General features: G+C 38.8%; 5 protein-coding genes across 28 annotated transcripts; 3 read left to right on the plus strand and 2 right to left on the minus strand.

The window, feature by feature from the left end:
- Positions 1–932: 932 nt before the first annotated feature.
- On the minus strand, positions 933–33,915 carry WFS1 (wolframin ER transmembrane glycoprotein). The gene is made up of 8 exons (XM_050338467.1): positions 33,771–33,915; positions 31,642–31,818; positions 14,895–14,977; positions 10,827–10,971; positions 9,807–9,977; positions 9,109–9,189; positions 5,246–5,391; positions 933–3,612 (listed from the first exon to the last, which is right to left on the minus strand). The coding sequence occupies exons 2-8, from the start codon at positions 31,811–31,813 to the stop codon at positions 1,804–1,806; spliced, it is 2,607 nt and encodes an 868-aa protein (XP_050194424.1). The 5' UTR covers positions 31,814–31,818; positions 33,771–33,915; the 3' UTR covers positions 933–1,803.
- Positions 33,916–60,501: 26,586 nt separating this feature from the next.
- Positions 60,502–305,406, plus strand: JAKMIP1 (janus kinase and microtubule interacting protein 1). Of its 18 annotated transcripts, none has more exons than XM_050337666.1 (24): positions 60,502–60,652; positions 116,697–116,885; positions 132,653–132,927; positions 144,697–145,191; positions 157,226–157,435; positions 158,109–158,228; positions 160,470–160,616; positions 161,207–161,347; positions 164,478–164,537; positions 171,959–172,087; positions 173,321–173,449; positions 177,074–177,157; positions 180,887–180,949; positions 182,111–182,209; positions 185,265–185,366; positions 188,295–188,348; positions 189,345–189,410; positions 191,819–191,887; positions 195,222–195,299; positions 196,881–197,084; positions 212,594–212,659; positions 215,146–215,221; positions 216,292–218,405; positions 221,331–221,477. In XM_050337666.1, exons 3-22 carry the CDS (start codon positions 132,799–132,801, stop codon positions 215,194–215,196), a joined length of 2,496 nt encoding a protein of 831 aa, XP_050193623.1. In that variant the 5' UTR covers positions 60,502–60,652; positions 116,697–116,885; positions 132,653–132,798; the 3' UTR covers positions 215,197–215,221; positions 216,292–218,405; positions 221,331–221,477. The 18 variants fall into 18 exon arrangements, with proteins under 18 accessions (XP_050193623.1, XP_050193622.1, XP_050193628.1 ...); XM_050337665.1 differs by having other exon boundaries at positions 215,177–215,221; XM_050337671.1 differs by lacking the exon at positions 196,881–197,084.
- A 3,688-nt stretch (positions 305,407–309,094) lies between these two features.
- Positions 309,095–359,696, plus strand: CRMP1 (collapsin response mediator protein 1). Of its 2 annotated transcripts, none has more exons than XM_050337870.1 (14): positions 309,095–309,864; positions 326,337–326,425; positions 331,762–331,946; positions 333,506–333,670; positions 338,609–338,670; positions 340,318–340,398; positions 343,373–343,441; positions 345,476–345,596; positions 346,667–346,823; positions 351,150–351,291; positions 353,210–353,380; positions 354,595–354,774; positions 356,811–356,976; positions 358,665–359,696. In XM_050337870.1, exons 1-14 carry the CDS (start codon positions 309,493–309,495, stop codon positions 358,754–358,756), a joined length of 2,052 nt encoding a protein of 683 aa, XP_050193827.1. In that variant the 5' UTR covers positions 309,095–309,492; the 3' UTR covers positions 358,757–359,696. The 2 variants fall into 2 exon arrangements, with proteins under 2 accessions (XP_050193827.1, XP_050193828.1); XM_050337871.1 differs by lacking the exon at positions 309,095–309,864 and adding an exon at positions 312,135–312,529.
- Positions 359,697–363,954: 4,258 nt separating this feature from the next.
- Positions 363,955–414,644, minus strand: EVC (EvC ciliary complex subunit 1). Of its 3 annotated transcripts, none has more exons than XM_050338381.1 (21): positions 414,449–414,644; positions 411,394–411,504; positions 408,819–408,902; positions 408,062–408,294; positions 407,019–407,103; positions 404,697–404,795; positions 403,342–403,479; positions 401,300–401,458; positions 400,504–400,720; positions 397,192–397,340; positions 394,320–394,418; positions 384,339–384,551; positions 377,911–378,020; positions 377,096–377,306; positions 374,234–374,440; positions 373,328–373,472; positions 369,898–370,006; positions 367,876–368,002; positions 367,533–367,626; positions 366,221–366,332; positions 363,956–365,193 (listed from the first exon to the last, which is right to left on the minus strand). In XM_050338381.1, exons 1-21 carry the CDS (start codon positions 414,617–414,619, stop codon positions 365,112–365,114), a joined length of 2,955 nt encoding a protein of 984 aa, XP_050194338.1. In that variant the 5' UTR covers positions 414,620–414,644; the 3' UTR covers positions 363,956–365,111. The 3 variants fall into 3 exon arrangements, with proteins under 3 accessions (XP_050194340.1, XP_050194338.1, XP_050194339.1); XM_050338382.1 differs by having other exon boundaries at positions 369,898–370,003; positions 414,449–414,631; XM_050338383.1 differs by lacking the exon at positions 403,342–403,479 and having other exon boundaries at positions 363,955–365,193; positions 414,449–414,631.
- Positions 414,645–414,756: 112 nt separating this feature from the next.
- EVC2 (EvC ciliary complex subunit 2) lies at positions 414,757–485,625 on the plus strand. Of its 4 annotated transcripts, none has more exons than XM_050338590.1 (22): positions 414,757–414,940; positions 418,171–418,225; positions 424,799–424,959; positions 425,505–425,570; positions 428,053–428,239; positions 430,252–430,361; positions 431,054–431,116; positions 434,555–434,689; positions 436,177–436,328; positions 446,853–447,177; positions 449,806–450,045; positions 451,571–451,746; positions 458,052–458,211; positions 459,076–459,540; positions 462,392–462,592; positions 464,074–464,193; positions 472,092–472,319; positions 474,489–474,697; positions 476,125–476,212; positions 482,678–482,871; positions 483,612–483,713; positions 484,193–485,625. In XM_050338590.1, exons 1-22 carry the CDS (start codon positions 414,818–414,820, stop codon positions 484,464–484,466), a joined length of 3,834 nt encoding a protein of 1,277 aa, XP_050194547.1. In that variant the 5' UTR covers positions 414,757–414,817; the 3' UTR covers positions 484,467–485,625. The 4 variants fall into 4 exon arrangements, with proteins under 4 accessions (XP_050194547.1, XP_050194543.1, XP_050194544.1 ...); XM_050338586.1 differs by having other exon boundaries at positions 414,758–414,940; positions 464,071–464,193; XM_050338587.1 differs by having other exon boundaries at positions 414,758–414,940; positions 459,079–459,540; positions 464,071–464,193.
- The last annotated feature ends 26,126 nt before the right edge of the window (positions 485,626–511,751 follow it).

The following is a 511,751-nucleotide window of genomic DNA, read 5'->3' on the forward strand; positions in this document are numbered from 1 at the left end:
GCTAAAAGGAGAAATGTTATCATTAGTTATGAATACCAAGACTGTTGTCTCTTTTTCTCCTGACAAACATATGAAATTTCACCATTGTGTATATGAAAGGGAAAAAAAAAAAGAAAAAATAATCTTTTGCATTTTAATTTCAGAGCCAGTTGGGTATTTAAAAAAGCCCATGCATGTTCTAACAAAAGGAGGTTCAAAAGGGCTAGGTTTGGCTTATTTCCAGCCAAAATGGGACTAGGTAAGTGAAAATATGTCAAAATTTACATTTACTTGCTGCCTTCCTCCTTTTCCTCAGATGGAAACAGAAAAGGTTGACAAGATTTCAAAACTACAATGAAGCACCTCGAGGACATGATTCTCCTTCACAGGTATTTCTGATGGGCTGAAGCATGACTACAGGGCTGTGGATGGTGAAGGCCTCTGCCATGGGAACTGGGCAGCAGGTCTGATGGTGCCTTTGGCCTCTTCCCAACTGCAGCCCTGGGCGATGTTCAACAGAGTGATCCTAGTGGAGTGCTGCCAAATGCCTCCCTGTCCCCAAAAGTTTTCCCTTCTCTATTGGGTTTTCACCGACAACACTTCTCCCTGGTCCCAGGGATGACTGGTATGGAAAGGCAGGATCTAAAGCAGGATCCGTGGAGTAGTCAGGGAAATGGTGTGATGTATCTGTGACCTACAGCTATGCAGGGCTCAGAAAAGGTCACAAGTTACAACGAAAGCAGGGGGAAGCAGCGTTTGTAGACTTCACAGCTACAAAAGCTTCACCTGCCATACCAGATTTTACTGATGGCTTTAAAAATGTCAATTACAACTTCAAGTATCTCACACCAGAACATTTTAAACATTCTAAATTGTGGTTTTCAGTGAAAGCTGCTATCAGCACAACACAACTGCTCACAATGCCAAAGCATAATGAACTAACATTGAACCCATTTAATTCAAGTCTGTATTTTATGTTTATTTGCACAATAAAAATCATTAAACAAACATTCTATTTCAGTTTTCACTGTGGACTTTTAAGTACAATTTCAGTTGCTTTGGCTTGTCCATTACTGGTACCATTCCAAGACCAGCCTTACTCTCTGGTGTTTGCCTTTCACACACCAGCACGGATTGTACCTTAGTGTAACTATCATAACCAATCAGAACAAATAGAAAATTTTGTACACCACATTTAATGCAAAATAGAAGCTTAAGGACTTTTTAAAACCTTACTGGGGTGTGAAATGTTGTGCCCTTTCAGAAAACAATAGTCACTATCTTCTGGACAAATAGTGAAACAGTGATTTCTGTACGCAGATATCACCACCAGGTACTGACTCTAAGATCACTTTTTTTCTAGAAAACACCAAATAAATATAAGCAATAAATGCAACATAAGCTGTTGTCAGCTACCTATTCTAGATCATAACTGTGAAAACACAAATGGGCACATTGTGAATACTTAATGAGTAAAGTGCTTTTAACATGGAGCAAATGAATGCATCTAGTGTTGTACCACAGGCAAATATATATCCATTTTGGACAAAACAGTCTCCATGCAATTAGTCAGCAGCAATCCCCTGCATCCATTTACAGTATTAAACCAGTATATATTACTTCAGTCATACAGGGTTTAAAGTCAGGATACAGTGTGCACACTTACAAAACTCAAGCAATGCTCTGCATTAGCATACATTTTGAGCATTGCTACAGGAAGGTGGATTTTTGTCGGTTTTTTTACCTTTTAAGATGCCAAACCTTTGGTAGTGTAAATGCAATAAATGTATACTGAAGACACCACTGAACTAATATGAGAGCTCATTATGCAGCTGACAGGAATGGGAAAAAGAAAAAATCAAAAGCGAATTTAATGGCTTTATGCACTGTGCTCCTCCAGTCATGCTCTATTTTCACGTGCCTCCCTGCAGGTAAAAGTTTAGACATGCAATTCAAGCAAGTGATTGCTTTCAGTTCAAAGACAGGCCATTTACTGCCAAGACGACCCTCCAGAATTGTGCTGAATTCAATTATACTCCCTTGCCTCAAGTTCAACAACACTTTTTTAAACTCATTGCTTGCCTTCAGCACAATATCTTTGGTTATATCATCCTCCTCTATAGGCTTGCTTCCGTTTTTGCTACTGAAAGGCATGCCCACAGTTATTTCAAATTTGTACCGATCAAACATTTTCATGTGGCAGTTATGCTTTGTCAAATATTTCAGGCGACACAATTCCTCCTCCTCCAGTGTAACATTTTTGGGATCACAGAGAGGGTAAGTTTCACCATACAAGCATCTCATCCAATCACCAATAAAAAACGGAAGCATATTTATTGCGGATTCTGCACTGTTGTCGATCTCTGTCACGCGCACGTATTTGAACCGCCCAGTCCACGTCACTCTGTGTCCTTCCAGGTGACTGCACAAAATCTGGGTGCGTGCCATGTTAGTCTCCTTCCACGCCCGGGGTCCGCAGAGGAAAGCATACTGATTCCACGTCAAGGTGGAGTTGTAAACTTTCATCCCCTCTGATCGATACACATAGAACCAACAGAACAGCACCACAGCCGTGATCCACACCAGAATGAGCTTCACTATCGAGCTTCGAGTGAGCGATTTAACCACTTCCACTACGGAGAAGTTAACCTTTGTCCACCACCGAAACAGCAGAGGGACGGCACACAGAACAAGGGTCACCACAATTTTCATGAGCTCCAGAGACAAAAACCACTTAATGAAGTGGATAAGACACATCAGTGCAATGCCTACGCCCAGCACTGGAAGTGCAAAGAGAAACAGAAAATAACCAATTGATGCACGAACAAGCCCAATGCCAGAGGACTCCCGTAGAATGACCACGGAGAGTTCACACCACATAAAGCAGACCAGATATGGGACCAGGTAGCAGTAGGTGCCTTTAAAATTCCGTAGCTGTGCCATTCTAAAGAAAAGATAGAACAAGTACAAAAACAGAAGGCACGGGATGCTTACATTTATCACAAAGAAATGGCCTACAGGAACAGTAAAGAAGGTTTTACCTAAGAATTTCAAGTAGCCAAAATTCCCAGGTAATACCTGCAATAGGGATAAGCAACCTGCAGCTATCTCAGTCATTAATGCCCTCCGTGTGTAAGGCTCTGCACACGTGCTTAAACTCAGGTAACTTGTCACTGTGAAGAAAACTGAGACAGTAGCTAACTCTGAGCATGGTATACAGTCTTTGCTTGCTATAGGGAAGGAAAAAATGACAAAGAATACTGACAGTAAAAAATAGATGTATGGCTCTAAATGATTCCATCCAAAGTTCACCTCAGCTTGCTCGACATCTAGGTTTGGTTCAAAACGAAGCAGTAAGTCAGTCAAAGCACGGAAGTTTTCCCAAGCCTTACTGTCCTGAAAAACTTTCAGTGTGCAAATTACCATAGAAATGAAGGACAAATAGAATATGACTAATGGAATAATGAAGGCAAAAAAATCAATTGTCAGATTACTGATGATGAAGAAGAAGATGAGAGCATTGATGTGGTGTGTTGGAACAATGGTAGACAGCCAATGCATTCCTGCCTTTGAGGCAATATCTATAAGGTATTCTTTAATTTCCATAATGGCATGAAGTGGATATTTTACAACCTGAAAAGAGAGAAAGAAGCATTTTATTAATGAGCAGTTTTGTATCTTTACATCCCAGATATTCTCAGTTGAAGCAGTAGCAACCAGTTGTTCAACCTCAGCTGACATGAAAAGATTTATATTTCAGACCAATGTTGCCAATAAAATAAGATTACTCTGTCTGAGATTATTATCTCTATTTTGATTAATTCAGTCAGATGAAGCTCAGAGGTGATTTTGATTTCAAGAAAGATGTATTTCATTACCTTTGACACATATAATTAAATAGCTTCCTGGTCAAATATTCTGCTCCACTAGCTTCATATCAAAGATAAACTACATGGCTGCAGTCCTGCACTATCTTAAGTCATTACTTGAGCTGTGAGTGCTGTAGATTTAAAGGATGTAACTGGCACATTCTGCAAGGATTCTGCTATACATTCTATGCATATAGGAAGTAGTGCCTATGATTCATATGCAACTACAACAAGTCTTTACAGCTGTGGTTTGTCTTTAAACAATTCTTCCCAAGCATCTAGGGATGCAGCTGTCAAAATCTCATTTGGAAGCAGCAGCAATATGTTTAACTAATTACTACATATTTAGTGATTCTTTATAACTCCACAACTGTAACTTGTAACTGTAGAGGATCTTATAATTCTACTTATTTTATGTGGCATTTTCCAACACAGCCACCAGACAACAGAGGAACTGCTGGATTGAATCCACTCCCTATGACCAAACATACACTTTATAGAGGATCAATTAAAAGGTACATGATTTTTCAAACACGCATCCAAATACTGCATATTAGATGATGCTATCAATCCTCCTTCCCCCATAAAATGACAGGTTTTGTGTTTTCCCAGATCTTACTAATCAGTTCAAGGGAAAGGGCAAGAATGCCCCAGCAAATACCTGTGCACTGTGATAAACTGGGACAACACACACAATGACTTGGGCAGAAGCTTATTTATTTGTGAAGGTATCCCTGTTCTTCATAAATGCATCTCTTTCAGAACATGAGCTATTCAAAAGCTTGGAAAGATGAACATCCCACTCCCTCTTTTTCCCCTACCATATGATAATGGACAACAAAACTACAACAAACTCCCAGGACATCAGCCAGAAACCCCCTACCTTGCTCAAAACTTAATTTATACCAGTATTGAAGGCATGCACCCTTCTTTCACTACCTAGAGAAGTATCAGTGTAGGAACTAACAGCAAGTTCCACCATTCCTGAATTCCTTCATAATAGAACCTTTTCACACCTCAAGGCTATGGGTAATTTTTCCCACCTGCTTGCTCCTGTTTAAATAAGAAAGATATGAAGCATGTAATAACATCTATAATAAAAATATGGCAGTGATGACAGGTACATGTAAATCCTCACTGAAATGTAATGAAGGTAGATTGCCCTCTTACAGGGAAAACCATTATCTCTTTCCTTTAAATATATGACTCATACATATGAAACTCTACATATATGTGTATGAAGTCAAGTAAAAAAATAAATTACAGCAATAGTTCTTGTCCTGATTGATATAGATCAAACATCAGTATTGAGAGAGAAGTGCAAGTCACATCTGTCTTGTCTGGGATGTGTAAATTAAAAGCTCCCCAACATAATGTGCTCAGTATTGCCTTTTTACCTTCAGTCGCAGGGGTAACTCTTCAGGACTCTTCCCTGCCAATTCATCATCTTCCTCTTCCTGCATAATCAGGTTAGATGGGATGATTCCCTTCGCATACTTCTTGGTAATTTCAACAAAATCATCCAAAGCAATAAATTTTTTAGCTAAAAAGATAAAGTGAAAATAGTATCACCACAACATTGTATTAATTATGAATTGGAATATTAATTTTCTTTCCTGCCAGACTCATCTTCAAAAACTGAGCTACTGATAACACAGGTTTATCTTACAATTTGTTCTGAGGTCTCTGCTGAAAACAACAAGCTGCTTGTGCCAGACATATATGACTACATCTTGTCAGACCAGCAGGTAAGTTTATAATAAAGTTAAGTAAGAGAACAGAGTGAGTGAATGTAGCTTATGAGCAAATATTCCAGAGGAAAAAAGGCTACTGGACTAGGTCATGACAGTTTTAAATCATAAACTATTATATCTGCTTGAGAGAAAACTTTAACAGCCACACTGAAAAGAAAGATTTGTACAGGAACAGTAATGAATTATCTGTACATTATCAACTGAAAAACTGACTTCTAATTTGTCATTTAACAGTCATTTTTCTGATTTCAGAAGTTACAGACATATAATTATGGGAACTACACAACTATTCATATCTACAAGACTAAATGTGGATTACTTACAGAGTATTAATTTAATGTGCTATGTGGCTATACAAAGAGCCTTCCCCAAGCTGCACCAACTGTGATGTGAAACAGAGAGCCAGCAACAAAACAGACTTTGCTCAGCTGACACAGAGACAAAATTTATCACTCTGCCCTGGAAGATCCTTATCCACTCCTGTGAGTAGAAGGGAGGCATGAGGTTACTTCTGAAAACTCCAGAGAAGCTGCAAGACTGAAGATGATTTACACACTGGCTTAGACTATTTGCACAGCCAGTTCCTCACATTAGCATGGATTAGCCAGTTCCTATGGCAGACAAGCTTGATGCAGTTTGTAAAGGAGGATAATTACCAGCGATTTTCCTTCCATACACTAAAGCAAATGACATTGGTGTATATGTGAAAGAATTGAATGACAAAAATCTGTAACATGCCTCCTACACAGTAAATTTAGTTAGTCAGCTGATACTAAATTATGAAAGCTGGCCTGCTCAATACTAGTTTGAGATTTTAAAGAGACAGAAAACTGAACTGCTTCATTAAATTTAAAATCAGAGGATTAGTGGATTTGAGCCTATCAATTTTTTAATTTAAAAAACCACTACATTCATAGAAACTACACAGAAATATCACAGTATTTAATACTGAAAACACTGTAGATGCAGAACAAAATGTTTATCTCAAGATACATATTACAGGAAAAGGAGTGATAAAACAGTTCAACAGAAATCCAGCAGCTTACAAACTCTTTTTTGCTTTAATCTCGTAACATGGATGCTGCCTTTTGCTTGGACTTTTACCTCTCTCTCCTCCTTGTATGAACCCTTATGTCCCACAGAATATCATCTGGCATGCCTTCCAAGAAACCAGAAAGGATTTATTTTCACTAACTATTCTTACCATTCACGGACTGTAAGGCAACATTGCTTGCACCAAGAAGTCTGTGAGACTCTTTAGCTGTCTGTGTGGGGTTTCAAGCCTAATATGAAATTTATCTAAATTTATTGGGACATACTATACATTGCTAAAATAGTCCTATTGGTATAGAATCAGCAAGCAGACATGGTTAGAATCTCACAAAAAGACCTTAGCGGCACTTTTAAAGGACCATGGGACATCCTGAGAAGGAAGGAGTTATTAACTTACTATGTATAGATGGCCTATCAAATGCAATGACATGTACCCTCTCAGGCATGCAACAACTGCCCACTGACAATGTTAGCTCTAATTTTCTGGTTATATCTCCATTAAGGATAACCCAAATCAGATATCTGCAAACACGTATCTGGCTTAAAGACTATCTTCCAAGTATTGTCAATGTCTTAAAACCGAAGGAAGAATCTCCTGCTGGCAAGATAAATGGAGAAACTCAGTGAATTAGAGAAGTAAATGCTGGAGAGTTGCAGCTGTCTTGTTCCTCCATGAAAAGATAAAAGCTCTCTAGAGAAGAGGCAACAGCTCCTACTTTAAGTGTTTGATGAAAAATTTTCATTTTTAAATGTTATTAGTATTTTGTCATCCAAGTGTCTCTTGAATTGATATAAAAAGCACGTGTTGTAGATTCCACTTTATTATTCATAGATTTTTCTTCAATGTGGTTATGACAAATTCCCCTGCCTCCTCCATCCACCACAGGAAAAGAAAAATATTCACATCAATTTCTGCCTACACTTAAATGTAAGTTCATTTACTGTCCTGTTATTTTATCTTCCATTTAAGCCTTAAAAAAATCATATCTGCCAGTTCCTTTTCTAATACTCTCTGAACTACTGAAGAATCCAGAACAAAATGATTTGCACAGTAGCAGCATGGGCGAGTTCAGCTCAGGACTGGAAAGAACAACCAATGCAACATAGCTCTAACGAACCCAAATACATCTGCATTACAACACAACGGCTGGATGATGAAATTCAACTTGAAGGACTATTTCTAGCTTTCCAGAAATAGCAGACAAGTCACAAGAACATCTGACGTACTCTCACAGAAGGTTTGACAGGACCAGAGGTTTGCTCTTCAGATTATTATTTCTTCCATCCTCTTTTACTTCTGCAAAACTTAACATAAGACTGGAATATTCCACTCTTAGGAATGTTATTTTCAGAAATCACCTGTGTAATGAACACAGTCCTTAAAGGTAAAGGCCAAACTGACCTAAGAAATGTAAATCTAATCTTTCAAGGAGTTTAAACCTGCAAACCCCCAGATTTGGTTTACTAATCCATGTAACATTTTAGTTACATGTATTCTCAGCTACAGATGTATTAGTAAATAACATGCTTTGTGACATTTGGAAGTGCCCTTCAAGAACTGATCTAGACTGCACATAACTATTTCATATGACCTACTGCATTTCAAGAAACTGAGGTTTCCCAACAGTGATTAATTGAACCTTGTTAGATATTGTTCTTGAAAAACTACACGTGCTGTATTATTGATAATTCGTTTTCTTAATATAACAATTTAACTTTCCTCCTGAAAGCCCAACAACACATTAGCATTTCTTAGTTATGCAAGGTTAAGGAGAACTTTATTTCAATTCTAATCCCCCACCCCACCATACCTTACAAAACTCACAGATTTGGGTCTACAAATCTGACCCTATCTGTGTTGAGTGGTTTAATTCTTCCCAATACACGAACTGAGCTGCTCCTAAATTATGAGAGAAATCTCTTGGTGCATCTTTCCTATATCACTTATTGAACAAATATGAAAAGACAAATATTAATTATAAGGAAAGGGCAAACAGAAGCAAGACAAATAGAATGAGGGATCTGTCTCCATTAAGTAGTTGCATAATTAATTCCATTACTATAATCATAAAGCTTACTGCAGTTTAGAACTAAAAACAATATTGAAAGTGCAAAATCTTTTTTGCTGAATGGACGGACCTTAAAGTGCTGAAAGGGCAAGAATATAAAAGTAACAAATGACATGCAAACTCCTCTTAGCAGTTGTCTATAATGGTGATGTCTTCTGTGAGTTCACATGCAGATCAGTAATTAAACCTGCACATATAAGAAGAGGACACTACCAGTTTATGGCAATCCAAAAGTTCTATGCATATGTGTGTATATATATATAAAATATATACATATATATGTATAGAATATATACTCTTACTCTGGCAGTACAAAACTGTTTAGCAAAACCAAACAGAAACCAAAACCACTGGCAAAGAGAGAAAGCAGCAGCATGCACTCACATTCACTGTTCACCAACCGCTCCAACATTCTTCTCTGCTTCTGCACAGACTTTGGGACCGGGCCAGGCTGCTTCTCACCATCTGGTTCAGTAACAGAAATTTAGGAAAAGTCAAAGCAGTCAAAGTGATCAAACAGTACCTGCAATATCTGGGGAATGGCATTTCCTCAGGAAAAGACAGACTTGCATATAAACAGGTAAGAAGTAGCTATACAGTTTTCTACATTCCTGTTACTGTATTAGAAAAGGAAACAGGACTGACTTAGCTAACATGGAGTGCTGTGATGGCAGAGTGAGCCAGGTGTCTTGAAGACTGGGTTGGTAAACTGAAACATCTAATAAGGTATCATCCGGATGATGATAGGAAGAAAATCAAATACAGCAAAGCCATAAAATACCTATCTCCCAAGGACAGTGAGTGTTAAAGGAAGATATTTTAAATATTTGGTCACTTGAGTCAGTGTTTAACTGAATAACAACGTACAGCAAGAGTAGGCCCTTATAAACTAACTTCATTGGTCCAGAGAGCACTGTTATTAAAAGAGGTTTATAATCATTAATATGGTTACATTTTCTTAAGTAGATAATATATTTACTATTATCTCATGCCTAATTGTTTATAATGCCCTTTATGCTCTAGCTGTATTCTGCCCATAAGTCTGCATTTTATGAATACCATAAATCAGTTCATAAACAAACCTCCATCATCAACTTGCCCAACATTTTCCAGTAGTTCAGAAACTGCCAACTGCTTCTTCTTTTTTGGGTTTAATTTCCAATACATGACTAAGGCAGCTTTTCGCACAGCTCTCTCCAAGTCAGTCTCAGATGATAACTTTTTCACTTCTTCCTCATTCTCAGAAGTGATGCCTCAAGAAAAGAAAAAAATACATTACTCCCTATTATCCCACACCCATGCAGAAATGACTGATTTGCTCACAATTTATTTTTCTCAGTTGAGTCTGAAACTTCTAAAGTTTCAGTCACATTTTGACCACTTAAGTAAATTAGTCAAATGCCCTTCTGTGCCCACTGCTTATCAAAATCTAAACACACTGCTTAAGTTTAAACTGTACTTCAAAGACTGTGCAAGACATGTATTATAATTATGTCTTGTTTCACTTCTGAAGTACATCAGATCAGGTAAAAGGTAGTGTAGATGTGCATGGGTCACAAGTAAAAGGCAGCAAGAATTCAGTGAAAGTCGGTGGGGTTTTTTTCTTGTTTTTTTTTTTTTTTTACCCCTGTAAATAAGAATTCAAAGAGTTGGCAGACAAGGAGAGACGATTCCAAGCATGGGAAGTAGCATGAAGAGAGACGAGAATCTTAGTGGGAGAAGACACTGAGAAAGATCAATTAGGAGTTGGCTGGAGAGGGGCAAAAGAACGAAACGACAGCAGATATGTAGGTGGTGTGTAGTTATGTATGACCTTCACAGTAAAAGAAAAGAAGCTTCGATGGAAGATGAGGAGGGGAAGAACAAGCATGGATTTCATGAAGGAATTCAAGCAAAAAATTAATAAAAATGCTTTAATAAGCAGTATAGGTAATTAATGCTTTTTAAATTACCAGTTGGAATAGGCTGTTAGAAATTACTCAGATAATTTTGCCGTGATAATTTCCATCACCATTTAACCGCTCTTTTCAGAGTTAAAATGAATGTAGTATGATTTCAGATAAAGTGGGAAGTGCAAGCAGAAAGCCTCAGACAACCCATACCTCTTCTGTCTGCCAGGCACCTACGCAAGAGTTTGACAGCTTCTCTTCGACCTTGCTTAGCAGCAAGGATGAACCAGTCAACCGCACTACAATTGTTAAGTTCTTCATCCTCCTCTTCTGCTAATCTCAAGTAGTGTTTCCCCACCTAGAATAAACAGGAAACAAAAATTCCTTCAATTACTGCAATATACTTCTCTTTCTCTGCCTCTCTCTCTCCCCTCCCAACCCCCCGAACTCAGCTAAAATAAATTCTCTCTGAACAAAAGGTCACATTTGCTCCTAGCACTAAAGAACATAGTTGTAAGTTGATCTTCTGCATGGAAAGATCTGAAAGAACTGGAAGCAAGAAGGAATTGCCACACATTTGGCCAGGTCAATGAATTAGTTGCTGTTGGTCTTCAGGTATCTAGCAGGATCAGGTAAACCTCCTCCTGTTTAAAGTTTTCTTGAATTTTTCCCTCCTATGACAATGACAACACTGCTGACCTCATCTGAGAAACAGAAAAAAGTAAGTGTAATATGGCACATTCCGAAATCCAGAGTAAGTTATTGACAAGGCCTTGACATGAAAGCAGGTTTCAAGCAGTGCTATCCCTGACTTAAAGCAGTTTGGCCACTAAAGGCCAAAGCAAATTCATGATCACTCAGTGAATGGAATAAAACTGATACTGCTTAAGCACCAAACAAATTCAGTGAAATATCATACGAAAATCCTCCTATTCAGGATTACAGAAATTACCAAGCAGCTTCCTATATTGCTGTTTTACAGATAAGACAAAACCACCACCTTTTTTCTTCCTTCCAAAAATTGAAATGATAATTTCATTGAAACGAAAAGATGATAATATACTAGTAAATGTATTTATGCCTATGTATGAAACACTTCTGCCTATCACAACACAAGGCAACAAAACATTAAAAGGCAGAAAATGACCAAAACTTCTGGACATTTTATGGGCATACCTGGAGAATCTGGGAAATGTTTTTGCTTGGCTCACTGCACTCCCTCTCTCCCTAATGTTACTTGAGCTATGGAGCCATTAACGTAATACCTTAAGATGCTAGCTCCCTAAGTCCACAGTATTATCCGCTGAAAAAAACCCCTGTTTGACAGTTTCTCTGAAACTTTGGTACTGCCATTAAAAGTGATTAAAGAAATACTGTTAAAAGATGAATAATTCACATTATTCTTATATAGACTAAATGCACTGATATAATCAAAAAGGTCTTTTTTTTCCAGTAAAGTTTATGTCTCCAGCCTTTTAAATTGTTTCATACATTTAAGTGAGTGCTCCAGTAACTTCTACACAGACAGTTACTGGGTAGACATCAGTGATTAAACTCATAACACATACAATGAAGCTAACCCAAATCATACAGAAATATTAAGAAAAATGGACAAAGTAATACAGAAGTCAGAACTAAACATTGATTGCAAAGTCATGCCAGAGTTCAACTGGAGGTGCACCAATACAGTGGCACAACAAGAAAAGAGTGTGTAAGATTTAAAAATAAATAAATAAATAAATAAAATTCAGCAATTGTCTGGTAATTTCTCACCCAACTGCAGATGTACCTTCAGCTATTTATTTCAGAGAGGAATTGCTTAAACAAGTTACATGGTAAATACCATCCATCTGACAAGAACAGCTGTTTCTTGAGCATGTTTATATTTATAGCCATTAAGATTTTGAGCAAAGCTTCAAGGGTAGCAGCACTTAATAATGCAGCTCTTAAGTTTCTAAGGACCTCTTGGACATAGAAACTTGTATTGCAACACCAGATAGCAGACCCTGAGACTAGTCATACCCCACAAGGCTACTGCCGAGGCAAAATGATAGCATAGCACCTGTTTTATGACAGAAGTGGTTTTTTTGCACTGTCTGTGGTTTTAATAGCAAAGCTCCTACATCAAACCATGTGAAAATAGCTGCAAAGCTCTGGCCTGCAGCAGTCAAAGGAGGAAGAACTGATGGGAAAAGGTGTTAACCTCAGATTTGAAATTTAAGCAATCTGGGATTCTCTCTTTCCCATGAACTAAAACTGTGAAATGAAGTCATAGCTGGTAATTGCTTAACACACATGCTCATAACTGTACTTCTCAAAGGTTGCTCCCATCTCTGGCTTTGCTGAGGTGGTTAACTCAAGCAGTCCCAATGCAGACATCCTCTGATTAAAGACACAGAGCTGCCTTTTCTCCATTACAGAATTCCAGCTGTGGGTGTTTCATTTACATAACTACCATACAGTTACTTCTCAATGAAAAAACCTACATAATGTTACAGTAATACATGTTGACAGCCACTCAGAGTGCATGTATTTCCACAGTCATGGCAGAATTATTTTTGAATAAACGCATAGTAATAACTACAAGTCAGTGAACTGACTGATTTCCCATGTTTGACTTTGTGATTATTAGCAAACAGCACAACAGTGGCCTATCAGCCTCTCATTCGTACTCCTACAATGGTAAGAAACAAAACCAGATTTTTTCTGATTCTAAAGGAACATATTCAGCAATGGATAAGAAATAGATCTCTTTTTTTTGAGTGTTTTAAAAAGCAAAAGTGAATTCCCTCTACAGAAGTCTCATAAAATGTGACTGCATAGAAAAGAAGTGACTGTATTTTGGGTTCCATTTCAGGCAGTCAATTCATCCCGAGTGCATATTGAAGCAAAATTGTATGCTGCATCCCTTTACGATAAGAATCTTATTATTGTGTGAGAATAGAAAATGTACACAGTTATGGAGCTAAAGGAAGAGAGTGAAAGTGGAATGAATTGAGAAGGAGAAAATAATTATTATTTATATACATACATATGCATCATAGGCTTAGAGTACATAAGTATTTCTGAGCGCTCTTACTCAACGGGAAGTTATATCCTGAGAGAATATTTATGGAGTTTGCTTTCTTTTGTGTGGAGAAATAGAGCCAAAACATGGATTTTACAGCAGCGGTTCCCTCAAGGATAATGTTCCCCCCTCCAAAAAGCCACCGGCTGTTTCAAAGTGAGGAATTTGTTACTGTCTCAGGTTACAACTCCAAGGTCAGGCTGCCCCTCAAACAAGTTGAGATGGAATGGGAAGCAAGCCCGGCATTACCATACCTTTTATATGAGGTTTAAAATAACTTTTTCCTCATTTTTTTCCCATCCCTGCCTTTGATCCTCATTTGCAAAAAGAGTTGTGATCCTTGGGGAAAAATCCAAACCACCAATGAGCATTTAGGAGACTGTAACCTTTCAGCATCAAAGCTGAAGCTGGGAAAGAATGCTCAAGTAAAACACTAACCAAGTTAAACACAGATTAAAACCCTTCTAAACAATTTTAATCTATTTATACTAGACCAATACACCAGATGATGGAATGAAGTGGAAAACTGGTACAATTTTTCTAAAACCTAAGGAACACCCGAAGTGCTAACAAACACAGTGACAGAATTGCTACTACTAATTCCATTTTATCTGCCATTAAACAACTAAACACAGCTAATTTCAATAAACAAGGGGCTTCTTCTCTAAAATACCTTAATTCAAGAAAGAAATGGTTTATGAGCAAAACACCAACCAACCTGCTAAAGCAACTCGATGGCAGGTGCTTCCTGCATGTTTCTTCCAAAGAGTTCAGCCCAAGAGCCCTCTTATCTTTGTTACACCGTGCAGTGCTGAATGCTAAACCACCACCATTTAACAGTCCCTATTCCACAAGGAACTGACACATGCTTCTTTCAAAAAAACCCCAAACAATCAAAACAAAAACCAACAATAACAAAAAAACCAAACCGTAGAGCAAAAGCAGTTCTGTACCTTCTCCGTGCTCTCCGCCTGCCCTCCCCATTTTTCATCTGTTCTAAAGGCTTGCTCAGGAGATGGACCTTGAAGCCAATCACACTCCCAAGCAAGCAGCATTTATCAAGGCAGAGAAATCATCTGGCATCACGTTGTTTGAATAGTTTAAGCACAAAACAGACACAGTCCAACTGAAGAAGAGATAATAGTTCTACAGCAGGCAGTGCTATTTTTGGAATTAAGAGCTAACAAGACTGGACAAAGAACATATAAAATTACCTCTGTTTGTGCTTTTGGTTCTCCAGCTTTTGCCCTCTCAAGCAGTTCTTCAAAGAGCACTTCAGGTTCTTCCTTCATGCCCTCTATAAATTAATTTGATAAAGAAAATTGTTTACTACCAATAGCTTAAAGCATTTTAAAAATCATTGCTATGTGTGGTTGAAGAATTAAAGGATCATACCTAAAAAAATCCAACACAAGTGTTTTGCAAGAACAAATTAACTTATGACAGTATTTACACTCTATCTCAGTATTGTACTTCAGCATATTTACCATTACTTGTTATTTGGTACCTGCCACGATGACACATACAGTTTATAGTTTCTCATTTACTTCCACAAAATTCCTTTCTCAATAGAATGTTCATTAAAACAAATGAGTACATGTAGCACATGTAGTACAGATCAGCTTTTGTACTTAACTATTCTTGATAGCACTTCAGTCTTTCACCTGTCAGTCTCTTTATTTAGTATTGGAACCTTTCCTAGAGTTTTGAAAAGTTAATAGGCCTTTAAAACATGTCCAGTATATTTGAAAGCTCAGCTCCTCAGTCTCTGGAGCATACAGAAACCTACAGTGATTACATCCTCTAAACCTCACCATTTTTTTGTCTTGCTCCACACTCCACCTGATTTTTTTTTCCTCCCTTCCCATTTACTGTACCCATATACACTTAAACAATTCTTTTCTTCAAAAGCATCATACTGCTTCACCAGTCTATCACAGAGAAAGTCTTTCTTGCAAAGAACGTCATGCTGCGTGCTACTTGATGAACGAAGAAGAGGTTTAGTGGAAAAGCTGACAAAAGTCACAACTACTACTTTTTTATGAGATGACTTTTTATGAGATGGCCTAATTTGAACAGCAGCAACACCAGAAGCTGGTAAGAAACCCTGCCAGCTGAGGTGCCATTCAGTATCAGCTCTTTTTCAGTGGCTGTGAGGAAGGAAGAAATAAACCCAATTTCAAATAGTCTCCTGAAGAACAGGGCTACTTACAGTCTTTAATGTCCCTGGTACTGGGACTATTTTCAAACAACAACTAGCTACAAGCCAACGCTTTCATTAAAATGGATGTATTTTAACAAGAGCAAGCCATGATGTAAGATTTCTTCACTATGTCACAGTTTTGTCTGCCAAGCTCCACTTGGGAAAGTACTAATGTCAGATTATAACATGTTGTTTGATTAAACAAGGCACATAATGAAAAACAATTTTTATTTAGTACTTGGTCTTTTCAGAAAGCTGAAAAAGTATTATTGTAAAATAGGCAAACAGCATCCCAAAGCAAAATTAACTACTTAATGTCCTTGTCCCGATATATAACCAACAGGACTGAACTCTAAACAAGTCAGAAGCCTGTTTTCCAGATGGCACCGCTCACACCAGCAGACATCATTCGGGGGCTCTCTGCTAACAATAAACAAGAAGTTACAGGAAGGAGCATACTGTTTGAAAGAAGCATAATATTCATCCACCTATCCCACTCAAATGAAACAAGCTGGGCAAAGCTGTTTCTTTCTGTGCTTTCATATTCATTAACCCCTTCAGCACTTCTGTCTTGGGAATGCGTTTTTTTCTGTTCAGGGTTTTCTGCATGTTGAGGATACCACAAATATTTCAGTGATACTATGGATAATACAGGAGGCATCATTCAGAAGTCAGTGTTGTCAGTGTTAGCTAATTAGGTGGAATTTACACACACAAGAAAAACCCCTAACTATAAAAAGCAGTTTGCTAAACTGATAAAAATGCTTAAAAGAAAGGCAGTAGTCTGGTGGCTTATATGGCAAAGTGTCTTCCTTTCTCTCCTGCTCCACTTGCCACACATAAGAGCATAGCACGATTGATCCCTTCCAGCTCTTCTATCTTGCTCAGATAAATGCATTAGATAAGAACACTTTTTACAATACAAAGCTGAAGAAACAAAACAGGAATGTTTCACACCACCAGGATATAGTTACTTTATGGCAATTTTACATTGCAGATTAACATGTAAATAATGGTCTTGGAGAAGACGGAAAAAAAAAAGAAAAATTAAAAACATGCAGCCTTATGAAATATCACCTTCAATGAGGAAAAAAAAAAGTGGTGTTATTGCAGCAAACTCGTTGAAATGTTTGTTTTACCAGAGCTGATTGCCAGGGAAAAGAAACACTTTCTGCTGTTATTTTCAACCTACTGCCCAATCCCTCCCACTCAGTTATCAATTCTATGTACTTTCACACGTGATCTATAAATATAAATAACAGCTAGTTAATTAAAAATATGTCTGGGGGCTGGTTGTGTAGTTGTAGGGCAAGGGTTGTGGAGATCAAATTCAGAATATCTTAGTACCACTTCTAGTAACTGGCAATCTTTTTTCTTTGCTTAAAAGAAAGACAAGTAAACACGTAAAGCATGAATGACTAGTTTCATAGCTGCCATATCAATTTACGTCCTCATATAAGTATATAGGTCAGTCTCTGAAGGTTAAAGGTCCAAAACACAGTCAAAGTGCGTTCTGGAGCACGGATGGACAATACAGACTTTCTTTCAATTCAGTTCAACCCTAGAACAAACACTATACAAGAGCATATGCACCCACCATAAAAATACAATAAAAACTGGTGATCTGTAACTCATCACCTTTGTTCTTAAGCATGTTTTTAGTCAGAAAATGCCTTGATGTGTATTCCTCCCACATAAGAGCACTGTAATGGAAATGCTGTCAGTAGAAGCTTTTATTTTCCAGCTTTGCTAAAAACTCATGTCTTTTTCATGTCAAATTCTACCCTGTCTTGAATATAAAGATTTCCAGAAGACAGGAACATTCATCTTGTAATACTTCATGTATCTTTTATGACAATTAAAATAGACTTCACTAGCTGTTTGGTGTCAGGTGCATTTATATAAGCCAATGAAGTCTATCAGTTATTCAAGGTTTGCAAGCACTGCAGGAATTCAAATGAAAGCACCCAAGTTTTAGGTGGCACATAGCATTCATGTGAGAAACAAATTAAGACAGAATTAAGGGGTGTGGAGGGGTGGTTAGTACTTAATATTGGCTGTAGTTCCTACTCTGCCACCAAGACCTTACATAAACCTTATTTCACCATCAGACTGCTCTATAGTTCAGTTACCAATATACTTAATTCTACCTTCCTAGAGACAGGTCATGCAACACAAATTAGTCAGTGGATATTGGAACAATAGGATCATTAATAATTTTTTTCTTTTTTATTCTGTGTTACGAAGTCTCAAGCTTAAAATATAAAATGACTTGATATACTTTAATTTTCTCACTCCCACTCAAAAAAAAAAAAAACAAAAAGGAAAAAGATTTATTTGTGATCTGCAAAGGATGAAGCAGATGTATTTGAGTTTGCTGCATTTATGTCATCATACTACAGAAAGCCTTTAAACCTCTGAGGGCCTACAGAAATATCCACGCTTTTCATTTAACAGGTGGAAGCTGTCACTTGAAACCCATTTTATTAAAGCATTTATTAAAAAAGACTCAGTACAATGAAACTGATAAAGACCTGTATGCATTTCACAGTCACACACAGCATTCAGAAGAAGAGTAAGCGAAAACCTACTGTTATTAACTAGACTTCAAAGGTACTAGAAACACATTACTAGAATAATTTCTGTTCACTAGTAAAAAGTATGTTTTACAACTCCAGGAAAAATACTCAGAATATGGAAGTCTAAACACAGTTGTTTATGTAAGCAGATTGTAAACAGGCTGATGAAAACTAAAGGCAACTATTTACTTTCTGAAACTTTACACATTACCTGGCACATTGGCTGCATAAAGTAGGATTCCAGCTTTGCTACTATAATCTCAAATGAAAATTTAGCATTCATTTTGGCATAGGCAGCCTTTTTACTGTTAGTTTTTGACCAGCAATAGGAAACGTTGCTGAAGGAAACATTTCAGTTTTTTAAAGAACGCTATGTTAGAATGCAATTATTGTCCCCTACCTCTGAAATTGAGTCATTAAATTGATAAAAAGGCAGTTAATCCAAAGTAGGGAATTATTCCAAGTGACATTACAAGATACCAGTGCTTAGAATTTTTAAGTCACAAAAGAAAGATGCCACCATAGATTAAATAATACATATAGGCTTCATCTTTGGACTGTATCAAGGACTAAAACCCAACAAGCTCTTCAACATACATACAAGGTTTTGACAAATGGACTTAAACAGTCTAGGTAAGAAATCTTTTCAATGCAAAAGATTTTACAGACAAACAAGAATACACTGGGGTTGTAATTGTTTGTGCTAGTATTCCAGCACAAATCAATAACAGATGCAATAGATTCCCAACCTTTCTAATACTCTTAACATATACAAGTGAAACACATCCTGTGCATCATTGTAGTTGGCTGACTTGTTGCAAAGTGTCTGATCATGTTATTTAGTAAAAATGTTTTACACACATTTCAGACTAACACCGCTTCCAAAAATCCAGCATTTTAAGTGGCATTGTGTATGTATGACACTTCCATTCTTTAATTCCAAAATCTTTAAAGGCACATAAATAATACTCCTATCATAGACAAAAAGATTTTAGTTGTGTATATATACATAGAACGGATCATACACACATGTGTATGTATGTTATGTGATGTACCCATCACATGAAACACCTTCAGTTTTCTTCTAACCTCTGTCTTCCTTCAAAAAAAACCCTACTACAGTTATTTCATGTAGAAAGAATCAACAGAGTGTATGTTGAATAATAAAAGTGTTTGTTGATTTACTTTCCTACACAAACACATTAAGGCTCTCAGCAGAGTGGATTTATCCAGCACAAGGGAGTTTTTAGCACCTTGCCGGCTATTATCACCCCCTGGCCAGGTGCACACAGCTTTCTTGTTAGGTCACAGCTACAGCTGATCTGCATTCCAGATTAAACGAGGAGAAAGACCACGAACAAGAAGTAACAAACAGAAAAAATGGTATTTTAGAGGATCACAATTTCTTATGCTTTTTGAGCTTAAAGATTTTATTTGTTTCCACAGTTACTGGAGGACAGCCCCGAGACAGTTATGTTACCATGCACAACACATCATTTTTTTAAACAAACACAAGCTGGGGACTTCTAAGTGCTTTGAACAGTGAAAAGCTAATGAGAACAGAATAAAAGGAAAACGGAGAGTATAGGAAGCAATAATGAAGTATTCACATGAAATATGTAAGTTTAAAAGAAATTACAGGTTTTACAAGTACATATTAAAGCTCATGGAAACTCTACTGAACAAAAGATAAATGCATTAAGCAACACCCACACTAAGAGTATGAAGGAAACCTGTATGGTATACACACTTTATTTGATCATGACTACAAGCATTCGTTTAGGCTCAGAAAAGAAGTGACAGGGGTGTGCAGGAGGAGGAGGCAAAAAACATATGTGTTGGGGAGAATAAAAGATCCAAGATGACAAAATATGAAACAAGCTTTCAGGATTGGCCTTCCCATTTTATTAGTACAGCCAAATGACTGAAAACAGTCAGGAATAATTAAGCATTTGCACAACACAAGTGATACATTCATTCCAACCCATTAGGAATACACCTCCAAGCTCACTGAATACACACCTAGAAAAATACATGAACATTTCCACTATTCCATGAGAAGATCTGATAGTTGCCATAGGTGTAAACTGTTACCTAGGTGGCCCAGCAAAGTGAGCCAAGCAATGGCTAGAAGACTCACAAACGATCTTGCAAATTTTAGTTTTTTTAAGTACAGGGTTTTAAATGCAGTTTCCATGATCTTTTGTTTGAACAAAGATGACTAAGGCACACTGACAAAAATCAGGGCAACAAAAAGGCCAGAAAGCAGCAGAAGTGGCATCAACTTCATCCCAGAAAGTTATACATTTAGGAACGACACATGATTTTAAATACATTTAATAAATAACTTTATGAGTTAAGTAGTCAGAAAAACCAAAATACAGAAAATCCTTTATTTTTTTCCTAATTGAGAAAAAAAAAAGATACTGTGTAAAAAGCCTTTACATAAGACATCCCTGAAGGAGTCAAAAGGTTGGACAGGTGCATCCAGCTCATATTTCTAACTCCTTACTCACTAGTACGGCCTCTCACAGAAGTCCTCTAAACAAATTTGAATGTAGCCTGTTACATAAATAATAAAATACGAAGAATAGAAATACACAGCTTTCATTCTCCCAGGGGAAAGATGATCACTTTAGACACACAGGTATATACAGTAAGGCTTATATCATTCAATGCATTTATATGCGAATAAAAAAAAAGGGGGGCTAACATAGAGGTGCCAAAGTCTGTTTATGATTCTCTGTTATTCAGGGGAAAAAAACCCAACAAAAACCTCCCAAAAACCTGCAAAAGGATTTAATGACTGATTACACGATAAAAGGCCAGGTGAAACGCAGCAAACCAAGAAGTAACATTATCACTGCACACACAGGGATAAGCTCTGAACTATTACCACTCAAAATAACATCCTAGAGTTATTACACAGTGTTTTCTGGAAAACACAGCTCAGTGCTAGTAAGACACTATTATCAGGGCTTTATAACCTGGGGGAAAAACTAAGGGAAGAATTTGCAAAATGGACAAGGTAAACAGAGAGTCTATTCAATGTCTTTCCAAATCCAAAAACTAAAGGGCATAAATGGATAAACACCAAATACTTACATGAGTTTTAAAAGCAACTGGACAAATTAAGGGTAAAAGAAAAAAGACACAGAAAGCACAATACTAAGACCTCACCGTTGAACAAGAAAATTTCTAGGCTAAGGGTGCTAAAGAACATTCTGAGAAGGAAACAGCTAATATTGAACACATTTAACATTTCAGTAAAACATGAATAAAATCAAGTAAGGACTGCATTTAGAAAAAGCTCCCTGGCTCTAACAGGCATGCTGTAACTGATAGTGTAAAGGATTGTCATGAAAAAGATAACAAGAATCTTGAACTTGAAAAAGCCGATCCCATTCTCCAGTATTAACACTGAGCATTGACTGAGCAACTACTGTGAGCCTTCACAAACTGTAACACTCCCGTGTTAGTTCAGGCAGGAGATAAGAAAAAGGTGGACGGCATCCAGAGGAAGAAAAACTGTATTTTGTGGTTTTACTACCTTTATTCCATAACATATGTGGGTTTTCTACTCATAAGAAGTCACAGATGTCAGGCGTCTCTCTGACAAGAATAATTGAGATGTTTGATAGAGCAGTAGGGAACAAGCTTTCATCCACAGATATTTGAACCAGCTAAATTACTGGGGTGGGAGCAGGGAGGGAGGAATGTCTTCTTTGACATTAGATCTTCTCCCACACATGAACAAATTCTCCATATACCTTGAAGAGTACTGATGTCTGAACTGAGCTTTGTCACACTGCACAGCACTGTACTTACTTGAAGCTTCAGGCATAAATCATTTTACTGCCTTAGCATGTAGGCTTTACTGTAATTCAATCTGAAAAGGAGTCCTGTCTGAATTGTAAGGAAAATTACTTGCTTTTACTGTGAGAGGATACTAGTATGAATAACCTATGTTCGCTACTAAGCTCCTTTCCTCCCACCACGCTCCACAAGGTAAGATGAAAAAATCAATGTGTAGGTGGAGACAGACATGACACAGAAAAGACAGATATAGAATTATTTGTATTTTAAAAAGCCTCTTCCATAACTTTCATTATGATTAACTTGAAGCTGGATTTTTATTTCATCTTTTTTTATATCTAGAGATTTCCATAAAAGCATGCCTCTGAAGAGAAACATGCAATGCTTATCTCATTCTTAATATTAATAAAAGCACTGAAGATAGGGTCTAACTGTTCTACAATCATTAAATTTAGAATTATAAATGCACTCTGTGCCACAAGTTTCATCATGGAAAAAATTAAAATGTAGCAGCACTGGATTAGCCTGAAAAGAAAGAAAGAGCCAGTAACAGATCAAAACCATGTTATAAATCCTGTGCCAAAGGAATTTAGGGTGGAGCACAGAAAGGACCTGCATCACCTTAACTATTACCATAAATATCTACAATGAATCAACTTGCTGAAAGCCAGTCATTTTTTAATACTAATGTTTCATCCTCAGCCATCCTCAGTTTGCATTTAAGGGCCCTGAAATGTGTTCCCCAGCTTTCAATGCCTTCAGTAGAAACACCCTAAAATTAACTAAAAGAGGGAAAGCATCATTTGGGTTCCTAAAACCTAAGCATTCAGCTGCTGAAGTGAACCCACCTGCAAGAACTTGTATTTGCAGACTACTTTGAAGCACTGTCATCTTTCAGACTGGGACAAGTGAATGGGATTCTCAAACCACCGCTGTAAGTGAATTCTGGTCTCCTGTACCTCAGCTTTCATCAGGCTTGTTCTCTACTCCTCCATTATTTACCTTTCTCATTACCTCCATTATTGCTAGAGTACAGTCAGAAACTGTTATAGCTCTTACAAAGTCAGCAGGGGCTTTGCTACACTGTCCAAAACTATGATTGGATTTTATCATCACCTGGTCTTTTTGTGCTACTACAAAAAACAAAAAAACAAACCAAAAAGAAACAAAGCATGACGGAAGCATCAGAAATAACAGCCTGTTGCAAATGTGGAGTTAATTTACGTTAGAGGAGTGAATTTCCTTTAAGAATTTCACAAATTAAATATACTAACTATAGAAAATAATTTTATGGTGAATTTTCAGTAGTAGCTCATTTGCCAGTATGAAGAAAATGTCATAATATTAGGTAGGAAGTGGGCAACAAGAATGCATGCACATACAGAGTAAATAATGGAAGCATGCTTTTCAAGCAATAAATAATCAAGAAAAAGTGTAGGAAAATGAAAGCTTACAGGGCTGCCTGCCCATGGATGTAAATCAAAATAGACAGAGCAGAATACATGTTGTGCAAAATCTCCCTATTTCTTTGGGAGTCACAACTTATACAGTACCTCCAGTCCCTTTTGGAAGTGCATGGTCGTAATTCTGATACAGTGCTAAAGAGGATTTTATGCAGGAAAAGTTCTTTCTGCAAGAACAAATCTGCTAAGTTAATAAAAAAATCCAACCATTTCAGAGAACAGCATCAGCTTTTTATTATACATTTTGTTTTCACTATGAAACACGCTTTCTAGATTCTCAAGACACCCTTAGGACTAAGGGTATAAACATGCTAGTGACAAAAATCATTCCTTTTGTTAGGAGATGCTATGTAAGCTTATTTCCAAAGTGAAAGATGTCTGATTTCTTTCATTCAGGAAAAACAGACTCATCCCTGGGTAGAATGTGGTAGTAGTTCATTATCAATGTAATTCTGCAAACAGTTGATCTGTACATTTTGTAGCAATAAATGAAGGTTCTAATAGCTTTTGTGTGTCACTTGACTGTACTGTAGCTTTCAGTGTTCAGCAGAGCCAGTCTGAGGCTCTAGAGAAATCCTCCTACTCCTTTTTCACAAGCTCCAAAAGTTCAGTGGTATTGTGTGCAGTAACCATGTAGGAGTAAAATTTCTGGAAAGACTGACATTCCACTTAAAAGCAGGCATCAAGTGTCACATGTCATAAACATGATTTGTACATATAGGATATAATGACACAGAGGAACTGACTGGAGCAGAAGAAATACTTTGTTCAACAAACATCATTGGTTTGAAAAAAGGTTTTATTAACTTCAGATACTTAGCTGCTCCTCCACAAGTGCTGAATTCTTTCATCCATTCAGAAGCCTCCAGTGTTCTTAACTGCAATGTAAGGGCTTGGCACAATTAAGAGCGTATTGGATGTTTTCCTTGTATGCTCTTTAACCTTCATAGTTAGATCTTAAGATGGTCCTAGTTGTCCCAAGAACAATTAGAAGTATTTATCTAAGCATTCTTTGGCAGGCATTCTACTCTTAAAGGTGATAGCAGGGATGGGAGAGAAGCGAGTAATATTTGTTGACAAAGGTGTTGAAGTCTAGGACTCAACTCTGCTTTCTCTGGGAGGAGCAATGCATTTGTAGAGATGGTAATACTCTCAGTAGTCACACCACAATTGCAAGTCATCAAATAGCATTAAATTGAAATGGGAACAACTTCTGCACCCCCACAAAATGAAGGTAAATTGTCAGGAGAGCAATAAAAAAACCCTGTGTAGGTGGAAGACTAATATTATAGACTACAAATTTTAAAAGTGGAGAAAAAAGTTATTTTTTTCTAGCATAGCTATTACTGTACAATGATTTTTTTAAAGACATTGAAATAATTTTACACACAACTAATGAGACAGTCCTGCTGCCTTTTCTACGCATGCATCTCTGACTAAATCCTTTATGGATGAGCTGGAATAAATCTAACATGTCCCAAAACTGAAGAGTAACAAATAAACTAACTGTTTTGTGATTTCTCAGTTGATAATCATCACTATTAACCCTCTCCAGCCATAAAATAAATAAATAAATAAATAATTCTACCTACAGAAAAGCAACGCACAAAAGAGTTGAGATGATAAACCTTACCAAGCCCACATATTTTTGTGGTGCAGACCTACAGTTATCATAACAACCTGCACAATGCACATGGAATTTCAGCAATTCTGCAGTTTGAGCAGTTCACCACAGAGACACTCCAGCAGTTCATTAGATTACCATCAAAACAGAGTGGTCCTTAAAAAAGGCCCATTGCAACTCTTTAGCAAATCCACAGTGTCTTAAGTAAGCACTGGTAATACTTAACTAACTTTGCAAAGGATTCCTTTTATCTCCCAGTTTCCAGTCTCCTAACTTTTGCAATGAGGTGAGCCTGCTGCTGCTGCAAGGGGCCCTCCAGCAGCACAAGAGACTCCAAGTCTCTCCTTGATTCCTGTCACTACAGGGATTTGTTGCAGTTTTATTTGAAGATGCATGTACAGATATTAGGTATTTCCCAATGTTTTCCTCCAAAGCTGTTGCAAAACATGTCCTGAAGTTAGCGGGGCTGGCTGCTGCTGAGTGCAGATGCATTATATTAGAGAATTGGTACAGATAAGGAATGTCTTTTCAGTTTTTCAACAGTTCCCATTTAACGCATTTTGTTTGCACAGTGGAACACAAACACTGGATTCCTTCTGAAGGAAACTTAATTGGAAGATTGTATTCCAACCACTAGAAACCTCGAATCCTTAGCACCAAACAATTTATAGAGCCACTCCCATTCTTCACATACTTTAAAAATTTGAGCATAGCTCTTCCCCTTCAACTGCTCATTTCTATCCTTCCAACACCCTAGGATTATGCTAGAAAAAAACATTTTGTTATCAAACAGATTAAGAAAACTATGCACCTGAAAAATAATGGGTGATGATTGAGCTAGGGCACTTTTCTTAATCTGGTTCATTGTGTGAATGCGAAAAATTGTTAGCAGTAACAGTATCTCTGTTATCAGCAGAAAAAAACCCATTTCTGTAAATAGTAGAAGAGGCAAAGATGGAGAATCTTTCTTCAAATAAACGTGTGTCCAATCCTACTTCTACATACGCTACAACCACCAGCATGCTATTGGCAACAATAGCAGCAGACTGAAAAAGCCAATTTCCATTGTTCTGCAGCAACTATGATGATGTCTAAAAATTTTATCAAAAAATACAGTCATTAACTTTTGTTTGGATAGAATCCTTTCTCCCCCACAGCAATGCCTGGCAAATGAGCTTTCCAGGAGCCTTACTAATTACAGGTAAAGTTTGAAGGGGCATTAATAAACTGACAGTGAAATTGTTAAGTAATTCATACTTCAAGACATAATATGCCCCTTCAAACAAACAAAGGTTTTTCTGAGATTTCTTCAAGCTTTGCACAAACATTTCATTTTGCCTCAAGAGTTAGTCTATAATAGCAAAGTGCCAGAAAGTGAAGACACAGAAGTGCTACAACAGAGTTCTGAAGCAAATGAAATCTGTAACCTGAAGTAGAAGAGGGTAACACTGAAAATATTTGTAAATTAGAGAGGTTCCCTATTTGTTAGCTATCATTTAGCAATGTGTTGGAGACGCACTGCTGTAAATTGTTATAATGCACCACAAATTGTTTAGAAGACCTTTTTTTTTTACTATTTATAAATCCTAAGTCACTCAAATAATTATTCTCTTCCAAGAGATATTAAAAAAGCCTCATAACCTAAATACATGCAGAACTCTGCATAAGCAAAACAAAACCAAAATTAGTTCCTTAACCAACAAGATGCTTCTTCAAGCACTGCAACTTAGCTTTGTGACTCCTCCTCTCCAACCTTATTGGCTAGCAAATGTGCATGAATGACGTAAAACCCAAATAAAATCTGTTGTATCCACATAGAAAAGTATCACCCTCACAGTGCCCCCAGTTTCTCTATCTCTTTTACCTGCTGACTGGCGGACAGTCAATTTTTAAGAAAGATACTCTACATTCTTGGAAGTCCTTAAGCATTACAAGAAATGGTAGCTCCTCCAGATAACCTGCAGCACAATTAATGTTCCCCTGGGGTGAGAGTCAGTCCAGTTCAAGTTACCATTGTGACTGGCTTGAAGCAGCTACTTGAATCCTGACATCCCAGACAAGTATCCGATCACCATCGTATTGTGAGAAGTTTTTCTCAACTCTGCTTTTATTTCATCTGAATCAAAAGTAAAACATCCACTGGGCCACATAAATCTACTTTCTAGCTCAGCAATATAGACCACTTACCTGGAACGTGGATTCAGGCATGTCTTTCAAAAAACGATTACATTAATAGCAGCAGCACTACAGATACCCACATGCTAAGTCACCATGCTGAAGGTGCTTTTTCCCTCTCTGCTCTGTGCACAAGTGGAGGAAATGGTTCCACTAGCAGACACTGATCTTCCTTGCTATACACGAACTCTACTGTAGTTTGCTTACATGGATACTGATGACTCAGTGGTTTTAAAATTTCAGGAGCTCTAATTAGTAGTGTACGTGCTTTGCTCACTAATAAACTTCCTGTCCATGAATATCCTTGAAAGAGTAACAACTTTTTTTTCTCATTTGTTTGTAAACATGAGAGCTGATGTATTCATATTCATTCCATTCCTAACACATACACAAACCCCAATAACATATGTAGGCAGAATGCAACAGTTTTGGGTAGAAATATGAATACACTCCTTTTCTTTTTTAACTCAGCAAAATCAGCTATCTATAAATTATCCTAACAATGGAATACTTTTTTCATTAAATTCAGATTTGATTAGCTCAATAAATTCTCAAAGCACTGTTATCTTGTTAAAGGAATTCTATGAGGAATAAGATAAACACTATCCAATGATACATTAGCAAAATATGGACTGAAGGGTTGCTAAGAAAAAACCTGTTGTATAGGAGTTTGACCCCAAGAAAGTACCTGAGCAGCTGAGGATATGTGTCTGCTTAAGTGCTTTACTGAATCAGAGCCAGGGCATTCATTAATTTGCTGGATTATGCTGCAAGATATGGACAATGCTACAGGAATAGCTGATGGGTGTTTCTGGGAAACAAATTACTTAACATTCACTTTGATTCTATGGCCTTGAAATGCAGTGGGTATAAATAAAGGCTGGAAGAAAATGCACAGATCAGAAATGCAGATACTTTGGCAAGAATATTAAAATAATCAGTAGAATGGTTGAGGTTGGAAGGGACCTCTGGAAGTCACCCATTCCAACCCCTCTGTTCATGCAGGGCCAACTACAGCTGGTTGCCCAGGACAGTGTCCACGTGGCTTTTCAGTATCTCTAAGGATGGATGCTCTGTGACCTTCCCAGCCAACCTTTTGAGGGTGCCAGTGCTTGGTTACCCTCAAAACCCAAAAAAGTTCCCTCTGATGTTCAGAGGGAACCTCCAGTGTTTCAGTTTGTGCCCAGTGCCTCTGGTCCTGTCCCTGGGCACCACTGGAAAGATTCTGGGTCCATCTTCTTTGCACCCTCCCTTTTATGTACATTATGTACCCCTATTTATGTACATTGATAGAACCCCCGAGCCTTCTCTCCTCCAGGCTCAACAGCCCCAGACCTCTCAGCTTTCTCTCACAGGATCTCTCCTGTGAGATCGTCTTTTTGGCCCTTTGTTGGACTCAATCCCTGTCTCTCTTGTACTGGGAAGCCCAGAACTGGACCCAGCACTCCAGGTGCGGCCTCACGAGTGCTGAGTGGAGGGGAAGGATCTCCCTCCACATGTGGGTTATTTCTTTGACTACTGCAGCCCAGGATACCAGTAACCCTCTTCAGGGGAAGGGCACATGGGTATGTGGTAGATAGGCCCCAGATAAAACTGCCTTTCAAGATAATTGAGATGTACATTGCACATCTGACAATCTCTAACAGAAATCATAGCTGATTTATTAAAAATTAAATTACTGCTATCACAAATTTAAGTTTGGATAATTTTGTGCAAGACATTAAAGTCATCATTAAACCGGAGTGTTCTACATATTTGATAATATTTATTGAGATGGCTTTCTGTACATTGATGTGCTGGTCTTTCCTGTCCTCCTTTACGTCACTCAGAGTTAGTCATGATCATAGTGACTATTCAAAATAACTGACTTAATCTTCCAAGAAAGAAATCAGCAGAGCCCTTTTCAGAACATCTGGTCCAGTGCAGATTTCCTTTCATACAATCAAACCACAACATGCCATTGCTAAGAAACCAAATCCTTTGCTCTCCCTAGACCTATCAGCAACTTGAACGTTATTTATTGGTAAAGGCTCTTGTAAGAACACTTTCTCTGTCAGTCACATTCTGAAAATTGCCGAAGTGCCAATTTTCTGTTTGAGATATCACTTTCTTTCATATTTGTTTTTATATGCACATTCATCTCTGCGAATTTGTATTTCTACTTGCACTTCTTTCTGACATCCTACTAAAATCCCCATTTTTAAGTCCTGATGACCAGTGCTGCTGCAGGTGAAAAAAAATTCTCTAATTTGTTTCTTTTAAAATAGTTTTCTATTCTAGAAACTGCTAGCGTTACGACAAATTGCATAACTCTGAAATAATTACAGAAGAAAATACTGCATTACATGTTGTTGAAGACATGTCCACCTAAATCCACTAAAATCTTGGTTGTTAGAGACTCCAGCATGACACAATGGCAATGGTAGCTCATTCTGCTGCTTTAAGTACTTGCATATGTTAAGACAGGGATGGAAAGGGTAATGACAGTGGCAACAGACACCAATAATATTTTAATGGCAAGAGATTTAAAGCAATCAGGAATGAGTCACAACTGAAATGGAGAAGTGCATCAATACTCAGAGTCCTCTTTTATAGGGGCACAAATAAGAGCATCTCTAATACAAAATTGCATAGGTAGAGATCATTAGTGAACACATAGGCCTGTGAAAAGAACTAGGATAAAAATCAGTATGATGTTAAAAGTCCAGTATTTGTGTAGAATAAGGAAATCTCCAAATTAGCCCAAAAAAAACACCAGACAAAAGCTATGTGCAAAACACCACTAAAATGCTTGCATTAATTTTCAGAATCTTGTATGAATGTGGGCACCAGTAACAGAAACCTATGTACTGCTCTTTCAAATCACATTATAACTAAGTCCAAGACAACATTATACCATATTCATATTATAGTTGCTACTCTTTCCCTGTTGAAGCATATTAAGAAAATGGAGAATGAAGAATGAAAGAAAATATACGTGTTAGCACTGATTCTAAATTAGTAATTATGTAATTAATGTTAGAAGTGTCAAGTCCTCCTAATCTCTCAATTTTTTACAGGTGGGCTAGAAGACAAAATTGTTAATGAACACTGAGGAATCTTAGAAATTCAGGTATCCAGAAAACCCAATTTCCTCCATCTGAAATGTGCCTTTTAGTAGAACCCAGAAGGTTCCAACAGTCAATTTTGAATTAGATGCACACAATAGATGTGCTAACACAGCCACAATATTGGCCTGAACTATGTGCAGAGCTCAGCTGCATCTGATTCGTGCCACATAGACATTCACACATTTAATAATTTTAAACTCTTGGACAGCCTTATTACCTTCAATAGGGTGACTCATATTTGTGAGTCTAAGGACAGGCACAGAAGCAGTTTCACAATCAAAAGTCAAATTTTAAAGAAAGTTAAAGAGCAGTAATTTTTCTAGACCTTGAACACAGAGTGTCTTGCACAAGTGTTAGATTACAAACTGAATTTAAAACTGGAACTCAGCAACTGAATAAAGGACCCAGATATTTTTTGGTTTATATTTCGTACAAGACATTTCTCTCATCCCATCAGTTTCCACAGTCTTTTAAACTTAATGGTTTCACAGTGAGGGGAAAAAAAAAAATCTTCATTCTGCCTTTCACAGTGTATGATGATCGTAAATACAAGTCCTTATCTGACAGCTAATGTTAACTTCAATTCTGGTTTCATATATCAGATTATTCCCTCAGTATACAGTAGGATCTATGCACTCACATTAGAATTCATATTAAAGCTATAGTTACCATGTGATCTAGCCAAAGAAATTAAATTGCAATTATAATAGCATTATGATAAATTTAATTTTTCCTGCTAATTTTTCAAGCAAACTTTTTTCCTTTTGCTCTGTACACATATGCAAAATTCGACAGGAAAATCTGAAAATGCGCACAAAGTAAGCTGCAGAAGAAAAGTCTTTTCCACAACAACAGGTTAAAAGAAATCGGAGAAATTTACATTCCTACTTTACAGTGTCTCTTTAAACAGAGTTTGGAATACATACACACAAAATAATCTCCCAATGCTTAACATAAGCCAGTTTAGCATCAAAATTGCTTTCATACTTACCATTTTTTTCAGTTTTCTCTCTGTTACGGGAATAGCCAGGAACTGAAGTAGTTGCAGAATCTTCCGAAGACGTGTTCTCCCTGTGGTCCACAGGAGCAGCATTTAGCTGGGACCTTCCAAGATGCTGCTGGGGGTGAGAGGGACTTGAAGCAGCACCAGGAGGTGAATTCATTTTAGCTGCCAAAGAAGAGAATAATGATTAATTATCAGATAGTAGGGCCACAAGGTAAAACCAAAGTAAAAACTTAAAATCTGAATGTATTTGTATAATTATTTGAACAAGAAGCCTAAAAAAGGACAAGAAGGCCGATGGCAACTTCAAGATTTATTTATACATTCCTGAGTAATTCCAAACGTGGGCAGCTATTGTTGAATGAGACTGACCATATATACAGCGTTGTGCCAGAATAGGGACTGCCTTTTCTCCTAACTAAGAACTGATTTTCAAATGTAAATAAATGCTAAAATTAATTAATCAATGCTGTAAATGCTGTATATAAAGAACTTCTTTCAATCTAATATTCTACTTACATGTGCAATAAAGACTAGCCCCTAACTTTTTATGGACATATCTATAATAATAGAAAAATTCACTTTAGATGAAAGGTCTGGTTAACTGCCATCACCTCATCAGGTGATAGAGAAAGACAATACAGATTAGAAAGAAACGGAGGAGGAGACGTAGAACTCTGCATGGAAAAAGAGAAGGTGGACACCACCAAGGCTGCTCTTTATAGACATTTCCAATTGAAATACACATGGACCAAAATAAGCTTACTTTATTTGCTACTATATCCGTGTTTTTAAAAAAATTGTATTTACATGCCACACTAATGCAGGGAGGAAAAGGCTTTACGGCTCCTTACAGGAGAAGGCCTTTTAACTATAAGCCCTCTCCTAAAGAATGAGGGGATCTCTGTTCATTACTAAAAAGTTCCTTAAATAAGTAAACTTTAATAAAAGTCCTCACTGAAAGTTTAGCTTTTACAAGACAGAAGTAGCAAGATATGCATATACTACCATAGTGTAACATACAGTAACTCTGCTTAAGAGCAACTTCTCTGAAGTCAAGCAATTTTTAAGGAGCATTATAGAAGGTATGTGTTCACAAACTATAGTTTTTAATTCCGAATAAATACAGAATTAATTCACAGTGCTGACCTGAAGATGTCCCTGTAAAGACCTAAGTAGTATAGCCAAAACCAAAGATACTACATAACTCAGCCAACAACTTTTTCCACTTAAAGAACACTAAAATCACGACGGGATGCTAAAAGTACCAGCAATATTACCACCGCAAAACATATTCTTTGTAATTTGACAACTTGGTTGCCAAAATTAAGCTTCCCTAAATCAGAATATATTTCACTGATACAAGTAAATGCATTTCTGTATTATGTTTCTACATCAAGTTATAAATAAACGAAGACAGTTCAGTTCAACCTTCAAACAGTCCTCGGAAAACACAGAGATTAAAATACCTTCCCAGTAAACGAGCAAGGGTATTTTTAACCATTATACAATGACAAAAGTTACTTTGCCTCCAGTTTTAAACTTGACCTTAGCGCTTTGTCAGAGGGACAGCCAGCGCAGCCAGGCCGCGGCCGCAGCGCGGGGGATGCGCGGCACGGGCGGGTCCGGTTCCGGCTCCAGCCCCTTCCCGAACAGGCACCGGGCGGCTCCGGCAATTCTCCGGCCCTGGGAGGGGAGCAGGAGCTCCCCTCGGCGCCGGCCAGCCCGCAAAAACACTCCCGTCCCAGCAGCCACGCCGCGCTTATCCTACAAAGGGCACCACCAACCTCCCCTCCCGCGCCAGCAGATGCCAGCCCTTAAGATGTGATTTGAGAATTTCCTATAAAAGTCTGGGAATGGGAGGCAGGGCAAGTCTCTGGGGAGCCCGGGTTTGTCCGCAAGCCCGCGGGCGCTGCAGGGGGAGCCGGGGGGGCCGCCCGGGACCTCCCGTGCTGCTGCCGGCGGTGACTCCGCGCCCGCCGGGGACGGCCCGAGTTCGCTCGGCCTAGCTCCCCGCCAGCTCCGGGAGTGCCCGGGCGGCGCTGCCGCCCCGGAAGGCCGGGCAGGGGCTCGGCAGCTCGGGCCGTCCTGCGCGGGGTCCCGCCCCAGACGCTCACCGAACCCGGCAGGGCGAAGTCAGCAGAGCAGACTCCCCCGACGATCCCCTGCGCCTCTGGAGACGGCCGGGCACGGACTAGGGCTCCGCCGGGAGCCCACAGCCCTCGGGGGCGGCCCCGGCCCGCCCCTCGGCCTCGGCCGCGGCCCCCTCCCCTCCCGCCGCGCCGTGCGAGGGGGCGGTGCGGCTGCCACTCAGCGCCCGCCGCGCTCGGGGAGGGCTCCGGGGAGGGCCCGCCGGGGCCGGGCGGGGCTGGTGGGAGGAGGAACAGGCGGAGTCCGCGGCGCAGTGGATGGTAGGGCGGGTGGGGCGACAGGCTATGGTGAGTCTCTATGCGGGCTCTCCCGGGCAGCGGCAACGGCAAAGGGACGGGGACCTACATTCGTCCCCCCTGGGGAACGAGGGGGTGTCCCGAAGGCGGCCGGGGCGGGCTGGGGCAGCTCCAAAATGGCAGCGCTGGGAAGCGGGGCCGGTGCCGAGCGCCTGGTGCGGCGGCGGCAGCTGGAGCGGTCCGGGGTGCGGGTCCAGCCCTGCTCCGGAGGGTCCGTGTGGGCGAGCGGGGAGCGGCGGGGGCTGGTGCCCGGCACCCGCGTGGGGTGAAGCGGAGCTTCCCCCTAAGGCGTTGTTCCTCCATGGAGAGCAGCGGGAGCGAAGGGAAGGAGGGAAAGGACCATAACCGAATAACTAATTCCTCTTAAGTTACTACTACATGCACCAGCACTTCTGCCACATACTCCTTGGGCTGGGAGCAAGCTCTGAGCTTACCTGTAAGTGTTGATGTTGTATTGATAGTAATCGTACTACTTTTTGGAAATAATAAATTGCTTTTTACTTTCGAGCTACTTAAATTAAGTCAGGGTCTCTACATGGTACTTTGAATACCTTCTAATTAAAAAAAAACCACAATCAACCTATAAATTCAAAATAGGAGATTAAACTTCAGTCATTCATGTAAGTTACTCTGTTGATTTTCCTAAGTTCCAAGTTTGCAGCAGATCATGAGGAGCTATGATGTGTTTCAGTTGTTTAAATGTCAGGTGCTACTTCTTGGTGTCACTGCATGTTGGGTTTTTTTTTTTTAATCCTCAAATAAAAATGTGCCCCCCTCCCAGTGTCCTCATTATTTCATTGTCTTGGAAGTCATAAGAAAATTCTCATTTTTACCTAAAATGAGTTTAAACAAACATGATGCGTGAGTTTACTTCAAATTAAACTAAAATTTGGAAAACAACCCCACATTTAGGAAGATCATTTGCAGTCTGAGTGTAATATCGTTTCATTAGGAACATGCCTTGTGTTATCTGTTGGTACTAAAGACTGACAGCATGACTTAACTCTGATATGACAAACTACTGCTGCAATCTGCTTCCCCTTCTATTCATGTTTCCTTCAAGATATTATTTTATACAATTGATTTGATATTTAGTGGGTGTACTTAACGGATGTAACATGCTTTGGGAACAGGTGGAAATGAAGGTGGTAGCTGGAAAAGTAATAAGGAAGTGTAAAATAAAGCCTCCTCTGCTGCTTTTGCCCACAGCTTTCCAACTCAAGGCACAGTCACATATGGCATAAGTCATTCCAGAGGAGCTCAGTTGAAGGGTGAAACTGCCACACTGACTACTAACCTGCTTAATGTAAAGCAAGTTGATGTAAAATACATTCTTATGTAAAATACATTCTATGTGATCCTGCATTGAAAACACACAGTACCACTGCTGAATTTGATCAGGTCCTTACTTAAGGCCAGCTTAAACCTTTGCAGTAAATGAATTGTCACATACACCTTATATACTTATGTACATGTTATATAAATACAGATAATGTTACTGAGAGTAAATAAAACTCAGACATGATGACAGCTTCCATTATCAACTCTGCTGGTTTCACTTTGGCTTTATTTTATCACAAATGATGAGTTTCCATTTGGTATTATCACAGTTGTAAATTGTTGTGACTACTGAGAAGAAACATGGGAGTACTGTAATAACTTGGCACAGCACCTTTTTAATTTTCAGACATGACTCATAGAATCAGTAGAATGGTTGAGGTTGGAAGGTACCTCCTGAGGTCAGCTGCTGTTCCCCCTTGCTCATGCAGGACCAGCTGGTTGCCTGGGACTGTGTCCACATGGCTCTTGGAGTATCTCTAAGGATGGAGACTCCATCACCTCCCTGGACAACCTGTGCCAGTGTTCAGTCACCCTCCCAGAAAAAAAAAAAGCATTTCCTAATGTTTAGAGGGAACCCTCTGTGTTCCACTTTGTGCCTGTTGCCTCTGGTCCTGTCACTGGGCACCACTAGAAAGATCCTGGTTCCATCCCTTTTGCATTCTCCCCTCAGGTGTGTATGTACATTGATAGATAGCCCTGTGCCTTCTCTCCAGGTTGAACAGTCCCAGCTCTTTCACCCTTTCCTCATAGGAGAGATCCTCCAGCTCCTTCATCATTTTAGAGGTCCTCTGTTGGACTGACTCAGTATGTCCATGTCTCACGTACTGGGGAGTCCAGAACTGGCTCCAGCTCCTTCATCATTTTAGAGGTCCTCTGTTGCACTGACTCAGTATGTCCATGTCTCACGTACTGGGGAGTCCAGAACTGGACACTTGCTTAACTGTATGAGGTTCCTTGTCAGACCAGATTAAAAAAAAAAAAAACACCATTGCAACAAGAACAAAATAAAAAAGGTTGCAGTTAGCCAGTTTCTTTTTGTATTACAAAATCAATAAAACTTTCACAAGTATTTTGAAGGTTTACAGAGTGATGTTTGATTATGGCTGATTTCTGTAAACATTGTCTACTCAAGAGATGATGAAATGCAGTAGAAATGACTGTGTGAACATCTGAGATGCAGTACTGAGCTGTAGGCTGAAATTAACTGCTTTTCTGTATAATCATCAATTAGTTCTGGTAATATCCTTGGGATATCTGATGATCTGATCAACTCATATGTTGCCTCCGTTAAACTGCATGTAATATAAACTGACATTTTCACATTCTGCTGTGAAGTTTGTATTTCAGCATCTAGGCACATGTTTAGTATTGAAATATTTAAGGAAAGTGTCTTTTAATTTGTAACAGCAAAGGCTCATGCTAAGCAATATTTATTTAAATAAAACATTTTGTTCTTAAATCAAGCAATTAAAACTGATTTACCTATCATATTACTGAAATTCAATCACACTTATAGCCTTGCTGGCATACAAGTAGTTTCTCATCACTCCAGAGGAAAAACTATTTAATCAAACTGTTCTTAAATGAAGATAGAAAGCAGTGATCGTCCAAGAAAACAGACCTGCGTGAAGTATGATTCATTCCAATAAATAGCCTTCAGCTCCTTATGTTTGTCAGTCACAACACCTCTGAATAAGAGTCCATTTCTTTAGTACACTCAGAAACAGATTTGGTTACTCTGGACATTTATGGAATACGTTAATCCCAGCAGAAATCTTGTCAGTAGTGCTTTTGTAAGAGAAAGAAGACCTGGAAAATTCGTAGAGAAATGCCACGTGCATCCTCGGTAGTTATGAAAGGAAGTACATTATGAAAATGAAAATATCTGAGTGATGCTAAGTAACCTGTACTAAAAGCTGTCTCAAAGATCATGTCTTTTTTTTTTTTTTGCCACACCTTACTAATTAGGACAAAAGCTGTTATTTCAAAATAATAGGTTTTGTTGTTTACTCTGTTACACCCACTTTTAACAGTATAATTTAATTGATGGAAGCATTACATCACCATAATATTAGTGCAATAAAAGCTACAACATCCTTCATGAGCAGCTGGGTACTATTGTTTCATTAGACTAAGGGCCAAGCTGAAAACAGACTTTTTTTATTTTATTTTATATGTTTTAAGGCAATGTGTAATCTAAAGTGAGAGGTATTTTCTGTCAGAAAGAGCACAATACATAAGCATGCTGAAACAAGGGACATAGAATCTGGAGAATCAACAGTGTGATGTGAGCAACTAAGATGTTAGTGTCATTTGGGATGCACAAAAAGCAAGTAAAAATAGGAACTGAGTTTTGTGAAGATGGTGATGAAGACTCTTCTTCCCAGATCTGCGCATTAAATATGCCTCTGTCACCTCAGGGTTGGAGCAGCTTTTGCATAAGTACCTGTTTTCATGTGCTAAGGTGTATAGGGTAATGTGAGCATCATTCCCTGTCCTGCTCTTTTAACTTCTCTTTATTCCACTGTCCCTGTGCCAAATGCTTTTTGTGTGGCAGCACAAAAGTATTGTTCATCATCACTGCTTTATATAAAAAGCATTGTTATCATTCTCCCATTAGCTCCCTCAGCTATGAGAACAGGGTCAACATTTTCCTTTTCATGAACACCTGTGCTATAGGAAGCTATAGGTGACTTACATGACATCAGATCTTCAGTTTTGCACTTATTGCTCAACCATTTTTTCTAATCATGGACATGAACTGTGAAAGGGGAGTTTTTTAAAAACAGGCATAGGTACAGCCGTATTCCCTCAAGTGATAAGTAAGTCTGTGAAGGTCTGACACAGCGTCAGGAGGAAAGCACTGGGCTGAATGTATTGCCTGGAACAAGAAACTCTTCTTCCACTTCCTTTGGAAGAGCATCCTGTGGATGCTCTAGATTTGTTCTATTCACAGCTTCACTCTGAGACAGCTAGTGCTTTTATTGCTAATCTAAATACGATGGGACTTGGCTCTTTCAACTGTGGAAGCAACACCTGAATCAAATTGTACTTGTACCTGTTCTGCTACAGTCAAGAGAAAATGGACAGTTTCTCTAGAGGGAAGGAATAGTATCTTAATGTTTATACACAAAAACCCAGCAACAAGTATCAGCAAATCTGGAACTCTTCTCTAGAATCAGTTTGTTGCCAGAGATCTTGATAGGAATAACTTCTTAATCTAGAGTTTTGTAAAGAGTTTGTCGTAAATGAGGTTGCATTAAGAAGTACCGTGGTCTCCCTCAAGCATCATATTTAACACAGATGGATTTGCATCAACCTTTCAAATTAGAAAGTATGCCACAAATTCCATCTGTAAATTGATCCATCAGTGTTCTTGCCTTTGCAAGTCGAGCTTCATCTTTTGCTCACAGTGACCTCTAGTGTGAATGGATGAGACAATTCAGAGCAATTCAAGGTGGTGCATGAAGAACTTAGTGTGTGTTCATACTGATACCTGGTTAAGGGGACACATATGTGTGCCATCTGTTTGACTGCACGACACAATGCTTAAAGCATGCAAAAAGTGAACCAGGAAACCACGAAGCTAAAAACATTCCCTCACCTATACCAAATAAAGAATTTAAAGATCTTTCATTTCTGTGTACTTTTGGTCGGATTTTTCTTTACCAAAACCTCCATGCATAGCTGAGGTAATTTTCAGGCTCCCAAGTGCAAGAGATTGCTTTTACTTTCTGAAGCCTTCCACTCGACCTTGTATTAGAGATACAAATCAAAAGGCAGTGATGCATGAATTTCTGCAAGAATTGCTGTAAAATGTACATATTCTGCAAACCCTGACCCCAGTATAGTTATGAATTAACCTCATTATATTACATACATTTTCTTCAACCAAGTATATTGGAGTGACCATTTCCCTCTCTTCTTCTGCAGAACAATTTGAATGAATTGAATGAATTGGAGGGGTGGGGGGGGGAGGCTCTAAAGCAAAGATGTTTCTTTTTGGTTTCTCCAAAATTGCAGAAGAAGAAAGTGAAGCAGATAATTATAGAAAGTAAGTTAGCAAGAAATATTCCTGACAGTTGGCAGTGTTAAATTGCGATTTGATAGTTAAAGAGAATTTATCTCTGGAATTAGCTAATTCAATTCCTGACTACTAAAAGTTGAAGCTATAAGCACCTTCTCACATTTCAGCAGGAAGTAATCTCAGGCTCACCTTGGACAAATAGAAATGACCATTCCTTTTTCAGACAAGTTCACATGGCTTGAAATACAAAGTGTCAATAATTTGCAAAAGACACTACAATTTTTTTTCCTATAAACTACATTCTGTCCTTTCCAGGATTCAATCTGCTACACAGCAGCAAACATAGACATGTTGTTCTCCAATCACAAAACATTATGTATAAATTTCTGCCTTGATACATGTCAGTTTCAGGCATGTTTAATGTAAAAGAATTTTGTAATAGAGATTGTGCAGAATTTAATTAAGGTTTTAAAAATCTACAAAACTGTCACATTGAAAATTTAATTTCTGACAAGAAATATATGCTATTAGTCATGTCAGATCAAATTCTGTCATATCGTGGCTTTAGGGAAGTCAGGAAGCAGGACTTGCCATGGTAACTGTTCTGTAGCATTCCATGTCCAGGTAAGGTGAATTCTCTTTGCAAACTGATAGAATCTTAGAATCATAGAATGCCCTGGCTTGGAAGGGACCTTAAAGATCATCTAGTTTCAACGCCCCTGCCATGGGCACAGATGCCACCCACTACATCAGATTGCCCAGAGCCCCATCCAGACTGGCCCTGGAAATCTTCCAGAGATGTGACATCCACAACTTCTCTGGGCAACTCGTTCAGTGCCTCACCAACCTCTGAGTAAAGAACTTCTTCCTAATATCTAACCTAAATCTCCCCTCTTTAGTTTAAAATGTTTCCCCCTTGTCCTATCATTACTGGCCAACATAAAATGTTTCTCTCCATTTTTTTGTTAAGAATTCCTTGAACTGCTGGCTGTGCCTCTTTTGATGCAGTCCAGGATGCAGTTGGCCTTCTGGGATGCAAGTGCATACTGCTGGGGCATGTCCAGGTTTTGGTCCATCAGAATCTCCAAGTCCTTCTCTGAAGGGCTTCCCTCAATGAATTCTTCTCCCAGTCTGGACTCATGTCTGGGATTGCCTTGATGCTTGTGCAGCACCTTGCACTTGGATTGTTGAAATCATGAGATTCCCATGGGCCCACTTTTTGATGTTGTCCAGGTCCCTCTGGATGGCATCCCCTCCTTCCGTTATGTCAACAGCCCTGCTCGGGTTGGCATCATCTGCAAACTTGCTGAGGGTGCATTCGATCCCACTCTCTAGGTCACTGATATTCAAGAGCACTGGTCCCACTCATTTTGAAATATGGCAAAACAGGGTACCTTTTTCTTTCCAGAAAGTAAAACTGCTTCCCAGCATAGCCAGAGCTACGGCAGAGGGAGTAGGGAGGAAGAACAATACAACAGGAAGATGCAGGAAGTCTGCTGTAAGCAAGGACCTGTAGAAAACATATGCACTTAATGAGCTTAATTAACACCAACATAATTCAGAAAACTGCATTTGCTCACAAGGGACCTGTTCAGGTCCACAAGTGAAGAAGGAAGGGAAGGTCCCTGAGTGCAGCCAGAGGAAGGCAGCAAAGTCGGTGAAAGGGCTGGAAGGCACGTGCAGTGAGGAGCAGCTGAGGACACTGGGTCTGTGTCATTTAGAGCAAAGGAGACTGAGGGGTGACCTCATTGCTCTCTCCACAGCTGTTCAGATCCATCCTAAAACACATGTTCTAACATCAATCAAATTGATAAGATTTCAAGTATACCTCTGATGTAATGCATTTACATACGCAAATGATTCTGGTGGACGTGCTGGATAAATTGCTTATAGACAGGTAAATTCCTGAATGACAGGTCTCAGAGTGTTGTGATCAGTGGGACAGTCTGTTGGAGACCTATCAGTAGTGGTGTCCCTCAAGGGTCCATACTGAGTCTAGTATTGTTTAACTTATTCATCAGTGACTTGGATGAAGGGGCAAATAACTCCTCAGCAAGTCTGCTGAGGACACACATCTGGGAGGAGTGGCTGATAACCCAGAATGCTGTGCAGCCCTTTAGAAGGATCTCAACAGGTTGGAGGGATGGCCACACTGCTTCACAACTGAACACATCTGCCCACAACAGCCAGTGGGAGCTCTGTCTACAGCTTAACAGCAGGGAGATGGCCCAACACGCTCCTGTCCTTTCCAGTGCCCCTCTGGCACTGGCTCCTGGGCTCCCCCCACTCATGAGCCCACCTCTGCATCACCCCACTGCTGCAACCCAGAGCAGAACTGCACCCTCTCCTCCCCACATCACTCCCACTCCAGGCAGTGCCTTTCTCCTTTTCCCCATCCAACACACAATGGACACAAGAACTAAAGGCTTGGGCCTTTTTTCCAAAAATTTTTTTTCTCCCCAAATCAATGACTACAGCATGATGAAAAGAACAAGCGCCTCTGATGGATCACACTGTTTTATTCCCACCTGTTAAAAGAAGAGGGCACCAGCAGAGTCCAGCACAGGGGACACAATTAAATACAGAAAAAAATTGAACTATATACAACAAGACACATTTACACACAAAAAAAGTCTTTATATCACCTATCAGTTATTGCCAATGTGAAACATCACTGGAACTCAAATACATTATATTTGATAGGATAAAATGGCAAATTGCCCATTAAATCTTCAGAACACTGAAAACATGACATTTTCCCCCAAAATCCAGCTGAGTCTGTCCTAAGAAAGTACTTATATATAAATGTACTTACACATAAATGGGGTGATAGTGGCTGTGAGTTTCTTCTGACCATTTATGTCAAAGCTTTTCATGCAAACACATTGACAGAAATGTGAAAAGAAAATGAAATATTAAAGTATTATTAAATGGAGAATTTCGGAATTAGTATCTGTAAATTTCACATTATTCATTGTCAATTACATAAAATAATAAAGTGATAAGTCAATTTAAAATGCAAATTTAAACCTGTTCATTAGAGTCCTGTCTTCCAAAGACCTTTTTCATACAATTTTTCTACTATATATTTCATGTATATATATATAGGCGTGTGTGTTTGTTCAGATTTTATGTATGCATGACAGTCCTTCAATCCTGTTGATTAACATCAAAAGCACTGGAACTTACTAACTTCAGCAGTGCCTCTACCTGACATTAAAAGGAGTGCAAGGACAAGTGGCAGCTCTTTAATAATGCTGTTTTGTCTCAGAAAATGCAATCTTATATTTGTTCTCATGATGCCAGATGCAGTTAGACTGTGTTCTCACAGGATGGTGCTAGTCAGCTTGAGCTATTTCAACATCTCCAGTCTGTAATTAGTACACGGTACACACAAGGCTCCCACTAGGTGGCAATAATAGTCTTCATTCTTTAAAGCATTTGCTATTATTTTAGATGGTATAAATGTATGTTATGTACTAATTAGAAGAAAAAAAAATTGGGATTTATAATGCGGTGATAAAAAATTGCTTTCCTGAACTCTCAAGGTACAAACGCTTATCAAAAGTCATTTCTACCTGGGAACAGACAGCAGCGTGCAGGGCAATAGCCACTGTTGGGTTCTTAACAGCTCTTTCAATGTAAATACAGGTAACACATTCCAATTAGTTCCTGAGAAACTGAAATTGTTTATATTTACCTCTTGATTAAATTGCAGAGAGCAGAGAGTGTGAAATGCTAATTTACTAGTGGGAGCTTAAACCTCACAGAAGTCTCATAATTTTAGCTCAAATTTAGACCGATCAATTTCACGCCTTCACACAGCTACAAAATAAATGCTCTTTCTAGATTTCGTTCAAGTCTATTTCTGTGTCATGCAACTGTTATATTCCCATCTTGTATTTCTATCCCTTTCCTGTATTTCTATCTCTATCCTGTATTTCTGAAAGAGAAAAAACCTGCACGTGTGCACTGCGTGACTCCTGTTTGCCAGAAGTGGTGGACTTGCTGTCCCTCATTTTTCAGATGCTCTGTACATGGTCAGCAATCTTTGTACAACACAGTACAGACGTGCCCCACCTGCAGAGCTGTGCATCTGCTTAGGCCAGCAGTGCAAGTTCCACGTACTCAGGATTTCCAGATTTATTGAAGCCAACATAGAATTACTGGCCTGACAGCATCCGTAAAGTCCTTGACCAGTGAGAAAAATCCTCAAATTTCTCCTAGAAAATTTTCCAGGAAGAAAAATAGGGCATGCCTGAAGAAACCAAAAGATGTAGCAATTGTGGGAACTCAAAACTAGTTGCATGGTAATTGACTTTTCAGTGTCTTGTCAGACACAAACAGGCAATGTACTCAGTTGTTTACTTGAGTTCCCTAACTGCGAGAAGTTGTAAGTGCCCAAAATGGTCTTCAAAAGCAAAGAGGACATCATCTAATAAGTCAAGCAGATAGTCCTAAGGAAAGAGGTGGAGACAAACACTACAAACCTTCTCACACAGAGGAAATTGTTTAGGACAAATGCCTGTTTCTGTTCATACAGTTCAACCTACTGTTGTTTTTTAGAACTGAGGTCATCTCGTGCACTTCACAGGCACTCCTTTTGTATGTTTCAGACAGCAGAACTCTATATAGAACTCTATATAGAGCAATATAACCATCATTTAATAATTTCTACAAATCCTATGCAAGTAAAATACTTTTTCCTGCTCCCTCGTGTAGAGGTATGTACATGCATAAAATTTCATAAATATTTCCAAACCATTTCACTGTAAGCTAAGAAACCAGAATCCTTTCGTGTACATTCTCAATTTGCCAACCTATTGCAACTTCTGTGATCACATGGAGTGCACTTTTTGCCCCAAATGCTTACACTTGGCATAAAAATATCATGTAGGAAAAGTTGTTATCAGCATAGGCATTATTTTTGTACTGTAGTTATATAGAATATCAGATAGCATTGATTGAAATAGGGATATTGCATTTGGTTCAGATTAAGGAAAATGCAAGGTAAATGTACAAGGTATTGCCCTGAGGTAACAGCTTATGAAACATGACTGCTGGTTTTATCTTGGTATATTATAAAGCACCCATAAATCTGAAAAATTTCATTTAATATGAAGTTTTAGACCTCTTTGAACATAAATAGGTACAGCTGCAAGAGTTTCTCTTGAAAGATAATCTGAGTTACATTTTCCTTTCTTTCTCAGTTCACTTTAAACAACACAAGTCTAAACCATTATTTGAAGACTGTAGTCAGTTTATCTTACTGTTGTCTCTGCTGCTCCTTCCTCCTCAGGGGTAGGACTCCTCACACTCTTCCCCTGCTCCTGCATGGGTCCTTCCCATGGAGTGCAATTCTTCAGGAACAGGCTGCTCCAGCGTGGGTCACCTGTGGGAGTCACAGGTGCAGTTCTTTTATATAATTGCCACCTTTTAACCAGCTAAAAATGGCTGTTTGTAAAATTACTCTTTTTTTTTTTTTTTCCAGCTCCCAACTGTTAAGCTGTTCTTTGAGCCTGCAGGCTGAAATCTGCCAGACGTTCATTTGTTCACAGTGTTTGTTTACAAGACTCTTTGTCTGAAATTATTGCTGAATTTTTGTTTTCTTTACACAGCCCTTACTTAAGACAGATTAACACATTAATACTGGAAAAACTTCAACATCTTGAGAAGGCCAGGACATGTAGCATTCACGTAGATTCTTAGCCAGTCACATGTCAGACTGACTCCCAGTATGCACAGCAATGAACACAGCAAGGGTGCACTGCCATCCTCAATATGCCACCTCTCAGGTTCCAGAAGGTTTTGTAGATGTATGGCAGTATTTATCTCTTTCCCAAAGTCTTGCAATATTTTCTCTCTTCGAAGAATTTTCTTGTACAGCATTTTGTTGTTCATTTCAAATCAAAATGCATAGAAAACTAACATTTGGGGGGAGGGGAAGAATGCTGAAGTGACAACCATACGAAAGAGTTATGAATATTTTTAAAATTTATTTCTCCAGAAATGGTACTTCTTGATCAAAATAAGTTCAAGCACTATTTGGTGGGCTGAGAAGTCCAGCAAGAGAAGCCCACAGGAAGAATTGGCAGGAAGCTGGGTAGACTTTCCTAAAACAGAAGAAGGAAAGACAATAGGTAAGAAAGGTATCTCTGTTCCATTGTTTCAGAAGACAGTTTCTAGCCATTTTTTAGTTAAAAAAAATCCTTTATGATTAGGACATGATTTATTAACTGCTTGCCAATTTAATTGCCCCAGAAGAAAGCAAGCTGTTGAGTTGGTGAGGTAAATCATAGCTGATTCACTATAGACTGCACCTTGGGTCCAGTTATGAAAGCATGAAAAAGAAGTCACCTTGATGGACATACGCTATCTGAGCTCATAGTTCTGAAGAACTGGGCTTTGAAAAAGCAATCAGCCTGAGAAAAGGTTTCTGATACTTTAAACAGACATGGTAGACATATGAAGTCTTTTAAATGATCCTAAGATTTTTTTCTCCTTGTTCTGAACAGCCCAGCATGAACTCACAGGAAGGCTCTCAGAAGGCTTAAAAGTTATTAAAAGCTTTTGTTAAAATCTTAAACATGATTGTTAATAATAAAAGGGAAGAGTCATCACAGAAAAATTACTTAGCTTCATTCAGTGTTTACAGTTGAAACTGAAAGAGCACAAGAATAATGTCTGAATTTTCAGACTCTCTAAAAGAATTTCTAAGGAACTCAAGAGCCACAACATTTGTTTCCAGTTCAAAATGTTGATTTCTAAAACTGAATAAAAGTGCTTAGCTTGAGGAGCTAGATGATGGTCCAAGAAAATTATTAATATTTGTATTGTTAACTCCTACTTAAAATTCCTTTACAGTATTACAAACTTAAATAGTCCAGTAAATGCAAAAACCACAGTATTAGTTCTTTATTTCTATTAAAATGTTACATCAGTAATCAGGTAACCTCTTCAGAGCATCAGTGAATTCTGGATAACTATAGCAGAATTTTTCATCCATTAATGACTTAAATGTATTAACACAGAATTGTCAAGATCAACATGAAAACAGAAGCTATAAGACTTGCAATAGCAAAAATGTGAGGTTCAGAACAGCAGAAACTGATCTGTGAGTTAAATAAATCATTACAGCCCTACTTTTGCCATTAAATTTAGTTATGCCTGCCTATGCTAAAGCTGAGGTTGACATAAGGGGAGGATGTTCTGCAACATGAAATGAAAACAGCACTGCACACCCATGGTTTGCCAGCTAACCATTGGTAAGACATCCACACAGTCCTGTTTGTGCAGCATTCATCTATGAGGACTGAGGAAGAAACACTCCTTGCATTTTCATGTGAAGCACAGCTTCAGAAGAGTAATGCTGCATCCACAGAGTGTTCTCTATATCTACTGATGTGGGACACAGGAATTATTTTACTGTAATTCCTAGGAAATTAATGTATTTAATTGTTGTCAAAAAATGTCTTCCCCTGAATAACATTCACCAGAGAATGCCCTTTCTAAAATTTCCTCAAATGCTAAACAATTTTTTTTTTTTTTTTGTGATATTAAATTCTCAAGGCCAGGCCAGACATCCACGCATGAATGTTCCTGTTCTGGCACAGGATTTCAGGGTTTCAAATTACCACTGAGGATACAGGAAGAGCTATTGCCTTTTGAATTAGCGTGCTTCACTAGGTCTGTACTACTGATGCTCTTTAATCCACGCCCCTCAACGTTATTATCCATCTTCTAATACCTTCTTTTTTTTTTCCCCTCTCAAAATGAAGTGCTGTGTTCAGTCAACCTATTTCCAGTATACTGAGATAAAGCACCAAATACATCTTCACATTTAGAAATTCCTCTCTATAGTGAAAAAACCTGCATAATTACGCATTCTGTTTTTTAAGTGTTAATTTGCCTTTTACATAGTTAAATGCATGTCCATAGTTAAATGCATGTCCAAAAGCATTCTAATCATACTTTCCAGATAGATTCAGCATTGGAATAGAAAGTTACACAGCAGGTTTGATAGCAACATTCCAAAGCTGTAAAAAACACCTGTAAAAACACTTATCTCCACTTAGGAAGCCTGGAATCTAGAAATGACATGCATTGCCATTTTAATTCTCTTTTTTTTTTTTAAGCATGTCAATTTTTAAAATCCTTCCTTTAATATTTTTTAATTAAATTTCTACTCACACAGTTACAATTTTCTTCTCTCTTTGAAGAGATAAAGACCAACGCCAAAGATGTGATATGTGTCCAGCACTGATGGAGAAGAATTGGTATTGTAATGCCAGGGTTCTTTTAATGCTGAAAAGAAACACATCTGTATGTTTTAAAGGATTCATCTCAGTGTACCTAGACATGTTTATAAAAACACCAGCATTAAAAAAATGTATGGTAACAATAAGCAAAGCTTAAAAACAGAAGTGTTACAAAAGAGTAAAATCTAGCACTTGGGAAGGAATAACCACACTAACCAGTACAGGCTGGGGGTCAACTGGCTGAAAAGCAGCTTTGCAGCATAAGGCCTGGGGAATGTGGTGGGTAACAAGACTGTGAATGGCCACACAGATGGGACCAGAGCATCTCTCAAATGAGGAGAGGCTGAGAGAGCTGGAGCTATTTAGTCTGGAGAAGAGAAGGGGATCTTACCAATGCTTATAAATATCTGATGAAAAGATGCCACGCTTCACAGTGGTGTCCAAGAGGCAATGGGCACAAACCGAAACACTGGAGGCTCCTCCTGGAAGCCTCTCATCTATTTTAAGTTACTGAATTTAGTGAGTGCTAAATTGATTCTGCTGAAAGCAATGGGGTCTAAATGTTAGCAACTTGATGTACATGGGTACATGTGATCTATAGGATAGATATCATGTATATGATTGCATGAAATACACTGCCAAGTTAGGTTTCTGAGCCTACATAAGGTAGAAAAAAATCACTTAAGTGTTACCAGTGAAGTTCTGTAAATTGCTGCTTTCTTACAAGGTGCTCTTTCATTATGAAGAGATCTGAAAAAAAACAAACACAAAATCAAAACCTGCATGTGTCCAACAAATAGGTCATTGTTTCATTCCCCTGCTTAGATGAAGACAATAGAGAGCAGTGAAGCCTGAAAGTATTTAGTAAAGCTGGAAGCTAATATCCAGTAAATGACAAGTAATTCAGACCCATTATTTGCTGAAAGGGGAAAATTGCCACCAAGAGTTACAGAGAGACTACTTTTAAAACTTTGGGCAAATCCTGATTCCACAGATAAGAAGGATTTTTTACGTGGTTGAGTTCTGTAAATGTATTTAATACAGGTGCCTATGCTTGGTAAGTCCATTTCACAGATGTGCATACACAGAACCCCTTTGTCATCTTACTTTCCAGCCTTCAGTACTCTCAGAGGATGAAAGAAGACAAGCTGTGTTTAACTTCAAGCCCACATAGCTCTGTTATAAAGGAACTTTGTTTCTAGAGGTAGACCATTCATCCCTTGTTTTCTCTTTGGAGTTCTGCATGTCAATATTCAAAGGAAGTTACTTGAGAATTTCAGTCTGAGCAGCTTTGTTCTGTAATAATGTCTCTTTCTTCATAATCAGAGGCCCAAGGTTGTCTTCTTATCTACCAAGATTTGCATGTAACACCTCTAAACTGAACACAAACACGTTCTCACTAAGGTTGGAATCAGCGAAGAATAGGAGATGGATCATCCGAAAACAAAGAGATCTCATCTGAAATGCTTCCTCATGGATGCAGGAAACCCTAACAGTTACCTGAATGTGTGGTGCAGGTTTATAGCTGAGACACAGGAACAGAGAACAATGTGAGTGCAAAATGAATTTACCACAATAAAGCAGAGCAGCCAGGAAATCCATATTCCCTTTAGGTGGGACAGAGGACTGAGCTCAGTAAGCCACAAGTGCATCTCATCCATGAAAAGGCTCAGGGTTTCTTGGGAGAGACTGATATCAGAACTGAATTGCTGCCTTGACTCAGGCTTTGTATTTTCCATTTTCTATAAGCTCTGTTTCTCTATATGCAAGAGCTACTTAACTGCCCTTCTGAAGGACCTTAAGAATTGTTGAATAAGGCAAAGATTTAGAGAAAGTTACTATTGCTTATTAGGCAAAGTGATATATTTGGAGTAAAGGCCATCCAAGCTTGTGGACACACAAACACTCCAGGTATTATGAAACATTACAAAATTTGTGAGACATTAAACACTAGCAAAAACCCGTCTAAAAAAATTCACCTAATGTTCTTAGTGAAGCAGTTACTTCTGCTCACATCTGTCCCCATTTAAATTGTTCATACTCAGAATACAGAACTTAACATTAAAGACTACAGTAATGACTTTTTGTATCTTCCCCCCCCAAAAAAAAAAAGCCACCCAAACCCCCAAACCAAACAGCTATATAGAACAGTGGTTCCTTCACAAAAAATTAATAAGACAAAAACTCCAAAGACAAAAGAAACTAGGATGCAAGTAAAAGCAAAACTACAACATGTATAACCTAAAAGGTCAGGAGTAGGTTGAAAAGCATGATTGTGATCTCCCCTAATATCAGCCCTCTTAGCTTTATATTCCTAATATCTTCTGTCTTAGGCCCATGCACATTTAAACAAATGCTCACAAAACCTCATCAAGGTACTATCAGCTATCTGGCTTTTAACGTGGGCCATCCGTTCCTCTCCACTGATAAATGCAGTTATAATGCACTTGCATCAGTCACAGGTACAGCGAGAGATACACTTCTGACACACACTTCCTAGAAATACTTCTCCTGATGAACAAATAAATCGTATAATTCTGGCTTCTATGGGAAGGAACACTCATATATTTTTAACATGTGACAGAATCTGCTGTTCCCTGTTTGCATTTCCCTGATTTCCCCAATATATTAATCAGAAAATAACATTACATTCTGTATTGAATTCAGAATTCAGATGTACTTTTTATTGAAGGAGATTACCTAGTTTTCTGAATGGAAACATTTTATCAACACATCTTAAAGAAAATATAACCTTTCACAGAGCTCACTACTGAGGATTGTCTTCAGTCAGTCTCCTGCTGACTTTGTAAACTGCAAAGGAAACTGTTGAAAAGGATCAGTATATGATTACAAAAACACAGGACTGGAAGAGATTTAAACCCATTTCTCTAATATTTCTCTTCACATACTAATGCAGGATCCATTTGTTTGCTGGAATTGATCCAGAAAAGATTAAATAAAATGATTCCTCACATTCAAAGACAATCTGTTACAGTTCGTCACTTATTTTACCATTACAGTGATTCATTCGACTGGATTGCAAAAAAAAACCCAAACAAACCCAAACAGTAAAACCCCAAACAACCCAAGACAGAATTTAATACAGTATGTTACATTTTATGCACCTAAACTGTGATCTAGGATAGGTGAATAACAGGATGGATCAAGAAGCCAAAGAAGGATGAAGAATAACTGGCCATGTAGCAGTACACTGAGGATTACAGTAGATTAAAAAATGATAATTCAAGAATGTAATTCTATTTCAGATCAAGCCAAGTGTCATCATGGCATGTAAGGCATACAGGGGGTAATCCCTTCACTACTCAGGATTGTAAGGCCACAGCTGCCACAGTTCAAAACCCAGGTCCACACTTTGGAAAGAGGCAAATCACATAGATAAAGTCTAGTGGAGAGCAGTGAGTAGTCAAAAACCTAGCTGCAGTTTAGGAAAAAGGTGATATCTTTAAGGAAAAAGGTGGTATCTTTAGGAAAAAGGACATATCTTTAAAGAAGATACTTCAAAATATGCAAAATCTTGTGCAAAGAGAATACTTTTAGGGCTCAAGGGAGATAGAACAGGTAGTAATAACTTACAGCATGGGAGATTTAAACTGGATATTAAAACTTAACAAAAACACTGCAGCAGGCCATCTGTGCAACCTTCATCAGAGGATTATTTTTAAGAGGAGGCAATACAAACTTCCATAAGAAATATCCAGGTATTAGTAAGAGTGCTCCACAGAACAAAATAGTTCAGAGAATCCATCAACATTTCATACAACTTTGAGATTTTTATCAACATTCCTTTATCCTTCAGATGTAACTATTTTCTCAGCTAACCACACTTTGTGAACCACTCTTCTTTTGAAGAAGGTTTTAGAAACTTCAGAACATTGATATGTGTTCAATTCCATTTGAATGTTGCAATATATCACTTTTTAAATATGCGATTTTTAGAACAGTCCCTTATTACTTCCTACTTCTGTTAATCTCACTAAGTTAACCTAAAAAGGTTTTTCTGCTGGACACAGCTGAACCCACTGATCAGAAAATCTTATTTTAGTAAGAGCCAAATTTAGATATTAGCATAATGCTTTACTTGCTTAAAACATTGCTTAACCAACACAATGGTTGACAATATTCACAGTTAGCAAATTAGAAGCAGTAATACATTTGTCTTTTATTTTTTGTGCTTTTGTTGACAAACATGTGTGAATCATTGCGTTAATTAACCTTCATGCAATAGAGATCTTCTCTTTACACATGATCAAGGTGTCACCTGGTTTTGAGATAAAACTTTCAATAGCAGAGTGGGAAGAAGAAACAAATCTTCAAGGAAACCTTGGGGGCACAGGTTAAAGAAAAAGGACCAATTAAATTCTTAAGTTAGACTCCCTTTAGTTATCTCATCCTGAACTTCTTTAGTGGAGTGGGAGGGGGCAGGGAAGAGTGTAGCCTTTTTTTTTTTTTTTTTTTCATGTTATGTGTGGTGGTTTAAGCTGGCAACCAAGTCCCACTCCTGCTTGCTCACTGCCCCACTAGCAGGATTGGGAAGAGAATGGTAAAAGCTGGAAAACTCGTGGGTTGAGATAAAGATAGCTTAATAGGAAAAGGAAAAGCCACACACACGCGCAAAGCAAAGAAAGGAATTAATTCACTGCTTCCCATGGGCAGACGAGTGTTCAGCCATGTCCAGGAGAGCAGGGCCCCATCACACATAGCAGTAACTTGGGAAGACAAACACTATCACTCCAAACATCCCTCCTTTCCTCCTTCTTCCCCCCAGTTTATATACTGAGCATGATGTCAGATGGTCTGGAATATCCCTTTGGTCAGTTTGGGTCACCTGTCCCAGCTGTGTCTCCTCCCAGCTTCCCATGCACCCCCAACTTCCTTGCCAGCGTGGCATTATGGAAAGCAGTAAAGGCCTTGGTCTCTGTGTGAGCTCTGCTCAGCAATAACAGAAACATCTCTGTATTATCAACACTGTGTTCAGCACAAATCCAAAACACAGCCCCATACCGGCCACTGTGAAGAACATTAACTCTACCCCAGCCAAAACCAGCACATCTGCCAAGACAAAGAAGATAATTTCATTAAAATGCAATTTGAGATTCACAAAATTTTTTAGGCCATAAATTTTTAACTCGCCTAATCTTTCCTTTGGGCCATTCTCGAAGTCTTTAGAATATGATAAGATTTTTTATGGTTAGGGCCCAAGCCACTTGAAATGATTCATAAAGGAACACAGTCTAATAGGGAAAGGTACCTAAATAATTCAATACTGTTATACCCTTTGATAGGTACATGAGGAACAGAAAATTCCTTTGGAGGTTTCGTTTAATTTTCACTTTAGGCAAGAGAACATTTCTTTTCTGAAGCAGAGAAATATTTTGCTTTACACTGCCTCCAGCCTGGCACCACAAAGCATTTTATACACGTTGTACCTGACACCTTCCATTTGAGCAAGGGAGTGTTCTGTAGGAGGTAGGCAGGTTAAATTCCAAATACAGTTGTAGTGATTGTACTGACACCTTAAATAAATAAAAAAATAAGCTAGGAAAATAATGCAGAAATTCTAGCACCTTCAGGGTTCTTTACCAGGTTTACCTGGCTTTACCAGATTAAATGAATTTCATACAATGAGCTCTGGGGTATCAACAAACAGTGTTCTGTTTGCTTCTTTGTTCCCTGCAATGTCCTTAGATGAGCTTTGGGAAGTTGGGAAGAGTAAACAGAGAGAGAATTATTTGCACACAGTATCTGCAGCATAAATTTCAGCAGACCCCTCTTTTTGAAGTAAAGCATGAAACATCACCAAAGAAAGAGCTGCAGAGCCAAAGGTCCATGTTACAAAGTACTGTGGCTAGAGCCAGCCCTCGAGAGCCTGCATGGAGACTGATCCTCCTGAAGCAGCACAGCCATCAGCCCCCTGGGCTGTGAACTAACCAGCTCATACAGTGAGAGTTTAGGAACCTCAGCAGCTTGGTCACCAACATTGCTGACTACTCTTTCCTCCATGTTCTTTGTATTTTCTTATAGCCTAATTTACTGATACCTTCTACTGTCATGTTTCCACTTGATCTGTTTGACCCTACTTCTTCATTACTATGGCTAAACAACAAGAGACTGAGCCTTTTTCAAATTTTTGTATGCATAATAGCATCTTATGAGGGTACTCACAATAAAATTTTCATAGTGTTTCTCTTTACCTGAACCTGCAATTACACACAATTTAATTAAATTTTGTTTGACATGCATCCACGTTTTTTTCTTAGTCTTTATTTGCAATGTATAGTAATGATAGTGGCAACCTCCACCAGCATATATTGCAGTTGGACTAGAGAATTGGTGTAGGTCCCTTCCAACTGAACTGCTCTATTCTATTCTCAAGGATAATTTTCCGAAGTCATCTGAAGAAAAGATGGGGGGGAAATGACTTATAAAGCTCACTGTAACTTGTCTGAGGCCTTAAGAAAATACAAAAGCACTCTATGTTATTTGGACAGAAGTCTGTGTTTACACACCCTTAATTACTCAAGTTGTTACTAAACTCTGAGCAGTGTACTTTAAGACAATAATGGCTTTTATATCTTTCCTAAGGACAAACATTGTAAAGACAGAGCTAATGTCATTAACCCTAACTAAACTTTCTGCTTCTTGTAACCTGTTTTATTGAGTGTAGTTGAAATTGCCTTTAAAGTGGTATAAGGAGACCAAAACTATATGGACAATTAATAAATTTCTTTTGTTCTTACCATTAGATTAACTACACCTGATACAATCGATTTTTAAACTTGAGAAATGTTTTTATTTTCCTATGTTGCACATTTATCTGTCACTTAACAGACATTAAATATACCTTTATTAAGTACAAAAGCATCCAAATTCTGCACCACCAGAAGTCTACAGACAGCTAGAAAAACTTTAGTTATTTTGCTTCTGAGCATTTAAAAGAACATACAGGAACATACAGGAATACAGGAGGAATTTCACTATATTTGCTGACTATGCTAGTGCGTCACAGGGATGAATAATGAAAGGGCCCATTTCATCTTCCACAAGGTATACTCACTGATTCCAATATCTTCTCCTTTGCTTAGCAACTGGTCCTATCCAATTTCTACCTCTCAAGAAAAGACCACATTAAGGATTAAAAGTCCTACACTGTCTTTGAAGAGAGCTACTTCCAAGAGAGAAACAGCAGACCTTACCAATCTCCTATGATCAGTCACACACTAGTTTCCAAAGATAAACAAATACTTGGTTCCTCTTCTCTTTTAATAGGGAAAAAGGGAAGGAATGTATCAGACTATCTCTTCATTCCCTGTCACCCTTTCTTTCTTTACAAAGATGAACTTCACAAAAGCAACCTTTTTTCACTCTACGAGAAAGACACATGCAGGGGAATTCCTCAGTATTCCCCCCAAACAAAGGCCTTGCAGTTATCTGCATAACAGCAGTAAAATGCTTCTTGATTTTGTATACTGGTTGAAGACTTACATCACTGTGCATAACAGAAGCTGTGGTATTTCTTAAAGAGCATTTCCAACTAACTGCTATCCTTTGAAATGATGTATAACCTTGTATTATGTCCCGAAGCTGCAGTTTTGAATACACAGCTACAAGAAAAGTACATCTTCTTTCTAAACACATAAACAAATCAATCTGATCAAATTTTGATATTAATTGGAAGCTCAGTAAAGTATGTTTTTATTTCTTTTTTCCTTTGCACATTAATTTTCTATAACAGGAATGCTAAACTCAGAGTTGACATACTTAGATAATATTATCAATATATACAATATACAATAATATAAGAGGTTATCTTTGGAAAGTTAAGGTGGTAATTAAACAACTCATCCTTAAATAGAAAGAATCATGAAGACAAAAAAAGTCCCACCAAAATTTCATGGTTTTAGCAACCTTGTTTAGCAGTTTTTTAACAACAAAGCTCTGAATAGCTCAGTGCAGCATGTACTAAAGCAAGCATGAGTGAGCCACGGGCACACATCCTCAGAGAATTCCTTCTAAGAAGTATAATGACTGTTATTTTTACCCTTTTAATCCCTAGCCTGTCCTTATTACACCTAATCATCTCAACATATGCATTAAAGAGCGCTGTGCAGGTAGCACAAGAAATCAATTGCCATCCAAAGCCCTAGTGCTTACTTCTATAGCAGCATCTTTGACCAAACATGGGTTAATATATTGTGAGTCTTCAGTTTTTTCTTTCGATTCTGCATGAGTCAAATTGTTTATTCTCATATTCCACAGCATAGTCATTAACTTCATCTATTTATATTGTCATTTTTAATTTGATATGTGACTGCACAACGAGGCAGCTTTTAACCAAGTCAGCTGTACATAATGCCTATAATAAATCCTAATTTCAGGGTGTATATTCCCAGAAGACTCTTCACCCTCTATTAAGGAATAAGTGATTTTTCTTAAACAGGTGCAAGAAAACATGAAAAGTGCCTACATATCTGATCAGACACATGCTCACACACAAAAGAATATTGTACAGTCTACCCAATGCAATATAGAAATGTAACTTAGGATTTTTAAAACTGTGTATTTCAACTATTAATTGCAGTCTGATTCCTTTTCCTGGTATTGATAGCCCTGCATGGTAATTATTCCCTATCAGTAGCATATGTTTGTAACACATGCTATTTCTGGATATTTTACCAACACGCACCTAAGGCAGAACCCATCAATAGGGTGAGAGAGAGGGAGAACATCTCCAAGGACATACACTACAACTTGTCTTATTGTTATTTCTACCTTTTAGATAAGTTTTTATTGTCACAAAATATGTGTTGTAGAAAAAATCTGTAGGATGCACACAGGGCTGTCGGCAGGTGTAGGCAGGTTCTGCCCTTGCTCAAATTGAGCAGTGTTCCCCACCAGTTATGGTCCCACGTTATGAGCTGTGGATACCATCACCAGTTCCCCTTTTGGTTCAGCACATACACATTCTGAGCTTTGAAATCCAGCAGTGTGGTAGGTGATTTTTTTGTGTGTGTTGATGCCACTGTCAATTTTGTACATGGCTGCACAGTAAGACAGATTCTCCTGGGGTATGTAAGAGGCACCTCTGCTCCAGGGCCAAAGTAGCCCTGCCAGAGATTCAGCCATGGCACAGAGAGGGAGCTCAGGCATTCCATACACAGACACCTAGCAGCCAGCTCTGAACAAAACACAGCTACAGAAATCTGGTTCAGCTCTTTCCAGCAATTTTTGAATAAATAGTGTTTCTTTTAAAATTTACATGACTATGAAAACATTACTGTTTTAAATGAAAATCCGCTGCAAGTTTCACAATGCTGCAATAACTTAGAAGAATAAGCCTCATTCCATTTCAATGACTGAGTCTCCCAGACTTTCCGAAAGAGATGTCTAGAATCCAACTTTTCCAGAAAAATCATTCCCATAAAAGATCACACCCAAATAAATCCTTTAAAGTGCGCAATCACAGTCAGCCTACTTAAAGTTCCCCCTAAAAGTAATTTTTCCTTGCCTGTCATGACCAGTATTAACATTAATAATAATCAGTGCTGAGCAGTAAGAAGTTTTAAACATAGTCATATATTGTACATAATTATACTGTTGCTATGCACTATTATATAGTTGCCTGCAGATGGCTGCATTTCAATGGGAAGAAACCATAGTGTGCAAAAGAAAATAAATCTATTCTTCCATGTGTATTTCTGATTTCTAAACAATAATATTAATAATAAAAATAACAAAAATTATAAAAAACAATCAGTACACTGCTTTTACATTTACAGCAGCAGATAGTCTGGTTCCCTGGGTGTAAATCAGTTTCAAAAGTGCTCTAGGATTTTTTTTTTTCATAAAATAATGTAAAAACTTAAAACATCGCACTTATTCAGAGTTGAAGCTTCAAAAACTTCTCACACTTTGAGTTTGAACTGAGCAGGACCACCTCTCTTTAGAAGAGATTTTTATTATGATTAAAAGGCAAATATAGAGCAAGGATTTTGATATTCTTCTGCTATTCTGCAGGTTTCAAGCTCTTTACAATGAGTATATCAATATTAAAAATGAATTACCTTTTCAATTATAGCTTGTCCTTGAAATTTTATTTTGCTTTCTACTTAATATAGTTATTGCAGCATGAGTACGATAAAGTCAAAGTGCCTCTAATTCTAAATTGCATAGTCATAAAGTTACCAAAACATTTTAAATGCATTTTTAAAGTGTTACTTCGAAGACTCTATTTTATTCTCTCTGAAAGAAATGAAGAATTTGTAATAATTTTAGGAAATTCAGAACAGAGTTGAGTATTTTCTTGTTGATATCTCATATAGCATTTTTCAGATTCAGTATTTCAATCTGCTTTGCTGATCACTAAAAGCAGAGTTAGGAAGCTGGTAACACACTAGCCAAACAACCAGTAATAATAAATCAGCCAACAGCTGGGCTAAAGACTTCTCTTTCTTCACAGACATCTTCTGTATTTCACAACTGCACGCTCTATGTGTGTTGTTCAGAAGCTTCCCGCATCAGCAGGGGCACCACAGTTACCAGGATATATCAGGATTAATTTCTGGCTGACCCACAGAATTCCTGTGTGAACTTGGGCAGGACCCAGTAATTTTCTTCCGGTAATGTAAAACACTGCTGGAAATAAACAAAAAACCAAAACCCAGGCTGGATTATAAATCTTTACTTTGACTTAATATTCCAGTCTCTTGGATATTCCATGTCCACTATTAGCATTTAGTTCTGTCCACTATGTCTGTGCAGTGCAGACAGTGCAATGGGTCCCTCAGCTTTTAGACATCAATGGATATCAAACCCCACACTCTCAAAAGGATGCTCTAGGGTTCAGGAAGTGATGTTTGCTCTCCAGCTGAAGGGAACAGTGGCTATGGAGCCATGTCTGACAGGAAGCTAATATTTTTGTCTGCAGACAAGAGGATCACCTAACCTGACTTTTAAATGAAGCCAAATTTATGTTAGTTCAAAAAGAAAAGAAAGAAAAAAAAAAGCTCAAACACTTCTATTAATGAAAAATACTGAGAAACAAAGTGCTAGATAAGTTATGAAATTCACCTTCTTATTTATTTTTCAGTACTTTCAAGCAAAAATTATTTAATAAGAAAACAATTTGCATGGAGCAACCCTATGAACCAGCTCATTATAAGCAAATCCTATACAGAACATCCTACCTTTCTTCAGAACACAACACTGCATCCTTGCACAAGACATAACACTAATACAAATCCATGCATATATTATTTAATAGCTCCAATTTCCTCTCTCCCTGACCAGGCCACAACTTAGACCCCAAATTCCTACTCCCAGTCCTATTAAGAACAGTTAGATAGCATCTAAAGCATAACAAGCTGCTCCTTATGGTTTCATTAATCCAGACTTGGAACACAGCCACCAATAAATGTGTTGGCATTTTTCAAGAGCATAAATTTCAAACATTTATACCTGAAATTGTGTTGGAAAATGGAAAAAAATTAACTATATGAAGTAATTAATACCAAGTGTAACATTCAATTCTTATTGATTTTAAAATCAAAAGCAGCACTTTCTCTACACAGGAGGAAGTTCTACAGCTTTTCTGGTTACAAGAATTCCTTTAGTTTCTGTTTGAAATGCCTCCCTTTGGAAAGAGATTTGTTTAAATGTTGCTCCACACACTCCAGCAATGCGTGTTCCCTTTTAGTCTCAATAGGGGTTTCTGAGTGTTTAATTCCCTTTACTGTTAAAATGTGTGTTCCACTCAAATTTGGATTTGAAGCATTCCGTGTGGCCATCAATAGTAGTTTTATTTGCATGACTCAAGTGTTTCCTTCTCAAATTTCTGTCCCTGTGATGCTGCCCAGAGCTGTCTCCCTGATGAACCCCATAAACCCATTTCTTCAAGCATGTTTTGAAGCTGATGCTTGTTTCTCGTGTTTGTGGTTCCTCTTTCAAATCTATTTTTCCGTAGCAATCTTGTCTGTACTAAACTAAGTACAAACAGCAACAACAACAACAAAATGAAAAACCACATAGAATGGTAAACCTGGTTATTTTCTCCTTAATTCTGGGCCCATTTACACAAATATTGCATAAGCCATCAACATAACACTGAGACAATTATCGGGATGTTCCCACTCCCTGAGGTCTTGGTATTTGGCTAAAAGAAAAACACTTCTGCTGCATTCACTGGGTCAGTCACTGAATCTGGATTGACTGAAATATGGTCATAACAGCGTTTTAGTAAAGGTGCTTTCACAATCGATGTATGTCGGCACAGAGGAGTCAGTCTGGTTTGAAACCCACAGCAAACCTGGGCCCGGGAGCCTCAAGCTGCTATTCTGTTCCATCCTGGCAAAACAACGAGGTTTTAAATGGCATTAGGGTTTACAGGCGTCTGGCACGGATAGTGAGTGCGAACGCGTTAATCTGGCAACTCCGTGTCTAATTCTTCCGTGCGACGCTCGGGCGCATCATAAAAAATTAAACGGGTACATCATCCTCATCGCTCCGTGCGGACGTGCCCCGCACCTGCGGAGGTGGGGAGGCGAGTGAGGGGACACCTGAGGTAACCCCGCGCACACCGCCTGCTGTGCAGGGCAAGGTTCCCGCAGCAGGAGCCCCCGGGGAAGCCTCCGGGGCCGCGCTCCCGAGCATCCCGAGCATCCCGGTCGGCCGGCGCTCCCCGGCGCGGCGGTGGAGGCGGCGGGGCGGGGCTGCGGGAGGGCCCGGCCGCCACCGCCCCCAGGGCGGGCCGCCGGTGACAGCTGGGGAGGGACCCGGCGCCGGCAGCGAGGTGCGGCTGCCGGGCGGTGCTTCTCCGCTGCTCCGTCCGCATCGCCACAGCGGGTCCCTGCCGGGGAAGGAGCGGGCGAGGGCTTGGCCGGGCCCTGCCGCCCTCGTCGGCCGCGGCGTGGGTGAGTGGCGGCGGCGGGAGGCACGAGTGGCGGATGCGAGGGCGGCGCGGAGACGGACTAGGGGGGAGGGAGGACGGACGGACGGAGGGATAGATGGATGGATAGATAGATAGATGGATGGAGGATGCTGTCGCGCTCGGAGACTTTGGTCGTGCGAGGTGCCTGAGGGGGAAAAAAGTGCGTCCCGGGGCGGGGCGAGGCCGTATCCCGCTCCTCTCGCCCGTCCGTGCCGGTGACCCGACGGGCGAGGAAGCCCCGGGAAGGGCGGCCGGTCCTTGGTGGGGCTGGGCGCTGCCTGTGCCCAGGCGGGGCGAGGCGGCTCCTGCCCCGCCGGCCCCCGCCCTCCCGCAGCTCCCCCGCAGCCATCGGCGGGGCAGGGCGCGGCCGCGGAGGGAACAGGAGAGCTCCGAGGGGCCGTGCTCACCCATCCCCGCCCGGCCCCGCGGACGGTCCCGCAGCCGCCGGTACCTGCGGCAGGTCGGGATGGCGGTGCGGAGCATCCCGGCCCCGCCGCGGCTCTGCCCCCGCCCCCGTCCGGGCTGTGCCGGCGGTGCCGGGGGATCCCCCGGCGCAGGCTCCGGGGGGTTACACCTGCTCCTGCAAGCCAGACCCTGCGGGCAGGGGTCTTCTAGGAGCAAACCCGAGGCCTGCCCTTGGAGGACTGGCAGGATGAGGCCTTTATTTTTATTTTTTGCAGGGTGCTGGCTGGCTGATATTTACATAATATCTGCTCAAATGTGACCTCGTCCCTAATTGGAGGCTTCCTTTCCGTTTTCTATGGCAACACTAGGGAACAGATCACTCTGGGGGGCTGGGTGAGAAGAGTATCTACAGACACTGTAATTTTTCTCTCTTGGTTCCCCATCAAGACTGGTTTGTTCTAGTGAATGGGTGAGATTTTGAGAAAAGTTCTTTCCTTCGGCCCTTAAAGCAGTTGCTAGGCCTGCAAGTCACTGCAGATTTGCAGGAGCACTAAATTAGAGAGAGGATGAAGTGCACACAGGTTTAACTATCAGGCAAGAATTATTTTTGTTAGGTATTTATGGATTATCAGTCCGTATTTACTAGTCTGACTTATGACTTCCATGCACCACACTGCCTAATCAAACAATCCCAAGAAATTATGCTAATTTTAACTGATGGTATTTATTTATTTTAAAATGGACACGATTATTAGAAGGAAGTCCTAGAAAATTTTGTAGGGTGAAAGAAAATGAGTCCTGCTTCATTCCAAGATTCCTTTTGCTCCATGAGATCCCTGCCCTGTGCTTAGGACCCATCATGTTTACCAGTAATGTCTCTTCTTACATGGTTGGTCTCACTGACAGTAAGCTCGATGTGCATATGTATTTATGCAGAAATTGGATTCTGTAATGCTTATTAGGGTCTGCTGTGTTTCATCTCTGTGAGATGCCAGCTTCTGTTTCAGGTTTTCTATGGCAAGAGGGGAATATGCTTTTTGTTGGTTTTCCAAAGCCTGATGAAAATAAATGTTTTGTGATTGTAATACACACTAATTTGTGATGCTTTTAGGCAGGAAGATTTTTATAAAGACTTTTAAATTCTGCTTAATTATCTTTTGAGATGGTGCTTTTGTTCTGCATTGAAAATACACATGCCTTACTGTTAATAATGCTAAAATGAGTTATTTTGATGCACTAGCTGTGATACTCTGTTCAGCTTAGGACATTTGTTTTCAATCTCTGCTCTGTTTGTATTTCTTGGTGCGTTGGGATGACTTTTTTTCTTGCTCCTGCGGTAGTGTGGGATCTTTTGAGGTTTGGGGTCTTTGTTTCTGGATGGGTGCAGGTGGTTAGGTTGTTAATAAAAAGTGAATAGATACTTTGAAGGTTTAAACAGAAGGGCCAAGAATCCTGGATCTTCTAGAAGAGGTGATTCTTCTTACAGGTGGAAAGACCACTGTTTGGAGAGGTGCTCTGCAAGTTCAAGGAGGCCACCCCTAGAACTCCTTTGATGAGGCACTGGGGCTTAAGTTTGCTACAGGCTGAGATAAGAGTACTGTAAGAGGCCATTGGTGTAGGGATTTCCCTAACATATTTAAGCTCTCCTGCATGCATATAAAAGCTTTTTATTTCCATTTGCTTTTTGGAAATGCTCTGAGCAATGCTCACTCTCCACTTAAATGGATGCTCCTTCAGTGTCTTAGATTGTTGTTACGGGAATGCAAGAATTGGAAATATCCTCAAAAGAGGCCCTGTGTTGAACCTGAGGTATAAATGAGGCTTGAAATGGGAAGAGATACACTTTGGTAAAATGTTGATCTCAGTACACAGTAATGGAATAGAGGTTCCTCAGGATTTTTCTCTTAGACATCCATCTCATTCAAGCTCACATTTTGTTTTCCATAGTTAGTACATTTGTGTCCTCAGCACCATCTTTGTTACAGTTTATCCCTGTCAATTGCTGCTTTTAAATATTTGTTAGTATGTAAGTATTTATAGTTATCTTCATGTATTTTTTTTTCCCTGTGGAACATTTTGGTTAAATTATAATAGAAAATAGATGTGGGAGTAGCAAGTATATAAAGGAAATAATTGGGCCTTGGCCATATTTCTGGACAGTGTAAGGCCAGATGGCACTGGCATAAATACATGTCAGGGAACAGAAAATATTGAAGGATGTGAGGTTGGATTGCCCCTTTGTATAGAAGCAAAATTTGTTGTATGCTGCCTCCATCTAAGAGGAGGTATGGGCAAGTACCACTGATTACTGTGTCTCTATTTATCTAGTCATTTATTAATTTTGAACCAAAGTTTCTCTGCCATCAAGCAAAGAAAACATCAAACCCTTCCTCATGGGGAGGAGTTCCTCATTAGAATCTGCAATTCTGATTCTTTTTTTCCTCTCAATTTTTATTAACTCTGTTCTACTTCATTTTGAAGGGACAATATTCAGCCTTAATTGCAGTTTTGTGTACTGATATGCACAAACGCATTCCGTCTCTTTTGTTTTTCATTTAAAAAAGTTCCATATTTAGAGCAGTTGCTGATTTATGGTACTTCTTGCAATGGTACTCAGCATTAGTAAGGAAAATTGGTCTCATGGTCACTGTTTCATAGTTTATTCACAGGTCACAATAAAATATCATGACTTCATGAACTGAAAAAGTGGGGGTTTTCCATCTTGGGAAGTCTTCCTCCTGTATACAAATTTTGTAACTTACTTCTGTTTAACTTTTGCTAACATTTTTTAAAATATGAAATGTTATCAGTCCTAACTTCAGTAATAGGGAAAATGTCTATAGTAGTTCAATAAAAACGGTATAGATTTATCATCAGTGGGGCCAAATAAAAACACAGTAGTAGTTTAGAGTAATTTTTTATTCATTCTTTTCCAGTGATAACTTCAATTCTTTGCACACTATTATAAATCATAGAACCTTTATTTTTTAGCACAGGGAATGCTTTTGTAGGCCTTTCTTAGAGATTGCCAAAACTTGGTTGGTTACTTCCTTACTTGCAATATTTCATCTCTTTGTTCATCTAGTAAGAATGAGAGCTGAAGAGAAACTTCTGCTCTGTGCTGGGGTAGGTGATGTCTTCCTCTTTTCCCTTCAACACAACACCAGCCTCATAGATGTGGAGTTTAATTCCACAGCTACCTTTGGATTTGATGCATTCTTTCTTTACCATATAGGCTCTAAAACACATGCATAAATGCAAAGGAAGAGACAAATGTATTTGAGAAGCTTGCACCTGCACCTGTTAAGTTAGACAGGAGTGGATAAGGTACTTAATATGATATAGTGTGAATTTTGTTAGTTTATTTTTGTTGTTTTGTTAGGCACAGAAACTTGTAGTCACTATCTATTGTTCTCACAATGGGAAAGTATATGTCAATGAAGACAAAGATACAGAGTGGTAATTTCTAATTTGTCTCTCTGCATTCTCTTAGTTTTAAGAGAGGAGTGCCTAATACACATTATATACAAACATACTGTCCTATTAACATGGTGAATGCCTTGATAAACTGAAACCAGTTTCTGGAGGTGAAAGTCTGAAAGTGAAGCAAAAATCACTTCAGTGGTGAAATGTTTAGAAATAGTGAATGGACTTTTTTATACTGGTTATATCATCCTCAAAAAGCACAGTCAACATTGTTTTGCTTTGCTTTGGCTTTACTTTGTTTTTAGTGGAAGATGGCTGAAAAGCTCTTTGTTTTGTTCTGATAAGAGAATTTTGATGTAAACATTAGTTAATTTGTTTCCTGCAGATGTTTTTAAAAACCTATATATTTAGTCTGTGAGCTGGCATTCTGTAATCAGTGTAAAATTAAGAGAGGCGCTATTTATATTGTCAGCCCAAAGCGTATTTGTTCACGTGTTGCTTACTTGTTCCCTGCTAAATGCTGAATGTAACCACAACTGTAGAGGATCAAGATGTCTCTCATATCTCTTTGAGGTTTCTGCTCTGTTTTCTTCTCACTTTGAGTACATCTTAACAACATGTTGCCCATTTTTTAGCACCCCACCTTGACAGGAAGGAAAATCAGAAAGTATGTTTTTCATATTTCTTACTGCCATTTTAACTTAACATTTGTCTACTTGGATAGCTGACAGTTGCCCTCCATTTCAGTTGTCCTTGACAAGACGTTAGTACTGAATGCTTTTAGTTGCTCTTACGAGAGCTGGTACCTTTCCATGCAGCACGGAAGTGTCGGTAGAGCCACCCGGCTGTATTTCACAGTTTCACTTTTGATTTGGCACTGATGCTCAGCATGTGCTGCAGATGAAGTGTGTGGCTTCCTGGGTGTAAGCTCAATAAACGGTGTCCCTTTGGCTAAAGTCAGCATAGTTGGCAGCCTTCATTATGAGCACTGGTTGCATATCTGATTGCTTTGGCTTTGCTGTGCAGGTGAGGAGGTGATTTTTTTATTTTTCTCCCTGTGAGTATAATGCTCTCAAGTTTAATCCTAACATTACCCATTTATTTGAAGGTAAAGTGGGCCAAGTGGTCTGTTGGTGTAATTGAAACTGAGGTCCTGTTATTGTGATTATTACTATTTATATGGCGAGAATAAGAGTGAGCCACTGAAGAGCAGTATTCCATGGCTTTGTTCAAAATTACCTTAATTCTCTTCTTCAACAATCAGAACAAGGAGTATCTTATCTATCTAAAATAGACTATTTTAATAAGACTTTCCAAAATGTCAGTGATTATAAGCCTGATATTTTGTCTTCTTTTTCTTTGTCTTCTTTTTCTGTTTTCTATCTACATCAGCATCCAGCATCTGGTAGCTGTTTATTTACTGCACTATAATGCTTCTGTTTATGCAAAAAAGCGTCCAATATTTTGCATTTCTTCTCACTAGCTTGCAGTTGAACAGCCATCCAAAGGTATAAGCCTTATGCTCTTGCGAGCTACTGATTCTCTGAACAAGCTTGTTACCCACGTTTATAAATCCTTGTGGCAGTGGGATGCACGTGTATCCCGAGTCTAATCAGGACACGTTTGTAGGGTGGAGGTTTTACTTTGTGAGACAGTGCTTCTCATTCTGTCTGAGTCCCTAAGCCGCAAATACTTCTATGATTTTGAAGGAACCCCTTCATGTAGTTCTTTCTGCACTATCTGGATGTAATCACTCTGTTCCCACCAGGATGGAGACAGTGTGTTGTGATGTGCTCCTTCTCTAAATTACCTAGAAAGGAAAGACGAAACCCTAAGAACCTTTTTCCCTATCAAGCTGTAAAGCACCACTTTCACAATGTTTTCACAATGTTTTGACCTTACGTATATCTGCTTGAGTCACATCTTGACATTTCCTGTGGAACAGATCATGTCTCAATCATTCATTGCTAAGCTTGTTAGGTATAGACTACTTTAGTGTAGCAGACCTTTATTTCTTAAAAAAGACTTTGGTAATTTTTCCTCTTACGTAATTTTCTGGACTCCCTGTTTTTTAAGCCAAAAAGAAAGATCTGCAAGTACATTGCATGCCACCTTCTTATATTGATGCTCTTTTCACTTATTTTAAGAAAGACCAGAGTGATGCTCTATCTCCACTATGGCAAAAGAAAATAATTCAGCAGACCAGTAAGGATGATGGACTTAATTCTCACAAAGGCAGACTTCAGCTTCTCCGTGCAGCATAATCCTTCTCAAGATAATCATCCTATTAGTTTTTCCATGAGGCTTTGGCCACTGCCACATAGAATAGGGAGGGAGGATGGGATGCTGTGCCCCAACACTTAGTGTCTGTTCTGGTAATTCTAAGTATTTTAGTAAAATGGCAAACTCTTACTAAAAACTTTAATTACATTTGTTGTAGCCTGGCTTCCTACGGAAATGAGGCTTAAATGCTTCTGCTGTCTCTCAGTCCCCTATGACTAATTTTTGCATTTGTTGGCCAATTTCAAACTGCATTTGTAAAAAGGTTGAAGTCTCGAAGATAAATCTGCTGCTCCAGAACTCAAGATGTATATACTTGACTGGGAAGGTTAGATGAGCCTTTTTGTATTTTTAATCAAGTTTCATTGATGATCAAGTTCACAGCATGAATTTGTATTCTTTGCAATGAGTTTCCTTGAAAAATGAGTATTTTTGGACAATTCCTTTTATTCCTGACATCTCATTATGTCCCCTTGTTAATGTTTTCTAGTTTGGTTTGGTGATGGGTTTTTTGTTTGCTTGGTTGGTTTGGCTTTTGGTATGTCTTTGTTTGCTTATTTTTAATGGATTGCCATCTTATCTTAAAATTTCTCAGGACTTTTTAGATTCTACATTCTACCAGCTGGGAGGTCAGTGTTATTACTACCTCTTGCAGTAAAACCCCAAAGCTTTCCTACATTCAGCTGATTGTACCAACCCTGCTTTTATGTTAGCAACACATACTCTGTATACATATTATTTTTTGTAGATTTTTTTTTTTTTTGTCCACTGTGTAAGGAAGCCTGAAATACTTTTGAGTTTTCTTTTTCTACTTTTTTTCTCCATCTTTTCACTGTAGCCTTTCCTAGATGACTTGTAATCTAGAAAATAGATGCCTGTTTCTGCATCTCAGAGGGGAACCATGACCATAGCCATGCTTAGATACATCTGAGCTGGATTTAGTCTATCTATTTAGCAAGCTATTAGGAATCTAGGCACTGAGTAATTAAGCTGTGACTTTTAAGAGTAAAAACAGTAAATGCAGAGAATTTTGTGTCCATTCACAACTGTGCACTCAGAAAATACTCCAAGGACACCACACAGCTAAATGTGTTTGCAGGGTCAGTGTATCTGATGCATGGGTGAAACAGAAGATTCCTGCATACTGGCACTATAACATAATTGCATAATGATGACAGACTATGCTTTGCAAAGGGATGCATTGGAGATGTGTCTGATTTAAACAGCATTTAAGCTCTAATCAGAGTACTTAGTGTACTTAATGTATATATTGTCCAGGAATTGACAGAGGCTAATCCTTGAAACAGCACAAAAGCAACATAGAACTTTAATTATTTGCTATTTTCTCACACAAAGCAGAGGAATATCTAAAACCTTTAGAGGGATGTGTCCCCATATCACTTGAGGTAATAAATACTGTGCATTTCTTGCAGAATTAGATCTGCAAATCTAAAATCCTGTCAGATGTCAGTGAAGCAGAGCCTTAAATATCACGATTGTCAGGAATGATAATTCTCATTTGCAGAAAAAAACCCAAAACATAACACACATTTGCCCTCTCATATCCAGAATTTCTAGTTTTTGTGCATCTGATGCAAAAATGCATTGCTGTTTCAGCTGCCACAATCAGCTGTAACTGGCATGTGGAGTAAGGGAGCTGGAAAAAATCCATGGTCATGCACTGGAATGCAGTAATTGCCAGCTCCTTACTGGGGGTGGGACCAAATGTGTGAATCTGTCACAGCATGAAGATCTGTGGAATAACTCTCCTGTTCTAGTTATTTCAGATACTCTGAAATAATTTTTATTGGTTTACAATATATTGGGAGAGGGAAGAATTAAAATGGATGAGGCAATCCAAACTGTCTGTGAGAGAATAACTCTTTCCATGGTTGCTTTTCACGTGAAAACAAGTCTAAATAAGCTGTATGGAAAGTAGGTAAGTCAAGAATTCTGAGAAAGATGCAGAAGGAGATGAGTGAGTTAAAAGAGTATGCTGCAGAGAAAATAAGAAAGAGTGGGTGTCTATGTAGGCAGCTTTGTTGATGTCAAAATGCTACATGTTCTTATTTTGTTGTGCTTTTTCGTGATGGAGGAGGGGATGTTCTGCACATGTCATTCTGGTTTCTAATTTAACTTTTTTTTTTTTTTTTAATGTGGAAGGAATCATTAAGTATGAGATACATTCTTAGCAATGAAAATGCACAGTGTGAGACCCTAATTTTTGTGGGGTTTGAATTGCACAAACTATTTTTTCTTTTTCCTGTTTTATATTCCTTGAGATACACCCCACCCCACAGGTGAGAAAACTGTTTTCATGGCTTCTCTCTTGCAAAGGCTTTAGCTTTTTTAAGTAGAAAAATAAGAACCCTATTGATAATGACTGGTTTGATTCTAATCTCAGTTACAGTCTGTATAGCGTGGATCCGTTATCCATACATCCATCAACTTTATTGTATGTGTTCTGAATTTACACTGGATGTAAATAACGACTAGTCAAGGCAGAGAGGTTGACAGTGGTAATTGCAGTCACTGTGACCGTGACCTTTGTGCATGGGAAGAGCTGCCACAGTTTTGGTGGTTTGATTACATATATATCATTCTTTAATCTGCAGTAAAGTTTAAACATTGGATTTTTTTCCCCAGCTTTTAGCATGGCCCATGCTGCAGGTGTTTCTGACTGATAAAACCTGCCCTGAAAACTGGGACTGTAAGTTGGTACTTGTATATATTCTAAGGATTTAGTAGATAAATGTGACTTTGGAGCCACAGACCAAAATTTTAGTAATTGATGAAGTGCTCAGACCTTCTTCTATAGTAGTCTATATATATGTTAATATAAAACTAACACAGGGCATTTATGAATTAAAATGTGAATAAATTCAGTGAAGTTGTCATGTAATTCTGAGACTCACTAAACCTACCTGTGAATATCTGTGTCTCAAAGCTTTATATCATCCATGCCTGTGTTGTTAGGGCTTCATTGGTTGTGCTTAGTTTTGTTGTCAGTTCAAGCCTTAGCATTTTTCAGTAAGCTTCAGTATTTCTGGGAAGCATTAGTCATCATTCACTGATGAGTTTGACTTTAACTGCACGTGTTCTCTGAGTCCTTTCTATTTAGTTGCAGATGTCAGGCCTGGATGTAGTTTTCCAGAAGGTGAAATGACCGTGTAGAAGGCACTGGAGATGCACAAGCAATTCTCTGTTTCTGAATCTTGGAGTTGTTGACTGGTGTGACTTTGCCAGTTTTGATAATTGCTGTAGATTCTTGATAGACTGACACTTTGGGTGCAGGGCAGGTGGTATGTACTTACTGCATCACAGTCCCAAGTAGATTTTGGATGACAAGAAATGGTTGTGCCTTTGAAGCAGGGGAATTCTTACAGTGTGTGCATGCAATATTTCCCTCTCAGATGTTGTGCGTTGGGTGCTGAGGTCTTCTTATCTGTTTTTGGCAAATAGGATTTAGCTTTCTCTAAGTAACAGATTGTCTTTCTTAATGCTTTGAGAACTTTCTTGCTAATTTTTGCTGTGGCTTGTGAAACTGTGCTTGGCTTCAAGGTGTTTGGTGGAAACACTGCATGCCACATGCATTTAGTGGGCTGAAGGCAGTGTATACAAACACCACTGGAATGTGATCATGGACATTGCTGTCCTCATTTTAACCTGCTACGTAAATAGCACATACACTGCTGAGGAAAAAAGGACCTCACTTTTTATCTTTGTAGAAGCCACTGTTACTGAGCTGATAAACATTTCATCTTAAGTTTTGAGGAGGTGAGACTCAGCCTGATTGTGTCCTGAATCTGTTGAAGCAAACTGCAGGCCTGTTCTGCATATGAGCTTTAGCAGGATCTCAACTTAGAGATCTGTGATACACTGGAGTTACCTTGTCTTGTGGCTCTTCTGGGGTAACACATAAAATTGATTGACTGCTCAATCAAAAGATCAAGAGCAGAGAGATGGCTTGTAATACATGTTAAAATTCCTGAAAGCTTCTGTGACTAATAATAATTCCACTTCTATGGAAAACTGTCCAGTCATTCCAGATTTTTTCCTCTCTTTTTTCAGGTAAATGTTTTCAGTATGCTCAACTGAGATGTTATGGCTAATTGACAGCAAAACTGGTTCCCTTTGCAATCTGGTTGTGCACACCCACTCACAATCCTCTGACTGCAGATCCCCTGGTTTGTTCCTGCTTTCCTCTTCTTGCCCACTTCTCTCCTTTTGAATTACAGCCAGTATACAAGACCAAATGCTCTCTAGCTTGACATCCCTTCACAGAGACTTCATCCAGTCCATTAAGGACTATTTATTTCTTCAGATATTTTTAAAGCCTATCTCAGCACCATCTTCTCTGCTGTATCAAAGCTTATAGATCACATTGGAGCAGCAGGTTCTGTGATGCACTGGTTAGCCAGTATTCTGCAATGTATTATTTAGGGTTACTTGACTTAGGTGAGGAGGATTTTGGGGAAATGGTGCCAGCTGTGTGACTGAAGATTTAAATGCTGTTTAAATACACATAAACTAATAAATAGCTGAGTCCAAGAGGAGTGTGGGAAATGAGTTGCAGGAAATCCTGGCTTATAGAGCTGTAGAGTGGCACTGAGGACTGTCAGCCCTTGGTTCTGTCATCTGAGCTTCAAACTCAACTGGGTAATACCCTATACAGATGTGACAATGAAGCTTTATCCTATAACCATGGCAAGCAGAGGTTCAAACCCAGCTCTAGATCTGAGGTATCTTTTCTGCATGCTGTTAGTATTAGCTCTGCTAATAAACAGCTTAGAATAAACTTGCAATATTGGTCTCAGTGGGACTGTCAGGTTAAAATAATGTTTTGGTTTTAGCAATTTACAGTTTCAAGCAAATGAATTAAATATCAAAGCTTCATTATGTAAGCAATTTAATTAAATTTTGCATTTCTTTCTCTGGTTTTGTATTGTTGGAGTAGACTGCTGTGGTGTTTGTGTTGAAAATCACGTAAACAAATTTTGTTTTTTAATACAAGCGAAAAAAAAAGACAGCCATGTTTTTAATAAGACTGGGGGGCACAGGGGCCTTAACCTGCAGAATATGGTCAGACTTGTGTGGTATGCCTTGGGTATACCTGTAGTGATGCTGCACAATGCAGTTCAGAATTGATGTCTACATTACTGCAACTAGCAAAGATACAATCTGCCAGCTGGATCAGATTTTGACTCTACTTCCGTTCCTGAGTATATATGTGGGAAATAATGGTCTCTGTGCAGAGATTTATTTCTTTTTTTAATGCCAGGGGAATTTGATTTGCTTCTTCTCTGTTTGGAGTGCTGGCTATGGAAGTATGTCAAGGAGACAAAACTATCATCCTGTTCCTGATAAGGCAGAAAGCAGTGTACTCAAAACTGGTGGTTGTTTAGCTATCCTTCTGCCTATCCACATGGCAGGAAAGGAATAAATTCTTTTGTCGTCCTTCTACATGAGATACTGAGCCAGCAGGAAAATGGCATGTTCATAGTGTTGATCTGTAAGTTGGAGCTCAGCTTTGCATTTTCTAACGTGGCTAAAATTCATTCTATTTTTGATAAGTAGAATTTATGTTCTGATGTTTCATTTCTCTGTACAATAATCTGCATATTATTGTATACTTAGTTGATAAACCTCCTCTTTTTTCTTCATAGCATGATTTCTCACTTACTGAAGTTTTCTTCCTTCTTTATTCATGAAGCATATAAGTCTCCTGTGTAACTTGAATTTCATCTTTTTCTGATGTTTCATTCTACATTTCCTTTTTACATAATTGCTTCTTTCCTTCCATTGAGATTATCTGCCTTTGTAGGAGAGACTATACATTTCAGTCTGCACAGATCATCTGTATGTGAATTTATGTAATGCACTTCTATGAATATTCATAATGTTTTTATATTATGCATTTTAAATAATACATGTTAGTAATTAGATTCAAATTTACCCTTATAATGCCAAAGAAACATATTTTATAATAACTTTACTAGTGCTAAGCATGGAATTTCTGAATTCAACATCAGCTTTTTACTTGAAGATCATGCCATGTTGGATTACTTTAAATTTACAGATAATTTAGAGTGTTTTAGTTTAATGATCTTTTTCCTGAATTGCCCTTACACTAAGAAAAGTGACCTTTTTTCTTTCTTTAAATAGCAAGCTACTTATTTTCTAATTTCTGATTTTTGCTTTTAGTCAGCTTACTACCAGCTTGCTACTTCCTTTTTCTCTTTGAGTGAGTGTAACCACCCTTCTAAATTTTAAATATGTTATAAATTTTTTATTCAGAGTTTGAGGCTCAGTCAACATGCTGAGTCATTGTTTAATGCCAGGTTTTCCACTGATTGCATTGTTTACTTCTTGGTCATATGGATTAGCTTTCTTGAGCTTGAGAAGAATACTAAAAGTCAGTCTTTATCAAAACCACATATATAGAAAATTGTCTTTTAGACTTTTCTTCTCAATCTTTCACCTCACTGTGCAGTGTATGATCTGCACAAAGCCCTAAGTGAAACGTGCTTGTGAGATGGTTCAGTGCCTGGCCCCTTTTGTGCAGTTCATCCGAATGACCAGGTCAGTGGAGGAGGATCCGTGTCTCCCTCTCTCCCAGACTGAGCTGCATTAAAATTAATGTGTTTCATGTGAACAACGAAGGCAATACCAAATTTTCTGATAGAATGGAGTACATTATTGGTTAGTTTTTTTTTCTGTCATCAAAATATTTAGGTAAAATAAATGTAAACTGTTTATCTCCGAGGCACCTCAATGTTTCCTTTGTGAAGAGCCGAATTAGTAAAAGAACTTTCCACTGGACTTTAGCTTTGCAGGGAAATAATTAGCATTTGAAGCCAAGATACTGTGTTTATGGTCTATTGGCCTTGTTTGTTTTTGGGAATGCCATGTCTCCATGCCTGGTATAGTCGCTGTTCTCTGAATCTTGAAATCTGTGGACCAGATACAATAACAGAGAAAGGCATCCTAGTGCCTCAGAGAAAATGTGATGATCAGAAACTACATCTCTTTGAATGGCATTTTGAGTGCTTTCCCTGTATATAGAGTATCAGCAGACACCATGTAGAGAAAGCAACTAATGACACTGAAATGCAAATTGTTTTGATACATATATAATTTTTGCATTACGATCATTTTTTGAGATGAACTTCAAGCTAAGAACCCTCTAAACACAGCGAAACCTAGAAACAACAGGTACTGAAATGTGTGATGCAATGACAAATTGTAATGATTAATTCTTAATTATTTCTTCTGTTTGTAGTTGGGCCTTCTTGTTTCCTACATGGCTGGTTTGCATTCCATACTGTGCTTGATTTCAAACAGTACTATGATTGTATTTGGCAAGGTGCTTACGGTAGATGACTTGGGTCTGAAAGCATGTTCTGAACAGCTTCATCCTTTTCCCTGCTCCTTTTACCATCTAATGTGTTGCCTTTTACACACACCTTTTGTCGTCACAGCTGTCTTTCAGCATGAAGAAGTGAACTAAACTGCTGTTAGCATTTTATTGATGCCCCTTTTGATCAGTGGGCAGATGTTGCCGAGTGACCGGCGCTCGCCCCGGTCCCCGCTGATCCCCACGTTCCATATGTGCCTGCCAGGCAGGTGGCTGGATGCAGGACTCTCAGCTGGGAAAGCCCAGCTCTCAGCGGATGCTCTCTAAAAGATGAAGACATTTCTAAGATGGATGAGCATTCTTGTCGGTAGATTTTCAAGGCAAAAATTGGCCATGGTGGTAATAACTCACTTAACATATGATTGGAGTCCTGAGGCATCTTTCAGTAATTTCTTCATGTGTTCATTGACTTGTAAATGTAGGCATCTGCTCTCTCTGTGAATGCTCTAGCATCAAAGAACTTATCAATTTCTTTACTTATCTAATTCCATTGACTAGTTATTCCCCTGCCTCAGGAACCTCTTCTTAGTAACACTATGACTGTATAGCAAATGCAATGCAAATAAAGATAAACCTTCTGTGTTATAAATATGAGCTAAATTAGGCAGAAGTTTATTTTTAGGTTACTGATTATATTGATGATCACCATGTTTAACAAGAGTGTTCTTTGTGCTGTGCAGTAATTTTTACAATGAAATTGTACTCTCATCATTGAGTTGACATGAAAGAGCAGGGAACTTGCTGGCAGGCATATCTGGGTTAGGCTACAGTAACTCATTAGAAGCTCCTAAAGTAGGATTACATAAATGGGACCCTATCTTCTCAGGTTAAATATAGTTCTGTAGTTTAATCTAATATGTGGCTGCCATAAAGACTAGGTTGACTGGCAGTATTACCCTGATTTGTCCACCTTTTCAGTGCTATGTTTAAAAATAAGACAATGAAAACATAAATAAAGTTCACAGTTAAGTCTTTAATGGAATTCATTGTGAGTTTACCACTGTTATTTAGGTCATCTTGTTTTAAATGGAAATATTAGTTAGCAAGTCAGGTTGGAATAAACTTGAAATACATAAATCACACTTTTCAGTAATCTATTTTTTCTTTAATCAAGTTATAAAAAGAATTTCTTACTTTTGCTAGTTTAGGCTATTATCTTGAAGGGTGCTTCAGCAAAAGTACAGATCGTGTTAGTTATAAAGATCTGCAAAATGAAATGTATAAATGTATAATTTTTTATTATATCACAATCACAAAGAAGGAAATGTATTCAATATGTATTGAAAGGCCCCTTTTTTTTTGAACTGCTAGATCTACATTAACATTATGAACTGAGCCATGAACTCCTAGAAGCAGTGTTCCTTAGTAAGAGGTAGAGTATTATTTTATTTTACATTATTACTCTATACTTGTATCATTATTTATAAGCACCGTTTTCTAGGGACATTATCCATCACTTCCAGTTTCCATTGAAAAGATTGAAAAAAAACCCCAAACAAAACAAAACAAAATCCTCAAATGCCCTTTTCTTAACATGAGAGTTCAGGAAGTTTTAATGATCTTTATTTCTCTGTAAGGTCTTACCTTGACCTGCAGTCAAAAAATGAATTTTTTCATATAGTTGGCAGGATGCATATTTATGAACATGTGGGGGCACACTTATGTTCTGTTCCAAATATGAAGTCACTGCCACATCTGCTAGAGGTGCACATGCACGTCTGGAACTGAGCATGGTCTGGCATGAGCGAAAGCCTTAGCTGAAGACATGAAGAGCATAATTCATATTCATAATGGCTGTTGAATTTTTTTTTTTCTCAGATAAACTTGTACAAGTGTGATAAGGTCATGCCATGTCTGCCAAGTACAGTCCAGTTATAAGTTCAACTTATAGTAGTAAACTTATTTTTTTAAAATCAAATCTGTGAATATCTGAGAATCTCAGTCTTTCTTTTAATTCACTGCTGCAGTAAATTTCCTGGGTTTTATATATTGTTGCATTCTAACTAGAGGCTTTACATTAGCAAGTTAGTGAGAACATAAAACAGTTATTTTCACACTCTTCATTTTAATAATGAAAAAGAAATTATTTATTGGTCTTAAGTTTTAATTTTAAAGACTAGGAGCTGTAGAAGTCATACTTGGTATATTTGGAATAAACCAAACTCTCATAGGAGGATTTCCTTATAGACACACCTCACTGTTTTTATGACAGTTTTCTAAATACAGAAATAAAGTTAGGTTATGCATTATAAATGTTAAAAGCAAGGGCTTTTGTAAGTAATGCAATTAAAAACCAGTGGTAAGACTGCTTCTTGTTAGTGTACATGTTGCTGATAAGTTTGTCAATATTGCAGTTTTTCACTCTTTTTGCCACATCGTATGGGACAAATTTTTTGACTGATAAATGTTTTTGGGGTATCTCTGGGTTTTTCTGGTGAAGAAAGCTGAGATATCTTGGAACAATAGTAAGAAAATATGCCTTTCTGCTAAATAACGATGAGAATTTAGTACTTGAGACTAAGGGCACCTTGATATAAGATATTTTCAGTAGAATTTTCCTAAATACAGTATCCAGTATCATTGCTGGGGTAAATGTGGGCTTTTTTAAAACTTGTCAGGGAAAAATATACTTGGTTATTGCAACAAATTCTGTTTCCACTGACTTTAAACTTCTTTTTTAATCCTCCGCTGTAAGGCAAAAAAACAGCCACAAAAACAACAGCTAAAAAACCCAAACAATTCCCCCCCCCCAACCCCCAAAGAACACAAACAAACAAAAAAAGTCTGAAAAATTGAAAGGTTATATTATAATTTTTTTTTACAAAAGCTTTTTAAATAAAATTGATTTCCGTATTTTTTTTTTTTAATTATTATTTTGCCAGACACAGAGCAGCATTTGGGAAGGATTTCTAGTTAGCCAGTAAATTTTAAACAATCTTGGCTTTTTGTTTGCTTCACAGAAAAAAAAACTTAGATTGCATCTGAAAATGCAGCTAATACTTCCTTAGCTTCTTCTCAAATTTTAGTTCTTTGGAACAAGGACTGCCCTGTACTATTAATTCTATCTTTGTTGTCAAGGCAATAAATGTGATAATGCATCCAGTATGTTCTAGCATGTGTTGAAAGTATTGTAGACAGGCGACATATGCTTTAACAAGATGTGGCTTTGCTGGTTTGAGTCTGTCTCTCCTTGAGCTTTTTATCTGTACCAGCTTAGGTTGTTTTTTTTTCATCTGGACAAGACTCTTACAGTACTTTAACAGCTGTGTTTCTGATCCCTAGATGAAGACAGCACGTTTGTGTGATGAGCAGTACCATTTTCAGCTGGGTTCTCCTTGCATTTCTGGAATTTCAAGTAATAATAATTGTTAATGTTATAAATAATTTACTTTGTCCAGATTAACTCTGAAATTGATTGTTTTTCAACTCGCACAGTAACTGATCTCTCCTAAGAGGGTCTATGTTTAATACTTTGATAGGTGCTCTAGAAATAAGTACTGTAATAACAAAATTATTGTCAGACAAATTTTAATTTCGAAGTATGCAAATGAACACAAATTGCCCTCTACAGTCTGTAAGGAATTTAGTATCTCTCTTACTATCAAGATGTTTTGCAGGTGTTACTATAAAAATCGCTTCTATCAGAAGTCAGCTTACCTAATTTACATTTTAAATTACTTAGAGTACAATATTTGCCTGAAATGCGACCCATGCCTTATAATTAGGGTTGTACACTCACAAGTTTCCTATTTAAGTTAGAAAATGGGGAGAGGAGCTGTAAGAGAGTGGTTTGTAAGGTCAGCAGTGACAGGTCAGCTGAAATTCTGTCTGGAATTTCCCAGGCAGAAGAATGTGCAGATGCACTGCATTGAATTGCCATTGCCTGCCTTAGGTGGTTACTCAATGCATCAGATTTACTGTTTTCATGGGCAGTATCTTCTATTTCTTAGAAGTCTTGGCTTGCTCACTATGCATCACATATGTATAGAGCTTCGGTCCAGATTTTTTTTTATATTACTGGCAAATATGTGAATTCTTTCTAAGCAGGAAAAGTAAAAATGTTCAGGTAAAATCCAGGTCACTGCTGCCTTGCACCACATTTTGTATCTGTAGTTCTGAATGGTCCTTGCTGTGAGACAGACCTTCTCTAATGTTTTGTGCTGACAGTTTCATATCTGTGTTTTGCTCTTGGTGGTGATGCCACAATTGGAATTTCACTGAATTGCAGCACTTATGAACAGCATTTTATTGGTGTGAAACAAATTTTATCTATTTAATTATGAATCCCTCTCTCAAGATCATTAAATAACACCTGTGTACATCTAAGTTTTTTCTAAGAAGGCTGCTCACAGTGTTGCTCTATATTATTTTCTGATGTCAAATTATGTGATAGTTGTAAATATTCTGGGTCAGTGTGCATGCATGGATTGCGGCTTTGTGTGTTTGTTTTCCCCTCACCTGAAACCAAGTAGGATACTCTTTGTTAAAAGTCCTAGATCACAGTGATTTTATTGAGCCAGAGAGAAAGAAAAGAAAAGCAATATTATAGCATGGACATAGACCTCTGATTTATCTAAAAGTATGAGTGACAGAAAGAGCAGCAACCAAAATGTGTAACAGGCTTAGCATTGTATGTGTTAACCTTTGTAGCATGCTGCCATCTCTCTGTAGCTTCCACGATATTTTTGCTGAACTCCCCTATAGGGTTTGCACCAATGCAGTGTGTTTCTCCATTATCATTCTGAATTCCTTCTTCCCTCTGCTTCTGTTCTTTTTTTTTTTTTTTTATGATACTTCGAAAAAACCGCCAACCATCCTTTCTTTTCTGTATTCCTTTTGCATTTTCAATTTCCAGGCTGCTGAGCCAGAAGTCAGGAAACATGCTGTTATTTATGCGTGCTCTGTCCTCAGCTGTCTCTGGGTTGACGCCTGTGCTGCTGTTGGAGGTAGGACACTGTGCTGGATGGGGCTGAACCCATCCAAACCAGCGTGGTGGTTCTCAGCAGCACAAGATCCTTTGGTCTTCGTGTAGTGCTTAGGAGAGGCCATCTACAACTCTTGGGTAGAGTACACACATTGATGCTTGATTTTGGTGGACAGTGGAAAAGCACAAAGAAAAGGCAGTTTTAAAACTCCTCCATAACTCTTCATAACCAAACAATTTCTTCTTCATCTGGAGTAATAAAACTTTGCTCATAACCTCTGCTCAGTGTCTCATAGGCTCAACTGCTTGGCTTTCATTTGCTTCCTGTTCCCAGAGAAGGAAACCATCTCATGGTAATCTCCTGATTAGGATTTTAGTTTATCTTTTCAGAAGGGTGTCAAATAGAACAAGTTTAATTATTTAAAGGTCTCTACTGAGATATAACTTGTCTTTTTCTGGTCTATCTTACTTAACACTAGCATCTACCCATTTCTGTCCTTATTCTATCATATCAAGTTGTATCATTGCTTTTTTAAATATCCCTTCAGTTTTCTTTAATATTTTTCTATAAAGGACTTGCAGGTATTGGAAAATCCAACAGTTATGTGCAGAATATTTTTCAGTGCCCAAATAAATTAGATTGTTCCTCTCTCCTTAATCCCTTCTCTCTTTAGAAATCTCTGTAGTGTTTCTAATAAAGGATTCAAAGTCTGATAACAGTGGAAATTCTTGGAACTGTATGTACCACTTTAGATTTAAAAATCCATTTTCCAAATGCATCCATTTGCTGCAAATATAAAGGAATGAGGATACAGGTGTTAGCAATGTTTTGGAACAGAGAGTAAATTAAATGATCTTAGTTTCTTTCTCCAAACAAAAGTGATGAATAGAAAATGCTGCCTTTTAGGCAGAAACTCCATGTAAAATCAAAATAACATCAGTGTCAGTCCTTGCGTCTGTTTGCAACAAGCTGTAAAGTACAATTCATTGCATTTCTCATAATTTTTTACAGCTATGTATAATTTTATACTTTCAGCTAGATCACTATGAGTATTTACAAATAGCTGGAAAAAATGATCACGTCTATTTGGCCATGTGTTTTTAAATTTAAAAAAAACCCTTGTGGGCTGTAGGATGTTAAAATCTCCTTAGATGTTTAGTAAGCAGAAGCGAATGAAAAAGCTGGAAATGGGCTACTGATGCAGTTTAGGCCTTAATTTTATAAGAGTTTTGGAAGTCAACACTGCAACTGAATGAGGTTTTCCAACTCCTCTGCCATACCCAGCTTCTTTTTTTTCTACCAATCTTTCCTTTGTGCTGGCTCAAGCATTTTTCAGATTATGAGATGAATTGGCTCAGAGAGAGGGATAAATGTTAAAGATATGGAGAATGGAAAATGCCTCACTTTTAGCTTGAGTTGCTTCTCTCTTTTGGCTTACCACAGCTGTGCTGGATCTAGCTAGGGATAGAAATATTTCTCCTTAAGGTTTACATTGGCTTAAAGTGTCCATGAGACTATGGCCTTAATTGGAGCATGTAGCATGAGGAGTGTCACTGTACATCCTTCTAGGGATTGCCTCTGATAGTGCTGATCAGAAATTTCTCCCAAGATGGTATTTTCTTCAGGTGCATGCCTCAGCACTCATCTTTTTGATCCTTTTTTCTGCTGTTCCTACTGACCGCTATCCCCAAGAGCAACAGAGTGACCTAATCACTGACGCTCCACATCAGCCCTTGATAAGTTTAATCATTTTCAGTGTATCTGTGCTGAATTCTGTGACAATATTTGCATCTGCAAAGCCAAGATCAGTGGTAGGGTGTTGAGCCTGACTGTCTGTGTGCAGCAACAGCACCAGGTCATACTTACCTGACCACCAGTAGGTGCTGGTCTAGTGAGGAGGTAGGGAAAGGCTGTATGCACAAAGACATTGAGTTATGCAGATCTAAAGGTGAAGTTCTTGAAGTGTCTGCATAGTAACTTCCACTTTGGAAGAGTCTGAGTTTGTGTGTCTGTAGCTCAGGTGTTAAATTTTTCCAAGTTATAATAGAGACTTTATTGCTAAACCAGTCACTGTTCACCAGCCTTTAAATTAATTTGTTTTCCCAAAAGGCACCGAGTCCATAGGTACTTCTTAGTAACGTATGCCAGCAAATTGGTTGCCTTAAGAAATGCAATTACTGGATTTTTGGTCATAAATGCCATCAGAGGAAGAGGTAGTAAAGTCCTTTTCTGTGTCTGTAGAGGTCTTTTGTTCAAATCAGAACTAACCCTCAGAAAAAATATTACGGGATGCCAGTTTTCTATTGAAACTAGGTCACTTTTTATAAAATAATTAAAGATTTATTGGTCCTTAGGGAAGGACCTAGATCTCTAGACTAATGTTTGGGGCCCTCAGTGGAGAAAAATGTATCAGTGATTTTCTGGGCAAGCATTGCAGTCATTATAATTGTGTGAAGGGCTGTTACAACATGGTCTTTCAATTGTGTATAAAGATAAAAAATTGACACCTGCTTTATTTTTTAAGAAAAGGCCATGGGAAATTGAACTACAAAAGAGGGTTTAGAGATGTATTAAGCAGAGATACCTGCCTTAGGAAATCTTAGTCACAGAACTACTCCCTATTGCCTGTTTTCTGCTGAGGATTGTATAGAGAGGAAAAAGTGAACTTTCCCATTTATTCTGCAGACAGAGAAATGACCAGAGGCTGCATATTCTGGATGTTTTCTGATGCTACAATTACCAAACCCCTCTGCGGATCTACCCTGAAATCATTAATTTCAAATTATGTAAGACAATCATCACTATCACATGTTGCACCTTCCAGCAGTTCAGCGTGCTACCACCTCAAATATTAAATATAACCTTGAAATTAGAAGTCATGTCTATTTTAATTCCTTTTCAGTAGCAGCTCTGGACACTGTTGGAAACCTTTACTATTTATCTCTGAAATCTGCTTAAATGACATATTGAATGCTGGGAGTACTGATGACCTAAGATGTTTCTTCAGTTTTGGCTGATCTGAATTCTCTGGGCAATTGGTGTTGTCCAGAAAAATTGAATTTGTTACCTGGTGTGCAACAAGCCAATAATCTCACACTTGAGAGAGGCATTGATTATTTATTTCATAGTTGCACAAGCCTGGGTGCTCGAAGGTATTCCTCAAATCAAGCACCCCAACTATCAAAACTTTTTACTATTTATACATTTTAGCAAAGGAAAGCATTAATGTCCACTGGCTACAAGATACATAGTTCTGTTCTTAGTTAGTATTCTATCTTCTGTTGGTTAACAATTCTCTTGAATCTCATGCTAATTAGTCCACATGTTCAGTCTTTCTCCTGTTTTGGGTCGGTGGGTTTCTTGAGTCAGTGGTCCGTGAGTTGATGGGCCTCCATCTCCCCCTGCCAGAATTACCTTTTACCCAGTTGGAGCTGATTCAGCACTGTTACTGAGTTGTCTTTATTAGTTTCTTCCTTATCTTGTGACTTCTGCCAAATGTCCTTGTGGGCTGTAAATTCTGCATTCTTTATGTCCACTATCAGTGGTACATCTTTCTTCCCAGGCTTTGTTAACCTCCCCCTAGGTCTGAAAGCATTGAAACATGTCGAGCCCTAAACCTTAACAATGTGATTCTGCAGACAAATGATGTGCCTTTCTAACACCTGGACATCGCTTGCAGCTTGCTGGTTAGCTGCTCTCTGTTCCATGGATTAAATCTCCTTTCTTGTTGTTTAGGCTTGACAGTATACAAAATGTATGAGGTACACAAATATCAAACATCAAAGAACATCCTTTCTTAAGGAAACTTTTACATATTCCACATTTTGCAATGTTGGAATAGCAGAGCCATAATTAAAACAAAACATCAAGAGTCGTATCAAGGAATGGTAAAAAGTTTAATGGCAGCTTCTTTGTCAAGTGCTCCTCATTCATTCATTCATTTATTTGAAGTGTTTCACATTAACCATACTTAAAAAGGCAGGCTGCTAAGTGACAGCAGTTGGTGATGGTTCTCAACTGCAGCAGAATCCCAGCAAGTAAAACAAAGCAGTGTAACACTGTTATAAAGAGAGGGCTTGATGCTACCACAGATCGTAGAGTCGTCTTATTACCCTGACCAGTAAACCAATTAATGGGGTTTTTTGTACCTAATTTTAAATTAGTGCAAATACCTATGTACATCAGTATCAAACATTTTCTCTGGGCACATGAAATGATTTATTTTAGGATTGTTTTGGAGTGCTTTTTGTTTTCCCCTTCTAGTTGGGAACATCTCACTTTTTTACCCACAAAGCTGGTGGCCCCAGCTGAGTAACTAATTTGAATTAGCTTTCTGAAATGCAGGAAAACAGTAAATGTAATTCTTTCCAGCTCTCAAAAAAATGACACTAAAATAGTTTCGCTGAGAATATAAATGCAGTGTTTTCTGATATTCTAACACTCCTCTCCTTTGCAGACCTGTACTCTTTTCAGTTTTATCCTGCTATAATAATTCTCTCATTGCCTTTCTTTTCTGCAAATGTTATAAACTCACTGGAGTGATGGGGAAGGTGGATAAGGTGATTGAATTTTCTGTTTCAATTGCGTGTATGTAATACAGGTCACCTCTTCCAAGAGGGTTTGTGTACTAAAATAACATTCATTTTTTATTTTTAAATTTCTATTATTTAAAGTGAAATTATTTCATTACCACTAGTTAGAAATTCTGATTATACTCTAAACTGTGGTGCAGTTGATCCAATAGAAGGAGGGATGACATCCAGGGGGACCTCATGAGGTTCAACAAGTCCAAGTGCAAGGTGATGCACCTGGGATGGGGCAATCCCACTCAGTCATTAGTACAGACTGTGAGAAGAACTCCTTGAGAGCAACCCTGCAGAGAGAGGACTTGGGGAATCTGGTGTATGAGAAGCTGAACATGAGCCAACAGTGTGAATTTGCAACCCAGAGAGCCAACTGTATCCTGGGCTACATCAAGAGGAGTGTCAAAGGAGAGAATTCTGCCCCTCTAGTCTGTTCTTGTGAGACCCCACCTGGAGTACTGCATCCAGGTCTGGGGTCCTCAGCACAAGAAAGGTGTGGACCTGTTGGAGTGGGTCCAGAGGAGGCCATGAAGATGCTCAAAGGGCTGGAGCACCTTTCCTATGCTGACAAATTTGGGCCTGTTCAGCCTGGAAAGATAAGGCTCCTCAGAAAGCTTATAGCAGCCTTCCAGTACCTTAAAGGGGGCTTATAAAAAAGAGGGAGAGGGACTTTTTACAAGGCCAGATAGTGGTAGGACAAGGGGGAATGGGTTTAAACTAAAAGAAGGGAGATTTAAGTTAGATATTAAGAAGAAATTCTCTACTGAGACAGTGGTGAGACACTGGCACAGGTTGCCCAGAGAAACTGTGGATGGCCCATCCCTGTAAGTGTTCAAAGCCACATTGGATGGGGCCCTGGGCAACCTGATCCCTGTCCATCACAGGGTGGTTGAAACTAGATGAACTAAGTCCCTTCCAAGCCAAGCCATTCTGTGGTTCTATGATTCTATAATTTTAATATTTTTCTAAAGTAGGCAGATTAGGAAGAAATATCAGTTATGTATGGAACTGTAGATGGTAATGGTTTATAGTCACCAGGTATGCTAAAGATGATGCTTACATTAAACTTTGGTTTTTGCCATAAAGAGAAACAGTATAACCAGACTCCTGAATAACTGTTCTTATACGAATTGTTAGTTCTTAAAATTTTTAAAATATTTTTATTTTTACCGGGTCATGACAATGTTGCACCATTACATAGTTTCCCCATCTTACTGTGATGTAATATAAAATTTAATGGTATTATTTAATGACTGTTAGAATAATTTTTCTCCTTTCTCCTCCTTAATATGTCTTCCTGTGGGCAGATAGCAGTGCAGAGCAGTGGTAGGTACAAGCAATGCTATGATGCAGTTCGCTCTTCGTCTGGTGCAGGCAACCAAGTATCTCCAGAGTCCATTGTGTCCTCTCTCCAGAGTCCTTGCAAGGCAGGACTTGCAAGTTAGTGCATGTAGCTGGAAATGCCATACAAAGTCAGGACATCCCTGCTAAACTAGCACATCTATTTATGCAAGGCTCTACTGGTACTTTGTGTTGTCAGGAAGGCAAAAACTGTTCTGTTTGTGTCAATGTGCCAAGCAAAGCAGACTTTCTGCAGAATGATAAATGACAGATTTTTAAGACTTATTGACACAGCTGCATTAATGCTGTTGCTGAAGGAATGAAAATAATTATTCTTAATTTTTTAAAATGGAAATCATGTTATCAAGTAGCAGGACTTCATTTAAACAGGAAAGATTATATCATGTTACTTCTTATACTTCTTATTCATCCATTTGGGACATTGTTATTTTAATTTGAAACATTTGCCAAAGGGTAAGTTCTTGGCTGTTGGTCATCAATATCTATACATCTTTGTCCCACAGTGGTAAATTTTACTCTCCATACACACCTATGCAGGAGAGAGTGTCTTCTGATCTGATGACATTCTAACAGAGTGGTAAGGTCTCAGGCCTTACAAACAGATACATAGATTAGCATTTTTAAAAATTGCTGAAGAGCTCTGTACTCTGGTACATTGATGAATACTATACATTGGTGAACATTGATAAATACTATGATTTACAAGGAAGAAAAAATAAGAATGTTTTTTGTTCTGTAGTTTACTTGAGTTTGAAGGATAGTTTGTGCAAATATACATTTGTGACAATGAAGCATTTTAGCTAAGTAGTGTAGTCCTTCCATTTCATAACACAAAAATTTCATAGTGATTTTAGAAGTTTGTTTTATAAGGCAAATATTTTCTTAATTTTCTTTTCATTATAATAAATAAATATACATTTATTCATGATAAATATACATTTATTTCATGATAATAAATAAATATACATTTGGATTTGCTAAGCCATTTCATATAAGGGATAATGCTTTTAAACTGAAAGAGGTTAGATTCAGACTAGATATAATGAATTAATTTTTTTACAATGAGGGTGGTGAAACACTGGAACTGGGTGCCAGGAAAGGCAGTAGATGCCCCATCCTTGAAAACATTCAAGGCCAAGTGAGATGGGGCTTCCAGCAACTTGTTCTAGCTGAAGATGGCCCTGCTCATTGCAGTAGGGTTGGACTAAATACCTTTAAAGGTCCCTTCCAACCCAAACTGTTTTCTGTGATGCACAGTGTTAGTCCCTCGTGCATACTCCACTCTATACCCAACAGCAGCTAGCAAAAACCAAAATGAAAGAAGAAAACAGTGTTTTGTTCCTCTGACTGCATTATCTCCTCCTAATATTTTAAGTTTCCCAGTTTTCTGCCCAATGTCTTTACATCTATTAGATCTTTTCACACCTCTTCAGTTTGTGAAGAAATAAACTGCCTCCTGAAATAAAACTCGAGTCAGATACTCCATTTAATTCTTAAATGGACTGTGTTGTATATGCCTTTGCATAATGCTCTCAGGTCCAGTAGTAGCTGCTCTGTTTCTCTTGAGTTGTGTAACAGGAAAGTTTGCCCCAGATAGCAAATGATTCCAGGCATATTTACTTCTACCAGGGTTGGACTGGATTTGTGTTCTTCAAAACAGTATTTTTAATAAAATGACTTTGCTATTCTTGAAAAGCACAGTGCAGCTTTACAGCATGGTTCTGGTGTGCCTCAGACTGAGTCAAAAAGTAGTAATCCAAAGTGGTTCAGTGTTCATGTCAGTCCCTGAGTACTTTGAGATGTAGCAGGGTTTCAGTTTCAGTTCATGGTGCTCAACAAGAATGAAACACAGGCTGTTCCATAAATGAATGAAGTGCAATTCGCTCTTCCGCCAGAAAGTGCTCCTTTCCTGTTTTAAAGATAATTCAAAGAAAAGCACCATTTACAAATATTTTGTTCTCCAAATATGTACATATCCTAATAGTTCAGATAACTTCATGGCCTGATCCTCTGACTATAATCACAGTGTTTTGCTGACAGATTTCTAAGCTTGTTAGTCACCTTGCAGATGGGCAGCCACATCTAAAGTTGATATTTTCTAGAAATGCGGAGGGGTTGCTCTCTTTTACATAGTGCTTCAGATGAAATGAAGTTTAACTCTGTTTAAAACCAGCAAAATCCAGCTGCTCTGAATTTTCTCTGCAAATTATTAGAATTCTACAGTTACAGCTATTTTGTTCTTTATAGGGCAACAAACTATCATAGAAGTCAATAGCAAAGTTCCTAATGTTCTTGATGGAGCCAGGAAGTTAATAAAATTATTCAGGTCATGATCTGTATACTGTCCAAAGGCAGCAGCATAGTCAGAATAGAAAATAGTGTCTTCAGTAGTCTCTTCCTCCTATCTGGATTACGTGTATCTGTAAGAAAATTTCAAATTAAAAAGGGGAGCATTGTGAATCAAGTGTTTAGTTTTCATATATTATTTACTGTAGGAATTCGGTTACTTATTGTAATTACCAATACGATTTTATGTGGCAAAGGAATGTTTTTTACTTCCCGATAGCAATTATTTTTCTTTTTAAAAGATACATTTGATAAGGAGAAAATCCCTTTACATAAATGCTGTATTGTAATTGTGCTCTTATAACTATTACCATCTAAGTGTTTCATTTTTTACAGTCAAGGAGTACTTACTTTTTTACTCCTCATGCACTTTTAAAAGCATTAGCATGGATTATGTTCTACTGGAATACTAATGAAGGTTTTTTGGGGAAGAGGGTTGTGGGGTGTGGCAGTAGTCCATTCTGCATCTCAACTGCATACTGCTGTTCAAGAATGAATTGCTATAAAAGTGTGCAGTGTTTTTGTAGTACTAAGGTATGGGCAGGATTTTACACTTGTAATCTCAGTTGATTTTTGAGAGGGTTAAGAAAGGTTGGAGGGACATGATGTTGGTAATGCCAAGGTCGGTCAAGTGCATCTTTTATCCTGACACACTGGCAGTACCAGACTAGAGAACTGCTCATGCCTCACCTTCTCTGAGAGAATTGCTCTTTCCAGCACATGTAATAGTCTTAATTTGTTTGGACAGAGGGTGTCTGATGATAACCCAGGATGCTTTTCAGGATTTATCAGATTAATTCACAGTTACGGGAAGCAAAAAGAGCCTTCCCAGTTGTCCTGTCATACGTGAACTGTTCGACTACAGAGGCAAAATGAAAGAAAACTTGGCAAGAGCAAAGACGGAACAACACTGCTGACAGTAATTAACTCTGCCATAAATAATCATCAATAATGTAAAAGTTCTGACCAATTGTATGATTTACTTGCTGTTGTTAGGAGACGCCACTGATGTACAAATCTTTGGAAACTTTCATTTTTTCTTTAAATGCTCTTGGTTTTTTTTAACCTCCATTAGTTTATAATTTAAGTGTCTAATACCAGGACAGGGTTTTTTTCAGAGAATTCTCTCCAGATCTTCACAGATTTTAAAGGAGATTTAGAAAAGCCTTTGTATTCATTAACATTTAGATATATTTTCTGGGGTTTACCCAGTAAGACCTAATATAATGAGAAATAGCATATTTTTAAGTTTGGAGAACAGATAAGAAGATGCTATACTGAGTCAAGCAGAATAAAGTTGTTAGAAGTAACTAGAAACCCAGTAACTTATTTAGAGATACAGGATTTTCTTATTTATCTATTACCAACATAGGTGATTTACCTGCAGAAAACAATAATAAAATAAATTCTCATTAACAGCAGCCTTAACTCTATGTATAGCCTTAATGCTATGTATAGATGGCTTCAGGAAAATAGGAATAAATCTAATAGGTAATGAAAAGGAGGTTAATTAAATTATAATTAGACAAAGTATTCTAATATATTTAATAGAATCCCCTTTTGCATCTTACATTAAGCAAAAATGGGTAATGTTGCAAATACAAGTGTATTATTTGCCATCAGGATCAGTAATGCAAGAACTTAATTGAAAATTAGCTTTTGGTGCAAAGTGGAGCTTCTGAAGAGTTGCGATACAAATGCACGTCAGACACTACAGGAGATGGTCTGAAAATTGTTGCTTGGTTTTTATGGAGCTACTATAAAATAAAAAGAACCCACCATGTCAGGGGGCAGCCTGCCAGTGGAAAAGCAGTCTGAAAATTATCTCGTTAACCAAATTCATCAGCACCTGTTCTGACACTTTTTGGGCAATTTTGAAAGCAAAGAATTAACCTGATTGGTTGGTTATTGTGGTTTCTTTGCCTTCAGGCTACCCATCTTACCAGTTAGGAAAATCCTTATGTTCACCACAGCTGTCTGTCTTTCCCCTGCAAGCAAATCAACAAAAAATATCCCCCTACACCTCTTTGTTATTTCTGTAGAAGAAGTCCATTCTATATAAGTTTTCAACATCAAGGGAACTTCTTTTTATTTTTATGTGTGCACATAGAAATGCTTGTGTTTTTTTTACAGAGAGAATAGTTGGTGTTTTGGTGAGTTTTTTTGCTTCTGTTCTCTCTTTTCAGGGCTGGCAGCTAGTTAGGAGAGTAGGAGGTAAAAATGTGTGTCATGTATAATGGGATATAGATCAAATAGATTATTTGGGGAAAAAGGTTTCAGGTTTTGGTACTGACCTCTAATGAAAAGAAATGTTATAATGTATTCTTAAATGCTACAACTTTAAAATTCCTATAGGTACCTAATATTTGGGGGCATATGTTTTTCAGTGTAATTCACAGATTTACGGGCTTTTGGTGTGAAAGGCTAGGATTATGATTTATATCTGCATTGTATGAAGGGCAAGTGATCAAAGTATCAGCTGTGTTGTTCTCTAGAGTACTTGTGACCTGATTATCCTTCAGTCATGCAATTCTAGTGCTCTAAATTGAACATCCTACACAAGGAAAACACCTGCACAGGAACTGCAGATAGCAATTTGAACTCTTGAAAATGGAGCAGTGTGTGTATTCCTCTTGTTTAGGGGATGATTTATGTGACTGAGCCTCCTTTGAAGATGGAAGATTTTGATGCCTTGCCTTGCTACTTAGCAACATTATGACTCTTTTATATCCTATCTATAGCCTTGTAGGGAATATTGCAGGCTTCTAACTCTGCAGCCAGCTAATTGTTTGCAACTAAAGCACAGAGAGCAGACATATGTTTAAATTTTGCTGGACATGAGGATGAAAGCTTAATATACTGCTGTGGATCTGTATGAAACCAACAACTTAAATATACTGTGGGGTATGTATACTGGTGCATTAAGTTTTCTGGATACCACCTGTGAGTTTGTTGGCTCTCAGAGGATTACCCAGGAGGACCTTTTTCCTTTTTCTCCTTTCTAAAAGGTAGATACCTTCACTTCCTTGCCTTCTCTCTCTCTTGTGCTTTCCTCCTTGTTTTTAGCTATTTCACAAGCCCTATATTTTCTTCCAAGCACCACTGTACATTCAGGAGTCTTTTACATAGTGAAAGGTACAAGACCTGTAAATCAGTGTATCCAAAACTTAAATGGCAACTTAGTGGAGATGCTGTATTTCTATTGTGCTTTCTGGTCTATTTAATGTTAATGCAAGTTGTGCATGAATTACATCAGATTGGGACTTTTATTAAAAAAAAAAAAGTGCAATACTGCAAGCAAAAGTGTTACCAAGAATGCTATTGAAGATGCAGCTAGACTGTTTTATGAAGGAATAATATCATCTAATGATATGCCAGCAGGTGTGGAGTTGAAAATATAAGTAATTTGTTTTATCATCAGTAGCCTATAATCCTGCTCTGTAAAGAAAATGAAATCTTTATAATTAATTGCTAAAAATTAGAGAGAATGGAATGGATTAAGACTGAGATGTGCTCTGAGTTTAGGATTGTTTTTCTATGAAAATGGTTTGAGAGCTAAAAGTACCCTTGTGTATTTTTGAGAGGGACTTATGTTTTTGTATATCTAACCCCTCAACATGAAATTGTGTGTGTAGATACACTTTAAGACAGGAAGGAATAAACTTCAGCATTTAGGAAGCTTGGCTAAGATTAGTTTACTTTTAATCCTGCAGAAAATTATTTTCATCCCAATGTATGCCTTAGGATTTTCCTTTGGTCCCAAAGATAGAATGTACAGTCGTTGGGTGAGTTTATTCATAGTGTGAAAAAACAGTTAGAAATAAAGTATGTTGATACCTTTAGAGAAAGAAACCTCAACATACCAATGTCTGAGAAAGATTCTAAGTATGTTTCCACTCTTACATAGTGTTCATTGTAAAGTTTAATGGAATATTAAGAGAAGAAAGTTGAGGCAACTAAGAAATTCATGCCTTACCTCAAGGAAAAGTAAGGCTTTCATAACAAGATTAGTAACAGTTGTTGATGATGAGATTTAAGGGGATTGTCCCAGTTTGTTCTTTCACAGACTGCTTGTATAATCTTGGGCAGGTTTTAAATTCTTTTTTTCCTCAGTTCCCAACTCAGAGGATTCCTTGTAGAAAATGTAACAAATTTATTCTTCTTCTTCCTCTTTTGTGTGTTTGTTTGGTTTTTTTGGTTTATTTTGTTTGTTTTTTTGTTCAACCTTTCAGGTTACACACACACACATACATACATAAATATATTTAAAAACCCCAAACACTAAACTTCTTTTCAGAGCTTTTCTTTCTTAATTTCTCTACTAGGGAAGCTTCAAGATTTTAGGGCTCAGGATTTTAATAGAAATGAAGCTTTGAGACAGTAATTTTCTGCAGGATTCCTTTTATTTCAGTTTAAGGGAAAAAATCCAAACCAAATTACTGTTAGCCAAGATTCCTAAATACTTGAGTTTATTCCTTCCTATTGTAAAGTGTATGTACACACACCATTGCATGTTGAGGGGTTAGATATATGAAACCATTTTCAGTACAACGTGCTGCTAGACTTCCTCCTGGCCTTTCTAAGGGCTGAGGTAAAGAGAACTTTTAAACTTCAGCATTGTCAAGAATGAGTTCAGTTTTGTTAGACCTTTTCCCTTTAAAGTCATCTTTATGTGAAAATATAGTGTGGTTGACATGGACTGAGGGAGCTACAGCCTCCTTGGTATGGGCTGATCTGTGCGCTGTTCCGGTACTTTCCTTGTTGGATAAAAGATAGAAGTATTCTTGTGTAGATGATAATAATTACAAGAGCCTGAACTACCCCTCTTAAATCTAGACTTCTGTGTTTCCTTTTTGATAATGCAGAATTGGCTATTATACAAAGTAAATACATATAAAGTAGGACATGTGGACCTATAGAATTATATAATAGAATTGTCAAGGTTGGAAAAGACCTTTAAGATCAAGTGCAACAATTTCTGCTAATACTTATTGCTTTAAAGGAGTTGTATGGTATTATTTTACACTTCGAATTTAGCTATTGAGTAGACAATGGAGGTCTGTAGAACTTTGAATATCTTTCACGGAGCATTAGAATCCTAGAATCATAGAATCATAGAATCAGCTGGGTTGGAAAAGACCTCTGAGATCATCAAGTCCAACCCTTGATCCAACACTACCGTGGTCACTAGACTATGGCACTGAGTGCCACATCCAGTCTCATCTTGAAAACCTCCAGGGACGGAGAATCCACCAGTTCACTGGGTAGCCCATTCCAATGCCTGACTACCCTCTCTGTAAAGAATTTCTTCCCAATATCCAACCTAAACCTCCCCTGGCACAGCTTAAGACCGTGCCCTCTTGTCTTACTGGTATTTGCCTGGGAGAAGAGACCATTGCTGATACACACAGAGCTTTGCTGAAATAATGCAATGTATGTGTCATTCCTATATAATGTCCACATCTTCTAGTTTGTTGTTTCCTCTTTAAAACAAACATTTATAGATTTTTTCAACCTGTGTTACTGTAATATTAGTACCAAGAATATAAATAGGAATATCACATTTAATGTGAATATCAGCTATGTGGTGCTGTTACGGTGTTGTGTGTGCTGTGTCTTGTGACTCCGAATGTGTGTGTGTGGTGTGGGGATATGTGAACATGTGAAAAATCTTCGTTTCAGGTACTTGCTACTGCAACCAAATGAAAGAACAAAAATCTTCACCAATCAGTGGTTCTTCCAAACTGAAGTGTGTTGGTTACCAGTGGAAATGGGGAAGAAAGTGTAAATTTCAGTGATTTGTAAAGCAGAATTGCTAGGGATAGATTAACAGTTATCAGTAAATACATTTTTATCAGTGTCCTTTTGAGGATTGCTGTAAGGTAGCATAAAAATGATCTATTTGGATTTTTGGATGAAAGGTGATGTGATTGATGGTATTTTTACTGGTTATAATTGTTGAGGTGTATGGATTCTTACTCATCCAACTGTTTTCGCTTTTTTCCCCTGTCAGCTCTGAGTTTTAAACCTTTCTGAATTTTTCAGAAAATTGAACAGCCATGATAAATGTTGTTGAGTAAGAAAAATCATGCCATACCTTAGCTAAGAATTTTCTTAAACTTTCACTGAAAAGTAGTTCCAGTGATGTTGAGGAAAAGCCCTCAAGGTATGAGTGAAAAAATCAAAGTGTTTCAAACTGGACTTGTTATTCCTACAGCTTTAAGAAATCTGCTGTATAAATTACTGTCAGATTCCTTTTTCTTTTCTCTTTTGTGTTTTTTTTCTGTACATTTCAACATGACAACTTGACATGATAATATAGAGTAAAGATTGTAACCAGTCTTTAGGTACTTATTACATCCCTCCTCTTCCCAGAGGGTGCTTTCACGTCCATTATTAGTTTTTTTAAGCTAGAGATAGGCTCGTTCTCTATTCTTATCAAATGTAAAAACTGTATAAAGAGTTTGCAAAGAAACAGAAAGAAACTAACAGCATAGCCTTTTTAAGTGGTGCTCACTTTTAAAATCAAAGCATTAAAACTTGGTAAAACTCTTATTTGGAAGAGATGTCCTAAAATAAGACTCATAATATGGTCTTCTGCCAATCTCTCTCATTCAATAACTTGTATCTAATTAATCAGATTTATGGAAAATAGGACAGAAATTAAGGTTATGTTGTTGTTTTTTTGTTTTGTTTTGTTTTTCTTTTAGTAAAACACCGAATGTTTGCAGCTGAACCACTGGATTACTAAAAGCCTGCTCTTATAGGACTGGCTGTAATGCACAGATCCTTAATCTGCTACTTGATCTCAAATAATGACCAGAACCGTAATGTTTCAGAGAAAGAATGAGAAATCTTAAGTACAGTTCTCACTGTAATCTTGAGCTGAGCCATTTTTATATGTTTTTGTAATAGTTAAAGAGAAGTTATACTTCGTTTTATCTAACACAACATCAAGGGTCCTGAGCATGAGTAAGCTGAGTCTGGGGTAAGAGTAAAGGCAGGACAAGAACATGAGACACTTCCCACTTACTCTTCCATCCTCCAGCTGTTGCAGCTTCATGATTTGCTATGCTGCATGGGGTGTCTTTCTATTTAACAAATGACTGGATTGTTTTTCCCCAGAAATTCATCCATTCTCTCTCTCAACCTATATGCATTTCTAGAGCAGCAGGTCCTTCAAATTATTTTAGTTGCTTTGCTGCCTGATCCTTGAAAAGCCACCTTCCTTGGTTTTTTTTTCTCCAATAAGTCTGCCCCCTACTATATTTTTATTTTAGAAGAGAATGGCCCATTGATTCTTAACCATCTTATATGAATATCCTCCTCCAAACTGCTTCTCTTCTAAGCTGAAGAGCTCTACACAACTTTTCCTTCCATGGGAGCTCTTCCATACTTTTTGTCTCATTTTCCCTCATTTGCTTTGTTCTTATGTGTATCCCAAGACATCTGCAGTTGGATTTGTAGCCTGTTAGTGTCAGAAAAAGCGTGCTAAACTACATATCTTGGTCTGAGCCAGTGTAGTTATGCTTAAGTTCTTCATCAGCAAGTGCTGTTGTCTACTTTTGCATATTGCATCAATAATACAGATGATGAATCTGTGAGTAATTTAGAAAAATGCGTGCGGAAGAAAAAGAAGTCTGCTCCTCCCACCTGTGGTAAAATGTACCAAGATTTAAATCTAACAAGAATACTTCACATGTTCACTAAATGCTTGTGTTTGGGCCAGCAGTTTGACCAGACTGGTACTCAGATATTATACAGATTTTGCGTAATTTTAATTTTTTTTTCAGATGTAATATCCTAACTTGAATTCATTAGACTGGAAGATGGAGAAATTTCTCCATTAGAATGGAGAAATTCTTAGGGGGTATCTTACTTGTGTGATGACCCTCTGTGATTTCTTTTTAACCTTTCTGTTTACATGTAAATGAAAGTAATGCAATAAGACTTCTGGCAGGTTATATACAGACAACAGAGATTTATATGCTGGTCATATCTTAAAAAACTATGGAAGACTACCTTTGTATTCTATTTTTAATTTCTGTTACATACCTTTCCAGCTTAAGACTTTTTAGTGAAAATGTAATATTTTGTGTTGCCAGAAGGAAGGGAATCCCTTAGACTCTGTGTACTTTGTGTCCTGACGTACTTCAAAACCTTCTTTTTTTGTTATTTGGTATGTTGTTTTTTTGGGGGGTTTTGTTTTTTGATAGGTGTTGAAGATCTATAATGCTTCTTTTTCATTTATTAATATTACTGTGGCAGTTGTGAGATAATTTGTTTAAGTTCACAGCCTTTAATGAGTGACTTCTGATTTTTAGGATATCTTAATGGACATTTCTCTCTTCCAATAATTTTCACCTTATAGTTTGAAAACTGTAATTTAACTTACAGCTTCAGGTGAGAAAGCTACCTGAAGTGAGATTATAGTTATGAAAAAACAGTGCTGTGCACCATTTGTTAAAATCCATTGCATATTTAAAAAACAATTCTATATAATCTAAATATTTAGTATGAAAATTCAGCTGTGTGATTTGACTGTCATAGTTACTGTTTTGACAGCACTATACTTTATAAGCTTGTGATTTGTTGACAGCTGAATATCAGCACGCATATGATAGATCTTACTTCTTCGAGGCATTTCTAGTCATTCCCTATGTTTCAAATGGTATGACTGGAATTTCATTCAACATTCCAGATTACTTAGGAGTCTGATTTTGGATTTCTTGAGATTAATGGTTTAAAACTCTATTCTTCCTTGTTTTAGAAATGTAATGGCAAGTGAGAGAAAATAAAGGAATTGACAGGTTGTTGGACGCCTTGTGCCACAGTTGCTACCAACGTGTGACTTATCTTGCAGATTGAGGAATATGCTACAGATGCCAATTGTGGGCATTTTATTTTTTATATATATATATATATATATATATATTCTGTTAAGCTTTTCTGTAAGGGCGAAATGGTTTTGATTGCTGCAGTCTTTGTAGGGGTGGTACATGTTTCTACCATTCCCTCCCCATAAGAAAGAAATAGAACTTGATTGCTTATTTATTTTTTTTTGTCTCTGAAGTTTAGAGACTAATGAAGACCAAAATGCTACCAACATAGGATTTGTCCAACTACTTCATATCTAAGGTTTTTTAATATCCAAATGCAGATGCTTTATTGACCAAAATCTTAGCTCTGAGCAGTGAGGAAGGATTAATGTCAGTAGTAAGTAGTCAGATTTCTTTTGCATGTGATAGACTCTTGTTGAACACAAGATCAGGAGCTTAACTTGTATAATGTTTCTTGTAAATGGGGAGATAGCTTTAAAGACTGAATTAATTACCTGGTTCTTTTCAGTTGGGTGTCTGATTCCCAAGCGTGTCTCAAAATCCCCCTCTCTCCCTCATGTATATTAATAGAGAAACATGTTCTTTGATTAACAGCTGTACAATATGGGCTTCCTTAACCAAAATCAATTTATCCATGCAGAAGTGGAGTGTGGTCATAACACTGAGCAGTACAAAATAAAAGATGATAAAGAAATCAATGTGGTGACCTGACTGATATATCATAGTCAAGCTGTGTTATTAAAATGTGCAAAAGTTGTTTGGAGTTCAGATTCGATATTTTCTTCTAGTATCAGTAAATAATACTGATATATAGGAAGTAAAGAAAGCACAAAGCTGATGTTATTCATGAACAAAGTAGGTAAGGTACAAAATCAGATCTTAAAATAACATCTGTATTTAGTTTGCATTTTTTATCGTGATAAAATACATGACCTGTGAAAGTACAAACAATTTTCGAGTCCATAATCCACTTTTCAAATGCATTTTATAAAGGCAAATCTGTCAAGCACATGTGCAGTATCTCAACATGTTATGTCAGTCCTGGGTGCTAAAAGATACAGTTTTGGAAAGTCTTTAGTATTCTCAACTCTTTCGTAGTGAACAGGAGTTTGTATTCTGTGCTTTTCAGTATCAAAGCTGCTGTAATCACACTGTAGAAGTTTGCAGTTAGTTGAACAAACATAACATTTATGTATTCTGTTCAACCAGTAGATGTTTGCCATTTACAGAGCAATGCCAGTTAAAACTCTCAGTGTGTGTGTCTCTTTTTTTTTTTTCTTCTCAGAAGTTATGCTGCTGACAAGCTTGAATAATTATAGAGGAGTCAGTAGAATACTGGTCAATTATTTATTGTATAATGAAGTGATGCTTAAAGAGGAGATTGTCTGTATTGTCCTTGAGCACATAGAGAAAAATCACTGCTGGTGCCTGTGCAAATAGGCCCCCCATCGTTTAAGATTTGAGGTGATAAGGCAGATGCTTTTTGAGTTGAAATGCATATTGAGGTGGAATAAATTTGTAGCAGTTGATTCAGTTGGGTGTTTATCTCATCCTCATTGCACTGTGTTAGTATACTCAAATATTAAATGTTTGTGAGCTGTATTGTATGTGCTAATCTGCAAGGGTTTAGAAGGATGTCAGGTGCTACACTGGAACTGAGAACAGGTTTTTCTTTTTCTTATTCATTTGTATTTGTTTTTTTCCTGTTCAGATGGAGGATGTGGCAACTATTTCTGCCCCATCTGGTAAAAGACCTATGACAAAGTGGTGTTCTTTTCAGCAATAAAACTGTAGAAAATTTATAATGTTTGGTTTAGTTAAAATGTTTATGGTGTGTTTTAGAAGTGTGTGAAAACAGTGATAGTTGTTCACCACCTGTGTGTTTAGCTTTCTCATCTCCCCTATCCTTCTTTGACTAAATTAGTAAATTAAAATGGAAGTATAATGATGAAAAAAAGTCACTGAAATGATTTTTGTTTGGTTTGTGAATGTTACTTTGGGCTAAGTTGTAGTAACTGCAGGCCCAGTGTCTAGCAGTTAATAAGGAGTACAGGTAGGGAAAATATAGTGTGTGTTAATTTTCTTGGAGGATACATTGTAGAAGGTCAGGGATAACGCCTTCTTAAACGAAAGAGTGGGTTCTGCAAGTTTCAAGAAAAATTAATGCTTAGTGGAAGAAACTCTTCTCAGAACAGCCTTAGTTTGTTAGCATGGGTCAATTTTCAGTGCACCATGAGCAACACAGATTATGGTGTGCAGAATGTCCTATACTAGTGAGAAATGAGTTGGATTAGGCTGTCAGGGGAGGAGGGGGCGGTTTCAGGATGCATCCTCGGAGGTTTTCAAGACAGACTGAATAAAGCCCTGAGCAGTCTGGTCAGACCTCAGTGCTGCTCCCCTGAGCAGGAGGTTGAAACAGAGAACTCATGAGGTCCTGACAAGCCATGTTATCATGCTATCCTGTCACCTGGAAAACCTGCACTGCACACTGTTAACCATCATTGCTATTCAAGCATGGGAACACTGGTAACACCAAAATAACAATAATAATAAAAATCTTTTGATTTTTAACCGTTAAGCTGGTTCTGTAATAGCAAACTTGAGACTCTTCCTACCCAGACCCTCACACTGAAATAATCAGTTGACTAAGACCTAGATCTTCAGATGGATACTATAAGGGAATATATGAATCCATCATTTATCCCAGGAGCGTTCTTCTTGATCTACTCACTGCAGCTGTTTTGGCCTGGCAGGACTGGTGGTACCCAAAACAAAATACTAAAATGAGGTTAACAGCTCTGACATAATGTTCCCTGCATTGTTAAATTCAGTGGAAAAACTGTATTTTTTTGTGCACATTTCTGTGAAGAGCAATGGCTTAAAAAGAAAAAATACGTTTGTTACAAAGTCAGTGTTGCTAACATGTTGGTTTCATTTAGTAGCTTCCTGCTACAGATACTCAACACCAACCTGCTTGACATCAGCTATGAGCTCGGAGTTGATTACCTGTCAGACTGGGGAGGCTTGCTCTTGCCAGAGTCTTCCTGGAACACAAAACTGCCTGCCATAGTCCTAGCACCTGTTAGTGTCTTGTATAAGAGCAAGGTGTACTACCAGAAAAACTAGAATAAAAAATTTAAAGGGAAAAAAAAAAAAGGCAAACATCCCCATCTACCCCACTGGTTCCTTAAAAATGTGCCAGAATATGTGAGCACATCTATTTGTGTGTGTTTTGTATGTCATGTACAGCTGTTTTTAGAAGGTATTGAGTTAACAGATCTTTGGCATTCTTAGAATCATAGAATCATAGAATTAGCCAGGTTGGAAAAGACCTCTGAGATCATCAAGTCCAACCCTTGGATCCACTACCACCGTGGTTACTAGACTATGGCACTAAGTGTCACATCCAGTCTCATCTTAAAAACCTCCAGGGACGGTGAATCCACCACTTCACTGGCTAGCCCCTTCCAATGTCTGGTCACTCTCTCTGTAAAAACTTCTTTCCTAATATTCAACCTAAACCTCCCCTGGCACAGCTTGAGCTTGTGCCCTCTTGTCCTGCTGCTGATTGCCTGGGAGAAGAGACCGACCCCCACCCAGCTACAACCTCCTTTCAGGTAGTTGTAGAGAGTGATGAGGTCACGCCTGAGCCTTCTCTTCTCCAGACTAAACAACCCCAGCTCTCTCAGCCTCTCCTCATAGGACTTGTGCTCAAGTCCCTTCACCAGCCTCGTTGCTCTTCTCTTGCATTGCCCCTGCTGTTTGCATCCTGATTGGCAGCTCATCAAAGTACAAATAAGTAGTTCTCAATTGTTCTGGAGTTCTGTCATTTATATGTTAATAAAATTTAAAAAGCATATGCCAGGATAGGAAAATATTGTAGATTTTCTGCCTCATTTGACAATCACTTCAGGGGGTAAATTTAAATTCTGACTTAAAATTTAGTTCTGTAGATCTGAGGTACATAATGACATTTTCTTTGTAGCTCTTGATGAATATAGAGTTTTAATCAGAAACTATTAAAAACAGTTAATGGGAAAATAAGGATTTTTACTTGATTGGGGTGTTTTGTTTTTGAGACATTCTTAACACTTTGAATTCAATGAATACTTTCTAAGTTGCTTGTTTTAGAGGACCAAGATTTTATTTCATGTGTAGCTGTGCAAGCCCAGGTGATTAAAGACATTCAGGTATAAACTAGTATTTCAAAACCCTCGAGGAGACAATGTGTGGTTTAGGTTGAAATTTGGTACCCTGGCTGATTTCTACCCTTAGAAAGAGAGAAGCCCTACTTTGCAGTTTTGTGTTTAAAGCATGCCCAAAGGATACTGCAAGTATGGTAATAAGGCAACATTAGATGATGGTCATTTCAAGATGCCTTGAGAGTCCTCTAAACAATCAAATTATCTTAGCCTGGCATTTAAGTGACCCTTAAATTAGTGGCAAGACATTTGAGAAGTACTCTTACAGAACTGACATGCAATGCAGAGAAAAATTTATATATCCATACTCCTTGCCCAACACCCATCCCCCAAAAAAAAAAAATCTATAAAAGAATTAAAAAAGATTTGGACATTGCTTGGTTCATTGTTCTTAACAATAGGATGGATAGATAAAGCACCACGATATATTTGTTCAACCTGTTCTTAATTGCCTGCCTGTCTGATAGAGATGGCCCCTCAGAAAGATTTGATATGTCTTTCTAGGTTATCTCTCCCTCATTAACCAGTCTTATTGGTTCCCTTCTCTCCCTTGCAGTATCTATTGTAAGTCTTACTCCTTTATCATCTGCTTCCCAAATTCCTTTTTCTGTTGGTAACAACCTTTCACAGATACAAAGACTCTTACCGCTTCTCTGTCTTCTTTTATTCAAGGTTAACAGCTGCAATTATTTTCATCCGTTCCTTTTAGGAGGTTTCTTGTGGCTTCTATCTAAATGTCTTAAATAGCCTATTTCTGCACAAAATTGGATGCAAGACTTTGAACTGAAGGTGGTGATGGAAATTATCTCACATGGGAGGCTTATTCTTGAACATACCAGCTGTGATTTGCCTCTTTGCAGATGTGATATGCTTGAGACACTGGTCTGTCTGCTTTTTGAGACAGATGTATGTTATTAAGTTCCAAAAAGCATTTACAGGTATATGCTTGTATTGGGTTTTTGTGGCCAGGCCTTGGTAGCAGGGGGGATACAAGGGTGGCTTTTGTGAGAAGCTGCCAAAAGCTTCCCCCATGTCTGACAGAGCCAATGCCAACTGACTCCAGGATGGACCCACTGCTGGCCAAGGCTGAGCCAGTCAGAAAGTATAGTAATGCCTCTGTGATAACATACTTAAGAAGGAAAAAAAGTTCTTGCACAGATGTAGTTGCAGCCAGGGAAGAGTGGAGTGGGAACATGTGAGAGGAACAACCCTGCAGACACCAAGGTCAGTGCAGAAGGAGGGGCAGGAGGCACTCCAGGTGCTGGAGCTGAGGTTCTGGGAAAGATGTGGTAACATAAAAGTCCCTTCTTGGATTTCCCGTCCTAAACTTTTCTAGGCATAATTCTAGACTTTGGTTTTTCAAGTCATCCTTTTTAATGTTGAAATTATTTTTCAGATAAAAAGTATTTTATTACCAACGGAACATTATATATAGATATGGTCATAGAATCATTAAGGTTGAAAAAAGACCTTGAAAGTCATTGAGTCCAACAGTTAACCCAGCACTGCTGTTAAACCCTGTCCCTAAGCACTACATGTGCACATCTTTTAGATACCTTCAGGGATAGTGACTCCATCACTTCTTTGGGCAGTGTGTTCCAATGCTTTACAACTCTTTCCATGAAGAAATTTTTCCTGTTGTCTAATATGAACCTCCCCTGGTGAAACCAGGGGCCATTTCCTCTTGCCCTGACACTTGTTACCTGGAAGAAGAGACCAACAACCACTTGGCTACAACCTTCTTGCAGGGAGTTGGAGAGTTATAAGGTCTCCCCTGAGTCTCCTTTTCTCCAGGCTAAACAACTCCAGCTCCCCCAACCACTTCACGTAAGACTTATGCTCCAGACCCTTCTCCAGCTCCATTGTCCTTCTCTGGACATGCTCCACCAGCTCAGTGTTCTTTCTGAATTGAGGGGCCCAGAACTGGCCAGAGTAGTCAAGTTGTGGCCTCAACAGTGCCAAATACAGGAGGACAATCACTGCCCTGGTCCAGCTGGCCACACTATTTCTGATACAAGCCTGGATGCCATTGGCCTTCCTGGCCACCTGGACACATGCTGGCTCACGTTCAGCCACTGTCGACCAGCAAGCACTCCCAGCTCCTTTTTTGCCACTCTTCCCCCAGCCTGTAGTGCTGTGGGCAGGACCCAGCACTTGGTCTTGTTGAACCTCATACAATTGGTCTCAGCCCAGAATCCAGCTTGTCCAGACCCCTGTGTAGAACCCTCCTACCCTCCTGCAGATCAATGCTCCAACCCAACTTGGTGTCATCTGCAAACTGACTGAGGGCACAACTTGTCCAGGTCATCAGTAAAGATATTTAACAGGACTGGCCCCAATACTCAGCCCTGGGGAACACTGCTGGTGACTGGCTGCCAGCTGGATTTAACTCCAACCACTAACACTCTCTGGGCCCAGACATCAATTCCAGTGCACTCATCCAAGCCATGAGCAGCCAGTGTCTCCAGGAGAGTGCTGTGGGAGACAGTGTCAAAGGCTTCACTAAAGTCTAGGTAAACTGATGGATGGTTCTACTTCAACTTTCTTTAAAGGTAATTCCAATCTGGTATCTTAGGCTCTACTGGCTGTTAGCTAAGAAAGGTGAAAGCCAGTGTTACCGACTAATAAAAAGCATGTCTAAGTGCCTTAACTGAATGTGCTTGTTGGTTTACAGCTATCTGAATGCTCTAAGAAGTGCTGCTGTTCTCTGTGGTAATGGTGTGATTCTGAGCTGGGGGAAGGGCACTGAGAGGTGCTCACTTAGCTGGGTGGCTGCCTTGGGCACAGGACTGAGGCTCAGAGGGATGTTTGCCCAGAGAGTGGTGCCCTGCAGTTGACGTTCACCAAGAGGCGCTAATGATCCAACAAAGCCAGCAAGCTGCTGTGCTTAATATAGTTATCATCTGTGCTGTAGATTGGACTTTAATTAAATTTCTTAATTAGGCCCGAATCCAATAAATCTAGAAATAGTAATTAGCAGGAGCCAGCTGTTTTATAACTTGTTATCCTGCTTTTGTGGTTTAGATAAGATCTGACTTGAATAAAAGTTATTTTACCTGCTCATGTTTGTTGTAAAAAAAAAATTACTTGCTCATATTGTTTTAATCCTGGCCTCATTTTGGAGACCATCAATTATTAAAAAAAATTTTAAAAAGGCTATAAATGTAGTATGTTATGTAAATATGTTTTTGTGCTATATTAGAATATTATGTATCAACTTTTAACCTGTATTTCTGTTGATCAGTGCATTCATATTATGGATTCATTAAGTGTAGTTTTCTATCTTAGAAATCTATGGTGCTGCTTGTGAATGATGACCTCAGTTCTAAATGGTCAATCATCAATTTTCTCAATTTTAACAGTTTTTATTTGGATCATGTAAATATTACTTAGAATTTTTTTAAGTAAATCTGTTCCTTAACAAGAATAACTGGAGATATTCTTCAGGTAATAACACATTCCCAAGAAGTGGTTTAAGAGGTTTTCCTTTTATTCCATGCCTCCAGCCCTTTTAATTAGAGCAGACTGCACTAGAATTTCCACAATTACTGAGTTGGAGCTTAGAATGACAAGTAGTGTATGCATAGGAGAATAGTAAACCATTTGCTTCCCTCTGCAAACATGGTGATGACTTGCTTGTATCTGTACTAAGTCATATTTTAAAAACATCAAAACCAAAAGGGAAGGGATAATTTATCCTATTGCAGTACAGCAGCCAGAGGATCTCATGGGATAAAGTGATGATTTCCTTTCTGTAATCCTCTGTGTGAAATAGTACCCAAAAATATCAATTATCTTATAGATAAATTTTATTTTTTCCCCAAATGTTACTGCTTGGCTTGGTATTTAAAAATTGATGACAATTAGATGACTCAGTCACACATATTGTATGCAATAAACCTTATTTAAGTTATTTTTAATTTTTTTTAAAATTTCCTCTTTGTTAAGTATTCGGTGGTCTGAAATTAATTAGCTTTGAACGCATCAAATTTGAAATACAATGACATTTCATACTTAGCAATATTTCAGTATAAAGTTTAATTGAATTTTGTTTGTTTTACAGCAGCTGCTGTGCTTTCAGCAAACAAATTGCCTTTGTTGAGGAGTACTGTGAGGAATCCCACAAGGATTTAAAAGAGCTTCTGGGGTGAATGTTGGCTGTATAACAGAATAAATTTACTGCAGGTTTACTTAAAGTGATACATGTGGAAATGAAGAATTGTAATGTCTGTTAGATCTTAAATTATGATGGAGACATGCAACCTAGTGAACAGCTTTCTTAAAAGCCTTTGTGCTGTACTGAGGAAAAAAGAGAAAACCCAACACCATGATTTTTAGTTGATTGGAGCAGAGAGTGGTCATTAGGACATTGCCACCTAAATAGTAATGTCCAGAGCATTAGTCCTCTATAAGCCTACCTTTTAACAGAGATGCAAGTTCAAAGTGTACATCTATCCATTTTAACCCCTTAAAGGACTTCTAAGTGACATGTTATTAAAATGATATGGTTTCCTGTTTTAGAGAGAAAATGTATAAGAACTACCATGTTGGTAAAACCCTCCATTTTGGATGTGTATATGTATATTTTATATATATATATATAAATATATAAATTATTGCTGTGCAGATAAGGACTAAGTATAAGCCAGCTTTTACATGCCTTCTTCAATCTATTTTATCAGCAACATGTGCACTTCTGCTGATGGTTGCACTTTCCTTGACTTTACTGTTCCATTATGCCTAATAAATATGGATACTTTGATGTAGTAGCATGCATATGTTAGTTCTCTTTTTCTAGCGCATCTTTGCTGACTCAAGCAGCAGTCTATTTCATCTGAAACTTTATTTACTGGGAGGTGTTTATATAAATACACAGTAAAAAAGGGGAGGTATAAAGCCAAGTGATTTATCTAATGTGGGAAAAGCAAAGGGAAAAAAACCCAGCAAACAAATCTGAAACCAGACAAAGAATTTTTCAGAATATTTCTGTTCAGCATTCAAGTTATAGATACTAATGCAGCATAAAGTTTTTTGAGCAGCTTGGTCTGAAGGTCTCTGCCCATGCAGGGGGGGCTAGACCCAGATCATCTTTCAGGTCCCTTCCAACCAAAGTTTTCTATGGTGACTTTATGTTTTTCATTAAAGGTGGTGTAATAAAGAAAGTGAAAAATAAATTAATTCTTTTAACTCTGTCAAGAAAACAGATCCGGTCATAGATAGTATTGCAGATAATTTTATTTGAGATAAACCATCTTAACTGATTTCCAAATAAAAATTATTTGGTTCAATGTTTTTGGTATTGTAAAGAATTTGACTTGATATTTCTGAACATAATGTTAGAATATTAATTTCAAAATTAGCTTGTTGTAGAGCAAACAAGTTTGAAGCAAACTTACACTTCTCTGGGAACTGGGCTTGCTCCTTTTTTTTTTTTTTCAAATTTAGTAGGGGAACAGAACACTTAAAAAATTTTTAAAAAGGTATGCATATAAGAGAATGGACAGCAAAAGAAAGGGGATGATTCACTCTGCACAGGTGTGGAAATGAGAGAATAGCACTGAACTGCAGTTAAGGATACTGAGCTTGAAGTTTATGAGCTGGCAAAGTAAAATAAGATGAGCTATGTTAGTACAGACAGGCCAGCAAGGATTTTAAGCTCAACATATGTCATGATAATGAGAACTGCAAGGAACTCCTTTGTGGAAGTGTTAGAAGCAGGTTTGTGTCTGTATCTGGTCCCGAAAGGTGGATATTTTGCACATTTGTATGAACAGATCCCTGAAATGCTGAAGGTAGAGTGAAACCCTACCAGGGTTTCTGTTGTATGCACAGTGCCCTTCAGGCTGACTCCTCCCCATGTGACTGCTATGGAATGTGGCTGTTTTAGTGGGATATTGCACATTCCAACTCAAGTTCCTCCTGACCTTATACCAATGTAATGATTTGGTGGGGTCACTGCTTCTGAAGCTGAGACCAGAGTATTAGGTCCAAGGAATAACCTTACCCTCCAAAATCTGCAGCCATTTCTGGCTACATCATTTGAGCATTCTGCTTTGGTGTACAGCATATGTGTTACTGTGTGTATGTAAATTTATATGTATATATAGGATAGAAACGTGTTAGGAGAGGAAGGGAAAGAGATTTCAGACTCAGCCTTTGGGAAGTGTGTTTCTACTTTTAATTTACTTAGTGGACTAAGATTAGTGTCTCCAGTGTATCTTGAGAAGGCCATGGCAGCCATATTTTTAGGACACTCAGATTTTCACAGCTGGTATTTTCAGCTCCTGCTAGGGAGGCTAGAAGCAAAACTTCATGATATAATGGCAAAGGCAAAGCTCTGTTAAATATAACTGAGTGAATTCCTACCTTTCTGTTTGTTACTGACTAAAATCAGAGAGTTAGACAGGGTCTTGGGCGTGCAGCTTTTAATTAGGTCTAAAATACAAGAAGCCACCTTCAAAGGCCAGCTTATATTGAGCTAAGAAGACCTATTCTGACTTTATTAGATGTATATCAGCCAGAACATCTGTAGAAGAAAAGATATTTAGTACTCATGGCATATAGAGGATAGTAATGTGATAAGGGTGGCAGAAAGAAGTGATAAGGTGTTTGTCTCCAATGGGAAAAGAGAGAGTTTATTCTCTGTAGAATGTGAAAATGGGAGAGGGGACGGGGCAGAGGGAGAATATAATATCGTATATTAAAAGAAACATATATTGAGTTGGCAGTTTTGGTGAAATAGTTTTAGGCTTTCCTTTATACATGCGAGGTGTGGCTTTGGTGCTGCTATTGAATTGAAGAACTAAATACAATGAAGGACCAAAAATGTCAAAAGCCTTTGCTCTTTCTGCACATAAGAGTAACTGAAAGAGGGCTTGTAGTGTTCAGTCTTAGGGACTGAATAATCTGTGGTAGATAAGTTGCACTTATCAAGATATATTGGTTGCCTGTTTTAAGAAATACCACTGTCTCTGCTTCTCTGGTTACCCAAACACCTTTTGAGTGGTAGATACATTTTCCCTAATAGTTTCAAAATTATATATGTTGTGAAGTGTGGCATTATCAGACTCATGGTAAAGATATCTGAAGAACTGAGTTTGGTAAATAACTGGACTGGAATTAACAGAGAACTAGAATTCAGCAACCGTCATTCTTACATATTACTGCATGTCTACAGCACTCCCTTACAATGCTCCTGGCGAAGTGGCTGGAGAGGGATGTAATTTTATCACTGGGTAATTTTCCATAAAGGCAAGTACCTGAAGAGCATTTGGATTGAATTTTTTTTTTTCTCCCATAACCCATTACTATGATTTTAATTGGAAGCAACTCTTTGTTCATGTAAAACTAGCATGAAGTCTTTACTGAAAGATAGTGGTGTCTTTGTATCAAACAGTGCCTGTTTCAAGCTGTTACGCTTGTCGTTGTTTAATTGAACTTCCTTACATTTCTGGGAGAAGGAAAGTTTTACCATCTCCTCCTGTGAATCACTTTAACATGCTGTCTGTGAACCGAAAAATATCCCTTTTATGAGTAGGTGGAATAATAGGCTAGCTGGATTCTGATACTTATTAAACATTAAGTGTGTGTCAAAATCTGCAAGAGAGCACTGAGAAGCACAGAATTTACAACTGTGCAAGCTTGTGTAATTTTTATTATCATAACGAAGTCTTTACTGTGCACACAGGAATTCTGTGCTTCATAGCTGCTATATATGAGCATTTTCTCCACCTGAGAAAATGTGGATATTTTTAACTTTCCTGTTAGAACTGAAGCATTTACTAATAACAGGCTACAAACCTAACACCAGTGAGGGTGTTCAGTGTGTACCTAACAGAGTTGATTGATGCCTTTGGGTATGGAAGTGCAGTTTTCTGCCGAGGCAGGGTTAACGGCTGAGCTGCAGTTACACCAAGCACATATGATTCGGCTGCCCCGAGTCCTTTTCACAATTTGTTGCTGAGTCACTGGGTGACCTTGTGTAAACCTCTTCCCTTGACATGCTCTGCCTGTAAAAGAGGAGCACTAGCAATGACCTGCGTGGTTATTCTTGGATGAGGAGTTCTGTGAAACTGCAGATTAGAAGTAAATTATTAGTTTTGTATCGTGCTTTATGTGCCTTATGGTTGGCATAGTGTGTCAGTAATAAAAAGGAAGATGGGGTTATATGTAAGGGACAGAGAGGAGAGATCTGTGACAGAGGATTGATAACTGGTCTGTAAACGAGGTATGGAACAACATTATCTTTGGCTTTCTTGACTTCAGGGTATATGCTGGTTAACCCTCCAACACTGATTCAAAATTAAGAGGACTGTATTTTAGAAAGCCAAAAGACTATTAAGAAAAGCCAGTGATGAAATTTAAAAATCAAATAAAATAACTTAATGTTACTTTTAATTTGAGTAGATCTGGCTTTTTGTCTGCATACATGTCTGTGCTTAGGAATGACCATCCTATTCTATATAGAAACAGAGATAGTAGCATTATGGTGGACTGTCTCTGTAATGGGTCTTTGACATCTTCTCTACCCCGTCTTGATGGACCCTGTTCAGACAGAATATATTTTAGCTTCACAGATATTTTAACTATTTCAAATATATACTATTATGTTTTTTTTTGAAACAACATTCCCAAGAATTATTGGCTTACAAGGGTTTATAAAAGGAGCAGCCCCTAAAGCCAGGAATTTGTCTCAAATTAATGGAAAAGTTTAAAGGAAATACTGTGTCATCCTACAAGATCTCTGTAACATTGTAAAGCAAAAGCTTATACTCTTCCAGTTCTTCACGATACCAACTTCCAACTGGCAAAGATCCTTGGCATAGCACTTGACTTTCATTATGGTTGAAATTTTAAATCTACTACTTTCAAATCTTCCCTTATTAAAAAACATATTTTAAGATTTCTGGTAGCTGTAAGGATCTTTCTTACAAAGGGAAGGAGTGCCATAGAGCTTCAGGAAAAGTTTTGTGCCAAGTTTGTCAAAACCTCTGAAAAATAAAGCACATACTAGGAACTATCAGTGTTGGTGATGTAGTGCAAATTTCTTACAAGCACATTAGGGAATTAAAAGTGAAGACTATTACTTGTATTACTTGTAGCAATGGCCACATTTGGCAATTTTCAAACTCAGACCAAATACTGATGTGAAAATTTGTTACCTTTTAATTAATCATTAAAAATTAAATTAAATAAATACATTCTAGCCTTTGTGGAAAGGATTTTCAGAGTTAAGGTATAAGAAACAGACATCAGGTAGTTTAGACTTCGGAATCCAGTTGTTTCTTTAGAGGGCCATTGTATGTATTTGCTTTTACTCATATAAATGTAAAATGAATGTCATATCTATTTATATACTACATGAACTGCTGAGGCAAAATATGTGAGAGAAGCTAAAAGGCCTGAATAGGCCAAAAAATCTTGCACTAGAGTCAAGTTTTATAAATACCTAGGCACTGTGGAGGACCATTGAAAAAGTAGTTCTTTTGGGAAGCTGAAACCTTTGCTTTTCCATTGTGTAAATGACTTCAGGTATACAAATGCCTGTAATTGCCTTATCAGTGACAGATACATGAAGAATTCTTGTTCAGACTTTAAAACTGAAATATCTCTAGTATCTGAAATGGTGAGGAAGAGAGTGAGTCCATGAGTAAGTTCATATTTCTTTTGAGGACCAGTCTAATTGGTGATCTTACATCAGCAATCTCAGTCACTTTGATAAGGCAGCACTGAACACTGTGTGTGGGAGTAGGGAAGAAAAATGGTCTTGTAAATCTTCATTGCTCCAGCCTATATCTTTGACTAAGCTATGTAAGAGAGGGACAAAATAACTTTGATTGCTGGGTAAGTCCAGGGCACAAAAAATAGTACTCAGCAGCTTGAAAATGATGTGGAAGGCAAGCACTGCCAATACAGAGCAGTGGCACAACATCTCCCTTCATTCTTGTCTCATTCAAATGGGGACCCCATACAGTCTGTGTGGGCTGAACTCCCTACTGGTGTAGCACCAGGAAGACAGAACAAGGGGCATCAAACCAAGGAATGAGAGTTGTGTAGAACTGTTTTTGAAGCCTGAGCGTGGCTGGAAATTCTCCTGGGAGGGAGGGTGTTGAAGGGCATTAATTTGTTCTTACAAGTCCTTAAAACTCACTTGTGTTTAAGACTGTATAAAGAGAAGAATATTCTTGCAAGTTTCTTAATGCATTCAACACTGGTCCTACTGAATTACTAGACCCCCCAATTTTATACTTTGCTGAGATGATGTATTATGGATGATTCTAGAAACCTTGATGTTCCCATTTCTTGCATTTATATAAATCCTGGGGTGACATCAACATTACCTTTATACACTTAAAAGGATAGTCTATTTTTGTAAGGTCTGAGCAGCCTAAGATCTCTTACCTTTATGGAACCTATCTAGGAGTTTATTTGATGTGAGAGAAGGGGTCTCAGACAGAAAAGCCTCCAGGAAGTAGGTTGGCTCCTTTGACAGACTTAGGAACAAAAAGAGTCCACAAACTTTGTCACCAGTGGTGTCACTCTCAACCTTCAGCAAGGAAATCTGTGTTGGGGAAAACATATGTTGAGTGATTTTTTTTCTTTTTAAATGTATAAAAAACCTGGTTCTTAGTGTGAGTGAGGCTGTGAAGTCACTGGCCATACTCACTGAAAACTCATTGCATCTGTTTTTTAAAAGCTTCAATGTGCATGATATTTAATGAATACAGAATGTAATTCATAATTTTATTAGTTAATTATAGTAGTCTTAAAGGACATAATTTCACATGGATAGCTCTCCCTCACCCAATTACTACTTCATCCCAGTCATCTTAATTATTGGGAAAGTTTTTGTATAACTTTATTACACATAAGCACTATGTAACACAGAGAATTTAGATTTGCCTAGTTTGCACACAAAAGCAACTATGTCCTCCACTGCACACCACAGTTGTCATGTAAAATCTATTAAATACTGTAATTAACATATTTTCCAATGTGTTTTATGGTGTTAAATCCACTGTACAAGCAAGTCACCTCAAAGTCTTCCGAAGCACACACTCAAGAATTCCTATTGCTTCCTACTTTAGAAAAAAAGAGAAAGAATAGGAAGATTTGTGTTTGCATTGACAATCCAATTAAAACAGCAAGGTGGCAGGAATGATATCAATTCCTATGAAAGCACTGTTTCATCATGCACTGCCTACCAGTCATTTGTAGCCCTCCATCTGGGAATTGTGGCATAATAATCTACAGTAAGGCAAAAAGAACAACTCAGAAACAAATTTGAACTGTTGACCTACTTTTGGTAATCCACCATTGCTGACAGAAGTTGAAATGATCCTAAAGAATGACTTATTATGGGGATTCCAAAACAGAAAGCTGTAATACAGAGGCTGGAAAGTGAATGATTACTTTTATATCTGTCATTGTTTCCAGTATCCAAATAAAAGTTCCGTGTTTTGTCCACCAAAGAGTTATTTTGCAATAAAACTAAGAGAGAAGAAAAGTTTCCATCAGGATTCCTGGTAGTCATCAAAAGAGTATTTGTAGGAACTTCCTGCTCATCCTGTCTTTGATTTCTGCTGTATCAACTTCAAAGTTGATACTGAAAATAAGAAGTAACAAAAAGTTTCTGAAGATCTGCCCTCTCTAAGTTTGTTCACTGTGTAAAGGATGGAGATAGTGGTTATGCATTTTGCAAAGTGTATGTTGCTGAGAATATGTAGAGTGGTCTATAAAGGTCATGCCACAGTATTTGCCTCTTTGACACAAGTCTTGTGTTGAAAGAGGTTGACTCTGTGGCATGATCTGTCCTATTTCTACCTTGGGCCATGACCCATTCGCACTGAAACGTCCATTTAGATTTTCTTTGCTTTCAGGGGATCCCTTTAAATACCTCAGGTTTTTTTTTTTCCCCCCAGTCTGCTTTTGGTTCAGTCACTGCACAAGACAGAACATTTCTGGTTGTAATGCTGTGTATTAGGCAGAGATCGAATGGGCAAAGGAAAGAGCAAGTCATGTATATTGGGCACAAGTGTTTGTTGCTGACATGTTCTGGCTGCTGACATGTTAAGTCACATTCATGAGACTGTGCCACAGCTATTTATGTGTAAATAAATTCTGTGCTCTACTGGGAATCCCAGGGAATCTGGTACCGAAGCAAATACCAAAGACTGGAGGGAACAATGGGAAGATGCAGCCTTCTTGTATGTCATGTGTATGCCTGACAAATAGATATCTTACTGCAAAGTCATAAATCAAATTAATATTATGGACATAAAGCTTTAGAGTGGAAAACAAGACACTGTAGTAAAATTTCATAGTTTTTTTGGAAAGAAATATGCTTTTTTAATCCTTGAACATTTGGTGGTAAGAAGGAACCCCTTCCCTCCCTTCTCTAGCTGTCGATTGGAACAACTTCTGACAAAAAGCCAATGGTAATGCACACAGTCCTGTTACAAAGCATTTGCCAAGTGAAATTCCTAGCAACTACTGCATAGAATTCACAGATGTGTTCAGCACTGTTTTCCCAAAGATTTTGCCACTCTTATCACTGTGTATCTTGTTTTATACTTAGTCATTTTAAAACCAAAAACCTTGTTTCCAAAAGGTCTTCAAAATGTGGATCAGCTGTGCCAGGATATAGGGAGGGCTTCCAAAATATTCAGGGAAACTGCTTTGCTGTTACCACATGGTAAGGATGCACTTGCTGTTTATCTTATTTTTCCTGCTCTGAAGATCATGGTTAAACCCAGCCTCTTCCTATTTGTGGTGTGGAGGACAGAAGGAAGGGTTAGTACCTCTCTTCTGCAGAAAAAAGTATTTTTTGAGATCTCCACCCCTTATAGTCCACAGACCCTGCATATATGGACTGTCTGCAACATTACCCCAATTGTCAGAGAAATTGTCCTCAGCTGTTCTACTTTCCAACAAGAAATCTAAAATATCTGTCCACCTTAGGAGTTATTTTTTAAATCTTCTGCAATAATACACTCAATGTTTAAGAGTTAAAATGGACTAAAATGTCCCATATGAACAGATATGACTAAAATCTCTGAAAATCTGAGTGCTTTGCCTATTCTGGGAATGCCAAGGAAAGGCTGGAGGCTGGCATCAGTGTTCACTATCTTACCTTTAAGCTTATGTTGCTCTCAAGATACGGTGCTACCTGACATGATGGAGTAATGTGTGAGAAACAGAATTTTCACCAAAGATTCTGTGTATTACAGTTTGTGATTAAAGAACCTGAACAAACAATCTTGAATCCTTTCTGGCCTTTCCTAACTATTTGGGGAGTGTTGACAAATCTTGCGAGTCATGGCCACGTAAACAGAAAAAACCCTTTCATTTTATAACACTGAACTTTTGTCTAGAGAGCTATTATATAATAAAGAACATAAGTGGATCAACTTACTTTATTTAGCATGCACTGCCATAACTACAGGATATGAACATGTTGGTGACTTTATTGTGTTGAGTAAAATTAGGAATTTATCAAACATAGCTCATCTCTGAAATTATTTTTATCATAGTATTGGTTCTTTGAGGAGCTTTTCATGTGCACTGTATATTTTGAGTTCTGAATGAATTTCAGCAACTATAGTTTATACTCTGTTTGCAGATTAACAGATCCATGCTCACAGTAATAGCTTCCCTTTATCCTTTTCCTCCACCATTAGAAATGGGTTTATCTTAGCACTTACTAGAAGTGAGAAATTAAGTATCCAATTATTTTAAGGTTTTTTTGTATTAACATATCGTTTAAGAAGCTATAGGAAGATTACTGAAGGATTATTGGGTTTTAAGTTTCCAGTGGTTGCTGGTAATTCATTGTGAATAGCACTCTAACAACTTGTAGTGACTAGCATAATTAAATGTTTCAAATTTGCTGTAGTTTTTGCAAGACTTATTGCCAATTAGTCTTCTTTTTTAATCTCACTGGTATGCTATGCTATTGAAACATCCACTTTCAAAAGTAGGTACTGTCACATCAATATATTTTTTTAATATGTTATTATTACTGTAATTTATGTGGATTCTAGATCTGTGTTTCATCCTTCTCTCAAAACTTTTGTAAACACTGTTCTCTTTATATAGCAAGGCCACCTAGCCAATAACATTATTAAGATATTTTTATTTCCAAATTTACTAAAGAATTTAAATACAACCATTAATCTTAACAATGAGCTTTCTAGAATCTAATAAATTCCCCTTTAGAAGAAACGGTATCGCAGAATGAATATATCTGCTAAAAGATAAGTGCATTTTTCAAGGTAGACATATTATCTGGATAACTTTGGAATCTGTATTTGTGGTTTTCTTTTTTTTTTCTTTTGAGACTTGTGGGTATGGGTCTGTTTTCTTGTCATCTTACTGGCCTGATTGCTGTCTTTTCTTTGACAAGAAAATTCTTGCTTTCTCTTAGGTATTTCTACATTACATGTTAATATGGGAAAACCTTCTCTTTCCCTTTTGTTCAAATGTATTCAGATTGCTAACTGAAAACCAAAAGGAAGCAAAAAAAGTTTTTTTATGTGGAACAGCAATATTGGAATATTTAAGAACAGGGTAACTCAAAAAGGATGATGAAGATAGGATGAAGTGAGACATATCTGACGTAATTAAAAAATAGAGGTTCTTGGCCTCTGTCTCTGCCTGAGGAGGTTTGTTACTACAGAAATAAATCGAATTCCTCTTTCCAATGTTCTGTGCTACTTAAATATGCTGACTAAGCTCTTTCAGCACTTTGATCTTCTGCCATGATCTGGCCCCAGCTGTACTTTCATCCTCTTCAAAAGTATTCTCTCACAGCAGTGAATTTGGCCCTAAGGAAATGAGTATGCAGATTTCCTTTCTTTCTCCATTAAATGCTACCTAGATGACAGTCTTTATTGAACAAAAAAGCTGATAAATTATTCCCCAAGGAATTAGTTTTTAATCCACTAACAACAGAATCTACTTGGTAACCTTAAACAAACCCCTAGAGATAAGTACAATATTTCCCAGCAAAGGAAATTGTTTAGGAGTTATGTTTTTGGGACTGGTATCATTGGATGGAATCCTGAGGTATTTTATGTGAAGTGCAGCTGTTTGTGAAGACTTGAAAAGTGGACATGGTAGTGGACACATCCATCATGTTTCATTGCAGTTCAGATGGGGTATTCTGTCTGGCTTCCAGCTCTCCTGCCTGAAAGGCAAGGAGTTTGACCTGTTCTGTGTCCTATCTGCCAGCCCTCTGCTTTGGAGACCCTGCATGGCTGTGTCTGCTTAAGACATTGCTGAAATCTGTTTGACTTGTTCAATTCACTTGTCCTCAATCTTTAACATAAAGGGCATACCATGAGAAGAGATATTACTGAGGAGACTTTACTTTCTTTTCTGTACTCCACAGCATAAATAAAAATGCTGTTAAAGGTGTTTAGGAAAACTGAGGTAGATGATTCTCATTAAGGAACTTGACTTTCTTCCAGTCGTTAAGCTTTCAGAGTGCTATTTTCCGCAAAGATATCTCCATAATGATAATTTTATCTCTGTAAATAGATTTTTCTGTGCACGGGAAATATTAATCCAAACTAATATGTAGTAAACATCAACAAAAATTTGAATTCTTCTGTTGTTTCCCCTTGTGATCAAAATATGTTGAAATAACATAAAGAAATGTGAAGCCAAACAGTATTAAGGCTTTATACATCTCTTTCAATTGTTTTCAGAGAGGAAATTGTGAACATTGCCTTTGCTATACAAAATAGAATTCAGGTTTTTGGAAATTCAGTCTTTACCTCTTTTCAAAGGACGCATGATAACTTCCTCATATTGGTATATTTTTGGTACTTATAAAGATTTATGTCAATGGCCAGTCTGTACATGACAATTTTTAGGTGGCCTCCATGATAATTTAGGCCTGTAGTCCAAAACCCAGTAGCTTGTGTTGAAATGAAATTCAAACTCAGTGCTAACTCTGCTGAGTTAATAGTCTGGATCGACCTGGTCTAACTACCAAGTAGCTTAGCAGCTTTCATTCTACTTTCATTGAAGACCATCTAGAAAAGGCCACATTTGCTAGATGGCCACATAATTACACATGTATTTTGGAAATAAGATGCCACACTTGTAATTTCTGCAATATCTTATTCTGCTTCATTTTTTTACCCTGTGTAAATATTTTCCCATTGCATTGCTACCATCAGAGCTGTCAATCAAATCTGATTTGTGTTAAAATTTCTTTTTGTTTGGTTTAACAGATGATGTCACCAATATTGCTCAGGAATCCCTCCTTGCTGATGAAGAAGAGAACGTGCCAAGAGGAGTAGGAGTTGCAGTGTGGAAAGAACAAACATATCTAGTGACTCAGCTACTGCTGCTGCTCAGTCTTCACCTCTTTATGTTAAAATTGAACACAACTGCCTCAGGAACCTGTGGAAAAGAGAAAGGTACTGTGCATTGCCAGCGTGTTGGGTGGGTAGGAAGAGAACAAATCTGCAATACAGATATAATGTTATCAGTTTGTTAGAGACAATATAATTTGAAGCTTCAAGTTTGAAGTTCTTGTTTGTACTGGGAAAGACTTTAAACCCAACCAGATTTTGTAGGCAGTGAAATAAAGTGAATCTATGTGAAGCTTTTATCTTTGCTTGTGGTGCTTTTATTCTCTTTACATAGAGGCTTTCTGGATTCACTGAACAGATTTCTTGATATTATGAACATTTTTTACTTGTGATTTTTTAAAAAATAAATTTTGTAAGTCATTTCCTCACCACCACTACCCATGGCATCTAAAGTGTGCAGTACAGAAGGGTGCTTAGTGTCTTATGTTTATCATATGCTTGCTAACTTGGCCACTGTTTTACTTCAGCTATATCTGTCACCATAAGAAAGAGGAAAGACTTTAATTGATTTGGTCTCAGTCAGATGCTAAGATCCTTTGACAGACTTTCCCAACTTTCTGTTGACTTATACGTGCTTATAATATGCATATGTCTGGGTATGCAGCAGGCAACTATATATGCCACGCATAAAACTCACCACAATATTTTGTTTGCTTCAAGGATCATCTACTATAGGGGGAAATTATCCAATTCCTCCTATTAGAGAAGTATGGTAAGGATAACAGTTTAATGTGGTGAGCTAATTTTGGGGTTTTTCATCTTGTGGCAGTCCTGCAGTGGAACTGCAGTGTGACAGAGTTACTAGGATTAGAAATATTAGGAAATAGGCAACCCCCACTCTCTATAACTGTTGTTTCTGCAGCAAAATGCTGCAATGAGTCCCTAGAAATTATATTTATATCAAGAAAGATATCAAGAATATGGTTGAGGTTTGCCAGAAAACTGTAATGCAAAAAGAATGAGAAACTTCAGTCATAACTGTCTGTATCTAAAAAATTATCTCCATATCTAAGTAATAATAACAGAAAGCAGATGATGCTGATTTTGAAAAGAATTAAAATACTGAACTCTAAACCCATCTGATGAATATTATATTAGCTTTCTGTGAAGGTGAATGCATTTTGATTTTTAAATTTCAAAGGAATGCCATTTAAAGGTTATTTTCCTCCTGTTGTCATTTAGACTGTTTATCCTGTATATCCAAACAGTTGAACATAGATTAAAAAATTGATTTAAACATATTTTATTTAGCTGACTCTGCTTAATGAAAATGAAAATTTCCAAACAGAGAGAGTCTTCAACTGCTAATGCATTTTGTAAAATGATTTTATCTTGTGCAAATTACCTATAAGGAAGCTTCCTAGTACTTGGGTTTTCATCCTCTGGATAGCTTATATACATTTGCCCACTGCCACAGAAAAAAACCCCTACATGTCTCGCCCCTATTTGCCTCATTTGATTAGTCATATTTCTTGCATGTCAATGTCTTTTTATTTGGCTAGACTATTTCTGATCTCTCCAACCTGTCTCCTCAGAACGGTGTTCTCCCAGGCATTCGTGCAGGAACAGTGCTGCTACATCATGCAGCTGTGTGCTGGCACTTTTCTTTAGAGAATGACTGGCTGCTTCTGTGGAAATTTAGCATTGCTGTAGCATGCTTGGTCCTAAAATAGGGCCAGGCACATTTTTTAAAATGGCTCTTTCTTTCTTTTGCTGACTGATCATGAAATCTATCAAAAATTGGTATTTTCCCCCTTTCTTCGAATTGATAGAATTGATATACTTTAGTATTATTCTCATGTTTCCATTTTTTTCTTAACATCCTTTGAACAATCCATCTGTACTGACTAATCGTCTGTACAAATGTTACTTATGTTCACTGCCACGTTATAACAGATCCATTATTGTCCAAACACAGAAAACAAGTGCTATAACATGTTTGTGTCTGAATAGTTTTTCTTACTTGCAAATATAAGAAGGTAATACATTTGGGTAGCTGATAGCTGTACAGCTGCTGGCAGAATTCCCACACATGTTTTGCCATTAGATAAGTGGCTGGTAATGGTCGTGTTGAGATAAGATAGGTAACATTTCACTTAGTCATCTAAAACTAATCCTCTATGTGTTGAGTGTTTCCAAGAGTTCTTAAAAAGAAAAGTAAGCAAACTTTTCGGACAACTTGGAAAGGTCTCTCAAATATATAAAACTTGTTGTCCAGTATTAAGCATAACAGATCTTCAGCCTTTTATGAAGCTCCTTGTATATTCATAAATGAGTATAAATGGAAAAAGAAGGTATGAACCATGAGAAAACTATAGCCTCTGTGGTTTGCATTCAGTAAACAGTAGTGAGAGGCCATGAAGTTGACAGTTCTGGCAATTCCTTAGGATATCTGATTTTTGGTATCTTTTTCTTGATAAATAGGCTCTCTCATGGTTATGGTTGTCTGTCTAGCTTTTTTGTTTGTTTTTCTCAGCTCTTCAATTAATTTTTAATATCAATAGTTCTGAATGTGTTATGAATATTAAATAGATTTGATAATGTGATTTGATTATAGCAATATATGTGTGTGTGGGGAGGCCTGTTTTATGCATAGCATTGGCTAAATGTTGATTTCCAGGAGAGTAATTTTGAAGGATACTAAATTAGCTTAACACCTGCAGCTTATCCTTTCTGAAGGAAACCCATCATGTGCATATATGCTCATATTATATTTGTACTAACGTATATTCAGTATGAGGATCTTTGTACTACAAGTAGTCTTATGTGAAACTGTATTTTAAGATGTGCCATTATGTGTTGCCATATCGTAAGGAGCTTGGACAATAACAATCAATTTCATGTTCTTGCTCAGTAACTCAGTGCTGCAGTTCTGCAATCAAGTACTCTAAGGTGGCATAATGTGTTGCTTTGAGGAAACTTCTTTCTATCAGGCTTTTGTTTAATTCGTGGAGACAGACTGTCTTTCTCTACCTTGTGTCATCTTTTTTGCACACCTCATATTTTACTTAAAATTTGGAGTCAGTGTGCCTGAAAAATATTACATGCTGAAAACAGTTCCATTTCTCAACTGAGTTCAGTTTTTATTTAGTGTGGACTGTGATCTGTGTTTGTGTCAGAAAATAAACTTTAACAAAAACCAGAAAGTCCACCTAAAGTTTGTTTGAAAAGCAGTAGAATCACATTTATTAACATTTCCTTTTGAAAAATGTATTAGTAGCTTTCATGTGTGTTGGTTATAGCAGGAAACAGAAATGAGGTCAGCAAAATATGGCGAAAAATGAACATCTCATTGGACCACACATGTGAGTATAGAAACTGAATTGAATAAAAGAGCATCAGCTTAGCAATGCTAGTTAACAAATACAACCCACCACAATGAAGATAAAAAAACTTGTTTCGGTGAATATAGGGTGGAGTAGCATAAATATACTTCATGAGTGCAGAATCAACCAAAAGAGTTCTGATTTGTGCTGAAAAATTGCTTATCAGAGATGATATTAATCTCAAAATACAGTATTAGCACAGGATAATAGATGGTAGCATTTTTCAGGTAGTCTTCTAGGTTCTGTTCTTACTTTCTAGTATTTTGGTCTTGAAGAATAATTTTTTTTCAGCTGCGAAGTCTGCATTTCATCGATTGAATCTCTGTGATCCTCTTTACCTGAATTATTTTAGAGATTGTATCCAAATGAAAGAAAGATACATTAAGCATTTAATGGAAAAACCACCACATTATTAAAACCAGAAGTTTTACCGTGTACTGAAATTTATTACACATTTATCATTAGGACAACCAAGGGACCAAACCCAGCCAGCACGGGTTCCTGCTTGACCAACCTGATCTCCTTCTAAGACAGGGTGACCACTTAGTGGATGAGGGTAAGGCTGTGAATGCCTCTACCTGGACTTCAGTAAAGTATTTGACACTGCTTCCCACAGCATTCTCCTGGAGAAACTGACTGCTCATGGCTTGGACAAGTGCACTGTTTGCAGGGTAAAAACGCTCAGATGTCCAGGCCCAGAGAGTGGTGGTGAATGGAGGCAAATCCAGCCAGTGCTGGTCACCAGTGGTGTCCCCCAGGGCTCAGTACTGGGGGATTAGTATCCTATTTAGTATCTCTATCAATGACCTGGATGTGGAGACCCTCTGTCAGTTGACAGATAACACTAAGCTGTGTGGGAGTGTTGATCTGCTGGAGGGCAGGAAGGCTCTGCACAGGGATCTGGACAGGCTGGATTGATGGACCAAGGCCAATTTTCTGAGTCAACAAGGCGAAGTACTGCGTCCTGCCCTTTGGTCTCAACATCTTTGTGCAGCACTACAAGCTTGGGGGTGAGAGGCTGGAAAGTGACCCAGTGGGAAAGGATCTGGGAGTGCTGTTTGACAGTGGCTGAATGTCAACCAGCAGAGTGCCCAGGTGGTCAAGAAGGCCAGTGGCATCCTGGCTTGTATCAGAAATAGTGTGGCCAGGAGGACCAGGGCAGTGATTGTCCTCCTGTACTGGGCACTGGGGAAGCTGCACCTTGAGTACTGCAGTCAGCTTTGAGCCTCTCACTGCAAGAAAGGCACTGAGATCCTGGAGCAAGTCCAGGAAGGCCAACAAAGCTTCAGAAGGGTCTGGAACACAAGTTTTATGTGGAGGGGCTGAGGGAGCTGGGTGTGTTTAGATTGGAGATCAGGGTGAGGAACTCTCCACAACTACCTGAAAGGAGATTGTAGTGAGGTGGGTGTTTGCCTCTCCTTCCAGATAACAAGTGACAGGACCAGAGAAAATGGCCTCAAGTTGCACTAGGAGAGTTATAAACTGGATATTAGGAAATATTTCTTCACTGAAAGGGTTCAACATAGAAACAGGCTGCTCAGGAAAATGGTGGAATCACTGTCCCTGGGAGTGTTCAAAAAAAATGTGGATGTGGCACTTGGGGACATAGTTTAGTGTTGATCATGGTGATGCTGGGTTGCTGGTTGGACTTTAAAGTCTTCTTTAATCTTAACAATTACATGATTATATGATTACAGTACCCTGTCTTGGGGCCAGTAGTGGTTTATGATCCAGAATGAATTGTGTCTATTTATGTCTTATGAAAGGGGTATAAGAGGAGCTGACAACTAAAGTTTGTTAAAGAGTGTGACAGACTAGTGAGTCTGAGAGGCATTCCTATGTAGACACAGTGATGGGGTTTGGTCCTTCCTCTGAAGTCAGGACCATCAGGGATGCAAATCTGTGTATAGTCCTGAAGATGACCAGGATGGAAAATGTTGAGGAGTGGACGGGATAAGAGATAATTAAATTATTTGAATAGTAAAAAAGTTTGGATTTGATTAGTTGGCAGCCCCTGAACAGAGTGCTGTGCAGGCTTGATAAGCGTCTTTGCCACGACAACCCAGTTAGCCTGTGCACTACTTGCTATGAAAAACCAAAGCAAAAGTTTAGGGGTGGGGTGATAAATTCTGGTTGCCTTATGTGAAACTTAAATAAGAAATGCAAAGGGGAACCAGGTGAGGGAATATACAGTGATGTAAATGACAAGTCTTCGATCTGTGGCAGAAGCATTTCTATTGCTTCATTGAAGAGCTTGCATTTCTGTATTGAGGAAATACGGTATTGAGGAAATACTCTATTGCCTTCTGTTTTTTTCAGACAAGAGGTGGAAAGGGATGCAAGAGGATTAAAGTAAATTCTGAGAGTGAACCTGGTATTGTTTTGCCTTTGGGATCAGTTGCACTTTTTTCCATCTGTTCAACTGTGGTGGTTTAATATTTATGTGCTTTTCAGGAAACTGTGGAAAGCTGACTTCCCATCTTTCTCAAGTAAAACAACTTGTGTTAAACTGCTTGCAAGAGTGCAGTTGTAACAATTTCCTGCACAAGCATAATTTTGTAGTTCCCTTGCCTTACACTTAGTGATGTAAGAAGATTATGAATGTTTGGGGTTTTTTTCACGTTAATAAGTTTCAATGAACCAGGGGGGAGCAGGAAAGAGGCTGGTGGAAAGCATTTTCCAGGTATGCTGGATGTTATTACAACCCAAGGAAAAAAAAAGAGATTTTGTAATAGAAGAAAGAGAGTACTTGGGCATTTCAATTAACTTGCAGCAACCAATGCAAGATTTAAAAGTGCACAGTGAGAGGAAACACATAACCTAGCTATTTACTGTTGAAGACCTGCATATCTCAAAGGAAACATCTAGTAATTTCCTATGCTTAATTCCTTACAAAATTTGGGAAGTGTTAGTGAAGATCTTTGTAACTTGATGTTTCTAGATTTCTACTGCTAAAAAAAAAATAATTAGTATATGTTTTAGAGAATAGCCATTTGAATTGATATTCCTGGGGAGGGGAATGAACACTTAAGAGCTCCCAGTTTTTACATTGTTCCCTGAAACAGGCAGCATTTCAGTATTTCCCCTTTCTGGTACAAAAGCAGTGTATGCAGGTAACAACTAAGTCTTGATTTATATGTAACTTTAAGCTTTCATCTTACTCATACATTTTTCTTCTTCCTTTTCTGATATACACTCCTCTTTCTTTCCTTTCTTCTATATTTGAGAGCTGGTAGTTGTGGGGAAAGAGCAGATAAAAGAGAAGACAGGACTCTCACTTAAGTTAGTGATAACAAGTGGGCTGCATCACTGAGAAAAATTAGTTCTCTTTCTTCCTTTACTAGAGCCTTCCTAAACAGACTCCATTCTGGTAGTCCATTCCCCAGTGTATGCTCCATCCACCACCCACAACACCTCTTTTTTTTTTTTTTTTTCTTCCCTATTTTGGAAACAAATAGTTAACGTTTTGATAGTATAGCTTTGCTATGTAAGAGGTAAAAAACTACAGTGTTAGTGCCATACCTTAAAGCAGAATCTTATTCACAGTTTCATCTAAAGTTTAGGGAGATGGTGTGTGATTTAGAAAGAATAGTTCTTTTGGCAATACCTATTTCCTTATTTTTCCACTGAGTCTTCAGACTAAGTGTGCCTGTAAAGTCACTGCCAGTACCCTAACTTCCCTCTGCCACCTCTTTTAGGGGATGAAGTGGGAAGAAGAACAGAACTAAACACTAAGATCAATTCATAGCAGAAATTACATGAATATGAACATATTTTTACACAATTAGGTGCAAAATTAGGATTGCTTCTGTGTCCAATTTACATGATAATGCAACTTGAATAAAGATTTTTGTCCATGGTCAGAGATGATTTACAGAACCATTTAGACCTTGCAGAAAAAAACCTTCTTTGCAGGCACCATGGGAAGAAGGAGGTTGTGTTCATAAGCAACGAAGCATAAACATCTTTCATTCAAGCACTGGGACTTCTGGAAGCTTTAGGTGACATGTCTTGGCCTCACCTTGTGTAAAACATTGCACCATCTTCATGGTGTGCTCTCTGAAGCAGTATGGTGAAATGAAATCTTGATTTCTTAATGAAGGAAAGATATTATATATGTGAAGAGAGATAAGGATGTTTTCTTAAGAGTGAACAATAAATCACTTTTTTATTACCCTAAATGTCCAAACCAGCCGGACTATGACAGCATTCAACAGTTTAGGATACACTGCTAGCAGTACTGTGCCCCATAATTGCATAATCCCCTGAAGTTACATGTGCAACTTGCATACTAGCGAGCTCCAAGTTGCATGTGCAAGTAATCTCTGTTCTGTCCAACACTCTTTCAAATTTAGGAAACTTTATTTCTGTATATATATATATATATATACACACACGTGTATATATATATATATATTTGTGTGAATTAATTTCATTTCTTTACTTCAAAATACTTTTGGACAGTCTAATCTGGACAGTAGGCAGTCTCACAGTCTATAGTGGTGTGTCACAGAGTAATTCCGGAGGTTTATATTTATATCTAGTTGCCTCTTTCTTTTTAAGCTGAACTGTGACTGAATGTGTCATTGTTTTTTAACATTCTGAGGGATGCAATCCTTAAAATTATGATGTTGATACATGTATCTGGATGAATATATTTTCTACAAGCCTTCATGGCCATCACATTCAACTCTAAGCATCTTCAGAAAGCACATTTCTACTTCTGGTGGCCGATTTACCAACACCATTTCCAACAAGTCTGGAACGGTTTGAATCAAATTTGCTGGCAATTGTCAAAAGGGTATTTTATTGGTAGTCTTCTCACGGTGGTGAAGCATTTTCTGTTTGTGAATATGGGAAGATGGTTACACAAAGGGAGCCTTTAGATCACAAAGTTTATCTTCTGTGCTTTTCTTCTGCTTTGTCATGCTTGTCTCTGTCCTGTTTAACCAGGGAGAGAAACGAAAGTTTGTCTCCAGGCTCTTGCTGTGTTAGTATCTAGCTGTGCTTTTTACTGCCTGTCGTTTTAAGCTGCTGCTCTGCTCCCTTTCAGAATTTAGAAAGTTGAGAGAGCAAAGAGGCTACTGTCTGGCTGAAACACCCGGTTTAAATATTTTATTCCAGGTGATGCAGTTCTATCAGCCAGAGTGAATTAAACTCTTTGCTGCAATGAACATTCACTCAAATAGCAGCCCTTGAAATACCAGTGTTAGCTGGCTGATTGTCGGAGCATTGTTGTGAGAAAGTTGACAGGTCTTCCAAAGGAATTGCAGCTTTGTGGAACACTAAATTTAATGATTCCTGACAAAAGCAGTTGCAAACTCTTTCTACTTCTCATAAGCTTAATTTCTCATAACCAAAAGCTTTAGCCTATGTGTTGCTCATAAACTAGTGATAATTATTGTTATCATCCAGCTACATTTGAAAGTAGATTTGAATGTGGGGTGTCTTACTTTAAGAACATTGAAGTTGAGCAGAAGTCCTTGATACAGTAATCAAACATACGGTTGATGTCCTAAATTCCTGAACACAGGTACGCATTTTGGGGGGGATTCTGTGGCTCTTCAAGATTTAAGCAAAAGCACTACCAATTCAGGAATTAAGGAATTTGGCTGTAAAAGTAGAGCACAATGGGAACTTCGGAAAAAATAAGGCATGTTCTTTTACCAATCTTCCTGTATTACTGGAATAGGCTGATATCTTCATTTTGGCTAAGAGTCCTGATTTTAATGAGATGGGTCAAAGTTGAGCTGCCCCTTGGTAGGTGAAGAAGTTTTCATTAACCTACTCAGCATTATAATTTCCTTTATTGTGCTGACTGATATGTTTATGCTGCTCTGCACACAGCTGTGTGATTCTTCTGTGCTGGAGCAATAAGGTGGGAATGTGAGCTGTCTGGCACACTGTGAAGAAGCTTGCAGCTTTAGTGAAGGTAGAGATATAGCACATAGCAATTATTGAAATCAGAGACAGTGCAATGAAATCATGCCACCTCTGTTTGCCTCACTGTTCAGTTGGTAACTAATATCACATCCAGATACACCTTTTCTCATCCTTTCATCTACCTGACCTCTTAAGTCTATCCTATTGATTTACAAAATAATAAATATTCAAGATGGAATAAAGTGTTAGACAACCCCAGGTTTTCTCTCATTGAATTCCACCTCTCTCTTGAGTCATCAAATTGGGAATCTAAACCTTTCCCCATAAGCCTGTCAGTTGTCTTGTACATTTTCTACATAGCTGTCATCCCCGAATTTTTCATTTTTCTAGTTTCATGTTTCGACTATTCTCGCTCTTTACAATAAAAATAATAATAATGATGGGTTTAAAAAACATCCAAAGGAAGCTTCCTGCAAAAATCAGGTGAATAGCTAAACAAAGGTGGCCCAGTATAATTCAAAATCCTAAATTTGGCATAATGATTAATCTATGGGATGTCAGTGACAGTCAATTAAGATGTTAGAATCTGTCTCTCTAATTGTCATTTATCTAAGTCTAATTAAGAAATGCTAAAACTTGCCCTTTCTTCCTGGTTCTCTTTTTGTTCTTAAGTGTTATGCTTTAAAGGGAATACTGCTCCTCAGTGAAAGCCCAGGGATCTCCCTGCATCACACCCAGGGCACAATCAGAAGGGCTGGAGGCTGGGCATACATTGTGCTGGACAGCAGGCATCTTGTCAGGTGTCCTGTGCTCAAAAGAAAGGCATTGGTACAGAGATCAGAGGAACAGCTCTGCCCAGAGCTGCCTCTCTGGAGTTGCAGTGAACCCAGCACCCTAAAGCTCTCTTGCAGTGTAACAGAGCTGAGTTTTGAAGGTTGTGGAGGGAGGACATTGTTTTATCATTTTTAGCTGCATTTGAACTTTGCCTTTTTGTGCTAGTGTCTTTCTAATTTTATATATGTCACAGGACTGCTGTTTGTAGCATTTTGTCTTTTAATGTGGTTAGTGGAGCGATTTTAATGATTTAATGAATCCTTAAAACAGTTCTGCAAGTGAAATTGGGTAAATATTAATAAAGAATGTATATTCATTGACGACAACAAATATTTTTATTTACTTTAAAGTCAGGGCATCAAGCTCATAAATTTTTGAGAAGTGATCCAGGTTAAGTTTTCAGTAACTACTAGTGTGTTGAAGTGTTGTGTAGTGCAGAATGGAGGTGCAGGATTCCTTCCCTTCCTGCTGCCTTGTCCTATTCAGCTTAGACATTCCCTTTTACTTGTGATAATTCCTTGTAAATGAAGAGCTAGGTATTTTTTAATTATTTTTTTTTTTTTAATGCGATGCTTATGTCTTCCACTAGAATGAAGTCATTAATGTACTGGATGCTATCCAGTGTTACACAGTAGTACCAATCAAAAACAATAATTCAGTGTTATGTGGTTGTTGGTAGTAGGTACAAATATAGTTGAGTGTGTGCATAGGATCTAAATGAGTTTGATATCCGCAGGATTGCATTACTGTGAGCTCTTTTGTGAAAAAAACAATGAAAAAAATGCTTAGAGTTTCTTACTGATTACTTTCCAAGTAGTATGGCCCTATAGGTGTATTGTTATTGACGCAAAAATGACTCAGGACTGGAGGCTGTGAATCTGCAGAAACAAATGGGGAGCTGTCAGTTAACAATAAAGATGTTTTTGGTTTTATCTGCCAAAAAATCACAAGTGACACTTACAGAAGTGTTTCACAGTAAGGAAACTCTGTATTTCCCTAAGTGGGATAGGATTTAAAATAACCTTCAAAGGTTCTACTGTTACAGAAATAGATCTGTCTCTGTAGATAGCTAACAAATGGATATCTAAAATGTTACTAGTCTACAATATACTTGGAAAATTACTCTGATAATTTGTATGCATATTTTTTGGCTGAGAAGAGGATTATTTTACAGTCCTATAGAGGTACTTTTGCTTTTATCCATTCAGTCATGTTTTATTACATAGAACTGAAGCAGTAAATGTAGGTCATCTGAAGCTTGTGAGAAATGTGCCTTGGGCATCAGCAGCTCTGAACATTGTCTTTCCCATACAGTCATTGCTTGATTATCACTATTTTTTCAAACTATGACATTCGATGAACTGGCAGTTACTTCTGAGGTTAACATTGTACCTGTGTCCACTGCATTTACTATTTTCAGGTTCTAGGATGATTAAATCTATTTTAAATTTCTTGAATATTCAGAGTTGTGCTATACTTAGAATGTACTTAAATCTCATGTTCACAGGCAAAGTAAGAGTTATGGGTAGCCTGTAGTAGGCTCTGTAGTACTATAAGGGAAAGGTTGAAGTAAAATGGAAAAACACTATTTATGTGGAAGTGAAGTGTGTAGATGAAGAAGCTTTTTATTTCTCTCCAGTACCTGAGTTATGACTTGGTGTTTCAGCTGAGATGACTCATTCACAACTTCACCTTCCAAAAATTATGTTGCAGCTGAATAATGTTGTTCAGGTCTGAATTAAGACTGGAATGCTGAATTTTGGTTGACATAATTTAGTAAATTTTTCTTGTTATCATGTTATCCATATTTATTACTTGATTTTATAGGTGTACTTTTCCTGTTGATTACTGTTTGTTACTGAAAGACTCACTCTCCAAAGATATAACCCTTCCCTTATTTTTGTGTATTCAGCACAGAATCATGTTTAAAGACTTGCATTTCTTTAAATGGAGTTATGTTTCACTAGAAAATATTAGGTTCCCTTTTTTTCTTCTCTTATTTTTCATGCTACACTTCCATATTTTTTGCAGTAATTGATTTTTTCTTTTTTTTTTTTTTATTTTTACTTTTAGATTTTATTGATATTTAACATCTAGAAGGATCATATAGCACTTCATTACTTAGTTTGAGGTCTTTTTTGATAAAACCAGGGAAGAGACTGAGGTAGTGATAAAAAAAAAATCCTTTAAATCTGTTAAGCAAATAGAAGAGAAATTGGAAGTTAGGAATGGAACATTGTTCAGATGATTGGTTTTCCCCAAACATCTAACAAAACTCAAGTTAAATATTTTGATCTTTTTCACACCAGTCCCTCAAACTGTCGAACAGTTTATTTCAAATCCAATCAAGTTTATTTCTTTTGTTGTCAATGTTTTTCTTGAATTACAAATGCCCCATACCCATTCAGATAAAGTGAGAAACTTGATACGTTCCAGAGACGGATGAAAATGTGACTTGTGATTGAGAATCCATTACTCTTCCTATGCTTTTTTTTTGTGTCAGATATAAAATACATTCAAATGATCCTAAGGTTTGCAAGAAGTGTGTAGAACTCACAGTGCAGGAAGTGGTTATTTATATTCATGAGTGATTGTGGGACTGTATCGTGGTGGCGTCATGAGTTTGCCTCTCAATTGACATATGGTGAGTTAATAAATAGGTTGTTGGTTGCAGCTTCTGCGTCAGTAAAATAAAATTTTGTCAGAGTAGAATATTTTTTTCCTTCTCTTTTTCTCCCTGTGTTTACAAGCTGCTTGGTAGGGTTTTTTTATCCTGACCTTTATCTGAACAGTAAGTGTGGGTAGTCAGCTATCAGGGAATGTATGCACTCACTGGTTCTAACCCTTTCATTTGGGAATTGAGATCCACCCTCTTCTGTTGTAGCCCTTGTGTGTCTGGGGTATTGCCTCTCTGTGTGCATAGAGAGGCTTCGCATTGTCACAGTTCCTGCTTTTGAAATAGGTAGGGCTGGAAAGTGTATCTAGGGAAGATTAAAAATGGAGAAACTTTTCTATGCCCACCAATGCAGCTTGATGTTGATGGCGGTGGACCTTTCTTGTTTGTTTTGGTTTTGTCTTTGTTTTTCTTTCGTTTATTTTGTTGGTGGTGGGGTTTTTTGTGTGTTTTGTTTTTTTCCTTTTTTCTGTTTTGTTTTGTAGTTTTGGGGGCTTGTTATGTTTAGTTTGGTTTTGAGGGGAAGAGTTTGATTCCTTCCCACCCTTTCATGTCCATAAGAGAAGCAAGTTCTGTGTCTAAGTTTTTATTTTACTTGGAAGATACAATTTTCAACTGTTGTGAGTTACAGGAAAAAGATTGAGAACAGTGCTTTGAGAATTTTTTAAATTCTAAAGAGTACTTCAAACACTAATGCTGAATTCTTTATTTTTAAGTCTAATTTAAGTGTTAAATGTAATTTGAACAGCTTTAAATAATTCATATTATATTTAGACCTTCACATTTTCAAAAGCAGACAACAGTATGATTCTGGTACCTGATTGTAAGATCTTATTTATTAAGGTCTCTGAGTGACACTGACTCTGACAGAATATAAACTCTGCAGACATTGAGAGTTAGACCTGACCAGGACTTCAGTGACAGGCCATCTTCTGCTGTACAGAATTATAAGTTTAAATGTTCATGTTGAATTGCTTTGTATCTTCATAATATGCTTGGGAACACGGTATAGTCAAGAGAGATTGTTATTACTGAGCAAAACACATGTGGCAACTTCAAAATGCTCCACACTTCAGATCTCTTTTTCTGTTCTCTGGATGTCATGTATATCCACACAGAGCAGTTACTTCACTTTCCTCATTGTACTGATGGAGAAGCAAACACTTAAATGTTCTTTTTTCCAAACTGTAATTGGAAAGGGGCTTGGGGGATCTAATGAGGTTAAAATTCATGTAGCCAGGCCAGTGAGGTATGGGTTTTGTTTCCTTAACTAAATTAATAATCTACTGAATCAAATAATATATAATCTGACTGCATCAGGAATTTTGTGTAAGGATTTCAGGAATAATTCCTTGATAGAATCTGAATACCCCAGATACCATTTGGGATAAGGAACAGTTCATTTCCCTTTGCACCACTGTAAATACTGTGGAATTATTATAGATTGGATTTGCATGTCTATGTTATTTTAGATTTTCTTTACAAATTGTCCAGGGAAATAACATAAGCAACTGATTTTTAAACCAAATTTTCCATAAAGTTAAGGATTTTGGATGAAATATACTGGCTTAATAGTGCTTAGTTTTAGTCTTTAGCATCATAGAAACTCCATAGATTAGTAGCATGAAATTTCTTTATTAAGAACAATAATTCCTCACATTTCTTCTACTCACTGAAGAGTTCCTTGTTTTAAGTTACTGTAAGAATATTGCTGATTTATTTCTCTTGAATCAACCATTTTGTGTAAAATCACAATAGCACCTGTGTTTATTTGTTTTGTAAGGTAGGTCTGATACATTAATGAAGTTAAAATGCATTTCCATTTCCTATTTTTCATAAATTAAGTATTAAAAATGCTGAATATAAAGAATATAAGGAACAGCTCTGTTCACTTTTCATGAGATTTGACTTGTCATTTTTGGCAAGATATTTAACTCACCACCTGTTTACCAGTCCTTGAAGAGCGGAATAAAACTTAATGTGTTTTGTTTATCTGTACATAACCCTTTAGAAAGCATGTGCTAAGGAATGCATGAGATTTTCATTCTAACACAATTTCTAAAATAACTCTCAGGCAGAAGTAGTTTGGAAAGAGCAACTTATTGTTTGAAGGCAATTTGATAGCAATTTTTTTTGGAAATGTAATACTCCAGGAATGTCGTTCAGTATTAAAGTAGGAAGCTTTCTGCTTTGTCAACAAAATTTAATGATGAAATTATGTGGATATTTAAAATGAGCAGAGGACATAGGTTTGGAAACTAGTTTAGCATCAATAGCATTTGTTCCTCAGTTTGTTCTTGTGGAGCACTGGGTTATTCTTAGATGGGAGCAGAGAGGAAAAAAAGTCACAGATTAAGCTTCTATAACTTCTTATGAAGCAAACTAATCATGGGATTTCATAATTATTGGAATTAGGGTTCTTTGTCTGCTATTGATATTCTCCTTGAATATTACATAAAGTTGATTTAAATAATTGAATACTTTTCAGCTTAGAGCATGTTGGGAAATTAAAATGACATTAAATACTTCTGTGTCTTGATTATAGCTTTTCAAACAGTATCAACCGTGAACATAAGCAGTTTACATATACGATATTTTAAGAAACATTTTAAAAATTATTTTCCAAATTTGTGGTACGTTTTTCATAGATGCTGATGCTGTGAGACTTGCATAATACATGTATGCATTATAATTGATACATAAGGGTGAGAAATACTCTCTTCTTACTACAGGAAACAAACTATTCCCACTGAAACACTAGCCTCAGATAACTTATGGTTTTCTCTGTGTCTCTTGGGAATCCTGAGCATGGTTCTAGTCGGATCTTGAATAAAATATGCTTTATTTTTATATACTGTGTTTATCATAACTATAAAGAATTTTATTTCTGTGGACATCAAAATACAGTGAATTGGGTTTAGTGATGGCGAAATACTGTGCAACTTCTTTTCTTATCTGTTTCTTTGAACCTCTAGTGCACTATGCATATAATACAAGGAAGTTCAGTGTGCTTTAAAACCTGAATGTTAAATCTGATGTTTGATTCTGCTCAGTGCTGTAGCCTAATTCTGTTCTCACGACTTTGTTTCTTCCAGGACATGAGAGACTGCTCCCATGATGGCAGAGATTTGTGGGAAAGATTTTGTTGAACACTGCATGACTCTTACACGCTAAAAGCAGAAGGCACTAGCTGGTAGCTCAGTGTGGAGCAAACATTTTATTTTAAACTTCAAAAATAATTATGTCAAAGAAAAGTCGTGCCAAGGGAGAGAAGTCCGAGATGGAGATTGAAGCCCTGCAAGCTGCTAATGAGGAGCTACGAACTAAACTAACCAACATCCAGATAGAATTTCAACAAGAAAAAAGCAAGGTATTTGTCTATCTATATTTTCTGATCAGTCTTCTTAACAGTAGCACTGTTAGAAACCAGTAGGGTTTGATACTAAAATGCATTAGCCTTAAAAGAAAAACTTGACAAAGAAGTGAAATCAGAAGAACCACTGATAAACTGAAATTGGTGCCAACTCTTCTAAATAGCATGCAAAAGGAAGTAAATATCCCCAAACATCCACCCACTGAAATTTGCAGTCACAACAATATAAATGGCATTAGCTTATTATGACTTAAAGACAAGGGAGTTTTGTTGTTTATCTTAGCACTGAAAACTGTATGTTGTAAAAAAAGAAAATCTTTTGTCTTCAAAATCAAACATCAGCACCTTATTCAAAATGCACCACTGTTATCTGTGTAGGAGTCCTGATTTGCTTTGCTGAGGTTATGATGCATCTGACTGCTCATGAAACAGATCCATCAATATTTGTCTGTCTAGCACATGTTCAACAGGTATTTCGGTAATCAACAGAACATCTAGGAGAAATTATTAATTCATGAAGTATATGTATATTTATAAAGATTAGTATTTACTTTTATATATCTCTGTAGGCAGATTAAAATATGGACAAGGCAGTGAGCTTATTTCTATTCTAGTAGTTTATTAGTCTCAATTAGTGCATTTGACTTCGCACAAGACAGTTCTGGAGATTAATCCGTGTGCAGATGAATTTATCTGTGTTTGTTTGGTGATGCTGTAGTTGCAAGTGTCCAAAGACTTACCAGTGGAATGAGTATGCACTGAAAATGTGTCCACTTTATATAACATAGCTTTGTTCTACCTTTTTTATCAGTGTAAAATATGGAACACTTGAATAGCAATATTTCTGTATGTTCCAGTTTCTTTAATAGCCTTGTGTGTTACTCAACTTTGAATGGTCTTATTTCTCATATTTTAATTTACAAAGCAAACCAAGAAATGCCTGCAAATGCAATCTTCAGAATTCATTTCTTACAGAGGAAAAAGAAACAATAAAACCTTAATTCGTGTTTGACTGATGCAGTAGGTTCAGTATATATCAGCCAACTAAATCTATGTTGCCTTGGAAATTTTTCTTCTCTGCAGACTAAAGTTATATCTCTTATGCATCAGGAGTATTGATGAGTGAATAGCAACGACAGGGGTTTGGCCTGCTATTGGCCTCCTCATCCAGTTTCTCCTGCTCTTTTTTGATATGATGAGAATAAATTTTAAAATAAGTTGCACAAACTACTTGTGCTTCTTAAAATCACACACCATGGAATTTACTAGGGGCTCATACCCTCTATAGTTTACTGGGTGACAAATTGTGTTGTTTCACCATCACTTTTAGCATCTCATTGTTCCTATTTGGAGACTTGTTAGATGATGGTAGATTATATTTACATTAGTATATTCTTCTTTTTAGTTATTTTATCCTATTTCCTATTTTGTTCTGTATGAAATTTTATATACAGATGTGAATTTTATTATAACTTTTTAAATTGCATTAAAAAGAACACATAATTATAAAGTTATCTTATACCTTGGATAGAAGAATGAATTAATTTTGAGTCCTTAAAGTACTTGGAATTCTAAAAATATCCACAAAAACATGACATGAATGCTAGGAAGAGTTTAGCCCTGATACACTTTCAGGTTTGATGCTTTACCTGTAATAGCATCAAGTTTAACTTTGATTCAGTAATTACAAAACCATAACAGCTGCAGGAATGTTTTCTATAACTAGTCTGCTTACTCACCTATATTCAATGCAGTAAAAGTTGCTTCAGCTTGGTTAATTGTTCATCTTTCTGCAGCTTGAGAATGTCCTATTTTCTAGTGCATTGAGGTTGTTATCAGATACACATCTGTGTATTGTGTACATACATCTGCAGAGAAATGAGCGAGCTCATATATGCAATCTGTAGGGGGATATGAAAGAGGAAATTACAACTAGTCCTGCGATATGTTGGAGTGTGTTTCTGGGAGGATGCAAGCAGGGAAGGGGATCTTCAACCTCTTTCTCACATCTTTTCCATGGTGCTTGCTTTAAATCATTTAAGTAGACTTGAACCATGCAGTTTGTTTCCCAGCCTACTCTCAGTCTGTGCAGTAGTTATACAGGATGCCTTGATTGACAAGAGGAGTAAATCAAAGCCATAGGGATTTTTCTGATTTAGGCTGTAGTTTAAAAATGAGGAACAAAACCAACAGAAATTATGTCTGGGTATCAGAAAGATACTGTACTTAGAGAATTCTAAATAAATTAGATAACTTTGCTGGCACAGGAGTAAGAGAGAAGTACTGAAGCTGCTAAACAGACAGCTCTGAGGCCCATGGGACATAAACTGTGCCACGAAAGGTAACAAACTCTTTTGGGGCAAATGAATTTAATTCAATTTTCCTAAACTATTTTTTCCCTCATGTATATGCCTATATTAGTGTTTTATCTGAGAAGGAACATTCTAATTGATGAGAGATGTCACAAATGGAAATCAGTCTTTCCATGCTTCTGCCTGCAAAATACTGCTTTCTCTGACATAAAATTTTACCCTAGAGACATCCAGAGCTTCGTGCATATTTTCAAAGTTCATTTTGTTTCATTGTTTGTTGATCCATTTAAAGAAATTTCTTCTCTAAAGTTGCTTTCTTGCATGCTTATGCAATACCTGATCCAAAACTGGTAAGTTTGCAGGTCTTTGAAAGTGCATCATCGTGGGTCTCGCTTGGGCCATGTTTTGGGCATCAAACGTATGAGTAGCTGGGTTCATTTATGAATGGGTGAAGAAAAAGCTGTGGCCCTGCCTTAGCTCCTGTGTAGTCCCTCTTGTTTTGGGAACACTTGTTTGATAGCGTTGGGCAGCCTGTTGATAGATAGCATGTCTTCCTGGACTGTTGGTTTGCTGCCATCTATGGAGATGCTGGAGAAGAAAAGGCACAAACTGAACAGGGACTCACATACTGCACTTGCTTGGCTAGTGAAAAAACTTGGTTGGAAAACATCCAAAATTTGGGTATTGAGTAGCAAAAGAGTTGACCTAAGCACAAAAATTATACTTATTTTAATACAAGTGGAGGCAGAAATGGCTCTGACTGAACCTAAAAGTCTGGTACTGTGAGCACAAGGAGCTGCAGTGAGTGAGCATGGTCTTGCCACTCAGCTCCGTAGTTTTTAAAATTCTTGTACTGAGATACACGAATATTTAGGAAAAAGTATTACAAAGTACCTATTCCTACTGAGATAGCATAAATTAGAAGGTAGTTTTCTGATACTCCAAGTAATACTGTTCTTGATATCAACGTGTTGTACTGTTTGCTGTCACTATTACTCCATCTTCACCCAGTTTAGTTATTACTTTTAAATATCCATTTTCTGCTTGTGACTGTACATTTACACTTGAGATCACAACATCTAGAAATTAGGATAAATGAGATATTTCAACTCAGTTGCCACTGTATCACCTCAGAATTGCCTAGATTGTTTATATAAGCCTCATGCTTTTCCCAGATTTCTTTGGGGTTTTTGAGCTTTGATGTTGGATGTTGAATCTGTTGTAAGTAGAAAAAATACTTGTTTTAAATATGGGAAATAAATAAAAAAAAAAAAGCTTGTCATACTATCAAGACAGTTTTATTTACTGGGGATTACAAAAGTCATGTGGAAAAGAGTTATGGGCAGTAAGGATGGAAAAAATCTAAGTACAGCTATTGATTTGAGTATCTGGACATTCTGAATACATGTATATATATAAATGGTTATTCCAATATGCCATGCATGGATTAAGAAAGGAACCAGTTTACTTGCTGAACTGTAAGGGCTGTACTGAATAGCAAGGAGACACTAAGGTATTATTTTTGGGAGTGAAATATGGCAACCTGTTGGAGCAGGGAAATGGGTGGTGTTGGTGAATCAAGTCACTACTGAGTGGGATTCAGAGGAGGTGCTGTCAGGTTTTTTTCCTGACAGCAGTTGAAGAACATTGGAATTCAGCCATTCTCTACACTTGATATATAAATGTAAATTCTGAATATTTAAAAAAATCACTAAAACAAGAGAATTTTGGACATCTGAAAAACATAGGACAGTAAGTAACGAAGTTATTAGGAATATATATAGCAGCATTACTTCAACCAGAATTCGAAATAATTAAATGAGTGAATATGCTAGCCATGATAGTGGAATTTCTAACCCAGGCAAACCAGATAGTCAAGGGAAGTGAGACATTAATGAACAGATGTTAAGGAATGATTATAATTAATTTAGCTGGCATTATGTTAGAAGAAGTTGACAGAAAACATAGGGGAAGAGATCCTAAAAAAGTTTGATGGTCCAATTCTACTCACAACTGTAGTAGTAGTTTAACCTTTAAAGTAGTAGAACCTTTAAAATCAGTGTATCTTACCTGATTATGAGAGTTCTGGTTTTGGTTGAGATAGATTTAGTTTTCTTCATGGTTGCTTCTATGGAGCTGTGTTTTGGATTTGTGCTGAACAGTGCTGACAACACAGCGATGTTTTAGTTATTGCTGAGCAGAGCTTACACAGAGTCAAGGGCTTTTCTGCTTCTCACCCCACTCCACCAGTGAGGAATCTGAGGGTGCACAAGAAGTTGAGAGGGGACACAACTGAGACAGCTGACTCCACCCAATTCAAGGGACATTCAATACCATATGGTGCCATGCTCAGCAATAAAACAAAGGGGTGAGGTTGGCAGGGGATGCTGCTGCACGGAGCATTGATCAGTTGGTGCTGAGAATTGTTTTCATTTGCATCGCTTGTCTTTCTTGGGCTTTACTTTCCTCTCTATTTTTTTTTCTCTTACAACATTTTTATTATATTTTTTTATCTAGGATTATTTTTTTTGTCTCTAATTTTTTAACTGTTCTTACCTCAGATCATTTTCATCCTTCCAATTCTCCCTCACCCCACCAGAGTGGGGCAGAGTGAGAGAGCAGCTGTGTGCTGCTCAGTTACTGGTTGGGGTTAAAGCACATAACTGAGCAGTGAGTACAAAGTCTATTAAAACAATGTCTGCTATGGTGGAGTTGTGTCTGACTGGACATTGTCTAGACCAGCTTGCTCTGGTTGACCCTGCTTTGACCAGGGCTGGACTAGATGACCTCTGGAGATTCTCTGCACCCTCAGCTATTCTATGACTCTATATTCCTAAATCGAGGCACAAGCTATCTAAGTACAGTTCAATTAATTTTTGAAAAGCTAGTTTAGCTGCATGAATATTTTTAAATGGAAGACCAGTAAACATGTACCTTTTTTTTCCTTTCCCTTGAAGCTTGCAAGTATTTGAAAGGTAAATTTCTTTTGTATAGTTTAAATAGCAGGGGGTCTTAAGATATTATGGATGATTTTTCTTCCTAGTATGTAATTTTCCTTGTGCTGGATAATCTGTGTATTTCTTCTTGCAATCCATGAGGAACAGATGGGGGGGATTGACGATAGGTAGGTAAATAGAGAACTTTGACAGGAAAGGAAACTTGTTATTGAACACAAACAAACCCAAACTCAGCCAAACAGAAAACATCAAGATTTTGTTCTTGGTTGTTGAAGAAGCTAAGAATTTAGGCTGAACTCTGCAAGTCATGACAAATGTCTTGTATCTTGGGTTGCTATTACAAATATGTTGCTGTTCACCCTCGATACTTGTGTGTTTTATTGATAAAAATGGGAGTGGTGTTAGATGTGCCATTTTTGTAGGGACTTCTTTTGTTGCTCATGTACAGAAATCTTACCTAAGTGACTAATTTTAATTACATGATCCAGTGGATGCTTAAATTGTAATAGAAAGGCTGTTAGCTGAACATTAGATTGCACTAGAAATGTGCTTGAACAGGAGTAGAGTTTACATATGTTTTAGAAAAAGCAGACCACACAGGCTTTTGTTCTTTTTGAAAGAAAGTTGCTTTTGCATATGTTTTTTAAAATAAACAGTAACATCTTTGCCTGTTGGCCTCACCCCTAATAACTTGCCTTTGTTTGCCTACCATAACATGAGTTACACGGAATCACAGAATTGTTAGGGTTGAAACAAACTTCAGGAGATCACCCAGTCCATCTCCCTGCCGAAGCAGGGTAACCTAGAGCAGGTTACACAGGAACATGTCCAGGTGGGTTTTGAATGTCTCCAGAGAAGGAGACTCCACAAACTCCCTTGGGAGCCTGTTCCAGTGCTCTACCACCCTCAATGTAGAGAAGTTCTTCCTCATGTTGAGGCAACACTTCTTGTGTTTTAGTCTCATAAAAGATGCTCCAGTCCTTCAGTGATCTTTGCAGCCCCTTGCTGGGTCCTCTCCAGTAGCTTCTTGTCCTTCTTGAACTGTGGGGGCCAGAACTGAGCAGAAACTCCACATGTGGCCTCATTACAGCCAAGTGGAGGGGGAGGATCACCTCCCTCGACCTGCTGGCCACACTCTTCCTGATGCACTCCGGAATACCATTGGTCCTCCTGACCACTAGGGCACACTGCCAACTCATGGTCAACTTGTCACCCACCAAGACTCCCAAGTCCTTTGCAGAGCTGCTCTCCAGCAGGCCAGTCCCCAGCCTGTACCAGTACTTGGGGTTATTCCTCCCCAGGTGCAGGACCCTGCGCTCGCCCTTGTTGAACTTCATTAGGTTTCTCTCCACCGAACTCTCCAGCCTATCAAGGGCCCACTGAATGGCAGCACAGCCTTCAGGTGTATCAGCCATCCCCACAGTTTTGTATCATCAGCAAACTTGCTGAGGGTACATTCTAGCACTTTGTCCAGACTGTTGACAAGCAAGTTGAATAAGATTGAACCCATCCTCCTTATCCCTGGGGAATGCCACTATCTACAGGCCTCCAACTGGATTCTACTCTGCTGATTATGACCCTCTGAGCTCTGCATTCAGCGAGTTCTTGATCCACCTCACTGTCCATTCATCTAACCCACATTTCCTGAGTTTACCCAGAAGGATGTTATGAAAGACAGTGTCACAAGCCTTGCTGAAGTCAAGGTAGACAACATTCACTACTTTCCCCTGGTTGAACCCCTCTGCCATCATAGAGGCCTATCACATTGGTCAAGCATAATTTTCCTGTGGTGAATACATGCTACTGCTACTCCCAGTGACCTTCTTTTCTTTTACATGCAAGTTTGCAGTTCCTCGCAAAACACAGTATGTAGAGTATTCCTCATGTGATTGAATATTGTGCCACAAATAAAAAAAAAATCTGCATTTAAATCCAAGAGAAAACAAATGAGATAATCTTTAGTAAGTTCTTATCCATTTTTATTGCGGCAATGATTCGGTAGTACTCAGAAACACATATGATTTAATAGGGTATTGCCTTTTAGAAATGCATAATTTTAAAATTATGCCATTGACTCCAGTCTTAGAGCTGAACTATTATTTTTCCATCTCACAAAGCACCTTGTCACAGAAAACAATACCACATGCAAATATCCTATGAAAATATAATCATATTGTTTTAAAGAAAATCTTGCTTTCAGGCACTTTTCAAACATAAGAAGGGGAAGAAGCAATGATGTTTAATATTATTTTTTGAAAAAGCTAGCTTCTGCTATGGCAACAGCATTGTATCAATGTACAACAATATATTAAAAATTTAATTTAGAAAGGTAGAAAATAGCTGGTTTATTGATGCCATGATATCCTGCCTGACTTTCTTCCCTTACTGGCTTAATTTCTTGGATAGAATACTTTTCTTCATTAAAAAAAAAAAAAAAGGTAAAAAAAATTAGAAAGAGTACCAGAAATTTAAAAAAAAGAGAAATTGCTTTTAAGTTCATTTTGAAACTGAAATTTAGGTATATGCAAAAATGCCACACTACTATTTTCATTCAGTCAGCTGCTCTGGAAGCCAGACATGTACAGAACTGCATAGTGTACAGGAGAGAGGGCTGGGGGAAAATGGTAAGGACAGCTTATGGCTTTCAGGGAAGATCTAACAGACAAATGTAACTTTCCATCTTCTCTGATAAGAAGCAGGAACAAGAAAAGACTTTTAGAAGACCTTCAGAATTAAGATGCATCTTTTTTTCTGGGTCATGAGGTGTGATAAACATTTAAGATGCTGTGTAACAGTCTAAGGTTTTTAGAAGGATTCCAATTCTTCATGTTTAAATTGCTCTTGCTAAAGCTTTTAGGTAAAATTAGTAGTGATACATGATAATATTGTCTTACTCTGAGTGGTTTATTATGTGTTCTCACAGACAGCAATAATGCATATCTATATACTGCCTTCCCTTAATTCAGTGAAAGATAAAAAAAATAGAGCAAATATGTCATTCTTTGTAACTCAGTGCTCCTCCAAAATTTCAAAATACGTTTCTCATATATTAAAAATGCTTTTAGGAAGTTACACTCATGAATGTGTTGTATTGAAAACTGCCTTTCAGTTGCATGCTTTATGTACAGTATGACTAATTTAAAATTACTGTGGTTCTGGAGGTATAGTAACGATGTTTATATATGCCATTATACAGTTTGTTTCCCCATGTTGTCATTAGTAGGTTTCATTGCTCGGTTTCATTTCATTTTCTTTGCTCATCAGTAAGGCAATAAGTAAATAATGAGTGTTGTTTCATATGCAAATTTATCTCTAAACTCATCCACTTCTGATAGTAAATAGGTAAGTGACTTAGCTTTGTTATAGCATCATGGAATAGTTTGGCGTAGAAGGGACCTTTAAAGATCATCTATTCTAACCTCCTTGCTAGGTATTCTCCTATGGAACTGGGTACCCTAATGCAAGCACTGAAAATTAGTGCTATCCACTGTAGGCTTGGAACCAGAAGAAATGACACACGGATACATTGCGCAGATAATTTCCAATAGCCAGACACCAGAAATTACCATTTTGGACCCCTCCCCCATCTCTCTTAATAAAAATATGGTATCAGAATCATCTTGGAATAGAGTAACAATATCTGTGCAATAAAATCTACTTCTGACAGTGTCTGATTCAGAGCTGTTACCTTTTCCACAGGCGTAATTATAGTGCTCTCCCAGCTGGCATTTAGTCCACAGTGCATCTAGGTTACTTTCATAAAAATGTAGATACTTTTCCTTCTGCTTCTGCTCCAGTCTATTTCATTTTTTCGGTTTACATATATGTGTGTGTGTGTGTGTAATTTTTTTGTTGTTTTTTAATCAAGGGTAAGTTTGAGTTGGTTAATTCTCAGAGTTACTGTTCGAAATGGCACCTTCTGCACAGGGAAAGTCTGCTGTCTGAAGACTTCAGGTCAAGTTGTGGTGGGTTGATCCTGGCTGGGCACCAGCTGCCTACCAAAGCTGCCCTGTACCTGCCCTCCTCATCTGGGCAGGGGAGAGAAAATAGAATGAAAGGCTCGTGGGTCGAGATAAGGACAGTGAGAGATACAAGGCAAAAGAAACCAGGCAAAAGAAACTTGACTTGGAGAAGATTAATTTAATTTATTTCCAATAAATAACAGAGTAAGGCAGTGAGAGATAAAACTCAATCTAAATCTGAATCACCTTCCCCCACCCCTCCTTTCTGGGCTCAACTTTAATCACAAATTCTTCACCTCCTCCCAGCCAGTGGTGCAGGGGGCAGGGAATGGAGGCTGTGGTCAGTTCATCACACAATGTGTCTGCCACTCCTTCCTCCTCAGGGTGAGGACTGCTCACACTCTTCCCCTACTCCAGCATGGAGTCCCTCCCATGGGAGACAGTCCTCCCTGAACTTCTCCTAGGTGAGTCCTTCCCAGGGGCTGTAGTTCTTCATGAACTGCTCCAGCATGGTCTCTGCCATGGGGAGGTGAGTGACCTCATGGGGACACAAGTCCTGCCAACAAACCTTCTCTAGTGTGGGCTCCTCTCTTCATGGCTCCACAGATCCTGCCAGGAGACTGCTCCAGCATGGGCTTCCCACTGGGTCTCAGCCTCCTTTGGGCACAACCGCCTGCTCCAGTGTGGTATCCTCCAGGGGCTTGCAGGTGGATCTCTGTGGACATCCACAGGCTGCAGGGACACAGCTGACTCACCATGATCTCATCATGGGCTGCAGGGGAATCTTGGCTCTGATGCCTGGAGCATCTCCTCCCCCTCCTTCTGCACTGACCTCAGTGTCTGCAAAGCTGTGCCTCTCACATATTCTCTCTCCTCTCTCCAGCCACAGTTACACATGTTTTTTTCCTCTTAACTATGTTATTCCAGAGGTGGTACCACTCTTGCTGATTGGTTTGGCCTTGGCCAGTGGGTCTGTCTTGGAGCCAGACAGCATTGGCTCTCTCAAAATGGGGGAAAGGTCTGGAGCTCCTCACAGAGGCCACCTCTGTAGCCTTGTACCCTACCAAAACCTTGCCACACAAATCCAATACATTAGTTCAGACTCTGGAAATTTTGTGGTCAGTGTGGTACATTTGAAGAGTAACATGTTGGACTCATTTTGTGGTCACTCTTAAACTAAGTAGTAATCTTGGATTCACTGAATATGTTTTATCTGAGACTTCTGAGTTAAGATGTCCCATTTTTCCTAAAGCAAGCCTGCAAAAGTACCTGTTTAGCTCTCAATAAACAATGCAGGTTTCTAGGCCTTTCCTGTTTAATAAACTCTTGACTTTTGTTTTAACTGTATAATCCAGAACCATGCAAAATATTATTTGTTGTAATTAAACTTCACAGTAAATGATCATCTGAATATTAATAGAAATCTCCCATCCTTTCTGCACTTTTTGAGGCAAGTTGCAATTTTGGCTTAGTTTAGTGTAAATTGAATGCATCACATGACTGCAGACCCTGCCTTTGTGTAGCGTAGGTACCACAGATGTGACATTGACTGACATCCTGCTGCTTGGTAGCCTATTTTTACCATGAATCACTGTTTGGTACCTATGTTTGTATTGCCACTCCAGGTTAAAACACAAGTCTTTGAAACCTCTGCCTCTGATTTTGCTTTAGATGAGAAATACATGTATAGAGCCCATGTTTTGGCAGTGATAGGGATAGTAGAGGGATGTTACTGATGCTGTGCCTGATGAAATACATTATAGCCTTCTGGTATACTGCAACAGACCAGTGAGCTTCTTTTATTTTTTTTTTTCCTTCTAATTTAATATCTAATCCCATCTGGATGGAGCATTGCTTTCCATGCAGCCTTCTGAGCATCATTTTATAATGAGGTTTCGTCACAGTGGGTATTACTATATGAGGCTATAAGATTTTTCTCCTACTCCCTCCCCAGCCCTTAGAGTCACTGGCCTATATTTTTTGAAATGTCTGGGGACATGAGCAGTCTCAGTTTTGAAGTGAGGTCTGAGGTCCGTTGAGTAGTATTGATTTTTCAGAAGGCCAATTCTTTTCACTTATCTGATAATTGACTTTCCCATTCAAAAAGCTAAGAAATTAAAAATCCAAAATAAAAGCATTTCTAACATAAACACAAACTCTTTTCTCTGTGTTTTATTCATTTTTCATCTACTTATAGAGCACAATATAGGGGTTATGGGTGAGAGTAGTCTGGGGTGGTTGGTGCAGGAACTAAGGAGATAACTAGATTGTATGTTGCTCAGTTTTGTTTTGTTCCTAGAACTGTGAGAACTCATTGCCAATTGCACATCCCCCTAGCACATTCCTGAACATGAACATGGCCTTTTCTCAGTCCTGATTCTCTAGCTGTTTGTGGGATAGAAAGGTGTCAGGTGTGCAGTCTTTGATTTTGAATATTCAGGATAGGTTTTTAATAACCTTTTAGAAAAAGTTTCCTTGGTGACTTTTAAAAGAGCGGTAGTACTAGTTAATTGTTATTTTGTTTTGTTGTTCCAGGTGGGAAAACTGAGAGAAAAAATCCAAGAGGTGAAACAAGAAAGGGAACAGGAGCAGCACAAGCACACTGCCTACGTTTCTGAACTGAAAGCCAAGCTCCACGAGGAGAAAATGAAAGAACTTCAGAGTGTCAGAGAGCTACTGATCCGGCAGCACGAGCAGGAGGTGGCAAGAATGGTGAAAATCAAAGATGGTGAAATTCAGCGTTTGCAGTCAACAGTCAATGTCCTGCGGGACGGGGCGGCTGACAAAGTGAAGACGGCGCTGCTGAGCGAAGCAAAGGAGGAGGCTCGCAAGGCGTTCGATGGTGAACGAATGAAGTTGCAACAAGAAATCTTGGAGCTGAAATCTGGCAAAAAGCAGCTTGAAGAAGCTTTGAACAACATTATGCAGGCGGATAAAATGAAGGCTGCGGACCTGCGCACGGCTTATCAGTCCCACCAGGATGAGATCCATAGAATAAAGCGGGAATGCGAGAGAGAGATCCGCAGGCTGGTAAGTTCATTAAGTAATGCTGGTTATTTCAGTTTATAGCAGCTATTAGTATATTGCTGTTTGTGCCCATAAATACCAAAGCAGTCTTTGGCAGTAACATCTTTCATCAGTGCTGATTGCTACTATGGGCCACCATTTCCACGACTTTTTCCTCTTTACAGCTTGGCTCCATGGCTTACCCAATCCACTTCAAAGCTTTATGTCCCACCAAATGCAAATGAGTCAACCAATTCTTTCCAGGATGAATTTTCTCAACAGATTAAAGAAACAGACTTTCCCTTTCCTACTTGCTCAACTGTACTCCCAGTGACCCAGACAAGTCAGGCATTGTCATCTGACAATGCAAGAACACCTCTGTGAGATGGCAAAGCTAACTCCTCATAGAGCATTAGATTTCAATTGGAGGAACTAATTGAGCCGAAACAAGACAGTGTCTTTGCTTCTTCTGCATCTTTATCCGGGTCATTCAATTTTAATCATTGTTACCCTTTTAAAGGTTTCAAAATTTCTGTGTTTTTTCTATAGCAGCGGAAAAGTTAGGGCCTAGGACAGAAGGCTTTTTTTTCATGCTTCATAAACCCTAGGACTTCAGCACAGATGGCAGCCTATGCTGTTTGTATAAAATAGAAAACCAGGCTACATTTCATGACAGTGGGTGCCCCAAATATTTCAAATTATTCAGCTTTGTAAAGTGTAAAGAATCTAAGATATGCTGTACACAGTAGTACATTTAGAGAGGTCCTAATCAAATGATACTTCTATTTGGTACTGTGATATTTTCCATATGTATGTATATATCTAATTGATAATCTGCACAAACTAGTAGTACAATAGCTATGCAAATAAAATCTAAAATTATAATAAGCATAATATTTATGTTATGTAAAGAAATACAAACTTTAAATAGAATGAACATCAGTTTCCTTAAGAAAATATCTTGTCAGTTTGCATTTGCACAGATACGACCTCTTAATTCTTGTATTCCTTAGGAAAAATTATGGTGAGGGCAAGCTACAAACATGTAATATCAGTTTAATGGTGGTGATTTTCTGTCTGAGACAATTAAAGCTTTTAATGCAGTTAATATTTATGCTTTAAATGAATTAGATGTTGATAAAGTCTCTGGGGTATTATTTCCTTCATTAATTAAAGACCACTGCTAAGACTGACAATGTGGAGTTTCTGCAAACATAGTTTCTTTCATATTTTGTTCTGTATTATAATGTAGAATTATAAAATCATGACTATGAAGTACAGGCAATTTTAAAAAGTGTTAATGAGGAGAGAAGGTTGACATATTCTGGTATGTACTTTTCTCAAGGACATTTTCTAAATGAGTTTAACCTTCTCAAAGAGGGTTTTCAGAGTAAGAAATGGTGTGGTAAGGCACACAGCGGTACACCCCAAATTCTATCATGCCAAGTTCCCCAGTAAACTCCTTTGTCATGCCTTTGAGTGGTATTTTAAAGGAAACACTTAATTCTTCTTCTTCAAGAGTAGAAGCTTTCAGACTTCTGCGGTGTAAGAGTGATGAAGAAGTGCACTCTGTTTTCTGTGTGGCACAAAAAAAATCCTGTCAAGTCATTCAGAATTTTAATTGGAACCTTGCTGGGCCTCTGTTTTTCAGTACATCTGAAAAGGTGAATGTGTTGGGGGAGTGTGTAGAATACTGTGGTTTCCTATTCCCAGCACCAGAGGAAGCCTGACACTGGTCCCATGGGCTTTCACGGGAAATGTTCGTATCTTCCTTCAGGAGTCTGGTGCTCCCTTGTAGTGCCTTGACTCCTTTTGTATAATGAATGTCAATTTTTGCATTAAATTGTATGATTTTTTTTTTTTTAAGAGAAGTGTTTCTTCTAGGAATTCACAGTAATTTAGGCAGTTGTTATTGCATAGGGCAGTCTTTAAATCTGGGGCGAGGTAAAAAATAGTGCAGGGTTCCTGAATGCTGCTCTGTTCCTTTGAGAGAGCAAGTGGGATTATAGAATCTGATCATCAGGACATTTCCCTCTCTTCTTTCCCTTCCATTTTAATTAGTTCAAGGGATGCTTGCCTTCAATTTCAATTTAACCCTATCAGGTCTGGATTTGGGGTTCTCAGTTGGTTCCTACCCTAGTGGGATGAAATGGCAAGGATGTGACAGGCAGTGTTATTAATATTAGCACAGTTCTGTAACTGAGCTTCAATTAATGTGCTCTCTTGTATGTGTGTAGTGTTTTATGGCACTATTAAGAAACCAGCATCTTTGGCATTAACAGCCTAAATGGGCTGGTCATACTATAATTCAAATTCAAGTAGAGTAATTCAGGATGCAGTCTGATTGTCTTGTCAGACTTGGCTTCTTCATTTTGCATTTCAGATCACAAGTTACTTTTGCAAATGTATTTATTATAGATACTGCAGCTGGAAAAAAAAATCAGTATTGTAGCCATTAATTGTAGTACCCATTACTAATTTGAATTAAATCTTTCAATTCTTGGCTGTTATCAAAAAATAAGTACTGAGAAAGGAAAATAGCAAAATCCATTGTTTATGTATGGATACAATTGTACTGAGTATATAAACAGGTATGCTTGTATTGTATAAATGTCAGTGTTTTAGAAATATGATTAATCAGTTATGAGATTGTCTTCATAGTTTTTAATGGAGCAATGAAAAATACCCAATAAACCTCAATAGACACAAGATTGAATGGGGAATAATAAGAGAAAGGAAAATAGCTATTTGTCAAAAAATATAAACCAATTTTTCTCTGTACAGTATGAAATTATATTGGAATTTGTCAGTTCCTCCAGCTGTCAATATAGCAGTGATATAAATGTTTTCATTAATTTAAGAAATTCTAATTGATGTGGATTTTATTCCCCCACCCCTCAAGAAAATATATTCTTGTTGTATATATGCATCAACACAATATGTTGTCAGCTAAGAAGCCAGAAATATAAATAGCTAGCAACAAACTGGAGAGACAAATGAAATAGATGTCTTAAAAATAAAGAGAGATCTTGGAAAATCAGATAAGAAAGCAAGAAAAGCTATTACTTTTTTTTTTAGCCCATATTTTGACTCTGAACAGTTGTATTGTTCTATAGAATAAAAACTATGTTGGTGCAGATTCAGATACCTATAAATAGAACCAATATTAAAAAACAGCAAATGAAAGTAAAGGAAAAATATCAGAAATAGCAAATTAAAAATAATCTGCACTATTAGGAAAAATGTTAAAGCCTGTTTTTATGGATTTTTTTTTTTTTAAAAAGGTATACAAAACCATAGTTGAATTTTTTTTCATGGAGTTTCAATATCAACAGTCTCAAAGCACACATCCCGCTGAGGGCTGCATATGCAAACATGTACATACCTAAATAACACTGTGTCAACAGCCTTCTGTTTTAATGACATCCTTGTAAGGGGTATGTCTGCTTTCCTTCTGAGGTAAATTTAATACGGACCTGATTACTGGTGACAAGTAGTTGAGTGTATTAAGTTGTGTTTAAAAAGTATCTTGAAGAGCAGAACTGCACTACAAAGGCATTTAATGTTTTAATTTAAATTTAGAAAAGTACACAAAAAACCAGTTTGTTTCAGCCATCTTTTCTTAGGCCTTGATTAGGTTTACCATTAACTGGACTTACTTGGTTTTGAAGTCAGGTGTAAAGTTAGTTTTCAGGGGTAAGTAAAGTTTCTTTTGCCTGACATTGTTGAAATAGCGTCTTCACCTTGTGGGTGAGTTTTGGAAACAGACCAACCTTATTCTGTTATCAGCACAGCTGGGAAGGAAGGCATGGCTATTAACTATATCATATTGGTTAGAGGTTACATTTATTCTGGGACTACTTGCACACTATTTTTAAGAAGGCCCTTACTTTGCAAGGCATATTTTCCTAGGTACTGTTTTTGCAGAGATAAGAATAATGGACACTTTACAACGCTTGCCTTGGAAAATATATGCAAAAGCCCAGTCGTTAAAAGAGTATTGAATTATGGCATCACTGATTCTACTCATTTACAGTATTTCCTGAATAAGAAAGAAATTGAATGTTTATTTTGTGAACACTGTTAATGTAAACATAGTATTTAAACTTTGGAATAATTAGATGACACTTCCATCCTGCGTTTTGTGGTGTATGGTTTTAGTAAATATTATTTCTTTTATTGGAAAGGTCTTTAACGTCAAGCTGTTCAACAACTAAATACCATTGTGCGCTGTTAAAATCTTTACACATACAGTATTCCTAAATATTCTTAAACTGCTTGTATTGAAATTAATTGAAAGACTTATCTCGCTTCTATCTCACTGTAAAATAGTCCCAGTTTTCTTAACCACAAAATCATTATAAAAGATTCCACTGAACTTACTACATGCACAATAAGGTCCTTGTTTAAGTGAGCACACAGTACACCAGATGAATTAAATTTACATATTTCAGTTGTATTTTCAAATAGCCTCATAAAAATTGTCTGAAGGGTAATGTGACAGTACTGCAGATTCATAGTTGCAAGGAAAAAAAAATTCTTTTGCTGTTAATAGAATCAAAGTAAAAGAAATTGTTTTCACTAGTGATTTTCAGAAGTTCCTGCTCAGCCATGATTTATGGAGACAGATGCACTATCTAAGCATCCTTAGTCTCCTTAGTCCAAATTATCTTGTTACATAAATTAAAAACTCCTTCCAATGTGAAATCCTTCTTGTTTGGTGTTTGCCAAATATGTATATAACGCAGTACATGGAAGAATATAATTCAAACTAATAGATTAAGCAGTTTTTAAAGATGTAAATTAACACAGTTTGACTGAAACTTCAAGGGAAAAGCCCTTTTATGGAATAAGTTTATATATCATTTATATTGATATTTTAAAATATTATAATTTCAGTTTTATGTGTGTGTAACACTTCTTCTCATAATTTGAATGAAGGCTTCTGAAAGACTGAGGGTAACATCTTTTCAGAATTAAGAATTGGACAAAACAAAATTTCAGATCCTGTCCTTCACAAATTCCTATTTTCTAAACTTGCACAACTCTTAATGTGTTTGTCTGTAAGTCCCTAGTGTATTATGTAGCATTGATATTCCATATGTGAACTGTGGTATCATACAATCATGGAAAAATTTAGCTGGTGAGGGTCCTCTCAGGGTCAGCTGGTCCAGTGTTTTGCTCAAAGCAGCACTGCCTTGAAAGTTGGATCAGCTTGATCTGGGCCTGCTCCAGTTCAATTTGAAAATCTCCCAAGCTGGAATTCGACAGTCTGTGTGACAGCCTACCCCGAAGCCCAGTCACTGTGAAATTTCTTTCTTCCTCTTTCTGTAACTTTGATTGCCACTCCAATCCTTTTGCTCTGCATCTTGGAGAACTGTCTGCTTTGTTCATCCCTGTGTCCCCCTTGAGATAGCTGAAAGGGTGTCTGCAATTGTAATGCGTCCTGCTTTCTTCCCTTGGCTGGCTGAGCGAGCCTGGCACCTTCACCCATTCCTTGAATGCTGTGTGCTGCAGCCCCATAATGGTCTTACTGGCCTTCCTCCAGTTATATGGCACTTATGCCAGTTTGTCAATACATTTTTTTGTACTGGCGAGCCCAAAAGTGGTGTGGTTTCACAAGTGCTTAGTAAAAGGCTAAATCACTTCTCTGTCCCTCTGGCTACACTCCTCCTGGTTTGGCACAGTATAAAGTTAACTTCAATCATTGCAAGCTCTCACCACTGACCCATATCCAACCTTCCCTACAGGACACCAAAGGCTCCTTTTTTCTTTCGTCTTCTTTATTCCCATTTCAGAACTGGCAACTTCAACTGGCATCCAACCTTTTCTGTTGCAGGCAATTGAACTCTCCCAGGGGCAGGACACTGTATCCGTCTTAGGTTTTTTTGGCTCATTTCTCCAACATGTCTAAGTCTTTCTGAATGGTGTTGCTGTCCTCTAGTGTAGTAACAGCTCCCCCAAATTTGGTACCATCCACAAATTTGAGGAAGATGCATTCCATTTCTTCATCTGGGTAATTGATGAAGCTGTCGAAATGTGTAATTCCCTTTGGTTTTCAAAGGACAGAATTTAGAAGACAAAAAAAAGAACTTATACATTCTAAGAGACTCAGCAACTCTTTTCCAGTAAAACGTGAAAAATAGTAGCAGGTTAACACTCCTCCAAAAACCAAAATTACATACTTTACAATAGTGGCAACAATTTTCTAATAACATTCATGTTCTCCTGCATTCCCATTACTAGGATTTTGGCATTTTAAGGCAGTGAAATTCATATCTTTATGTTACATACAGCTCTGGGGGCAATGCAGAGACCTTTTATCTCTGAAGATTCTGGAGCACAGGGACACCAGTTGGCTGTTGTCAGGGCACTACCTGACCCTTCCCTGGCCTGAGGAGAAGGGTGGAGCCTGTCTTTGCTCACTTCACTTGTGCAGTGGCATGTACACAGGAGTTCTGATTCCTAATCAAAGTCTCAAATTTGGAAAGCTGAGCTTTGAATCATTCAGTGCAGTTGTTGGTTGGGTAGAGCCTGCTGTAGCCTGCTTCTTCCCAGCCACTTAAACCTGCGTGTATTTCACGCACAGCTGCTGATATCAAATAGTAGCTGCTTCCCTGGATTTTGCCATCTGTTTGAGATGCGTGTTTCAGCTGCATTCCAAGGCTGAGCTAATCTCCTTCAAGGACTCTTCCATCACCTCCAGCAATTTAGGACTGCAAATAATACTTGGCTTTCTGTGCTCTGAAGATTTATGCTTGTCCTCTCAGGAGCTAACAGGGCAGCATTCCAGCCAGACCTTGTTTTAGCCTGAACCAAACAGATATAATGAAACCTTTTTTTGCAGTGCAGGCTCAGCATTTCATGTTTGTTCTTAGTATTTTCTAAAAAGTCTATTATGGTAAGTAGGTCACAAATTTGACTTTTATTTCTCTGTAAAAATTATGGAACAGTATTAAAAATCCACAAAAGTTGCCTATGGTGTTCCTCCCAGAGAAAAATATTCTAAAGTTTGTATTACTTAGTTCTGCTACATTTTTCATGTTTTTGACTACTCATTATAGCTCTGTCAATGAACACTTGAGATAGGTAACAGGATAATTCCAGTTGTAGAGGTTGTAACCGGCTACAATACTGACTTCTGAGAAAGATGTAAGAAACCTGCTATCACTAAGTTCAGGAATTTTCTGCCCATGTGGCATTTCTTGTATAATTTATCAAAACTTTTAATATATGCCTTGCCTGTTAGATTTAAACACTTTAAAAAATATTGTGGAAAAAGCTATGGAAGAAGATATTGACTGTTGGTTTTAGAGAAATTACACATTAAATTAAGAATAAGTCACACCTACATGAGCCTCAATACTCCACTGAATGGCTGTCATGTTTTGTCCCTTTTCCCCCTAAGGTTTCTAAATAAGCAGCAAACATTTATTTAACTAGCTGACCCTGTCTGGTGTAGAGAATGGTATGCACAATGCTGGAATATTTTAATTCTTCCCTCCAGGTGGGCTTTCAGCTTGGGATATTGTTGTTAGGTCTTAGTGTCCCTTTGTAAATGTAAAAGGTGTTAATTCCATTTGGTTCAATCTTTACCTACTTTTTTGAGTAGTATCTCCTTTTTGTTCTTTCTAGTAACCAGCAATTTCTGTAGTAACCAGCAATACCTTTTCTGTCGAGAAAACCCTATTTTCAGTGTCAGGCATTTAGTGTGAAGATTAATTACATTTCTTCTGGAGAAGAGCACTATAGAATTTTGTTCTGCAGTTGGCCAGCAGATAAATTTGACAAGGATGGGTAAAGAGGAAGTGTTACACTTGGCAATGCAGCAGCTGGCTTTTTCCACTTTGGAAACTGAGTATGTGACTGCCTTGATAGATGTGTCTTTTAATTCCCTGGGAATTTCTCTTTCAACTTTGTGAGAGGCTAAAGTTCCCCCAAAGGTCTCTGACTTTCTTTCACTGTAGCTATTGAAGTGTGGAATAATTGGCAAGGGATACTTTTTCCAATGACTGGTTCGATTCTCTTTCATGTTTGATAAATATTATTAAAAGACTGCTCATTTCTCTCAGCTGTTAGGAGGCAGTTAGATACCTATCCTTGGAACCTGGGTAATTTTGACACAGCCTATAAATGCTAGCTCTTCTCGGCATAATGCAGGTAGTGTCTGTGTTCAGCACCTAACATATGACAGCACAAAACCCATTAAGAATTGATACTTTAGAGAGCTCTAATTTTAACCAGGAGCTCCAGAGTTACTTATCCTATTCAAGGTCATTTCTCAGTAATTTCCCTCTGCATGTGCTTGTGAATGATCTTATTTTCTTTAAAATAGTCCTTCAGAGGGTATTTCTGCTACTTTTCTTCTCAAGGCATATAATTGAAAACATATTCTGACCTCATGTTGCTCCACTGCCTTTCTATCACAGATTTTTTGTATTGAATTGTACCATGCTTAATTGCATAAAAAAATTTCACTATTCTAATATGCTTTAATATCTATACAAAACAGAATGTAAGAGAGTTCATGTGACCCTATTTTACTTTGTGGCTGCAGAAAGTGGGCCAATTTGTTTTAAACTGAGAACAAATTTGAAGCCAAAGCAGCCAGTTGGAAGGAGGAGGTTAGTGCAATCAGGTTCCAGTAGCCACATGTTGTTCCTTCAAGTAGGAACAGTGTCATGGAGGAAAACTTGAAAATGCTTCTTAATTTGATCAGCTGAAGTGTTTCTGTGCCTGAAAGCTTTCTTTCCAACTCTATCACTTAGTCTAATAAAAAATATTACTTCTCTTTTAGACAATGTAGATTCTTAGACAATCTTGGCTATGACAGTGTTGCTTCCATAATATGTGCTTGATCAAAATAGCAAGCAATAGGAAAGCTTTACTAATCCATTTGGATTTTCATTTGCCTAATGGAAGATACTCTTCTCCCCACTAAAAGAGAGACATGTAATACATGGTATAATACACATACCTAATGCATACCTAATTATATTAGGCTGTTTTCCTTTATGTGCCAGCTCTTTTTTTCTTTCATGTAACAAAATATGGCTCCAGTGGTTCTCTAGTGGGACAGAACTGACACAGAGATTTTGAGCTTTTACAACTATTAGAGTATATAAGACTAGACTGAAGCCTTTTGTGAGTGGTTGACCTTTCTTCTGTGGCAGCTTGTGTTCACTTTAAACCTAAACCATCTTTTTCCTAGACATGTACCACCTCTTTCACTGCCTCCTAGGCCCTTGACCTACCATCTCTCCCACGTGGAACTGAGGAATGTTACATTGCTGTAAAATATTTCTCTTCCTTTTTTCCCCACTCTGGAGCAATTTGTATTCTCTGTTGAGAAAGCAGGCATGGAGAATGAACAAATTTGCTCTGTACTGTGCAAGTCTGTAAAAGTAGTAAGTTCTTTTGGTCAGCAACTGGGGTAAATTTAAGAAAATTGAGGCATCAGCTAGGTTGATGTTGTTACACTGCATGAATAAAGGGCATACCTGTTCCCTTGAAGACAGGACAATTTTATCAATCCCCAGGCTTCTGAAACAGAACTTAGAGGTGTTCTTGATATAGTTCTATTAGTCTTTATCAGTTCGTGGCAAGTTAGTTGCTTAGAAATTCTTTGTTCTGGTAGTTTGTGCTTATAAAAAAGTGCTGTTGCAATGGTCTGTGTATTTGTGTGTGTGCACACATGAAAATGTTTACAGGAGTAAGAGGTTCTCTAGTGTTTACCTGCAACTTAAAATAAGCTAGATTGGTAGTCATTACAATTATATGGCTATTTTTAATTATTTTCAATGTCTCAAAGATTTTTCTATTTGACTGCAACATGGGGTTTGTTTTTTTTTTTCTGGAAGTTTCACCACATGTAGATTTTATTGTGGGAAAAAGACTAGTAAGAAGAGCAGAGGAGAATTCTGTCTTCCCTAACCTCCACCCAGAGCCATGCTCTTTCATGGCATTTCTCTCTTAATCCTGGTGAGCTTGTGTGATCAATGGAAGTGTGTGAGGAGGGTGACATGGGCATGACTGCACTGGTCACATCTGTTTCAAACGATCATATCAGCAAATAGCAGACACATTGAGATTGTTGCTTTCTGTTTTCTTCCAACTTAAAACATATGCAATTTACCATTTTGCATTTACCATTTAAGTTGCAGAGTTTTATAGAGTATGAAATATGCTACTAATTGGGTAGCTGAAATTACAGCTGCCTATGTGAACTTGGGTCTTCTTATTAAATGTGTGCCTTGCGTGGACAAATTCCTGTGTCAGTTATATGGATGTTCAGTGCAAACACCTGTGTGACTGAAAGTGAAACTGTCCACAGTATTTAATTACATGACATTTTTTCCTCCCAACAGCTCCCTGATAGATCACTCTGCATGACAGATAGCATTCAGTAAATGAAGCAGCTGCTTAATTTTTGTCATTGTTGTTCACTCCACAGTCCCTCTGAAACCCTGCATGTTGCAAATTCTTCCATTAATAAAAACTGCATTCTTTTCCTGCAAGTCCTTTTTGGCATACTTGAAAGCCTCACAAATGTGAATTCACATACTGGGAAGTATTGGGGTTTTTTACTGTGTGAGGAGTTGGGACCCAGCAACTTTTCCACATCAGGAAAGAAATCTCCATCAGAACCAATCTTCATCAGTTCCAGTTAGAACTTAAAAGTAGTCTAGACCAGATTATTCACTTCAAATCTGACCTTTTTATCTTTGACCATGGTTCAGCCAGATCATCTCCTGCCACTCAGATTCTTTACACAAATGCAATTCACGTGCTTTGTAGGCTGTGAAAGGATTAAGGAAAGAATCCTGAAGAAGCAAATTGCATCCAATCATGTAATCTCATTGTGTTAATCCTGTACATCACTTAGATTGAACTATAAATTACTTCTAACACCTCCTTTTTTTATTATTATTTATTTATTTTTTTTTTTTAATCTTTTTTGCTTTTGGTGTAACTTGAAATAAAGAACTACTATGGATGTAGGACTGTAATAAACAAGTGTATGATTTAACAAGTTCATGATTTCATTTTATTTTTCCAAATAAGATTATAATAGCCTTATTTTCAAAATTCCATGATTTTCTGTTGGCCGAGAAAACAGTTTTGTAAAGTGAAGGAGATATAGCACAGTTCCAACAAATATATTGTGAATGGTTAACATTCCTTTTAAGAAATCTGTTTCTATAGTAACTGCTGCAGATTGTCACTTCCTCTAGGATTTGGAATAGTACCAAAGTGAATTTAACACTGATGCTGTGAGGGAGAAATCCTATGAGAGCTGCAGTAGATCACTGCGAGCACTGTGCTTTATTTGGTATGGAGATGTATGAACACACAGTTCAGTAACCATAGAGGGTGTTTAAGAACTATTTCTTCCTACCCTTTATACTAATGCTCTGTGTGCTTTTACTTTTATCCTTCTGCACAAAGACTAGTCCTCATTTGAATTTTATAACAAGGGCACATAAAATACATAGGTATGCTTAAGATTTTCAGTTTTTAGTTTTAATATTGTGTATGCATACACTACTAATTTTTAAATGTCTGTGAAGAGATTCACCACATGTAATTTTCACTAATAAAGAGGGAGTCAATATGGGGCAAATGTTTATGGCTCAGGCTTTGAAACAAAGCCCAGGTAAGTTTTAAAAGGAGTGTTTGTCTTATCTTGTACTAGCCCTCTTCCTTCTGAAAAATAGTGAGGGGAGATTTTTCTTCTTACAAAAGTGTGTCCTCAGATGAAGTGGCTGTTTCCAGTGCTTTTGTATTCTGTTTCACTGTATCTTTGCATCTGATTTCATTTGTTACTTGAGTTGAAACTGTACCAAGCAAACTCACGATCAAGTGAAAGCTGAAACTTGTCTAAGAAGAGAGCAAAAGGCTTTAGAAGAGATATATTTTCTTTTCTTTGCAACTGCAGTTTGGTTGCTGATATAATTCTGACAGAAACGGAACTTTGTTTCTGCAAGTTTGTGGGTATGCAATCAGTGAGCAGTTGGGGATGTTACAGAAACTTCCTTCTTGCATTATTTCTTTCCAGATGGACGAGATAAAAGGCAAGGACAGGGTCATTCTAGCTCTGGAGAAAGACCTTGGTGTCCAGGCAGGCCATACACAGAAACTACTCCTTCAGAAAGAAGCTTTGGATGAACAGCTTGTCCAAGTGAAGGAGGCAGAACGATACCACAGTAGTCCTAAGAGAGAGCTTCCTGCAGGAGTGGGGGATATCACTGAACTCATGGGAAGTCCGGTAAGAAAATTGTTTTTTCTTCAAATGTTCAATACAGGATTATTGCTGCCTGGGTGTTCACATTGAGTTTGTGGTTACTTTTAAAATACTGCAAGGACCAATTAATGGTAAATGGCCCTGCACTGCACTGTGCTCTTTCACTGATATTTTAGAAATTCCTTGGGCTTCTTAAATTGCAAAGAATGCTGAAAAATATGTGGATTTAGAACTCTTAGAATTTACATTGTGATCTTCAACTGTGAAGCCCAGTATTTTCTTACCATCTCATTACTTTAGGAGTATTTTAACCATTGGCAAATAGGTACTGTACTTCTCAAAACTTGACCCATGTGATTTTAATCTGTGTCCTATGCACTAGAATTGTCGTAGCTGAGAATAAGAAATCTGGTGAGAAGTAACCTGTTATATATGAAATGTTATTTATCTACCTGTTTGGTTTTGGTGGCTTTTGTTTGTTTGTTTGTTTTAATTTTTAGACCTTTACATACATATAACATTTTCGCAGGTTGTTATTGTTTAGTGTTTCAGTTAATTAAAACGAGTTTTCCAGAAACTGATGTACGAGTGTATTTTAAATTAACACAATCTACTTGCTAAGCCATGATATTAAATTAAGGATAGTAAAAATTTTTGTCAAGATAATTTTAAATGTCTATATGTTTTTGATGTAAAGGAGCAGCATTTGGATGAACGAGATGTGCGGAGATTTCAGTTAAAAATCGCTGAATTAAATGCTGTAATAAGGAAGCTGGAAGACAGAAATACTCTCCTAGCAGATGAAAGAAATGAACTGGTAAATTAATTAGTAGTAACACAGATGGTGACTGGGAGGGCATCTGTATGGCAAAAGATTTAATGTTGGAAAGTCAGTGTTATAAATAATTTACAAATTAGTCCTGTTGGTTTCAATCAATTATATCTAAATATAATAGATTTCTATAGAAATTCATCTTGTGATCATAGAAGACATGGATGGAATCTTTCTTGTTCCTCAAAAATAAAATTGTACAGATTTGTTTTGGGGTCATTGCAATCAAATTGACTGGTATCTTGCCTGTGGCACTATGTAAGCATGTTGTGTAAAACATGCATAATCTGGGCACTTAAATTACTGTATTAATATTTTTGAAATTTGACATTGTTTTTATGACAAGCTTACATTAGCTAGGAGTTAAAAAGGCTTTCTTGTGTTAGGGATGAAATATCTGCAATTTCTCAAGGGAAATCTCTTAAGTAGGTGAAATTATCCTAGGAGAGGGATAGTAACTTACAAAAGAAAGGATATGACATGAATTTTAAGAATGAATTTTATTAGCTTGCTACTTAATTGCTTGTACTGAGGTTAATGGTAAAACTCCCATTGACTGCAACGGGAGGTGAGTTTCACAACAGGAACTTTTACACATGTCCTATAATGCCCTAATTCTAGTGGTAGTAGAAAAGATTTTTCATTCTAAACAGATGGAACCTACGTATCTCATTGTAAAATAATTCTATTATGTGTGGTGAGGGCTGAAGTGGTGCCATATGTCAGTCCTTTAGATGAGTGAAACATTGACATCCTTGTGAAACATTGACATCTTCCTCCTTGCTTTGTCAGACAGCTCTTCATGTTCAGATAAGAAGGCTTTGCTTTACAATAAAGGGACTTGATTTAGTTATGACATCTCAATGATTATCAGAAGATCTAAATCTTGACATTTTCTTGTCCAACATCTTGCCTGAATCTATATTAATAAATATGAACAATTAAACAATGCCAGACTAAATTTGAATGAATTTAGAAAATAATTGTGTCTTTTTCATCTTCAAATAGTTGTACAGTCTAAACAGCCCATTCACAGGACAAAAATTAATTCCTGGTTAACCATTTAAGTTTCTTGGCATAAGAAGAACATGTGTTTTAGCCTGGGTATACTTTGTCATTTTTCCTACTTAGACTTGCTGTTTGTTGTTTTGGGTTTTTAGCCCCTCTCTTTTCCTAGTTCAGTTGCTTTTCTCTGCTCTATACTCTCAAGAACATCTTGCCTTTTTTTCAAGATAATTCAGCCTCCTGATTCTTTCTGTGGGCATAAGTAATTCAAAACATCCCTGAAGAAATCTGAAGCACTGCAACATGTATCCTTCAGAGTGTCCCTCTAGATGGTGGGCATGTACGACTCAGTCAAGTGCTCTTCTTGATTCTTGATTTAGAGACATAAGAAATGTATTTTGGAAGAGATATGGAGTAGGTTTTAATCACACTGTAGGACAATATTGCATAAAATAGTATCAGTAGTATCAGTAAGGCTGCATGATTAAGCACTCTGAAAAATAATTGTCTTTTGGGAATGAAACAGACAAGCAAATATTTAGTGAAATTATTTTAGGGATAATTTTCTCATTTCCAGTTAAAACGCAGTAAATTTAAAAATCTTTTGATTGGGAAAAAATAGATTTTTTTTCCAAACAAAGCAGCTCATTAAATAAAAAGAGTGAAATATTGAATACACACAAATACAAGAAAGAGCAGCAATTTGCTTTGTGCAATTGTCTAACATTGTAAAACCACAGGAACAAAACTGAGCAGCTTGAAAATGTCAGCAGAATGCTGAGATTGAATCTGTGCCCTCTGGCTGACTTTCTCATTGCTCTAATTACACATTAGGTGAAGGGTTTTTTAAAGTAGAGGAAGGAAGAGTGTCCTCCTACTAAGGGATAATTGGTGAGAACAACTTGCTTAGAGACCTAGTTGGTCACAAGAAGCTTATATACGTTGAGATTGGTTTGTAAAAAAATCACAGTTACGGATCATCATAAGTGCCTGCCAAGAGAAAAATCCAGTGACCAGATCTAGTGTTTTGGTAGACTCTAAAAAAAGGCCATGCCTTATTAGTTTGGACTCCTGTAGTTCTTAGTTCAGCAGTAGTCTGTGTCAGATGCCACTTAGCAAAAGAACTAAACTTTCTGAATGAAGAAAGGCAAGTGAAAACACACCTATTTCTTCTTTCCTATGGTGGTAAACTAAAGCACAGCTAACTTTGTTCCTTTACAGCTGAAACGTTCGCGGGAGACAGAGAGTCAGCTGAAGCCTTTGGTAGAAAAAAATAAGAGGATGAGCAAAAAAAATGATGATATGTTGCAAAGTATCCAGAGAATGGAAGAAAAAATAAAAAATCTATCAAGGGAAAATGTAGAACTGGTAAGTAATGGTCTCTGTCATGTAAGAACACATTGCACACATCTACTTTGAGGTAGAAGTGCCTGTGAGGATTTTATTCCAACTCAAACAGATCAGCCTCCACAGTGGGATGGTGCAACTGTCAAATACAGACAATGCAGGTGAATATTCATATTCTAAATTCAGAGTGGCATGTGCTTTGTGTTGTATCAATTCACAGTGATTAAGGAAAAGGATCAAAGATAGAGAAAATGTTTTTGCAGGCTATAAAAAGGTATGACTAAAAATCAGCTTTAATAAATACTGTTTTAATTATTAGAAGTCAGAACTGAATTTGAATGCATATACTATGCTAGATCCTTGAGTTCACTTGTCTGCTGATTTTTCTGTGTACTTTGATTCTGTTTTAAAATATCTTATGTGAGAGATTAAAGCTGAGGTGTACAGAATGTGTACTTTTTTTGGTTGAAAGGGGCCTTGTGTTGTAGTGGAATATGTGCTGATGAATCCGAAGAATTCTTGATTGCTACATCACACATGAGAATTTTCCTCTAGTTACAGCAAGACACTTTAAGATATTCTTTATGGTTTTTTTTTGTTTGTTTTTGTAGAAAGAGAAGTTATCTGCACAACCAGCGCTGAAGAGGCACACATCTTTGAATGATCTCAGCAGCACACGAGAGGAACAAGAAATTGAATTCCTTAGGCTGCAAGTCAAAGAACAACAGCATGTTATTGATGATCTCACAGTGGTAATGTTTATGACTGGTATACACATGTGCATGCACACACATCTATAGACAAGCTAAAGATTTGAGAGGAATGTTTTAACTCCAGTTGTAGTAGTAATACAGAAATAGTTTTTTGGTGTCAAAGGGTTCTTGTTATTTCTCAGGTAGTGAATGAATTTCTTTGGAATGTGTATGAATCTTTGTATTATAAAATATTTACCTATTATGAGCTGCTCATGAAGAAAGTGCATCATCATTCCATAATTTACTTGCCAAACTGGGTGCCAACAACTGAGGAACTTGAGGAAAGGACACTTTCCAAAACCTAGTGACTAACATGTGTTGAACATAAATCCTGGTGCAAACCCAAGCAACCAGAACTTCTCCTAAAAGAAAGGAGCATGCATGATGGCAATAATTTCCCCTGGCTAAGCATCTCTAGCTGAGCTGGCCACACTAGCTGTCCTTATAACAAATGGGGAGAAATATGCACGGTTCATCAAACCAAAGGTAGCAGCATGATTTAGCGTTAGAGTTGCACAGCTGCTGCCTTCTGACTCTGAAGGTTCCTTAAGGTGATGCATATAGATGTTTGCACTATTTGATCAGGAATGTTTCAAGTTGTTTTAGAGGTGTCTAGTGCTGTTAAGTGCAATTTATGAAACCCCTTTCTGGTGCTGGCAGAAATTCTATATCAAATCTGAGAGACCTTTGTCCTTCTGGAGCAGCATCTGGAACTCAGACAGACTCAGACATCTCAAATGGCACTACTGACTGTTAAAAAATGATAAAGAGAATTTAAGAGCATTCTATCTAAATAGAAAATGAAACAATTGGATGCAGCTTTGAAAATAAAAATAGAGGATCCAAACAGATGTGTTATTGTTGTATCTGGAACACTGTCTCTATTCTTGGCAGTTCCCTGAGATTTTGACCCAGGATTTTTCTCTGAAATCAGTGCCAAAGTTTGATGTCTGAGTGCATTCTCCAGTGGTACAGTGTTCCAAGCAGTAGGATGTTACTCAGAGACTCTGATGTAGGGTCTAGTTCACAAAGCAGTGCTGCTTTACCTTCCAAAAACAACTGTACAGGCAGGGAAGGTGATATGATATGAAATGTGTAGTATATGACAGATATAACCTCTTATATTTCAGTGTAAAGTGGGTGTGAAAGGACTCTCTTTTTACTGTCTCAGATAGTGATGTGAGGAAATATAATGTATCCTGACTTTGGTCAAATAGTATTAACTTGTGTTTAGTGTGAAAGTGAAATAAATAAATATTTTAAAATATGGTTTCATTTTTGCTGTTTTTCCTATTTACATATACTATTCCACTTGCAGAAATATGTAAAATTATTACCTAGGATACTGCTTTGGTTGGCAGTACAAACTAACTGAGGTTTTGCCTTCTATGTGAATGCAGTGGAATTCTGCACTTCATTATGCTTTTGAGCTATCTTTTCTGGCCCAAACCACACCTCTAGAGAATACAAATGTATCATAGTTATCAAGAATGACTCAAATGTCCCATACCTGATTAATATAAAAATCATCAGCTTAAGTCCAGCTGAGACCAATATGATACACAGAAATAAGAACATTAGTCTTAGGCAACAGGGTTGTCTGAACTGATTAACAGTGTCCTCTGTTGGATATCTTTGATGCTGTTGAAACCATGCCAACCTGAATTCTCCCACAACAGTGGTGTTCTGGTTAATTCTTAAAAGGAAAGCTTAGATGATTGCAAAACATGCTAGTGGCTTTTAATTGGCACTATCATTGTTCTGGTAGCTTGATGTATTATTGAGATAGTAAATTAATCAGTCTTCTTACAAACAAGATTAGAAACAGGGAGGACTGGAGTTTTAGAAGTGTTTATTCATTCTGCACTGAAGTGAGATGAGAGGAAAGTCCGTCTGTTTGGACACCTGCTTGGGAGGCAGGAGACCCCAGTTAACATGCCTTAACTATGTACCCGAGAAGACAGGACTTTTGTTTGACAGTATAAAATTTTACTGTCTTATTTCAACTTTAGCTTAAAATGTTATATTATTCTACAGCTTGAAATACCTGCAGCATTCTACCTTGGCAGTTATTACTATTCCTATTTTTCAAACCCTATGTATTCAAGATGCTATATAAATTGTGCTTTTATCAATTATTTTTTATTTTCCAAAACTTCATTCCTGAACAATGTGCTCATAATTAATTGTATTGTATTTTCCACTGGGAGCTTCCTATTTGTCCAGTTTCTGAACTGAATGTAAAGCAAATAACTCTGAATAGAAAAATACCATGCAGTGAGCAATAATTTCTAGAGAAGCACTTGGAACTGCAATCAGTCTTTTAAAAAGAGATACTGCAAACAAAGATGCAGAGCTAAGGAAAGAATCAGGAAAAACCAAGAAGACAGAGCACCTGCCTCCTGTATTGTTGGGGTTTTTTTTGCTTGCTCCTTTGCATTGCTCCTTTGCTTGCTCCTTTACCTTCTCTCCTTCCTCTTCACCTTTGTAATTCAAGTTACCATTCTTGGATTCAGATAAATCTTGCATTTCCAGTCATAACCTCCTCATGTTATGATATAGTTAATTGTGAACTTGTACCGAAGTCTCAGTAGAAAAAAAGACCCTGGCTAAGTTGACATAGACTGAGAATGCCTTTGGATTTGAGACTTTTACCCTACAAGGATAAGTCACATGTAACACTGCACATGTTACATGCTTGTATATCAGAGTATGCCTGATATAATGACTTGTAATTACTAAGACTGGACTAATTTTTGGCTACGGATCTGCTTCTTCAGGATGGTTGAACACGGGAGTGAGACTGTAAATTCTGTTTCCATAGTGAGCTTCTTGGTAAAAGAGTCAAAGGAACTGTCAGAAATCTGTGCCCAGTATTTAACAAAGCCTTTTCTTGCCAACTTGCCAGCAAATGCTTGAAGGATATGGCTGAAGGTTTGTTTGCTAAAGGGATAAAGCTGCAGTACAGGGTGGTGTTCTATCAGCACGGTGTTATTCCAAAGGATAAAGACATTGTGTTAGCTTTACCATAGGCTTTAAGAAAATGTTAATGACATTTCTTTGTGTTAGACATATCTAAGTATAGTTTTAAAACAAACCCATACCAAAATGTTCTCTTTCCTTCTAGGAAAGAGAACGGTTATTGCGGTCTAAAAAACAGAGGAGAAAAAGTCTGAAGCCTCCAAAGGTGAGCAAACCTTCGGTTTTTAGTGCATTTCTGTTGTTATGAACAACACATTTCAAATACCGCCTGAATTTAAAGCTCTACTTATTGGGAAAAAAACATAATTTCTCTGGTGAGTGCTTAATGTTTTTAGGATAAATCAGGAGCTGCAAGTTTTGTACTGCACACAAGTGATGTTGTTTTGGGGTTTGTTTTAAACAAACAATAAAATTACACTTTTAATGTACCTTTAATTTTTATTGTAACGTGTGCTTAAAGTAATTAATTTGCCAAATAATGTTTTTTTTGTGAAGCTGAACATTAGCAACATGGAGCATGTGAGGGGAGGGAAATGGGCTAAGAGGGAAAAAATGGAAGTGAAGAGTGGAGATATCATTATCATTTTTATGGTAGCTTAAGATACATGTCATAAATGGGTGCCTGTTGTCAGTGTGTTCTGCATAGTCTATTCCTGGTGACCTCCAGGTGGTGCTTTTTTATTGCTCTGCATTCTCTTAATGCCTGTATTCTGAAAAATGCATTCTTTGGGATTCTCTGTTTCACTAGTAGTTTCTTCAAATTTTGCTTCTAATAATAGTGTGTCTTTTAGATGGTAAAAAAGAAAAATTCAAAAGTAACAACAATATATTTAGCTGCAAATATATTTGAAGCAACTGTAAACCATTCTCTCTTGATGTAGTATAACTGGAAGTTTGTGTGTTGAGAGCAATTTTTAAAAAGTATGTTAAATCTTATATATCTGTATGTAACTCATATTGTACTTTTTATAGTCCTTTCTAATAAGCAGCTTTTATTTGACTTTAGGTTAAATGTGTAGGGTCTTTTGCTAAATTGTAAAGTTCCTGATGAAACAGAACTAGTTAATTTAATTTTTAGACATTGATAACTGGTGGTGCTAATTTCTATAATCTGAAAACTTCAATAAATATATATTTATATCTTAAAAATCTATGTTAATAGAACTTCAGCTGACGTAGACTCTGTACCCTTTCCTTTTACCTATTTTGTCTTGAGCAACCTGATGCTTTTGTTGTGTCTTCTTTTCCTTACTGAACAAAGCAAGAGTTGAACAACTTGAGGATTGGAGAGAATGAGCGTGATACCATTAAAAAATTTATGGCAGTGCTGTTCTTCATGTCTAACAGTACTATAATTGGGGGAATTCTGCAGAGTTTACTGCAGAATGGGCAGCAGAGTTAGTAGGGGTGTGCTTCTTATTTAGGATATGACAGATACTTCAGAAGAAACAAATTTATCAGTAGCACAGTTTTCCTGTGGTTTTTTTTTAAAAAAAATATCTCTGTAGAATGAGCTCATCTCTTACTCAGATGAGTTGTTGAGATTGTATCATCATCTTCTCCATTGTTATAGCCTCTTTCAAGAATCCAGATGAAAATGGTAGAATTTATTTAACCAAGCATTGCAAATGTTTGTTAGACGTCAACAGACGTGAGATACAGACATCTCACTCTGGGCAAAATGTTAACACTAAATGGTTGGAAATAGATATGCAAACAGGCCATATGAGTTTTGTCCTAAAATTGCCTGTTTCTCTCCATGGATTATAAAAGCAGTCTAAGATGAGTTGCTTTATATACAGACATGCACAGCATAAGTGTATTTCTTTCTATGATTTGTGTAATATCTTTATACCATAAGATGATATAACCTGTATAGAATAGTAGTGAAATGTATCTGTCCCAGCCAAACACTTGGAATAAGAAATTACTGATCTATATCTTTGGCTTTGCTTTGCTAAGGATTGTTAAATGCCAAATTAGCATTAACATAGGGAATTACCAAGTTGGGCTGTGAGTTGTATCTATTTTCAGATGTGTCCCACTTCCCTTGGCAAATTGAAAGATGAAATAACTCATGAGAATAACGTTTCATGAAAGCGGTCAGATAAGCTCAGACTGAAAGGTATAGAAAAGTTCAGTTTTTGTTCTAATAACCATGGACTTGGTGCACAGTACATGATTTGCACTCATCTACTGTTGCAGTTTCTGTTGTATAGTTCAGCTTCTTTCATTTCAGAGGTGCTCTGCCTGCACAGTGCCTGTGGTTCTTTCTGAGTATTTTCCTGACAGTGATTCCTGTTATCTGGAACAGAATCCATGGCATGTCTTTCTCCATCTTTGAGACAGATTGTGTGAATGATCTACCAGGCCGGTCCAGTAGCCTTTACAGCCCTGAATATCAGTTCAGCTGAGAAGCTTTTGAAAATTTTAATTTTATGTTTTTGTTTTGTTTTTTACTCTTGTAATTAGATGTCTGTGTTATTTCTGGAGCTCTGTAGGCGCACTAGGTTACTGTTGCTAATGTAGCTTTGACTGAGCACTCTTTAATTCCCAGTGGAGGATAGGAGTCCATGGAACAATGCTGGCAACTGGCTCTGGTTCCCTGAGGAAAGGAGCAGCCAAGTGGGATGGGCTTTGTAACCTCTGTGGTTGCCAGGTGTTTAATGTAGTGACTCTGTATAGTCAGGTACTGAAGGACAGCTTTTTCCTGAGGTGAAGCAGACTAAACTGGTAGAGGTTGGTTGGTTTTTTATATTAGTGGGCCATTGGACTTGCTAGGAAATAGATTGTGATTCACCAGGTGAATCTTTTGCTGTTTAAAGCAAGATTTTTTTCAAGAAACTTATTTTAAATTTCTTTTTTTCCCCCCATTTTTTTGTGGTGAGATAACTAAGAAACTTCAGAAACAGTATTTTTTAATGTTTTGTTTATTTTTGACACGTAGAATGGAGTTACAGTGATTCCATGACTGATGGAGTCATGCATTTAAAATAAGACATATTTGCCCAGCATGTTTGGAAACTGCAGGACTCTACAGATTTATGCCTTTATTTAATCTTTAATAAATAAACTGTATTGGTGCTAGTGGAAAGCTTGCACACTGGTGTGATGGAGTTTATATTTCTTGTTTTATATTTTTCTTTTTTTCTCTGCCTCTGTGCTTTGGTGTGCCTGTATTTTTCTGGCTGCCAAGAAATGACATATAAGCATGAAGGTAAGAAGTTACTGATTAGCACATCTGATTGCATTACAAGGAAATATATCTCAGATCGTTTTCATCATGTTCAATTAAATACTTGAAAATGAGACATTTAAATGTAAAATGAAACTACTTTAGCAACAGAGAAATCAGACTATATTGAAATTTGCACATAATGTAGTCTATGTGTCACTACTGATTTATAGCATTGTAAACTTTGATGTTTACTGAGCACCATACTTCAGTTGAAGCATTAATACTTGAGTTATAAAAACCTAATGCATAATTTTACTTTAAAATTATGTGAAAACATTGATGTAAATCTACATGAAAAATACTTGCTATTAAATGCATGGCAGTAGTCAGTGGAAATTAGAATTAAAATCAGATTTTTTCAGTAATATACATGACTATTTTCTCAGTTAAGAACTTGTGATTTATAAATAACAAATATATATAACAAGTCAATGTAAAAGAACCTCTAAGTTGTTGGGAATGTTCCCATTTTTAAGAAAAGTTTGAGTGAAACTTGAATTTACATAGTGTAGAGTTACAAAAATCCAACAAGTATAGTATGTTTCTATATACTTTTCAAAGACTGTTGTGATTCAGCTTTTCATCTACGTGTGAAATCTCCCTTGGAGTTGGTGTATTTATTGATGCCTTAGTATTTATTACAGTGTTTATCAACAACTGTATGACTCAAATGTCTTTTTTTCCCCATTTTTTCTCTCTCTGCAGCTGTTACCTTGCCAGTTAATTTGTTCTGGTTTTGCTGCAAATCAGTTCTTGTGACTAGTTACTTCAGATACTTAGATGATCAGCAATAAACACTGCTATTTTATAATTATGTTAAGAAGAAATTCATACATGTGCAAGGAATATGCAATGGCTAAATACCTTATCTCTAATGCCATGGAAAGTCTCTGCTTCACCAAGTGATAAATATATAGGATCTCTAAAAAGGAAGGAGTCATTAGAATAAATAAAGCAGTTCACTCCTAACTCCAGATATTATAGGCAGTCTGTATAGCATTTAACAGGGTTTGACTTTTAACTCTCCTTTGAGTGTTGGGGTTTTTTAGTGTAATGGGAAATACTAATTTTCTTTCATAATTCCCCCATCTAATAATCAAGTGATTTATTTATGTATATATGCAAATTATTTCCCCCTCCTTTTGCTACTAGTGCAGTGTTTAAAGGCAGGTAAGTATCTGTTGTTGCAGTAATGTTATTGCTTTCAACGTCTTCTCAAACCTATATACATTTATGTAAAATTAAACCCAATGTTATTGTGCTATTTTATTTTCACTCCTTGAAACAGCATGTGTAGATGTGTACCTGGAGGATGAAAGGAAGATATATACTTAACCTGAGCTACCTAAGTGATTGATTGTAAGGCAGAGGTATAGCAAAAAAATCCCATGGGCATGGTAGGTCTTATTGTCAATTTTAGTTAAGCTGCTCCTGACCAGGACGGTACTGGGTTCTCTGTGTCATGTATATGACAATAAATTGGAGTTTTGTCATTTTTGTGGCCAAACACCCTTGGAGCAGAAGGCATGAGCAGGATCAGCTGTTCTTCTGTTGTCTGAGCTGCTTCCAAAGCACGTGGTGGTTCTGAGCTCCATCCACAGGCAAGCAGGTGTGGGCGAAAGAGCAGGATACAGAAGAATCAGCATGAGAGTCTGTATGAAGCTTTGTTCTGGGTTTGCTCTCAGCATCTTTGAGTAAAGTGTATCTGCACTACAAAGTGAGGATGTGGTTTTTGTTGAAATCTCTGGGGTTTTGTTTACTTGACATCATCTTCTTTACCTACCAAAAATCTGGCTTCATCTTTAAGAAACTGTATATGTGCACCAGTTCGGAGTCAAAAAAGTGAGTTGAACTTGCAACTTGTGTTGTAAATATGTCTTCCTTACAACTTGAAGATAGCATGACTTCTTTAGCCCTATTTTTGACTTTCAATATTTATTTGAAGTGTTACTGTTAGATAGTTGTAGGCTGCAACCAGTATTCAGTGCAGGAGAAATGCTGGATGGGCCATCTCCCAGGGACTAATTGCACCTCTGTTTTTGTGGTAAACCTTTGTACTTATGAAAGAGGAGTCTGAAATGTTTGTAATTCAAGTGTGAGAGAACACATTAGCTTTCTGGATAAGTCTCTATATTTTTAGAATACAACTTAAACCTATTCCCTGTGTCCTTTGTTTTGTTAAGTAGGACAAAAAGGTAAACTGATGAATGCTGGAGGAAAGGATTGAATTATCCCAGGGAACTCTTTGTCTTAAGCGTCTTAGACATAGGCTGTTGAAAGGATCACAGTGCTTCCTAAACAACTTGAAAAAAGAGTAATGTGTCTTTCCATCACTGTAGCACTATAACTACAATCCTTTTCTTTTCTTCTGCATACACAAAGTAGTGGTCTAGTAGCTCGCAAAAGGAAAATTGTTTCTAAAGGTTGTTCAGAAGCTCTTTGCCTTTTGTGCTGCATCATTTTTATATGCATGCATATGGATAAGCATAGTCTGTTTAGAAAGGATGTGGATTTCTGTGGTTTTGTGGGTTTTTTTGGAGTGCATAGCATCTTTTCAAGAAGAGATTTTATTAGAACTTGTTCATTTCAATATGTGGTCCGAACTAAACTTTTAAAGTACTGATAGAAGGGCTCATCTTAAGTGAAGCAGTTAAGTAATTCAGGACAGGGTCTTGGAGCTGTTTTTGGCAGTTGGAGTGGAATAAGCTGTGCTGTGAAACTATTATGGAGTTGTTCAGCTTAGGAGTAATGAGGCTGTGACCTGGCGGACCGTGGTGACCAGGGCTGCAGACTGTAAATGGAGCACATGGTGTCGTGCATGCAGGCACAAAGTCACACCTATAAGCTTGATTTTATGGGACTGTTTAAATCAAGATAGAGTATTTTGGCTGTTGATGAGATCTGTGACTGAGGTAAAAGATTATAGTAAGCATTACAGGGCTTTGTTAGAAAGTGAAGACGATACTTATGTAGACATACTGGAAAAGTCTCTAAAGTTAGATAAGTCTAGAAGATGGCAGGGAAGGGAAAATATTTGGAATTTATCATGAGATATGGCATTATAGATAAAATAAAAACTTTCAGAACCTTGAATTAAATTGATAGCTGAGAATTCCACTCAGCGAATTTGGCTTTGCTGAAATGTAGGATTCATGATGTTTGAAAAAACAACTGATAACATTTTTCATTCTTTAGGCTTCTTTAATGAACAAGGTATTATCTTCTCACATACAGCCTGTGATTTATATTTAAAAGAAAACCAAATAACACACTGGAACATCAAGATACGTGACTCAGCATCAAGCAGTGGCAAAAAATATAGAGATGGATAGACAAATCTTTCTTCATCTTCTTACAGCACCTCTCTCCACTAGCCTCCTGTCTAGGGTGCTTCATAACCTGACTCCATTTTTCCAGCAACACTCTTAAAAATTTTTCCTAATTTTCTTGCTTCTCTGAAATTGTGTTGGGTCATTAGAATTCTTGTGTGGTGTAAAAAGTCATACTTTCTAATAACATTTAATGTTTTCTATTTTCGAGGAAAAATACTTGAAAAACTGTTTTTTCTAATTAAATATATAAGTAAATTTTTTTTGGAACAGTGGTGTTTCCATGGAACTTTCCTGCTTTCTGAACATATGTTAGGAAATTGATGGAAAGGGAATCTCTTAAAATAGTGAGGGTTTATATAAAATATCACATTTTCACAATTAATATTGTACTATTTGCTACCACTGACTACTCGTTTTCTCTAATTTTCTGTAAGCATGCATTTAATTGATAACATCGTGTAAAATTTTTAAAATCTGCAGTGAAAAGCTCGTTTTCCCCAGGCATGTCTTTTTTATGAGTCTTAATAGTGGAGCAAACTCTTTGAAAAAAATTGAGAGTGATGGTATTGAAAAAACAAAGGGTAAGCAATAGTTTATACTTTTAAGTAGAGGGTTGCAAAATAGATATTATAAGTTAATCTGTCTTCTCTTTTTACAGTTAGTATGAACAATTAAATTTGTTTCACATTGATCCCTAGAATATTTTTTTCTTTTGGTTACATGTTTTATATATTACATCGTACTGGCTTACTTTCTTCTGAATAGGCATTTCATTCCTCTACTGTGAATCTTGTAAGACCTGTGTAGTTTTGATAACCAGCTTTTATGGCTTTGCTAAAGCATTGTCCTATTGGCAGTTACCCAGTACTGTGTGCAGTTCAGTTCTTGGAGATTCTTACAGAAACGATGTTGAAAATTCAGCTCATTCAATCAGAGAACAAGAGTTCACAATGGAGTTTTTTTCCTTCCTAAATACTAAAATGATCAGGGAAGACCTTGGGTCATTGGGATTTTCCAGCTGTTTTGCTAATAACTGACAAAACCCTAATTTTTCAGAGGCATGTTGTGGAGACATTTTTTGGATTTGATGAAGAATCTGTTGATTCAGAAACATCATCTGTAACTTCATACAACACAGATAAAACAGACAGGACACCAGCAACACCAGAAGAAGATTTGGAAGATGTAAGTAACACTGATTTGTTCTTAAGTTCTATAAAAAAATCATCATTTAAGTATAAATGCAAACTTTTTTTCAGTTGTTATTCCACAGGAACTGTGAAAGATTTGGCAGAGAATTCCGTTGTTTTTTTTCAAGTCCAGTAACATATACACTTCACAATAGAATTAATAAGATAATATTCTGCCTGACAGATTTGGCAGATATTGGGCTGAGGAATAAAATTGTTTTTCTCAAACTCTTTGTTATTAGTCTAAAGAAAATGAATAGCCAAACTGCTTTGCCAAAAGCCAATAGTTCTTAGACAATAGTTTGCCTTTCAACCTTAGAATTTCTTTGACTGTTTTGATACAACCAGGATTTTCTTCCTTTGCTCACAATACTCAGATAGGCTTTTGAAGTTCATGAAGTCTTAAATGATCATAGGTAGTAAATACCCACTGACATGTTTTGTCTCAGCTCTGTGATATACAGTGCTGCTGGCCTACTTTAGAAGATTGCAGGCATGAGGACAAAGCATGAATTAGATTCCCTTTTTCATCTTTCTTTCTTGTTCACTAACTTATAAACCTAACTTGTGTACCTAATACTCCTCAGTCAAAAGAAGCTTCCTTTTTTCCTAGTTTTGATATTTAATAATATTGTAATCTCTTTTCCTTGGAACTCAAGTTTCTGGAGTAAAAATTAACTAAAGGGAAGGACATTTCTTGTCCTCAGCATTATAGGAAAGACCTTGTAATGGTTCAAGTCAGTTGCTCAAAATTCAAAGGAGATCAAGATTTTAAAAATACTTCATGTTAAAAAAATTAATTTAAGGAAATATGACTTTTGAAATGTAACTTCTGTGTTAGTGTACTATACCCTGGTGTTGCAGAGAAAAAGTCTAGAGAGGGAGGGAGGGACTGCATGAGCCCCTTCTGAAGCTCCTGTGGCTCTGGAGTTGCTGAAGAGAGTGGTGAATAAAACTGTTTCCTCTCAACTTTCCCCAGACAGTTTTTTCACATTTCTATACATTACTGCCTCATATAGTAACATACAGTGTCCTGAAATTTTGTGGTAAAGACAGATACTCATCATCCTTCCTTCCTTTCTTTTCCACGTTTTTCAGGATTTCAAACCTTTATATAACTGAGACTCAGTATGAGTTGTGTTGCTTGTTGTGTTTGTGAGTCTACCTGTCTGTACAGACAAACCCATACATACATATTTATACAAACTCACTTTTTTCCCCCCTTAAGAGCACACCTAAAGAAGAAGCTGAACTAAGGTTCTGCCAGCTAACAAGAGAGTATCAAGCTTTGCAAAGAGCATATGCATTGCTTCAGGAGCAAGTCGGTGGAACCCTGGATGCAGAGAGAGAAGCAAGGGTAATTTTTTAACTGAATTTCCTTTAACTCTGAAATAATTGAAAAAGCTGAAACGACTTGTAACAACAGGAGGTATCTTTGCAGGTCACTGAAATGCAAAGCATAATGTTTTTGAGGATTAGAGGATATCATCACTGAGGCAACAATTTAGATTAATCTGGTGTGATCAGAATAAAGATGTCATATTTTATTCTAGCATGGATAATATATTGCAGATTTCGGTAGGAAGACAGCGTTATTGAGAGTGATATCCCAGCTGAACCTGCAATTTGGATAGTGGCATGATGGGTTTTAAATTAATTGCAGGATAGGTTGTTATAAGTACTTAGGTATTTTCATTGTATATTAAAAATCTGACCCAAATCTGAATAAGATAGTTTTTATTAAAGTGTTTTGTTGAACATATGAAATCATACTTTGTTTTTTAAAATCTTAGATTGAGAGTATTCTTTCCTTAAAAAGTACCTAGCTAATTATCTCTCCTATTGGGTCAGCATGTGGGAGTGTTTACTCTCTCTGAAATAAATATTTTTACTTTCACAGTAATCTCTGTACTCTAGGTATTATAGGTGTGAGAGAGTATTTGCCCTTCTGCCACCACTGTGTTTTACCATTTAGTGGTGCAGAGATGAGGTCAACAGAAGTCATGCCAGCATTTTCCATTCTCTTTTTTCCAAACTGGAGATGAGCAAAATAATTTCATGAGATGGTGAGCTCTGACTCAGTCTCCAGATTTATTCAGTGAACAGAAGTGGCATCAAAAAAAGAACTGAGTTAACTAGCAGCAAAACTTCTACTTTATTTCAGCTCCTTGCAGATAGCAGCATGTCTAGAATTGTGGCATGTTTACAAGTCACCCTCTGCTTGAATAACTATTGTGATCAACGACTAAAGAACATATAAAATCCAAAAGGGTAATAAATAGCTATAGAGTTGGAAACTTCATCATCTTCACCTGATGTCCATTCTGCATGAAGTACAGCATGAAACTAGATTAGTAACTACTGAGAGAGTTGACTGATGTCATTTCAAGGCCACTCTCACAGAGTTACGCTCAGTTATCTTTGAAGGGTCATGGCAATTGTGTGAGGTTCCTGAGGACTGTAAGAAAGCAAATGTCACTCTTGCCTTCAAGAAAGGTGACAGGAGACAAGTGAAAAAGTGGACTGAATATTGGCTGAAGTAGCTTAGAGGGTTGTGGTCAGTGGCAGAAAGTTCAGCTGGAGGTGTTCCACCTCCAAGTTTGCAGATGATACAAAGTTGAAAGGAGTGGTTGATACCTGAGATGGTTGTGCTGCCATTCAGAGGAACCATTCAACTGCCTGAAGAAATGTGGGAAGAGGAATCTCATTAAATTCAACCAAGGGAAGGAAAACTGTCGGGAAGAATAAATCCATGTACCAGCACAGACTTGGGGCTGGCTTCCTGGAAAACAGTTTTGCACAAAATAAAGTGGGGGCTTCTGGTGGACACCAAGCTGAACATGATCTGGCAGTGTGCCCTTGCAGCAGTGAGGGCCAGCAGCCTCCTGGGTGGCACGAGGAAGAAAGTCCCCAGCAGACCAATGGAGGTGACCCTTCCTCTCTGCTCATGATTGAGTGATGTCTGGAGTGCTGGCTCATGAAGATTATTAAGGTCTTGGACAACCTGATACACTGGGCTGAAAGGGCTGGAACTATTCAGTCTGGGTAAAAGAATGCTCAGGGGTAAATGCCTGAGGGAGGGAATAAAGAAGATGGAACCAGTATCCTCTCTCAGCTTTGAGCACAGAGATTGGGCAGGTGATCTGACCTCAGTGAGAGTGTAATTCTAAAAAATGTTTAAGCATTGAAAACCTTCCCCCTACAACTTCTCCGAACCCTCAAAATGGAGAAATGTATTAAATACTATGAATTATTACATGTTACTGCCTTGCTACATGTGGCCTTCACTGTACTATGCCACTGCAACATGTTGCTAATAATGCAGAAAGACATTTTAATATGGTTTAAAAATTACTGGTGGGAAAGAACTCAGTTTAATGGTAGGAGCTGCCACTAGCTTGTTCTACTACTTAGAACAATTAATAAAATATTCACGAAATTCTATATTAATGGTTATTAGGCATACATGTGCCATCCACATGTATGTATCATCCACATCCTTTTCTCCACTTACTGAGTATTTTATGTGTAGAAACAATATGCTGTGGAAACAGAATTTCTATTTGTTAATAAGCAAAGCTTTCCAGGTAAAATTACAGAAGAATATAGACTACTTGACATTATCTAGAGCTGTTTACAGCTAAAAATGTTAATCTCTTACCCTCAGAGACTGTATTTAGAAGATTCAGGGTTTACTTTAAAATATGTCAACTTTTCTGTGTTTTTTTTTTTCAAGGTTCTTTGTAGTCTAAAGTTCTTTCTTTCTTTCTTTCTTTTTTTCTGTGAAATATAGTTCTTATAATAGTACAATTATTGATTTATGACTTCATTTCTTAAGAGTTCTCAGCATCTTACAAAAGCCTAGTCACTTTTGACACTCTCTTTTTAAGTACGACACTTAGCCAAGGAAAGCAATAAGGACTTTGGAGATCACTTCTCAAGATAGAATTGGGATGGAGGGCATAATTCCATTTACTATTAAAGTACAATTTCGGGGGCAGTCATGTATTTGGCGCTTATGAGAGACCATTATGTATTTCCTTTGCCTTCATAGGCTTTTTTTTAATTTTATTTTGTAGGCATTTGCAAATTGTCTGTTTTGTTACTATTTCTTTTTAGTGGTGTTTTGGTCTTTTTTGTCACATCCCTGCAAGTCCATCTTTTGAGTGAGTCAGAAAGTAGCTTTTTGTGTGATTTATTTTGTAGGGCCCAATATTCTGGTGGGATGAACATTTCCTATTATTTTTAAATGAGGCTTAAGGTAAACAACAAGGACCAAAGATGTAAAAGGAAATCCCTGTGGGAATTTTTTAACTGTTTGGGTGAAAAAGTACCTAAAGTAGGGTGGGAAAAGTACTTGCAGTAGCTCAAAGAGCCTCAGTGACTGAGGGTCTCTGGAAACAGGTTGTTTTATATCTGTTTTGTTTAGTACCTTTTATGATCCAGTTCCTTTTAAGGCATCACTGGACTCAGGGGGTAATACCTACTATAGTGTAATAGTTAATGTAATAATTATGTAGAACAAGGAGAACTGACCAGCAGTATGTTATGTATGGGATATATAAATTATTTGGGGTCAATATATTTTATTTACCTAAAGGCCTTTTTCTGTGCTTAATACAGATCTCTTACACTCTTTCCCTTTTTTTCCCCAATGCCTTGAATTACTAAAGCTTATGAATAGCTTCTTAGAGCTCTTTCAGTTCCTAAGTTATTTTTTTCCCCCTAGGAAGAGCTTTGTCATTGAATGTGTGATGATAACATCTTTCTAAGCTAGGAAGGAAAAATCCTGTTAAACCGACAGCTTTAAATATTTTGTGACGTAACATAAAAGCAGTTATTTTAATGGAAAGCATTAAAAGCTGACTGGACAATCAATAAGCAGTATAAAGTATCTTTACTTTGATTCTGTATGTAATTAAGTCTGTCTACCTGCATGTGCCTGCACATATACGCACTTTTTGATTTTTTTCCCCCCCAGACTCGTGAACAACTGCAAGCTGATCTTCTCAGGTGTCAGGCAAAAATTGAGGACCTGGAGAAAGCTCTAATTGAGAAAGGACAGGTAAAAGGCTCTCTTAATGCCCTCTACCACATCATTTTCTCTGCTGCATGCAGTGGTGCCCTTGCCATCTTCATTGCTTACTGGTGTGTTAGTGCAAATGATGCGGCTTAATTGCGATGGCAGCAATAGATTGCTTAAGTAAAGGGAAGTATTTTACAACCTAAGAAAATGTCATTTCAGATTCATTTTCTAGCACATAATGCACTAAAGCATAGTCTCCAAATAACCATGTCTACATGCATCGTAAATTCTGTTCCCATTGTCGTTTGGTGAAGGCCTTTGTCCTGTTTTCCATTTTATTAGTATTTGTTATAAAATCCAATAAAATAAATGCTCTATATTTGTACTGGAGAATATTTTTGATGAGTAGCATGGAAAAATTAAAAAACCCCAAACTTCTAGACATGCTAGAGAAATTTACTCCTGAGTGTGTCAGGTTACTGGAAGCCACTCATGGTGTTACTCTCCTGGGTTTAAATTATTGGAGAACCCAAATGCTTTTAAATTCCCAAACTATCATACAAATTAAAAGCAGGCCTTATGCTTCAGCATATATAATATATGTAAATACTTGACAAAGATGTGACTACTGATGCATATTTAATAATGTCTAGGGTCTTCAGAAAGTCTGATTAAGGGTTATGAGCATACATTTGCAAATTGTTCAGTTGCGTAACTGCTAGAACGCACTGAAGAAGTTGGGGAGATTTATTTTATGATTTATTGTTTGAAATAAGAATTTAAAAATTGCAGGTTGCTTATGAGAATAAGATATAGCTATCTATAGATATGTTTGTTCAATCCTGTAGCACTGAACAAAAGCAATCTACAAATAATGCCAAGTGAATGATATCACTATTTTTATGGTTTATTCTTTGTAAGAAAAATTTTCTGTAAGATTCCGTATAACTGCAAAGGTTTGGGGACCATACTGAAATTAAGGGTAAAAGTAATTTATGCTAACTTCCACACAAATTGGATTTGCTTAGTATATTCCACGTAGATACAATAGTACTTAAAGGAGGGAATGTGTTGTCAATCTAAAACCAATGGCTCACTGAGCTTCTGGAAGAATGAATGAAACTGAAGACTTCTTGAGGATCTACTGCTGGTATTTTGGTGTGTTGACAAGAAAGGTGTTGAGGGCCAATTGCTGTGCAGTCCAAAGCATTAACAAAGTAGTTGACTATTACAGTGTATAATGTAAGTACTGTGTATGTAAGTAAGATAAATGAACTCGAATACACATGTAAGGAAATTCTTCTGTGATTTTTTTCTTCAAGAGTGTTATGTCAAAAAGGTAGACCTGGAAATTAGAATTTAATTAGTTATCACTTCGAGATTCAGAACCACATTTTCAACCTTGTATCTCTCAGTAATCCTGAGAAGGTGAACAGGGATGTGACAGGGAGCAGCATGGTGGTGTCTCTGGTGGGTTGGTTTGTATGCTGAGCATTAACTTTCCACAGAGGGGTTCACAGTGTCTTCCTGGGAGCTCTAGAACCTGCTTGGTTCTCCTGACCTGTTAGTATTTACATTCAACAAAATAAATGGTTGTGATGATAAACTGAATTCCTTGTGCACTATGTGATTTTTTTTTTAATTTATTTTATTATTACTTTGTCATTTAGGTGGTCATGGTAATGATGATGGTTTAATAATAATTGTGAAGTGTTCATTTGGGAAGCCAGTCCCTGAAGTGCTTTTGTAAAGGAAACAATTAATCATAAGTTCCAAGTGTATTATCCTAGAAAATTTTAGTCTTGCTTTACCCCTTTAGGAAACAGAAGCAGAAAAGAACTTCACAATTTTCCTGAAGTCAAATTCAGAGCAGGAGATTAGAATCTTATTGTTAAAAAATTATATGAGGCTTGGTTTATAAAACAATTTATATGTCATTTCAAAGTAGCTGTCAAGAGCCCTTGTTAATCCTTCTTCTGCTGGGTCTGTCAGTATGCCCTCAGAAGTAAAACAAAACTAATAATCCATTTCTGCAAGGTTGAGCTGCACGCATAAGAAAAATTACATTAAGTGAAGAAGTTCTTATAAAATATTAATAGTGGTAAATAATAAATCTAAAACTATTGGAGTATGTAATGTGCCAGATGGATGAATGCTCAGCTCTCTGTGATCTGGTGTGTAAATACAATTCCTTCGGAGTTCAGGTTTTTTCAGAAAGTCGAGTTGGACTTAATCAAGAAAGAAACAAAAGTTAATTATCAATAGGGCAAATTAATCGGTTTTTTCTACTTGAGTGAACTTGTGTTGAACCTGCAGGTCTGATGCAACTGTTGAAGCGGCCTTTTACCGTATCCATGCATTGAGGTATCCACCCTAAGCGAGTGGGTGCAACTCTTTGTTCAACCCTTGACCTTGGTGAAGTGCTAGTTAAATGTTAAAGTAAACACCAGATTTTATTCTCAACAGTTTTTTCACTGGCTTCAAAAATTCTTGACAAATGTAATGCCTTTTCAGTACCCATTTTTGTAGGTTATTCTTATAGCATCACATCCCTGAAGAGCTTGTTTATCCCATGAAAATTAAAATGCACTTATGCATTCTTGCTTATGAGTGGAAAAAGGAAAAAAAATGGTAGAATATGAAACTGAAACAGACAATATGTAGAAAATCTAACTTTGAACTTTTTTAAAAAAAGCTAATTGGAGTAAATATCATCTCATAAAGTTTCAGATTTTTTAGTTGACATTTCAAGACTACTTCATGGGCTGGGATATCCAGATTTCATTGATTTCTTGTGCAGCATTGATGTGCAAATACCTTGCTGACAAAGAAGGTATCATCCTAATACTTTAGTAAATGCATTTAGATTTTAAATAAATTGTCCCTTGAACCTAGAAGATAATTCAATCTAGAGTTACTATAGCATATTAAGTGTTGGATATCGTTTTATTAAACTTCTTAGAGCAGCATGAGCAAGGTTATGTAAATAGTTTTCTCTACAGGCAAAACAAAGCTAGTTTGGCTCTTATAATCCATTAAATCTGAATGTCCAGCTGTAGCTGGCAGTGAGGTTTTGTAACTTGAGTTTTTAAAGGGTATTTGATGAGGCCTTTTAAAGCCACAGGAAAACCTAAAAGGAAAGATCAGCTTTGGAACAAGTGATCAATTAGAAATACAGTTTCTAAATGGAGCACAGAATATCTCATATCAGTTCCCTTCCTCCACAGCTTTGAATTCCATGTCACAAACACTGTGTATTAGCCAGATTCTCACATTTTTGCCAGAGGGTATTTACCTGTATATTACTGAAGCTTATTTTCAGTCATTTGGGGTAATAAAATGTTTTTCTTCCCTTTCTCCCTTAGTATTTGCATTTCACCACTCAAAATGGGATGATTTTGCAAGAAAGTTCCCAAACCTTTGCAATGGAAAGAAATAGTTTAGAGTTCAGCTGAGTAAATAAATGTTTTTAAAATGACATAAACTATTATATAACTGTGGTCTCCCACAATTGCTACATGTAAAGATTTTAAATTATATGCTTCTTAGGAAAAAAGAGACTCTGCAACAGGAAATAGAAGGAACTTTTATTTTCATTGTAATATAAAATGCTGTATATCCTTGAAATATTTATGATAGCTCTGTTTTTCAATGTGTGACCATTCCATACTTGAATGTACAATGATGTCTGAAATCTTGTAATTATTGTGGTCATTTGTCTTGTTTAACAACATATATATATATATTTAATCCTCTTCTTCCTCATAGGATTCAAAATGGGTGGAAGAAAAGCAGCTGTTAATTAGAACAAATCAGGAGTTGCTAGAGAAGGTATGTGGGAATACTTTCACCATTGCTGCCCTTTATCATAAAAGACATTGAAAGTACTAAGTACTGGAACATCAACATGGAATTACTTTATTTCTCACCAGAAACAGAAATTTAAATGAAAGTCTCTGATTAAAGTACCAACATGCCTTTGTACTCTTCAGGAACTGAAGCTGCTCTTTATTGTGGAGTTACATGTGTAGCCAACAGTCCATCCAAAGCTGGCTGATGTTCTCATGTCCAGCAAAACACACAGTTACACAAAGATTATTATTGTCCTGATCACTAACAAAATTGCCTGCTCCCCTCAACCTTCCACTATTTACAGTTTTTCTACACATTAAGTAATACTGGTTGATTTAAGACATTGTATTTACTATCTGGGGTACTCGGAGCTGAGTATCTGCATCATTCTTCATTGATACTGGTGGAAAAGTTAGCTAGTACTCTCAAAATCAAAGAATTAATTTTATTAATTAGTAGCTTAATATTAATACAAAAATAACTAAAAGAAAAATCATGTCTAAAAGTAGCTAGAGCCAAGTCAGATTTAATTTATTCAGACACTTACATGGGCATTATTAATGTTACAGTGCATTATGCCAGGTGTTACACTTCTATTTAGTTTCATACAAAAAAAGATCACCCAGTTAAACTATCACCCAATTAAACTAGACAGGAGAGCAAAGCTATTAGTCAGCATAATTAATATTCAATTTTGAAGTTCTGTTTTTGTCACTGTTAGTGCCCGAAAGCACAATTCTGGAAAATTAAAAAGTGAGCATTAAAACCTCTTCCTCCATTATTGTCTTTCATATACTGTAAAGAATAGATGTCTACTTAGGCAAATACAATGAGAACAGTCTACCCAAATGTTAATGTAATTCAGATTCACTTGCTTGATTTTAAAAGAAAACTTATATTGCCTAACTTATTCAGATATAGTATTCATATCAATTTTCCTGCTACTTCCATCTTAATATTCTAAGAGAACGTTGACCATTTGCTGCTGGCAGGTCTCAAAAGTGCTTTCTGATGTGCTGTTCCTTCTTTAGCTGCAAGACATGGCCCAATGTGTAATGAAATAGTTAGATTTTGTCTTAACTTGGTGCACTATCTTTTCTAGTGCTTACAGGGTGTTGCTGTGTTGTGTTTGTCTCATAGATTTACAGAATGGAACAAGAAGAGCATCAGCTGAAGAATGAGATGCAAGATGCAAAAGACCAGAATGAGCTGTTAGAATTCAGAGTGCTAGAGCTTGAAGTAAGAGATTCTCTCTGTTGCAAACTCTCAAATGGAGCAGAAATTATGTTTGAACCCAAGCTGAAATTCCTGTAAAGATTACTGGTGTCTGGTGCATGTTTAAGGGAAGTCACTTAGGTATCTATTTTTTAAATGTTGTATCTTGGGATAATGAGATTTGATGCCACTGCCTTAATGTGTTTTGGAGAGAATGCTCACTAATGTTTATAAAGATGTAATATAGCTAATATAAATTGCATATAGTTTGGTTTTCATCTAATAAAATATTTTGTTTTGCAATATTTTGCCTTTTTTATTTGTTTCATTTCCATAACTGCTCCTTTCCTGCATGTAAAATCACTTGGTATGTATACTACAGCCTTGTTTGGCATTGATTAAATTAACACACCTTCTCACATCTTGCATGCAGTGATCTGACTAAAGATCTGACACATTCATCACATCAATGTATAATTGCTTTAAATTACATTGATTTAAGATTGATCACATTCTTATGAAATAAATTTATCTTTAAAAGAATATATTTTGATAGATGCTTTGAAAGAATTCCTCTTACCTGAAATCCATTTTCTGATGGTTTAAACTGCTAATGGACTGGAAATAATTGGCCTCAGTCAACGGAAAATGAAAACAAAAATCCCTCTGACAAAGTCAAAGTGGTGAAGCACAAGTACAACTCCTGTGTATGTCAAACTAATACACTGCCAAAAGCAAACAAATTCTATGCTTTGCATAAATGAAATAAGCAAAATTATTTGTTAATAACAATTTGAACATGTAGGCTACAATGGATTACAATAGAAAACAGTGGTTCTTATCACCTGATAAATTGGGCTCATGTAGAATTTAGTAACACTAAAGTAGTTGTGTATGATGCACAGTTGTCACACGGTTGTACTGCCTGATGACACATTGTTCAAAGATCATCAGCATTCTTAACACTGCTTAGAATAAACTCTCCGAGAAACCTATCATTGTCACTCCTCCATAATTTTTATCACCCAGCACGTTTCACTGAAAATCTTGGCATGTGTAACTTCTCTGATAAAGATGAAAATGTCATGTCTTCCCATTATGTGGACGTTCATTTTGTCTCTGACATTTCTTAATCTTTTTCTCATTCTTTTTCGACCATATGTTTTGATGTCATAGCCCATTATATTCAAAGTTATGAATTTAGGTTATTAGAATTTCAGTAGATGTTCAGAAAAATAAATATGCTTTCTAATACATATCTTTATATTTTATTAAAAGAATTGTGAAGTTAAAAAAATAAAAAAAGTTGAAGAACAATTTAGCATTTGAATTGGCAGTTACACTAGAAACTGCTTCCTAAAGTGTCAGTGCTCTTAGAAGTAAAACAGTTAAAAAAAAAATTTCTTAGGAAAAGAGCAAATGTTTTTCAGTAGATCCTTCATTAGTGTATTTTTCACATGCGAGAACCACATCAAAAAAAGCTCAGTGTGACATGCTGAATTTTGTCATGTGCCAAAGCTTTAAAAACTTGTTTCATAGAATAACAATGGAAGTATTTTTGTGCAATTATGAGAAAAGATTTCTTTTCCCTAGTAGTCAAGCATGTAGACACAAATGTGACTGAAAATGCAATGCTTTAGGAAAACCGTCAATGTTTCTGGGAATCAGGACAATATTTTTTAGAGCAATTAAATTATTTCAGATGGAAATTAGGCTAACGTAGAAAACACAATCATTTGTTTATAATTTAATACAAGCAAGTTTAGGTGAGTTTAATGCAATTGCAACTGATTAATTTTTAACAATATACAAAATTAAAACAATTTGGACAAGAATTAAGCTTCTGGTTTTGGGTTATGACAGCTAAGTTATTTAAGCCCATTTCAGAATTAGGCTGTTAATGTAAATATTATCTAAAATAAAACCTGAGAGGGAGAAAAATGTATAGCCTATGGAGATTTTGCTCTCTACGTTGTAGTTTCAAATTAGGTTTAATCTAGTTCATGAACAAGATTTGCCATGTGTTGTAACTTGCTGAAGTGAACGGATGCAGCCCTCCTGCCATATCAATTAAAGCGCCTCATTTTGTAATTTAGAAAATGGAGCAACACATGGATGGTCATAAAAAGTAAAATATTTGCAGTAGTGTTCTCTCTCAGAAAATGAAGCTGCTGTTGCCAAAGCCTCCTCTTGTAAAATGGAGATGAAATCTGGTGCTCCTTGCTTGTGTTCCCACGGCCAAAGAGAATTCAGATAAGACCTGGTGCCTTGGTTGCCCAGAGCTTTCAATCCAGTCAAATTTTCACAAGCACATTAAAATTTAATTGAAGTAAAATTTCTTGTTTATCGCTTTACTCTATTTCTGCCTTTTAAGAATTAATAGGGTGGTATTTTGAAGAAACACGTAAAACTCAAATAGATGGACTGGATAAGTTTTAGAAATACTAGAGTTTTAGATAAATGGGAATTTATAATTTTTAGTTTGGGCATAGAGAACATCATAACTGTAGAATAGTGCTGCCTTTCAACATCTTCTGACATCCTGGGTTGTACAGTAAATCTGAATTGAGATTTTAAATACTCTAATAGGAAAGCTGACTGTAGAATAAACAGGGAGCTGCTATGCTGATACACAGCTTTAGTTTTAGTGAGAAAATCTTCAGTGATAATGCTATTCCATGATGGAGTTCAAATTTTTTTCCTGAAGTTTCTTTTTTTAAATTGTTTTTTTCACACAAGAAAGCGATAGTTAAGTAAGGTTTTAATCAAGATAAAAACCTGCAGAGTATTTTAGAGCTTCAGTCAATTAGGGCCGCTGTTGCAAGGGTTCCTGCAGCTGAGGAGTGTCGGGTAACTTTGCAGAAACTAAGTGTACATGGAATCAGTTGGCAGCTATCACCATTTTTGTGTTTAGCTAAAGCCAAAATTCTTCAAATACGGTAAAAATATGAGAAAATACTATATATTTGGAATGTGAACAGGAATCTGCGTTTTTAATGTGTAAGCATGTTTTGTAAAGGTGTGGAATAAGTGTTTACATATAATCACACGTGTTGTTTTTAAACAAATCTTTCCTCAGGAGAGAGAGCGAAGGTCGCCAGCATTTAATCTTCATATAACCACATTCCCTGAAAACAATGGAAGTGCACTTCAACTGTTCTGTCATCAGGAAGGAATAAAGGTATATGCAGAGCATTAGAAACAGTTGGATGGCTAGGAACTTTTTTGGAATAACCAATCTAATATCCGAACAGATTGTCTGGCATTTGCCAGGGAAGAAAACGTGAAAAGATTAATTTAGTAAGAAAAGATATTTTTAACCTGGGAAAGGATTTTGTAAGAATGCGTTCTGGTAGTCAGTCAGGAGTTCCTCAATGAAAATGAAGTCTGGTCAATCAAAATAATTTACATTTGGTCTAGAGAAGAAAGTGTGAGTTGATGTGATTCATTGTCAGACTTGCTACAGTACATTGTTCTTGATATTAAATGTTTTCATCTAAGTTCAGAAATATGACATTGAGGTATTATTTTACACCCAGATTAGTGAAGCATTTTGTTTGTTGAATGAATATGCTTGAGTTATTTTCCTAGACCAGGGCCTTGAATCATGAGGTGCCTGATCCAAGCTCAGATAAGTGGAACTCTGTCATTTTAGATCAAGCACAAGACAAGGGATCTCCCTTGGTTAGCTTTTGCTATGAGGAAGCAAGAATTACTCTATTCACTTCGGTTCCCCCATGAACAGGCTAGCTGTGACACTTGATTTGCATGCTGCTTCAGCTAAGATTGAATTCAGACTGGTGCTGTCAGTAATATTGCACAACAGGTCAGGGTGACTTTTCTACAAGTAACTAAGGCATAATCTTAGTGCCACTCACTAGTGATTTACACTAATATTTTTAATTGTGTTTTCAAGTCCTCCTACAGGAGACTTGCTGCTATTGAGTGCCTTAATGAGCACAGTATGATCTCTAGAGTAAATAAACTGAAATTGTTGGCTGCATATTTTTAGAAGCTGAGTAGTCTAAAAGAAAAAAGTTAAAATCTCATTCTTACCTACAGGTTTGGTTAGATACTTATCTCCCAAACCATATCAAGAGTCATCAGTTAGCGTATTAGCTTTCAAATAGAACCTTCATGGGATGCCAGACCTGCTTTTAGCTTATCCATTTTTCTTATTCACGTGTTGGCTGTAAGCAGGTACAGTGTACCAGGATCTAGAATTCCTATTTTTTCCCCATTGTTTACTGTGACACTCCTTAACAGCAGTGTTCTTTTCAGGCTGACCTTCAGTTTACTTACCTGTAAGGAGAGGGAGTCACCTAACATGAGCATGCTGAGACTGCTGACCTTTTATCTGTTTTCAGTGTTTTTCAAAATTGTTAGCCATCAGTAGCACAGTAGATTCCAAAATGATGCAAAATCTAGTTTTTTTTCTAAATCTTCCTTTATGCTTCATACAGAAATAAATGAATTAGAATGATTATTTCTGGCTCAATAGATGCAAGAACTTGCATGTCTTAGTGAATTCAATTCCTCACTAGCATCACTGTTTGGCTAAAGAAGTTTCCATTCAATATTGTCATTGCTGATGATAATCAATATTTTGTTTTTAACCTTGTTCCAAACACAAGTGTATTAAGGTTTGCACCATTCTGGAGTCAGTGATGTGCAGTGTTAAATAGCTAATGTAACATTTGGGAACACTGGTGAGGTGTTGAGGTAAGAGAGGGAGGGGACTTCTCAGGATCGAACAACTTGAACACAACAGTTTACTGGACTAATTTGTAGATTCTCTCCCACATCTGTGCCTGGTCTTCAGGAAATCTTTCGTTTCTTATTCAGCCTTCCTCACTGGAATATAGAATCATGAGCTAATATATTCTGATGTAGCTATGTAATTTGCAAGCCTAGCTGGTTTAGCTTTAAAAAATGTTAAAGATTGATTAGCCTGACTACCGACATAGTGCAGTTGCCCAAAGCATAAATGCAAAGCAGCACATTATGTACTGGAAGCAATGAAACAAATGAGCCAAGAGCCTTGTGAAATATTGTCCTCTTCTAAGCAGTGCTAAATACGAGCAGAAGTGGCAGCGTTTAACAAGGCTGGTTTGCTTTATGTATGTGAATTAAGCATTTTGGGCTCACACGAGCTGATGTTTTCCCATGTGCTCAAGCCTTCCTACCTTTGAACAGCACAGCTGCATACAACCTGTCAATGGGAATGATCCCTGGTCCATGTGAACCTGTGGACTATACTTGGAATAGTTCTGGAGAATGTGATTAGCGCAGGTTAGACAGTTCCATGACCCCTTCCAAGAACTTGTAAAAGCAAAAAACAGAGTTCTGAGGCCTAGGAATGGACCCTGGCACAGTGCAAAATAAAGATATCATCTGAATTTATTTTTTTTTTTTTTTTAAAATCAGAGCAGTGTTTTTCTTTATTTCAGTGGCTGGGCCTTAGTAAAGATGGGTTGTTCAGCTCTTTTTGTGGATCTGAGAGCTGGCTGGAAGAGAAACATAGCTTTCTACTCAAAGGTTATGAGCTGATGGTGTTTGGAGGAGCATGTACAGCCCTCTGTGCACATTCCCTTCTGGCATTGTAAGGCTGTTTTGAAACCCCATACTTTTGTTTACCAAAGAAAATAAAAAGCAAACAGCAAATCACCCAGGGAACCTTCTTAGCAATTATTTTCTTCATGCTCTCCGTCCTTTTAAGTTCTGTAGGTTGATGTGGTTGATGCTCCACTCCAAACAAACAAAAAAATGTTTTTTAAGCCTTTTGTCTTTAAACACACTTTTAAGCCTGTTTATCAGCTTTGATCTTTCCTCTACATACACTAGCAGGATGATGAATGTGAATGATGGAGGAACATTCTGCCCTCATGAAAGACACCCAAGTTGCTTGCTGTAATCAAAAGTGACATTTTGTTTTGCCTTTGAAAGCATCAGTAACACTTTTGTAATTGTGATGCAAAACTGATGTTTCACTTATTTACATTTGTAGTCTCTTTGCAAACAGAAGTGAATAAAGGGTACATAAAATGTAGCATATAAAAACTATTTCTCACCTACTCTAAAGAAAATAAATCTTGAACATCTTTTTCAGGACGTGAATATATCTGAACTTATGAAGAAACTAGATATTCTTGGAGATAATGGGGTAAAAAATTTTAAATATACCTTCAGTTTTATGGTTAATTCAATACATTTTTTTCCCCACAGCAGATAATAACATCCAAGAAAATGCAGAGGGTGATTTTTATATGCCTATATGTATTTGTATGAAGAATATGAATTGTTAGCTACTGCTTTTACAAACTTGAAATCTCTTAGTTAAACTGATACCAGTGAAAAGTGTATTTTTTTAAGCTAGGGTTTGGTCTTGACTGAATGATGTAGAAAAAGGCACTGAAGTAGGCAGAGGGAAAAAATAAAACCCAGACCAAATATAAAAGGAAATGAAAATAGGTTTAAAACAGAAATGAAAACCAGACCAAGTTGTTTGTGAGTTTTATCTTTTGAGGAGTAGTAGTAGTACCTACAACTGTGAAGTCTGTTTTCTGCCAGGAGTGGATTTTCTGGGAGAAAGGCAAGGATAACTGTCTCCCTTTCTTCTATAGTGCCAAATACAGAATAAAATCTTGGTCATGCAGTTGTGGCACAAACATCCAGGGAGCTGGGTCCAGTTTATAGCTAGGTTTAACAGACTGAGATCTTTATAATGCTGGTTTTAAGTTCTAGATTTGCATATTATGTTGAAAGTTCTGTGAGGGTTTCTGTGGTACTTGATCTTTGCATTGTTTTCATTAATGGAAAGTCTACCTCTGAAAGTGCATGAAGGGGAGATTCACTTGTTGTAGGGCCATAGTCCAATTAACAGGCCTAGGGGAAAAAAATTTCAAAATCCCTGACAGAAACCACTTAATCTTCATCAAATAATAAACTGTTGCAAAGGTGTTGGGGAGGTGATGGACTGAAATTGAGTGGAAACTAAGCACTCCTGGTTTAACTTTTAATACTTTCAATCATGGGATACCTTTTGGTCATGTCTATGATTCTAGATGTTGTAAGTTATTTATTTTTTGAAGTACAGTTATTTCTTGTGTTAAAGGATGAATTTTTGACCCACTTTAAAATGCATCTTTTTGTATTTTAGAATTTGAGAAATGAAGAGCAGGTTGCAATAATCCAAGCTGGGACTGTGCTTTCCCTCTGTGAAAAGGTAGAATTCAATAAATGATTTTCTTTGTTGAAAATTGACCATGTCTTCTTATATCATATAACTTTACCAGGGAAGCATGATTTTTCTGTTTGGGTCATCTGGATTTGAGCATGTATTCATCCTTACATGAATGTTGGGATTGTGATGTCTTAAGGTAAAATCAAACTTACAAAATAAGCCTAGTTTAAAAATAAAGACATGTTTTAGAGATATTCCCCTAGCATAAAGTACTAAAAAAGCCACTTAACAATAGAGGTTTCATTCTCAGAAGTGCCGATGTCCTCAGTGCTCCTGGGAACGTGGTGCTGTGACATCCTTGGTAAGGGGCCCATGGTCCGTTTCAGGCTCATTTCTGTGGATGATTTAAAAAACTCAGAGCAGTCAGTGGTCTTTCCCTCTGTAAAACAGTGGACATAGAGAAAAAGTAGTTTGTACAAGGTAGATATTCAGTCAGGTCACTCTTTTCTGCATGACCAATTCTCAGTTACAGAGGAAATATAATCTGTATATGAATAGCAGTGATACTTAGAACTAAGCAAGGCTTGTATATTTTTCTAAAGAAACTTCTGTCCATCCTTTTCATATATTTCTGTTAAATCTTTCCTAGATGCATTCTTGAAATTCAGAATCAGAACTTTGAAATTAAAATTTGAGCACTTTGCAATAATTACTTTATTTGGTATAATTTTGATAATCTACTTATCTAAATATCTTGAAGTAGATAATCCATACTAGGTAATTTTAAAATCATTAATTTGAGTGAGTGATTGCTATAAGCAAACTAAAAATGAGGAAAAGTGCTAAAATCCATATGTTTTAATTGTGTTGTAGCATTAAAAGTGAAGGTGAACCTCAGTATAAAAGGCTAAGATAGAGACTCCTAAACACATGGTTGTCTCTTCTGTCCCTCTTGGTTCCAGAAAGGCTTACAGGCATAGGAAGATCAGGATCAACATTTAGTTTTGCATATCATTCATACCTTCAAAAAAATTAAACCTCTAATTATTGCAAATAGCCCTTCGCTTGATTGAGGGGAGCTGTGAGAGATGTCCATTTCTATCAATTTCAAGGGTTCAGAATGCTCACAGTCTTGTTGAATATCAGCGGTGAGGTTTCTCTTAGGAATATCTTCAGCTTGTCACCTTCAAAATGAAGAAAACAAAGATGATGAAAATAGAATCCCTGGGGAATATAGGGTTCCTGTTCGTTTTTTTTCTGTGTAAAGTTAAGTAGGTAAAACAAATTTCCATTTTTATTCACTGGTCTCTTAAATAGTGGAAGGTCCAAAATTATGAAATAATGAATTTACATTTTGTGTATTTGTAAACTTATGTTTGAAATTTCATATCTAAATATTTGGGGAAAAAATCCTGGTGTGTCATTAGTTCCTTTGAGTCTGAGCCCTCATGAATTCACTAAAACTATAAATTAAAAAAAGCTGATGTGCCATGCTTACCAAAAGAATTAAAGCAAATATGGGTAGTCCAATGTTAGTAAGCAAGGCATTTGAGGACAGTGATAATTATCAGTGGCAAAGTTACAGCTGGTTTTAATGGTAGCTGGTGCTACAAAAAGAAGCATTAGTCTAAACTGTGGTCTCTGTAAGCTAGTAATTGATCCTTATTATAGACCAGTAGAGAAATTAAATAAAACAATTAATTCAGAACTGAGCTTTCTCATCCATTCCAATAAACTTAAATGTGAAATATTAATATAATCCCAATGATGGTTAGTAATGCATTTAGCTATTACAGCAAGTGATTTTTTTCTTTGGAAAGCAAAGTATACCATTCTTCTTTATTCTGATTGGTTTTTTGGTCACCAGAACGGAGAGGGATTCATTGTAGCAAAGACAAGAACTTCCATCTATCTGTCTGTCTCTCTGTTTTGTTTTTCCCTCTATATTACTGATGTTTCAGAAGTGAGCCTCTTCCCACAAAGAGTGTTGCAAACTGTGCAAAATCAAGGATTGGGTTTTCCACCTTGTGTATTGTTTAAATTGCCCTCTGGAAAAATGAAGCAGTGGATGCCTGAAGTTAGGTGATGGTTTTGCAAATCAGGCCAACAAGCACTGTGCTTGTTGGTGTATCACGTAAGAAACAGTCAGGTTGATTTTGCATTCTTGATCCAAGTCTGTTTTGTATCTTGAACTTTACAGGGGGGAAAAAATTTATTTAATGTAGGAAAGCAACCTCCACTTGTTAGTCCTTAGTGTGTCTGCAGTCTTCCATTCTGCCTATGTTCTCACCACCTGTTTATTTATGTAGAACTTCAAAGTGGACAGATAGCATGTGCCTGGAAGTGTTGGCAATAAACTTGCAAAATGTTTGATACTAATTTTTTCAAAAGCTTTATTTTTTTTTTTCATGTACTGTTTTTTTCCCCTTCACACTGCTATGTTCCTGTAGTGGTTGAAACAGATAGAGGGAACAGAAGCTGCACTGACACAGAAGATGTTAGACCTGGAGAATGAAAAGGTAAGGAACAGTAGCTAAAAGTATAATTCATTTAGCTAAAACTCATCTCGAGGGAATGTGTATAAACTTCATCCCAAGTTGATTTGCTGCCTTTCTCTGCTTAACAGAGATTGCTTCATGGTAAATAGGCAAAGGTTTCTAGAACAATCTATTGCTTATATTCTTTGGGGCGAAAGGGTAATGTCAAATCTGTATAGAACAAAAATAGCATATTATATACAAATTAGGGCACAAATGCGTAACTACAGAGCATATTGACCAAACAGTATGAAATTGTCTGTGCTTTCCCTGTGTATTAATTTGTCTGGCAACAGTATTGTCTTTTGAATCTTGAGGGCATGTTACTAGAATTTGTAAGGATATTTCTTTGCTCTCTGATACTCAGCTTCTGGACAAGCTGTCAAGACCTCTTACTCCAGATGACCTTTCTTGTCCCATGGTCTTCATACCTAAAGACAGAATGTTTTCTCAAAAGCAATTCTGTCTTGCAGAACAAACTGACCTTATTTTTCCATATGTTGAACAAAGAATTTTAGAATGTGTTCATTTTTGTTGGTTTACCATGCATGCTGTGCTTCACATCTTCAAATGGTTTTCCAAACACTGATTAATCCTCACCACACCTTTTACAGGTAGATAAATAATTAGCGTTACATTCATCCTAAAGAATGGGACAATGAGACAGGGAGGTTAAGTGATTTGCCCATGGCCACTGAAGAAGTGTGTGTTTGAGCCACAAACAAAAAGAGAAGTGCTCAGATTGTTCTCTGTTGAGTGTAGCCTTTCATACTGATTGTAATGCATCATAGATATGATCCTTCCCACATTTAGTATTTCTTTATTTTTAACTCTTATTATGGAAAAATGCAAAAGTTTTTGGAAGGGACAGTGCCCACAAATACTAAATTCTTTTGTAAGAAGAATTGGAAAAACATTATTTCTTTATAACTTGAATTGTTGTCTTCCCACTTACTATCTGTGATGTTTTCAACTCTTACTTCGAGTAGCCCTTGCATCTATTTGTTTAGCACAGCAGTCTGAGAATCTGCATCACTAATGATTGACTCAATCATGAAATGAGTTAAGAAATAACATTCTAGCATGATGCTTTCAGAAGAACTGAGCACTGGTTTAGTCATCCTTGGAACCCATGTTAAGGATTTGGGGTCCTATTCTTGTTTCCTTCCCTCTTGCTTTTTGTGGGCAGCTTTTACTGTACCTTTTTTGAGAAGTACCATGATCAGGGCAGCTGCGTTGCTTTTCTGGGGTCTGGTGGTGAACTCAGCTGAGCTGGTCTGACCCCCTCTACAGCCTCAGACAACTCAGTCTAGTTCTGTGGTGTCAGACACCTGTAAGCATGTCAGGACCAGACTTGTCCTTTACTGTGCAGTTCATGGTGGTTGCATCTTGTACAACAGCCACCAGTTTTGCTGTAATCCATCCCCATCAGAAAATTATAACACTTGGGTAGTCAAGGTGGGATTGGATTCAGTTGCATAAGCATGGCGTCTGAGGCCATATTACATTCTTGAGAGTTCTGGAGATGTCCACAGGGGGCTGACAAATATGACCTATGGGACTTATTGGAGACCCCTGCCCTTCTGGACCAGTAGCTGAAGTAACATATTCTAAAATGGGTATCATAGCTATAGATGCCTATCTGTGGGTAATCAAGTTCCAGCCCCAAGATCAAGGCCTGACTTAGACTTTGGCTTTACCTTCAGTATTTATTAGTGGGCAATTAAAAGAACAAGTTTACAAAATAAATTAATAATAAACATTATGCTTCTTATACAGAGAACAAATAGCACCTTATTCCTCTGAGTCCTTTAATACTGATCTTATATGTTTCTACTGTCACCAGTTCTGGATTGCTCTTAACATGTGGGAGGTCATCTGTAGTCACTTTGTGCCCTGAGCCCCTCCAAAGCATTGATTTGTTGATTAGAATGAATTTGTTTTAAAGTAGATGTTTGGACTGAGAATTCATAATCATGGTTCATGCTTAGGCAAACTCTGTGTCAGTGCTACACTGGCAGCTGACAGCAAAGTTGTCAGAAGTCCACATGTATGCTTGAAGGCAAAATTTGGCCAAATAAGTGACTTTGGGGCAATCACATATCCAATAAAACTAACTGGACCAGAAATATTTGATTTTTTTGATACTTTTAATGAAGGCTGCAGTAAATCATCTTAAGAACCCTATGTATTTAATTTGGCATTTATGTTGAGAAAATAAGTTGAGAAAATTAAAAAATTTGTTGAATGGAAAAAAGAATGATGGAAAATATTAAATTCAATCAAAGGGCTTCTCTGCTTTCTGGTATACTTATAATTTTTTTGAGCGTGAAATCACATCTTGAATGAAAAGCTAATAAAGTCAGATAACTATTTTATGTTCTACTTATTATCACCCAACCTGGTCTAGGGGAGGGTGTCCTTGCCCATGACACGAGGGTTGGAAAGAGATGGTCTTTGAGGTCCCTTCCAAACCAAACAATCCTATGATTCCATGATCCAAAACATTCTAAAGGTTTGACTATTCAGACATCCATTTGAATGCCCACAACTTGCTTGCAACATCATGCTTTTGGATACCGAGTTCCACTGAAATCCCAGTCTTCAGAATTAATATTTTTATATATATGAAATAACTGTGAGAGTAGCCTTACTTTTAAAAACAAAAGTGAAAAATTCCTGTAAATCCTAGGCATCTTGAAAATTTGTCAGCTCTTCAGCTAGTCACTCAACCTCTCTGGGCATCACGTTACCCATTTCAAATTGACTTGAAGACTGAATTGTTACTTCTGCTTCAGTAGCACGGCACAGAATGGTGCTGCAGAACCCAGCTGCAGACCTGCATGTTCATGTTTCCTCTGTAGAAGAACGGGCTAGACAACAGAAATTAGGTTTTGCCCCATGATTTCATTAAGGATACACATGGGACATTTTTAGAAAAGCCATAAAATGCCCTCACTTGTGTTTCTCTTTTCTCTCCCTTGTCCTGCCCTGTGCAAGTTATGGCTATTGACCACATGCATGCACATCCCCATTCACCTCTTGCTGCTCTGTGCACTTCTGTCAGGTCCAGGCAGGTTTGTACACTGGTGTAGAGGTCAATGCTTTCTAGGTACAACTTGTTAATATAATACACATATTTGAAGTGCTAATATTGTAAATTTCATCTTCCAATTATCCTTAGGATGAATGTGGTCATTTGCTGTAGGTGTTCGTTTGCTTTCAAATGGAAAGCTTGTGTGAAAATGATGGCATTTATGATTCTTCATGAATTAGGATAAAGAACAAACACTCCCTTGTTTTTATTATTGCTCAGGACCTGTTCAGTAAACAGAAGGGTTATTTAGAGGAAGAACTCGACTACAGGAAGCAAGCTCTGGACCAGGCTTACATGGTAGGAAAAGAACAGTCATTAAATTTTTCTATTTGAACAGACTGAATAAAATGCAGGGGTTTTTGGTTTTGTTTCTTTTAATTATAAATAGGGTTATTTTTTACTTTATATCTCTTTTTCTGCCAGACTAGAAATCAACTATTACTTAAATGAAAACTTAGGAAATGGGTTATAGTACTTACAAGTGTAATGTTTTTGCATTGCATTTTTTATTCTATTATATACAAGCATCTTGGTAGTACATCTGGAATGAGAAGAGCTCGTTTATGTATGCAAAAAACTGTAGACTAGTAGAATACCTCAGAAATTTAGAACTTTTCTAATATTTCTTTTCCTGAAGCATTTGTAAGTATTACTGCTGCTAACCTATCCTAAATCAGGAATACCTGTTCTTCCTATGGGATTCCTTTCTGCGTGGTCCTAATCCAACCTTACTCTTCCTAGTTTTCAAAAGGGGAGCTACAACCTTGCCTTTTTCAGGCTGAGTAAAAATTAGGAATTATCTAGGAATTGATAAAACTGCACACTCAACTTTGTTAATAGTGAGACTTCAGAAAATCAACATATAATGTTCTGAACCATTATTTATACATTGTAAATGTTTCTTATGGGGAAAATGTTTTCAGAGAAGAAGCAAGGTCTAGTGCTCAGAGCAGATAACAGAGATAAAAGCAAGCAGGCTCTATTTCTAGCACTGTGACCTTGGGCAAGCCATTTAACCTCTCTGCGCATCTGTTTATGCATCACTAATATGGATGGAATTACCTACCTCACAAAGGTGTTATGAGGGCTAAAGGGATGTGATCAGATGCTCTTGATCCAAATATTGTCAGTCTGGATGCTGGTTTTTAATAGGATCATGCTAACCCCAGTAATCAGGGAAACACTGCCATGATTCCTTTCTTTTCTCTTGGGAGTACAGTTCTCCATGCCAATGTGAAGTTCTCCTGTGTTTTCTGCTTTGCAAAGTACTGCAGTTTTGGTCAGTGCATGAGAATCACGTTAGGAATCTGGCAAACAGCAAGAGATGGATGAGGGATTAATGTATACAAGTATAGGTGTGTTCCTCTCTCCATTGCTTATGGAAACTTAGAACTAAGCCACTGACGTAGACTTGAAGCCATGAATGTCAGGATGGTAGGGTCAGAGAGAGAGAGAAAGATTTCTGTTCACAGTTTTTCATGTGGTCTTTTTATTTTATAGGATGGCTTAACAATTCAGTTGCAGTTGAAGGAAATCTGTTAGTTGGCATTAAATTTGTTATGTTCAGCATCAGGATTTTGAGTTTTATGAGGTGTTGAGTGCAGACCTATCATCTCAATCTTTCTTAAACAGAAGAATCTATCATTTACTAGAATGGGAACCATCGCTTGGGTGTAAATCAGTGCCGGGAGGCTGCGTGCACTCTGTGTGGAATGCTCCTCACTGCTCACGACTGCCGCTTTCCGTCCACCTGTCTGTGTCTGTCCTTCCCTCCTGCCTAAGGCTTTGCTTGCTGGCCTTCTCCTCTAGCTGTTGGTGGGTCGTTTGCTTGCTGGATTCAAATGTCAGCCTGTCTGTGTGTGATTTGGGTTGCATTAGAAAATCCAGGAGCTGGAGGCCACGCTGTATAATGCCCTGCAGCAGGATCCAGGAAGGCGGGCGAGCGAGTCGCTGACGGAAGCGCAGAGGGAGGACTTGCGAGCTGCAGTGGAGAAGGTGCGGCGGCAGATCCTGAGGCAGAGCCGTGAGTTTGACAGCCAGATCTTGCACGAGCGAATGGAGCTGCTGCAGCAGGCACAGCAGGTAATCCCAGTTCTCCTCCTTCCCGTCGTTGGTGTTACCTCTGTGGTTGCTGCCACTGCCCATAAACAGCATCGCTTCACCCTCACCTCGTGGAGTTCTGTTTAGTCTATTCTCTGTACAGCTCCCGTGCCAAGGAGCCATCGTGGTGTTAGGAGCTGGTTGCGCTGGGCATGGTGCACACACAAAACAAGTCACTGTCTCACCACAAGGTCCTGTTGCACAACCTGTTTCATGTGTGTACAACCACACAGTCTTCCACAGGACTCTGAGGGGAGCTTGTTGCAAGTTCAAGGCCCATATTAGAAAAAGGCAGAATGGAGGGTTGCAAGAGTATAAAGCTATGAAAAGAGGAAAGGCAGAAGCAGCAGTTACAGCAATCCAAGTTGGTTTTTTTTTCCCCTTTTCAACTATTTTAGCTATTTATGATTTTTTAAAAAAATAAATAAAAAATGTAAAGTCATAGAAAGTCTTTTAAGAGGCCATTTACAAGCTTTGACACCTTTAAATTAGTTTAGAAAAACCTTGTCTATCCAAACTACTTTGTTAAGGACAAGTATTGACAGTTTGAATTTGGCAAGGTCCTGGCCTATGGAAGTGTGGTAGTCACTTACTGCTGGTAGGATTGCTAGTTTTTCTGTGCAAATATTCAGGGACAGAAGAGAGCTGCATGTCTCAGGGTGTTAATTACTACAGCAGAAATAATTGTTCCCGAGGATTTTTGTTCCTCATTATAGTAACCTCTGGAATTTGCCGGCAGTTGTCTTAGATTTTGAGGACTGCTCTCCAGTTGCTCTGCTACTTTTTGTGCAAATCTGGAATCATATATTGTAAATGCTAAAATGTGCTATGCAGATGTGTCGAGAACATTGTTGCTATTTCAGGTGCTGGGGTAAGACCTGCTTTTAGCTTAGTCCAAGCCTCTCTTTGTTCAGGTTAGCTTTGTAGACGAATATAGATGAAAGTGATGTAATGTGACCCAGCAGTGTTGTGATCATCTCCTGTCATCCTGCAATGATGAGAAGTGCTTATGCTGTCAGTGTTAGATCTGAGCTCTGACTTCCTAGAAGTTTCCTTTCTCTTAGTACTTGTTACACTGAGACCAAGAGATGAACTTATTTAGTGGGTGTCATCTATTTTTAGTCATCGGTGATGGTGTACAGAAAGCTGGAGAAGGTAGGTACCAGGTGGCACTGCAAGTGTCAGAAAGAGAGAGTAAACATGTTAAATTTGCTAAATAAGAATGGAGCCAGAAGTTATTAGCCTAATGTTATTAGTGTAGCTGAAAATTAGTGAGACTAGAGGTTTTTGGCAGTCTCTTAGGCAGTCCAATTTCCTACCCAGACTGCTGGTGTTTTATTCAGAACAGTGATGCAGTGCTTTCTAGTTGGGTAAATATTATTTGCAAATGACATTTAATGGGTATGAATGACATTGTGTCTTGAGTATGCCTCCACACCTAAATAATATACTGTTTCAGATTTTACCATCAGACTAGATATAGTTTAGTCTTTGCTTTCACCAGGCATGTAGTTTGACACTGTTTGAGGACTGTTGTTGGCTAGGGCCTTTTTGTGGCCCATTGTTGGAGTGTATTTTTGGGGAACCTGGGCAGACCTTCCAAGTTAAGCTCATATACTATTGGCAAATAGAAAGGAAAAAGTAGGATTAGATTTGTAGAGTGAAACAGTTGTTCCTGAGAACTCAACATCCATACTATGTGCATATTGAGGTGTAACATGGACTCAGTTCCAATTTGTTCCATGGCCTCCTCACTATCAATCAGAGCACTTTATGTGCACATCTGTTTAAGTCCAGTTCATGTATTCACAGATTGCTTCACAACATAAAGGTTAGTGTGATGCGCATAAAAGAAAACAAAAACGCTACCATAAGCATGGATGTTTATGTACCTGCCTTCAGATCTATTTTATAGTGTGCCATTAGAGTTTCATGTTATGCCCATCTCATTAGACATGCTAATATTACAACCCTGCAGGGCACATTGAACTGAATTCTACTGCTTACTAAGGAGCTAAGTATTTTAGTAATCTATTTTTAACACACACACATACACATGACCACACACACATCCCCTATTAAAAAGGAAAAAGAAAAGCAAAGATGCTAGTTAATTTGCCTGGGTTATGGGAGGGCTATTTCTCCCAGCATTACTTTCATCTGCACTAACAAATGACAGAAGCTGTATGTATTTCACAAATGAAACCATACTTGTGCTGGCAGTGGATGAAGCTAATCAATGGATGAAGCTACATTTAGTACATCCTTGATACTTTGTTAAATGAATCCATTCCTTTCCTCATGTATTTATGGTCAGGAGAAGTTTTGCTGACATTGTGACATCAGCAAACACCCATCACACTTTATACTTGCAAAACTATAGTCTAGACCTGGTCGTATTTTAAGTCTGCAGTGCCTTTACAGTACACACCACACTTCTTGCTCTGCTGAAGATGAGGCTACAGAGAATGATAGGACAGCATGATGGACCTGCAATGCTTAATACAGAATCTTCTTGTTGCAAATACTCTCAAACTTTCCCTGAAACAGAAACCATGTATTAAAGACTCCAAATTCTCTGTAACTTTGGGAGTTTGATAACTTCCAGAAGGTCTTTTTCTTTGTTTCATTTACTTCCTGGTACGTCTGATTGAAGGGCTTCAAAAGAACAAGTCTGTTTATCCTGATAGGCTGGCAAAAACCTTCTCTGAGTTTCTGTGTCAGACATGGAATGGGGGTTCAACAAATTCTGATGATGGAGAAGGAGGAAATCCCACTTTCTGCCTGTAAATGATCCTTGACTGTACTTGCAGGGTGCAGAAATGGTAAGACATGTGATGAATGCTGTAGGTTGGTCTGCAGGGTTTATTAATAATTAATTGCTTCATGCAGGGACTTTGAGGAGTTAGCGTGTGAGATGCTGGTTTTACAGAGCTGGTAAATGTTCTTCCAGGGGACTGTACCATCTGAAAGGGACTGGGATGTGCATAAGAAAATGGGTAAACAGTTGCCCAAGTGTGAGCCTGTGCTGCTTTATGGGAACTTCTTTGTCCACATGGAAAGCCTGAGTTCTCACCCACTGGGTATTGACTTTGTTCCAGTGAAATAAATATATTTTAGGATGTAAAGGCTCTGTACTGCATTGGTAGGTCTGTTCATCTTGGGTGCATGTATGGTCACACATTATTATTGTTCATTTGTATATAAATGGAACCATTTGTGTATACCCATAGTGGATTAAGGAAACCAGGCCTCTGTGGAGCCAAATTAGACAAACTGTGTGATTAGATCTGCATGCTAAGGCACAAAACACTTTTATTAAACCCAGAGTGCAGCATGCAGGTCTGAGGGACAGATCCTCAGCTGAAGCATATTGGCAGAGCTCCCTCTAAGTCAGAGAAGGTGTTTTGATTTACACCATCCTCTCTATTTGGAGGAGGTAATATATGTTAATTAAAAATCTGTCATGAGCAGCTTGTGATATTTGCTTCTAGCAATAGGGTACGTGCAGTTCAACCACCATTCCTGTGTATATTGCCATCTAAAATGTCTCATTGTTCTACACTGTTATTATAAGCTTTTATAAATCAATATCTGATTTATTTTTATCAGGACTTCATTTAAAAGTAAGATTTGTGCTCTATTGAGTGCAGTGGCATGACTTTTGTGCTGTTGGAAAATATGAAGGTCATTATTAGCAGGTTCTGCTAAGAAGGGTAGTTTTTTATGTGTATATATAGGGTGCTAAGTAATTTCTAGAGGGAGTGAGAAAATCCATCTCTGAGAGAAGATATTTGAAATGGAGCAATACAACATGTTTCTGAAGTAGTGATATCAACTTCCTAATGAAGTAAATTCAAATATAAAAACAAACAAATAAACAAACTGCCCAAAAAAACCCAGCGCAAAAAATCCACACAGCATCATGGTTAGTACACCTTAAAATTATATTGCAATTATCTTATCTGCTGAAACTAGTAAATATTTAAAGGTCAAATTATGCTTTACATAAACCAAATAAGGTAAAAACCTAAATATATTCCTGTTAGTTTTACTGTAGCTGCATCTGGAGTATGAAACTGTCAAAATTCATCAGAACCAGGCTTTAAATTAGGATAGATTAATTCAAATTGCACTGTTGGCAGTATTCAAACATGAAGAAAATTTATAAGAGAAATATAATTTATTCTGATTTCATCTGAAGTTATTTTAAATCCAAAGAAAAGCTAGAAAATCCTTGAAGAACAGCAGATTGACACACACTCAGTTCCAAAAATGGTTGCTGCCAGTCAGAAAGGATATGAGAGACAGATTTTATTAACGTAATCCAGTAATTTCCCACAGTGGTCTTATCTTTGTTTAAAATTGTAAGAAAAAAAGGACAGAGAAAAGATATATTAGTTCATTGTGTAATCAGAAAGTGTGAAATTTTTTTTCTCTGATTTGCACCGTAGTACTGTACTAAGCTGAGGGTGTTTTGTTCTAACTGTAGTTAGAATATTTTTGGGTGTAGCTCGCTTTTACAAAGTAAAAGAAACAACTGCTTCAGTTCCAGACCTGAATATAATAAGAATCTGGACGGATGAAGTCTACCAAATTCCAACTTTAAATGGGTGGAATATAGCTGTAAATATTTTAGCTTTAAACTACATCATTTACTCCCATGACCAGATGGGATTATTCGTCAGTAGTAAAAGGAGTAATTACCACTTTGTTTGCATGTTTTACTAGAAGAAGGCATACCTTTAGGAGAGAGCAGGTTTAAATCAGAACTGACCTCTCCGTGTCACTGCCATGGAGAAGGATTCACTGCTGATGTGATGCCTCAGGCACTGCTTTTCATGGACACCAAGGAGAAGTCAGAAGTAGTGATGTCTTTTTTCATCCTGAAATGTCAAAATATAGCTTGAAATTGAGAAACAACAAACTAATTTTCTTCATTAAGTTTCTTAGTTAATTTTTTCCTGACCTGAAGAGTGAAGTTCTGACTGCTTAAAGATCAAAAAAAAGTGTAGCCTATGGCATTCCTCCATGAATTCTTACTGTTGTCTCATAGGTAGGACAACTTTTTCACACTGGGAGAGTAATTTATTTACGTATCCATAGGGTTGGATGTCACCATATCTATAAAATTGTATTGGGTCAGCCATTTAGAATACCTATTTTTGTAATGGTGTTGTTTTGGTTTTTTTTTTAAATCTTTATTTTAAAAAGAATTGTTAATATGGTAATTGCCAGAGTGAAGTAGGAACCTGAGATTCACCACTTGATATACTACAGATATTCAGGTAAAACTTGGATAAATCCAGCAGTTATTCTGTTTCTCCTTGCTGTGTAATTTGGTATGGTTGATAGACCACCTATTTTTCATCCAAGGAGAATTATTAAGGTTTAATGTTTGACTGGGAAGGCTTTTGAGGGAGGGAGAGAGAGAGGGAGGATGCTCTGCTCAGTGTGCCTCATTAATAGGCACACGGAGGTGTTGTCTGAAATTTGTCCTGTTTGGCACAATGCTTTGTGACACAGAGGACAAATTAAAGACAACCACTCCTCTGGTGAGTTGTCTTGATCAAAAACCCACAGCAGTGTCACACAGCTTAAAAAGCAGGTAGAAGTACTACTACTAAGCTTACTTACACATTAATAACTGGGGAGTCTCAGATAATTTTGCCTCCAAATCTACATAGATTCAATGGTTTGATGTTTTTATTTTAAATCTGAAGTGGTACAGTTCTAGGGAAGTTAATTCCTAGCTATTGTATACAACTATATGTGAAGAGGACCACGTAGGGCAACGACTGATTTTTTTTTTTTTTTCTGCTACTAATGCTTGCTTAGCATTAATGTTCTGTGCTTTGCTGTTCAAAATTTAATAGATTACTGTTGATAATGCATTTTTTATATTCATGAATTGCTCGTAAAGGCATCTGATATCACAGCTGTATAACTGTCATCAATATTCATCAAGCACATCATGACTGGGCTAATCATAGTTGACCTGTGGTATTGATTTGTCATGCAGGAGTGAACACTGAGTCTTTCAGGGCATCATTGCTGCTATAATGACAATGTCACAATAAACTGTAATTTCTCACAGATCTGAATGGCAGATGAGAGTTAACTTTAATAATTTCTCTATGTGTATCTTACAGTGTTTCCTTGTACATGTTTTCTGTATATCTTCAACCTTATCTGCTCTGCTAACTACCTTAGTGATGCTACTTGCCTGAGTAAGTGATGATAGCAGGACTGCTGTGATACCTACAAAATATATCTGAAAGGTCTACACCCTTTGTCCTAAACAAAGTGTGATCGAGGTTTTTGGTTTTGTTTTGGTTTTGTTTGTTTTTGTTTTGGTTTTGTTTAGGCTTTTGTTTGTTTGTGGGGTTTTGGGTAGTTTTGTGTTTTGTTTTTGTTTGGGGATTTTGTTTGTTTCTGTTTTGTTTTCTTTTTTCCTGTCTGATAATCTGCCTAGGCTGTGAAGGAGTCAGTTTTAAGATGTTGAATGTGTTTTGTCTTCTGAGTTCAGGTAGACTTAGCACAGCTATTATGTGTAAATATAGGTCTAGTATGGTTTAAATTATTGTTTTTCCCCAATGAAAACAATAGGACTGCTGATATCAATGAATTAACTCTTTTAGATATCAATGTATGTTGTAACATAAATTAAAAGACTCTCAGTGTTGAAAAAAAAATTGGATTTACTAGTAAATGTTACATACATATAGTCATTTGGGTATCAGATTATAACAGATAGTTATTTTGGTCTAAATGTATTTATAAAATTCAGTAATTTAATACCAAGACCAATGTGACTGAATACATATGCTGAGAAATGTAGTGCATGGGTGCAGCTGCTAAAAGGTTCATTCTCCCCAGGAAGGCAAATAAAGAAACTACAAATGCATAATAAAGATTAACAAGAACAATTCTTCTACGTCAGTAACTATTAATTGGATTATCATGGTTGAGACTTCAGAACATAGAAAAGAATAAAATTTTTACCTACTGTGTACAGAAAATCTTGGTGAGGATCAGAGAGGCACAGTATATCCAAAATAATTTCTTATTATCCTATTCAACAGGCTAAAAGTTACATTAGGTTTTCATTCATAAAGTAAAGCAAGATGGCAACAAACGTAACTTAAGATAATTCTGTTGCCGTGGGTTTTTTTGTTTCCCGATGACCACTTTGCAAAATCACATTCTAGGAATATAGAACTAAAGGGAACATTTGGATTCCCGAATTCAAACCCTTTATGGTAGCGGATCCAACAGCTTGAGTAAACTCATGTGACAATCTCCTATGCAAATTGTATTGTTAAAATAGTACAGGTTATTAAACATCTGTTAAAATGCATTAAATTTAAAAAGGCTCAAGAAATATTTTCATTAAGGAATTTTATCCATCACTGTAGTGATTTGAATAATAGCTAAAGGCAAGTCAGTTTATATTAATCTTTGTTTAAATTCATGCATGTAACATAGTTATGCTGTTCACATTATTAAAGATCTTACATACCTGTGTCTTAATAGTGACGAGAATCTGCTTAAAATAATGACATAATGAAATAATGAAATAATATTGATTCTTCCCCTTGTCAAATTAATAAAATATTTCCCATGCTAAATTTTGCTGCAGAATGAGATACATTCTTGATCATAAGATGGCTTCAGAGAGTCAAAACCTGGTTCATGTCAGATACAGTCCATCCATGGTGCCTATGCTGGGAATGTACATTAACCTGAACCTTTGCAACATTTCAGAGCCGAGGCTCTAAGCAGCTTAGCAAATCCTTCTTGGTCTGCTTTGTGCTAAAATTATCAAATTGTTTTCTTGGATTTGCTGGTGAATGTAAATCCAATAAGAGCGTGTCACAGGAACTGTTAAGGTAATTTCTAAACCCCCTGGTTAGTACATTCCTGTGTTTTCACAAGTACAGTAGCATGGCAAAGAGCGTATTTTGCAGGTAGGTAAATTGATCTTAATGTTACTGTCCATAAAACATTTGTTACACAGTTATCTGGAAAGCAAGAACATCAGTTCTGCAGTTTGACACCTACGTGAAGGATCATGTGGTCATCGCAGTCACACAAATTTCTTTCCTGATAGATTTTTACCCATTTGACAAAGATCCTTGAGGATCTGAAGCCATCCAAGATGTTGGTTCAGGACTGTGAATGGCTGGCTAGTGCTGGGGGTGAATTGGAGAGGACAAAAGGCTTGGATGAAGAAGTGCACTTCATCTAGCCTGCATCACTGTCCAATAAACAGAAAACAGAAATTCCTAGAGTCTGTATTTGCTATGAAAAAAAAACAGCTGGAAGATCAGGTCAAAAAAACCCCAAAATGTGCATAAGGCACCATGTAATTATAGAGTGACACAGTCCATTTCTCATCAGAATTTGTGGTAACATGAAAAGATTAAGCTTAACCAAATGAAGAAATGTGCATGTTTTGGTTGCCTGGTGGAGGAAATCTGGACCTAGCATTTAAAAGTAGTGAGGCTTGTACTGAGATGTACTTCAGTACATCTCAGATCAATTTTCTTCCTTTGTAACAATGACAAATCATTGCTGGGTTGATATATTACCTCCAGCACAAAAATGATAGCTCAGAGAATGCAGCCCAGGGCTCACTGAGCTCGGCAAAAGGAATTCCATTTATTCCAGTGCACTGTATTAATGGCAATGGTACTTAATGTAGATAGATTGCTATTATAACAAAAGCTGGGCACACATACTTCATGTGTTCTCAGTGGGAATGCCACTAACCTTTTTATTTTTTTTTAATGGAGCAATATTTTCATTTTGGCTAAACTTCAAGCTGAGTCTTCTAAGCCTGTGTTATTAGAATTTCTCTGTTAGTGAAAGTAGATTAATATTTCCAGGCACACATCCACCATCATGCTGCTTACATTTCATCTAAACTTTGATTCCTCAGGTCTCCCAGACATGTGGCTTGCAATCTTGAGGTTGTGGTATAGCCACAGGAGGCAAACCGTGCAAAAATGATAGAAATTTCCCTTTTGAAATCAGTACATGTCTGGTTCTCCACTGGCAATGTATTCATATGATTTCATTGAACTCTTTGCCTTCAGTTCAGTTTTAAATACCAAATTTGTCCTCTTTATTTGCATTGTACAAGGAAGTCATGAACATAGTGAATCTGCATCTAGAGTTATCTGGCCTTTTACTGAGTTTGGATGCATTTGGAAAATAAAAATCTATAGGGGAATTTTCCAGCTATTGAGAAAATGGAGCTGTAGATGAAGAGACACCTGAATTGGTCCCACCAAGGCCAGTTCAGGTACCATACCTCACACAAACTTAAAGACTCACACTCTTTAGGAAGGTCAGAATAGCTGTGAGTAGGAATTTTTAGTCCCATCTTGTTGTGTCAGCCCTCTGCTACTTGAGAAAAGAAGAGCTGGCTTGTCTTAATTTCCCTGACAGTACTGGAGAGCACTTGCCATCCTAGCTTACCAAAGAGAATTGCTTAAGTGAATAATTGCACTTCAAGAAGTGAATCCTGTTTCCCAGAAAGATGAACTTTCCATCATGAGCTGAAAGGAAATGGAGGGTTGTGAGCATTTAAGAGGAATCTGCTGCACATTAGGAATCTTCTGCTGAGAAAAAAGGCTAATTGCTCACTTTCGGGGCAGTTTGGCTGCCCTTTATATTTGGGATCTCTCCAAGAATTAGAGATTGGAGAGAACATGCAGTCAGAGAATGTATAATTTATAGAACCGTGGCTGACTGATGGTAAAACTCCCCTTTTATGATTCTGTTCAGTAAAGTAATGTCATATGTAGTGCCACGTTAGGGGTAGTTTGTTCCTGCCTTTGCATTGCAGACTTCCAAAAGAAAAGTATGCTTTAGCTGCCTGAATTTTCTGGATGTGCTCTCTCTTACCTAACTGTTACCATTTTTAGGCTGTCCTTCAGGGTTATAGCTTGCCTTTGTATAGTTGCATATGTAACTACTATTGAGAAAAATTTTATAACGAAACTTAAAAGTCTGTTTGAATTGCAATTAAGTAATAAGTAAGGCATCTTTATCATCTTTGTTCTGTGGCTGTCTGGCAATGCAAGTGGATCTCTGAGCTGAGCCCCTCTCCTGGCAGAGCTGGAGCTGCTGTTCAGCATAGCCTGGCCAGCAGAGCCATCTGCTGATAGCTCTGCACAGGGAACAGCCCTCAGCCCCTGCTGTGCTCTGGCTGCTTGTTAGCACTTACTCAGAAGTGGCAGCAAACTTCACTACCAGTAGAAGAATGATTTACTTATCTAGTAGGTGCTTGCCATACTGAAATGGACACTTGTCCAACCCTCTTTTGAAACTCGGGGAAGCTCCATGTGGGTAAGGGCAGTTACAGGGAGTATTTGCAAATGTACCATCCATCATCCAGAAGTTTTGTGATGAGATTTCATTTGCCATTGTAATAAAATCAATGACAAATTAGTATTCATTATTTTGGCAGGTTGGTTCTGAATGTGGGTGAGGTGGACAGTGTTAAGAAACTGTCCCTTATGTTTGCACTTCTGTCTTCCATGGTTGCATTCCAGTTGCCCTGTTTTTGCCTGACTGTGGCTCTTTGTTTGCCTACAGTAATTCCATTGTATGGCCCCATGATTTGACAAGGGTTATTCTCATGAATCCCGAGTCCTGAAAAGGTGCACTTGTGTGACCGAGGGGCAGCTATTAACTGTAGGGACACGGGAATTACTAGAACCCAGCAGAGCACCACTCTACTCATCCCTAATCCTTGCTTTGACTGTGATCACTATCCGTATCTTCTATCCCTCTCTTTTTACAAAAGAAAATAAACAGAAGAACAACCTGTGGCTTTCTTTTCAACCGAGACTTATCAAGGTTTTGAGAGCAAGACAGAGTCAATTTTGTTGCTTCCTAATATTTTTTTTGTGCTGTTGAAAAGGTACTGCATTTACACTGCAAGGTTCCTGCAAGCCTGGAGCTGAATGCATCTTTTATATTCACAATTGTTATAACTCTATGTGAAGTAGAAGGAAAAGCTCAATTTACAGATCATCAGTTTATATCATGAAGCATGAAAGCAGATAGAATTTCTGGATAACAATGAAATACTTCTATGTGATTTGTTGTCACAGTCACGCTTTTGCAAACATAAACAAATCAGAATTCACTGAAAGCATCTAATGAAGTGTTGAAAATCTGAGAGTTCACAGCTACTTGATTTGTAATTCTTGCAAATAAAAGGAACAGTAGATAAAGATGTAAAGACTGTTTATTGGACAGAGTCTCAAGCAGTTCTACCTTTGGTCTTAATTAGGACCTGTAACTCTTGTGTAATTTCCTTCTCAGTAGTTTAATGTAACCTTTGACTAATAAACATCTCATGCTACTTCTAGGAGATACTTCCTTTGTTACAGCTCCGATTGGTACATATATCTTACATGTATTTTTTAAAGTCATGTTTTGGAAATCACTATATGTGTGTTCAAGATAATACTGTAAATGCAGATAGGTACAATAAGGGGAAATAATTATTTTTATGTGTTAAATACTCTATGCAGCCAATATAGTGCATAAACTTGTATATATTTTTAAGGCCATCTCTGCAGTTAAATAGAAATAAATGAGTTAAATCAGATTTTTCAGGATATATAAATAGCTGAACTAGGCTGGTTATCTTCCAGTGCTGTCCCTGAGCAATCAAAGGATATTGATGGGAGTAGCTACGCCCACTTCATCCTCTTGGATAATCCTCCAAGGGAAAGCAAGTAAACAACCTGGAGCAAACAACCCCAAGCTTTGATACCCAATGAAAAATTCTAGGCCAAGGTTGTGTTTTAGAACCTGTCTAGGTTAGAATTTTTAATTTCTGTAGTAAAGAAGTTACAAAATCTTACTCATTTGCAGCATAAGTATTCTGTTGTTCTGATTTCTGTTCATTTAAGAGGAATATACAAGCTATTTAAGCACCAGCCACCAGCCTTCAACATACTATCCTTAGGCAGCAAGTCTGGAACAGTTCTAGAGATACACATGTATAGCTGCAAATGTCTGCCCTACTGACTACAGCCACTGTGTCCAGTCCAGCAGCACAGAAACAGCAGCGATGCCCTGGCCACCTTCCAGGCCAGGCCCATGGCCATGGCTGTTATCAGAACGTTCCCAGGCACAATTCAGTAAGGTGATAAGCAGCACAGCACTGCAGCAAGCAGAGAAAGCAAAAAGCAGCCACTAACGAGAGTAGGCTCTAATATACAGTCAGGGAAGCAAACCTCATAGCAAACACAGGAGCCTGCTGAGTACTAGGTAAACATCACTAACAGCAATGAATTCAATGTAGTGCATCCCAGTTAAACCCATTGATATCTCGAACCCCTCAAGCTCAATGTTGGGCATCAACGAGGACTGTGGTGGTTTAACCCCAGCCGGCAGCCAAGCCCCACTCCCGCTCACTCACTCCCCCACCTGTGGATCGGGGAGAGAACTGGAAGGGTAAAAGCTGAAAAACTCGTGGTTGAGATAAAGACAGTTTAATAGGAAAAGCGAAAGCCACACATACAAGCAAAACAAAACAAGGAATTAATTCACCACTTCCCGTGGGCAGGCGAGTGTTCAGCCATCTCCAGGAGAGCAGGGCCCCGTCACACGTAGCAGTGACTTGGGAAGACAAACGCCATCACTCAAAAAATCCCTCCTTTCCTCCTTCTTCCCCCCAGTTTATATACTGAGCATGATGTCAGATGGTCTGGAATATCCCTTTGGTCAGTTTGGGTCACCTGTCCCAGCTGTGTCTCCTCCCAGCTTCCCATGCACCCCCAACTTCCTTGCCAGCGTGGCAGTACAAGAAGCAGAAAAGGCCTTGGCTCTGTGTAAGCCCTGCCCAGCAATAACAAAAACATCTCTATTAATGTAATCAACACTGTGTTCAGCACAAATGCAAAACATAGGCCCATGCTAGTCACTATGAAGAATATTAACTCTACTGCTGCCAAAACCAGCTCCATCTGCCTTACTGATATCAATCTAGTTGGTTTGAGGCTATCTTGTAGATTTTTCACTGCTAAGAAATTCAACTTCTTGAGTTTTCCCAGTCAATTGGTAGGCTGTTTTTGTTTTTAAACTGATTTTTTAGGAAAGCATATATTTCTTCATCTTAAAACTATTCTCTAGCTTTCATCTCCCAAAATTTAACTATTTTTATGGGTTATGTGTGGAAATTGGAGAATAGAAGCCTCAGACCTTTTTTAGAACCATTCTGAATAGTTGTAGAGAACAGCTGAATAGCTGTAATCTTTTGAAAAGATTAAAAATTCATAAGGGAATAATAACATCTCAATTTTTACTTAATTAACAGAATTCCCAAATCTTAAAAATGTCATCTTATCTTAATTAACTTGTTCTTTTATAAAGGAACCCTTGCTGTAAACCCTGAGGTGAGAAAGCCACTGGATGTTTGGTGGCTTTTTTTTTTTCCCTTATTTTCTGAAGGCAAACTCTCAGCAGTTATTGAAAAAAAAAATCTCACATGATAAATCTTGAAAATTATATTTAAAAACATTTCTTCTTGCCACTTATCTCACTACGGTCAAATTTTATCACAGAGCATAGCACAACCCCTAGAGAATTGAAGTCTGTCACTCAGCTCTGGGATGTGGCTGTAAGAAGGAATCAACATAACTGAAATGATTAGGAGAGAAACAGGAGTCTAACCTGATGAACTAGAGATCTCAGAGGTGATTACATCTGCCTACTTCTCATCCCATGGTTTTTTACAGTCATTGTAACCTTCCTGGTACATACTGTATATGAAAATGATCACCTGAGAGATAGGCTTGCCTTGAGCAGGGAGTAGATGAAGTATAAATCAATTCAAATGTAATAGAGGAAAAGTGAAATTAATACAGCTGTACTTGGGGCATTTGTTACTGTCAGGAAAGCTGCATGCACTTATGTCACACGAGGGTAATCTGGTTTGTGTTGGTTTGTGTATTTACTGAGGAAATCTTTGAGCATTGCAGTATGATATAGTGGAGATTTTGATTCACTTACTCTGTATAATATTCAAATCAGTCATTTAAGCAAAGTCTTTCATTTTGAAATAGCAGCAACAATAACAAAACTTTTTTACTCGTGGCCTTTCTTCAATATTTGTGTGGAGGAGTATACCCTAGGAAAAGTGAACCGCAGGGTTGTGTGAACTACCTCATTTTTGGAGTAGTTCCAGGTTAGATTTGCAATTTTCAAGCCAAGCTCTGAGGTTCTCTAAACCAGTTTGGTCATTGGATCAGCTGCTGCCTTACTGCAGCTATCCTGGGCTACCGTGAGTCTGGGGCATTTACCACTACTTGAGATCTTTGAACTGAATGAAGGTAAGCAGCTACCAACATCAGGTGATATGCACAGGCTTGTAAGTAATGGCTGGATATTGTTTTGAAAGAGATTCTAATTGTTCAAATCAGTCTGGGAGTCATAGAATAACTTGTGAGTAGTGCAGCAGCAGCTATATTAATTTTATTGGCCTGTGCCATTCACATTATAGGAGGTGATAATTTGTCTTCCCAAATTCAAGAACTGTTAACAACCTTAGCTGTTGTAGGCCAGGCTGAGATTGGATAGTTAAACCCGAAAAAAAGGTGCATGTATAAAGTTTCTCCTCATAACCTGTGACTGTTAGTAGGAGATTTCTACTTTAATAAATAATAAATCTACTTTGTCTATAACAAGTAAAATGTACTAAAAGTGTAATAAAGTGCATCTAAATTGTAGAAGCCACCTAAAATTAAAAGAAAAATAAAAAATATGCACAATTTAAATAAAACAAACAAGGGAATATGTGATATAGAAAGAAACTAAGATATGTGGACCCAACAGAAGTCATACTTTAGAAGAATCTTTGTGAAACTGAACAAGAAAAATCCTTAAAAATATGGGGAGCTACACTGAAGGAAACATTCCCTCTGGCTCTTGAGGGAGGTAACTGATAATAGGATGGAGCTGAATCTTTGGATGGTGTCTTTGTGATGAACTGAAAATCTGAGTGTTCTGTTTGTTCTGGTACAGCGTGACTATGCCAGAAGCATGTTAGGTTTTATAGGAAAAGAAAATAGACAGTTAAAAGGAAACATAATAGTGTAATCTGTTCACTGTCTAGGTAAGTAAAAGACTTCTGGCAGTTGCAGAGAAAGTAATGTACTTCTAAGAATTTTGGTGCTAATTGGAGTTGTGTGTATATGTTAAAATGATGATTAATCAGTGGTGATAAGGAGACTTTCTGGTAGTAAACATGATGTTCTGAACGTGCAGCTTGCTTGAAATGCCATGATTTCATGGGAACACGGAGCAATCCTGCCAGAGACGTGCCTAATATAACTGTATAGATAGTGTTAGATTGATAATGGGCATTTGTTCTCTTTATTTTTAACCTATTTCTTATCTTTTTGATGCATATGCTTTTCAAATTAGATATAATAATGTCTATTTTACTTTTTCTGTTCCAGCGAATTCGAGATCTAGAAGATAAAATAGAGCTTCAAAAGAGGCAACTCAAAGAAATTGAGGAAAAGGTAAATAAATGTCTGGGCAGTACCAATGGATTGCTTCTCTACAAATTTACTTTTCTGTGTTGCATTGATGTTAGTACTGTTTAACCTAGTATCATGAAATTTATTTAAAAGCAAGATAAAATTTGAGTCACTGCTGTGTGAAATGATGCTCTTTCTCTAATCTGCTCAAAATTATTTCCTATCCAGATTTTCCACCAATTACAGGAAGGCATTAAGGGGTCTGGAGAGACACTAGACTAGCAGAGGAAGGATTTGCTGATGTTTAGATCAAGAAAGAACATAAAGATTTGTCTCTGACAGATTTGGTTAGCTCAGCCCTATTCTTTGGATAGCATTGCTTTGCCAAATTTTCAAGTACTGAAAATAAAATAAAAAAATAATAAGATACCAATGACATAATCTACTCTCAAGAATATTTCTTACACTAAGATAGAAACAAATTAAACCCTGGGTCCAAATTTTCTTGTCTTTCGAAGAATTTCTGATGAAAGCTTGAGACTGCAAATATATTTGTGTCACTGTGGTTCCCAAGCAAGGGATGGCACAAGCTTTATGGGCTGTGAGCTCAGGAGTTTCCCCAGTCTGTGGAGTTTAGGCTGCTCTTCAGTGCATGGGATGACAATGGGTCTTTCTCTAGGCCTCAGGAAAGTGTTTTAGTTTGTTCTTTTTGCTGAATCAGTGCCTAGGTACCAGCACAAGTTACATCATCTCAAGTTAATTTTCCCCAACATTTATGGAGACCTGATCCTACATAAACCACTGCTAGGCTGAATGGAGAAGTTAGGGAGTTTTCAGCAGTTTTTTTTCTTTTGGGATGAGAAAGGGGTGAAAGATGAAAGAGGTCAATGGGTCTTGCAGAACTGAGAGAGTCGTTGTGGACCAGCTCACTGGATGTTGAAAAGTTTCCTCCTCACCCTTCTCTAGTCCCACTGTCCCATCATTTGTCCTCCCAGTGTCACCCTCTTCCTTGTCCCCTTATGCTTCCACATTAGTTATCTGCCCTCTGCTGTGCCTTGTCCTGCACTTTTCAAACTGTGATATCCAGCTGGGTTTGTGGAAGAGCCAGGAGAAGAGCCATGAGAAACTGTGCTGGGTGCTGCTGTTTCCACTAGCAGAGAAACACAGGAATCATCCACTCCTAAAAGGGCTCTTTTGCCGCCTTTGCCCTTTTCTACCCCAAACCACTTCTATAGCTGAAGCTGTTCCTGCCTAGCAGTCAGTAATGTCTCATATCAAAGCAGAGAAATGCTGAGGGATAGATGATACTTCTACATGTTAATTATTTCAAATATTAGTGTTTATCCACCTACTGTAAAACATCAACATCTCTAGATGTTGCTGTTGTCCAAATATAAGCCTTTAAGGCACTGCCATTACAGTTTACAAATTAGGTATTGGATTAGGGCAGACTGACAATTTTGAAAATGGAAGATAGCATTATCTCTACTGGTTCACCAGCTGGATGGATGGAAAAAAGCATTAGAAAAGAAACAGCTTAATCACAAGCTTAGCAGAAAGCTGGTAATGAGTTAAAATGATTAACGTCCTCTTTGCCTTAATGTTGCATTAGCAAGAGACCTCAAAAAAGCTTCATCTTTTTCGATTAACCTTCAACTTCTGAATGGGTGGAGCACTTCTTTTTATCTGTATTACATTTGAATTATTTTTTTCCCTCAGGATTAAATCCCATTGTGAATTTGATTGACCAAAGGAAGATTGTGTTGCCAGGGAATCAGTGAATTATATACTTTTACTTTATTGTTCTTCTTAAGGTTTAATGTGTCAAAGGGCACAAACTGACACCTACATGCTACTGATACTGAGCACGATAATTTTGTGTGGAGAGAAGTCTTACTCTTTTCAATGAATAGCAGTATTTATAGCTGAGCCTCATCACTGGGGGTAGCTAAGGGCTGTGCACCACTTATGGTGTAATGAGTATGACTTTTTATTTTGCTTTACAATGACTTCAACTTTTATGTCAAATCAGAACACAAGGATGGCAGTATTTCTGCCCTTTAGATTCTTCAGCAAACTGTTGGACATACAGAAGAATAATGTAAAATCTCAATTTTAGTCTATGAGTTGATATATGAGGAACAAGTGCTGTTTAAACACATCATGCTTTTCTCATAAGTGATCCTTTACCATTTCAGCTGCACTTAGTTTGTGTCCTGGGCTTGGTAAGTCTTGGTTTAGGACAGCTTTCATGTGTGTATTTATAGGTACTTCCCTAAGTGGTGCACAAAGCCAAGCCTAGTATTTCTCAAGTTAAATACTCCACAGATGCCTTTATTGTAAAACTGCCTTCAAATACTGAATTTTGTACCCTTTTTAGAGTAAGATTGGTATACTTATCTTTCTTTTGGATCAACTTAATTAATGATATAAGACTAACTGCTGTAATGTCATTGGATTTCATATTACATATCTTACATCTTCTTTCTTTTCTTTTTTCCTCATTTTCTTTTGATCTTATGTTATAGTTTTTGTTCCTTTTTTTGTTTTTTTCACTAGCATTCATTCTGTGGCCTTGATGACACAACTGAGCCAAGATGTGTGGTTGGTATTCTTTATATTTCTTCATAGTCAATTTTTAACTCTTAAATTTGGCCATGTTTTGAGAATTGTTTGTAAGACCCTGAAACCGTGGGGAAGGGCATACTGGTTTTGCTTGCACAGAGGGGAAGAGTCTCCTATAAAATCCAACTTGGATGCTTTCCATCCTAGACTTCTGCAGAAAGTCCCTGGGTTTTCAATGAGAAATGATTTTGCATTCTAAGATGCTGACTGCTGTAACTGCAGTGGGTGCTTTTCATTTCTGCAGCACAGGTACATTTTGTCTCAAAATTCAGGTATTGCTGTAGGATCCTGCCTTCTCTCACTCTGGATGGAGAAGTGGCAAAACATTGGTTTTCAATTTTTTTTCCTAAAAAGTCCTCTGAGTATCACCACCCATGCAAAAAAAAAGGAGTTCCTTTTACTTCCTCAAGATCCTTCAGGCCATGAAATCACTTAGGAAATAATGACCTATTTTCCCTTTTATGAGGCGATGCAAAGGTTGCAATGTGACTGCCCCCCATGTGCCAGTGCAACATGGAAGGGGTGAGGGTAAAAAACCTCTGTGCCTCTCCTTTGTGACACTACCATCATTCTTGCTGTCCTTTCCACAGTGTCCTGATCCTTTCAGCTCAATGCAAAGGACAGAGTGAATTTCTCCAGCTGTAGGAGGAGCCATAGTGGCAGTGCTCACCTTTCACAGAGAACAAGAGGGAAATACAATTTAGAAAATAGGTCCCAGTCCTCTTCCCTGGAGCAATGCAAGTTGCACACTGCCTTTCAGTAAGGATGGTAACTCAACAACCTGTCAGAGGATTAAGATGTGATTTAAAACTACTGAATGTTATGCAGTGTTTGTGTTGTTACTGTTGTTGTGTTTTGTTTTGTTTTGTTTTTAACTCGACAATACACAATGCTTTTACCTTTACAATTTTTCCAAGTTTTTTCTTCTTTGTAAGAATGTTGGATGCCAACACTTATTTTTAAAGTAATGTTATTTATCTAAAGCTCAGCAGACTTTTTCTTTTCTTTGTTGTTTTTGTTTTCTGTTTTGGTTTTTGTTTTATTTACAGGCTATTAAAAGAACGTATGGAGTGAACAGCTGAGTCCACTTGCAAAAATACAGAAAATATTTATTAAGCAGCTTTAAATTGGTGCATTTTTTTCATAAAGCAGTTTGCATAGTACTTGAAGCTGCAAAATATTTGAATTTAAAATTAGAGATTTTTTAAAGGTATAGCTTCAAGCTGGAATGATTTCATAATCAAATAAGGACCAGCACATCATAAACACTGAAAAAAATCTAAACAGAATTTACACTCTCACACCAACCAAACAGCAGAAAATAATACAAGTGCAATTACTGGCTGCTATGGGAACTGTTATCCACCAAATGGTTTTCTTACAGTACTGAGATTTTTGTCTCCATACTGCATGCTTTCAACAAATGTGGTTTGCATTTCACCCAGGAAACACAGGATCTCCTTTTTAATATCTATATAAAAAAACCTAAGCGTTTGACATTAAGTTGTCTATAGTAAATAACTGACAGGAAGCAAACTGTTCAAAGTTGGAAACAAATAAAGATTTACGACCCTGCAGTGGTAAAATTCATATTAAATTCATAAGTTGGAAATCCACAGAGGGAGAAAGGAAGGGTTTTGGCGAAAGGCAAGATGATAGATTGAACTAAGAGAACTTTAAATTGGGCAAGAACTGTGTGGGAAATATGATTTTTTGAATGTTTCTTCTGAAATAAGGCAAACTTGTAAAAACAGCACTGGGGACATGGAAGATTCCAAGGTGGCCTGAGAGGTCAGGAGAAGAGAATGAGTGATGTGCTGTGCTCAGTTATCTCTTCAAGAAACAAGAGGGGCTTGAAGAAATAGGCCTGTTGGTGAATGGGATAAACAGAGACATAGTTGGATATAAATATTTGGAAATCATGGCATCCTCTCAGGTGAAATAAAAAAATGTTGACATTAGCTACCAGGAAGCAAAAATGGCACAACCTCAACTGGCAGAGGTAGATAAACACTCACGGACATTGACCACCTGAACTGCAAGAAAACTTTGGGGTGAAGCACAGAGACTGAAATAATGAAAGCTGAAAAGAGCTTTTTAAGAGAGAGAATGGTTAGAAAATTAATAAAGATTACTCTTTCAAAGAGGGAAAAGCAAATCGAAGTTTCAGAACATGAAAGGCAACATGAAGAAATAGATAAAAAAAATAATGTTGAGGCAAGCTGAAAATATTAAGAGCACAATATTAGAAGATAACTTTCTCCTTCCTCACATTTTTTTGAAAATCATATTTGTGTAGAAAGCCACAGAGAAACAAGTCTACTCCCATGGACATACTGAACTCCAGCATGAACACAGAGTGGAATTAGATGGTTACAATAATACCACACATGAAGTAGAAATTACAATTGACAAAAATAACATAAGGCAATGAACAATTAAGGAAGGACAAAGAAGGCTGAGGGAAAATTTTGTCACAGCAACTGATTTTCTCACTGCTGAAGGTGCAGGCATCAGCCTCAGGAATGTCCAGTTTTCTCAGATAATTATCAGTCTTTGAAGACCAGAGGTGTACCCTCCACAAAGAATCACCAGACAAAAGCGTTTACCTGCAGAAGGTGCTGAGACACTCCTCAAGATTAATTTAGTCAAATGCAGCAAACTGTGGCTGATCTGAGGGTCTGAATAACCCTGTTTCCTGCTGGAAAGCACAATCTACCTTGGAAACAAGGATCATGCAGAAGTCTTGACCTCCAAAAGAATGTGTTGCTTACAATGTGTTTTTCAAAAGGAACAAGCTTTTAGAAACTGTGTTTTCAAATAGAGATTTTTCATGTTTTAGTTAAGGCTTTTAGCAGTGTAATGACAGAATGGAAAAATGAGATCTTCACTGCAAAAGGCAGAATTCTGGCATCACTCAAGAAGAGGACCACAACAGGAGATAACCAGAGCTTGAGATAATCAAACCCAGTGATGACGAAGAAACAGAAATTCGAAAGTGTGGTTCACTTGGCAAAGAAACACTCTTCTCATAGGCACAGTTTTGCTCATCACTACTTTGGATATGAAACTATAAGCACAAACATAGGATTGTCAGAGTATGTGGCTGCCACAGTAAGCACACTGCACAGACAGGAGAGGATCTTCTTACAAAGCAGAAAAGGTATGAGCAATTTCTCTTTCTTATTTTATTATGTGATTGACTACATTTTAATTGACATGTGACAGTTTCATTGACATCAGTTAAAGAATCTAGCTGATTGGGGTGATATTTTCCATTGCATTTTTCTGTGCTGAACTAGCAGGATTCATAGTTTTGGAAAACAGAGTATATCATTACAGTCTTACTATTCACTGTATACTGGTATTTATTATAGAGCTGGGAACAGGTACAGGGTGGACAGGCATTGGAATAGGCTGTCCAGGGAAGTGGTGGCATCACCATCCCTGGAAGTGTGTCAAAGCATGTGAATGTGGCACTTGGGGACATGGTTTAGTACTGGACTTGGCAGTGCTGGGTTAATAGTTGGTCTTGATGCTTTTAGAGGTCTTTTCCAACCTTAATGTTTCTATAATTCTATGATTCAATCCATACAAGATGATGGGCCTGATTTTCACTTTCTGTGACACAGCTTTTAAATCATCAATCCCAGCTGTGTAAATGAAGAAAGAAATTATAAGTTTCTCATTGTTGCTGTCAGTTCTAACAACTTTCCTGGTTGCAGGTTCCTTTTATGCTGCAGAACTCAACAGTTTTCAGGGTGAAGCAGCAGAAGCACGGAACCTGATGGTGTGAGATCAGCTCTAGAAATTGTTGTATTAACTTTCATTATATGAGTGAATAAAAGACCACCTATAAACAAGAACATGTACTAGAAATAGGAGAGCAGAAATCAGTATTGTAATGATTTTGCCAGTTTTTTATTCCTGCCTTCATCCTCACTGCTTTTGTCCACTGGTTACTTTCTGCAAAATATACTGCTAAGAATTTTTCTTTTTACAGCTTATGAGTTGAATGTTAGGCTGGGGCACAGTTGAAAATTACATTAATTTGTCTTCCATCGTAAATTGTTAATGAGAAGACTAACTATGTCCACTATTATTATAAATACCTTTTGCAGTGCTGTTCAGGGATGACCATTGTCAAATAATAAATACAGACAAAATATTAATGTCTCAGGGAACTCTAAATTGAAGATACCATTCTACTTGGGAAATTATACAGGCCAGGGGAAAGCCATGATTATGTTAGCAGGTCTCTGAGAAGGGACTGGGCTTTGTAGGTCTAGAGGTCACAAAGTGGTTTGAACTTTGTTGTCCACATGGATTTCTTCTTTGATGTCTTTCCTCACTTGAAGCCTTTGAGTATCATGATTTCACACAGGACCGAGGAGTAGCTGAATCATTTAAGCTCCAGGTCCTTTTGTGGATAAGGCCAGTGAGTTGATAAAATTGACCAAAATATTAAAACGTAGTGTAACTGGCCCTATATGTGAATAGCACATAAAAAAACGTGGGGTGATAAGAGAAGAACTGTTTGTTCAGTCTTTTGCACTGATTTTGTGCCATTTTTTACTCCTCAATGCCAAAAATGTTACTTGTATCTTCATCTTTGCACTGTATATTCTGCTTTTGTCTACCAAAAAAAAAAATTTTTTTTACTTAAATTTACTTGCATTATTTCCTGGAGAATAAATCCAAACTCCATGGACCAATTACAGGTCCAATTTCAAATCACAATACAAATGTAGCAAAATCAAAGATCAAAGGCAATTCACAGATGCCAGTTGGTTGTGGTTTAACCCAGCTGACAAGTAAGCACCATGCAGCTTCTCACTCACTCCCACTGGTGGGGAGGAGAAACAGAAAGAAAAGGTAAACCTCCTGGGTTGAGATATACAGTTTCATAATTGGAACAAAATATTTCTATGGTAGTATACTAATGTTAATATAAATATGCTAATATAAATATTCTAAAATATTAGTAGCAGTAGTAATAATAAAAATAATAATAGTAATAATAGTAATTGTAAGGAGTTGGAGAGAAAGTAACAGGACCCAAGAGAAACAAGTGTGCTGCACTGTACAGTTTCTAAGGTGTGGAATATCCCTTTGGACGGTTTGGATCAGCTGTCACAGCCATGATCCCTCACAGCTTCTTGTGCAGCTCCTCACTGGCAGAGCATGAGACACTGAAAAGTCCTTGATGTAGAGTAAACACTACTCAGCAACAGCCAAAATATTGCTTTGTTATCAGCATTATTCTCGTACTAAATCCAAAATACAGTACTATACCAGCTACTAAGAAGAAAATTAACTCTGTCCCAGCCGAAACCAGGACACACATAAGACTATACTTACTGAAATGAGTTTCTGTAAATAAAGGTGAACTCAGGCTGAAGAATTTTTAGATCTATGGCTAAAAGAGGCGAAAGAAAAGGACCAAACTTAGCTTGCCTTCTCAGGTCCAAATTTGAACGTTCCTTTTAGGCATGGTTTCATAACCTCTCAGAGGTGAAGTAGATATAAGTAAAATACTGCAGGGAGAACTCCAAATACCAGTTAAATACACTGAATGTTTTCTCTGAAGTAGTCATAGAATGCCTTTTGAATAGGAAATAACCTCTTTTAATCTTCTGTCTTGAAACAATAATAATAATATAAAGCATTTATCCAAAATAAACATACTTGGTTTTATGAACTTCCTATTTAGTAAAAAATTATTCTCTTTTCAAAACTTTGATGCCTAATTCCTTTATTAATTAGTCTAACTGAATCTTTTATGGGGGATCTCATGAACAGCAACTCCTTTCATACATGCTAATGGGGCTAATGAAATGAGACTTTCTCATAAATAATAAATGTGTTCAGAATCAAGAAGGACTGTTCATTTGATCATCAGAGGCTTAGACTGTTACTGCATGCTTAGAGTGCAGTATGTTGTGAACCTGATAACGGGAGTTTTTTCATCATGGATCCTTCATCTGGAAAAGAGCAAGAATTTTGTTACTGTGTTAAAATGCCCAGCAATGAAAGATTTGATATCCTGAATTTCAGTGTTAAAATTGCTACTTCCTGGATTTTCCAGGAGTTACAAGATGCAAGCACACCTGAGGGAAAAGTAAACAGTGCTGGAGAAGAGAACTTAAATCTCAGGATAAAAGAGCTGGAAAAGTCAGAGCAAAGCCTGAAAGGTGTTCTAGAGGACTACGTGGAGTCAGATTCTATCCTAAGACATAGGTAAATAAAAGGGAGTTTTGCATTAACATTTATTGTGATGTAACAAATGTACTCTTCCCTTTGCCCTAAGTACTGGCTATACAAATGATAATGCAAAACCAGCAAAAACATAGACTTCTTGTGTTTTTAGAGTGCCTGAGAAGATGCATGTATAAGCGTTTTGTGTAGCTGTCAGAATAGAAATGCATTATTCTTTTTTTTAAGAATTGTTGTTTAAATAAGGTTTTCGGCATGGTCTAAAATGTTGTTACAAATAACCACACACCTTTCTCAGGATACTGCATTCTTAAATATTCATAAGGTGTAAATTCTGTTTGTGAAGTTTACCCCTTTCCTATTAAAATAGGAGTTAATTTGGAATTTTGTGTTGTAAAAAAAGTTCCTTGCTTCAGAAAGCTTCATTTAGTTTAGTATGTTAATGCTAATCATTAAAGTAGATAAAGGAACCATTACTCATTAATTATACATTTGACTAGGATAATTAGGTTTTGATAGTCAGCAAACACACTGTTCTAAAGAAAGTCAAAGATTTTAAAAGTAAAAAAAAATAGAAATGGCATTAAAATAATTATTTGTATAATTTTTAAATTGCTTTGATTCATCAAGGATTTGTCCAGAAATGTTTTAATAATGGGCTTATTTTTTTTCAAAATAATAATGAATTTTTTTTTTTTTAAATTTCATAGGAATAAATCTATTGTAACAAAGATATCGGGGAGGAGAAGATAGGGACAACTTTATTTCAAACCAGAACAAAGACAGTGTAAAAGGGAACAATTCAAGGAGAGCAAATGAGCAGCTGAAACTTGACTGAAAGCCCATTTTTAGGGACCTTGGGTAGCCAGTAGAAAGAAAAGGAATCCTGTGCCTGGAGTTCCTGTGGCTGAAGCGCAGACAGATGAGATGAGGAATGATGTAGAAGGCAGAAACACTGGAAAGAACAGAAGAGAAGCAGAACTCAGCCAAGGCAGAGTTCTGGGCTGACATGGCCCTGTTTCCTTTGATACCAGTGTTAGATGACACAGTGCCTGCAGAGGGGAGGACCTCACCAGGTTTATTTGATACACAAACGAGCACTTATTTAATTATGTGTTTTCTATCTTGATCCTGTTTCTTCAGAAATACTTTTTTTATGTGAGATTTTTGAGTGAAGGTAATGTGGTGGGGATGTAGGTAGCAGGAAATTTTGGCGGTGTGGGGGAAGTAAGTCAAAGCTATAAGTTAGAAATGAGCAGGGGAGCTCATTGAAGGTTTGTTGAAGGATTCGTTGAAGGATTCATTGAAGGACTGTTGAAGGTTGAATGAAGAAGTTCAAGGAAGAAGTAGCAGGGTCCTGAGAGGCACTGGGGGTAAAATGTGCCTGTCTGAGATGAGAAAAGAGGCAGCTCTAGTACCTGTATCATGAGATGAAAGACTTCTAAACTTTTCCCTTAACAAGTAAGGGTTATTTTGGAATTCACAGATGTTTAAAGCATTGAGAAAATTTTGATATATAGGCTGAAAAGGGAAGGAAAGTCTTAAGGAAAACATGAAGCTTGCTCTCGTAAGATTATTTCAGATTATTCTTCCTGTGTAGAGAGAACCCTATCATATCACACTATGTCATCATACACTACCATTTTAATAGAAACAGGCAAAGCAAAGCCTGTATTTTGTCAAAATCCAGCCTTGTGGACAGTTATAGGTTTCAGTACCCACTGAAGGTATGTTACAAGTAAGATGTTATCATTTCAGTCCCTTAAAACACAGGTACTTCTAGGTTACCTGTAACATTAATTTTGATGGGAATCATTTACTACCATCATATAATTTGAACTTTCTAACTGTGAGCCTAGCAAAATCCTCTGATCAGACCCATGCAGAGACTGAAGTGTTGTGGTTGCCTTTATGCTAAGTTGTTACTTCCTATAGCAGTGTCAAGCTTCATTGAACAAAAATCTTGAATATGTGTTTGCTTGGGGTTTTCATATTAAGTCAGCAGATAGGGACTGAACATAGGTGTTGTCTTTAACAGTTTTGAGACTCTCCAGTGTATTGTCCAGACCTCAGGCTTGTAAATAATGAAACGTAACTAGTGATCCACAATTTGTTACTATCTTATTTTTGGGAAACAAATGGAAAAATAAAGATAAATTTATACATTACTGATGACTGCTTATCTATCTGGAAGTGTACTGTGGAATTTACTTAGCAAAAATCTTCATTCTCATCATCACAGGATGAAAGAGCTGGAGCTGTCACACGAGAAACTTCTTGTGATGATTGATCAGCTCAATGAGAAGTTACAAAAGGTTGAAAATGCCAATGTGCGTGTTAAAGGGAAACTGCAAGACATTCAGGAGGATCTGACCAACTTGGTGAGGAGGATATTGTTTCAAATGATCTAGTTTATTTTCTCTTTGTGGTAGTAATTTGTAAGTCAAATCTCATTTCCAGTGACCTCTCTGTTTTTAAACAATAAATTATCTCAGCCTTTCTCTTTTTCTACAAACATAGGAATCAGAAGAACTTCTGGATTTTTTTTCCTCCCCTTTCTATTTCTCTATTGTTTTTGACAGCACTGCTATTGTTTCTTTCATTCAGGTCCTTGAGCTTTGAAAAATATGCTCACACTTCCTACTTTCTCCCCAGAACCCACTCAGTGTACTCCTTCTCTTTAGGTCAGACTTTTTCTTTTTTGCCCCATACAACAGGTGTGTTTACCCAGTTTACACAGCTCATTGGATGGATCCATGAAAATGGAGAAAGAATGAAAGTTTTTCAGGGACAGTCTTCAGTGAAACAATGTGTTTCGATTCTGTTTATCATAAGATGTGCTTTCATTTTCTCAGCATTTTAGGTGAAAGTTGAATACTGTCATGGGACCATAGTACTACGTGGCATGACTCTCAAGAATTAAGAATAGTCTTTGTTTTTTTAATTAAAAGGAAAATGTATTTTTCAAGACTAAGGAAGCTTAGACATACATAAATTCCCATCAAGAGTTAACCAAAGTATTAGCCCACATCTATCTGACTTTGCATAACATTTCATTTTAGTGTTCCTTCTGACCAGTCCTTGCCAGTGAATGTCTCAGAAAGGAAAATACTGAAGATCACATGACTGGTCTAAAGAAGTCCTGGAAGAAATAAAGTCATGTGTTCATGTGTCTGTGCCTTCAGTCTTGCTTCAAAGTTGCTGCAGTGTCCCTGTGATACTGGTGGCTCTTACTCTACCAAAAGCAAGGGCAGAATGGGACTCATGAAATCCTCCTCTGCCTTTCATCTTTCACCTCTGTACGTCTCTGTGTTCAAACACACTGTGGTGCAAATGAAAATACCAAAGCCTTTCTCAAACTGTTTCAAAAGGCATCTGTTCCTTTCTCCTTTTTCAGCAGGTTCATAAGAGGAGCTGACAGATGACAGGTATAGTGAAGGGCAAAGGACAAAAGCTTAGTCTCTGGAAAGTGTGTGTCCTATTTTCTAAAACAGAGTCACAGTTTCCCTACCTGTAACACCTCAGTGCTAAGGCACTGTCAGCATGAAGGGTCTGTTGTAGATCAGAGCTGAATGTATGAATTCCAGTTATAAGGTTTATTTTGATTTAATATGTACTGTAGAACATACAAACAAACGTGGTTTAAAACTTCCTTTACTTTTTGTAGTAGTAGATGTGGGTGAGCTTGTGGATTTTTTCCTACTGAGGTGTTTCCATGATGGTTGAAATGACAAAACAGGTTAGTTTTGCTCTAAAGACAGGGTTTTACTAGCTTTAGAAAGAATTCTATTTATGTAATTCCTGAGTTTTTAGAAAATAAGGGCAAAATTATTGCTAAATTAGAATAAATAAGGGAAGAAGACATTTATTATTAATATGTTAACCATACAACTTACTGAAATTATAGGTTGAAAACCAAAAAAAGTCAGAGAAGAAGCAAAAGGAAAAATTGTGTTGGCTTCAGGAGCAGCTGAAGACAAAAGAAGAAGAAATCAAAAGCCAGTCAGAATATTTTGAGCACTACAAACAAAGGCAGAGACAACAGACAGCAGTACTGAGAAAGAGGGAATGTTACCTTCAGGGTGAGGTATCTAGGCTGGAAAAGCAAGTCCTAGATCTTAGTGGCCATGTTGCTCTTTTGACATCCAAAATAGAAGAGGGAATGGTGCAGCATCTCCAGCAGGTGCTGGAATCAGCATTCAGTGGGACTCAGGGTTATAAACACCCTGACATGGAAGTAGTGGAATTGAAAACTTGTATTGAAAATGTGGAGCATGATGTGAAAAGCCACGCTGAGGCATTTCAGCAAAATCTGAAGTTCCTAAGGGAAAAAGAAGAGGACCACAGAAGAGAACAGGGACACCTGCTGACTGAACTGCAGTGCTCTCAGGACAATGAAGACTTCCTCAGAACAAAACTGGAAGAATCTTACCATCATGTCTATAGTTTGAAATTATCTGAAATCAAACTACAGGAAAAAATGGAAGAGCTTTTGGATGAAAACAGAGCTTTAAAAGATCAAGGTAGAGTGAAGTTGAAAAAGAAGAAAGAAAAAGATTCACAACTTGCAAGATTGGAGAATAGAGACAACAGTGTTGACCTGCTATGTCAACTGGTAAGTAAAAATAAGATAAAATATAATTGCCTTTTGTCTTTATATCACCCTGAAGTACACTTGTCATTGGATGTGCAATCAAGATGAAAGTGTGAGGCTTTATCCTTCATGAATTTTTTTGTTTATTTCTGTTCATTCATTAGTATTTCACACTGTCTCATTCACACCCACTGGAATCAGTAGTTGGAGCTTCATTGCATCAGTGCATTTATTAGTTGCACATTAAGGGCATTTAACAAACCCTTTTTCTTTAAGTGATGTGCCCCTGGCAAAAGTTGGCAACAGAAGTAGAGCCCAGAAGAACTTCTGAGACCTCTGTCTTGTGGATACCATTCAGTGGAGGAGTACACATATGGTTGGATGAGTTTTTGCATTTTATTCATGCCCAAATGCTGAAGCAAAAAGCACAGCTGACAATAAATCTTGTCTGTGAGATTTTCTGGATAATGGTAAACAAGGGAAGATGGATACAGTGTTCATGACCGGGAGGGAGATGAGATATTCCATGGTTTGCAGCTCTGTAACATTGTGATATGCCCTGAATACACTGAATAGGACTTGTTTGCTTCAAGCACTTCACCCCAGCACTGCATGGGAAAGCTCTGGAAATGCTGTAATATGGCATTGAGCTTCTGCCAATTCATTTTGCTGACAAGAAACAATTCTTTTCACAGAGTGGACTCAAACAAAGTTTTATTCTTTATCCACTGAGGTGGAGGGTATTTTTATTCTGAGAATTTGTTATATTGAATCAGCTAAGCCTCACACTCAGCTTACTTCATTCAGATTGTGACCTGATATCCTAAGAACTCTCCTCATTTTAACTGCAGTTAACCAAGAGGTAATGGCCATGAACAAATCCCTTTAGTATAGGAGGACAACTGAATTGCGAGTACTTCCAGAACTGGGAGAAGCTAGCGAGGATCTTTAGTCTGTAAAACCTAGAGGAAATAAAGACAATTTTTTTACCCTGGTAGTTGAATGCACTTTTGCAGGTATGGTGATTTAATGGTTCTAAAGCCCCAAAGCAGTGAGCTCCGGGACATTCCCTTTGTGTGAGAGGGAAAGGGTGGTAAGATCATCTTGCAGTGACCATCAGCACATGGATGACCTTTGTGGAGAGCTCGGAAGCTGCACCTCACTGCAGCTCTCTCTGTAGCTGCCTCAAGGTGGCAAAAGACCAGTCACTTACCCTGAACCATTGCTGTAGTTACTTTAACTAGTGTATTCAATTTTTCTTGGGAAGGAAGAATACCATTTAAAAATATTTTAAGATACTTCTAGAGGGACTTGCACTGCGTTGTAAAAAGGTACAATAAGCAAATGTGCTGTGAAGGGATTGCACAGCTAAAATCAAGAGGAGTGAGGGCTTTCAGAGCCCGAGGAGTAGTGAAGAATTACTATTGGTTTGATAGAACTGAGAAAAGGAGAAAATAAGTGTGGAGATGTTTGAATGTGGATGTGTGAAAGCAGGATATATCAACTGACTAATTGTCTGAGACTAATCCAAAAAGTCTTCAAGAAAAAGGGTCAAATCTCTTTCTTTCTGTGTTGTACTCCAGTAAAGCATTATTTTTTTCCTCTACACAAAGTTTTCTAACCATTTCTTTTCTAATTATTAATTTATATCTGTGTAGTCTTAGGAAGTTACAATGTCTCAGTTACGCAGTCTTTGATATAAATGAATATGCCATAATTTGTGTTTACTGTGGTCTACTGCAGAGAAGGTAGTGTTCCTTAAATACTGTGTGTATAGCAGCAGCAGATCTTGTGCCTTTTGCATTTGTATTGGTCTTTTCCTCCTCTTTTAGTGCTACTAATATACTTGGATTTTTCTATAGAAATGGCTTGAGATAGCAGGAAAAAAAATTTCAATATCTATGATAAAAGGAGGAGGGAGACATCTGGTGTTTTTCTGTAAAACTGAAGAGGGCTTTTTCCCATTATCTATCATTTTACTAGCACCTAATAAAATAGAATTTCTTAATCTCATCACCTTGATCTTTTAGTATTTAAGTCAAAATAGTTACAAGAAAAATTCTATTGAGCTCATCATACTCCTTCAACAGTTATAAAAACGAGAAATCTTGTGCAATGCAAGAAAGATTTTTGTGGTGTTTCTTTCCTAGAAAACTGCTTGTATGACACTGTTCAGTGAATGAGTAAATGGGATCATTTACCTGTTTCACAGCCAGGAAAAAAGTAGTTTGTGAAGACAGGCTTATCGGACTCCTGTGAAATACACACAGTGTGTGATTTCTCAGTAAATACCATGTCATTCAAATGCTGGTCACATCAGTTATTCTTGTAGACTCGCCTTAGGCATTACTGGGTCTGCATTCAATAACACACCATACAGTTCGACTGAGCACCAAGAGGTGAACTGCATCTCTTGGAAGGGTGTAGTCACATAAATCTTGTCAAAAATTTGAATTTTCAAGCTTAGTATCAGAATCCTGCCTACAGTATTAAAAAAAAAAAACAAAAAACCAAAAACAAACAAACAAACAAAAAACAAAATGAAACAAAACAAAACAAAACAAAACAAACCCAACACACAACAAAAAACCAGTTGGCTCCACCTGGCTGTGTCTTGACTTATCAGACAGTTTTAGATGTGAGCATTAGGGGTCTGTTGAAGTGAAGGATAAGTATGAAACACCAAGAAGTGGATCTTCCTATGGCTTTCACATAATTGCTTAGGTCTTGATTTCACAGTGTGATGTTTTGCCATCCAAGCATTGTATCTTTTACATCATTTTGTGTATTTTTCTTTTGACAGTACCCACATGTTAATAAAGAATTGATATCTGTGAAGAAATAAAGGGAAACTTCCAGGAAAGGAATGAGTGTGTTTCAGTTAATTGGCATTAGTTTCAAATGGGTTTCCTAGAGAAGTCGTGGATGCCCTATTCCTGGGAGTGTTCAAAGCCAGGTTGGATGGGGGCCTAGCAACTTGGTCTAGTTGAATGTGTCCCTACCCATGAAAGAGGAGTTGGAACTAGGTGATCTTTAAGGTACCTTTCAACCTAAACCATTTTATGATACAATATTACTGAGAAAATAAAGGAAGAAATCTTGGAAGTGTTGTGGTTTTCATTTAAGTCGTGCCTCCCAGTCAAGATCTCATAACAGAGCACAACAATGAGGTAGCTGACTTGGGTTGAAGTAAAAATTATTCTCACTGCTGATCCTGTGGAAAATCAGTGTCCTTTTCTGACTCACTGTATAGACTTGGAGGTCATTGCCTTTCCCATCCATATGTAATTTTAAAACTGCAGCTCAGTCAAAAGGGACCAGACTTGTTTTCTGCTGGCATTTGATGCAGAGCAGTGCAGGAAGACAAAGTGCCTGTGTTGGCTCGGTTTCTGTGCTGTTGCTGTTTTGGTTACCATCTTTATTAAGTCTGTTTGTTGAGACAATCAAACCTAAGTCTTCTGTTCACTGAAAATGAACACAGTGCATGTGAAATGGGACTTGTTGTGTATCGAGAAGTAGAAGTATCTGCTTTGCATCAGGAAGTGTCACAATTTCCAAATTCAATCAGGGAGTCAAGATAAATGTCAAGAAGAGAACATGAAATTTACAATTAAATTATCAGTGGGGAAAAAAAAGTCTGTTCAGAATGATTATTCCACTTTGAATTCTTCCAGGGTAGGAACATTTGTCTTGTAGCTGGGCACTGAACTATTAGTCTCATTCCCTACTTGGTTGGACCTTCTTTTCTCTTTGTTTGAGAGAATATAAATTAGTCACAGTGTTCTACCTGTTTTCTGACATTACATGCTTATGACTCAGGTTTTCTTCTTTAACTCTTTGTAAAGTATGAAGGATATACTAGGGAAAAGTTTACAGCCATGACATTAACTAGAAAGTGTTGGAATGAGAAAATTGTCTGAAACAATAGCAATTATAATGAAATAATGGGCCTTTTGAATGTAAAATAGCAAAGGAAGCTTATGTGCCTGCTTTTCATATCCCAAACACCATATGTGTATAATCTTGGTGTTTTTTTTCTTGTCCTCTTCATTTTCCCATTAAGAATGGAGATCTAATTCAGGATGAAGTTCAAAATCTTAAATGGAGACCAGTCTTGGATTCACTCAGAAGCAGAGCTACTCAAACACCAGTTGTGCTGCTACATGCTAAAGAGTCTGGTATGCAAACAAATTGGAGTTTTTGCTTTCATTTATGTGCAATTAAAGTGAAGAGGATTTCATTCATGGGGTGTGCATGACTTAGAAGGTGTAAAACCTTAAAAAAAGCTCCGAATTTGTAACCTGTGTCTTGGAAGCTCTGATCTTGATAAATTGCATCAGGTAAATTCTTCCAACATAAATTAGTGGGAATTTTATAACAAATTTCAGTGTATGCAAATGCAGACTAACACTGAATAATTTCAGCCTCAAGGTTTAACCCATAAGTTTTCACCTACCCACTGTAATGAGATGTCTTTTCCATTTTTAAATACTTTGAGAACTGGAAAGGGCAATCCCCAAATAGACTTTATTTTAGAGCTCAATATTTATGTTTTCTTGTGACGTTTGTTTTTTTATTTAATGTTGTTCTTATGTCTGGATCACTGGTGATGTATGCTGCTGGTAAAGAAGGTAATATTGAGCATGATCTCACTAAAATATTTCTCTGTTCAAAACATCTGCTCAGATGTTTTCATCTTTGTTTTTTATGCAACTATCTGGGAGTGACATTACATTTTTCCAGTGCTTTACAATAACAGAAACACCGGGATGTAGTCATGATGGACTAAAGCAGATGGAGGAGCAACCAGAAGAACCTGTACCAGTCTGGGAAGGCAATTCCAGTGTCTTTGTGAAAGCTGCTGGTCTAGCTGAGGCTGAACAGGTGAGAAAAAGAGACATTTGAGATAGAATGAAGAGCTGGTGCATTTAAAGGTGAAGTAACTTTACCCCATAGCTACTACAGATGTTATACAAGATGAATACAGGTGTGCACTAAGAAAATCACTGACTTACTTATACCTCATTTGTATCACTACTCTCATTGCAAATCTTTAAATAATTTGCAAATTCTTTGTATGGAAAGATTTTTTCTCAACTGTCTGTAATCAAGTATTTTATGGGTGAAGTAAAGAATAAATTATGATTAGCAGCATACCTTAGCCTATATATTTCAGCTTGAAACATTTGTCATTTGCTATCACTAGGTCACCCTTGGAACAGAGAAGGCAGGAACTCTAGAAGATAGTTTCACTTTGTTTGGGTGTACCCAAATTTGTCATGCAGCAGGACTGCTTTCTCCTTACTCTGAGAAGTTATCTGATGGTGAGACAACTAAGAAAACCAAAGGTGAAGAGACCATTTTTCTCTTGAAGGAACAAGCTGTAATTCTACCAGCAAAGACATTCCCTGCTTGTGTGGTTGAAGCCTTGATGAGGAAGAAGCTCCAGCTTACTTTGTTCAAACCTGAAAGCTGCCACACATCAGCTGTCACTGCTGTGAAGAAAGTGATAAGTGTGAGTTTCTGTGAGGCAAACACTCATCTTTGGTCTTCTGGCTTCTGCATTGTTGCAGAAGGGGGATTTTATGACAAAGTTCCTGCCCTTCTTCATGGAATGTTGCCTTCCACTGTGACTGAAATTTTCACATCATGTCTAGAAAAATACAACATGGAAAAACATTGGGAAAACAAGCAAATTCTGCCAAAAAGCCTCAGTGAAAATAGATGTCTGGATAAAGTTGTTGATGATGAAAAGTATCACCAAAAAATCTCTAGAGAGAGAGCTAAAGGAGAAGAAATACAGACTGAGAAAGCCCAGCCACAACTGGTGACCTCTATTCTTGAGGAAAGTTCTAAATTTTTATATAACACTGAGTTCATCAGGCCTGAGAAGCAAGGAATGGAAGCCAAAGAGAGACTAGGTAGCACACAGGATGTCAAAAGTTTTTCTCTTGATTTTAAAGACTTAAAGAAATGTTTTGAAGGGAGTCCTGAACTAATGGAGAAAGAAAATATCTCAGACTGCATCTCTGATATGAATAGGAGATATAATGGAGAAGACACAACTGATATGGAAGAGAAAGGAGAACAGGCTCAGAAACCATCTCACCAAACAAACCCCTCCAGCAATATTGGCATGAAAGAAAAGAAAGACCAGACCTTGGAACTATATGAACCAAATGAAAAGAATTTCTCATGTGAAAAAATAGGTGCTGAAAATGTGCAATATGCATACTCTCAGAATTTTTTTTGGTCAGATGAAGAGAGGTATCCACTAAAATTACTGTTTCCTATGCAGGAGAGGGTTGTGTGCCTAAGCAAACTATTCCTCCCATGGAGCAGTTTTTATGAGTGTTTCTGTCATCTGTCACCACTTGAAGCCTATAATGAATGTAATGTGAAAATATCTGTACTGGAAAAAGCAGTGGCTGTGTGTTCTCAGAGGATATTTCTACTCATGCAAGAGAATGAAAATTACTCCAAAGAAGTCTGTATATTAAAACAGGAGAATGAGAGATATGCTCAGCTGATGTGTGCCCTGGAAGAGGAGATGGATGCGTATTTTCAGTACCTTTTAGCAGTAGATGAAGCTAACGTTGTTTCATTCCAAAACTTACTTAATGAGAAAGAGGTTTCTGGTAGATGTTATAATAACTTATCAGAAGAAAACACCATGACCCCAGGAACACTTTTAGTTGAAACTTTCTCTAAGAACCTCCCATGCATTGAAGAGAAAACTAGGAATTCTGAAAAAGACTGGTCGACAATTGCATCAAATAAACTTTCCAGGAGTGCTCTATCCCTGAAGGGAAGGAAAATGAGGTATTTCCAGCTGCTTTCTGACCTAAAAGAAGAAAGAAGCAGATGCTTCAAAGAAATAGCTAAATTATTACAAGACAAGGAGAACTATGTAGCAAAATATAATGAATTAATACAGGAGAGAGAGGAAACTTTACAAAGAATAACTCTTTCAGAGGGTGAAAAGAAAACTTTGTTGGGACATTTAGCAGAGATAAAGTGTGAGCAAGACAAATATAAGACCTTGGTTTCAGAACTCCAAGATTGCAAAACCAGCTGTTATAAAAAAATTTCTAATTTACAGGAGGAAAAATACGTACTGAAAAGAGAGATAGACAGAATCAAGAAAGAAACTTCAGAGCAGCTCAGTGAGTTTCAGAAAGCAAATGCAAACTTTATTTTAGAAAATAAAAAATTGAAAGAATTAGTGTCTTCTTTGGGTTTTACCTATGAAGAGCTGAGAAAAGAGAAAAGTTTGGGAACAAAGAAAAAGATAGTAAAACTAAAAGAAGAAAGTCAGCAACATGGTCTTAAGCCAAAGAAAGTTGAAACAGTGTGTAGTGCAACGCAAACTGAAGAAGAAGGAGTTCTGGTTATAAGTCCTTCAAGCTATTTCCCTGAGAAAGAGGTAAATAATAACAGTAAGGAGTGTTATCAAGCAGTATCTTCTAAAGAAAGGCAGAGTATAAAAGTCATTTGGAGGACAAAGCTGAATTAATTTTTTAATGCAGAAAATGCCCTAGCCTCCCACATGCTGGAGAGGTGCTAAAGTTAACTCTGAAATAGAAGGCAAAATGCCAGAGAATTTTTTTCTGAATATTGTGTTAGAGAATTTTAAAGTGATACAGCAAACTACAAAGTTAAAAATAATGCTCAGAAGAATGCGTTATTACTATATTTTTTAAATTATTTATCTTATTGTAAGAGTAGAAGCTTTTATGAGAAGCTTTTACTTCTAACCAGAAGTTTTCTTACCAGAAGAAGAAAACTTCTGTTATAACAGTGAAAAAATCATGTCTTAATGAAAAGTGTGCATATGTTCATTTACTAACTTGTATTCTAATAGGGTGTAATTTTTTTTATTGTTTTGATGCTTATGAAACACAGACCTAACGACAGCATTTTTACTCATGGTGGATTTCTCATCCATGTTTTTCGTATGTCATCATGTATCTTACACCACAGTGAATTTCTGTGGGGATTACTATGTTCTTGTAAAGGCAGAGTCATTATTTCAGTTGAGAATAAACAACATGGAAATATCTTAATTTTATGCAGATATTTTTATTAATTTAGGAGGAAACCATCTATGGCTGCACAAACATCTGTGTGCCGTTTTGTACGGGAGAGGGACGTCACATCTTTCTGTTGTCTTTCCAGGGCAGCGCATTTGAAAGCTACAGTACGATGAAAGAGCAAGTTGAAAAGGCAAAAGAAGAATTAAAGACACAGCAAAAGGAATTAGAAAAATCAAAAAAAGAGGTAACATTCTACTCCACTCTACTTCTGAGGAGCAAATTTGTTTTCCCTCATGTTTTCTTTCATGGCTGTTTTTCTTTCTTTTACAAAACAGAAAAGTCTCTGATCTGCAGAACCAAAATGTACTTCTTTGATCTTTAAGAGATGAACTGCTCAGCCACTTTTGGTTGGCCAGAACATTCAAGAGAAGCTGCATTCCTGCAGCACACTTTGACAGAAGCTGAGTGCTTAATAAAGGCACACAGGACAAACTGCCTGCTGTTCTCATGTCTGGGCAGGCTGCTTCCTACCCCATCACTGGGAATGTGGAGGAGCAGAAGCCAGTAGAAGCACTGAGGATTAATGCAAACCTGAATTCAAAGTACTTTTTTTGAATGAGGAGCAAAATCATGTAAAATCTGACACTGTCAAGGGGTTTTGCTACTTCCAGTGGCGTTTCAAAGCATTTACGCTGCTCCTTCTCTCAACAGGTCTGTAGTAAACACTGAGTCTAACACCACCTACATGAAGACTTGTTTGGATGGTTTGAACTTGAAGGAATAATTTTTTTTTAATTTATTTTGTAAAATCTGATTAACTTGGGTCCTTCTAATCCTTTTGTGTATCCCTTATTATAAGGAAATTGTGTGTTACGGTACTTTCCTCAGTTTAGTTAAAATAACGTGACGTCTTTGCTTTCAGAAGGGGGAAGAAATGATCTATCATATGAGGGAAAGAGCTTGCTGTAGGGAATCCAGCTGAGCTACTGAGGTGTTTATTTGTGGTTTTTGGTTTGGGCTGCTTTGGGTTTTTTTCAAAACTTCAGTACTGTGTATAGGTTAAATAAAAGCACCCTAGAGAAAATTAAAAGGTGAAGATATGGAGGGCTTTTTCGTTCCTTCTTTACATTTTTCATTTTTGACATTTTTGTCTTGATTCTCATGCTGAAACAAAATCTCAACACTATGCCATCTCCTAAGGAGAAAACTAAGTCTGTCCCAGCTGAAACCAGGACACGTTTCTCAGGAAGACTTCTTCCCCCTCAGCTGATAAAATCTTATTTTCATTTTTCCCTTTCAAAGAGCTCTCAAAGATTTAATCTCTGAAATCATTTGTGCATACAGCACTTCTTCTTTTACCTTTATTCAGAATACTCAGAAAATTAATCAGAAAATTATTATTTTATGCATAGCTCTAGTGATATGTGATTCCATAGGATTTACTTCTAGAATCATATTAATTTCTTATAAAATTGTAGTGTATTGTATAGTTCCATTTGTTTTAATCAATTTATAATTCAAACACTATGATGGGGAGATCAACCTCAAATCCATGGCTGGTATTGAAAAATGATACTGCTGCTGGTGTAATGATACTCTCTAATTTTTTACTTTTTCCTTCTTCCTCTTAGGCTCAGAAGTGGTACAGAGAACTTGGTTTTGCTGAAACAAGGTACGAAGAAATCAAGGCTCGTTTGACGCAGGTTCTCGCAGAATTAGATCTCCTTAAACAAGAAGCTGGGGACAAAATACTGGGAAAGCAGCACTGCAAATTAAAGGTATGTAGGCAAATGGAATGGAGAAAAGCATATTCCTTGGGAGAAACACCCATTATTGTTATTGGGAGTAGACTGGAAGCAAGTGTAGAGCCCCTGGAGCAATTGGAGCTATAAATTTGAAAGTGAGCAGATATCATACAAGATAGACCGTCTGCCTGCAGGGTAGTCCACAGTCTGGGCTCTGCATGAGCATTATAAGCACCTCACTTTTTTTTAAGGAGCACTCTTGATCTTCTGTCTTTAGCCAAAGTCTTTTTCAGGTGACCTTAGCAAGAGGTGTTGGAGGAGTCTCCAGTGTTTCCAGTATTTGAATTTGGTACCCTGATTTCAGGCCTCTTAGCCCTGATTGTTAAATTTGGACAGGCAAAATGAATCTGTGATGCCAGGCACTTTGTTGAGCAACTTCCACTGCCAGTGAACAGATGGTGTGGATTAATAGGGAGTCAAAGTCTTTAATAGATGCATGTGGCCCAAGTATGTATCCCCAAAATCCGGGAAATCTTTGTCACATGGAGGAAAGCCTCATTGGAATGTGCTTATATCACAGAAATTCTGGTTTTCTGTAGATGAAAGCTTTTTAAAGTTTCAGGTGGTTCTCTGTCTTGATATGGATTTACGTTTTCCACCAGAATAAAGTGTTTTATGGAAAGATTTTTAATTACTGAGTAATCTTCTGGAAGCAGCTTTCATAAAGACTTTTCAGCTAACCCTGAAGTTATTTCTGTCCTCCTTAACTGGAAAGCTGTGAAAAAGAAATACGCAACTTCTACCAGCTGGAAAAGCACATTTCTAACAACCTACAATATTTGCAAATTCTGTTTGAATAGGCTAGATAGAGATGGCTTTGGAAGCAAATAAAAACAAATTCTGGAAAATGTAAGGATTCTGGGATTGGTTCAGTTGCCTAAATGTCACCACTTATCCCAGTTAAAAACCTCAGGTCATCCTGGCTGAGGGTGTAGTTGTCCTCCTGGAAGTCCTATGCAGTTATTTCATGTTAGCTTGCACACCCTACGTGGCACTAGGAACTGATGTTTAAACAGCTGAATTTTGGATATTAATTGAAAAGGAAGCACAGATTTTTCATATCATTGTGATGTATTGTCATGTAGCATCTTAGAACAATAGAATCTATTTCAAGGAAGAAGAAACTCCCAAATTGTTTAAAAATACAATGTATCAAGATGTTTTGTTTAAACTAGCAATTAAGATTTTGAGGGCATTTTTGGCCAATGGAGCTTTAATAATTTTGTTTGGTGAAGTCTGGGGAAACTATCATTTATTCTGTTGGTCAATGAAGTAAGATGTTAGTTATTTCTATGACTCACTTGGGAATAAAATTCATTAACCTTGACAGTATTGCTTTTACACTGGAAAAAGTGCAGGCCAGCCTTGCTCTAAAAAACTGCCACTTTTAAATGCCTCAAATAAAGTTTTCAAGTGTTTATTGATCAGTAGTATTTATTTATGCAATATTTTGATGTTTGATTTGGATTTGGCTTCTTCAAAGGATTAATTTCAAGTTGTTGAATACATGTGTCTCATTCCAGGGTCAAAGATTCAGTACATGTACATCACGGAACTGGGTTTATCCCTCATTGCACTATTTGATGGCAGAACTAATTATCTGCATGACTCAAATCCATTAATTCTTAACCAAAGGATATTGATTTTATTGGCACAATTTAGCAAATAGTATGATTGAAAATAAAGTAGATATATTTTTGACTTTATTTCAATAATTCTCTTTTAAAATAAACTTTTTAATATACACAAAGGTGTTGACTGGGGGTTTGTGAAATTGTTAAAATATGACCTAAGTTTTTTTAGATTAAAATCAAAAAAAACGCCAAGACTTTTTGGCACAAAAAAAAAAGGTCATGATCTACTTTTCTAGCATAATTTTATTTCCTGGGGACAGTTTCATGGACTGGTAATCCTGTTTTTTGTTTTCTATTACTTGCCACCCTTTTTTTTCCATAAATCATTTTCAATTAGGGAATGTTTCTATTTTGTATGTAACATACTTTTGGTGTGGGAAAGAAGACGAGGTAAATACCATGTCACGAACTCATTTTCAGGCTTTTGTCACTGCAGCCTTGCTCTAATCCATCTTGATGTGCCCAGCAGTTCCTATTGTTCTCTTGACACAAGAGGGAGCCAATAAGTTTGGTACAAAGCATGCTCGACCTGCTGGAATGCTGTGCATAGAGGACTTGCTTCATTAGGAAGGACAGTATGAAAATGCCATGTTTCTGTTTCTATCTGTGTTTACAGTGACATGTCGAAGGCAGAGGGATGTGGTCTATCACTTCTGTTCCCTACAAAACTGTGCCTTCAGTGTGTTATAGTCACCTATGGTGTCAAAGCTGGAAAGGCTGTCAGGAAGCCAGGGAAAATTTGAGTGTGGTGCTGTGCATCAGGGCTGAGTATTAGCTCCTCTCTCGGTTGTATCAATGTTTGTAACCATTAAAATCAAACCATCTTCCTGCAGGTTTGGTCAGAAAGTTATATGGTTTTACCACAGTGTATCATGGGCCTGACTGGAATTTTTAGCTTAATCTTTTAGACTTGCTTATAGAATCATAGAATCATAGAATTAACTGGGTTGGAAGAGACCTCCGAGATCATCAAGTCCAACCCTTGATCCATCCCCACTGTGATTACCAGATCATGGCACTCAGTGCCACATCCAGCCTCATCTTAAAAACCTCCAGGGATGGTGAATCCACCACCTCTGTGGGCAGGCCATTCCAATGCCTGATCACTCTCTCTGTAAAGAACTTTATAATATCCAACCTAAACCTCCCCTGACAGAGCTTTAGCCCGTGCCCTCTTGTCCTGCTGCTGATTGCGTGGGAGAAGAGACCGATCCCCACCTGGCTACAACCTCCTTTCAGGGAGTTGTAGAGAGTGATGAGGTCACCCCTGAGCCTCCTCTTCTCCAGGCTAAACAACCCCAGCTCCCTCAGCCTCTCCTCACAGGACTTGTGCTCAAGTCCCTTCACCAGCCTGGTTGCTCTTCTCTGGACCCGCTCCAGCACCTCAATATCCTTCCTGAACTGAGGGGCCCAGAGCTGAACACAATACTCAAGGTGCGGCCTCACCAACGCAGAGTACAGGGGAAGGATCACTTCCCTGCTCCTGCTGGCCACACTGTTCTTGATGCAGGCCAGGATGCCATTGGCCTTCTTGGCCACCTGGGCACACTGCTGGCTCATGTTCAGCCTCCTGTCGATCAGCACCCCCAGGTCCCTTTCCACCTGGCTGCTCTCCAACCACTCTGTCCCCAGCCTGTAGCGCTGCAGGGGGTTGTTGTGGCCAAAGTGCAGGACCCGGCACTTGGCCTTGCTGAACTTCATCCCATTGGAATCATCCCAACTCTCCAATCTGTTCAGGTCCCTCTGCAGAGCCCTCCTGCCTTTCAGCAGGTCGACACTCCCTCCCAACTTGGTGTCATCTGCAAATTTGCTAATGATGGACTCAATCCCCTCATCTAAATCATCAGTAAAGATGTTAAACAGGACTGGGCCCAGCACTGATCCCTGGGGGACACCACTGGTGACCGGCCACCAGCTGGATCAGCCCCGTTCACCAGCACTCCCTGGGCCCGGCCCTCCAGCCAGTTCTTAACCCAGTACAGAGTGCCCCTGTCCAAGCCATGAGCTATCAGCTTTTCCAGGAGTGTATTATGGAAGACAGTGTCAAAGGCTTTGCTGAAGTCCAGACAGACACATCCACAGCCTTCCCCTCGTCCACCAGGTGAGTCACCTGATCATAAAAGGAGATCAGGTTGGTCAAACAGGATCTGCCTCTCCTAAACCCGTGCTGGCTGGGTCTGATCCCTTGTCCATCCTGTAGGTGCTGTGTGATTGCACTAAGGATGATCTGCTCCATAACCTTGCCAGGCACTGAGGTCAGGCTGACAGGCCTGTAGTTTCCCAGGTCCTCCTTGCAACCCTTTTTATATACTGTGTTATCAGAAATCTTGACCACTTATGTGTATTAACTCAGTATTTTTTTTAATATAAAGTCACAGTAGCATAAATGTTTGTCAGGAGACTTTCTTCACCAGCTGATTTTTCTCATTCTAAATCTATATGTTTAATCTGGCAGTGTCACTTCCAGAAGCTGACCTTATGATACTGACCATCAATCCAAAGCTCTCACTAATCCTTTCAATCTAAGTGCATGAAATTGGGCAGAAAAAGAATTGGAGAGTGGGGGAGGAGGAGTTAAATTCAGAAGCTTCTCTTTCCACTGTTATTACATTTTAATGTAACAAATATTTTATCTTAAAGTATTTTGGAAATTTGTTCTTAAAATCTAATTAGTTTTACTAATAATCTTCCAGAACAAAAATATATTTGTAAGAGTGGAATTTGCTGAGATAAATATATGTAAGAAAAACAAGGGTTGTATTATGTAGCTTTTTGTTGGAGCAGGAGACTGGTAACTTCTGAGTTGTCTTCTTACTCATTGTGTGACAATAGATTGGTCACTTGACCTGCCTGTGCCCCAGTTTCCCCATATATTATAATATTATAATAAAACACTTACCTTGAAGGAGTGTTGTGAAATCCCAATCCAACATCTACCCTCACAGGGGCCAAGTACTCATTGCTTATAAAGAGTTTTAAGATTAGTGCAAGATATTAGGGCTCATACATTTGTGAAGGTTTGAAGTCAGACATTTTTTATCAGCTTTCTTTTTTTTGAGTTGCAAGGTAGGTATATATATTAATTGAGAAGTTTTGTACTCTAAAACATGATGGAGAATATTTTCTTTATTTTATACATCTAATTTGAAAATCTGTGTTTTCTCTCTAGCCCGAATATAGTGTGAAAGATGCCCAGGAAAAAGAGGTGAATAAAATAGCCAATATGAGATTACAGCAGCAAGTGCTGACCTTGAAAGCTCAGCTCAGGGACCAGGCTGCATTAGAAAATCAGTTTTACGACCTGCAGAATGAAGTGGAACTCCTTAAGGCTCAGCTGTGTGAAAAGGTATCAGAGAGCTGTTTTCTGTATGCCTAACTGAGTTTTGACTTCAGATTCCACCTCTTTCTTTTCAAAGGCAAGGACCAAAATAGTCTTCTGTTCTGGGAATGAGTCTGACAATAATTAAATGGTTTCCAGGCATATGAAAGAACCCCTGACTTCAGAAAAAAAAGGAAAAGATGTAAATTGCCTGGGTGGTCGATGTTATGGAAAGATGATAGACTATCATAAAAATTCAGTCTCTGCTCTAATCCTTAGAATGTAATGAAAACAGTGATGCTGAAATTATTTACAGAGTCACTTTCTTGGTTTAAATTGTCAGGACTTTTAACATTCCCAAGTTTCTTCTTGCACTATTTCAGATTATGAAACAGTGAGCTAGTAATAGAATTGTGATAGAGTTTTCCCTAACTTTTTTTTGATCCAACTAGGGTTACATATTAAGAGTTTCATTAACATTTTCAATTAGGTGTATGAGTTGGATTTTTGGTAATTGATATAGTTATTCTGATGAGCAACCCTATGTATACACATTTACACTTACCCAAGCAGTTTTTACACTTTTGCATTATATTCACCTGGCAAAACAGAGTAAGTACATTAACATTTGCAAAGCAACTGCCTTACTGTGTGAAACCAAAGCTACTGCTGTAAGTCTGACTACAGCTACTGAACTTCTGGGTGAAAACAAATTCCTGCTAGGACTTTTTGTTCCCTTAGATTTTCTTTCATATTTTCTTGGAAACTATATTTTGAAAAGGGATGATAGTTACTATGTGAGCCAAAGTGGAATTGCCCATCATACTCTGCAACAGCTCATAAATGGCATTTTCTCAATAGTGGTCTTTGTTCTTCCTACCCTGATGCTTCTCCTCCGTCTGTACTCTGAAATACAAGAGATTATTGTCTTCTCCCTACTGGGAACAAGTTTCATCCTACTTTCTCCACAGTAAATCCAACTGTTCTAGAATTTTGTGTTTTGTTCTGTTATTTTTGTTTGTTTGCTGGTGCTTTGTTTGGTTTGGTTGGTTTTGTTTTGTTTTTCCTAGCCTGGTCATGTGCTGTGATTTGCTTTAAACCAGCCCTGTGCAGAGGCTTAGTGGCTTCCCTCAGGCGTTGATTAGGATGCCTCTTAGAAGAAAAGTGGTGGTAAAATGAAATTGGTTTGTTGTGTTTGATGTCTGTAGTGATGGATGGTGTGTGTCAGATGATAGGTGAGTAGAAGGTGAGATGTGCTATCTGTATAAATGGACAAGTCCTAATTGTTCTCTTTCATCAGCAAAAAGTGCTGCTCCCTGCCTCATCAAGAACTGAATGTCTCCAGTGCAGGGACCAATTGCCAGCTCTTTTATTCCCCCAGTGCTAATGCAACGTAGACCTGTCTCTCCTGTTCTGCCTACTCTCATTCTTCCCAATCCACGGTTTATTAGCTGAGAACCATGTGATCTCTGTCAGTATAACTGAGTTCTCATAAAGGAGTTTTTTTATGATGCACATAATATATTTAATGTAGACTTTACAGAAATACAAATTGGCAGGCAAAATGAATGCAAAGGAATCTGTACTTTATTGTCAAATAGTTCTGTATTGATTCATAATGGGAATGGATTTTACTTGGCAAGATATTGTGTTTTAACTGCATAATCAGAAAGCAGGTTTACCATGAATAATAAACATTTTAAGTGTAAGACAAGGTCATCTGGCTCACTCTGGTTCACCTCCTAATAAAAGACATGTATCAGCTGTGTTGGAGTAGAAAGTTGTTGCTGTTCACTTTTTAGAGTGGAATATACATGTGAAAAATCCTTCCTCGTTACTCTAATTATATGTCATAGTATTGATAAGAAAAGCAAAAAATTTCCCCAAAGAGTGTTTTGAAAGATTCACAGAGTAAATAGGAACACAAGTGCATAATGAAGGCTACCAAGTCTTTTATGTGATGCTGCTTTGATGAAATAACCTCACTGATATAAGGCTTCATCTAAGAACACCCAAAAGCCTTTCTTAATTTGTTAATATGAGTAGGTCAGTGTTTGTTTGCCAGGTTCTGTGTAGAACCAACTCTTCATGCTGCTTCATCTTGTTTGTGATACAGGGTCACACAAGTACACAAAGTGTAGACCTCAGAGTCAGGTCTAAAACAAATATCAAAAAGCTGCTTGAGTATCTTAAAATGATTCTTGAATAAATTAATGCAGGATATATTTCAACCTTTCAGGAAAAAGAACTTAAGAAGAGAAAGTCTGAAGTGAAGTTGGCATTAGCTCCTCTGAAGGTACTGTGTTTTCCTGAATGCCAGGGCAGGAGGTTTGCTCACAAGCTTCTGTGCCTGTACCTCCTCCTGCAGTTGCCCCTGATTTAGCTGTGTGCTACTGGGCTTCAGGTTCAGGCAAGGGCTTGCTGACATTGTTGCGATGGGTATTCTCCAGACTGTCGAAAAGGGGACCTTGCACGTGGAAAGGGAACATCTCTTTTCAGTCTCTATGTGCACGTTTTGCTCTGGCAAGGTTCAGAGGCACCTAATGGAGTAGAAACATAGCTTTTGGTCAAAACATGAAATTACAGATCAGACACAAAATATAATCTTGCAGTCTCAACAGGGAGTGAAATCACAGAATCATAGAGTGTGTATGTGTTCATGCCACGCAGGCTAAGCTGGCTTGCCTCACCCGAAAGTGCCAAGAAAGGAACAGCTTCATTATGAGGATGCATGGTGAATTGCACAGGCATGGAATTATTAACTCTGCATTTGATGAAGAGCTGAAAAACTTGGTGAATGATGTGACCCTGGCAGAGTACATGGTCACTTTTACACCAGTGTGTGATCAAGAGGTAAGTGCTTGTGCTTCCTTGTAGGATCCTCATGTTTCCAGTATTAAATTAAGATAGAGATTCTCAAAGTGTTTAGTGAGATTCAGAGTGTAGTTATAAAATATATTTAATCACTTAATGTAAATATTCCCTCAAGCAAATCAGTGGAGTTGGACACTTTATTGTTGTTTTGGTCAGGGTTTAAATTTCAGGAGTTTATAGCAAAATGCATCAGTGCTCCTTGCAAAAAACACTTCCCTGATATTTTGACAAAGTATCTGAGTGGGGTAAAGCAACACATATTATTCAGATTCACTTAAAATATAAATTTTACTTTTTTCCTGCACGATGCATCGTTTCATATTTCTGAAGAAATCAGGAAAAAAAGGTCTACAGTGAATCCGTTTATGGTTTAAGTCAGTGAACATTTATATTAGAAAGGGAGTTAGTCACTTGTGTTGCACTGGCAAGAGAAAAGTGGAATACACCCTGTTTCACACCTGGTTCTGTTCAACATTGTCATTAATAGCTTGGATGCTGGGAATATACTTTCTAATCTTGGAGTAGCACCTACTTATAGACATTCTTAAGGACAGGAATCTGAATCTGGCAACCTGAAGAAACAGGAATTCCCTTGCAATATTTCAGTAACCATCAACAAGTTCTTTCTTTTCCTTATGATTTTCTGTCTCTTATTATTTTAAACAAAGCCTGCGATAGTACCCAAACAGTATTTGGTAATGTTTATGTCAAACATACTTAAGGAGAGTCTTGCTGGTTAAAAGTGGAAGAGAGGGGGAAATACTGTATTGCACATTTGTATAATATTGGGTGCCTACCACAAGAGAACAGAATACAAGTTCATACTATGTTTTGTACTTCATCTAACACAGGACACTGCAAAATAAGCAGATAAAAATAATTTATCTTAATGACACTGACATTTTTCATCAGCAGAAGTAAGGATGCTTAAAATGGGCATATGCTATAGTAAATCCACAGGATTATTTTTCTGATTATTTTACATTTTTACACACTGAGTGGTATTCTGTATCCTGCTGACGATGCTTATTCTTACAGTGTTATTAAATATTGCAAGCTATCACTCAGTCGTATGTGTTTCTGTGTCAAGAAGTAATATAACTGTATGTTAAGGAAAAAGGTAGATTGGTTCCTGCTTGCAGACGGGACAGGACTCTGTCTCTTGGTGTCTCCTTTGAGTACCTCCGGTTTAGGTTCACTACTGTCTCACCTGAGCTCACTCTGCACAGGAGTGTTTTACATGACAGCACTTAGTAACTCATCTGTCAGAAGGGAGTCAGTACTCCACTGCCTTCAAATGTTCTCAGTTTTCTCACTGACACTGCTGTGATAGATGAACATTAGCAAAGCTACCCAATACAGTAAATATCAAAATATTGTGCACACCCATACTATCTCCCTGAATGTCTAATTATCACAAAACTTAGCAGGTCCAACAGGAGAAAATTAGATTGAATCTATATTCTGACAACCAGTGAGCTCATTTGCAACATAGGGCCCCACATTAAATTCACTGCTTCAATAGATATTTAGCTATTCATACTAAATGGAGCACAACCCCCTTCCCATAGTATCCAGCACTGTAGCAGTCAGAGGGATTCAAGCCTGGGTTTTTGATCAGGCAGGGAACAGACTGGCTCTTACTGGACACTGAATTTCAGACCATTCTGGTCTATGATAAGTAATTCCACATGTAACAGGGGAAATCTTTCCTGCCAAGGAAGAGCTGTATGCTCCCATGAAAAATGTATGTTTCTATGGATCAGGTTTCCAATGGAAAATACTTCAATGAGAAAATGTCCAAGTTTCACTACTAATTTAATAATGGTTACAATTAAAAAAAAATAAGAAAGAGAGGCTGTTTCTATTCATGTGATACATTCCTTTGGTTTAAAAAATCCGGTACTGAATTCTGGAGTCATATGTTAAAATGAACTGACTTTTCATCTTTGAGGCTTCATTTCTTGCTTTCAAGTCTTATTCTCACTGGAATTTACATCTAAGATTCCAGAGCTATGCCTAACTTCCACTTACATAAAATTCCTTTGAAAGTTCATTTCCTTCCTTCCCCTCAGTTTTTCACTTCTACATAATTCCTAACATTTGAATACTACTAAAACCTTTTTTTTTTTTTCCTTACATTTAAGATTTGCAATTGGCTTTACTCATTTCTGGACCCACTGACACCACTGGCAAATGGAAGGCTGTCACACATTGGCAGCAGACCTCTGTGCTTTGGTTTACTGAATTTCAACTGAAAATTTGCAGTGATGCATGAAGGGCTGATCCAGAGTCCTTTGAAGGGAAAGGCACTTCAGTGCCTGGCCTGTACTCTAGTTCAGTAAAAAACTTTGAGTCTTGTTCTCAGAAAAAAATATATATTAAAAGTTGTATTAAAAACTTTATTTTTTTTCTTTTTTGTTTGTACATGGTATTACCTGTAGAGTGGATAGATCTTTCCTAGTTGTGTGCTAGGACTCTCCAGCTTCAGTGGAGGACTTATGGGCATCACCAAGCTACTCATACTTAAAGACAAAAGTGAACTTCAGTTCTTTGCTCATTCAGGACACAGTGGATGGTTGATCATTTCCTTCTGTTTACCGGAAGAATTTTCTTCCTAATGTTCCTCCCAATTAAAATACTAAACCATGAAGACATTGTTATGCAAAACAGTTAATTTTTGGAGCTTCTTTTCAGACTTCACTTTGAGTGTTTAAGGCTCTGTCCTCAGAAATGATAAATCCCTGTTGTCCCAATGCCCTTATTTTGCTGACTAAATCAAGACTTCTAATCAGTTCAGTTTAACAGAGCATCATGCATTTTGAGGTTTGTCATTCTTGATTATTTTCACAGCCCAGTGTCACATTCAAATATGACTGAGAAATAAAATTTGCTTGAATTCATGTAGTGTTTCATGATTTTGTTCAAGTGGTGTGCTCTTCACTGTGAAAGACAGTTTTCCTTATCTTAATATTCTTTTCAAGTCCCTGTAAAGAGGACTAGGTTTTGAATTACTTTTCCTAACCATAAAACTGTACACCATGAAGCTCTTTATTTGTAATTTAGTTTAATTGAACAATTTAGTATAATTTAATTTAATTTTACTGTGGTTTTATTGTAATAAAGATGTATGATTGCACAGAAAGGGCTTTATTTAACTTCTTTTTCATTGACAAAGCTATGTCACTGTAGTGAAAGCAAAAATACTGCACATGATGATGAAGAAATGCTGGCTCTCAGTTTTGAAAAAAATAGCCTTTTGAGGGGTCATAAGAATGACAATGTATGTCTAATATGGACTTGAAATTTCTGGAGGGATGAGAAGTTAATTTCTAAGCCTCTGTGATGTGTTTTTCTTTTAAAGATTTAAACTGAGAAACCATTAGAGCTCCTTGGAGTACAGCAGTAACAAATTTGGGCAAAAGAAATACTTTAGAAACTTCTCTTACTTTGTGTTTGGAAAATGGAAAGCATGTGGCTGAAGAGGACACATTCCCGGGACAAGGGCTGCCTCCAGTGGGTGCATGTGGAACTGGGCACTGTGCCATAGCTGGGATTCACACACCCAATGTCAGACACAGAATGTGTCCATTTTTGGCCTTTTGTCATGTCCCATTTCAATCATCTCCTTTTAAATCCTGATTTTTTATTTTTTTTTTTAATTGGAAAGACCTTGACCTCATCTTTCTTTTCTTGCTTTTGTAGAATTAATTCATGGACATGATTAACAGTTATTGTTTTTCTGCCTTTCCCAGTGAAAAGAACACAGGACAGCATTCATTCATCAACTGGTCTTAGACATTGATGTTCACAGAATGTCTAACAAAAAGGACTTGGATTTGGTTTACAACAGCTACTTGGGCTGGTAACAGTAGGAAACAAGAGAAGATGTTCCAGATAACTCATAGGAAGTGTAAAAGAGGAGGCTTTATTTCTTCCTGAGTTTAGGTGTGTCTACCTGCAGTTTAAGAAGCAGACTTTAACCCAGTCTGACTGGCTTGAACATGAGGCAGTGTCCATGCTACATTTGATGTACCAGAGAACTATACAGTGGAGCAAGTGAGCTTGGCTTGCCCTTCACATGGATACAACCCAGCCAGGACTTGGGTACTGTCCAGAGAGCACTGTAGTATTTTGGGGCCTTTTTTCTCTCTTTTGGGGTATGTGTGGAGAAATAGGAGTATTCTTAATTCTTTCCCTCAAATGATCGATCCAACAGCCTCTGTCCAGATGGCTGTAATGGAAAATGCTGCTGTACTCATCCACTTCAATTTCTCTTGTGCTGGAAGGCTTTGACTTGATGATGTATTTTATATATTCTTCCCATAGTGGATCTGAAACCATTGTGGCTCTTTGCCCTCCTTTCTCGGGGCTGAGAGGCAATTTGTGCAAGGAATATAGGGATAAATGGTAGTGCTTTTTAATGCTTTCCATACAGTCATCTTAAACCTTATGGATGGAAAGCTCCAGGCAAAGAATGTGTCCAGTGCAGTGAATTATTTGTTTTATAGAATAGGGAATAAATGTGATGAACGGCATAGCTTAATTCTTCTTTCTGTCAAGGAATTTCTTCTGAGATACATTTTGGTAGCACAACGCTTTTTATTTGTTTATTTGGTTTTATTTCTGCTTATTACATTCCAAGAAATCACTTACTGCTTTCCCGAGAATCGTATTTGAAGGAAACAGGCCAGACATAAAATTCTCTGATGCTCTCCTTCAAATGGTTTGTGTGTGGCTGGTGAGGTCAGAGGCTTTTCCGGTACTAAGGTTGAGATACATTTCATGTTTGATGTCTGTACTTTAGTCAATCACATCCGTGGCAGTTTACCTATTTATTTTCTAGTTAATGCAGAGAAAGAGGTACTGCCAAGGAAGTATCCAGGCCATTTTACCTACCTGCTTACAATAAATGTGAATGACCGTGCACTGGAAGAGGTTGCCCAGAGAGGACACAATCCTGTGCTATGTGTTCTGTGGAGGTTGGACCAGATGACTCACTGAGGTCCATTTCAACCTCACCCATATTGTGATTCTGTAATAAGGTGGGAAGAGTAGTAGATGTTGGACTCCATTGGTTGAGAAGAAAGAGTTATGCTTTGGTCAGGTGAGTCCCACCTTCAAAGGATATAACTTAGGGCTTTCAATCTCTTTGGGACAATGATGATCAAGAATGAGGAATCTTTCAAGAGGCTTTTTTTTTTTTTTCTGACATTGCAGAAAATGTGACTTCAATCATTAGAATTCCAAGTGGGTTAAAGAGCAGGTGTTATTTAGTAATTTTTTTAAAGAAAGGTAAAATCCTCTGCTTAGACAAGTTTTTTGATCTTCGGAAAAATTATTAAAAATACTAAAGGGCATAAAATACAGATTAAAGTCAGTTAATGGCAATCTGGGCTTTCCACTGAAATAACTGATAAAGCTGTTCAATAATCAGGTAAATGCCTGCTTGTACAGAGGGCATCTCAAGAATTTGTGGTGGCTGAGGAGATGGTCCATACTCAAGATTACTGCCATTTTAAAGTAAAATTGGGTTTGGTTGACAAAGATTTAGATCTGTTTCCTGACTGCATACATAATATAGCAGATATTTTTTACTGCAGATATTTTAGCGGTGGTTTTTACATGGTAATTCATGGGCAGCAGCATGCATTTATCTAGAACAGTAAATGCCAGTAATAGTAATAGCCATGATTAAAAAAGAAAAGCTTTAAAAAACTAACCTCCCTTTATTTTTTGATAAATGCTAGAATTTAGATTAAGATAAAATTTAAAATGAAAAATATCCAGATGAATTAAAACATTTTATTTTTATCTCTGACATCACTGTCTTTTTTTTTTTTTTTAATGTTGGGGGAAGGTGATGGTTTTTGATTTTAATGGCAATGCTTTCTGGAATTTGGCATTATGCAAGTTTAAATTCTTTGCAATTTGGTGGAATATCACAATATTTTCATTTTTTTCTGGGTGGGCTAATTTGTGGAAAATTGAAAGGAAATCAAAAAACATCAAAGGAAAACAGAATCAATATTGTAAAAAGAATTAAAAATAACAAAAGAAAGCAAATCTAAAAAAAGCAGAAATTAATGTCTAGGCATTGAGGCAGAATGCAGAATTTTTGCTTAGCTGCATTCATAGTGCTGTAGAAAATATGATCTTTAGTATTTCACGGTCTTATGGAACACCAAAGATGAGCCTTTTTGAGAGAGTCATACCAACTTTCAAATACAGCACAGACGATACTGTGAAAGCTTCATCAGCGTGGTAGCATCTTCACTCACCAGGGCTTGCATTAACCCACCTTTCTGCTGAGTTTCACTACTTTAGCTGCTGAAGAATTTGCTAATTCCAAGAGGCAAAAGAGTTTGTGAGTAAAACAGTTGAAGGAAAGGAATGACCCTGCAAGGAGGTTTTTTTTCTAGAAATGACATGTTCCGGTGTCACAGCTTTGATTTGGTGCTGTGTTTTTTCTGGTAGCTTTACCAGTTCTCCTGTCTATGGGGAGGGCAGTGATTTGCCTTTGCATGGGTCACTGAGCTAGAACTTGTTCTGCTCCTGCTGGCTCTCATCTATCACCATGGATGCCTCTAACTGTGCTTCCTGTAGTGAGGAAATTCTCATCAAATAATTTTAGATCCAATCTCTTCATGCCTCAAAACATTTCAGGGCTGCCCTTTATGACCCCTCCATTGCTTTCAGCCAGCCAGCATTTTTTGTGAGCGCTGGGGAGAGATACTGCACTCGTAACCTTGGTTAGAAACCAAGGACTCCTGGATCTGCCTTGGGCTTCTGTGTTTTTAGGGGAACCTGCAAATGTATAGCTTTCACTTTCCACCTGATCTATGCCTGTGATGCTAGGATATGTTTGGGTATTCATGCGACCTTACCTAAATAAATACAGTATCCGTATAGTGTCACAGACTCCCTCTGTAATCAGCATAGAAAAAGTAAGTCTTTTATGGAAGAGCAGCAATCTAAATTGTGTGCCCAAAGTTGGTCAATATGAGTGATCTTTAAATTCCTGTATGTCCCTGTCTTGTTCCGTGGCCTGTTGTTCAGCTTGAAGTAAATGATCCAGGTGGCAGCCGCTCCTGGGCAGTGTCTCAGCTGGCCAAACATGCTTGTGCTGGGTGCATTAAGGAGACCAATGACTACAATTTACCAGCATTGGTTCCCTCCTCTCATTGTGGGAAGCCAAGAACAGGAGATGAAATGGGATCAAAGGCAGTGTTAGTGTTCATTGCTTCTGTTTACCACTCACCTTTTCCTATGTGGTGTATCCTGGGGAAGCTCCACGGTGATCACTCTGAAAGGCAGTGAGACTTATTCTCTGGGAAATGGTAACAGCTTACACAGTGTGCATTCTTCTTCATGTCATAACACAACTGTATTTAGATGCAGGAGCTTGTCAGTAAATGCTCATCTCTTTGATGGGTCATTTAAGAGCAATCTTACACCTCTGTGGCATTTCAGAGTGATTTATGTTTTTTTTAATGGACACAAGTGATGGAGCTGTAGCTCATTAAAGATGCACAGAGCAAAACTAATATTATTTTAAGTAAAATGTATTTTATATTAAGTAAATCTTCCTGACCTTTGATATTTATAGTATTTTCATTTCTGGAACTTTTTCAAGAGACAACAAGGTGATAATGCATAATCAGGTATATTAATTTTAGAAATAAATAAACAAATAAGTCTTCAAAAACCCAAAGGCTGAACCTGTTGTTAGCAATCTTAAATTTGTTTTTATGTGCAATTGCAAGAAAAAAACAGTAACAGTGATCCTGTAGCTATAATAAATTTGTATTTTGATGATAAAATGTTACTGCCATGTGATAGTCATTTCTATTCAGGGAGATCTATTCCTGCTTGCAACTGTCATGAAAAAGTGCATAATTAAACTGCCATTTCCCTCTGAATTTGGCTTCAACTCAGTGAAGATATTTGAAAAGGATAGTTTGCTATGGTGTTAAAGTTGATTTGGAGGTGAAATAAGATCAAGTGCATTAATACTACATTGATGCAGACTAGGAGGGTCTGCATAAGAGTTCAGGGTCTGCATAAGAGTTCATGCAGTTGAACTAACACACTTTTGAAGTTCATTCAGTTTAACTTTCTTGGGCATTCATAGGTAGACAAACCTGAATTAGTTGTGTAGTGTGGACTGAGAGAATATGTGTGTAAAAGAATCATGTTAGAAATTTTGAGATTCTTCAAGAGGAGACCTAACATGAGACAATTTTTAAAATTAGTAATTTTTGTCTACTTTTTATCTAGGTTTTTTTTAATATCTCAAGACAAATTTTGGGCTACAGTTAAAACTTCAAGTTTTTTTGTTTGTTTCTTTTGAGGATGAGTTGACAAGTACAGGATTCTTTTTTAAACAGGTGCAGAAATGCTTCACATATAAACTAATTGGCATATTATCTTTTTTTTTCTTATTTTGATAAATATAGTTTATTTACAGCTGATTTCTGTGAATATTTCTTTTAATGAATTCATCCAAATGGCTTGCACTAAATCCAAGGTAAACAGCACTGAAAAACTTCACCTAGCTTGAATTTCTTAAAATTGAATTTTCTCTTGCAGATGCTACCTTTTTCCACAGACATTTCACAGGCTAATGGACAGCCACTGAATCACGAAACACCTACCAAAGTGAATGGGATGACTGGGTCAATACCTGCAAACTCTCAGCAAGAGGCAGATAGCACCCACAGTTCTCACATCACTTCAAATGTGTATGCTGGTTCTCCTATCAAATTAACAAGCCCGGAGAGGATCATAGCCCTGCATCGAGAACTTAGACAAAACCACTGCAGAACTTACCAGGTCAGCACAAATGTTCTCTGTAAATGTAAAAATGTTGCTGGTTTCAGTGTAGTGAAATCTATTATTCTTGGCAGAAGATACAGATATATGAATGATTCCTTCCATTCATGCACATTTGATTGTTAGTTTAAACAATCCGACAATAATAAATGTTTGAAGTTTTTCGTTATATATTTTCTTCCCCATTGTTTAGGTGTGGCTTGAGGCTTGTAAAAATAATTAAAAGGTTTTGCTTTTGCCGTGGTATACTTTCTGGTAAAACAATCTTTGTTGGATGTTTAGAAAAAAAAAAAAAAGTTGTTATGTTGATCTTGTCCTACCTTTTTTCCATGCAAAGTTTTTTTGGGTTTTTTTTTTTTTTTTTTTTTTTTTTTTTTAGTGATCCAATTATTCCTGTGCCCTGAAGCTCTTTATAGTAATTTCCATTAACCGCAGGAATCCTGTTAAAAACAGAGCTGATCAATTGCAATTGCATTTGTGACAGTCTGCTGCTAAACTAAATAAGCAAGAGATTTCACCCTCTCTGAGACAACATAACCTCTCCATATTTGTATGGAAAAAAAACCCCAAATATGCAATTACTGGAGCCAGTTAGGTAGAGTAGTTAGAAATATTACTCTACTGAATTTTATTTATAATCTTGGATGAAAATAAATGTAATAAAACAAACTCATTGTTTCTGCTTTTGGGATTAATGAAAAAAACATGCAAGATACTGAAATATCCTTTTAGTTAAGAAATTTATTATACCATGAGATGGTGACTCAGAATTCTGCTAATATGTTACTTAGTCCATGAACAATGCAAATTGAGTTTCCTGCTCCTTTTCTCTCTCATGGTCACACAGCTATTCTGGAGGGCAGAATGCAAGTAGCTGTTTGATTGACCTGACCTTTGTGAGCTCAGAGATTGTTTTCTTATATAAATCACATGAGCTGTAATTAAATCCCAATGAGAGCAGGACATGGGCCTCACAGAGAATTACATGAGAAGCTATGGCTGAAATCAGCCACAGTGCATGGAGTGGCCTGTTTCCCCATAACATACAGAAACGCACTGTGACATCCAAGGTTATGGTTTCTCTCCTTTCCTCCTCAGATACCTTCAGTTGTGTCCTCCAACTCAAATCCACAGGCTGATCGCAACTTGCCCATGATCCATAAGGAAGCCCCTTGGCCTCTGCTGTCAAGGATGAGGGATGCACTGGTGCCTCTGGAGCGTGGTGTCTTCTCGGCCACGAAGGGGAGGGATCGGTTGTCGAAATGTGATGATGTATTTTGGGGTCAAATAGGAAATCAGCATGCAGGTGCTACTCCCCAGGGAACGAAACAGAAAAGTGCCATTATGAATAAGGCATGGCTCTCTGGAGAAAAAACAGATGGCCCAACCTCAGCTACCACAGCAAAAAGCTATTTGTCAGACGTGTTGTCAGCAAGTAATAAAGGTTGAAATCCTGTGGGGAGAAATCAGCTGCATGGGAAAGAATAAAACCTGCAGAAATAAAACAAGGTAAAGCATCTGAGCAATGTGATTTTTCCCATTGCTACAAAAGTACTAATAATTTTTAAAACAAAGATACTACTTAACATGGCCTAACAACTAGTTAGAGATGACTGAAAAATTTACATGGAAAATAACTGCAATACTTTTTATGATCAAGATTTTTTTAGAGCATTTGAGATAATTGAAAACTATGGATTTTTAATTAGCTGGGCAGCCTCCCCATTTTCTTTTGTTTTTCTTTTAACTGAGACTGTGAACCAATCTATTAAATCACTTTTACTTATATGTATGACCCATTTCTTCAGTGTGCAGTGGCAGGTTCTGAAAGAACATCTACCTTGTGTGACTTTCATCTGGAACTTCAGGAAATGTAGCGTCATGGACTTCCTATAAACTAATTTTACAGAAATTGGAGGGTCGTTTTGCTGTGTTTCTTCAGTCTTGGGATACTTTTAAAGATTGTGTCCTCTTTTTTTAGTCGACTGAACTACAGCAGGATACCCAATGTATTACTGCAGGTAATAGATACTGTAGTATCTGTAAAATAGTATTCTTACATTGTTACTTTTAAGTAACAAATTGCAGCTTAACTTGAGTAGTTTTATTGGACAAGTCCACAACCACTTTCTTTAGGGGACTGTGTGGGCATCATGGGTGCAGTAACATCTGAGTTCAAGGGATGGATGATTCAGACTGCACCCTGTGCTGCCAGACCCCTACACCTGCCGCAGGGAGAAGTGGATGGGGTGCCAGGCCACCTGCACTGGCACATCCAGGACAGTGCTTCCTCGAAGCCTGGCTCAGAAACAGCTGTGACATGGGGTGCATGAACCTTTGATGGATCCTGGCTAGGGAAAGGAGGAGGGAATAGTGTGTCTGTGCAGGTACATGTTTGCACTAATGCTGGTTGACTCCAGGAAGTTTAGCACAGCATGGTTGTAAATTCCTCAAAATACTTATTTGTATTGTGATCCCACCAGATTTAATTCCTTTGGAAAACCTCCATTATTCATATCTCCCAGTTTTCTTTATTTTTCATCATTTATATTAGAAAAGGGCATTAACACACAGTAATATATGGCACAGTTCCTGTGCTTTTCCTCTGCATCCATTGATTACCCCAGTTGGTTCACATTATGTTTCTACTTTGTTTGATGCTGCTTTTTGGAAGCCAGAAATAAAATGACTGGTTTTGATGAAATATTAATGTGAATACTCACACTTTATTGTGGAAACCCGCCTTCAATTGCTCAGTTAGGTAGTGGTGCAGTTGCTTACAGCACTAACTGAATTGCTCTTCATCCAACATATCTTTAGGAAACACACACGGCATACCAAGGAAATAGTCTCTGGAAGCGATATTTTTGAGTGCTATCTAAGCAGAGGAGACACCAGTGATATTCAAAAAAATGGGCTTTTTCTTTCATGTATCTTTCTTTTCTTCCTAATGCCAGGCCAGAACTTCTAAAGACAGATATACTTGCTATCAAGCCATCTGCTGCCCTGTCAAATGTAAAGATATTCTGATGTGCAAAACCACCTGTAAATATTGAATGTGGTGACTTTCATGTTGTTAAAACGGTGCTCCAAGAATTAGCTCTTGTGAGAGCTTTTTGGAGCTTTTTCTTGCTGACAGTGAATACTGGGCCTGGTAGTTCAGTCTGAGGTCATAATGCATGAAGTGTGCTAATAATAAGGACATTAATAATAATACCCGATGATAATATGATAATATGATAATAAGCCTTTGTTATCCTGGTGTAGCTATCTACTTTGTGTTTGGGACTATAGTAACTATGCATGAAATTAAGTCTTTGTCAGTCTAGTCCCTTTCTATCAAAGATAAGTGTGATTTATTTTGAATTGTAAGGCTTCATTTTAAGCTAATTAGGCTATTTGGCCCCATCCTTCCTCCTGCTGGAATTAATAATTTCCTGAAGAAGGGCTGCAGGCGCACAGAGGTGTAGATGGAGGAACAGACATTTGCAAGGATATTACCTGCACTGAAGCACTACAATGCAAAATGGACTCAGGCAATTCATCCAGCAAATGGATTCTGTGCTGGCACTTCATAGCTCTGCTGCACAAGTCACAGATTTCCTGTAGCCCCTTGTGGTTTTAATTTTTTAGGACATCCTACTTCATTTCTTCCTACTACAAAGCATTGTTTAAAGATGTGCAGATACCACAGTTATCATTAGGCCAGCTGTTTCAGCTGCTCTTCATTTCTCTTAAGTAAAAATGTGATAGTTTAGACACTAGAGTGGAGGAATGCTAATAAATTAGCAGCAATCAGTTTGAAGTGCTGCGTACAACACCACTGGAAAATTCGGGCCAGCTAAAGGTTTTCTCTTTTGAACCTCTGTCCTACTCCATTTTTCCCACTACTGAATGGGCAAATGGGAAGTGATAGTCAGCTTATGCCAAATAATTATGCACTAATTGATCTACAAGAAGATTAGATGATGCATTGCACCATCAAGCAAGGATCTTCAAATTATTTAAACATGGTCATTTATAGAAACTTGACCCAAAATGTACAGTGGGGGACCAGATGGTTTCTATATCAGTGTCCTGTCAGGCTGAGGTCCTTTGGGAGTCTGAGTTTGCTGAGTGACTCATTAGAAAAATTGATTTTGCCCCTTATTCTATAAATTACTTATTTTGGTTTGTTGTGTTTATTTTAATTGAGGGTTATCAGTAGCAATGTGCTTACCGAGCACATCTGAACAGTTGACTGGTCTTGAATCACCTGTGATCTGCTGTTTGTCATCCATGGACCTGCACGAGTCAAATGGCATTATCTGTACTTGACTGGATGATGAGGATGCTTGGAAGGAAGCTCGGTGACAGCATGCTTCCTACTGACAGATGCTCACTGAGCGTGCTTCTCATTCAGACAGACTCTTCCACTTCCAAAGAAATTGTTTGAAACAGCACAGAAAACTATTTTCTAAGATCAGTAGTTAGCAGCAAATGAGTGTTTATTAACATATTCATAGAATTACATGGAGGCAGTAACCTGAAATGGTGCCTAGTGCACTTTCTTCCAACATTGAATAAGCAGTTTTCTGTAATCAAAGAAAACTAATAGTTGTCCTGCAGTTGTGCCTTATCTGTTTTGCTCTTTATTGGTAGGAGAATGTAATGCAGTTTTTAAGATCATATGCAAAGAAACAGAAGAGCCACAGTGACAGATCATGCATATTTTAGAAGAGTTATCTTTAGTCGATGCAATTCTTGTATTAGACTACTCCTTCTACTCCTCTTATTTTTCAGGAAAATAGCATTCATAATATTTTAAAAGATAGTTAGTTGCCCTGTATTTTGTCTACACTCACCTGTGCATGCAGTCTCACTTAACTAGAAAGAATTCGTTATGCAAGGTCGAAAGGTGAAGTCACTTGCCAGTTAGATTTTAGAAATGTCTAGAACAGACATGCTTTGATCAGAATCAGTGGAAGGAACAAGATCAGCATCCCTCTTTGAGAACTGATCTGCTGGAGAAGGCCTGGAAGGCACTGGAAAGATGTCAAAACTCACTGTCTTTCAAATAAATGATACCAGTGTCAACTCTAGGTTCTGCTGGATATTAAACATTTGCAGAAGGTGAAGAAGGGTTGCTCCTGAAGCTTTCCACTCTCTATCTATTGCTTGTCTTTTGCTATGAAAAGCTTTTATGTACGTAGGAAATTTGGGGGTCAGATCTTATGCTCAGTCTGTGATCACTCAGTTGCATGCTCAGGGCTGGTATTTGTACGAGTCAGAACAAAAACAAGTTGCCCATGATTAAATCTTCTCTAGTCCCTAATAATCCCTGTTTATATTTTTTGAGTAGTAATTCTGATTTGTAAAAGTACTATCTAATACCTTCTTAGCAACAGCCTTTTCATTGAGCCCTTAAGCTGATGGATATTAAAGCCCCTAATTAAAACCTGATAATGTATGAAAGATTTCTATAGTGCAGGCCTTTCTCTTAAGGCCTGATTAAACCAAGAAACTCATACATCTGTTTGCACAACTATATTCTCATCAGGTCAGGCACCTTGCAGCACTGGCTTAGGTTCATCCTTCTCACAGTAGCTTTTTCTTGGAAATGAAGAGAACAAGAAAGGCCAGGACAGAAAATGGAGTATTTCAGAAACTTTGGCCTATTACATTTAGCTAGGAACGTAATCTTTCCCCATTCTGTGGCTCTGATGCTATCAGTCAGAATAATGGTGGACCATAGAATAATATGTTCATTTACATATAAATATGTATAAAATACTTCTGTGCATATGTAATCACTCTATATATATAGTTGCATGCAGTTTGGCATGAATAAATATAGTATAAAAAAATAGGGATAAGTGATTTTCTGCAGATCTTTCTTTTTTTCCTTTATTTTTTCCTTTCTCTCTTGGGCTTTGCAAATAGAAGTAGAAATATGAGAAGAGACTGATTTTTTTAAATTTAAACCTCAAATTAAGAGCAAACTCAGACTATACAGTGAAAATTGTGGTCGTACCTTGACTACGCTGCAGGTTAAAATCCAGGTTTGTATCAATCTGTCTTCCCTTTCCCAAATACCCTAGATTCCACTGGTGTATTTGCATGCCCCACTTGTCAGTCTAAGCGTAGATGGCAGTGAGACCAGGCCACTGGGAGATCCTTGCTCTATAGCAGTGTAAATCCCTGTTGTTTCCTGCTGCTGAAAGAGGAGAAGAAAAAAGATCAGTGGTTGTATAAAATATTGTTAGTACAGCTTGCCTTTATGTGCATAAACCATTGAACCTTTACTGGGTGGGAGTTAGGCACCACTAGAGAAAGTGTCAAGCTCCCACAGTGGAAGCCAGACTGACTTGCACCCTTGTTAAAGATCTCATGAACTGTAGCCACTGTCGTATTTCATGTAATGTAAACTGTCTGCCTTGGAAATCTTAATGTAGTGTGGCAAGTTCTTGAGAGAAAAAGCTATGACTGTGAAGTAAGCAGCTCTTAAAAAGGAGAGAGAAAAAACGAAAAAAAAGCTAAAAAAGAGCTAGAGGATCCTGTTACAGATGGTGGGTTAGGTTCAGCAGGGTGCAACAGCAGCTCAGTTTCAGCCTGGTGATCCAGAGCAGCTGTGAGCCTGGCTTCCCAGGCACTGAGACTGTGTTTATGTTCAAGCCATTAGTGAACCAGCTCAAATATCTAAGCATGGGAGAGAGAGGGGTTTTTTTCTTTGTGTTTATGTTTTGTTTTGTTTCTTTTTGGGTTACTGGGAATATTTAATCAATGATTACTCGGAAATTAGGATGTTACCTGTTCGGCCTAGTGGCTGCATTTTTTATTATGGTGTGAGAACACGGAGAAAAGGAGAATTTCAGTAAAGGATTCCTGGAAGTTCATTGAGGTTGAACTTGTATTATTTGGACAATTTGGAAACTTTGAATTGCCATGGCTTCTCAGCATATGGCTGGCTGGCAAAGCCTCCTTTGAGTGGGAAGCACCTGGAGCACATTGCTGACTTTTGTAACGCAACTCCGAGGCTGAAAATCATGAGCGATTCTTTGTCACCCTTACTAAAAGCTGCAGCTAGAAGGGAGGATGTAGCTGTCCCTTGCCCCCACCATCTGCTGAGTTATGCCTCTCTGCTTTCCCATCTGTGGGCTGGGGACTCTGTCTCTCAGCAGCCACATCTCCATTCCCATCTGGCTGCAGGCAGTCCCTTCTGGTAAATGGGCTTTAAAATCTGGGGGTAAGGCTGCCCAGCTGGAGGGTACTGAGAGTTTGTCACTGTTTGCACAGAGAGCTTTGCTTCCAGACAAAAGGCTGTTCTTGTCACTCAAAGGAGCTGATTTGTAGGAGAAACTGCACTCCAAAATGTAGCTTCTCTGTTGATAGCGAGGGACTGGACTCTGCTCATTCCTGCCACCCTTACAATTTTATGTGCCTGTTCCGTGCTGGATATGATCAGCAGTATGAGGTGGCTTCTGAATTAACAGTTAATTAGAGGCCTTTTGTGGGTAGTGGACTTTTTGCACATGGCTGTTTGTGGATGAGCAGACAGGCTGTCTGAGGCTCATAAGCTTGGCAGAAAGAACTGACAAATGTACTTCATACGTTTCCTATATGATCTGGACACCACATCATTTTGCAAGGCAGAGGTATACTGTCTATATCTTATAGCTTGTGAGTATAAATCTAAAGAAGCTTAGGTCCAACTAAAGAGCTTCCATTAAGAGCACATAGCATTATCAACGCTAAATTAATCCATGGTTTCATGGAGGACAATTCCTAAATCTGAGATGGAAGGTAGAGGTCTTGATCATTTATTTTTTTATGATAGATGCAGAGGCTTTCATCCCCTAATTTACCTCACATGGCTCATATGCCTCCATTGCCTCCCATCCATGAACAGAAATTGCTGTCTCCTCAAACCTGTCAGTGTGGCTGCTCAAGTGGTACACTCCAGAAACCATTTCTGTCAAAATGAACCTACTAAAGAGTAAATGACCACGGAAGGAGCTGTGCACTAATTCTGGGGAATTAGTGGTGGGTGGCAGGTGGCTGGCCCTGAGTGAGTGTTGGAGAGGGTGTGGAGGCAATGACCTCTTCATGCTTTTGAAACCTAAGAAATGAAGCTGCAACTGATATGGGCAATCTTGGTGTGTTACATGGACTGAATTGTGTTCAGAACAGAAAGCACCTTGTGTGATGATGCTCAGGAGAGCCAGAAAAAGATCGCTGCTCATTAACAAATAATGTGGATGTCATCATGGGAGTCTACTATAGACTGCCTAGCCAGGACAATGATGCCATTAAATTATTCTTTGAATAAACTCTGAATGAACTGCCCTTGTCCTTATGGGGAATGTCAACTTGCCAGAAATTAACTGGGAGCATCACACAGCTGGCACTTACAGGTCCTGAAACATCTGGATGACTACTTCATGGTACAGATACTAAGAAAGACAACTAGGAAAGATGCCCTCCTTGATTTCTCTCTTGTTAACAAACAGGGTCTCATGAATGAAGTAGAGGTTGGTGGCTGTCTTGCCCACAGCAACCATGGTTGTTTAAAATAGAGTTTAAAATCTCTGTTGACAGAAGGAAAAGGGCCAGTAAAACTTCAACCCTGGACATGAGGAGACCAGACTCTGGGCTGCTCAGGGCTCTAGTGAGTAAGGTCCCCTGGGAAAATGTTTTTGAAGGTGCTTGGGTCCATCAGTTCTGGTCACCTTTTAAGCACCACCTCCTAAGGGCAGAGGGGCAGGCAATTCCAAAATGTTGGAAGTTAAGCCAATGAGGAAGAAGGCCAGCTTGGCTGAAGAGGGATATGGCAAAAAAGGAAGGTGTATGACCAGTGAAAGCAAGATCAGGTGATATCCTGTGTGCAGTTTTGGGCACAACAGCATAAGATATCAAGCTGTTAGCATTGAAAGGAGGGGTACAAAGATGGTGAAGGGCCTTGAAGGGAAGCCATATGAGGAGTGGTTGAGGTCACTGGGTCTGTTTAGCCGGGAGAAGAGAAGATGGAGGGGACACCTTGTTGCAGTTACAGCTTCCCCATGAGGGGAAGAGGAGGGGCAGGCACTGATCTCTTAAAGATCTCTTGATGATCAATGAAAGGATGCAGGGGAATGGCCTGAAGTTGTGTCAGGGAAGGTTTAGGTTGGATATTAGAAAGAGGTTCTTCACCCAGAGGGTGGTTGGGCACTGGAACAGGATCCCCAGGGAAGTGGTCACAACACCAAGCCTGACAGAGTTCAAGAAGCATTTGGACAATGCTCTAAGGTACATGATATGATTCTTGGAGCTGTCCTGTGCAGGGCCAGGAGTTGGACTTTTATAATGCTAGTGGGTCCTTTCCGACTCAGAATATTCTTTGATTCTGTTATATCTGACATCTGCATCTTTCCCAGAACAGCATATTCCTGTTGTCCCCCTTGTAGATGACTCTGTGAGACTGTGATTTGCACTGACTTTTTCATGTGGACATAAAACTGATTCAACATTTCCTGGTTCTTCTAGGGTGACATGACATGACATGACGTGACAGGATTCACCTCATCATAATGTAGGTCTAAAACAGGCAAAGTGCCTTTTCAACTCACTGACTATAAGGATGAGTGGAGTGAAACTACCTCAGATGTCAAGTCTACACTGCAGGAAACAGGGCAGATGATTCCCACCCAAGGAGCTTTAGTAGTAAAGTGACTAAGGTCGTGTGGGACTTGGTTGTGGTGACCTGGTAGTGCCTAGCAGGAAAAAACTTGAAATCTTCCTCCTGTGTCCTAGGTGACTGCTCTGAACACTAGTCTAGTCTTCCTAAAAGAGAAATTTGACATTAACACTTGGGAACTTCTCTTTTGTGTTGTTCTAACTCTTTTTTGAATCTTCTTCCTGAGGACTTTTCCCTTGTACTTGAAGATTGGATTAACTATATAGTTTTGTCTTAATTTATAGTCACAAACTCTGGATTCCCTGTATGATGTTTAGGTACCAGTTTATAAATATATTAAACAGGAAATTAAATGTGCATGTAGATCTAAAGCCTTACTGACCTGACAGGTTCTCCCAAGGCCCCAGGAGATCAGAGGCACCATTCATCGAGTGAGGCACTGAGCATATGCCAGGTGTAGTGCTAATACTCTTATGCTTTTGCATAAAAATAAGCCAGATTCACTGTTCTTTATTTGTGAACTGTGCATTCCTCTTTACTTGTACATGCTTCCTCTTGAATAATGTAAAAAATAGGACAATGCAGAAGAGAGGAAAACAGCTTAGAATTAGTGTGTTCGAACACATGGATTCAGCCTGAGCTGTGGAGAATTCTCTTCAGTGGGTTGGTAGCTGCAGCACTGCCGTTCTCCTGGGAAATCATCTAAGCACATGTGTTTCCTTTAGAAGGCTTCTGACCTCTTTTGTGTTCTTCTTCTTCATTTCTGTGTCCTAAGTAAGGTGATATTAAAACAATTCCTTGTTGGTATGCTTCCCTGGGAGCTTTACAGAGTGTAAAGGAGGGAAGTGGTTTCTGCCGCTCCTAAATTAAAAGCAATTGCTCAGACACCGAATCTCTAGAAAATGAAATGTCTGCTGAGTGCTGCTCTTTGCACTGGCAAACTGGATGCTGGGGAAAGAATAGTGTGATTGTCGAGACACATCTTTCAGTTTAATAAACTATTTTGAGAAGAAGGCTCTGCCTTGATTTAATAGTAGTCCTTGGGAAAAAAAAATTCTAAACTCTAGCATGAAAACAAACACTTTATTTCTGTTTTGAAATAGACATGCTCTCTTCTGCAGTACAAGGGTACATTGTAAATTCGACTTTTTGTGGATATATAAGATATGAATAAGACAATTGCCTTGGTAGTATTATTAGAAGTAATAACTTCTGTTGTGGATAAATCTGACCCTTTTGGAATGTAAAAACATTAATATTTTATTTTCTAGCCTAGCTTTTCCCTCAGAAGAGCTTGTCTTTTCTGTAAGGCTTATTTGAAATGTCATGATATACAGCCTATTATGAATTTCTACTTTAGAGCTCTCAGCTGAACAGAGGTTGTAGCAATATATTGTTTTGCATGTCTCAACTGCATGCTCTGGAAGCTTAATATCAGGGGCTCCTTCCTGCCCCACAATGACTGTTTTGGGACTAATTACCAAGTCACAGTGTTGTACAAAATGTCTGAATCAGCTTGTCAAAGTCCTCGTTGATTGTCAGTGGAAGGGAATGCATTTCCATCTGTGTGCTTTATATAGGGACCCCTTTGCATGGGGGTTTCCCCTTCCTTCTGTCCCTTGGCAGAGTTTACACTGCTCCCACAGCCAGTGCACCCAGGGTGTTTTCCCTTGGCAGCAAAATCATGAGATCCTCAACCATCACAGGGCTGACACCCATCCACTGACACTCAAGGAAAATAAAATATCAGTCACACAGACTTCAGGCCCTTGGAGCTACACTGCTGCCTTCAGCTCATAGAACCATGGGATCCTTGGTATTTTTGGGTTGCTGCAGCTAAAGCCAGTGTTATCTGTTAGTGGCCACACCATTAGAAAAATCAACTTCTAATTTACTACCTAATTTATAGGCCCACTTGATAGACCTCTGACACAGCTGAACTTGCATTCAATGATTAATGTGAAATAAAAGGTAGTGTTACATGGCCCAGTTAGATTAGATGCTCATGATCTAATCCTGTCAGTCAGCCACAGCTGTTAACCACTTTATGTCCTCATAAAAGACTGTACCTGTGATGCTGTAGGTTTTCAGGCTAAAAGATCATATTATAATAAGATTATTAGTTAGAGCTTATATAAGAGAATAGGATAATTATCCATATACTTAATCAGAAATTTATAGGAGGATATGCTTAAACAAATATAATTTTTACCACATAAAATGTTATGGTGATTTTCCAAAGTCACAAGAAGGTTTTAGGAATCCAGATTTCACTGCCTTTCTTTTAGGTGGTAATTAACTTCTCTTATGTCTTTGAAAATGTCCCCTATAATATTGAATTTGATTATACATACCACATATAATCACTTAGGGCCAAAGATGAAGAATTCTCAGTGATTTTTAAAATTTTGGTTTTATTTGTGCAAATTTTCAATTGAAGTATTTACCCATTGGACAGTATAAATAAAAGGAGCTGAAGAACCTCAGGGTGATTTCCTTGGGACTTGGTAACATTCAACTTTATAAAACCTGGCAAGCAACAGGACTGTTGGAGAAGCATTTCATCTCCCTGGGCATCAGGAAGCGGCTGCAGATCTGACTGCTGCGCTTCAAGGACAGTCACGTGTGGGCTTAATGGGAATTAACAGATTCCAGAGACCTTAAACGAATGTTCCCATTAGGAAGGATGATTTTCTTCTCACCCTTTTTGTGTGTTGAGATCGATATCTCATCAGGGAAGCCTTCAATACAGAATATTTTGAATGAACATACGATAAATAATGTTCTCTTTACTGCATTTGGGCTATAGAAAAAAAAATCCTGGTATAATGAGTAATAAGTAGAACAAAGATCATTTGGGAATAAAATGTATCTGTTTGATCCATTTGATAATTTCCATCTGGATAGCATTTGCTTCCCTCAGTAAAGGGAATGGGAGCTGCCTATTTCTAGGCAATCTGTTGAGTTTCTTTCATAGAAAAGGGCAGTTTAGCTTTTCCTTCCATATGGGCATATTATTACATTTACAAACATGTTGTTCATCTTTTTTTTTTTTTCAGACCCTATAAGATGTGGGTTGGGTATTGTCTTTTCTTATTTTTTCCATAAATCATTAAGAGAGAAGAAAGATCTTCACTTTTCTGTATAGATAGGTACTACTTAATTTTACTAAACCAAAAGAAACATTGCTTTTCAGAGCAGAAAGCAATTTAGTTGTAATAAGACCAAGATAATCACTGTTCCTCTGGGCCTGAGGAACTCCATGCTGGAGGAATACAGGTCTGCAAGCGTGGCTCCCTGCTATTGTGGAATCCAAATCCTGCAATCTCTGTCATAAATTAAGTGAGCTCTACCTCAGAATTCCTCCTCTAGAACAGTGGAGTATTCTAAACATTAAAAAAAATCATTATACCACAGAGGAACTGTTTTCTTAGTACAGTGAGGTGACACTGGTTAATGCTGTGGGTTTGCCCAGGGACTACTGGATCTTGTGCATTTGTAGCATTTTTAATAAGCTTTTGAGAAAACTTGTGTATCAGCAGGAAAACATCAGAGCTGCTTGGCTCTGGCACCCTGGGTGGGCAGGGGGGTCTACACCCTGCTCCCCTCCTGAGCATAGTTGTTCCGGCAGGAATTTCTCTTGCCCAAAATATCAGGAGCTACCCAAGTGCAACAAGCACATGGATTTCAGTGCTTTGTCCTGGCATACTTCTATTTGGAAACTGATTCTGTTCTCTTCATGTTTGGTTTTTTTTTAAGTAGCTTGTGTCTAAAACCTTTGTAAAAGTACAAAAACCTCTTTCTAATACCACTGCACATAAAAGTAGGAAGCAGCAGATATAGTTTAAGAGGACAACCCTATTTTCTTTATGAAAAAGCAAGCTTAGAATTTCTTCTCCTTTGGCAAATCCATGTTCTGTAGTCCTGCACAAGTGGAACATTGTGTGACTGCCAGGAGCCAAGGAAAGGGGCAAAAATTAGGAAATGAGTATGACTCAGTGACTGGAGTTTTAGGGCCATGCCTCCTTCATCTTCTTCCTAATGGGCCCTAGACACTGCTTATTCTCTCTTTCTTGGTTTGCTTTGGTAGGTGTGCCCAGACAGCTCAGCTGGAAATTCATCCACAGAAGAGTTCAAAAAGCCTTTTGTTGCTGCTACTGATAATCATTTGCACTACCAGCAGAAGTTGCCACCCCTAATCAGATCCAGAAGAGCATGGATGGCTTCCAAATGCACTAATTCATCACCAGAGCTGATTTTAAGAGCAATTGCTCCTTAGCATTTTGCACCTGGAATTGCTATTTATTTTCATATTTATCAAACAGCTGTAAATTGAGACCTCTACATTGCAAGTATTTGTAAGCTAAAGAAGTCTGTGAAGGATATTACACTCCAATTTCAACAGAGGCTTACCCCGATTCTGTTAAAGTTCAGTCAGGTTCTGGTCCTCAGAGGTTTTTCAGTGCCTTGGCAATCACATATTTCATCAGTGAGTTATGACTTTTGGATTTCGATGCTTTTTTGTTTTTTCCATTGCCCTGTCTACTATTTGGTAGTGCTCAGACTGCACAAAAGTAATCTAAGAGACAGCAAGCTCTGACTCTGTTACATGGTGGGTTTGAAGTGGGTCCAGGCCATAAATCTCATGTTTGGGATGTGCAATCCAAAAGACAAGCACAGTTCCTAACTTCCAGAAAATAGTGGGTTTTTTTCCTTGTTCTGACCTTTAACAATCTGCACCAGTGAACAGAGCCATGGCACAGACAGCTGGTAGGAAGGCACTTGCCTCTTTTGCAGCCTGCATCTGTTGTTCCTCCTACATGGGAAGAGGGGTCCCACCAGATCTCACATGCCGGTGTCTCAAACACAAGGTTTTCCTGGCATGTTGAAACAGGTCCCTTTTCTGAGAAGCTCTGAGATTTCTTGTCGTTGGAAACAAAAGATTTAGCTGGAAAAAAAGGATTCCACTTTGGCTTGGCTGTCTGTCTTTTTCAGGAGCACTCCCAACTGTCATGGTGACAGGAGGTGATGAAAAAGAGAGTTGATCGAGTTCCTGGTGGCAGGGGATCTCATTATCCACCAAGTCCACAAGCCACAGGGAAATTATGAAGGACTTAAGGCTAGCAGGCTGAGTTGGCTAAAGGTGTTTCTTTCATACTCACTTTAAAGGAGGTGAGAAGGGAAAGGAAAAACATTTAACGAGAAGAAATGATGGAAGCAAGGATCTCTCCAGAAGCAAAAACAGAGGCTGATGGAAAAAGTGATCAGGTTGTGTTGAGACAGAAGAACTAAAAGGAAAACAGGCAAACGTGTGCCAAGGAGGACAATAATTTGAACTTGAATGCTGGTTTCTCAATTCTGATGATTATGTTTTATAGAACATATATATACTAAATTCTTTAGCACATGTTTAATTCTTCAGTCAATCATAGTTAAAGTCAGAAATATTATGATCTGAGGTGAAGATATGACCAGCTTCCTGGTCATGGAAGGCTTTTTATACTGCTAAGTGATCTATGTCAGAAACAAATAATATAACTACTTTACTTGCTTGTTTTTATCTAAATTGGTGTTTGCATGGAGCATTTTCAGCAAGATACCTGAAATAATATTCAGGATGAACTCTAATTCTGGATTGCCTTATGTGTATGTTGCTCATATAGTAATTATAAAGGAGAAAACGCAGTTTTTATTAGATTTCTTATAGATGCATTTTAAGAGACAAATGTCATATGGTGCATTAGGTTATTCTTCAGAATGGGGAAAAAAGGAGGAAGTGTCCTCCTGTTCCCCAGAGTTTCAAGAATTTGTGGCTGAAACAGTTAATGCAAACATTTTTCACATGAAATTCAGTCTCGCTGTGCTGGAGGTCTTTGTCCCTCCACGGCACACTGCCAGAATTGGAAATCTTCTGCTGGGTTGACTCAGATGGGAAAGCTCCTGTGCCCAGCTGCATGGATCCCGGGTGCTGAAGGACTTAACAGGGAAGGGAGAGGGAATGGGTCAAAATGAAGAAACAGATGTTGTCTAGGCAGGAATTCCCCTTCATTTTGTTTAGTCACCTGGCTGTTAAGGAAACCCCACGACACCATGTTTTGAGCTGACAGCCTTTTCCTAAGATCAGCTGTGACAAATACAACACTTTGTTTCCCATGGAGAGAGGTGATGTTTGTTACTGCTGAGTCACTTAAGTTGCAGTAGAGGATTTTCTTGTTTGCTTCTTCTGAAAGTATCTTTAGATGAGACAGAAGTAGTATCTGGTTAGCTAACACAAATTAAACCGGCAGCTGAAGGTTTCTGTCTTTGCCAGAGCTCTTACAGCTCTCTTTGTGCTCTCTAAGATTTTACCCAAACAGATCATGTTTTTTTCGATCCTGATGATGTGTGACAGTTGGATCTGGCTAATATCTGTGCCCTTAATGAGTTATTAAAGTGGGCAGCAGCATTAAGAATTTATTTTATCCCTTTTTCAGACCTTTTAATTATGGAACAGCAGTGGCTACTGCTGCTAAAAAGGGCTTTGCTGCTGCTGAGTCATGGCAGGAGAAGGCTTATGCAAGTTGTGCCTGTGTGGTAGCCCCACACATGCTGACACTGCAGCCTGGACATCCTTTGAGCAATTAAATTACAACCTTCAAATTGCTGAATGTCATGTAAGGCACAATTTCCTAAAAATTGACTTTATTCTTACTTGCAAGGCTACCTCCTCATGTGTTCTGCAAGCATATACTAGAAGACAACTTGTGAAGTCAAATAGCCAAATTGTTGCGTTGTTTCTAATGCTTAGAGAATGGAAACTTGTTTGTGGATAGGATAGAAATATACCTTTTGACAGAAAAGGAAGATCCAAAGAAAATGAGCCAGCAGCTAGAGGCAGGCACTTTGGGGAAGAGAAGAGGGCAAACTGATCCTCTCTGGGGCTTTCATCACTTGCTGCTCAAAGACTTTTCATGTAGCAGAGTTGGTTTCTATTCATTCAGTGAACCTTGATGGACTTTCCTTCTATTTAGTTGTCAAGTCTCTTTCAAACCAACATAAACTTTTTTTTTTTTTTCAGTATATCATGGAAAGGAGTCCCACCACTTTATTACGCATTAAGAACCACTTTTTAATGAACCTGTTACCAATCAATGCACCCTGGTCCTTGTCATTCCTGGTTTCCCTATTAGGTGTACTCTTATCCAAGAATCAGTCTTCACTATAGAAAGTAAAGTTTGCGCTAGCGCCTTCCTGGCAAACAGCATCTTTGTTTACTCTTAGCTTTTGGACTCAAATTTCCAAAGGCATTTCATGTTGTATATAAACATCTCTGAATAGTTCTAAAACCTCTCTCCTCCAAAATTGCAGACTTTGTTGTAAATGGTCATTTACTACTTTTCTCCCTTTTAATTAAGAGAAAGTACTCACACAGCCACTTCCAGAGCACAGACAAGACTTTTGGAGGTATAACTAATATTAACATCTCTGTTCCTTGTGATAGGTAGTGGGATGGTAAACTAAGTTAGGAAATAAATACCTCCCCCTTTTTTTTTTCTTTTTTTTTTTTTTAAACTGTTCTAGATAAGTACTTCCATTTGATATACTTGACATTTCTCATGCTTTGTCTCCTCTGTACAGCACCCTGGAAATCCTCAGTTTCACAAATTATTGTCTCAGGTTACTACAGGCCAGGGCAAAGGAAAAGAGAGTCTCTTCTTGTCAACCCTTTAAAACTGTGTGTGCACAATTAACATCTCCAGGTTTCCTCTTCCCATTTCAGTTGCTCCTTGGTCTGATAAGACTTTTAATGCCAAAATATTTATGTCTTTAAGTCACATTTCTACCCCAAATGCCCACTCATTCCACTGCTGAATATTAAGACAGTCAGCCTTTTCTGGTTGAAGTGTTGTGTTTCTCGAATTCCTACCTTGTGAATTTAGCAGCTATTTATTTCAGCTATTTTCTTTTTCATTCCATCCTATTCTATTACACCTACTTATTTTCATTTACTATTTTGTCTGCTAAATGACAGATTAATTAATTAAAGTAATTTTACTACCACATGTAATGCAATATTTTAATGAAAGTTTTATTAGAGTGCCTAGCTAATGCTGAAGATTACTCATTACATGAGTAATGTTTTGATAATCTCCAAAGTAGAGAATTACTAGGGAAAATCACAGTGTTGATAAGGAAGGGCTGATATTGGAAAGCTGTGTCCCTGCTGAACCAAAGCATTTAAAGCATGTGCTGAAATTGCATTGTAACTTGAATGCTGTATTGGCCAGGGGGGTAACAATTGACTTAATAGCACAGAGTCAGATGAAATGTTGTGCTGAACTGGGGACACTTAAATTGATTTTTTTCACTAAAAAGATGAAGCCTCCAGGGCCTGATTTTATGCTGTGTCAGTGATTAACAAAGCAAATAAAAATAGTATTCTTGTCATATGATTTTTGTTTTCTCTCCAGGGATGGATTTGCCAGTTGGATCAGTCTACATTATTTAACAGTGAGAAGAGGCAGCCTAATGTTTGGTTCAAAGAGATGATGATGAATTAAGATGTTGCAATATGACTTTCAATGCTGAATACAAGGTAAGTTCAATGAAAAGAAACATTTAATGTTTTATCTCAAAAGAAATTAAGTTCTATTTAATTTTTATGCTTTTTTTTTTATAGTTTCATTTAGATAGAGAAAACCACGTATGCTAATTTTTAGGAGTGTTAAATTTCAAATACGACACATTGATCTTGAAACACTCAATAAAATCAATAGAACCATTTCTGGTGACAAACCCACATCTGCCGTTTTTTCCACAATGGTCACTGACATATAATCTATTTTGTTGCCTTACCAAAAAAAAAAAAATTAACCAGCAAGCTAAATAGAAACTTATGTCACCAGAATAGTTTTAAAATCAGCTTTTTCAAATTGGGCTTAATATAATTTTTATATTTTTAGCTGAAATACCATGTTTATTTATATTTCCTGTTCCCCCTAGAAGGCTAGATTTCTTGCTGTCATTGATTTTGATCAATTACTTGGATTTGGCCACGACTCAGGTTGTGCATTGTTGCTGAGTCATCCAATATGTATCAACTATTTACCTGCCTCTATGAGCTGTGTAATGTTTGCTTTGATCATATTTGAGCTCCACACAGTCTTAAGTCTAGTTCCCTTCACCATGCCTTTAAAATACAGCAGCTTTATCTTTTACTGAGGTACAGAGAGATTTAAGTCCAAGGTCATGCATAGTCTGCAGCAAACCAAAGTATCAAAGTCTGGTCTAAATCCAAAGGCAGTGTACTAAGCACCGGATTCTCTTATGTCAAGAAGGAAGAGTTCACAAATTTTTACCCAATACAAATAAATGTATTAAAACCTGACATGTAATTTTAATGAGAGATTGATTTATTTGCATTAACTAGTCTGGAGAAAAGAAGAATCAGGGGAGACTTTATCACTCTCTGCAATGCTCTGAAAGGAGGTTGTAGAGAGGTGGGAGTCGGTCTCTCCTCCAGGTAACAAGTGTCAGGACAAGAAGAAGTGTCCTCAAAGTTGCGCCAGGGGAGGCTTAGATTGGATTTTAGGAAAAATTTCTTCACTGAAGGAGTTGTCAAGTGCTAGGACAGCCTGTCCAGAAAAGTGGTGGAGTATGAAGATATTTAAAAAATGTGTAGATGTGGCAGTCAGAAATATGGTTTACTGGTGGACTTAGCAGTGCTTTATTAATGGTTGAACTTGCTGATCTTAAAGGTCATTTCCAACCTTAACAATTCTATGATTCTAAATAGTTTTAATGCTTGTGAAAGGTGCCAGACTGTTACCTGGGAGATGCAGGGATCCTCTGTTCTTTAACAAACAAAATAATGCACATTGATATAGCTACTGGAAGCTTGTGTAGATTTGAAAGATATACTTCTCTACAAAAATGAGAGTTCATAGCCTGTACTTTGATCCTTTGGTTGCCTGAATGCTTGCATTACTATTAATAGAGGAAACATGCTATTGGATTCTTTATGAGAGTCTAGTCCATCTTCCCCTATCACAAATCAGAGAGTTTCCTCACTTTCACAGTAAGTCCAATGTTTCCTCTGTCTGTGCTATGAGGCCCCTCACCCATTTCACTTGCTCCAAAGACCTGCAGTGCTGTTAAACATTTCTCAAAACTCCTGAAAACTGGCTGGGCAGGAGACAGTTCTTGCTGCAACTCACTTGGTTCTAGGTATGTGCTCATTTTAACCAGCACATATGTGCTGATTCAGGTTCACTTGCCTCTTTTTTTTCTTATGAAAACTGAAATAACTTGCCAATTAACTATTGAAAATGCATTCTATTGTCAATATATAGATTTAGGACACTATATTCTTTATGCTGCTTTGGTATAGATGCAGTATTAAGGATACACAGGGTGCTCTACTACTGTTACCTGTAGTTTGAAATTTACTCTTTGCAATTCTTCAACGTCTTCCCATGCATAATTTATTTTAAATATATGTCTTTGCTGCCCTTTCTAGTTCTCTAAACATAGTCCCCATGAGTATAACATCACTTCTAGTCATCCTGTCATTTAGATTTATGCATGTGTTATCTGAAATTAATTATGAACTTTCAGAGAAACGTTGTTGCCATCTTTTTATCCAGGCCTTGGTCCTACCTTGTTAAAGACAATAGTAGTACCATTTTCTTTGCTAAGAACAATTTCTATAATACAATAACTTCTGTAACTTGTGGTTTAAGATGTCTGTATAGACATGTACATTTAGGAACAGTTCTTTAGGCTGTTTAAATTGTGTTTCATCACACTAAGATAGAAGTCGAAGAATTATTATTGCTTATAATTGCCGTATGTTTGTGTCTGGTTCTTTTGGTCAGTGTTTATACTGTGGTGCTCAGGAGAATTTTTGCAAGCAGGAACTGCAGTTTTGTGGCTGTTGCCCTTGCTCAACATCAACTAAGAACTGATTCTTTGAGCAGTCCCCTTGAAATCCATTGCTTCCTGAGGATTAAGTTACACTTTGCCATTAAAAGCTGAAATTGAGTCCAAATAATCCAAATTAACTGAATGGACTGAAGATGTAGAGACTGACTTAAAAGAGAATTTGGGTATCTGCACAGCCCCAGTCAGAGGGGAGCTGGCATGAATACATGCCACTTCATTTACACAATGAACACTGAGTCAAGTCAGAGGAATTCCTATGGCTTTCTGTAGCACAGGCCCAGGCAGACCAAGCTAGTAGCTTCCAGTGAAAGCCTGGAAATGTATCTTTTGTTTGAAAATAGCCTGAGAGTTGCTGGAATGCTGAAGATGTTTAATTATTTAAAGATGCTTAAGCAAGTCAGTTATCTAAATATGCATGTGGGGAGGAGGGGAAGAAGAGTAATGGCTGCAGGATTTTACCTAATATACTTAGCCTGAGCTTTCAATTTTTACATATATATTGCTGTCTCTTGTTGCCTTTCTGCAGTAATTTGTGATTGTGAACCAGTGGATTACTGCAGAAAGGCAACAAGAGACAGCAATATATATGTAAAAATTGAAACCACATATTGGAAAGCTTTAATAGGACAATTTCTAGTCATCCATTTGAATACCATTAGCATACAGGCTGTGCCTGAGAGACTTTATGTTGGTTGTCTCCAATTCTGACAGAAGATTTACTTGCCCTTGAGTCCATCTAATCAAATCATGATAAAGTAGATGCTATGAAACATTCTTTACTCTTTAATAACCACATTAGACATCATGACCACCAAAGGCAATTACCTATCCTATATTAAATAATATAAACATGTGCTTTTCACATCTATGTATTACCTATTTTAGTTTTCTGCCATGGTTATACCCAGATGAGGAATTGTGTAAGTTTGCCATGAGTTCAGCAAGTGCTAACGTAACCCAAGTCTTTGTTGAAAGACACTATTTATTCTATCAATATTTAATGTGGACCAACCATTGACCTGCATAATTTGATAGAGATGGGTGAGCTGCTCCCTGAACACCTCTAATGCTCTCATGCTTTCTTCACTTTTTACAAGTGATGTAAGCAAATAAACACCAAGCTCTGTGTTCTGGAAAAAAGTGTGCTTGGAAAAAAATGTACTTGGCATTGCACATATATTTCCTGTCCTTTTTCTTGAAATTCTTTTTGGGGCTCATCAGTTCCTCTTAGCTGATTGGATGTCCAGGGGCTCTACTGGCACACCAAGGTTGGTTACCAGAACACAATATGTGATGTGCTTTCTCAGACACACATTAGCTTCCGCTGGGATTTGTGGTTCTTCCCCCAGTGAGCCCCTAGCAGACATCAAGTTATTTGTGATAAGCACTGGGATGAGACTAGGTCAGTTTGATCTTGCTAGCATTACTCCTGCTTAGCCTTCTCCGTGCTTTGTTGGCTCTAAGTGCTGAGGCAGCTTCTGAGTCTGTTAGGGCAGCTCTTTAAGAGCATCATTTGCAGTTATTACTCCAAGTACACTGAGATTAGGTTTATTTCTGTGAACTAGAGTTAACCCTGAATATTATTCAAAACACATTCCATGAAGTCATCATTCATGCTGCTTTGCCTATATGTTCTTTTTCGCAGGTATGTTAATCATCTTACATTATATGATTCAGTCTGATTTGACCCGATTTTTTCTCATGTCAATGCCCTGCATCTGTCCTTGGAAATTCAGTAGCATAATTTCCACTGCGGATACTTGTTCCTTTCTCTGCTGACTGTATGTGTGGGTGATAGGAGTACGAGAAAAAAATATGGAAATGCCATAAACCATATAGCCATGTGACAGATTATTTTATCTTGTCCCTTTGCTGCCCCCTCCATTTGGTCTCTGCTCCAGGGGTCTCTCCACAACACTGAGCTAGGAGCTGCCATTAAAAATTATAACAGGCAAGATCATTTCTTTTCTGTGCCATGTGAAATTCTCATGGATACTAATTGCTGCTTTGCAGGTCCTCTGAAGGGAGTAAGATTCTCTCAAGGGCTGTTAAATACAAGCATTTTTATGTCAAGGATAATTGTTAAAGTCCAGAATATTATAGTATTCTCTCCCACAGGAAATAGAGAACTTTCTTTCAATGTGATTAACACTTTCAGTTCCCTGAAAGATTGAGATCATAGACCTGAAAACTTAATAATTTTTAGCATGGAAGAACTGATTTAATTTATAAACAATGTAATGATTTTTAGTGAGCTCTTTATAGGAGGAGACCAGATGCCAAAACCTAGTGCTGTAAAGCCATGAAGTACTTTGCCAAAAATATGTTTTAGAAATTTCTGAAGGAGATACTAAAGTCTTTAAATGGTAAGGATTTAAGAAGACCTGCTTTACTCTCAAGTGGTCTGACACTCCTGTGTCACCTAAGTGTTATAGATAAAAAGAAAACTCGATGGTATTTCTCCTCTTTATCTCACTTCATATACCCCATATTATAGAATCACAGAATCACATAGAATCACAGAATATGTTGAGTTGGAAGGGACCCACCGAGTCCAGCTCCTGACCCTGCACTGGACCATCCCCAAGAGTCACACCGTGTGCCCAAGAATATCATCCAAATACTTCTTGAACTCTGTCAGGTTTGGTGCTGTGACCACTTCCCTGGGGAGCCTGTTCCAGTGCCTAACATCCCTCTTTCTAATATCCAACCTAAACCTCCCCTGACACAGAGAAGAGATCAGTGTTTGCCCCTCCTCTTCCCCTTACAAGGAAGTTGTCTCTGCAATGAGGTCTCCCCTCAGTCTCCTCTTCTCCAGCTGAACAGACCAAGTGCCCTCAGCTGCTCCTCACACAGCTTCCCCTCAAGGCCCCTCACCATCTCTGTTGCTCTCCTTTGGACACTCTCTCATGGTTTAATATCTTTCTTATATTGTGGTGTTCAAAACTGCCACAATATTAAAGGTGAGGCCGCCCCAGTGCAGAGCAGAGCAGGACAATTCCCTCCCTTGCCTGGCTGGTGATGCTTTGCCTGATGCCTGCAGGGCAGGTTGGGCCTCCTGGCTGACCAGGGCACTGCTGACTCATGTTCAATTTGCCATCAACCAGGACCCTCAGGTTCCTCTCCTGGCACTGCCTTCCAGCATCTCATTCCCAAGTCTGTATGTATATCCAGGGTTGCCCCATCCCAGGGCAGAATCCAACACTTTTCCCTTGTCGAACATCCTATGCTTGGTGATTGCCCAGTCCTCTAATCTGTCAAGGTCTCTCTGCAGGGCCCCACTGCCTTTGAGGGAGTCAACAGCTCCTTCCAGTATTGTCTGTAAACTTGCTTAGTATCCCTTCCAGTCCTGCATCTAAGTCATTTATGAAGATGTTGAAGAACACAGGGCCTTAGATGGAAAGAAATTACATATACATACTACATAGTATACAAAGCATGCAATCTTTGCTGCTGCAATAAAATAGAACTCCTTTCAGGTCAAAGAATCCAGTACTCATTACTAGCTTGGTGTAGTATTGTATCAGAAAATGTAACACAGTGAGTAGTATTGCTAAAAAATGCTGTAGGGAACTCACTTATTTTACCTTTACCATTTCATCTCTTTCCAGACTGTCTTATAAAACTCAATGTCTCTGTGTCAATTTCAAATCAGTGTTCAGACTGCTGGTGTTTCTGGCTTGCTTTCTGAGAATACAAGTGTCCAGTACAGCTTTAGGAGGGAAGCCACATGATTTGAAGCTCAATCTCACTCTAAAAAGCACTGGCCTGTTGCCACCTCTTGGAAGGTAGCAGTTGTGTTCTTCTTGGAAAAGTTAATGCCAATGTTTATCCCCAGAATATCTCTGTCAGAGTCCATGCTATTGTCTTTTTTTGCAAAGGCATGTTTAATTTAAATAGAGATGTATTCTAATAAGAAGACACTTATATGCCAAGGAACCTGTAAAGAGTTAGTAGTATATTAAATTAAGGTTATTCAGCAGAAATGCACAAAGTGCTTTAGTGCTACTTTTTTTTTTTTTTTTTTTTTTTTAACTCAAGCATCTGTTAGTGATTCCTGACCAGATATCATGTGTCTGAGTGAACACAGTTTCAGTGCCTCATTAAAGGCAAGTTCCAATCAACAGCAGATGGACTTGAGTTGGGATTCTTAATGAAAGTGAGAGCCAACGGAGTTTGGTTTCAGTTTTAAGAATCAAACCTCCCGCCCTGGTTAACACTGATATATTTGGATTTCATACAGATTGATAAGGAGATTACCATAATGGGAATATAAAGAGTGACCTCAGATCACCTGATTAGGACCTTATTTTATTCACTGTGACATGAAAAAGTTGTTAGTAAGCGCAAATTGGAAGAGTACTCAGATATGGCAAAGTTTGCTTTGCAGATTCAATGAAACTGATCTGTAAAGACTTATGGGTTAGAAATACATAGAGTTCAAAGTTTGGAGTATCTTTTGAAGCTTGGTTAAGAAAGTTATGATTTCTCTTTCTCAAGAAAGTAAGAGGTGAGAAAAATGCTCGTCTGTGAATGAAAGTCACTGGTAAAGAGATTTTAGTCGGTCTTTCTATGCTGATTCAAATGTCTTTAAAAGCCAGGTTCCTGTACTGAACGAAGGAAAGAGTGAGAAGACCAGATTTTCTTACGAAGAATGCTTGGTCTGCAAGGTGTGACATCTGAGTTTGACTTAGCTTTGTCTGGGAGAGCCATTACAGAGCACTGGCTATGCAGAGATTTCCCCCTAAGCTGGGCAGTTCTGTGTTAGACACATCCTAGAATACAAATGGAAATAATAAATACCTGCTGTTACATGTGCATCCATGCACAGGCTGACATCAGTAAGCCTGTTGTTTAAATGTTTTCACTGGTTCAGTTTTTGAAATGCTTTGTAGTGCTTTTGACAAGCCAACAAGCCAGGCCTTAGCAGGGAGCTGTGGTGGGTCCCTTCATCTTAAAATAATGTATATGATATTGTAACAGAGGTACTTAGGTCTAAAGGTGAATGGGTTACCTAGATTAGAATGGCAGATGTTCAGGCATGAACGTGCTTGGTAATGTTCCCTTTTTGCTGTTGCTCTGTCTCCAGAGAGGAGATCCTCCCATTTATTACTCCAGGACATGCTTCCCACATGAAGTGTCCCTGCCCAGTATGTGTCATGGGAAGGGCACAGGCTGTGCTGTATATTGCCACAAAAATACAATCAGTCAGCTTGCTGGGTTACAAACACAACACAGATTTACTCATTTGAAACAGAATCTTGTTTAATTTTTGATTTCTTGTTTATGCTTTTGAAATCAAAAGGGGAAACCATTGATTTCACGCAATTTCAGGTGGCATTAGTCTTGATGACAGATATGAAAAAATAAAAGGAAATCATCTTGATTTATACTAATAAGAGAGGGATGTCTTCCTTGTTTATGCTGTGTGCTAGTCAAGGCAAAATAGTTTTACTCATCTAAATGACAAAGGAGGGATTCTTGTGTGTTTATTGCCATACAGCACATTCTGCATGTTTGTTTATTTTTAAATAACACTTGTAAAACTTAAGTTGGAAATTTTAACACAAGATCTTTAGTCTCTGATTATATTCAATGATATTCAACAGATGCAGATTTAATATTTTTTAAAAATCTTTAATATAGTTTAAGGCCCTTTTTTAACATAGATATCATTTGAACTACGTCAGATAAAATGGAAAACCGTCTTGGCAAATACCACACAAGACTCTAGTGAAGAGAATAGACAGCTAATGATGAAGGAAACTTATATGAAGTGTTTGACTCACATTGTAACAGGGATAAATTGATCCAATATTAAGAAGGGTTGTGGAGGGATTTTCCAGAGGTGAAGATCTAGGGTTCTGTATGCTGTGTTCCCAGATGGACACTCAAAGTCATGCTTTTGATCCTCTTTTCCCCTTTTGTTTAGAGCTCATCTGGGGGAAGTTGCAGAGTAAGCAATAAGAGAAGAATGCGAGTAATGAAGTAACATTTCTCTTGGGCTGCATGGCATGGTCTGTCAGCTTTCTTGAGCTTTACACTCAGCAAGAGATGGAAAAAAAATTTATCTAAGCTTTAGCTAATACATAGATATTTACATAAACTGTACAGTGTAGGTTTTGCTTTTAACCATAGCAGGTGGGATATTTTTAGATAAAAATGTAACTTTCTGTGATGATTTTTTTTCTGCTTAAATTGTATATTAATTTATGTAGCACCATTTATGCAGGGCACAAGATGCTAGTGACTCCCTTCTTCCCAGATTGGGCCTCACTGATTTCCTGAAGGTGTAACATAACGAGTAATGTCTGCAGTGATAAGTTTACAAATTTACAGAGACAGATGTCTAATTGGTGTAAATCCCTAAATTGCACTCAGATTGAATGTGTTAGCCTGAGTTTTTAGTTTGCACTTTTGAAATTAATCTCCTGTTCATTCTTTTTGCTGCACTATAGATAAAATAGTCCAGTAGGCAAGATGAATTTGTTCCAAGTGAATCTAAACTGAAAAATGCTTTCCAGATGGTGATGGCTTTCAGTCCATCAGATCAGACTTTTACATTTTAACTGTGTTTTAGACGTTTTTGTAAATCACTAAAGATAACTTCAAACACCTCAGGAGGTAAGGCTCTACGACAACAAACATGTATTGAGTGCTCTCTTCCAAAATATTTAAAAATTGTCTAAAATATATACATTTCCTTTCTCCTAAATATGTTTCACAAGAATATTATATGACTTTAAAAGCAAGTATTTGCTAAAAAAACAAAACCAAAAAAATTTTGTAATCAGACACTTTTCAGACAGTTGCAAACATATGGTCTTTGTTCTCATAATCGTACAATCTTGAAAAAGCTGTTGTAACTTGGAACCAAAAAGTTATTTGCCGTTAATGGCATATTAAATACTTTCTTGCCTACTTTTAGCAGCAATAAAATAACTCCTGTTAAAGTCAACAGTAAAATACAATTCAGTAAGGCAGGATCAAAGCTCGAATGAATGCACAATTTCCTTCTTCCTTGCAATGCTCTTCATAAAATATTCAAGTTTTGTCTTTTGTACATAAGTAGTGGCTCCTGAGAGAAAGCTTTGTTTCAGCATCAGGAGCACTCTACGCTGTCTCTGGTAGCAAAACCATTTTAATCTGGAGGTGACAAACAGGAGAGATTAATGGCTTCAATTTGGACACACACAGACAAGTACCAAATGGATTCTTTAACAAAGGCAGAACATGATTGCCTGGGATTTAAGAAAGAAAATACTGACTTCATTCATGATTTTAAAATATGCATTTTTATGTAGCTTCAAATATTTTTAGTATCATCATAGAGATGGGAATACACTACACTGCAATGTCCTATCAGAAAAAATGCTTAAGTGTATGTTTAAATATAAAATGAAATTTCATGAAGTTCAATATCAAAAGACACTTCACTAAAGTTAGAGATAAACTGAAGGGTTAGGCAGGCATTTAAACTTTGGGGTATTTGTTACATCATTATTTTTACAAGGAGACAATCAGGACACAGAGAGGCCAAGTGACTTCCTCAGTGTTTCCCAAGAAGTCTGGGGAGGAGAAAGGAGCTGAACTCAATTTTCTTGTGCTTTAGACCCCAGGTTAGACTCAAGAGTGACCTACAAAGCCACCCTTAAAATGCAGATGGTGTCAGCATTGCTATTTGTTGATGCAAATCCTGGTAGAATAGAAAAAAAGTCCAGTCTTTGCACTATTATGGGCTTTTACTAGACATCTTTTTAGACAGATATTTTAGATAAGATATTTTAGTCTAGGTTTATCAACAAAAGTGAGTGACACTTTCAACACAAAAATAAATTACAGAAGTTTTAGGCATCCCTTTGATACATCTATATTTTTCCTTGTCTTTGCCTTGTTTTCAGAGATTATTTGACCCTTTTCTGAAGGATGGGAGAGAGGGGCTAGGATTTGAAGGAAGGTTGCAGAAATAATGTTGATAGATTTTAATTGCTAGCCAGTGTGCTGTCCTTTTCTAAAGTCAATTAAAATAAAAGGCTTAGAACACAGGAGGGTGCAAAGAGGTGAGAAGAACTGATGTATGATCATATTAGCTGGAGAGGTGTAATGTTCATTTTCAAAGGCACAAGGGAGTGCAATGATGATGGGCCAAAACAACCTCTTCTCATCTTTCTGTTATGCTGGGAGCATAGGAAGATTTTCCCTTGGTGGTTGATATGAGTGTTGCAAGAAATGCAGTCTAAGACTTTCTGAAGATTAACATGTGACATGTGAGACTGCAACCAGGAAACAGTAAGTACCATTCAGGCCTCTGTGACGGTGTGACATACTCAGCACTTTCAAAAAAGCAGGCCATTTAATTACAGCTGCGAGGCTAGGGAAGGCGAGTTTTAAAAATCTTAGCCAAAAGCCTTAAAATATCAAAGGGAAATAAGTCTAAAAGTTAAAAGTGTGAAGTTAGACATATGGTGCAATGATTTTTGGGTTGCTGTCAATTATGGAAGTTGATTGGAATTAAGTAGAACTCTATCAATACTGAGAAAGCAGGTGGATGTACCCAGTTTAATCAGCTTCTTCCCTCCACAGTCTCAACTGGGTATCTTTGACATAAGTGGTTTTTTTAGAAAATGGCTGTGGATTAATATAAATTTTTTCACTGGACTTGTGGGGCCTATCCTTCCTACACTGTCCACAGATTGCAATAGGAACAATGAGAAAGAAAAGGCCAAATGCAGAAGATACAAAAGCTCTTCCTTTTTTAGCTAAATCACCAACACTAAGAAATCAAAGATAAAAAAAACCAGCAGAGCAACAACAACAACAAAAAAGAAACAACTCCAACTGACCATCTGATGACAGTGCTGTTCAGTCCAAGAATCCCTTAAGCTGTCTGCTTTATGAGACTCCAAGGGCAAAACAGCCTCTGCATTTTGTGTCAAGACTGCAGTGATGGAATACTCTTACAGTGGATTTAGTTCATCCCCATCAGTTCTTCCACTGATACTGTTGGGGGTTTTATATAGTGTTTGGCTTTGAGGCACTCTATTTTGAAGCTCAATTCCCTTCCTTCCTGAAAATAGAAAAGTAATCCTGCTGCCTTTGGGAGAAAAAATTGGCTCCAAGAAGAATTATGTTAGCATGACATATATAAAAAGAAAGAAGGAACTTGCCTGGGAGAGAACAATGAACATTTATTTACGATGTCATGGAAGCAATATTTTGTTTCTGTGTGGAAGGTTACCACATGACCTATACGCTACCTAAGTCTCACTTGAAGAACCACTGTTTTGTCTCTTTTGCTTGATTACTTAGGATGAGAATTTCTTCCCTGTCCTGGACCTGAAGCAGTTAAAATCTGGATAGAACTACCCATGCCTTTCTGATATATGATCATGTGTGCACACTCAGGCCCTTTGTGCAGTAGTAATAGAGGAAGCACAGACTAAAACTATGCTTGCTGCCTGAGCCTGTTGCAGTGGATGAGCCTGTATTTCAATAACAATCCAGCAAAAGCAAAAAAAAGGTTACCTCAGTTCTTCAGTACCTCCCTCCACATCCAACTCCTTTGTGACACCATCCTGATTGTTTGAGCAGCTTTCTTCCAGCCTTGGATTCAAGAGCAATGTCTTCTCTTGTCTGCTGAAGACCTGTCAAGGAAACATTTAGATTTATGTTGATCTGTTATGAACTTGCTCTTGGTAAGCAAGTCTCTAGTTGAACGGTAGTTAGTGACTCTTAAAAAGAACCTGTTAAGTTCAGGAAAATAAAAAGCAAATTGAAGAGGTCTCTCTGCTTAATATTACATAAGCTGCCCAACTTGTTCTGAATTTGTTTATTTTAAATACTGTGGAAATCTAAATAATCTGCAAATCTCATTAAGAACTTTAGCTTCTACAGGATGCTAATAAATTGGTCAACCATAGCGTAAAATGTACGTTAGTTTTTGGACTTTATTAAGTAGTTTGATTATGTGCTAAACTGAAAACAGAAAATAAACAGCAAGTTTAAATAGTTTTGTCCTAATATATTGTACCGCATACTCTAGTTTAGCATTTAGAGATAAATGTATTTGAAAAAGGAGAGGAAGTGGGATAAATACAACAACATGAGTAGAGTACATATGAATTTCATAGAGTATTAATCTTTAATCTTTAAAGTTTCCTGTTCAAGGCTCTAAATACATTAATCCAGCCATCAGCTCTTCTCTGCTATCTTGATCATGCAGGTCACAGATGTTGCTATAGTAACCTGGCATTACCAATGCAAAGACAGTGAAGGATCTGGCTATCTAGATAAATAAAATAATTGAGGCGTGCTTGCAACCAGCACCCTGATTAATGTAATGCCTAGATTCACTGAATGAACACTTGGTCCTGTGTGGATTAGGCCCTTGAATTGGGGTACATGAGAAAGGCTGGCACTCAAAGCCGATTTCCTGTGGAACAGGTTAGTAATTACAGACATGTAATTCACTGGGAAAACCCATGCATCGTGGCACATATGATGTTCATTTGTTGCAGTCTTCCATCACACTGTCCAAAGACAGTCTGGTATGGGTCCCATGTGTAAACCTGCTCTCAGGGATGCATACATTATTTGGATATTTTGAAAACGAAGAAAAGGTGGTTTCTGTGAAGCTGGGATAAGTCCATGTTGTTGAAGCACACAGCCCAGTGCTAGTGGGGACTAGGCACTTTGTCTTACGGTAGAAATGATCAGATTACAGAGTGGTAAGAGGCATAATTGAATGCTAATGCTGGCATGTCATGGGGATCTGTCTTGATGATAAAGGAATGATAAGCTTCAAGTGAGAAGAAGCAACAAAGTTCTGAATCAGATTTGCCTTTGAGTTGAATATTTCTGGTAGTTATTCCAGGGGCATGAGGCCCAGATGAAGCTTTGCAGTATTTTGGTCTGTAGAGGACCCACATGAACTCTGCAAGGGGAAAAATCCTAACTTGGGTTAGTTTTTTTATAGTGAGGAAGCTTGCTGCGGGAGTTGTTTCCTTTTATCAGGCCTCTGAGTTTTCAGAAAGCACTTCCTTCTTGTAGAAAATTCTTTTAGGAAGTTTGAGGCTTTTCCTCTAAGTTTTTTTAGTTAAATATGGCCACTGGGTTCAAAAGTAATGAAGGAATGGGGGTAAAAAACAGGCAGTAGTGAGTTTAGGCATCATGGAGTAATGATGAAAACTCCATTTCCATTGGAAGCCAAACTGCAAAATGCTTCTGTAGCCACAGCTCATCTGTGCTACCAATTGAAGTTGCTGGCCAAGTCTGTGAAATACCACTCCAGCCTAAACCAGTGAAATAAAGAAAGAGTTAAAGTTGTAGTCTCCTGTCAGCCTTCATTCAGCCTTCAGTCCTACAAAAGAAACCTGTTATTGCTTTAGAAGGGTCCCGACTCTTTTCCTTTTTGTCTGGCCCTGAAAAGCCAGATCAGTCTTGTGCCTTGCTTTGTTGAGACTGTCAGCCTGCTCCTGCCAAGGGGCTGCTGTCCTGGCAGCTTTCTGCAGGGGGAACAAGGGAAAGAAAGATTCTGCATCAGCAGTTCCACTTGTATTGCTTTCCTTGCCTCCCTAATAGCACAAAGGTGGTTTTGTTTGTGCTCAAGAACCAACTAAAAAGTTTGGCTGTGCAATGAACTCTCCTCTGGAGAAAGGGGAAGGGGGTAGAAAATGTAGTGTACAACTTCAGACACAAACTTGTACCCACTCCCTCCTCCAGGTCACGGACTAGAGATGGCTATTGCTTTATCTGGTTGTTGTGTTGTTTCACACAGCTGCAGGACAGCTCATGAGACAGCAGTTGGTGGTTTGAATCCTTGACAGAAGTAATTTAGTAAATAGGAATATTCTGTTCTAATTTTGTGATGTAATTAGATAGGAGAGAACTTGAAATAAAAGGTGTTCCTTGTTGATGGGACACAGGGAATGGTTGGATATTTGTAATTTACTCACATTATTTTTTTTTTTTTTTCAATTCAGAATCTTCAGTGTTGTCAAAGGTGGGAGAGAGGATGAGCACTGCTCAAGATGGTCATTACTTCAGCAGACTAAATAATATTGGTCTCACTGAAATAAAAATTCTCCCAGTAGTTCCCACTGGTGTACACACTAGTGTACACTCATATAGTGTATAGTGCGTCAACCTCTGCTGATAAAATAGGTTCTGCTCTTGAAAAGCTCTTATCCATGTTGCTTGTTCCTTGTGTAACCAAGGATTTGCAGGATCAGACAAGTATCCTCATTGTTCTTCCTGTCAGAGAAGAGGGAGCTTTTTGTCTTTATTAGTCTTATGAAAATGTAGCCATGGATAAAGCACTGCTGAGCACATTTCAAGGTCTGGGCTTCAGGGATAAGAGGATAGGAATGGCCTGTATTCCCAAGGCAGCTGGGCACCAAAATCAGATGGGTAACTGAATGCCCAACTTTGTGCTTATATCCCTTGGGCAATGATGGAGGAAACTTCCACAGAAGACAGGGGTTTACATTTTTTGAAGTGAAGACAGAATGTGTAATGCCTCCATGAGGAAAGTTAATGAAGTGAGTTGCCTGGTGTCATTCCTTATGGGCTTGGTGCCCTTTCTCAGGCTCAAGCCTGTGGAATTGGCAGGGTAATCAGCCACATAGCCCCAACAGCTTGGTATGTTCAAGCAAAGGTATGGGATACAGAATGTCTGCATAGTGTGCCGTGACAATCTCCTTTTAGCTTTTTGGCTAAAAATGGCTTGGACAACTGACCTTTGAACCTGGTGCCTGATCCTGCAAGTTAAATGCTAACTTGGGGGTTGAGTGGAGAGAAAGTCCAGTCATTCTCTTCCTTTTCACTGCCTGTGCACAGATGTGAGGCATGGAAGAAGCTGTGGTCTGTGGAGCTGCTTTCCATCAGAAGAGCACACCAGTTGGACTGGTTCATCCCAGGGCTGCTGCTGAATCTTCAAAAGGCATCACATAAAACTCTGTTTGTAATGGAGTGGGGAAGGGTGGAAAGAAATAAAAGGTGAACGAACCATTTTATTTAAAAATTTGTTCATGCCATTAGTAAAGGTCTAGTTTGCCCTGTGAGCTTGCCAACATCCCCTAATGCATATCACTTCGAATAAAATGACTTCTGGGTGTAAGGAAGGTTTGAATTGTCTTTTCTGTATTGCTAAATAATGATTACCTGGGGAGATATAAAATGCAAATTGAAAATGAATGGGGTATAGATGGAAATATTATCTCCAACATGAGGCCTTCAGTCAAAAGCAAAGGTCATTTGTAGGGGTTAAAGAGCACTGCTGCAGCTATTTATATTTTAATTTTTCCTCTTTTTTGGGTTGAATTTTCTCCTCATAAGCAGTGCAACACTTTCCTGAGAAAACTTGTCATGACTTCTTCCTAGATGGCCTAAATTATATTGTTTTGTACAGTTTATGAGATAGAGGTTGCAGGGGATATTTTGCTGAATGACTGATCTTCATTAGTTTTCTGGAAATGTGTGATTTTTTCCTTTGCATTCTTTTCTGAAAAATCTCACTTTGTGCAACTGCTGTGTGAACAATTCAGAGCATGAAAATATTAAGCCTCTCTTCGATGTTCTTGAATTGGAATTGATTTTTTTTTCTAGATACATCATTACAACTTACCTTACATTACACTGAGTCAGGCAGCCTACAAGAGGTACTAATTAGTCCCATGAAGTATCCCTTGTGCTTTGCTGAATGGCAGACGGCATGTTTCTTAAACTTAAGCCCTCATTTTTCACATTCAGAAAACAGGGCTGGAATTATTGATGCTAAAAGTGTATAATGTAGTGAATCCTAGTCAGTTGGGGCAAGATTTTACTGGAGAGGAGTATGGCCTGCCTGAAGTCACTCTCCAAATATTTCCAATGAGAACAAGAACCTGAAAGCAGGTGGAGACTTTTCTCTCCTGCTTGCTGCAGTGAAGTGGGAATGGTTGCAGTGGGTCTTCTGCAAACCTCCCAGTTTGTCTCCTTATGCAGCAAGAGGGAATCTTTGAAGCTTTGTGCCTTCTGGGGCTAGAGCAGTTCTGCACTGCTGAAGTTGGTGGCATGAACCATCCACCAATTAAGTGCATAAGCAGCAGTGGAATTGCTACTTAGTTGAACTCTGCTTTTCTAGTAGTTAATTATACTTCTTGTATGTTTTTTCATGTTTAAGCTGTATCATTACACCTAACAGAATGTTTGTTGTTACCTGCTGTGGTTTTGAATACTTCATGATATTAGCATGCAATTTGGGACCATCGTTAAGTTCTCCCTGGAGAAAACCAAAGGTTGCTTCACTGTTTTTGTGTCTTTAAAGGTGAATGGAAGGCAGGTTCTGGCTTCTGTGGTCCTCTAACAGGTAGTCAATTTAGAATCAGCTAATCAAATTAAAGTAGACATAATAAGGGTATAGTATCACAATATATTTGAAATATTTTTATGAAATCACTTGCTAAGATAGAAATAACCAGAGTAAATCAGCCCTGGGCCTCTGTAAACAGCAGTGTCTTGTTCTTTCAGTTAATTGTTTCCACAGATGTAGTCAATGACAACGTTGTGTTTATCCTATGACAGTGTTACTGCAGCTCTCAATTTCATTTGATTTCATTTCCTTTTCTTAATGGATGGATTTACCAAATCTAATTTTTTTTTTTTTTTTTTTTTAAATCATGACAGAGATTTTCTTACATGGGTTTTGTGAGTTGCCCTGGAAACAAGAAAACACTGAAGTTAGGTCAGAAAAATGGTGTCATGCCAACTATTGTTGTTTCTGTTTCTTTGGTTCCAGATTAATACTAGATAAATTGTATGGCTGACAAGTCCAGCTGATAGCTGATGCTGGCAGGTAGTTTCTGAACAAAGATAGGTGTGGCATGTTTGTTGTGATTAGAAGAAAGTCATTGGGAATATTCCACAATGAAAAGTCTCCCTCAGCCTACCATGTGCTCTGGAGTCACTTTTCTCTGCCCCTGTCTGTGCTTCGTTGCACTGACTCCATCTTTATATGGTCTATATCAGCCAAGATCTTTCAGAGTGCAAGGATGTAATCTTCTTTCTGGCAATCTTCACAGGTAGCTATGAGATATTTTCTGATTTTTCCAAATGCCGAAAATGCTGGTACTGTGAACGTGAAGCAGACCTGTTTAATGTTAAAACAAAGGTCGTTCCTAAAGGTTAACTGCCTTATAAATAGCCAGTTGTTCCCTCCACTCACTACAAGTTTGCAATCTGCTTAATATATGCACAGTCAGGGAGAAGCTGTAAATATAATGCTAAAAGCAGACACTTGGAACTATTGCTCTTGCTTCTCTTCATCTTATGCAACTGTTTGCAGTAGCTTGTTGCCAACACAACGGTTCTGTCCTCGTACTTTGGGCTTCATCTTTTAAGTCTCCTGAAAACGCTGTTCCCATTCCAACTCTCTTGAACAGATCTGTGTGAGGAGGTTTTGCAAGACCAAGTCGTTAACTGAAAGCCACAAATATATCACCACCTGCTTAAGTCATTAGTCTAGAACTGAGCTAGCTCATGAAGTTATGCCAGCTGGAGTCCTCTCTAAAAAACCAAAACCCTAGTAACCAAACATTTTGACCATCAGAAGCCTGGACTTCAAATCTTAGCCAGACAGATCATTCCACCTGCTTCTCCCCTTGCAAAAGATTGAAGTTCCTTCTTCCAGAGGTTTTCCGATGAGTCTTACTGATCTTTCAACTGCAGATTTTTGTCACAGAATCACAGAATATGCTGACTCCTTGATACCCACAAGGATCGTTGAGTCCAACTCCTGGCCCTGCACAGGACAATCCCCAAGAGTCACACCATGTGCCCAAGAGTATCATCCAAATGTTTCTTGAACTCTGTCAGGCTTGGTGCTGTGACCACTTCCCTGAGGAGCCTGTTCCCGTACCCAACCACCCTCTGGCTGAAGAACCTCTTTCTAATATCCAACCTAAACCTCCCCTGACACAACTTCAGGCCATTCCCTTGTGTCCTGTCACTGGTCACCTGAAAGAAAAGATCAGTGTCTGCCCCTCTTCTTCCCCTCACAAGGAAGTTGTAACTGCAATGAGGTCTCCCCTCCATCTCCTCTTCTCCAGGCTGAACACACCAAGTGACCTCAGCCGCTCCTCACATGGCTTTCCCTCAAGGCTCCTCACCATCTTCATTGCCTCCTTTGGACACTCTCTAACAGCTTAATATCTTTCTTATATTTTGGTGCCCAAAACTGCACTCAATATGCAATGTGAGGTCACACCAGTGCAGATCATATGCCCATTGATAGCTCTTCTCTTCTTGTCCCCTTGTTCTATCTGTATCCATAGCCGTCTCTCTGCAGACAGACACAGAAGATCTCTGACAGTAAATAACATCCTTGCTCCATATGCATGTAAGTTGATTGAAGGTGATGAGGTGATCCAGGAAATTGCTGCCCTCAGAAATTCCTGGGACTGTGCTGGAGGCATAGGGTAATCTCTGATACCTCTCTATCACTGTTAATCTCCAAGAAATCCTTACAAAATTATTGTCTAATGCTTTAGCAAAGTGTATGAGGGAAGGATGGATTTTATGTAAATTTAGTCAAGAAGTCTTTGAAACTAATTGCTTAAAGTGAGTGGGGAAAGCTGATGGAGTGTGATAGACATACAAAGAGTTTTTTTCCTGCTTTCAGAATAGATAGTGTTGATTAACTGGGCTTAGTATAGCACTGCATATATTAACTGAGCATCAAATTGCTCAGGGGATGAGCCTGCTCTGTGCATGAACTTTACAGGCCATTCTCTGAATGTTATTACAGATGTGAATTTAGGAAGTTTTGGAGTTACCCTTCTGCAGATAAAACTACTGGTTTTTGTGAACTTGGCATTGAATTATTGTCCTGGACTAGTTTCAATATTTTATTTGTCATAAAAATGAAAAAAAAATATATATATATAAAACCGTACCTACAGAATGGACCATTTCCTCTGAAAAGTCTCAGACTTGGGAGTAATGCTAGGGAAATCCTGCTTCACATATGCTACTCAGCATCAGTACCCCTGAGAGGTGTCAAAGGCTTGTCTGCCAATCAGGCTGCTACTTTACCTGCCAAATCCTGTTTGGTCTTTATGGTTTGTGCTTGTTGGACATGCTGACTTGTCTGCTAGAAAAGCCTCTGATTTTTGCTGCTGTTCTAGACTGGTCTACCATTCTGCAGGTGTGGGCTGCACACCTTGTTCCTGGTACATCACCTTGCATTTAACCATATTTGCATAGTTATAGAAAGTCAGTGATTTCATTTCCACACTAACTGGGGGCTGGAGTTACAAGTTAGAGCTACGTGCTTGATCTAGAACTGGGATTTGCATAGATGTCTGCATGTATTTGACACCTCAATAAAACACATCATTGTGCCTGCTGTAGTAGGTCAAATCTGCTGTTCTTAAGTATGTATGAGTGCATGCCATGGACCTAGGCATACTTCAGCGTGAGAGCTGGGCACCTGCTGCTGATTTGTGTTCCATTCCCTTCAAGATACCTTGACCTAGTTTTAAAGGAGAAAAGATTTTTACAACATCCGAGACTGGATAGTCTCTTCCATGCTGTGCCCTGTGGACACATATGATCCCTGCCTATGGCCATGAGCATTTCACTGTGGTGACTGGTGGATGTGTGACAAAATGGACAAGGTCAAAGGAAAAGGCAGAGCAAGAAGCAGCTGCAGGAAAATGTGCTGGAGGGAACTCACAAGTTAACATCTGAGCTTAAAACGTTTTATTAAAATACAACTGACATGAATTAACTCAAAATATTTTCTTTCCAAAAAAAAAGAAAGAAAAAACCTCCTAACTTGAATGAATGGGCACTAGTGAATTAAAAAAAAGCTTAATGAAAATGATCCGTTGTGTCTGACTGTAAGGACCAGGTGGAGAACAGTTACAGGTCTTTGGAAAAGTGAAGATTGAGATTTCAGTGGGTCTCCTTTAATAGGAAAAAAAAGATGGATATGAGCCTCTGACGAGCAGCGCACAAGGTTATGTAGGAGTCACAGCATATTCTGTCTTATTTGGGACAGAAAGCCAGATGCATCCCTGTTACATAAGCCTGCTGACCTGCATATAGAGCTTTGTGGTAACAGCAGTTTCAGAAAAATAAACCCTGTTCAATTTAGCTTACATGAAGATACAAAATCCCACAAAACACATTCTTTCTTAAAGGACTTGGTTTTGAAATTTAAACTGGGAGAGCATGAATACCTGGGAAAAAAGAGGATAGGTAAAAAGGCAATTAATGTGATGCAAGCTCAGTCTGCTGACTAATGGTACAATCTGTATATTTAGGGAATGGGACCACAAGCTGTGTTGTACACCAGCCATAACAGCCCATTATTCAAGTCATGCAACGTGAGAAAAGATCATACCAATTTGCAGAGGATTTTGATAGGTTTGTTTAACTTGATGTTATTCTGATTTGAAAGGACAATGAATAAAATAGAATATTTTCAGTTGGAAGGGGCCTTTTTTAATCTTATCTAATTATTATCTAGTCAGAAGTTAATGACATCTAGAACTAGAGATATCAGAAGCTCTGGGGTTCCCAGCTTGAGGAATCCTGTCAGGATCCTCTGACTGCCTAGTATGCCAAGGAGTTGCACATTTCCAGAGCTTCCAGACTCTTGCTTCTTTTCTTTCTGCCTGGTGGGCTAACAGAGAGTTGGCAGCCTTGGAGTTTATGAGCAGGGATACTCTGCTCCGAGTTTCTTGGCATCCTGCCTAATGAGATCTGTAGAGAAGCCAACAGCTTAGGAGCTCTGCAATCTCTGAGACAATCCTGGAGCAGTAACTTCTTTTTAACTCCCACTCTCTGTCAGCCTGTCAGGAGTACAGTTGACGAACAGGGAAGAGGACCTGGCAGGAAATCAGGCGTGATTCCTGCAGTGTCATCAAAGTCAAATGTGCCAATAAAAATGTTTCTGCCCACTTTCAGTAACCCCACAGAGAAACTGTAACATGTCAGCACCTGATCCTGGAAGTCCTGCATCAATTTGCTTTAGATATCATGGGTGCAAAGCTCAGTGATGCAGAAGAGAGGACACAGAAATATTTACACCATCCCAGTATCTTTGTAGTTGGGATGTGGGTCACCTGCAGCTCTTCACACAGCACTAGTTTGCCTGTAGTCAGATGGCCTACAAACCCCAGTTGTCCTAAAGGTATTGGAGGACATGGTTATTCCAGGACAACTCTTTACTGACATAGTGGCTAATATGATAATACTGGAAAAGTAGATGAAATACATGTGGGTTGCCTGTGCTTTTTCCCATGCTTGCTTTATGATTGACCCTGAGGTCTGCATCTGAGAACAGATATTAGGCCAGATATTAGTGTGGACAGGAGAATTGTCTGGGCACACGTGTCTCAAGCATGTACTTAAATTCAATTGCTAATGTAAGTTATAGCAACTTAAAGGTTGCTGTAATTTGTACTTACCACCTGCAGCTACAGAGTGACGTTTTAGCAGCTGCAGGTCCCTAGAAGGTGAACATCCTCTCTCTTTGCCTATCCATAGAGTTGGAGGATGATAATACAACAGGCCTTGCGGCTCACTGTCATGACTGTGGCCCCTGCAGGGTGAACTGGGACTAATGATGCAATGCAAAACTGCCCAAATGACAGACAGAATCTGGGCCACTGCGTTCATCTTGTCTGATTTCCAAATTTTCAGTGCTCAGGGGGACAGGATTATAACAAAGTTTGACTTCCTGCTATGTAGGTCATATGCTGTATGCTGAATTCTCCAACACAGGGGTAAAGCTGGAGCAGGGAAACTTACTTTGCCTCTGTAAATGTCAGTGGGAATAGCAATTTTTTTCTCTTATTAAATAATTTTCAAGTAGTTTGATTTGTGATGAAACCATTTAGGTTTTGACTGTTGGTGGTTCATTAAAATATGTTGCAGTAACAATGTGTTGCAGTTATAAAACTCTGCAGGTTTTAGATTACTGTGGCTGGGCAAGATTCACTGTTGGTCTGGATGCTTTATAGGTGACAAGCTGACTGCCTGGCTCTGCCATGGGGTGTTCAAAGGTACCATCACCCTGATGCTCCTTTGACCACAGCTGTCCATCCTCTGTCTCTGCAGACAGGGCTGTGCAGGCTGATACACAAATCTGCAGTGGGTTGATCTGGGAACAGAAAGCCCATGATTTGCTTATAGACTTGTAAAGATACCACTTTAATTACTACTTTAAAAAATATAAAACCTGACCTACTCTGGCACTTATTCTGGTATTTAACAGAACTTTGTAAAGGTCAGGCAAGGAAAACAAAGCAAAACAGAAATGCTCAAATATTTGTGTGCTCCTGTCTTCCTAAGCTTTTGCTATGGGGTGCAGAGCATCTAGAAATCCTCTTTGTCAGATGCTGCTGTATCTGCACTGGATGTGCATGCATCATTTTTTACTGCATGGTTGGAGAGGTAGTGGGATAGAAAATGCTTTGCTGAAATGTGAATTCACTTACTCATTTTTCTTAGGCTGACAACAGCAAGGCAAACCTTCTGATCAGTTACTTGTATGACTGTGCATTTTAGGGGAAGATTTTTCTTTGTTAATGACGCAGGTCTGTTGTAGCAATTAAAAAAAAATGTGTCTAAGGAGGAGGCAATAACTCTGGAAGTGTCTTTGATGACTAAACATTAAACTCTAAATATGCAGCGTTGCTGCTGATTTTTCCAGTCTCCTGTGAGTCATAAAATTTTGTCTCATATTGAGTGAGCCATCCTTAAGGACCTTGACTTTAAAAAAAAAAACCTGCCTGTGACTCTCCCTCAGTCAAATAATTTAAATGAATGGTTTTCTGTAGGACATTTGTAATGCTTTTCAGATCATTAAAATCCCTGAAGGACAGTGGGCAGGTCTTCATTTGCAGGCATCACTGCTGTTCACAGGACAAAGCCTGTCTGGCCCCAAGGTTGCTGTGCCTTAGATGAGTACAACCCTCAGTCTTCTGGGCAGCTGTTATCCATGCAAATGTGAATAGGACTGCCTGGGAAGGCCACCTAGTAAGGAGACAGCATGCTCCAGAGACTGAAGGGCTCAAACAGCCTCTACTTCCAAGGGCTTGTTTTGTCCTGCTCACAAGTTGGGCTCTTCAATCCCAGCAGGTCTTTTGGATTTTCATGGTTGTGCTTACCACCTTGACATGAAGCACGTTTTTACAAGATTCGTGGCTGTTACCAATTGCAAATGTATCTGTTCCAGTGGTGTTCTACAACTACTCTGCGAGAATGACATTACACAGTACCAGCAGAATCTAGTCATGAAGATTTCTATGTTAAGGGTGCCTTTCTGAGAAACTACAAGGGAAAGGACTTGGAAATAATCAAGTTGAATGTGCTTCTATTGCTTGGGGTTTTTTTTTTGTGGAGGGAGGGGAGCTGTGGGACTCTTGGGATTCAACCTGTCTGTTGGATATTCAGCACCAGAAGAAACACTGTATATCCCAGTTGTAACTGGATTCACTATGGTGCTAAAGCACTAAGTGAATGACATTAGATGTGAAGTATTTGTTGTGAGTTGTTGTTACCATCTCTTACTGTTGGTAATTTTTGGATAATGCTCATTTCTTTAACTCACGTCAGCAAAACATGCACATGATGAGGATTGTCTCCATTTTTGACTTGACCAGATAATCCTTCTAGAATTTGCTTTTTCGTTGTCCTGCATTGCATTATTGTTTTGAGATGTTTCTCGAAATCAGTGTGCCTGCTATATAGAAGGTATCACTCTACCATCATATTTGGACGTGTCATGCTGTTACTGTCTCTACAGTATGACGTTAACTCATTTGCATTAGCCTTTAAATCCATTATGATTGTCTTAATGGGAAAAATGTAAATAACACTAAGTTCATGTGCATAATTTACTACAAAAAAAGCGCCTGTATTTAATAAGTGCTGTTAGATTTTCAAGGCTAATAAAAGCTCTGGGGTGTATAAAAGAGGCAGCGCCATTACATGAAAATCGAATCGACAAAGTAAATGGAGTCGTGGAATATCCTTTGAATACAAGGGTGTTTTAATTGTTTCTTATTTTAAATTGGACTAGGTCCACTCTTTAATTAGGATTAGCACTGGGTGAACTCCATCGTTAAAAAGAAAAAAAAAAATCCAGCTGGTTTTTCCTTTTTGTGTGTGTGTGTTCCAACAATCTGTGATCAGTCTTCAAGGTTTCATAGTTTTTCATTTTAAATTCTTGAACTGCCTCATATTAGCATCTAAGCCTCTTGGCAAGCTGGCTAGCTTTGGCTGCATGTTCAAGATTTTGGGTTAGCAATTGATCTCCTAAGTGTGTAAGTTACTGCTGCCTGTCTGCAAAGTTGTGGGATATTTGATGAGCAGGAGGTTAGACATCGGGATTCTTCTGCAAGCATTTGCATCTCAGAGCTGCAAAGGATTGCAAGGATATTGTTCTAGAAGACACTTTTGAAAGCAAATATATTATATATACATTGATAGGCCATTAACAGAAGAAATTAACTTCCAGAATGATATTCAGCATGGCAGTGAGTTCAACTGTCCATGCACATTTATAAGATTCACATTTCAACTCCTCTTCGCTGTGGTTACCAACCCTAATTAAGACTCCTAAGCTGTTCTTCTCTAAGCAGTGTGAAAATGAGTGTCTCTGTGTGTGTCTGCCATTTTTCTGAAGAGCTTTGTAACATTAAATAGCAGCACTGCTTGTATGTTGTATATTGACCATATTCTACTGTTACTGAAAATAATTTATTTTGTATAGAGTTTGAGTAAGACAAACCTCATTTATCATTCATTAATTCATTTTTCCAGATTTACACCATTACTTACACCATTAGTTTCATAAGAAAGAAACTGGCATAAAGCCAGAGCAGTGATGTTGAATCAGATCTATAAATGTAACACTGTTTAGTATTCAATACCGTTATGAAGCACAAAAATGCAGAAATACATTATTTCATTTTCTAACATTCTAAGAGAATATAATTTATTTGTGGCTTTCAACGTTCGTGGTTGGTTAGCTGGTTGTTGGTTTTTCTTTCCTTGGATGCAATTCTTTTCCTCTGAGTTATAGGCAAGCTCTGTTGGCCTTTGGTTATAATTGGGATCAATATGTCTTTATTCAGAGTTTAATGAGATTCACAACTCTTGAGTTCTAATGTGAATCCATCAAATAAAAATGAATTTTAGAAGCAGCAATTTGTGAATGAGAAGACTACATTGAATACTATTTGATTTTCTTTTTTTCTCCTAAACACAGAAATCAAATGTTTTTGCAAAGATCGATTATACAGCATTTCTTTACCAAGCAGCAAAGGGATATCATGTGTATTATGGTACAATTCAGGTTTGCAACATTGCCTTACTTGTAATCAGTTGCTTTTTTGCCAGTTTTTCTATTCCCAGGTAATAAAAAGTTTTCTAAATGGAGATGTTTATATTTTAAAATAAGGCACAAAAAACACACATTAAACAATTTATGGTAGATAATTTTCTATTAAAGTATGTGTGTGCCACAGATACATTGATTTTTTTGTAATTAATAGAAATGATAAAAACTCATGTTGCATAGTATCTTCTTCAAATATTTGTTCACAATAGCAAAAATATTAATTCCTTTGCTGAATATAAAGAAATTTTATTCATCCCTGAAATTTTGCAATTTCTTTATTTTAAATACCTCTAGTGATACAAACCAATGGAAATAGTGTTTCTAGCCCTGCACATTAGAGCTGAGGCACTGAGCAGCTGCTGTGTACTGGTGACTTCAGATCTTTGATGCTGTGTTACATACTGAGGCAGTGTTTCCAGTAGGCATCAACTGATATTATTCTCATGTCAGACTGGAGCAGTTGGAAGTGCATGATGGCCCACCACCTAAACTCACCCCAGATATCAGACATTATTTAAATATGGTTTTACAGTGATATCACCATATTTCATGTCTTCTTTCAGATGATCCTCTGCGTGCGTTCATTCCAATTGGACTCAGTGACTTGAAAAGTCTTTTCCAATCTAAATGATTCTAAAAATGAGCACAGGCACTCTCTGAAGATGCCATAGAAATTCTGGGAATGTATGTACTATCCTTTTGAGCTCTAGTGCTGTACAACTATTTAACTCTGCAAAGCCAGCAGAGGGGTGGTAACCAGAAGTCATGAAGATCAGTTTTCAGGGCCACAAATTCATATTTTAGGGCCAAAAAGAGGTACCAAAGAATGCATAAAAATTCTGGGAATGTATGTACCATCCTGCAACTCTTAGTTTTTGTCATTCCAGCCCCAATGTTGTTTGTCTTAGAAGTCTCTATATTGGCTCATTCCTTTCCAACTTTAGTGTGCACTTTGAAAGTTTTTGCAAAGCTTTTACTGCTGTTCTGAAGGGGAGGAAGATGGCTTCCATCTACCCTATGCTTTCCAAGGGATGAAGACCACAGATGCTAGCAGTAGGCACAGACTTCTGCTCTCCAGGGAATTAACTGGAGCTGAGGAGTCAAACAGGACAGTTGTCTTTAGGAGGAGGTGCATGGTCAGCACTAGTTCTGTTCCACCAGGATGAGCTGAGGGGGATGAGCTTATGCAGAGCAGTCAGTAGTATTTTTAACTTTGTATTCTTTGTATCATCTGTCTCTGAACTAGCTGAGCTTCGTTAAAAGTGGTAGTTTAGATACCTGAGGGAGTAGAGCACTTGCCCTGTGAGGAGAGGCCAAGGCACCTATGTGGGTTCAGCCTTCCTGAATCTGTGAGAAAGCAACTGAGAATCACAGAATCATACAGCAGATGGAGCCAGGCTCCTCACAGTGGGGCATGGTGAGAGGTGAGACACAGTGGGCATAAGATAAAAAAGGGAAGTTCAGAGTGGATATAGGAAAAGTATTTACCTCATGAGAACAGTACAGCAGTGGGACAGGCTGACCAGGGAGGCTGTGCATTCTCCCAGAAGGTTTTCAAGATTTGACTAAGTAAATTCTGAGCAAACAGGTCCAACACTGGCACTGACTGTGCTGTGAGTAGGTTGATCTGAGGTTCTTTTCTCTGATCTTACAGTTTCCTGATACTTAGCACAGGGTGAACAAGTACAGAGGTGAAGGACTGGGAACAGCTAGAAAAAAAATGCTGGTGGCTCAGAGGGGTGGTAAAAATTGGAGAACATCAAGTGAGTGCATGAATATGGATCACTGATCTTTGTTATGCTGGAAATGATTCGGTTCTGGCTTAGAGAGCAGTGCATAGTCATCACTTTTATGTTGCAAGGTTTCCTTTAAGGTTCCAATGTCACAGACAAGTCAGTTTTATTTAATGACCTTCTACATTAGCAGTTCTTTGTATTGGTGACTGAAATTAATTTTTCTTGTGATGTAAAGGAGCTCAAGCCCAGCCCCTGCATCATTGCTCAACCATGTGCTTTAGCCCTACCAAAGAATAGGAGGACAACAAATTTCTGAGCATCAGAAATACCCCTGTTGAAACTTTTAGGTCCATTATTGATAAAGACTCAGCTGGTTTTTAATTACTGAGATGCATGGTTGGAAACTGAAGCTTTGTGTTTAAGCTCTGGAAATGCTTGTTCGATATTTTTCTTTTGTAAAGTGACATCATGAAGACCTTTCTTTTTTTTCTCAAGCATGTTACAACACAGTCTTCCTCTCTGACCAGAGTAATTACAAAGCAATTCATTAGTGGTTTATGTTTATGGTACCATACTGCTTAGATAGATATGTGTTATGAAGAAAAAGAGTAAGACAAGGGTGGAGGATAAATATGTCAGGGAAATAAGACTGCAAGGAGCACAAGGTTTCATAAAGGCTTCAGGTGGAGAATAAAAGGAGGGATGAATAATATCATGCAGGAAGGAGCAAGGTCAGACAAAGAGGATGAAAAGAATGTGAAAGTGAAGAGTCTGACAAAACAAGAAAGGAAATAGAATTGGCAGCTAACATTTCAAGAAAAAATAATAATAAAAAGTGAAGGAAATATTATGCAAATATTGACTTTTAAATTTGTAAATGTTTCATAGTCTAGCAGTGCATGTTTGGTAAATATTCTTTATCCTAAATTTTGGAAAATTGGAGAACTTACTTTAAATTCAAATTGGTGGTTAATAAAAGATGTGATCACTAAAGTGCAAAAACCCCATAAGATCATTAAATGAATGCAATTTGAATCAGATTTCCATTATTCTGGCCACACCAGTTTTTGCACCTGATACTTTAGGGACATTCTGGCCTTTGAACAAGTCAGTAAACTGACAACTGGCAACAATGGGTATCTCCTGCGCAAGCAACTGAAGAACTAAAATTGCAGCCTCTATCTTCCAAAATAAGGCTACATTTTAGGAGGACCTAGAGACTCACCCTTCTGATCTTCTCCAGTGCCTAGGTACAGTGATGGGATCACAGACAAGAGACTATGACTAGAAGGAGAGACAGGAATGTATTTCAGACCATCCCAAATACAAAACCAGCTCTTGCTGTTACTAAGTTGTATTTCTCTCTGTAATATTAATTATGCATGGAGAAGTACCTGATGTCCTGAAAAATCCTTGGAAGACGTGAATAGCAAAGGCTGAAAGTGTGTTCTGTTGGATGTTGTTTTGATTGCACTTGGACTACAAAGACATTAATTAAAAAGAAGATGAGGCTCTAGTAGTGTTCCCTTTCTCTGCCTGGAGATAAGAGTGAACTGCCATGGACTTTCTTTCTTTGTTTGCAGTACAGTCTGGAGTTTTATTAGACCCATCTACATTATCCATCTGTTTGGATCCATCTACAGCAGAGGCAGAAAAAATATATAGTGCATTACGAAGGTTGCAGAAAGCTTCTGGTGTTGTTTTGAATCAGAAGCAAGTCTGAACATTACCACCTTCTGATCCAAGACAGAAATTTGAACTAGAAGATCTGTAACGGCTCTAAATGCCTCTCATCAGTAGGACTCCTTGATGTTCTCCTGCCCAGCTGGCATTCTCCTTGCTCAGTGACTGACTTTTGCATATCTCACTGGTTTTGTGTCCTACAATAACCTCTTCTAGCTGCTTCTCCAAAAACAATGACCTCCCATTTATTACTTTGCCCCACTCTGCAGGGCTTTTTTAATTTCTGTTAATTATGCCTGGAAAAACCTTTCCATCCTGAAGTACAAGCCATATAAAAGCTCTCTTCTTTTGCAGTTTTTAATTTTTCTGTTTTGAGGGGCATGGTGAATGGGACATGTTTTAGTAATGACATTTAGTTACTATCACCAGTCAGTTATTATAATAATAATTACAATATATTTTTTTTAATTCTGTATGTTATTATCATTTCTCATATTCCTGATATACTAAGATGTATGTTCCTCCAGTAGATATCAAGTTTCAGCCAGAGTTGCATATGCACACAGTGCATCACTGGTGATATTTAACAGTAATAGTGACAGCCTAATATAATATTTTGCAGGCTTTGAAACCTAATATCTGAGGAAGGATTCAAATTATGTATATTTGTCTGAGAAAACTTATAGAAATAGGACTTGGAAAGTTGGATTTATGATGGCTTTCATTCCTGGATTGATCTTTATCCAAGAGACTACTTCTGTAAATCCCTGCCAAGGGGGTTATGGAATAGTGTTAGGAAAATGGCAGAGAGTGTTTATTTCCATATTGACAAATGGATGTTTGTCTTGTGTACAAGAAGGAGTAGCAAAAGGGAAAAGTAGGGAATGTACTTTACTTTTCATCTTAAATTAGTAAATCATGGGAGAATGTCTCAATATGTTTTGGACAGTTCAGTTTCTACAATGTGATGCCAATATACTGTTTGTGTGGAAGCACCTAGGCACAGTGCTTCCCAAATGCTTCATTTTGACCTTGAATGAATAACGAGCAAATCCTTAAATTGTGAAAATCCAGATACTTATCTTATGCTTTTGTTTTTTTTTTCCTTCCTTTTTTTTTCTTTCCCCTCCTTCCTCTTGTCCAGGAAAGAATGTATCAGTCACACAGAAGAAGCAGTAGAGCTCTGAAGGACTGATGAAATGTGCTTTGCCCTGGTGGTGCCTGCAGATGCTTCGTTATATGAAAAAATGAGAAGTTGCCCTGAATTTACCATCTGCGATGTTTTAGCCAGCTCCTGTAGTGGAAGCTGGCCATGTGGGCCAACCCAATGCATGGTTTGAGACTGAGTGTCATTTTGTTTTCTTGGGATCTCAGCATTTGCATTTTAAAGCAATTACCAAGTTAAGCACAATCTCTGTGCTCATGGGTCTGCCTGCATGGGCATGTAATATCTTCAGCCTGGTATGGCTTTAAGCATTCCTGAAAGAGCCTTTGATCTGAGTTGGGATGTTTAGTATTTCTGAGGACGCAGTACTTGAGGGTACAAACTGTTTAGCAAATGAGACAGAATGGCATTTTTACAAGGGTAAGTAGGAATTGGGAATGTACTTCACATGCACTGAGAAGCACTTGGAACATCAAAGTGCTGTGTTCTAATACTCTGAGTATTTCAACTGCATGAATAGGCCACACTGAATTCAACTTTCAGAAGAGGCATTTGCAGGCATACATGCTTTTCCTGAAATAGGTGGGTTTGGTTTGTGCACACTGGCTGGTAATAGGACACATGGTGCAAACACATTTTGCAATCGAAATGCACACTACAGATTACACACCCATAACCCCTACTGTTCACCTCTGAGTACCATTTGGGATGGCAGGGAGATGTGGATGCAGGCACAAGACTTGTGGATAAGAGGTTGTATGTGTACATCTATTAATTCTGTAACTAAAGGCACACATTTCTAAGTCAGTGGCAATGCTCATGCTGACCTGAGCAGCAGCAGCCATGGATACTGCTCTCAAACTGCCTCTTACGTTGTGATGCACTTTCAACTGTTTTACAACTTGTATTTCCATTTTTATTTTTTTTAATGTTGAGCTAACTGCTAGGATGGGCTGTCTTCACAATGCTTAGTTGCCCATCAATTACAAATATCCTTTGAAAGGAAGCAGAAGAATAATAAACCATGGAATCCCAAATCAGATTAATGTAATGTGCATTTCTAGATTACGATTACTAACAAGATAACAAGTTGTCATGGTAACACTTGAAGCTTAAATACAGGTTCCTAAAATAAAGCAATGACATATGTGTAGGTTTCTATCCATTTGCATACTATCCACCTGAAAATAATTTCTACAATACTCAGGCAATTAAACCCTACTTTTTCCTTCTGAGTTAAGTGTTGAACTTAAATATCATGCCTCTTTCCTAGTATTTATGCATAATCTCCTACCATAAATTATAAATGTTGATAAAGAAGCTGTCCATTTTGTAACATCTTAGGCTTTCTGCCTTTTGGTTTCATTTTAGAAAAATTAGCATAAGTAATGTAGAACACACTTTATTCTTTATGGTTGGTACCACATTGATGTCCTTGAAATTCTACCACCTCCTAATACGAAAAATGTCTCACTGATATTGGAAAAGTCTGTTTATTAATTAAATTGGTAGACCAGTGGTGCATTTCATGTGGCTGAGGGTTGGGAATTAAAATCCCAACTTTACCTCAAATCACTGCAAGAAAGCAGTAAACTTTCAATGTGAGATTGCTGGAGAGCCTAGCTATTATTTTCTAGTTGCCTTACAGTGAAAAGTGTTGTCTATTTGTTATAGAGTCTAACTTTCTTTCACTAAGCAGAAGTTAACTTGTTTAATGTGCTGTCTATGGTAAAGGTGCCAGGATGCATAACATGTATTGTCATTTTGTGTTAAACTTTCACAGAATGCGAAATTGGGCACTTTGCTCTGATTGCTTTATATGCACAGTACTGCTTTGACCAAATTCTTTAGTCAAAATTAAGATGCTGCAAAGTTCTTTCTAAGTAAATACGATCTTCTTCTGTCACCCTAAATAGACAAAATAGGCAGTGTTACATGGAAAATATGATTTCTTTGGCAGTTCACTTATGTATACTGTACTGTAGAGACCGCTGGAGGATATTGAAAATATAGCTTACAGGTTGCTCTTTACGCAACCTTTAAATCCCAAATTCTGTTCTTCACACCTCTGTAGATGGCAAATGCTGAAAGTAAAATGATTGCCTCCAGCATGATAATCATGTTACATTCAGAATAATACAGTTGCTGGGATATATTTCATATACACGGCAGAGTTTCTAGGATAAACCTCCTGCTAAGGCATGGCTGATGTTTGTCCTTGTGGCCTTTTGAATAGTGGAAAGTCTGATTTGTGTTTCATAAATCTGCCTGTATTTCTCACATGCAGATGAAGGGTTTTAGTATTTGAATTTACTGTTGTTGTGGGGTGGAGGGAGGGACATGTGCATGCTGGGTTTTGCCACTAATCCTTTGGAAATCCTTTAGTGCCTTAAGGAGGCAAAGGGGGAACAGACCTTAGGATTACAGAAACTTGTTCAAACCTCTTTCTTGCTTAAGCAGAATTCCTTTAAAATATATTGTGCCTTTGGCTCCAAATATATTTGCATTAGAAATCAGTAGACATGGGATTATGGACAGGACTTCTTGCCCCTGTACAAATGTTAGGAAAGAGAGCATACTGTTTCTTATATAGGATGTGAATTAAAAATACAGCTTACTTAAATTCTACTGTTGAGATCCATGAATACTAGGAAAGTTGCAAGTTGCAGTTAAAGCCAGGAAAAAGAAAAAAAAAAAAAGAAAAGGAGAAAGTTTAAATATACTAGATTAAATACTTGTATTACTAAAGTGACTGGCAAATTTCCACTGGCTTCCCTGGGACCAACCAATATTTCATGCTTGCTTCTACTTGGCTTAAGAAATTCTCACATGTGATAGACACATGGGCATCATGCTCTCTTTAACACAGTTTATGCACATATTGGAGGAAAAGAGAGATTAGTAGTTGTGGAGATCTGCCTTGATTTGGAGTTGTTTGGATCTATGGTATAAATCTCTGTTCACTGTTGTTTCTCTGTGTAACATAGACTCTTGCTATGGGAATATGAATATGCAAATGTAAATTCCAGTGCGAGAGGTTACTGTGCAGTGTGCACTAACCGATGCCAAGCAACTACATTTCTCTACTCTCTGAACTCTGGTCTTTTTGAAAAAGAGGGAAAATGTAGCTAACCGATGAAAACCACTCCTGTGCCAAAAAAGCCTGTATGAGGCAATTCATGTACTCACTGATGGTCCTAAGCAGCTCTTAGGAAAAACTGAATAAGCTTTTAGCTCATGAGTGAATTTTTATCTTCAAGGAATTAAGAGCAATTTGCTAAAAAAAAAAAAAAAAAAAACAACCAAAAAAAAACCAACAAAAAAAACAGAATGAAAAAAAATGAAGGCCTGAAAATCAGACTGGTGGTGGTCTTCTGTTTTGCTCCCTGGGATGACAAACAAGTTTTAAAGAATATGTAAATAGTTTAAAGAAAATCATTACATGGCTCGCAGTATGTAAGACAAGGCCCAGCATGGAACAGATTTTTATAGCTCATTTATAAATTACACTTCTGCCTTTTGTTTGGAACTTGGAAAAGGAAACAGTGTAAATCAAATAAGAAGTGAAGACTTACTGCACACATTTGTTGACTGAAACAAAAATATTTCCCCACCTCGTGAGGTATTAAGGAGTAATCTGGGTTGAATAATGTACGGAGTTCTTGCCTTTCGAGCTCTAGTGCTGTACAACTATTTAACTCTGCAAAGCCAGCAGAGGGGTGGTAACCAGAAGTCATGAAAATCAGTTTTTAGGGCCAAAATTTCATATTTTAGGGCCAAAAAGAGGTACCAAAGAATGCATAAAAAGGTTGAGGTTTATGGTGTGATACTTATTAAGCAGGTATACCAGCTAGACTGGGGCGAGAGGGGTGTTTGTAAATAAATGCAAAAAATTTAAACTCTGACCCATGACGACTCTGTAACTGGGTGTCAAATTATTTCAGCTAAGTGAGAAGCTTCAAGAGTATGAGACAGGCCACTCATAGTTTAACTGTTCCATTAAAACCTTCTGGGTAACTTTTCAGCAAAGTTTTCCACTCTAAGACATTTGTCATTAATATCAACTGTACATATGTATTAATTTTCATTGTAAGTAGGGACAACACAGAATTGTAATGAAGTCACAAAGTCTACTTGATGATTATCACAGATTTGTAACTCTCACTTAAATTATGTAAGATACGTTGACATTTTATCTTGTTAACAAGATGTATTTTTCTATGTTAGTCAAATGTACAATTTGTATAATTTTGTATAATAAATGTATGCATATTTTAAATTAAAAACGTCATAATTTCATTATTTTGTTATTATTTTTAAATAGTGACAAGAGCTTCTGAGATACAGCTGTAAATACAACTGTATCCATGGATAGCAACCCAGGAATTCTCAGTTTTGAGAAAGGGGTCAGCTGGTCTTCTAACAGGGTAAGAAAACTGGAACACCTGGCATCTTGCTCCACTTGGTGGATGAGCTGCCATTCAACTTCAGCTGATTTAATGGAATGAATATGAATTAGCAGAAAAGTATGAACTGGACCAGTGCTCAGAAAGTCAGTAACTGTAGCCTTCTCTGGCTTGTAGTGTTTTGTATCCACAGTTCCTATATGCCAAGAGACAGTCCTAATCACCAATCCATGGGACAGGGTTTTGTGGGGGAGGGCGACACAGCTGGCAGAGATACACGAGTCACACAGAGGAGAGAGGGAGACTGACTCAGTGACTTGGTGGCTCAAGTCACTCTTCTGGCAGAACGAGAACTTTGGTCTCTATCACACTCACTCTCTTTGAACTGTTCACGGCTTTTTGTCTGTTGATTCTGTTGCAAAATGCAGAACAGCAAAAATAGGTGCAAAATGTACATTGCATATTCCCTGAGTCCCTGCATCAGGCAAGTCCTGTTCTAGCTCGTGATATTCACACTGTTGTTACAACTAAAGCCAAGCCAGTATGTGACATTTTTTGTTGTGTGAAGCAAGCATGTCTCTAGTTTTTTTGCTCTCTCTCATCTAGGCTATTTGGAATAAAGGTCCTTTAGGAAGAGGGTGCACTTTCAATCAAGTTCAGTCCTCTTTTCATCAAGCAAGGTCAAGATAGGATGGGATGCACTGTCTGCAAGAGAATATACCAAAGCAATGTATTCCTCCGAAATTGCATACTTTTTTAAGGCAAACTCACAGGGTGTCAGGATGTAACTGAGTCTGCTTCCGTAGTACCTAAAACTGCATTTTACTGAACTTAAGGACAGTATGCATCTGGTGTCTTAGAATACTTAGTTTTTAACCAACTAAGGGCTACAAAAAAAACCCACCAAAACCAACAACCAACAACCACAAACTAAAAAATATCCCAAACCAACCAAATAAGCAACCATTTAAAAGCAAAGAAAGACTCTGGTACAATTTTATGCTTACTTGTAACTAGAAAGTTTAATGCTGTTTTCTTAAGCATTGATTTGACATGCTCTGTGAGTCTTATGGTCTCCTTATGTATCAGCAGTAAGATGAATGTCCTAACTTAATACTGCAAAAATAGCATTATTCTTTTTTATTCAGAAAAACTTGAGCAGTTTTAGAAACCTGAACAATGTTATCTAAATAGATCCCAAGTGTAAACAGAGTCCATCTTTCTTAGCTTCTATGGATGTTAAATATAAGATGCTCTTTATTTAGTAGACACATGTACTATGTGCAACATACAGGACCTACTATGGGACCATGAGAAGTTTTTATTCTGGAAGTTCAAAGGAATCTCTTGATTGCAAAGAAATAACTCATAAAATAAATAATTTTTCCAATATTTGTGAAGACAGGCAGATCACACTCCATGTGCCACCCGCATATTTCACTAACTGTCAGGGTTTGGTGTCCTGTGGAGGAATAAATTGACTTTCTTTTTTTTCCAGAATGATCAATAAATCTCAGCGTTACCATCAGGAACAAAAAAAATCAATATTTGTCCACATACAAGAGAAGATTTTAAGGAAGTAACACTGCAATGTCCTACAAGCTATACTTATTTTCTCACACACCAGTGAAACTTCCATATGATATTAATGTGTTAATGTGGAAGTATGTTTTATTAAGTGAGCTGTGGAATCTTGGGCAATATATGGTCAGAAATGTCAGCCATGATTAAAATCAGTGTGTTAATAACCAATAATAAATAAAATTTTTACTGATTTCCTAACTCCCCTCATGTGAACAACACTCGACAGTGTTGAATGCACGCACAGGGCATTCAAGACAGCATGTACCTTTGCACTATAACAAATGCAGAAAAGAAAGATGTTTTCCTTTGATGCATTTTTTCAGTGCCCAGCTATCTCCCATCACTGCTTTTTCACACGGTCTGGTCCACGGGTACTTGTTAAAGAGAAAGATGGTTATGTGGACTCACTTCTGATGAAATCCCAGGGACCTCTGTCTTTAACCTCCCACTTTTCCTAATTTGTAGCTTTCAATTCTTATCGTGCTAGGACCACCAGGTACACAGACAACAGTGCTGTGTGGCTGGGCTTGTATTCAAACAGCGTAAGCATGTTGTACATGAGCAGTAAATAGGCCTTGTGATTGATCCACTAAGCTTCAAATTTGCTTAGTCACGTAATTAATCTCAGAACAGTTTCTTCCAATATATTATTTCAGAGAAACAGAAAATGTCCCTTATGTAACTACTGGGGTAGTCTAAGGCTGTGGCAATTGCCTGAGATTGGCTGCATGTGCAGGAGAGGAGTGTCCAAGGACTTGTGATTTTGGTTGATGATCTCCTTGGGCACTCTAAGACAGGTAGGGGTGTAAAGATGGACTTTCTGAAGTGGGCTGCGCAGAGAGATGAGGGTTACACGCTCTCCACCCCTCCTGCTTTAAAAAAAACTCTCCTAGTTTTTGGGAACTTGCATCACTCACAACGAAACGAAAGCCCTCCCCTGGGCTGCCTCTCTTAGCCGAGGCCAAAGCCAGGCAGGAGCCGGAGAGGGCGGCCGGCCCGAGGAGCCGCCCGGGGTGCTGAAGGGACAGCTCCGGGGGGCGCGCAGCGCTCCCGCCGCGACGAGGGGGGGTCGCGGAGCCACGGCCGGCTCCCCGCCCTTCGTGGGGCTCGGCGGACACCCCCTGCCCCACAGGGGCTCGGCGGACACCCCGTGCCCCACAGGACACCCGCTGCCCCTCGGGGCTCGGCGGGGCGGCGCTCCGGCCGCTCTGGGTCCGCGGGCCGCACGCTCAGGCCCGCGGAGCCGCCGCCCCAGGGCGGCCCGTGCCCGATGGCGGGGCCGGCAGCTCAGGCAGCGCTCGGCGCGATCACTTCCGTGTCAGAGCCGGCACCCGCCGCCCTGCCCGCTGCCTGCACCCCGCACCCTGCACCCTGCTGCCTGCACCCAGCTGCCTCCGCCCTGCTGCCCGCTGCCCACGCCGCCGCAGCGGGGGAGCGGCAGCCGGGGCGGAGCGGAGCGGAGCCGCCACCACCCCTGCGGGCAGCAGCTGCTGCGGCAGGGACAGCGCGAGCCCTGCTGCCCGGGGCTGCTGGTGCTTCCACCCCCGACCCCGGACACCCCTCTCTCCTCTCCCCGCCGCTCCCTCTTCGTCCGCCGATCAAAGCTGTCCCGCCCCCTGCCCGCACTGGGGGCTGCCGCGGCCGCGCTCCCCCCGCCCCGCCCGGGCAGCGCCGCAGCCTTTCCCGCGGAGGGAGGCGGGGGCAGTGTCAGTGTGCAAAGTGGGAGAAACTCCCTCCGGCTCTCTCGGGGGGCTGGGGAAGATTTGTAGCTTTTGTAGCTTTTCCCTTTTTTTTTTTTTCCTCCTTTTTTTTTTTTTTTCTCTCGCCCGAAGCCACGCCATCAGCAGGTGACGGGCGCCCGCCCGCCCGCAGGACGGGACCCCATTGGCACCGGCTGTGTGTGCATGCAGCGGGCTCCCTCCCTGCCTCCTCCCCCTGCCTCCCGCCCCCCAGATCATTCTATACCGGGGGAGCTGTGCACTGCGGTCCCTGCTCGGGGAATCGCTGCTGCTCTTCCCATTCGTCAGGGGCTTTCCAATCACCTGCCTCTGCCACCCTCTCCGCTCCGCTCTTTGTACTTTATTTTCACGTGCTCTTTACTAACACGGCTATTTTTAAATTCCGCTCGGATTTATTTCTCTCTCTTTCTTTTTCTCTAATTTTTCTTTCTTTTTTCTCCCCCCCTTTTTTTTTTCCCGGGGGGGTGGGAGGGGGGAGGGAGGTTAACGTTTGCATCTCCTTAAGGGAAAGATCCCACCAGCCAACCCAGCTCCGCCACTGCTGCATCCATCCATTCATTTTTATGGTCACTAACAGCCTATCCCGGTAGTGGAAGGTGCAGAGAAGTGGGAGGCAGGGAGAGAGAGAGAGAGAGATCGATTCGGACAGCGAGAATGGCCGAGAGAAAGAGGAACTGGAATAAAGAAGATGACCTGCCCGTGTATCTAGCTAGGCCGGGCACGACAGCCCAGACACCGCGGCAGAAATACGGGGGGATGTTCGCCTCCGTAGAGGGGGCCTACGAGAACAAAACCATCGACTTCGACGCCTATAGCGTGGGGAAGAAGGGGTCCCGGACCCCGCGGAGCGGCAGCCGGCACGACATGCTGGACGGAGGGGACAACTACAGCGAGACCGCCAGCGACATCAGCGAGATCTCCGGCTCCGTCATCAGCTCTCCGGGAGACCGGGACGACAAGACCCCAGGCGTGGAGATTAAATACCCCATGGGGAAGGAGCTGCTGCAGGGGCAGGACAATGGACAGGTGAGCGGGGCCCGGGCAGTGGGGGAGGGAGCCTCCGCCCCCGCTCGCCGGGGGAGCCGAGCTGAACCGAGCTTGCTGTGGTGTACCGAGTCGAGCCGAGCCGAGCTTGCTGTGCTAAGCCGGGACGAGCCGAGCCGAGCCGAGCCGTGCCGCAGAGCCCCGCTCGCCGGCGCAGGGGGACGGGGGCCACCCTCGCGGGGGAGTTCCGGCACGGCAGGTCGGGGAGGCGCGGCCCTCTCCTCCTCGGTACGCCGACGCTCCGGGAAGATCCCCGCTGGCCTCTAAACTACCTCACTTGGCTGAGCTTAGCGGTAGCGGGAGGGAGCCCAGAAATCGTTTTCCTTTGTAAGTGATGGCGATGAGTTTTCTCCGTTTCCCTTCCTGCCCGTGCCGGGGGGCTGAAGGGCAGCTCGGGTCCCTCGGCACCTCCCCTCCGCCCCCCGGAACAAAGCGGAGGTCGCTGCACTCCCAGGCTCGCCAGGGAAACTCCGCGGAGCCCTGTCCCAGGCACAGCCCCAGGATCTGCCCCGGTCCCCCCCCCGCCGACTCTGTCCCCGCTCCCCCCGGCTCCCCGTGCGCCTGCATTGTCTCCCCGGTAGGGAGCGCGGAAGGCCGGAGGATCGGCCGAAACCTCTGCCCTGGCTTCCCCACCTCTGGAGCTGCAACCTGGACTCATATTGTAGACTCAAGGGAAAAGTGAGCCGGTGGGGCTGGCCGGCCCCTGACAGCTGTGCTTCTCCATCTTAGCTCTGTCAGCGGCACGCCGGCTGGAGGCAGACCCTGGGGGCTGGCGCTCCTGGGATCCGGGATTGTCATTGATTTCCCCTTAGAAAGAAATGAGGCCTTGCAGTGATGTCTCTGCATGGATGCACTCTTTCCCTTAGTACCCAGCCTGGAGCCTCTATGGCTTGTCCATGCTATGCTCTTTCTACAGGCTAAACTGAGTTTAGTTTTCCACTCTTTTCTCCCCTTTTCAGTTTGAGCCTGAATGGGGTGCTGGTTTGCTCTGGTCTGGGGCTTGGCTGCAGGTGCTACATGGCCTCCCCTGCAGCCCACTGAGTGCCTGCTGCAGTGGGACACTGGAGTGAACAGGCAGGGCTTGGTGGGTCACTGTGCCTGGCGTGCTGCTGCTTTCTCTGCAGCAACCTCAGGGTTGCCTTCAGAGGCTGCCAGCTGCAGTGCAGTCTTCTCTTTTCCCGCGCACCTGAACTGCGTTTTTTCCATCAGGACCCTGGGGCAGTGCGAGGGCATGGCACACCCCATTTTTTCTAGCACATCCCTGGCGCTGCCTCCCCATCTTCCCTGCTTACTAGTTCACTCAGGGTAGTGAGCACAAATGCATACTACCTCTCTGGATCACACTATACTGGCAAAGTTGACCAAAGTGGTGTGAGGAGGAGGTTAGGAATAAAGCAAGCAAGATTTGGCCACTGGCTTCAGAAGGTGCACTGTAAGCAGCAGACATGTGTGACCCCTGTACCATGGTGTCCAGAGCTTTTTACAAGCTTCAAGTGGTGATACTGGGGAAGATGTGTCAGGGATGTGGCCTGGGTGGTAAATGCCTTGTGTATGTCACAGGAGTGGCTGTGCTAAGAGTCCCAGAGTGCGTCGTTGAGGGATTAACTTGGGTGCAGATTTGCAGTGCCTTTTACCCTTCCTGCAGTAGTTCACAGAGCCTTAATCAAGCACCATGGGTGGAGGGAGGCACTCTGTGAGACAAAAAGACAGAAGAGTTTCAACTAGCCACTTAACCTTTCCTGCAGCTGCTGACATAGCATCCACCTGGCCTGGCCTGGTTGTGCCATCACCCATGGCCTCCCTGGGCACAGAACAGAGCAGGGTGTGTGACACTGGGCCAGTGACAAGGAGGGCAGAGCAGGACAGTGCTATTGGGGTCAGAGCCATTGATGAGGACAGAACAGGCAGTGCCATCAGGGACAGAACAGGCAGGGCTATCAGGGGCAATACCACGGGGACAGAACAAGGCAGTGCCATCAGCGTCAGTGCCATGGGAACAGCGCAGGGCAGCGCCATCAGGCTCAGCGCTCTGGGGACAGCGCGGGCAGTGCCATTGCCATGTGCTGCGCAGCAGGACCCACCGCCGGGGGTTCTCCCCCGCTGTCCCCACCCTGAGGCAGCTCACGCTTGGGACCCGCCGGTGACCTCAGCGTGCGAGCGGGGCGGTGGCGGGGCGGCGTTTCCCAGCGCCGGTGCGGGAGGGAGGGAGGCTGGATTGATGGGCTGTGAAGGGGGGCCAGGCGGAGGGGTGGGGGGACAGGAGGGAAGGAAACGCTTCCTGGGTTGCGCTGAGCGAATCCTGCTCCGACCTGCAGCCGGGAGGGCGCTGCTGCCGCCGGCAGAGGCAGCGCTCGCCGACCCCCCCGGGAGCCTCGTCCCTGTTTGATTGCAGCCGGAAAAAAAAAGGTGCCGGTTTTGCCGGGCTCCCCTTCCTCTGGGCGACGGAACTTCGCCCCCATTCCACCGCTCTGCCGGGTCGCCCCTGCCCCGCCCCATCACCCGACCGGGCTCCGCATTATTATTCCTCTCAGCACCGCCGGTGTTGTTCGGCTGGGCTCGGCTCGCTCCTCGGGTTTGTTGCGTGCGCCCGGCGCTAGCGAGAGCCAACATGTCGTACCAGGGCAAGAAGAGCATCCCGCACATCACGGTAAGCGGCCCCGGCGCTCCTTTGTTAGCGGGGCGGGGAAGGGCGTGCGGCGGGAGCGCCGCGGCCGCGCAGTGCCCGGGGCGGCGGGCAGACCCCGGGCGGCGGGGCCGGGGCTTCCCCGGGCTGGGGATGCGGGCGCCGGCGCCCTTCCTCCTGCTGCTGGAGCTCTGGGCGCGGAGTGATTTGATTTTATTTAAAATTTTTTATTATATTTTTATTTCATTTTTTTAAATTGTATTTTCCTTCCCCTCCCTCGTCCGCCGCCCAGCCGGGGCTCAGCGCTGTGTGCTCTCTGCAGCCCGGGGCGGGGAGGGCAGGGCCGGCGGGGGGCTCGCCCCGGCGCTGCTGGGGCCGGGGGTGCCGCCCTCCCGAGGAGCCGGGCCCGGGGAGGCTCGGCCGCCGGGCGAGGCAGAACAAAAGAGGGAGGGGACCACCGCAGCACAACGTGCCCCTGCCGCCGCCCCCCGCAGCGGGCAGGGGCAGCGCAGCCCCCCGGCGGGGCAGGGGCGGCGGGCCGGGGCGAGGCTGGGGGTGCGCAGAAATGGGAGGTGGGGGAGCGTGAGGGTGGGGGGAAGCGTGGAAAATCAAAGAGCGCCATGATGCCAGCACCGACACCTCTGCGCGCTATTAATACATCAGGCACGGTGGGGATCAGGAGTCAGAGAGTTAATCATAACCATCCTTTTCCTATCGGTGTCTGTCTCCCGCTAGATGCTTTTATAGCCAAGCAACGCTACAATAGAGTGTGCTTTCCATGCCAGAAAGAAAGGACCTGTGTTCTTTGATACAGTATGTGATTTCCCTATATACGCAGGATCTGGGGTTAGACGGACTGGGATAAAGAAGAGGCAGACCTGGCGTGGAGGAGTGTTTTGGGGGAAATCACACCCGTAGCTTGCTAACACGGCAGAGGTTTTGTCCAGCACCGGTGTTGGTCTCTAGGTTGCTGCCTGTTTCCTGTTGGGTGGCTGGATCAGTGGGTGATGGGGTCACGGCTGCTGTGGCACCTGGGGCAGAGATGAGTGAGGAAGGGGGGTGAGCTCAAAGATTGCTTGGTTCGTGGAGCTTTCCCTGGAAAGCTGGCACAGTGCGGCACGGGGCAAGTTTGCATGGATGAAGGGCGGCTGCCTGGTGGGTGTGGCACCTTCCTCAGGAAACCTGGTGGTTAACGGCGTTATTGGAGCCAGTATTACAAGGCTTGTAAACACCTCGAGGTTTTCTCCGTATTCAAAAAACATCCTTCAGCCAAAGTATTTGGTCTGGAGGGGAACACCCCGCTTCTAAAAGCAGAGCTTTATGATACCAAGGTGCTGCATTTATACAGGTCTCCACTATCAACAGGCACCAGTGCCTGGTGGCCAAGGCTGAGCCTGGGTGTTGCAGTGGCTTTTTGGGTGGTGGCTCCTCTTGCCTTGGTGCTCAACGTGTTGTGTGACTTGCGGTTACTCAGGGCATGTCTGGGCTGGGGGAGACCCTGGTTGTCCTCTGGGTGTCAGCTGCTTTGTGCATGACTCTACTGACAGCTGGAGTGTAACAGGTTCCTACCCATAGCTAGTTCTTTGCTTTCTAATTTGGAATAAAATAAGAAACCAGAAGAATTACTTGAAGAATTTGAATCAACAGTTCGTTTTAATTTCAGCACTTCTCACAGATTTCCTTCTCCGTGCTGGGGAGAGGACTGCTGGAAAAAAGAAAACCCAAACCTCAGCCTGTTCTCTTTGAAATGGGATGTGTTGAAGCTTCTACAAATGAATATTCATTAACATTAGTATTGAGTTTTGTGACCAAATGAAAGGCATAAATTAACATTAGTGAAGTTGGCAAACATCAGGGCTGTACTGCCTTTTTTTGTTTTCTTTTTATGTTTTATGCTTTTGGCCCTTCTTCTCCTTCAGCAAAAGCAAATCAGGCTCTCTGTGTTATATCTTGTGCACACTGCTCATCCCACAAGTGCCCACAGGATCTGTCTGTGTGTATCTTCTGGATCCCCATTCCAGTGTCGTAAATTAGATGTTTCATTATGCCACCAAGGAAAAACACTGTAGGTTCAAGTCTTCTGGGCTCTAAGGAAATGCTTTGTAAAAGTATGCAACAGTGATGAAGAAATCATATTAAAATGTCATTTGTTACTATTCTTAACATTTCCTCGACTCACATTCCTGATTTTTGGAGCTACAACAGTGCCTGGGTTCATTGGAGTAGTGAGAAACTAATTTTTGACATTGTCCTGTGTTCTGATACTTTGCTGTGGATCTTCCCATACCAAGCTGTGTTCCTTGCATGGGCCCAGGAGCTGTCCTGAGCACACAAGAACAGCACCTAGCACCCTGCCAAACTGCACTTGGCCAAAACTTCTCTCTGGGATCAGGTCTGCAGTATCAGGAACTTTGTGTAGGAAGAGGCAGAGGCTGGTTTGACCTCTGATCAGCGTGGGAACAGATACCATCTTGGGAAAGCAACTCTGTGGTATCCTTTCTGGGTTACTCCCCTTGGTGCACATGGGCATAACTGACTCCTTGTGCTTTGTCTGACCATGCCTTGCCTCCTGACTCCTTTCAGACAGCAGGGCATGACTGGTACCCCTTTCACCCGTTTTCCCTGACGCAGCTTTATTCCTGCCTTCCCTTCTCTCTCATGGTAGAAACACTGTGTTGCAGATAGCCCCGTTTGGCACTGAGCATCAATCTGCATCTGTTTTTTTTTCATTTTATTTCATTTCATTTAGTTTCATTTCATCTGCCCCATTTTTTCTTTTCCATTTCAGCTTCTGAAAGTTCATGCTTCTTGCAGTTTATCCCATTTGTGACTCTCATGCTGCCCTTTATGCATCCCACACAGCATCCAGGCCTGCTGTTGTTAGTGGAGCACCAGCACTGCTCCAGTGTAAGGTGCAATTCAGATGTGAGTCAGAGTGGAGAAACTGGGTCCCTTTCGCTGTAAATACTGTGGGAGGGGAAGGACCTCTGTTTGAAGCACCAGGCTGGTCTAATGATACATTGAACCAGTAAGTGTAAGCACTTCAGTCATGTCCTCTGCACTCTGTTGAAGTCCTTCAAGGGGGTCTTAAACCATTTGGTTCAGGAGTGTTAGCTGGGGATGGAGTAGGGTGTGCATACTGGAAGGGTGACCAAGAGGGCATCTACAGGAGCACATTTCTCAGCCTGTATAGTATGGACAGCCACCACATCCATTGCTGAGGTGTTTTTCTGCATGAAGTGGCAATCTTTTTGTGCTTCAGTTGTGAAGGATGTTCTCATGCAGACCAGATTTTCCAGGATATACCCCCCTGCTCATTGCTTTTAACATTGCTATTATACTCCTCTTGTTCAGCATATTACAGGGAATCAACAGAGATGATGACACTGAAATATCTGTTACAACTTGTTTTGGCTTCTGTGTTTTGGTAGTGCTTGGCACTTTTCAAGCAAGGCCTGAGACTAGAAGAACTCAAAATTGCAGCATATACAGAGCACAGTTTAAAAAAGGCATGTGGCATGTAAAATGCCTGTTACAGGACATGTTTGTTCCAGCAGCAACTGCACCCATTAAAACATAATCTGTTTGAGCTCAGTGAAGAGGAGGTGTGAATACAATTCTACTGAGCAAAGGCAGAGTAGCTAGTCACCAAAGCAAATGCAAGGAGGCATTTGGGAGAGGAAAATGGTGCCCAAATATCTTAGAAAATGGGAATAATCTTCCTGGGAATAGTCCAAGAATTGGCATATGAATTGGGAAAGGCACTGCTGGTCCTGAGCTGACAGACTGTAAGGCATGGGGAGACAGCTCAAAAATGTGGTGTTACAGTGGAAGTCTCTCACTATTGAATGTAGCAAGAAAGGAGAAGAGCTGGCACAATGGGAGAAAAAGAAGCAGATGTGGAAAAATTGAGAGGCTGAAGAAATTCAGAGAAGTGGGCACAGAGAATAATTTTAGTTGTTACCTTTTGAATTGATGTGACGAGACATGAGAAATAAGTAGACTTCAGTTGAAGATGGCAGAATGCTTTGAGAGAGAAAAATTGCATTCTGGATTTCTGCTGTGTGAGACACTAGTTCAAGACAGAAACTTTCTGTTTGCCCTGAACAAAATGCTGGTGTGATGTGAGGTGTTCTGGTGTGAAACAATAGCTTTGAGAGAGCTGCCGACTAATTCACTTTGGACACCAGGGGAGACATCCTACAAATCCAAGGCATGGTGAGTACCTGGAATGGTGAACCAAAGTCCTCGTGTAGATTTGGGTCTATTCTGTGTCTCCCCTTGCTGTGCTTTTTTACCACCCACCTTTGTTTAACAGTATGAAGCTACACTCAGATTGGTGTGTGACTTGCCAAAAGTGTTTGAAAAGCCTGCTGGGTGCTGGGCATGGGAACACTGTCTCTTGTTATTATTCTGCTATTGACGCAAGAGTTGGGTTGATTTAGGCAGCATGTTCTGTCCTGCTTTAAAACACCAAGGCCTGGGACTTCTGTATCTCTTCTTACTCTTTGTAAGAGTAATTTGTTATTTTGTTATTTTTTGTAATTTTGTTATTTGCTTAATCTTCAAAACTACCTTTTCCCATCTGTATCTGTTTAATAGACTTGTCCTCTTTCAGTTTATTTGTCTGTCAATGAACATTTGTGAATTCATGTTGTGTAGTGGACTGGACTTCAGCCTGGCGGTGCTTGAGATGCTTTAGTTGCTTCACTATAAGTTTTTGGACTTCCAGCCACCATTTCCATGATTCTGTGACGCATCTATTCCTTTCCTTTTTCTACAGGAGAAGGAGTGGCCACAGTGTTCAAGCCAATTCCATACGGTGACTTAAATTATATTCAGAGTAGATCCTTCTGGGGACATATCTGTGGAGATTGAAACCTTTGGCAGCAGGACAGAAAGAAGGGTTTGGGGCAGCGATTCCTTTAAATGCCACTGCAAGTTCATCAGTCAGTGCCCTCAGCAGGGCATCAGTGTTTTCAGCATCGTAGCTGGTGCCACCACAGGGAACTGAGCTGTGCTTTGCTGGAAGCTAGGCAGGATTGGAAGGGGACAGTGGCTGTCAGGGAAGACAACTGGTGCAGTGAGGTGGTCATCTGAATCTTGTTACAAATGCTGAGAGTGATCAGTGCCAATGAACTACCGTCAGAGTCTGTTGTCTGCTTCACTCCCATTTCTTTCATAATCAAGAATTATATAAGCGGTAAAAAGGGGAAACTTCCATTTTCCTTTATGGGAGCCAGGAGAGCCCACTGGCTTATGAAGCACTTGAGCATTGTGAGAGTTATTTGGGATAAACTTGCTTTTCGTATGTATAGGAGAGAGAAATGCTTTTGTATGCATGAGAGAGATGGAATAGAGATGAGTAGCTAAAAATTTGCAGGTTTCTAATCTTGCTACATGTAAAGATGGTGGCCTTGTTCCCTGCAGCAGAGATAACTTTGGGATTATGTTTGCTTGTCATAAGACAAAAGTTTTTTATATCTTGTGCATGTCCTGTTGAGGTTTTAGGCCTTGCTGTTAAACCTGTTGATGTTTAACTCTTGCTCATGTTACTACTGAATAGTAAATGTCCCTGCTGACTTCAGTGAAGTCTACAATCCGAGTATAATCTCCTGTGTGTAATAGTGAGGACCCAGGTAAAGCTGATCACCCTTGCCCACCTTACACGTGACTGGCTGAAGGAGTAGGCAGTGCTCGGAGCGAAGAGGCTGTGGTAGGGTTATTTGTGAACCAGTGCTGATACTATGTGAGGTGAGGCAGCAAGCATCACAACTTGCATCACAACAAGCATCACAGCTTGCTCTCACTGGCAGAAACAGTAGGTGAGGCAATATAGGCAGAAAGTGTCTGAGTGCAAACAATATGCGTGTGCATCCACTGCATTTAGTCAGTCATGAATTATCCTTGCTAACAACATCCTAAAGGCATTTTGTACTATTCTGGTTGCCTTGCATCCACGACCTCTGTCAGAGAAGGGATTCCTTATGGTCTTAGCTGGATTTTGACTGTGATTGGTGCCAAGGCAGATACATCCCAGTAACCTGATGCAGGTTTCTGACTAGAACTTAGATAAAACACATCTTCACTTCAGTGGCAGATAGCAGACAGCCATACTGTAAATGTCTGTTATTTTTTCCCAAGCTTAAGCTTTCCTGTGACTGGCTTCCTGGGATTTTGAGATTGCCTCTAATTGACGTAACCTGTGTGTAACCCAAGGGATGGGTATCGCAACATACAATGCAATGGATTCAGCCCTCCAACCCATACTTAGGTGAAACCCCTGCTGATGCCAATGAATATTGTCATGAATAAGATGTTTGTTGTGCTTCCCTTCTGAAAGCAAAGCAAAGATGACATTTACAGTGAAGAAATCCCTGTGGAGTTGGTAGCTGTAGGAGTAGCCCTTTTAGACTGTGTGATTAAGCAATGAAACTGCCAGCTGAATAGAAAGTCAGGTCTCGAAAGGGGGAACAAAAGAACATCAGATCTTTTAAATGAATAAAGATGAATGAATACATTGACTACAGATCAAAATACAGAATTACTACAGTCAACATAATCCTTCCTAAATTAATTGCCATATACTAGAGTGCTTTTACTAAGAAAAGAACCTTTAAACCAGGATTCTCCATTAGTGGCCTATCGGAAATGATGCCTCAAGGATAGAGTGTTTTACAAGGAGTTCCTGGAGTTGATTCAGGGTTCACTCTAGCTAAAAATTACTTCCTATGGAGAGCAGCCTAGACGTGAAATTCAAAAGGAAGGATAGCACTGATTAAAAGCAGATCTTCTATAAGCAGAAAGTACTTCATGAAATCCCATTTGCAGCTCTTTGATCCTTATGAAAGGATTTTAAGCAAAAATTCCTCTTGGGAAGGTGTCTTTCTTCTTTTGCCATTAAGTTTAAAAATGTTCCTTATTTGTGAGTACTTTGCTAAAAGCAAAATAAAAGGTAACTTGATTGTATTGTATTACAACTGGGTCTGAATCTGACCAGCTCTGGCAAAAGGCAGCCAAATACATTAAAAAAAAAAAAAAAAAAAAAGATATTATATGTGATGGGAAATAAGTCTGCAAGAAGGAATGCATGGAAGCACAGAGGAGTTTTGAATGTCTCCCACCACTGATTGCTAGTGGGACTTTGGCCTTTGAAAAAGGGCTCCCTTGCAAATAATCTTGTGGAGAATTGGGTAATCAAAGACAATAAAAATATCAACCTGTATTTTTTGTACCTTCACTCTAATCTGGGGATGCTGTGTCTTTTGTAACTGTCACTGGCCTTTTTAGAGCCTTAGTAATAAAGAATTCTGCCTCTCAAGTGCTAAAAGACTGAAGATGAGTGTCTTCGCTGCAAGTGTGATAACATAGCTTAATGTCTTTTTATGTCTGTTGCATTTAATCTGATGTCTTTTAAACCCCATGCAGTTACAGACACAGAACTGAAAATACAGGTGGATTTGGAATTTAAACTGTTTTCAAATGGCTATTTAGCATAAAATCCTTAGTCATCTTCAGGGCTCTTGACTAATCTGAGTTGTAGAGAATGCAGCTATTGTTGCTCTGGAGATGTAAGGACAATGTTATATTCTAGTAAGTCCTTAGAATTATGCAGAGGATGAAATCATTTCTGAGTGTTTTCTCCTCCTCTAGGCCTGGAGGATCTGCATTTGAGTGTTGCAGAGGCTTTTTTGGTTGGCAGAAGCTGCAATGCAGCAATTGTAAAGGTCCAAACCAAGAATGAAGCAGCACTTAGACCTATATGCTAAATATGTTATATGAAGTCAATTGTAGGTAAATTGTAAAGCAAACTGTAAATAGTTAATGATTTACTTGATTTAGAGGTGAAGATATAATAGGTAGACATTCCATTTGTGGGAGAAAAGCAAGGATGTAATAGGCAATACAGGAATTGCAGTCTGGACAGATGCTGCTATTTGATGACAAGACCACTCTTGAAATCTCTTGGAATTTTTTCATATAGCTAGAATACATAATGGCAAATGGCAAATTCATTCTTCCTTTTCTTTTTTTTTTCTAAACTCCATCTTGTGTCATAGAGGTGTGGTTTTCTCTGACAGGTGCCTGCAAGTGCAGTACGTGGGTATCGATACTGTAGAGAAGTGCGTGGCTTGCTATAACTCGTGCTGCATTGTATTTTGACATGCTGCACCAATTTGAAATAGTGTTTAGTAAATCTTATGGCAGTTTTATTTCTTCTGTTACTATGTTTTTTAGTAGTCCCAAGAAGCAGATTGAGAACTGCATGTGTAAAAACTATTTGAATTTTTGTCGTGTGTAATATTCTTAGATACCTCTAGCTCTGAGGGGAGTGGGTGAATGAAAAAAGGCTAATTTTAAATTTCTTTGCAACTGCTCCTGGTCTAACATTTGGATCATATTTTAAAATAACCCACAGCAGAGCGATTTGCTGCACAAGGGAATTTGACCTCACTTGGACTTGCCCAGACCCCAGTGCAGGATTGAGGACCATGACAGGCTTGGGGTCTTGCAGGTTGGCCAGATGTTGCTTCTCACTGCTGGCCTTTGCCATCGGGGCCCATGAAAACGTGGACATGCTTCACAAGAGCTGAGCCAAGCTGAGTGAAAAATACCAGCAAAACAGGCCATTTATACAAAATTGTGCCAGTCACCAGCTTACAGATGTTTCGGGTTGCTCTCGCTGTAGTGGAAACAATAGTTGTGAGGGAGCGACAGCCACCGCCTCGAGTCTGAGCAGCCGGCCCCTCCTCCTGCAGCAAGCGAGCCGAGTTTGAGGCATCTCCTTCTGCTGCCATGACAATTGCTGTCATGTCACAGACTAAGCTCTGCAGCTTTGCTGCCAGGTTAAGCAGGAGAAGCTAGACTGTGATTAGGAAAAGATGATCAGGAAAGCAGTGTGCAGGGTTTGAAGGTGAAGGGCTGTGAGTAGTAGGAGTGGCTGTGTCGTACTCAGCAGTGAGGTGAGCTGGGAGGTGCCGGAGCGCTTGTAAAATGGAGCTGCAGGGGAGACAGCAGATAACCATCGTGGCTGTGCTGATGCTGTGTCATACATAGCCAAGCATTGAACTCAGAAGCAACCAGCAATAATGTGGTCACATCACTGCAGTAGTGACAAGTGGAGGAGAAACACCTTGACTCCAACACACCCCAAAGTGTCTGCAGAGCATGGATTTACAGTGGTGCTTTCTGCATCTCCCGTGCCAATGAGAGCAGGTTTTTTTCCCCTTGAATCTTGGCACCTCATGAATTGCTCAGTAAAATACTCCCTCTCTGTTTTGCCGTGTTCCCGCTGTCTGTCCTTGGCAGGCTGGAGGGAGGAGAGGGTCTCGTCAGCTTCCCTTGGCTTGCACTGGAATGAGGTGGGCTGGCAGCTTTCTGTGCCAGGCAATGCACTGAAGGCTTGGTATGGAGCCCTTAGGGCTCAGCAGGCAGGGTACCAGTGCCTGCTACATCTGACATCTGAATAGAAAGGTGGCAGCCACTCTAGAAAGGCAAACACTACTGTTACCTCCTGAGCTGAGTGATGAGCCCATTGCTGTTTGTATTGGGAGAACATCCAAAGGTCAGTGTGTGGCTGAGGGTACCTCTTAGAACTGGGCAAAGACAGCGGTCTTCCTAGAGGGGATTACAGCTGGGAAGGAGAAATATGGACCAATGCTGCCGTGATTAGTTCAGGAACTTCAGCTCACTCCTCCCTCCCTCTGGTGCATTCCCCAGGGGACTGCATATTGTGTCTCTTCTCCAGCCTGAAACAGGGAGAAGAGGAACCCCGTCTCTGGTTTTTCTGGGCATTTGTCACTTGGTAAGAAAACTGCAAGCAGCCTGCCTGACATCTTGCCCCTGGTAAATAATAAATGGCCCCTGACCACGCACAGCCGGCTGCGTGCCTCAGGAGGCTGACCTACTTCACAGAGCCTGTGTGTGCCCAAATTTCTGTCCAGGATTTCACTGCAGCAAGTACCAGGGACCTAAACCAGTGCAGGATCACCCAGGCACCAGTGGCAGGGTGGCAGTGATGCGGGGTGGCAGCATCCCTTTGCCTTCAGGCCAGGGCTGTGGCTGTCCCTGAAGCGTGTGCTTAGGCTGTGGCAGGTAACGAATACTCCACGTGGACCAATGATTTGTATGAAAGTTTATTACATGAAAAATACAGCAAATTCCTTGTCTATGTTGACCCATGCCTCCTTTCTAGTAATTTATTTTTGCATCATTTTTTCCAACCTGTTCGTGAAAATGCATCTTTGTGGTAGGTGCACATAGGCATTGGATGCTGGTGCTCTGGCTAAGGACAAGCCACTCCTGATCCTTAGCAGGGTGTTTGAGGCAGCTTGGGCACAGTGTGCTGCTGAGGTGTCCACAGGGCACCGAAACCTCACCTGTGTTGCTTATGCCCATCAGCATCATCTGTGTCAAGGTACTCTGCTATAACGATCTAATGTGTCCTACAGGCACACTTGGCAGCTCGAGTTGCTTGGGAGAGGTTCCAGCAAAATTATTTTTCTTCTGAATAGACTGATTTACTTTAATGGAAACGGCGTTAGAGCTATTTCCACACCTCTCAGGTCCTGATGAAAGCTGGGCGAGGCTCCACGGCACCGCCCCCAGAGGCTTGGCAGTCTACCTGGGGAGTATCAAGATGTGTGTTTTTTTGGCAGCCTAGTCTCCCAGCTTCCTATACCCAGCTGGGGGAATCTTAGCCACAGGCTAGCTCAGGTGCAGGACCTCCTTCCTTTTGCAACAGTGTTAGTATTTTCTTCTGAGGTGTCAAGAATTAAAATTTTTAAAGTCTTCATAAAGTGCAAGTTTTTTCTTCACCAGAATTTCTTATACCCTCCAAAATTCAGAAGGTGGTGAGACTTTGTAGCTAAGCATTCAGTAATCCTTTAGACTGTAATAAAGCTTAATTTAATAGCTGACTCCATAATTGAGTGCTTTCTTGAAACTGCATTTGTATCCTTTTTAGATTAGATTATTCTAATGTCTAGTTTTGTTACTTGGATATGTATATGTAAAAATGTATAAAATCCTTATATCTACAATTATTTTTTCTGGAGTTGTACTTCAGCTTTGTTTTAGTCTTTCTTATTTTCCTTGCCTGTTACGTTTCTTTCTATTTGTTATGCATCTTCTCCTGGTTTAAAAACAGCAAAATGTAGAACTTCTTGATGAGCTTGCAGATTTTTTGACTCATTAGCAGTGACAGATGCAGTGCAGTGGTAGCATTGCCTGCCCGTATCAGTAAGCTCTTGACTCTTGTAATTGGAGAGTATTAATGTTTAGAAAGGCAATTGAATGAGCTTAAAAAGAGCTCACAAGATGGTGGTCTCCGCAGGTCAGCAGGCAGCGTAGTAAATCATTATGGTGAGGAGATGCAACTGCCAGCACGTGGCAAAATGACTTCCTACCATTCCAGCTGCTGATTCACAAGTCCTGCAATTACAAGTGACAGTAGGGAGGCTGGGGAGAAAACAGGGAGCCTGCTCTGGCAAATTCCAGATGGAGGACTTGCATGCATCTCCATCTTCTAATGAGATGGTGACAACATCTGAAGCAGGTCCTGGGGATATATGTCATCATACTTCTGTGCCTTGGTTCCCCCCCAGGGTTGTCTCGCTGCTGCAGCACTTGAGAAGAGCCTCAGACCTTCTGTGTACATACTCTTTTGTTGTGCACTGGATTTCAAATGTCTTCACCCCCTTCTTTCTCCCCTTAAAAATATGTTTCTCTCCTTTTGCTTTTCTAGAATGATGCAGGCTATAGAAGCTTTGAACCTACAAAATTGTTCAAGTGTAAGCTGAAAAGTCAGTATGCAGCATGTAACTGAGAAGTTACATTGTAACACCCATAGCTCTGCGTTATCACTTTTTAATGAATAAATTTTGAGAAGTTTATTGTTTCTTGTTGTCCTGGTTTTATAGATTAAGAATATATCAATTTATTTGTTTTCTAAACTGGGAACTCAGGACATTTATAGTTTATATGCCTGAGTCATCTTGTAATTAAACAAGGAATTGAATCTGGAGTGAAGAGTATAAAGCATGGACAAAATGGAGATTCTGAGTTATTGTCTGGTGAGCCAAGGAAATAATTTATAATAAATGGCCTTTTCTATGTATGAATGGGAAAAGAAGATTCGGACTGCTTTAGAGTTTTACAGCATTCACAGTCACTTGGCAAAGGCCTTTCCAAAAGCATTATGTACTTGTCATGGTTTAACCCCAGCTGGCAACTCAGCCCCACACAACTACTCCCTCAATTCTCCCCCACCCTACAGCAGGATGGGAGAGAGAATTGGAAGGGTAAAAGTAAAAAAACTCTTGGGTTGAGATGAAAACACTTTCATAATGGAAATATATAATAATAATAATAATGATGATGGGAAGGAAAATAAAGAAGAGAGATATAAAACCCAAGAAGGACAAATGATGCACAACATAATCGCTCACCACCAACCAATCGATTTGCAGTCAGTCCTCAAGCAGTGCTCGTGCCCCTCAACCTTCCTCTGAGTTTTATTGCTGATCATGATGCCATATGGTATGGAATATCCCTCGGGTCAGTTGGGGTCAGCTGTCCAGGATATCCCCCCCTCCCAATTCCATGTGCACCCCTAGTCTCCTCGCTGATGATGAGCAGAAAAAGCATTGACTCTCTGTGAGCACTGCTCAGCAATAACTGAACCATCCCTTTGTTTTCAGCACAAATCCAATACACAGCCCAGTGCTGGTGAGGAAAATTAACTGCCCCAGCCAAAACCAGAATGACACTGAAGTTACAGACTTTCCCTGTGTTTGGGTAGGTAGCAGGGTGCTGGCATTTCCAGTATGACTTCTTCAGTGAGAGAGCTTAAATACTGGTTCTCAGGAATATGCACGGGTAAAAATGGCTTTCTATAAAATGTATTTTTTAAGAACAGCATGTAATCATTTGAACAGTACCCCTGCAGACTTGATATTTTGATCACTTCTTTGTGGGAAAAAATGTTTGCTTTCTGGCACTTCAGAAAATACAAAGAAATGGTAGCTCTCTCAGCTGTTGGTATGATATTTCAGGGGAGCCAAACTTTGAAGGCTGCCTCCTGTCCGCATTCATGGAGTGCGTGAGATATGGAGTGGGGAGTCTCAGCACAGAGTGCCCCCAGTTCATCAACATCCTTTGATCTGCAGGAGCCACAAAGGGACAACAATTCCTTCTTCACGCCCGTGAAAAACTGCACTTTGAGCTGTTGGTCTGTAACTCAGTGTGGGAGGCACAAGCTGTGGGCCACATCCCTTGGCTGCTGCGGTGGGGTGCTGTAGTTGACCCTGCTGAGCTAATGTTGTTAAGGGAGTTTCCTTGGGCAGGAATTTCTACATGGCAGTGCTAAGCAGACTCTCCTGACCTTGTCCCTTTGCATTCCAGACTCTGTTACTCTTCCAGAGGTGCCGACAGTGCCATGTGAGCTCAGCTTGGCCATTGCAGAGTTGGGCTGTTTCTTTTGGGGGCTTCTCTTCCCTTTTTGGCTTTTGTGCAGTAAGGTGGTGGTGAAAGGGGGATGCAGTGACATTTAGTGTTTCCCTGTGCAATGATTTCTGCCTTGACGAAAAAGAACTGTGATGACCATGAGGTCTCATGTTCCAAAAGTCACAAATGAACAGCCAGTGATATTATAGTTTTCCTCTCCACTGTCTATATACCCATATGAATCTGTGGTGTAGGCCTTTATGTAGGTGTTTGATACTAACGGCTTTTGATATAATATGAATATATTTGGTGTCATCAGTATGTTATTATCTTTATTTATTTCAACAAACTCACGTTTGTTCCTTTTTTTTTTTTTCCCCTCCAGAGTGACCGACTACTCATTAAAGGTGGAAGAATTATCAATGATGACCACTCCTTCTATGCAGACATATACCTAGAAGATGGACTTATAAAGTTGGTTTTACAAAATACTGAATTTTTTTGCATGCATGTTAGCATAGACTACTGTCATTTCTTGATGGTGCTCACTGAAAATCTTGTGTACAGAATCTTGATTACCTCTAGATGTGAGGCCATAGTAGAGGAGTGTGAAATTATTAAATTCTGCCATTTTATCTCTGCTAAGATTAGATGAATAGGAAATTTCTTTAGTGTAAATTGAAGGTATTTGCTTTTCAAAGGAAATCCTAGTTTTTCTCATAATGGTCAGGGCAAGTAGGCTCTCTCAACACAGTTTTTCTCCCCACACCTAGTCTGTGCAAATGCAGCCATGCTCTAAAGGATTGTACAGCACAGAAACCTGAAATATGCCCCATATTGCATGGTGTAAATGGGGACTTGCTACTTTTCAGTTGCCCTTTTGGGTAATGCTGAAGCATAGCACGTTCTGTTCCTACAACATTGAGCCTGAGATTAGCTCAGTTGATTATAACATGGTGCTAAGGACACCAAGGTTGTGGATTTGATCCCTGTAAGGGCAATTCACTTTGGACTTGATGATCCTTGTGGGTCCCTTCCAACTCAGTATATTCTGTGATTGTTATGCATTGTTCCTGTGTCCCTTTTCTTGCCTAGAAATGGTTTATGATCTTAAAGCATCACACAGTTAGAAAGAAAATCCTACTGATTTATCAGGCTATAAAATACAGGAACTGGGAAAGTGTTTACTGGGTGAAAAACTTGAAATACCTGTTACTGAGAGCCTGAGAAGCTGTAACAGAGGACTCGACATACTCTGCTGGTCCTACCCTTGGCCTAGTGGAGATGAGGATCTCTGGCTTTGCAAAGTTATGTTGTGTGTATGAGCACTCTGATGGACACAAGGATCAAAGCCTTTTTCTTGATTGCTAAACATTTTCACTAGTGACCTAAGAAGCTTGGTCTCCAGAGGCTAGAACTTAATGCACAGAAACATAATTATGGTTATCTGGTAAATAATTAATTACCTACTTATTTTCAAAGCTCCTTTTCTTAAGAATATATCATCTGATTAAAAGTCCATTTCTTTATGTATCTGTGCCTATTTATATTATTATGATTCAGGTTATTATAACAGAAAAAAATCTGACTACTTTTATCCATGCTTTTCTTTTTAATACTTCACTCTGCCTTTGCAGTTGTAGTGTTACTTGCATTGCAGAAGTGGGAAAAGGAGCATATTGTTTTAACTGGAGAAGACACAAAATTCTGAAGTTTTTTTTTTTTTTTTTAATAGCAAGAATCAACCAAGTTGTACTCTCTTTTTTAGTTTTTCTGTGCTTTTGCTAGTTCAGGTGCAAGTTTCCTAGTAACACTTGCAAGCATCATAACTGTTTTAACAACTAAGAGCATGAGATGCTAGGAGTCTGAAATTGCTGTGAACTTTTTGCTTTTATTCCAGAAATGCAATGGTGCTTGGTAGGCAGTTTAGCAGTGCAGGCTTTGACCTGCCCTTGCTGAGTGCATAGACTCCCTCTAAAATCCATATGTGGATTCCTACCTCCAGAAAGTACCTCAGCTGCCCAAGATAGCTAGGACTAATAATGAATAGACAGGCAAAATCCTAATTTTTAAAAGGCCTTTATCTTTGCCCAAGGAGGCTGTTCAGCACCCTGGGTCATGCTTGGTTTCCTGGATTGAGATGGGCTAAGATTTTTCTTTGTAAACTGTGCATGAAGTCCTGCTCTGAAAAAAACAGCTAATTTGTGAGGGCAGCCTGCTGCAAGATGGGCTTGGGTCCATAGTATGCTCAGATGATAAATTTTGCAGCCTAAAGAAGCACTGGGTTTGGTTTCTTCTCCCGCTGGAACTGCCCATTGTGTCTGAATATTTAACATCATTATTAAATGTGGCTCAGGATTCTTTGTAGCAGGACCTTGAACCTCAGTCATGCACATTTCAGTTGATGCTCTAACTCTCCAGCTGCAGATCCTGCTGATAATACAGAATTCTTGCCACAGAATGGAGCAGACACCAAACCGCTCAGCCCAGAAAAGGCAATAGTGTCCTCATTTTGTTGGGATATAAATGATCTAGACTAATTTTCTTACTCTGCAGTGGAAACTGATTGGAAAATAGAGGATTGGGTTTCTCTTGCAGACTAATGAAATGAATAGGGTCTTTTAACACTTATGTCCCTGCAGATTGTTTTGCAGAGAGGAAAGCAAATGTAACTTTGTGTTTGAAGATTAGCTACAGCTTGGAGAATGGTAGATGCTCTTTCCTACCTCTCAATGCTCAAACTGGCTCCCTAGGTACAAGGGAACAATGGTGGATTTTTCCCACATGAAACCTAAGCCCTTCACACCCAGACAGCAGCTTTGAGAGGCAGTTCTCTGGTATCTGAATAGTAGTTTAAATATTTGGTAATTTAAATTGCCACTGGCATATAAATAATGTATTTTGCGTACATCTGTCCTGCCTCTGCTATCACATGAGGAAATGAGCTCTGGTCTCAGTGCCAAGTGGCAGGTCATGACCTGCCCCAGGTCATGAACCCCCTATCTGGGGCTCGCTGTCCACTGCTCTGTCCCTGCCAAGGGCAGGGTTGGGTACCTCTGCAAGTGTGCAGGGTGGGTGACTGGGAATGTGGTCTCCGGAGCTCCACATGACTGGCCAAGTTAGGGGGAGCCTCAGATGCTTAGAGGAGTCCTGGGCTTCATAACCATAGAAGTAACTTCATGGAGGTTTTCAGCTTTCTTGGGAAGAGCTGAAGCCTACTGTTTCTGTTGTGTTTTAATCAGCTCATGTACAACAGAATTTACCAGCTCGTTCAAGTGAAAATGGTAGACAGCATCAACTTTCTGTGGGTCTGAGTTTTCTAGTAGCTGATTTAGCAGAAAACCAGCTCAATCATTTGTACAGGGTCTAAAATACAGTTATCTGCTCTATTATATTTCTTCCCCTACAAGTAACTGAGCCCCATTCTTATCACATACACTTTGAATTAATGAGTGAGCAATTCAGGAATCCTGAATCCAGTCACGTTATCTCCTACTTTCTGTTCTAGTCAGTCAGAATAAAAATAACCTTGAGTGTCAGGGAAGATCAGCCTTCTCCCAGCCTTAATCTTGATGCCAGGGCAAGAGATGAGACAGAGTTCTGACAGGTAGTAATGCAGCAGCATCCACGAAGACCATTTGGTCCCATGTCACTTGAACATGGATGACTTCAGCTGAATAAGCTGTTACTCAGCCATACACTGAAAATAAGGAGCACTGAGTAAGCAGAAGACTTCAGTACATAGTTAACACCCTTTAACTTTGTTAGAGTATGTGTCTTCTTGAATAGGTAGCTGGTAGATACTGATTGCAGAAGCAAATAAAAATTACTTGCTTTAATATTTTTTGTGTAGTTTTTCTTTAATATTCTCTAAAGGCATGCTTGTTCTTGGAGTGCAGTGAACACCTTGGACATACTCAGAGAAGATTGGTCATAGTGAATTTTTTTTTTTTCCCCGGTTCAATTTTTTAGCCACACAAATGCTGTACAAAAGTGGAGGGTTGTTCTGATTAAAATCTTGGGAGTGAATTCAACTAACAAAAGTTAGTGCAACACAATTATTATATGTGGGACTACCTAACTTTGTGCAAGCATTGAATCTCTTCACGGGTGGAATGCCTTATGGTATGCCTTTGTGAGTGAGATTTTAACAGCAGAGGAGCTTCTTGCAGCTTTTGTTTGCACAATTGGATGTGCTGGGCAGATGCTGCCTTTTGCATACACATCAGTTCCCTGTTTGTCAGGTTGTTGTTAACACCACGCAGCTGTAAACAGGTTATGACAAACTCCCAGTGCTCTTCATGTTGATGACTATTAGATGCCAGACATGGGATTGTATGGCTTCATGCCATGATATTATCAGCTCTCCTGAGAAAGCCCTTTTGGATTTGTTCAATGCTGGGTGGCTGAGACCCCAGCTCGTGATGCTGGCAGAGAGTTTGCTCCAATGGCGGTGCTTCCCTTCAACCAAAGCCCGGAGCACTGGGAGAGCCAAGCTGCTGGAGGTGACATTTTTGCATAGCATATGAAACAAATTCTTGACCTCTTGGGGCTATTTATTAACTTTAGTGGTTTGGCCAAATTCCAATGTGAGTAATTATCCCTGGTTTTTTTTTTTTTTTGACTGCTTTTAATTAACAGTTATATTCACTTTTTGTTCTAGCTTGTCGCAATTGGCTGTTAATCAGTTGCTGTGTTTTGATCTGTTAGTGGGAGTTGCATTTTAATATGGGAGAAACAGATTCAGCAGCTCAGATGCCTGGGGTATTTGTTTAGATGCGGAAAAATGTTATTTGATCTCAGACAAAAGGAAAATAAGGACAGGGACTGTGTATCTGTAATATGAGATAAACTGAGTGAACTTACACTACCTTAGAGTTATCTCTAAGCCCAAATTATTACAGCATAACAGTGCAGAGACATGGCTTCCACATGGACCCATGCCTTTCTGTTTGGCACCCTGGAAAGCAGACAATAAAAATGCAGTGTGGCTTTAAAAGTTAAAGGTTAATTTATTAGTAGTTGTGTCCCTGAATACTAAAAGTATTTTGTGAATATCTGGAGTTTCCTTGATATCAGCACAGAAAGAGATTAATATTTCTAATAGTGAAAAAAAAAAAAAAATCCTGCTTTGAAGACCTGAAGGGAAAAAGATGGCAACAGTTCATTATCATTTTTCCACACAGTTATGTAGATTGTTTCACTAAGTTTTAACTTGAAGAGGAGGATGAAGAATATGATACACGGTAGATTAAAGGTGTTTAGGTCTCTTAAATATGTATTTCTGTATCTTAGGTTATTTAGATTTCTTTTGCATAAATTTGCATTGCTTGATGACAAAGTTATTATAATGCTTTCTAATGTACCTTGTGCCTCTGCCATATCTTTACAATTCCAGCTTGCTGTCATGTTTGTTCTGTGTTTTTTCATTTTCGATTAAGGACTTAATATACAAAACTGGAGCCCCCAAGAGAGCATTAAGCGTACATAATTCTGATTGTTTAAAGATAGGAATCATATTAAAAAAAAAATCAATTTTTAATGCTGGTGCATTACAGCCTCTTTTATTGGCCACTAGAGTAATGCAAAGTGAGCCAAGCACATGGCTCAGCAAGGCAGCTCTCCTGGACGTTTTTCTGCCAGTGCTGAGCAGGATGGATGGAGGGGGTGCTTGAGCTTCACCTTTCCTTTGGGGACCTTTCCTCTTTCTGTATGGCCCTGGGTTCCTCTCCCCTACATGCCTCAGGTAGCTTCTGTCCTTTGTGCTTATTTGTTCAAGTTAAGTAATACTGGCTTTCCTTGTTGTCCAGGCAAATAGGAGAGAATCTGATTGTTCCTGGAGGAGTCAAGACCATAGAGGCTAATGGGCGCATGGTTATTCCTGGGGGAATAGACGTCAACACTTACCTACAAAAGCCCTGCCATGGGATGACTTCAGTTGATGACTTCTATCAAGGCACAAAAGCAGCACTAGCAGGGGGCACCACCATGATCAGTGAGTACTAGCAATGCTCTCTCTTCCCACGACAGGCTGAAGCCTGTGTAGCATGTGTGGGGATAGCTACTGGAGGCTGCATACTGATTTTATGAGGTCTTCTGCAATGAATCTTCAAATTTCTGGGCACTGTGTTCGAGATCCATCCATCATTTTCACTGAGGGTTGGTCTGAAAATGAACGAACCCTCAGAAAGAAATAGCAGCATGGGGAATTGTGTCTTGGATTTTCCTCTGAAGTACAGAACAAGCACTGAGGGGTAAAATAGCTGCTCTTGAGATTTCTTAAAAACAGTGTAGGTAGTGTTGTAAGTATACACCACAGAAAATCTGACCAAGGTCTGCTGTTCCCACCTAAGTGCCATTTCAAGGGCCTTGGAAATAACAAGATGCTTATTTATGAACTTGGAATTGACAGTAAGAATTGAGGAACTCCTTACCAGAGATGTCCTGGAGGAACGTCTTTCTTGGTGAAAGATAAAACTAATTGTTTATAATTGTTAAAGACCCTTCTTCTGTCTACCAGGTGGCAGGACAAGATTTATCTCTGCTAGCAGTGACTTGGCCTTGGTTAGACTTTGTGAGGCAGTTATTCAGGTGACATAAATTGTTATAGCTTCCTTGTGCAGAGAAGCTTCCCAGTGTAGTTTTACTCCCACTGAATTGGGATGTGGCTTTTTTTGCTGAGTGGTGTAACCTGTTACCTATGTTCAGCAGCAGGTATTAACTGAAAGAATCTCTGGCAATAAGCACAAAATGCATTGCTGTTCATTCCTTTTTTAATAGTTTTATCAGTCTGTGTTCTACAGTTGAGGCTTCCTGTGCAGTGTTGGGCTTGCAAATGCCACTGGTAAGCCCATCGTGCTTTGTTTGCCTGCTAACTTTTGACCTAACCCTGCAAATAGAAGTACATATGCATAAGCAGTCGGGTCTTTATGTCAGTAGGTGCTGTGGCATCATTAGATGCAGAAAGTCTTGAGGCAGTGAAGATGCAGGGTTGAGGGCATTCAGTCTCCTGTATGGTGTGACTGAGTGTTTGTGCTCAACGTCATCCCAGTTCAGACCTTTGGCTGTATTCCCAGTTTTGGCTGCTGAGAAAACATTGAACATCTGCACTGATGTATTGGTAGGGCAGAGTGGGCCAATTCAGTGACTACAAGGCACTGGTTAATAATTGTGTGTACTGCGAAAAACATAGAAATGGACACATCAGACAAGAAGTTCAGCAAAGTCCAAAAATTGTGCTCTCTTACTAAACAGTAAAGGAAGAGACAAATGTTTCCTAAACTGTGAGGTGTTTGGCTCTCCCTCTGTGTATCTGTTGATGCTGCACCAAGCAGGTTGCCAGACTTACCTTTAATACAGACTGTTCACAAAGTCTGCTGCACTTGAGACAGCAAGACCTGGCCAACACCCCAAAGGTACAGTCTGCACACAAACTGCGTCTGAGGCTGCTGTTTCCGAGGCTGAGATGCTGGAAGGCTGCTTACTCACAGGCATTGAGGAAATCTGAACAGTCTGCGTGCTGTCCAGCTAACAGACACTCACTCTCTTTTTCAGTTGACCATGTGCTTCCAGAGCCTGGTTCGAGTTTACTGACCTCCTTTGAGAAGTGGCATGAGGCAGCTGATACCAAATCCTGTTGTGATTACTCTCTCCATGTGGACATCACCAGCTGGTATGATGGGATTCGAGAAGAGCTGGAAGTACTTGTGCAAGACAAAGGTTAGTGAGTGAAATGTAGTAATATTTTTTGGTTTTGTTGAAATACCATATGGAGGTGAAGTTCTGAATTATTTTAGTGAATGCACAGGCACTGGTTATGTTGCCTTGCACTACCTTGAACTTGTATTTTCACTTGCTGCTCTGTAAAATGGACCTGAAGTTTTGTGCTTTTATATAACTTTGTCCAGTATAGGCATGGAGTATTAAAACGTGTTGGTTGTCATATACAAATGCACTTGCTTGTACCTGTGGAAATAGGCTCACACATTGCATAGGTACCTTTTATTTGAAGGTAGAACTCAGAGATCAGCATTTAGGATAATCAGCCCAGTCACCTTAGATGCTCTGTTTAAAGAATGGAGAAAATGAAACATTTCAAGGTAGTGGTTCAGATTTTAACTGGACTGGAACCTGTGATTCAGCTGCCTCAAAATAAAGTCCAAATATGAAGAGCACATGTGTCTGTGAAACTGTCACTACAGACTAGATCTCATGTCTTAGCAATGACTTAGGATAATTTACTTTAATGCCTGTATTTTTAAAACAGGTTCAAGTTGCTAGAAAAAAAGGACGCTAAAGTTAGGTACCTAATATTGAAAAAATGCCCTGATTTTCCCAAGTGCTTTATCTCCAGTGGCTTTCCCTGAAGTAACTAGAAGATGCTTTATTTTGACAGTTGTGAAAAAAAGGTCACTTTTTTAGGAATCTTAGACACTTATGGGGTTGACTCAGTTCAGGTTCAGTTCAGAGGTGTGATGAGTGATGCTGTAGGTTACCCTGCCTGGGCTCCAGCTACCACTGCAGAATAGGACAAGTGAAACCTCTCATAAATGCATGCCCATGCATGCCAGCTCAGTGTGGCAGTCTCATATATGGAGGGCATCTTGGTGGCATTGGGTACCCATGTGTGGGCAGTTGGATCTGGCCTTCAGAAAATACCTAACTTAGCTCTTGTTCCTTAAAATTTTGCCTAACAGCATGGATTTTCTTTCCAGAAATATTTTTTGCTGGATACTTTCCTTGAAAATGTATGCATATTAATTAGGAAATATTTTCTGAAGTGGTGTTCACTTTCTGTGGACAAATCAGAATGACCCTTTTATTGGGAAACTTTAAGGGATATATATATTCAGCATCCTTTGTAATGTGTAGTGCCAGTGATGACTTTGATAGTGTATTTCTCCATAAAGAAAATCTCTCGCATCCAAGTAGAAAAACAAAGCAAAATGCTGTTTTTGAGTGAGCAGTTTTTTGCTGAGGTGCCATGGAGGTGCAGTCACCTAGGGGAGTTTATCCCATATCACTGGATGCTGTCAGTTCCTGTGCTGTATAACCACATTTTAGGCACTTCAATCAGCAAGACTGCACATAATTGAGAGCAGCTGGTCCTACATAGGTCTATAACATAGGTGATTTTTACAAGGTGATGACATCTGTCAACACTGTGTGTTGTGCCAAACCTGTGCTGTTTCCCTGCTATCAGCATTAGCACGAATCTGCTGCTGTGCATTAGCTGACTGTACTCCAGACAAGTACACTGTGCCTCATTTCAAAGGTTGGATACTATTTTCCACCTCCTGGATCACAGATGGCTCAGCACTCCCAAATTTGCCTGAGGGCTTACATTAAAAGCCTGATGCAGACAGTTAGTTTAATAGTTTCCTCCAACTATTGAAATGTGAGTTTTCAATATAAATCTGACCTGCCTTTTAGTTGTCAGGAGAAGCAGGAATCTGTTCACTGGTTCTGAACTGGGATGCATAATGGGGCCTTGGTGGCTTCTTTAGTGGCAGGAGCATTAGGAGGTCACCTTTGTTCTCGCTGCTGCAGCAGTATGTCTCAGGCAGTCAGTGTGAATTACTCTCATGTTTTAGGAGACACAAGGTAGGGATGAGTATGAAAGCACAAGCACAATATGAAATATTTCAGTGTGTCAAGGGCTTTCAAATTAACGGGTAATATTTCCTGATAATTGGAAACATTTGAGCCAGCTGGTGCAAATAGACTTGATGTCAGTGGGGTGACCCTGGTTTTCATCAGCTGAAGTCTGGACTGAATTTGTTCTCGGCTGATGGTGGGTGAGGTAGCTGAGTGACAGGGATCAGCTCATTGCGTTTCAGTGCCGCACGTGCCTAATGCAATCAGCATGACTAACAGGGGAGCTCACAGAGTGGCTGTTGAGGTGCCTTGTCATGAGGTATAATTCAACAATTAATCAGTTTTAACTCAATACAAAGATAATTTAAGGAGACACAGGCTTTGGAAGTGCCTGGAGATTTTGTAGCCCCAAATACTGTTTATAAAGGCTCAGGCTTGTAGCATTTCAGCAGCTGTTTTGGGATTGGGCTTCTCCAATATGTGCAAAGGAACAACAGCCTGAAATAGCTGACAATTCAGGGCCTCACTGGTTTCTTTGACTTTGTCACTGTTCAAAAAACCTTGTAGTTCTGCCTAAAATTTGGAGATGATTCTTTTGAGTACTCCTGGTATGAGGGAAGTAGGACATGAATAAGAATTTAGTGTGTAACAGATGTTAAGCATTAAGGTCAGTAGTCCATGGACCAGGGCTTTTGAAAAGCTGCATAATTCCAGTGACTAGGTCAAGACACTGGATCAAGGCAAAGGGTCTTATCTTGGATACCTGTATATGTAACTTTGTGGTATCTATCTTGGTATCTGGTACAGGAACTCTCTTTGCAAGGCAGGATGGTTTGCACCATCTCTCCTGTTAGCTGTAAGGGCAGCCCCTGAGATGTCCTTCCACTGTGTGTGTGTCTGAGGTGGCAGCTGAGGGCCTGGTTCTGTGTTCACATGGGAGAACTCTGCTTCCTCACTGTGGTAAGGAGCAGGCTCAAGATCCTACGGTGGGATCCCAGCTGGAATCCTTTCTACTCTTACTGATTTCAAGGAGAACATTAATCAGAGTGGGAGCAAAACTGTCGTTTTACCAAGGTCAGAAGAGGGCCTAAGAAGATACAAAGGCAATAAAAGACAATGAAAATATGTATTACTTGGATCAGTGTATGTCTTCCAACCACAGTACTGGGAGAAAGCTTCCTTATCTCCTACAGGACTGTGATTGAATGAATTACCTTTGGCTAGATCCTAGTGAATAAGGGAGAGCAATAGATAACCCAGCTCTTTGCTTACAGTGAGATGTGCATGAGGGGATTCAGTCCTGTGCCATCACTGAGATTAGTCAGCATGGCCAGCCCTAACACACCTCTCAATGCTCTGTGTGTGCAAGGTGGCTCTAGGGTGCAGCTGACATCTGAAGTGTGGGGTGGGCTTGGGGAAAGAAAATGGATCTTTCCTCCAAGGCCGGTGGGACTGATGTTCTGGGAGCTGCTGTGGTCAGTCATCAGAGGGAGACAGGACTGAAGGCATGAGGCTGCAAGCATTGGCTCCAGGGAAGGTGTAGTCAAGCTTAGGTTTTAAAATAGGAACATACTGAGTACTTCGAAACTGTAATGAGGAATAGATGGAGGGATTAGAGTTAGTAAAGGCCATGTGTGTTTTCTGAGAACTTGGTAAATAGGAAAACAGGAAGAAAGGATGGGCTTACAGGCTGACAGGGCTCCATGTTTCAGGCTGGATTTGCTCAGTGTGGAAGTCAGGAAGGAGTGGCCAGCTCCTACTTTGTATTTCTCTCTGAGCTACCTGGACTTGGCTGGAAAACAATACCAGGGATCATTTCAACGTTTTGTCTTGCATGTATCCTGAGGTATTTTAGTCCTCTAATTGCAAATAAACAAATTCTCTGTGTGTGTGTGTGTGTGAGCAGCCATACCCTCTGTCTGAGGATGTATTTGCTCATTCTGGACTCATGAAGGAGTTATGTCTTCATCAGAGAGCCTTATTCATTTTGTGTAGATAACATGAACAGATCTCTTTCTTTCTCTTTTTGCCCCAGGAAGCAAAGTTTTCATCACAGCCATTTTGAAATGCAGAATACACAGCTTAGACAGCTTAGAATTTACTTTTCTTTTAAGCTAGAAAACTCGTGAGATTGATCCCTGTACCAAACTGGGGATCTTGTCAGTAGACTAAAGAGGAAGGCAAATTTATAAAGTAATATGAATTCCTGTGTATGGAAATTATGTTTTTGTAGAAGATGTTTGTAATTCTTGTTGCATTAGATTACAAAGCTGTATAAATAACCGAATCTTTGAAATCAATAGCAAAACTTCTAGGGATTTGAATACAGTTGGTTCTTGACAGCTAACACTCAGCACTAGCATTTCTTACGATTTCTAAAATTTGAAGCTGCCATCTTTCGTGGTTTTTTGTGACTTCCAACATAAATCCTTCTGTCTTTGGAAGGTGAAAGGAGAGGTGTGGTGAGCTGCCTGTAAAGCTGGTTTCAGGCTTTGTTTCCACTCCTTCCCAGTGCCTACCATCAGCTAAACTGAGTGGTTTGGGCAGTAAGGTCAAGAAAAAGCAAGTCTAATGCACATTCAGATAGTTCCTACATATTCTCAGCACTTTGGGGGAACTTAACTAGAAGTTTTAACTATCAAAAAGAACAGTTTAGGTCAAGCTGAAATGTTTTCCTGATTAGCTAAGGAAACCTAAAAAGAAAACCAGTGATTTTGTGGTTTTCAGAAGCAGAACTTTACACAAGTTCTTTCAAACTTTACAAACTTTACGTGCTTGTTTTAGTCACCATCTCTTGTCTATGATTTGACTGCAAGCAGTCCCGTTTGCAGTGGTGACTGGGTTGCTCCAGGGCTGAAGACAGGCAATCCACAGCATCCAATGAATTCCCTCAGGTTTCTAGCCCTAGGAGCTGTAATGTCCTTGCTTTGTTTTTGGTAATCAGTGGTGAAAAGCCTAGTCCAGACATACTCTATGACTTATTTTTCCTGAAGTTTTTGTTTGAATACAGTTTAAGAATCCACTTACATGGCAACACCTTTAAATTTTGTCTTGGAACAGGTGTGAACTCTTTTCAAGTCTACATGGCGTACAAAGATCTCTATCAAATGTCCGACAGCCAGGTATTGCTCTGAGTGCTTTTCATTGCTGTGATCTGCCCTCTCTTCTCTCATCTCCCAACACGTGAGGAGTTGCTGAGGTGGAATCCCAGAGAAACATTCCCACTGACCTGAGTGGGACTGGGGAAATGTGCAGTGGGGGACTTCTCTCTGGAGCATCGGTGCTGAGCTGTGGAGAACACCTGCATGTGTTTCTTCAAGTGTATGACACTCACCTTCTCTAGCAATTTTCTGGTGTCTCCCAACATGGCAGCTGTTCAAACCTACTCAGGCTTTCACTCATTGTATTTTGCAGTAATCTTTCAAGAACTCTAGGTCAGAGTGGGAGAAAAAGATGAAGCACTTGAGGCTTTTTGAGGTTTTTGAGGCAGTTTTGAGGTTTCAAGAGTTTCTTGATTGCTGCAAGCAGTTAAATGGAGTTGCTCTTTGGGGGAGGTGGCCTTTTCTCATTAGGGCTGGAGATAACAATGAGCTTGTTTGTCCAGAGCTCATTACAGATTCCAGACTCTTCAGCTTTCCCATTCATACGTATCAGGCCACTATAAATGGACAATGGCATCTGTTAGTAATAATAATGTTTGCTTATTCAGTTGAGAAAATGTTTCTTTCTTACTTATTCCCAGAGCTACAGCTCTCGGTCTCTTAAATAACTGTTGTTATGCCTCCAATAAATGTGGTTTTAATTGGAATTTTAGACATAATAATATATAAATATTTTCTGAGAGGCACTACCTGTTAAATTCAACTCCCTGTTGGAATTACCAAGAGAAATACATCAAAGTGTTTAATGTGTGGCTGGACTAATGGCTGTTACCTTGTTTAAATGCTCATGTTGCAAGCTGTGTATTGTGACCCATTCAATGCTGCCTGAAGTGCCATAGTGCAAAAGTGGACTATGAAAAAGCTGTGTCTTCAGTAATTTGACCTGTGCTTGAAAACTGGGCTCACGTGTTACTGAAGTCTGATTTAAACTGGGAACACGTTAGCTTAGTACCTTTTGGAAAGGAAACTGTATTTCCAGTAGATCTGTGCTCAGAAATTACTAGTGAAACCCAGGATCAACTGTTGCCCTTTGTTATGGATGAGTGTTGACTCTTAGAAAGCAATTTTTAAAAAAGGATGTTCTAGAGAAAATACTGCAACTTTTAATTGCATAATGAAAGATGTTGGTGAAATATCTCAACAATATTTACTCTAAGAAGATGATGCAAAATGCCTGCACTTCAGAAAAGAGGTGTTCTAGATGTACTAAAATTGTCTGCAGTGCATGGGGATATTTCTATTTTACATTTGCTAAAACTACAGAAAATAGACTCACTAAACTTTGGCCTGCATGGGAGGGCACGATGAAGCAGCCCTGCAATGTAAGGGCTGGGGCAGACTCTGTGTCCCAGGGAATCCCAACCCTGCTCAGGGCTGTTGACCCTGTCTTGGTGCAGAAGGGCAGAAGTTTGTCCTTCTTGTGGTGTGTACAGGGGTGAGTAAGTCAACACCAAGCAGTGAAGCTCAGGCTCTGAAAAGAGATAATGTGCTATTCACTGAGGTAATTACCAGCATAGAAGGTACAAAACTAGGTGAACAGAGAGGTCTGAGTGTTAAGTAATGTGTTTTCCTTATTCAGCAGTGTTTCCTTCTTTGTACTACCTGCAGCTTTATGAAGCCTTTACCTTTCTAAAGAGCCTTGGGGCTGTTATCCTGGTCCATGCTGAAAATGGAGACTTGATAGCTCAGGTGAGTGAAATGTTATTTTTACTTCACTTTGTTGAGATGATTTCTTCTGAATCCAGCAGATACAAGTGACGCAGAACAATGTAAAGCCTTTTTCAGAGATTTTGGGGTCAGAAAGTGGAGCTGGAAAGCTTTTTGCTAAAGTGTCTTGCTGCAGCTGTCAGCGTAAGCAGCACAGTGAATTTGCGGTGGGTATTAAAGCTCACAGACCTATTTATTTTTGAGAACATTCTTATAAATCTTTGAAGTTTGCGAATAAGAGGCACTGTGTTCTTCTAAACATTTCCAAAATGTGTGTTTATGTGTAATCCATGCTCTTGGAAGATGCACCTCAGAACCAGGAAACTGGGCTCAAATGTGTGGGCAGTGTGTTCCGTAACACGTCCTGGATCCCCAGTGCAGACTTTGCAGGTCAGGTCCCCCGGGGTAGCTGCTGTCCTCACACTGGAGTGTGCTCTGATCTGTGCCACAGCACATCAGAAGAGGTAACCCAAGGACAACCATCAATAGCAAACCTTCCCCTGGTCTTTCAGAGGCAGCATTGCCCTCTAAAACAGGATGGGTGGGTTTGGGTGGGTGGTGCTGTGACTCTGTACATCTGTGACGGAGGAATCTTTTGAGGCTGCTGCAGAGATGTCTCACTCCTCTGATCCCTCGTACGTGCATCGAGCCCCTCTTAGGACTGTGAGGCTCTGAGTGAGCCATGTGATTTATCTGCTGAACTGCTTATCTGCTGGCTTATCCGCTAAGGATGAGGCTGCAGGGCTGACAAGGAAATTACAATAGCTAAAGCTGTCTTTGAGGTCTGGACAAGGGAACCCACCTTGCCTTGTGGTTAAGGGGGAACCTCAGGGGAGCATTTGAGGGGTTGAGCAGTGTGTAAAGACTCTTTCCTTGGGTGTATTTTGTTTTTCCCTCCATGGGGTTCTGTCCTCTATCTGCCTGGTAAGAATTTACCCCCTTTGAGAGATGCCTTTCACTTTTGAGTGTGGCCAAAATAACCACTGGGATCAAAAGTTATCAGTAAGGAGTCAACAGCCACATATAGTGCAGGCATGGCTTTCCCCCACTGGAACCAGGTAAAAACCCTCATTTGGATTCAAGAGAGAGAAAAAAGCTGATTTCTCATGAAGTTTAAAGTGATTTAAGACTACTAAATACATAATGTATAGTTTTAATACAACATAAAATATTGAGTAAAATGAAAATCAATAATAAGAAACACAATTAAGTCAATATTACTGTAGGAATGGCAAAATAAAACAAATCAAATGGCACCTGTTATGTTTTGATACATTCCCCATTAAAATCAAGAGGCACTCGTGGAACTGCATTTCTGATTGAAATCTATTTCAGTTACATTTTTCTCTGATCAGCCTTAATATACTGCCATGGGATATGAACATGCAGAACAGAAAAATTATTAGGAAAAGAAGAAGTAGTAAATAAATGTAAATTATGTTATATATCAACATATTTCTTCACCATTACCATGTCTCATGCAATCAGTCTTTCTTTATGCTTTTTATTTAGAAGGATTATTTGTATATTAAAAAGAAATCTGCCTGCAGGTATTTTTTTCAGGACTGCCCTGCATGAAAACACAAATTTGATCTTATCAAACAAATATTCTATTTTATTAGCACTATCAAGTCCTCTTACAATGGGTAATTTTATCATATAATCTGATTTTATGACTTTCTTCAAGATGCAGATCTATCCTATTTTGTGTAGTTATTCTGTGCCAACTTGCTGTTTTTTTATATGGCTCTAACTTCATCATTTGCTGTATTTTAATTATCTGAAGTCTTTAACTGGCACTGTTTAGAGCCACTGCATTAGTGATGCAGAACAGCAGTTTTTAAAAATACCTATGGAACCTTATATTTTTCTAACCATAATATTTTTATACGTTCAGATTAATACATTCCTGTTAATGCCTCTTCAGCCTCGATTGATTGCAGTGAAGGCTAAAGTGGATGTAAATGTTAACTTGCTCAGGTTTTACTGGAGTCTATTGGTAATGAGTGAGGTTTTCCCCCTCAGGGACCTGGGATCAAATATTTATTAGATGACACATTCAAGTATGTTTGGTAACTTCATTCTGGTCTCTGGAGGACATTTATCTGTGTCACAGAGGCATTACACTGTTGAACTGGGCTCATTAGAGCCCTGCAGGCAGGGCACGAGGTACATCAGCAGCTCTGGTCCTGCTTCTGCTCTGCTGTCAAGCCTGGACCAACCTTAGATCAGAAGAAGTTGACCACCATTTTCTGCAAAAAGGGAGATTTATTCCAGTACCACTGCTTGGCCTTAAATTAAGTAAAGCTTTTTCTCTATTTTAAAACAAATTATCTCACTGCTGTGAAGCTGGATAGCACAGATTTTCTTTTTTGACAAATCCACATTGGTCCTAAGATGGGCTTTTTGGTGTGGACAGTGCCCTTGCAACTGGAGGGCACTGTTTTCCTTTTGTGAAAGCTTAATTTTAGTGATTCACTGTGTAGGAGAAAAGTGTTATAGAGAGCTGAAAGTGTCAGCAATGCTGAAACTTTAAGAAAGATAACAGTGCTTTGTGGATTGTAGCCAGAGAGGAACTTGTGTGAGTAAAGAAGGAATCACAGGGTGGAAGTGCCTGTAGTTACTATTTAGTGTGTTGGTTGAAGCCTGTTCCCTGCGTTGGTGTCTTGGTGTCAAGCAAGACTTTCTGGAGGGCAGAGGGGATTTATGGTGGTGCAGCCCAATGGCTCGAGGCACAAATACTCTCTATCACACAGCAGAGACCTGTGTTGGCTGTGCTGGGTGGCATGGGACCAGTTTAGAGCCAGTGTTTCCAGTGTTCAGAGGGCTTATGCAGCTGCATTTACACAGACATTAAAAGGGGCAGTCAGCCAACATGGCTGGTAATCTCCCTGAGGATGCCGGGTGCGAGGGCCTCATCCTGGAGCTGTGTCAGCATTTATCTCTTGCATTCCAGGAACAAAAGCGTATTCTGGAGATGGGAATCACTGGACCTGAGGGACATGCCCTGAGTAGGCCCGAAGAGGTAAGAGACTTCATTTATTTTGTCGTTTATGGAAATATTTTGTCGAACTCGTAGTATCAGAGCTTGGCTTCTGTACGTGCAGATGATAGATGAGTGCATTGGGGAAGGCAGCAGTCTGCTTCTCCCACTGCCTCTTCCAGTAGTATTCAAAGCCTGAAAAGTCCAGATCCTTGCAGCTTGTTTGTTTGCATGAAAAACCCTTTGGATACTGCAGCAGGTGCGTTCCCTCAGTCCAGGGATGAGCATGTCCTTGTACACTCAGGAATTGCAGCTCCTGCTGCCCTGGGCGTGGGTGTGCATGTATTTTTTAAGTGTGACCTTTGTGTTTTGATTTGTGATGACTTAAAAAATGGGCTTATCAGGGTAAAAATCAGCAGTGCAGCTTGAGGATTAGGCTTTGGAGTGACTGCATTTATTGAAATGCTTTGGCTGAAAACCTCCTACAGGATGCATGTGTACATATGTACCATGCATATGCAAATACCCACATACAAATCTACTTCCATGCTGGCAGATACATTGGTGGCAGAAATGCAGGTGTAGAAATGCAAATGCGTGAGAACGGAAAGATGCTGTGAGGCAGCTCATTTTATGCAACTCCTTCATAATAAAATCCAGGCTCTGGTTTGGATCATCTCAGGCATCTGGAAAGGGTTTATTTAATGAGAAGGAAAATGTGAAGACATGAGAGTGTCCACTAATGTATATGCAGTTCAGACTGTTAATGGGGTGGTGGAGAGTGGTAGTGGGAAGTGACTGCTTTCCTTGAAGACTAAAGAGATGAGGTCCTGGGGATTTGAGGCTAGACTTGAAGAGATTGTTGTGGTTTGGAGATCTTTATATAACCTCTCCCCAAGGCAAAAGGATTCAGCTTAATTGGTTGCATTCTTCTATTGAACTGTTTATGTACTTTTCCATTTTGCTGTTTAACTTCCACCTAAATTATTTTGAAAGAATTGAGTTGTTTCCTTTTAATGAGAACAGGAGCCTAAGGGAAATCTTAATTTGCAGTTTCCTAGAAAGGAATTTTGCATCTTTCTGAGCATGCATCTTGTCTTACCTCAGCCCTAGTACTGAAGTACAAAGGCTGCACTTCCTTCCCTGCTCTTCTGAAGGTGCATTTGGGGCTGCCAGAGCAAATGTTGTGATAAAAGTCCTCGGACAACCTGAAGCGACAGTCTGATCTAGGGAAAAAAACTGTGAAGGATTAAGCCATGTGGTTTTGGAAGGCCTAAGTCGCTCAACTTTTCTAGCACAACTCTTGGAGAGAAATTTCTGTACCATTGAGTCAGTATTTTCGGTCACAACAGGGTTTTAGGTATTAAAATGCCGGTACTGTGAGTCCATCTGGGAAGGATCTGGTATAAAACTGATGGCTGGGGAAAGGAGTCTCCAGAGCTGCTGGGGAACACTGCTTCTCCATCTGAAGATGCCTGCTTTGTGTGCCTACGTCCCAGATGGCTCCCTGGGAGGAGATTGCCTTTACACTTGCTGACAGAGGGGACTTACTGGGCAATGCTTCAAAGGTTTTTTTGGATTATGGGCTAAATTCAGTCCACAGTGCTGAAGTTGCTGTTTGAGAATATTTTACGTTCCCTGTCATCATTATGTAAAGATTAGGGTAAGCTGCCAGGGAGAACTCAGAGGTTGTCTTTGAGCTGGGGCGAAATTTCTTGCTTCCTTCTCCTTCCAACTGCAGAATAGGAGTCTGAAGCAGGAGGGTGGGAGGGAGGTAAGGAAGAGCTGCATCAGCTGCTTGGGCATAACCTTTCCTGGGGTGCAGGGAGCCAGGGAGCTGTGTTTGTGCTGGGGCAGCTGTAGGCTGCTAGCGAGTACAGCCTGGCTGTGGTTACTGCTAGCACTAAGTGTTTGAGGCTGGGTTAGCTCCATTTCCCAGCACTGTGTCTCTCTCTATGGAAGAAGCAGAACGAACCCCTGAAGAGTTGTTGCTGAACAGAGATATGGCTCAGTCCTCCAGTTCATTTTTTCTTCAGACTACTTTTCAGTTAACATTTTCCTCCTTGTTTTCCTCAGCTTGAAGCAGAGGCAGTTTTCCGTGCCATCACCATTGCCAGTCGAATAAACTGCCCAGTGTACATCACCAAGGTGATGAGCAAGAGTGCAGCTGATATCATTGCACTGGCCAGAAAGAAGGGTAAGTGACTTCCTTTTCTCCCCCAGACTTCTGTTTTTTTGTTCATTAGAAGCTTGGTGAAAAATCATGTACATCTTGACCCAAATGACAGGCAATAGGGAGAGGTTACCAAAGAATGGTAGCACCATCACACTCTGAATATTTATGGCTAGAAAGATGAGGGGAAATCCTACTAGATTTTTCAGTTGAGAAGCAATCACCACAAACTCTTCCCTTGAGGATTGCGTTGTAACTCTTCTGGATCCTCTTTTCGCTTTTACCTGAGACTACTGAATCCCCGTTTGTGGGAGGGAGATACTTTATTCCTAACAGGGTCTAGCACATCCTCCATGCCAGTATTTCAGGTTGGTACCCTCTGAGGCATAGCTTGGGCAATGAACCTGCTCCTGGAGAAGCCTGGAGCTCTCTCCTGGCCTTGCTGCTGGAGGTTGACTCCCCCAGATGCGCACTGTGGGTCAACCCTGCTTGCTGGGCCTGTGGTGGAATCCAGGTTACAAAGCAGCCAAGAAGGACTTGCGAGCCTGGAGGCAGCTGCTTTTGAAGCTGCATTTGCAAGTCAGGACTGTTCTGCTGGTTGGTACTACAGAGCTCGTGAGCAATATGGAGAAGCCAAAGAGCAAATTATCATTTTGATATTTGTATTCTTGGAAACTTTGAGTGTGGTGCTTGGGACCATCTGCTGCTATCTGCTGGTGCTGCGCCCAACCTGGGAGTAGTAAAAAGGCATCTGTCTGCTGAAGGATCCACCACTCAGTGCACTCCAAATTGGAGCAACAGAGAGAACGTGGCTGTGATTAAACCAGTACAAATCAAAACCAGGTCTGAACTGTCTCCTTCAGGATTAGAAAGAGAGATTTGTAAATATGCTGATCAAAAGCATGTGTAGCTCAGAGAGACTCCTTATTAATTTTTTATCACACAGACAAAACCAGAGCTGCCTGATTTTCTGGGAGCTACGCAGGCTGTGTAGCAGTGTGTGAATTATACATGGTGCATGCAGCAAGCAGTGTAATGTGCTGAAGAAGAGAGTGGGTTGTAATTAGTTCCTAAATATCCTTGCTTTCTCCAAGGTCCCCTTGTTTTTGGAGAGCCGATCACTGCCAGCTTGGGCACAGATGGGACACATTACTGGAGCAAAAACTGGGCCAAGGCTGCAGCTTTTGTAACCTCACCACCTCTGAGCCCTGATCCTACCACTCCAGATCACCTAAATTCACTCTTAGCATGGTAAGACTCTCCTTTTTTTTACAGGCTGATGGTGAGTCCAAAAACCATATGGGATGAAGTGTCTAGGGATGAATTTTCTTTAGACCAGTCTTGTACATGAAGCAGCAGAGAAGGGACGTAGAAAACCAGGAATAGTTATATCCTTATGCTTAGGCTGTCAGTCAGGTGAGCAGTCATGGACACTCCATGGTTAGCTTGATAAAGAAGCAACTGCTGGTTATTCGGGAATTAATTCTTTTCTTTCTGCTTTTCAAGTGATTCCTAGCTGTACAGCTAGATAATCAGGACTTTGAACTGGCTTTCTCCCTAGCTCTCTGCTTTATGTAGCTGAATAGTAATCTATGATAAGATGGCATCCTCACTGTCCAGCATAAGCACCTGTCTGGTGGATAGACTCCCATCTGTGAGAAAAAACTCATTTCTCTAAGCCCCAGTCATATATGGCAAACAGAACCCCTGAAATGAGGGTTGTCCATGAATGCAGAGATACCTAGAAATGAGAAAACTTTCCTGGGCCAATTTTTGTCAAAGCTGCTGTGGGGATCTTCTGAAAATTGGCTTGTCCTAAACTAACTTGTATTTGTAGTAGAGTTCTGTGGTTTTTCCTCCTGCATATTGAAAACTTCTGACTCGGTAGTTTGTCTTCACCTGGGATAGACTAAAATCGTAGAAGTTTATTTGTGCTTAGTTCTTGCAACCTTGTTTTTACTTTTAGCTTGCCTTCTGTCTTTTTGGGCTCAGGGGTCCTCAAGCTGGAGGACAGCAGAGATAAGGGGTACATGTAGAGCAGGTTTGTCAGGAGAAAGAGGCCAGAGTGGATTACAAGGAGACTGTCAGGGACTTGGTCAGAGATACACTGGTCACCGAAGGCCATCACTTGACAGGATAGGGATGTGGGCTGACTGCCTTCAGGCTGGCAGGGAAAGTTTAATCACTAGAGAGGTGAAAGGAATGTGGACAGCAGAAGGAGAAGCGTCTTTCTCATATAGAAGACACCACCAGTGCCTTGCCAAAACCCCAGACTGTAAACCCATCTCTGAAAGTATTTTCTGGCTGTAGCCAACTGTGGGTCTCCTTTAGCTTAAGCAAGAGACCATCTGCTCTGAAATGATATAGAAATTCACAGCTGAAGTCCCACCAGGATAGATTGCTAGGACTGGAGTGATGAGCTCAACTTACCGTTCAAAACCTTATTTAACTCCTTACCTCCTGTCTCCCCTTTCTGGGGTTTCCAGTGCTCTAGACAGTGCAGTAGAATTTGAACCTTAAAAGTTACCTGTGGGTCTCCAGAAAACTTTTCCTCCATGTGATTAACAGGCAGGTGGTGTGGCTGGCAGTGCCAGTGTGGCTGGAAATGTGAGGCCCTGGCATGTGTAATTCCGATGCCCTGGAGCTGGATGGGCACATACACGTGACAGAAAGCTGCTGTCCATCAATGCCACTGCTGTGATGTGCCCACATCTCTGCTTGCACTCAGTGGGTCAGGCTGTGCAGTTCTCCAGAGTCCACCCAGGCTTTAACTCAGCTGCTCTGATGATGCTGCATTAACGAATGCATAGTTGAGTTCTGAGTTCCATGTGGCTCTGGGGTGACAGTCAGATGGCAGAAATGGTTTTCCATGATTGAACGTTTTGTTCCCTAAAATATAATTTAAAATTTAAATATTGTAAAAAATCACTTTTCTGGTCTGATCCATCAGTCCCATCACTTGCAAGCAGTGAAGCTCATTTTGTGAGGGTAAGGCTCTAAGCCAGCACATGTGATTGTGTATCAAAATATTTGACTCTACTCTGTCAGGCATGGCTATATGTTTTCTAGAAGAGAGTCCCAAAATAATAGTATGTGGGTCAAAGCAGATTAGCTAAAATAGCAAGAGAATTTTTACAACTGGAATCCAAATAATGACTTTTTTAAATGAACATCAGAAAGACAAACTGAGTAGTTACAAAGTTTTCATTATCCTTCAAGCATGCAAAAATGGCTTTTTTTTTCTAGTGGATTAAAGTCCTAGATCTTAAATGACAGCAGCTTAACCTGCTTTCAGTTTTAATACTTTGAATCTGTACTGTGTAACTAAAAAAAGAACTGTGTATTTTATCAGTCTACCCTGCATTCGTGGGGAATTCTATGCAAGGATGATGGTAAAGGCAGTATTTCACATTTCTGCTGCCCTGTTCATTTGGATACCAGTATTTTACATTCATTAAAAAATCCTTACAACATCCTTCCTCTGCAAGCATGCAGCATACTGTTTGTGCTCTTTTCCACAGAAAGCCCTGATTTTTCACTGAAAAGTTGCATGTCTAAAAAACCCAGCGTGTCTCATGGGGTTTGCAGGTTGGATTTTCCTCATGAGATTTGGTCCTGGTTTCATCTGTGGGCCATGAACCTGAGTTACCTTTCATCTTCCATGGTGGGCTGCTGCATTATTGGAGCTGTGATGTGTCATCTCTTGTGCACCAGAGATGTGAGATTTTGGTGCTTTATGGAAGATGCAACTTGCCATGATAGCCTTGTTTATGGGGAAGAATAAGATGACAAAGTATTGGTCTCTGACATTTGTTTCGTGGTGATCCCTTCTTGTCTCTCAGTTTTTTAGTTGATGTGATGCTTCTGCCCTGTTTGACAGTAGAGTGCATCCGGACAGCAGGAGTGCCTGTGTGGTTAACCAGGAGGTGTTGGGCAGCTCTCAAAGCAATGTGCTTCAGCTTCAGAAAACTTCTGTTGATTTGACTGGGCAGTGCAGCTCATGTCATTAATTGTCATTAAATGTCAGAGGAGAGGGAAAACAGAGTTCAGAGGAAGCAAGTCCTTTTTATCTTTCAGGGGTGGGAATTAGTAGCACAGTGTACGAGTCACAGCACAACCTCAGGGAAATGGGCAGTGATACAGGGCCTGGCTGTGATATTCAGGTTTTGATGGTTGTATCCATCAGAGTGCAGAAAAGAGAGAGGGTAAGCCACAGCAAGCTTCGCTGACAGAGGATCATCAAAAAGGAAGAAATGACATTGCAATCTTATGACTTTATTGTTGTGTTAGAATAAATGAATGTGTAACTGATGGATTTGGTTTAATCCTATGGAGTAACACCAGGCAGTCTTTAATAATCAGGAAAAGTTAAAACATTAATTTCTTGGGTTTGGCTTCTGCTAAAAACTACATGAATGGGTGTGAGCATGGTGAAGAACCAGAAAAGAGGCCAAAGATTCTTCTCTGCCAGCAATCATTAAGGCTGGCAGCCCAGGAAATTGCATTAGAATTACTGATGTGTGACCCTTTTTTTTTCTGCACTTGGCTATTTGTTAGCTTTCTGGACCTGAATTTGTGGACCAGAATCATTCAGATGTTTCTGAGCTGGAACTTACATAATCAGTTAGAGAAAAGGATGACAGGCTCTTGGGGACATCACCCTTGTGGAGTGATGGAAGAGAATTCATAGTGAGTTTTACTGCGCTTGCCTCCTGTAAACTTAATCAAGAGCTAAAAATATCACCTATTTCCTGTGGATATTGGAGAATCATATCTTCATTTTTGTCATTCTATTTTTGCAAGATTCTGCATATTGATTATATTCTTCCTCCTTATTCCCGAGAGCAGCTGTGATCCAGTTCTGCTCTCTGGAAACATAATTTTCTCTAGGCTGAAGAAATATGACTTCTTAAACAAAAACATTATTAGATGGTAGCTCTTTTTGTGCTTTATTCCATGTCTTTTTCTGTGTAAGACCTTTAGATTAGATAAATCCAGAGCATGTGTTTGACTTGCACTATGCCTTTTGTTGTTTAATTAGAAGACTACCTGAAAAAAAATTTCCTTTTTTGTTTTCATGGTTCTGTCTTGGAAGGTCAGATATGAAGTATTCATGTAAGGTTTGCAGGAAAAATATATGTGCAAGAGAGAAATACAGGGAAAGAAGCTTGATGCTCGTGACTTTGCATTGTAAAAATTGCCATCACTTTTTAATGTGGTTGTGAATTAATTTATCTTGAGAGTGGCAGATATTTCATACAAGCTTCTGATCATTTCCTTAATCCTAGATTAATCCTTTGTCCTGGTTAGTGGGGTTTTGCCTGATCTCTGTCGATAAGCAGCCTGAAACCAGAGGGGGCTGTAATCTGGGAGTTCAGGGTGCTCCTGGGGGAAAGAGGAGATGTCCAGTGCCATTGTTACTCCTCAGTGATCTGTAGCCAACATTTAAAGGCTGCTGGCATGATTTACAGCCTGTGCCTCTGGTGTGTAGGCTTGAAAGGTCCGTTCTCAGCCAGTCTGAGACCAAGGTCACCTTGGTGATGCCTGGTCTAACCCTTCTGTGTGTTAACTCCACAGTGGGGACCTGCAGGTGACGGGAAGTGGACATTGCCCATATAGCACTGCCCAGAAAGCCGTTGGAAAGGACAACTTCACTATGATTCCTGAAGGGGTCAATGGAATTGAGGAAAGGATGACTGTTGTCTGGGACAAGGCTGTAGTAAGTAATTACTTACTTTTATGAACTAAAAAAAAAAATGGAGTCGTGGCTGAATAATGAAGGCCAGGAGACTCTTGGCCAGTACTTGAGTGACTTTCTAATATATTCTGAAAATTCCCTGAGAGAATGCTACTGGGAGGTGAATTGCTTCTTTCAAAAACCTCTTCCAGTTGTTTAAACTCAGGGCTGTGTTTCACTTCCGACACTGCAACACTATTGCATTTTATTAGACCTGAGGCTTCCCAGACTCCACCGCTCTATATTCCAGTTGTGTCAGAGCAGATGCTTCTGAGATTTGTAGTATCTGGAGCAATCTAATGGCTCTGAAATGGACCTCATATAAGCATGATGAATGGATTGTTTGAATTTGGGAAGTGTCTCATCGTTTTTGAGAAATTACAAATGGATGGCAGCTGAGCCTGAGGCTGAATGATGAAATGCTTTGAAGGAGAACATTGCACATAATTCATACTGGCATATTTTGCAGTGGACTGCCGGTAAAGTCAGCGATTTTTTGATGATTCCATGGATCCTAACATATAGTGATATCTCCCTCTATTGTCTGTCTCCGGTGGAGCCCCTGGTGGTCTAGTGGTAAAGGCGCCGCGCTATCACCGCGGAGACCCGGGTTCGATTCCCGGTCAGGGCCACTCCCGGGCAGGTGGGGCTCGTTAGCCCTTAAAGGCAACCCACCTACGTCCTAAGGACCTCGCTGCCACCGTCCAAGCTCGCTTGGCCCCGGCAGATGAACCTTAGGATTAAAGGGTGGGCTCAGTTCCGCGCACACTGTGTCTCACCTAAAAAATCCAATGCGCAGGCTGGAAGGTGTAAAGACCTTCCCCGGATCTTCACTCGTGAAGACTGGCCATTATTATCCTTTATTATCCTGTCTGTCTCCACGTACACACCCGTGCACGCTCACACACTCATTACCTTACATTGCAAACTGGGAAGTGGTAGCATTTACAGTGCTCCAGTGAGCACTTCTCCCACGCTGTATTTCATGACCACTTTCTTCAGGGACTGGTATTGAGATTCCAAGCACAGAAGCAGCTTCAGGTACCTGCCATGTAGGAACAAAGCAGGGAAGCAAGCGAAGCGCAACCAGCCAGTGGATACTTCTCTTGTTACTCCCTCAGTGGGAAGGACCTGCAGCAAGGGCTGCAACATAGGATTTATGGGTGGTAACATTGAGTCCTGCACCACTGAGTAGCTTGTATTTTGCAAATCTCATGTTTGACCAGGCAGGAAATAAGTGTTTATTTAATACAAAAAAAGTTTGGCATTGATGTTTTTCCTTAGAACATTGTTCTTGCTCATTGCCAGGGAAGACCCCAAAATACTCTACTGAGAAATCAGAATGCTGCTGTGTTCAGTTTTGATTGCCATCACTGACTGTATGCAAAGTTCTATTGATGGTGACATTTCTCCAGGCAAGGACTTTATAATTGAGGTTGTATTACTTAGATGTATAGGTTTGGTAATACTAATAATAGAATGGAGTTAATTTGCAAGAATTGTTCTCAGAAGTGTTGGACTCCTGATCTTTTGTTTCATTTCCTGACATTCATATACGTTTCTCTGTTTTAAAATTGGATAAACATTTAAATGGTAATTACATAGGATAGCAGCAAAACACACTGAGGCATCAGTGTGTAGAGAAAGGGACTTTGGATGACCTTGGTGGTATCACCTGCATTAAGGTTTCATTGGCTGCTCTTTGCAATGCCTGGAGTAACACATTCATTTATTTGAAACTCCCAAGTAATGTGCTTTATAGAAAGTCTTGTGGGATAAAATCTGTTTCATGTGACATCACTATATCTACAAAGTGCATGCTTTCCAGTACTGTTCAGTACTCTGAATAGTAAATCCCCATTTCATACACATTTTTTTGCTCAAATCACATTGTTTTTAGGCCACGGGCAAGATGGACGAGAGCCAGTTCGTAGCTGTCACCAGCACCAATGCTGCCAAAATCTTTAATCTGTATCCAAGAAAAGGCCGGATTGCTGTTGGATCAGATGCTGATGTTGTTATTTGGGACCCTGATAAGGTGAAGACTATAACAGCCAAAAGCCATAAATCGGTAAGGACAAAAGGAAAACCAGAAAGAAAAAAAGAAAATGTCACTGTTGCTTTTCAGCTCTTGATCCTAAATCATGTGAACACCAAATGCAGTGGATACAGAGGAGTGGGGTAACTGCCTGCTGTTCTGAAATGGGTAAATATTTCAGGACATGAAAGCATTGAAATCCTGCATTGGAAGCATTGGGATCAGAAAGGATTTCTTTTCTCTCTGCATATACCCTTGCACTATGTATTTCTTGCATGCTTTAGGCAGATCTGTCAGCAGCTCTGCAAGCTGAGGTTAATAAGGCTGTGAGGATAAATTTAAAACCAGCTCATTTTTTTTTGTTTACCTGAAAAGTACCTAATAATATAAATTGCATAATTAAATCAGCAGTATTCTAAACTATGAGAGATGATGATGTATTTTGATAATACAACTCTAATCAGCTTCATGAATTGAATTTTCTATTTAATTCCAGAGCTTTGGCACATACCTCTCTGCCCTTAGTGCAGAGTACTAAAGACTGCCATTCTCTTTGATTTTGACTGTGACAGGTTTTACCTTATGTGTTATCTGTCATTAAGTTGTTATTTTATTGCTCAATGCTTTGGTCTTTTGAATTGGGGAATCCTTCCAAAATTTTTACTGGAGATCCAGTAAAGTGTTTTATATTAGAAAGGCAAAACCACTTAGAAACCTTTAAAAAGTAAATTTAGGTGATTCAGTTTCTGTTTCTCTCTTGGGATCTTTCCGTATTTTCAAGAAAATAGTAATCACACATGCCCTGTCATTCCCATTAAGATTCAGGCTTTCCTGGTCCATTCTGACCTTTTTCAGACAAAAATATGTGTGCTGGCCCCTTTGAAATTCACTTACACAGTCACAGGAGATTCATGGTGGGACCAGGTCCTCTGGGTATCCAGCAACTGAGTCACAATTTTCCTTCATATTAAGGCTACCATACTTCTAGAGGTTCTGGAAAAATACAGCAAGTCTTCAAAAACAAGTGAGAGAAAACCTTGATGGAAAATGAGAAATGGAAGGAAAAGTCTGATCCAGGAAAGTCTGATCATAAAAATCCTTTAAAATGATTTCATAATGCATTACTTCGTACAAACCAATTTTACACATTTATTAATGGCAGATATCTAAAACTGTGACTGACAAATACAGATTGTAAGTTACTAATTGAAAGAGATCTGGCAGTGAATATGTTGGTTGATCCTCAGGCCATTGAGTACAACATCTTTGAAGGGATGGAGTGCCATGGTGCCCCACTCGTGGTCATAAGCCAAGGGAAGATTGTGTATGAAGATGGAAACCTGCATGTAAATAAGGGAATGGGCCGTTTCATCCCTCGCAAACCTTTCCCTGAATATCTTTACCAGCGCATCAAAATCAGGAATAAGGTAATGCCAAGTAATATTTAATCTTCTTTGTAGCCAAACCCTCTTGAAACCACAGCAGCGTGAGTTTTTAACGTTACTGTGCTAATATGAGTCCATATCAGATGGATTGTATATGACTTGTTCAAAAAATGACCCCAAAACTGGTTCCTCTGCAATTGTGAACTGATGTAACACTATGAGCCTCAGTGTGTAGAGCACATAATTGTCAGTTGGGCATAATTGCCTTCTGTCCAGCTGTGCAGGCTTTTGAAAGAGAATAGTGATAGAATTTACTTGCAGTTAAAATTCAGGAAAAGATAAAGCTGCTTGTGGAGGAGGGTTAAGCAGAATAAAACCAGAATTTTAAATTGCTTACAGAATTGCCACACTGCAGAGAAGAAAAGCATGTAAGCCAGAGATACTCATTATATTGGGCATCTCTGAACTATTGTTAGTGCATTTGCTGAGCTGGGCATTAGCAGCAGTCATAACTCAGAAAACTTTTTTCTTTTGATAAATGAAAAGCTTGGGAAATGACCAATATTAAGACTGGGTCACTTCTGGTTTTGAATTGTTATATCAGTCCCGCTCTTTTGAAAACCAGTTGGCTGGGCACTAGTTTGGGGTTATTTGAAAATTGCTTCTTGCCACTGAGCAAGAAAGTCACTGTGAGAGCATAGATAATGAAAAAAAATTGACTAAAACTCGTATTTTCTTCAATCAAGCATATATCATAGACTGTGAGACTGACAGCTGAAATTAAGTCTATGAACATGTTGATAGTTTCTGTCTTCCATCATTTATTATACAAATTCTGTCAAGCTGCAGGAAAAAGGTCTGCACTTCTTAGGAGAAAACGCACAGTAAAAAGGAAATGCACCTGCCAAAGTTTTGCAAAACACCAATCAGTGTTGCTTTTTTGTTGCATTATCCATGTAGATGACATGGGACTTCTCTTCACAGTCGCCTCTCAAGAGTTTAGCTCTTGGGAGTGCTGTATAAATTAGTGATGATGTCGTTAGAATACTGAAACCAGCACATTAAAAAACAAGTATCAGTGTCTTGTAGCAGGAGTTTGCATAAAAGTAACTGGGTGAAGTAACCTGTATCTTGCAAGTGGGCCTGGATTTTGGGAGACTCAGCTTTGATACTTGGGCCAGATGTGCAAAGGGACAAAGAAAGGGACTGCTATTTTTGCTCCTGCAGCTCCCTCTGCTGCCTGCTCAGAGGAGGGGCGAGCAGATCCATGACTGCATTGCTTTTCCCACTGTCAGATTTTATCCATTGGAAATACTTAGAAAAACCCAGTCATGGTCATATCAGCTGCCATGTGATGTTCTTATTAAAATATTAATCCCTAGATTACTATGATTTTAAGGCCAGTGAAGTTGTTTTGATTGTCTTTTCTCATGTTCCTCGTAAGAACTGTACAGAGAAAAATTCCTGAGACCCTGAAGTGAAATCAGAGCTCAAGTGACAGATACTTTATTGACAGATATTATGAGATGGATCCTATGCCACAGTGTGGCATTCAGTTGCTTTTCTAATTGATGACAAGAAGCAGAAACTTCTGAAACTTAGAAATTTTGAAATTTCAATTTGAAAATTGCCACTACTTTTCAGCGAAGAGAATTGAGATCTATGAAGGGGAGGAGCCAAGGGAATATAGGTAGGAGAGAAATTGCTGCAGTTGGTATAGTGGGTATCAGTCTTGTTACCACCCAAGTGTAATTTGGCAGCTGAATGGAGAGAGAAAATATGATTATGATTGAACTTACATAAAATAAACATCTTAGGTCAACCTTTGTTCTGTTGAATCTCATTTCACCCCATTGATTGTGAAGAAAGCCTGATAAGGATCTCTCTCATAATTTCTATATATACAAAAATGGAGGGAGGAATTTATAACTTCCCTTATAAATAAAGCAAACTGCAGCTTTGGTTTCTATATAGCAGAGTGCACTGAGCTCAGTGTTCTTTACATACAGGCAGGAGTACCTTTTGGCAGCATTATCAGGGCATTCAGTGTCTGGATTTTTACTCTCCTCTTAATCTAGGTGGGAGGACTGCAAGGAGTCTCCAGAGGAATGTACGATGGGCCTGTGTATGAAATCCCAGCTACGCCAAAATATGCAACTCCTGCACCCTCAACTAAATCCTCCCCTGCCAAAAACCAGCCCCCACCAATCAGAAACCTCCATCAATCCAATTTCAGCTTATCAGGTAAGTCAACCTGACTAATGAGAAATATTTTGAAGCCATGAGTTTGAATTATTGGTGATAAATTTCAACCATAATTACTTCTTTAATAAAATGTCGAAGGATTGTATATACTCATTTACACGCATATACTTACATACACACACACACACACATATATCTATGTATGTATACATGTTTTTATGCATTTTTCCCTAGGAATATTTTACACATTGTCAGATATTCAAGATGCTTGCAATTCAAATTTTTTCTGTGTGTCAGTCTTCCATTATTATTTACCTGACCCACTGCAGTTAACTGAGGTCTCTGGTTGATGTGACTTAGACTGACACCCTGGTGGTGTGTACAGCTGGTGGGATTTGGGTTTGGTGCAGCTCTTCTGTCTCAGATCAGATGCTCCATCACCAGAAACTGCTAGACATGGAAACCTCTGCTGTCCTTGTCCTTGGTTGTAAACCACGTGCAGAAGTCGTATTTGTTACCCTCTTTGCACTTGGTGTCCAAAACATTTTCCATGGTACTTAAGAAGTAGACTGGAAAATCATCCTTTGAGGTTGCTGGAAATAATTTTTGTTGTCTGAAAACAATTACAAAGTGTGTCAAATCCTTGTCCTTCAAAAGTCTACAGCCCCAGTGGTGAATAATGCCTCCATATGATGTTATGAAAGTCATTGGATTTTCTCCCTTGTGGGAGCTAATGGTGGATTTAGAAACTAAATGAAACTTCTGGAAGAAAATCCAAGGAGAGCAAATATATTAAAAACCATTCTAGTGAGTTGAAGTATATTTTTACCCATACACCTGGGACCATGGTGACATATACAGATCTATCTGAAGCTATATAAAGCAAAAAAAGTGCTTAGACATCTGACATCTTAGTAATAACTAGTAAGTGGGATTTTCATAAGCATCTGAAGCTGTGGTTTCACAGTCCATTGCTGGATCTGTGTACTACCAAGGCATCTAGTGGTACAAATTTGATCTGAATGATGCAATCACACACTACTGTGTTCCTTTGAAATTAAGCAGAACCAGAGACTATGATAACATTATAAATTACTCCATGCATTCATGGTAGTCTTGCATTGCCTTTAGGAAACTGAGTGTGATCAGGCAATATTTAGCATGTCAGAAAGCTTGCTGTCCCCTTAAGCTTAACCTTTCAACATTTTGAAATGCAGTTTGAAGTGGGTGTGAGTTTACATCATCTCAGTGCTCCTTTCCTCATGGATTTATGATTGCTAGCATCAGATTTACTGTACTGTTGACCGATGGGGCTCAGCAGGGACAGATACTCTAAATCAGTGATGCAGTTCTGAAAAATCCACTCTGCACATAAATGTTTTGGGCTTTTTCTTCAGTTAGTAATACTTTATGTCAGGGTCTGATCTCGCAAAGGGAGCCCAGTCCATAGGCTGTCACGGGCTCTTCTTCAAGTCAGTGGAATACAATTCCATGTAGGGTGAGCATCAGTCTGATCCTAAACATTTCATCCTATAGTTCTCATTCAAGACAACTGGAGCTGAGGCACAGAAATGTGCCTTGAAGATCAGTTTAGCATTTTAGTCAGGGGTCGGCTCAAGAGAAACCAGCAGACGGTCATGTGAGAGAATCGCACAGCCAGGTAGAATCTCACTGGTGATGGTTAATTCCTTTTCATAGCTTTGTTTCTTCATTCTCTGCTGTTGCAGGAGCTCAGATTGATGACAACAACCCACGTCGTACTGGCCACCGCATCGTGGCACCTCCTGGTGGTCGCTCTAATATTACCAGTCTTGGCTGAAAAATGATGATGGACAGAAACATGAGGATGAAGAATCATGGGAATAATGTCCATTCCCTTCAATATCTGTGTTATTGAGCCCACAGTTTTATTTGGTACTAATGGAAATAAAACCAGAAATGTCTTTCTTTTTTTTTTTTTTTTTTTTTTTGTATAGAAGAGGTGATAATAGTGTGGTGTGTTTGCTTGGAACTACTTGCCTCACAATTGTGCTTTCATGCCATAGTCACCTTAAAGCATGGTGCTTCCATTGCCCCTTTAGTGACTACAGGTTTTAGCTTTGTCTCGTAACTGAATGATGGTTCCTTTGCACCCTTTCGCTGTATTAGAGTAGTTAGTGCATGTTACTGAGTTATTTATGCAAGTTGCATTCTGTGAGTGAGTCCCTTTAGAACACGTTGCCAACAATTGACTAGACACAATGCCAAGATTAATGTCTGTATTTGAGAAACACCACCAAAAACACTTATGAAGGAAGAAAATGGCCATCTTGAAAGTAAGCAGTAGAGTAGTATAGGCAGCTTCTGTTTAATCTTTAATTTATTATAAACCCAAGAAGCACTTCTCTCAGACACAGGAAATCATCGGGACACGTAATGACAAATGGTCTCCGTAGCACCTGTCTGTTCCCACTCGGTACATTCCAAGTCTGTGTCCTTCTTGTTTCCATTTTAGACAGAGCCATAATTTTTACATACCAATGCCATTGCCACCCCTGCAGGGATTTCTCCACCTGGGCAGTAGTGCTCTCCTTCTGCATGAGATTTTTGGTACTTACAGATAATCCAAGTTGCCGTCGGATTTTTAAAGTTTTTTGTACAAATTTTTTCCTTTGTAATCACATGCATTTTTACTTACTCTACCGTATCAAGATCTACTAGTTGTGGTTCAATTTCTGAATTCAAAGCTTGTGAAATAAAAGAAATTAATTGATGGGTAAGCGTCTTCCTCTGCTTTCCAGTGCTGTGACTATGATTGAAAATTTAGAATCGAGAAGCTCAAGAGAAATTGTCTCTTAGGTTGACATCGTGCCATAGAAGGAACCTCCTTAGATCACAAGTGTTTAAAGACATCATTACAGATGTCTGCATACTATATGGCTTAAGTAAACAGAGCTCATAGTAAATGTACATACTAAAAATTGCACTTACTAATGGTTGGTCTTGAATTTAGAGGTCTTTTCCAACCTTAATGATTCTGCAATTCTGTGACATTGCAGCTGCCTCAGTTTTGGCCAAATGAGACCTAAATTAACTTTCTTCCAAGACCTTCAGGTCTACATTTTATTTGCCTGAAGTGGAAATTCATTGCCATTATCCTCATCTGTAGCACAGAACCAGTATGCAGTGCTCCAGTCTGACCTAAACTATATTTGATTTCACACTGGTTTTCTCTGCTGACTGATCCAAGACAGTGTCCAGGCATGGCATGAACAAGACATGCTCCAGGTAAGGTGAGGAAAGTGGACTTCAATTCTGTCTGTGAGAATGAGTGAAGTTTTTTCTCCTTGTCTTTCTGACTCTCTCACAAACTGTGTAAAGAAACTTTATTTCCTGTCACTTTTTACATGTCTAATTGTGCTGCAGATGCTGTGGGAGGTGTGGGCTGCAGTGGAGGTGGGGTGCTGTGAGATTAAGGAACACCTCCCCCTGTGCCTCTTTGCCTGTGTGTACAGTGCAGAGCTGCCCCAGGAAAAGTCGCAGCAGCGTGGTGCCACTGTAGTGGTTTAACGTTATAACAGTGATGCTTGACCACTTCCCACCCGTCCATCCCGTCCACACAGCAGTAACTTGGGCTGGCACAGACAGCTTGGTGCTTGCCAGGTGCATGTGGGACATGTACATGTTGGGAAGTAGCCTACCTGAAGCCTGTCATTCTGAAGCCAGTATGCCATCACCTCTGGCTTCCCTGGGAAAGGAACTGTCACCCTGGAAAACTCCATTTGGGTCAGCTTGGTCTGAAACCTGGCAGCAGAGCTACTCTGAACAACCAGCTTTTCTTTTGCCTTTGGCTCTGAGCTGAACCAGTGAAGAAACACTGCAGTTCAGTCTGCAGTGAACCGAATTGATTGCTCCCAAAAAGAGGAAAATAATGCTTTTCATGAACAATCCCTTCTGCTAAGAATTCAAATTCATGTTTCCTATTGCCTGGAGAGTACTCTCATCCCCAGGTCTGCTTGCTGGTTCAGATATTTTATGACATGAATTAAAATAAATTGCTCACTTGGTGGTTCAGGTTTTTTATAGAGAGTAAAATAACACCAGCAGAGAAGCCTGAGGACAACCTGTCCTGGAATAACCTGCAGCCTAGCAGGTAAGGCAGTCCTGAAATGTCAAGTCTCCATCCGCACTGTCCTGTTCCAACCCATTTGCTGTGAATGTTCACAGCCAGCAACGGTTTTGGTGGTGTAACCCTGACAACAGACATACAGCTGGTTTGTGAAGCAATGCAGCAAATCTGGAAGCGTGAACATTTCAAAACTGCTGGTTACAATTTCCATGGTGCTTTCCTTGCGTGCTTTGGTGCAAGTAACAATGGTTGCTTACCTCCAAATAAAACTCCTACTCCATGTATGAGGCTGGTCATGCTTGAGGTGGTAGAAATGATCATTGTGTAACCAGTGTTGAGATTCCACTTTTCCTAAATGCTTAACAGCATCCTAAACCAAAGAACCCTTTGCCTAGAAGCTACTTGAAGATCCAGTGTTAACATGCATTTATTTTTTCACACTGAAGTGTCTGTGATTAAATACGTGTGTGGGTGTTTGAGAGGCATTTCATGGTTCAGTGCTTCTGGTGTGAACAAGACTGTGCTTGCCAGGTCAATGTGACTATTCAACGATTTCTCCACGGAGAAATACCCCAGCATACCCATGAGGTTCAAAAGGCCCTGCAGCCTGGCCACTGCTGCCGTGGGGCTGCTGAGGGACAGCCTGCAGGAAGCCTGTGGATCCTGTGCTGTGCCAGAATCTCTGCTCTTCACATGCAATGCTGCCTGGACGTGATTCAAGCAGCAATTGCTTGGAGCACAGGCACCCTACTTGGATGTTACTGTGATACCATCAGAGAAATGGAATATGCCATTGCTCATGGAGGGTTAAACAAAGCAAGTGGTGCTTCTCTTACCAGCTGGAGGCCTATTTCATAGCAATGCCCCTGCCCCTACATCACTAACCCGTCCTTAAGAACATAAAATTAAAGAAAATGTGGATTAACTGGTGATCGAAGTGCATCCTGCAGAATAGGAGACTCTGCTTGAGTTTGCTTCCTTGTAGGAACACCAAGCTGGGAGATGTTCAGTTTGTGAACTCGGGGGTGGGGAGCTGCTGTTACCTCACTAAAGTTGGTAGCAGTGCAGAGATTTCATGCTTTCTCAATCGTCAAGCTTCTAAAAATTTGCAGAAGAGGTTATGACCTTTAAATAGTGGATGTAGTCCTGATGGTGCAGAACTGGGTCTTCCCTGTTGCTATTTGCAGACCACTTCAAATAAGCCCCTGTGACCAGCCTGAGGATTATCTGTCAATCAAGTGATGTGGAAGAGAAGGCTGGATCCATAGATCACCAAGGAGGTGGCAAGAAGAATTTGCTGTATTGTTTTCCAGGATTTCATCTTCTTGACATAAACACTTGTCCAAGGAAAACTCTTCAGTGTACAAAATATCTACTCAGGTATCTGTCTATCAGTTCATGTAAATATACCCTGACATTAATAACAGTGTGTTACATTAAAAAAAAAAAAAATGTTGCAAATCTGCATGATAAAGACATAAGTAGAATATCAGTCTGGAATAGCAATGATGTAATTCAAGTTGTATCTTAATCCTGTGTAATTGTCAAGGAGCTCTAGGCATGAAAAAAAGGTATTTTTATTCCAGGTTCAACAGAACATTGGATTTTACTTTTTTTTTTTAATTATTATTTTGCTTCAGGAGATGTCTATGAATTCAGTGCTTGCATCTGAATTTTCACCTCCCTTAAAAATTCAGGCATGTCTTAATGCACCATGCTCTCTTCCTTATTTCCTTCCCCTGCACTTAATATTAATCTATTAGTCATTGTTCATCTACTCTTGGTAAAAAAAAATTAAATCTCAGTCATCTAAACAAACTGATTTTAGGGTAGCTTCTCATCATGGTTGTGATGAACTTTGCACAACCTTTCCAGATAACTTTCAGTGATGGCAGTGAGGGGTATTGGGAGGGGGGTGTATGGGATATGGAATAATGTTATCGTTGATGTTTAAAACCAGGAGAAAAAAGGCATGACATTTCCCCTAAATTTCTGCAGAAAGTGTTTTTGATATGCAACTGTAAAAGTATGATCAAAGCTCCAAGTTACCCTTTCCAGAACAAAATAAAGACAGGGTGCTTTACAGATTTACACTGTAAAGCAAGTGTTTTGAGCTGTGACTGGACTTAATCTTCAGGGTCTTTTCCAGCCTAAAGGATTCTATGATTCTATAACATAACACAGAAGTTCAACAATGCTTACTACAGAGCAACTGTTGTGAACTTTGTTTGGCATTTGCTACACTTGTTTTTTGGTCCAATTAAACTCCATCTTGTTCAGTATCTGCATCACTGACAGGGAGAGATGGCAAGTGCACCGAATCTGCTCATGGCATTGAACTCGGTATATCCATGGAGAAACTGAAGCAGACTGAGAAGTCAGTAACAGGGGCAAAAGAAGCAGGTGTTTGGTCGGAAAATTGCTAATGTGACTGTCGGAGAAGAGAAGAGAAGAAAGGTCTGTAAAAACTCCATCACAGGAAAGCCGGGCAGATGGAAGGCTGGGAGGTGGCCCACAGCCACGCCTGGGGGGACTCGCGGGGTTCCTGCTGAGCACCAGGACCCTCCTTGGCTCCTTCCCGGGACTCCCTGCCCGCCACCTACACCAGAGAGAGGATGGAAACTTCGCGTGCTGCCCAGCAGAGGGCACTGCTGCCCTGCTTTTGGAATAATCCGACCCTCTTCTTCCTAATGGAGAGAAAAAAACATCTCATCCCTGCCCAGCCAAAGGAGAGCAGCCGGGAGACCCCACTCGGGTGATCAGAGACCCCGCTTGGGTAATTAGACCCGCTGGGGTGACTGTGCTGCACCCAAACTGTGACGGGAACCGCTGCTGTGCTGGGTGGTTTAAAGGATCATCAGCTCTAATGAGAAAAGCTTCTTTATTGCCATCTCTACAGAGTGGGGTGGGGGAGAAAAAAGCAGAATGAGCAGCAACTAAAATGTCCAGGTCAGGCAGAGGGATCACAGAGCTCAGATACCAAAATACCAGAATCAAATGCTTGAAGTGGTGCAATTTAGAATTAATTTTTTTTACCATGCTTGAGGTGAAAATTAACTCACTTGGTAAACTTGTTTGTGCGGCAACACTTCTGTCTGAGGCAAACTGCACAACTGATGGAGTATTGTCCATCCTGCACCACAGGACAGCCTTTTCATTAGCAAAATATCATCTTTATTTTTAAAAAGGCAGAAAACTTCCATTTTGTGAAGGCTGTAAGGTTGCCTAAGTGAGGGAATGTATTAGACAATACAGGTGCTCTGCACAGCCAGTAAAAACTCCCTGCTTTGCATAACAAGAACTCCCATAGGAGAAGTAATGAGCATAACAAAGTATATTGGAAACAAAAGGGTGTACTTAAGGAAGAAGACTAGAAACTGAAGTATAAAAAAATGAAAGAACTGGTTTTGTTTCATTTTTCCTAAAAGTAATAATTTGAAATCTGAGACAAAGGAAGAGAAATACATATATAAACATCTTTGTACAAATTTTAAAAAGCATATATAGCCCTGGAAGCACGAGAATGTGACAAAAGTGACAAATGTAAACGTTTGATGTACCAATACCATCTGAAGTCTGTTTAAATATTCTTTATATTTTTATCTGGTTTTGTTAGGCCAAAGCAGAAATTACAAAATACTAAGACTTGATTGAGCACACTGAGGGCTCAAAAGCAAATAGGGTACAACCCTATTGAGGTGAAACCTTACTGAGATACACCAACCTGGGCGATCAGCCTAGTGTAGATCTGTTCTACAAGTGCACTTTCCTCAGGTATATTCCAAATCTAAACCTACCTCCCCTTCACACTCCCAAAGCAATCTCAAAAAGCTTACATTAAAGACTTTCTTGTTCCCCCTTACCAAAACCAAGAGGGAATGCTGCATCAACAGCTCAGGAGGTCAGGATTGATTCTTGGTCTGTAGCTAAAAAAGATTTATCAGTTTTTATTGATTTTCTTCGTTGTTCCTCAGCAAAGCAGCTCAGTAAGTATCTATAGCTGCTGAGATTCCCCAGAAGAATGCTTCTGTACACTGTGTTCAGACAGTTCATATAAAGGCTTTTACTACCCGCTGCTTTTTTCTTTTAAGATATTTGAGTTTTTCCTTGGTTCCATCTCCCCTTCACGTGGGCTCTGCAACATCTCTCTGAAAGACATAAACAAGACAAATAAAACAAAATTGCAGTTTTTAAAATGCTGTAATTCTTTCTTAAACTAAGTTAATTTTGATAAAAGAAAGGCACTTGCCATATATAACTTCTGCACTCACTGGCTTCAGCTGCCTCTGTTGAGGTGCCAAAGCAAAACTGCAAAAAGATAAACGTTCCTTTGTTGGGTCCCTGTTCCCTACACACGTATCCCTTGTTGGCTGTGGGAAAGGAGTGTGTGAAAAGGGTTGATGCCATCAGGGAAAGGAGCCATCTCCTGAAGTCAGTCCCAGGCTGAGGTCACCCAGGGGATAAATACTTTTCCCCAAAGGCCTGTGGCTCCTGAGAACCAACTGTTTGCTTTGCCTGTCAGCAGGATTTTCTCTGCTCAATATATCAAGCCCCAGCGACCAGCTGGCTGGTTTGATCTGCCTGTAGTAATCAGCTGGCATCTTTCAGGTTTGCAGCCATTTCTCCTCCTCTAGTTAGCACCCCAGCATAAGCCAACTGAAACATCTATCAAGAAAATCATTGTTAGAGCTGCTACCCTCATCAGCCAAAGACTGAAGCTTGCCTTTGTTCCTGAAATAAAGGTGGAAGTTGAAAGCCTAAATACCACGGACCATATTTTGGTTGCTACATGTCAGCCCAGTTCCACTGAATTCACTTGTCTCTGCCTAATTTATGCTGTCTGTGACTAAGGTTTAAAAAGAACTAATTCAAGAATGCAGTATTTCTCATTTCTCTACCTATAATCAAAGTTATTTATAAAATACATGGCAGCACATACAAGCAAACACAGATGAATTTCCTAACTTAAAAAAAAAACATGGGGAAAAATAGGTCAAGTACATGTGAGAAGGAACTGTTATGGAAGAAACTTAGCTAATGTAGGCATTATATTTTGGGTTTGACTGACATACCTACTTGTGAAGTAGATTTTAGAGCTTTTTATTTTAAAAAGTAGTTTTTTATAAATTGTTTTTTCATAAATTGTTTTTCACATATTTTTAGCCTCTACTGTACCTGCATGAGCCAGAAGTCAGTCCATGGGGCTCTTGAATATTTTCATGAGAATCATCTTTTTCTGCTGATTCAGGTGAGTGGAAGGTCTGTCTTTTGGACTTTGTTTTTTCCCCTGAATTGCCAAACGCATGTGGATTAAAAAAAAACAATCACATATAGTAGAGCTTGTTTGGTTTTGATTAACCTAAAGCATAAAAATACTCTCTAACACTGCATACATAATCTTAGTATTCCAAGGAAATCACTCACTTTACATCAGACTAGCACACTGCTTTTTTACCATTGGTTAGTTCTCACACAGCAGACTTTGAACTTTCACACTTGCTGAACACTGAAGTAAGTTTGCAGGTGGTGCAATAGTTGAAAGCTCTATCATATATTATCTCAGCAAGTAACTGAAAATGGCTTTTATTATCAGGAACCAGAAGAAAAGCCCGTTCATAATTTTGAGTGATTTGAATCAGAACAATCTGATGTTAAAAATTCACTGCTCTTAGGGCCCTGAACTAAGCTTCCACTTGTGTCCCTGGGGTCATGTGCCTACCATGGTTCTGCACACTTGAGAAACAACCAGCTGGGGGGAGACACTTCCAAAACTGTGCAGGTGAGTGACCTGCTTTTCCCCTTCAGGCACCCATCTCACCTTTCAGCATCTTTCAAATGTAATGCCAAATGCTTGTGATAGTGACAATCTTTCTGATAGTGACAGAAAGATTGCATGGCTCAAAGGATGACACCTTGTATACTCCACCCAAAATATGGATGAGGAAACGCGACTGCTATTCTGACAATTTGTCCCTAAGAATCTCTTGAAGAATGAATTAGTCTAATTTGTTAAAACTACATTAAATCTGTATAAATGTTTCAAGTTTCCTGATGCAGTAAGATTTCACTTTTGAGCACGTGTGTGGGAAGGCAATTCTTCCATTCCACCAGGAGAATGAAAGCTGGGTGACTCAGCTCTGCTGCTCTCCCAGAGACTTAGTAATTGAGGTGAACAGAGCAGTTTATAAAGGACATGATAAAGACATTAAAAATAACTTTAGTTCGAGCAGGGCAAAGCCTCAGCTCAGTGGGCACAATGTGAATTTTTGGCTAAAGGCTGCTCTGCGGTGATGAAAGGTGACGCTTACTCGTGGCTGTGCTGCTGGTGACCTGGGTGACCCTGAAAGACTGCCTTTTCTACATCCCAGTTAGGGAAATGACACTGATGAACAATCTCTCCTGAAACCCTGATGTGTTATACTGCAAGAATCTGCACTGATATGTGGAACTATGTGGGGTTTTTTAAACAATTCAGGATTGTATCAACCTGCTGGCTTGCTCCTTTTGGAAGGCTTCTTCTTCACAGTAATTGGAACTCTGGTCAGCACAGCCAACTCACTCACGAAGTCCTGCTCTGCTTCCTGCACTCAAGGATAAACCAGCAGTCAGTTAACACAACAGAGCTCAGTTCTGGGTTACATTATGCTACATGTGGTATGACAAAACAGGCTTTTGTCACTGCAGAAACACAGGAAACAATATGGCCAGAGTCAGTTCCCACAAGACAGCGGTGAATCTTAGTTCTGATTTTAACTAGGATAGCAAAGTGACCTGTCCCATGTTTTGCCATTGACTGCTTCAGATCCATGAACCAGTTTAGCCTGATTTACCCTTAGCTGATTCTCCAACTCGGTTTCCAGGTGATGCAACGCCAGCAGCTTCTGTTTCAGAGACTCCAGACGAATTTGCTGCTGCAGTTCAAACCGAGACAAAACCTGCTGCTGCTGCAGCACTATCCTGGTCAAGAGAAACGTAAAAGTAAAGATGTTGTTCAGTTCAAGGGAGGAATACAGTCCTGGTGAAGTCTATTTAGAAGATTTTGTAGAGAAAAAGGCTCCTTAACAATACTGGTCCAGCCAGCTTCTGCTGGGACAGAAAATTTTGCAGTAGGTTTTTAGGTAGATTTACTTATTTTAATCACCTGCCTTGGCTGTCCATAGGATAGAAGCTCCTTTTGGAGGCAGGAATTAGAGCAGGAGTTTGGGTTGTCCGTGCCTGAACTTTGGGAGTTGGAGTTCAGCTCTACAGTTGAAGTCTGCTTTCAAAACCACTGTATGTTTCTGAAGTCAGCTTTACTGTCTGCTTGCCAAAGGGACAAGCTGTTAGAATAAGGGATTAAGAATTAGACATTTCATCCAGGGCTCTTCAGTACCAGACTGAGACTCACCCAGAAACATGGTAGTTCAAAACTTGGCAACTGAGAGCATTGACAACTGTGTTCTTCACTTGTTTTACTTGTCTGATTAAGGATTATTATTAATACAGTACAACCTGAATGGCTGAAACTTTCCTGCATCTACTGTATTTCTTCTGTTTTCTTGCCTCATCTACCTTGAAGCAACGGTGTCAATCTGCCATCAGATTTCTTGGGGAAGGAGGTAACAAATTGTTTCTGACATCTACACACAATGAAGCTGCTGTTGTAATGGTCACTGCCTACAGAGCAGTGAAAGCTTTCAAAATTGACTTTTTTTTGATAATGTTGCACCACGGGCAGAAAGAATAAAACAACAAAACAATGTAAGGTTTAAAGGGAGTTAGACAAATTAATGGAAATTTTGTCATTAATTTACAAAGGACTGGGATTTGACCATAAAAGAAATCATAATGAAAATAGGAAAATGGGTTTGATTACTAATGGTTATGAGAACAGCTTAGATGCTGAACATTCTTCAATATCATATTTCTACTTGTATGAAGGTCAATTTCATTGTATTCTCTTTTAAGACACTATAAGAGATTATGGGAGAAAAAATCTGAGACAGCAGCTAGAAGCAAATTTATGTGTCAGAAAAAATGATAAATTTTATAATGAATAACTAACAGATCTTTTATGAAGCCCTTTATATAAATCTATTTCTATACTAATTCAAACAAGGATGAGAAAAGGCAAGCAAAGATTTCTTCCAATTTAAAAGTAACAATGTCTAAAAAAAGAATTAATCCCTTTACAAAATTGCAGATGCTATGTTGTTCTGGATAATACACTGAGAGTAAAGATGTAAAATGATTACAAATACGCATCATGTGCATGCCAAACCATACAGTTTTTTATGACAACTTATTCCTTTGTAATTGAAGTGCTTTTTGTCTGAACTTTAAGTTTTATAAAATCAGTACTTAATTAAATATGATTTTTATTTAATTAACATCGGAAGGATTCTACTCTAAATTTAGTGCAAGTAATCTTGATTGTCCAAGGCTTTCACCGAAATCTTGCCATTTTGACTATTTTTTTTGCTTCAAACATTTTCTCTTCATTATGGTATATGTTTCCTCCACAGCAAACTAACAAACACTTTTGATGTTTCAAAGAAAAGAGGATGGAATGTAATGAATTAGATAGCACTGGTTCCCATCTTACATTTATGTTACATTTCTTTTAAAATTTGGCATATGTTTTGGCATTGTTTTTCATTCTCTCTTTTTAAACTGTCAAATTACAGTTCTTCAATCTGTAACCTAATGACCATCAGAAAGTTTATTTTATAAGAAAGTAAATCAGATATTTCTTTTCCATCAAAGACAAATATAAAATTCAAACTCAAGATTTACTCAGCTAGATGTTTATGTAGATCTGCCATGACTCACAATGTTTAAACAGATTCAGTAGTGCTGCTGCCTGCTCTTACCTTTGATGGACTGCAGATGACACGTTCAGGAAGTCTTTGGTGTGTTTTTCTTTCAATGCCAGTTCATTCTCTTGTTTCTTCTTAAGTCTGATCTTCTCATTTCTTTCTGCTGAAATAATATTTTTGAAAATCTCCTGCTCAAAATTACACACTGAATTGTGGCAACCTTCCTTCAGCACAAATTAATCCTGGTTCTAGGTAGTCTTTCCAAAGTTACTGTTCCTTTGGGGAGATCAAGTACTTCTTACACAATCTTGCTCTGCCACTGTGAGCTGTTGCACGGACAATAGTTTGTGCATCATTTAGCGGAGATGGTGATGTCACTAACCTCCTATTCTACCTGCTCCTTCCACTAGGCTAACAGATTAACATGGAATTCAAAGCAGAAATTTTATAAAACCCCATGATTTCTTAAGCAAGAACTATAATACCTAAACAAAACATGCAATATAAAGCAAACCCCTACTTAAGAGGCCACTGAATCCTGGGAATGCTTTACTTCACAAGGTGTTCCCTCAACTGACATCAAACTATTCTGGGTACTTTTGCATATAATGACACTCTGTGACTAAGTTAGTGCTTATCTGCTGACCAGGCTCCTGACTCTCGCCTCTGAAGCCCTGACTGGCAGCCAGGTTTGGAGCATGTCTGACAGACAGGACCTTGCACCACTGCTTTTAAATAAAACAGAGGGATGGAGAGGGATGGGTACGTAACAGATCAGGGTACATAACCTTCATCTGGGGAGCATCCAACCTCTTCTGAGTGCTCAGAAGAGCTGACAGGCACCTTTCCTACCAATGGCACCATCAGGGAGCAGTTACTTCAGGCTGGGCTGGGCTGGCTGTGCAAGGGGAGGTACTCTCCACCTTTTTTCCTGTGGCTGTGCCAGACGGACAAAATTCAGATTTACTAGGCCAAGGGATGTCAGAAGAAGCAAACTCCTTTAGCCTGACATTAAGCATAGCCACTGGGAGAGAGATGCCTGGCATAATGGTCCTTACTCCCATTTAACTGTCACGGAATGACGTATATAAGAAATTTCCTATGTGGCAATTCTAACCCATCAGATAATACACAGTAGGTGGTTCTACTGCAAATGCTGTTTTTATCATCCTGTGTTTTAGAAAGAGAAGTTATGAGAGGACTGGGTGAGGGGGATCACACTCTTAGTATGGTGATCATGCTTGGAGATCACCTCACAGATCAGCCCTTTCTGCAAAGGATGCAACATGGATGTTCTGACTCCTGGATGAGCTTGGATGGAAGGCAGTTGGCTTGGTGGTAGGGCTTAGAGCGTCCTGGCTGTGCCCCCAAGCAGAGCTCCAGGATATTCAGAATCACAGCGAGAAACTTAAGTGCATATGGGGCCAACACAGCAGCAAAAATGAGAAAGAAGTGGGGCTATGCATTACAAATCTGGACTTTGGTTAAAGAAGGACTTAGGTGTACTAAAGTGTCCAAGTCCCTTAGATACCAAGGGGCAAGCTACAGCACAGATACTTAGGTCTGCAGTATTTTTTCACTGTAGCAGTTCATTTGATTGGTGAATTTCAGCTGGGTTTCTCTCTGGCCACCCAAATCTAGAACATTCCTGCTTTATTACCAGCATAAATACGCTCATCCTCCCTCCTGTTTGAAGGCTTACATTGCAGCAGAACTATTTTCTTTTCCTTCAGTTGAAAACAAAATGTGCTCCGTCATGTGCAATTTTCTTCCTTGTAGTTCATGGCAAACCAACACACTCAAACAATAACATACCCACACAACCTCTAGGAGAAAAAATAACCTAAATGAGCAATCACCAGGAGGTTGACTGTGCTTCTGGTGACTGGTATTCTAGGTCTCACAACCTAACTGGGAGACCAGTTGAGAGCAATATCAAAACACTGATGAAGCAGAACATTCAAGTGTGTAATGACATCCAGATCAGCTCAGCAGAGCATTCTGGAACAGGCTTCAGTTTTAATTTTGGCTTGAAGAAACTCAAATCAAAGGGATTTTGGACACTATAGTTGGTTCAATCAGGGCCAAAGATGTCTTTAGAGGTTTCTGAGAACTTCAGTAAATGACTTCTTTGCTGGCTGCCAGTGTCTGAAATACAGATTGTCCAAAATCCCCGCACAGATTTTGCCTTACTCGTAGCACTTCAGCTTCCAGTATTAGAGTCTTCAAGGTTCACAACAGAACAGTGCAGAAGAGACTGGTTCTCTCCTATTAGCTATGCCTAGCTAATACTGGGCCTCACAAGTTCCCTCCTACCAATTCACCTCTGGATCTCAGCCTTGAGTAGGTACACCTACTCCTCTTTAAAAAATTTCTTCTGTGGTTAAAGAATATTTTGTTTTAAAAGTTGCTAACTCTCCTTTAGAAAAAAAAAATCCATTCTACGTCTCTCAAATACCTCTGATCTTACTCGCACTTTGCTAACTTGTTAACTTCATTTAATGCCTACAGCCTTCATCAGGGGAGGGGAGGGTGTTTACAAAAGAAATCAATAATCACAGTTTGCTTTTGTTCTCTTCTTTTGAAGGAAATAAACAATTAAAAATAATTCCAGGTGAACCTGCCTGTATTTATGCGAGATTCAGCAGTTCATAAACCTCTTCAGCAGTTTCAAGAACTTGTGAGAATCATGCTTGACAGCTTAGGAACAGTGCAGTAGCTCACAGAGTGTTCTAGGGTGGGCATGCTTGGCTTTTTGATGTTTCCTCTAATGAATTTCCTCAATTTCAGAGACAACAACATTTCTCTGAGCCAAAAAAAGGAATTAATTTAAAAGTCTACTTCACAAAACTGAGGTCAGTAACTCAAAGGAAGCAGACTTATCTGCCAGTGATGTTTGATTTCTAATATTGGAGCAGGAATTGCAAACTCAGATCTCCTCCCTTCTAGGGAAAAGATTTAGCTTGAGGGGCCTGCCATATACTCCCTCTCTCTCACTATGAATATTGGATTCATTGATTCACTTTATCTGCATGAATTAATATGCAAAGTTGAACTGTGGTAGATGTTAACTCTACAACCTAATACTTGTACAGCTCCTTACTTTTGAAATTTTTCTTGCCCTGTGTTGAGGTTTAAAGCACTATAAATCAACTGCAAGCAGCTGTGACAATGGTGGCATCTCTGATCCTAGCCTGGTAAAGCAGAGTTTGTGGTTAAACTATAATTTCCATCACTGGATCATCATTCTCTGTGTGTATGTACTAAATGTCAAGTAACAGGGTCCTGCATCTATGACTGTATTTCAAGTAGTTAATAAAAACCATTTCTACCATTTCTCCTTCAAAGATGTAAACAGACCTACTCATTCATTTTGCTTTGATGCTTAAATAACAGATTTCTGTTACCTATAAAAGCAATATTTACAGTGATAAGGTAATTAATTTAGACAGAATTGTCTTATAGTTGTCAATATCATACACACCTTGTAAGGATTTCAACTGTTGAAGCTTTTTCCCTTCATATCCCTCTGTGATTTTTCCTAATTGCTGGTAGTAGTTTTGCACCAGTCTATTGATATTATTGCTGGTCCCATACACACTTTCAACAGCAGCTTCCACCAGTCTTTCCTGTATCAGACAGTACAAGCCACAATTAAAAAACTGATCTGTTTTGATCTGTCTGAACACCCAATCTGATTATGAATGTGCAAAGAAAATTGTGAACTTAAATGTGGCTTTAAAAACATGGCAGACCAAGATGCTGAAAACCAGGTATCTCCATTCATCCATGGAACAGTTCAGCATGGTAAACTATAGTAAAATCTTTCTAATTTGCCTCCCCTTCATCTGTGAAGAAGTCATTCTCCTATCTGTTCAATCTCTGTAGCCCATTTTACCCTTCAACCCAACTGCTAGCAAAGTAAATCAATATATGTGTAGCTCTACTATGACTTTCCATTACACAGAAAATCCAAATATTTACTGTGGAAACATTTTTGGTTTTATTTAATTATTTATCTATGAAGTAATATTAAGCTGTTAATATACAAACACTACTGATTAATCAGAAAACCTTAACCAATACCAAATAACCATCTCCCTTTCTTCCTCCTTTCTGTTATTCTCTTCCATGAAGAACTCTCACAATTTTTTATATTTTTCAGAGTTTAGCTTAAAAAAATCTATTTTGGCTAATATAGCAAATACTCTACTGCTACATAAGTGTTAGTTTGTGAATACTTTACAAGGTATGTTCAGTTTTAACACAGGTTGTAATGATCTCCGGCTAATACTTCTAGGTACAGGGTAAAGCATAAATGAAATTGCCTTCCATTTTAGCAAAGTAGTCCTCAATTTTTTTGGAAAACCACTATCGAACAGTTCCATACCTTGAAGTCCTGCCCATCATCTGAACTCTTTTTTCTGGCTTCCCGCTGGGCATGCTGTAGCAGTGTCTGCCCAATCACCTGCTCCATGTGCTGCTGAAGAAACTGAAGAGCTTCTTGGATTTCTGTGACTAGCTGCTGGTGAAATTCTAAATTGGTTTCCTGTGTTTCTTCCTCGAGTTTCTCCTCCTCTTCCCGAATGTGGGACTCCTGATAAACAGACAAGAAGATAGTACTGCCGTTTAAATATTTAACAAACTTAGTCAGCTTCACTTTGAAAGGAAGTTCCTACACCCATTCAGAATGTTAGCATTTTAACAATGAGAATAATCATCTAATTTCCAGGGGAAACGTGTACAGTCATTTAACACATTTGTCTTTGCACAAAACTACAGCCTCTGTCATAACACATACAGTATGAGCTGCATCCTGTGCCATTAGCCATTTCCAAGTGATGTATTCACATCTATGTCAAATACCCTGAGCCTTGCTCCCGTGCAGGCAAGTATGCAGTATACAGTTACAGGAACACTTGTACAGTTTGTGTGGCCTACCTGAGAAAAACTTGGTATGTTGGTACTAAAGGCCCTTGGGAGAGGTCATGAATGTGTGTAATAGCACCTGAAAACCATTTGCACAGCATCCTGTGGTGAGGAGCCCTAAAGCTTACCAACACATCTCTTAATTTTGAACCTGCCATCTAACGGCTTTGCTCAGTGCTCTCTTCTTTCATTAAAAACACATGAAAATTTGTTCCCTATTCACATATTTTACACCAGTTTTGAAACCTATGATACTCCATATGACACACGACTTTTTAGGCTAAAGAGTTCTTTGAGGTCTTTGGACCATCCTTGCCACCATTCTCCACGCTTCTTTTTAAATCCACTTTCCACCTAAATTCTCTTTAGCACACAATAGCATATGCTCACCAGCATGACCTGTTCTGTCTTCCTTACATGTATTAGTCTTCCACAGATGGCCTTCTATTGTGTTGCTGTGTTCTTCTTATTAATATTCTCATTTAAGGCTAAATAGCATTAAATTATTCTGGGGGACTTGACAGTACCTATTTGATGCCTTCATGGAAATGCAAGTAGAAAAAGAACCTGCTCTGCCCACATTCATCTGTGGAAAGTAATGATGTCCGTATCAATACTGGGTTGTTCTGACATGTCTGTATTTACAGCTCAGACATATGTTTTTGAAAGTTTTTTTAGACAGTTGGAATTGATTAAATTGTTTCTCCTTTTTTTTAGAGACCCAATGCCATGATCATACCCAGGCTAGCATCCCTTAGTGTTGTTTTACATTCTACATGAATTCAACAGATAGATATGACAACATCCACCAGTCTAAAACTGGCCCAAGCAAAAATTAAGTTTAGTTAAAACAACACAGTATGTCTAAAAATCGGGTTGAGTGTCTGTAAATTAACCTTTTCCTTAACTCCTTATAGACTGCTTTAGGGGTTATTTGTAACATAGTTTTTCTCTCTTGACTTTTCACAATTCCATACCTATGTCCTACTTCTTTGGCAGTAAGGATCTTATATGTGTATTTTTAGCCACTTCCTTGTGAGATGAGTTTTAACTGGATTTGGAAAAAGGCTGTAATGGAGAGAAGCCAAAGGAACGCTAACACCTGGGGACATTTCATTTTTGTTAGGGAACACAGTGATTGCATCAATTAACGTCTCTGTGGGAGCTAAGTGAGAGGGAGCAGTGGAAAGCAAGAGGAATGCAGTGATATGCATTTGTTTTTTAGTATTTTATATTTTATTTCTTCTGAATTTTTTTTAAGATTTTCAAACATAGCAGAAAATACTTCAATTGATGTTTCGAACATGAAAATGGCAGCAGACATATTTTCCTTATTCCTCTTCCAAGTGGAGATTGAGGGTTTGCATTATGCAAATCAAAATTAGAAGGATACCAAATATTATCTATCAGCTAATTACACAGTGACAGCATGGAGCACAGAGCTGCAAAGTGTCGGATGGGTTCAACCCAATGTGCTGCAGCAGTGGGTTGGGCAGGGGCTATCACTGACACCTGCTAGGAGGGTTGTATGGTGTTGAAATACAAAATTTGGTGTTGTTCTAGGTAAATTTCCAGTGCAGGTAAGTTATTTACTTAAGGGACAACAACACTTAAGGGATCAACCCTAAAAACCACAGTCACAAACAGATTGGAAAGTGACCTGTAGGAATATCAAGTCTAAAAATCCTTTCAACTTTCCCTTACCTCCCTGACCCAGAGGAAACAGATAATTTGGAAGGATGTCAAGGGAATGGATGCTGAGCTTCTTATGGACAGAAGAGAGAGAAAAAAGAGTGAAAAATTAGGTATAGAAGAACTTGCTAAGTCTAGTAGGAGGAAGAATTTCTTCTAATGCTTCTCAAGTGCATATTATGATCCCTAGCAGAAATAGGAGTTTATCTTACCCTGAAGCAGCAACTTTGCAGAAATCCTTTATACATAGAATCATAGAATCAGCCAGGTTGGAAGGAGCTTTGAGATCATCAAGTCCAACCCTTGATCCACTACCACCATGGTTACATGTTGACATGCCTTCTCTCATTAGTGTTTTAATATAAAATAAATTGCTAAATAGGCTTGCTATGATCACACGTATCACAGATAGCCAGACAGCAGATAAAGCAACAGGGTATTTAAAATGTCTGCCCAAACTTCAACAGGCACACTCAGGGACCTCCTATGCCAGTAATAGGTACACTTTTGACACAGAACATTTTTCTTTCTACCTGGGACTTTGGGGTTTTTTTTGATCTATGGCTACTTCTAATGCCAAATATTATACCATGAGACCTCTGGAGACAATCCACCCAGACACTGTACTTACCACTGCCTTCTGTAACTGCCACTGGTCCTCATCTTGGCACGGGGAGGATCCCTTCTGCAGGGTATGTTGCTCACTCAGTTCCTGAAGCAGGCTCTTCTTTCTGGACAGCCTCATGTGGGCCAGGACTGCCATTCCAGCTCTTCGGAGAGTTAACCTTCTGAGTACTGAACACAGCAGAAGTCGGTGTTTTTGCAATATGTAGTTAACAGACCTGTGAAAAGGACCATTAAAAGTCAATCAGCAAAGCTGCTTGGTCATTTGGCATGGCTGTGTTCCACAAAGTCATTGCTTAAAGGTGACAAGAGTTATTTGTCACTCTGTGTAATGTCCTTTTGTGCAAAGCATGCCTTGGAAAGCTGACCAGGTATAAAGAATGGATATTGCTGTGATAGACTTTTAGTTCTGTCACACTGGAGTTAAATTAAAATAAAAACAGGAATACAATAGTTAAATAACTATTTATATGCTGCTGGACTGAACATTTTATCTTGAAGAATATGCAACTCCAATGTGATATATGGAGTGCAGAGAGGCTGGTTCAAGACTAGGAATCACTCACATAGTCTATAGACAGAAAGCACACCATTGAGAAATCACACAAGAGTTTTTTTCTACCTACCAGGAGTCATGATATGTCTATTTTTTTTTTATTTTGCTTTTGATACTCAGACAAAAAACAGGCAGTTGCCTCTCTCTCTCTGAGGATGCTCATAATCCCTCAGCACTGCTTTCCACAATGTAATGTTCAAAAGTTTTTATCCATGCATGCAACAGTGAAGTTTCACACCACTGCTTACTGATGAAACCATGCTTACTCATCACTGAGGCATCCCAGTCTGCTTACGACACCTTGAATTATCTTCTCTTGTTTCTCAGACAGGTGCTTTTGCATCACAGCAGACAGAGCGTATTCCATTGTCCATAGCTAAAAGCAGCAGGGGGGAAATGACAAATGTAAAATACTTTGATTTCAGTCATTCTAGTCACCACATTAAGAAACAGGGCTTATTTGGTGTCATTTTGCTAAAAGTAATCATCCTTCACTTTCAAGAAACAAGCTCATGATGAATTAAAATTATTCTACTCAGGAATATTTTTTCAGTGATCAAAATCTTAAAGAAAGCTCACTGTAAAAAAAGGAAAGTTTTACACTGGTTTGGATGAGCACTGAGCTCCATCTCCTACAGATTCTTTGGTTTCAGCAACAGAAGAACAAGAGAAAAATAATAATATGGCACAAAATATTGCATTGACTCTTATCAGCAGGTTGCAGTGGGCTTTTTGTTTGGGGTTTTTTTCCACTAGCAGGGAATGTAGCTTTTATTCTCACTGAACAAAATAAAAATATAATCTTCCATCGCACTTTTGTGTATATAGTACATAGTGCTAATAGTTGAAAATGGAGATTGCATGATTAGGTAAGTATATGGACTGCAAGTTTACAGCTCCTTCGGGGTGATATTTAGATCAAAGAATTTAATCTTCAAGAGAGTTTTGATGGATTTGCCATTAGACTGTAAATTTTTGGAGATGTGGACTTAAGATTTCATTTAGTGCACTGCCAGAATTTAAGGAATAATTCATAAGCTGAAATGGTTGTAAGGCCCAAACTCTGTTACTATGAGATGAAGAGTGTATTTCAGGCTATGCTGGCAGCTGAATAAATGCAGGTTACCTGCTGATGTATCCAGAGCCCTAAATTAAATATAATACTCAGGGTCTCTGACAGCTTCACTTTATGTTCCAGCCTCATTCACAACGTGAGGGACTACATTTTCTATTATTGCAGCCAGCAAGGTTTCAATAGATCAATATGTCTAGCAAAGAATTAGATGTGTAATTGCACAATTGTTAGTGTTAGGAGTGGTACTGGGCCCTCCTGCTGGATTTGACAGTCTTTTCCTTGGGAAGCAGTGATCTGTGCAGGAGAGAGGTTATATCTGTGAGCACAGAATGAACTCCCCTGGGAAGTGCAGAGCATCAGAAACCTCATCATCTTTGGCTTCAAAATAAAAATGTATTTTTTTCTTGGCTAGCATCTTGTCTGTAGTATACACAGCGACACATCTAATTGATCTCCCTCCCTGCAGAAAACCTTACCATAACACATATTCCTGAGCAGGATGCCTGAGAGGGATGGACGGGCAGTCAACAACAAGTGACAGATGGGAAGAGTGCAGCTGAGCATGAGAAGCACAGCCCCAAAGTCTGTAAGGCACCAGAGACACACCAGGCTGCTCTTGGCAAGTGCCATGTAGCCAGACCCCAACTGATTTGAGTCTGGCTGAGCCTTAAAATCACAGAGCACGGCCGAGCACAGTGCCTTCTCTGACTGCATGCTGAAAGCGTCAAATTAAGGTCTATCAGGTCTCCAGGTATCATCATGACAGATGGCAAAGACTTGCTGGAAGTAATAACTATCAGTATTTCCCTTTAGCAGCTCTGTGGATATGGCTTCCTGGCGTTTCACACCTCTCTGCATATGCCTTGTAGGTTCATCACATTGTGTATTTTAATGTCTCTTTCAGTAGTTAGAAGAAGGGCTGAAAATGACATTTTACTTTCTAGAAGTACTTTCATTTCCAGTGAGAAACTGGCTGTGGGTCAGATGAGGTTTCCCACCATTTTTGGAGATCACATTATTCACTGAGGAGTTGCTCTTGAAGGGTCTGTCTGCACACTTGCTGGTAAACACCATGAGGGTGTATATCACCAAGGCACAGAAGACAGAAAATGATTTCTGAATTACAACTGGAATGGTAAATGATATAATATTGCAGACAAGAACTCGAAATTTAGCATCTCACCTGCTACCAGTATAGCCTATCCAAAAAGGTACTCTCAGAGTGATAACAAAGATAGGGATATAGTCATTCTTTACTTCTGTCTATGAAGAAACAGCCTAGTTTGTAGTGAAGAAAGTGTTTTTTAAAGGAAAAGAATGAGTCACCTTTTCCATTAAGAGTGCATTTGAAGCAATCTGTATGCAGAACTTATAAAATATCTCTTCACCTCACTCAGACCAACAGAAAGCTGACAATGCAGCAGAAATTCCCCCACTGCAGTTATTAAACTGAACAGTAGAAGTACATTAGTCATGTCAAGTAGTAAGAGAACGAAAGGAAAGGAGCGGGATTATTACACGTTTAAGATGGGCTGATAAATAAGGAAGATTGAGACCAAAGATTGAGACTAAACCAGGGTTTTGTCTCAAAAAGGCCATTAGGAAGATGATCAAGATAGGAAGAATCAGGTGGGAATAAACAGAATATTATATGTTTTATTGGAGGCAACACTTCAGCAGCTCACTGGGATGGGCTGGCAAGGCTGGGTATTTTCTACCTCCAAAATACACAAAGAACTCACACAGACAGGCAGAAATGCAACAGCAAAGATTCTCTGGGAATGTTAATTTGAGGCATATGACTGAAAAACAGCAAACCAGAGGCAACTTCTTCATCAAGCCAGGTGGCAGGGTCAGGCTTTGTGCTTGCATTGATCTTCCAATGCTGGGTTAAGTCACCAAGCACCTCTCCAACCTTTCCTCTTCTTGGGAACAACCTTACTTTGGTCAGAGATGAGTCTTGTATAGAGGGGAGAAACTCAGGTTGCTGTACAGACTTAGTGGCTGGAACAGAGCTCAGGTTCTCCCAATCTATATTTAACAAGTAAAAGCAGTAACAAAAGTATGGTAAACAGGGGAGTAAAGCTCCAAGGAATGTCTGGCTCCTTGAAGTGTTGTTCCAATCACTATGAAAAAATGAGTATAAACCAAAAAGGAAGTGATAAAATGCACACCACGTTAAAACTGGTAAGCAGATGCTGATTTAGTTTTCAGAGCATCAGTGATGTGGGAATGGACAGAAATCCCATCCTGTTCTTCTTCTGTAAGCTTCCAAGCGTTTTGCTTCCTGGTCACAAGTCTATTACAAGAACTTCTGAAGCACTGCTAATGTTAAGTATTACTCTCTGGCAATAAGGGCGAGGAATATGCCTCTCATCTCTGTTTTGACATCTTTAGCATAGATTATTCAGGAAATAGAAGATAAGGGATTTCTCCCTACCAGCCTCTAGGTGGGGTGCAATGCCCACTGACTGCCAAGCCAGTCCGTCAGCCTGGTGCAGCAGCTGCACCCCAAAACCCCTGCCCAGGCAGGAGAGCTCGTCTACAGAAATCATGAGTTAGGGACTATGTGGGAAAATGCTCAAAATTTATTTTCATTAGTCATTTGTTGCCAATAGCCTCGCTCACATCCTCCAGCACATAAGACGAAGTCATATATGAAACTGATTTTTGCTTTTCAATTGTAAAAGAGACTCTGTTCCCTGTAAGGACATCATATGTATAAATGCTAGGAATGCTGATCTAAAAACAAACGAAAAAAAAAAGTGGTTCAGGTAAAAGGGAAAAATCTCTTTCTGAGCCACCCTGAAAAGCACATACAAATACCCTGATGAAAAAGTCTTCTGGTATTGACTTCCCAAGCCTGTAAAGCAGGTGGCTGTGTAACTCTTAGCACAGTACATTTATCACAAGGCAAATGAAAGACATATCTCCAGATAGAAAATGCCTGATAAATTAAATGACTGTTGATTTATGGATCTTCTGTCATGGTGAGCACTGTAGCATCTATGGGATCTCTTAAATGACATGATCACCTGCCATAAGGTCTCTCTTCTCCTTAATGTGGAAACCAGGTGTTCCTTTTTGTAGGACACAAGTGTCAGCTTATTGCTTAAATGCTCATGCTGCTTTGTTTATACTAGGAACGGGCCAAGAAATGCACCTTGCATTTGAACATAACAGAATGGCTTGTGTGATGTTTTTAGCACTCATTTATACAGGAAAAGTTGCCAGCCTAGGTTTGGTGGAATAGCTCTCTCCCTGCATACTCTCTTTGGAGATACAGCAGATTTTTTTCCAGTTTAGTTCAAATCCTTTCCAAAAAGCCACATGCATTAAGTTAAAAAAGCTCCTTAAGCTCAAGCATAGAATATTGTCTTGAGGAATCACACAGTTTCCCACTAGGAGAAACTCTTATCTCTTCTTGGAATTTATCTCACAGGATCGCTTGTCCTTAGGACAGCTCTGTCTGCTGCTCACGAAATTTTTATATTGAATAAAGCCCAACTGCAGTGCTGGTGAGTCAGAGACCAGTATGAAAGCTCTGTCATTGCTAAGTTAATTCCTCCATAGCTCTATAGTAATTACTGTTAATGATGTAAGCAAACCCTTTTTTTTTCTTTTTCAGCTAGGAAGTCATCTGCTTTATATTATGAATGCTATGGTACATTGAAAGTGATGGGATGTCAACTTTCTAATTTAAATAACCTATGCTTGGGCATGACCAGAACATCTGAATTCACATATAATGAATCCATCCTACACTGCTGCCTAAAGAGCAATTATCTAGCAGCTGAGTGCTGGAGATGAACTAATCCTGTTAATCCTTTGAGAGAAATTCCCAGTCTGTGGTTTCTCCACTCAACAATGTGCCCAATGATAGCAACAGAGGAATGTACAAACAGCATTTTTGGCACAAAATGTCAGATTTGAGATCCTCCCCTCAGTGTCCTATTTGTTGAACGCATCCTCTCTGGCCCTGAACAATGGCTGAGGTTCGATGGAAGGACCACAGCAGAGGTGCCCTAACACGTACCCTGACTTATGAAACACCAGAACCTCCTATTCTCTTGTGTTTTTTAATGACAGCAAATACCACAACAGTGCTTTGGGTTCTGTGCATTATGAGATGTGCTTGTAGTTCACCCACTAGTTCAGGTTGTTCAGGTCATGCACATACAGGGACAGGCAATTTGTGAACCCTTGATGAAAATGAACAGCAACCTAGAGGTTTAAACTTGATAAATCAGGTATTCAATCTAATCCTCGATAAAAAGGGGCAAAATTAAAAAAAAAAAAGTTCAAGTCAGACATTGTTCCATTATTCACTGAAGGTACAGGTATGCCAAATTCAAACAATAAATGCCAGCCAGCCGTCCCAGAAAACACAAATTCCCATCCTTAATTAAGCATGTGAGCAGACTCACTGGCATCAGTGGCTGGTCTGAAGCACATTTTAGTTTAGTTTGCTAGATAGCCCTGTGACACTGAAACAAGAAAACAAAATTTTTCAGAAGAGGTGAGTTACAATAGGGTAAATACAAAAAGATCAGGGAGGTGAATCTTGCATAACTCCAGATTAAGGAAAATACAGAAGAAAAAAAGATGATGTCAAAGAATTTCCAATGAATAATTTTACTTTTGTATTTCCAAGGGTGTTCTAAAACCACTGGTCAGCAAACAACTCCACCAGATTTATTAGGAAGCCCACAGTTTCCTGAATCAGTGTTTTATGGCAGAACCCCAAATACAAGTGGGTGAAGAAGTTAAACACCTTACAGCATTCTGTAACAATTAGGGGCTCTCTGAGTACCACATTAGTCATGTACTGGATTGTCCAGGCACTTTGGAGACAGGGTAAGGGAAAGTATGATTTTGCCAGTACTAACGAAATCTGCCAATCTTTTGGTTAAGAAGCTCCAATTACTGTAAACATTGCAGCACACACTTAACATTTAGGAAGAGACACAGCTTTAAATAGAGAAGGTCTTTCTCTGACCAGGCTGTGTTAGAAGGAGTGTTGATGAGACATAACGTTGCATGAATAACCAGAAGGTATAACTGAATTACAGCCTAAAGCTGAAGATACCTCCCTCTGCATTTACTCTTGTTGCTTTTCTCCTCTGGTGTCAATGCCCCCTATGCTGGGCAGAAACAGTGCAGGAAAGCTGGATGTCTGTTTCTCCACCTTCGTAGAATAAAGAGTAAGTTTTATATTGTGTGTATCAGATGTTTCTATTTATCATAGTATTATTCCATAAAAATTAGTAAGAAACTTTTATCATTGCAAGGACTCCTTCCCTGTAAACTATATTCATATGTATCTTCTCCAAACAGACCTGATGAAGGTTGTTTTGAACTGTTTCTGTATATGCTCAAGAGTTGAGTACATCAGACAGAAGCCTTGCCAAAAAATGTTTATGTGCGGACAAAGCTGTCAAACACTGTGGACAGATGTTCAGTAATTACTCTCTGACTCCTCTATGCAAGTCTACATGCACAGCATACATATTCAGTCCATGTTGCAGGTAAAACTGCATTTTGGTAAGCATTTTGATAATTTTTTTCCATATCCCGTTTTTTAGACTCTGAGGTCCCAAAACATAACATGGATCTTACTTCTTTTTCTTGCAACAGCTGTTCCTGGAAAAGCTTCCAGCGTTTCTGGCGGTGGGTTTCCCATTTCTCCATCTGAGGGACCAAATTCTCCTGCCATTCCTCTTTCAGAAGCTCACATTCCCTTACAGAGAGGCCGGTCACCATTGGTAGGGTCTGAAGAAACAGCTCAGTCACCAACTCAGCTAAAGCATGGGAAGCTTTAGAGTACAGCTCCTAACAGAGAGACAAAGATGGACAGAGACACAGGTGACAAAGTGAACTCTCAGACCTTTGGAGCTGTTTCAGCATGTCTCCATGATGCCAGTGAGGGAACCATGTGAATGCACTGAGCCAGTGACTGACCCCCAGAGCTAAAATCCACTAAGGCCACTTGAGTCAAAAGACCAGGCTTTGTACATGAAGCAACTTAAAATGTTGTGGTTCAAGGCACACAAGGCATTTAAAATGCAGCAGTGGAAAGAGCACATGAGACCCTGAATCCTAACTGCGGATCACATGCAACTGCAGTATAAAGAATATCTTGTTTTACTGGCTATGGTGATGTGTTATAAAAATGCTTATTTTGAAAGCTGCTGTGGAAACAGTCCAGTGTAGCACAGAACCTCATAGACACAATTTCACAGTGCTGATAGGAAATGAAGAAAGGAAGAGTAAAAAGGAACAGTATGGCTTTTAGTTAGGCAAAACCAACAATACACCATGTCAACAGTTGGTACTTCAAAATATGACACTATTCAACACCTGAAGAATAGAATTTTTCAAATTCATCCTGATTCAGAACAGTTTCAAGCCTAGGAAAACATTTTCTGGTGGTTTTAATAAACCTAGTCCCATATGAGCAATTTTCAATGGCTGAGGCTGCTTCACTTACAAGAAGTGTTTGGGAGATTTAGTCAGATCCTAGCTAAAAACTCTGTTCTAATTTCACTGTCAAAAACACAGTGGTGATAAGAGCTGTGTTGGCAAACTTGCTAGAATTTAATTCCTGGAGAGAAGGAGTAGGGGCAGCTAGCTTTCTGCAGCTGAAAAGAGAAAACAAAAACATTTTGGAAAGGTCACATGGATACTGCAGTACTTCAGCAGTATGAAGAGCTATTTTTGTGTGAGATCCACATGATCTTACCAGTCCAAAAATCTTTATTGCCTGTCTGGGCTTGTTTTCATTGTAATCAGCATTAACTCTCCTGAAAACACTTAGATTTCTTTCTTTTCTTTAAAACGTAGATAATATTTTTAAAACTCCTTTAGGCATTTCTGTTACAAGTCATCTTCTAGCTGTTGCCTTCCTTTAAATACAGCCTTAATTACAATTAATTAGGTGATCAAAATCTAGAACCTCTCAGTAGAAACACAGATATCAAATATGATTGTCTGCAGCTCATAGACATGAAAACTCCAGTGGACTTGGCTTTTTTGTGGGGGATAAACTGCTGTAATGTACTATTGTGTAAGAGCACATTCCAACTGCTAGATGTTGAGTTATAAATTAGAAAATAATACTAAAAAGAAATACAAAAAAACCCCACCAAAAACCCAAAAGAGGATGTTGAATTGCAGAGTCAAGAATGCAGAAATAAAGAAAGACTAGAACTTGAGTTGCATGTGAAATATAGTTCTGTGCCCCTACGATGATAGATTTGGGGCTCGTGTACTGTTTCTACTGTTCTATTGATTTGATAAAAATATTTTGTATTTCTCATTTATTGTAAAATATACAAGCTGTGCACTGAATACTAAATTATTATTTTCCTCCTATGATCCCTCTAGGATGCTAATCACCATATTAATTAGCTGTTTCACAAACAATAAATAGCTTAACAGCTCCCTGCTGTAACTTCTTCTTATGGATAATATTGTGGCACGATACTATAAAACGTGTTCACTACACCTCTGAGATGAGTTGTCTTGATCCTTTCCACTCTCTCACCTGTTTAAAGCAGGCAGGAATTTCAGAATCCAGCTTCCACTGGCTTTCTTCAACCTTAAATTGTTCTGAATTCTTGCAAAATGGGCTATGGCTTTCTGAAAGTGGCCATTGGGCATAAGTATGAGAATTAGCAGTTGAAGACTCAACAATCAGATACCTGATTTCTGGTAACATCTCTCTCATTTTTAGTGATTGCTCACAATCTGGACATGACAGTATCACTGGCACAGCATTTGCTACACAAGTGTATCCTATGCTGAAGGACTGATCTCCCCTACTCCTTAATTTTTATAGTTACCAGTCCCTGTTACAACTAAAGGCAGAATTTATAGCACCCTAATCATCTGTGTAGTTGTGGGCTTGGCTTAGCTTGGCAAAACTAATGCAAAATGGTTTGCCTGAATTTTCTCTTCCACTGCTATTTATTTTAGAATTCAAGACTCCAAGTTCTCAGATTTAACATTAGCTCAAAGATCCTATGTTTCTAATCTTCGTATCCCGTACAACATGTAAAGAAAAATTGCTCTATCTCAGTAAACCATCTCTTCTCTGAGCTTCCAGCCTTTCAGGACAAGTTAATTCTCCTGCCTTTACTGGGTGTTCAGTGATATAAGGATTTATATTGAGTCTGAAATAGTTCATAAGCAGTCTAGAGGAGTCTGTGGCATTTCTATTGCAATCTCAAAAGATCTCAGGCAGGGTGTTAAGGAATTCTATTCTTAAACAATGACAGCTAAATCCCTTTGGAACACATTTAGCTGTAGAATTGATAGCTTTTCCCTGGCATCCTCACAGCTCTGTATTATTATTTACTAGGAAATATTTTGCACAGAACATAAAGATGGTTTTTTTTTACTTGTTGTTGTGCTATTTTGTTCTAAGATCCAGTGAACAGAGTTCTGTGTGTATTCTCTGCAGCTTCAAATTATACTGTATGCTTGCCTTTGGCACTACCACAGTGGGTACACAGTTACTCAGGAAAAATGTGACTAGGTCCTGTTCCCACAAAATTACTTATCTATATCACCTCATTAACGTGATGGGCCAAATCCTATGGACATCAGACCCCAGGCAGTCCTTGAATGCCAGACCCTAACAGCACAGAATGCTGTACCCACAGGCCATACCACAGGGAGGATACAATGGCCACACTGTTTAATGCAGCACTCGAAAAAACACAGTGGAACTGCCTTTTAAAAATTGGTAGGAAAAACACAAGTCTACATTTAGGAAGGACTGCAGATGTGATTGAATTCTACCCAAGCAACTCAAGCTAACAAAATAGTTCAAAACTATTTGTACTCCAAGGAATGTACTTGATCTCAAACAGCAATAAAGTCTGTCTGTGAGCAGGGATGGCACACTATGTATTATAAAAGTTATTTTCCACAGTAAAAAAAAGAAAACCATTACAAAATCCTATACTGCTTCCAGGATCTTATTTTTGGACTAGAACCCCATAAAAATATTTCTTACAAGCTTCCTGATACGCCATCTCTTGTTCTTAGGGCTTTGACTTAATGAAATTTATTCAAATTGATTTCACTAATAGAATAGCTGATTGCAATGAATGAATGAACCTGTTTGTAGTACCTGGCAGTCAACCTCAAAGCTTTTCAAAAAATCCCCAGAGAAATTCATCAAGCATAAAGAAATACCACAGGGTATGCGCAGAAACAAAATGGGCTCAGATTAAAATGCTGAGTGCATCTGAATTTCAAACAAGGCAATAAATATATGATTTTGTCTAAAACCAGGGGAAATACCCAGCTTAGCAGATTTCACTCAAACACAAGAAACAATATTAATGGTCCCCCTTCAAACCTAAATGATTAAAAAGTTCCTAAATGTAGATGAGAATAAAGTGAATAGTGAAATTTTGAAGCAGGAAAATGCATTTAGAAAGGCTGGTTGTAGTTTATTTTACATGCCAGCCAGTAAGTAGTATGTATTATCTCAAAGAGGCAACTGCACAGCTAATTGCTAACTTGTGGCACAAAATCATTTCATTAAAGGACTTAAAATATCTGATCAAAGCTGTAGAACACTCTTGCATGTGATTCCAGAAGCTCAGTGGATAGGACACTTGTTTAGGAGGTAAGAGACTCATCTGTCAACCCATATTGTATCTTCCTAATGACAGAGATTCAACACTCAGACCATGCATCCCATAAATACACCAAAAATTCTTGGACATTGGACACACATACCATTGGCCACTATAAGATGTATTACATACATTCAGAAGATACACTCACAATAAATGGGAAAAAGCTGATTGTATGTACTCCTTTATTCCACATGAAGACTTCTGGAATGCCAATTGGAGAATGAAAACACTACCCTGCTTTTAAGCATCCTAACATTATTAAAACACAAGGACACTGAAAGTCATCCTTAGCACAAGGTAATAAAAAAGCCCCACTGCTTGATTTCCATGCATTTAAAATGGAGGTTTATTGAAATTTCAGTCATTGAAATTATGCCCCCTTACTGGTCCTTGATTTCTTCAGGAGGCAATTTCAACCTTCTCTTTTTGTTCTCCCTTTTTACAAACGTGCCTTTGTAGATAAGGTTATGCCCTTTACTAGATCTAACTATTAGCAAAATGTGAATCCATACAGAGGTAAAATAAATTTTCTTATATAGTAAGGCAAGAAGAAAACTTTAGAATGAAGGCTACCCCTATCAGACGTCTTATAACAGCTTTGGCTGAAAGACCAGACAAAATTTAATAGTGCCCAAACCCAGAGCTAGAATGAGTTTGCATGGTAAGTGTTCACAAATTTAACCTATCAGATGATGTTGTCTTTCAGCCCTTTTGGGTTAGTCATGGGGCTTAAAAACTTCAAAAGTGAGTTGGAGGTGTCTTGATAGGGACTTCCACCTGTAACAAACTCTAGGTGATTCACCTTGAAAAGGTGCTAGCTCTAGGTACCCAAAAATGCAGTCCACTCCATGAAAAGGATCCCTAACCACATCTCATGTTAATGAAATTAAATACGGAAAGTAATGAAAGGGTCTCTGAGAATCTGTACTTTTTATTTGGTCAAAAATATTTTTCACCCTTTTATTAACAAAGGAAAAAATCAAATATTTTCTTCAACCTCACATTCATGTTTACCCCTTCATAGAATGTTTATTGCCTTGCCCATTGATAACTTAATAGCTTTTAAGCTAAATTCCTGTGCCTTTCATTCCTGTGCCAAGTCAAATGAAACAACATTCTGGTGAACTGCTATCAGCAAAGGGGAGTTACAAATGACAATAAATTGTGGTTTTATGGGTTTGAAGCTAAGACTGAGGAAAAAGAACTATCTTACCATGCACTATGTAATTCCTAGCTGTTAATTGATTTCCTTTGTGCAGTCTGCATGTCTGTTTTCTTAATAATGAGCTGTTCCTTCAAAGTCATTCACCCACATTCCTCAACATGTACTTCAAAAATTAGTTATGGAGCCTGTGCTGAGACACAGACTATTCACCTGCAGTGCACTATTCCAATCCACTAGTGTGGCTGAAAAGTCCTATACTATCCTCCAAATATAACTCATTCATTCACTTCAGGCACCAGCAGACTCCATTGACCTTGTTTAAATCATTTTAATTGATTTATTCATGTGTACACAAAACAAACCTACTCAATTATTCTGTGCAAACACAGTCAGCTTCCAGATCATTGAATTTTTACATATTTATTCACCAATTTGGATAATTCTTTGATGCACTGTAGCAGTAAAGTCTTTCGTAGTGCTAGAGGGTTATATAAATCTATCTTGATGAACTCACAATCTGTTCAAAAGGGGAAAAAATATAAAAATTAAAAAGGCATAGAAATTTGAAAAGGGCTTATAAGAACATCATGAGAACAAGATTAGGATCTTCTTTCACAAAGGAGCGCCGCTTAGAGTTGACATCTTTTCTTCTGTCCTCAGGATATTCACTGGTTCCCTGTTCGGTCACATCGTGACCTTTTCCTTATATTTTAATATCACCTCCTGCATTGAGATCATCTTTCAACTTACTCATGAAACTAAGTCTGTTAGGCTAGCTGCCCTGCTTGCTTATGCCAGGACAAACCAAGGTAGCTGTGGAAATGTCAAGTTGTTCTAGCACACAGCTGACAGAGGAACTCTTCATCACATAAAAGCCTTTATAACATAGAAGATCTTGCCAGGTCCTTTTTCCTTGAAGAAAACCCCAGTACAATGGCCTTCAAATGTAGCAGTCAAGGACCATGAACTCAGGGTGATGACAAGGCACTTGGGCTTCTGTGCTAGGTTAAGTGAGTTTGTAAGGAGTGCAACCCTTGGGAATTTTGTACTGGCCATCTTCCTAGAGGATTTATTCTGCTCTGTCTACAGTGTAAGCTTTGATACCGTACTTAAATGTGGGTGGATGGTCTAGGAAGCTGATATAGAATGTTCCAAGACAATTGCTTTGAAAGCTGCTCTTAGCAGAAGGTATGCCTGAGAATGGGACCTCATTCTGTAAGACCTAACTTTAGCTCACTGGATATTACCCATCTCTCTAACACTGGTGCTGTTACAGTACATGAACTTACTGGATATTACTCAAAATGGTCATCTGTCTGGTTCAACACGACTGTTGTTTACTTGGATATTGGTGTTTATCTTATAAATTGCAATATTGATGGACAAAATTCTTGGCCACAGAAAAAACCCCCACCACACTAATTTCCCCTTTTGGTTTGGGTTCTGCTGCCATTCCTCTGAAAAGTGTGTTGTGATCTACTCCAGTTCTGGAGGTTTCCAACCAGAGTCAAGATGGCAATGGGTAAAGAAGCAAGAACTTATCTGGAACCAAAAATCCTGTGAGTACTGGACAATACTAGATTGTTCAGTCCAGAAGAAATATGTTGTTTCTTTAATCCTTGGCCAATAGAGAGTATGAGCTACTTGGAAGAGGGGGCATATAAGATGCTATTGCTAAATCCTGGTTATGGAGAAATTGGAATTGAGACAACATTTTGCTTCCCCTTCAATTTAGGTAATTAGCTCCTCCTAAGACCTCTCAGCTGTATTTCCCTTAAATGCAAGAGCTATTTGACTTCTGTGTGTAGGAAAGCATAAGTACTTTGTGCAATTTTCCAAGGCTAATTTTCATTTGCAACAAAATAAAAAATGGACTGCACTCTTTAATGTTTAATTACTTCTAGTCCTTTCCACTCTTACTGTGTTTACAAATGTATGAACGCATCTTTTTAAAATTTCTTAAGTCTATCTTTGCATGTCTTATGGACCACAGGCCTAGGAAAATTCATCCAAGTATCTGTGGAGTATGCCAGGGTGATTTCAGAGAGTTTCACTCAGTGTTTTCAGTAATATTGCTAAGCTTCCATTTCTACTGCAATGATAAAAAAGCAATACAACAGAGCATTACTAGTACTGATGAATTAGTCTTCTTGCTTTCTAACTTCAGAGATAAGGTGAACAACAGAATGTTTAACCAAATCTTTAATTTAACCCTTTCCTTGCTTGTGGTAGAACAGAAACGGCAGAGTCCAAGCCTTCCAAATGTGAGCAAGCCAAATGACTATCAGTTAAGATTCAGGGAGTGCAGACCTTCTGGAATGACAACACCGAGCTTTGCAGTGTTTGCAAAAATTGACCCAGGGCAAAACCACAACAGAGCCCAAACCAGCTGGTTCTACAAAGTCCTGGTTCAGACCCAATGGGGACATAGGTCTTGTAGCACAGAGCTGACTTTTGCCATGTAAGGCTTGCTTGTACCTGGATGGTTAGTCTAATGTCTGCTTGTTCAGGTCTTCCTGAGCTGCAGCCACACCACTGGACTGTGGAGTATCTCAAATCCCTGTCGCCTTCCCACAGGTATCTTGCCATCTCCAGTGGTAGCAGTACCTTCTCTTTAGCAGAAACCCAGAGCAAAAAAGTGAAGGGACAAAGTCCTGCTGCCCAGGGAAAGGCATCTGTTTGTCCAAGCTGCACCTCTGCTCTGAAAGTGTGGTGGAGCAGAGAGAAGTAAAGGCATTGTATTTGTGAGATGCACCTCCTTCCCTTAACAGCAAAACTACTTCTGTTTTTTATGCCCCAGGTAACAGAAAACAAGTGTAACTACTGCACTTTCCTCAGCTGTAGAAGTCAGAACAGTCCCATTTACCTAAAGTGGGGATACACTCATCTGTATTTTCTCTTCTTTCTAGCTTCCAAGGTATATTCAAAACCAGACTCCTCTCTTAAAATATTCTGTAGTAGTCTGTATTCAGGGCTAAGGGGAGAAATTGCAGTTGTTCATTAGGTTCAATATCACAGTAAAAATATTTTATTACAGGAAAAAAGGTGGAAATTAAGATTTGTGGACCCTCAGTCAACAGATGCCAGTTGGATCACAATACTTGCAGTTTTTCATGTCTGGCATTATTTGTTTGGGTGGTCTAGGGGGTAAAGGCGCCGCGCTATCACCGCGGAGACCCGGGTTCGATTCCCGGTCAGGGCCACTCCCGGGCTGGTGGGGCTCGTTAGCCCTTAAAGGCAACCCACCTACGTCCTAAGGACCTCGCTGCCACCGTCCAAGCTCGCTTGGCCCCGGCAGATGAACCTTAGGATTAAAGGGTGGGCTCAGTTCCGCGCACACTGTGTCTCACCTAAAAAATCCAATGCGCAGGCTGGAAGGTGGAAAGACCTTCCCCGGATCTTCGCTCGCGAAGACTGGCCATTATTATTATTAGTCAAAAGACAACAGTTTTAATATGAAATATAATGGTTTAGAGCTGGGTGAATTGGCAGAGTTCAAGTTTGTACAGTTCTCCTGGAAACATAGCAATTCTAGAAACACATAATTCACCCAAAGCAATTTAACAGGAAAAGTGGGAAAGAAAACTCAGCTAACATTGTTGAAAGGGATAGGATTTTCAAACTGATCTTACTGCCACTAAAGAGAATATACAATAAAGGAAAGCAACATAATTTCAAAAATGAGGTGGAACTGAGTGAAAAAAAAAAAAAAAGTTTGGTCTCCAGAGACTTCATGTGAATAGAGGAAGTGAAATGAATGGAGAAGTTAGTAACTCCGGACAATGAACTATGTGCAGCAATATCAGCATATGTGCCGACTTTTCTTATAGTAAATAGCTTTGTACAACTAATCTACTCTGATTCACTGGCATAGCCTTCCAAGAAAACTTTTCTTTTCTCTAAAGCATTAGTTTTTCTCAAATATTCTGTTGCTTGTACTATTACATAAAACAGTGGCAAAACTATTTGTTCTAAATACAGTGGCTTTAATTTTTTTATCAACTGAATTTGAAAAAGTGCATGTGGATGACTGCTAATTAAGACTACATGGGTATATTAACATTATGTGATAGGGACCACAAGTTTCCACAACATCCTGCTCTGGTCATAATTAATCATGACAAGGATCTTGTTGAGCTGAAAGTGATTAGTTCCAGCCTAATTAAAGGTCACTACTGACTACAGTTTTGGGCTTTGTCAGAGAGATCATGCTATCTTACTTTTTCATTACAGACAGAAAATAATTAAAGATGACGCAAAAGCATGAAGCGTCTACATATTTTCCAAATCAGTAGCAAAAAGAAGTGTAAGAAAATTAGTTACACCAAAGATCTGAACCTATTTTAGGGAACTATCTGCAGTAAAAAAAATTCTCTTAGAGGAAAAGAGATGAAAAGACTATTTTTGGAGATGTAGTGAAGTTTACTAAGAATAGTATCATCCTACCATGATACAGAAGAGAGAATTAAGCCACACAAATGAAGTCTCCCTCCTGATAGTAACACCAGATGCTGTATGCCCTCAACAATATTGTAGCCTTGTCAGCCACCTAGGCAACACATTTTGGCAGACCATGCAGGCATTTTCTGACTAATATGAGGTTAAGAAATATGCTAATGTGGAAGATTGTCCATCTTCAGATTTGCCAGCCTAGCCTCCTGGAGCTGCCATGATCTTTCCTGCAATTCCCCAATTATCCCCAAGGCTTGATACTGTAGGGGAGGTTAGAGGATCTTCAAAATTAATTTAACAAATGACATTTATCACCAGAAGTTGCACCTTGTAGAGATTGGCAACAGCCTCTGTGCTCTCGCAGTCATCCTCCTCCTCCAGTTCCCACTGTGCTTCCTGATGTTTCTCTATCAGCTCGTGGTAAGCCTAAAAGAAACATAATAGCTATATTTAAATGTCTGAAAAGGTTTGGATAGCTTCTTGTGATCCTCCCCTTTCCTTCCTTGACACCCTTTCCACGTACACTGCAACAGTAACTGGTTATCTGGAACAGAGACTCAGAGGGAAATGAAACTTGCCTTCCCACCTTAATTTGAGCATATCCAGTCTTCAGTATAAAACTCCTCAGCCTCAGCAATTTGGGGTTAAATAATATGGAACTATTACCGCAAAGCACATACAATTATCTGATTGGAAACCTGCTTTCCAGTGTATGAGAATCACATCATAGCCAGTACTATAAGGTGCAGAACAGCCATCAGATTCACCATCAGACACCAGATTTACAGCTGTATCACTGTACAGGACTTTTGCACCAGGGTTGGTCACCATGCCCCATGGTGGTTACTAAAAGGATGATCTATGACTTGGTCCTGACTCGGTCCTTGATCAGTTTTAAGAGGGGTGCAATTTTTTTCTTCAAGTGAGGATTGTGACTGTGGATGTGTTGGCAGGCCCATAGAAGACTGAATTTTACAGACAAAGACTACCTCAATCTATAGACTAACACGTAGTCATGTACATAAATATTTCATATTTTGATTTAAACTGCCAAGTGCTCTCTTACACTCACATGGTAAATATGGCTTTCTTCATTAGCTATATCAATAGAGCTCTTCTAAAAAGCACCAAAGTGCTCACAAAATCTTCGTGCACAGATCATTCTTGCAGAGGTAGACTTAAAAATTCACACTTCTCATGGAATTGCAGTTTACGACAGAATATGACAAGTTAACCGCTATAGCATGTATGTCCACTGTGGGTAGGCTGAGCCAGACTGGGTTACTGTAACTGGTACTTTATGGTTTGTGTGCTTCACTCGATCATTGCTGTATTCTCCCCCAGTAAAAGACAAAATTAAAATGCTTCTTTTACAGTGGAGACATAGATGAAGCAGAGCGGGACTCTAACCTTTACTGTATATCTCATTCTATCTTATAAAAAAATCAGAGCTTCAGTAACTAAATCATTACCACTCAATTTGTGGTAAATTTCAGAAGAAATGGATGTGAAGGAAGTTCATTGCAAAATCCACCTTCGTAATTGCCAACCACTTAAAATTCAGCAGAAAGGTCAGTTCTGCCAAGGCTGCTATCATGGTGGTGTGAGCCACTTGATGAGTTGGGGAGGGCGGAAGGTAGAGTTAAATCTCTGGGTTTATGGTCAGGCTTTGGGATCAACTCCTTCACTGCTGAGCTGGCTCTGAAAACACGAAATATGTTTAAAATAGCTCTTCAATTCTGAGGGGATAGGTCTCACAAAATAATTAATGGACAATTTAAGTCAAACCAATGGGAGCTGCAGGTATGTACAAATTTTTCTTATTCTTCAGAGTCTCTGCACTCAACATCCTGTCTATTCTAGGACAAAAGACTCTCCCACCATGGCAGCAGAAAGGCTTACATTTTTGACTTTTATAATTTGCACACAGGCATTTTATAATACTAAGACTCAACTATGTTCTGTCCTGCAGCATGAAGTGCAAATTGCCCCTTCCTGCTCAGCTTGTCATAAGCAGATTGTTATTCTACAGTTTAACTAAGTGTACTTGTTAGCTTTCTAAGGTTTTCAGAATACAGCATGTCACTGTAGGGAAAAGGTCTTAATACAAAATTTCTAAGCTTTGTTGAATGAACCTGGATGTGTCTGAGAGTTTCAAATGATGTGTACAAGGAAAATACATTCACAAGTGCTCAGTGGCTACAAAAATGTGTGCTAGAATTATTTGTCTCAAGTCATAAAAAGCCAAAGATATAAAAAGTGCTCTACTCTTTTTAAGTGCCTGAAACGTTTTGAAGTGAGGTATTGCCAGGCAGGTGTGCATACAAAAACAGTAACTGCATTATCCAATCCATACAATATAATTAAAGAACTTAGCCCTGCAGTACAAAATTGCAGTGTTAAGGTCAATAATTTTTGAGTTTGTTACAGTTGGAATCTGGGTCTTCTCATACAGTAATTTTATCTAAGTTATTAAATTTCACCAATATTTTAGTGCTTCTGGATGTAAGCACTTTCACCTTAAATTATTTCTTTCCATGAAAATTTAGGATTGATTTTTTTCTTTAATTCTTAATAGCTTGGGTCTGCACTTCTCAGCAGTTACAGGAGTTTTGCATTCTCAGCATTTATAGCTAAGAACTCTGATTTTGTATATTCATTCTGAACAATAACAATAGAACTCTATAGAAAATACAACCAAGAAAACATTACACTGGCCACTGTACACCATATTAAATTATCAATCCTCCAAGGTATCTTGCCAGAGATCATAATGAGTTTTCCTCTACTTCTGTGAAATTTGATAGCCTTTTGAGGCTCGGTAATCTCACTCATAGAAAAGCAATTAGATCAATGCAGACTATTTTCTTCTGTAATGCAGGCCAGATACTTTCCTGCAGAGATTTTCTGTACTGTAGCAAAAATATAGTATCTAAGTAAAAGATGTTTTCTAAAAAACATGCAATCTTGCATTAACCCCCTTGGCATTCTCTTCCAATGCAACAAGACCAACACTGGAGGAAAAGTCTCTAGGCAAGCAAGCCTAGGCAACAGGGGTTCTGACCCTGTCCACCTGGGCTACTGCACACGATTCTCATGAAGACTCAAAATTCCCAATTTTATGGAACTGAGAGAAATTTGCAATATAATTGGCCTTAAAGATTAATGGAACAGTGAAAATAAGCTTTTACTTCCTCACCTTGAGAAAATTATGAACATCTTCATTAAGAAACGTTTTCCTAAGGAGACTCTCTTGTTCAGCTTCCTGTCTGTGTTTAAACTCTTCCTTCTTCTTTGCACGGCACTCCAGCCGTTTCAAGATCAGGTCTTTACTTTGCTGCGTACATTCTGGAACATAAACCGTGAACAATTATATACCACAACTCCACAGGGAGAAAGCAGCATCTGCTACTGTCACACAACATAAGCTCATGGAAATCTGTTAGTGAGTGAAATAGACATGTAATTACCCTGCAGGATTTGAAATTTGCTTCTTACCCTGATGGTCTTTTTAGATGCGAACTTTTAAGTCATTACACGGCACTTAAATCTATCAGGTTTTTGGATTGCTACCATCCTCCCTCTCACTGGTGCTGCTGCCTATGCTAAGGCAGTGTGTTAGTTCAAAGAAACAGATTCCCTCCTGCAGCACCCCAAATCTCCCCCCACTGCTTCAGGAAGGTCCAGAAGTGGCTCATTACTTATTTGCGGATATGCAAATGCTGCTGCAAGGACAGGGGCAGTAACATATGGTGGGGAGAAAAGGTCTAAAGCAGTGCTAGTTAAATTAGCTTGAACTGGCACGCAGCCATACTAGGCTTCCAAAGTGACTTATCCAAGAACCTGCAGCAAAAGTTGTCAAGGTCCCTCTATGAAATACTGAAATATTGAATACTCTGAAATATTTGGGACTAAATTCCTCCACCCTCCAACCCCCTTACAGCTCTAAGTGCTTTACATATTCATGGGTCTATCTGAACCCTGGGCTGCTGAGTGAAATTGGTGCTTTTGATGTTCTACCACTACTTCATGCCTCTTTGCTTGTCTACCTAAGAATAATTTTATTCATTTCCCCCACTTGCCCTGCCCCAGAGCAGTACTTCATTCCTGACACATGCAGCTAAAGGGAAACGCAAAAGAATAGTTACCTGTTCTGCTACCACATGAAGCTACTCTGAGAAATTATTTTGTGAGGAAATAAAGGAGCATAGGACTGCAGCACCAAGCATGTTACTTATTCTCCACGCTAACTTACTGTGCTTATCCACAGACTGTGGATGCACTGACAAAACACTTGAAAGGGCACTGAAAGTACAGGAAAGCCTGTGATAAAAATATCACCTGAAAGAAGGTAGCAATGTTTTATTTTTAAACACTACTTGATTCTTTACTACTTCCTGGTTTGTTTCATAGGAGTACAGTCTTGCAGTCTTTGTGCTCTGCTGAGAATTATAGGTACAGTATTTATGAGTTCATAAGAAAGGTCAACATAAGACTATTGGGAAAAATGCTGCACTTCAGATCATTTTTTTTCAAGCACATATCATTTCTATCTAAAACAAGGAGGCTGACAATGCCCTTCTGCACAGGATGTACTAACTATAATATACAGCTATATGTAACTATAAACATCTACTTTGCATAAAACCAAGGCCTTGACAGAGGTATTTTTTGCTTTGGAACAAGAGAAAATTGACAAAAAGGAGGAAAAACCACCCACAGATGTCTCCTTATGCTTACAGAATGTTAGTGGCTGAACCTATGCAAAGACTATGAAGTAGGCATAGCCAGTTTTAGAAGTAAACATCCATGAAATAAAATATATCACAATATATGTGAATTTGTGATTATCAGCAAACTGTTCTCATGGATAATTTATGTTTTCAAAGTGGAGTAAGTTTGTGGAGTGGAGTGGAGTAAGCATGGGAATTCCAATCACTTTGTATGATGAAATGACTGGCTCAGTAGATGAAGGAGAGCAGTGGATATTGGCCACCTTGACTTCAGTAAGGTTTTTGACGCAGTCTTTCATTAGATCCTCATATAGAAGAGAATGGGCAAGCAGACAGTGACATGGACTGAAAGCTTGGACAAAGTCCACCTGGAAGCCAGTGGTGTACCCCAGGGGTCAATACTGTGTCCAATCCTGCTCAATAGAGCTGACAAAGCTGAGAGAGCTAGGGCTATTCAGCCTGGGTAAGAGAAGGCCCAGGGGGGGAATCTTAGCATGTATATAAATATTTGGAGAGAGGGCGCAAAGAAGACAAAGACAGGCTCTTTTCTGTTATTCTCAAAGAAAGGACCAGGGGCAGTTGCCAGAAACTGAAACACAGAAGGTTCACTTTGAACATCAGGAAACACTTTTTAACAATGAAGGTGACTGAGCTCTGGAAAAGGTTGCCTAGATAGGTGGTAGAGTCTCCATCCTTGGAAATGGAAGCTGTCTAGACGTGGTCCTGGGCAATCAACTGTAGCTCACCCTGCTTGAGAAGATGGGGTGGACCACATGACTTCCAGATGTTCCTTCTAATCTCAACCACTCTGTGATGCTGTGAATTGCTGACTGTTAGATATGGCACAATTTATCGATAATAAGGCCAAAGTGAGCACTGCAGCAAGAACAGACTGCAACAAGACTTGCTCATTCTGACAATTCAGTTCACTGAACTCTAACCCTCATGTCGTTGTGCTACAACAATTTTCTTTAAATATGCCCACAAGTAGAAGAAATGGTTCTGGAAATTGTGTGAGAGTAAATGACTTCTCACTATTTTCCTTTTGTCTGAGCATTTACTATAATTTTCCGTGAGTGCTGATGGGAGGCACTGAGCCCTGATACAGCACCTCTCCAAAAAGCTGGGGATATGTTTCTCAATATGTTGGGCATTAGGTAACATGCAAAATGATACAAGGAAAACCTTGAATCAGTGGATCAGTCAACTTAGACTTTAAAATTATATTTTCAGATAGGCAATGTGAAGGGGTGTAAAAGGAAGAGAAAAAGACTTCATTTTTAAAGTATTTTAATATAATAAAAGAGAGATTCACATGAAGAACATAAGCCTTAAAATTATCTTTTTACAAGAGTGATAGCATATCTGCTTTGTGTATCTTTTGGCTCCACAGGTTAGCAGGAAATCATAGGACAGTGTCTTGTGTTAGCCAGTATCACCACCAATGTCAAGTGCATAAACAGTAAATGGAGAAATATCACAAATACTTGTTACAAGTGTGACTGTTCTTCAATATTCAAATTAATGAAATAAGGTACAGATTATGTGAACTGTAGATAAATTCATACTAGTACCTGGAACAAGACATACAAGGCTTAAAGCCAAAGTTCCCATTCCAAGAATACACCCCTCAGAATAAAAATGTTCTTGGTCAATTCATCAATACCTTTTTAAAACAGGGGTATAGAGATAAAGCCATAATTTTAAAAAATTTTAATACAATAATGAGAACTCGTACCCATATTTATTAAGTCATGAGCTCTGGTCTAAGTACTCACCATTACTGAAATGTGCCAGCTGTTCCCAGAAGGCTTTGTGCAGATCTGTTAGAAGTTCTTCCTTTTGTCGGACTGAAAGATTATTCTTTACAGTTAAATGGTCCAGAATATTTGATACAATAATTAATCTACCCTTGCACTCTTCTGGTATATAGGACTTAAGGGAATCGATCATTTTCACCATAAGCTCCCAGTTGAATAACCTTTCCTGAATGTCCTAAAACAAACATAAAGTCCTGTTTAGAAACCAAGAATGTGTCTTTGGTTGTGCTTTCCTTTCATTGAATTATTCATTCCCAAATCATGCAGCAAACGGCAGAGGCTTATCAAGACCATGTGAATAACAATCTTCAAGTACTTAAATATTTCTGAGTATCTTGATCAGTGAAGGATAGCAGTGGGTTTACTGCATGTTCACTTGCAAGAGCTAACCTAAAACTGTTGGTGTTTTTCATTATTTGTAGCTGTCAAGAAGACATTTAGTCAGTAAAAGACAAGTTTGCACAACAAACTTAAATACTCAAGGAGAAAACAGGGACAGAAGGGCAACATGGAAGTCTTGGACCTCTTTTCAAGGTACTATATGGCACAACAGTACAGGCCTTCATTTTGAAATAAGAGTGAGTCTTCATAAACTGCAACAGAAACTGAGCTTTTTGCCATAAAGCTCACAGAGACAACTGCAGTAAGCAGTCTATATCCTGAGGCAGGAATGACAGGCTCTGTACACTTACATCACTCCTTCTGTTCAGATTGACTAAATCTTTCTCAACTTTCATTTCTTTTTCTACTTTACCATTGTCCACAAATCTTGAGATTCACTTAACAAACTTTCTACTGCAATCATCTTCTCGGTCAGATCCATCATTATCTTTGTTGCTTTGGCACTTGAACATTTTGATTGGTCCAAAAAAGCCTGCTGGGCTTTGTCAGTCTGCTTCCAGAAAGCTTCCATCTGTGGAATATGAATCAAAAAAACCCCATGTTCCCTCATTAATTATCAGGTATTTCATTACAGCAAGGGACATATGAGTCTATGGAGATACAAGTCACTGAGACAACAGACAGCTTTCAGTATTATAGTGAACAATTTGCAAAGCAAAAGGGCTTGTTTACTATATGATAATACTCTTGGCGGTGAAATAAAACCAGTAGGTCAATCCTGACATTTTAAAATAACCTTTAATTTGTTGTTAGTTCTCCACATATTGCATTTATAAAACCCGTTATGTTTTTAGTATTAAAAACATGATTTATAAACTGCAGCTTTTCTTTTTCCTGGGAAGTTTATTTAGCTGTAAGAGCAGGCATTCCAGTCAAACATCATTTTTTACAAAAAAAAGGAAAACTGAAAACTGTTACTGTTTTTCACCATCAAAGCCTTTCATAGCCAGATGCTACATAAGTACTTGACTGACTACACTGGAATTAAGTACTTTTTGCAGTATCAGCAAAGTGTATCTATCAATTTTGATGGAATTGTATGGGTAATCTCTAGTTTTAGGCTCTGATCCCATAAACACTTATGATTCTGCACAACTGTGAATATTCTGTGGCATCCAACACAATTACTAGTACACATAAAGATAAGAAAATGCATCCATAACCAAAATTTTTATTAAATATCCATGAGTTTTGGACAAAAAATTGCCTGTGGCACCTGTGAGTATGGCAAAAAAACCCTTTACATTATCAAGGGAAGGCTGGCTTAGTTCAAGGTCCCAATCTGTACAAATCTGTGCAGAGAGAAATAATTTTCAATATGAATGAAAAGCATCTGCGGGCACAAGAGTGACAGAGCCACTGAAGGATGATTGCTGCTGGTGAATAAATGCCCTGTTGCTCAGCAAGGTTGCCAGTGATTTTTTATGTGATTAACTCTGGAGAACTCTAAACAATCAATTTTTCACAGAGTGAAGTTAAATTGCAAAAGAAACTTGACACAGATGTACCAAAAATACCAAGACATCCACTGTAAAGTGAAAGGCTTAGAGAATCAAAAGAAAGCTGAGAAAATTCACAGTGAAGCACTTCACCACCAGACATTAAAAATGTTAAATCCTGTAGGAAAAAGGCCCAAGGCTGAGATGATGGGCTGTTCAGTCCAGGGCTGAAGTGCTAGAGTCAATCAGAGCAGGCAGCTCACAGAGCCATCAGTCTGACTAGTCAGTCTCTCATTTTCATAAGCAGTCAATTTGCTCAAACCTCAAAACCAGGAAAGAATATCTTACAGATTACTCAGTTTAGCGGAAAATAATACACAAAATATTCTTAACCTCCAGTTTTCTAGGTTGAAACCTATTCCTACACAGTGAGTCTACTTTAGAGAAAAAAAAATCTTTACTTTGAAAATCAAATGCCTGCTATCAAATGGTATTTGTACATAAAACCCATGTAAATGTATTCTAATGTAGAAGGTTGCTAAGAAAAATGTTTTGCTAAAGTAAATGCACAAAATGTACTAAAACGCTGCCCTGTAATTGTTTTCTTAGTACTTCTTTCAACTGAAAAAAAGTTTATAATCTCTTATTACACTCTTCGTTATGGGGATTGATGAAAACAAGGTGCTAGGATAAGATTCTAAAAGTGAGGCTACACATATGCTTGAAACAAATCTTACCATCAGAAAAGCAACAGACATTTCTCAGCTATTAACCCATTGTGATAAAATGGCAGTGTTTTACAAAAAACATGAAAATGTGTTTTTCTGGAGCAATGTAAAAACGTTTTCAGTCCTCATACACTTATAAAATACTGTCAACAAAACCACTGCACTAAAGCAGTCCCCATCAAAAGAATAACATTAAAATAAAATCTTAGAAAAAAAAAAAAAGTTACATTATCTATCACGTGCTCAGAATATTCCCTTTCCTTCCTTTCTAAGTCTTCTAGAGTCTGGTACTCTGAATTATGCGCTCCTGACATCTCAGTGTTCTGGAGTCTCGAGTCAAGTTGTTTCTGTAATTCTTCAAAATCCTGGAGAAAATAAGCAAGTGATTTTTAAACAGAAAAACAGACATAACTTCTAAATTTGGGAGTGAATTTGTATGTCAGTTCTGGCTCATGGCTAAGGAAGCTGAACAAGAACATTCAGGAAGTTCTGTCTTCGCACCTTCTGTAGCGAGCAGGAAAATCTCCAGGTATACGGCAGCTCTGAACCACACTTACTACACATACATGTATTTCCACGAGTATGTAAGTACAATCAAGACTGCTGTCCATTTCCACTGAATCCAAGTTTTTGCACACTAATCTCACTGGATTTAAGGCAGAAGAGTGCTTTAAGGTAAAATGCATTCTGATACAAATTATGAGATACAACTACAGAGATTCCTCATAGTAATTCACAGATTGTGAGACTGTACAAAGTCAGTCAACAACTAGAGCTGATGAGCTGACAGACTAATGCCTAAATGTGAAACTACATCTATAGTAAGAAAAAAAAAATCAATACTGTAATTAGGCTGCTCACATATTCAAGACTTGGATTGACAGAGCACTGGATAACCTTACTTAAGGCCAAGCTTCCTACAGAAGGTTGGACCAGATAATCTGCAGATGTGCTTCTCAGTTCAGATTTTTCTATGACTCTAAACTGGAAAATGGAAAGTGGAAGCAGTAGCTTTCCTATTTTGTTTAGTTTTGTAACACTTTCTTTCCTTCTCATAACCTTAGAAATATTACTGTGACTCTCTGAAATGCAAATTGACTGACAGTGTATGTCTTCAGTTCAGAAGTGGCATATGGACTTTGATACAAGTATATGAAAGAAAAGAGGATATATTTTCCCTTGATGAAAGCCTTGAGATTCATTCTGGTACTTTATTTACTGCTATTTTATTATCAGTAATGATACATGAGACCAAACAAGGTCCTGGTAATTAGAAATTATTAAATCTGAGTGAATAAGGTTCTCAATGTTCTGTTTGCTTAAATGGATTAAACTACAAAATACTTTTATCCTTAACAGATTACACACATCACTGTCCTGAACACTTCATACAACAACAAAGAGGAAATGCATATAAGGTAATGGAGAAAACCAACTAACAAGGGAATTCCTTTGCATTTCTTCAGAAACGGATTACAAATAACACTGCTGTTTAAAAGGAGTGGGCGAGATAGCCTGCTGTGGTAATAAGATTAATTCTTATTTTCTGTGGTCTTAAATATTATCAAACAAACCCACTTACATTCTCCTGAATTAAAAGGATCTTCTTGAACAAATCATCAGTAATCTTCTTCTTACGATAAAAGTCTGTGAGGTATATTTTGAGAACCTGAATAAACATCTATTTAAAAGGAAGTAAACAAAACCCAAGTTAAGTGCCTGTTCAACATTGTAAGGACATCTTTGGGATAAAATTTGTTGATTTAAATCGATCAGGGAGATTATAGTGAATCATAAGTGAAATAACAGATACATCACCAGCAACTCTCCAGTACTTGCACTGTGAAAAATTCTTTGGTTTTGGCTTCAGTAAGATACTGGGAGATGGTGTTACATTCTAACAAAGACAAGGACATAATCTCCTACATCCTTGTAACCAAACTGACACATTTGAAACTGTTCTTGACTGAAGAAAATGCAGATCACTTAAAAGTAAAAACTCCATTTTTCTAAAGTTTAATGAACAACTAAACTGAAAGATAACAACTGTTCTAAAGATAATGAAGATTTGTTACAATGATTTTAATTGTAGTCAGCCACATGAAGCATCCATCATTTTTATATACAAACCAAAAGTAAGCATCTCAAGTTCTAGCTGGCTTCTTTTACAAGAAACATATTTATTTTCCAGATGTGTGCCTTTTTTTAAGATTGTTATACTAGTGTATTCAAAAAGATGGGTTTGAATTTTTTTAACACAATGAACATTTTTGCTTAACCTTTTCCCCTCTTGTCTCAATTAGAGTTTCAGCATAAAGACAACTGACTTCATTACTAACTCCTGCAGCATTTTCCAAAGTGAAAACCAAAATATGTAAAATTTAACAGCCACCTGCCTGCTACTCATATATTTGAAAAGAGATGATGCAGAACTTGCCCATTTTAAACAGATAAAAAACATAAATAAAAATGTATTTACATATAAAAACATGTATTGAAGCCAATGTGTTGGCTGAGCAAAATCTGGAAAATATGTTATCATTAGAGCTCAGCAGAAGAGAAAACTGTAAAGTAGCCATGTTTTGGATCTCACTTGCCAATGTTTTGGATAGGAGTTTGGCAAGTTTTGAATACACCACCAAGATACTACATATTGTAAAAAGAAAAACAAAAAAGAATTCAGGAAAAGACTGAAAGAAAAGGATATGTTCCCTTAGACCTAAGCCTAAGAAAGATTGACTGAAATCAGAGAAAGAAGAGTGGAAAAGGAAAAAAGTATTCTCTAGACTGATTTATTTTTTCCCTTTTTCCCTGCTACCAAAAATATAAAGCTATTTAAATATTTAGCTAAAGGTCAAAGTAATTTGTGGTGGTGATTTCTAATGGGCCACAAAGTGTATTAAATGCTCATTTTCTCAGTGTTTCTGTGATTACATTACTGTGTTGCTACCTTACCTTCATTTACAGATTGATGATTAACTTTGAAATCAAGTTCAACCTTCACTAGTCAAGCTAAACTTCATTCTGGAATCTGATTGTAATCTCATCTACTTCTGGAATCTCATCTACTGAGATGGGAACAATGCATCAGAACAGAAACTGCTTTCCAGGTTTACTTTTATGCTTTCTCCTTTGGATTGTGTAGAAATTTGTTCAGAAAATCTTCTCAGTGCCTTTAGTAAAATATATCAGAAATGACCAATCTATTCAAACAGAAATCAAGAAAAAAAGGGAGGAGAAAGCTACAGACTTTATGTACAGGCTTACATTAACTGAGCTAAAACTCAGTAGCAGTAATGATTCTATAATTGATCACAACTAGTCACCATAAACAATTGTCCTAACTGAGTATTCTATGGCTTCAATTGTATATCTTTCTTTTTTTTTCTTCTTTTTCTTGTCAGCTTTGGATGATGTGACTCGTGTAGGTAGTTATCTATGGTTTAAGTGGTACCTTAATTCCTCAGTCCTACAAAATCACAACTATTGTACTTATCACAATGGCACTGATTCAGCTGAATTGAATTTTAAATTTTATTCAAAAAGCTTGAAGTCTTTGGAGTTGCAACACACAAGAATTGTCCTTAAGATAAATTCATTTTAAAATAATTTATTACCTCTCTTTATGAACCTCAAGTGCTATGCATTATTCTCTGGAGTAAAGTTTAAAACCAATTTTTTATATTTGCTATATTGGTATTTCACAGACCAATATATTTCATTATACTTTACTCTTTTACGAAGCTCATATATATGCAGAACAGGAGAAAAAAATAAAGACAATAATGTAGATACGCAACTCTGCTACACTACATCCCAGCTAGCCAGTTTACATTATTTCCTAAACTGATATTCAACTAAGATATTCCAAACAAAGAGTTATTAATGAGCTGTAAGTACCTACCACATGTTTTTCTTTTCTGAGTTCAGTATCAAGATGCATGAGATCTTTTAAAATTAGACTGCAAAGGCAGAGCTTAACATCAAAACTAAAACAAAGATTAAAAAAGTGTTAATCCAAATGATAGTTACACAAAATGGCAACAGCACATAATAGTTTCATTTAACCACTAAATTCTCCTAAAACCACTGCCCCAAAAAAGCAGTTAAGTCACTTTATTTCTACTTTGTCTTCTCTTTCAGATAAAATTTCTGCATGTAAAAGTAAGCAAAACAAAGCAGTGCTTTTAACAAAGCTGGAATTGCAGTTTCCTTTAGAAAAAGGCAAGGTAAACGTAGGCACGAGTGGCTACAGCCAAGGGAATATGTGGCTTTAAATTAAAACAGCTATTATAAGAGTAAACACTTTGAAAATGTTCTTCATCACCAGTACCTTCCCCAATCCCATGACACAAATATCCCTATCCTTGCTAAAGAGGATACAGACACACATGTGTTCATCCAGGGTGCAGCTGAAAGGAAATCAGAGCTGACAGTCCATTTCAATTCACTCTACCTGCTCACCAGTGGCACGTCTGAGAAAGGAGCTGTTCTCCCACAGTAAGACATGAGTGATTCCCATTGAAAGGGAGAGAACAGACCACTTGGTGTTCTCAAGGCACGTGCTGTGTGACTGGACATTGTACAGTGCAGAGGACTCCATTCCCAGCTGAGCACACCACCACTCATGTGAACCCAGCATGGGAACCGTAACAAAGTATCTCCCTATCCTAACATGGATATACTTTTTACGAGACACCTTTTGACAAAGTTCTGATTCCCAATATTTCATAAAGAACAAGCTGAATTTCAACATACAGCACAATGTATTACTTTAATCTCCTCAACCACTTTTATAGAGTTATAAGCAGATAACCCAGCCTTGATACGGTGACTGTGTGCATTCAAGCCAAGCCTCTGGTTTATACCAAACCTTTAGAGACTGTCCTGAAAACCACTAGGGTATGCTAGGAAATGACCAAACACAAGGGTAAATTTACTGTTTACCTCTCACATGTCAGCACTTCAGGGAAGCTGGTCACCTTAAGGAAGGCTCGAGCCTGAAATCTGTCATCGCTTGTTGAGGAATGTATTGTTGTGGAGGAACTACAGTCCTCTTTGTCTCCCTGGCTCAGGGATCCCAGGCTGCCTGACGTGGATGTCTCCACAACCTGATTAGGTAGAACTGCCTGCTTTGGATTCTCATGCAAAGATGGATTGGATGAGCCATCTGCCAAAGGCTACAAGTCAAAGAAAATTCACAAGGTCAATTAATACAACATAATAAGGAGATAAACATCTCATCAATTTGCAGTGTTTGCTTTCAAGAGAAAAATTAAACAGTATATACAGCAAAAGTGTTTCCACATAAATTAGGATTCATCATACTGACAGGTTTTTGCATTGCTCAGAAAAGCATTCTGTTGTAGTTAGCTGCTTGGTGTATGTTTTCTTCCTTTCAGATCCTTATGGGGTTTTTTAAAGGCTCCTTGGACAGATCCAACTGCCATTAATGTTAATGGGCAGAAAAGCCTCTTAGCTACAGTGAAAATTGACTGGACACCATGTAAAGCATTGCAGGTTTCATGGGGAGCTGAGAGCAGTTGATGCCTTACAGAATAAACCCTGAGTCAATGGACTATAAACGAAGAAAGATCCCTATTAAGCAAATTGGCAATAAATGCTCTTCTTTACTTGACTCTGCAATTTACTGTGACACAGAATGATTGTCATTAATTTTTATTAGTAGAATCTAAAACCTTACCCTAAATTTCTGATTGATGGGATAGATCACTTTTGCCTTTAATGCAAATGCTGTGATGTTACTGTCCAGAGGAGAGTCACTTTCCTGTATGGAAAAGAACAGAAAACAATTTGGGAACAGCAGTAGATCTGGTATCTGTAAGTATTGCATGCCCCTTTTTGTTACAAAACTTAGAAGTTCTTATTGATACCTATTTATTAATTGTTTTTACTTTGGCACAAGAAGTCTTCTCTTAGGACTCATTCAGAGTATGACAACTCGATAAGGGAACTCCTGTCATTACCACTGCTACAAAAATGTTTTTAATCCTGAGAGGAAGAATAGGCAATAGCTGGTATTCACATGATATTTTCATTTTGTGCCATGTCTGCCCCCCCCCAGCAAAAACTACAGATTTTACATGAGATTGAAATTAACTTAATAATAGAAACTACTAAAGGATGAGCTGCACAGATATAATCATGTCTATAAATTCTGCCTTTCAATTTAAATAAAGAAACAATAGATTAAGCAAAACTAGTCACCATCTTTTTCCAAGAACTTTTATAGTACAACTCTTAGCTAAAATCTAGAGAAAATATCAATGTTTTTTCAAAAAAATTTTTGTAGATAATACAGTCTTTTTATACAATCTGCTATACAATGTAATCTGACTTTTTGCTACTCCCTTCTTCTAACCACTGGAACAATGGGATCATCAGCTTTGTTTTTAGAGGTTATGTATGGCTTAATAAAAGTCTGTCTATACGAAACAGATAAGTGAATCCAAGCACTAGGAGATTTCCTATTCTATTTTTTTTTATTTTGCCAAATAAAATGAAAGAATCTGATCTGTCAAAACATCATTTTCTCTATATAGCTTTTTCTAGGAAGTATCAAAACACTAATAGAGTATAAAAATAGAAATGGAAAGAGAGAAGCAAACTATATAATTCATTGTACTTCTATCATTGCACCTTTTCATCTCCATTTCACTTATTTCCAGAAGTCATTTTTGTAAAAGCATGGGGGCAGTATGAAAAACACTCGTTCACACTGAGCAGCCTCAGTGTTGCAGAACATGCTCAGGGACAGGAGCTGGCAGAGCTATTGCTCTGCAATGACTGAAGGCAGAGCAGCCAGACAAAAGCTGGAAAAGTCATCTTGTAGAGTGCTAGAAGTAATACATCCTGCTTCTCAGCAGGCATACGTAACACACAGTTATTATTAATACATTAATTATAGCATCATTGCAATGTGGAAGGTCTTTGAATGAAAATACCTGTTTTCTGAAGTACTCTAACCTAATTAAAAGCATTTTTCATCTATGCTTCTTAATGAAGTGTCAATTCGATGCTAGTAACAGCAAAAGCCTCTGAAAATTGGAACAAATGAATAGACAAAAAAAAAAGTGACTTCAGTAGTTAAGACAAATAGGTGGGAGAAAGTCCCTCAAATAACCAGGTTACTTCTTAATGTGTAATAAATGAGTTAAGATGTTTGGGAAATGGATGTAGTTGTGAATGACCATCTTTAAAAGACTGTGATCCCATTTCAAAAGCACTGGTATTATGCATAAAGATGTATAACTGTGTGAATTCTCCCACAGGATTTACACTCCAAAAGAGAATTTAATCCATGCACTTGTTATGCTGTACTTTAACTCAAGCAAAATGACCACCTACGGTTTGTTACCATTCCTGATCACAAAACTGCAATGAAGATTAATTACCTGCCAGGATTTAAACCAACAGTAAAATGTTAACAATAATATCTATCTCCTCTTTGTTCTGAAATCAGTTTTTGTTACAAGCTAAGCAGCAGACTGGCTGGCTTTAACTGACATTTTCTGCATATATTTAATGTATGTATAATAGACTGAGTTTGCTGAACTGCACATTTTTAAAAATGTGCAGTTTAATCACAACCTTTAACTTTGCCAAGAGCAGTCAAATCACCTCTGGTCAAAGGTAGTGATCTAACATGATAGGACTGGTTCTCCAGTTATTTTGAGATTATTTAAAAAAAAAAAAGTTATTTGATTTTTTCATTGAGGGTAGGTAAAGTTTATACCTTCTACTACTTTCCTTCACAAATTGTTTCTCCAGTTGTCCATGAATCCCAGTTCACCACAGTGGTCTTTCAGTACTTGGATTACTTTGTTGCTGTAAAAGTTTCTCTAATAAAGCTCTTCATCCAGGAAAGAATCCACTATTAACTATTGGCACTGATTCCAGTACTTAAGAACTTTTTCTTGTCAATAGTGGTAATTTATTCCATCAGCTTTTTGAAACTAAGGATGACATACAGACAAAACCAAAGAAGCCTCTGTGCAAAAACAACTCAGGATCTTGATTAAAACATCCAAAGAGTCCCCCAGGTGAAATGGAATTCATACAGGTGAATGAGTTCTTTAAATGGTTGTAATCATAAGCAGGGATCAACTCCCACTCTCCATCTCACACTTTTTTCTGAACACTTTTTAAACTCTCATCTCCAAACCCACTAAAATTGAGAGTGTTTGGAGCAGGCCCTGAATGTGCTCATTGCCACATGCAGCAAAATGGACATTTCACCAACAAGAGCAAAGCTTTACCTCCAGTACCATTTCCTCTTGTGATGTATAGGGTTCTGATTTATTTTTTGTGAATGTGTGTTCTTTTTCATCAGAGTTGAAGCTTTCCAGAAGTCTCTGGGAATCATCTTTCTGAAATTCCAAAAGAAAATACATAAAATGTAACACTGAGAGCATGTAAATCCACTGGAAACATCTTTGACAGTAGCCTGGATACATTAATCTCTCCACTATGAAAATTATTTCAGTATTAGTTGAAAACTTTTGAAAAATACAGTATGAAAATGAATGAAAATTTTATATATTCAGGAAGGAATAATTAAAATTAATTAACTTCATAATTTTTCATTCCAGAAGTAGAATTTTAATATGAAAAGTTTTAAGAGGCTGTAAACATGTCAAATCAATCCATCTGCTCTCAAAACGTCTTACTACGGACTGTGGAGTCAACCTCACGGTCTGAGCTCAAACATCTCAATTAAAGCAAATCAACTAAGATTGTCTATAATTGTTGGCAATGAAGAGAACAACAAGTATTTTTGCTCCCCTGCTAGGAGAAAAACTTCCTACATGAAGTTTTATGTGTGCGAAAGTTCCTGTCAGGAAGAAATAACCATCAGAAGACATTCACCATTTTCCTTTCCCAAAGGCAGCCTGTGTCACTGGCCTCAAACACAGAAAGCCACTGGTAGGGATACAGACTGTCTGGGAATGTAACCTCCTGCTACACATGATCTTCCCTATGCAGTGTATAAATCAAAAAATGCCTCCAAACACAGCACTGGAAGGATTATTTTTAGTGAAGGAAAAGATGGCAGCCAGGCTACCTTCATTACTTTTTAAATTACTTTTCAGGTTTTCAATCCACTGACTGCGTTTTGATGTAGTCAAAATACAGCTGCAGTTACTACGCATGTCACTGTCTTACAGAAAGATTCTCCTTGAATTATTTAGCCACTTGGTATGTAGAGTAGGTCATTTTGTCAGAATACAGAGGACAGCCCAGCCTTTGAATACTTTTAATTCCTTATGACTTGCCTCTATCACCTCTCTGGAACTTAGACTGTGCAATAATTCAGATTATATTCTTGGGTTAGCCTCTAAGATGCGGTGAATTGCAGATACTGGTTCCTAAAAATCTCCATATGACAAAAGAACAGCTATAGCCTCCCTCAGCAATCTTTCAAGTTATGTGTTACCATGGTAAGGGTTTCTTCTTAAAACTATCCCAGTGCATCCTGTGTGCAGATCAACAAACCAATAAGGCACTTAACTGCATGCATCCAAGTCCCACAGATTCAGGCTGAGATCTATAAAACTGTGATTAACTGGGGCTGAGTGACAAATATTGGTGGCTTATTGTGGTGTTTAAAGCTGCTCTGGACTCCAGGTACTTGCCCTGCTCCCACTCTAAGGATAATTCACCTTCTTGGGATGGAACATGGCATACTCAGGCAAACTACCCCTGCTTCTATTTTGAATGCAGAAGGCTGCCATATGTGCAGTTCAGTACCTGCTATACACTGTGGGCTTGCTCCACAGCATCAGTAGGGCAGACAGTGTGAAGAAGGAATGTCCTAAGGTAACCCTGTTCAATTTGGGCAATCACACCCATAGGATGCAACCTGCCCACCCTGAAATGTGCTCTGTATGCACCAGCAGGTAGTTCATTTTTCTTTCAAAATAAATAACACTCTTACAGCAGAAGCATCGATTTGAACGGCATTTAAACATCTAAATGCATCTGAAGATCCAGGCCAGAGAAAACTGACAGTTTCTATTCCCTATTGACATATATGACATCAAGGATAAAATCGTACAGGGCTACATTTGAGTTAGTAGTGGCAGTACAATAAAGATACATCTATTAAGGCAGGGAAAATGAGCAACTGAATCAGAGAGACCTGCACTCACACAGGATGCATTGATCCAGCATTTGAAGTGCCTCCATTAGTAGGCTAAAGTACGGCTTCAAACAGAGTTTCAAACCTCCAACTTAAAAGCAGTTGGGAGCAAGAGAATTTGTCTCGTATGTCGTGTTTAATGATGATCAACACTAGCAAATACACATGCAGCAGAGCTGCTATAGTTCAAAAAAGGTGTGGTGAAAAACCAAGCCAGGTTCTGCCACCCACTCCAGGCTGGCAGAACACTCTGCAGGGCTCAGAATTTCCCAGCTGAGTCAGTGCCAACCATTGCTACATCCAGGCAATCTACCATGACCTGGGACTAAATGTGATGGGAGAAAGAAGTATAAATCAATAACAATTCTCAGAAAATATATCTGCCCGGTAGTGGTTCCGTGGGTGTGGACTGCCTCTGCAATCTTCAAGTCCAAACAACATTTTATGTCATAAAGTGACACGAACCATCCACCACATTACTTAAGACTTTAGAAAAGCAAGTATGTTATTAACAAAATCACACACTTTCGAAAACCCTGTTGATCTGGCATCAAACAAACCATCAGCTACGTTAGGGCTCCCTTATTTCTTAGATACCCATGTGCGTACCCTCAATGCAAAGGTACTGCTGTGGGTTAGTACTTATACGCCGAGCCGTGTGTAAATTGAACCTTGGAAAAGTCAGTAAAACGCTTTTGAAATAAGATTACTGGTTTAGGGTGGAAATCAGTGTTTGTTTTCAATCATCTCACAAAGCTTCTGCAAGCCGGGTACATCTTCCATTACCCCCAAAAGCAGCACAGCCTGGTGCACGAAGCAATGACTGCGAGAGACAACTTGTGGGTCACCTGCGACGGAGATACAGGACAGCGGGGCAACACTCAGAACGCGCCAACACTTACACCGGCCTCCTTTTTGAGTCAGCCCGTTTGTTTTAAAATGAAGTAGTAAAACTCTTTCCGGCGGAGGTGTGTCAGGAATTACGGGGCTCCCCATCTACCAAGGCACTCGCCGGGGCACCGGGAGCAGCCCGGGCAGCCCCGCCCGTCCCGTGCAGCGGGCAGAGCCGGCGGGCGGCACCTCCCGCCCTTCGAACCTTCACAAACCACTCCTGATCCTGCCGAGGTGCTCCCCTGACTCCGGCCCGCACCCCTCCCGCGGGGCCCGCGTACCTGTGCCCGCCGGCGCGGCCCGAGCGCGCAGCGGCAGAGCAGGGCGGCGGTGGCGGCGCCCAGCAGCAGCCCCAGCAGCACGGCGGGGGCCAGCAGGGCGGGCAGCGCCGGCAGCCAGCCCGCCCAGAACTGCAGCCCCACGGCCCGCAGGCAGACCCCGGCCGCCGCCATCGCGCCGCGCCCGGCCCGGCCCGGCCCGGCCCATGGAGGGGCGAGGGGAGGTCCCGCCGCTCGGGCCCCTCCACCGCCCGCCCCCCGCCCTCGCCGCGGTGGGAGGAGACCGATGGCGGGTGGATGCGGCGGCTGAGGCCTGGCCTGGCTCGGGGGCAGCGCCTGGGAACTGTCCGCGGCGAGGGTCCGCCCGCCGGCATGCGGTGGCCGCTGGCCGGGCTGCTGCTGGCGCTGCTCCCCGGCGGCCCCTCCGCGCCCGCCCAGCCCCTGGCGGCGGCCGCCGGGCGGGGCCCGCGCCGGGAGCCCCGCGGCCGGACGGCGGTAAGCGCTGTGCCCGCGCTGTGCCCCTCGGCGGGGAGGGAACGCGGGCCCCGGGAACGGGAGGCCTCTTGTGAGGGCATGCCGAGGGCCTGCTCGGGGAGCGCGTCCCGGCGGAGCAGCGGCCGCTTCCATAACACTAGGGCTGAGGGCAGCGGCCCGAAAAGCTACCGGGAGTCGGCCTGGTGGGGCAGCCGACAGGGTCAGCAGGACTCCTCACTACGAGAAAGACGAGGAACTGCTGCAGAAGGTCCAGCGGAGAGCCACAAACATGAGTAGGGGGCTGGAGCATCTCTTTTACTAGGAGAGACTGCGGGAGCTGGGCCTGTTTGGTGAAGGGAAGAGAAGACTGAAAGGGAGTCTCTTAAATATAAATACCTCAAAGGCCGGTGCCAAGAGGATAGTGACAGACTCTTTTTGGAGGTGCCCAGCGATAGGACGAGGATCAATGGCTTCAAACTAAAATATGAGAAGTTTCACCTCAACATGAGGAAGAACTTCTTTACATTGAGGGTGGCAGAGCAATGCAGCAGGCTGCCCAGGGAGGTCTTGGAGTCTCCCTCGCTGGAAGACATTCCAAACACAGCTGGTGTAACCTGCTCTAGGTAACCCTGGCTTGGCAGGGGTGTTGGACTGGTTGAACTCCAGAGGTCCATTCCAACCCTAACAGTTCTGTCATTCTGTGCCTGTGCTTTGCTGTAATTCTGAGCAGAGGCCCTTGGTGTTTATCTAGTCACAGCACCCTTCCCACTGGTGCTGTCCCTCTCTGAGAAGGGCCACTAGCTTTTAGGATGTGGCTTTTATGTGTCATTCTTTCTCCTTACCTAGTTTGTGTTTGTAAAGCCATCTCAAAACATGTCAACACAGTTTTCTTTTGCCCATATGGAGAATACCTGAGACTGTGCACAGTGGGGGGTAAAGAGAGTCGCAAATGACAGTCTGTGATGGGATTACAGAAAGACTAATCAACAGGAAGTAGTATTGCAGGGAAATGAAAACAAACAATATGCCGACTTATTCTACCAGAAGAATAAATTAATGTAGAACTTGGGAATATGCTCACAGTATTACTGCGTTAAATTAATTACTTTTGAAGCATGATCTGGTCTGTGGAATTGGCACTGCTTGCTGATTCGGAGCCCCTCGTGGTACCCTCTGGTTCTATGGACACACTTTGCAGCAGAGTGGAAGACTTGTGCTGAATACCTAGGCTGTATTTCCAGTGCAGACTGCTGAGAACTGAATGTCAGATATGACAGAAGGGAAAACAAGGAGTGCTCTTATGTGATTTGTAGTTGATGCACATGGAAGTACAAACACCATAGATTTTTGTGCTTCAGCTGTTGTAAAACCACACAGGAATGAATGCCTGGAGCCTGTGGAACTTGGGACACGTTTGTAAACTGATTCTTAGGAAGTAGGAAATAAAGCTTGTCAGCTAGAAACCCATGTTTTCTGCATGTCTTTATGCATGCTTAGACAACTGTCTGCTTTTGTAACAGGCTCATTTACAATGTTGCTGTTGATACTTAACACTCACATTTATATACTGACAATGCATAAGAGTAATATTTGGTATTTATATTTAGAAACAAGATTTCATTTAATGTCAAAGACCATTGGTGTTTTATATTTTCATCAGGGTTTTAAACCGATTACATCACTTCAGGGTACTGGTACACATTTCCTTAATGCAGATAGAGCTCTAGAGTGCTCTAGAAATAGCTGGCAAAGGTTGATTCCCTGTTAATGTGATTTCTGTTCTACATATCTGTATGCATATATGGAAATGCATATGTATAGATATGTGTCTATCCACCACACAATTTTTTGTTTAAGCTTGGCATTGGAGTTTCCTGTTCTTTCTGTATTCTTGAGATGTTTGGCTGCTAAAATTCATGGGCATACAGACTGTTTAACCAATGAAAAGAAATCAATAATGGATCAAGGGTTGGACTTGATGATCTCAGAGGTCCTTTCCAACCCATCTGATTCTATGATTCTATGGCATTAGAGAACTTTACCATAACTCCACTTGTGTACAAGAATTCTGGAGTGCAGGGAGAACAGTATGAGGCATTTGGAAATAGCCTCTAATGAAAAGTGCCTGGAATCTTCCAGAGCTGAGTCTCAGGGCTGCTCAGAGTGTCCTGCACATACCTCCCCATGTTTGTTTCCGCGTCTTCTTTCTCCTCTGCAAGTGATGCTTCTGATCCTGGACACGTTTTCCAGAGCAGTGTCCTAGGGCTCCTGGTACATCCAGATTTGTGAGATATCTTGCATTTTCTGTCATGTTGAGAGCAAGTGCCCTTTGTGAAGTGAGAACTGTTTTTGTACCAGGTAAACTAAAGTCACAGCTCTAGCAATAAGCAAAGTGATGGCTTCCCTGAGCAGGCAAAGAAGACGATTTCCCCTAACTTCCTGTACTGTAACAGTGGTGTTGGCATGAGTCAGTACTTAACATTACTCTCATGCAGTGCTTGGTAGCAAACAGAAACAGCAAGTGTGGGTCACGTCACTCGGCAGAGATAGGTTCTTGCTAATCAGCCGACATTCCAAACTCTGTATTATCTCCTGCAAGGAAGCATTTTTGTTAAATGAAAACTTGCTTGTATGACTGCTACATCTTGATCAAAACACTGGGCAGTAACAATCCTTATAAGCCCCGGTTTCTTTTACTGATGCTTTAGAGCTGTGATTTCTGTGGCCATCTCTGCGGTCCAGGCACAGGCAGGAGGTTGGCACAGATTGCCTCACGAGCTGCGGTTTTTAGCGTGTGGTCCCTTTGAAATTCTCTGTCTAGTGCTCCAGAGAAAAAGTGAGTGTAATGTCAGTAGACTCGATCATCTAATATGGACACATTCCCGCTGACTCCTAGTGATCACATTTCCTCAAATATGCCTTTGAAAACGGCAAAGAAAGATTATTTAATAAGAGCAAACTAGTAGCAAACCCTTGGGCTCCACTGTAGTGCACAGGCCCAGCCTGATAATATGACGTGTTAGTACAATTTGAGCCCCAAGTAGGCATAACCACACTGGGCAGCGGAGCCTCGTACTGCTTTACAAGCTGTGGGAGACCTCTTGAGCTGAGCTGTGTCTCTTTTGGTAGTTAATTTCATGAAACATGAGGCTTTGTGAGATAGGGTGAAACTGTGAAGCATAAATTCGGCATAAAAATTTAATAATCGACATTTATGAAAGGAGTTATTTTTTATAATTGCTCTCTTCTAGGTTGTTAAAGATAATCTGTGGCTTCAGAAAGAAATGGGATGCTTAGGAATGGCAGGTATGTAACTGTTTCCTCTTTCTTTTCAGCATTGTGGGAGTCCCAGGACTCACAGAGCACGGGTGTGAAAGTGAGCAGGGGACTGGAACGGTGCCCTGGTGGCCTGCTATCGTCAGTGGTACTTTTGATCTTGAGCCACAGAGGAGCGTTTGCTCAGAAGTTAGGAACAAAGGTGCTCTAGGTTCCTTTTACAGCTGATCCAGGGTAAAGCCTCTGTGGGAAGCAGTTTGTACCCTGCTCTGAATAATTTTTGGAAGGAGCCATTTTTCCTTTTGGAACATAATGGTGAAAGGGAGCACCCTCTGATGTCCATCTTTCCCTTGGTTGTGAAAAATCCATATTAAAGCTGATCAAGACCTTGTTCCTTTTCAGAAGCAAATTTAATCTTTGTGCATTTACAAACATGTTGCAATACTTACTTTTGAAGGTGTTTTCCAAGGCCTCTGCAATTACAATAACTAATACACTTTGTCTTGGACCAGGTTGTTAAAGTCTTATTGACATAGTGGGGCTAGAAGTATTGCTGGGATGCTAGTACTCTTTACAGCAGACATCAAGTATTTTTGTCAGTGATCTCAGGTACATTGAGCATCTCCAGTGGTGTTTGCCTAATTCGATCAAAATAGGGTACTCTGATACTTAGAGAATTCCCTTACGGCTTGGAGTTGCTGCATCTAAGGGCTGACTGCCCAGGCTATTTGTGTAAATTTGAACAAAGCAGTTAGTTTCTCTGAGTTTCTGGTCTTTCTTTTCTTCATTTGTATATTACAGATAGAATTCTGCCTCACTCAGTTGTGGTAGAGATGAGCACCCTGAAACGTTATGACATCCTCATATAGCACATTAACAGGGCAATGCAACATCTGAAATAAACTTCCTCATCACCACAGTTCCCCAAAAGATGATTTCATTACATATATTTACCAAGAAATTACACAAGAATTTGAAGCAGTCATCTAGTGAGATACCTCTAATTTCTTTGCCCTGTACCATGGCTAATTCACAAATGAGTTTATTAATTTAAATACGAAGGCAGATAATTCAGATTTGCTGAGCTTTCTTGTTTTTTTTCCCTCCAGTATTTATTCAATGTCATCTTTGCTGTGTGCATCTTGCTTTCTGATGGGTTGCAAATCATTCATAGACCATCCATTGAGAGAGGCAATGCATGCAGTTTTAAATGTCAGAAGAACCTTTTGGCACTGAAGAAAAAGTTGAGTATTTTGACATGCAGTACCTTTTTGTTAGTGGTTAAAATAGTGTGGCCAGCAGGACTAGGGAAGTGGTGTCCCTTTGAACTGGACACTGGTGAGGCTACACCTGGAATCCTGTCTTCAGTTTTGGGCCCCTCACAACACTGAGGTGCTGGAGCGTGTCCAGAGAAAGGCAACGAAGCTGGGGAAGGGTCTGGAGAGCAATGACTGAGGGATCTGAGGGTGTTTAGCCTCGAGAAAAGGAGCCTGAGGGGGGACCTCAGGTGAATGTTAGTGAAACTAGCACTTTGTTAGTAGGTAAATATATATTTTAAATGAGGGGTTGCTGTAAACACTGAATTACATGGTTGATTTTATAATGGAGAATTGTCCCATTCATAAACATGAATTTTTAACATATTTAAGGCTAAGTTTGTAGTGATTTACCTAGTCGGAGTTCTAGACTCTTTACTTTTTACTGAAGAAGTTCTCGATGAAAGCAGAGAGATGCGAACTTCTGCATAAAACCTTTGTAGTTGAAACTGGCAGTGTGCTGAAGTGTGAAATGGTTTGTGACAGCACAGTGATCTCAGTGTTACTATTGGAAGCTTTTTTGAGTTGTTTCTGCATAAGATGAGAAAAACAATCCCAGAGTACTCTCATGATTGGGGAATAGAATGAATTTTTGAGAGTTATGTTTGAATCTGCTCTGACTTATTCAAAACAGGCCTGGAAAGTAGATTTGTTTTGTCTTGTCGATGCCCATAGTTCCTTTGACATTGTAACAAGAAAAGCTAATGGCAACATTCAAAACTGAAATCCAGTAAATTGCTACCTTTGCTTGTTCATTGTTGTGTGTAATTGAAAGGACTTCAAATTGGATCTTATATCCTGGATGGTTTTCAAGACAGGGAGTAATTTAGAACAACAAAAATACAGTAAGCAAGTATATTTAACTCCTTTCTTCCCCACTGAAATAAAGCAAGATTGTTCAGAGCTTTGCTGATAAATTTGTGATGTTGGAAAGCAAATGAGACTGTGGAATCTGAACTGAAATATTCAGCCCTTGAGAGCTATGAATTAGAATTAATGTCTTAGTTATATTGGTTTTTTTCCTCTCAGTATCAGGTAATTTTTAATTCTGAACCTGACATTTCACAAACTGTCAAGAGTCTTCACTATTCTGCTGTAACTTGGCAGATCAGGATGGGCTGTAAAGGTACCAGGAGTCTTAAGGACATAGTGGAGTCTTTGCTGCAAACCTATTGTAAGACTTTTAATTTTCCATCATAATGGCCAGTCTTCGCGAGCGAAGATCCAGGGAAGGTCTTTACACCTTCCAGCCTGCGCACTGGATTTTTTTTTTAGGTGAGACACAGTGTGCGCGGAACTGAGCCCACCCTTTAATCCTAAGGTTCATCTGCCGGGGCCAAGCAAGCTTGGACAGTGGCAGTGAGGTAGATGGATTGCCTACAGGGCTAACGAGCTCCATCTGCCCGGGAAGTGTCCCTGACTGGGAATCGAACCCGGTCCTCGGCGGTGACAGCGCCGCACCCTTAACCACTAGACCACCAGGGGCTCCCTTTTCCCATCATATCATCCTATTTAATTGCCATAGCCAAGAATAACCTTCACCTTCTATCATGATGTTATACTTACCCTTTTAATGACAGGCTGGCTGTGCCACAAACATGTTTTGTACTCAGCCTGTTTAGCTGAATGTTAAAAGCCTGTGTTGTGACAGATCTGTGTCCTTACACAGAACTAATTTCTTAGTGAAGGACAGTATGTGACCACAAACAGGACAATTTCTTTTCTTAGATACCCATCCTTCTGCCCTCTGTCTGTGTGAACAGAGACACATTGTTGCCTCACTCTCCATGCAGTAGGTGTGTTCTGGACCAGGTCTGATCCTCAGTATTTGCACTCCCTGAGCACCAAGCGAGTGCAGTGAGAGCTGGCAGCGGGCAGCTCTCCTTCCCAAGCCTCTTGCCTGTGCCTTGAGTGTGGCAGCTGGATGCCCAAAATAGCATGAGGTCACCACCCAAAGCAATAGTACACAAAGCTGGAGTGGCAAATAACTAGTTAGGAAGAACAGCAAAGAAAATTGAACATTAAATAGCAGAGACTGTCATGATCAACTGTGCATTTGTCATTTCATATGGTGGTGGCACTGCACAGATGTGGGACTGAGTGAATGCTACAGTAACATGAGTGGTAAAACGTTACACCAATTTTCCAGCTGTTTCATCATATTAATATTTATTTTCATGTTTTCATTTTGTAATTCAATACAAAGTTGACCCACCAGTACTGGTAATTAGCTAGGAATATGCAGTTTAAGACAGAGTTCTGGCATATCTGTTTATATTGGGTTTATGTAGGATTAAATCATGGGAAAATATTTTACTAATGTGCTAATTAACAGAAAGATAAAATATTTAACAACTTAATAATACATTGTAAAAATGTGGAATTTTTAATTAAGAAAAACAAAACAAAGAAAATTTCTTCTTAAAGGTGGTAATATTGTCTCATATCTCAAAAGAAAGTGAAACTAATGCCTTTCTTTGATGAACTGTTTCACTTGGCATCTTTGGAGATGTTTGCAGGAAAGTCTCAGGTTGAACCTCATGCTCTGCTAGTTTGCTTGCTGGGAAATGTTTTGGCCTGGGGCATTGCAGTCCGGGAATGCCTGGTGGGAGTTTGGCAAGCCCAGCTGAAAGGGGGCTGTTTGGGCTGTGTGTAAAGCTGAAACTGTTCCCCTGCTTTGCAGTTTTTCTTTCTAAAATGAGTAGAAATAGTTTCCATTTAGAAACTAATGAAAGTGAAGACCATGCAGCTCTGGTAATGGCTTTTCTGAAAACAGCTGGGAAAATGGCAAAGATTGAAGCTGTAGGAAGAAAGGAGCGGAAGGAACAAGGAGACACTATCAGAATTGGGATGCACTTCTGAAGGGGCACTGACAATGGCACTATGGAAACTATTTGCACTTCTGAGCAGCGTGGTATCCAAAAACATCTCATTGCTTCCTAGTCAAGTGTTAGTATTTCCCAAGCTCAGATGAATCATTTGTTAAAAAAAAAATAAAAAATTCAGAACAGAAATCCACAGAATGTGTTGTGCCTGTACTGTCCTTTGTCAGATATTCAGCACCAGTTTTTCGAGAGTCATCAGCCATTTACAGTCCATCTGGGAACTTACCTGAAAAGATACAGAAGGTGAATTGATAAAAACAATTATATTTTCTTGATGTTAAGAGTATGCAGAAAGTTATGTGAAAAAGCAGTTATGTGCTTGTAGGTCAGCTGTTCTAGTGATAGCTTAATATGGGGGGATCAGGAAAAAGATATTTTATTTAACTAACAGGGAAACCAGGTTATTGCAGACCATGTTGTTAAAAATTAATAGGAAGGATGAGAAAAATTCTGGAGAATGGCAATGGCACGTGTTGCTGTATGGACACATGTCATACTGGTTAAATCATTTTAAGCAAAACCTTCCACTGAGTGCTGGGAAGATACAAGTGGATTTGCAGAAACATCTTTGTCATCATCAGTGTTGAGGCTGCTTAAGATAAAAAAACCTGCAAAAGCCCCGGTCTCCAATTACTGGTGATGGAGCAGCCAAATAACATGCCTGGAGACTTCTGCTGGGAGTTGGGCACATTGTCTTGGGGTTGTAAATGATGACAAAGCACAACTTGAAAACAAAGTCACCTGTGTAATTAGTAATCCAGAGATTTATTCAGAGTCAAGGAACATGATCAGTTAATTAAATTTGTTACTGTGGACTTGATACCCTCCAGAGGGGGAGTATCAGGATTTGCTGTCACATGAGAAGTGCATTTGGGTGTGCTGATGGAGATGTTATACTACATAGGGCACAAGAACAAAAGATATTTTTATGAAGCAATGTTGGCTGACCGCCCTCATCCAAAATTCAGAAGGAAATGATCTGCTGAACAAGAAGCACTTTAAAGGTAGTAGTTGCTCAACCCAGTTTATACATTTTGCCATTTTGACTTCTGACTCTCGCAAAGCCCTGCAAAGAACCTCTGTGTCATTCATGTTTTCTGTTTGCTGTAAAGGAAAGTGCATTTCCTGTAGTCTGGCAAGAACAAAAAAATGGGTGCTCCACCTTCATAGGAATGGGGTGGCAATTGCATTAGTATATGACACAGCATATTTAAAATTATTCTCTTTCAGTGTTTGGAAATATCTATACAAACCTGCAAAGGGGTTTGATTCAATAGTCAGACAGGTTTAGAGCCATTGGAGGTAGGATATAGTATGGTATCTGGATCTGCTGGAGAGTGCCATGGCCAGGTGGGCTCAGACTGGTATCCAGCAGGTCTGTACTGCACTCATAATTCAGCCTTGGTGTCATGCTGAGTGATTTGGGCTGTAGCTTAGTCTTGAAATAGAAATATGCCATGCATGAGTATCCTAAAAAAATTCCAACTCCAAATATATGGAGGCATTTGGTGTTGTAAATATACATATTCCTATGTATTCCTATACATGTTCTTACCAAGTTTGCCATGTTAATTTTTACAGTCCCTAAATTAGACAAGTCTGTTACATTGTTTAACAGTGGTTTAAGTAAAACTTCCCTGGCCCATATATCCACAATTTTGTCCAATATAAACTACTCCCTTCCAAATAAAAACCAAACTATTCCAGTGTGGGAAGACAGGGAATCTCCCCAAGGTGCACTGTCCACTGGGGCTCTGTGAGCAACAGGATTGCAGTCTCATTCATTATGTTCAGGAGAAATGAACCCAACTCAAAAGAGATTAGAAGTCAGAATTACAATTTAATAAAAATAATACAATAAATGCAATTATACAGACGAATAATTGGTTTTAACCCACGAAACCCCAGATGTGTAAGCCAGCACCCTGGGGCATGAATAGAATGATGTTCATTGGCCCCCATGCTGAGCCCCACATGGTTCCCCTGAGTCCAAAAGTAAAAAGAGAGGAAAAACCTGTTGGTGCGAGTGGTGGTCTCAGTCTAGTCAAGGTTCTGGTCCTCCTCTGGATCCCACAAGTGATCCCAGCAGTCCCCAAGACCCCAAGATTATATACAGTCAGGTTTGGGTGGGGATGCCCAGCACCTCCCCCAGGGCGGGGAGTTCCACAATGGGTGACTGTGAGTCCTGGGTGTGAGGACAGGAACATCGTCCTATCGCCAGGCCTCCTAACACTCAGCTTACAGCCTGAGGGGTCAGGTGTGCTCTGGGGAGCTGCTGCAAATGGTCTATTGTAAACAGTTCCTGGGAAGTGGCATACAGGTTACACCCACACAGTGATGAACTGGTCCCGGCTGCTCTAACTAGGACAAGCTCTAATGCTGAGTGTTGCCTCGGTTTTCAGCAGGGCCCTTCCCTCTGGCCATTTGGGCAAACAAAGCACCTCACCAGCTCTTGACTTCTGCAGCCTCGGACAACCAGTGGAGCCATTCGCTGTTTGCCTTGGTACCCTCATGGACAAAGAAGATTTTGTTCAAACGGGAGTCTGATCTTGAGCACCAGCTGGTCAGTAAAAGATGGTTTGCCGCTTTTAATATTTGTAAAGATTGTAGCAATCCTATAAAAAGTGAGTGTTGTTGCAAATTTACTATCCAATTAGGGTATTTCTAATTCTGCCTCAGGTGATTATATTCATTTGAGATGACTCCAGCAACACCAACTAGTTGTGAGATTTCCAAAGAATTACTGTGACAGACACAGCTATGTGATTGCTGCATAAATTGTGATTGACACTTGGTAAATTAAAAGGGTCTGTATAGTCTGATGAAAACTTTATGCATAGTGTATTTTGTTAGGAATTTTTTGAATTTGATAGCCAAAAGATGAATATATCAATTAAGATTCTAGTAATTACTTGTGGGGATAAGTAGTTGCTAAAATTTTTTACTAGGGAAAAAGATAACTGTTGGGATTAAAAAAACACTTAAAGTTGAAGGTGATTGGTACCTTTAATTTTTTTAAAAATAATTTCATTATTTACATAATTTAACTTGTGCTGCAGAATTATAGTATTTTCATACACTATTTAGACTTTTCCCCTTTCTTCATAGCCTGAAGATGTTTCCAATATGTCAGTGTCTTCGGAATTTGGAATAACCCTTCAGAAATGTGGTATGGTAAGTTTTGTTACATTTGTCTTGTTAATTTGGTAAGAAGTTTGTACCCAAATGTCCTTTAAAAAGTGTAAACTGAATTGTGCCCATGCTGAATATTTGGGACTGTGTACATTTTGATGTTAAGGAGGTCACACCCTCTGTAAATGGCACAGTTTTGCGATGCTGATTCAAAATAGAAGTCAGTGAAATCTCTCAGGCTTTAGGGGATTTCAGATTCTGGTCAAAGTAAAAACCTCACTGTGAATTTATAAAGGTGTAAATGAGCAAATCCCAAGGATCTCTAGAATAAATCAGCCACACGGCTGGGTAGAGATAGAGACCAGTTTTACAGGATGAGATCAACCTTCTGAATACTCTCCTGGCCCAACCCTGGGTGCCCTACCAGCGTCAGGTATGGACTTCTTTCGAAGGATGAGGCACTGAGCCCTGTGATGCCCATTGTGTCTTTCAGCATCCACCACACAGCCATAGGAAACCCATTGTGTCATAGTCTGCATATTCAGTGGGACTCACCTTTAGCACAGTATTTAATGAAAAAAAATTTCATTTGACTCGTGTAAATGCTTATGAAGAGCAAAGACCTCCCTGCTATAAGATACTTTTTAACCTTCAATTTTACTTTAGGTGGCATAAGTTGAAAGATGTACCTAGACTGTTACTTTCTTTTCCTTTCTTTTTTTTTTTTTCCCCTTTTTTTTTTTTTTTTTTTACACTGGATGGGGCAAGTCTGAATTTTTATAATTACAGACAGTTCATCTTACCTATCCCTTGGAGAGTGGCTGTTCCTGATCCAGGCCAGGATGCCATTTGGCCTTCTTGGCCACCTGGGCACACTGCTGGCTCATGTTCAGCTTCCTGTCGATCAGCACCCCCAGGTCCCTTTCCACCTGGCTGCTCTCCAGCCACTCTGTGCCCAGCCTGTAGCGCTGCAGGGGTTGTTGTGGCCAAAGTGCAGGACCCGGCACTTGGCCTTGCTGAACTTCATCCTGTTGGAATCAGCCCAACTCTCCAGTCTGTCCAGGTTCCTCTGCAGAGCCCTCCTGCCTTCCAGCTGATTGATACTCCCTCCCCCACTTGGTGTCATCTGCAAATTTACTAATGGTGGACTCAATCCCCTCATCTAAATCGTTGATAAAGATATTAAACAGAACTGGACCCAACACTGATCCCACCACTGGTGACCGGCCGCCAGCTGGATGCAGCCCCGTTCACCACCACTGACCCTCCAGCCAGTTCCTAACCCAGCACAGAGTGCCCCTGTCCAAGCCATGGGCTGCCAGCTTTTTCAGGAGTATATTATGGGAGACAGTGTCAAAGGCTTTGCTGAAGTCCAGATAGACACATCCACAGCCTTCCCCTCATCTACCAGGCAGGTCACCTGATCATAAAAGGAGATCAGAATGGTCAGACAAGACCTGTCCTTCCTAAACCTGTGCTGGGTGGCTCTGATTCCATATACTGAGCATGATGTCATATGGTCTGGAATATCCCTTTGGACAGTTGGGCTCAGCTGTCCTGGCTGTGTCCCTTCCCAGCTTCCCATGCATCCTCAACTTCCCTGCCAGTATGGCAGTATGGAATGCAGAAAAGGCCTTGGCTCTGTGTAAGCCATTTAATTATTGCTCAGCAATAATAAAAACATCCCTATATTATCAACACTGTGTTCAGCACAAATCCAAAATGTAGCCCCGTACCAGCCACTGTGAAGAAAATTAACTGTACCCCAGCTAAAACCAGCACATAGAAGAAGGCAATTTGGAAGGTGAGAGGTCAGTAAGCAACTCTGTGCTCAAAATAATTTCATTTAGAGGGTATAATTGCTCAGTAAGACTTAAAGGCTTAATGGAATAAATAATTAAAATGACATGACTGCATGTTGCTAGAGATTGGTGATTAGCTTATGACCTTCACCACTGACTGGAAGCAGAGCCATAAACTCCTAAGTCCACTGGTGGCTCCATCTGCCCTCACTTGGGAAGGGCAAGTTGAGACAGACGGCGTCCTTCAGAGAGTGTGGTTGCTGTGAAAAAAAAGGAAAATAGAGACAACACTGCATGGAGAGAATGAATTTGCAGAGAGGGTAGCTTGGAAAAGAAATATCCTCATGGTACAGAAGTTCAAAGTTAAGAATTTTTCAGCCTGTGGTTATAAAGATATGATCCAGTTTTGTTGTATGAGGTATCATGGGGATACTTAGATTCTTGATTACACTTCTGGTTCTGCATGAGCTGGGTTTCCAACTTCTGGCTTTCTGCCACTTCGTCTCCAAGCAACAGCTTGACATACCAAAGATTAAAATCTCTATGGGAGTTTTAGATCAAACTGAGTGTAGTTTCATGTGCAGGTCACTCAGAATGCCTTTAGAAAATAAGTTTCCACATATATAATGAAGTTTTATTTGTAATCAAGACTATGAATTTTGCTGTTAGTATGCACATAACAGCCATTTTGCACCATTAATACTAATATTTCCTGTTTTCAGGTGGATGTTGAGCACGACCCTCAAACTGCATACATTACACTTGTGATTAATAACACCAACACGTTGCTCTCAACAAACATTACAGATCTTATCCTCCTGGACAACATCACTGGTCTACACATTCAAAAAACTAGTGGGAATAAGACCATAGAAGGCATACAGATTTACAGGAAAAGATTCTTGCAAGGTAATGAAATCTGCAGGGAAGTACCCCTGACTAAACATGTGGAAGAACATCTGTTCAAATCATGGTATTTATTTATTTATTTATGGTGGATTAATTTTTTAATTATCAGTTAATAGAGGTAAAAAACTGTGAAAGATTTTGAGCTGCAGTTTCCAATTCTGTTAATTCACATTTTGACTCCCACCTTTGAACTGCTTCCAATTGAACAGGCACAGAACTGAGGCCCTGCACTCTGTAAAAGTTGCTGCCATCAAAATGAAAGAGTTTTTTATGACTGTATTTGTTCATTTTGAATATTTTTAAAAGCTTCTGCACAAGCCATTTTAATCATATTTTGAGCCTTCTTTAGCCAAGTGTGGCAGGCTGGCTTGCTGAGATATTGAGGTGCATTGGAATTGCAAAGGGCCATGCAAGCAGGGAAGATGATTCATCAGAAATAAGGCAGCTCTTCTCAGTATCTGTTCTTTCCAAACTGAGCAAGTAATACAGAGATAAACTTGTTCCAGTCTGATGTCAGTCTGTTCCTTTGGTAGCAGTCGAATCAGTGCACAAATTTTACCTTTCTTGATTTCTTCATCTCCTTAAGCACAAGCACATCAAAAATTAGCAGCTCACTTTTAAGGGTCATGATATTTCTCTCGGAGCTTCAGAAGTGTTCACTTACACCTGTTTATGACTGAAGAATCTATGGTTATGATAGTTTTATGGCAAAAGATTTCCAAATAGATAAGGGAAATGAGAAGACTTGGAGCTGCTGTCTGATTGCAGATGGATAGCCAGGCTCCATTTGTAATAACAACAGTGTGAGTAGAGGTACTGATTACAGGGCTGGTCTTTTTGAAAATGTCAGGGAATTGCTGGCTCTCAGCAGAGATTCCCCAAGAAACAGTGGTCCCTGAGAAAGAATACAAAAATGGCTTGTGGAGCTGATCTATTAAGCTAAGATGGAGCCGTTATTTAATTTATTTATAATTAGTGAATCTGGAACTGAAGCTAGCTTTTCCAGCCCATATACACTGTACAAATCAGCATCAAAAATAGTGAAGTGGAAGAAAATCCAGCAGAACAGATTTGAGGTTTGGTCATTACTATGTTAATTCTGAATCCAGTCCATACCTTGCCACTAGGGCTGGATAAAAGGTCTGTGCCTACATGGTCTATGTATTGTTGTGCTGAATGTTAGCCATAATAATTTTTCAGTATTCCAGTGCACGATGCATCAAAATTCAGCTGAATTCTGTCTGATTTCTCTTTGGTTTCAACAGGAGGAGAGCCAGCCAGTTAGTAGTTATAATGTAGGCTGTATTCTTTATAATAAAATATACATGTAAATATGTCATGTTGAGTTTTAGTATCAAAAAAAGTATACTTTTCAGCACATTGCAGCATCATTTAATGCAGTTTCCACATCCTGGGCCAAATTTGCTTGAGTTCTTCGAGGCAGCAGTTTTGAAGGATGTTGCTGGGTTCAGCTGGCCAGGAACTGTCTACTCTGGGTGTGGGGCATCTGCTGTGTCAGAAGGGAAAAGCTCCAGTGCTGTCCCAAGCCTTCCCCAGGGATCTTTGAGAAATTTTCCTCGGACAGCAAATCTGTTGATATCCCTCCTCTCTGGACTATACTGATGGGCTCTGGCTCGCTCCTCTGATGAATTCCCTTGAAGTCAGTGTTCCAAGTTTATTGCAGCTTGGTTCCTAGAAGAGCACTTTTGCTGGCAAGTAAGCACAGTCTAAAAAGCTCCTCAAATGTTTTATTCATATTGAACTTTTTTTTCAAATTTGGCAAACATTTGTAACTACGGCTGAGCTCAGCTGGGTACTCAGCTCTTCAGAGATGGACCCCATCTTCTTGTGTGAAAGAAGACATGCAACTGTACTGGGTTGTTTTCAAGTCAGTCAGCTCCTGTTCTGTATAAGAAAATGCAGACACAATTAGTTGGAGGCCACTACTGCACTGGTAGATGTAACTCACCTGCTTAATCTATGTGATTGGCTTTTTTTCTCTGGTTTAACAGGTGGAGAACACTTTGCAATCAACTACTCTGCACTTCTTGATGCAAAAGAAATGTGGGATGGCAGGGTCTTGACACTGCCTGCAAAGCTAACTTTCAGGAGTTCATCACAGGTATTCCCTTCACAATTTTACTTTGTTCTTCACAGTTTTTGTGTAGAAAAGGTGGTTCTTGTCTGCCTAAGCAATGAGGCCAGCATATAATTAAATAGAGTTCTTAGAAGAAGTTCTGATTGTTTACTGTGAATTTATAAATATTTTGTGGTATTTATAAATATAAAAGTTTATAAACATGAGTTATTCTTCACAATTTAGGAGGTCATAGACCTCCTTAAGTAAATTAGGTTTGTGTGTGGTCCTGTAGCTTTTTTTCTACTTTTTATGTTTCTTTCTAGTTTATCTAGGTATCCTGGAAATAGGTGTCCTCCACATACTTACATATCTATTCCTGTAGTCTATAAGAGATTGAAAGTTTTGCCAAATTTTTATTTTAAAATAATTTCTTTTAACAAAAAAATGAATTGGAGCAAAGGAAAAACCTCCTTGCTCATATGTAAGACTATGCACGTTGAGATATACCTCTGTGTGATGAGAAGGGGAGTGTATCCCATAGACCAGCTGCTTCCACATCTGTTAATGTTACTCCTAAGTACACTGCATTTTCCTATCAGATTTATCTTGGCTTTATGCTTAATGAGAAGTATAGCTTATCTTCAAAGAAGAAGCTTTTCTAGAAACTCTGGGCTATTTGCCAGTGGATTCTGCTCTTTTTTTTTTAATAGAGGTAATTTTTTTATATCTCTCAGAATAAAACACATCTCGTATCGTTGACAGCATCGTTCACCATAACTGAAGAGGAAAAGACCAAGGTAAATTCTGTGATTTGGTATTATGTTGACTCTTCTGCTTATACTTCTCACAATCTAAACTAAATCCCAGGAGCTAAGGATGTACTGTAGTCATGTCTCATCACTCAGCTGTTGGCTATTTATCACACAGAAATTCGGTCTTCTCAGGTTTTAAGAGGAAGAAAACGGGTCTCAGTATAAGGGGTCTTTTCTTGTCTTAAAACATAAATATTTAATACAGAAAATCTAAAAATACCATTATACTCATTGCCATGTTTCTTCATTTGAAGAATTGTACAGGCACCAAAAACTGTGGTGAGAAATATGCTCACCTGCTCCTCTCCGCCATGAGAAACCCTTTTGTAAAGATAAAAAGCTGAGGTTATCCTCCAGATCTTGAGAAGGAGTTTCTGTGTGATGCTGATACACAAGCCTGAGAAATAAAACTGCAGTAAGAGTGGCAAACTTTATGTTTGCCTTTCATTTTTCAGAATGAGTAGTCTATTTGGAGATTGTACACAGGGGCTTCTTGTTCCAAGATTCTCTTCTGCTGGGGATCTCTGCCTTCTCAGCTTCTATTATTGTAATAAATGTGTTTCCAGACTTGGCTTTCTTATAATTGAAGATCAAGTGCCCATTCTGTTAAAATGAAAGCCATAATTAAACATGACATAAAGTAAAATTACACGTAAGCTAGAGAATTTATTCTTGGATAAAGATCTAGCAATATTTAAAAGGATTGGACATTTGTATAGCTAAGAATTATCCATGGAATTGCCATAAATGTATTTTTTGGAAACTCTTATTTTTAAAGGTGTAAACCATGCAGTAGCTGACTGGCTTATAAAAATAGCTTCATGAATGCTTTTCTGTAAAGTTCAGTGTGAATTGTTCTGCAGCAGTTTGTGATGTCTAAGCTAGGACTGTAAGGTACATTGGTCTTGGCCCACCGTGAAAATTTCTGCAATCTGTTGCTGTACGTAAAACCTTTTCAGTGTGTTTGGTTTTTTTCCCAACTTGAACCTGATAGTTATACCTCCAAAAGTTCTTTGGGACTATTCCATCGGTGGGTAGAATTATCTCAGCTGCATTTGAACTTAGTAAATGAACAGATTTTTTAATTAAAATGTGTGGTAAAGGTGTGTGGAAAATACTGTAAATTAAAAAAAAAAAAAGCTTAGAAGTTATGGAACACACTATGTTTCACATGCGTGGTATTTGGCTTTGGGCTGTGGCCAAGCATAAGGTGTTTCAGAATGAAATTAGTTTGTGCAAGGAAATTATGATTAGCTGAAAAAGGTGTGACATATTGTATTTCATTCATCTCTTCAGCTGTCAAAAATGCTCTCCATCTCAGATTTATTTATTAAAAATCACTGTTTAGACCTGTTCATGGCTATGTTAAAGCCAACACACATATGTGACTAAGTGGATACAAATTGTTGACTTTGGGGATGGAAAATAGATTACGTAGTCAATGGAAGTGCCATATTAGGTTGGTCCCATCAGCTCTCACATGGTTTGCTTGCACACTTGGCTACTCTGTTGTTCTTTAAAGTTTTACAAAGCCTGTGGATTTCTCTTCTGTGCTGCTGAAAGAAAGTAATTGGTTGCCCGTGACAAGGTAATTTTGTGGGTTATGAGAAAAAATATGAGTGTTGCTTGTCTGAGTGTCTGTGCCAGATGTCTTCCTGTAGTGCTTCAGGGGCTGTGAGTACTCTGTGCCTCTGCCCTTGGCTGGGTGTGTTTGATGCTGAATGGGAAGCTGTAGTGAAAAGGACAAAGGGAAGTTTTCTCATCTAAGCATGTTGTGTGGGATAGATGACAATTACTTTGATCTGATTTTTACGAGGCTGGCTTCCCTCAGAATCATGCAAAGCAGTAGGAGCACAGCAGTTTTTGAGAGAAACTTGGGCCTGTAATGTCTCATCCCACTATTGGGATGGCTTTAGAAGTTAGCTTAGGGAATGGCTTATGTGGCTTACTGGTGGGTCAGTGGTCTGAAGGTTGACCTGCAGGGCCAACACTGGTCCTGACTCTGGCACCTGCCCTGTATCTTCCTCTGTGGTGCTTTCAGATGGCATTAAGCACAAGCTGTGTTCTCCTCCTGGGCTTTGCAGCCCCACAGTGACATGGACTGTCCTTCCAGAGCCCATGTTCTTTAAGTATAAAAAACCAAACCATATAAAGAAACTTAAGCATACTTCTGTCAGATAGAGCAATTTTTGATTCTAAATGTATAATACTGTGAAGTAAAATGTGAATCTTCTTGGAACTGTGAAATAGTAGCCTGTATTGATGTCTGATGATCTTAATACTGACATCATTGCCTCATTCAACTGAAAATACGTTGAAATCAATGACTGCTGAGCAGCTCTACCAGCTTTGAGAAGCTGAACCTGTGAAACAAAGTCTGACATGAAGCAATTCCTTTCAATTAGAGATATGACAGATTATCAATGTATAAAAACATCAGAGAAAAAGAAATAAGCAATAAAGGATAAAATTTGCTAATTAATTGCAATAAACCTTTCTCAAATTGTGGACCATACTTGATTATTGCTTCCTATGCAGAATTACTATTTACTCCATGGAATACTGTCAGATTTCTGCTCCAAGAGATGACCCACCCAGCTTGCAAGCAACATGTAAATTATTTACAGTTCCTAGCCCCAGAAGAGTAATTAGGCTTTGGTGAAACATTATACTAATAGCTGTGCTGTTTTTCGTCCAGAGATCTCATAGAACTAAACAAACACTAAATTAACTTTTGCTACATGGAGCATGAAGTAAAAATTAATTTTTAATGCAATTCAATTTAAAGATTAAGTTAAGAGCTAAAGTGGAAGGGCTGCAAAGTTGTTATCTGTCTCACTGTTCCACTGCTCCTGCTATTCTTTTCTGACTCAGGCTAATGCAGAAACTGCAAGGGTGCACGTAGATTGGGTGGGTTTGTGAACTGTCAGTTACATGTTTATCTTGAACTCATATTTGTACTTTTTCCCTGTGCTCATTTTTATTGAATCAAGAAATGGTCATTAATTAAAGGTAACCAACATCTGACTGACTTTCAGAGCCTCTGAGCAACATCAAATGACATTAATTTCAAAAAGACTTAGATGAGTTTGATGACTTCGGAAAACAGGCTATTAAGTATTGGACACCCAAAAGTCACAGCACGTAAAATTCAATCTGTGGGAGTTTTACTGCTTAGAGTTACACAGGAATTTGGAACGTAACAAACTATGTTGACTTTGAAACCTATGGAAAATACACTTTTTTTTGAAAATATTCATTCAAATGTAGGGATTATATAACATAATGCTGAGAAACCATTTAAAAATAATTTACTAAGTTTCTTACAGTTATAATCTTGGAATTACAGTTATTATCTGATCTTTATATGTATTTAAAAGGTACTTTTAATGTAGTTTTAATGATATGATCTTTTAATTTCAGATTATGTACAGCCATGCCATCACTGCTTCAGGGTTCTTCATCTCTTTTTTCATTTCCCTTGTATTGACATGTGCTGTTTTCCTCATAATTTACCGAACCCAAATATTAAAATGGAGTTTCTGTAGTAAAAACCAGGTGAGTCATACTGTCTGTGAGGGTTTATTTAATTTTTTTTCATCAATCATATCTGATGATATAACTTGCTAGATAAGACAGATTGTCTGAAGAGTTTTTGAAGATAAATAAAAAGCCACCATGTGGTGGATTTGATTCACAGGTAATGTAGGCTTTACCTGTATTCTTTAGCACAATCAGATTTAGAGGTGAGTGTAAGAGTGATAACCTGATGAAAACAACTGCTGTCAGTACTTGGATGTTAGTTCTAGATTGGAGGAAGATTACCTTTTGGCTATTAATTTCCTTTCATATTCTTCCTTTCCTCCTCTCCATCCCTCAAAATTAGAGGCACAATGTCTGGGTTATAAACAGTTGCCAAGGGAGTAGACAACTTGCATTGAACATAGCAGAATTGGGTACTAATTTTTTTCTATTTTTATTATCAGGAACAGAGATTTGAATTTTGGTTTCTTAATTCATTGGATGTGCCTTAATCTCTTGAGTGATTAAGCGAAACAGATGTGTTTGGAGAAGGAGCATTTTCCATGTTCGTTATGCAAGCTCTGCCAGTTTGGAAAAAATATTTCAGTACTTACTGGAACGGAGAAGGAAAATACAGAATCTGATAAATATTAATCAAGTTGGCTCAAACCCATCCCTTGCTTCCATTAATTATTTTTGTATTTATGTAAAGTAGAGCAACTTCAATGGGAGGGAGCTAGAGACTTCAGTCAGAATATTACCATGATGGGAGCAGTCCTCTAAGACAGGTGTGCTGAGGGGTTTGAACCCCTCATCTGCCCAAACAGCCGTGGATCTCTCATCCCTCTGGACTGACCAGAGTAGCCCACAAATCACTTGAAGCCTTATTTCCTGTGGTTGAATATTACACCGTTGATGTTTTATTTATGGTATGTCTGAAAAGTTAATCTCTTTAAATGAAAATGATGTGACTTGTTTCCTTTTACAGAAGAAACTGTGATAATGAAGTAGTGAAAAAGGTCTGGCTTAGTCCTAGCATCAGATATTTATAGTGGGTTTTTTATATAGTAATTTTATTAACCCTCAGTCTCAAAGGCATCTCTCTGAACTGAGTCACTTCCACTATGCATAAGATTAGTTTTTTGTGTTGTTCACTCATAACGCTGTAATCTTACCTTATATAATTTGTATATCAACAGCAATTTTAAAAAAAATTAACCTAGAAAGTTCATAGTGGAAGGTAACTTCCTAGATAGAACACTTGTGAAAGTTATGTTCTCCATTAATTTCTTCATTTGTATTCCAGATCAGTTATATACTAAAAAAGATCAGCCTGAAACAGTAGTCATATATTTGATTTCGGATACATATCTGAATTGCACAACCTCTTTATACCCTCTTCAGCTCTACAGTTTGATGATAAGTAGTAACCTTCTCACTCACAGTTAAACTGCAACAAAATCAGATCAATTACTCATTATAATTTTTTCCTACTTTCTCTTTTTTTGATTTTTTTTTTTTAGGAGGTACAGCATGAACTCAGCCAAAATCACAAGCTGGAGCATTCTCAGTTTAATTCAGGTGATCTCTTCAGTGAAGATATAATTATGAATGACCAAATCATCGATATTCTGTTCTTTGAAGAACCTGGCAATATGCTTCAGGCTTTAGAAGAGTAAGAATTCACTCCTATTGCATCATGTTTATTACATTTATCATCAGTCAAATCTTTGATTTGATTATTTGTCCTTTATTGTTTTGTTATAGTGTCTGTTTAGACATATTACTGCACTACCTGAGGCTTTTGAACTGTTTTAAACAACCATCTATGGGAACTGAAAATTATATTCATATTGCTTCACCTGTAGAAGTCACAACTCTGTCTAGGCCTTAGACATGCAAGACTTCCAATCCAAATGAACATCTGGTTTTGTTTCTGTGGTTCAGTAAGTACAGGGAAACCTTTCTGGGTACGAGGAAATGTTGAAAGGTTGTATTCTACTCTTGTTGAACACATTCTGCCTTCAAACGGGTGGCTTTTGTCCTAGAAAGGAGAGCCCCTGCTGGGTGCCAGCATTACTGTTCAGCAGCCTATTTTGGAAGTACCTGGATCAGAGTCTAAGGTGTGACAGTTTGTAGTGCTTCCAGAAAGATACCACGCAACAGTAGAGCAGAGAAACTCTCTTGATATTGTTGAAAGGCCAGTCAGGGCGGTTTGACTTTAACTGCTGTTAAAGATCATCTGTTCTTCAGCTGAATTTGATAAAAAGGTCTGATGTGAGGACAAGCAGATGTTTATTCAGTCTTACCATGAGCTCCTGGTAAGTGTGGTGAAAGGCAGTATTATGCAACTATAAAATCTGTAGAAACTGAAAAGTTATAGAACCATGGATGTAATTTTCTTTCTTAAAGGGTAACCAACTGCATTATTATTTCCTGTCTTTTCTTGATAATTGAGTACTTATCTCTGTAAATTGCACATTGGTCCTTGCTTTTGTAACTGTATAGCAACTCAGGCTTTGAGAAGACTTATCCTGAAAACCAGTATGTGAATATTAATAAGAATAGGATCAAACATTTTTTTAAAATCACTTCAGTATTAATTTATTTCAGGGATAGTTAGGATCTATCTAGGTTGAAAAAAAAAAAGCTGGACTATTTTCAGATACATTATGGATTAGAAAGGTAAATATTCTCACAAACCTTCAGGTAGGTTTATTTTTTTAACAGAATTATTTCTAAAACTATAAAGCAGGATTCATATCTTAGGTATGTCCAGGGGCTAAAGTTTTTTAATATTCTTATGAAGCTTATGCATATGTCTTTTCCTTCCTTTTGTTTCCTCACAGTTTCTGTTTTCTTTAACTCTGAGTATGTAGAGCATTGCAGTGAATTAAGCAGATGCCCATTAGCAAACGCTCACTAACCTTCTTCACATTCTGAGCTATCTTCTCCTACTTCCAGGATGAGGATAGTAGATAGACCACAAAGGTATTCAGAGTTACAATGATTCCTGCTATGAAAGATGATTGAAATGGTGATAGACATTATTGTGAATGGCTCAGATCAGCCCCTACAGGTCAGTGGTGGGTGCTTCCTAATTCTATTTAGATTATCTCATTTCATGTAGTTTTAAACTGGACCTTCTGTTTAATTCACTGTTACACAGATGTACTTACTGCATTTTTTCTATTCTTTCCCCATTTTTATTGGCACTCATTGAGTATGTGTGTTTAGTTACTCCAAACCCGTTCCTCTCCTCTCTTACTGGTGGTGCAGTTTATCTGACTGAGGGTGGTTCTCTGTAATGTGAATGCCTACACCAGGTTGCCCTGAGTTCCCTTTTTTACTCAGGAGTGTAAAAGAGCTCTTGTAGGATGTGATTATTCTCATCCCTAAGGAGACTTCCAGAAAGTAGTTGTATGGCTGTTGCGTCCACTGACCCGAACTCCTGGAGCCTGGGCTGATCAGCTATAGGGGTCTGGGGGTTGGGTGAGGATCCCAGTCCTGCAGGCTGGTTGGCCAAAAAGGCTGGAGCAGTACTTTAGTGCCTGTATTAGAGACATGCAATGTTTTTTTGCTTTCTTCCGTAGCTTATAATGCACTCCTTGTTTTATCTCTCATTGTTAACACTTTGATATTTAGCTTTGGATGCTTCCTCATCTAATAGTGCTGGTTCCTTATTTGTTCTTCAAGTTGGGGCAAAGCAGTCCATTAATTTCTGAACTGTATTACTTAAGAGTGTCCTTTTAGTGTTGTACTTCTAAACTGTCGTACATTATCTAGGTTTTTAGCTCATAACAAAGGTAAAATATTGTACTGTTGTCTTAGGAGCTTCTTATGACAGCAATCTAGGCTAAAACTAGACCGAAGTAATTGTTCTTGTTACTGAATTGCCTGCTTTGAAGGTAGTAATTTTTAAAACATAATGGGAAAAAGAAAAATGGTGCATTTTTAAGTTATTAATGGATAATTGCAGTGAATTTGAATTCTCTGCCTGAGTGAAATGTTGTAATTTTACTAATTGTGGTCACAAGCAGTTTATTAACAATGTTGCATATTGTTTAATTACATTAGTGACATCCAATAAAATATTTGGATTTTCAGTAAGGAGCAAGGAATGAGGTTTGTTTTGTCTCATAGGAATGGCAGTATACTGAGGATAAGAACTGAGTCTGTATTTTGAGCATATTTTTAGTGTCGTATATATACCAATATGAATGTTAGCATCATAATACTTTTTTTTTTATTGTTATTTTGGGAACCAGGAGTATAGGGGCTTTTGTTAGGGAGATTTTGATTAGATATTTTCAGCCAACCAACATCATCTTGCTTGTATGCTAGCTTGATAATTCCTTCTGCATATTTTGGTGCAGGTATGTTTAATTTTTGTCTACATAACACATATATAAGCTTGGCAAAATAATTGATACATTCTTTTCAAATTGCACTGTCATAGTAAACATGGTTGGAATCATTCTGGTACAAATGAGATAAATAGTTAGAAAAGTAAGAGCCACAGGATGTTTTTGTGTTCTTTGCAACATAGAGCTGTGTTGTCTTTTAAGAAGTGACAGACCCAAATCATTTAGCAGATACATCAGGAGCATGTGTTCAATATTTATGGACAGGAACAGCTTTGTGGTGTCAGGAGGATTGGCTAGAGAACAAAACATACTTTTAATGTTTCATAAGGAGGCTTCTTGGTTACTGATTTTGTGAGTTTTGTCTTAATAAGGCATTTTCCTGATGAACATTATGCAGTAAAATAACTTGGCTTTTATTCTCAGTAGGTTCCTTGCTGTGTATATTGCTGAATATCGGCCCATGGGCAATGAATGGTAATGAGGAGAAGCTATATGACTTGAATATTTGACGTGCACACTAGAAGATCATGTTTCAAAACATTGTGGGTCTCTTTTTCTGTATGTCTAGAACAGAATATGAGGAGAGTTGAGCAGTTGGGGTTTGTGTCCAATGTGATGAGGTTTGACCATGTTCATAGTCTTTTACAAGATATAGATACATTAACGGTAACTTAATTTCTTTAAATGGCTTTCCACTGCTGCAACTTTTCTTTTTAATCTTCATTTTGTACAGCTATGCTTCCTTTAGTTTGTCAGAGCTCTAGCTGAACTTGAACTCCTCTTTGCTGATACACAATAAATGGTGATACAAAATGCCAGTTATACTGGGAAATGAGTAAGTAATATGTGTACATTGCAGCTGATTTTTTCCCTGTGGTAGAGGACACTGAGACCAGTGTACTAGAGAACAGGATCATGTTGTCTCCAGAGAGCTTTGACAGAAAAATAAAACCAATTTACTACCATATTAGAAATTCACTTTTACTTTCTAAATGTAAATTTCTTGCTGTACGTGTCAATTTGAGCAAATGTGTTTTTTTTTTTAACCCTGAATTCAAATGGAAAGTCCCAACCACCCCTACCATAGGCAGGAACACCTCCCACTAGACCAGGTTACTCAAGGCCTTATCCAGCCTGAATTTGAACCTTGTCAGGGCTGGGGTATAAATGATCATATTTGCATAGCTGCTAGACTTGAATATTCCTACACAGAAAATAGTGAGAAAGAGTTACACTATTAGTAAAAAAAAATTAAATGCTAAATTTCTGGTTTTTGTAATTTTGAAAAAGTGTAATTAAAATTCTGGAATTTTAGAAGGGAGAGCATATTTAGTAATCTGTTTTTGTGAAATGTGTACAATATGGGAATACACCTGTACATAGTAATCTCATTGATATAACCAGTGAGATGCAGTGAATGCACATGCTATAAACTCCAAATCCTGCATTTGTGCTTCTGTGTTATGAATGCTTTAATAAAGTTGACAGGTATGTAAACTATACTTTTTTTTCCATCAAAGAAGCTCAAATGCTTAATATGTGATAGGAACCTATAGGACAGGGGAACTGAAGAAAGCAAGTAATTTGAAATTAATGAATACATATCTTTTTTCATCCTAAAAATGTCACTTTTCTTTGATGTTGGCTAACTGTGAAGTGTTCAGAATTACATGGGTCATTTCTGCTGTCCACCCGGACCATTTGTCTTATCCAGAAAAGAGTCTCCTTTTGAGAATTATGCTGTGAGTGATACTTTATTCCATATCATTTTGAAAGAATACTCGCCCTGTCTGGGTAGATCAGAAGAATCTGAGTAGATCACAGCAAAATCAGGAAGCTCCTCGGGCATTAATGCGTAATGCATATAGCCATAATATTTATTTATGCTTTTGTTAGTATCCAGGCTGAAGTTGATGCTTTTGACATGAGTGGTAAAATGTGTGATGACTTCACTGGAAGCAGGACTGGAATGTTTCTTACACTCTTTTTGCGTTAGTTGTTTTTCAGTGAAATAACCATTTTCTGAGTTTTGTTGCAACAGCTGTATTGTAGGTAGCTGTATTTTTAAAATGGATTTTCTGAAGATCTCTGATTTATCAGATTTCTAATTTTTTGCAAGCAATGCAAAGGTTTTCAGTCTCTTAAATGCTGTAATGTTTTAAATTTTTTTAAAACAGATTAAGAATTGAAATACCTTTCTTTATATTGCTGTGGAGAATTAAAGGAATTTGATAGTTGAAACTGCTGCCAAATCTAATGCATAGACTTTTAGCAGGTTTTCATAAAGCTTTTTGTTTTCTGAAGAGCTATTGCTCTCTCAGCTCAATTTATCATCTTTTTCAATTTTTTTTTTAATTATTATTTTTTTGCTATATAGCATAGGAATCCTACTTGTGGTTTTGTTAGCATTCTGACTTCTTCTGGCAAGCTAAACTTAACCTCTGACTCATCCATGTGAAAGCATCCTTAGAAAATCATGTACCTTTCTTAGCAATTTCGTTTACTGGTGTGATGTCTTGCATTCTCTGTGGGCTCGTGTGTGAGCTGTGCTGAGTTTACGCTTGGCTGTGTAAGTGTCACAGGACTGACAGATGAAGTGTCCCAGTTCAGAGCTGGCTGCAGGCCAGTACAGCTACTGGTGTAGCACAGACATCTTCAGACCTCTCTGTCACAGCGTGGCAGCAGGCAGAGACCAGGGAAAGGCAACACACTCCACTCTGGCAGAGGAGGGTTGAATAATTTGGGTTTGGGCAGTCTGTAGCTGTTGGTGGCTGTTCAGACCTCGAGCCATTACCACTGCTTCTGCTTGAGCACAGTTTTGGTCTCTTGCAAAGGTTTGTGCCTTGTCGTGCTGCAGCCTGTGTAAATCCCTGCCCTGAAGTGTTTGCAGTCTCTGTTGAGACTGCACCCAGTAGTAGGAGAGCATGGGGAGCAGAGGAGGGAAAAAAAGGAGGGAGAAGCTGAGGGCAGGAAGCTACAGGGGCTGCACAGAGGGTCAGCATTGACATGGTACTTTAAAAAACCAATAACAAAACACAACAACAAACAAACAGACAAAAAAAGCAGGAAAACCCAAAACAGTCTAACATACTGATATAGTATTACTAACCCCTCAATAAATGGATGATTTAGGAAACAAACCACATCAGCAGCTTTCAAAGACCTCTGATGCCCATTATACTTGAATTGACTTTCTTTGCTTACTGTTGCTAAAGCCAGCACTGCAGGGACTGGTTTCTGTGATTCTCCTTGTCTGACCCTTTCTCCATCTTCACTTCTCTGAAGTATGACAAGACAACACAGACAATAACCTGGGCTTTGTCCTCCTTTTTCCTTCTTCACTGCAGCTGTGCCACTGTCACTGTGCCCAGGGGTACAGGACATGTGCTGCTCTGGCTCAGGCTGTAACAGTGGATGCCACTGAGCCGGGGGCACTTGTCTGTCTGTCTGTCCGTCCGTCCTTCCCTGTTTGCTTTCCTCTCTTCATCAGGAGTTGGTGCAGCTGCTGTGCCTTGGGGCTCTGAGTCACTGCTGCAGTGGGAACAGTGGAGACAAACCATCCACAAATGGCCCTAAATTACATGCTTTTCAGGAGCACGTGTGTTACAAAGCAATACTTTTGCAAAAACTGCTACCTTGGAGCTCAGGTCTCCCCTGCATCCTGTTGTAATACATATGCTACTAATTGGCAAATGAGAGGTGAGCCTTCTGAAAATGACAGGTTTTTGTTTTGGTGAGAAAATGTTTCTCTCCCTTTTAGACTTCAGAAAGTTGTGTCATAGTAGTTCCTTATCTTTGTGAAATCAGAATTAGTTTTAAAGATGTGTTTGAAAGCCATTAGTTATTTTTAGGACTGTTAAATTCAGCAGCTATTAATTCTCCTGTTTAAAAATTCCCTCTGTGGGCCTGCAATTTGAATAATAAGACTTAAAGACACAATTACTTGGTCGTTAATGTGAGGTTTCCTTTTTTTGTAGTGTGTTGTGTTTTGGGGTTTTTATAAATTAACTGTGTTTGCTTTCCTGACCCTAGCTGCTTTCCTGTGTTCTTTTATTAGGTCTGTGGAGGACATCTGTTGCACGGGCACTCTCTCTATTTCTCTGTATCTGGTATCTGGGATTCTCCCCTTCCAGGTCTTCTCTGGCAGATCTGTATATCCTCTTCCTCTTCATGTGAGTGAAAAATCTTTACACTTGCTATTTGCAGTTTTCATTTTCTGTGTGTCTGTTCACCTTCCCTTGCCCCACCTTTCCTCCTTTTGTGCCATCTACCTTCTGTACCATCCTCATCCTTTTTCTTCATGCTTTGTCCAACAGGAGCTTTGATCTTTTTCATCAATAGGTTGCCAGCAATTACCAGTGCTTCATTAGCTTTCATGTTTCTATGGTGCTGAATATGCTCAGGAAGTGAGGTGAGACCTTTTAAACATCAGTTGCTTTAACAAGCACAGTGCAGAGCATTTAAAGCAACTTATTAAATGTACCTTGGCTTGAGGAGAAACAGTGTTGGGCTAGAATTTTTTTTTCTACGTATAACGAAACATTGCACTTTTAATCTGTATGATTGTAAATGTTGTTCTTCTGGTAGACTTGAATGAAACCAAATTAAAGCATTTGGTTTATTATATGTACTTGATTCCTGTGTTGTAGTGACTGCTAGTGTTTAAAACACCAAGACTTCCTAATGCAGCATATTAGGCCTGCCCTCAGCCTCTCTATTCTGAGTAAGAGCTTGAGTCAAGGTTTCTGGTGCATGTGATGAGCTTGTCTCACTCCTGCTGGCTGCTGTGCAGAGATCACAGACCAGAGGCAGAGCAAATCACATGGAAGGTAGATTACAAGTGTTTTAAAGAGACACAGCTTTTCTTTAACTGCCACTGAAGAAAGGTAACAGTCTGGCTGCTGTCTTCCAGGATGTGACCTGGGAGAGCTGTGATTTGTAATTACTTTTCTCCATGCCGTTACCCTTGGATTGGTGGAACAGTTCATGTTCTTCTTCTCTTTCACTGCCTTCTTCGCAGATGTGCTGTCAGGAAAATGAAGAGTGAAAGTTACAGGTTATATATACCTGACATGAGCCTCATTGCTCGCTTGCTGACACACCAGCATCAGGTGAACTACCCCACTGCTCCTGCATTTCACATCGTGTGGAGTAACTTGGGTACTGTAGTTTTTGTGGGTGAGAGAGAGCGTGGAAATCTCGCTCAAAATGAAATCAGGTTGAGTCTATAATGACTTGCAGGAAATAGGAAGAAATGCTGTGGGAAGACTGAGGGAAAGACAATAGGAAGTGTGATGATTTGGGCTTTTATTGTTGGGATCACTGCTGAAGAAGACTGGAAAAGTAACAATTAAGGAGGTGGGTGAAGAATGGCTTAATCTTTTTTAAAGCATGCTTTAAAAAAACCCTGTATTTGTGATAAGGAATAAATGATATCAGTGTGGTAGAACTGTGAAGTGTTGCTCTACAGGGAGAGAGAAGGAGAATTCTGTCTTTCACATCTCAATAATAAAGGGTTAGTAGGTACTGGGACCACCATCTATCAGTGCATGCATGAAGAACAGAAAAACAATAACTAAGGAACTTGTTATTCCACCAAACAGAGAGCAGGGGATTGAAACTAATCAAATTCCAACTAAGGATGAGCTTAGAATTTTCAGGTCTTAGAGAAATTATCTAATGGAACAATTAATTAGCGTTGTTTAGTTTTCTGTTAGGGGATGCTTGAAAACCAGGATGAGATATGTCTCACAGAAAACAGATATGCTTTAATTAACTCAGAGCTGCTGAACTTAAAGCAGGAGGTAAAACAGAAAAATAGATCTGGTGGCTTGGATTTTACAGGCTAGTCATGAATTGGTGAATTTGTGAAGGGAAGCCTTCTACCACTTGCCTCACAGTTGTTAGGGAAATGTTACAGCATAAAGCTCCCATTTTCTGCATTCTTGTTTTTATTTAAATGCATTTGCACAACACTGCGATATTTTTTTCAAGTTGTTATAAACAAACAGCTTGGTGGTAGCTGGCTGTGTCAGCAAAAGTACTAGGACTATAAACAAAATTACTTAAGAGAAAATACACATCTGCATTGCCCATTTAAAGTACTTACTGTGGTGCTTCAGCATCCTGTCACCCTGATCGTGCCATCACCTGCCCTCTGTGGCTGCCCTGCTGTCCTGGAGTGCAGATTGTCCCCAAGCAGAGGGAGCAGATCAGCACCCTGGGCCACTTGTCTATGAATGTAGGTGAATGCCACCCAAGAAGGCTGTGTACCTTCAGGTGGTGTCCTGCAGTATTCATCTGTACACAGCACAACGAATCTGGATGGTTGTGTTGTCTTGGGGACGTTAGAGCCAATATTAGCTCTTACAGGATCTTCAGATAACTATGAAGAAAGTTTCAGGTGCATGAAGTTTCAATTGCAGGGATTCCTGTTCCTGTATGGAAGGAAGAGGGGGTAAAATGGAGGAGGTTTTGTAGCTGCAACCAAACAGCCCTGCAGCAGATCACCAAGAGGAGTATGGCTATCACCAATGTGTTTCTGTGCTTTTGAAAGACTGCAGCAGGAAAATCTGTTTGTGATAGATTATCACAACTTAAGCTAATGTCTTCTAAATACTTCAAGTATTTGATTCATTGTAAGAAAACAATTCTATCCCATTGATTTCTAGATAGGGAAAATACATCTCTGATGTTAACAGAGGGGAAATGATAGTAATATTTCACTGATTTGGTTAAACTTTATTTCCTTAGATAAGGAAAGGGAAGTCTGACAAAAAAGTGAAGTCTTTCTAGATGTTCATGCTTTGATATATATCATTCTGAATGTAGTATCATTCTACTCTCTTGCAAGTCTTGCCAAGATATTTAATATGGAGTTGAAATTTATTCTAAGATTTGTCTGTGGAAAAGTTAGACCAAGAATTTAGCCTAGGTGAAAAATGAATGGATTTAAGCTCATAAAAGTGTATTTTTTGGATCATAAACAAATTCATGTGTATGTAATCCACATACAAAAGCATACAGTGCTGTGTGGTCATGTAATTTGACATATAGGGCAAACCCCACCTAATTTTCCAATGTTAAATTGAGTTCAGAATAGGCAAATGTACAGAATTTAGAGTAGTTTCATAGTATATGAAATTAGAATCATTATAGTTTCAATTTAATTCTAAAATAAATGAGAATTAATTCATGTGCAACATGACATTTATTGCATTTTGTAAATGCCCTTGTATTTCCATCTTGCTTTAATCTCTTTTCTAGAACTCTATTAATGTTTAGGAGAGACAGATATCAGCTATTTTAATTTATTTTTATCAGCACATAATCAAAACTGTCCACTCTTCCCTGCAGAGAAGGGATTACACCAGCACAGAACACGAAGCAGTGATGTATCAATGTAGATGGGTCAGTGAGTTTAGAGCTATTTTAGAGTCAATGAAATTTGTAGCCTATTCAGACACCCACTTCTGCTTCCCAACAGAGATGGTGGGGTTTATTTTGGTTTGGTTTTTTTGGAGAGGGGACATTTGTATTGGCTTTTATCTGAGGGAATGTTTTGAGTTCTATTAAAGACAAGCTTTTTCTGTCTGAAATGGAAATGCAAGGATGGACATATTTCATTAAAGTTGCTGTGGTAGAAGTTGACTCACCCTGCTTTTTAATGAATGATTACTATCATGATTAGTAAACTCATATGCTGTGATATTCCTGCACTTTTCTGACTGCCTTTTCATTATCCAGTATCGAATGACTCTAGATACCCTTATTTTCTGATAGAAATTTCCTGTAATCTGTGATTTCTTATGGTCCTGATTACCTTTCTACAGTTTGGATGTTGCCAGCCTGACACGGGCAGATGCTGATCTGGAGGCACAACGAACACAGATATGTAAAGAAGTGATTGGTATGATGTTGAAGAACATGGTCTTAAGTCACAACCTCTTTCCTCACGTGGAGAAGAAGATAAGTTCTGTTTTCAAAAAGCGGTTCCTTGCAATGGAGAAAGAGATTCAAGAGGAGTATGAGAGGAAGATGGTGGCTTTAACAGCTGAATGTAATCTGGAAACAAGGAAGAAAATGGAAGCTCAATGCCAGAAAGCAAGAGCTGCAAATGAAGAGGCTGAGGAACTGATGAAGAAAATTAATGAAAAGGTAAATCTGGTATAAAATCAAAATGTTTTGCATGATATGTAGTTTTCTGTAGATGATTTATCTCTTAGACTAAAAAGGCTCAGTTATTCTCTTAGAAGAGTAAAGACAAAGATCTAAAGATCTAAAATTTAAATATGTTCAAAAATTCAGATATCATAATTAGGGTAGGTGTTATTAAGAAATTGTGTTTTACTTCACCAGAAAATGAATTTGTCTCAAGAGAATCTGTGACACCTGAAAACAAAGGGTTGACATTGGTTTTTCTTATAGTCACTTAAACAGTTGCATAGCGGTGTATTTTTATTTACTGCATTTTACTGCAGCAGCTCCTGAGATCCCCAGTCAGACACTGTGTAAAGTATTTTGCACATTCAGAGCAGAACAAACTCCCTGCATCATAAACCTTACTATCTAGGTAAAAAGGTTCCAATATTTATGTTCTTGTTTGGAAGAAAATGAGAATATAAGGACAACCAAAGGCTGATTTCCCTCCAAACTGAATGAAGGCAAACAGAACGATCTGTGTGTTAGGCAGAGCAGGAGGAAATACTTCACTTGGAAATAGCCTCTGGGTAATAGATAGGTAGTTTAAGACAGAGTATGATTCTTTACAAGTTTAGAGTAAAGGCTTAGTGCTTATGTGGGTCACTTTTATTCGAAGATCTCTGTCCAAATGGAGAAGCATCATTACCCAGGATTTCATAGGTAGTTAGTAGCTGGAAATAGAGCCTGGATCACCAGTCCGACATCCCACATACAAAGTTATACTCCAATTTTCCATGTCTTTTTTCGAGTATATTGAATGTTTACAATAGAACTGATTTCCCCTCACCCTTTCTTTTATTATTATTTTTAACAACTTCATGTGACTGGAGAGGATTCTGATAAGTTTTGAATATTTCATCTCTGTAAGCTTAAAATGCAAAAATGCCCAGGATAACGTTTCATGGTTGTCTATTAAGAGGATGACTTTGTGGGATATCACATACCCATAATTGATAAGAACTTTTATGATAAGTCACGATTGCAGTTTTGACGAAAGAAGTTTTTTTGTTGAGTGTGACTCATTAAAGGTATTCCAGTATGTTGAGGCTCTCAGGAAGAACTGTGTTTTGTCAGGATATTGTGTGGAGAAAATTGATGGCACAAAGCTAGTAAGCCAGTTGAATTTCTTTGACATTTCTAGCTGAATTTTAAATTGTGACTGTAGGAAGCTTTCAGTACCTGTAAGATATGCATAACTTGAACTAGAGCTTCTAGAAACTCAAGAGAAATGGCAAGGAAGAAACACTTGTGGACATAAGGATGAGGTGAATTGTATCATGTAGAAGACTTTTTCCTTCTGTTGGTTATAGAAGGAGTTTAGACTAGATGTCTAATGCTTAGATGGACCTCACTGAGGTAAATCCTCCTTTAGAGAGAGAGGGGCCTGACTGAAAGTCAGGATATGAACTCACGGTAAATATGCTTTCAGCAGAGTGGCTTATCTTTGTGTGAAATGAATTGGTGTTGGGTCATTCTGGTTTGTACTGGAAATCCTGAATGGTAGGAATCAAGCAAACAATTAAGGCCAATCCAGTCCTGGTGCTGATCCATTTACCATATACTAACATCTCGCTATTCACTTTTCTGTCCATGAAAGGACTTGGTTTTGTACTTGCCATGGCACGTAGTCCAACAGGACATTGTGGAACACCAGGATTGTGTTCTTGGGTGGCAGGTGTATCCTGACATCCAAGACATGGCAGTGAAAAACAGCTGGAGCAATATCCTCCTCACCTTCTCAGCTGAAACATGGAATTTATATTCTTTGCCTTTTTGATTAATTATTTGCAGCCTGCAGTGTGTCTCTTGGGAATGAGGAGTGAGGTGCAGCAAAAAGTTCTCCTCAAGATAATTGGTATGAAATTTAGAGCAAGACTAAAGTAGCAAATGTTATGTAGCTTTACTGGCTTTAAGAAGCATACTACGCTCTGGGGTACATGTATGTTTTGATTCTGTAATGACTTTATGCCATCTGAGATTAAAACTATGAAAGTGTAAGTCTTACTGGAGAACTAGGAGAACGTATTTCTGCCAAGGAAGCTTTTAAACTAATTGCCATTCTTGCTCCATTGTTGTATTTCTAAAATGATGCTCTTGGATTAATTTGTAGAAAACTATAGCTAAAGTAGGTCACCAGTAATAAGAACTTTTAGATATTTGTAGTAGAATAGATTTTTCCTAATTTATATTATTTTTAGAATTTTAGAATTACACTTATTGTTATTTCATTGTTGTGCCTTATATTAAATTTGAATAGGATTTCTGAATTGGTGAAACCTAAGAAATTAATTTCATATATATATAGTGTTTGTGCTGAATTTCATGCCATTTTATATAATTTATCTTAAATAAGGCTTCTGAATTCTAAAAAGACTTCATTATGCCTCGGACAGTCTCTGAATTATAGACTGACAGCTGTACAGCCCTGTCATTCCAAACAGGTGAAAACCAATGGCAAGTGTACAACAGCCTTTGTCCAAACCTGAATGCATGAAATATATATAAGATAGTAGCACTGATTCTTTAAAATATGTTGAATTCTGAAAATCACTTCAGATATATTTATTTTTCTCTTCTCTTCAGCCTGCTGTAGAATACAGAAGTCTTCTGGATAGATTTCACAGACTGGAGCAGGACCACCTGAAGAGGTTCCTTCTGGTAAAACAGGAGGAATATTTTGCAAAGGCTTATAGACAGCTGGCTGTTACCCAGAGAAAGGAGCTCCATACTATCTTCTTTACACAGATAACAAGTGCTACTTTAAAGGGAGAACTGAAGTTGGAAGCAGCTAAAACATTAGTGGAAGGTTACTCTAAAATACAGGTAATAGGATGGTAACTCCGTTCCCAACCTAATGACAGAATACAAATGTACAGTAACTTTTGAGAAATTTTTCAGGATAGATGTTGTCACTTGTATAGCCAACTTTCTTAGAAAGTATTTTAAAAATTATAATGCCTTCATCATCACATCTAGACACAACTGTATATTGCGGCATGTGCATATTTTCAAAGCCCCTTAGGCATCAGATGCTGTTATATACTTCAGAAGACGTACTGAGCCCCCACAGTCCAAATACGTAGATATTGAAACTGTGGTGTGTCTGAAGTACTGTACTTTTGTACTTAGAGGGGTTAAGTATCTCTTACACGGTCCAGGGATGCCAATGAAGAGTATGTTCAGGACTTTAAGTTTTGCTTTCAGTTACATTTTAAGCCTCTTGAAACAAAATAGCTGGAATTATTTCCTCAAGGGTTTTGTTTGTTGTGTTTTTTTTACTCCATTTGTGTTTAAAGTTAGCACTGTAGATGATAAAAATTCTGGAAATTGTTCTTCTGGTTCCTTCTCAAGGAAGAGTATGATTGTTGTGGTCCTAGAGGTTGAGGGTGGAGGTTAAAAAGAAGCATTTGAAAAGTAGATGTCAAAATGTGTAAGACGCCCTCCTAAAATCTGATGCACAATATCAGTACACAGAAGCTACATACGGGACAATGTTTCAGGGGTAGTTGCAGGAAGCAAAAGATAGTTGAGCAACCAGCTCAGAGAGGAAGAGCAAGTGAAAAAAGTTTTGACCATGTTTTGGCTGCTCAGATGTGGATCATGTAACTATCAGACTTAAGTCTTGGATGTTTGATACTAGCAGAATGTCTGCTATAGACCACCATGTGCCTACCTCTGATCTCTGCCAGACCCATTTGTAGATGTCTAAGTCTAAACCCCTCTGTTGGAAGGGGGAATTTCTAAACCAACCTGTGTGCAGCAAGCTTGGCTTTCTCTATACTGTACTGAACATGTGTGGAAGACTTGTCATTGGCTTTGAGGTCAATTCAGACATCTTTGTAAATGTTACCCTTTATATAATCATTTGGTACATTGTAAAGAAAAAAGAGTCAAAAAACAAAGGACACATGCCACTTACTGGTGTTACTGAACAATTACTGTGTTCAGGTCCCAGTTCAAGAAGACCTTTCAGCCTGTGATAGCCGTAAGCAGGAACAGTGCTACTAAGAGTGGTTGGGCTGCAGGTGTATTTAATTGTGGATACCTGATCAAATGACCTATTAACAAAGGGCACTCAAGTGGTGCACTAACTATTCAGAAGAGTACACGCAGTATTGAGATAATCAGGCCAAAACTCAGCACATTATTTATTTTGCTTTGTTAAGATAACTGTAATCATTTGACGTGATCGTTAGAGTTAAGTTGATATAAGCTTATTGTTTTTTCACTTGTAAGAATTCTTTAACTTTGCCCTTGTTAATGAACAAATCTGGTCTGATATACACAGGTGTTATCTGAAATTAGCATTACGTCTATTTAAATATATTTTTCACATTTTTTCCTGTAGGGAGACATTGAAGAGCTAATGGATGTTTTGCAAGCTAGCAAGAAATATCATCTGAATAGAAGATTTTCTTACCGAGAGTATCTTATAAGTAAGATACAGTTAAGGGATTCTTATGTCTCTGCTCTTATAAATGCAGCAGCAACCCAGATATCAAGTCTCCTTAATAAGATGGAAAGGTAAATATCTCAATTGTTTTCTTGTCAGCCATCTGACTATGTTATCTTTCAGACAATAAATCTTTTTTCCGTGTTACCTAGCAGGGAAATTACGTAAAAATGTTAACTTTTTGTTAATTGTAAGAAAATACTTTGTAACTGATGACTTTGTTAGTTAATATTCCAGCAGACATTAAGGGGAGATTTTGTTGTTTGTATCCACTTTGAATAGCACCGAGATGAATTGTTGATACATGAGTAGTACTTGTTTTTAATACTGACTTCTGTGGGAACCAGACTCATATAAGATTCTCAGTGTCTTTATACATCCATTATTCATGTAAACAATCAACAATCATGTGAAAAGTCATACCAGAGTCCATTGTAACATGTACCAGTTAAGACCTTTTGTCTGGGTTCTTTATGCACAAATACCTGGATCAATAGAAAAGAACAGTTTTGATTCACTTGTCATTGAATACGTTTGAGGAGCTGGATGTACAGTCTAAAGCTGGAAAGTGTGAATATTTCCTGTAGAAAGTTGACTAAGTTTATAAATAATGTAACTGGGGAGGATTTTGACTGGCAGAGTACACCTGTTGCATGGAATTAAGAAGTAAAGGTCAGGTAAGTAAAAAATAGACCTGGAAATGGATTCAGTTTATTTGAGATATCTTACTAGATCCAGGCTGATTGAGTATTCTGTGAGAGGATACCCATAGTCAAGGTGGAGAGACAGAAATGGTGACTAGCACACAGACACATAGTTTTTTTAAAATTATGTGGGAATGTGGAACACTGAGAGAGACATCATACTGCTACCCAGAGAACTGTGGCATATGTTAGTTTGGCATACAGAGAGATTACTGAGGAGCACGCCAGGGAAGTAAAATATATTAATGTACAGGAAAACAACGTAACACTGCTGCTGTTGATCCTGTGCATGCAGCTTTATTTGTGTGTTTTAGATGTCTCTATTGATGTCAGTCACTGACAATATGTGAAATGTGCAATAAGAGAACAAGGTAAACATCGATCTTTTTACAGTGTGTTTTTTCTTTCATAATGTTAACTAAATTTAAAAGTAATTTAGTATTAGGAGGCAGGAAGTCTCTTAAAAGCTACCAAAGATTACATCTGTTGATGTGACAAAGTAATTATCTGGAGGTTTTTTTATAACTTTTCCTTGCTCTTTTTTTTTGACTGTCCTATGTGCTGCCTCTTTGGAATCATACACTAAGTTTAGCCTGAATCACCCTGACTTTAGCTTCAAGATTCATTGATTGGAAGGAGGTTTTCCAATATGCTTGCACTGCTTTGCCTGTTTTGCCAAGATCTGCAGCTGTGTGGCTCAAAGACAAAATACATGTCTCAGCATAGGATATATAATTCAGATACATCTCTCACAGAGAGTTTCCTTCCATTATTTCATGCCTGTCTTTGGAATTGTATTACGAGAAATGGTCTGAGATGTTGTCACAGATGTTTTGGTTATGGGAGAAGCCTTTGTGAGAAATTCGTCTGTGTGGCCATTGCAATGAACCAGTGGGACTTCTCAAGCTGGAAAAAGAGGTTTCATCCACTGCTAATGCACCTAACAGTCACAGACCAGGTCAGCTATAAAACAGAGAGGAAAAGCATAGTATTAGTAATCCAAGACCTTGTGGATCTCATCCCCAAAAATGTACCAAAACCCCCTCAAACTGCCCAGAGACTTCCAAAAGCAGCAAGAGTCATTACCAAGATGAAAAATTTAATTTTTTTCTAGCACTCCCCTGTTGAACTCTCAAAGTATGCAGTGGTTGTAGTACTCTGTGGACAAAGGAAACATGTCCATAGCTGGAGATAGCATTTGTAGGGAAGCAGTCCCATTTGACTTTCTGAGGCTAGAAATAGTTATTTTCCTGTAACTTCCCACGCCTCCTGCCGCAGTAATTCCTTTCAGACAAACGTTAGCCAAACTCTTATAATTCATTCTTTAGATGTTGAGATTATAAAACTCTGAATTTAGTATTTCAATTTATGTGCTAGTCTTTTATTTTCTACAGGCAAACTGAAATATCCTACTATGAACCTTATTTATAAATATCTTACATAGGCTTGTATTTCAGTTTATAATTATAAAATGATTTGAGGAATGTTTGCAAATTGGAGCATTAAAATTTGAGCAGCAAGAGAAGTCTGAACTGATCGACTGTTACTTTAAATTTGTATCCATAATATCCTTTCATGTTTCAGTTTATCATTGAATCTGCTTGTCTGTAGATACAGGTGGGTCTTAATCTATTTTGTCCAGCTTCAATAGAGTGCCTTAAACTGTACTTTTATAAATGGAATTTTAAAATGCAGAACTTTGTATGGAGAAGAGGAATTAAGAAAATATGTAAATTAGATATACCACAGATAGATCCAGTGATAAACCAGCAGATAAATATTGAGGGGAGAAGTTTTTTTTTCTAAATGGAGCTTAGTAGTATGTTTAAAATTTATCAGATAGCAAGGCAATTTCAAATTAACATGGAAAGGATTCTGTGTGGCCAGAATTGAATGTTATAAAAAGCTAAATAAACCCAAACCAATTCTAGGGAGGGCTGTGAACATTTTAAATGAAATAGAGCAGCCAGAGTTTTCAAGTTGGGCTTTCTAAATACAGTATTTGAATAAAATGTCCCATTTTTCAGGACTAGCTGTTGAGTACTCAGTGTCTTTTGAAAATCAAGTCTGGACTGCAGTGACAAAAGGCAGAAAAGGAGGTTTTAAAATATAATCCTTGATTGTAGATTTGAGGATGTCTAACTAGGCTCTTTATAGTTTTTTCTTAAAGAATAATGGGCAAAAGGGCAATACTTGAGGCAGTGTTTATCCTGGGTTGTTCCTGCTATCAACAGAGATGGAAGATTCTTGATGTTTTTAAACTACAGCCTCTGTAACGTATTGTATCACTCTTTTGCCAGTATCTACTTGTTCATAAGAAAATTTATTTCTTCTTCAGTCTCTTAAAAGTTCAATCCAGTCCTTGTGACTTGCTAGGCACAAACAATTGCAAGCTCCTTTATAAATTTCTCCCAAAAATTAAATTTTTATAAGACCTCAAGTATTTCTTGTATATTGTGTTTCTGAAGTGGTCAGTAGACTCTTAAAAGATTGAAGCAAAGCGTCTTTCACTGACCTTGTTCTTCTGAATAATCTCCATTTATATGGACCTTGTCCACATAAAGTAGTTTTCCAACAGTGTTCTACTGGAGCTTTCTGGAAGTTGGTGTTGGAAAGTGAATACCTCGAGGAGTAATGCATCAATGTGAAATTTTATAATAATCTCTTAAAACCTTTTCTGCTTGTAGCACTTTGTTATGTAGGACATTGATTGTCCTGAATTATTTACAATAAATGCTGATCCAGGCACTGGCAAGATTCCAGTTCAGCAGGTGAAATTCTGAAGTAGCTGTGATAGCATGGGCACAGCCTTGCAAGTTCTCTCTGTGTAGTTTCTGTATAGTGTTGTGATTCAGCAGCCATGTCCATTGAGGCTGGTACAACTTTTCTGCTTCATAACTATCTCCCTTTTGCTTTAGTGATGCTCCTGTGACTTCTCTGGCTTTCATAAAACAGTCTTTCTTTGCTGAGGTCCAGTGTCCCTTAGATAGTTCTCTGTAGCATCAAATATGAAGTCCTACTTTAGTGCCCTCACTCCATATTTTCTCCATAGTTCACTTGTTTTTGTTCAGTTTGGAGAAGTCAAACTGTGCCTCTGATTGACTTGTGATACTGCTGCTGTTGGCTACACACTTCATCTCTGTCCCTTTCTTGGTGCTTACTGCATTTGGGAGGATCTCCCTCTAAACATCCTTGTCATTACAGCAGTATTCTCCTTCATTAAAATTCTCCTTGTTCAAAGACATTAGGCATATGCCTGCACATTTCTTCAGTGATTAAATGTCTGGTATGCTGAGACCAAGCACTTTATCATACAGTCTATACTGTCTCATTATCTTTCTCCTCTCCTTTTGTTTTGCATTTCTCTTTGGAGTCCTTTGAGAACAGGACATCTTTTATACCTAATACTGTAATTGTTTTTATATTGTATTTATATGAAATCAGTAATAAAGGTCTCTTGCCAGGATTGAGCCTTCTAGGAATTATTGTAATACTGATTAATATAAGTTGGCACATAAACTGACATAGATTTTGATGGTGGGATACTGCATCACCTACAGTTTGAGCTGTGGACGTAGTGGATCTCTATGTAAATCAGCAACCTGAAACCAAAGACTGGCTTTTTAACTCATCCTAAAAATAGGTAGCTATATATCATCTTCCTATCATTCTGTGTTGCATGACTTGTCTTAAACTTTCATTTGCTGGGTGGTTCCAGCACATCCATCTTTTTCTATTGCAGACTCTTTTCACTGCTCTGGACAAGGACTTTAATTGGATGCAGCAAGCATGGGTTTATTTCCTCAGTACAAGAAAGGATGAAGGTGTTAAAATAATATCTTGGTTATTATCTTTCCTCACTTCCTCACCATAATTAATCTACTTTTTATTCATGTATCTTTTGCCTTGGGCTTGATAAAAAAGAACAGGCAAGACAGAGTTACCAAACATGCACTAGAAACTTGGTGCAGTTGGCTTGGGGGTTTTTGTTATAATGCTGAATCGGACCTTCGGATTAGCTCAGTTGGGTAGAGCATGGTGCTAAAATGCCAAGGTCATAAGTTTGATCCCTGTACAGGCTGTCCACTTAGGAGCTGGACTCAGTGATCCTTGTTGGTCCCTTCCAACTCACAATATTGTGATTCTGTAATTTTAACATTGATTAGTTTCAAGGCAAAAATTACTTGAGCAAGAATGATGCCTGGTGGATTGCTCTCAAGGTACTGAGAGGTATTTTAATCCTCTTTGCAGAAGATTAAAGAAATACAATAGGTAGACTTTGGAAAAGCTCTGCAAAAGGAGGCTCTCTCTGGTTGACATAACTGATAAAGCTCATCTGAGTTTCTATCCGGTGCATGCATTGTACAGGAGATGATGTTTTCTGGCTTGCTCAGATAGTTGTAGATGCTTGAGCAGTTGACGAAGAGGTGTGAATTGTGGAATCTGGCCACCTGGTTAAAGTGCAGTGGCTGCAAAGAAGCCAATACATTAATCTTCTGCTTTATTTTAGCTTTTATTTTGAGGGTTTTAGTTGGAGTTAAGCTGTCACAGTATTAATAAATCCTAATAAACCAAAATGAGACTGTCCTTTCTGGAGAAGGGCTCGCTTACCACATTTAGATGATACTTTATGATTTGTCCAGATATGACACTGGAATGGAACCCTGAAAGCCCTGAATCCTAGCTCTGTGTGTAATGTCTTTGGAAAAATGGGGGTTGAATAAGTAAACTAGAAGGTATTTGGGTAACATCCAGCTTCAGGTCAGGAATTGGTGCTTTCAACTCAAAGTTCCATGTTGACCTTTTCAATACCACATTTTGGAAGTCCACTATAGAAATTATACAAATGTCCAACAACCTGGTCTGAATTAAGATGTTTATTTTTCCTATTGAAAAAGAAAGATTTGAGGATTCCTAGTGTAAAAATAATAGGAGATAAGTTCTGAAATTCAATTTGAGTTTGTGGAGAGGGAGATTTTTCTAATTGTTGGAGGCACTGTTGGGATCTTGTTTTCTCTTTAAGTACTGTAGGAACTGGAGGTAGACCATAGACTTGAACTTCCATTTGAAAGGATGTGGGGCTAAGATTGACAATTTACTCTTTCAGATGATTGTATTTTGCTCTTATTTTGAAATTTTTATACTTCTTCTGATATAAATATAATAGGAAATCTGAAAATAAATATTTTTGTGGATATGATTGCTTTGTGTTTTAAAAAAATTTTTTTTTACTTGATTACATACTTTAAAGAGTAAATTGTTTTTAATGATCAGAAGGAGTTATAAAAGGCATCTAAAGTTGCATTCCAGGGGAGTTAAATGAAAAATTTTAATATGAATAATATATAAAGTTTAAAATATCTCATTTTAATATCACATTACTAACTAATATGTAATTGATTTTACACTTGCCTTCCTTTCCTTCCTTATTCCCATTCCTTCTTCATACACCTTCATGCTGTCTTCACAAACTGCCTGAGTTCTACACTCAGATATGAGATTGTCCTTCTGTTACCCACTTGATTGTTTGAAACTACCAGGTGTCACTGCTAAAGAAACAAAGATCATTCTGTGTGTTTGTTTTGTTGAGCTTTGTTATGGTACTAATTACCTCAGATATCCTTTTGCTCTTAAGAATTTGGGATAACAGGCTTCAAACACTGTTATTACAGAGCAGGTCACCTACCTGAAAGTCATTTGGGAATGCTGCTGGACCGAGCTGAGACTGAAATTAATTTTGTTAAACAGAAATTTGATCATGATTTAAAACAAGAAAAGCAAAAGCTTCGGCAGAAACTCATTACAAAGCGGAGGCGGGAAATGCTGCAAAAGGTAATTATTTTCAGTGCATTTTTTTTTTCCTAGGGCTTGTAATGAATTAAAAATTGAATTAATTTAAAAATAAAATGTAATTCTTAAAACAGGGGTCAACACTGCCAGGAACACAGTTAAAAATAAGCGTCCATTGGTTGTAGCTGTGTACCACTATGTACTGTATTAATTATGCAGTAACGACTAACTGTTCTTTTAGCAAAACCTGCAAGAAAGTAACTTAACTTCAGCTTAGCTGGAGAAACTTCTGAAGCCCCTCTGCTTAGTCTAACCCGTCTGTAACGTGCAGAGAGCCAAAAGCCAGCTGAGGTTCTGGAGTTTGTTAGGGAGATGACTCACATGACAGTCACCATTTTCTATGTGTTTCCTACCTACGTGTGACTGAATGACTTCTACAGGACAGTTAAAATTCAGCTACAAAACAAAACCATTTAAAAGATGCTCTACCTCTGGTTGCTTGTGGTAGGACTCATGTCACCTCACCTCAGCCATCTAAAGATCTTAATGTAAATTCATAATGTTAGATGACTTGAAGCTGATCAGAAAGGGAGTTGTTGTCCAAAAGTATATTTCAAAGTTATCCAGAGTTATCTTTCTCTGCCTTAAAGATGTAGAAAAAACTATCTTGGATTAAGTAATATTTCTTTTAGATGATCAAAATCAGGTTAGATTGATTTATCACAGGCCTGCTAGATGCACACAAAGGTATCATGTTGAGGGCTAGGTAAGGCTCTGGACACTGAAAAGCAGTTTCAAGAACAAGGAAAAGCAAAAGTATGAAATTTTGTGTTGCTATGAAATTCATATTTAAATTAGACTTTGAGATATTCCTTCTCTTGTTCCCCCATTTGGCAAATCAATCAGCAGAAAGAGCATCAGAAGGAGCAGCTGTCACTTGGAGACCCCTTCAAAACTACTAATGACATCATTCACTATCTGAGACACTGGAAAAATCTTCTGAGTGATCACAACATTGAATTTGAAGAACTTATTGAAAAGCTTGACAATGACGCCAGTGAAGAGCTGAAAGAGCTTCTATTTAGCCTAACAGAAAAAGCCATTGAAGAGTTTAAACATGTTCAGTGTGGAGTGTTTGTGCAAGAATTGGTCAAACTCAACGTGCCAAAGCCTTTCCTGATAGAAGCTGTGGAGGAGCATAAAAAAGAGATGGCTGTTAAGCGTGAACAGCTTGAAAGGGAAGAACATGACAAGAGCACGGCTGCTGAAGAGCTACTTCAGCTCACCAGGCAGAAGCTAAGCCAAGAACTGGAAACAGGCATTTCGGAACAAAAAAAATTAAGGAGCTGGGAACAATCAGTATTCATGCAAGTATCTCTCTGCACTCTTTTTTTAGTTACTATTGCAAAGAGAAGAGAACTGGGAGTTTTCACACCTGTCCAGTTATAATTCCTAATGATCAGTTCTCTGTAGGGCACTTGGGAATTGATTTTTTTTTTTTTCCAGGCACTCAGCCCTTGCAGCCCCAGTGGGTGAACACTGTAGTGGAAATCCCAGGAAACAGCAGTTTTGACACTAAAAATGGGGAGTGAAAGTTTTATGTTTCTATTCATTCCATGTGAGGTTTCAGTTGCACATCTTTCATTATTATTCTCAGCCTGTTCTCAGAGGTCCCATACTTTGGAAATGCCAATTAGTACGTCAGACCTAATTAGCCCCATGTCCAATTTCAATATATTCCTTCTAGCCACATGTCAGGCTTTACTCGTTGGCCTCATTTTAAGCTTTGCCATACTATTTCCACATATTCCCTGAGTACACAGTGCAGCAGCCTACCTCCCCAGCCCATGGGACTCCGTGCATCAGACCTGGCTGCTCTGGCCTGCTGACTGGGTGTCCCTGGCACCAAGCCCTGAGCCAGAGAGGCATCATGGCATGGGCAGTGTTGCAGGGTGGTTTTCTGACCCCAGGAAATGTTACGAGCCATTGCTGCCTGCTCTGATGTGACCCTGGGGAGGTGGGAAGGCCTTGCCACCACTGGAAAAATTTGCACAGGGAGAGACAGTGGCTGTGGCTGACAGGGGTTGTGCCTCTCAGAATGGGCAGTGAGGTCCCTGAGAGACATTTCTTCTTAGCTTTCAACTACATTTATGATTAGTTGTTATATTGCCTGCATATTTACAGTACTACATTTCCTATACAGTGTCTGTTTAATAACAGGCATTGATAGAGGTGCAGGAACATGGAAAAATAAAATTGCAGCTTTAGGGGAAGAAACTGGAACACGAAAACCGATAATAGGCTGTGTGCCCCTTGAAGAAAACATATCAGGCATAAGAGATTGAACAGGGAGGGGGGAGAAAAAAAAAAGGGGAACTAGTAAAGGTTTCTCCTTCATACCTCTTCTTTAAAACAAAAGAGATTTTTGTGGTCAATTTTACCCAGACACCATCTTTATAAGTTTTCATGCCACACAGTTAAAACCATATAACAGGTGCATAAAAACAAACTTTACCAATTACATTTGCTTTGTTAAAGAAAAAAATTCCCTTTTTGTCTTGTTTGGGTTCTAATTTCAAGAGCTTTGTATTTTATTCCACATTTTAAATACCTTCCTATAAGTCATTTATATGTATTTTCTATCTTGTTTTAGTATCTCTTGTCTATATTGCTGAGAGCAGGCCTCAGAAGTCCCAGAAGGACTTTCCTGTTTCTAACTTAAAATTCCATGATAATTGTGTTCCAACCTGCAGTGGACCTGTTAGATTTGTTTGAGGCTATCTATTTGAAGCAACAGCAACAGCTGTTTGGATTTTTTTCAGTTGACTACTAGAAAATGCATCAACAACTGTCCTATCAAAAGCTTCTTAAAATCTGTCACTGTCTTTGTTCAGTCCATTGTCTGTCAATTATAGGTTTTTGATGACAGCACTAATGTTTATGTTCTCATCCATTATCTCATTTTTTTGTTGCTTATGAAAGAGACAATGAGTTAGTCCAAAATATTTATTAAGATCGTTAATGCTTCAAGTCCTTTTTAAATATAGACACGAAAAAATGTGTTTGCTGTATTTTATTTTATATCTCTGTCTATGTATCTGTGTGTATAGATTTATAGCCTAGACTTTTTTCTAAGACAGCATGAGAAATTATTAAGTACTGTAAATGGTTGTTTGGAGTAATCTTGTCTTACAGTAAGTAATTTTTTGAAGGGAAAAGCTTCATGCATTAAGGATTTAACTGTACTCTGCTGAATCAATAGACAGAAATTTCTAAATTTTTTAGAAATCCTTTCTAAAGGATTTCTAAACTCAAATATTTTAGTGAAATGATGAACTAGTACAGGCCTGTGATATATTGAATAAAAGCATCAGTACTAATGAAACATACAGTAAAATATATTTTTCATTGAAAACTACTTTTATTAAAACATACTGTTCATGCTTTAAATACAAATAATTATTTTTTTTGAAATAGAGAAAATCTCCCAACAAAAAAAATGCTGTTTTTTATGAAATATTCTTAAGGAAATATTTTCTCATGAGGTGAGAACATGAATGTAGTCTAAGGTTAGTCACAACTAAGCATGCTTTATTTTTAAGTCTACTTCAGCTTGACCTGATGATGAGTTCCCCAGAGTTCTGTGTTGAGAAACCTTCCTTCTGCAAAATGGAAACTTTGAGTGATTCAAATTACTGCTAAAATATCTTCTGTGTTGTTCAGACTGCAAAGAGCCTTTTTACAAATAACAACTGGAACCCTTGTGACTTGGTGATGGGATGGATGACATATGTGTTTATAATAAGGAAAAACTTTTTTATTTTATTTTTTTTCTCAGGGAGACTTTATGGGGAGCTTCTGTCTTTATTTCAGCCAAAGTTCAGGCATTATATTGTCTGAAGGGGTGGAAGGATTCTATGCATAAGAAATGTGCTAAAAATACTAATTTATTTTTTAAATATTCAAAAACTGTTTTCCCTTGAAAATGAAGTTTTGCAGTCGAGGAGGTTCTGTATGCAGAATTTAAAGTATCCCCAAGGATAGTTTGAACATGCTGAGCAGCTCAGTGCTATGTGTGGAATCACTAACTGCTATGTGAAATGGAAAAAAAAAGGATGATCACTGCCATGTAAAGTATTTGTGTGCGTGTCTCTTGCATTTCATGCAGTATTGCCTATATCACTGAACAGCAGATGGCTCTTGTTTTTTTTTTAACAGGCAGCTTCTAAGTTTACCCCTCTCACTATCGGAGGAGGAATTGCTTAGAATGAGGCAAGAGCTGCACTGTGGCTTCTCTCAGGTGGACAGCAGCTTGGCTTGGCCCAAGATAAGAACAAGAACCTTACTTCAGACTTTTGAGATGGAGCAGAGGGACACAGAAATGCTGAAAGTCGATCAGAATTTAGCAATGACCAATAAACAGGTGGGAATGATGTGGGATCATTGTGGGGATTTGCAAAGCGTTCATGGGTGGACCTGTGAGTTGTTGGCATTGGCTGTAGATAACAGGTCCCTAACTTCGTAGATGTGACAGCAGTGCACAATTTTCCGTGTCTGCATGGATCAGTGGAACTCAAAAAGAGTGGAACTCTTGTTTGGGCAGGAGTTACGTCCTCCAACTTTCTCAAGAAGAAGGCACAGTTATAAAGAGGCAGTTGGGTGGCATAAAAAAGGGACAGTGTCTCTGAGGAGAGTCCACTGAAATGTAAAAGATTTGAGTGGTGCTAAGCCTGACTCTGCATATTAGAGACAAGCTGGGTCCTTGACAGCCCAGACTGATATTTCAGTGGCATCCTCTACGCATTACTTGATTAGGCACTAAATCAAGGAAAGATTTTAGGAGTTTCTGAAAGGCAATGTTCTACATTGTCTTGTCTATTTACAAAGGTAATGTTCCTGAATTAGCTGGTCTTTCTTGGCAAGAATTTAGGTATGTTTTCTGTTTCTTCTTTCCAAAAGAGTTGAGTGTATCCAGGGAGTTTGGTTTTTTCCACATCTAGATGTGTAAAAGATAAGGCATACTCACTCAAAGTTAGAGAAATATTCCCAGCAAGGAGTCTGTCTGCCTATCAAATCTAGCACTTTTTAAAAGAACTCTGTGAGGGATGTTTAGTTCCTTTAGTAAAATGTAAAAGCTGTGGAATCATAAATGATTTTCAGTTCTTTTAAAGTAAGGGGAAAGAAAGTGTTTCCTGTATGAATTGTATCAGATATGATCTTAAAAAGGAGGACTTGCCCTTGCTTGGTTCAGTTATGTTTTCTAAACATGTAAACTACTTTGTGTTAATTATACTAGGAATTAGCCTAGTTCAAAACCTTAATGATTTCTGAAGTGCTAAAGGAGGGAAATGACTTTGCGAAGCCTTATAGTTGAACAGATGTTATCATTTCCCCAAGAGTACATATACTTAGTTGGTATTCTTGTAAAGAAACATAAAGGTCAAGAATAATTTGATTACATGGAACGGTGCCTCTTAATATTATCACGGTTCATTTGTGATTCATAGACTGTGTGTTGAAAACAATGTAGTTCTTAAATTAATATTCTTTGTTCATTTTTAACTGTGCTGGGAAGACAACGTATCAGTCAAAATCTTCTCTTATTATCACTGCTAAAGCTTTTTTAAAATCAAATTTATATGCTACCAGTTTTCATACAAAGGATGAATATATAATTCTACTTGAAAGTAATTTAAAAAAAATTCCCAACGTTGTCTGAATGTCCAAAATGAATGTCTGAATGAATAGGCAGTACCTTCATTTCAGAAATACTTTGAAAGTCATCTTTGTCAAGTGTTTCATTAATTGGTGGATGTGCCAATAATAGCAAGTAATAATCTTAATGTTAGCATCCTCATATATCTCTTACAAATAAAGCATTTTGTGCTTATCTTCTTACAGCAGCATTCTAAAATGGGAAAAACAGGATCCAGGAATAGAAATAAGTTAGATATTCTGAAGAAATCTTTACAGGATAAAATTTTAATTTATGAAGACTTGGTGAAAGATGAAAATTTGAATAAGGTAAGTACAAACCTTTTCTGGACTGAAGTAAAAACCTAGATCTTTAGTAATTAAAGAATGAACGTTTTCTATCACTGTGAATAAGAACCAGATAAAAAAGGCATAAGTTCTAGCGGCATGATGCATCTCCCTGCTTTCGTCTGAGTTTATCAAGATGTTGTATTTCAAGCTTAATAGCTTTTGCTTTGTTTTAATTTTTGCATCTTAGTTACAGAACTGATTTCTCATCTCGCCCTGTTTTCTCACAATGGTTCTGGGGCTTGGTGTATGCAAGATTGCAAGACTCCCCTGGATCCTGTGGTTTTCTTAGTAAGGCTTTCAAAACAGGGGTGGTACTTCACTGCATACTTCAGCTGAGCAACACTGAGTTCTTGGATGTCTGCTAATGCTGCTGAAAACCCAGAACTGGATTTTTAGATCCAAAAACTTTTGGGGTAGGGACTGAATTCATTTGTACAGAGCTAATTGGAAGGAAGTCTTGGTTCTGGTGGGTACCTTTTAAAGACTCACAGCCCCAGTCTGAAATTAATTCTTAAAAAATGAGTGGGCTGATGCTAAAATGGGGTTTTGGGAGGCTTTTTCCTTCTCTAACAGAAGATGTTCCATGAGGTCTTATTTGTGTTATTTAACCTTTCTCCCCTTCTCTTTCCCACATCTAAAATATGGGTAATACTAGTTTTGTATATCAGAGGGACATTGCAATGATAATTATGTTAGACATAGGTGGTGCACAGCTGTAAGGACTGTGCAGAACAAGAGATGTCATTAGTAGTTAAAATTGGAGATAAAAAATAGTTTCACAAGTGATTGCAATATCAATTTGAGTAACAATTTGAACAAAGATCTGTTTTTATACATCTTTCCTATGCTTTTCATAACTATATCCTGAGAAATGCAAAATACTGACTCAACATGTTAATTCAGAAATAATTTCACTTTTATTTGAGAGCAACACATCCTTAGTATTGGTTACAGAAGATAAAAGCAAATGTTTAGCTTGTCCAGCACCCAGTCTTTCAAAGTGAAAGCAGGTGGTTGGGCAAGAATGCAACAAGTGGGCAAGTGTGTTCTAGCACTCTTTGGTAGTTTAATAACTGTGGTTCAAGAACGCCCTAATTCTTTAATGGAGGCATTTAAACTTTTGACTTCAATACCTAATACCCTGATTTCCGAAATTTAGGGGTTTTTAGGTACTGTTACTTGAAAGTACAACAGATAATGGGCTAAGCTCTTGTGTTAAAAAAAAGTGCTGAATACTTCTTTGGCATGAATATTACCTTGCATTTTTATTAGAATCTTGTTTTAAAATTGGAAAGTTAGCTTCTCTAAGCCTTGTTGTTTCAGTTTTATATGCACCATCTGGTACACATGTTATTGTTCTAAATGTGTGGCTGCACATTAGTTATGAAAAGCAAATCCTTTGTGCTTTTACCAATAAGGAAGCTAAACTATCATTAAAGAAAGGCATTAGTTCACCCATTATCATGAGAACACAGAAGTACTGCAGTAAACCTTAGCTTGATCACAGAGGTAGAGTTCCTTTCTTTTGGCTGTTGCAATCTGTTACCTTATTCCTCATTTAGAATCTTCCACTTCTACATTTTGCCCTAATATGAGCACTTTTATTATCTCACTCAAAACTGCCCACCTGAAGTTGCAGGGCCAGTTCAAGGCAGGGAAAAAGGATGATGGAGTAATACAACTCTGCTGTGTTTCTTCACTGTCAGAATTCACACAGTGTAATGGATTCTGTCTCTCTACAGGATGGCTGTGAAATGGTTCCCAGCTAATGCTTATTAAAACAGCAGCAGAACGTGCCTTGTAATATTGTAAAATAGGCATGACAGAGAAGGACAATATAGATGGGAGACAGGGAGCTGGGAGGCCATGGCAAGAAGTTAGAAGCCTAATCTTGGAGTATCGTTGACCTCACTGTGAAAATCTCCAGGAGCAGACTGTCTACTTCTGTATTTCATAGATGTTTTGAGCTGTCTTGTGTTTGAGGAAGTAGCTGTTCCTTCTGAAATAGCAGTTACCTATCTCAGAAGAAACACTGGGGCCAAAATACTGACATTCTTTAGCCTATTTTCCCTGCTGGGCTGAAAAAATAAGCCCAATTGATAATACTTGTGTCAGAAATGTCTATAGGGTTGCAGGTAATCAACTAGATATTCAGATTTTTTTTTTGTTGTTGTAATCTTTAGGACTGAGGCAACACTAGTTAGCAGTTAGGCTGAGCTAAATAAGGAATTTAGAGGCCAGTGCTTTCAAGCAGTGGACTAATCATGGTGCATTTACAGCATTGGCAATTTGGAATCAGGAGCAATATTCAGACCTACAGGAGTGGGTTTGTCATAACCAAGGTAGTTTGACACTAATAATATGTCAAATAGTAAAAAATCAAAGTCTTGAGTTCGGTATAATACAAAGCTTCAAATCTGGCCAGGGACTATTAGTTCCTAATTTAGTTTGTAATCAATATTTGATCCAATTTCTACTGAAATCGCCTTCTGTGTCACACTGAATTCAGGTCTACTTGCAAGCTTTGGATTTCACAAATGTGTTTCTGTTTTCAGAGCTGTGACTTCAGAGCTGACAAGAGGCAGAAAGAAACTCTTGTGGCTAAGGGGTAGATACTAGTACCAGTTGAGTAATGCAGCATTTTGTTTGTTTAAGAGCAGTTAATTTACTATATAATGTTGAATAGATGCTGAATGATAATGCTGAATATCATTCCCATAGAATCATAGAATAGTTTGGGTTGGAAGGGACTTTCAAAGGCCGTCTAGTCCAACCCCTCTGCAATTAGCAGAGACATCTTCCACTAGACCAGCTTGCTCAGAGCCCTGTCCAGCCTGACCTTGGATATTTCCAGGGATGGGGCATCTACTACCTCCCTGGACAACATGTGCCAGTGTTTCATCTCTTTCATTGTAAAATATTGTAACATATTTAATATTAATTTAATTATTATTAAGTTACTATACATATTAATAATATGTTAATGCTTGTAAAATTTTTCTAATTATTGTAAAATATTTCTTCCTTATCTTTGGTCTAAGCCTACCCTTTTCAGTGTAAAACAATTACTATTGCAACAGGTCCCACTAAAAATTTCATCCCCATCTTTCCCCCTTAAATAATGAAAGGTTACAGTAAGGTGTCCTCTGAGCCTTCTCTTCTCTAGGCTGAACAACCTCAGCTCTTTCATCCTTTGGGTGTTCCATCCCTTGTATTTTGGACATGCTTGATGTAAGGCTTCATACTTAGTAACATGCAAATACTATCTATTTTTGCAGTTTGTACCATAAATCTTAGGATTCATGGAATATACTGAACATACCATATAGACCTTCTGTTATTTGATAAAAGTGTGAGTGTTTCTGTCATCAGTGGCATCTCTTCTGCCTTTGAATTCAGCTGCAATTAAAATATACATTCCTGTGTCTCCTTATAAGTGAACTTGAGTTGTCAAACTGCATTTCCATCATTATTCATTTTAATGGGTTCAAACTTTAGTGTAAGGTGATAACTCATTTACTCATTCATCTATTCATTATTCATTCATCTATCTCCAGATTTCATATATGTGTAATTCATTTTAATTCCTTGTGTCTGAAACTGAGCCTCCTGTGAAGAAAGAAGCAAACTGTAAATTCAGTTGTGTGCACACACCTGTCAAAACATTACCGTGTCATTTTTTTAATCTATGTTTTTAAAGCTTTATAGCACATCCTGTTTCTAAAGCACAAAGGCAGCCTTCAGATATTACTTAATAATTTTGTGGCATATAAAACAAGTCATACCTCAAGCATTTATTTTCTCTTTTCTTGAGATATTGTAAAATTGTGTGTATTCTGGCAGGCAGTACTTTAGACATGTAAATAAAAGCTGTAAGGAAAGGTTGATTCCTCAGTGTGTGTGTGTTGTCATGACTCATTCATGCTAGTAGTGTTGTAATAATTTCTTTTAGTTAAGAAGTTGTTCTAATGCATTGAATAGGGAACATAACATATACTCTAACGTGTTAGTCCTTTTGAAAATGGACCTACTTACTCCTAATCAGGTAAGCCTACTTGATTATTTTTTTCCCATTCCTTATATAGATGCTATTATAATGAAAATAATAATATAAATTATTAGTCTCTTGCAGCATAAATTTTGGTTGTTCTCATCCATCATTTTCCAACTTTTAAATAAACTCAAAACTCAGTGTTGTCCAAGTTTTGAAAGGTGACTTGTGGCATTAGTTGTCCAGCCTGGTTCATTTCTAATGTATATTGCTCCTTAAAGTGATTACTGCTGTAGCAATGCATCTCCCTCAACACTTTGCTAGACAGCAGCTGTTGGCAGTGAAGCATTAAGTGGCTGGCTGAGTCGGATATAAATTCCTTGCCTTTCTTTAGAATCTTTTTCTTCTGGTATTTGTTAACATGTCTGTTTAACTGTTAAGGACACACTTCCATTCCATCCCCTCTTTAAGAATCACCTAATAGTGCAACAGCTTTCACCACTGAAACAAGGGATGAGGGCAAGTCAATGGAAACTTCACAACTGAGACTTTAAAATTGGACAGTCGGACAATATAGCTCTGAAAATTGCTGATTGTTTTAGTAACATTGTCTTGTGTCACAGTGATCAGTAGTGTAACAGTTACTTCAGTGTGCCTTTCAGAACAAAAGCTTGAGTCTTACTTGAGAAATTAGTCTTGTGCACAGGCTTTTGAAGAAAGATGTTGGGGATTTTTTATTTAATTATTATTATTTTTCTTTTAAATATATGCCTTGTCACTAAAGTATGGAATAGCCTTGCTTCTAGGCCTTAGTCTTATGTCACTGGCTCATAAGAATATTGTGAAATAACACTTTGAATTTTAAAAATAAATTTTCTTTGACAAAATAAATAAACCAAAACAAACCAACAAACTCTCCCAAAAAACTGAGTCAGGGTGGCATTTGCTCTCTTGTGCAATCTGTATCAAAGTTGTGACTTGCAGGAGGTTCTGTGGAACTTTTTTGTCTTTGATTTCCAATCGGAGGTGCTGGAGTGCAGTGTACCCCTTTCAATACCTGTCAACTGTTGGGCTGTGAGCTTAACTGGGAGATGCTAAAGTTACTTGCTTTTCAGTACAAAGTACTCTACGGAAAACAAAAGGCTTCAAATTCACTTTAATAGGTTTCTTGCAAAGGATGTAGAGATACATGTATAAAACTATTGTTATTATTGATCTTTTTCTTAGTAAAAATGAAAACATAGAAATAGGCAATAGGTCTGAATCCATCCTAAGGTAAATGTCATCTGCTTTTTTTAACATATACTGGAAGGCAGCTCAGCTTTTTTATTTTTTGTAAACACCCAATTTTGACTATCTCTTTTGCTTTTCAGTGTAAATATCTGCCTCCTGTGTTCCAAAATAACAACTTAGGTTTTAGCATCTTGGTTACCTTAATGCCAGTATGATCCCTTGAGTTCACTTCTCCCTCAAACTCAAATATCCATATGTTTATTTCTAACCCATATGCTTACTTATTATTTAGTGTCACACACCTGCATTATTCCAGATTGATTTGTTAGATTAACAGTAATGTTGAGAGACAGTGTCTGTCTTTAAGATGGACATTTGTTAAAAGTATCAAGAAAATTAATCTTGCTTGTACTTTGTATCCTTAGGATGATTGCTTAGTCTTGATTTGTTATTGACTTAATTCAAATTAGTAGGAAATATTTCCTGAAGGTATCCTCTATCACTTGCATTCAAGGATGTTCCAGGTGATGCAGTCAAGACTTTGGAGAATATCACATGAGCAGGAGAATATCACAAGCATATTTGGTTCCAAATCACATTTTAAATTTACCTCCATCTACCGGATAATAGAATTTCTATGATGTACAATCACTCTTAGCAGGTCTCTTCTCAGTAAAATTTCCAGAGATGGCATCATGTTACATATTTATCAACTTTGGTATCTAAAAACTTGATGGAATTATCCTTAAAGTTTCCTTTAAAGCTAATCATAGCGTCAATAATATATAATTGTGATTAACATGAATAGGAAGCTAATAAGGTTTTTAATATCTTTAGAGCCTACAATTTCTATTTGTGCAAGGATATTCTGAGGGGCAAAATCAGGTCTTGTGCCAATGGGACGTCATACAGTGTCTAAGGACTACTACTGTTGACCTTTCTGTGTTATAGTCCACACCTGCAGGGAACTTGGTTTTTATTATTTTATAGACTGTTAAAAAGGGGAAGATTAAGACTGCATGTACAAAGGTGTACCATAGGACGCCTACCATGCTAAGGTGCTAACCATGTAGGTATCTCAGTTAAATAGCAATGTTCATCTCTGCCTGTTCTTTAAAGAGAGAGGCCAGACTTGATGGGCTCTTTCTGTGCTTTGCTTCATTGTAGATCCAGCGTGTAGGGCAGCAGTTGGTATCAACCCAAGTAGTGGAGTTGAAGCTCTAATAGCTGCATGTGCTTTCTCTTTTTGTGTTTTCTCTCTCTTACAATCCAACTTTTGTTGAGTAACACAAGGAGAGAGAATAAAACCAAATTGGTAATTGTTTATTGTCTGATACCGAAGTATTAGATATGCAGTGTAGCCATCAGTGTCTAACCTAGACATACACCTTACACATCAGTGGAAACCCGTTTTTCAGAATACAAAACCTGCTGAGGAGTACCTTTTCTTTTTCTTTGACTGTTTAGAGAGCTTAGTGTGGCAAACTCAGATGGAAGCATCTAAAGAGTAATTGCAGCTGGCTCCTACCCACACTGTCCCGCAGAATAATGGTCACAGTGCAGTGTCATTGGCTGTCAGTGTCAGGGGTATAGTGTGGAGAGCTCATCAATCACACTGTATTTGATTGTCTGCTTGCATGTGCTGGGCTGGAATAGTTTCTGTGGATGTCCCATTACATGTGTGGCAGCAACATAATAATAATAATAATGGCCAGTCTTCGCGAGCGAAGATCCGGGGAAGGTCTTTCCACCTTCCAGCCTGCGCATTGGATTTTTTTAGGTGAGACACAGTGTGCGCGGAACTGAGCCCACCCTTTAATCCTAAGGTTCATCTGCCGGGGCCAAGCGAGCTTGGACGGTGGCAGCGAGGTCCTTAGGACGTAGGTGGGTTGCCTTTAAGGGCTAACGAGCCCCACCTGCCCGGGAGTGGCCCTGACCGGGAATCGAACCCGGGTCTCCGCGGTGACAGCGCGGCGCCTTTACCCCCTAGACCACCAGGGGCTCCATTTACCCCCTAGACCACCAGGGGCTCCATAGGCAGCAACATAGGTACTGACTTAAATCACTTTAATTTAATCCTGTTTGTTGATTCAATCTGGTTTTAATGTGATTTGAAATCTATTACCAGTACACTTTTGATTTAGGGTTTAACTTTGTTTTATATTAGGGGATTTTTGGTTATTTGCTCAAAGAGTAGTAAGTTGGATATCATTGGTCAGCGTTAACTGACACTTGCCAATTTGGAACTAAATACAGTCTTTCTATAAGTTTCATATTTTTTCTAAACAGAAGAATGTATTTTACCCTCCTATTTAATCAATAGTACATGTTTATTTGTATTTTTAGTTTTGCCTTTTATTATAATAAAAATTATATGGACCCACTGCTTTGGGTTAGTATTTAATATTAAAATTCTGACCATCCAAAAACAAAGCCTGATCTCTTTACAGTATTTGACCTTACTATTTTTTTTAATTGATCACAATAATAGCTTGGAATTGAATGTTAAAAGCACTTCTTCAAACATTATAACAGCATTGATTTCTTTACTGCTTTAATCCTGTTTGTTAATTACAGAGTAGTAAAACCATAAGTGTGCATGTAAGGTTTTCTGTTAATCTCTCTCTCTTTTGTGTTTTGGTATTTTTTTTAGATTAAGAATGAGTTGCAACTTGAAAAAGAGCGTCACCTGCGTGATCTGGAAAATAAACTTGGAGAGTATATTGCTTCTTTAGCCTTTCAAAAGACTGTTAAAAAGTCCAAAATGCTGGAGCTTTATACTGCTATCATAAATGTGCAAGCTTTGCTCTTTGAACAACTGAGCACATCAAAAACCCTGTCAAAATTGGAATGTGTTCAAATTTTAGAAGCACATAATCCTGTAAGTAATGTAGTTGTTAAAAGAAAAAAAATCCCATAAGGAAAAACAACTATTACAGTATCTTATTTTGATTTTGATTTAACTGCTGTTTTGCAGCTTTTCGTGGCCCAGCCTTTAATTTCTGTGATGATGTGTACTTTCTTACCTTCAGTAAAAGACAGAAAGAGAAGGAAAGTCTTAGAACCAGGGAAGATTGTGGATTATTATTATTTATTTTTATTATAATTGTGTACAGTCAGAGGGAGTAGTGTTTTGGTGGCTAATTAATATTTTATTGATTGCAAGGAAGACAGCTGAGAAGTGATTGTGAGTCATGATTGGTATAGTAGGTTGTTGTGACTGTGTTACAAAATTGTTCATGTTTAAGTGCTCTCCATACATAAAATCCATAACCACATGCTTCAATCATCAAATTTTTGGAGCTTATATATACAGCCTTCTACCTGTCTATCTCCATCTAAGCACACTCATGTAGTTTAAATAGTGGAAACTTTGGAAAGACCTCTTCCCTTCACCATATTTATTACATACTTGATATGTGCCAGTTTTCTAATCCTTTTTTAATACTTCAGTGCTCTGTATTCATAAGGACTTTTTTTTTTCTACATCTGCTATTTGAAACCATCCAAGTGAGGCTTGGGAGAGCATTGGAGTAGAACAAACAAAATGGATTTTGAAGAGAAAAACCTCTTTGCTAGAGGACATCATTAGACAGCTATTGCTGTGAAAATTCCTGGTTAAATTTTAATGTGGTCATCTCCACAGATTTTCTCATAGAGTGGCAGTCAGAATGCTTATATGCCTCCAGTTTTGCTTAAATTTGTATCAGATCTGTGGGATGCAGTGAAAGTTGTATGTAGATGGAATATTTTTACCTTTTATGCAGTAAGTGTGTAAGTCAGAGATGTTGCTTTTAGCTTCTCTGTCCTTGAACAGGGGAAGAAAAAGGATTAAAGGAGGGGCAGAAGAGAGGCCTAGAGCAGCTAATGCTAGATTCTTTATCCAATGGGCAAGAACTGAGCTAAGCCCTAATTTATTTTTTTTCAGTGGTGTGGGGGGAATGATGGTATTTTAGACAATTGTTTACAGTCCCTCTTAGGCTTGGTTTACAGGGACTGTTTCCTGGTGATCAAACCACTCTCTCTTGCTATGTCATTGTCCACCTCCTTGGTCCCACTAACTAGCAAATTTAATCACCTGTTGCTTTAAAACAAATATATCAGATGACACAGGATTCCCTAATGGTGATGACATCAGTGATAGTTTTTGCCCATCAGTGAAACAAACATATGTGAATTGGCTTCATCCCCTTACAGAAAACAGGGTTGGTGTTAGGAGAGTGGGTTTAAGCACCAGTGTCAGGTCTTGGGAGCAGACACTTACTTAGAGACAGGGTGCTCCAGTGAATCTGTAGTGTTAATACAGCTGATGAGGCAGAGGAATAGATTCAGCAATTTTCTCCAAGATACAGGTTCGGAAGTGGGGCACTGAGATAGAAGTTGGTGTACAGGTGAGACAACGGTGAGGTGAGGTGAGACAACAGTGACATTGGAAAACAGGAATATGAAACCTTTCTTTGAATGTCTAGTTTGACTCTTTGACCAGAGAGAGATCTTTGGCAGGAGGGATCCAGTCCAGTCCATTTTAACCCTTTGATTTTCAGAGCACTGTATTTTAACACAACCTAACCTTAACACAATAAATGTGAATTACTGTCTTTTAAGTTCAAATCTCTTTGATATTAGCTGTTAATTTGGTATAACTGAAACTAGTCAGTCTGAATTTTTCAAGCTGTTTCAGTGGTTTTGTGCAGTTTATAGATAAATTCTATCAGTGCCATTCCCTAGTTTGTATCTCAGCCATGATGGTGCTATACTTTCTAGATGTCCTCTATAGCAGAAGGTTTCAGAGGGCATTGACTTTTAACACCATGAAAAATGAGCCGTATTTTTCATCATTGTTCTGATATTCATAATGTGCCAGTCATGTTTACTGAAGCTGTGCAGTGAATTGGAAAGTGTAATGACTGCAAGTGGCTGGGTAAAATGAGAAATGAATAAAGTAATACCAGAAAATCTGATACCATCATCTTTTTTTCTTCACTTCAAATGAAATTGTTCTTTCAAGCTAAATTATAACTTTTTATCATCATGCCTTTTCAACCTCTAGGAGATTGAAGAACTTGACAGGAAGCTGGAGTATGAGATGTTGCATAAGGACTCAGCGCAACAGCATCTAATGAGTAGGCAGAGGTGGATTCTGGATGGTTTGGGACTTTCAAGTGAAGCTGTGGAAACAAATGCAGAAAGACACATGACAGTTTTGCTAAGACAGGCCATGAATAAGTGTAGGCAATTTATAAATCTGTACCAGCAAAGGTAAGTTCTTTGGTCTCAGGTTTTACTGTGTTGCTGCAGTCCTTATAGACCATAAAATATCATGGAGAAACAGCAGGCTAAATGTTCTGCTGTGCTGGGGAGGGACTCTAAGTTTGAACACTGCTGCCTTGTGCTGTGGCCCAGGGCATAACTGAGGAGTCTTAGGAATACTGAAATAAGAAACGTGGAATAATAATAACTTAGTAACATATAGATTATGCTGTGTTGCATGGCAATCACCATTTCTTTACAGGCATAGTGGAAAAATAATGATGCTCCTTAGCAGCAAGGAGGTAAAGAATTTTAATTCAGTTGCTTTTTTTCCCAAGGAGATAGGTAGGGACTTGTGGGAAACCTGATCTGCTGGGGTCAGAGGGAGAAGCTGAGACAATTTAAATTGAATTTCGATCTCCATTGTCACAATGTAGACTGAATTCCTTGTCACACAATTATTTTTGATGGGATATATAAGCTGCTCTTCAGTGATATGCTCAATTTCACTTTTCCCTGGCCAGTTTTTAAGTAAAGATATCAGTGGCAAATAAAATGCTTCTTGGGAGATATATAGAAATATCTGTCTTGTCATGAAGATTACCTAAGAAAGATGGATGATAATGTGCAAAACTGCAGCCTGTTGTATTACATTCATTAGGGTTACAGGAAGTAGAGATGATATTTTCATGCATATATATTAAAAGTATCCATGCATAAGTATTAAAAGCCTACCACGTTTCAAGCTTCACATAAGATCCTCAAAGGATTACATTAGAAAAGAGTGTTTTCCATGAAACAATTGATATATTAAAGGTGGCTATGATAGTAGTAAGTCTGTTTTAACTCTGAAAAGGCTGAAGCTCTACTCAGTGTACATTAAGAACTTTCCTGTTGCAGAAGTAAAGAGTCACTAGAAGAGCAGATAGATCTCTGCATTAGTACCCACAAGCCAGTAACCTATCAGTGAAGCCTTCAGAGAAACTGCAGTTAGTTTTTACCTGAAAACTTAAGGGAAGAAACAAGTTTTGTACTTTTGTAATGTACAGATTTGTATATGTTGGCATCATGATTTGGTCTAGAAACAAAAAGAATTAGTAGTGAGGAGGTTAACTGTTTAAAGTTTAAACTTTCCATAAAGTTTGGTGATGAAACTTAAAGAAGAGGATGGGGGCACGTTGAATCAAATCACTTTGAAGCAGTTCCAGATTTGAATTGCGTACCAGAGCATAGCCTTACATTCTGCTCTGATGTTTGCTTGGTGGCTCAGGGAAGAAGGGGGTAGAAGTTGGTGTATTTTATGAGTTATGCTGCTCACACAGCTTGGCTGGCAGAGAGATATGCTTCCTGAAAGGATGGCTTTCAGATATTGTTTCCTATAATACAGTCATTGCACCTGGGAAGATTTCAATGTTAACTCTTGTCTTTCACTTCAGCTTGAGAGATGAGCAATGGAATTGCGTGGTGCTTGAAAATCTCCTGGAAAATATAGAAATGGATGCATTTTTGGCAATTTATAGTCAGGTAAGCGTGAAATTGAACAAAGCTTCCAAGTTTAAATTACAGCTGTATCTGGAAATCAGCTTTTCTTCTTTTTTGGGAACTATTACAGATGTATTTGGAGTTACAATCTGCTAGTAGTTGCTGCCAGTTTGCAGCCTGTATTGTCAGTCACTTCAGTTAATTCTGACCTACTTTCAGCCATTTGATATTTACTGAGTTGTACTTCTATTTGTTCCTTTACGAATGCTTTCTGGGGGCTGTCCTGTTGCATTTCATTCTGCGGAGAACTGAAGTGCCTGATTTTCTGGTTGACAGACAGATTTACAGTCTGATTTTCATGTAATTATACTAGGATTTTGTTTAGATTTTAATTAGTGTTAGGAGTGATTTGCATTGATTATGTTTCAAAATTAAACGATAAAAGGACTGCTAGTTAAATTTTTAAGTATCATTACTTGTACTTGTTTTCAAAAAGAGCATCTCATCTTCAGGTAATTTACTGTCTGTTGCTGCTTGTCAGTCCTACAAAAGGCCTTAACAATGAATCACTTGATTGACCCTAATCAGGCCTTGGTTGACATGTGTTTTCATCAGAAAAGAGGCTCGGTGGTACAGCTTTTTGTATCCAAGTATCTTGCCTCCCAGGGATGAATGTGGTCACAGTCCCCTGTATCAAAAGCTGGGAGCTTCAGAGACCAGCATGTCAAGGAAGGAGCACTTTAAGGATCTCTCAGCTTTTCCCATGTCTTTGTTTCTGCTCAGTTTTCTGAATTCTTTATTCTCTCCTGAGTTGGATGTCTATTTGAGGTCAGGTGTTCTCATGAAGAATTGGAGTGAAACTACTGTATATTATATCTGTGTTAGGAGATCTACCTGGAAGGTAGCACGTTTTCAGATCCTTACTCTGATTTGGGTAAAGAATTTACATCAAAATCTCCTAACACTCCCAGGAGCATGATAATAATTTCACTCTCTACCTCTTGTGGGGACACTCAGACTCCACTCAGAGCAGAGTCTTTCTGTGAGCCTTGCTGGAAAAGGCTTAACTCTGCATACCAGTCAGTCTGATGGCATAGGTGTTGTCCTGGAATGGAATATCTTGCTTTCTTCTAATTAATTAAATCAGGCAAAGTGGGAATTGGTACTTCATCTTAGCACTTTTCCATCCAAAACCTCTTTTGGTATATCTAGCAGAGTGTAACATTTGAAGGTGAGGAGGTCATGACCAGTATTGCCACCCTACCACTTTTAAAGCCAAGCCATGTTTACCCTAAGAGTTTACTGGTGGTTTTTTACTGTTACTTTCCTCTTTGATTTCCTGCTGATCTTCCTGTTGCAATTGTTTTTTTCCAATCAGTTTACTACCCTGTTGGCCTTGACATTTGGTATATTGTAAGCAGATGTGGCTGTCAGGAGCTGCTGAATTCTGTCCCAGCCTTCAGTTCCTTCTCACTGTTTTCTGCCATGGCCTTCTGCACATAGAGCTTCTGATGTTTTATTGGGATTTTACAGAAATAGCATCCTGCTGACACTGCTAAAAATTCTGCTGCAGGCTTTTTTGGGGTGCTTATGATGTAAATATTCACATTATAGTGATTTTTAATCTGGTTATTTCTTTATAACTTTAAACTTTGTATGTTGTGGAATGGTGGTGTGGGCAGAGTCAGTTTTTCAGAGATGTATTAAATGAGGCTTTATTTGCCCATTTGAAGTTGCTCAGGATTTCAGGTTTTGTTGTTTGTTTGTTTTTTGGTTTGGGATTTTTTTAATAAAATGGGTAGGGAGTTAACACGTTTTGAAAGGTCATTTAGGCTGCACTGATTTTTCACTGTACTACTAAGACTTAAGTCCTCAGTCTTGGTGGGCCAAGTCTTCTAAATTCTTTTTATACTCTTGGGAGCTTTCAGGTTTCCTTTCAGGTAGTTATAGAGAGCAACAAGGTCCCCCCAGAGCCTTCTTTTATTCTATCTGAACAACTCCAGCTTCCCCAGCCTCTCCTCATAAGGCTTATGTTCCATTCCCTTCACCAGCTCCATTGCCCTTCTTTGGACTCTCTCCAGCACCTCAGTGTCTTTCTTCTCATGAGGGAGACAAAAAGCATTCAAGGTCCTTTTCTGCTGGGCATCTTTCCAGACCCTTCCCCCAGGCTGTAGCACTGCCTGGGGTTGTTGTGACCCAAGGGCAGGGCCTGGCTCTTGGCCTTGTTGAACCTCATACAATTGGTCTCAGCCCATCGATCCAGCCTGTCCAGACCCCTCTGCAGAGCCTTCCTGCCCTCCAGCAGATCAACACTCCCACCCAACTTGGTGTCATCTGCGAACTGACAGAGGGTGCACTCAGTCCCCTTGTCCAGATCATTGATAAAGATATTAAACAGGAGTGGCCCCAGTACTGAGCCCTGGGGGACACCCCTTGTGACCAGCCACCAGCTGGATTTACCTCCATTCACCACCACTCTCTGGCCTGGACATACAAGCAGTTTTTACCCAGCAAACAGTGCACCTGTCCAAGCCATGAGCAGCCAGTTTCTCCAGGAGAATGCTGTGGGAAGTGATGTCAAAGGCTTTACTGAGGTCCAGGGAGACACATCCACAGCCTTTCCCTAATCCACTAAGTGGGTCCCTTGGTCGCAGGACCTGCCTTTCATAAATCCATGTTGGCTCAGGCCTGATCCCCTGGTTGTCCTGCAAGTGCTGTGTGATGTCACTCAAGATGATCTGTTCCATGACCTTCCCCAGCACTGAGGTCAGGCTGATAGGTCTGGTGTTCTCCCGATCCTCCCTCCAGCCCTTCTGGGCTGATGAGTGTCACATTTGGTGACCTCCAGTCAACTGGGACCCCTCCAGTTATCCAGGACTGCTGGTAAATGATGGAATATACTTCAGTGAGCACTTGTGGCAGTTCTCTCAATCCCCTTGGTTGGATCTTATCTGGCCCCATAGATTTGTGGGTGTCTTAAGTGGCACAGCAGGTCATTGATCATTTCCCCTTGGATTATAATTTGCCTTCCCACCACACTTTTTAAGTTTCTTTGATGCAGATATATTGTGAAAGATCTTCTCAACAACATGGCATGTATTCTGCAAATTGAGAGTTTTAAATCATTATTTTGCAGATTATATATGGATGCAAACAGAATATGTCATAATTTTCACAGTACCCAGTCATATTCACACATAGCAGGTGAACAATGACCCTTAGTAACTATAGGTCTTGACAGGTTGAAGGTAGAGATTTAAAAGTGTTGCTGTCACCTCACTGCACTTGAAAAACTGGATGCACTGCTCAGTGTATAGTGGGGTACTATGCTTTATGTTTTGTTAATAAGATTCCCTGAAGAAATAATTTATTTGTGTAAATACGCATTAAATATACCATTGGGGGGGGATTGTGTTTATATTTATTAATATAAAGTGTAGCCCAGAGATATCCTGCGTCATACTGTATTGAAATTCCATAAAACCCATACGTTTGTCCTGCAGATATATAAAACAAAATTTCTGTTCTCAGCAAGTATAATAGTATAATAACTCCAACTGTAATTCCAAACCTGACTACTCTTAATTCCACTGTAAAGAAATAAATCCCTAGTAGAATATTAATTTATTAAGGCTCACAGTGTAACACATTCCTAATTTTGTATGTACTTATCCTGTGAGCTGATACTGGAAATCAATTTTTAAATCTTTTTACCCCCTGTTTTCTTGCCATTTAAAGAACACATTACACTGGCAATTATTAGGAAACTATCTTTCTTTAAAGAGGATTTTCCACTTTAGACTAGTGGAAAAGAGAACTGTGAACAGAGCCCTCTCTGAAAAAAACAGGGAAGTTTTACTTTTGTGCATTTCATGTTTCAGCTTACATCCATATCAAGGCAGATCTAGGTCGATAAGATATTTGCTTGAATGAAAGTGAGTTCAGGATCATAAGCCTCTGGCTGAGATGTTACTTTTGAATAAGCTCATAGCTATAGCCCCAGGTACACTGGTTGCATTTTAGATACAACAGATGATGCAGGCAGACTGTCATGTGGAAACAGCACGGGAAGCTTGAAACACAGCATGGTTCAAGTTTATTGATTCTTGCATTAGTTGTTTAATTACACATTGCTCAGTCCAAATACCTAAAAGCAAATTTGCTGTTTGTAAACTACAATTCATTCCTGGGTTTGTTTTGTCTGAATTCAGAGAATACAGATGAGTCTGTTGGTGGCACAAGTAGCACTTGTATCCATTTGATATTACAAAAAAGTGAGTTCCTGATCTCTATGGTATTTTACATGAAGAATCAAACTCATCCCACATCAGTGAGTCTGACTAGTGTGACCATTTCTGTGTTTGGATGCACATTCAGTTCCCATTTCTGCAAGCTGATTTGGGTAACTGGGAGCATCTGAAAGTGCTGCTCAGTGCTGGTGCACGTTCAGACACCAGCTCTCCCTTTGCTGTATGGTGGGCACCTGTGCCACTTTTGGGATTGTTGACAGCGTTGTGGCACCTTGCAGAATTGCTTAGTTGTTAATTCTGCTGTGTTAGAAAAGTATCAAGAGTTGCCTCTCAGTCTGAATCACACTTGGTGCAGAAAGGTAAGGGTCAGAGAAAAGAGGAAACTGGTAAGAGGAAAAGAGTACTAAAGCCATGATGCTTCAATCATCCATGTATAAATTACTGAGTTAAAGATCCTGAGACCATATCGCCAAAAGGGCAGAATAGGTCACAGAGATCTGTCATGTTTATTTGCACTTATTGTTGTTTTTTGTAAGTTTCTAGAAGAACAGTTTTTAAAGACCAAAAGTACAACACACTCTGTAAACAACTATAGAAGTTAGACTTAGGTGTCAGTAAGTGCTCTTATTTACATTTCTCTCCAGAGAAGAATCAAATAATTTCTTCCTTTGATTAGTCTTAGCAGACATGTCTTTGGTGTCCAACTTTGGTGCATGTTTAGGCTGAAAATAGTGGACATTTTAAGAACTGCACCAATTTACTTATCTCTCATCAGTCTTAGGATTTTGTCTTGTTAATTCTGTAATCTCAGTGGTTTCCATGGAAAACCTGTAACAGCACTGAAGAGATCAAGAAATTTTGGGAAGTGGTTAGTTTTCCTACCTTTTGGAGAGGAGTTCTCTGCTTGGAGAATGAATATGGGAAAAGGAGGTTTATTGATTTCTTTATTTTGTATGGCCATCTAAATGTTGGTTAACACTGCCTAGTTGGTGATTCTTTATTCCTTTCAAAGAAAAAGGTTCACTTAATACGGGGATCTTGTGGGTGCATTCACTCCTCTGAAAACTTGTCATGCAAAAAAGAGGAAGCGTTTATACATTTGCTGTGATATTTTGTATCCACTGTGGACAAAGAAACCAGCTGTCTCCCTGTATGTGAGACCTTGTGGGTTTTCTGTGTGACACAGGCTTTGTAGTCATCCCTCTACTAATGCTTATGGGAGGGTCTGCAGAGCGGAGATGACTCTGCTGTCGGGAGTCATCTTGAGTGTTTGGCACATCTTACCCAACTTCAGCTACCTGAGATATGTATATGGTTTGAATAGACAACAGCAGCGTTTTTTCTGTCATTCTTTGAAACATTTAACTTGCTTTAATTTGCTCTACTCTTTTCTTTCCATGTAGTTCTCAATATATTGTAGATTTTTCATATTTGATACACATGAGAGATCTGCAGAAACAGCCCAGGGGACACATTATTTTTGACAACAGAGCAGAAAATAGCAATGGGATTTTGGTGCTTGGAGGAGGGCAGGAAATGGGACTGGTTGAGTGTCTAGGGAACAAATGAATTTGAACTTGGTCTATTTGAACAGTGTATGAATGAATATGCATTACTACTGATCTTTGGGCCAAAACGGAGGACATTTGGAAAGAGAAAAACACCACCAAAACCAAACCAGATGTTTCCTTTACCTCTTAACAAATGTTACAAGCTGTTCTCTGAGCTTATCACAGAATCCAGTGTTGAGAGAAGCTGAACAATGAAGTGATCAACCATAACAACATGTAAATGTTGTCATTAAGTTTTAGAGACTATTTTCCCCTCCTAATTTTACAGACCAAGGAATGCCATATTGCTTCCTCGTTATCTTGAAAGGATTTCTTTATAATAGTAGAATCAATAAATTACTAAGCCTTAGATGTTCAACTATGGTTGCACTGTGATTTTTCAGACTGGGGAGCATTGAGTTCATGCCTTAAGCAAATATGGCAAAATCAACTAGTTATTTAACATTTACATTGCCTATATCCCAAATGAAATGGAAAACCACGATATACATGGGTCAGATACATGTGGGGAGAAACAGTGAACACGGCACTGTGACCACTTAACACCAAAACTGTCACTACTAAAATGATTTTCAGTAATATTTTTTGTTTCTATAATCAATAGTTACTTAATGATAGTAATTAAAGTTGGATAAAATTTATTTTCAATGCTAAATTTATCTGTCTTTTACTCATTAATCCTCCAGGAGCTCCGTCTGGCAGGTTATTTAGCTAAACTGACGAGGGTGCCAATGGGGATGTTGCACAGGGTCCTGAACTGGTTGCTGCCCTCCAGCTCACAAAGTGAGGTTCTTTCTGTCCTCGATTCCATCAGTAAATATTCAGATGGTGTTGTTGATAGTGACAGTAATGCAGATGAGTCTGGCAGCTGTAAGAAAAGGTAAGTGTGATGCTTTCTGGTAGACCATTGCAAGACAAGATTACTGCTTTACATGTACTTGTATTTGCTGGACAAGGAGATTGACAGCAATAGAGGAAATCACAGGTGCCTAAGTTTTCTTTTGAAGTATTTTGTGGGGTAAAAGTACTTTTGAAACTGCTGCCTTATTTTGTGAAATATTTTAAATATAATAAATTGATTGATAAAAAGTTAATAAATATTACAGGTTCATTAATTAAACAGTTTTAGATAGATTTATAGATTTGTTCTGATCATTTTCTTTCTGTTGACTGAATTAGAATTTGTTAAAATATTTTCCATCCACTTTTTGTATTTATAATACTCAAACCAATTTTTAGGTGTCTGTAGCTCCTAAAGATATAAAGGAGGTCCTGCTTTCTAGCAGTGGAAGTTTCAACCTTGTGGATGTCTGTCCCTCTGTAGTTCATTACTGAAGGCCCAAGTGGTCACTTTTTCCCTTTAGTCAGAGAGACTGAGCCCTCTAGTTGGCAGATTGTGGGTTGTCAAGGAGCAGATAAGGGTCCTTGGGACCACACCCTGAGGTGTGATCTTAGCTGATTTAAATGACGTGGCAGGACAGCAAAACTGCTTGAACATTCTTACTGACTGTATCTGTGGTATTACTGTCATGGGTTTGGAAGCTAAAGTCAGAAAGCGGAGAAAAGTGTGTATATTTTGAAATTTGCTGCTGGAAATCTTTTTCTCTCCTTCTCCTTCAGGAAGAACCAAGAGCTGTGGCAAGCATGGGAGAAAAAAGTAAGGCAAGATCTGATAAACAGAAGTTTAGAGAAGATCCCTTCTCTAAAAAAGAGGAAAGACAGGTAAGGAGAAACTGGAAGAAACATATATGAGCTGTTTGGTTTACAGTTTATTTAATTTCCAAAGAGTCTTCTTACAACTGTAAGAAATCAGGAAGTAAGTTCATAAATATGCATTTTCTAACACTTTTCTGCTGTTTGGTGCTTGTGTTTCCTACAACATGTTTACCCAAGCAAGTATAGTAAATACCTAAAAAGATTTTTCTGTACATATCCATAAAATTCTCACATTTTTCACATACATTTCTCATCTTCCCTATGTTTATTTATTATTAGGTTACTTTTCCTTTTGCAGTTTTTTATCTCATAAAATGATATGTAAATTATTAGGGATTGCAATGAAAATTACAATTCTCTGTGTTGAAATGTGATTTTCTTTAGCTTCCAAAGTCACCACTTCTATGTCAGGATATGATATGGGAATTTATGCTTTTTTTGCCCTGGTTCTAATTTGTCAATTCAATTTTCTTTCCTTAATGTAGCTTGATAAAGAAGAAGCAATGTGCTCTCTTGGAAAAAGCAGCATTCATTCATCTTGGATGTTCACCTACACATCCTCCTATGGAACAGTCTGATCCACCTGTTTCTGTGAACGCTGCAACTAATGAAGCCATAGAGTTGTTAGAGACAGGGGAGAAGATATTTTTGTTTCGTGAGCCAAGTGATCCAGTACCTGCTTTGCATAATTCTCCAAGGAAAAAGAAAAAGAACTTTCTTAATTCTAAAAAGGCTGCTCGTGCAAACGTGGACTTATGAGGGCAACTTCCATTTTACGTATCAATTAGGAAAAAGGCAGTTATTTAAAATTCAGTAAAATAATGAGGAAGAATGAAGTGTGTGGTTCAAATAACATATGTTGTTTTAATCTGATTTGTCTGACATTGTAAATAGCTGTAATTTTAGAATGGCACAGTTAGTGATGTGCATTGTGCATTTTTTAATTCTTGTCAGCATTTGATGCACTAGATAAAATATGGGTGTTTTATGATGCACATTCCAGCAGGCAGGATTCAGTGATCCTTCAGTACATTTTGGTTATTTTTGCACTGATTTTACTGTAGCTGTATTTTCATAATTTATATAGAAAGGTTATTTATTATATAACATAGGTACTGATTTACTACTCTTGTATTTATATACTTTTGTAATAAGCTGCAGTATAGCAGATGACATGAAGAGATTAAGTGGATGAACCACAAGTCCTCTGTTCTCTGATATTATGTTATTCTAGCTAATCTGCTGTTTAATACTGTGTTCTTAATAGGCTTTGAATGTTACTTTTGCAGTCTCTGTTCTACACTGATATGTGGTAGTCCAGATTTTCAGCATTTACTTATGTACTTAGCCTTATATCCTGGAGTAACTTCAGCTTTTCACTGTTGTTTCTAAACTTCAGTTGAACTGTGAATGTGGCTACAGTTCAAAACTGTGTTAAATATTTACATCCTGCTGCAGTCTTTTCCTTGGTGCACCAGGATCACCACATTTCCTCAGCAGAGTAGGGAAAAATGTAAATGGGCATGTAATGCCTTCAAAAGCTTTTATGATTGCAATGCTGCCAATTGTCACAATTCTAGGTGGGTATTTTTGAAGTTCTTATTCCTGAATTTCTCTAAATTGATGAGAATATCTTTTTACGTTTCAAATTTTTAAACTTTTTTTGGTTGAATGAAAGAAGCCTGTAAGTATAAACCCTGAAAAGAAGAATAGGAAAGTGCTAATTAAAAGAACCACGTATATTTGTTAATATTTCATGATATTCAAGCTTGTTTTGATTTTTTTTTAAATTGTGTTTGAATGCTATGCCCTGAGGGTACTGTGAGTATATATTCTGTAATTTTTTGTGTACAGATCTTCTGTGTCTTTGTATTAATAGGATACCATGTCATTTTAAAAATTAAAATGTTACAAAGTTTATGTGTCTGCAGTTGACATCTATTCCAAGTGGAAAAAAACAGGGTTTTTTTCCCCACTTCTCTGATAAGTTTAAATATTCATCTCACAGTAAACAACAATTAGTGTTTCCTATCACTATTAGCATTAGAAAATGAATGCAGTAATTAGACTGATAAGTCTAATTATTTTTTGATTGCATTCTTCAGTCTTTTCATAGAAGTCTTTGCTGTCACAGAAGGAGGAGTCTACCAAGGTTGTGGGAGTTCAGTTGGTATGTTTTAATGTGTCCAGTGTACCATCCCCAAGGCATGGCTAGGTAAAAAGTAGGGTCTGTGCTGCCTTGGAGGCAGATCAGAGCTGTATAGGAGGAGCCTCAGGTGTTTCAGAAAGAGGTTTGGTCCTATGCAAGAAAAAAACATACGGAAAACCTGGGCTGTGCTCATGGCTGCAAGGAGCACTTGAAAGCTGAAGTACCTTCTCTTGAATGTGAGTCTCTTCCAGAAGTTCTTTGCCAGCCCAGGCTCTACACTGTTGTAACATAAAAGGGAAATGACTACTTGTCACAGATAAGACATTGCAGCCAATAGCTTTAATCAGTTACAATAATACAATGCAACATCTGAATATTGATTGCAGTATCAATTTATTATCCTTAATTATGTATCCTTAATACATCCTCAATGTATTATCCTTAATAGAGTCTGTATGTGTAATACTAGAAAACTGATTTGTAACTCTCTCACGCCTCCTCACAAATTTGAAGCAGCTCAGTGATTGTAACTATTCTAGCAGGCAGAGTCATGCTGTGCTATGAGTCACTTTTATATCGTTCAATACATATTCAAAGTAACATCCAGATCCTAACCTGTCCTGTGCCTTGTGAAAGAAGTGCTACCTAGGATATAGCCACTTGAGTGAAGAGTTTACTTAGTTCAGCTTTGAGTTACTGAGAGGATATGGGAGGGCCAGCTGTTTTGTGTGCAGTTTTTTGTGTGTGCCATAGGTATTAGCATCCTTATTTCACAGTTGAAGTCCTCCAAGGAATATGTGTACTGGACAAGCCATTCCAATTAAACCCATTTGGCTTCACTGTCATCTATAAAGTAAGTAACATAAGGCCACATTCTTCAGAATTTGAAACATTATCCACATGGTCCAAATCATTCTTCATTCTCACTGAATTGACATAAAAAATGGACACTTTATAGTCTCGCTGAACCTCCTATTTTAAACAGATATAGCTAAATTAAAAGAAGTATCTGGTAAGGGGGCTAGTGTCATGCTTATTGCATTTCAAGGAAATGCGTCACTTGTTTAGCAACACTTCCTGTTGGTTTCTACCTGGCTAGATAATGCATTTGACTGAACTTTAAAGTACTAGAAGTGAAGAACTCTCAAATAATTGTGTTCCCCTGGAAATGCACTGATTCTCATCTTGTCCCTGGCAATTGACAATATACTCCCATCTCCACTGCACTGTTGTGTCCCCTCAACCTGAAGCCATTGGCCAAGGAGCCAAAACATGCAAAGAGCGAGCAAAGGTAACTGTCTTTGGGCAAGGATGCTTTAATCCATGCAGTAAAAACTGACTTACTGGCTATAGTGTATTTTATTGAAGCAATTATTCTCCATGCTGGACTAATAAGCTGTAGCTTTGTGTTATCATTTTTTCAACATGCATTTTAATAATGTTAGCCTATCATCTGTACCCACTGGACAGCACATCCCTTGTGCCCAGGGTTTAGGATTTTCAGGAGGCTTAGGTGTGCACAGGCTCCTTGGCGTTATTATTAACCCACCTTTCTGCCTATGGGGGGATCTCTCATGAAGGACCATGCAGTGCTTGTCAAAGCAGAGGTATGCATTGGTAGGGGACAAAATGCTAGTGCCATATAAAGACTTAGACAATTATTTTAAGATACTTCAGTCTTTTAAAGATTAAATGGGCATTTAATGGAATATTTAAAACTGTCAAGGTCCTTGGTGCCCAGAGATTAAACCAGAATTGGTATCCATATGCATCTGGACTTGTGCAACTGTTTGCAGTGGGGTAAGTAATTAGTCACCAGATTTTCTGCAGTGTCATAATGTGATCCTGTTGTTCATGTTGTATGCTGTAGTTTCCTCATGAATGCATTCACTGAAGTCTAATTAATTTGAGTAATGAAGTTCTTTGCTACATTTCTGTTGAAACAGAAATCAATGTCATAGATAATATCATGAAGCCTGCATAGTTCCCTTTAGAAAGAATAAGATTTTAAAAGATATTTTGTTCTCCTTGCTGTATTTCAGGCTTGGGATATCAAAAATACACATACTGGATTAGCATGCAAGACATGTTCCTCATTCTGTCAAGCTTTTATTTAAAAGATTTCATTTTAAAGTTTTGGAAGCTTTTTTAATAAAAAAGATCCCATGTGGTAAAAAACATCTTGGGGAAGATGTACACAAAATGCTCTTCTGCAATGATTGAGCTGAAAATGCTTCTATGAAGTGAGTTGAGATTTCCCACCCTAAGTTCATGTTTCATTTCTCTGACCTCAGTATTATTATTAATTTGGTATAAAGTAGAATATACATGCTAAGCCTAATGAAGAATAATTAATACTAAGAGTGAATGACTTGATGTTCTGGTAGAGACTATCAATAGTGTGTCAAAGTCAATCTGTTGTAAACAGAAGTGAAAATACATATGTGGACCTGGCACTCTACTAGAGAAAAATGTAAAGATGGAAGTAAAAGAGTTGACACTTTTTTGGAATTAATTGTTTTGTTTAATAGGTAACTTTTATCTTCACTGATTGCTATAATTGTTTTAGGTTTAGATTAATTTTTAAAGTGACAATGTCTGTTTAATAAGGTTAATTCTGCAAAATGCTTGTCTGCCTGGTTTGAACTTAGGGAACTCATGCTGCTTTCTTTCATTATCTTGTATTTACCCAGCTGCTATTTTAACACCTTCATTTCTTATGGGGAATGTTACGTTTTTATGGTGCAACCTTTGTACAACCCAGTGCCAATAATTGCACTGCCTCTTGTCAACAGCTCTGGCTTCCCAAAAGACTGACAGTAAGATCTTCAAAGCACCAAATGCCAAGTCCGCTCGCTCAGTGGACTTGTTGGTTCCATTCCCTCTCTGCCAAAATGTTTCATTGCTGTGCTGATGTACCTGGTGCAGCCATAGATGTATCAGCATATAAAGCTTATTTTCCTTACTGACTTATACAAGCTGTATTGTCACAGGCTGTTGAGAGCTGTGTGAGAGTAAATATGAACACTGGTACCAGCCTTTTCTGCCTTCTGTTTCTCCTGTCTTGTTCTCTTCTGCAAACTGGCGGGCAAAGGCCAACAGCTCAGGTCTTCAGCGCTGGCTTTCCACTTGTTTCCTTGTTATTTGCAGGGAGCAAGGCAGGGAAAGCCAGACTCCACACTTGTGAAAGATTATGCAGTGTGCTCACCATTTGTCTTTGCGTTGCAGACAAGCTGTGATAGAAATTTAATTTTAATCTCATTAATGTATTTAATGAAAACTGGTAATGCCCACTGCTGTATTTGAGCAGTCTGTGATTGTTGGTATATAAACCCACTCGTTATTTTTCCCACCTTAGCTGTATCAAAAAGTTTGAGAGTCACATTGACTGAAAGCAATTTATTCTCTCCAAGATTCAGAGATTCCCCTGGAAAGCAGAAGACAGACATTTAGTTATATATGCAGGGAAGTAAATTACATTTTGAGAAAGTCAGCTTCTTTGGAGCATCTTCTTCAACTTTGCCAGAGAAGCTACCCCAGAAAAGAGGCTGTGTATTTTCAACCACTTTTGTTTGAAAGAAGATAGCTGAATAAGAAAATAAATTAAAACCTGTAAGTGGCAGGTATCATTCCAAACCAAAATAGCACTCAGAATCTGAGGGCAGAAATTGGTAAATTTGAGCATTGGTGTTAGAATTTAGTCCTTGATATTGTGTAGTTGAGAATGACATCTGCTTGCAATATGTGGATGGTTTCAGAGTTACTCAACTGAGCAAAAATATCCCTGTGCAGTGTTTCAGAAGGAGTAAAATGTTACTTTCAGGAGTATGAATTGAAAGGCCATTATGAAATATCTTGAGTGGATAGATGTGCAATGTCTTTATTAATTTGGATAAACGTATAATTGTTTGTCATATTTTTCCAGTATATTTTTGTTCTGCTTTTGGCTTGACCATCACTAGTAATTAAATCTGGTCATGCTGCCAACAGATTTTTATTAATTTGCTGTTGATTACTGCTAATTCATCACTCTAAAATTACTGTCTTAGTCCTTGCTTTGTCCTGTCCTAAACCTCCCTTTTTTCCAGGAGAATTAATATGTTAGAGATTGTGATGCTCCCTGACTGGTTCAAACCCACGTGCACATTTCTTTTCTGCATGCAACTTTCAAGAAAATATGTTGCATGCCATGTTTTCAAAAAATCAAATGAAACCCAAACAAACCAGGATTACTAGAGAAGTTATCAGTAAAACTTATATGGCTTTATAAAGAGATGCAAGCCTTCAAACCAAGTTCTAGAATAATGCAACTCTTTCTTTTCACAGGAGAGAAGAGAAAGAGCCACATCTAACAAATTCAAGTGATATAAATGTTTGATTCACAATTCTGTTTGCTAACTTTTTACCTTATTTATATATAGGAAGCCAGCTTGCTCTTAACATGATTGTCTTTTTGAAGGGATATAGTACTTTTTGTAGAATATGTTCTTGGTTGCACAGATACTGGAACAAATGAAGTCCTCAGTTCCATGGAAGACCAGCTCAGACAGAGCTGAAATTGTGGTTCTCCTAGTGAGAGGAGAGTGGCTTTGTGCAGTACCTAGTGAAGGCTGTAGTGTCCTAGAAACTCTGTGTTCCCTGTTGAAGATGATAATCTTAAGGGAAGATTACTTTTTTATTTTTTATCATGTCTTTTAGACATATTAAATATATAAATATAGGCTTACTTTTCAATCTCATTCTACCTTCTGAACGTAGCCCCAATTACATCAGTGCTAAGAAGCTGCATATGCCACTGGGTCTTTATCTTCAGTGCCTGCAAACCCAAATAGTCATTCTGCATCCAGTGAGGACATGAATTGTCTGATACAACACCCCCAGGAAGCACCTGGGATGAATTGATTCCCTAGAGATCAGCTCCTACCGTACCCTCCAGAGTCTCTGCCTTGTTGAATGGAGATGTGACAGTTTGTCACATGCACTGAGAGCCCAGAACCCAAAGAAAGCTCCAGGCTTTTTTGTCAACTCCTTTCAGCCAGGTTTAATTTTCTGTCATGAGTGAGTTAAACCCAGAAGCCCGCATGAATCGCAGTGGTGGATCAGTAAAGATCTGGGAACCGAGGCCCCATTGCACTTTATTTCACTTGTGAATAGAACACCGAGTGAAAAATCATACCAGCAGTGGAATAAGGCAGTTCACAGCCAGTTGTTGAATATGCAATGTGCTCCTTCATGGGAATTGACTCCTGAATAGCACTGCAGTGGGGGAAAGGGAATTCGTGAACCATCTCCTCCAACGCAGGCACAGAAAAGCTGCAGGGTCAGCAGATTTCCTGTGGGCTTTTAATGCAAAGCAGGAAGCTGTAACACTAATGGTGCATATGCTGACAAAGATCTTTAAATACATTTTGTATGTTGCTGTCAAGAGTGAAGTTAATTTCTTATACCAAGCCCAGACTGTGAAAGGAATACAATGAGGTTATGAAATTACTTTATTCTGAGAGTAGCTGCATTGCTGCCTTTGTGTCAATGTTTAAAAGGTTTTCTTCCTAATTGAAGTGTTTGAAGAGAGCACTTCTAGTAGCATTTGGAAATAATATTTGCCAAGGACACGTGATAAGAAAATTATTATATGAAAAACTGTAAACTTTTGGGAGAAAAAAAAGCCCTGCAGAAATGACTGGGCATCTTCCTGGCTCCTCCAATTTTCATGCATATGAATAGTTCCTTAAACACAATGATACTGTTTGCATGAATAAAGATGTCAGGGTTTGGTTAATACAACCCCTGTACACAGTGATTCAGTGTCATATCACTCCAGAGAGTAATTCAGTGTGGCACAAAATCCTGCCAGCATGTTCTGGCTGTCAAAGCGCACTCTGTGCACAAGGTACTTGCTGCAATTTGTTTTGCTTTATTTTGGCCATCTAAATGTCACGGTGTCTAATCAAAGTTAAATGTCATGGCTTTCCCCATAACTGACAGACAGGTCCAGGCACTACCCTAGGATTGTTTCTCCTCTTGGACTGTTTTGCTGTGTGTGACTTCTGCAAAGCAGAAGTATGTTTTTATTGCACATCTGTGAACCTCTTTGCACAAAAGATACTGAGTTCCAGGCATCATGGTTAGGAGGGAGAACAACTGCATTTTATTAGACTAACAAGTGTATTTGGGCAAAGCAGAGGAGCTTTACAGCTATTAAGCCTTTTTTCAAACAAAACCAGAACTTTTCAGGTCTTGGCTGCAGTAGCTGTGGGAACAATTTCAAACAAGTATGTGATTAGAGCTGGTCAATGTTTATAATAAAGGAATGGCTTTCATTTTGATGAAAAATTTAACACATATTAATCAAAAATGGAAATAAAAATATTTAGGCTGGTTGGTTTACACTTTCTGTTTTCCTCTTTTGCTCAGTTCTTTTAAATAACTGAAAATCTTTTCCCCTTTCCCTTGAATTTATTTAAATAGGCCCTTTTTTTACTAGAGGCACAATATGTTACAAAATACTTGCATAATAGAGTTGTTAATTTTAAACCAGTTCTTTAAGGCTAAATCCACACTCTTGTGACCTTATATTAGTGCTAATAATAAGGTATTTATTTAAGGATCCAACATTCAAAATGTGATCTTCAATGAATTCTTCTCTGCTACATTTTAACTCTTAAAGGCACCTACCTTTCAGAAGCTTTGAACTTTTATTTTCCACAGTTACCTAAATTTTAATTAGCAATTATGTGCCAGGGATCCTAAAGTAGTCCAGTCTAAATGGGACTGCATAGCTTGACATCTGACTGATCCTGAAACATGTTTATCATCTAGAAATTAGATGGGGGTGTGGCTTAGTGAAGGCTCTACAGCTCTGTGCTGCTCCCAGACTATCCTATCATATCATCATATCATATCATATATCATATCTGGTCACTTTTGGGACTGGGCTCATAGAGGGGTAGCTGACTGACACAGATCACGCTTGCTAGAGGAATCAAGATGTACAGGTACTTTTTTAATTAAGACTTGGAGGTTTTTTCTTTCTAATGCCTTCCTAATGAGTCATTGGGGCTTTACAAGCTAAGAGTGTTTTTTTAAACAAGGTATTTTAATGTCATTCTCCATAAACAGTCAAATGTATGTAAAACAGTCCTAGAAATCATATGAAGATTCAACTTGATAGTCCTTTTTCGTGTGTATGAATGGAGGCACTGTAAACTTGGAAGCAGAGGTATTCCCTCACAACAGGCTGAGTTATTGCCAGAGACGTAGCCTTTACACTGTCTAAATTCTCCAAAATACTAAATATAGTTGTCTGAAGTCTGAAGATACAATAAGTCAAATGTCTTCATTTCAGCAGCTGGAGAAACGTGAGGCCATGCAGTTATCTGGGCTCAGCATTTGACTTGTTCAGGACCTTTGAGCAGCAGTCTGAAGGGAAGATGAGTAACTCCTTTGCTCTTTACCTGCTGATATTAAACAATACTTTGGACTTGATAACCATCATTACAAGATTTTTGAAGGAATGAAAGATCTCTGGCAAACAGTTAAATTTTGGCACTGTCATACTGAGAAATACATTCTTGCTGAAAGCAATTCACTTATTGTTACCAGTTTTCATGCCCAACAGCTCTTTCTCCCTCTCCAGTTTCTGTGAGCGAGGACTGGGGCTGAGCCCTGGGGGAAGTTAGGTACAGACAGGTTAGGAGACTGAAGGATATTATGATGCCAATATACTCAGGATGTTGCCATGCTCAGCTGTAGCTCCCTGTGCTGTGGAGAGTTCTGGTTTTATTGCTTATAGATTACGTTATTCAAAATGAACACCAACAAATCTTTAGACTCCTTTCATGACAGTTAATATCTACAGAGCCTACAAGGCTATCTTGGAGATAGATTTGCCTGGGAGCACACAGCTCTGTTTCTGACTTGAGAAATCTGCTCCTTCTGGTAGAGGATGATGCCACTGTGCACAGAAACTGCTGCTGCTACTGTGGGCTGAAATACAAGTAGTTACTCATGTGCCATGCAATTGCATTACAGAAATTAAAAGTGTTAATTATATCAGTACCAAGAGGAAATGTTATGGTTTGAGTTTTTTTCTTAGTTCTTCCTGATGCTTGATTAAATAACCAGTAAACTAAGGTGTTTCAGTTTTCCAGCTGAAAATTTCACTTGGAGCCAGATCTTGAGCACAGACCCACTGATGCTAACATATGTGTCCTAACTGATACCCCTTGAAGCTCTGTTGATGATTCACATGTTTCTGCTACATTGTTGGGGTTCTTTTAAATGTCTCTTTTTGCTTTAACATAAAAATATAAACAGTAGAAATAAATACATCTGTGCATACTTACTGTATTTTAACTGGAAGCAAATCCTTAGGCCTGAAATCCATCTCTGCTCTATTCAGCCTTGTATACCCTTTGACTGACTAGGGAATTTTCATTCCATTTGATTCTCACCACAGCTAAAATGAATAATTCTAACTACTCCTTTGCATTCAGACTGTCTGGTAACACTGAGCAGCCTTGCATGGTGTAGAGAATTGCAGGTGGAATGACAACTACCAGTCTGATGCTGCACGCTGTGGGCTTATACATGAAAGCCTAATTTACATCTCTTCCCTTTACTCACTTTGAGTGATTTTTATTCTTTAAAAAAACAATTCTCTGTATTTCAGCATGTTTTGCTTAAACATTGTAAAGAAGTGTCGCTACTACCTTTAAAAGAGGGGGAAATGAAGCACAGAATGAATAGATTTAAGGCAAAGGGAGCGTGGTTCTTTCCAGCAGGTGCTACCACGTGGCATTCATCCCATGAACATCGACTGTGAGTAGATGATGCCATCCCTTCCCAATGAGGGGTGAAGAACAGCTGATGCTATTTCACAAGTGCCCTAAACATGAAGGCCTGTGAGAGCAATGGAGGGGAAAGGCAGCAATAAGTACTTCTTGAGCATGCAACATTTTAAATGAGGGACTGACAGTCTTTCACTTCAGATAACAGAGAGTTGTCATTAAAAAGAACATCTTTACTATTGAGAGAAATAATTTCAGTTATTTCTTGAGAATACTGTGCATTTTAAAAGTGCTTTAGCTTCAATGCCATTGTGAAGGTTATCTCTTAAAAAAAAATATGATTGCAAAGTAGTTAGTGTGGAATTAAGGGCTATCCAGCCAATTCTACCACTACTGTTTCAGTGAAATGCGTGTGGAGAGAGGAGGATGGCATGCCAATATCTTTTCAGTGAATGGAAATCTGTTCACATTGTCATGAGCTTAAATGAATATAGTATCAGATCTGAAATTCAGGACCATGGATAGACTCATCAAGAAGGTTTGCAGTCCACATGCAGAGAGTATGAGAGTGTGGATAAAGCCCACCTGTTGCTCTGTTTCAGGTGGCAGTTCCTGAATGCCAGTGAATGTCCTGGCCTAGCACAGTAAGCACTGAGGCAGGAGTAAGCACTGGGTTTGGAGTTACTGCTTATATTGTGAAATAATGATATTTAAATTACGAGAGTCATAAATGTTGATTGGAGTTGATAGGAAAATAGCTATTCTGGTTGGTATTTGTCTTGAATACAATTCCGATTTGTTTCCACAATGATTCAAAACCACTAGCATTTTGCTCAAACTTCAAGTGTTTGGATCAAAAATAGATCAGTTTGCACGCCTGGGACTGCCACTCAGGGCTGTATTCCTTGTCCTGTGTTGTGTGTGGGGCTCACTAACTGGGCAATAGGGGAAGGCACTTCCTTTAGCATTTGCATTGCATTTCAGACCCTCAGTGCTGGGCTGTGCATATCACCAAAGGGAGGTACAAGGGGTTACTGGGAAGAGAAGACTTATAAAGGCTTAAAACCCAAGCTGGCCAAAGTACAAGTCCTTGTTCTATAAATGAGTTTGCAAGCAGTATACAGTTCTGAACTTCTCAGAAAGGAAAAAAAAAAAAAAAGCCTATTGCTACTACCAAGATCAAAAGTTACCTGGAAGACAACATGGAAAAGAAATCAAGTTTCAACTTAGGCTTAACTGATAGATAAATTGAGAAAACCAATTGTTCCCTGTCTCAGTTCCTTCACTTGGTCTGTAATCTGTCAGGTCGTGTGAAGAAGATGAGTGGACTGACAGGAGCTGTTTGGTGATCCCCACAGTGTTACATCCCTACATCAACATTTTGTAGTGATGACTGAATCAGGGAGAGTGTATCTGAGGCTGTGCCTGCCATGACCTGTACACTGGCCCCACCCCAGGACTCTGCTTACCTGTATTGTCCCTCTTTCATGTCCTGTCCCTTCATGTCCTGTCCCTTCCCTGCTCTGGCCCTTGGGTGCAGTAAAGAAGGAAAAGAGAGAAAAGAACTAAAAGAGAAAAAGCCCAGGTATCTTTAGCAACAGCACAACCAGAGAGGCAGGAAATGGAGTTCTCTATGTAGTGCTCCCCTAGTCTGAGATTTACCAGGTCTAGACAAGAACTGAGCATATCTGTTAATTTTTTGTCTGCTCCCATTTTGTCTTTTGGGAAGCAAAAGCAGCCTCAAAGAGCAGCAACAATTCTAGTTCCTCTCTTTTCCCCAAAGAGACAGCTAAATACTTTAATGTCCTTAAAAAGACTGACAAATAAATGCATTTTTCATTTAACAAAATTCCTCTCTACAGGCAAAGGAAAAGAGGTAAACAGCATTGTTAAATTTAATTTCACTTTGGCTCTTGCTTTTCAAACGCTTTAACAGTTTTCCTCTCCTCCTTTTTATCTTTAAGAGAGGGTTAAAAAGATTTACTGGAGGCTGTTGCTATGGTGCTCCTATCAAGGTGTCTGAATTCGTTCCTCTGAACCTTGGTTAGTACTTGTGCATGTTTACAGCTTTGTATGTCTGGATCTGTTTGCTCTATCAAAATTAACACAGTGCTCCCCAGCTGGTAGAGAATGTGTGCTTGTTTTCTCCTTGAGAAGATGCAGAATAAATGAAATGTGAAAGAAAGGTCTGCAGGCCTTTCTGTAATAATTCTCAAGTGTTTTTGTAAACTCAGAATATGCATGTGTGGAGAGACAAGAGAGATGCTGTACTTGTCAATGTTTGCAAATCAGGGGACACATTATTTAGGTTATTTTAATAGCTTTTTGAAACATTACAACTAAATGGGCAGTCACTGCCAGCTGACGTTAAGAAGAGATATTCCTGGATGACATCGTCATTGGAACTTTTTAGTAGGGGATTAAAAAAGGAAAAACACTCTACAGAGTGTGAATTGTCTGTGCCATAGTTCCCTGCTCTAACATTAGTGGTCATCTTTTTTTTAATGCTGATTTAAGTTTTTGTGATGCAGACGTGACACAGGCATTTTGCTCTAAAGGATCAGGTGGTCTCCAGTCCTTCCTCTGGACACAGAGCAGAGGAGAACTCTTAGAAATTCACAGCCCTTCGCACAGCTTACACCGAAGCCCTGACCAGAGGCAAGAGGCTGAGCTCCAAGCCCAGTCTTTGTCCCGAGGACCTGGCCATACTGCTGAGCTCCACTGGGGACATGACTGGCCCTTCCCTCTAGAGATGTTGCACTCTCCAAAATCTCTCCTGTCCTTGTGCACACCATTGCCTGCACACACACCATGGCACTTGTGTCCTCCTCAAGACACAGCATAAGATGGATAGCTTTTCCATACACACCACTGGGTCAGGGCTCCAATTTGCATTACTGAACTCCAGAGGAATTTAAAGAGAGAAGTCCACTATGAAATATTGTGCAATTAAACTGCAGTCTGTATCGCTTAACTGTAGCAGGTGCCTTTTATTAAGCTGTTCATATTGGAGCTGAAGCATGTTTCAGTCCAAAGGTGCTAATTATTCCGATTGAAAGGTACTACTTTTTCTATAGGATGTGCTGAACTGCGCTAGTACATGAGTGAATACAAAATAAACTACAAGACCTTGTGTTTCTGATGGCTGTACAGCTTTTTCTTTGTAGTTCTCTTTTATTCCTCCATTTGTGAACTGATGGCTGTGTCATTTTTTTAGTTAGTATCATCAGTGTGTTTAGGTCATATATTTGTTATCCTCCCTCCTGAGGTAAACCTGATATCTGGAGAAGTACAACTCAATGGGGATTGTGTGAGATGTGCAGTTGTTCTGATGTAACATGACAGCATTTTTGTCTGTGACATGGAAATTTTCATCACTGGATAATCATGCTTGTTCTAAAATACAGGCTGTCTCCTTTGATAAATTAAAAAAAAAAAAAAGTGTCCTTATTTCAAAGAAGAGGATGCCTTCATAAATGTAGGCTTCTGTATTAGAGGAGGAAGAGCAGAACACCAGTCAGTGGGAATGAAGGTATCTGCTGAAACTCCTGGCCCTGGTGATCCAGCCTAAGTGTATCACTGTGAATGGTCTTCGGTGCCAGGTGTGGTTTAGGTTCTGGCAACAAGAAAGTGTGTGTTTGTGTCCTGGAAAACTTGTTCTGAAACACTTTAACTGGTCCATCTGAAAGTCTTTTGAAGTCAGTGTCATGTCCCCAGCATTCCACATGTTAATGCCAAGGCAAAGCCAAGAACTGGACAAACAAATATCAGCCTTTCCCACTTTCCAACTATTTTATCTGTCTGACATTTGGATGTGTTTTCTGTGTTTTCAGAGGGTTTCTCTTTCATTTATTTCTCCACCCTTGTACCCCTGTAATGTTAGCACTTACAGCATTTTTGGCAACGAGATCCACAGGTCTATTTCCTAAGTAGCACAAAACTTTGTTTTATATAAATAGGAGTTGACATAGGACATAAATTAGTGTGCCAAGTTGCTTCATAGTGACTCTTTTCTGCAGTCTGTCCATCTTTACTCCTGCTCTGGCCAGACCTGCCCTCTTGGAGCCACATTTCTCCTCAGCACACATGGTCATCAAAGGAAGAGGTCTGAATATGAATCTTAGAACTGCATGACACCACTTAGAGTTTACACATTTACCCTTACCTGTATTATTTCTAAACTGTCTGTGTTTGCATGCTTACTGTACAATAGTTGTACAGTTGAAAAATAGAAGTAAAAATTTCCCAGATTTACAGTAAATAATGTGAAAATGTCACTTTGAAAAACACCTCCTCACATATTGGTGACTGACAGTACAAGCTTTATCTTGCTGTAGTTTGTTTTCATATGGTGCTTATCACTACACTGTCTAAACCACTCACAACGCATCATCACAACTGCTTTCTAGGGAAGGATCATTTTTCTTGTATGGAGGAAGAGCTGAAGCATTTGAGGTCTGGTTTAGCACCTGGGAAAGCTGATGACAAACCTGTTTGCTAAAGGTCAAACCAGGAGTCTGTGGCAGAGCTGAGAACAGAGAAACAGCTAAGTACTTTCACTCCCAGATCATTTTTCTCCCTCTTTTTCAATATCTGTCCATGGGTTTTTTGAGTGTTTTCACTTGTCAAAATTCACTTATTCATCTACATCTCTAGGATGATGTATTATTAAAATATTTTGGCACCTGCTATGTATGTTCTGCTTAGTATTTGTAATCAGTTAGAAAGTGCACTTTCCAAAATGATAGATCATTGGGTAAAGGAGCAGTGATTCATTTTCTGTGTGGATATAATGCATTGGTAATATCAGTTATTTTCTTTTCTTGAAGTAGATCTAGTACAGCAATCTGCTGTATTTTGCTACTGCTTATATATTCTAAGTTCATTACAGATTTTCTCCATTGATAAATAATCCTCTAATAATCTGTTTTTCTGTGACAACATGAAATTACATTGAAAATCAATGTAAAATTGAGTTTTATATGTGACCAAGAAATGTCATATAGTAGTTGTTCTCTCATTTTTATTTTAACTCTTATTTTGGATGGGGCTTTGAGCAACCTCCTGGTCTAGTTGAAGATGTCCTTGCTCATTGCAAGGGGCTTGGGCTAGATGAACTTTAAAGGTCCCTTCCAATCCCCATTATTCCATGGTTCTATGACTTTGGTTTTGAAAACAACAGAGAATGGTATATTCTCAAAGCTCTTATTTTGGCTTATTTTCTCTGCAGAGCAATCAACTTATTTTGTCTAGGATACTGAATGAGATGTCATTTTAAAAATATTATGATCTTCCCCACAAATATCCTGCAAGATTACTCTGAATTTATTTATTTTTTCTTTCTTTTCCCCATGATTCAATTTAATAATCCATTATTGTATTTATATTCAGTGATAAAAATTTTAGTAGCATAGACATATTTCTGAATTCCTTTTAAAAACTGGATACAGCTTCAGAGGAGTGCAAATGATGCAGGATATGAGCAAGGATGATGGATTCCTGGAAGAACATTGCTAAAACAGTCTTGAGAAATACTCAGAACTTGCTAGGAACAATAGCAATCATGGACAGAGAGATAATAACTCTCAGCAGAGCAGTTCTTGCTGTTAAATGGCACTGTGGATTTAGATGATACTACCCATGTATTTTCAAATGCGTGTAAGAGTAGGACAGAACTAATTTAACCCAAACTACATTTATGGCAATTTGTGTTCTAAAATCCAGGCAGAGCGAATCCTGAACAAAAATTGTTCTAATGAAAAAAATCATTGTTTACCAAGAATTACTGCCTTCTGAAATGTGATAGATCACAGACATTGCCTGAAATTAATAGTGAAACAAAGACCCTGATTTCAGATTTCCTAATGATATCGGGAGGCTTTTCATTCAATTCAGAGAATTTGGGATCTGGTCAACAATTATCTTTTCAAAACACATTTTTTCAACCAGCCTGGCACAGATGGGTCTCTTTACTGCTACCACTGTTCTTGGAGAGATGTTGGTCCTTGCGTTTATATAACTCAGCCATAGAAACTGCCAACAACTGAAATGTTTTTTGTATTTTCAGTCTCATAGTAAATTAGCACTGAATTCTTTGGCCATTAAATCATGCAAGCCACTACAGATATTTACTATTAAACTGCAAAACTGTTCACTAATCAATCAATTGCATAAAAGCCTCAAACAGAGCAAATAAATTGTTCAGCTGAAACTATTACAAAATCTATTACAACAGGAAATTAATTTCAGTACTTCAATTAATTTAATTAGGTGAGTAATTCAAGGAGTTTAGGCTTATTTTAAAACACTCATCTGAGGACTGAATCTCCAGGTCTATATATTTTATTTTCATATTTCTTTACTTTTTCCAGGTCCTCAAATTCCAAATTTGTCTACATGGTAAGTCTCATTTAGCTTTGACACAGACTACTAGGTGTAAGTCTTACATAAATTATTTTTCTGTTTATCCCATAAAGGATTAAGTTCTTGGGCTGAACAATCAAGATTTTTCTAATTTGCTCTATAACTGAAAGTTAATTTTTTTACTTCTTTTGTTCTGAGGTCCCCATAAAATAGGCCATGGCTGAAACAGAGTGTCATTTGACATCAAGCCATTCTTGGAGGATCAAATAGGAACAGTGACAAACTTCCAGATGAACATGCCCCCAGACAGATTGGTTGGCATCCTAAATTTTCCCCTCTTAGCATTTAATATGTTGATAACAGGAACTGTGTTCTCTGTCAGGTCAGCTTGGGCTGAGGCTGCATTCATCTAAGTAATGTGGCAGATTTGGGGGCCCTCTCTAGCAGATACTTTACAGAATAAAAACCACAATAAAATACCAGCTTTTGGTGGACAAATAACCAGTAAGGCTTTGGGAAATGAGATATTTCTAACCTTCCTTTTATTACATTCTAGGGGAGTTTTCTACAGTTGAAAAAAAATGTGCATCTTAAATGCATGAAGTACTGTTGAGCTACTCCCATGCCCGCTCTGGTTTAGCTGATGACTCAGTCTAATACTCGACCTTTTCCCCATGTTTGTTGTAGGGTTTTGTGTAACACAGCTCCTGAAATTGTATTACAATACAAGCTATTACAATCATCAGTTAGCTGAGAAGGAACTTGAAGGAGTGAAATGCAGAAAATGAGCCTATTTTTTCAGAAGTGCAGGTGCTTGTGGACCTGTGGACCATTGCTAACACACAATAAACCAAGCAGCCGAATCTCAGCACACTAAATGCATAAAATAATTTAAAAAGAGTTGGAGTTTTGTAACTGTTGAGAAACAAGTTAGAAATATTTCTAACCGTAGTTTACATTTTATGGAATATCCTTTTATTTTAATTACTTTTTGTTTTATTGTGAAATGCTCTGCAAAAAAGTATTTAACATTGCCTCAGCTTAATTTTTCTCATTCCCAAAAGATAAAAGACAAAGTTTTTCTTTGTCAAAAAGAATTAAGAATTATGAAAATTATTTTTTTAAAAGTATAAATTAACTTAATTTCTGAGAAATTTTGATTTCTAGGCCTGCCGTTATTCTTCTATAGCAATAATATACTTAGAATTTCCACTGAAATGCTGAGATTTAATTCAAAACCATTATATCTGCCATAGGCTGCTGCACATTTCTATAGCTGATTTTCACTCCCACCTTTTCATCTCTATATAGAGTAAAAAAATATTACTAATTTTATTTCTAGGAAATAAAATATTAATACAGAATTAATTCCAGCAAAGACTGTGTAAGGATGAATATTATTAGAATATGACACATTTACTTAAATTTCAAGAACAATTGGGATAGCTAGACACCTACTATTCCATGAAGCTTTTATAGAAGATGCAATAAAAAAATGTAATGACATTCTCTGAGGGAATCCACCGCCAGAACAAACTAGTCCAGTGCTGACATTGACTCTTGGTTCTTCTTGAGGGTGAAATCCTGGTTCCATGGGAATCAGTGGTAAAACTTCCATGGAATTCAAAAGTATTACAATTTCCTCTGCAACTTTATGGTACCTTCTTTTGATGCAAATACCAAAAGATCTTCAATGACAGCTGAATTTTAATTTCATATAAAGATAGGACTACCAGTAGAATGTATTAAATTCCTGTTGACCCTAATAAGCTAGGAGAAAAGTCAACAGCATCACAGCAATTGTTTGGAAGGAGTCAGGGAGGAAAACCGTGGAGACACATAACAAAACTGATAACATTAAAATGGTAAGATTTTTAAAAGGGAGAATCAAAAATAGTAAACACAATGACTTGACATTAACAGTATGGGATAATAAAATATTATTCATCACTACTTTCAGCTTCCATTTATGAAAATGGGATGAAAAGCCAAAGACTAGAAATACTATCTAATCCAGGCAAGTCCAGAAGACTTAAGACTATGGGGAAGAACTTGAGAGTTGTGTCCATGTGCACTATAAAGCTACATATCTGAGAGTTCAATACTCTGCTGGTTTCCTTTGTTGAGCTTAGCAGGAATGTGTGATTCAGACAAAACATTCTATGCTATCTTAAATTATGACACCAATAAAATATTAAAAATAGAAAACTACTTCTCAATCATTAACCTTTCCCAAAGAGCTTAAAATTTCCCTTGTAGCTCAATTTCCAAGTGACACTTACTGTAACTGAATACAGGACGAGAATGAATGCACAGAAACTGAGGAAATTAGAACAATTCATTATCAGGCACACAGGTAAGAAAGTGTTATTGTCTTGGCTTACAGTGACAGTGTAATGTCAGAATAAAACATTAGTGAACAGATCCAAGATGCCTGGTTTTGCAGAGACATTCCCCCTGATTCCCTGGGCAGAAGTGGGGGAGCATAGACTGGGGAAGGAGTCTCTCCAAGCCCAGGCATCACGTGTACTGGTTGGGACTAGCATCAGTCCACAGGGCAGAGGAGGAACTCCTGGGTCACATCTGGGCTTTGGTTTCTTTGCTCTCCTGTACTGCAATCCCCACATTGTTTTTTGTGGTTTTTTAATGGAGGGTCAGCTCATTTTTTCATTTCAAGCCAGAGCCTGAAGAATCACAGAATCACAGAATATGCTGAGTTGGAAGGGACCCACAAGGATCATCAAGTCCAACTCTTAGCCCTGCAGAACACCATTCCCAAGAATCACACCATGTGCCTGAGAGTATTGTCCCAATGCTTCTTGAACTCTGTCAGGCTTGGTGCTGTGACCACCTCCCTGGGGAGCCTGTTCAGTGCCCAACCACCCTCTGGGTGAAGAACCTTTTTCTAATATCCAACCTAAACCTCCCATGACACAACTTCAGGCCATTCCCTTGGGTCCTGTCACTGGTCACCAGGGACTGGTCATCAGGGTCTGCCGCTCCTCTTTCCTTCACAAGGAAGTTGTAACTGCAGTGAGGTCTCCCCTCAGTCTCCTCTTTTCCAGTCTGAACACACCAAGTGCCCTCAGCTGCTCCTCATATGGCTTCCCCTCACCTGACACACACCTGCTCACCAGGCACACACCAGACATCTCAAACAGGTAAAATGGGAGTACATTCCACATCTCATTCCATAATACTGTTGTGTGTAAAAGGAATAGATGATTTCTGAAGCTATAGGTGAAGGGTATGGTTTTATTTCTACCCTCAGCTTTTCCTTATCATTTGCCTCAAAGCACTTATGTGCAAAATCTGTTGCATGCTGCTAGACATGTGTTTGTGTGCTTGCTGATGGGGCTCCTGTTACAAGTGACCACATTGTGTTCCGAAACAAGGATCTTTAATTCTTGCTCCTGAAGTGCAAGTCAGAATCCTAAATGAGATATTAAAGTTATCTGGTCATGCTCTTGAACCTTCAATCTCCATTGGGGCCCTGGCAGTGCCCAGGAGTCTTTCCGCTGTTGTAGATTACTTTCCATGTGGATGTCTCACCTTTGATAAAGGTGTATAATAAAGCAAGATAGAAAGGTGCAAGAACTCTTCGGAAAAGGAATCAAAATCAGAGGGAGACAGGTGCTGAATGCTTGCATAAAAGTACAAGTCTGTAAGAAGTTAATCTAAACATAGATATACTTAAAAGGCTATCAGTACTTATCCATTAAACGTCATGAAATCACCATGATGGAAGATTAGAAAATTGGGATTTCTTTCACTTCCCTTCCTGCTGAATTCAGACATTGATTGAGACTGAAAAATCCCTCACTCCTGCTTTACTCAGGGCCTGATGGCATCAGCCAGCATAGTGCTGTTTTCCTGGTAGATCAAAGCTGGGTGCCTGATTCCTTCTCTGAGTTGCCTGAGCAGCCACTTCTCCCTGAGCAGGAGGCACAGCAACAGCCTATCCCTGTGGTTAAGTGGCTGCTGATTACTCAGAGGAAAATTGCTCCAAATCACTGTCTATCAACTGCTCATTTTCACAACACACAGGACTGTCTGTGGGATTTTGCAAGTGTAGTTTTGTTGTTACAACTTCTGCCTTGTGAGGGACCAAGGGCTCTGCTCTTGCCTGCAGTTTCCTTTTCCCATCAGTATATTTTAATGAGGTGGAATGTTGTTCTGTTGCAGAGTACCAAAGTCCCATGGCATTTGCAGCTGGGAGTTGCTGGCTTTTATAAATGATTTCTGTTGGGTTTTTTTGAGACCAGACACTGACTATTGAAATAATACATGATCCTAAACAAATTAAAGAAAAACTAGGAACATCCAGTCTTGACAGCAAATGGAATGAAAGATGAGCAAGTCCCACTTCTTTTCTACTTTTTTTTGTATTAAAAACTAATGTGTACTCATGAAATTTCTTAAGTAGTCCATTCACACTGTGTAACCTGAACAATGAGTACTTTGAACGGGCTTCTTGCAGGCTCTGATTGCCTCAGGATCCTGTGCATAGGTGTTTCTCATTCAGGGTCTGTAGCACTGGGCTGCAAGTAGGCAGAGCCTGTGTTTCTACAGTGCAGGAGAGACCCTTCCTTTTAGAACCTTTCTTCCAAGGTGAAGATGGTTCTTCCCTTTCAGCAACCCAGTGACCAGAAATGTCACATAAAGTGGGGAGAAATCCTTGTTCAGTGCACTCTTCTGCCTGAGGACTGTCTAATCCAATATTAAAGGAAAGGCCATTAAGCATAGCCAGAGGAAAGTTTTCCCTGTGGATGCATTTGACAGGACTATTGTTGAAGACCCACCACTGATAAACAAATGAGAAGAGAGGATGTTGATATTGGAAAGGGACTTTGCCACATCCTGCTTCCATCTAAATCCTACTAAGGTTCCAAAAATCTTTGTTGCTATAAATCTGGGATGCTGCTTTTCTCATTACTTGGGTAACAGAAACAGTGGTCATTATTGCTGGCCATTAAACAATCCCCTGTAGAAGAGACAAAACCTCTCTGAAAAATACTGCTGGTCTTTAAAGAAAAGAAAATCAGAAGTTTTCCACCGAGTCTGCTAAACTGCCTTTGGACTTTGAACCTGTTTTTGTGGGCTCTTGTGCTGATCCGCCTTCTCCTGGCACTCTAACATTCCCCTGTTTGTCCGTAACCATATCTTAATAATGTTTTTGTGTGTAAATAACTGTATCTGTCAAGAAGCCAGAAAAACAGTATTTTCCCTATGCTTTGAGCTGGTAGAAGCTTTTCAAGAGAGCATTTTCTGTCAGATAACAAAGATTTGCACAAATCCAGTTTCCAAGGGAGGAGCCTTTCCTGCCAGCCTGTGCCCCACCTTCCTGAGTCCTGGCAGTTCATACATGTCAGCTTTCCTGCCCTTCAGTTTTGGAGCCCCCAAAAGCCCCAGCTGTGAGAGCGCTTTAGTTTTTTTCAAAGTGAACAAATGCACCTTCTGCTCCTGAAATACTGCTTTTGGAAAAACATTTTCATGGAATCGTCCAGTACCTCATCTGCACTCGTGTTTCCTCTGCAAGCCTGAAAGAACTGGCTCTGTTGCACAGACTGCTGTTCCTAGTAGGTGTATTTTCCCTATTTCCCTTTATTTCTCCATGGGCAACTACAGAGGGGTGAGACGTGCAGGACAGCAGGTGAGAAGGGTGTTAGAGATGTAGGCAGATTCTTTAAAGATAAGTGTAGCAAAATACAGTTCTCTATCTTCCTTCTCAGTCAGGAGAGAATAGACAAATCTATATCTCTTGAAAGTACATACATACCAGACTTGGATAGAGTATCAGTCACTGAGTGGTTAAAATATGAAGTGGTAGGCAAGGGACCAAAACTACTTCCAGTGTAAATGATGATTTTCTACATATCTGTTCATGTTTAGTTTGTCTATGCATTTGTTCATGTTTAGTGAAAGGTGAAAGGCTTGAATTTTTCCTTGCAGGCCATCTTTCCTTTAGATGTACTGTGGGGAGGGACTCCTCCTTTTTGAGCAGACACTGATGGCTATTTAACAGGGTTAATATCAGTCAGGATAATTACCATCAGCATGTCAGAAGAAAACATTTTCATAGATTTCTGTTCAGCAGCTTTTACCTTTTACCTTGAAAGAAGAAGAAAGTGCTTCAGCTGACACTGGCTTTTATGTTGCTGCTTTGATCTTCCAATGGAAATGGACCTATAATAGCACTAGTAACTTCCATTGCATCCTTTACATTGAAGAGACCTTTTCAGGTAACATGATTTCTTGATAAAAGGAAAAGGACATAGTGCTCCTTATTTTGTGCTCACTGCACATTCCTCTCTTTCCTCTACATTTTGTTGATGGACTTCTTACAGGCTGGCTGAATGGTGTTCACTTCCTCAGCCTTATGAGCTCCATGTTGTCCTGTGATATGCACTTCTGTTCCCTTGGCAAAAAAATATTTCTGCATTGGTTTTAATGGAGGCTCTTGCCAGTTGCATTTTGTGTTAAAAAAGTTGTTCTTTTGCCATCTTCTTCATGCAACAGAAGGGATCATTAAATTTAATTGTGTTTTGAATAATATAAATTCAAAACCAAGCCTCATTTCTAGTATGTCTTATAACCAGGATATAGTTGTTTTTAAATGTGCTTTCATAAAATGGTTGGACTTACCTAAAAAAATATTTGTCATCTAAGAAAATGTTTATCATCTAGTGAAAGACAAAACCAAAAACATAGAGGCATTAAGATTTGCTGAAGCAAATAATTTTCTTCTAACTGATGTGGAAAAAAATGCCTGAAAAACATCAAAGCTAACGCTGAAATAGAATTCATTCTCATTTTAAAAAGATGGAACTGAGAAGCGTTCCAGTCTCTTAGGATCCTGAGTTACAGTTTGAACACTTTCATATGAATACTGATTAGAGAACAGTAACTTTTTGTCCTGTAGCTGATCTTGAGAGCAAGTAATACAGATGTGGTACTTGAACAGCATATATTTGGAGATTATTCCTTAATTTTATGTCAAGTGTACTGTGTGCATTGTGGTCTTCTTTATAGTCCTCTGTATCAGGAAATCTTGTTTTCTTTCATAGCATTTCCCACCACCACCACCCCCCCTCCTTAGATTGAAGATTTGTGAAATGGTTGTGTTAATCTGGAATTCTTCAGACATTGGGTAAAAAAAAAAAAAAAAAAAAAAAGACATGTTTCTTTCTACTGTGTGGCCACTCTCCTGGAAGGACATGTTTTAAGCTCCCTGGACTTTGGACAGTTTAACACACAAGTTTTCTATTTTCTGGAATAATTTTCTCAGTGTTAAGCTGTCACAGTAAGTGTTGGTCGAGGAGTTATACTATCTCTAGGACAGCTGTAGATCTAGCTAGGTGGAGGTCTTATTGCATCAAGAAAACTAGGACTTTTAGACATAATCCAGTGCTTAGGACTTTTTACTGGTGACCTCTGTATGTCTGACACAGCTGTTCAGGTCCCTGAGATGCCTGTGAGGTCTTCCTGTGGAATGCCCTGAGATCTCCCTGTGAAGCAAAAGGAAGGAGTGGACTCTAAGCACATGGTTCTGGGTTTCCCTGGGCTCTGTGGCTCAGGCACCTAAATTTCCAGCACTTGGATACTTTAGCCACTCAAGTCCCTTATTAGAGCTACCTCGAAATTCTGCATCCAGAAGATCCAGCTAAGGTTGGTCTAGGAAGGACTGCAAAGACGTGATTTCATATCTCCACAGCATAAATGGCATCCAGTATCATTAAAGAAGATCTTTCTTTGAAGTAAAAAGAATTACTGTCACTAAATCTAATAAAAAGTTGATTTTACTTGAAGAAAAGACTTAGTGGGAAGCAGAGGTTCTTAGTTCAGTGTTAAGAGAAAACTATTGAGAGAGGAAGAGGGCCTTTAACACTTGGGCATTGAAAGTGGGCAAAAAACAAAGAGATGCAGAAGGGAAGTTTAAAAAAACTTCATAAAATTTTGGTGGAAAACAGAGAAATTTATGTGATAGCATGAGAGAAAGCTCATTGTTTGCAAGCTTGTTGCAAAAAAACTTTCCCTTTTAATATGATACATACAGGTAACAATAAGCTATGGGTGGAGCAACACAGATATGTTTGAACGCTTGTTTTATGCCTAATCTTCTCTTCCTATGTTAAGGAAAACACTCTTATTTGGGAAAACTTAATTTAACAACAAAAAATTATCAGATTCCAAATATTAGGACAGGGTGGATTTATTTTGTCTCCTAGAAACACTCCCTTCTCTCCAACCTACTTAACATCCATTTCTATCTTTTCTGGCTGGAAATCTGCAGATCTCAAATCCCTAGAGGCAAAGGAAAAAACATTGTGTTTCTTAACACATTTGCAGATGTGGATGCATTATATCTCATTATATTTAAGCACATTATTTAGCTTAGAAGATTGAGCCTTCTGCCATCCATTGATGGGAAAATCTGTTTTCTATGTTACAAATGTTTTCCTGTATATGATTTCCTATCTGTATTTTGACTTTTCATTTCTAAAGGGATATACATACCAAAGCTATTGATGAATATGAGGCTGATGAACTAAGAAATATCTCTCATAGCCAACACTTTTAATTATAGATTAATATGTATGTGCCATATAATGAGCCTATCACAGTGTAAAAGATTACAGGGATGGCTGCATTATTTTAATGGAAAGAGTTTTAGAGTAAACATCTTCAAGAAATATTCAAGCATATTTTCGGCAGGTAATGCCTTTTAAATCTCATAATGTTAATTTGTGAACTGACTGAAACAGTTGATAGGAAGTGAGAAAAGTTTTTATTTGAACTGTACTAAATGGAAAAGGTTTTTAATTTGTTATTCTCAGCTAGTACAAATAAAGTAAATGCTCCTTTTTCTTCAAGGAGAAAAATACAGTCAAACAATCTGTTAATACATATGTATACTTTTTGAGAAAAGCAGGGCTTTGTCCCCAGTATAGATACTGCCTCAGTAAACCAATAATCTTAGTCCTACCAATAAGACTGTCGGCATAACAGTATGAAAGGTGAAAATCAGTATTGACACAGTCAAGGTTGGAAGGAGCAAGCACAGGGAGCTAAATGCATTGCTGTAGTACAAATATGCTAAAACCATGCAATAAAATAGCCCAGAGCTTTGCTGTGCCCATAGCTGCTCAGTGAGTACTGATAGTCGAGAACACCCCCAAAAACTGTAACTTCTTTTTTCCCAAGACCCTACAGTACTATCCAACATGATAGTACGAAGTTCTAGCAAGTTCATGCATCTTAAATATGATAATGCAGCCTCATATCAATAATTCACAGTCCTGATAGGGCAATTGTAAACAGTCAGCACAATTCACGGAGAAGATTTTCCCAGAGAGAGGCAGCACTTCATCTTAGAGACAGAGAGAGCTTCATTTGTGTGGGAAGGCTGAAAACCCCATGAGGGGAAAACAGAGAAGTGTGTTTGTGGTGTGTGTTGCCAGGGGAATATTTGTGTATTTAAAGAGGAGACAAATTACAGTAAGGGTAATATGAACTAATGAAGGATGCAGAAAAGGTGAGTTGTGTGGACCTATTAGCCTTCAAAATAGAAAAAAAAGTGGAATAAGATTAAAGACTGTTAATATGAAATGTTATTATTTTAAAATATGGTTCACACAATTTGACCAGTAGGATTTAATATCTCTGTATCTCTGCTTTAGCAGATTCTTTATCTTGAAGAAAATAATGAGAATAAGGTGATGAAAGTTCCTGCCATGATGTGAGAGCACACTGTCAGTTACATACTTTTAGGGCAATTTATCTGCTCATCTTGTGTGGTTACGCCTCTCATTTGCACAAAAAAAACTATACCACTTACTCAAATAGCTGTGCCTATAAGATGGGGAAAACATATTTCAGAAATTGCTTTAAAATATGAGTTAAAAGACAAGACAATCAGTCTTACTCTTTTTAGTGTTCTTACTTTTTTATTAGCTGTTCAGTATTAATGTGTGCCTCTGAAAAATGTAATATTAAGCTGAAGTAAGAGGAATGCTTGCTGCAGGAAACCTTCTGAAACATTGACTGATGGACTTGGTGGGGTTTCAGCAGGATCTAACCATTTCCAAGACTTTGAATTCCTGGAGTTTGTAACTCAACAGGAAGAGAGTAGGTGGAAAACTGTGTCTTTTGTATGACAGGTGATCAGTGAGGTTGGGATGTGTCTGGGGGTGGTGCTTGGTAGGACGCTGGGAGGGCAGTAACTGTTCTGTCAGTCAAAATGATGTTCAGCAGGGATGGATTTTTGTGCTGCAGTGTTCACACGTGGATGTTTGTGCTCCACAGCCCGATGGAGTGAGTGCCCTGCCAGACTAGGGAGAAGGCAGGATTTATAGAGAACCATGCGGGTTCTCGCCAAGGGGGTGCAGAAGCAGCAAATCAGCTCTGATGACAGCTCTCATCCTCTTGACATCTTCATTTCAGCTTTCCATGTGTGCCTTTGGTTTGATTCTGAAAATGCAGTGATCTTCTGCTCAGTGTGCTCTCACTGGCCTGAGCGGGACAGAGGACGAGGCACTGATTACAGCTCCTGGTGTCATTGCAGCAGGCTCTGCCACTGCTGTGGCCATTTCTGTACTCTCCAAAATTATATAGCTTGAGCTTTCAAATATACATGGGAAATTTATGGCCTGAAAGGAGATGTTGCATATAATTGAATGCAGGAAAAAAAAAAATCCATAAATCTACATTATATGGGTACTCATTACATTTGTTAAGCCAATT

Source organism: Myiozetetes cayanensis, unplaced genomic scaffold (assembly GCF_022539395.1).
Source record: "Myiozetetes cayanensis isolate MyiCay16 unplaced genomic scaffold, myiCay2020 scf7, whole genome shotgun sequence".
NCBI classification, from domain to species: domain Eukaryota; kingdom Metazoa; phylum Chordata; class Aves; order Passeriformes; family Tyrannidae; genus Myiozetetes; species Myiozetetes cayanensis.

Bases quoted from the DNA above. Each gene is read 5' to 3' on its own strand.
- WFS1 (XM_050338467.1), bottom strand. From the start codon at position 31,813: ATGAATTCACCTCCTGGTGCTGCTTCAAGTCCCTCTCACCCCCAGCAG. The intron at 5,392-9,108 runs GTGAGTGCATGC...TTATCTTTTTAG, and splicing joins GCGGTTGGTGAACAGTGAAT to CTAAAAAATTTATTGCTTTG. The intron at 3,613-5,245 runs GTAAAAAGGCAA...CTCTCTTTTCAG, and splicing joins AGTTACCCCTGCGACTGAAG to GTTGTAAAATATCCACTTCA.
- JAKMIP1 (XM_050337655.1), top strand. From the start codon at position 223,702: ATGAAAGAGCTGGAGCTGTCACACGAGAAACTTCTTGTGATGATTGAT. The intron at 230,937-231,258 runs GTGAGAAAAAGA...TGCTATCACTAG, and splicing joins GTCTAGCTGAGGCTGAACAG to GTCACCCTTGGAACAGAGAA. The intron at 234,333-235,719 runs GTAACATTCTAC...TCTTCCTCTTAG, and splicing joins TAGAAAAATCAAAAAAAGAG to GCTCAGAAGTGGTACAGAGA.
- CRMP1 (XM_050337870.1), top strand. From the start codon at position 309,493: ATGGCCGAGAGAAAGAGGAACTGGAATAAAGAAGATGACCTGCCCGTG. The intron at 309,865-326,336 runs GTGAGCGGGGCC...TTTCCCCTCCAG, and splicing joins AGGGGCAGGACAATGGACAG to AGTGACCGACTACTCATTAA. The intron at 338,671-340,317 runs GTATTGCTCTGA...TACTACCTGCAG, and splicing joins ATCAAATGTCCGACAGCCAG to CTTTATGAAGCCTTTACCTT.
- EVC (XM_050338381.1), bottom strand. From the start codon at position 414,619: ATGGCGGCGGCCGGGGTCTGCCTGCGGGCCGTGGGGCTGCAGTTCTGG. The intron at 394,419-397,191 runs GTGAGGAAGTAA...TGTTTCTTTTAG, and splicing joins ATGTTCATAATTTTCTCAAG to GCTTACCACGAGCTGATAGA. The intron at 367,627-367,875 runs GTAAATCAGGCT...CCTTGAGTGCAG, and splicing joins AGTTGGAGAATCAGCTAAGG to GAAGCAGAGCAGGACTTCGT.
- EVC2 (XM_050338586.1), top strand. From the start codon at position 414,818: ATGCGGTGGCCGCTGGCCGGGCTGCTGCTGGCGCTGCTCCCCGGCGGC. The intron at 462,593-464,070 runs GTGGGAATGATG...ATCTTCTTACAG, and splicing joins TAGCAATGACCAATAAACAG to CAGCATTCTAAAATGGGAAA. The intron at 472,320-474,488 runs GTAAGTAATGTA...TTCAACCTCTAG, and splicing joins TTTTAGAAGCACATAATCCT to GAGATTGAAGAACTTGACAG.